The 524,066-nt window shown below is 39.4% G+C and overlaps 9 protein-coding genes and 1 pseudogene across 16 annotated transcripts; 6 read left to right on the top strand and 4 right to left on the bottom strand.

Annotated features, from left to right (window-relative positions):
• Positions 1–8,264: 8,264 nt before the first annotated feature.
• Positions 8,265–19,190, top strand: LOC306855297 (intraflagellar transport protein 52 homolog). 2 transcript variants are annotated; one of them, XM_079393875.1, is made up of 14 exons: positions 8,265–8,678; positions 8,883–9,165; positions 9,337–9,424; positions 9,508–9,637; positions 10,104–10,179; positions 10,267–10,338; positions 10,479–10,605; positions 10,685–10,768; positions 11,722–11,790; positions 14,346–14,500; positions 14,722–14,809; positions 17,879–17,987; positions 18,098–18,243; positions 18,742–19,190. In XM_079393875.1, exons 2-14 carry the CDS (start codon positions 9,053–9,055, stop codon positions 18,784–18,786), a joined length of 1,302 nt encoding a protein of 433 aa, XP_079250001.1. In that variant the 5' UTR covers positions 8,265–8,678; positions 8,883–9,052; the 3' UTR covers positions 18,787–19,190. The 2 variants fall into 2 exon arrangements, with proteins under 2 accessions (XP_079250001.1, XP_079250002.1); XM_079393876.1 differs by having other exon boundaries at positions 8,619–8,678; positions 9,254–9,424.
• Positions 19,191–21,103: 1,913 nt separating this feature from the next.
• Positions 21,104–35,737, top strand: LOC306855014 (myb-related protein B-like). Its single transcript, XM_079393389.1, has 15 exons — positions 21,104–21,389; positions 21,906–22,002; positions 22,259–22,330; positions 22,461–22,553; positions 23,256–23,476; positions 24,399–24,546; positions 24,623–24,679; positions 25,427–25,618; positions 27,908–28,180; positions 32,389–32,531; positions 32,617–32,716; positions 32,833–32,943; positions 33,721–33,837; positions 33,921–34,055; positions 34,829–35,737. Exons 1-15 carry the CDS (start codon positions 21,370–21,372, stop codon positions 34,955–34,957), a joined length of 1,908 nt encoding a protein of 635 aa, XP_079249515.1. The 5' UTR covers positions 21,104–21,369; the 3' UTR covers positions 34,958–35,737.
• A 27,060-nt stretch (positions 35,738–62,797) lies between these two features.
• Positions 62,798–278,067, top strand: LOC306855133 (low-density lipoprotein receptor-related protein 1-like). Its single transcript, XM_079393583.1, has 91 exons — positions 62,798–63,194; positions 81,109–81,234; positions 106,233–106,370; positions 116,277–116,396; positions 117,269–117,397; positions 119,197–119,457; positions 135,655–135,817; positions 135,943–136,165; positions 137,749–137,938; positions 138,077–138,220; positions 139,697–139,933; positions 140,107–140,287; positions 140,528–140,750; positions 140,900–141,089; positions 141,220–141,345; positions 142,614–142,754; positions 142,843–142,968; positions 147,319–147,435; positions 148,037–148,117; positions 148,292–148,342; positions 149,393–149,560; positions 151,389–151,571; positions 152,491–152,688; positions 156,155–156,400; positions 160,300–160,497; positions 160,724–160,928; positions 161,565–161,729; positions 163,679–163,923; positions 165,298–165,429; positions 171,184–171,411; positions 173,015–173,189; positions 174,520–174,614; positions 185,830–185,979; positions 186,051–186,191; positions 187,295–187,420; positions 188,798–188,929; positions 189,730–189,864; positions 189,962–190,091; positions 190,181–190,307; positions 196,317–196,468; positions 196,729–196,853; positions 197,564–197,938; positions 202,630–202,819; positions 202,995–203,199; positions 205,148–205,340; positions 210,640–210,765; positions 220,118–220,246; positions 220,321–220,440; positions 221,422–221,535; positions 222,645–222,794; positions 222,950–223,072; positions 225,554–225,670; positions 225,833–225,961; positions 226,059–226,181; positions 227,849–227,989; positions 228,293–228,480; positions 229,088–229,271; positions 229,740–229,825; positions 229,911–230,030; positions 230,692–230,879; positions 230,983–231,188; positions 231,984–232,172; positions 232,325–232,473; positions 232,571–232,664; positions 232,751–232,867; positions 233,935–234,054; positions 236,199–236,321; positions 236,534–236,659; positions 241,650–241,766; positions 243,344–243,450; positions 243,564–243,696; positions 246,386–246,508; positions 247,259–247,381; positions 248,311–248,448; positions 249,788–249,919; positions 252,925–253,044; positions 253,569–253,654; positions 254,481–254,666; positions 255,012–255,190; positions 255,391–255,497; positions 255,587–255,706; positions 256,661–256,837; positions 257,057–257,197; positions 258,529–258,699; positions 267,142–267,303; positions 268,861–269,044; positions 271,270–271,368; positions 272,290–272,360; positions 272,441–272,534; positions 275,156–275,300; positions 276,290–278,067. Exons 1-91 carry the CDS (start codon positions 63,098–63,100, stop codon positions 276,428–276,430), a joined length of 13,701 nt encoding a protein of 4,566 aa, XP_079249709.1. The 5' UTR covers positions 62,798–63,097; the 3' UTR covers positions 276,431–278,067.
• A 16,942-nt stretch (positions 278,068–295,009) lies between these two features.
• Positions 295,010–359,938, top strand: LOC306855131 (RNA-binding motif, single-stranded-interacting protein 2-like). The gene is made up of 14 exons (XM_079393582.1): positions 295,010–295,125; positions 327,633–327,799; positions 334,555–334,613; positions 334,704–334,795; positions 343,461–343,618; positions 344,945–345,024; positions 345,142–345,251; positions 345,344–345,387; positions 345,982–346,075; positions 352,421–352,471; positions 352,683–352,793; positions 352,916–352,993; positions 353,084–353,171; positions 355,891–359,938. The coding sequence occupies exons 1-13, from the start codon at positions 295,054–295,056 to the stop codon at positions 353,162–353,164; spliced, it is 1,197 nt and encodes a 398-aa protein (XP_079249708.1). The 5' UTR covers positions 295,010–295,053; the 3' UTR covers positions 353,165–353,171; positions 355,891–359,938.
• A 13,194-nt stretch (positions 359,939–373,132) lies between these two features.
• On the bottom strand, positions 373,133–378,551 carry LOC306855278 (protein lifeguard 2-like). Its single transcript, XM_079393848.1, has 12 exons — positions 378,438–378,551; positions 377,533–377,596; positions 377,213–377,289; positions 377,071–377,135; positions 376,557–376,610; positions 376,375–376,425; positions 376,204–376,243; positions 375,292–375,329; positions 375,092–375,179; positions 374,864–374,959; positions 374,017–374,070; positions 373,133–373,892 (listed from the first exon to the last, which is right to left on the bottom strand). Exons 1-12 carry the CDS (start codon positions 378,450–378,452, stop codon positions 373,743–373,745), a joined length of 792 nt encoding a protein of 263 aa, XP_079249974.1. The 5' UTR covers positions 378,453–378,551; the 3' UTR covers positions 373,133–373,742.
• Positions 378,552–382,617: 4,066 nt separating this feature from the next.
• LOC306855366 (nuclear receptor subfamily 1 group D member 1-like) lies at positions 382,618–394,415 on the bottom strand. Of its 3 annotated transcripts, none has more exons than XM_079394025.1 (8): positions 393,816–394,415; positions 388,932–389,246; positions 388,753–388,841; positions 388,462–388,606; positions 385,019–385,572; positions 384,743–384,928; positions 383,900–384,110; positions 382,618–383,722 (listed from the first exon to the last, which is right to left on the bottom strand). In XM_079394025.1, the coding sequence occupies exons 1-8, from the start codon at positions 393,829–393,831 to the stop codon at positions 383,526–383,528; spliced, it is 1,713 nt and encodes a 570-aa protein (XP_079250151.1). In that variant the 5' UTR covers positions 393,832–394,415; the 3' UTR covers positions 382,618–383,525. The 3 variants fall into 3 exon arrangements, with proteins under 3 accessions (XP_079250151.1, XP_079250152.1, XP_079250150.1); XM_079394026.1 differs by lacking the exon at positions 393,816–394,415 and adding an exon at positions 390,068–390,501; XM_079394024.1 differs by lacking the exon at positions 393,816–394,415 and adding an exon at positions 389,719–390,487.
• Positions 394,416–419,761: 25,346 nt separating this feature from the next.
• Positions 419,762–470,837, top strand: LOC306854871 (retinoic acid receptor gamma-A-like). 3 transcript variants are annotated; one of them, XM_079393152.1, is made up of 9 exons: positions 419,762–419,860; positions 430,339–430,697; positions 459,341–459,489; positions 460,186–460,327; positions 460,628–460,791; positions 462,414–462,590; positions 463,264–463,468; positions 463,747–463,905; positions 467,061–470,837. In XM_079393152.1, exons 2-9 carry the CDS (start codon positions 430,541–430,543, stop codon positions 467,384–467,386), a joined length of 1,479 nt encoding a protein of 492 aa, XP_079249278.1. In that variant the 5' UTR covers positions 419,762–419,860; positions 430,339–430,540; the 3' UTR covers positions 467,387–470,837. The 3 variants fall into 3 exon arrangements, with proteins under 3 accessions (XP_079249278.1, XP_079249277.1, XP_079249279.1); XM_079393151.1 differs by having other exon boundaries at positions 419,763–419,860; positions 460,186–460,342; XM_079393153.1 differs by lacking the exons at positions 419,762–419,860; positions 430,339–430,697 and adding an exon at positions 445,316–445,932.
• A 5,626-nt stretch (positions 470,838–476,463) lies between these two features.
• On the bottom strand, positions 476,464–486,821 carry LOC306854743 (calcium-binding and coiled-coil domain-containing protein 1-like; the record flags this gene model as incomplete). Its single annotated transcript, XM_079392985.1, has 13 exons — positions 476,464–476,536; positions 476,685–476,770; positions 478,260–478,405; positions 478,510–478,597; positions 478,682–478,744; positions 481,542–481,667; positions 481,792–482,046; positions 482,221–482,290; positions 482,416–482,564; positions 482,673–482,885; positions 483,323–483,531; positions 486,485–486,587; positions 486,690–486,821. 13 exons carry the CDS (start codon positions 486,819–486,821, stop codon positions 476,464–476,466), a joined length of 1,713 nt encoding a protein of 570 aa, XP_079249111.1.
• Positions 486,822–503,393: 16,572 nt separating this feature from the next.
• Positions 503,394–504,436, top strand: LOC306854741 (homeobox protein Hox-C6b-like; annotated as a pseudogene). The gene is made up of 2 exons: positions 503,394–503,781; positions 504,123–504,436. The product of its transcript is annotated as a homeobox protein Hox-C6b-like (transcript).
• Positions 504,437–513,701: 9,265 nt separating this feature from the next.
• LOC306855086 (heterogeneous nuclear ribonucleoprotein A1-like) lies at positions 513,702–521,553 on the bottom strand. Of its 2 annotated transcripts, XM_079393530.1 has the most exons (13): positions 521,476–521,553; positions 520,779–520,901; positions 520,552–520,698; positions 520,175–520,385; positions 519,461–519,553; positions 519,264–519,326; positions 518,892–518,951; positions 516,599–516,769; positions 516,296–516,439; positions 516,115–516,184; positions 514,139–515,686; positions 513,939–514,048; positions 513,702–513,819 (listed from the first exon to the last, which is right to left on the bottom strand). In XM_079393530.1, exons 1-10 carry the CDS (start codon positions 521,530–521,532, stop codon positions 516,123–516,125), a joined length of 1,131 nt encoding a protein of 376 aa, XP_079249656.1. In that variant the 5' UTR covers positions 521,533–521,553; the 3' UTR covers positions 513,702–513,819; positions 513,939–514,048; positions 514,139–515,686; positions 516,115–516,122. The 2 variants fall into 2 exon arrangements, with proteins under 2 accessions (XP_079249656.1, XP_079249655.1); XM_079393529.1 differs by having other exon boundaries at positions 514,139–516,184.
• Between the last annotated feature and the right edge of the window lie 2,513 nt (positions 521,554–524,066).

The following is a 524,066-nucleotide window of genomic DNA, read 5'->3' as shown; positions in this document are numbered from 1 at the left end:
CTTAAATGTGCCGAGTCAGATCCTTACACTGTTCAGCACTGAAGCAATTGAGAACTGATTCTCCATTGAGAGTCTCGGCATTATTCTGTCCTCTCATGCATTTGTCTTATGTGGATGACCAGCCTTTTTGGGGGACTTGAATATGTATCATTGTAAAGCTGCAATATTCTAGAAATCACAGATTTGGAACAACCAACTTCTCTTGCAATGGCTGAAAGGGCCATCATCTGGGCAACCTCTACCTGTCACAGAGTATCACAGTGATCATCGAGTACTCTGACAGCGACGATCAGTCATGGAAACAATGATTGCAGTGAGTCTAGTGCTTGCCCACATCATTAAACACACACACAGTATGGAGGTATGATACTGCATTCATGTATACTGTAAATGCAATAAACATTTTAATCATATATTGTCAAGTCTTGTTACTTCTGGATTTTTTTTTTCACAATTATTTTATGAACAATCCTATTAAGTAAAAATATTGTATGGTAAATGTGAGGATATTGATCTAGAAGAAATGGGGCCATAAAGAGCCTTTTCATCAGTGGTTCTTTGTAGAACCTTTAAATAAAAAGGTTCATTATGGCACCAAGAAAAAAAAATGGTTCTTTCACAACCTTTCACAAAATGGTTCTTCAGGGAACATTGGTTCTTCCTGGCAGCAGCCGGTTGACTCAGCCGGAGACTTATCATATAAGGGTGACTTATCTTATGTAAGAAAAAGTGATGAGGACGTTGAAGATCTTGATGAAGATGTTTCTTGTAGCATAGCAGTGACATGTCGTACCTTGGGTTCAACGGAGTCGGAATGAACCCCGAACATCCAAAGCTCAAACCTTTTATACCGTGACAGTTGTTTGCAAAAAGAGCATGAGCTGTCAATGTCCAAATACACTGCACAATACTTTTGTTTTTGCCCCCATTTTTCGTTGCGTTTATAATTTTGCTCAGTGTATTTAGAAATATTAAAATTAACCAGATATATATGTAAAATTTTAACATGTGTTTCCTTTGCCTTATTAGAAATACAGTATTTCCCAGATAAAAGCCAGGATCCTTGCAGTCTATATCATCAACCAAGAACCTCTTGAAGAAATGTTCCTTTTAAACTGAAACATTTGGCACATATGCCTATTATTGCATTTCTTATGTAACAGATCAACACCTTCCAACAGCAAAGGTAATGACTGAACTCCTTGGATTAAATAAAGAGTGACTTTTAACAAGGTGAATTAATCCAGGTGAAACAGCTTTAACCATTTTATTAAGGTCTTTTGGAGGAGTCGGGAAACTATGGTACCTCATAAATTGCTCATAAGAGAGAATGTTAGCAAATAAGCAAATTAATTAATAGTATTTTTCAACTCCTCTATTTTTCAACTTTGCAACTCCTCCATATAAAGATACGTCCTGTTGTAGCCAGAAATTAAGAATATTTTTGGACTTGACGATCCTGGATGAAGATGTTTGGTGATATACACGCCTAAATTTAACTGTGGATTTGATCATTCAAATCAAGAACAGGCATTATCTCACATTCTGAGATATTCAACCTTAGACCAGAAGCACAAGACAAATTGTATATTAAGTCTACAGCCTTTGACACTTGTCGCACAACTCTCACTTAACTTAATTTTTTAAATTATTATTTACTTGATAATGTTAAGGCAAGGGGTTTCCTCAATTTGTTTAAGTTAAGTATCAATTTTTACAGTTTTCATTTCATTATGTCCCGAGTTCAGAACCACAGGTTTGAACAGGCGCACTAAAATTATTTAGTTTGTAAAAACTTTATTGCAGATATCTCCCCCAGAACGGGAAAAGGTTAAAGCAGCTCAAGTTGGAGACGGATGATATCAAGATGATAATTTACAATTTCATTTTAATGGCTCAAAATCACACCTTAAAAGGAAATCAATGCCCCCAAGAGAATCACAAATTTTCGAGGAAAAGCTAAATAATTTACTTAAATTAATCCCATCAATAACAAATAAAAGTTTTCATATCAATCAAGTCCCTGACGAGCTGTAAACTGCTCTTTATAACTTCTGATTTTTTTTCTCCACATTATGCAAAGTTTAGGAACAATGGAACTTCAAACTTCTGTCAAAGAAATATAAATGTTAAGTGCTATACTAAGAGTGTGCCGTATATTTTGAGATCACAGATGGTTTTAATTGCTATATGGTTACTTTGCTTACTTTGTAAAAGAACGATTAGAAACCAGGAGATGCATTTTGCAACATGTGTGTAGAATGGAACTTCTAGTTAAACCGAAGCGTAAGGTGTCGCACCTACTAGATATCGCCGTTTAGACATATGCTTATGTTTTGTAAATTGTTGCAATTTTTCTCATAGTTTCAAATAGCAATAGACACGCTTGAGATGCTATAATTCTTCCTTCTGAACCTTTGACTCTGTCTTGTGTAGCCTCTGTGACAAAGGTTACGTTTCCTGCCTGCACGGGGGGAGGGGGCCGACACATGACTTGTCTTAAGACTTTAGGCGTAATGCTGGGTACACACCACAAAATAATCGGGCTGATTTTGGGCCGATTTCTCCCCTTCCGACAATCCTAGGTAATGTCCCGATTATCTTGGGGGATCTACAGATTATTTTATCAGATTTTCCTGTGGTGTGAGGTGTGTTAAGAGTGACTGAATCTGCTCGGAAGAACGTCGGAGGCGCCCCGATTCATAAATATTCAACATGTTTAATATTTACGATCAGAAATCCTGATGTGTGGGGGGATCCCAAGGACACCACACACTATAGGAGCAAAACGGTTAAATCGAGGATTGTTTGTCCTCATGTTTGTGGTCTCTCACATTTTGAAGATCTTATAAGATTAAAAAAATCGTTTAGTGTGTACCCAGCATGACGTACTGAAGCTCCAACTCCCCCTCGCGCGCATGACGTCAGTTCACTAGATACGCCAGTCTTTTTGTTTAGTTTCTGCCCAATCCACACAACGACAGCATCAAACTGCAGCACATTTAATGATACATTTTTTAATTGCATATCAATTCGGCCATAAGTGTGAAAACAGTTTGGAAATGTTTACATAGATTGCATTTTTAGTAGTTTGTTAGTATTCTTTATTATCATATGATTGTTTTGTACTTTAGATTTTATGTTACTGATCTTTTTCTTTTTTTTTTAACAGCTGTTTATTGAATTATATTCTGTGGAACAGTAGTACAAAACAAAAAGCAGCTGTACAAATGCAGAACCTACCCCTTGGTAGACTTTACAAAAAATAAACAAATATATAAAATAAATAATAATAATAAAAATATATTAATTAATATTAATAGATAAATTATTATATTTTTTACAAAGATTTTAGAAAAAAAGACACAACATTAAAAGCTGAATGCCATGAATGTACAGTTTTCACGTTAGATGCATGTATACGAGAAGTAGAGAGTACCACTGAGATAATGTCCAGCAAATACACCGTCCAGGGGCCTGTACCATGAAGCTGGTTAGCCAGGGGAGTTTCAGTTTAGTTTGCGCCAACTCTGGGTTTTAGGTACCATGAAAGTGGTTGGGCTTTTAGCAGTGTTCATCACAATAGTAACTGCTCCGGGACAGGTTATGTTCTGGTTTAGAGATCTCAAACCGAAATTTGACCAAGTAACTGGCACAATAAAGCCACTCCTCCAAATTAAAGATTTTTAGAGATGATTATTTTTATGATTATTTTATATTATTCAAGTGAAGTGAAGTGACATACAGCCAAGTTTGGTGACCCATACTCGGAATTCGTGCTCTGCATTTAACCCATCCAACGTGCACACACACAGCAGTGAACACACACACACACACACACAGCAGTGAACACATTCACACACAGCAGTGAACACACACACACACACACACAGCAGTGAACACATTCACACACAGCAGTGAACACACACACACAGCAGTGAACACACACACACACACAGCAGTGAACACACACACACAGCAGTGAACACACACACACAGCAGTGAACACACACACACAGCAGTGAACACACCACACACAGCAGTGAACACACACACACACACACACACACAGCAGTGAACACACACACACAGCAGTGAACACACACACACAGCAGTGAACACACGCACACACAGCAGTGAACACACACACACAGCAGTGAACACACACACACAGCAGTGAACACACACACACACAGCAGTGAACACACACACACACACAGCAGTGAACACACACACACAGCAGTGAACACACACACACACAGCAGTGAACACACACACACACACAGCAGTGAACACACACACACACACACACACACAGCAGTGAACACACACACACCGTGAACACACACACACAGCAGTGAACACACACACACACAGCAGTGAACACACACACACAGCAGTGAACACACACACACAGCAGTGAACACACACACACACACACAGCAGTGAACACACACACACACACACACACACACACACAGCAGTGAACACACACACACACACACACACACAGCAGTGAACACATACACACACAGCAGTGAACACACACACACAGCAGTGAACACACACACACACACACAGCAGTGAACACATACACACACAGCAGTGAACACACACACACGCACACACAGCAGTGAACACACACACACACACAGCAGTGAACACACACACACAGCAGTGAACACACACACACAGCAGTGAACACACACACACACACAGAAGTGAACACACACACACAGCAGTGAACACACCACACACAGCAGTGAACACACACACACACACAGCAGTGAACACACACACACAGCAGTACAGCAGTGAACACACACACACAGCAGTGAACACACACACACAGCAGTGAACACACACACACACACAGCAGTGAACACACACACACAGCAGTGAACACACACACACAGCAGTGAACACACACACACAGCAGTGAACACACACACACACACACAGCAATGAACACACACACACAGCAGTGAACACACACACACAGCAGTGAACACACACACACACACAGCAGTGAACACACACACACAGCAGTGAACACACACACACACACAGCAGTGAACACACACACACACACACACACACAGCAGTGAACACACACACACACACAGCAGTGAACACACACACACAGCAGTGAACACACACACACAGCAGTGAACACACACACACACACACAGCAGTGAACACACACACACAGCAGTGAACACACACACACAGCAGTGAACACACACACACAGCAGTGAACACACACACACACACACAGCAGTGAACACACACACACACACAGCAGTGAACACACACACACACACACACACAGCAGTGAACACACACACACACAGCAGTGAACACACACACACACACACACACACAGCAGTGAACACACACACACAGCAGTGAACACACACACACACAGCAGTGAACACACACACACAGCAGTGAACACACACACACAGCAGTGAACACACACACACACAGCAGTGAACACACACACACACAGCAGTGAACACACACACACAGCAGTGAACACACACACACACAGCAGTGAACACACACACACAGCAGTGAACACACACACACACAGCAGTGAACACACACACACAGCAGTGAACACACACACACAGCAGTGAACACACACACACAGCAGTGAACACACACACACACAGCAGCGAACACACACACACACACACACACACACAGCAGTGAACACACACACACACACACACACACACAGCAGTGAACACACTCCCGGAGCATTTATACAGTTATTTAACCCTTAATCCATTACACAAGCCAGCTTAGATTAATTCAAATTTTTAAGCTTTTATTCTAAATTAATATAAACATATAGATAATATGCAATATAAATAAGTTTTAGAAACAATAGCTTTATGAGCTTGGATTTTGAAGTGTTTTTATACCTGTACATATTATCAACTCTATAAACTAACTTTACAACTTGTACTTGCACTTACATAGTACAATGATTTCTTTAGGTTTTCCTCTTTCATGGATCGATCGTTTCATCTTGCTGTGTAAATGTGTTTAAATTCTTCATGTTGTTCAATCGTTTAATCTTTGGAAGTGAATCGCACTGACTCTCACGAGAAGTGAATCACAGTTTCAAGGCATGTGATTGGCTGCTCATTACTGATGTCACACTTTCATGTGCACGCGCTCCATTAACTCACAGAGAAAGTTGATGATCAGCTTCATGGTACTACCAACAAAGCCGGATTGGACTGGTTTGGTTTTGTCATCTCAAAACTAATCCTGTAACCCTGAGTTTGTTCAGCCACCATCATGGTACAGGCCCCCGGTTCGTCCGTCCATTCTGTGAGGAGGACTCCAGCGGTTGACCAGCAATTGTTTTGCTGCTGTGAGAGCAGCTCACAGTAAAGATCTTTGTTGGACGGACAAGGTGAAGTCCCAAAATTAATTCATGAAAAAATGGCGCGCAGTCAAAACATATCTCAGTACCCAACAAATATGATAGGTCCTGTGAGAGCTGAGTCCAAAAAGTTGAGAGAGAGGGGGGCACTCCCCCCAAAAAGATGCAAAAACGTGCCTAAAACTGCTTTGGTGTTACTGATAATCTTAATTAAACTCCTACATTTGGGTTCAGTAATATTCGTGCCAGTCTCTCTCTCCGTGTGTGTGAGAGAGAATGTTTACTGATTAAAGAATTAATTAATAATTAATCGATACTAAATTCATACACTGTACCTGCCAAAAACATTTATTGGATCTAATGCTCAAGCCTACAGTAAGAAGCCTGTAATCTAGGGGAGGATGATTTTGGCAGGTGTTGCTTAATACTCCCCTGTCCAGTGTCAGCTTTGCATGATCAGAGACACAAGAATCTTGTGCTGGTGAAACATCTTGGACTAAAGATGATATTTACTAAGCATTGTAACCCTAATCTGCTCAACATGCAATATTACTTATGTAAAATATAACTTACTAAATAAGCTTTTCTAAACATTAACATTATGAATGTCTGTAAAGTTGCTTTGAAACTGTTGTATATAAATTAAATTGACTTGATTCCACATTATTGGGGTTGTCTTCAAAACACACACACACACACACACACACACACACACACACAACTGCCACATAAAAAGGCAATTAAAGTGATTCTGGTTTTGATTCTGATCTGCTTTAATAGGAAGGCTATAAATAGGGTATAGGTGGAAGAAACTCATCCTCAGACAGCTGTAGGCTGTATCACTGTGTAGGCTACTTGGCAGATGTGTTTGTTTGATTCAATCCATGTTTAATCGACCCATGGATCCAGACCTATACAAACAAATCACAACTTACAAAACCTCAGGAACGTACCTTGATATTCTAACAAAGACTGGAAAAAAACAAACAAAAAAACACTTTCAGAAAGAGAGCAAGCAAGTTTGAAATTGAAGGTAAGATGAATGTGATAGTAGCTCATTCTGGGGTTGTGTGAACTGTTATATTATTGTCATTGTTAATATCATGGCACTGTGCTCATCCACCCTCACCCCCTGAAAGAAGAAGAAGAAGAAGAGTCCTTGTCTGTCCAAGCTGGAATGAGCCCAGACACTATTTACAATTTATCAGATTTCAATTTCATTATCAATTATAAATAGGCCTACTATGTAGTAGCACATAAACAAATAAATAAATTTATTTGAAAAAAGAATAAACTAATAATTAAACAAATATAAAATTCTAACATCCTAGTTATCACGACAGGGTCATTCCTGTTATTCGGTGCCTTTTGGCCATCATAAAATGTAGAAAATCAAGCTCTTTTTAAAAAAGATGTTTGTGTAATCATGAGAGGGTCACTGCAAATTTAATACTTAAATATTTTTCAAAATTGAAATTTATATAAGTGTTGTATTATCATGAAATATGGTGGTTCAAGATGGTGAATTGTTCTACAAACGATACAAAGGAACTCCAAAAGAAATGAAAGCAAATGTAGTTTGTGGAGGAGAACAAGTGCAGATTGCCTCCTAACCCCTCGGTATCCAGTAGGCTATCTTCCACCCATGCCCAAATTATTTGCTCTATTATGATTTGACAAAACACTTCCTAACATGTTGGCATTATAAACAATCTAGTACGTGCAAGAAAATAATATTTAATATAAAGCCACAAGCAACATTTCTGGAAGATTTTCTGTTTCTGGTGGTAAATAAAAATTAATACAGCAGCCAAAAGCCTCCGTAGGAGGAAGCATCTACAACACATTCATAGATCAAGTCACGTGCACAAATAAAAGTGTGTGTGCGTGTGTGTGTTGAATCTCTGTCTCTGATCAATTAATTTACTCATTATCTGTGCAATTTAATACCAGTACGAATATAATAGAAGAAAACATATATGCATGACACATATTTAGTTTCCCTGAAATAACTTATATTCTTCATATCACTTGCATGACTGGGTTTCTAAAAAGTGCGAGCTCGAAGCTTCCTCTGTAAAACAGGGACATCTCCAGTCACGGACAGGACAACAAACACCCAAACACCGGGACGTCTGGTCCTCCTCCAGGGATGTGTCTCATCTTTTCACTAGAGACCTGTTCCCGACAGAGTTGCTATGGAGGAAGCGCCCCTGGTTACGCTTGTGTTGTTTACAAATACCCACAATGCATCGCTCACGGCCGTCACAACATTGTGAGTTCAGCGGCAACTTTTATTCCTTTTTCGCTTTTAGAAGCATTTACATTTTATATACTGTAACATTATAACCTTCAAGTTAGATCGGCTCCGTTAACAGGGTTGATCAGTTGTGTAGCGAGTGTTATTAGCATTAGCTTGCTAGCTTAGCCGCTCGTAACGGTGACAGGCGGATATTTACAGTTTGTGTATATTTTGCAGTTGTCGCTCTGCTGTCGTTTAACGTCAGGATTGAGGCGATAATGTATTGAAATTCTCAATACACCATCAGCCTGTGTGGCAGAAGAAAACAGCGACGAAAGAATCGTGGTTTGTAAGTTATATTAGAGACAGTAATCTTGTAAATAGTGTATCCTGAGACATATGCCAACATGGAGCAACGAAATATCCTTATTTTCAACGCATCCAAACGAGAGCTCTTCACCTCCAGCTCTGGATACAAGTCCATGCAGAAGAAATTAAGAGCACAGTGGAAGATTCAAAGGTGTAACCTCATACATGTTTACAGATGTGATTCACTACATTACTGGACATCTATAGCACAGAATCTGAATATGATGTTTCATTTACAGACATGCTAAAATAGCCATTAGAAATGAGTCATATAATAAATAAGCAGAACACTGCGCATTACTGAACTATACATGTTCTTCAGCATCAAAGAGGAGCTCACCCTGGAGAAACTGCAAGGAGTCAAGTTATGGGTCACTGCAGGCCCTCGAGAGAAGTTCACCGCTGCTGAGGTCAGAATCTGCAGCACATATATAGATGAGTACAGCTCGTAGAAGGTCAGCTCATCGATTGCTGTATATTTGCTGTCCTTCAGTTGGAGGTTCTCAAGCAGTATCTGGACAGCGGTGGAGGTCTTCTTGTGATGCTCGGAGAAGGAGGAGAAATGAAATATGACACTAATATCAACTTCCTCCTGGAAGAGTTTGGCGTTATGGTTAACAATGGTGAGTGTATATCGTTTTCAATGTCATCTACACATCAATTTAATCACGTTAATTCGGATACTGTTTATTGCTGATGTTATATATATATATATGTATATTAAAACTTTAGTTTGTTTTAAAATACAAACCATTTAAAAAAAACAATTTCTTTATTTAATGACTCAAAAATGTCAGAGGTTGTCAAACATATTTCAAACATATTTTTCAAGGTATGCTGTATTTAGTATCTTGTCATGAATATCATAGTATTTTGCTATTAACATTATTTAAACCCAACTGCTTGGTAAAATAGCTGCTATTCTTTAATATGTTGTCAGGATGCCTCCACCACCTTGGCATTATTTATTTTGTGCCTCACATAAACCAGAAACTTGAATTTAGACATTTACAATGTGCTCATCCTGGAAGAGGTGAGTGCAAGTTTATGTTTCTGAAATTTAACTCTTTTTTTCTAATGGATTTCCAGATGCAGTAATAAGGAACGTCTATTATAAATATTTCCATCCCAAAGAAGCACTAGTGTCCAATGGCGTTCTGAACAGGTTTGTGTCTCCCATTTCTCTGTGGATTTGTGTAGAGATTACAGTAACTACAGAATTGAAATGATTGTTATCTCTGTTATATTTCAGAGAGATCAGTCGAGCCGCTGGTAAAGTGGTGACTGGGGTGATTGATGAAGAGAATACAGGGAACCGTTCACAGTAAGCTTCAGCTGAGTGTTCTGTTCATGTTGTTGTTGTTAACATTAACAATATTTGAGGTGTAACCATGCTGAGATGGAGTGATTTTATAAAGTTCCACATAAGAAAGCGTAATGAGTTCTTATTTGATGATTAAACAGGGCACTTACATTCGTATACCCTTACGGGGCCACATTAAATGTGATGAAGCCTGCGGTGGCTGTCCTGTCCACCGGCTCTGTGTGCTTTCCCCTCAACAGGCCCGTTCTGGCCTTCCATCAGCCTAAGGTGTGTACAGTTTATCTTATTTGTGTTTAACTCATTCTGCTTTCTTCTGTGCTCTGACTGTGTCTCTGTTTGTATCAAGAACGCTGGCAAGTTGGCCGTTCTGGGCTCATGTCACATGTTCAGTGACCAGTACCTGGACAAGGAGGAGAATAGTAAAATAATGGTAAGGTATCCAGTTGCTATTGCAAAACGTCAAAGGGTTAGAGGTTTGTTCAAAGTGTAATCAGGAGTTGATTAGTACTGCTATCTGAATCAAATTAGTACTTTGAGCTATCCCTCAAACTTTCACCCATAGCTTGTCCTGATGGATTTGATCAGGGGTGATTTCTCAAATAATGTGGCTTAAAGGATAAAATAAAACATTTTTGTCATTGTTTATTAACTGTCAAGTGGTTCCAAACCTGTATGAGTGTCTTTCTTCTGATTTTTCCGTCAGTTGCCAAAAGTCAGAGCCAGTCTGCAGATTTTGGGCAGTTGAAGTTGACAGATTTCACAGAAAATTGTATAGTGATGAAGGCACAGACTCTGACTTTATAGCTTCAGACTTTGATTCTGAAGGAGATCAAATATTTTAAGCCGAGTGTTTAATGGATAGTGGTTGTTTAGATTTTAAAAGTTGTGTTCTGTATTCAAGCCTTTAGATGGAAATGTGCAAACTTTAGATCTGCAGAAGTAGAGTATGTATTTGTTTTATTATTTTTTGATGGTATTATATGTAGTATTATGTTGTGTGACGTCATATTAAAACCGTTGCAGTTTCCATGTAAATGTTACGTGCTCAAAGGCTGATAATACATGGGGCAACTTTTTGAGCAATTTTGCCGGACAACTTTTTTTGAGCAACGTTGCTTGGGCACTTCCTAATTGAGAATGGGTAACAAATTTCTGTTTGGATGTTTTAGATCAGTCGTGGGCTCTGTGTCTTTCCAGGCTTTCATTGCTGGAGAAGTTGCCCCGTGTATCATCAGCCAAAGTCTAGTGTGACCACGGCTTTAGGATTGTGGTATTGAGTTTTGCAGGAGCAAGCATCACTCACATTTCCTTCACAAATGTAAAACCTTATTTATTCTTTCACAATTTAATGTATTTTAATACAATATAACGTCTACGTTCCAGGATGTTGTTTTCCAGTGGCTTACAACAGATAGCATTCCTCTCAACCAGATAGATGCAGAGGACCCAGAGGTGAGCGCTTACACTAGTCACCTGCTTAACCTATGTTGCCTTCACGTGCTGTCGCAAATTTTGTATTTCACGCTGATAAAGTCATGTTGCATTCAAGTGCTTTGTTGTCGGAATCGGAAAGATAAAAATGTAGCATCCCATTGGTTGACAACCATATAAATATCCACCGTGCTAGATTCTGTAATTTCAGTGAAATACATGCTTATTTCACTGTTTAGAAAACATACTTCAAATGTTCATATATATATATATATATATATATATATATATATACAGTACCCTCCAGAAGTATTGGAACAGTAAGGCCAATTCCTTTATTTTTGCTGTAGACTGTAAACATTTGGGTTTTACATCAAAAGATGAATATGAGATGAGAGATTAACATTTCAGCTTTTATTTACAGGTATTTTCATCTGGATCTGATACACAACTTAGAAGATAGCACCTTTTGTTTGAACCCACCCATTTTTCATGTTACCAAAAGTATTGGAACATGTGACTTACAGGTGTGTTTTGTTGCCCTGGTGTGTCCTATTAGTTGATTATTCAAACAATAAATAGCACTGAATGTCTGCATTCAGTTTCAGATCCGTGCAGACTGCATTTATAGTTAGTTAGACATTTAACCAACATGAAAACCAGAGAGGTGTCTATGGGTGAAAATCGAGCAATTGTGAAGCTGAGAGAAGATGAAAAATCAATCAAACCATTGCACAAACACTGGCAATAGCAATTACAACCATTTAGAATCTCCTGAGGAAGAAAGAAACCACTGGTGTACTACGTAACACCTCAAACGGGTAGATCAAGGAAAACATCTGCAGTTGATGACAGAAACATTGTGACAGCTGTAAAGAAAGAACCTAAAACAACTGTTAGTGACATCAGCAACAACCTCCAGAGGGCAGGAGTGAAGGTATCACAATCTACTGTTCTCAGAAGACTTCATGAACAAAAGTACAGAGGCTACACCAGAAGATGCAAACCACTCATTAGCAAGAAGAATAGGAGACGAGCCTCAACAATTCTGGGACAAGGTTTTATGGACCAAAGTGATGGAAAGGCTAAAGTTTGGAGAAAGAAAGGATCTGCTCATGATCCCAAACATACAAGCTCATCTGAAACACAGTGTACACAGGTGTACATTATAGTACACATTACACAAGTAATGTAATGGCTTGGGCTTTCATCGCTTCTTCTGGGACAGGCTCATTAATCTTCATTAATGATGTAACACATGATGGCAGCAGCTAAATTAACTCAGAAGTCTACAGAAATATTCTGTCTGGCAATTTAGAGAAAGATGCAACCAAACTGATTGGGAGATCCTTCATCATGCAGCAAGATAATGACCCAAAACATAGTCCCAAAACAACAAAGGAGCTCATCAGGGGCAAGAAGTGGAAGGTTTAGTCAATCTCCACACTTAAACCCTGTAGAGTATGCATTTTACCTGGTAAAGAAGAGACTGAAGAGGCTGCGGTGAAAGCCTGGAAAAGCATCACAAAAGAAGAATGCAAAAGTTTGGTGATGTCAATGGGTCACAGGCTTGATGCAGTTAATGAAAGCAAAGGATTTGCTACTAAATATTAAGTCTTTTTCACTTTAATCTGTTAATTCTATCTGTTCCAATACTTTTGGTAACATGAAAAATGGGTGGGTTCAAACAAAAGGTGCTATCTTCTGAGTTGTGTATCAGATCCAGATGAAAATACCTGTAAATAAAAGCTGAAATGTTAATCTCTCATCTCATATTCATCTTTTGATGTCAAAATGTTTTCAGTCTACAGCAAAAATAAAGGAATAGGCCTTACTGTTCCAATACTTCTGGAGGGCACTGTATATGCACTACTTTATTGACAAGACAAAGTGATGTAGTTGTTGTGGAAAAACAAATAAAGAACAGCTTTGACATCAGCAGCTATTGTCCATGTTTAAAGTTTATGGCTCATCTAACTCGGAAAATGGTATCAAATTATCTCAGAGTTTCCCAGTAGTGAATATGACTTGAGAGACTGTTCATGTCCAATGTCTGATTAGGAAACTCATATTTTACACTACCATTCAAACGTTTTTAAAATGTTTTAAAAGAATTATCTTATGGTCACCAAGGCTGCATTTATTTACAGTAAAAACTGTAATGTCGTGAAGTATTATTAAAATTTCAGATACATTTTATCTACTGTAATAAATATTAAAATGTCATTTAATCCTGTGATCAAAGCTGAATTTTCAGCATCATTGCTCCAGTCTCCAGACATGATTCTTCAGAAATGCAGATTTGATGAATCTCAAGAATCATTTCTGATTATTATCGTCATTTTTGAAACATTTTTCAGGATTCTTTGATTACAAAGAACAGAATTTATATGAAATGTCTTTACTGTTACTTTTGATCAATATAATGCATCCTTGCTGAATAAAAGTACTGATTTATTTTAATATCTTCCTGATCGCAAACATTTGAAGGGCCTTGACTGGGAGCACAGGTCATGCTTCAGGGCTGTGAAGTGACACTGTTTTTCACTGTGTAAACTGGCTTCATTTTTTCCCAGATCACAGACTACACCATGCTGCCGGACACAGGGAGTCTGTCCGACCATCTGAGAGTGTGTCTGCAGGAAGGAGACGAGAACCCGCGAGATTTCACATCTCTGTTTGACATGTCTTTGCTGAAGCTGCACACAAACACTCTTCCCTCTGTCCTGGAGTAAGAGCTGCCTTCAGTTAACATTTCTTAAGGAGGCTTTCATGTTGTGCTCTTACCGAAGTCGTACATTCAGTGTGAACGTTAAAACTATTCTTGTGTGCTTTAAAACTACAAGAATTGGTAAATAAGAACTACCACTGTCACACAAAGACGCGAGTCGTGTATTTGGCCAATCAGACAAGCACTGAAGCAATAACTGCTGTCATGTCTGTATTTTTTAGTGCTTACAAGCAGCTGAATGTCAAACATGAACCTCTCCAGCTGATCACACCACAGTTTGAAACACCTCTGCCTCCGCTGCAGCCTGCCGTGAGTCTGTTTCCAAACGCACATTAGCATAGAGTTTATTCGTTACCGTAGGACAAAAAAGAAAAAATGTAACCAAACCAAACTTTGTCCATCTCTGTTGCAACTTTTTTATTCTGCTGATGCAACCAAGGCTGCATGGGTGGAGAAATGCAATTCTGACCAATTATATCATAGCTTACTTTTTATAATCCAATGAAATGGAGCGCTGCAGTGATGGTGTATTTTTGTAGACCAACCCAGAAGTCAGCATCACCCTGATTCCCTCGACAAAAACCCAATATAATTTTTGGTAACACTTTCTGTGAAGTCTGTGTTTATAATACATTATAAGCGTATTCTTTAGGCATTATAATGAATGCATAATGCATTATAAAATACCTTATAATGTGTTAAATCTCATGAATAATCATAACAACAGTTATAATACATTATAGTACTTACGTATTTGTGGTTATAATTTTTAAGATTATGATTATAACACACAATGAACACCATATTAAATATGCTTTATAATATACTTTATAATGGGCTATATCATTGTTTATTTAAGATCTGCACAATACCTTACTACATCTCTTGAGTGCAATGTTTATATATATATCAAACTAATTGTGTTAGTTGACTTAGGTAGGGTAGGAAGAATGTTCACATATACTTGCAAAGTATCCTATACTCATTATGTCTGTTGAGGAACCATCAAAATAAAGCGTTAGCATACAGTATATTCAGCAGACACACTACTAATACTCTCATGACTGCTAGTTAACATGAGGCTGCAGAGTTACTTATCAACAGCTGTCTAAACGGTGCCATCAACATAATCAAACTGATATTATAAAAAATAAATTCAAAGCAAATGTCATTACACATTCATCTGATCTGATATCTGATCTTATGGCTGTTTGAGAGAAAAAAAAAAATATATATATATATTGGTATTATTATTACGTATAAGTGGTCTTTGTCTGCTTTAAGTAAAGTAACATGAGTAACGTGGAAAGATATAAGACTTATAACACATAACTATGAGAAATATAATCCATTGTAACTTAAGTGGATGCAATGTGTTCACTGTGTTATAAATCATCATACTCTTAAACGCTATAACCACAAATAAGTAAATATTATAAAACATTAAAACTGTTCTTTATAATATGTTGTATCATCTCATGAATATTCATAAGTTATTTATAGTGCATTATGAATTAATTTTAATGCCTTAAGAATACCTTTATAATGTATTATAACTACAGGCTTCACAGAAAGTGTTACCTAATTTTTCCACTGGCTCTTGGTTTATCGCAGAAAGCTTTGTGCCTAATAATCTTCACAAACAAGCACAACTTTTATGAATTTTGAAGCCTAAAGGCAGAAGTAAATAGCTAATTGTGCACTATAAATAAAATACATCATGGCCATGACTTCTACCATTAAGGTTCCAACAAATCTTTCAGTCGTCATAAAAAAAAAAAAAAAATCCCTGAAAATTCGAGTTAGAATAGATTTCAAGAGTGCGATAATAAACACAAGACTGTGAAAGCGATTAGTGAGTAAATGAGTTTACCGGTTCAACCTCTGTAGTCCCATTTAGACACTTGTTAGCAAAAGGACAAGTACAATCTTTAAAAATATTATAAGGGGGCATTGCTTTTATCTTACAGGCTGTAGAATAAAATGTGAAAATATCTTGAGCTTGTGGTAAAAACCTACCTTATTTCAGACATTAAACCAAAAACCCACTTCAGTGGCCGGTGGTGTAAAAGGCTGTAGTAAGTGTTGCAAGTTAATTTTTTCAATGAGAATGGTCATAACAGTTGGGAAAGCTGTAAACTAAAATTCCCTCTTTTGACAAATAAAAGGTGTACTTTAAAAACATCCTGTATGTTTCAGAACTCAAAATTTTGGCGTTACTCTAAAAACAGTTTATATTGAAGGCAGTCTGCCAAAACAACAGCTTGTGGCGTGTTCTACTCTATGATGTAATAGTGTGGCTAAGCACCGCCTCCACAGATGATGATTAACGCCTACTTCTACATCACTGCCTGTTTAGCCCCACCCACCGATTTACATCACTGCCTGTTTAGCCCCGCCCACCGGTTCCACATCACTGCCTGTTCAGACCCGCCCACCGATTTACATCACTGCCTGTTTAGCCCCGCCCACTGATTCTACATCGCTGCCTGTTTAGCCCCGCCCACCGATTCCACATCGCTGCCTGTTTAGCCCCGCCCACTGATTCTACATCGCTGCCTGTTTAGCCCCGCCCACCGATTCCACATCGCTGCCTGTTTAGCCCCGCCCACTGATTCTACATCGCTGCCTGTTTAGCCCCGCCCACCGATTCTACATCGCTGCCTGTTCAGCCCCGCCCACTGATTCTACATCGCTGCCTGTTCAGCCCCGCCCACCGATTCACAAATGTGTAAATAACAAGAGTGGTGAACGCACAGGTCTACACAGAAACCTAAAGATGCTCAGAAGACAAGACGTGCAGTGCCAAGCTGTGGAATAACAGTGTTTGCGTTGACTTCTGATTCCAACGTTAGGAAAAAGTGGATGAACTTTATTTTTAATGAAGTGTCACTGTTTTATCGTGGGTTCGTTTACGTTCTGATGAGGGGGGTCAAAAACAGGACAGAAAATAGCCTATTACTTCTAAATTGTGATGTTGTTTGATGTAAAAATCTTGATAACATTATAAGAGGACCTCAGAGAACAATACAAAAAAAACAGGCAGTTCCTGACCCCTTTAAAATGTAGATTGGTCTAATTTGAATCCTAAAAATAAGACTCAGTAACCCCTTGGCTAACTGCTAGCTGGTCAGACTAGTTCTCAGGACGCAGTCTTAACATAGTGGCTAAGTTTATGCAACTGGGTCCAGTGTGACGATGCTAACATCTGACATCATCCCTGCAGTTCTCTATGATGGATCAAATCATTATTATTGCCTTGATTTTCCTGCATTATTCCATGCTAAATGTACTACATAGTTCACAACTAGTATGTTGTCTTGTTTATGGGTCTGTGTGTAGATGATCTGTTTCACCAAGGCTTTGTTTTGTGTTCAGGTCTTTCAGCCGGCATTTAGGGACCTTCCGCCACCCATGCTTGACCTTTTTGACCTTGATGAGACCTTTTCTTCTGAGAAAGTGAGGCTGGCTCAGCTCTCAAATAAATGTGAGTCTCTGCCATTTGTTCAAATGCTCAGAAAGACTTCTAATACTGTCATTGTGTCTAGTTTGAGTAGTTGCTTATTGATTAGTAATGGATGTCTCATCTTCTGTAAGGTACCGATGATGATCTGGAGTTTTATGTACGTAAATGTGGAGACATCTTAGGAGTGACAGGGAAGTTAGACAAGGACAAAAGAGACGCCAAGCACATACTGGAACACGTCTTCTTCCAGGTGGTGGAGTTTAAGAAAATCAATCAAGTAAGTTGAACATGCGGAAACATTTCTATTTGACCATTTATTTAGTCGTTAACTGTGAAATCATTGTGTGGATCATCATTTGTGCACCACAGGTATCAAACCTGTATGGTTTTCTTTTTCCATGAAACAAGAAAAGGAAATATTTGGCAAAAAGCTGCACTTTTCCACACAATGAAAGTACCAGGCTCAGAAGAGGACCCAAAAACTTTTAAACCCTTCACAACATTAAACTTACATCAAAAGACTAAAGAGAATAAAGAATGAAAGCTGCTTTTATGATACTTGTGTATAATGTTGCCTTGTTTGTATTTATACTGCCAAGCTCTAAAAGCAACCATCACTTGAAATCATTTCCTTTATTGAAAAGAGCATCTTAATCATTCTGCCTAAAATCTCTTTTTGTGTTTGACGGAGGACAGAAATCAATGTGGTTTGAATAACTGATCACTTTTGGCTGAATTATTACTCTAAAACTGCTACTTCTCCCCTTTCCTCCAGGAGCACGATATTGACACCACAGAAGCAAGGTTCAACATGTATTGAAGCAGACAGGCCATGGGTCTCTGGAGTTCTGCAGCGAGGACTTGTTTTTGAGATCTGTGTGAATATGTACAGTATAGACACTCAAACTGCAAACGAACCACATGTGCTTTACATCCAGTGCAAGAAAAGCCAGGTGTGGTTTATCAGAACTTTCTTCATTATGAACTTTCTCAGGCATATGGTTTAAAGAATCCACTACATTTCTTGTAACAAGGAGTTGTCGTTTTTTTCCAACAAATATGAGCTTTGTTTTCTCATGTCGGAGCATTTGTATACATACACGTTGGGATCCAAATCCCAAATCTGATCAATAGCAGAGATTGATATTCAGGATTATACACTGCTTTACAATTTTTACAGGAGGGGAAAAAAAATGTGGCATTAAATGAAAAAGTGACAGTCTCATTTGTTTCACTTATGCAGGACCTCCAGAAAGTATAGTATACACTAAATATCCGCTACATCCACTCAGTTTTATTCTCAGGTTGATGTGAGCCAGTCAGCTGAACGTAAATGCCAGGGGACTCTTGAGCAGGGATGTTCAAAGCTGTTCCTGGAGGGCCGCTGTCCTGTTGAATTCAGCTCAAACCCAGCTGATTAAGATAATGGTCTTCAGGCTCACTAGAAACTTCCAGGCAAGTGTGTTTGTTGGAGCTAAAATCTGCAGGACATTGGCCCTCATGGAGCAGGACTGGACACTCCAGAGGCCCAGGACAACAGCAGCAGACAGGCATGGATTCATTTAGAAAATAACAATATAGAAGCATTTTCACTTGCAGTCTCAGTTATATGGACCCTTTATTGCCGCTGTATTCTACAGCCTAAATTTCCACAGTGGGCGAAACATCTGAAACATGTTATTGATCGTGCAAGCTCACACGGAGACATTCATTTGAGTAGATTCTTTGTAACATTAATGAAGGCAAGTCACTTTATTTTTCATTAAATACATTTATATAAACATGGGTAGCGTTCTAGTAAGAATCACAGTAAGAAGCCTGCAAAATAAAAACACATATTAGAACAAACCAAGCTTTTCCAAGATTAGCATCAGTGCACATACATACCTAAAACATGGTGTCTATCAAATGGCCAAGTTAGATGAGCTCTGTTCCTCTCTGAGATCTTGGATTGCAGATCCCTGCCGGACCATCTCCTTCCACGAGCGCTGAAGCTCCTCTGAAGTGTTTGGGTGAGGTGACCTCCCTGACGACACCAGAGAGCCCTCAGGAGCGGCCGACAGGTTTATAGGACTCCATGTGGACTCCAAACATGACTTTGGGCTCTCAACTATGGCCTTCACAAAGGACACTTCCCATGACGGGTGAGTGGTGGTCAAATCGACGCAGGACAGGTCCAGCGAGCTGGCCAGGACAGGTTTCTGAAACCTGACTTTCTCGTAGGGTGTGGAGGACTTGCCTTCCACTGGACTGCCCAGAGCTGTGCTCAAGCTGCTGCCTGGAGAGAGGACGTTCTTGTTGAGGGCAACTAAAGGTGATAAAAGGCTTGTGGAGTAGTTCAGACATGCTGCAACAGCAGGGTTGGGCTCGGGATACTCCAGCACAATGCCTTTGTTTGGTCTGAGGAAGCCATCGGCTGAAAGCGCTGATAAAGACAGACTCTGATCCGTACAAAAGCCCCGGTCAAAGTCAGACAGTGACGGGCCCTCATAGCTCCTGGTCAGCTCTAGAAAATCAGCAGTGATTAGAATTTACCATAGAAAAGGGTTTTGTTAGATTTAATTTAGAAGGTAAAATGAATTTATATGTCTGTATAAGGACTATACCAGGTCTGTCACGTGCTGCGTCCATTAGGAAAGTGTGGCCTTAATTAGACTCCGCTTGCATTTATAGCTGTGCTTGATTAGCTCTCCGACTACAGGCTCACAAGGGAAAATCTGATCTTTACTTAATATTTAGCAGATAATAAAATAAAGTAATTTCGTTCTCTTTAGTGAAGTTAAATTAAAATATGTTCAATAGCTGAACACGTCCAAATAAACAATCTCTGAACATCTTTATAATGCAGTAAAAGGTAAATAATGAGAAACAGAAATTATGTGAGAAACTGAAAGTTCGAATGACTTTTTTCTAACATGCATAGTTATGATTTTAAACAAATGTCAGTGATTTATCAATTAATCTAGAAAGTATTCAAAAACATACAGCAATATGTCCATGATATATTATGGCCATTTTAAATACATTAAGAACATTTTTGTTGCTTTTGTGTAATTTGTTGCATACGTTAAAATCATTACATTTGATTTTAGGGAAGCGCGTCTACGTGTTTACGCGCGCGCACGTACTGCGTCTGGGGCTCAGGGGGACGCGCACGCAGCGTGTGTCCGCTGACGTCACTCGCGGGAACGGCTGTTGAAAAAGAAGCGCGAGATAGAAACTTGGGCGCGCAGCAATACATGTTTGTCTGGCGCGCGCGGTGCGCTTTTTTAGTGAAAACATTTACTATATTTTTGCTCGACCATCTCATTAACATCACAGATGTTTTTGCGTTTATATGCTGCGTGCACAGTGTCCTTGTAAAGTCCGTTTTATTGGTGCATTTTGAGCAAACTTTAGGGAAATGTCTTGGTGGGCGCGCGGGTAAGTACATAAAGAATATTATTCTCGTATGTTTAATGTGAAAGTATAATATAATTTCACTTTAGGACAAGAAAACAATCATATCTGATGCATGCAACATAATGTCTGGGTTTGTAGAGATTGTTGACATGAAGTTTGTGAACCCCGCCTAATATTAAAAACACAAAGAGCTCAAACTCACGGCACCCGTTCAGTTTAAACACCATGCAGACCCACTCTGTGTTTACAATGTTATGAACTAATTCAAATCATTTCTGTGATGCATACCTCAGTTTTTGATCTATATCAGCACATGTTGATGACATGCATTGAAACACAACTGTGCATGCGCGAGAGCGTCTGAAAGGATTTAATTAAAGTTAGCTCTGATAATATTAATGAATGTTGAGTTTTTCATCTAGTTTTCATGGTCATTGTCTGGCAGATGTAAACACTGCTCTGCCAAACGGTGTCAACACATTGCTGAGAGTTTGCTGATCTGTAGTCAGTGCTGTTTTCCCCTGTGTGTGTGAACAGTGAGGATGAGGAAGAGGCCATGTGTCAGGACACAGACTCTGATGTGGCTGATCAGAAGGATTGTGGGAAAGTGAAAGTGAAGTGGACCCAAGAGGAGGTATGCTGCTAACAAGACCAATGCTCAGTCTTATACAACTCAAACCTTATGTAGTGGGGATTTTATTTTTAAATTATCATATAAAGCAAACAATGCTCGATTCATGTCTTGTTTTAAGTGTGAAGGTTTTGTTTGCATAAACCTGACGAAATTGGGAGAATAAATGCAACTTTTTACTGTTGCATGGAATCCAGGAGATATTTGTCAAAAATGAAAGCTGGTTTATGCATTTATTTCTTGGCTTTGTATTTTCCAGGATGATAAGCTGCGGAAATTGGTGCTGAACTTTGGACCAAATGAGTGGAAATACATCGCTGGCTTTTTACCTGTAAGTCTGTTTACATCAGTAATGCATTCAGAGAGCTCACACGAGAGATTGCTTGTTTAGTTTGTGTCTCCACATTTAAATCTCTGCGGTGGTCTGCTTTAACAGCGGCAGTTCGTTGTTGTTTTTACAGAATCGGTCAGAGCATCAGTGTCAGCATCGCTGGTTCAAAGTGTTGGATCCTGATCTCGTCAAAGGGCCCTGGACAAAGGAGGAGGATGAGAAGGTACAAGATGTACAGACACCAAAGAGTCTTTTAATCAAAAGTGGGATTTCCAAGCTGGGAAATGTATGGAAATGAGTCAAATGTGAAGTCACAAAAATTGCAACGATATATATCCTACATACATTTTTCCAATTTCTCATTTTGTTTTAAGTAAGTGATGTATCATATTGCGTTATGATTTCTGCAATGTACAAATCATGGACAGAAAAGCAAAATCTAATCATAAGAGTGTACGGTGTAATGCTGAATGTTTCACAATTTGTCAAATTTTTGATGAATAAATGAAACGTAGGGCTGCTCACTAAATAAAATTGTGATATTGGACAAGTGCCTGTGAAATTACACAGCAAAAATAAAAAAAAGAAGATATTTAAATATGAAGCCTGCATGTTCTGTGTGAAGAAGCAGTGTTTTTTTCCAAATTATTACTTTAAACTTTTTTTTCAAGGAATATCACAACTTTTCTTCCATGATTTTAATTTAAACTATGCTTTTTACAAAAATGTAATTTAACCATTAAAATGCAATCCAATCATTTTTAAATGGGGGAGAAAAAAAAACTGAAAAATTTAAACGGGAAAAACGGAATTTGGAAAAAATCAGTCGCTGCAGCAGTTCCTTAACCAGTGATCTTGAACAATTAGACTAGTCTGAGAACGTATCGGTGACACGGTGTGTGAAGTCTGTGTGTTGTGTGTCCAGGTGATTGAGCTCGTGAAGAAGTATGGCAACAAGCAGTGGGCGATGGTGGCCAAGCACCTGAAGGGCCGTCTTGGGAAGCAATGCAGAGAGCGCTGGCACAACCACCTCAATCCAGACGTCAAGAAGTCTTCCTGGACTCCAGAGGAAGATCTCATCATCTACAAGGCTCAATGTGTGCTGGGCAACCGCTGGGCTGAGATCGCCAAACTGCTTCCTGGAAGGTGAACACCGTGTAGATCTTAGGCATGAAAGATTGTCTGAATGAGTAGTTGTTTACCTGGCTTTTAGGGAAGCCTTGTGTAGTGGTGCTGGTTTAGGCTCTTGATTCAGAATCAGCTGAACGGAGCACGGCTGAATGTCATGGCATGCAGGGTTCTGGAAGCTTCTGCACAAAGTATTTTAAACTGTCATGGTCACATCAAAATATGAAATGATAGGTCTTCCAGGCAAAAAGTGTAGCTCTTAAAATATACTTGAACTTCTAACATAAAAGGTCTTTAAAGTTGTGTTTTGGGCCATTGTGTTTTGGCACAGTATCTGTGAAACGAACTCAAACCGAAAGCACAATATGGCTTCATCCCTTCATCGAGTCTGGTTTCGCTGTGTGTTTTAAAGGGAAGTGCACACATTGTTCGAATGCAGTTAACGCTTCAGAACATGGGTTGGAGCTCTTAATTTTGAACACTCAAAGTGCATTAGATAGAATAATTTAACTTCAAAATGTACATAATTCTCATTTTTTTTTTCCAAATCTTCATTTGCCTTTTTAAAAAATTTTTTTTATATCACAATAAATATTGTACCGTGGACTTCGAGATATTATCGTATCATGAGATTTTGACATAGTTACATCCCTAATGTTGACAAATATCTGATTGGTGTGGAAGCTTGTTTCTGCCACAAAAAAAAAGCTAATTGAAACTTTATATCACAATTGACCTTTCTTCCTCCTTTTTTTTTAATCCCACAATTCAGAATTCTTTTCATAGATACACTTGCAGTTGCCAGTTATAAAGTCCAGCTCACAATTCTGATATTTTCTTACAATTGCGAGTTTATATATGACAGTTCTGATCTCGCAGTTGTGAGCTTCTATAGACTGGTGTACTGTGAAGTTGAGAAGATTTATTTATTTATTTCCAGAACGGACAATGCTGTGAAAAACCACTGGAACTCCACTATCAAGCGTAAAGTAGAGACGGGTTATTACGCCGGCGTGGACACGACGCTTCATGTGCTGCAGCAGACGGAGAGCGAGGAGCCGGTGTCTGAGGACGGCGCTCAGCGGCAGGTATTTCTGCAGGCTCGGAGTGCACTGCAGCAGCTGGGAGGCTTGTGGATCAACTCTAATGATTTGTGTCTTATAGGTGGAGCTGTGCTGTGATGGAGCCAGTGAGGGATTACCAGGCGAGGTCCTGAAGAGGGTATAATGAAAACATCAATGATTTTAACTGCAGTCTATTACACAAAGTCAGCGTGAAGCCTGTTTTTGACATCCTAATCAGGACCAGTTTTTGTGTTTTCTGCAGCAGCGCAGCTGAATCTACAGTGTGAAACATACAGGCACGAGTGTAGTCTAATTCCCAAATGAATAACTCCTTTGAGCAGATTCTCTATGATATTTCAGTGTTTAGTTTTATGATTAAAGATCTGTCGTTTCAAAACATATAATGCAATGCAATACAATGATGAAACGTTCCTCAAAATCCTGATGGATCATATCTAATACATTTGAACATAAATTTTCTAAAAAAATAATGTCTGGGTAATCAAGTAGGCTAAAGCAAAGTCAATTAAATGTTCACCTTGAAATATTGCTAATAATATCAATGTTATTCTTATGTTTGCTTTGTAAAGATTTGACAGCAAGACATGTGAAGCATGTGGCCATTTGTACAATTAGGCTTTTTACTTGTTTTAAAAGTGTAAAGCATCAGTCAGATGACAGAAGTAGAGATCGTGTGCAACAGGTTGATCATTTAGAGTCTTTAGAAATCTGCATATTAAATATGACACAGCAGGTCTTATAGGGTTAAAGCCTGTGGCACTTAAATCAGTGATCGCAGTGTTTGGTTGTTCATATGCCAATGTGTGGTTGAGATATAGTTTTAAACCCTGTGTCTTTAATAAATAATCATGTGTTCGTGTCTTGCATGCTTTTGTGTTTACAGGATCCGGATGCTCATGAGAAAGTCACCTCTGCTCCACACAAGACTGCGTCTCCCAAGACCCCGAAAGCTCCAGCGACCCCCAAAAGTGAAGCGGGAGACTCTAGCGTGTCCACGTGGGTGATGGACAGCTCTGGGTTCCTCTCGCCCTCAGCGGCCCCCACGCTAAAGGAGATGATGGAGCTGATGGATGGGGTGAGTTCAGCCCCAGAAACAACAGCTGCTGTCTGTAATTACCATCAAATATGTTATACCTTGTGTGTATATATTATAATTGCTATGAAGAATGATTAAAAACAGCATTTACCATACTCTCTGTAATTTGATGAAATTGGTCTGAGATGAACAGCTACTACTGTCTGCTGATGTCATAGATGAGGTGAGGTTAAAATGGGGAGAGTAACGTAACATAGATCAGTAATGTTTCACAGCAAATGCGTGATGGCATCATTTTCCAGCAACGGTGTTTAGTGGCCAATGAGAATATTGAGATGCACCGAATAAACAATCTTGGCTCAGAAACACAGAAGGTTTTAAATGCTCTCACATTACTTTTATCAGTAAAAATAGCTTTGTTACAGAAAAGCTCACAGTCAGTGTTGGGTAAGATACTCAAAAGTAATCCACTACAAATGACTAATTACTTCTTTAAAATTGTAATTTGATTACATTACTGATTACTTTACTTTTCAAGTTATCAAACCTAAAAAATACACTACAAAGAGAAACTCAGTTCTTTAATATTGACTGAAAAATTACGTATTATTTGTATACACTAGCAATATCAACTAAACTTTTTTTTTTTTTTTTTTTTTTTTTGTAAAATGAAGAAAACAAATGCATTCTCAGTCTCCGTGAATATCTTCCTGACACGAGTCTCTAGAATTAATGAAAATTACATGAGAAATACAGTATATCTAAAGAAAGCTTGAAGTGTCTATTATTAAATGAAGTCAGTCATGTCGAAAACAAATATTCTCTGATAAAATAATCCCAACATTACAGTCTTTCCCGTCTGAGCTCAGCTATAATGTGATTATGCCCACGCTTGAGACGCGCGAACATGTAAACGTCCACATCACCTCCGTAAACCAAGAAAGATTCAAGTTCATCTCGGCTACTTTTCATTTTTGGAAGAATCCGAATGAGCTTTATTGCCAGGGATGTTTACACATACGAGGAATTTGTTTTCGTGACAGAAGCTCCACAGTGCAACAGAATTACAGCGACAGGACACAGATAATAAAATAATGTACAGAAGACACGCTGTGAGGAATAAGTCTTGAATTGTGCTGCTGACGTGGTTTAATCCAGCGGAGGATCTCATTCTGTTGAGTTATTTATTTGTTACTTTATTAGTGTTACTGAGACGTAAACTTGTACACGTTCACTTGTTGAATTTTCCCAAACTATAATGCCAGACCAAAATATGTGAAATCATTTTAAAATTTGATAGGCAATCTTTCATTGCATCTAAGTGTTGTAGGACTCATCTGCATTCTCCGATGATTTATTAAAGGGCATACTGACGCGCAAAACATGATTTTTACTTCTTTTTAACAGTGCATTTGTAACTTAAGTAACAATTTTATTGATGTTAGTAACTGTAATCAAATTACATGAATGTAAAATGTAATGTATTTACTGCGTTACCAGGAAAAGTAATTAGATTACAGTAACAGTACCGCGTTATACCCAACTCCGCTCACAGCGTCACTGTTAGTTAGGACACGTAATGAATTCATATTCATTAAAATAAATGTTACCATACCATCATATTGCATTTCACATAAATTCTAGATCTAACAACCCCTAGACAAAATAAGTAATGAAAATTGCTTGTTTTCTGATATGTACATATCAGGGGTTTTTTAATCTGACAAACGTTATATTGAATTGGAATATTTGTACTGCTTTGAGAAAAGTGCTCTTGTGTCGGTGCCATTGAAAAGGGTTTATCAATTTAATCCAAATTCAGTTTTAGATGTTTTTAGGAAAACTGGGTCTTAAACCTCTTTAGATTATTATTATTTAAATAACTTTAATATATACTTCTAACCATAAAATTACTCACAAATAGCAAAACAAAGAAAAAGGCATTAAAAACAAACCAAACTAGATTAAGACTATCTCTTACATATAGGCTCCAACAATCTTTAAAATGGTGTCAAAAAAGTGTCAGTGACTTCAAACTGATCTTGCTTTTTTTAACACACAATGCCCTCAAAATAATTTATTCACAAGTATGCATTGTAAGTATAATTCTCACTAATTGTGCTTGTACTTTAACTAAATTAGCAATTTTGACCGCAGTATGTAAGTTTTAGAAGTCATGCCTGTTGATTTCTTTGCATCCAATCGGACATCATAGATTTTTTTCTGAATCGCCTGAAGATTTCAGTGCATTTCTTGAATGAATCGGTGTTGTTGAGGCCTGATGGAGACTCCGAGTATGGTCCTGACGATAATGCTCTCTTCCTGAAGGATCTGGAGGGCTGGTGTACGATGTCGGACTTCGAGCTGCCGGAGGAGAGCCAGAGCTCCGAGCTGCTGCAGTTTCGTCTGGAGGGCAGCACCCTGCAGGAGCTCAGCAAGGGCAGCAAAGGGGAGCTGATCCCCATCTCACCCGGCGGGGCGACCCCTCCGTCCATCCTGAGCCGCCGCAGCCGTCGCCGCATCATCCTTTCCCCAGACCCCAACGACTCCATGACCCCCAAGAGCACACCGGTCAAAAGCCTGCCTTTCTCTCCTTCACAGGTACCACAGATGCCTTTCACATCTCTGACGTATTTTTGCCTTATTAATGTCCAGATCCACCAGTTAGCACTAGGGGTCGACCAATATGTTGGCTGATTTTTGGCAGTTTTTTTTTAATAATCTGCATTGGGCAATGTTTTGCAAATAGGACTTTTTTTATGGCACAATATATGACAAAATAAGTTTGTCAGTCAGACTTCTCAAATTATGCTGAGTGCACTGCTAGTTCCAGTTAAATTCCTTTTTATTCATATTTTCACGTTTCTTTTTGTGAAGAATTCTGCAATACGTTTACAGGCAAAATCAAGAAGCTGCCATCTAAATTAATCTATTTATTTTTTAAATCAGGTAAAAAAAAATAATTTAATTTGAAATTGTAAAAATAATGATTGTAAATTAATATAAATTTCACCTGCAGTTATACATGTTTTTACTATCTTTAAATTATATGTTGTCATAAGGCATCAGTCACCCTACTCTCTTAAGACTTCAGAATTGACATCAGCCATATTTTTCCACCTAATGTTAACCCTAAAAAGGGCAGAACCATAAAAAGACATCAGAAAATTTATTTATTGCTATTTTCCATCTTATTGGGACTCGCATAATACAATTGCATTTTTTCTTTTTCAAAACTTTACTCTTATTTTTGATTTGGATGTTTGTATCCCCCAAGCATGTGAATGAACATTGAGAGATGATAAGGCAGGTGAAAAGCGTTTGGTTAATGGTGAATATTGACCTATCGTACGCCCTGTTGCCGAGCCCCGCCTTGATGTAATGATTGACGTGCTCGGCTCGGAATGCATTTTTAAATCCACAATGACTTAAACCAGTGGTTCCCAACCTTTTTTTCCAGGGGACCCCTATTTAAAAAAATAAATAAAATTGAGTGAGTAAATAATGACAGAAATTAAATTTTAGGGTGAACTATCCCTTTAATGACCGTCGACAGCATGTTTAGTGTCCTGTCCCTTTAAGACCTGCATGCATCTAATAAACAGGCACACATCCGTTTCTCTCTCAACTATTTACTTTCATTTTAGAGATAACCAACTGAGTCTATATGTAAACCTTGTGTGTTTTGACAGTATTAGCACAAAAGATTTTAGTGGTTCCAACTGTGCGCGGCATAATAGCTAAAAGCGGACTCCCCTTGTTTTGTGTGAACCCTTGGTATTTCTAACTGACTCGATCCTAATGATCTGAGTGGTCTGTTCGGTTTATATTCAGTGAGCATATCTGCAATGTATTTGGGTCCTAGGCCATTTAGTGACTTATAAACGAGTAAAAGTACTTTAAAATCAATCCTAAATGTAACTGGAAGCCAGTGTAAGGACCTGAGGACTGGTGTGATATGCTCAGATTTTCTGGTTCTAGTCAGAATCCTGGCAGCAGTGTTCTGGATGAGCTGCAGCTGTCTAATGGTCTTCTTGGGAAGGCCGGTGAGGAGACCATTACAGTAATCCACCCTGCTGGTGATAAAGGCATGAACAAGTTTCTCCAAGTCTTGACTGGAAACAAAACATCTAATTCTTGCAATGTTTTTGAGATGATAGTATGCTGATTTAGTTACTGCTTTGACATGACTACTGAAACTAAGGTCTGTCTCCAGAATCACCCCAAGATTTCTGACTTGATTTTTAGTTGTTTGACCCCTAGAGTCAAGGTATGCATTCAACTTGAGAACTTCAACAGTTTTCTCCTTGTTTAACTGAAGGAAGTTCTGGCACATCCAACTGTTAATTTCATCAATGCATTGGCAGAGGGAGTCAATGGGGCTGTAGTCATTTGGAGATAAGGCTAGGTAAATCTGGGTATCATCAGCATAGCTGTGATAGGCAATTTGGTTCTTCCTCATTATCTGACTTAGTGGGAGCATATACAGGCTAAACAAGAGCGGTGCAAGAATTGAGCCTTGTGGGACTCCACATGTCATGGCCGTCCACTTAGACTTATGCTCTCCTATACTCACATAATAACCTCTCCCTTCTAAGTATGATCTGAACCATTTGAGTACCATCCCAGAAAACCCACCCAGTTTTCCAGTCTCTTTTTAGAAGGGGCTTAACAACTGCAGTTTTCATGGAGTTTGGAAAAGTCCCAGAAAGAAGTGAGGCATTCACCACTTCTAAGAGATCTGCTTCCAAACGGTTACAGTAAGCACACTTTTGAAAAAAGATCTGGGAAGTGTGTCAAGATAGCAGGTTGACAATTTGAGGTGCTGTACTATTTCTTCCAATAATTTGCTATCAATTGCTTCAAGAACAGAAATGTTATTCTTTTTGAAAATGCGGTCGAACCTGTGTGATCTTTGCATAACTGGAAGATGTGCCAATCGCCCTTCTGATATTAAGGATCTTCTCAGAAAAGAAGGAAGCAAACTCATTGCATTTGCTGTCGGAGAGCATTTCACTGGGAATCTGGGGGGTTTGTTAGTCTCTCAACAGTAGCAAAAAGAGTGCGTGTTTATAAGGTTTGAGAAGAAGGTCTGTCTAACTGCGGCTAGTTCTGCATTGAAAGCATAAAGGCTGTTTTTATAGATGCATGTGTATGGGAAAATGTAAATTTAAATACAGAAATAAATTGCCATGTTACATATTGCAAATTGAATTTTGCTACACACATGCTTCCATACCAGGATACGTCACCCCTTTGGGGTATAAATTCACTGAAAACAGAACACTTGTTTGTCAATGCTTGTTACAGCACGGTTTTAATTCCTCAACGCTTTAAAAAGAGACCAACCTTAGGTCTGCATTGCAAAGAAGACACATAGCAGATAATGCATTATAAAATATTTTTTATATATATAAAAAATACTTTATAAAAATGTTGCACTTTTAAATTGCTATAAAATCAAAGCCATATATCTAACCAAGTTATGTTCCAAATTTGAAGTCGATATCACAAAAATAGTTTCCTGTGAGATTTGTTTTGGCACTATACAATTTATTTCGGGGAAGTTGTGGCCTAATGGTTAGAGAGTCGGACTCGTAATCCAAAGGTTGCAGGTTCGAGTCTCAGGTCTGGCAGGGATTGTAGGTGGGGGGAGTGAATGTCCAGCGCTCTCTCCACCCTCAATACCACGACTGAGGTGCCCTTGAGCAAGACACCGAACCCCCAACTGCTCCCCGGGCGCTGCAGCATAAAATGGCTGCCCACTGCTCCGGGTGTGTGTTCACGGTGTGTGTGTGTGTGTGTGTGTTCACTGCTGTGTGTGTGCACGCGTGATGGGTTAAATGCAGAGCACGAATTCCGAGTATGGGTCACCATACTTGGCTGAATGTCACTTCACTTCACTTCACTAACCACTGGGTTCCACCCAAACTCAGAATGCTATTGGATTTTTTTTTTTTTTTTTTTTTTTTATGCAGTTTTCTTTCACAATATCACTTCTATTACAAAACAGTCACCAAATATGGAACCTTGACGACGTTATTTCCAACGATGTTTTGTCAAGATTACAAAAAGATCTGATTTTCTAAAACACAAGCCACAAAATTACAGTGTCTATATATGTTTTTATATCTTGATTTAAAAGGGCGACATATCCCCTGAAATACAAACGTTTAGAGACCGATTACAAAAAATGTAAGCATTTAATTCATAAAATTTCAATGCAAACCTAATAAGCTAATGCTGAATAACAGCTTTTTAAACGGGTAAGTCCCTTCTAGCATGTGCAAATACATGAACTAGATCAACTTTTATCGGAGGGTGAGTAGATTTCCCACGCAGGTTTAAATGCTTCCTGTGAGCTACACAAAGAATGTATGAACAAAGTCAATATATCTAAATATTCACAACAAACACCCTTTCAACATGAAACCAAGAAATGAGAGCTACACTTTCCCTGCCTCTCCACACAGCCTCTCAAATGTTTGTATCCCCCAGGATACATCGCCCCTTTTAAGGTTAAGAAGATGCATCATAATCAACAGATATTTCATCATGTTGCTGATGATAAAACTGCCATGTTCTTTACAGAATGACTGTATCATGGAAACATTTATTATGATTCAGTGTTGACTCAGAGCATTGACTTCTTTTCGTTGTTGGCCGTTCTGATTTATTTTGTTTTGAGCAGCTGAATGTGACACTATCTGCTTGTGTATAGCAAACACACACACACACACACACTCACAAATCCTTTTATTTACTGTAAAATGGTTCTGAGTTTTAATATTGTTTTGCTCTTTTTACAGTTCCTTAACATGTGGACCAAGCAAGACACGCTGGACCTGGAGAATCCTTCCCTGACGTCGACTCCTGTTTGCAGCCAGAAGGCCATGGTCACCACACCCCTGCACCGGGACAAAACCCCGCTCACGCAGAAGGAGAACTCCCTGTACGTCTCAGCCTTCACAGAGAGCTTTATTCAGATCGTTTGAGTTCAGAGGTCACTGTTAAACTCTTAATGTGCCCTCCTGTAGGTTCATCACACCAAATCACAAATCTCACCTGGATACGACTCCCCGGACCCCTACTCCATTCAAAAACGCCTTGGAGAAATACGGCCCTCTGCGGCCCCTGGTGAGAGTTTTCCTCGTTATCATATTTAAGCAAGGTTAAATCTCACATACAGCTCACTGATGCGTGACCTCCTGTTTGATATTCTAGTTTTGTGTCTCTCTTTTGGTTCTCTTAAGCCTCAGACTCCAAATTTGGAGGAAGACCTTAAAGAAGTGTTGCGCAGCGAAGCAGGAATTGAGCTGATAGTAGAAGATGAAACTCCTCGAGAGAAGAAACGCAAACAAGTGGTAAGACGGCACACGGAGAAGAAATAACATCATGTACAACAAGCAGTTTCCAGATTATTACTGTATCATGTTCCCTTGTTAGCATTAATACATCTCTTAACTGATCAGGAAAAGGGGTTCTAGGGTGTTTCATGACACAATGCACTTGTCAAAATAAGTCAGTACCAATTTTTTGAAACCACGGCAAAAACAAATCAACTTTCTTAATTTGCTTCTCAGAAGCAGAAGTCATATCTGGGCCAACTTCTATAGTGGTGAATGGGAGACAAATATCATTTTTGTGATCTCATTTGCTTAAGTAGCAATAGTTTTTCCACAACTTTCAAAAGAGGACAACAAAAATATACAGAGATTCATATACAGAAAGATGTCACATTTGCTGTTGTATTAAACAGTCAGAAAGTAGCCATAACTAGTTTTCTGAAATGTAATGCAAAGGGCATAAAACACCGTATAATCTTATAAATGTGCAATACTTATTTTGAGAATTTAAAAAAAATAAATATTATCAACATTGTAAAACTAGCAACACATTTTTTTGGATCACATGCTTTTATTTGAAGTTAAATATTGTTTTATCCAAATAAATAGAAATTTCTAGCTTTAAATTTATCTCTATTAAGTGAAAACTAGAACTTAAGAAAATATTACAAAGGAGTTGATGCAAAGGAGAGATTTTCTTTTTTGTACTTGATTTTATCTAAATACATCAAATAAATGTTAGTTGTTTATTTGGCAGGTGCTGTTATGTTTAATTATCTGTGTGTGTTTTAACAGTACCGGCCGCTGATGAAGAAAGTGCGTAAATCTCTGGCTCTGGATGTCATTGACTGCAGTGAGTCTGTTGCTGCACGAAAGCTGCAAATTAAGCACATGGTCCAAACAAGTCAGAAGGTACAGAAACCGGAGCGATGGTGTTGCGTTTGCCCGGTATCACTGAACAGATTTAAAGCGTGTCTTGTGTTTTGAAACTCCAGGCTCAAATTGCGCGGTCGCTCCCTCTTGTGACCTCTTGTGATGTGAAAAAGGAAGAGAATGTGTTGGATCAAGGATTTATTCTTGGCCCGAATGAGAGCGGGCCGCCCACACTGCAACAGAGTCCTCCATTACCTGTAAGTGCTGTTAGATCAGACAACGACATGTTTACGAAACATCATTTATCATGTTTACTAATTATATGCAGTAATAATGGATTATCACAACACAGCAAGTATGTTTAGTGTTTTTTTTTTTCTCAGTTCATAACTGTTAAGTGTTTTATTATGCAAAACACTGATGATTTGGTCAATTGGATGCTCTGCAGTGAATGGGTGCCGTCAGAATGAGAGTCCAAACAGCTGATAAAAACATCAGCTCCAAGGCTCCAAACAAATATGTGGCTGGATTTTGATGCGAGAGACAAAAGGAGATGGACTTTCACTGGAATAAGTGTTGTTATGGATTATGGACTGAAGCCAAATTGAAATTAAACCGTTTCTTACAAACACGCAGATTTTCACTTGAGAAGATGTTAACTGATGGACTGGAGTGGTGTGGATTATTGTGATGTTTTTGATCAGCTGGACTCTCATTCTGACGGCACCCATTCACTGCAGAGCATCCATTGCTGAGACACATTTCTACAAACCTGATGAACAAACAAACTCAAATACATCTTAGATGACCTGAGAGCGAGCACATTTTCAGCAAATTGTAATTTTGGGTGAACTGTTCTTTTAAATAAGAAGTGTTTATTTCACCAGACAAAAATAGGTATTACCATATGGTTATTTAATTTAAATCACTTCCCTGTTAAATTTCCAGCAACAATAATCCTGATATATACAGTAACCATGATTGAAAAAAAAAAATAGTTGCCTAAATTGTATAAATGTTTTTCTGATAGATGTCTCCAGCGTGGGAAACAGTAGTCTGTGGACAGACGAAAGACCAGCTGATCATGACCGAGAAAGCAAGGCGGTACCTTCGCTCTTTAAAATCTCATGCACCAAACCGAGCGCTCATACTCTCCTGATCCCTCGCCGAGTCCCAGTGCAGCTTCTGGATATTTTTCTACAAAGCATAATGTGTAAAATTTGTTGATTTTTAAAAAAAACTATTACTGTTCCAGAATAGACCCTTTAATGCTGATAATGTGCTTGTCTTGTTTTCTGTGGCATATCAGCACATTCAGAATACCATCTGACTTCATTTAACCCTGTATAATAAGTGTGTTGCTATTTTGTTTTATTTATGTATTGTAAACCTGTTTTTGACGTGGCAGCAAATTTGCCAAGCTGAGTAAACGATCAGGAATCTCTGTATGGTTTTATATTCTGTTCTGCATATCTGTGAGGACAGACTCGGCTCATGTGATGTACTAGCTGTATATACAGTCTGTGTATTAAAAAAAGAAATAGGTTGACATTTTTCCTGGCTTGAAGTTGGTCATAATATTACACATCTTGAAGTTTTGTAAAATTGCATTAAGGACCTCAGACTAAGGCTCTAAAACTTTTTTTTGAAAAAGAAAAGTAGCATTTAGATCGTGTATTTGTGTGTAACCTTGTGCATTCAAAAATGGTTCTCTATATTTCAGGAAAATGGAAATCGTTAATGACCTTGTCTTTTGGTAAAAGCTGTCTGTTACTACAATTTAAAGTTGAGTTGAGATGGATGTAAGGTGCTGTTAATCTGCTTGTGTTCAGAACTGATGACATGCATTGACAGTATTGCGCTAAATCCAATGTAAATAACTGCGCTTGTAACACATTGCAGTAGTTATAGCATTTAAAGTTTTGGTTGTTTTATGTGGAGTTGTGTTGGATGAGTTTTTCCCAAGGACCATAATCTGCTCCATCACACTCACCCACACACACATTGATCAGCTACACAACCTGTGGGGTAAATCATTTATCAGTTAAATAATTTTCAATTTATTGATTTATTTTTTGCTTAATGTTGATTCAAAAGGTCAGGTTGTGTGCAGAAGATGTTCTTTGCTTCTCAAATCATGCCGGATAACGTGGGTCAGCTTGTAGACTCCATGCTTTCTGTTACAGTCACAAACTCTTGACCGCCACAGCCCTCCTAATACTACTACAAACATGGCTTTGCAGATACAGCACAGTTTATTAAAATATGACTGTGATATGCTGATAACGATAACAAAACATATACCCTATACTAATAGACATGGCCAATTTGTCCTGATATCTGTACTACAGTTGTTTATAAAAGTAAATATTCAAAAACTATTGTATAACTTTCTTAATCAACTAACCCTTAAAAGCATACCTCAGGTCTTTATTGACCCGGGACACCATTCAGTTCCCTTTCCCTCCTTCATTCAGACAACACATTTCTAGGTATTACTCAATCTATTAATTAGAAACAATATAACAAGAAATATATATATATATATATATATAAGAATGCCTGTTTTCTGATTAAATTTTTGTAAAAAGTGTATAGGGCGCTAGAGACCCCAGGTATGTAAATATGTAAGTATATTTTTCCTGCTCAACTATATTTCCAAGTCTGATGACTCAATAGGTGCAATGCATCTTTATTCCTCGAGGTGGCACTGTTTGATACACAATGATGATGTGATGTTTGACTCATAATTACCGCAGGCATAAAGCAAAAGAATTACCATCAGCAAAAACTGAAGTGGATTGAGTGGCTACTGCAGAGCAATTAGCTGCTGAACGCAATTAAATATAACTCACTGTCATTTGATGGTGGATGTGTTGAATAAGAAAATATGGATTTTGAAGTCATTGAATATGATAGTTTTGAGAATACATTTGACAATGACAGTAATGTTAAATCATCTGCTCAAATTGAACCCTTCTAAGTAAAAGGTAATGAAATATGCTTTATTTTATTCTGTAATTATTCTTAAAATATCAAGAGTCTTTTGCTCTTGCAGCAGTTAGAGATCCATCCGTACTGGATATATTGGTCCAGGTTGCTAAAGACCCAAATATGTAGCCTAATAATGATTGGTGAAACATTAATGCATTTAAGGGTTAAGTCTTCTCACTCTTTTATAAAATTTGATTTTATGACTTAAGGCAAATCCTGCACTGTAAAGATGCCCTTTGGCTGGATGAGCGCTTAAGATAAATATCATAAATTAGGTCATCTTCCTGAAGTCACATGCTACCATGACCATAAGTTCAATAAGATACAAAGGCATACACAGAACAGTTAACAAAATATAGCTACAAACAGCGATGACGGGCCCAAGCCCCGGTGGTTTGTGGGCACATGCATTCTGGTTGTTGGGGTTACAGCAATGAAAGGGTTACTCTGAAACATCAAGAATGTGATACACACAGAGATAAAGATATATACAACTTATAATGATCTAACTAATGGGAACTCAGAGAAAAGGGATTAGGCTTTAAATATGTCTTATCCTATGACTCCATCTAGTGCAGAATAACTTTATAAGCTTGTAAAACCCATACACTTTCCATAAAATATTAAAAAGGCCAGGATAAGGTGTTACATGACACTGATTGATCCATCAGTTTGATTACCAACAGATTATTTGGGTGCATGTCAACATAGCCAGTGACTCATTCATCATTTGTTAGTAAACTCTTTAGAACACATCATGTCTTTTTTCTTGAGCACGTCTGTCTGTCTCCATCGCTTCTTTTTTACCATCCATTAAATAGTAACATCCCAGGCTCCAGCCAACATTGATATGTGGGCAATTTAAGTGGGTCCCATATGTTTTTCACAATGTGGGTCCCATATAGGTTTGAACATATGGGACCTTCATGGGATCTATGTGGGCAAAATGATTTCACACTTAAAAAACATCTTTACACCTTTAAACTTTTGGTTAATGGTCACTTTTTAAACAAAGAATATAACTGTTTAATATTTTATGGATCTGATCAAAATAACCCCTTTAATGAAAATGTGTCAATTATCAATATTATCACAAATTACCAATACATATAAAAATAATCAATGTATACAAATTATCAATTGTACCCTGTGCATTTATCAAAATGCATTTTTCTTTTACTGCGCACATTTTAGCAGGGACAATTACAAACACAAAGTCTAGAATTTTTTTACAAATCCCAAACTCTGGACTTATATCGGTCTCAAACTGGACCTACACTCTCAAATAATCTTCTGACAACACCTTCCGCTTGACAAAGTAGTCCTGATGCATTCAGTTTTTAGTTTTGATTTTTTTTTCTCACATAGTATCATATCATAATATAATATGTCAGTGATCTTGACTGAAAATAAGCGTACATTTAAATTTATAACTGTAAAGATTTTAAATATTAGAAAACAATTCCCGCTCTGGCGCAAGGATACAGTCTCTTCTAAGCACAGTGGAGCGACAACAGCACGGCCGGAGTCTCTTTTATTTCACAGAGGACCAATCGGAGCGAATAAAATCAAGAAATTATTTTATTATCCACGGTTTCAACAAGTATTGGGAACATTGTTTTGAAAGTTTAAATTACCTTTAAAGTAATGTAGCCTTTAAAATAATGATGTTGTTTTTTTTCTGGCCGCGTACTCGCTAAAATGTCTGCATAAGCTTAAAACATGTCATTTTGGTTGACGTTAAGGTGTAGTTTTGTTTTTTGCCTGATGTTAATGAAGTAGGAATCTCAATTGTTGTTTATTTTATGCTTTACTGATACATTTTGTGGCCGTCTAGCCGCCATTTTTTCATTTGAGGGAAAACGGAATTTCCACACAATTTATAATAATAAGCGTGTTTGAATGGCAAAATACTGAGTTTTTAAAGTATCTACAAATTAAAGCTGAAGAAGAATCTGAACATATTACTACTTTATTTGGTCTGACTTGTTCGACCCACTGTAGTCCTATTATTATAGCTGTTAACTCTGCAGTGTACACGGACATCTCATCAGTCAACCTCAAACTAATCTGTTTTTTAAAATGTGGAACCTAATCCAACCTTTTGACTGATAGGTTCCTTAGAACTAGGGATGCTCCGATCGATCGGCCGGAGATCGGTATCGGCCGATATTCACATTTTATGACTCGATCGGTACTCATACATTTGGCCGATCTCATGTACCGATCACAATTTGATGACGTCAACGCGTGGCGGCGTATATGATGCATGGGGACATATGCTGCAGTCATCGCCAGTGTGGAAATCCTATGACATTTCAAGAAACAATGAAAAATTTGCAATATGTCGTGTATGTTTTGCATTATGATACTATGAATGTATGGTTAATTTTTAACAGCAGATTCAGTGATGTTAGAGATCACTGCACGCGTCTGCGGAGCGCAGGCTTTGGCACGGGCACCGGAAAGATATTTACCATAAACAACCCGGAGCGCTTGTAATGTGATCCGCTCCGCTGTTTTGATGCGCTCACTTAAAATGGTGCTGCTGTTACGGCTCGGAGTCCGGATGGATGCCGGGGTGCGGATGCACTTATAGAAGTATTTAAGGATAAAAGACTCGAGTTGCTTTTAAAATATTCACAAGTCCTTTTCCTCAAATCGAATAAAGTCTGGAGTCATTTCAGGTCAAGTCAAGTCTGAAGGCTATAAAAATGCGACTGGAGTGCTAGCCCATCTCTTTTTTTTTTTTTGCATCAGACATTTTGTTTGCATTTATTTTGGTCTTATTAAGTATCCCTGATATATATACACTCACCTAAAGGATTATTAGGAACACCTGTTCAATTTCTCATTAATGCAATTATCTAATCAACCAATCACATGGCAGTTGCTTCAATACATTTAGGGGTGTGGTCCTGGTCAAGACAATCTCCTGAACTCCAAACAGAATGTCAGAATGGGAAAGAAAGGTGATTTAAGCAATTTTGAGCGTGGCATGGTTGTTGGTGCCAGACGGGCCGGTCTGAGTATTTCACAATCTGCTCAGTTACTGGGATTTTCACGCACAACCATTTCTAGGGTTTACAAAGAATGGTGTGAAAAGGGAAAAACATCCAGTATGCGGCAGTCCTGTGGGCGAAAATGCCTTGTTGATGCTAGAGGTCAGAGGAGAATGGGCCGACTGATTCAAGCTGATAGAAGAGCAACTTTGACTGAAATAACCACTCGTTACAACCGAGGTATGCAGCAAAGCATTTGTGAAGCCACAACACGCACAACCTTGAGGCGGATGGGCTACAACAGCAGAAGACCCCACCGGGTACCACTCATCTCCACTACAAATAGGAAAAAGAGACTACAATTTGCACGAGCTGTTTGGCGTAAACAGAATGAGAACATGGATCCATCATGCCTTGTTACCACTGTGCAGGTTGGTGGTGGTGGTGTAATGGTGTGGGGGATGTTTTCTTGGCACACTTTAGGCCCCTTAGTGCCAATTGGGCATCGTTTAAATGCCACGGCCTACCTGAGCATTGTTTCTGACCATGTCCATCCCTTTATGACCACCATGTACCCATCCTCTGATGGCTACTTCCAGCAGGATAATGCACCATGTCACAAAGCTCGAATCATTTCAAATTGGTTTCTTGAACATGACAATGAGTTCACTGTACTAAAATGGCCCCCACAGTCACCAGATCTCAACCCAATAGAGCATCTTTGGGATGTGGTGGAACGGGAGCTTCGTGCCCTGGATGCTGTCCTATCAATATGGGCCAACATTTCTAAAGAATGCTTTCAGCACCTTGTTGAATCAATGCCACGTAGAATTAAGGCAGTTCTGAAGGCGAAAGGGGGTCAAACACAGTATTAGTATGGTGTTCCTAATAATCCTTTAGGTGAGTGTATATATCCCCGCTCCGTTCCCCCGTCTCCTCTCAGGAAGAAACAGCGGAACAGTGGAAGTTCTCTCTCAGGTACGAGCAGTGCTGCATCGGCCCAGCGCCCGTGCACTCCGCTCTCCCTGCAGCACTTTACGCCGCCGGAAAAATCCGGAAGGACGGAAGGAGCAGCGCCACTCATTTGATGCGAGTGGCCTGGTTTCTTTCGGCGCGTCTGAGGAGGAAGAGATAGCTGTTGACGGAACTATGTCCTTGACGGCATCTGATGCTGATGAGCTCCCCCTCTATCACAGTCTGCGTGGCCTAGCATTTGCCACCACGGCCCCACCTCGGCCACACTCTGCTTCTGTGCCTCTCTGAAGAGAGGCTGGCATGCGTCGCCGAACAGGCCAGAAGGCGCTTCTCCTTCATGTCAGATAGGGTCAACCACAGACAGCGTTTCTAGGGAGATCAGCTTATATTTCAATCAAATTGAGCCCCTATCCCTCATCCAGCTCTCTAAGCAGGTACGTCAGCTTGGTGCGCCTGTAACACTGCCATGGTGTGCAGACACGCACCAGCCTGACCTGCAGCCGCAAGCCTTCAGAGACAACGCCACGCAAGGGAACAGATAGCTCCCGAGCGTCTGTTCCACTCGGGGCATCGCTTCTGATATGAGAATTAAATACGCGTCGCCTCGGCAATGCGAGCTCTCACTCAAAGGGGGAAGAACCGCACACGCGGGCTTCCCCAAGCGAGAGCGCTAGATCTGGGGAATGCAGGAGGAGATAGGGCGAACCCGTTTGCCAGATCCATGTTGCGATCCCCGTAATCTCACTCGCCACCGTGCCTCAGCAGCAGCGGGAATGCAAGATGTACAGCGGGTAGAAGCACAATCAGACCCTTTTTTTTTTTTTTTGAGCTGATTGCGCGCCGTTCTCATTCATAATATGCTTGTGCAAACACAGTTTCATTGACGCACGTCCACCTCCTCGGAGGAAGACAGGTCTAGGAAAGGGAAGAAGATAGGGGCTCGTCTGTCTTCATTCCACGCTAGTGAAAGCTCACTCCTCAAAGAGAGCCTTCCGAGAGCAAGCATAAGCAATGAAAAAAGCTCACAAAATCGGCAGTCAGCTCCCTCGAGAGCTGAATATGCGTGCTCTGCTCTCAAGCAGACCACACACAGACTGCATGTATCCCCAGCAGTGATATAACGTGTGCAGGGAGGAAGACACAGCCCGTAATGCGATCTGCTATCGCCCCAGTGCTTGCACATATTGCTGGAGCCTAATTCAAGTGATTATGCCAGGACAAACAACACTAAATAAGACTCACAACACAAATCGACAGACACACAGACAGAGTAGCGGTTGCTGAATGACAAAAAGCAAACGCCGGCTCCACCGCACGTGCTTTTATGCTTCCCGGTCGGTGACGTCACCTGCCTATGACATCTCGCCCATCTATTGGACAGATTACACTCTGGTTCAGAGCACGGTCACGCTGGAGGCGTTCCCCTAACGCTTTCGACGCAGCTGGAGTTCCTGGAAGGGAACTATATAACTTGGAATAAAATGCTTTGATACTTTTATTTTTTGTTTCCATAAAACAGTTGAATAATACTATACCTTAGATCTAACCCTATTTCTTAACTAAATTTTTATACAATGCAAAAATTCTTTCTATTTTAGCAGAAATACGTTCATTCTATTTCTAGATACATAAAAGATGTTAAAAGCTAAAGGCAACCTCTTCTGTGGAAGAGCCTTTAATATCCTCTTCCACATCGGCATCTAGTGGTGAATGTAAACATACACAAGATATTACGATTTATTAAAAATCCATAAAAGTATTACAATTTTTGCTATTACGTTAAACTATTACTAAATGGAATTTTCACAAGTTATTAATATTAACAAAGTTATCCACAGACAGTGGTTTATTAACATTGGTTAATACAATGGGATTAAATACACAAAGGATATTGTGTTATTTAGCATTTAATTATAGCAGGATTATGTAATATTCTGAGTTTGCATTTCACTGTTTTTATTGATTGTGATGAATACTGAATCTGTTGGGGGGGTTTTTTTGCAAGTGAGATGAATTAATACATGTTCAAATTTATTGTAGAACTACAGTAACATCTTACATGGGGACAGGAGAGCTGTCAATCAATAAATTGAAAAAAAAGGAACTTGCCTTGGAAAAATAATTAATTAATAATTCACAATGCATGTATAGTGCCACAATCAATCAATCAATAATTAAATAAAAGTTTTCAATACAAATTAGCACAAGTCAAGCTGAAATACCAAACAGGACCACAGGGAGACGCTAAAGACCACTAAATCACCTGCCTTTAATATACGGATCCATTCAGAATCGCTAAATCTCTGACCACCGCATAATCAGCGTTCATTATAAAACACTCTTGCTTTTAAGCCAAATACACGCTGAAAATAATAATTTTACTGACATCTGGACGTAAGTCACTATTCTGTCCGTAATCGCTGATGAAATCGGCTGTGTTTTCTCTGCATTAGCGCTGTTTCGAGCTTACTGTTTGAATTCATTCACTGGATCCTTGGACTTTCCAGGAGTTTACGGTTTAAAATTATGTGATTGCAAAAGCCTGCTTCTTTTCCTTTTAAGATATGATTTTCGTTATAAAGTACTGATTCAAATTAGTAATCAATAATTAATTATTATTCTATTACTCCGCGCACCGGATGGGCTACAACAGCAGAAGACCCCACCGGGTACCACTCATCTCCACTACAAATAGGAAAAAGAGGCTACAATTTGCACAAGCTCACCAAAATTGGACGGTTGAAGACTGGAAAAATGTTGCCTGGTCTGATGAGTCTCGATTTCTGTTGAGGCATTCAGATGGTAGAGTCAGAATTTGGCGTAAACAGAATGAGAACATGGATCCATCATGCCTTGTTACCACTGTGCAGGCTGGTGGTGGTGGTGGTGTAATGGTGTGGGGGATGTTTTCTTGGCACACTTTAGGCCCCTTAGTGCCAATTGGGCATCGTTTAAATGCCACGGCCTACCTGAGCATTGTTTCTGACCATGTCCATCCCTTTATGACCACCATGTACCCATCCTCTGATGGCTACTTCCAGCAGGATAATGCACCATGTCACAAAGCTCGAATCATTTCAAATTGGTTTCTTGAACATGACAATGAGTTCACTGTACTAAAATGGCCCCCACAGTCACCAGATCTCAACCCAATAGAGCATCTTTGGGATGTGGTGGAACGGGAGCTTCGTGCCCTGGATGCTGTCCTATCAATATGGGCCAACATTTCTAAAGAATGCTTTCAGCACCTTGTTGAATCAATGCCACGTAGAATTAAGGCAGTTCTGAAGGCGAAAGGGGGTCAAACGCAGTATTAGTATGGTGTTCCTAATAATCCTTTAGGTGAGTGTATATATCCCCGCTCCGTTCCCCCGTCTCCTCTCAGGAAGAAACAGCGGAACAGTGGAAGTTCTCTCTCAGGTACGAGCAGTGCTGCATCGGCCCAGCGCCCGTGCACTCCGCTCTCCCTGCAGCACTTTACGCCGCCGGAAAAATCCGGAAGGACGGAAGGAGCAGCGCCACTCACTTTCGGCGCGTCTGAGGAGGAAGAGATAGCCGTTGACGGAACTATGTCCTTGACGGCATCTGATGCTGATGAGCTCCCCCTCTATCACAGTCTGCGTGGCCTAGCATGGACTCGGAGCTGATCCACGTCCTCACGCGTGCTGTGGAAGAGCTGGGCCTGGCGTGGATGGCCCTGGAAGAGCCCACCCCTGGTCTCCTCGACGAGTGCTTCCTCAAGGATCGCTGTCAGCCTTCCCATCGACAGCGACCAGCTCCCTTCATGCCAGAGGTCCACGAGGAACTCACTAAAACCTGGAGAGCCCCTTATTCGGCACGTGCAAATTCTTCCACTTCAGCAGCTCTCACCACCGTTGATGGCGCTGAGGAAAAGGGATACTGCAAGCTTCCCCCTCTCAAGGAGGCAGTGGCTGCACATCTGCTTCCGCCGTCGAACCAAGGACTGAAGACGGCGACGCATCCTTCAAAGCCCTGCAGGATGACATCAGTGCTCGCCAACAGAGCCTATGCAGCGGCTGGCCATGCCTGTGACCCAGAAACCGTTCAAAGTCTGCTATGATAAAGGACATCTCATTTGTCTAATTGCACTGTGAGGAAGTGAGGATGGAGCTTACTAAGTGTGCTTAACTGAGGAGACAACAGGTAACCCAACCCTCCATAAGTATTGGAACAGTAAAGACAAAATTGCTCTGTTGGCTGTGGAGTCAAGACATTTGCAAATATGATGAAAAGATGAATATGAGACAAAACTATAGAATGTCACGTTTTATTATTAGCTGTTTCAATACATACATGTTTTACCAAATAAAAAGAACAGCACTTTTAGAGTTCATCCCACTCATTGATGTGAGCATAAGTATTGGGACAGCTGAACATAAGGCAGATATAAAAGATTAAAAGCTATTATTTAGTTGCAAATCCCTTGCACACAATCACAGCAGTGAGTCTGTGACCCATAGACATCACCTTGGTCTCATCCTTTGAAATGCTTTTCTCAGCCTTTAATGCAGCCAATTCCAATTGTTGCTTGTTTTGGGGAGTTTCTGCCGTTACTCTCCTCTTCAGCTGCTGAAATTCAAGTTCAATCAGATTTAAATCTGGAGATTGACTTGGGCAATCTAAGACTTTCCAGTTCTTTGCCCTTATAAATTCCTTGACTGAACTGGCAGAGTGTTTTGGGCCATTGTCCTGATGCAATGTGAAGCACTTCCAAATAAATCTGGTGGCATTTTCTTGAATATTGGTAGGCAAGATGGTTTTGTATTCATTCTGCTACTGTCATCATACATTAAGTCATCAGTAAAGTTGAGAGGGCCTGTTCCGGAGGCAGCCATGCATGCCCATGCCATGACACCACCTCCACCATGCTTTACAGATGAGGCTGTATGCTTGGGATCACGCGGCGACAAGAAGCTCCCAGCACCGGGCCCTGAGACAAGAACCAAACTTGGCTCCACATGTCTAAGTCACGTAGGCATCGCCGCGTGACCTTGATCATGCGAAGCGGGTTTCCCCTCAGGGAGAACCCCTTGGTCTTGAGCCACCACTGTAGGGGTCTCATGTACAGCAGGCCAAAAGTTATCACGTTGGACGCAGCTGCCATGAGCCCCAGCAGTTTCTGAAACTGCTTGACAGTGAGTGACTGGCCCTCTTTCATTCTCTTGACTGAGGTGAGGATCGACTCGATCCGAGCAGGAGACATACGTGCCTGCATCATGGTCGAATCCCACACCACGCCTAGATAAGTGGTTCTTTATACTGGAGAAAGCACACTTTCTTGGCGTTCAGTCTCAACCCCTTCAAGTGCATGAGAACGACATCTCGATGCCGAATCACCACCTGCTCTGATCGAGCTAGAATCAACCAATTGTTGATGTAAAAGTGCAGGGTGAGAGTGCAAGGCCAACGGGAAGAACTCGATATTGGTAAGCTTTGCCCCCAAAAGCAAACCTCAGGGACTTCCCGTGAGAGGGAAGGATGGAAACATGAAATATGCGTCATTAGATCTATCGTGACAAACCAGTCCTCAAACTTGGCCTGAGACACGACTGATGAGTGAAAGCACCCTGAACTTCAGTCACATGACTGAGCGGTTCAACTGACGCAGATCTACCATCCTTCTTTGGAACAATGAATTACCGGCTGTAGAACCCAGACTCCGCTACACTTCGGGGCGGAATAAACTGAGAACATCGCTCGCTGGAGCCAGCTGTGCCCTGGAACACTGGCAGGGTTGGCAGACTGATCTCCCGAGGGCACTGGGGGGAGACGGACACCATATAATGAGGTGTAACCTGCTCTGCCCCAGAGGGGTCTGCCCTCGTAAGTCCTTGCCATAGCATCAGGACTGCCTCAGCCTCAGCCTCCTATTGAACGACGGTCCTCAGACCCACGTCATTCCTAGGAAGATCAGGCTGATAGAACCAGACCCTGCAAGGCAGGACCCAGAGAGACACATTGGCAGTAGTTTCCACGCTGCCAGATGGTCTACTAAGGGAACCAGTCTTTCGAGACTGGCCTCTGGTGTACCTATAGCTGCTAGCTCGGCGCCCAGAAGCGGAGGACCGGCAGGAGACGGCCGAACCAGGAGCTCTAGAGACCCCCGCAGGGGTGGCGAGCTTCTCAGCTCTGCTACACTTCGGGGCGGAAGAAACTGAGAATATCGCTCGCTGGAGCCAGCTGCGCCCTGGAACTCTGGCAGGGTTAGCAGACTGGTCTCCCGAGGTCACTGGGGTGAGACGGACACCGTAAATGAGGTGTAACCCGCTCTGGCCCAGAGGGATCCCTTCGTAAGCCCTGGGCCACGACCACGGGACCTCTTGGCCGAGGACCCCTTAGACTTAAGAATGGTCCACAGATCCAGCTTAGCCTTAGAGGTCCCCGACCCAGAGTGTTTGCCACCACGGCCCCACCTCGGCCACACTCTGCTTCTGTGCCTCTCTGAAGAGAGGCTGGCATGCGTCGCCGAACAGGCCAGAAGGCGCTTCTCCTTCATGTCAGATAGGGTCAACCACAGACAGCGTTTCTAGGGAGATCAGCTTATATTTCAATCAAATTGAGCCCCTATCCCTCATCCAGCTCTCTAAGCAGGTACGTCAGCTTGGTGCGCCTGTAACACTGCCATGGTGTGCAGACACGCACCAGCCTGACCTGCAGCCGCAAGCCTTCAGAGACAACGCCACGCAAGGGAACAGATAGCTCGCGAGCGTCTGTTCCACTCGGGGCATCGCTTCTGATATGAGAATTAAATACGCGTCGCCTCGGCAATGCGAGCTCTCACTCAAAGGGGGAAGAACCGCACACGCGGGCTTTCCCCAAGCGAGAGCGCTAGATCTGGGGAATGCAGGAGGAGATAGGGCGAACCCGTTTGCCAGATCCATGTTGCGATCCCTGTAATCTCACTCGCCACCGTGCCTCAGCAGCAGCGGGAATGCAAGATGTACAGCGGGTAGAAGCACAATCAGACCCTTTTTTTTTTTTTGAGCTGATTGCGCGCCGTTCTCATTCATAATATGCTTGTGCAAATGTAGCAGTTCCAGATCTGCACATAAGAAACTTCACACCAGAGATGGCAGGGACGGTTTCACATCACTTCCATTTATTAATCCTGGAACACATGGGACACTTAATCAGAAAAACCATTCTCCACGCTATCCTCTTTCAGCGTCACACACAAGAACAACCGGGAGATAAGGAGAAACTTTTTGCGTCTTGCCTCGCCAGCATCCAATTGCGGTCTCAGGCTGACGATTACAACAATTTTATGTTAACATCGTGCAATACATTAAAACATAAGAAATAAAGAAATTGAAATAAAGTTACTGGTTGTATGTTGTTCTTTTCACATACATTATCAACAATTAATGATGTATAAGATTAATGGTCGCATGAACCAGCAAACAAACATTCCCCAAAATATCATGCACATTCACAACGACACTATAGAGATATGAATTAGGTGCACAATCCAAATGTGAAGCAATAGAATATTTTTCAGAATAAGGGGAAAGAGAAAAATAATAAAACATTCAAAACCAGTTCACATACATTATCATTCAAATCACTTTTCACTGTTTGAATTAAAGAACTGAACATACCTGGAACACATGGGACACTTAATCAGAAAAACCATTCTCCACGCTATCCTCTTTCAGCGTCACACACTGCACAAACCATCGATTGATTATCTCCACGTGCGTCAGATACAATTCACGTAAAACTCACATAAATCTCATAATATACAAATATACATACTCAAAATCGATTCAGAACACATTCAGTTTAGAATTAGATTAACTTTAGTCAAATGAACACTGTTAAACGTACCAAGAACAACCGGGAGATAAGGAGAAACTTTTTGCGTCTTGCCTCGCCAGCATCCAATTGCGGTCTGAGGCTGACGTAACTCCCGCACTCCCCAAAGGCATAGCGCGTAACACAGATAAGAGTCCCATTTACACAAAACACCATAATTAAAGTTCCTACACGCAAAAACACAGAATGACCCTTATAGGCATTTAATACATAACAATTGTCGTTTGGCTCCACAGAAAATAAGTTTTGGGAAGTTCATCACAAAGAATACAGTAAAATTATTATTTCTCTTCCCAACTGGTTACATTCACCCCCCTGAACTTCACAAAACTAGTCTAATACTAGTGACTAATGGACACTGGGGATGTGATCACACTCATTCAAAACTAGTATCTTCATGCAACATATGTGTTACCCAACTTACTGGGAGGGCGACAAAAGAAAGTTGGCCAGACTCTCAAGTGTCTGCCCGCGAAAGAAAAGTGCCATAAACACTACTTCACAGATACTTAAAATGATCACACTCAAACAATACCCCAGATGAATAACACCAAAGGGGAATTTTTTTATCATTACTTAAGAAGCTTTTGACCAGAGAATGCTGAGCGAGGGGCTACGCAGGAGGGTTTTCTGGGTCATAATTTGAATAAGTCTATTAACTGGTTTTACCAATCTGCCAGCCCTCGTCCTTACGGAGTGATCTGTTGCAGAAGGAGGCTGAACGATCTCCTCAGGGACTCTGTCATACGGTACTGACTCTGTCATGTCATGTTCAATTTCATCCACATCTGTATAAGCAGCGTTAGGCTCAGAACTCTGAACAGTTTCCCGATTCTCACTTCCGAGAACTGAACCATCAAGGACATCCTCAAATCCTGCACTAGAACGTAGATCTCTCGTTCCCTCTTCCACTGATGAACTGACTGAACAAGCTGGGGGGTGAACTGGTCCAACAACTTCATTACCAACGTCCTCTGATCCATTAAAAGTAGCATCAATCACAGACTCATCAGTTTCATAATCCGAGTTTGATACCTCAGAGATTGGTTCTAAACAGCCTTCCCTCTCTTCAATGGGTAAGAAGTTAGCTCGTAAGAGCAGATTCCTGTGAACCACCTTCTCCTGATTGGTCCGAGTGTTTCTGACACGGTAGGTATGACATCTTGTATCCACAGATACCACAACATGCAATGTTGAGTCCCACCTGTCGGCTAGCTTGCGCCGTCCACGCTCCCCTTTGTTGGCGAGCAGCACAAAATCACCTTCCTCAATGTCTCGTCCTTTGATGCTTTTGTTATAATAGTCAGTTTGCCGTTGTTGACTCGCGGTGTTGTTGGCCTGAGCAACTAACATAGCTTCCTTGAGGTTATCTTTCAGTTTCCTCACGTACTGATCATAGTCTGTGACGTTATTATCACGATCCACACTCTGGAACATCAAATCGACGGGCAATCTGGGAATACGACCAAACATGAGGAAAAACGGAGCAAAGCCAGTTGATTCATGAGCAGTACTGTTGTAAGCGAACGTCAGGGTTTGCAGCATTTGCGGCCAGTCCTGTTTGGTTCTCGGGGGTAACGCCCTGATCATATTACCCAAGGTGCGATTAAACCTTTCGACTTGACCGTTGCCCATTGGGTGGTATGCCGTGGTTCGTGACTTCTGTATGCCAGCAATCTGCAACAGTTCCTTGATCAGCCTGCTTTCAAAGTTTGCCCCTTGGTCTGAATGAATACTTTGTGGAAATCCATAAACACAAAAGAACTTATCCCACAAGTGACGAGCGACTTGAGATGCTGATTGGTTCTTGCACAGAAATGCATTTGCCATTTTTGTAAAGTGGTCTGTTACCACAAGAACGTCTACACTCTTGCCAGAAGAATCCTCGGCAGACCAAAAGTCTATACAGACTAGTTCCAATGGCCTGACAGTTCGAATACTTTCTAAAGGGGCTCTTCCCTCAGGTTCAGGGGTTTTGCTGACCACACAGCGTTGGCAGCGTTTCACATAATCTCGGGTATCGTTCTCCAGCCCAACCCATGAAAATCTCTGTCTAGCTAAAGACAACGTTCTTCCTTGGCCTTGATGGCCTGCCTCGTCATGGATGCCACACAAGACTTCACTGATCAGAGAATCAGGAACTATGAACTGGTAACGTGTAAACTTAGTCACTGGATCTTTGCAGACACGGTATAGTATGCCATCCAACAGCTTCAATCTGTCCCATTGCTTCAACAGTTTCAGTGCCTTGTAAGGTTCCTTGGCTCTTTCTCTCCGAGACGGCCTTTTACCTCGGCACACATAAAGAAGAACTCTCGAGAGCACATGGTCACCTTCTTGCTTCTCTCGAAGCTCATCCAAAGAGTAGACAGGTAAGGGGTTCTGACCAACAGGCATCATCCGTTGGGTTTCTTGAGTAAGCCAGGAAATTACTCTACCTTCTGCTCCCATTTCCCACTTCGTATGAGCTTCGAAGACAGCAGAAACTTGATCAGAAGACAATGAATATTGCTCTAATGGATGTCCAGCATACTGGCTGTTCGCACTGAGCCTAAACGAATCCTGTACCGTTTCTTCATGTAACAGTTCGGACTGTCCCAGCAGGCGATCGTAGGGTTCAGCCACGAGTCTATGGCTCACATGACCAGGGACAAACGGTTGACGGCTCAGTGCATCAGCAACCACATTCTTGGTGCCGGGTATATACTGGATGTCAAATGTGTACGGGGCCAACTTAGCCACCCACCTCTGTTCGCACGCGTCTAGTTTCGGCTTTGTTAAAATATAAGTCAATGGATTATTGTCTGTCCAGACTGTGAAAGAGTGCCCCTTTAGCCAATGGCTAAATTTGTCACAGACAGACCATTTTAATGCAAGAAATTCAAGACGGTGTGCCGGGTAGTTGGACTGAGCTCGAGTAAGCGCCTTACTTGCAAAGGCGATTGGCCGCGCCTTGGACTCCCCTACCGGAACTTGTGATAATACTGCCCCTATTCCATCCAGTGAGGCGTCCGTAGAGAGGATAAATGGACGGGTGAAGTCAGGGTGCGCCAACACTACAGAGTTCAGAAGAGCTGACTTAAGTTGTTCAAAGGACAGGGCACATTCTTTAGTCCAATCTATCGAGCTGAGTTTCCTGAAGACAGCACCACCTCTTGAATAACCTTTTTTTCCTTTGGTTGCTGCAGTCAATGTGAAGAGCGGTTTGGCAATACTGGAACAATTGGGGATGAACCGTTGGTAATACATGACCATACCCAAAAAGGATTTGATCTTCCTAGGGGAAGGTGAAACTCCATCATCCATCATGAGGTCCTTTTCAGTGATGGTGGTAATGGCTGCAATTTTGTCGGGATCTGTTGCAACACCGTGCTCATTCACAACATGGCCGAGAAACCTGACACTCCGTCTAAGGAAATAGCATTTCTTGGGTGCCAACTTCAACCCGTGAGCACTTAATCTCTCGAAGACCATTTCCAACCTTTCCAGGGCCTTTTCTTCACAGGGAGCCATCACTAGGAGATCGTCCAAATAACACAGCAGGGTAAGGAAGTTTTGGTCACCAAATATACTCATCATAAGCCGCATGAAACTCGCCGGGCTGTTGCACAGTCCCTGCGGAAGACGATTGAATTCGTAAAGCCCTAGAGGAGTGGTAAATGCTGTCAGTTTCTTGTCGTCTTCACACATAGGGACGTTGTAGAAGCCAGACGTGAGATCCATTGCGCTGAACAACGTATTCCCTCCCAGAGCAGCAAGACAATCGGCTTGATGAGGAAGAGGGTGTGCGTCCTTTATGGTGCGTGAATTTAACCAACGGTAATCAACACAGACTCTGAGATCTCCACTCTTCTTCCACACGAGAACCAAGGGAGAGGCCCACTCGCTGCTGGATTTGCGAATGATGTCCCGCTCTTCCATCTCTGATAATACCTGGCGTAGTTTCTGATATTGCCCTGGAGGCACACGCCGATAAGGCAAACGGAAAGGCCGGTTGTCAGAGAGATGGATGTGATGCACAATGTCTTTTGCTCTCCCGCAGTCTAGCTTGTGCTTTGAGAATACATGTTCATACTTCTGAACCAAGCTCAATAGCTGACCTTTCCACTGAGATGACACTTCACAAGAGTCAATGTCCAAGTCGCTCAATCCCATCTTCAGCAGAATGTCACGCAAGTCTGGATCATGTGTTTCATTATGCACAGCTTGACTCTGGGCTTTTACAGTCTCGAAGGGTCGCTCCACATCCGTTTCCAAATCCTCCAATGCCACACAGGGAGAAACGTTGGCTACCCTGGAATTTTTCTTCAGAGTGATGGGCTTGTCGCATGGGTTCAGCATTCTAACTGGCACCCACCTGTCAGCAGTCATAGAAACCACCACACGTCCTACTATGATATCCTTCTTATGGGTTGGCGACTTGGTAGGTTCAATTAACACCGCACTGCCTTCGGAAATAGGTGATGTAGGAGGCAGCTTGGCCCACACCAGGTGCTCCTGCTTTGGCAGCAACGTGACAGCCTGAACCAGCTTGGCAGTTCCAATTACATCAGGCATCTCATCACCTCTCCATCTATTAAGGCCAGAAAGCATGTTAAGGAACTGCTCAGCTTCTGCCTCTTCTGTCGATTCAGGTCTATTTACAACACGCCAGTACGTAGGGTTCTGCTTAAACTGACTCAAGATAAATTTAAGAACGTTGGTGCCGAGTATCAACTCGTCTCGTTGTCCCGTAACAACCAGCGTAGGTACACTGACTTCATACTCATACACTCTCATCTTCAGCTGGTACATACACTTCGGCACAACCTGAACTCCGCCACATCCAACCAGCATAACATTGGCTTGCATCTCACATGGATCCAGAGTCAATCCTGCGTCAAGTAGACGGGACACTGCAACTTCACTGATAGTGCAGGCCATAGAGCCACTGTCCAACAAGGCTCTTAAAGGAACGGCGTCATTGACTAAAGCATCAGTGTAGAAAAGGCTGTCTGCCCGTGCCAGCTGGGCCACATTCTGAAACAGAACTACATTATCACTTGTCACTGACCTGCACGTCGACTCGTATATGCTTGATGCATCTTCTTGGAGGGTCTGAATTCCTTCACCCGCACTACCCCCTCCCCCGTGCGGGTGTGTCAGTTTCCCTGAATCGGGGCATGGCTGACAGACTCTGCACTCCTTCTAGGACAGGTACTGCGCTGGTGACCAACTTCTAAACAAATCAAACATCTTTTCTCTGACATGCAATGCGACCGTGTTGAATGGGTTCTCTCACCACAGACACGACATCTGGATGGATGAGACCAAGAGCGTAACTGTGGTCTATCAGGGGCAGCCTGTATATTAGTGCGCTCAAGAACCCTTTCCAGCATGCTGAGCACCCGCTCTAATGTGCCAGTGTCAGTCAAGGCCGTGTTCGGAGGTGCTGTGGTAGTCTCAGGCTTTGTGGTCTGGGTACTGGGAATGCACGCTGCTGCATTCACCGCAGTGTTATCCACAGTAGTCGTTTCTGGATGGCTGACAACGGCAGTCGCTACTTGAAACAAGCGGTCAGGAAGAGAGTGAGAGTGCAGTTTCTTTGTTCTCGACTCCCTTTGATGCTCATCAATGACTTCTTGCACCTCTGCTGATGACCACTTGGTAACAGGCTTGTATCTAAACACATTAGAAAGTCCATCATCAGGGCAATTTCTAATAAACATCATCGCGACTTCCTGCGAGATGTTCTTCATTTGACTACCCTGTTTCTGCAGGTGATTATCAGCAATTTCGGCTGCATTATTAAGACGGACCCAGTAGTCGACAGGGCTTTCTTTGGCATATGGCAGTGTAGAATAGAAGTCTGCCAGTGGAAGACAAGACTCTGGGCTTTCACTAAAATAGCGTAGAAGAATTTTGTAAATAACTTCAGGGGTAACAACCATGTCAGGTGAGGGGTTACTTTTTAGTCCTACTTTGACTATGTTTTTAGCTCTACCCAAAAGGTGGTTCAGAACCTCACTGGAATGCTCTGCTTTAGGACAGTCACACTTTCGTAAGTATACCTCCATTAACTCTATCCATTCATGAACAGAGTGTTTGTCTGTACCATCACCACGGAAAATGGGAGGTTCTCTATTGTCAGATCGTACAATCAGATTAAACCTAGATAGGTCAAGAGAAGTGCTAGCATGCTCACTTTTAACTGTCAAAGGGCTGGTCTGATGCCCCAGAGTAGGACTACGAACGGCTAAAAGCCTATCCAAAATACTGTCGCCAATTTGGCTACCCAGCTCTTCAATGAGATCTGTTAACTGCAGCCTAGAATCATCAATGATAGGAGCAGAAGTAAAAGAAGCACCAGAATTAATGTTTTCCCCCTCTTGTGAGTAACGCTGATTACCATTACAAGGTTGATCATTTTCCTTACGTCTCACAACACCATCTGTACTGATTAACCCTCTACCCCTCCCCAGGACTGGTGTAGACATGTTATACATCTTACTGTCTGTACTGATCACTTGTATAAACGCAATAAATTGATTCAATGTCTTAATGATTCAGGGTCCGATTCAAAAGTCAATGTCTCAGAATGTCAGGAAAAATTGAATGTAATTGAGATGAGAGAAGTTAATTATCTGACACTGGAAGGCAGGACGCGATACTCTGCTTGACACCTGGCAAGTAACTGTGGCCGGCTTGCTGAATCCAGGAAGTTACAGTGAAAATCCCACGTAGATGGTCAAACCCCGGTGATCGGCGGCGGCTGATCGGTTGTATCCTAGGAGGTCACGGCACCAGTTTTATGTAGCAGTTCCAGATCTGCACATAAGAAACTTCACACCAGAGATGGCAGGGACGGTTTCACATCACTTCCATTTATTAATCCTGGAACACATGGGACACTTAATCAGAAAAACCATTCTCCACGCTATCCTCTTTCAGCGTCACACACAAGAACAACCGGGAGATAAGGAGAAACTTTTTGCGTCTTGCCTCGCCAGCATCCAATTGCGGTCTCAGGCTGACGATTACAACAATTTTATGTTAACATCGTGCAATACATTAAAACATAAGAAATAAAGAAATTGAAATAAAGTTACTGGTTGTATGTTGTTCTTTTCACATACATTATCAACAATTAATGATGTATAAGATTAATGGTCGCATGAACCAGCAAACAAACATTCCCCAAAATATCATGCACATTCACAACGACACTATAGAGATATGAATTAGGTGCACAATCCAAATGTGAAGCAATAGAATATTTTTCAGAATAAGGGGAAAGAGAAAAATAATAAAACATTCAAAACCAGTTCACATACATTATCATTCAAATCACTTTTCACTGTTTGAATTAAAGAACTGAACATACCTGGAACACATGGGACACTTAATCAGAAAAACCATTCTCCACGCTATCCTCTTTCAGCGTCACACACTGCACAAACCATCGATTGATTATCTCCACGTGCGTCAGATACAATTCACGTAAAACTCACATAAATCTCATAATATACAAATATACATACTCAAAATCGATTCAGAACACATTCAGTTTAGAATTAGATTAACTTTAGTCAAATGAACACTGTTAAACGTACCAAGAACAACCGGGAGATAAGGAGAAACTTTTTGCGTCTTGCCTCGCCAGCATCCAATTGCGGTCTGAGGCTGACGTAACTCCCGCACTCCCCAAAGGCATAGCGCGTAACACAGATAAGAGTCCCATTTACACAAAACACCATAATTAAAGTTCCTACACGCAAAAACACAGAATGACCCTTATAGGCATTTAATACATAACAATTGTCGTTTGGCTCCACAGAAAATAAGTTTTGGGAAGTTCATCACAAAGAATACAGTAAAATTATTATTTCTCTTCCCAACTGGTTACACAAACACAGTTTCATTGACGCACGTCCACCTCCTCGGAGGAAGACAGGTCTAGGAAAGGGAAGAAGATAGGGGCTCGTCCGTCTTCATTCCACGCTAGTGAAAGCTCACTCCTCAAAGAGAGCCTTCCGAGAGCAAGCATAAGCAATGAAAAAAGCTCACAAAATCGGCAGTCAGCTCCCTCGAGAGCTGAATATGCGTGCTCTGCTCTCAAGCAGACCACACACAGACTGCATGTATCCCCAGCAGTGATATAACGTGTGCAGGGAGGAAGACACAGCCCGTAATGCGATCTGCTATCGCCCCAGTGCTTGCACATATTGCTGGAGCCTAATTCAAGTGATTGTGCCAGGACAAACAACACTAAATAAGACTCACAACACAAATCGACAGACACACAGACAGAGTAGCGGTTGCTGAATGACAAAAAGCAAACGCCGGCTCCACCGCACGTGCTTTTATGCTTCCCGGTCGGTGACGTCACCTGCCTATGACATCTCGCCCATCTATTGGACAGATTACACTCTGGTTCAGAGCACGGTCACGCTGGAGGCGTTCCCCTAACGCTTTCGACGCAGCTGGAGTTCCTGGAAGGGAACTATATAACTTGGAATAAAATGCTTTGATACTTTTATTTTTTGTTTCCATAAAACAGTTGAATAATACTATACCTTAGATCTAACCCTATTTCTTAACTAAATTTTTATACAATGCAAAAATTATTTCTATTTTAGCAGAAATCCGTTCATTCTATTTCTAGATACATAAAAGATGTTAAAAGCTAAAGGCAACCTCTTCTGTGGAAGAGCCTTTAATATCCTCTTCCACATCGGCATCTAGTGGTGAATGTAAACATACACAAGATATTACGATTTATTAAAAATCCATAAAAGTATTACAATTTTTGCTATTACGTTAAACTATTACTAAATGGAATTTTCACAAGTTATTAATATTAACAAAGTTATCCACAGACAGTGGTTTATTAACATTGGTTAATACAATGGGATTAAATACACAAAGGATATTGTGTTATTTAGCATTTAATTATAGCAGGATTATGTCATATTCTGAGTTTGCATTTCACTGTTTTTATTGATTGTGATGAATACTGAATCTGTTGGGGGGGGGTTTTTTGCAAGTGAGATGAATTAATACATGTTCAAATTTATTGTAGAACTACAGTAACATCTTACATGGGGACAGGAGAGCTGTCAATCAATAAATTGAAAAAAAAGGAACTTGCCTTGGAAAAATAATTAATTAATAATTCACAATGCATGTATAGTGCCACAATCAATCAATCAATCAATCAATAATTAAATAAAAGTTTTCAATACAAATTAGCACAAGTCAAGCTGAAATACCAAACAGGACCACAGGGAGACGCTAAAGACCACTAAATCACCTGCCTTTAATATACGGATCCATTCAGAATCGCTAAATCTCTGACCACCGCATAATCAGCGTTCATTATAAAACACTCTTGCTTTTAAGCCAAATACACGCTGAAAATAATAATTTTACTGACATCTGGACGTAAGTCACTATTCTCTCCGTAATCGCTGATGAAATCAGCCGTGTTTTCTCTGCATTAGCGCTGTTTTTGAGCTTACTGTTTGAATTCGTTCACTGCATCCTTGGACTTTCCAGGAGTTTACGGTTTAAAATGATGTGATTGCAAAAGCCTGCTTCTTTTCCTTTTAAGATATGATTTTCGTTATAAAGTACTGATTCAAATTAGTAATCAATAATTAATTATTATTCTATTACTCCGCGCGCCTCCCCTGACATGCTCTCTCACACCACACAATGAAGTAGACCGTTCATTCACGTGATTGGACGAGATGAGAGGTGATCCCACCTGGGTAGTGTGATTTACATAGTTTCTATATCATTTCTAATCATATATGGGATCATATAGCCTAATCACCCAGACCCTGACGATTTTACTCTGAGTACCGGCAACATGTCAGAAGTGCCGGTGCACACAAAAAAGTGCAGGTACTCTAAAGGCTAAAATATAGAAGTGCCGGTCCACTTCAAGCACTGGTATACATCATTCGAAGCTGCAAATATATTTATTTGTGTGCACTCACAATATCACCAAAACGTTTTGCTTTTGTAAAATAAAGAAAACAAACAGGGTGGTCTTGGTCTTGAGCAGGAACACTTCACAAAAACTGAACCGAAACTCAGCAAATACTTGTCTCACTGACATGATAAATATATTTATAAAATGCTATAAATTACTACTTTATAACAAAATAATTCAAATCTAAAATGGGGCTGACTTGCTATGCCACTGGCTGGAATCATACAGCACACACACACACACACACACACAAAACATATGCTGAACCACCAATATACCAGCATCCCGAGCTGCAAAATATACCTTATGCTTGTCCACCAGCACACTCGCTTCCCATGCTGAGATCCCGCAAACCAGCAGCCAGCCTCCAATGCTGGTCCCAGTGTGCAAAACATACCTGATACAGGTGACCAGCATTGCAGGATTTTTCAGCAGGGTTTATACCGATATGCCTGACCCTCATAAGCAAATTTAAGAAGTGTTTAGTGGTAGACTAATGCAACACCTTTTCTGGCTGGCAAACAGGCTGCATTGCTTTCCTGCAGGCAGCTTGACACTTTAGCTCGGCTTTACCTCCTCTATCCACTGGGTGGCATACTATGAGTTTCACACAAATACCATAACAAGATATATTCCAGAGCTTCAGACAGTTATATAAGTAGTAAAACCTACCTTTATACAGGTGTCTAGTTCATTGCTGTATATTAGGTGGATATCACATAACACAGGCCTGCCACAATTACAATAGTTTATTTTATATTTTTTTTAAAGGATCATTAACATTGAACTGACTTCAAAGGCACTTCCTCACTTTTTGCTGATCTTGTCAACCCTTTATCCTGTTTTGACAAGGACTCACAAAAGCCTAACTCAGGGAGACAGGTAGCACTTTCCAAAAACAACAACTCCAAGGGAGTTTAAAGTTGTTGAGACAAAGAGTGCATTGTGCATTTTCCCATGCCTGAAACATCTCACAGTTTGTAGTCAAATAAGGGCGACAGAACACAATGTACTCATAACATGGCCTTTTTTTTTAGCGCTATGAAGTATATGCCTGTACCATGGTATGAAAATACTGATTATTTTTAACGAAAAACACCTCGAATGTTAGAATGTAATTAAGGAATGGATATAACCATTTTCACTAGATTAAGATTCAGCTAAGTCTAATGTATAATACTATGTATAATGATAATGTAATGTAATACTAATGTATAATGCATTTAAGTGAATGTTTTAAGTAAATGTTATTTATCAACTTAAGAGAATCTGCTGATTATACAGCTTCATTATCCTGATTACATCTGCCTCATTATAGGAGGCTTTGAATGAAAGTGAGAGAGTGTTTCAGGATGAATGTCTGGAATGCTGCGAACACAGAAAAGCAGAGTGATACAAATACTGAAACACCCCGGTGCTGTTACACTGTATTTCAGTTAGCATACTCAGACTTGAGGACCCACAGTTATATGAATGAATGAGTAAACAAGGAGGTCAGTTATATAGAATAATGAGAAAAGGTCCAGGGTTGTAACATTACACCTTGAATTGTTTCATAGTTTTCATTTCAGATCACACTGAAGTGGTCTGATGATTTCTCATTCTCCACTTTTTGCTGAAGCCTTGCGCAGTGGTCTGGTCATGAGCAGGGGGCAGTGAGGACGAGTCCTGGGGATTCAGACACATGGACTGATGTTGCATGGTACAGTTATTGTGCAGAAATGAATGCAGAAAGTTCATTCTGTGCTACATATCATTTTTTACTGATTTGCTTCGAAGGATTTCTAATGGATTAATGTTGATGGTTCTTATGCAGTCTGACTTATGCACTCTCAGAAAGAAAGGTGCAAAGGAGTTTGTGCCTCAAAGAACAAATTTGTCCCTTTCCATTAAATGTGCTAGAAATCTGCACACTGGAAAACCTTTCAAATCATTGTGTAGCTGCCTTTTATGATTATGGTTATTATTCCTGTTTTTCATGTTTATATAAAGGCACTAAGACCAAGACATCTTTAAATAACAGCAAACAATTCCATTTGCTCTCATTTATTTTTCTATTTTTCATTATTTGAAAGTTTTTAAAAAATGTAAATGTATAATGTGTTTTAAATGGACAGGTTAAAACATTTTTGGAAGTTGTCTTTTCATTGCAACCTTTCACTGTATTATAAAAAACTGACATTGCCACATTATTGCACAGCATTGGTCTTATCAAATACCATATTTGAAAATCCATAATTGATGAGATTTTGCTGTGAAAGCCCACTAAAACTATACGCAGTATTTCACTCAAATAAACCACTGAAAGCATTTCATAACTTTCACGTTCGTTGGAATTCACAGCACATAATTTCCCTGTGTGACTGCTTATTAATAATGTTCATTTGATGAACTGTGGGGGAAACAAACATAAAATGCCATATTAAGGCATTTCAAGGCTGCAAAGTATTATTTGACACCCAGACTTATACTTCCAAAGCACAGGTCAAAGATTCAAAGAATGTTATTTACATGTGATTTTCCTTGGGATATTTAATGTTATGCCCTTAATATAAATGTATCCATCTGCTGACTGAAACTAAAACATAATAAAGGTTAAATATATTATTGTGTTTCTTGTTGGGAAGCTTATGCAGAAGTGTTTTTGGATTCTAAATGCCCTGAATTAGGCCAGTCTTAAGCACCTTTGCATTCTGTGAGAAAAAAAAAGTACAAAAACAGAAATGGTGATTTTTGCATTGTTGTTATATTGGGCACTTCCTTTTACCCTAAAAAAAATAAAAAATCCTTCATATTAAAACAGTGCATTGTGCCCTATTTTTACAGACTTTTCTCAGAGTGTGGAGGATTTTTTATTTTCTTTCTTTATTTATTTTTGAGCCCTGAGCAAAATAAGGCTGTTCCTCAATCCATGCACATGTGTATCTCAGTGTTTATTTGTGTCTTACTGTAGGCTATGCTTGGTTTTGGTTTAGATGTCTTTTCCCGTTACAGCCTGGGAGAGACAATAAACAGCTCAAATATGGCTCACATTTAGTTTTCATTCTAAAAAACATGTTGTTTATATGTTCTTTTATTGATATATTATTCTTGATTAGATCACTTTCACACTGATCAGAACATACGTGAAAATTAAACTATACTATAGTAAAAAGGATGCTATAGAGTCTGTTTTGTTTCATTTATTTTATTTGTTCAATTCTTTCTTTTCATGTAAAAAAGGAGAACGTTTTCTGTGAGTGTTGTGGTTAGGTTTAGAATTAGAGAACAGAATATAGGTCTAGCTACAGCTGTATTTTATACTGTGTCCTCATCATCATCATCATCATCATCATTAACAATACACAACGAGAACATCCATCGTTAAAGTGTAGCTTCATTAAATGCTAAATTCCATAAAAGTTCAAGTAGGCTACCACAAATATTGATTGCTTTGCTCAAAATAAGTCTTTTCAGTATAACCTCTTTCGGTGTTTATGTTTGTAAATGAGAAGAAAGCTTTAATGACGCTCAAAGTAGTCAGTTTCGGAATAATACATCTCTAATCTTTATGATGCATTACAGGCGTCGACTCAACGCACGCGTCGCTGATTGGATGAGAACAGCACACGAGCCAATTACGAAGCTCCGCGCTGATCCATCGATTAACAAGAGGATGGAGACGTCACACAGCGGCCAGTCGAGCTCGTGCTGGAAAGTCCGATTCATTCTCGCGAATCGGTTCTTTCAAACAGTTCGTTTCATTTAATCAATTCATCGGTTCTTTTACGTCCACACGTGACATTTCCATGCTTCAAACATGCGGCTACATATATTTGTATATTAAATACGAGCTTGGCACGCATCAGTTAATGCCTCGTTTTGTGGCAGACCTGACTAAACGAGTGATGCAGTAAATTTGTATTATTATTAATTTATTATAAGAGCAACAATCAGCCCCATTAAAATGCAATAAAAAACGAAACGGGGAGATGTTATTTATTTATTTTTTAAATAAAATGTGAATATAACATGACACTGAAGGATTTGATATTTCCATGCAGGATCAAATCACACGAGAAACGATCTAATTTCTTGAACCGAACTATGTCCGATTCGCGAACCGGTTGATGCACAAGTGATCCGGATCACGAGTCCGAACAGCACTGGTTCGGGATTGGACCACACATTTCGCCCAATCTGTGTTACCAGCAGCAACAGAGAGAATCGGCTCGCATTCAGAGGTGTCATTGGCACGGAGCGGAGCGCTGGCTGTCATCCTCAACAAAGGACTGGTTTGAGCGCACTGTCTCCATGGTGATGCCGTGTATCAGACATATAACATCCATAGGTTGTGCCATGCATTCCAGGAATACGTGAAGCGCGCGTGCCAGAACAAGGCTTCTGCGCCAGTGTGCGCATTTGGAGAGGCGCATCAGCCGTGATCAGACTGCAGCTTTACTGGATCATCGGACCTTGCTTTTGCATTTTATTTGGCTCTTTTGTTCCTGGCATTTTTTTCTGTTGAAATATAATGTTGCGCTTCACAGCTGGCAAGCTGCTTGTCGGATTGTTCCTTTTGGGTTTTTTGCACAGTTTGGAGGTGCTTCATCCAGCAAGGGCAATAGATGGTGAGTGTATTTGGCATATATATCATCATACAGCACCCACAATTCAGCAACTGTTGCCGTGCATTTAGACATCATATCAATACGGCGCATCCAGACCCAAACTGCGTTAAATCAGAGTTTCTTTCGCTATCCGAACCGAATGTCACCAGTGAGAAAAAAGATAGATGGCAGGTCTTATAATGGATTAGATAACGGTTTAGGTTGAAGTAGCCAGCGCATGCATCACACAAGCAGCTCAGGAGTGCAGATGCATTGATAATCTGTGGATGAACCATCACAGCGCACATGCCCAGAATACAACGTGACATATGCAACTTTTTCACATCATATGCACTGATCTTGCACCAGACAAAATGCCTGTTATTGACCATTTGGGGATGCAAAAATATAAATAAACAAAGTTGCGAGTTTAGAACTTCTTGCTATTGGATTTCTGTGCGTTTTGCAGAAGAGGCATTGTCATGTCCAGCTAGTCATTTTGATGAGGTCTAGTCCTCCTTTAATGAAGGAGATAGTTTGTTTAGATGTTTTGTTGAATTATGAGTAGCTGCCTACATCTGCAGTCCAACAGGCCCTCTCCTATGTTTTTGTACAGGAAAGGAAGGAATGGTTATCTTTGGACTGAAATGCATTATGGATTGCTGTTTCTCTGAGCCTTCACATCTCTTTGAAAGCTTTGCTGTCTGTCTGCTACGCATTCTTTTTACGTACACGGTCTGTACTGAAGCTCAGAAGTTGAAGTGCTTTGAGTAGACAAATGAGCTTCAAGATGTAAGATTTGTGATATGGATATATTAGGAATAATCTAGAATTGTAACACACTGTCATCTTGTGAATTTGTTCATTCTGCTTTTAGTGTTGGAAATGCTGTTCTGAAGTCAACAAATTGATGATGAATGTGCATTTGATCCTAATCCTAACTCTGGGAACAACTACATACTTGTCTACTTAGCTCTGCAGATGAGGACAAAGCACAGATTTCTTTGTTTGCTCCCAATAATTACTACAGAATATTCTTGCTATGGATGAAATACTAAATGCTTCTTTAAATCTTAAAAAGTAACACTTTTTATTAATTATTTTGACATTGAGAACATTCCAAAGGGAGATGTTGGCAGATTAAGCTAATTTACAGGAACAAGTTTGTCTACAAAGTATCTTTGCATACTAACGTACATACATATCTGATTGTTTGCATTGTTTTGCCATTATGAATGAAATTTTTATTTATTAATTTGAGTAAACCTAAAACATTTTCTTAAAGGTATAGTTCACCCAAAAATGAAAATTTGCTAAAAATGCACTCACCCACGGCCAATTTACGATGTAGATGAGTCGGTTTCTTCATCATATTTTTAGAAATATACAGTAGCATTCCATTATTTGCTCAGCAATGGATGCTCTGCAGTGAATGGGTGCCGTCAGAATTAGAGTCCAAACAGCTGATAAAAACATCACAATAATCCACACCACTCCAGTCCATCAGTTAACATCTTTTGAAGCCAAAAGCTGTGTGTTTGTAAGAAACAAATCTGTCATTAAGATTGCTTATTTAAAGGGGACCTATTATGCAAAAATCATAATAGAACTCAGCAAATACTTGCCTCACTGACATGATAAATATATTTATAAAATGCTATAAATTACTACTTTACAACAAAATAATTCAAATAAAAAATGGGGCTGACTTGCTACGCCACTGGTTGGAATCATGCAGCACACACACACACACACACACACACACACACAAAACATATGCTGGACCACCAATATACCAGCATCCCGAGCTGCAAAATATACCTTATGCTTGTCCACCAGCACACCCGCTTCCCATGCTGAGATCCCGCAAACCAGCAACAAAAAGGGACCTATTATGCCCCTTTTTTACACAATGTAAAATAAGTCTCTGATGTCCCCATAGCATATATGTTAAGTTTTAGCTCAAAATACCCTACAGATCATTTTTTATAGCTTGTTAAAAGTGCCACGTTTAGGGTATGAGCCAAAACACGTTGTTTCTGTGTATGTTGCTTTAATGCAAATGAGCTGTTGCTCCCGGAGACGAGGGCGGAGCTTCAAGAGCTCCAGCTCAGCATTAGCAGTGCTAGCCTTTGCAAATATACATTCCACTATTAATACAAGCCTGTTATATTTACAGAAAACATACTGTGTTTCAAAGTCAGTCAGCTGATTATACTGTGCATAATAAATTATAATAAATTCATATTAATAAATGAATTACACAGTCAAGGAGCACGGCGGGATAAAAAATTACAACATAGCTGGTCTCATGCTATCACAAACTTTATGTCCCACTTCTGATTATGAGCTCGACAACTTCAAGCGATCGACTCGCATTGCTTTCATACGCAACTTTTAACTACCACATTCCTGCTCACGATCATTCTGATAGCACTTGAAGGCAGCATCAGTGAAAACAGACAGAGACAATGATAGCTTTAGCAGTTAGCCTTACAGCTCTTTCAGAAAGACAATTTGGAAAACAAACGCGTGATACTTACTATGTCTGGAGCTGACGTTCGTGCACGAAGCGTTGGTATTGATTCCTAAACATATAGGGGACGTTACCGATTTTTTCCCGTGATATTTCCTTTGAAAATGAAATTTAACCACAGTGTCCTCTGCTCAGAAGGTTGGAGATGATGGCGACTCCTATGTTCATTAGTGCATCCCAAAACACAACACTTGTAAAGCCTCTTTGGCGCTGATATTGTATATATCTCCAGTAATGTCGGACCGCAGCTTCTCACTCAGGGCTGTGTTTATGCTAATAGGGCAGAGAGCGTCACAAATGGGCGGGACTTTTACCCCTCTGTGACGTGAACAGAGGGAGAATCTGAAACAGCTCGTTTGGAGAGACTGTTCATGATTGATTGGTTTTATTAAAAAAATTAGTTGGTAGATTTTTAACATTATAGGCTGTTTTCACACACTGCGGCCACACAACTGTGTTCAAAGTGTAGAATAGCACTGTCTGTTTGCTTATGTGCATCAATCCGAGTGTAAACGGTGAGAGATGTTAAGGCAGGTGAAAAGCGTTTGGTTAATGGTGAATATTGACGTATCGTACGTCCTGTTGCCGAGCCCCGCCTTGATGTAATGATTGACAGCTAGGGGGCGTGCTCGGCTCGGAATGCATTTTTAAATCCACAATGACTTAAACTATATTCATCGTGGGGTATTTAATGAAAATGTAATTGAAACATCATATATGTAAGTGTCAATGCATTTAAGAAAAAAATAAAAGACATTTAAATCACCATTTTGCTGCCCTTTTGGCTCAGAATGCATTTTGAAACTCACATTGAACTTTCTAAATGAAAATCTAAATGCATTTAGGAAAAACAGCATTTAAATGATCATTTTGCTAAAGTTTTTGCTTGGACATGTTAAACATATCTAATCAATTTGGGTAATACATTTTCATTTTAATTTTGCAACTATTAAAGCTTGAAAATATGTTTTTAATATGCATATTAAAACTAGTGTAGAAAATGGCAAACTTAAATTATATAATTGAATTTTCATTTTCATTTTGCACTAAATGTTGCACATATGTATGGGAAAATGTAAATTTAAATAGAGAAATACATTTTACATATTGCATTGCCATTTTGCATATTACATTGCAGATTGAATTTTGCTACACATATGCTTCCTTACCCTTTAAGGCTAGTCCTCTATTCAAAATATTGCGTTTTTTTTTCAGTGTAAAAGAGAAATATGCACACATCAAGTCTAAGTTCTAAACAAATATGTGGCTGAATTTTGATGTGAGAGGACAGCAGGGGATGGACTTTTTCAGTGGAGGAAGCATTGTTATGGATTATGGACACCATAATAGCAACATTTTTAAATTTAAAAGACCTTAATGATGGATTTATTTATTTATTTTATTTAAAACACGTCAGAGAATCCATTTTTGAGCAAGTTATATAATGCCAAATTTCGCCATGTTTCTAACAGACTTCAAAGTGCAGTTAAAATTACTCTTACAATAACACAGAATTGTCTCACAATGGCATTTACCGCTGTATAGAATATGCATTCTCACTGAGCAGAAAGACTTCATGTTCAGTTCAGTGGCTGGCTAAGCTCATCAATGGTGTTAATTAAGGGGCCCCTATCAGAGATGTACACAGAAGGTTGCTGTTGTCTCTGGGGTCCTTTAAGGTGACGCACACTTTCGTCTCCCTCTTAAACCAACCTCGAAATCAAGGAATTAAAATAAAAATAAAAAATGTTGAATCGTCCAGTTTAAAGCATACTCTGAGATGACAGACAAATGTATAGTTTAATTAATAGTGGGTAGTGACAGACTAATATTGTAAGATGATCAGCTGTCACTCACCTGGTCGTGGTCCAAAATCTGTCATCCGTAGATAGTAAGATAAAAATAATATTATACATTTGTAATGACTTTTGAATTAATATGGTGTAAAATTTGTTTCACTTGGGTGAAGCTGGAGTATGTAATGTTATGTAATGTAACATGCAAGTATAAGAAAGCCATTAGTCCTTTGAAAAGTGCAAGTGCTGTGGCTCTGTAACACCGTCTAAACACCCTGAGCAGCTCAACGCCAACATTGGCTCAACCCTGAATTTGGAAAGCCTTTTGGAAAATAGTTATTATTTTTGCAGTTCCATTTGGTGATGTTAGTGATGCAGAAATTGCACTTCATCTGTAATTTTAGCAATTTATTGTGCAGTACAATTGCTCTCGTTGAATTGTTATGTGTGTTTTGCCATTATATAGGCCATCCAGCCATATATGTTCTCCCGAAAAAGTGACATTAGTCCAGCAGAACTGCTCATCCTGTCCAATATGACTTTTATATTTTGGTTGAAACTGAGTAGAGACTAAAGAGATCATTTACTCAGCGTTCTATAGATCTAATCTTATGGCTTTTCTTCTCTCATAAAACACAAAAGGAGATACTCCTGCAATTACAATGACAACATATGATGACTAAAATCCCAAAAGTTGTTCATATGACCTATGCGCTATATTTCAAGTCTTCAGAAGCCATATGATTGCTTTGTGTGAGAAGCAGACCAGCTGAGAGGACAAAGATTTTTTTTTTTTTACTGTTGTGCTTGGGTTGAACAAACTTCCACTTGAGTCCGTTCAGCCAGTTTTGTTTGCAGCCAATGCCTTTATATTTCTTGACAGGTAACCTACCCCCTAAGGGTTGACATTTCAAGAGTTTGAGTTGATAGGAAACTCTTAAATAGGAGCTGAAGGGATATTATTCTGTACACGTTCTGTTTAGCCCAGGAAAGACAGAGAAAGGAGGAAATAAACAACGTTGAGACAGACGAGTGTGTTCCCCACCCCCAACCTCAGTCTCCTTCACTCAACTGTGAAACACATCTGGATAGGGAAAGGTCATTTGTTTGGAAGTACGCATGTGGAGAGGGTGGAAAAGAGGGTGGATATTCTCTCAAACACCCTTTACACACTGATCACACCCTTAGGCTCAATGCATTTGTTTTGAACAAGATGTTTGGTGGAGAAACCTGCAATCCCAGAAATGTGAAATATAGGAAGGAAGGAAGTAGCATGGATTGGGGAAGGGTGCATGTAAGACATTTGAGCTGAAGTAAGATGACAGGAGAAAGACTGAGCTGCTCTTTTATCCATCCTCCCCCTTGGCTGTGTGGGTAATGTTGCATGATGTGCTTTAATGATCTTAACTAGATAATTAGGTTTGGTGTGTGATTAGGGCACGTTGTTTGTTCTATAGGTTTAAAGCTAAACCGAAAATGGAAAATCTGTCATCACTAACTCAATTTGTTTGACTGTTTTTCTTCAGTAGAAACTAAAAAAGGAGAAATTTTAAAGAATGTTCACACTGCTCTTTTCCATTCAATAACAGCAGTAATGAGCAGGGACTGTCAAGTTGCAAAAAGGACACACACACAAAACACACTATAAAAGTATCAGAAAAAGTTACTTTTATGGGTTCCCACTTCCCACAGTCATGGAATCTAAACAGCATAGGCTCAATGGAAAAAACGTGCCTCTACTTACATTTTTGCAAAACTCCAAAATGTACCAATACATGAATTCTCTGAATTCAAATCTAGTTTTGGTAAAACACCAACAACTTTTATTCATTTTCACACAAATTATGATGACAGGCAGAGATTATCAGTTAATAAAGACTTATTTTTGCACGGTTTCTTGCAAAATTCTGTTATGACCTCAAAACACTTTTATCATAGAGCATGATTTCTGAACCAATTTTGATGTTTGCAATGCATCACATGACCAACTCCGTATTATATACAGTATATGGATTTTCTGACATAACATACTTTTTTGGAAGTTCACTTACAGCATTGCACTTGCAATACAGAGAGCTCTGATATGAGTCCCATCAAACACAAGTCATGATAAAAGAGCTCAAACACTTGTAGAAGTCGGATACAATTACATGGTTGCTTCAGCAGATGTATTGTCACATTTGCTTTTGTTAAGACCATTAGTAAAGACAATAGACATTTAATTTCCGAACTGCCACTATATGTACAATAACTTTGTGTGCCACTCACTGGTCATTTCACAATGAAAGTGTGTAGAAACATGCAAGAATCAATATGATATCAATTTGCATTGTTTTTCCAATAAGCCTGGGTTGAAAAAAAAAAATCTGATTTTTAGATTGTTTTTGCATCCAATCCTGAAGTTGTTATTCCCCTCCAAACGTCACTTTCCGATGTGTTTTTCCACATATTCAAACTTTCTGCATGAAAACACAGTCTGCTAGGTTTGATGCCAGTGACACCAAACAGTTCTTGTGTCTCTCACAACCAAACTGCACCACCCAACTACTACAGATTTGACAACTACTGCACAGACATTCTTTAAGGTGCCCATATACATAGCTTTCAGTCACGTGACCGGCTCGAAGACTTGGAGGGCAAAATATCCATAGAACTGCAGCACAAGCCTGTCAATCTGTTTCCCAGCCTCAAATATTTAGATCACCTCTCAAAATAATAAAACAAAATGCAAGTTTTGGCCATTTGCAATCCATATTAAGCACCCGCGGCAATATTTCAATCATAAACAGTGCGAAAAAACATTGTAAAAACACTTAAAGTGCAGGTAATATATTTAAAATGGTAATATTAAAAGATCAAATTCATTCTTCACCATATTAATGATGCATAGTTTACACAGACAAGCAGATGCGGTCGGAATATGAACACAATCCGCTTAATGGTTCAGTGTTTTCCTTCTAATGGTTTTCTATGGGAAGCCATTTAATGTGAAACTTTGCACACTGTGTTTATATTCTGGCTGCATCTTCTTGCCTGTACAAAATATACTTAATAAGGTGTTTACTGAATTTCGGCTTTTAATATCTGCGTTTTATTACATTATTACTTGATGCGATCTGCGGAAAAATAACTGGTGGTGGAGCAAAGCTGCGTTTTGCCCTCCAGGTGGGCGTTCCTATAAGGGTGTGACGTCACGTGAAAACGATCAATTATGGATTACGAAAGGTTCATATTTTGGTTTTGGGAGTCCCCAACAACAGGTTGACATGCATGCAAGGTCAAAAAACACTTTCGTTGTCTTATAATATGCATTTATTTTTACCTTATTTGCTCAACGATTCATTTTTCCAAACTCCTCCTTTGCGTGATGCTAATATGCAGTGATCGGTCCGATTGGTCTCATTTTCATGTTATTATGCCTGTAGTGCCTGATAAAGCAGCGTTTGAGAGCGCAGTGCTGCTTTGTGTACAGCATTACTGGGGAAACAGGTAAACAGTTTACTGCTCCAAAAGTGGCACCTAGTGGCAAAAGAATGAATTTGCATTTTCATTCAGACCAACGCGAAAATCTAGTATTCTCAGGTCTGCGCGCAACAAGTGGACGGGCAATAAGCTAATGTTTCATGTTGACGTCAACATGAAACGGCTTGGGATTCGTTTTAAAATGACTGAGTCGACTCTTTCTTTTGAGAGACAATAGCTTCATACACAGTGCACTTTCAGATTTAAAACTTTGCAGGATGTTTTCATTCACTTAGAGCTGTATTACACACTGCATGAAAGGACATTTTCACAAATCCATAATAGGGGCACTTTAAAATATCTTCCTTTATGTTCCTCTGAAGAAAACAAGCAATACAAAGTTGGTCTGACATGAGGGTGAGAAATTATGATGAACTTTAATATTTGAGGGAATTATTCTGCTGAAAACTGCTTAAACCTAAGCTGGTCTCGTTTGGTTTATGCTGCCTTGGCTAAGCCAATGTTTAGCTGTCCAGGTAGTTTGTCTCCCTGTTTGACCAGCTAAAAAGTCTCTAAACCTAGCCAGCAGACCAGCCTGATTAAGTTGAGAGACTGAGTAAGACGGGCAAACCTGTTTAAACTGGTTTAAGATATTTTTCAGCAGCGTTATTCCTTAGGAAAACAAAGCAGCACCCTACACTTCAGAAGTTCTGTGATGACCATCTCAGCCCATAGACAGCGTTTGCCATCTTTAACGTGTTAGTGAGGGTGAAGACTGTTTTACCAGTGTTCATGACAACAGAGCTGTTCTTGGAGCTCGCAGGGCTGGAAACATTGAGCTCACAGGGCCATAGCTGTCACATTACTCAGACGCTCGCTCGGCCGCCAGCAGTCAGAGATGGAGGAAAACACTGAAGCAAGAGCTGAGGGAACGTTCATGCAGAGAGACTGTCGCTGCGTCCCATAAACGCTGAGCTGTTTGAGATTTGGGTTTGTTGGAGCCGATAAGGCCGAGGCAGGGACAGAATAAATGTCTTCCTTTGAAAATGGGGTGAAAGAGTGAAGTGTGCTTAGAGGAAAAGCCATTTCCTATCTTGAGACAAGACACAACACTTCTGTAGGGTCGTGGTAGGGGGTATTGATTCCTCAAATTACCATTGATTGGAAAGAGCAAACACACAGTAGTTGCTTTGGTAACATCCACTTTACAGCTGCTGGTTGTTCTTTCCCTGTCGATTGTGATGATGGATTTGAAATCCACTCATTTTCCACTTAATTGAACCTTTGAAGTTGATAACTTGCATGTTTGAAGTGTTCTGAATGTCTGAAATCAAATTGTGATGTAAATGAGTTTTGAATATCCATTGTAATTATACAGCTATTGTGTTACCCAGAATGCCACAATCCTGTCTCTACCTGAAGATCAATGCTTGAATCAGTTGCATTTTTAATTTGTGTTTGTTTCATTGTTTGAGTGCAGAAACCTAAAATGTTGAGGTTTAAAGTCCACTGGCAGTGAATACTTGCCTAGACTAGACTGGTGTCTAAACAGGAGGCTTTTTGAGACAGGTCTATAGCTCACTGCTCTTAATGGAGCGAATGTTTCAGACGCCACAGTGAATCTCAAGTTTTGTTACCACTATACGTCATAATGGTGAGAAAGAACAGAAAAATACGAAGCAGGACTAAAACTGAAACCCTGACCCGTTATGAATACAGAGTTTCCTATTCACAAATAGTAAATTATACATGTGAGTCAGGACCCACATCTGATAGACCTTCACTGACAAACCAATACAATACAAACCAATTACCTAAGAAATCTGTCACGACTTTACCTTTGACCTTTTTTAGTGGAATATTTACAATCAGACGTTTGTCAAGGATGCCTCAAGGAGTTCAGACTCAATGTGAGGACATGTGGAAAATCTGATTATATAATGTTATAGCTACATTCACAATGTGTCTTCATGTTTTGTGATGGGTGCAGTTTCACGTAGAGATGAACATTGACTGCATGTGTTGTTGCCAGATTACGCTAACTATGAAACAGCAAATAAAAACATTGCCAAATGATTCTATCAGACACAACAGAAGGGTATTGATACCCATAAATGAAGCATTGCTCCAACATCTAATTCGGACGGTAATTGTTTCTCATATGGACGTCTGTAAAAATAAATTTACATATCACCTCAGTGATAAAACTCATGCATTCAGATGGCGATTTATTCACAGTGGAGGAGTGCGTGCGGAGAACACGCTGCTCACGTGGCCAGCCACATGATTGTCGTCGTGACGTATTGTCAAGTATGGTGACCCATACTCGAAATTGGTGCTCTGCGTTTAACCCATCCAAGTGCACACACACAGCAGTGAGTAGTGAACAAATGCACACACACACACACACACACACACACACACACCGTGAACACACACCCGGAGCAGTGGGCAGCCATTTATGCTGCGGGCCCGGGGAGCAGTTGGGGGTTTGGTGTCTTGCTCAAGGGCACCTCAGTCGTGGTATTGAGGGTGGAGAGAGCGCTGGACATTCACTCCCCCCACCTACAATCCCTGCCGGCCCGAGACTCGAACCCACAACCTTTCGATTACGAGTCCGACTCTCTAACCATTAGGCCACGACTTCCCCATTTGTCGATTGTTTGCTGTAAGTAAAATTAATTTTATTTAGAAATGTATTCTTATTATTGTGGAAAATGTATTTAAAAATACTTATGTAAAATGTATTCTTATTATGTATAATCCTATTTATTATTTGATTATTTAAATCTCTATTATTTTAAAGCTATAGTTGTATATAATTATACGCCATATATATCTGTTTATAATACACATTTTAAAATTGTATTGCCTACCTGCTGCTGCCATAATAGAGACCCATTTCGAATGTTTACGTGCTTTTCTTCTCTTTCTGCTCTCACTCGCTGTGGTGGTGGAGCAGTTATGAAGTATTGTTCTTTTAAATGCTTTCCAGCATTTCAGAAATAAATATGTATGCAAATTACACCGAAGTACAACAGTTACCGTACGGTGTTCGGGAGTGTTCAAAAAGGGTTTAAACGCTGAATTTTGAATCGATTTCGTCTCATAAACTCAGAGATGTGGATTCCGACGGCAATTAAATTACCACACGACCTTGGTGTTTGTCAAATACAGTAGGTAATTTGGCCGGGGATTTTTACGGAGGGTGGTGAGAGAAAAACACCAACGTCCTGGATTCGGACGGCAATTAAATCACCAACTACCCCCTGTATATGGTGAAAATCTGTATATGGTGAAAACATACGGGCTTAAGACCCCTGCTCCAGAGCGATTAGCCACACTTAGCTTCAGGTGACTTGCTCAAAAGGAGTTGGCAGCAAAACTGAGCCACCAAGGTTTCAAACTGTGTCCTTCTGGTGGGTCCTGTATCAGTCATGCAAGTGCTATTAGTATTAGAGAGTAAACAGATACAATAGTAGATGTAACATGTATTATAGATCTCCTCGATTGTACATTCATTTCAGATATTCTGTAAGCACGTGGCCAGAGTTCTTCATCAGAGTAATCATTGTTCCTTTATGATTTTGGCCCATTCTTCTTGGCTTTGGCTTTGAGTGAGTCTATGCTGCACACTCCTATTTCACGTTTAATGTGAACTTATTTTTGGGATTATTGTCCTACTGACAAATTAACTTTCTCTAGGCTTGTCTTGCGCTGTTCCCTGTGTTTTTCACTAATTCTGAACAGTGGCAAACAGTTCTCACATACTGTAGCACATAGTGCTGTTATTTTGGGCGATTTAGATCTGCTCAGGAATTCAGCATTAATATAAGTGGTTCATAATGCCTCACTGTGGCAAGGCCTATGACTGGAGAGCTGCTTTCACCTGGCTCTTTCTGAGCACTGGGATATTTTGTGCAAACATCTTATGATGACCAATTCTCCTTAAAGATCCTGACACAATCATTGGCTCTGGATATTCCTGAGATCTCCCGCAGCAAAACAATCAGAAACAATTTTTGACTGAAATCATTTTTTATCTTCCATTTCCTGTATCATAGTGACTTATAGACTACTAAAAACAAAAAAATTAGAGCTCTTATTTGTACATGTAACAGCAGATAGTGTTACAATACTGTATTCCAGGTGTTCAATAAAATTCAAGCTCCGTCAAGAGCGTTTATGGCATGAATTAGTCCTCCCAAAATGATTTTGATCTATCTAGCAGCATTTTAGAAGGTTTAAAAGCAGAAATGTGAATATGTATTTTTGCACATATATTATTTATATATATTTTTAAGTTGTAAAAGGAGGATCTAAGTACTCAAATTTTTTTGGTGGCTAATTTTTCAGTTATCTTTCACCAATGTAATTTGAAGAGTATGAATACCACATGGATCGCACTGCATCCTTTTAACTTTCTGGTGACCTTGCTCATGTTAATCAAAATGTTACAGCACAATGAAGGTAAAAGACTGTGTACATCTTTGCCCAGTCAGTAAGTCAGTAATCAAACTAGATAAAACCTCATGATCAAACCTGTATGTTGAAAACGTTTGGCTCTCAACAGTGTTTATTTGATGTATAATGTGTTGCCTCATTTACTTACATCAAAAATATATTAATAGTCATGTTATAATGTCAGAAAAAAACACAAGTATATGCTTAGCTTGCCACTAAGACCCTGTCCTCAATCACTGTGAAAAAACAAATAAATAAATAAAACATTTATATTTTTTCAGACCTTTCATGAAGTACAGCATATATCTCCATATTTATGTATTTGCTCTTAAATGGCTCAATCTTTTTTTCTATCAGAGGAACTTACTGGAACATTAAATGTCATGTTCTGTGAACATGTCGAGGATGGAATTGATTCATTCAGATGGACTACGATTAAAGAGAAAGCCAGATAAAACAACTCAGTTTCATACTGATCTATAGGGATCTGATCTAATGGTCTCTGTGAAACGTAACAGCCTAATAAAAAGCACATTAGGTCTTACTACATTTTATATTGGCAGTAAAATCATTGTGAATATATCATAACTGTTCTGTCGCACTGCAGGGAATACAGGCAAATACTGTAGAGTTGTCTGATCGCTGACAGGAAGTGATGAAATCATACTGTTTGAGCTGAAGTTTATGCTCTGTGATTGTTTTAAAAATTCTACAGAAATTTAATAAATCGAATAAACTTTACAAGCCCATCATTTTAATATAGCATACTGATGTGCAGCCACAACAGATTTTCCTTTGTCATAATTTCCAGCAAAAATAACAGTTTTGTTACCTTTGATGACTTTTGGTCACACCGCCCACCCTTACTGTTCAGGATCAATGGGGATTTTTCTTCAACAGAAGTATATTTGCACCTTCTGGCATGACTGTTTGCTTCCCATACCTACTCAGGCCGCAGAACGATATTATTGCGTATTTTTCAGTTCAATTTTGCCACAAAGTTGCCAGTACTCTCCTATGTATCTGACATGTGTGCACATAGCTGCAATTTAGTTATTGCTTTCCTTTGCCCTCAATGTTTTCCTCATTTTCTGGTACATTGTCTCCAATTTAGCATTGTCTTCATCAGGCAGGAAATTCACACCAAAGGTGTCTCCTGTAGAAATGTGGCAGTTGTATGTTCCTAACAAAGAGTTATATTTTTCTAGCACAAATGCAATGAGGTCCTATATTTACCATTTACTAAGCTAAAAAACAAGTATCCTCTCTGGGACGTGTCACAATTATACAGTAAGTACCCGGCTAACAATGTTTTGCAACACTTTATTTTAAGGTGTCCTTGTTACACATGTTACATGTACTTACTATTATAGTAACAATAAATTATGCACAATTACATGCACGTAACCTTAAACCAAACCCTAATCATATAGCAAGTACATGTAGCTAATTAATATTACTCAGTACTTATATGTATAATTACACTGTCGTAAGGACACCTTAAAATAAAGTGTAACCCAACTTTTCTTAGATGTTTTTTTAGAGCAAAATCTTGTTGTCTAATAATATAGCGAATAGCAACTATAATTATGACTGATTAGTAACACATGGGTTCAGTGTTAAATGTTATAGGTTATGGCACCAGAATCAAAGTTTTGCGTACATGTGCATTTACACTACACCAAGAAACACACTAATTTAACTAAAACAACAGTTTTTTAGAATATATAAGTGTTTTGATTAGAGATGATAAAGACTCATATCCTGTAAGACTGGAAACATGCATTAAAGTTGCACTTTTTTTCTAATTAAAGCGAATATCTTTGAATTGCGGGACTCTTTAATTCTTTATATCATTTGAATTGCGATTCTGCATCCTGTTTGCTACCTCATTTTGAAATCAGGAATTAAGCTGTATTTAAAAGGCATTCTCAGTTCATTTCTGAACGACACACAGCCCTGATTGATAGCATGTGTGGCATTCTCCACAAGTCTCCAGCACCCCATTTGTTCCCTTCTTCCCTTCTTTATCTTCTCTTCATTGTTCTTTTCCTTTGCTCTGATCCAATTTTCTATATTCGTAATGTAATTACAGTCGCATACCGTCTGCAAACTACAGCCTATTACTCACAGTATTATTCACTCTTCACCTACTCCAGGCGAGCCAATCATTGCTCATCTTTAAGAACAAATCTGTGTTTTTCTATGATGAATGTCTTTGATTATAGTTAATGGGGTCGCTTTAGCTTAATTCTATCTTTATATTGCGCGGCAGTTAGAGCTCTTCTTTTCATCTACTCTTAGCTTGAGTTCTTCCATATGAACGTGCTATTGTTTCTTTAACCTCAGAATACTGAAGACTTGAAGTCATCCCGATATTAGAAAAAAAAGTATACATACAGCAACTTATTATTAATATTATTATAATTATTATTATTTAAAGAGGAAAAAATTAGTCTTTGTCTTCATTTTATGATTATTATTTTTAAGTTTTTTGAAGCAATGCATGCTTGGTTGAAAAATACTGTACTTGATGATTGAAATGAACAACTTTATGTGTTATAGTGCTATGCGAGCTGTGTCAAGACATACTAACACTGAGTAATATTGAAACCAAAGAGAGTGTTGACAACTTTCACCTTTTTTGTTGAAGGGTTTATTTAGCTACATTAATGAGTCAGGCTGTCCGAGGACGTGTTTAAGTGAAGTGTGGCAGATAACCTTCTAACCACTTCCTCTCTCTGGCCAGCAGTTGGACGGCTGCTGCTGGTTATAGAGTCTGATTTATGACGCCACGTAAATGCTCTCATTTACTCCACTGCCGTTACAGCTGCACTTCACTTCACTTTAGCACTGCGTACGCACACTTCTCCAGGGCCTCAGTGTGAGGAGCCAAGTATCGCAGTTAGCTTGTGTAAAGAATGTTAGAGTCGCTGAGATAAAATGAACCAGAAGAACAGAAAATCCATCGAAGGCGTTAAAAGTGTCGAGAAGTCTGAATAATAATAGTAAAACCGGTAGCACTTTAGAATAGGGAACACTTATTCACTATTACAGTTTTTCTCGATTGCTTAAACACATTTCTTGAAATTAAAAATTAGAAAGTCCACTGTCAGAATTTGTAAGTCTTGTGTTGTCCTCTGTCTATATATGCTTTCCAATTGAAGGTTCGTGAGATGCACCTTTGAGCTATTTCAGAGAATTGGTTTATAATTGGTTGATCTATATTCTCTTCATTAGTGAAAGTCAAGATTCACTTGCACAATTCATGACAAATTTATAAAAAGTCTAATAGAAATGTGTAGAAAATATGCTTGACAGTTTATGACAACTAGATCAACCATTTTGCATTTACCGTAATGATTTATACGATGAACTAATGACTTGAGGTTTTGAGGGGTAAGACAATAGCACAGAGAACTATACATTATGAGCAACATGACATTAGCAACTGATAATGTAGGAAACCACAGACAAATGTACATAATCAGTTGAATGCTAGAGCTTTCTAAATGAGCACGTGGTGTAAGCACTGAGAAATGTAGGGATTTGTGTGAAGAGTTTAGCAGTAACAGTTCACCAAATCTGACTCATGTGCCAAAGCAGGGGAATAACGTTTATAGTTCAGCAAAATGGGTGTGCTTTTTGAAAAATGGCGTTATGGTTTTGAAATTTTAGTTCAAAAGCCTGGTTATAGTGTTTTAGAAATCGAGAAAAACTGTAGCTACGACTTTTCCTTCAATACATTCCTAATTTGCTGCTTATTAATAGTTAGTAAGGTAGTTGTTAAGTTTATGGGTAAGATTAGGGATGTAGAATAAGGCATTAATATGTGTTTAATTAGTACTAATAATTGGCTAATATTCTAGTATTATGCATGATAATAAGCAACTAGTTAAGAGGCCCTAAAATAAAGTGTTACCGTAAAACCGAATTATCGTTTTTACTGTCTTGATCGTCTTTAGTTTTGCGGTAGTGTACTATGTGTATGTCTGCACTTTTTCCTCACTGTCAGAAATCCACATAAAGACGCCCTTCATGTCTTCGGAGCCCTGGAATGCTCTGAAATAACCAATGGTCAGGCTTGTTTAAGACAAATATATATGGTATAAAAAATAAATAAACTGTGCGTGGTCACCTTAAAGAGAAACAGACTTCATTTTTTATTTTTAACATTTTTTAAACATTTCAGATTGTAAGGTGTTGCATATTATACATTTGATGTAATAGCATTCATCAGACGTTTGAACCCTTGACATAAACATTCACCAGTGTTAAAATGATTTTTGAAAGATTTAGTAAATAAAGATTACTGAAGTATGTTTTACAAGAAAATACTGTTAAGTTTTTCTGCTTCAAAATTCACTTTTAATTTTGCTGTTCCTTGTAATTGTGTGTGAAATTTACTAGTGATTTCTGAGTGAAAATTGCTTGCATAGAGCTGGCAATCAACACTTTGAAATGAGTATCTGAAAATAAAACTGAAATAGTATTTTCTTGTCAAATGTACTCCGATAATCTTTGTTTTATTTACAGCTTCAGTGCAATTTATAATGTAGAAAAGAATCTCACTGAACATCTTTTGAGACGTTTTGAACATCTCTTTTCCTGCAGATGGGAAACTCAGTGTTGTGGAGAAAGTAGCAGTTGATAGTCAGCTCTGCTTTGCTTACTGTTTATGTCTGGAGGTATGGTGCCGATAGCAGACTGGAGGTTTTTAGAGAGCTTTCGAGAAGGTGGTCTGGAATGAATTCGCACTTGATTCCAAATAGACAACCAATGAAAAGCAGTCACATTTTTTGCTCTTTATGCAGCCAAACCAGAACAAGATGTCCTTTGATGGCCTCTAGACTCGTTGCATCACTGGCACTGGTGTGGGAACACTGACCTGGATGTGTGGAGGCGTGCAGATCGGAGTGCAAACACGTACAGTCAGGAGAAGACCGGGAAACTGCTCAACACAGACTGCCTCCTTTTCCAGTGGCTTGGCTTCTGAAAATACTGTTCCCATTCGTTTTCTCCATTAGGCATTTCAGACATTTCTTCAATAAAGTGTACTAAACCTTGAACCAGACCAACCAACTCTTGAGTTAAATTGTTATTTTACAATTTATTACAAAAATACACTGGGTGCTTGACATACTTCATTTCAATCTGAAAAAAAACCCCATTATATTCAAAGAGAGAAAACAGTCACAGATTAGAAAAGTGACAAGCTTCAGTTTTGTTGAGTCATTTACTGAAATTACACTGGGATTAATTCAATTAATGAATGGATAAATTTGATTGACTTTTGTAAAGAGTAGATTTTAAATGGTATTCTTTTTTGCTTATTTTGAACCGTATTGGACCAGAATAGAAATCAGACATCGACCTTGTAAGGGAAATGGCCAGGCTGGGGGAAGAACAGTCTGGCGGGCAGATAGGCTTGGCTACGATTATTTTGTTTTGAAACAGACATCAGCGACTAGCGGTAAACTGACAGTGACAGCATACTCGTACACTGCCAAACCCTGGCCAGACCACAAACATTCTTATGGGCTGTTTGATTTCCGTTAATCATGGACACACGTGTCACATTTATGCTTTTTTTTAATAAATCATAAATTTGCGGTGCTAATAGCTTTATGCATTGTTGAGACACTCACTCATTCTTTGTTTTGCCTCTTCTTTTTAGCAGCTCCAAAAACCTGCAGCCCCAAGCAGTTTGTTTGCAGGGATCAGGTGACGTGTATCTCAAATGGTTGGCGGTGTGACGGGGAGAAGGACTGCCCAGACGGATCGGACGAGGCCCCAGATGTCTGTATGTATCACTGTTTCTCTGCCATCAGCTGCTTTGAGGATTTATTTGCATTTTAAACCTTGAGTACATTCATAGTCTCACAGGGCCTGCAAATAATTGTTGCAGTATGTACAGGTAATCACTGCAGGTCTACATTTCCTTCTGTAGCGTCAGATTTTCCTAGAAAATGGCCTCGGTTTGAGTCCCAGCTGGAGGTCTTATGAGTTTGCTCTCCTGTGTTGGTGTGGGTTTCGTCTGGGTGCTTTGGTTTCCTTTATGATCCAAAGACACTGAACTGGAGACTGTCAATAGGTGTGCACTCTAAAAAATGCTGGGTTAAAAACAACCCAACTTGGGTTGGGTTAAACATTTTTGACAGCTGGAGTTTGTTTATTAAACGTGCAGAGCAACCACCCAATAAAGCATTACAATAATCTAGCCTCGAGGTCATGAATGCATGAATTAATGTTTCTGCATTTGACATTGAGAGCATAGGTCGTAATTCAGATATATTTTTAAGATGGAAAAATGCAGTTTTACAAATGCTAGAAACATGTTTTTCGAAGGAAAGATTGCTATCGAAAAGTACGCCTAGGTTCCTAACTGATGACGAAGAATTTACAGAGCAGCCATCAAGTATTAGACAGTGATCTAGGTTATTCCATGCAAAAGGATTGGGTCCAATAATTAACACCTCTGCTTTTTCAGAATTTAGCAGTAAGAAATTGCTAGTCATCCAGTTTTTGATATCAACTATCAGTGTTGGGAGTAACGTGTTACAAAAGTAATGCATTACAGTAATGTATTACTTTTTGCTGTAACGCAGTAGTGTAAGGCATTACTAATCAATTTTCAGTAATATTTACTTGGTACATGTTCAGTAACGTTTGCGTTACAACACACTTTTAGCCCCCAATTTATTTTATTATTATTTTTTTTTTTATTTAAAGTCGGGCTCCGACTTTTTTATGTCCCTAGGGCCGGGCTTCTGGCCAATATTCACGTCATAGTTCATAGTTTTAGGCTTCTCCTTATCTTTATATTTTAGACATCCATCAATTATTGCTGAAAAAAATTGCCATGCTGGTGGAAACAACATAAGTCCGTGCTGCCGCGACTGTCAAGTGTTTGACTCGACGGTGTTTAGTGTCCCGCAGCAGCAGCGAGCCGTCAGCACAGCTGAAGAGTTCTGCTTCAAATACACACAATAAAGCATAAGCCCCAGCAAAAGTAATTACCATGAATGTGTTCGGGGGAAATAGTAAGGATTCGCCATCTCCTCGTTAGACGCGCCTTTAGAGAGAAGTGCATCTTCACGGATAACGATTGTATTAAATAGTTTTTGTTTTTGTTTTTATTTATTTCATTAAGTAGTAATTTAAAGCTTTCTATAGATATATTTATCATGTCTGTGAGGCATGTATTCGCTGTCTTTTGGTTCATTTTTGTGAAGTGCTCCTGTTCAAGATAAAAGCATGACGTTTTGTTGATATTGCGAGTGCACACAAATAAAAGTAGACCCTTTACAGTTACGAATGATGTATTACTCTTACCTTTATGAGCAAAAATTACGGCGTAAGTTGTTTCCATTGAAAAAAAAATTTAATAGATTGCGCTGTTGCCTCCATGTCCTGCGCTTTAGCTTCCACTCTCCGCACAAACTACTTGATGCAGGGCACATTTATCTAGGTTTAACGTTTAAACATTGTTATATGCTTGAACTGTTTTAGTATATCTATAGATTTTATTTTAGGCAAGTCATGATGATTTGAGAAGGGTAAATTGATCAAACATGATCAGCCTGCCAGTCTGCCGCTGGCCGCTTGGTCATTACTTTAAGAAAGAAAAAAACTTATTTAATGAACAAACAATGCTCCAAACCTTTTTTCTAAATGAACTTAATAAAAAGCCGGAACGAAATATAAACACTTTGCCATTAGGGCAGGGCTCTTGTACATTTTGTCATTTTAGAATGTTAAGTTCTACTTCTGTAGATATTTTGGTGAAAGTAACTCAAAAGTAATACAGGAGTCATGTAACGCATTACAATTCTGAGACAGTAATATTGTAAGGTAAGGAATTACTTTTAAATAACAGTAACAAGTAATCTGTAATGTATTACAGTTTGGAAGTAACTTGCACAACACTGTCAACTATACATTCCGTTAGTTTTGCAAATTGGTAAGTTTCATCAGGTCGCGAAGAAATATAGAGCTGGGTATGATTAGCATAACAGTGAAAGCTAACACCATGTTTCCTAATGATATCTCCCAAGGGTAACATGTAAAGCGTGAAAAGTAAGGGGCCAAGTACTGAGCCTTGAGGTACTCCATACTGCACTTGTGATTGGTATGATACCTCTTCGTTTACTGCCACAAACTGATGGCGGTCAGATAAGTAGGATTTGAACCATGCCAGTGCACTTCCTCTAATGCCAACATAATTTTCTAGTCTTTTTAAAAGAATCTTGTGGTCGATAGTTTCAAACGCGGCGCTAAGATACAGTAGCACTAATCAGATGATAAAAGCAGGTCATTTGTAACTCTAATGAGAGCAGTCTCATAACAAAAAACATGTGCAAAGTCTATTTATATTTACATGATTAAAAAAAAACAAGCTTTCACCAGCTCTTTTTACAGAAATTATATCGATATTTCATTAATAAAAAAATATCTATATTTGTTTGGTCTCATACTATATTGTCATTAAAAAATGCATCACTTGGAACTTTTAGCCATTTTTACTGTTTTTTTTTTCATAGAAATATAGTGGTTTGAGATGAAGATTTTATTGGAATCTGAGTGCAGTTAAAGGATCTCCGGGATCTTTTAGCACTTTTAGCGTATCTTAGCATAGATCATTGAATCTGATTAGACCGTTAGCATCTTGCTCAAAAACTCTTCTATAGTTACATCGTGAACTAAGACTGACGAAGGAACAGTTATGATATTACGCAGCGCCTGAAAGTAGTCTCCAGCTATATCATATAACTAGTTACCTAGCCTGGGACTACTTTCAGGCGCTGCGTAATATCATTGCGCCTGCTGCACACATGGTATGGGAGCAAAGTTCCTTGATTATTATGCCGGAATGAGAGTATAGTTCCTAGCCATATTGGCCTAGAAAATCGCAACGTTTCATTTTCCGTCAGTCTTAGTTCACGATGTAACTACAGAAGAGTCAAGTTTTAAATAGGAAAAATATCGAAACTCTTTGGTCATTTTTGAGAGAGATGCTAACGGTCTAATCAGATTCAATGATCAATGCTAAGCTGTGCTAAAAGTCCTACAGCCAGACCCGGAAATCGGCTGAATGGATTCGAAAACGGTAAAACTCAACTGTTTAACTCTTGGGGAGTTGGAAAATGAGCCTATTTTAAAAAATAGTGGAGTGTTCCTTTAAGTCCTACCACAGGCTGTGCGCAGCTGCTACATGTTTCTGATAGGAGCTATCACTGTTTGGTTTCTCTGAGTGGTCATTCTGTTTCCCAGATGACTTTGACCTGAAGCACACGTTCTTTCGCTCTTCTTGTTTAGTCTGATCAGTTCCAATGACATTGACTTAATGTGGCCTTGTTTATATCTGTTTACGCTATCAAGAGGACACTGCGAGTCCTAGACCTGTTTTGCTATTCCCTATATTTGGTGCAACACAACAAATTTATATCACTGTGATAATCAACCTAGCAAAATGCCTTCAGTTAATGGACAACCTCTTTCTATTATCTACGTACCCATTATTATCTATTATCCCAGTCTGACAAGAATATCATTGCTTTTTCCAACATATATTTGAATTGATAGTATTTTGAGTCCTTATTAGATAATACACTCAAAACCAGATTATATTTTTGGTGTCTTAATGGAGAATACGATCTTGGGTGTCATTACCAAATTAAACATGCTCTAAAGGTCTAAAGATATTTTATACATACGTCTTTAGTGCATCCTAATGTACAATTGCTATACATCATGTAAACACTTTCACTCCCTTATTTGCTTACAAAATACTGTCTGGTGGCCGATTAGATATTTGCATTGTTTGAGAGCTTTAAATTTTGAAAACATGCTTTTTCCCCAATAATGATGCCTGTGTTAATGTACTTTTTGGTCAGAATAGTCAGCAGCGGAGTGCTGAGGTGATGGTGTGTGTTTTTTTGTTTTGTTTTTTTGTTAGCCAACATGTAAATCAGCATCACCCTGGTTCCCTTGACAAATACCCCATAGATTTTTCCATTGACTTTTGGATAATTGCAGAAAATATGCTCTGTGACCAACAAAAGTTTATGATTCTTACATGTTTAGTTCATCATGATAATCTTCACAAAGTTTTATGAATTTTGAGGCCTAAATACTGTCAGGAGAAGTAAAAACTAAACGTAGGCTATAAATGAACTACACCATGGTCACATTTTCCCTGAAAGTTTGAGTAGAATAGTTTTGAAGAGCTCGATTATAAACACGAGGCTGTGAAAGCGGCTAGTGAGTAGATGAGTTTACCTCTTTTGCCAAGATTACATAACTCTGTAGTACCATTTAGACACTTTTTCAAGAAAAGTAAAATTTGCGGAATTGCTGATGCATTTTATGTTGTAGAATAAAACGTGAAAATATCTTGAGCTTGTGTTTTACCAAAAATCCATAAAAAAAAAAAACCTTTGATTTTGGGACGATGGAGCTGGAAGTGCGACATTGCAAACTCGGGTTTCCAGGTTTTGGCTTACAAAAATATGTCATCCCTGCAGCACTCATATAACTATGGAAAAAGATGCCACTTAGCACGGCACAAGATTTACATTCATTTGAATGAGAGAAAGCGAAGATCAATTTAACAACAGCTTCTAATCTCAGGTTGGGGTTAGAGTTTTCGACTCTCAGCGTGTGAAGTACGCGAGTGTGAAGTATCTTTATCATTCACACCCTTTCTAGCAGGACCACCTAATCTAAATGCGTTAAGCAAATAGTGTGCCTTCAGTTTATCATGGGGCGAGCGGGGGAAGGGGACCGACGTAATTAGAATTAACTTGCTACTTGAAATCTGGCCCTGGAAAACAATGGCGCAGTTCATGAGGCAGCATTAGGACTTAAGGAATGTTTGTAGTCCTTCGTCACAACCAATTACATGCTTTGACATAATTTATCTTTCTTTAAAGAGCTGGCGTGGCTTTCAGAAATGTTGGGTAAGAGCAGAGCTGAAGTACAGGCAGTTTACAGAGACTGAATCCGCTCCATAAGAGGAGGAGAGGAGAAACAGAGGCTGAGCTGCCTTCAGTCTGGAAGTCATTAAAACCCCGTCCAGAGGAATGGAGGAAAACTGCTGTTTTTTCATGACCTGTTTTTCTCAGCTCAAAAGTTCTCTCTCTCTCGCGCTTCCTCTCTCAACACACATAGACAACTGACAACCTAGTCTTCAGCGTTCTCTATTTTTGCTGTGCTACAGGGTATTGACTCCATTACGCTCTTTGCATTAAAATTAGACTGTCTTTTCTTAATACTTTGAGAGCCGATGTGACGTCTTACTGCTTTAGTAAAATGTTCCGCTGCTTTGAAAAGGATGAACATTCTGTCATCGTTTACTCAATCTTATTCCAAACCAGTAGGATGTTCTTGTGCCATTGAACACAAAAGATGTTTTGAAGAATATCTGAGCTGCTCTTTTCTATACAATATACATGTTTAGTGACTAGTTACCATGGGCGTAGAATATGCGGGGGACGTGTTTCCCCCACACTTAAAAAAAAAAAGTAAATTCATCCATCACACTTTTTTTCGGGCAAGTGTGTTCACATAAATATTTTCAAGGGCCAGTGTGAATAAATGTAGATTTAAATGCAAAGAGACAATCTATGTTCGGCATGATGTTTTATTTGTATCCAACACGAGGCGATGTGAACATCATGTGAACATTACCTCTCCTGCAGTGTATGTTTCATTCATACTCAAAGTCAGAGGGCGCTCTCGTGCAGAAAGTTCAAAACAGACTTGTAGAAGTAATAACTTAGGATGTGCCAGGAAATCAGTTGTGGCTAGAAGGGATATAGCTGCGGCCAGAAAGTAACAGTAAATTAAATTTTCTAACTATTAGATAGTGTTTTATTAATGTCTACAGCTACCCCAACCCTAAACCTACCCCTTAAAATTATGCAATATTGATGTGCGGATGCCCAGTAGCCGCAGCTGTATCCCATCTAGCCACGAAATCCCTAATATAGACAAAGGCATCCAGCTGGAGCCTATTATTTATTACAGTATAGAAACTATAAAATATTTTGGTATTACTTTATTTTAAGGTGTCCATATTAAAGAGTAATTACCTAGTTAGGCACTTAGCAGTAACTGTTGTACTTACATGAAACAAAATGTACTTACCATGTAGCTAAGTTATGAAACAGACTGTAATTACAGTTTGTAATTATGAAGATGTAATAGGCAGATACTGTTACACATATGTAACAGAACGAGTCTGTTACACAGCTACTTATGTAACCAAAAGATTGTTACATATGTGTTGCAGACTTTATACAACGTAAAATGTAAGAACACAAACATAAGCTACTTAAAATTAAGTGTATCAAGATTGTACTTAAGTGTACTTCATGTGTATCTATACTGTACACCTTATCCAGCTGCACCTTAGTTTGATTTAAGCCACCAGTACACAGCTTAAATACATGTAATAGATTTCTAATTACACACAAATTACTGAATATTACACAGGCATAAGCTACTTAAAGTGTATCAAGATTGTACTTAAGTGTACTAGAAGCGGTGTAACAGACTCGGTTTGTTACATATGTGTAACAGTAGCTGCCTATAACATCGTCATAAGTACAAACTGTAGTTACAGGCTGTTCCATAATTTAGTTACATGGTAAGTACATTTTGTTTCATGCAAGTACAACGGCTACTACTAAGTACTTAATTAGGTAAATACTCTGTATTATGACACCTTAAAATAAAGTATTACTAATATTTTCTTCCCGCATTATTCTGTGATAAAAATGGAAAAAAGGGTTTGTACTATATAAACTAATCATAAAATTGTCATTAGGAAAATATTGGGAAAAACAAAAATTATAGGACAAATTACTGGTTATTATCCAGCAGTGTAGACTTTTTGATTTCCTAAATAAGAGATAAGAAAAACAAAAAAAAACAATTGACATTTCTGTCCCCCTCGCTTCTGAAATGATAGCTATGGCTCTGTTCTTTCTGTCACGGTGCACACAACAGGGAGGAACGAGGAGCACGAGACGAGGATAAACTCAAATAAACAGTCTTTAATGAAATCCAACAAGGCAGGGCAGTCACACAGGAACACCGGGAGTAACGTGTAAACCAGACAAAATCTAACAGAACAGACAGGACTTTAAATACAAGGGATAATCACAGATAATCACTAAAACACAGCTGGATGGAATAAACTAATAATCACACTCAATGAGGACAGGAAACAAACCAAATAAGGACACAAGAGGTGGGAACACGACTCACACAACACAGGACTGACACTTTCAAGCTACAAGGACAAAAACGGCACTATATATATATATATATATAAAAAAAAGACATAGACAAAGACAAAAAATAGTACATACAAAGCGTGTGCTATATTCCAAGTCTTCGGAAGCCACACAAGGAGCAGAGTTTTAATTGTAATTCACTGGAAATATTGCCCTTCGCTGTCTCTCTCAAATCTGATACACAAGACATACTGTATATTCGAACATGTGCCACATTTGGTCATGAAATACAATGCAACTCTTTTTGCAACAATGCCATAGAGCCATTTTTTCACACTTTAAATTAAAAGGTTCCATGGATATTAAAGGTTCTTCATTGAATCACAGATGCCATTAAAAACCTTTATTTTCAAAAGTGTTGGTGTCATTAACGTCATACAAAAGACAACGTGTCTTCATGCACATGCATTTTTGTTTTTTTATACTTTCTTCATGCTTTCATTATTAGGAAAACAGCAGCTCAGATGTTCTTCGAATGTTTTTTTGTGTTCCATGGAAAGCAAAAATTCTAATTTAGACTAACACTATGAATAGGGTAGATACAGTAGACGCTGATAGAATTTAAACAGAAAATATCAGCTATATCATGCTCAACTGGGATGTGTGTGGAAACGTGCTCTGTTTGTGGATCCCTCAGTGCAGATGCCTCAGATCATTGAAGATCTGCCCCATGAAGAGGTTTATTTATTTACGTGGCTGGATTTCACTGTGTCTTTTGTGAAAGTGGCCACGACTAGCAGTGAAGTCTGTCGCTGTGCCCACTGCAGCTGCTGTGGCCGTCCTCTGTGGACCACTGCAACACAATAGACAGCTTTGTACCACCAATCCTGAGCTTCAGTGAGATGAGCATAGTGATATGCCTTTAGGAAGAAAATAATTATCATCCTTTTGTCATCAAATGTCAAATGTGTACTGTATATACAATATTAAGATATGCAATATGTTTGTTTGTTATGGCAATATCTTTCTACTCATCTACTTATCTATCCACTCATCTATCTACTAGAGAAGCGATCTAAAATGAGGTCTCACTCAAAAGTGTCTTAGAGGTCAATATTGTCAGTTTTCACAAAAGCAGAAACATATGCAGTTTCAGAGTCTCAACCATATATTGAATACTTATTCAATATAATCCATATTGGTTTTATAACATCAGAAGTAACATCATGAATATCATCATGATTTTAATTTACTTTTAGTTTGGTCAGCTACTTAAAGATTGTACCGGTAGACCCATTTCTTACCTCTGCCTTATAGCACATTCCACCTGTAAAGTGCTAAGAAAGAGATCATTTAAAAGTGAGAATATCATTTAGCAAAAACATGCAAACAAACAAAAAGAAACATTTCGTACCTGTACGAAAAACGATATACTTATGTTACACTCCAATACCTACAAAAAAGTCTCTTGGAGCAAAATCCGAAACCCAACAGGAAGTCGTATATTTTTAATTTACGCCATGAAACAGGAAGTTGCTATAACTCAGGCATACAATATCCGATCTGCCACAAACTTCATATGTTCACAAACATAATATTTGGTCAGTCTAATCTAATCTAGATCTTGAGATTTCGTTAAAGGGCGTGTCCATGGCGGCGTGACAAAGTTTGATGTCTCACCATGGGAATAGAAGTTGTTGTAACTCAGACATAAAATGTGAAATCTGCCCCAAACTTCACACGTTCGATAAGAGTCCTGGCCTGAACACATCTAAAGGCTAATATTCCATTATAATCATAGCGCCACCTGCTGGCAACAGGAAATGGCTTGTTTTATACTAACTCAAACATACTATGTTTAATCTGCATCAAACTTCATATGTTTGATAAATGTGCTGCCCTGAAGATATCTACATGCCAATACCCAGTTATAGTCGTAGCGCCACCAGCTGGCAGCAGAATGTTTGGCACATATACAGTGGCATGCGAAAGTTTGGGAACCCCTTGCAGAATCTGTGAAAATGTGGATAATTTTACCAAAATAAGAGATCATACAAAATGCATGTTATTTTTTATTTAGTACTATCCTGAGTAAGATATTTTCCATAAAAGATGTTTACATATAGTCCACAAGACAAAAAAATTGCTGAAATTATTAAAATAACCACATTCAAAAGTTTGGGAACCCTTGGTTCTTAATACTGTGTGTGGTTACCTGGATGATCTACGACTGTTTTTTTGTTTTGTTTTTGAACATCAGTGAATGTTTGAACCTTTTTTAATTGTTGTGTTTGAGTCCCTCAATCATCCTCAGTGTGAAAAGGTGGATCTCAAAATCATACAGTCACTGCTGGAAAGGGTTCAAATATGCAAAAGATGATGGAAAACTGAAGATTCTGCAGGACCTGGAGGATTTTTCTGAAGAACAGTGCTCAGTTGAACTGTTCAGAACAAACAAGGGACTCATGAACAACCATCACAAAACAAAAAAACAGTCGTAGATCATCCAGGTAACCACACACAGTATTAAGAACCAAGGGTTCCCAAACTTTTGAATGTGGTTATTTTAATAATTTCAGCAATTTTTTTGTCTTGTGGACTATATGTAAACATCTTTTATGGAAAATATCTTACTCAGGACAGTACTAAATAAAAAATAACATGCATTTTGTATGATCCATCTTATTTTGGTAAAATTATCCACATTTTCACAGATTCTGCAAGGGGTTCCCAAACTTTCGATCCCCACTTTAAATGACATTGACATATTCCTCCTGTATTTATCACTTTAAATGCATATTGCTCACCGTTCCCTATTTTCCTAAGGCAACCGAGCCCTGATCTCACAGTGGAACTCTGACCCGCTGTGCTGAGATGAGAAGAGTCTGTTGTATAACATCTGACAGCTGGAAAAATTAACCGAGCATAAAATATCAGCCCTGTGTTTAGCTTTAGAGGTTAAATTCTTCAAAATGCTTAATCATTTATACAACGACTTGGTTGGCTGACTCATTGCGCATTGAAGAGTTCAATATCTGTGCTATTTAAATGCAGAATGAATGATTTTCTCCCTCTAGCACAAAGAGAGTCAGCTGCAGTCTTTGTAAGAGGTGGTAAATCTGCTTCAAATCAGACATGCCTAATTAAACAGGTGGATTAGGCCTATTTTTTTTTCCACAGGGCATTTAACCTGATCTGTCTCGGATCTGTTATTGGTATTTCTTCATCCCTTGCTTTTAATCTTGCAGTACCTGATCATTTATTTTAACTGTAGATTTTGTTCTAAGATGAAAAACTTGAAACAATGAAATTTAGCATGATACAATAAGTTTTATTACTCAAAAGGAGTATTTTTTAAACCAAATTATAAATGTGACTTGCACTCTACTTCCTCTAAATTCCTCTAAATCACTGTGAAACCTATTAGCAAATTACTGCCACCACAGCAACACATCAGTGTCTACTTTCACAATATTGCCTCTTTATGCCTATTTACAATCATTACTAACATTAACACAGAACAGTTCTGACCTATCAGGTCCAGTCCATCTGATTTAAGCTACTGTGCTTATTACTTTATGTTGCTATACTTACACATGTCAATTGATATCTTGTGGAGTCCCCCAAGGCTCAATTCTGGGTTCTTTATTGTTTTTTTTTTTACATTTATATGCTTCAATCATTTAGTACTCTGCTGGAATGGACAGAGAACATACATTAATGGTTGTATTTGAAATTTATACAACTGAATTAATATTGAGTATTCTCAGAGAAACATATATTATGCCTTATGTAGACTCCTTGTTTCTGAAGCCCCATAATCACATCAAGCATTTAGGAAGCGTATTTAACATCAACTTCAGTTTTAAGAAACCCTTAGCACTGTTTATAAAACAGCATATTATCATCTCTGTTACATCTCGGAAGTAGGCAAGATTCTCTCCCCTACTGAAAGTGAGAAACTTATTCACACATTTTATGCAAGATTTAACTACCGCAGAAATGTTTTGACTGGCTTATCAAAGAGTTTAACGCAGCTGCACGAACACTGATACTCGACTGAGGTATCACATTAAATCTCTTCAGTGGCTACATGGATCCCATGTTTTCATTTTGTGTTTACTGAAGCTGATCATAGTACATTTTTACTACATAATTTACTAAATTTTAAAACTATGAACACACACACATTGGGTTTCCATGTTTTATGGTGACATTCCATATCAGTAATGGTTTTTATACTGTACAAACTGCCATAAGCCTACCCCTCACATAACTTTCGGCATTTATAGAGTTTCATATAGGATTTTTCTGCATGATTTACAAACTGTTTTCCTTATGGGGACCAAGGATTTGGATATTATCGTCTTTGTTGGGACATTTTGTCCCCATAACATAGCAAAAACCTGAACCACACACACAAACAAACACACTTATGTGTGTTATGGATTTTCAAATTTATGTAGTATAGATCTGGGACAAAGGTGAAATTATAAAATCTATACAAAGACAAAGTAGCAAAAATAAATGATTGTTTTAATAAATATTAACCCCTAGTACCGCAGACAAAGGAAAGTTTGTTATATTGTCCTATAGCATGTACAGTGCCCTCCAAAAGTATTGGAACAGTAAAGACAAAATTGCTCTGTTGGCTGTGGAGTCAAGACATATACAAATATGATTAAAAAATTAATATGAGACAAAAATACAGAATGTCACATTTTATTATTGGGTGATTCAACATATAGATGTTTTACCAGCTAAGAAGTTCAGCACTTTTAGAGTTTCATCCCTCTATCTGATGTGAGCATAAGTATTGGAACAGTTGCCTCACAGGTCTTTCTAAGTGATCAGCGGTGTCCTGTTGCATTAATTCTTCAGATATTAAAAGCAGGGAATTATCAGTTATATCCATTGCTTCTGCATTCTGAATCTTGCATTCGATGATGACACACACAAACCAGGATGAAGATGAGGGAGCTGACTTCGATGCTAAAAGAAAAGAGGAAGTCAGTTAGAGCTCTAGCAAAAACAAAGGGCATGGAGAAATCAAGAGTTTGGAAACCACCAGCGACACCAGGAACCAACAACGACCTGATCGGCTGAGAAAACAACAGTAGTTGATGACGGACAAATCATAAAAGCTGTGAAAATGAATCCTAAAAGACGTGTCTGTAAAATCACCAACAACTTCCAGAAAGCTGGGGTGATGCTCTGAAATTTTCTCAGGAGACTTTGTGTCACGAATCTGGTCCATGCACTTCCTGTTAATCACCACCAGAGGTCACCCAGTCACCGCATGGACTCTTGTATTTCACTACAATCCCCATCATTCATTGCACTGAAGTTTAATGTTAGTTTAAAGGATTTTATGGACTATGCTTTGCTGTGTGCTGACTCTTCGTTCACTGTAGGTGTCGTAGAAGAGGAACGCGATACCGCATCTGTGACTGAGATGGCAGACGCACCAGAATGCACTCACAAAATGGCAGCCACAACATCTGCTCACGTCATGCCTGCCAAGCCAGAGTCTGCTCACGTCATGCCTGCCAAGCCAGAGTCTGCTCACGTCATGCCTGCCAAGCCAGAGTCTGCTCACGTCATGCCTGCCAGAATCCCATCACGTCACCACTGATCTACCAGAATCTCTTCACATCACCACTGATCTGCCAGAGTCTCGTCACATCTCAGCGGATCGTCGAGAGTCAAGTCACGTCTCAGCGGATCTTCTGGAGTCTCTTCACGTCACCGCTGACCATCCAGAGCCACGTCACGTCACAGCTGATCATCTAGAGTCTTGTGACATTCTGTCCGTTGCACCCAAATCTTCAAGGCCAGTTCTTCAGTACCCCAGACTGGCATCCAGCGTGGAGGATCCACCACTGGTGTCAGTACAAGCAGCTGGTATCCCTAAACCATTCCCTATCCCCTCGAGTCCTTATGTTCCTAAACTGATTCCCCCATCTGAGGCGCTTCCCCTGGTGGGGATCGCTTTTTGGTGTGTTTGGGCTGCATACACCACCACCGAACGTCCAGAGGTAACGATGGCCACTATTATGTCTTCAGAGGTGGCTGATGCTGCAGAACACCCTGAGATAGTGATGCTCGTTGCCGTGTTGCCTGAAGTGATTGTACCTGCTGCAGATTCTCCCAAGGAGGCAGCGGATGCTGCAGAACCTCCTGAAGCCATCTATGAATCCTCGTCCTGCCCTGTCACGACTATGGAGATCGTCTGTGAATCCTCGCCCTGCCCTGTCACGGCTATGGAGGCCGTCTGTGAATCCTCGTCCTGCCCTGTCATGGCTATGGAGGACATCTGTGAATCCTCGTCCTGCCCTGTCACGGCTATAGAGGCCATCTGTGAACTCTTGCCCTGCTTTGAACTGGCCACAGAGGCCGTTTTTGAACCTTTGCCCTGCTCCGAACTGGCCGAGGAGGCCATCTCTGAACTATCACTCTGTTCTGAACTAGTCAAGGTCCCAGTCCCTGCCATGGTCTTCAGGCCTGTCTGCTCCACTGAGGTGGCCTTCTCAGGTCTGGTGGTCTTCAGTTCTGCCGTGGAGGTCGGCTGTCTCGCTCTGGTGGTCTTCTGTCCCGCTCTGGAGATCTTCTGCTCTGCTGTGGTGGTCTTCTGCTTCATCTGCTCAGATCTGGTGGTCATCTGCTCCGCCGTGGTGGTCTTCTGCTCCGGTCTGGTGGTCTTTTGCTCTGCCGTGGTGGTCTTCTGCTCCGATCTGGTTGTTTCCTGCTCCATCTGCTCTGCCATGGAGATCTTCTGTTCCACCCTGTTGGGCTCACGTCCCATTGGCTCTGCCCTGGTGGACTCCTGTTCCGTCTGCTCCACCCTGGTGGGTCCCTGCTCTGTTGGCCCTGTCCTGGCCTCTGGCTCTGCCCAGGTTTCCTGCTCTGCCGTCTCTGCCTCGGTCCCCGGCCACTCCACTTCCACATGGACCTGGCCCTCCATCCCTCCCCCTGTTCCGCCTCCACTCCACCGCCCACCATGGCCTTCCTCTTGCTAGATGCCGTGTATTGTATTGCGTTTATCACTCTCTTAGCGATAGCTACTCTATGGAGCCCAAGTCATAGTCATAGTCTTGCCTTGCTTTACCTTGTGTGTTCTCTTGTGTTTTGACTCCTGCCCATGTTTTCTGGATTTACCAGGGCTCCAAACTGCGACTAAAATGGTCGCATTTGCGACCAAATATATTTATTTGCGAGTGAAATTTCTGCCAAGGTCGCCATTGGCGACAATACAAATTTATTCCCTTTGATTGTAAAATTTGCATCCTACGTGCATGTTTTATAACCAGTAGCCTATCGTTTCATTTGTTTTGTTAACGTCATGAAATGAGATGCTTTGTGTGAAAGTTTCACTGAGTGAAAGCGCCAAAATATGAACGGGTAAAGAGACTGTCACCTTTCCACCCCAGAAAAAAATGTCAAAGCGAAAAATATCTGACAACTTCAAGCAATCCTCATCTCTGTCAAGCACCAGCACGGATGACACACCTGCTAACAAAAAAGCAGGCTCCAGCAGCTGTGCCAGCACGAGCGTGCTAGAGAACGCCAGAGACACAGGGATTCATCTTTCCACATCAGTCAATGAACACCGTGCCGAAAGACATTTCAAAACATCATGGATTCAGGAGTTTTCTTGGCTGAGGTATGATCACGAGACACAAAAAATATTTTGTGACTTTTGTTCAAGAGCGGGCAAAGAAATAGCGGGGAAAACGGAGTTCATTACAGGAACTAACCATTTCAAAAAAGAGACTATGAGAAAACACGGGGACAGTCACAAACATAAAAATGCACGTGATCACATAATCACGAAGAATGCTCCACAGACTACACCGTTAGCATGTGCAGTTTCTCGTGCATGCGAGCTGCGGGACGAAAAGGAATGGAAGGAGTTAAAAATGAAATTTAACACAGCCTATATGATCGCACGGGAAGAGCTGCCGTTCAATAAATTTAGTTCACAGATATTATTAATGAGAAAAAAACGGACTTGATGTGAGCAAACCGTATGATAACGACACATCTTGTGCTGAGTTTATAGGATGCATTGCATATGAGATCAAAGAACAAGCACTGACAGACGCACAGACAGCTAATTACATCTCCATTATCACTGACTTTGGCACAGACGTTTCTGGGAAAGACAATGTTATTGCATACTGCAGGAACATTTCTGCAGGTGTGGCAGTGAACAGGTTTATTGGTTTAACTGAGCTTGAACACTGCCATGCACATGGAGTATTAGATCAAATAAAATGCTTGTTTAGTGATGCTAAACAAACTGATCGTGATTGGTGGCAGAAGAAGATTACTGCATTTGGAGCAGATGGGGCTGCCGTTAACATGGATGCTCGAGGAGGAGTAGGTGCTCTCTTAAGAGAAGAAATAGGACAGCACATTCTTTCCTTTCACTGTATGCCACACAGACTGGAATTAGCCATGCTGGATGTTCAGAAGTCTGTTCCAGTGATTGAAAATATCTATGACTTGCTACAGCTAATATGGAAAACATACAATTTTAGCCCCAAAAGCAAGCGTGAGTTGAAAGCCATTGGTATGGAGTTAGGCTGTGTCATACGAACACCTTCTGCTGTGAAGACCCAGCGCTGGCTGCCTCACATTTACAGAGCCCTTTCTGTTTTTCTTGCATCTGATCAGACTGCAGGCCAGGGCCAATATACAGCTGTGCACTTCCACATGCAACACCTTGCTGCCTCATCCAAAAACACTGAAATAACAGGAAGAGCAAAAACACATCTCACAACAAATGGAAAAGTTGCCTTTTGTGGGGTTTTGTCACTTTCTCCATGACCTGTTTGGAGAAATCTCAAAGTTGAGTCTTGTGCTTCAGAAGAACTCGCTTATTCTACCTCAGGCTAAAGCATTCCTGTGTTTGTACAATCAAGGGAATGAAGGACAAACCAGTGAGAAATGGAAAGTTGGAGGAATTTCTCAGTCACACAAACTTAAATTCAGTTTCTCAGCATGAAAATGTGGTGCAGCAGGACAAAGCCCAAAGAGAAAAACAGACCAGAAGGCAGAAAAAAGCAGCCTCATCTGACTACGTGGGCATTTCCTTTCAAAACATACAGCTGAAAGGCTGTGATCTCCAAGGTTTCAGTGAAGAACTAAACCACCTCATTGATGAAACTGTAGACATTACAGTTAAGGAGCTTGAAAGGAGGTTTGAAATAATGAGAGGCAACACACAGCACAAAAACACACAAGGGACAGAGATCATTCAATGCTTCTCAATCTTTGTCATGATTCTTGGCCAGACGACATCTACACTTTTGGGGTAAATTAAATTGACACACTGCTGAAATGGTATCAAGACATCTTGCTGAAAAATGGATGTGACATCAGTGCTGTACAGGCAGAATGGAGATTGCTGAAAACCCTTGTAAAAGGACAGTTTTCAGATAAATCCTATTGCAGCTTGTGGGAAGTCCTACTAACAAAAGAGCCCTACTGCACAGATTTCCAGAATGTTTTGCATCTAGTTGAGATAATGCTTGTCCTACCAATTTCGGCTGCTCAGTGTGAACGTGGCTTTTCAGCTCAAAACAGGATAAAATCTAAAGTACGCAATTCACTCCATGTGTCAACCTTGGAAGATTTGATCAGGATCAGCACTGAAGGCCCATCACTTGAACAGTTTGATCCTGAACCATGTGTCAAACACTGGCTTTCTGCAAAAAAGAAGAGGAGACGGCCAAACTACACTCTGTGGCCAAGTGATTTGGACATAATCATGGTCAGTGGCAGTGACACTGGCTCAGATTCTGCGTAAAAAAATATATTTGACTGTATATCGTTCATAAGTTGGAAGTGATATTCAGTTCCCAAATAAGCTTCAGTTCCCAAATAAGCTTAAGTTCCCAGAACATTCACAAGATGAAAATGCTGAAACTGTAAGAAGAGGAGAGACTCTTATTTGCCTGTTTTTTTCCCCTTTAGGAGCCAATGGCTCCTTAATTGATTTTTTTTTTGCCTTGCCATTCGGACTCTGTTTGCACCTCGATTGGATTATTGCTCTCGTAACTGGATTACCCCTTCTGTCAAGCCCCTTGGATATTGTACGCCGATCGCCGACCACGCCTGTTTACTTGAGTACTCTTCTGTCTTGCCCTCTCTATACCTGTTTGCTGTTTGTTCGACCCTGCCTGTTATTGACCATGCCTGTAAATAAAAGCTTTCACTTGGATCCGCACGTCTCACATCTTGTTCACCCCGTTACACTTTGACACAGAATTACAGATGCTACACAGCAAGATGCAAACCTCTATCCAGCATCAAAAATAGAAAGGCAAGATTAGAGTTTGCAAAAAAGCACAAAGGTGAGCCAGAAGAGTTTTGGAACTGTGTTTATGGACCGATGAGACAAAGATGAACCTTTATCTAAGTGATGGGAAAGCAAATATGTGGAGAAGAAAAGGGAATTGCAAATGATCCCAAGCATACAGCCTCATCTGCAAAGCATGGTGGAGGTGGTGTCATGGCATGGGCATGCATGGCTGCCTCCGGAACAGGCCCTGTCAACTTTACTGATGACTTAATGTATGATGACAGTAGCAGAATGAAGTTGGAAGGGTACAAAACCATCTTGCCAACAAATATTCAAGAAAATGCCACCAGATTCATTGGGAAGTGCTTCATATTGCATCCGGACAATGACCCAAAACACCCTGCCAGTTCAGTCAAGGAATTTATAAGAGCAAAGAAATGGAAAGTCTTAGATTGCCCAAGTCAATCTCCAGATTTAAATCTGATTGAACATGAATTTCACCAGCTGAAGAGGAGAGGAAAGGCAGAAACTCCCCAAAACAAGCAACAATTGGAATTGGCTGCATTAAAGGCTGGGAAAAGTATTTCAAAGGATGAGAGCAAGAGTCTGGTGATGTCTATGGGTCACAGACTCACTGCTGTGATTGTGTGCAAGGGATCTGCAACTAAATAATAGCTTTTAATCTTTTATATCTGCCTTATGTTCAGCTGTCCCAATACTTATGCTCACATTAATGAGTGGGATGAACTCTAAAAGTGCTGTTCTTTTTATTTGGTACAACATGTATGTGTTGAATCACCCAATAATAAAATGTGACATTCTGTAGTTTTGTCTCATATTCATCTTTTAATCATATTTGCAAATGTCTTGAATCCACAGCCAACAGAGCAGTTTTGTCTTTACTGTTCCAGTACTTATGGAGGGCACTGTATGTATTGAGAAGGTAAATTGTGAAAACTTTGTCTCTTCATATTTCACTGATGAGTGTATGTTAAACTTCTCACTGAAATGACTGATATATCATCTGGGTGAAGAGACTCGCTTCTGATATGTTGCTTAACTTTTATTTAACCCAGTACTTTTTACACACACACACACATGTGTATAATATATATATATATAAGAACATTAAAACTAATGTCATGGAAATGTTATAGTTTTTTTAATGGTATTTTACTGGTATTTTTAATGGCATTTTAAAATAGACAAGGTTCTCTGAGGTTAAGCATTCTGGGTTTCTAATGGGTTTAAGTGTCCCAGCTGCCTAAACACTTCGATGATCTCTAGAGAGATGATCTTTAACAGGGGTCCAAAATAAAGATCCATTCTGACAGAGACTAAGCCATCAAACAGACCCCTTCACCGAATTATCTTCAGATTGATCCAGGGGCAAGAAGAATTTCAGAAGCAGCCTGCCAGTTCACACTCTTGGATTGGCCTTCAAACATTCAGCCATGATGGTATGTGGCTGGTTGGCGTGATGTTGTGAGGCTTCAAGAGGTCACGTCCGGTTCTCATTCATGATGTGAAATGGATTCTTGTTATGGATCATTAATTTCAGCTGGAAACCATGGACATCTAGGGTGGGACTGAGGAGAAACAATTGTTAAAGAAACACATGTTAGTAATATTTACTGTGGTAAGGTCTTTTGCTCGGTCTGTCCAGAACACACGCAATGAGCAAAGCCTCTGTTGTGGGCCATAGTTGTGTTCTATACGACACGAACTGTAACCATGTTTGTGATTACTTATGGAATCTAAAACAAATGTGCCCCTCTGACATCAGTTAGGGAATGTTTCATGTCTGTGTAGAAAATTTTATTTGGCAAAAGAAGCTGTGATCACGGCTGATGATCCGTCTCATGTGTGGAAACGTTCTTGTGTTATGTTTGGGCTGCTTTGAAGGTAATGAACAATTAAGGAGAGTAGTAAGACATGCATTGATCTTATCACGCATGAATGCACCGGGGACCTGGAACGGCCCATTACCGTGCTATTATATGCAAGAGTTGCCTGACATGGACAATTTGAGTTGTAGATTTCCCTGATATGAGTCTTGGAGGTCAGGTGTTGGGATATATGCAGAAAAATATACATTTAGCTAAATACATTACTTTTACTATTGCTCACACTTAAGGATAAATAGAACCATAAGTATTGAATTTTGATGCGTAGTGACTCATCCTGTACCATCTGACAACCTAAAACATGAGACTTGTTGAGAAGAAGGGATATTGTGTGTCAGACATGCAATTTTCACCTGGCAGATGAAAATATTCCACTTGCATTGAAGCAGAGACCTTAGCCATAGCTACATGGCTTTAGCACATATTTTGTTCTCTAATGATGTTTTATACATTTGAACAATGCATTTTTCACCAGATCCCTGCCTGCTACCCTGATAAACATCATAGTTTTATACAAACTGTATCTGCCGAATCAGCTTTGGGTCTCAGTTTCAAAACAGTGCTTTTATCAGAACGTATGTTTATTTACAGCGTATAGCATGAGGGCACTGACTCAACACACTTCAGTTCATATGTAGCTGATTGAATATAAGCTAATTACAGCGCTGGCACTAGACAAGCTATTGCTTACTGTAATACTGTATCCCTCAGTGCAATGTGCTCAACATAGTGTTTAAAAGGGGGTTGACCTTGTGAAATTCTAATTTTTATGTTTTTTGATTACATACTCTTGCATTATTTGGACTGAAATGTTGAGATATTGCACAAAAATGAAAAATCTCCTTTTTTTTCAATGATAACTGGATGCCACACACATTAAAATGCTGAGGGAGTAAACCATATTATTTTGAAAAGATAGTAGACAGTATACAGTACAGTGCTATGGGCCAGTATTCAGGAAGCCAGTATTCCATTCTGAACACAGCTGGTGTATTGTATGTGTAACTGCAGTATGGTTTGTTTTCCAGCCAGATGACAGTTAAAGATTTATTATATGGCTGAGCGGTGGTGGGTTTGGGTAAACCACAGACTACAGAATAGAAACTAGTCTAAATTTGACCAGAAGTTGTACAGAGAAACTTTCACATATATATATTTATTACGTTTATTTTTGAGTCAATTTCTGTTGCTTTGTTTATTGACAGTTTGAAATATGAACTACTGTTTTAAATAAAACTGCCAATTTACAACATATCCATATTTACAATACAGTAAGCTGATGACTTCAATTAATGGCTTTCCAGCAATGTTAAACAATAAAATGAATAAATTATGAAAAACAAAACAACTATCAAAACAACAAATTATCAAAAATGTTGAGAAAGTAAAATACAAAAACAACAGATTCATTGTGGATTCCTGTGAATTATTAATGGGATATATCGTAAATTAAATTGGGAGAACAGACCACATATGTGCAGTATATGTTGTCTTTTTCATATTATTACAGCGGAATGCAAAGGGAAAAAAGAAAATAATCACGAGGAAAAGAATGCAGAGACTGAAAAGAGCTCTTGACATAGATATTCTTATTATAACGTCACGTTAAAACACCAAGCGTTACGTTATTCTCATGATGGCTGAAAATAAAACATGATGGAAAATGGACAGCTCATTCAGTCGAACAGACGAATAAGCTTTATTTGTAGGGCAACCTTATGATTTGAAATGATTTGTTTTGAATGGAAGTTCCCCAAACCGCAGTAGGCTTGTTAGGAATAAGGTGGATACAAAATTACAAAACGCCTGATATTTAATGCAAATACCTTTGTTATTAGAGCTCAGTTCAGCCTTTCAGATAAAATCTGCCTTCACTAAATATTTGACCCTTGCCCTAAATTGTTTTACCTGGATTAAGTTTTACTCATATGGAACTTCAAGCATCTGTTACCTATAAATAAGAGAAATAAACTAGCTATCAGCATGTGAAAGCCACAGTCTTTATATTTCAAAATCTCACTCTTTGCCTCATTTGTCTGAGTGGCATGTGGTCTTGTCACAGGGGCCCCAGGTCACGTTTCCCATGTGATGGGTCTTATTCCAGAGTTTTCCATGTGGCTGAGGTTTTCTGACCGAGCGTTTCCCCTTTGACGAGAGTTTCCACCTCCGGATCCTCTGGAACGCCACATGTGATCATAATATTACAAGAGGCTTATGGTCTCAGCACACGCCCGTGCAAGGTGTCCACAATCCCTCATGCTTACAGGACCCCTGGGAGAGCAACAATGCCAAAGCTAGGCTTTCTAATGTCCCAGAACAGCTGCAGTTTTTAAGGTTTCAAACTATTTTGTAAGATTATTCAAAGCTTCTTGCCCTAAAGACAGCTTTTTTTTGTGAGTTTTTTCCATAAACATCTAAAATTACAGTGAGGTAGAGAGTGTGTAAAGTGAATGAGTGTAAACTTGAAAATGAAAACCAAACATGTCTGGGATTTTGTGTTACACATATGAACTCAATTATGAAGAATGAGGCATTGGAGATGCTTTTTGCTGTTGTACATGAGTTTGGCAAGATATATTTTCAGTGATTGTTTGTTTTTTCGCGATTTGTCAAAAGTGGTGGAAATATTTCCCACCTGTCCTACATGTAAATGACATCTGTGTTCCTTTCATTAGCTATTTAATATTATTGTTTTACATACAGTAATTTATGAAGAAGAAGAATTTTACAAAGCATATTTACTGTTTATAAACTATGAAGGGAAAATAATTACACTTAAGATGAGGGTTTTGTATGTATTTATGACAAATTTGTGATTTCCATGCCTGAGAAATCATGGAAATTAACAGAATCCTTTAAAAGTTATGGAAACACCATGGAATACTATTTATTTATTTTTTCTAGTTATGCTCCGAAATTGCTAGAATTTGCTGTTTGTGTGAAAGATGTAAAATATGTATTTTGATTTAAAAATATTTAACTACTTCTTGAAAAGTCTGGAAAATTAATTGGCTAAAAGGTTGCGATGTTGTAATTTACAGTAGTTTCAGGATTGGATGGAATGATGAGGAGTTTAGTAAGGAGAATGCCAATATTATTAGTTTAAAAGCGCACGAAGACTCTCTATTATAAATAGAGTACATTTGGACAAATGTATTTGTCAGTACAAACACAGTCTGCATGGTTTCTTTTGAGTAAAAATCACTTAAAGTCACTCCAACACCTGAGGGTTTTTCAAAAGACTTTCAAGTTTTTGTTTTTTTTCGGAAAATGACATTTTTAATGCATTTCCATTCAGATGTCTACAGCAAAGTTCAGAAAATCATGTTGAATCTATCTCATCTCATGAGCTGTTTAAAATTCTGTGTGAATCTGCTGCCTCCCATATTCCTGCAGTCTCCTTCTGCCCTAAACACTGCACCATCATCCCAGGAGCAGTGCATGATACAGACCTGTTGCCTATATATATATGAATATATGTGGTCATGAAGTCTTTTGAGAGACTGAAAAACATCACTGGACCCTTGCTGGACCTCTTTCAGTTTCTCTTTGAACAATGCTAACCATGACAGCCCAGGGGCTTATGGAAGATCCTTTACTAATGTCTGGACCTCTGAACACCCTACTGTCGAGATTTGGAAGTTGCAGATGGTTTATGGTCATCAGACACAGAACTTTCTGGTTTGCTTCGGGTCCAAGTTGGACAAAAGAATGCTTTAACAAATCTTGAGGATTGCTGAGAGAAAGACTGGTGTCCCGTGACCCTCCTGCAGGACGTTTACACCTCCAGAATGAGGCAGAACAAATCATTACAGATAGCACATTCCCAGATCCCAACGTATTTTAGCTCTAACCCTCTGGCAGGCTCTACCGAGCACTAAGCACCAGAACAACAGAAAAAGAGCGGCAGTGTTACCAAGTACTTTCACACTGTTGCTGCGCATTAAAGGGGTTTTGATGAAGGGGGCCCCTGATAGAGAAGAAACCCTTAGTTTGGGGCTAGTTTTGAATAGCGGTTACACTGGTTTTCTTTTGCAGACCTGGCAACCCTGGTATTTAAGAAGCATTTAATAGGTTCTATCAACAGAACAAACACAACTACAAGCCAAGTATACATAGAACACTTAATTGTACTTTTCTTGAAATATATTTCAATCAAAAAAATAAGTACAAGTATAGGTCAAATAGATTTTCTGTATGCTCATCAGTATAAATGTAAACTATATTTAAGAATTTTTGTATTTTTTTTGTATATCTCTCATAAAAGGACTGAAAGTATACTCTCTTGTATACTGTAGCACACTTGAATACACTTTTGTCACCTGTTTTATCCTCTGGCAGGTGAATATAATAAAATAACAAACCAAATGATTTGAGATATAATTCATGTTTGTAGTGCCCTAAAAGTTTCATACTTTTAAAAAAATTTATTTTTTTTTGAAAATCACTAATACTTGCCTAAGCAAATATCACTAATGAGTTGGAACATTTCCTAAATCTTTCATTGTTTGGCGCTGAACTCATTGGTTGAGTCAAAAGTTGACATGCTGCTCAAATAAACAGAAATATTCTGAAAGTGCCGAAGACTCACTTCAAGATGTCAACCTACCAATCTAGTAGACTGAAACTGGGATATGAGAATGTATTTTGACAGAAGACTGTACACATGCGCTTCTTAAAAACCTTTGTCATAGCGTACTAAAGCAGTGACTGATGATATGTGTTTGTACTGGCGCTTTATTCGTGATCTCATCTGTAAACTAGACGTTCATGGAACATTTATTGTTTTAAACTCTACTGTGTTGCATCATCTTTCTGCAATAACAAGTTCGCTCATTTCTGGTCAACAATTTGGGGACTTTTGGTCCGTTTTCACTCCACGCCCAGCGTTCTGTCCACTCCAGAGTGGACGAGAGCCCAGACACACAAATACAGCTCATCCAGTGACTCAGAGACAAACACACGACTGCACACGTATGGACACAGTCATAATAAAACCATAAACTGGGATATTTAACCCTACTGTGTTTGAAAGCAAGAAAGAAAAAGACACAGAATGATGCATCGGCTATATGAGGTTAAAAAGAAGCATTTTTCGGATTGTTTACTGGAAACAGTTTCTAAAATAACAGATGCCAGTAAATTGTAGCATTCCTTTAAATTATTTCCCCTACACTTTAAACATATGAATTCTTGTTTCAGGGTTAACATGTGGCACATAATGCTATTGAGCCATTTCAGCATATCACCTCGAGATTTTGATGCAATCAAAAGTAGGATGCTCTTGAGGCACTTTTGTGGTATCATGGTCTTTATGCTTTTGTTATCTGCTCTCTCTCAGGTCCTCATAACCGTGTGTCGCGGTGTCCTCCTAATGAACATCAGTGTCTGGGATCAGACTTGTGTGTTCACATGAGCAAACTGTGTAACGGTGTCCCCGACTGCACTGATGGAGGAGACGAAGGGCCGCACTGCAGAGGTAATGACTACAAACATTGCTTGGTTATGTATTTCTACATATAATTACTATGTGCTATATATAAATATGACTAACATTAATAATATCAGTCTTACTGTGGAAAATAAAGCTTGGGGCATGACATTTCCATTGAAATAAAATAAACCATAGGCCAAACAGCAAAAATTATATTTTAATAGATTTTCCAGTAAAAACGTCATACAAGATAAATGTACTTAATGAGCAAAACTGCATGAGACATTAAGGATACATTTCCAATGCAAGCTTATACTATGCCCTTAAAGTATGTATTTTTCACAAAAAGAATGTGCCAACATTTTCCCTACTCTGTTACACACTGAAAGGTGTCGCATGTCTTTCACATAGCATCTAGTCACCATAAACTGTCCCATCAATCATTTTGTCACAGTGAACATCCTCATATACACACTCCACATTTCAAGAGAAAAGAAATAGCAGGCTGATCTGCCAGATGTGGGTCTTTTTTTGTGGAGAACTCTCTTCATGTTTTTATGTACTAGAGAATAAAAAAGTTAATAGCCTAACAAAACTCCTGTATCTAAATCTCACTAATCAACTGCCAGACTCATTTAGTTAGCAGCACTTCCCTATAGAAAGAACACAAACTGGATGGGCTCTATCAACATCTGGGCCTTTATCACACCTGTTTGTGGAAACTAGCCATGCTTCAGTCAGAACTTCTGATAAAAAAGTTGTTGATGCTCACAAGGCTGGAAAACATTAGAGAGGTATCTGTGAAGAGTTTGGTGTCCATCAGGTAGATAGTTGGAAGAAATTCAGCGCCATTCCTGCCAAAAAGTAACCATCCATGAGCAAGATGTATAATATTCCAGAAGATCACAAAGAACTTCAGGGTAACAAAGATCTATGAGCGTCTCTTGCATTGGCTTCTTGTGCACAGCAGGATACTCCAGCAAGGAGGAACACTAAAGCTGTCTAAAGTTTGCCAAACACCACAAGGATAAGCCAGAAGACTACTGGAAGTATTGATTTGTTAATGAATGAGTCCAAAGTAAAACAGTTTGCTTAAGAAAAATTACATTTGGCAAAACCAACATGCCACATTCAATAACAGCAACCACATCCCAACTGTAATATTTATTTTGTTTAATTATTTGCTTTCCTGCCTCTGGACCAGGACAGATTGCCATCATTGATGACACTATGAATGCTTTATTATCTGAGAAAATTCCACTAGTGAAGGAGTAAGGAGTAATGGCCAAATCCACAAGACTGATCCACATTTACTGGAAACTGTGTGATCACAACCCAAAAGAAGTAAATAAATAAACAAACAAATAAATAAATAAATGTTGAAATATGTAAGACATAGGTTATTCATTGAATCATTCAGTCAACAAATTTGTTTAATTCATTCATGTACAAAACTGTCTTTATGAGTGAGTCTCTGTATGATTCACTTAACTGATATCAGAAATCAGCTCATCTATTTTGGAATGAAACACCATTGATGTGTGTTTTTCAGTAGTTAGTCATTGGTTGATCCTTCAGTCGGAACTATTTCTGTTGGCAAATTGAAAACAATCAATGACTTTAAATGTTGTGTCTGTAACGCAAGTTACTCAATATTAACTTGTTTATTGAACTGAACCAGTATCACACTAGCAATCATGCTGTTTGTTGGAAAATCTGCTGATTTCCGACTAAAATGTACAATGTTTTAAGATCTGATCTCAATGTAGTTCAAATAATGTATACAAGGAAAGGAAAATTCTTAATGGGTTTTCATATGCGATTAACCTTGATTTATTTTGCTTCACCCTCATATGCACACACACAGCTGTAGTCACTCTCTTTAGGGACTAGTGGGTAAACTCTAGTGAGGTGACACAAACCAGTCTGGACATAAACACACAGGCGAGGTGACGGAGGACAATAAACCAGAGCATAACACCTTAAACAATCTGTTTTAGTTAAAGCTACACTATGTAAATAAACGTAAATTAAATAATGAGTTGGTATATCATAAAACTGTATTCCATTGGATTTCCTTACCCTAAATCTTGACGGTAGGCCTATAATGATTATATATATTTTCATTATTTTTATTATTTATCCATGCGTGTTTATGAACTATCCACAAATTAAGGAAAGAAGGTCATATATGCAATGGATTTGAACAGAAGAGAGTTTGTAAGCAAAAGAAAAAGTGTGCAGTACAGCACCTATAATACAACACAAATCAACATTTTCATAACATTACATTTCACAATTTCACCTTCCAGTTAGGCTCATCAACCATAACTCCTTCAAAAACAGCCAGAAACCTTGGAGTTGTGATTGATGATAATCTGAATTTCTCAGACCACATTGCTAAAACTGCCCGGCCCTGCAGATTTGCATTATACAATATTAAGAGGATTAGGCCCTTTCTCTCGGAACATGCAACACAACTCCTTGTTCAGGCTCTTGTTCTGTCCAGACTTGACTATTTCAATGCTCTCTTGGCAGGTCTTCCAGCCAGTTCCATCAAACCTCTACAATTAATCCAGAACGCGTCTGCAAGATTAGTCTTTAATGAGCCGCAAAGAATGCATGTCACACCTCTATTCATCAATTTGCACTGGCTACCAATAGTTGCTTGCATAAATGTCAAGGCATTGATGTTTGCCTACAGAACATCTCAGTTATGTATGTAACCCTCGTTCCCTGAAGGAGGGAACGGAGACATCACGTCGGGTGACCGACGGATTGGGATTGAGTAAAACTGGATAACACTGGGAAAACGTACCCGTTCCACTTGGAACAGGAACGCTGCGGAAGCCCATCCTTCCCGAAGGAGGTTCAGAAGCACTTACACATATGAACATACCTACATTTCACTGCTGGTTATACTCTGTATAATTTTGTATGTGACAAATAAAAATCTTGAATCTTGAATCTTGAATGAACAACCGTTTAGGTGCATATGAAAGATTAGAGGTGATTGTAGCCTCTTGGACAATGGCAGAAATTCTGCCGGGGAAACACGGGCTCTGAGGCTATAATGTGGAGTTTACACATATGGGCTCTCACGGCTTCATCGAGTGAGGGCCTGGCGCCAAACGCTCCACCACATCTTGCTGCCGAGGGACAGAGGAGCTCGACAGGGTCTACAGTATGGACTCTCTGGAGCAGTTTTATCAAGCTGACCCGAAACCGGAGCCTCTCAGTGCTTCTACCCGTCTGAGGTGAGAACACAGGAGGAAACCGGTTCCACACGAAGGCTATAGAATCTAGTGAACGTGTTAGGGATTGCCCAGCCCGCAGCTCTACAAATATCTGCCAGTGAGGCGCCGCGAGCCAGTGCCCAGGAGGATGTAACACTTTGAGTAGAGTGAGCTCCCAACCTGAACGGGCAGGGCACACCCTGTGTTTGATAAGCCAGGGTGATGGCGTCCACTATTCAGTGGGCTATCCTCTGCTTAGAGACGGCATTCCTCTTCTGCCGGCCTCTGTGACAGACGAAGAGCTGGTCTGAGGTCCTGAAGCTTCGCGTTCTGTCAACATAGCATCTCAATGCTCGGACGGGACAAGCAAAGCTAGGGCAGCCATATCACCCTGCAGCCCACGACGGGTTGCCCACTGAAGCTAAGCAGGGTTGAGCCTGGTCAGTACCTGGATGGGAGACCTCCTGGGAAAACTAGGTTGCTGCTGGAAGAGGTGTTAGTGAGGCCAGCAGGGAGTGCTCACCCTGTGGTCTGTGTGGGTCCTATAACACCCCAGTATAGTGACGGGGACACTATACTGTAAGAAGCACTGTCCTTCGGATGAGACATTAAACCGAGGTCCTGACTCTCTGTGGTCAATAAAAATCCCAGGATGTCCTTCGAAAAAGAGTAGGGGTGTTACCCCGACATCCTGGCCAAATTCGCCCATTGGCATCTGACCATCATGGCCTCCTAATCATCCCCATATTCTGATTGGCTTCATCACTGTCTCCTCTCCACCAGTAAGCTGGTGTGTGGTTGGCGTTCTGGTGCACTATGACTGCCATCACATCATCCAGGTGGATTCTGCACATTGGTGCTGCTTGAGGAGATCCCCCCTCACAATGTAAAGCGCTTTGAGTACTCAGAAAAGCGCTATATAAATGTAACAAATTATTATTATTATTAGGGCTGGGTCTGCCTCCTCCGGGGGTAGTGCTTGCAGGCTCACCACCTGATCTCTGAAGGGAGTAGTGGGAATCTTGGGCACATAGCCGGGCCGGGGCCTCAGGGTTACCTGGGAGTCAGCGGCCCAAACTCTAGGCACGAATCGTCGACCGAAAGAAAGAAATTCTTTAATTGAAAGAAACTTCAGCTCGACTGTCTGCAAAGGCTCAAATAGGCCCTGCTGTAGTGCTCTGCATCGCAACTGACCGCTCCACCAGGGGGTCCCCCGTATACCCCCTAGCTGCACCACCATCGAGGATGGTGAGGGAGGAGGAGCTGGCAGGTCAGTTTCTGGCAGTAAAAGGTGCCGTCCACAACCTGCTAAGCTCCCCATGCACCTCCAGGAAGAGCGGCACTGGGGCAGGGCGCTGAGAACTAGCGCAAGCTACCCCGAGAAACCAGTCATCCAACCTCGAGAGCCCGGGACATGGTGGAGGTCTCCACTCAAGCCCTACCCTCTCAGGAACCCGGGAAAGCATAGCCGTCATTTCTGGATCCGACTCATGCATTGCTACTGCCGGAGCAGCAGCACAGCCAAATCTTCTTCCCCAGAAAGCTCCGGCTCACCCTCCGATGCAGTGATCGACATCCGTTCGTCGAGAGGAGCGCCGAGGATACTGATGGTATGCCCCTTGTAGAGGGCCCAGCACGTTCCACTGGCAGCTCAACTGGTTTCGGAGCGCAAGAGGAGTGATGGTCCCTTTTTTTTTTTTTGCCACCACTGTAATCCTCAGACCACCCGTGCCACCGCCAGAAATAGTCCTCATCTGTCTGCAGTCAGAACGAGAACCAGATCGAGGCAGAGGCAACAGAGCTCCGCCCCTTTGTCAAGGTAACAGAGCCTGGCCTCCAACAATGAGAAGATGACTCATCCACGAACGCCACCCCAGCGTGCTTACTGCCCAGGCACGTGAGGCAGCGATCATGATCATCATCCGGCGCCAGGTAACGACCGTCTTTACAAAGACGTAACGTCAAGTTTGCCAGATGCAACGTCTTCTTTAAAAAGACGCACCCGTGAATGCTCTTTTAGGGAAAAAGCTCTTTTAGCGTGCTGAAGCGCACAGGGGAGTTGGTCGCCTGCAACATAAACAGGGGGTAGTGCAACCTGATGTGTGCAATCCACTCGACATGGGAAGAACCACCAGCACGAGAGTCTTCCAAAGAGCGTGCTGAATTCGAAAAAGTCGAATTGAATTTGAATTCACTCATCAGCAGAAGCCAGGAGCAGAACGATTTAACCGCTCAGCTCCGAAGTGAAAAGCTGAATATGCGCTGCACTTGCTGCCTACCTATACTCACGCTGTGATCAGCGGCAGCTGGATGCAATAATCACATGCCAGTGTGCATTGGCTCGTTTAGTTACACTCGAAGTGGATTGGTCTCTCAAAGCGAGATCCCAATTCGTCCATCACCCAACGTGACTCGGAGTGACCGACTGAAAGAGAACCACCACTGGCTCTGCACCCCTTTACCTAAATTCATTACTTCAGACTTATGTGCCCTCTAGAAGCTTGCGTTCTGCAAGTGAACGACGCTTTATTGTTCATCCCAAAGAGGCACAAAATCACTTTCACAGACTTTTTCATTAACTGTTCCTATCTGGTGGAATGACCTGCCCAACTCAATCCGAGCAGCTGAATCCTTACCCATTTTCAAGAAACGGCTAAAAACACATCTCTTCCATCTTTATTTGACCCTCTAACTCTAGCACTCTCTATTCTAATTTTATTCTAATTCTTTTTGTTTATAAAAAACACACACATTTGACCCTCTATCAATTGCATATTTATTCTCTAACTGCTAGCCTTTCTTGTAAAACTAACACTAGCTTTCTTTTTTCTATTCTATCTACTTGTTTCTTATTAAAAACTAAAAATAAAAAATAAAAACCTTTCTACGTGTATTGCGTTAGGCCAGCGGTTCTCAATTCCAGTCCTCAATTCCAGTGCTCCCTACTCCCTGAGCAGAGGAAATCCGTTGAAATTTACTTCACTTCGGAACATTCATTCACAGATTTTTGTTGCGCAATGTCTTCACACACCGACGAGTGTGACATCATATACCTCTGTATATCAATTTAAATTCACTTCTCGCACACTTCAATGAACTTTGAATGTAACATATATGTTCGCTTCGAACTAGAATCATGGCGGAATATCCTGTGATGTCCACTTCGCAGGGCACTTACGTTCGAATAGAACAAACGTCTGAAGCGATAAGAGAAACACAAAATGTGCAGAGCGGGGAGGGGGGGGGGGGGGGAGGCGCGTGGACTGGAATTGAGAATCGCTGTGTTAGGCTAACCAATACTTTTTAATAGCACTTACATGTTGTTGCTCTTTTGTTGATTTTGATTGCTTCTAATGTCCTAATTTGTAAGTTGCTTTGGATAAAAGCGTCTGCTAAATTACTAAATGTAAATGTAATGTAATGTACATTTGCTGTGTATTGAAAAGGTTCACAAACAATGTTTATGTTGATAATTTCTTAACCACCTTCTACTTCTAATTCGCCCATAAATATCCTTGCCAAGTTACGGTTTCCAGCATTACACCTTATCTGATGTGAATAGCAATCATTATGTCTCAGCATGGTATAGTTAACTTGCGTAACATTATTTTAAAACAATTGCAGTCTAAACAACAATGACATACGTACAAGCTGTTAAGTCATAGATATTCGTCTTTCGTTATTTAGGGATTTTTAATGTTGTTAGTAACATCTGATAAGGCGATCATCTGTTACAATGGGTTAAGCCATCAACAAAACAATGCAAGCCAAAACGAAACAATCCTCCTCCGCAAGTTACTTGTAATTTTATGTTTTTACATTGTATTTTACCACCGTCCCACTCCACATATCTGTAGCTTTATGCTGTGTCCAGTTTTCCCGAGGGATTGCTGGAGATTTTGTTATTGCCTGTTTATTCGCTGATGTTGACATCAGAGCTGCTGATTTTCTCTCTTAACTCCAGCCTCAGCCACAGGTCTGTCTGAGGAGATAAAAGAAATATCTGCGTGAAATATCTTTAAAACAAAAAGATTTATTCTAAAAAATGGTGTTTCAGGATCATGAGAGATGAGTGCAGACAGTCTAGCCCTTGTAATGTTTGTGTGGCTGTATGTAATGATGCTGGAAAGCACTTTGGTCAGTGGCAGTTGATTTAAATATGCTATAGAAATAAAATTTGTATTGTATTGTAATGAACGCACACATCTCAATAATCGCCTTCTGTGTGAATAAGTATTAATATTAATAGATCATTTAGAATGACAACAGCTGCATTTCTCAGTATGCACTTATGTCATGTGCAATTACAAACTCTAGTATGTAATGGCCACTTTTCATGACCTAATAAAATGGATTTTTAATATAATTTCATATTGTTTCTACATTATGAGTAGCTTTGTAAACTGCAGTTGTACAGTGGCTTCCCAGCGCTGTCCAAGGGCAGAATCAATGAATTGGAACCGCCTCCCTCCATAAAATGCATTTTCTCCAAATTTGAATTGCTTGATTATCAAATTTGTGATTTGGAAACAAGCTATTAGCTCTGCACAGCTTCCTGTATGAGGACATGTGTCACTTCAGGTATCAATACAGAGTCAGTCATTGAAACTGAAGACTATGCGATCTGACCTTATACCTTGAGGAACATCTATGTCAACAGTTCAGTGGTCAGCAGAAGGCGCATTAGTCTGGAACAGACGTTACTGGCTCAGAGTTTGATGTTTGAAGCCTCAGTATGTTAAAGACTAAATGCAGCTTAAAAAAATAATTTTCCCAATATGATATTAATGTGGAAAAAAAACACTTTTAGAGTCATATGATTTGTTAATAGAACATGGTTATTTTCATTTAACATTTATGCATTTGACAGATACTTTCTTAATCAAAGCTTAATTTATGAAACAGTTTTGACGATATTCACATTACCTGGAAATCAAAATTCTGATCTTGGTATTAGTGCTATGTACGGTTTGAGCATGATGAACATTTTTCATTTTGGTGGATAGGCTATATACCGATATATAGAGAACAAAATGACCAGTATCTGATATATGGACATTTATTGTACACAGATTTTGTGTCATCATGTATGTGAAAGGTGAAACACCTCAGAGTACTTGTGTGTTACCACAGTGTGGTGAAATGGGAAGTTAAGGCAAAATCCCTGTCAAATTTCCACTCAATCCTCTTAAGGATTTGCAATGAAGAAATTACTTCACATGCTCAGCTTTGCATGCTTACACTCATCCACACACATACCTACACGAAAATCAAAACACACACTCACGTACTTTATGCTGTGATTGTATATCGACACAGAATGTGTGTTGTTAGCGCTATCCCAAAATCTAGTGAGCTACCTCACTGCTTACTACCAACACAGGCAGTTATCTTTTAAGGCAGCATCCCAATTGAAACGGAACCTCAAAAGTGACTGGTTTGGAACCCTGTTGATAGGCAGCAGCATGTGACACACAAATATAGAGCTTGACTTGCTGTCGGCTTCCACAGAGTTTACCATTAGCATATGTTTGGAAATTTTGGAACAGTGTTCATGTCAGAAGTGGGCTTATGATGTGTTAAAATGCTTCATATGTACATAGACAGCTCACTGTTTTTTGGACTAAACATGATTGCACTGACAAATCCACTAAGGCTGTCTACACGAGGAGCTGTTAGCATATTAGCTTAGCTGCTGTGAGCTGTTGATGCAGTTCATCTAGAGGCTCATTTGTTTCTGACTGAACGCTCATGTTTGTGGCGTCCCCTATGGTCTGGGATAGGTGTGTGTGTGTGTTGTTAACATCACTTCTGTTCACCGCCTGCTGAGGTAGCAGGTGCTGTTATTTAATTTCAGTCACTCTGTGGTTTGTCAAATCGGTCAAAGATGCCATTTTGTGGAAAACAGGATTTTTCTTACTGTGTTTGCATAAAATACTTCAAAGTTTTGTGCAGCATACTCATACTCAACATTCATAGCCAAAAACTCTAGTCCAGCCAGACCATTTTGTTAAAACCATGGGCTTATTTAGCCCACATTTACAACACCCATTTAGTGTTCAGCAATTCTATCTTTGTTTAAGAAAAGTCTGTAAAACATAGGGCCTAATGTACCGTGTTAATATGATGATTATGTATTGATTTTTACATATGTTGTACCCATATTTTGATTTATGCATTGTATTGTGTTGTGTTTTGGGGTAAAAGGAAATGTCCATAAACCTAATGGATAATATCCTGGCAGACAATTACCTGTACCATTTCTGTTTTTCTACAGATTTTTTTTTCTTACCATGCTGATAAACTACAATGGCACATGTATACACTATAGAAGTCTTAACGGTACAGTAGGTACAGCCTGGTTAATTCTAAGACATCTTTAGTTAAAAAGAGATCCAAGTTCACTTGACCAGGAACAGATCGATTTGTATTTTTCCAAATACCTAAAGTAGTCTTAATAAATTTTATGCATAGTTAAATGTTTTGCATATTTGAAATGGGGAAAAAATGTGGCTGATAAAAACATATAAAATGAAATAGACTGCTTTTTAGACACATGTAAAATATTTGTTTTGTTGTTAATTTGAACTTTGTGGTCTTCATGAAGTCTCTGTAGTGAGTGTTGGTGGGCAGTGTGAGTCAGTGTGTCAGTCTGTTTGGTAATATATTGTTGTGTTGTTTGACCTCTAGCCGTCCTCTGCTCTGATCTCTGTAGAACTGGCGCTCAACTGTACTCTCACTGGTTGCCAGGACAACTGTGCTGTCACACGCACCGGCCCCATGTGCTACTGCAAGAGCGGCTACGAGATCAGCCAAGATGGAAAGACCTGTAAAGGTCGGTTGCATTTACACACACTTTCGTGAGTTTAGACTCCTATGAATGCAAAAATACAGACCTACAGCGAGAGATGAACAACATAAAAATATGAACAACAGCATAGACTCTAAAACATATAATTATAAATCAGGTATCTTGTAAGGAAAAAGTACAGTCAGCTGGTCATTGTCACTAATTCTTTTCCTATTAGGCAATTTTTAGCATATTTGATTGTTTTGTTTTTTTTAAGATTATGACTGTCTGATTATACATTATTGTGCATATTACATGGCTATTGAACAAATAATTACATAAATGTACAATTATTTTATTGTTTAATATGAGCTAACATAAGCAAATTACTTGATGCTTATGTCATGCCACCCTGGTTTAATTTGTTAACAATGATTAACTAAATTAGTTGACGTGAACTAATGATGAACAATACTTCTACAGCATTTTTTCCTTATTTTCCAGTAAAAATGTTCACACATCCCTAAAACAATTTTTACTGTAGAGACAAAACCGTTAAAAAATAAGACTTTTAGCCCATTAGCAATTTTTTTCTTGTACTACTTGCATTGTATTTCTAGTATATGATTAAGTTCTGTTACTACACTGAGTAAAAATGTATGAGATTTCCTATATCATATGCTTTCATTTACTATATTTCATTTGCTTTTAGACTCCTTTTTTATTTCTGCAGTCTTCATAAAATCTATTTTGGGAGTGTTAGCTAAAATATCTAAGACAAATCTTTATCTTTATATACTAACATTGTTTTTCTTCTAGTAATTTTTAAAGGTGCTTAAATATTTCATTGGAAAACAAGGCAAAACATTATATATATACATATATATTACTCTTTTATTGTGTCTGTGTGGGTTCAGATTTTGATGAGTGTACAGTGTACGGCACCTGCAGTCAGACGTGCACAAACACAGACGGCTCGTACACCTGCTCCTGTGTGGAAGGTTATCTAGTTCAACCTGACAACCGCTCCTGCAAGGCCAAGAACGGTAAGACAAACATAACAGTCCAAGATAAGATAAAATAAAGCTTCTCCATTTCTGTTTCCCTCACATACAGTCAGGTCCATAAATATTGGGACATCGACACAATTCTAACATTTTTGGCTCTATACTCTATACCCAATGGATTTCAAATGACACGAACAAGATGTGCTTTAACTGCAGACTGTCAGCTTTAATTTGAGGGTATTTACATCCAAATCAGGTGAACGGTGTAGGAATTACAACAGTTTGCATATGTGCCTCCCACTTGTTAAGGGACCAAAAGTAATGGGACAGAATAATAATCATAAATCAAACTTTCACTTTTTAATACTTGGTTGCAAATCCTTTGCAGTCAATTACAGCCTGAAGTCTGGAACGCATAGACATCACCAGACGCTGGGTTTCATCCCTGGTGATGCTCTGCCAGGCCTCTACTGCAACCGTCTTCAGTTCCTGCTTGTTCTTGGGGCATTTTCCCTTCAGTTTTGTCTTCAGCAAGTGAAATGCATGCTCAATCGGATTCAGGTCAGGTGATTGACTTGGCCATTGCATAACAGTCCACTTCTTTCCCTTCAAAAACTCTTTGGTTGCTTTTGCAGTATGCTTTGGGTCGTTGTCCATCTGCACTGTGAAGCGCCGTCCAGTGAGTTCTGAAGCATTTGGCTGAATATGAGCAGATAATATTGCCCGAAACACTTCAGAATTCATCCTGCTGCTTTTGTCAGCAGTCACATCATCAATAAATACAAGAGAACCAGTTCCACTGGCAGCCATACATGCCCACGCCATGACACTACCACCACCATGCTTCACTGATGAGGTGGTATGCTTAGGATCATGAGCAGTTCCTTTCCTTCTCCATACTCTTCTCTTCCCATCACTCTGGTACAAGTTGATCTTGGTCTCATCTGTCCATAGGATGTTGTTACAGAACTGTGAAGGCTTTTTTAGATGTCGTTTGGCAAACTCTAATCTGACCTTCCTGTTTTTGAGGCTCACCAATGGTTTACATCTTGTGGTGAACCCTCTGTATTCACTCTGGTGAAGTCATCTCTTGATTGTTGACTTTGACACACATACACCTACCTCCTGGAGAGTGTTCTTGATCTGGCCAACTGTTGTGAAGGGTGTTTTCTTCACCAGGGAAAGAATTCTTCGGGCATCCACCACAGTTGTTTTCCGTGGTCTTCCGGGTCTTTTGGTGTTGCTGAGCTCACCGGTGCGTTCCTTCTTTTTAAGAATGTTCCAAACAGTTGTTTTGGTCATGACTAATCTCTCTGATGGGTTTGTTTTGTTTTTTCAGCCTAATGATGGCTTGCTTCACTGATAGTGACAGCTCTTTGGATCTCATCTTGACAGTTGACAGCAACAGATTCCAAATGCAAATAGCACACTTGAAATGAACTCTGGACCTTTTATCTGCTCATTGTAATTGGGATAATGAGGGAATAACACACACCTGGCCATGGAACAGCTGAGAAGCCAATTGTCCCATTACTTTTGGTCCCTTAACAAGTGGGAGGCACATATGCAAACTGTTGTAATTCCTACACCGTTCACCTGATTTGGATGTAAATACCCTCAAATTAAAGCTGACAGTCTGCAGTTAAAGCACATCTTGTTCGTTTCATTTGAAATCCATTGTGGTAGTGTATAGAGCCAAAAATGTTAGAATTGTGTCGATGTCCCAATATTTATGGACCTGACTGTATGTAACCGCATCAGCCAACACTTTAATTCATTATTATTGGCTGAACTGTTATTATATTTGAGATGAAACAGACGTCTTCCTCTTGCTGTAGTGCCTGTGGATCGTCTCCCTGTCTTACTGATCGCGAACTCTCAGAACATCCAGATCACATCTCTGAGTGGCTCCAGCAACCCATCACTCTACATAAGCACAAAACAGACCACAGCCATGGACTTCCTGTACGCGCAGGAAACGGTATGCTGGATCAATGTGGGCGAATCCCCCGCGGGCACACGACTGAAGTGTGCTAAGATAACAGGACTCAAGAGCTTCACATATGAGAGAACCATCAACATCTCCCTCAGCTTACACCGTAAGTCACGCTGCTCTGATTTCACAACACAAACCACATTTCTCACTCAGGGTTGTTACAATTAAGGAAATTCATACAAATCTTGGAGATGTTGCCACAGTTCTTCTGGATTTAGTCTGTCTCAGTTTGTTCTGTTTCTTCATGTCATTCCAGACAGACTGGATGATGGTGATGAAATGTAAACTGATATTTCCTACTGACACACTACAGCAAAAGATAGAAATAACTAAACCATTTTTTAGCTGGTGAAAATACTAGTGTTCTAATCAAGATATTTGCTAAAACATACCCATCGCATGCCCCTGACCATATTTGATGTGCCCTGTAAACCACTATTTATATAGATTACTTTACAATGTCTTTTTGTACTTTTAAGTAGGGATGCACGATATTATCGGAATGATATCGGAATTGGCCGATAATGGCTTAAAATGTAAACACCGGCATTGGCCCAAAATGAAAAATTATTTTAATGATTTTTTTTTCAAATGGTTATGAAACTGTCATAAAAGATTTTCAGAATTTTTACAACTATTTTGCATTAGACCATCTACAAAATTCTTTATCTCACCCTTCCCTTCTTTCTCACCCAGATGAACGGAAGCAGATATTCTTCTCACTGTACATAATTATTAAATCTTTAAATAGAATGTTAAGGTTACCACTGCATTTGTCTGAGAAAAAAATGCAGTGATTGACTTGTTGTTATTTTTAGCTTTCAATGTACTCTCATTATAGAAGAACTTCCTTAAATATTTATTTAATTCTAACAAGTAAATTTTTGTTAAAAACTAACCAAAATTAAAAATAATTTGTCTACAGAATCTCTATAGGAGAGACCTGGTGTTATTTCCAAACAAAAGGAAATATATCTGTATCGGCTATTGGCATATCAGATATTGGCTAAAATCCAGTATCGTGCATCCCTACTTTCAAGGCTTGAAAGTTTTGTCAAATGGACAGGAATGGAGGATTCATTAAAAATATATTTTAGTCCAGGTGATATGAGAAAATAATGTTCACTATTTCCTAAGAACATGAAACTTTCTCAGAAATGGAGCCATCGCAAAAACACCTCGTGGTTGCCATGATGACCATTTTACTTTCTGCCATAACCAAATTATGTATTTTGTGTCATATCTCCTGAACCAAACATGATAACACAGAAAAGGTGATGTCTACCCCTATGTTTTGATGGTCAAGAATTAAAATCAAGGATTACAAGGATACCATATACAGCAACATAAACTGTCCAGGTGAACATTTAATGGTGAAATCAGCAATGTGAGAAGGAAATCACAGTATCTGATTATCACAGCATTTACAATAGTCCATATTATGGCTATTAATTTTTTTCTTTCTTTGATAATTAGCGCTCTGATTTTGAGTATGTTGCTTTAATGCAAATGAAAAAAGATAACAGGTTTGTACTAATAGTGAAATGTTTATTTGCAAAGGCTAGCACTGCTAATGCGGGTGCTAGCCTTTGCAAATAAACATTTCACTATTAGTACAAACCTGTTATCTTTACAGAAAACGTACTCTGTTTAAAAGTCAGTCATCTGATTGTACTGTGCATAATAAATTTGCGTGTGTGAATTATACAGACAGGGAGCACGGTGGGATAAAAATAACATAGCTGGTCTCATGGTGCATGGCATGCTATCACAAACTTTATAAGACCCACTCGTGATTATGAGCTCAATAAACTCAAGCGATCGACTCGCATTGCTTTCATATGGAACTTTTAACTACCACATTCCTATTCACGATCATTCATGAAGGCAGCACCAGTGAAAACAGACAGAGACAATGGTAACTTTAGCATCATTTGCCTTACAGAGTGCCAAGAAGCTTTTTCAGAAGGGCAATTTGGAAAACAAACGCATGATACTTACTTTGTCTGGAGCTGAGGTTTGCGCACAAAGCGTTGGTATTGATCCTTACACGTATTGGGGACTTAACTGATTTTTTCCGGGACATTTCCTTAGACAATGAAATTTAACCACAGTGTCCTCAGCGGCTCAGATGGAGGGAGTCTATGGAGACTCCTATGTTCATTAGTGCATCCCAAAACACAACATTTGGAATGCCTCTTTGGCACTGACATTGTATATCTCCAGCAGCTACAGCTAGTAATCAGTAATGACGGAGGCGGACAGCAGCTTCTCACTCAGGGCTGTGTCTATAGGGCAGCGTCACAAATGGGTGGGACTTTTCCCCCTCGGAGACGTGAACAGAGGGAGAATCTGAAACAGCTTCTCCCTCTGACTCAGGGGAACTGTGAGCGGACACTGCTGCTTCGGAAGGATCGTAAGCGGGCACCGCCGCCATGGGAGGATCGTGAGCGAGCACCGCAGCCTCGGGAGCGTTGTGAGCAGATAGCACTGCCTCAGGGGAACTGTGAGCGGACCCTGCCGCTTCGGGAGATCTGTGAGCGGGCACCGCGGCTTCGGGAAAGCCTAAAGTGAGCTCCACCGCCTCGGGAAGGCCTGAAGCGAGCTCCGCTGCCTCGGCCTTTAGGATCTCCCGAAGCGGCAGGGTCCACTCACAGTTCCCCCGAGGCAGTGCTATCCACTCACAAAGCTCCCGAGATGGGGATGCCCGCTCACGATCCTCCCGAGGCAGCGGTGTTCGCTCACAACGCTCCCGAGGCTGCGGTGCTCGCTCACGATCCTCCCATGGCGGTGGTGCCCGCTCACGATCCTTCCGAAGCAGCAGTGTCCGCTCACAGTTCCCCTGAGTCAGTCTCCGAGGGGAAAAAGTCCCACCCATTTGTGAGGCAGCGCTATCCGCTCACAAAGCTCACGAGATGGGGATGCCCGCTGCCTCGGAGGGAACATCAGTGGGCTCCTCCGCTTTACAAAGGCCTGAAGCGAGCTCCGCTGCCTCGGAGGTAACATCAGCGGGCTCCGCCGCTTCGGGAAGGCCTGAAGCGTGCGCCGCTGCCTCGGAGGGAACATCAGCGGGCTCCGCCACTTTGCAAAGGCCTAAAGTGAGCTCCGCTGCCTCGGAGGGAACATCAGCGGGCTCCGCCGCTTCGGGAAAGCCTGAAGCGAGCTCCACAGCCTCGGAGGGAACATCAGCGGGCTCCGCCGCTTCGGGAAGGCCTAAAGTGAGCTCCGCTGCCTCGGGAGGTTCGTGATCAGACACCGCCGCTTCGGGAAGGCCTAAAGTGAGCTCCGCTGCCTCGGGAGGATTGTGAGCGAGCACCGCCGCTTTGGGAGGATCGTGAGCGGGCACCGCTGCTTCGGAAGCCTTGTGAGCAGGCACAGTCACCTCGGGAGGACCGCGAGCAAACCACGCCGCTCGCACCAACATCAGCGGGGGTTCCTGAAAGCTGCATATCAGCCCGGGACGCTCCGGGAACGGGCGCGAGGTACTGGTTGCGGCCGATGAGGTTTCTGACGCCCCTTGGATCGCTGCGTCGGGAGAACTGTGAGCTGCGATTGATGTAGTCCTCCAGCGACTCCTCGGGGGTCCAGTATGGCATCAGGGATTTGAAGGGCTCGGCCAGGCCTCCGTAAAAAAAGACCATGAGGCAGGTCTTCTCAATAGTCAACCGACGAGCCACTCCAACGAAGTCCCTGGCATACTCCTCAATCCTCCGGTCTCCCTGGCGGATGTTGAGCAACATCCCTGCTGGACCCATGTTTGCTGGTTGTATTCTGTCACGGACCGCTTCGGGAACGCTGTGGAGAAAACAGAGAGAGGAGAATATATGGTCTGTGGCAATGGGGAACAGCTGAGGGTGTAATAATGAGTGTAATAGTTGACAGGTGTGTGTGTGGTTTGTGACAGGTGTGTGCAGTTTAGGGAGATGGAGTTCGGGAGGACGGGAGATGGCGACCTCTGGTGGTGAAAGGAAGAACTGCAGGACCCAGACTCATGACACCCAGTGCAGGAAGATAAAGAGAGGTGTAAAGTGGGCCCTTTTGGGCTTGTTGAAGGCCAGTCGTGCCGCTGCATTCTGAATCATTTGTCCAGGTTTGACTGCACATGATGGAAGTTCAGCCAGAAGAGCATTGCAATAGTCCAGCGTGGAAATGACAAGGGCCTGGACAAGAAGTTGTGCAGCATGCTCTGTTTGGAAGGGCCTGATCCTCCTGATGTTGTGCAATGCAAATCTGCATGATCGAGCTGTCGTTACATTATGGTCCTTGAAGGTCAGCTGGTCACCAAAGAATAATTTTTGATGAACCTAGCAGGATGATGAAATCATGCTGTAGATTCGGAGTGGCAGGGAAGACAGAAAGCTCAGTCTTTGCCAGGTTGACATGCAGGTGATGTTCCTTCATCCATGCCATGAGATCCATGCAGCTACTATTGGATTGTCTGGTTAAAATGAATGATAGAGCTGTGTGTCATCAGCATAGCAATAGTAGGAGAAGCCATGTGCCTGTATGATATGTCCAGTGATATAGTGTATATGGTATAAACCTTTATATACCTTTCAGCATTCATAGTGCCTTCGAAAACATGCAAGCTGCCCATACCGTATGCACTTATGCACCCCCATACCATCAGAGATGCTGGCTTTTGAACTGAGCGCTGATGACATGCTGGAAGGTTTCCATCTTTAGCCCTGAGGACATGGCGTCCGTGATTTCCAACAAGAATATCAAATTTGGACTCGTCTGACCGTAGAACACTTTTCCACTTTGAAACAGTCCATTTTAAATGAGCCTTGGCCCACAGAACATGACGGCGCTTCTGGACCAAGTTCACATATGGCTTCCTTTTTGCATGATAGAGCTTTAGTTGGCATCTGCAGATGGCACAGCAGATTGTGTTTACCGACAGTGGTTTCTGGTTCTGGTTCCTGGGCCCATTTAGTAATGTCAACGACAGAATCATGCGATGAGTGATGCAGTGTCGTCTGAGGGCCCGAAGACCACAGGCATCCAACAAAGGTCTTCGGGCTTGTCCCTTATGCACAGAGATTTCTCCAGTTTCTCTGAATCTTTTGATGATGTTATGCACTTTAGATGATGAGATTTGCAAAGCCTTTGCAATTTGATATTGAGGAACGTTGTTTTTAAAGTATTCCACAATATTTTTACGCACTCTTTCACATTTTGGAGAGCCTCTGCCCATCTTTACTTTTGAGAGACTCTGCCTCTCTAAGACATCCCATTTATAGCATTTATCCCATTTGTATCATGTTACAGACCTGACGTCAGTTAACTTAATTAGTTGCTAGATGTTCTCCCAGCTGAATCTTTTCAAAATTTCTTCCTTTGTTGAAAATGTGAATAAAATATGATTTGAAAGTTTTTTAGTTTTAATTTTTTTCAAATTTAATTTTATACTTATTAATACAATTTAATAAATTTGGGTTGTACAATCATCACCACTAGGTGGATGTCAAAAGAAAGGGAAAGCTTGAACAAGTTCCTATCCTCCCAATTGCTTGAAAGGCACACCACTACTACCTTTACCTTCCTCAACAGCAAGAATGTGAACTGAGTGAGGCGGTGGGAGGCAACTAAATGAATATTCTGTTTGAAATCTCTCTATAAAGCATGTCTCCATAAGATACTACCTCTGCCTGGAAAATTATATTGCAGTGATGGAAATAAGAGGGAGAACCCAAACGGTAAATTTGGCTACATCCGCAAGCAGCATAACGGCTGCGATAGTAATAACAATAACAGAGAGAGCAACACTTAACCTCAACCAGTACATATAATCATATCACCAACCAGCATATATATATATATATATATATATATTCTATATAATGCTGTGAGCAAAATAGGGAGAGGGCACAGCTCAACCTCAACCGAAATATGTAATCATATAGCAACCAGCATATAAATCTATATGCAATGCTATGAAAAATGAGAAATAACAGGTGAGAGAGTCGCTCAACCTCGACCAGCATACATTATATTGTATCGGATATTGACATTTAGCATATAAATCCATAGGCATATTGAACAGGCTACCAATTTTATTATTCTGATGCTATGTGAACCACATTTTCTTTATTTGAAGGTAATATAAAATATGATTCATATTATATAAATAACACAGCACACCTATCTAATGTGTAAAAATCTACAATATGGTATAATACTGTGTGGCATAGTAAACATAAGCACAGGCTCACAGACTTGACATTTATTAATTTATTTATAAATAATAAATGCACGTAACTTCATAAGTAGGCTACTAAATTTGCGTCAGTGAAAATTAATTATTTAAAATACAGTGTTTTTTTTTGTTTGTTTTGTTTTTTTTCGCCGACTGCAGTCGTCAATTGTAACCCATTGGCAATGCAAAGCTGCCTGCTATTTGTGAAAATGCGCTTGTGTTCGTTTGATAACTTGTGGTTAAAGTGCCACTCAGCTGGCAAAAGCTGCAAAGTTCCAACGGCATTGGCGGTACCTGAAATGGCAAAGAGCTCATTCTAGGTGAGCACCATCTGTATATATTTACTGTATACTGTATAGCTGTGTTAGAATGAGAAAATAATAAGGGAGAGAGGGTCGTAAACACCATAAAACCACCGGCACCATCAACCAGCACATAGCTTTATGTACAACTTCTGTGAGAATGAGAAACAAAAGGGAGAGAGCACTGCTCAACCTCCTTTAATAAAATTATGTCCTTAACCAGAATGCATGTCTATATGTAATCCAGTGAGAGTGAGAAATTAAATGAGAGTGAGCATCACTTAACCTCAACCAGTGCATAAAATCAAATCATCAACCAGTGTACACATACCTAAATAAATATATGTGTACACTGAGAATAAGAAACAAAAAACTAAAAGGGAGAAAGCTGCACTTAACCTTGACCAGTACAATAGATTGCATTCTTAACCAGCATACATCTATAAGTGCAAAGCTGTGAGAACGGCTAAATAAAAAAGAGAGAGCAATGCTCAATCTCAACCAGTACATGAAACCACATCCTAAACGAGCATATACCTTTATGTGCAAAGCTGTGAGAATGAGAAATAATGTGTAAAATGGAGAAAGTAATGCTCAACATCACACAGCACATAAGTCATAGCCTGAACCAGTGTACACCTAACTACTGCATATATCAGGGTGTTGCAATTGGTGCGGCAATTGGGACTGCTTTAGAGTCAGTGGTCTGAAAGTTCAGGGAGGTGGGAGTTCAGACAGTGGCGTTTGAGCGGTATAAATCGCCTTTAGACTTTAGAATCCCCCCTCTGACCCTGTAGCTAGCCCAAGCAGGGTCAGAATGAGAGTGCGGCTACTCGTGCCCTGCCTCCGAGAAGCTGGGGCTCAAGGCAGCGATTTTGGGGGAAGCCCAAGAAGGATTTTAGAGACATCATTATGGAGAAGAGAACCTTCTTCCCTTCTCCTTCCCTGTTCCCCATTTTTTGAGCAATGTTGGGCACAAGAGGTTGTTAAACAATTACATTTATTAGGAGTTGGGGAATGATACTCAAAGAAGTGGGACATATTACAGATGCTGTTTGAGGATGTTAGTTATGTGAGTTTGAGTGAATGCTGATCGAGATGGAGTGGTGCTCTCTCCCTCTTAGTTATCACAGCATGCACACATATCAGGGACCAGGCCCCCCTTAGTCCATTAATGATATTGCCTTCCTTGAGTGGGGTTGGTGGTCCCCCTCGGTCCGTTCAAGATCACGTTCCGGAAACTGGAGAACCAGAAAGTTCAGCCACAAATGCCACTCCATAGCCACCATAGCTCAGAGAGAATGGCAAATGGAACGAGCCGCCTGCTTTGTGGCACGGTTTGTGGTGTGGCGGAGATCTTGGAGTCATACCCTTGCCTTGTCTTTATCAAGGGCCTTCAACAGGTCGGCTTGGTAAGCTTGCAACACATGTGCAATTCTCCACCAGCCTGGCCGGTCGCCGTGTATGCTTTGCCTACCAGCCGAGATGTTCTTGGCACAGATTGGAAGGCAAAATTGTAATCTTTAGTGTGGTTGCTGTGCCAGCGAGCATGTCCTCCATCTGGGGCAACCTCAAATACCAGTGTTCACTTATCCTCTTGATGTTAGCGTAATCAGATGAAGGGGGAGTGAACAAATGGGCCGAAAAAGTTTATTCCATGACTTCATGATCTCATCTGGTAAAACTCACGGGAGGAGGAGGTTTATGACCCGTGAGGAACCACTCATCCAGCTTACCTGGATGGTTCCTCTCTCGCCGCCATTCAGGCACTCAAACTGGCTGTGCCGTGAGTCATAACCTCCAACAACTCCTCGTATTTGGGGATCTGGGAGGAGGCGAGCTTGCTGACATCTTCCTTTACTCCTATCACATCCGGCTCATCGGAGGCAGATGGATCCGACAAAATGCTCTCAGCCAGAGTGGGAAGAAGCTGGAGAACATGCTTCCGATCCAGCATGAGAGCGAGCGAAGCTTGAGATAGGGACAAGCCTTTCCTAAGCTACTCAGCCAACTCCACCTGCCACCTTCACGACCGCAGCCGCAGCAGTGCGACCCAATCTGCAGGGTGCAGACATCATTCAGAGCCAACACCACCACCAACAGAGCCAGACTTAAACAGGACAGCCAGCTCCCTCAAGGGCTGACTATGCATGCTTCATTCAAAGGCAGATGATACTCATGGCGTGGACATGGCGGCACACATCTCCAAAATGTTTTCTCACCCTCCATTCTTATTATTTCAACGGACAACTTTCAATTATTAGAAATGGCCTACGGTAGTCCACACACACGCTAAACTAACAGTTTCCTGAAGACAAAGAAATCTGGAGATTCCATGAAGTAGGCACCCTTTTATGGCATTGCCAGCACAACATGTGCCTACCGTCAGCTGATTGTATTGGTGTGTTTGCACATGTGCTTTAAAAACCAGCTCACAGCGTCATCATCAACACACCGTAGAAGTTCAACTTCGATGAAGTTTGATGAAAAAGAACAAAAGTGAACATTCTGCTACACCTCCCCTGGTGTTTAATGGAACAATGTCAGAATGGTTTGGAACGACACAAGGTTGAGTAAATATAATTTTTTGTCGGTGAACTATCCTTGTAAATATTTGGTTTCTGCCCTATATTTGCATCATTGTGTAGTTCACAGTATTGTAAAATAGTTTTTTTTGTGAAAACATTGAGATTTTGTCTGCAGCTAGCTGGAAATATTTACAGTATTAATCATCAGTCTGAGCATTAGCATGAAGACAGCTCAAAGTGTGTGTGTGTGTGTGTTCAGTCCTCTTGCAGACAGATTCTTCACATTGCTGAGACTCAGACTACATTTAAAAGAGCAGACATTTTCCTTTCATCCTTCCTGCTAAAGTCAGAGAGGGAGAATGAAACTGATTGAGTATTATAGAGCAGTGTGGGTCTCTCTCTCTCTGTGTAGGCCAGACTATTTCTTACATACTCATGATGCCTGCTGTGTGACTGAACTGCAATCAGTTTAACCATCTATTCTCAGGAACAATGCCATTTGGCCCTTTTTATAGCATTTCAGGTTGAACACTAACTAGTCTGAAGCAACTTTGGTTTACATGATTATCCAATCATCTTTTTTTTTTGTACTTGAAAAATTGTGCACAATTGTCAGTATAAAATATGATTCATCAGGCTTTTGAGGAACAATTGTTTGTTAGTCTCTCAGTCATCATAGTATTGCATTGTATTGTATGTTTAAATACTATCTTACTAAGACAATATTGAGTGATATAGATCAACAACTGATATTTATGATCTGTTATGCTGTTACAAATATCTCATTGATTTACAGTTACAAGTTCATCTTGTTGTGGTGTTTTTCCTCTTTAAGTATGAGGTCTATGTTCTCACTGTATCATGCTATAAGAGCCTTAAAAGCCTGAAGTATCAAATATAGTTCAATAAATGTCATTTTCTTTTTAAGAATGAATTATGTCTTCCAGTAGTGTTTGTCTGTGTTAGAACCTGATTCACGATTCACTCATCTGCAGTGATCAATACTGCTTTCCATGGGCATTACTAGTGCAATAAATGCATCACTGACCTGTATGGTGCAGTGCTGCTTCGCACATTAAGCAGCTAGCTGAACTGGACTGCAAGTGGTTAATGAATAAGATACCTTTTTTCACACAGAAATTCCATGCACAAGAGTGGCACAACTGTTTAGTTAATTCACCTCTGAGTTCTATGAAAGAGATGGAATGAATGAAAGAGAGCAGAGTTCTGAGAAATAAATTGAAAGATTTAATAGGGAAGAGAACAGAACAAGTTTGTATTGTTTGGGAAATAACCAGAAACTGAGATTGAAAAATAGTTACACCATCAGAAATAGAAAGATGACCTGTGTTCCATGTGCAAAAATATTTCATATGCAAAGATGTTATCATGTTACCCAGTCATAGGAAATGGCATTTACATTGAAGTCTTAAATTAGACCTGCCCATTTATTAAAGTGTTTGAATCAGAGGGCAAAAATAAAAATGGCCTTTATTTTTAATTGATGGAATTTTTTGATGTAATATTTAAGTGCAATTTAGGAAACAAAAAAATAAAGAATGCATTTTATTAAATATACTTGTAAATCATGTTCATTGGACTTAAACCAATGAGACCTGGAGAGAGCCTTTTGTTAATTTGTTGTTGTTGTTTAAAATTAAAAAATTTAATAAAAAATTACCGAATCAGTTTTACTAGACCTACGTGTGTGACAAAAAGTACAATTAAAAGTTGCACATTATGCCGTCTTATGGTTTTAAACAAGAATATATCAAATACAATATAACGATAGTACTCATCATCATCATTATTTCTATCATAATTATCATATTTTATCATTATATCAATTGAATAATACAAATTGTTGAAGTGTAACATCTATACTTGAAAATTAAAATGTATGAAATCCGTGTGAATAAATTGGCATCATAATAATCCTTCATTATCATTTAAATAAAAAATAACTGAATTCCTGATTTAATCACTTATTACAAAATAATTTGAATTGTTTTACCAGTCTATAATCACTGCTATATGAATATGAATGTTTAAATATGAACAACTCAAGAAACTGTATCCAGTTTTGAATGGGTGTCTATGGAGAAACATGTTTTTGCTGTCGGGTGGTGTAGTTCCAGTATTTACCGGTAACAAGGACCCGCTGAGCAGCCAATTCCTGCACTTATTCATCACAAGATGTGGCTATTAGTGACAAGTGAGTGTGAATTCTGAGGCAGCGTTTCCTGAATCCTCTTTTAATCCCAGAATGCATTGCAATCCGTTTGCATAGACGTATTTGTCCATTAAAAACACTTATTTTTTCAGTTTCGGGCCTGCTTTCTCGGTCATCTTCTATAGTTGGAACACTAGTTTCAACAGGAAATATCTCTGCTAACCTGGAGTGCATATTTTGGGTCTTACAACAACTCTGGCACTCAGTTACCGGCCAGATGGAAATTTAGGCTAGAAATGTACTCTGCGCAAGTATGCAGACATGCAAAGTGTTTGTGTTCACATACTTTCATAGAGTTAATTTCAGACCTGTCTCTCGTTGAGTTTGTGTAAAATGTTTTCAGTTTAAGTGCTGGTTAGTTTGAAAGCAGCCTCAGTTTTCAGTGATTTCCGTGTTGATGGCAGTTTGAACACGTTTCCCAGACACACGCTCACAGGTCAGAGGTCACAGGCTTGACTGCGCCCTCGCGAGGAAGCGATAAAGAGATCATTGGCTTCCTGTTGCCAGTTATTGAGTTCCTGCCCTCAGTGTTAAAGATATGGCTGCCTGCCACGTGTGTGAGAGGAAGAAAAACTAAAGGGAGAATAATAATGAAGAGGTGAAAGCAGCAATCTCGATGATAATGATTTTGCCTTTCAAACAAACTTAAAAGTACTTAGAGGTCTTGTGGTAAAAACTTTTCTTTAAAGAAGAATGAGTAATTTAATAGCGTAATTAAAGTGATTTGGTATTTTCACTTCAGCCTATCGCACCATTTTAGATCTCACATTTTCTAAATATATTTAAAGATTTCTTTTCAAATGCCATTCCTTTCCAGACGGCTCATAAGGCTGAAGCCTTTCTGTAGAAGTGGAACCCGGGTTCAGGTCTCTTTTGGCTGGCGGGTTTGTCGTGGTGGTCTCTGGAAGAGTCACACAGGAAATGTGTTTGCCGTGATTCATGACCTCAGCGTGACACGCAGATGAGACGACCAGATGTTTTCTACTCTTCCTCTTCTCTTTTAATTTTACCACAGTTCAGGATAGTGCTGTATTTACTTCAACAAACTATAACATACTATGTAGAATTTATCGAAATATAAATTTGAATGCATGAAGGATGTTTACCATGCTTGTTAGAAATCACAAATGGCATTAATATCTGTTAGATGGCAATATTAATATGACTTCTGTATATATATATATTGAGTCGAACCACTTATAAATTCTTTTTTGAACATGGGTATAGGCAATTTAAACAGGATAGCATAAACAGTAAAAGTCCAGAAACTCTATATAGTCTACTATAGTCAAAACTATAGTATTTGTAAAAATCGAGAAAATGGAATGAGATTATTTGCTTGCTATACACTGTAAATAAATAAATCAAATCCTGTTGAATTTACTGTAAAAAAAGGCAGCTGTAGTTTTGAAAAGCCATAAAAAAATGATGGTCGTAAAATTTCAGTCAATACTGTTATTTCCTGGCTATCACAATTTTAATAAATACATTTCCTTGTTGTGAACAAAATATCATTAGACAACATTCTTATGCAAAATATTCCAAATATGATATCCAAATGATTAATATTTTATATTATTATATATTACACATTTTTGATCATTAAGATCATTTTATTATTATTTTTTACTGCAATTATAGACATCAAGTCAAAAATGATTACTTTGTTATGATTATGAATACAGTTGAGGAGGTTAGTGCACTGCAAAAAAAAAAAATATGTCCATCAACATTATCCATTAATTTTACAGACATTTCTGTCAACTCTAAAACACAACACAGTGCAGTATAAAGTTCAAAGTACTGGTAAAACACCTGTAAACAATAAATACAGAAAAAAAGACTCCTTTAAATTATATAAGCCCTATTTTTACAGATTGTTTTTTAGTGTAACTTTTGGGTCAGGCCAAAATCTCCATTTTAACATGATACTGTAAGTACAGACATTTGATGCAACTAGCTCATTTAATGCTAAATTACAAGTAAATATCATTATGTTAAATAATAGTTAATCAAACATATCTAAAGGGGTTAAAAAATGGAATCTGTGCTTTAAAAGAAATCATGGGACAGCGAAGTATACTGTATTTGTGTGAAAGTGACTGATTATTCCTCTCAAAGGAGTTTACTTGGCTCTCTGAATAATTCTCACACACATGTGCTCATATATGTGGCCTGAATCTGCTGGGATGGGTTGAGTTGAACCTGTGAGATGCAGTATGCAGACACTCACCACTGAACAGCATCTATTTGGACTGCACTCTTCCGGAAGCCATTATCCGTATGTCCATATGTCTCTGTTTATGTGTGTGTTTTATGAGTGGTTTGTGTAGGTTGCTGGGGTTTGCTGCAGCATATTTATATTCTGTTTTGTGGAACATTTTCCAGACATTGTGGTTGACCCAACCCCCCCATCTGTCTGCGGCTCTGGAGTTTTATCATGAAAACATGAAAACTGACGCGTACAGGTGGAGATGTTTAGAGTATCTCTCTCTGCAATGTTTACGTCATCACTATGTAATCTCTTAAAGAAATGCATGTGTCTCTCAGCATCTTGGAAAATGACGTGGTGACTTGAACCCAAAATGTCACGTACAAGTGTGTTTGTCAGAAATGGCAGAGTGTTATTGAGTTGCGGCATTCCAGTAAAGTTATTTCTTGCACATAAATTTGGTGTGTCTCATCATAAATAGCGGAAAGACAGGATGTGCGATAAGTAATGTGGGATAAAGCAGAAGGGAGCGGCTCTCTGACGTAAGGTCTGCTTGGTACAGAAGTTTCCGGAAAGCCTCTTAAACAGTCATGTGCTTGAATCGGCTCACGCTCCAGGGCTTCCACCACATGTGTTTGGCTCTGCCAACATTCAGGGCATTGTTTTGGTATTAATCTCTCGAACCCTCACCTTTTTTCTCTTGCTGTGCTCTGTCTTGATAGCTTTTCAGATGTATGTTTATTTATTGACTGACCTCTTGCTTTATTGTTTTTTTCTCTCTAATGCAAACATTGTTTGTCTTACACCAATTTTTTCCCCAAATCTCTGAGCTCTGAGGACTCATATTTGGTCTTTATAGTGTTCCGAATATTCCACCAAATTTTGGTCGTCACATCCGGCTCCGATTAGTAGCGTAAAGGAATTTCCGCCTGCTTTAATGTCAATGGACACACGCCAATTTTGAGAAGAAAATTAAACTAATTTAGTTTAGTTGAACATTGACGCAATAAACGTCAGTTTTAAAACTGCTTATTTATACTGATTCCATACCATGCATCATGTCATCCTTCGTTTTAATGTGTAACATTAGCCTGAGCGATGCAGCGCTGCCAGTCAGATTAATGAAGAGCACGCAGCTCAAATTACTGCCAGAGGACTGCTTTAATTTTATTTTTAATATTGTGTTTATTTTTTAATTATTGTAACTCCACTATTAATAAAATGAAGTTTCAAGATGTAAACACAGACCTTAGTTTGTTAGCCTCAAAGTATTTTCATATGAAGCTGTCTCAGGAAATGAGAGCTAGAGTCATAAGAGCATTTGTTTTCCTTCAGTGTAGAGGGAAGTTTGTGTCACAAATGGAATTTCTTACCCTATTTCCACTGAGACCTACAATTTTACTTGGAATTACAATGAGAACGAAGCCAGGTTCCTCAGCCCACTGTTTCTGTGGTTTGTCTCTGTGGCGTTCCTCTATTCTTGCATTGTTCAGACAGCAGCTGCTCTAAGACCCATTCGTCTTCCTCAACCTTCATTTGTACACTTGCTCTTTTCTCCTTCTTTTGGTGTTTTTGATCTGTGTTTGTAATCACTGGCTTTCAGTCCAGGCAGCTGGAAAAGTTTAAGCAGGACTAGGCTCTTAAATAAACAACACCTTTGGGGATACAGCCCTTGATTCCGGTAAACATCTGGCCCTTGCACAATGGCCAACTTTCCTTTGTAGAGGCCAACACTGTCTCTGTCTCCACCCCTCAGCCTTCAATCGCTCCATCTGTCTGGATTTTCCTGCATCTCCTGCTCCATTTTACCCAACAGTCACTGTTTCTATGACTTCCTGTGCCATGATTTTACAGCCACTCAATGTTCAAATGAGCAACACCCCATTAAAAGATATGGTATGTCTGGGGTTAAAGTAGGGGAGGTTCAGATACATTGAGACTTTTGCCATTTTAAGGTCAGAATGAGGTGTATTGAGGAGGTGGGGAGCTGCAAAAGAGCAAAAATCCATGGTTAGCCACAGCGATCGCAGCTGAAAAAACAACTTTTTTGGAAATTGTGTAACATGTGCACATGCTTCCAGAGAGTTCCCTGACTCAGCTATTTCAAATAGAAAGAGCATCATTGTAGAAGTGAAAAAGAGAAATGTGAATGCGAGACCACATTATTATTATTATTAGCGCTATTTTAAAACAGATTCACATCGAACCCAAAAACTGCTTGGGTTGGTACACAAACACTTGCCTTACTCTGAACCAGTCAGGCACCAGTGTTTATATGCTTTTACCTGCACTTAAATGAATTCACATATAGCATGCTTTTGATTTACTTACTTGATAAATCTCATCTTATTGGGCAAGATTTTGTTGAGGCTTGAGTCTGAGTTAAGACCTAATTCACATGCTCTCAATGCCATGACAAGACCAAGAAAATGTGGTCTTGGAGACTCGAAGACCAAGAGCATAGTTTTTGCTTTTTTGTCTGTGGACTCAATCTTGACTCAGACTCAAGTGAGCTGGTCTCGACTACAACACTAGGTTTTAGCGTATCTTGTGACTAATCATAAGGAAAATGTATTTTAATGTTCTAAATTGAATGCAAGTGTTGCAAATGTTCTTTGTTTGTTCTGCAAATGCTAAATAGTTTACAGTCTTATTTTAGAATAATTCAAATTAGTCCTCGCAATTTAAACTGAGATACTTATTTGGACTGGACTGTATGTTAAATTTATAATAGTCATGGTAATATGGTATATTACACATGAACACACAACACATAATTTCTATGTTTTACCTACATTTCTCCCCATTCCCCATTCCTTACAGATGTAGAACAGATGGCAATAGACTGGCTCACAGGAAACTTCTACTTTGTTGATGACGTGGATGATCGAATCTTTGTATGTGATAAAGATGGCACCACATGTGTGACACTGTTGGATCAAGAACTCTACAACCCTAAAGGCATTGCTCTCGACCCAACTATGGGGTATGAACATGTTCAAGCTCACACTTCCTCCATGTACACAACTAGTTGAATATTTGTAGTATTTGCAAATGAGGTATACTTCAGGTTTACTCAGATATAACCTTCCTCAACATTACCTTCAACAGAAAGGTTTTCTTCACCGACTACGGGCAGATCCCAAAGGTGGAACGTTGTGACATGGATGGACAGAATCGGACAAAGTTGGTGGACAGTAAAATTGTCTTCCCGCATGGCATCACCCTGGACTTGGTCAGCAGATTTGTCTACTGGGCTGATGCTTATCTGGACTACATCGAAGTAGTGGACTACGAGGGCAAAAACAGACACACCATCATTCAAGGACTGTTGGTAAGGAACAAATACCAAGATCATTTTAAGATGTCCTTAAATATCCTGACATGTCCTAAAAAGTGACTCTTATAAGTTGAAAAAAAAAGTTATACAAGTTATTGTGCAAGAATGTGTTTTGAATGGCAACTAATTTCCCCATTTTTTAAATCATTTAAAAGACAGTGAGTTGCTAAATATAACATTTAACAATGGTCAACTTCCCATTATTACTGCTCTACAAATGAATTATTATTTGTTTTTAACAAAGTTTGGGAGGAACACGTTCAGATAATTAACCTAATTAACATGAGAGTAGTACATTTCACAAGGTAAGAGCTGGATATATACGCAGCACACTTATCTCTGTTCCTTGACAGTTTTTCAACATCCCTCCACCACCCCTTCTCCGCACTTACAACTATTCCTCTCCTAACTCTGGGTTCGGGCCAAAATTCCAAGATCAGAGCCCTCCCCTCGGACAGCACGCCAAATTACCATTACCTTTCCTTTGTTAATTATATGTATGTGTGAAATCGTGAAACATTATTTTGTAGATAGCACGAACATGATTTTATTCTTCTCATAAGTTCTTTGTCAACAGATAAAGATCCCATGCATTTATCCCAAACGTTTATGTAGAAAATTTCAAATAGAAACGTTTTCTATAAAGCTGCTTTGCAACGATTTGTATCATGAAAAGCACTATACAAATAGACTAGAATTTAATTGAAAACTGAATTCATCTAAGATCCATCTATTCTATTCATATACCAATCACCTCTTAATCTACCCTTCTATTTAAGGTTTATTTATAAAGCACATTTAAAAGCAACAGATGTTGAACAGAATTCTGTACAATAAAGAAAAATGCAATGCTAACCATCTAAACATCTGTCCACACATTCATCAACGTGTTATTCACATGCACTTCAGTCATCCATCTGCCCAAATTTCCATTCATTCACCATCCATCAATTCATCCTTCTGCCATTATCTACTTAAACGTCCATCTAAATATCCATCCATCCAAACATCTACCTGTTAATTCATCTGTCCATCAATTCATTTGTCCATCTGTCCGTCCATCCATCATCCATCCTAATGCCCATCATTCATCATCCACCTTAAAATCCACATGTTCAGTTATCTGTCCATCTTTTCATTTGTCCATTCATTTGTTCATGCATCCATCCATCCATCAGTCCACATGTCCATCCTTCCTAATGTCAATCATCCATCATCCACCTTAAGATCTGTTCAGTAATATCCATCCATTAATTTGTCCTCCCATCTATCCATCCATACATCCATCCATCCATCCATCCATCCATCCATCCATCCATCATACCTCATTGTGTTGAGAGAGTCTCTTATATTGTCTAGCTATACGTATTATGAAAAATGCTTTAGTAGGTGAACGTGACAGTGGTGTTTCATTTTATTAAAGCTGTTTCTGTCTTCTGCTTGAGTTATGGCTATCATTTAGCTGCTCAGCCCAAGGCTAATTGGTGTGTTTATGTGTGTGTCTTGCTCGCTCAAGCCAGCAAAGAAAACACAACTTCCCAAACAAAAGAACTAATTGAATATTTTTTTTTTCTCAGATTGAGCATCTTTATGGGCTCACAGTGTTTGAGAACTATCTATATGCCACAAACTCTGACAATGCCAACATGCAGCCTAAGACCAGCGTGATCCGTGTCAATCGATTCAACAGTTCAGATTATCAGGTGGTCACCCGTGTCGACAAGGGAGGAGCTCTACATGTTTACCACCAGAGACGCCAACCCCCTGGTATGAATCTGTTTCTCATCTAATGCTGTTGAATTGAACTAGTATACAGCAGTATACTTGAATAAACTGTGTAAAATTCAACTATTATTCTGCAGTCTAGCTCCACCTCAGTCTAACTCTCCTGTTCTTCTTCTTCAGTGCGGAGTCACGCCTGTGAGCCAGATCAGTTTGGAAAAGCTGGAGGTTGTTCAGACATCTGTCTGTTGGGCAACAGCCACAAGAGCCGGACGTGTCGCTGTCGGTCTGGCTTTAGCCTGGGCAACGATGGCAAATCATGCAAGAGTGAGTGACATATATTATAGATCTATTGAGTCACCAAAATAGTTTGCTTTGTTTTGCGTACTTTATAATTTTACTCAAATGAGAGTTAAACTGCAGAATTCAATGTTTATTCTTTATGAATTTTTTTTAACTTGTTGCTGTAGAAAGGTGACTATGGCATTATTGTAGATTTTAATTTAACTCCGGATTTACTATGAAAAGTATTATGGTTTACTATGATATTACCATACTTTTTTGGACATGTGTCATGGTGAAACCATAGTATTCTTCATGATATTTTAATGTTGTTACATAAAAATTATACAAATTCTTAAATCCGATTGGTCATGAAGTGTGTTCCACTTGCCCTGTGTTTTGCTCTCTCATTGGCTGTATGTCCTCACAGATGTTATTTCCAGTCAAAACACAATTTCACACTGCAAGGGTGTATTCAGAAAGCAAGGTTAACTTACCGTCACATATACCCTGAACTCTTGGTTGATTAACCCAAACCTTGCTTATTTAAGTTTTACTGGTTCCCAAAACATGCCCGGGAGTAAGTTCGGTCAACTCAAGACATCCTCAACAGTGCGACGAATCGCCCAGACACCATGGAAACAGAAGCTTAAGAAAGAAAAAGTGTGCCATACTGCTTCTTTCTTCTTCTTTTGTTCAATGGCTATTTACATATTTAGTGTATATCTCCACCTAGTTGGTGGTTGTGCAATCATTTTTCATATTTTCTTGTTTAATCTTTAGTAACTAGGAATAAGCATTTGTATATATTTGTACATACTATATATTTACACACGCATATTTGACAATGATTTCCACAAAATCTGTCAGTGAGTGAAAATCAGGGCTAAAATCGTGCAGTGTAAACCTGATATGTGTAGTCGCAAATAAGCAGAATCAATAATAATCAGGTAAACTACTACCAAAGTAGGATCAAACTGGGTGAAGACATGCTTTTTTGGGTGTTTCATAGTGCCGTAAATACCAGTAAACTGACTATCCCAAACCTGATCAAATCAGCTGAATCAGTTTACAAAGATGAAGGTCTTTTCCATTTACCCCCAATATTGATATCCAGTTGTTTGCTTTGAATATTCAATGAACCGTTTGTAGCACTGATTTGTGACTTTTCAGTGACCTCTGAACACATGACCTTGAAAAAGCAAAGAAGAAGAATTGGAATGTATTTGTAAGAACACATTAAAACAATCATAATAGACTTACTATTCACCACATAAATTGTTCTGATAAATTTGAAATTTTTTGGAAATTTTTTATATGTCAAGTCATATAAAACTACTTTCTACAGCTCAGCACATCTTTCAAACTAGGTGTTTAAATATTTTAAATACCTCCTTTTCTTTTTGATTGACTTTCTTACAGTATAACCCTAAAGTGACTTTATTGAGTTAATTTTTTTTAAAAATTTCAATTAATTTTTTTTTTTTTCAATTAAATTTTCGGTATATATTAAATCCCCAGAGCCTGAGCATGAGTTATTCCTGGTGTACGGCAAGGGTCGTCCAGGCGTTATCCGTGGTATGGACATTAACCCTAAAGTTCAGGATGAATACATGATCCCCATCGAGAACCTGATGAACCCTCGAGCTCTGGACTTCCATGCACAAAGTAACTTCATCTACTTTGCTGATGCCACCAGCTATCTGATTGGCCGACAGAAGATTGACGGCACGGAAAGAGACATCATTCTTAAAGAAGGTGCTGTTTTTTATTTCCAAATTGTCTTATTTCTAGAATTATTAGTGTTGAAGTTACTTATTCTGTAATTATTCTGACTTATTTGATACTGTTAAGTGCTTTGACACAATCTGTATTGTTAAAAGCGCTATAGAAATAAAGGTGACTTGACTTGACTTATTTTTTCTTTTCAGGTATTCACACTGTTGAAGGAATCGCTGTGGATTGGATGGCCAATAATCTTTACTGGACAGATGATGGTCCCAAGAAGACCATCAGTGTTGCTCGGCTCGAGAAAGCTTCTCAGACCAGGAAGACTCTCATTGAGGGCAAGATGACCCATCCTCGAGCTATTGTGGTGGACCCTCGGCACGGGTGAGTTCCTGATCTCGAATAAATAAGGTTAAGTTTTACAGTAGTTGTTGGGTTATTTATAATATCATAAAATTTTGTAGCCCAAAATCTACAATTTCAGTATGCACAACCACAAGAGACATATTGCTTATAAAAAATCAGCAGCAACAGCAATATGACAAAAGACACTATTGCTAAAGCAACAAATACATTTTATAAACAAGGATTTTCCAAATGTTGAAACATTTTTTCCTCTTTTAGCTGGATGTACTGGACTGACTGGGAGGAGGACCCAAAAGAGAGCAAGCGAGGGAAGATTGAGAAGGCCTGGATGGATGGAACCAACCGGAATGTTCTGTTGACGTCTAAGACGGTTCTGTGGCCCAACGGCCTGAGTCTGGACATTCCTCAGGGCATCCTGTACTGGGTGGATGCTTATTACGACCGAATCGAGATGGTCTATCTCAACAACACTGCACGCAAGGTGCTCTCACACTGCTGATCTAATAGATATTTATATGAGAACATGTTTGCATTTAAGAATGGAAAACAAGAGATAACCGCTGAAAACACTACAACAGTCAATTTACTCGTCAGTTGTCAATCACGTGATACCATATTCTTTCTTCTTAGACGGTTTATGAAGGACAGGAGTTGAACCACGCCTTTGGCCTGTGCCACTACAAACACTTCCTGTTCTGGAACGAATACCGCAGCGGCAGCATCTATAAACTGGACCAGAACACCAAAACTGTCACGTTGCTACGCAACGAACGGCCACCCATCTTTGAGATCCGCATGTACGATGCCCAACAGCAGCTAGGTAATTTAATAATGTTTTTTACCCTGTTTTTTGTAGACTGCCAATGCAAGACAAAATTTCCTAGTAGGAATCCAGGCCGTTTGGTTGTTGAATGTTAATCAGATGTTATCCCTACATGTGTTCATTACAGGAAGTAATGCGTGTAGATCCAATAACGGCGGCTGTAGTAGTCTGTGTTTGGCCACTCCCACAGGCAGGTCATGTGCCTGTGCTGAGGACCAATTACTGGACCCCGCAGACAACACCAGCTGTAAAGGTAACACACACTAGCAAAATATCCCACCACTCACTGGTGCACCCAGGTCGTGCACAAAATCGCTATGAAGTGTAAGGTCTACAATGCCGTAGCCCTTTTATCTTTGCCAGCATTATGAAAGTGGATAGCATTCACAATGATCGGCTGTTCACTTGGTTGTTTTGGTGACTAAACATGCATTTTCGTTTCAGAAAAACGAATTGTTCAAGCTACAACACAAAAAATGTGTTTTCAGATTTATTTACTCGGACGGCTAGCTTAGTGTGGGGGCGGAAAGCTAAAACCTAAATGCATTTTCAAATTTATCCAGATGACTGTTCCCAATTTTTACAACATGATTATCGTGGCCCTAATAATAACAATAAGAATATTATTGTGATATCTTTAGAAGTTTTGAAAAAAAAATAAATAAAATGCTATGCTATCAGTCAAATTTCTCTTGAACTTTGTTGCATTGTTTTGGCCAATGAATCACACCCAAAATATGATTGTAGGGAGGCAGAGAGAGAATTGTAACCATAATTGTACAAAAACATAAAAAAGTACGCTTAAACACCACTTCTTGCAGACTTGTCTTTTTTGAAGTCTCTCATCGTCTCTGACATGTGTGGCAGTAGTAACTACACACTGCGTCTTCTTCTTCTACTTGTTCTTTTCCATTTTATGACAGGTAGCAAACAATATTTTAGTACTGCCACCTAATATGCTGTTAGACAAGCAGTGGTCCTGGATTAATTACGATATTATCATATGTGTAGTATTAACATGTTATCAGCGTTTAATTTTTTAAACAATTACAGTTATTGTCAAAACCTGCATGTTGCAACACTTTGAATTTAAGTATCAAAAGTGATTAACTATGGTGGTTTGGATGTAACTTTGTACCATGAATGGTTAAAAAGAGGATTAAATACTGTTGAGGAAATCACATGGTAGAAACCTCCATTCAGAGCGACCCAGGTGAGAAATGTGTGGAAAACAGCGGGATAAGAGTTCATTCAGTCCTGACAGAGAACAAAGCAAGAAACGCCTGCTGAGCTGAAGCAAATCTGTTTGTGCCAGCTGCTCGATCATACTGGCAGATAATGCATCATTTCTAGGGTTTATCTTGTGACTGACTGTTGATACAATCAGCTGAATTGAACATCAAGCGGTTTGGTTTCTGTATCTGAATATTTGAAACAGAAACTCTTCAGATGTTTCTTTTCACAGAGCTTGGCTTTCAGCAGACTTATTTACATTTCGTGTGTGTGTGTGTTTCTCCACAGCCAACCCGTCTTACATTCCCCCTCCGCAGTGTCAGCCGGGAGAGTTCGCCTGTAAGAATAACCGCTGTATTCAAGACCGCTGGAAATGTGACGGAGATAATGACTGTCTGGACAACAGCGATGAGACGGCCGAACTGTGCCGTAAGAACACACTCACGTTTAACTTGAAACTCCCTCCTTGTGTCGAGCTACCACACAAATGCAGTGCTTGTTGTTTGTCCATCTGTAGATCAGCACACATGCCCTGCAGACCGCTTTAAGTGTCAAAATAACCGCTGTATCCCAATGCGTTGGCTGTGTGATGGAGACAACGACTGCGGCAGTGATGAAGATGAATCTAACACCACATGCTCAGGTATGCACAGTAATCTGAATTTGCAGCACTGTGACATTATTCACACAAAGTCCAAAGATTCACTCTGTTTTGGTTGTATTTTTGCAACTTTGATATAAAGTGTTTCTGTGGTGTGCTTTTCCCTGTGGACTTTAAAAGTCAAGTCAAGTCACTATTATTTGTATAGCGCTTTTAACAATGCAAATTGTGTCAGAGCAGCTTTACATCGGCTTGATATAAAGCTGGGTGGCTTTATATCAGCTTTACAGTATTTAGACGGGGAAATAGTTTGTTGAAATAGTGTCATTCTCCTCTGGCCAGACAAAATGAGCAGTTTAAATCTAGATTCAAGCAGAATCAGATTGTGTAAAGGACTCATCTGGTTCCTGTGGTCTTGTCCCGATGGCCGTCTTGGAGACAGGGTCTTCACTGGGGATCAGTCTCTGGGGCTCATAGGTGTCCTGGCTGTAGAAGTCATCTCTAGGTGCTGATCCACCATCTGATCTGGATACAGTCTGGATCTGGGTGGCTACGGTGACCTCGGAATAAGAAAGAAACAGACTAATATTAGCGTAGATGTCATTCTTCTAACGATGTATCAAGTACAACAGGTGTTTTGGGAAGTGTTTCCGGTTCCGGTTGACCTAATTAATGCAGCCTAACAATCCTTTAACGGATTTGAATTATAGAAATGCGATAGTTATGTGTAAACCAGGTTAAAGAGATGGGTCTTTAATCTAGATTTAAACTGACAGAGTGTGTCTGCTTCCCGAACAGTGTTAGGTAGATTGTTCCAGAGTTTGGGTGCTAAATAGGAAAACGATCTCCTGCCCGCAGTTGATTTTGATATTCTAGGTATTATCAAATGGCCAGAGTTTTGAGATCGCAGCGGACGTGAAGGACTATAATGCGATAAGAGCTCACTCAAATACTGAGGTGCCAAACCATTCAGGGATTTATAGGTAATTAGCAAGATCTTAAAATGTATACGATGTTTAATAGGGAGCCAGTGCAGTGTTGACAGAACCAGGCTAATGTGGTCATACTTCCTGGTTCTAGTAAGAACTCTAGCTGCTGCATTTTGTACCAGCTTGAGTTTGTACCAGCTTGAGTTTGTTTATTAAATGTGCAGAGCAACCACCCAACAAAGCATTACAATAATCTAGCCTCGAGGTCATGAATGCATGAATTAACGTTTCTGCATTTGACATTGAGAGCATAGGTCGTAATTTAGATTTATTTAAGATGGAAAAATGCAGTTTTACAAATGCTAGAAACATGTTTTTCGAAGGAAAGATTGCTATCAAAAAATATGCCTAGGTTCCTAACTGATGACGAAGAATTTACAGAGCAGCCATCAAGTATTAGACAGTGATCTAGGTTATTACATGCAAAAAATTTTGGTCCAATAATTAACACCTCTGTTTTTTCAGAATTTAGCAGTAAGAAATTGCTAGTCATCCAGTTTTTGATATCAACTATACATTCCGTTAGTTTTGCAAATTGGTAAGTTTCATCAGGTCGCGAAGAAATATAGAGCTGGGTATCATCAGCATAACAGTGAAAGCTAACACCATGTTTCCTAATGATATCTCCCAAGGGTAACATGTAAAGTGTGAAAAGTAAGGGGCGAAGTACAGAGCCTTGAGGTATTCCATACTGCACGTGTGATTGGTATGATACCTCTTCATTTACTTCCACAAATTGATGGCAGTCAGATAAGTACGATTTGAACCATGCCAGTGCACTTCCTCTAATGCAGAACATAATTTTCTAGTCTATTTAAAAGAATGTTGTGGTCGATAGTGTCAAATGCGGCACTAAGATCCAGTAGCACTAATAGAGAGATACAACCACGATCAGATGCTAAAAGCAGGTCGTTTGTAACTCTAATGAGAGCAGTCTCAGTACTATGATATGGTCTAAAACCTAACTGGAAATCCTCACATATATAATTTTTCTGTATTAGAAAAATACAGAAAAATGTAATAATAATACAGTTATTTATTTAATAACTGTATTAAATAAATACTTGGTTGTGTTTGTTTTCTTCTAAAAGAGACGTAAAGTAAGCATATCTAGCAGTTTTTAATGCTTGTCTGTAGGATAGGGTACTTTCCCGCCAAGCAATACGAAATACCTCTAATTTAGTTTTTCTCCAGCTGCGCTCCATTTTCCGGGCTGCTCTCTTTAGGGCCCGAGTGTGCTCATTATACCACGGTGTTGGACTCTTTTCCTTAATCTTCCTTAAGCGTAAAGGAGCAACCGTATCTAAAGTGCTAGAAAAGTGAGAGTCAATAGTTTCTGTTACATCATCAAGTTGTTCTGAGCTACTGGATATGCTGAGGAATTGAGATAAATCAGGAAGATTATTTATATATTATTTTGTAGTCTTTTGTGGTAGAAGTGATGGTTTTACCATAATAGGTTCATTTAAAAATGTACTTAATTTGACCACTGAAATGCCCAGAATATTTTTTATATAAATCATGAAAATGTCCTATATAAGGTCATGACAGTCCCAAATGAAGGTCTGGGATTTGATTCCTAAAAGAATGAATTTCTCATTTCTTAGTCATTGGGAACTTACAATAGACTGACAAACATTAATTAGCCTATGTCTTGGAGAAGTTTCCTTCAATTAAGTAAACTCTCATAAACTCCACAGGGGAAAGTTTTGAGCGTCGTTCCAGAACGCATGAAGAGATAATGGGTGCAGATTAATAATAATCAATGAATACTAAGGAAGTTCAAAAGGAGGTAAGCAATTATATCATGTAGTTACAAGATTGGAGGTGAACATGTTCATCCAATTTAAAAAAAAAAAATTGACCACTACGGTTTGGAATCGATTCTCAAGTCAGTTCCAAGACCAGGAATCAGAATCTAGCCATACTACCTGATAAGAAATGCCTTTTTACCGTGTGTCCTAACTAGGAAAGTCTTTTGTCAGTTCACACTGCAATCAAAAATCAGAACATTTAATGTGTAATATGCAATTAGGTGGAGTTGGACCAATGAAGTTTCACAATGGGCAAAGCTTTCCTGCACTATACAATAGAAATAAAAACATAGTCACCCAATAAATACTTCTTTTGTAGTGCACTTTAAACGCACACACCAACAGATTTTGTCCATCTCAGACATGAAGTGTCTAAGTTTGAATCTACATTAATCACACATCTGATAATTGGAACTCCAGTTGTCATCTTCATATCATACTAATGCCACCTGTAAGGCCAGCTGAAATTGTTTCTTTGGCTGGTTTGAGTTGTGATGTTCTGTCATGACCTTCTCCTAAACGCCGAGTCAGCTGAAATGTTCTCTAGACCGCCATGTATAAATATAGAGTTTATCTCACATGGTATATCTGACGCAGTTCTGGGCTCTTCGTCAAACTGTTGTGCTATATTTTACTTCATGGCTGAATTGTATGGTTTGCACTCTTTAATTTAGACTGCATCTATTTTAAGGAAATGGCTGACTATGATGCTGCATTTGCAAGTAATTCTAGACTGCAATAGAGCCATTGCATAAAAATATGAATTAAGATAAAATGTCGGAATTAACTGGGAAACTGAGTTTGGAAATAAAATGAAATGGTTTCAAAACACAGTTTTCTTTTCTGTGTGGACATACTTGTAACATTGAAGTGCAATTGTTATATTGCAGTCTTGAAAATTCTTTAAATTATTTTAACGTTAATGGACATGAAACTGTTAATGTATTTGGCCTTGGTGATCTACACACTGCATGAATAGGCATAATAGGCATATGTAAATCGCATAGCAGGTGACATAGCATATCAAGACAGGTGGAGCTGGGGGAGGTGGAGGGTTTCAGAAGCATGCTTAAGAAGGAGCAGCCTACAGCAAACAGTGAATTTAAATAAGGGGTGTCCAATTGTGCTTCAGCTCCAGCTGGCTCCAACATGCTTTGCATAGAAGTTTCTAGTGAGTCCAAAGGCCTTGATTAGCTGGTTCACACAGTTTAATTAGGGTTGGAGCTAAACCCTCCAGGAGAGGCCAATCAGCTTTTGCCATGAAAATTCCATTGCCATGTAAAAGATTTTTGTATGCATAAGAAGTCCAACAACACACAATACATATGACTTCACTTGTAAGAAGTGCATTTCTTCTTAAAAACACCAAGGTACATATGTTAAGTGCTCTACAAAATGAATATGTCATGGCAGATATATTGAAGATTAACTATTTCCACAGAAAAGCACTCTAGGAAGAGAAGGACTATACATTTTTCATGTGTATATCTGCTGCTTTTAAACTTGAAAAAACAAACAAACAAAAAACTTTACTAGCATACAGATGGCCACACACATTTAGATTTGAGAGTTGTGGTTCTCTGTTGCAGCTCGGACTTGTCCTCCCAATCAGTACTCGTGCGCCAGTGGCCGCTGTATTCCCATCTCCTGGACATGTGACCTGGATGATGACTGCGGGGACCGCTCCGATGAGCCTGCGTCCTGCGGTAAATGATGCCCCTTTATGTTGATGCCAGCTTATTAAAATTAATTAATTTGGCCATTAGTAAGTATGTGATACTTTTAGAAAAACTAGTTCAGTGCAAGTTTTGTCAGTTTCAGCTTTGAAGGAAACGGTTGACATTTTATGAATTTATTCCTTTTATGCATTTGCATTTTGTGAATTTAATCAAAATTTAGAATTACGTCTATTTCGCTTATCAGTGTAATGGCTCATGTCACATGAAAGTTAATTATTGATACATTAAACTCAAACCTTCCTATTATGACTATTAATACTATTTTATTGCCATTTTATTTACTACAACCATTATATTACTACTGTTTCTTTGTGTAAAACTCATACTGATGAGGAAAATGAGGAAATGTAAATAATCAAAAAAGATGATATGAACCTTTGTGAATTGAACCTTCTAAAAAATAAACTTGTATTATATACATGCAACTGGCAAAAATTTGCACTTGAATTACTTTTATGTTGCATTAAATTATTATAGTTCTTTATTATGCTTTTGGTTATATGGGATAAGGAGTTTTGGTTAATGTTATGTTTTTATTGATTATTTATGATGATGTTTGTGTCGTCAGCATACCCAACCTGTTTCCCGCTCACTCAGTTCACCTGTAATAACGGACGCTGTATCAACATCAACTGGCGCTGTGATAACGGTGAGCTGCTGACATGTTTTCATCTCTGTTGTTGTTTTGTGTCTTTTGCACTTTTTCAACAGATTTCCCTCATTTGTCTTTGTTGATCATTTCATGTGTCTTTTGTGTAACGTCATGTCCTCTTCTCTTGACCATTTGCCCCTCCCCCTGTGTCACATGGGCTGTGTGTTGCAGAAAAGGATTGTGGGGACAGCTCTGATGAGTTCAATTGTCCGAACCCGACCGGTTAGTGCATAGATCAACATGCACCATAAATTTACGTGTGTTATAACATTATAATAAGGTCTGAACAGGATTTTCATACACATGTAAGGCTGTGGAAAAGTCTAAAATATCTGCAGCAATTCATGTTTTCCAAAACATGTCTTACATTATGGAAAACTCCTGCCCTACAATAGTAAAAAATAATAATAAAATAAAATATAAATAAGTAAATAAGCAAGCAAGCCGCTGGCCATCTCACTTTAACTAACACCTCTAGTAACATCCATTAGAAGAGATTAGCATTAAATATTAACCAGTGTTCATTCCCAGTGGTGCATGTGTGATCTATGCAGTTTCTGTGATGTTTATTATTCATTTTCTATTGTTACAAATTGTTAACTGTGAAATTTGTTTCTAAAGACAAGTTGCCACATTTAATATATTGTATTGATGTGAAATACTCATATTTCAGCCTATATTTTACTTGTTTGTATATTTGTGTTATAAATGGATTGTATTAAATCATAGCCTATAGCTCACATCGACATGTTCCATGTTGGCCGAGTATATCTGGGAAAAATATTTCTCAGCATGGCTGCTACTTTTATATTAGTAAAGTATTAAAAGTACATTATTTTTGAATGATTGAAACTTAGTTTTTTGTTTCAGTCAAAAGTTTGGACACACCTTTTCTATATCTTTGCTATTATAAAGTATATTTACTTATTATTTATATTTAGCAACACAAATTTCAGTATAGGAATTATGTACGTAGTATAGGAATTATGTACCAAAAACAATTACAAACGATCTTATATTCCATCTCTAAAAAATCTGTTCATTTTCTTAACTTTGTGAGGCACGTTCTGGGATGCATTTAAACAATATTGTGATCCCAAGTATTTGTCTGCAAAACTAATTTCTATGAAAATTCTAAGTTTATTATGATCATAAGAAACATAACTTTAGTCAAGCATGTTCAAAACTTTGGCTGACGATGTACTTTAAAACATGGCTTACTTTATATTTTGGATGATGATAGCATATATTTGGCAATTTAACCTCTTGCAGACAATGACTGTGGTGACAACAGTGATGAAGCCGGCTGCAGTCATTCATGCTCCAGCACTCAGTTTAAATGTAACAGCGGTCGCTGTATACCCGACTACTGGACCTGTGACGGAGACAATGACTGCGGTGACTACAGCGACGAGACCCATGCCAACTGCACTAACCAGGGTGAGTTCATGACTCTATTTTTTGCCACACCATGCCAAACTAGACAACAAACTTGTGCTGCCTTCTTTTGGACTAATTCTCAGGCGGCATCAATGTGTTGAAGTAGGAATGGAAAACATTATGGAAGCTCTTGGATGTTTAAGCAGCACCTGCTTTTGGTTCTATTACCACGAAGTGAGAGCTACACCAAACTCCTAGCACACTGTTTAGAAAGAGTCATCTCTCATAAAGTAAATCCAGGCACAAAAAAAAATTATATATAGGAGCTACAGAGTTCATTCACTGAAGGGTGCATTAGTTAACAAAAAGCTCATCGTAACTAACCTGAGTGCTGGTTTACACTGGCCTTTATAGGAGCATGGCTTTAAAGAAGTCATGACTCAAAAAGTACCACATGAAGGCATGTTTGACACATGATCTTGAATTTGACCTGAAGCATAATTGTGACACATTTGTCTAAAATGCAGTTTATGGGAAAATACTTATTTATTTATTTTATTTTTTGTTAGTTTTTTTGGTCAGATGATACCAAGAATCTTTGCACCAAAATTTAACCTTACAAAAATTAACCACGGTTTTACCACAAATAAAACCAAAAAATATATAGTTACATTAGCCATAGTTTAACCATGTATCTGTAGTAAAACTGTGGTTATACAAATGGTCAAATCACTCAAATCATGGCTACTACACTTTTACTATAATAAAACCATAGTTAATTTTCTTAAGGGAAATTAGCCATGGTACAGCTTTATAGTGTAAGAACCTTATTCATTCTTCCAAATACAAAACATCTAAAATATGCAGTGTTATGTGTGCTCCAGGACCAGATTTATGAAACTGCTTCATCTCACCATAAACCTCTGTTAGACTTTGATATAGTGCTGCTCTTTGTAAGTCATGGTGTGAAGTTTCTGCTATTACAAATCACGTTAATTAATGAGTAATCTTTGCATTCATATACACCACAGCTATTTTTACCCAAATATAGACTTCTCTCTCATTGAGATAAACGTCTTTGCCAGTGGCTCGGTTAGCTCTAGAGTCAGATATGAGCCACATTATAGGGTGATGATGAATTTAAAAACGGATTAATACAAGCAAATCCCACCTCACACAACCACCACAATAACAGTTTTATTTTCCTTCAGAGAACTGACAGTGTTTACCTTTGTTAATTTAGGAAATACTTACAAAATGACTTACAAATGATGAAAATAACAATGCAAGTTATGCATCCTAAAGTGACAGTAACACGAGAAGTCACACAATATATGTGAGTTAAAGAAAATAAAAGACATGTATGTGGATGTAACACAGTTAAACAACAGGGAAATTGTGTTAATAAAGTTCCAGACATTGTAGAACTCAAATCTTACTGTGATTACTGTTTTATGAAATGTTACCCCAAATTTCATAGCTCACTTCTTGTTGTTGCTGTGATGTTGTGTTGAATTGCTAGCTAGCTGGGAAGATGAGGGGCTCTGTCTTCACAAAGTGGGAGATGGAAATCGTATTCAAACTAGAGCTGTTTGTCAGTGGTGTAGTACTGCTAGGGATATAAGTTTGGCTGAATAGGTCCTTGTGATGTGGTGTGTATTGATAAAAGGAGAAGGCCAAGCACTGAACCCTGAGGTACACCCATGGTTTTCTTCATGTGATTTAAACACTCTTTCTCTCCAGGTTCAGCTACACTATCTGGGATCTTTAGCAGAGTGTATACTGTTACCAAGTATCTTGTATGAAAATTATGAACCTATCGACTGTGTAGTTGTTTGGATATATTGCCACACAATCTCTGTTTAATTCCTCTTTTTCCTCTCCACAGCAACCCGTCCTCCCGGTGGCTGTCACACAGATGAGTTCCAGTGTCGTGTGGATGGGTTGTGTATTCCCCTCCGCTGGCGGTGTGATGGAGACACTGACTGCATGGATTTGAGCGATGAGAAGAACTGCGAGGGTGTAACACACATGTGTGATCCAGCAGTAAAGTTTGGGTGCAGGGATTCTGGTAATGATGAAAAAATTATACATTATATGTTCTCAATTTAATTAATAGATTCTCTCTTATCTTGAGATTCAGTGATCCATAAGTAAAATGAGTTTACGAGCGAATGGGTCATAATCATCAAAATCTTGATATTTTTTTTCAGAATTAAATGCAAAGTAACTCAGTAAACAAGTGAGATGAGGCAATAATAAAACATTTTTATAAAATGTGACCCTGGACCACAAAACCAGTCTTAAGTCGCTGGGGTATATTTTTAGCAATAGCCAAAAAATACATTGTTTGGGTCAAAATTATCCATTTTTCTTTTATGCCAAAAATCATTAGGATATTAAATGAAGATCATGTTCCATGAATATATTTAGTAAATTTCTTACCATAAATATATCAAAACTTAATTTTTGATTAGTAATATGCATTGATAAGAACTTCATTTAGACAACTTTAAAGGGGATTTTCTCAGTATTTAGATTTTTTTTAGACCCTCAGATTCCCTCTCTGCCAAATATTGTCCTATCCTAACAAACCATACATCAACGGAAAGCTTATTTATTCAGCTTTCCGATGTTGTAGAAATCTCAATTTTGAAAAATTTACACTTATGACTGGTTTTGTGGTCCAGGGTCACAAATGTATTCTCTCTTTTAAAGCATTCTTGGGTTTTCAGTTCATTCAGATGTTTTATTTACTTATTTTTTTAAATCTAAATAATTTACTGAATCAGTTAGGTCATCACTCAAATTTGCTTCAACATATTTATTTATTTATTCATAAATAAAAAGTATGATTCACCTTATAATGTATGAAGATGAGATCTTTCTCAGATTTCATTGTTCACATGATCACAAGGTCTTTATTGTAGTTCACTACTTTTGTCAGTTATCATGTTAACAGACATATTTTGTGTATGTTTGTTATGTAGCGCGGTGTATCAGTAAGGCTTGGGTATGTGATGGTGACAGCGATTGTGAAGATAACTCTGATGAAGATAACTGTGAGGCGCTGGTGTGTAAACTCTCCCATCACGTGTGTGCTAATGACACCAGCATTTGTCTGCCTGCTGATAAACTATGTGATGGCAAAGACGACTGTCCTGATGGCTCCGATGAGAAACTCTGTGGTAAGATTCATCACTGTTACATGAGGCTTAGTGCAGCCAAAGATGATGTTCATTGAGTGCAGATTGAAACTCACACTAGCTGGACACGGATGAAGTACATAATTAGTGGTGCATGATACTGTTATCAATGTTTTTAAAAGCTGCATTGTCGACTACACACAATTCTAGAAAAGTTCTAATTAATGGAAATAAAGTGTTTTATAGTTTTATGAATTTATATTACAACCCAAATTCCGGAAATGTTGGATTTTTTTTAAAAATTTGAATAAAATTAAAACTAAAAGACTTTCAAATCACATGAGCCAATATTTTATTCACAATATAACATAGATAACATAACAAATGTTTAAACTGAGAAATTTTAAAATGTTATGCACAAAATTAGCTCATTTCAAATTTGATGCCTGCTACAGGTCTCAAAATAGTTGGGATGGGGGCATGTTTACCATGGTGTAGCATCTCCTCTTCTTTTCAGAACAGTTTGAAGATGTCTGGGCATCAAGGTTATAAGTTTCTGGAGTTGTGGTGTTGGAATTTGGTCCCATTCTTGCTTGATATAGGTTTTCAGCTGTTCGTGGTCATCTTTGACGTATGATGCACCAAATGTTCTCTATAGGTGAAAGATCTGGACTGCAGGCAGGCCAATTCAGCACCCAGACTCTTCTACTACGAAGCCATGCTGTTGTGATAGCTGCAGTATGTGGTTTTGCATTGTCCTGTTTAAAAACACATCATCTGGTGGGGACCATATGTTGCTCTAAAACCTTTATATACCTTTCAGCATTCATAGTGCCTTCCAAAATATGCAAGCTGTCCATACCGTATGCACTTATGTACCCCCATACCATCAGAGATGTTGGCTTTTGAAGACACATGCTGAAGACACTCTGGATGGTCTTCCTCCTCTTTAGCCCGGAGGACACGGTGTCCATGATTTCCAACAAGAATGTCAAATTTGGACTCGTCTGACCATAGAGCACTTTTCCAATTTGAAACAGTCCATTTTAAATGAGCCTTGGCCCACAGGACATGATGGCACTTCTGGACCATGTTCACATATGGCTTCCTTTTTGTATGATAGAGCTTTAGTTGGCATCTGCAGATGACATGGCGGATTGTGTTTACCGACAGTGGTTTCTGGAAGTATTCCTGGGCCCATGTCAATGATATAATCATGCCGATGAGTGATGCAGTGTCGTCTGAGGGCCTGAAGACCACGGGCATCCAACAATGATCTTTGGCCTTGTCCCTTATGCAAAGAGATTTCTCCAGTTTCTATGAATCTTTTGATGATGTTATGCACTGTAGATGATGAGATTAGTAAAGCCTTTGCAATTTGACGTTGAGGAACATTGTTTTTAAAGTATTCCACAATCTTTTTTACGCATTCTTTCACATATTGGAGAGTCTCTGCCCATCTTTACTTCTGAGAGACTCTGCCTCTCTAAGACATCCCTTTTATGTTACAGACCTGATGTCAGTTAAGTTAATTAGTTACTAGATGGTCTCCCAGCTGAATCTTTTCAAGATTTCTTGATTTTTCAGCCGTTTGTTGCCCCCGTGCCAACTTTTTTGAGACCTGGAGCAGGCATCAAATTTGAAATGAGCTCATTTTGTGGATAAAAGTGTAAAATTTCTCAGTTTAAACATTTGTTATGTTATCTATGTTCTATTGTGAATAAAATATTGGCTCATGGGATTTGAAAGTCTTTCAGTTTTAATTTTATTCAAATTTAAAAAACGTCCCAACATTTCCGGAATTCGGGTTGTATTAAACATTTCCTATTATTATGAACTATTAGTTCATATTAGTTCATATTAATTTTATAATTGGTAAGTAAGTTAAAAAAGCCTAGCTTTATAGACCTGGTTATACATCTGACTTAGGAATATTATATTTATAAAGAATAATTGCTGACAATGTCCTCACCATCAGGGCAACCAAAATGTAAATGAATTTGTTTCTTCAGATTTGGGAAATTTATCATTCCATCACTTGCTCAGCAATGGATCCTCTGCAGTGAATGGGTGCCATCAGAATGAGAGTTGATAAAAACATCACAATAATCCAGTGATCCATACCACTCCAGTCTATCAATTAACATCATGGGAAGTGATTTAGCTAGTGATGTAAGGCTAAATTTCTCCAAATGTGTTCTCATGAACTAGGGCTGTTACCACCATAGACACAGGGGGCTATGGACAATTACCGCTCAATAATTAGAAATGGCCAAACTGTCAAACTGGAAGTTGCAAAACATTTAATATTAGTCAGCTGTTATACGGTAGAAATGTTGAATGACTGACAGCTATATCCAGTGATGCAACTGCTTGAATTTTTCTCAAATATGGTAATTTAGAGATAGAGAGAGAGAGACCGAGAGGGTTGCATGTGTGAATTACCTGTGTCTGTGTGTCTCTCTCTACAAACAATGAAGCTGTGAGTTTAGTTACTTCAAAAACAGCTATTTGCCCTTGTTGCTGTCATGAATCTGGTCTATGAACTTCCGTTAACTCACCACCAGAGGTCACTCACTCACCACATGGACTCTTGCACCACACTAACTGTTGCACGCCACCTGAGACTACAATTCCCATCATCCATTGCACTGACGACACACAGCTGATTGCACCGATGACAAACCCTACATAAACCATGGACTTCCTCTTCCTCTCTGCCGAGGATTGTATTGCGTTTATCACTCCCCTAGTGTTAGCTGCTCTACCAAGGCTTTCTGTGTTTATGTTTAGTTCCGAGTCTGGTTCTGCGTTTAGCACTCTCCAAGTGTTAGCTGCCTTACCGAGCCATTCTGTGTTCTCTAAGTCTAAGTTTAGTTTATTTTGTTTATCGTCTCGTTTCCTGCCCTTGTATTGTGGATTAACACTTGTCTCACCTTTTCGGACGCTTTGTATGCCTCATTTGGATTTTTGCTCAGGTTATCGGACTACCCCTCTTCTCAAGCCCTCTGGATATCGTTTGCCGATCTAAGACCCACGCTTGCCCTAAGGATTACTCCGTGTCTTGCCCCTGCCATACCTGTTTGCTGTTTATTGAACTATGCCTGTTTATGACCACGCCTTTGAATAAAGCTTGCACATGGATCCACACGTCTTACGTCTCGTCCGTCCCGTTACAGTTTCTGAGAAATACAATGTAGTGATTCAGTATCAAAGCTATTTTATTAATAAAAGTTGCTGTGCTCCTGAATGTTTCCGTGTGTACGCAGCGTGATCTCTGATCTCTGTGTGTGTGTGCGTCAATGAATACAGCTCATTATTATCATTGCAGTGATTAAACTGCGGCCTCGCCATGAACAAACAAACTCATCTACATTTTGAGTGGCCCGCAGTTGAGTTATTTTTATTTGGGGAGGGGGATTATAGGCATTATAATGTTAATGTGAAGGGTTTATAAATACTTTCAGCCTAGGCTTTTACCATCTAACTAAATTATTTTTTGGTTTAGATCTGTGTTCTCTGGACATTGGTGGCTGCAGTCATAACTGTACAGTGGCCCCGGGTGAAGGCATTCTGTGCTCGTGCCCACTGGGAATGGAACTGGGCACTGACAACAAAACGTGTCAGATCCAGGGCTTCTGTGCCAAACATCTGAAGTGCAGCCAGCGCTGTGAACAGGACAAGTTCAATGTGAAGTGTTCCTGCTATGATGGCTGGGCCCTCGAACCTGACATGGAGAGCTGCAGGAGCACAGGTGAGATCAGCTCTTCCAAAGCCTACTAAAAGACATTCAGGAATATATATATAAAAAATGTTTTTGAACTGCATATATGTATAATAAACGTATAATGTGATAATAAACTAATAAATGTGATGCATATTTGTCCGTTTTACATTTAGTCTTATAAGTCTCATAGGTTTATTAGTTTGTTTATTAGTATGTTATTAGTTTATGTTAAAACTGTGAAATCCAAATTGATGGTTTTTGTTTTTTGCTTTGTTTTGTTTTGGCCTATAGACATGCTTTTTTTCCCTTTTTTCTGCCATAAGATGCACTGATGCTGGAAAATAAATACATACATATATAAAATGGAAAAACGTCTCAGGTTACGCATGTAACAATGGTTCCCCGGAGGGAACGAGACACTGCTTGGAATTGCTTTGGGAACGCCTCCAGCGTGACCGCGCTCTGAACCACATGTTTAATCTGTCCAATGGATGGGCGAGACGTCACGGACGGGTGACGTAATCGACCAGGAAGCTTAGAAGCACGTGCAGTGGAACCGGCGTCAGCTTCCAGGAGTGAAGCAATCGCTCGCAGGGATGTCGGAAGTATGGCCTCGAGACGCAGTGTCTCGTTCCCTTCGGGGAACCATGGTTACATACGTAACCTGAGACTTTCCCCTTCAGGGACTCTAGCTGTGTCGAAACACTTTGGGAACAAGGTGCCCACGCCGCCAGACTTTCAAGATCCCTGCCTAATGTCGATGGAGCACAGCTAGGGCGAGACACCAGAAGCGCCAGGGGTGACTCGCATATCTAGGCCATAGAACCTGTCAAAGGTTAGGGGCGTGGACCATCACGCAGCGTTGCAGATGTCCTGCAGTGAGACACCTGCCAAGAAGGCTTTGGAGGCTGCCAAGTGAGCCTTGACCCCCATAGGCCACCGAGTGAGCCTTGACCCCAAGAGGCAAGGGGAGATCAGAGGACTCGTAGGCAATGCAAATGGCATCCACAATCCATCGACTGAGGGTCTGTTTAGTAGACAGAAGGCCTGGAGTATGACAGGCCGTGGTGTAGAGGAGGGGACCTTAGGGACATACCCCGCTTGAGGGTAGAGAAAAGCTTTGAGAAATTGCCAGACCGGGTGCAAAGTTGAGATAGGAAGGGGCCACTCAGAGGGCCTGCAGATCCCCAACTATCTTAAGAGAAGATATCGCCAGAAGGATGGTGTTCTTGATAGTGAGGTGGCTATCAGTGATCTCCTCAATAGGCTCGAATGGAGACCTACAGGTCCCATGGGGGGACACGGGATCATACTGGATGCCTCAGCCTCAGCGCACTGTGGAGGAAACATGTAATTAGGGGGTGTCTACCCACTGACTGGCCACCGAGAGGGGCGTGTTAGGCCAATAAAGCTGCCACGTAGACCTTCAGGGTAGAGTGGGTTAACCCTGCGGAGAAACGGGCCTGCAAGAACTCCAGAACTGTACCAATCGGGCAGTTGACTGGGTTGAGCTGGCGGTCTCCGCACCATGAAGTAAAATGTTTCCACTTCAGGGCATACAGTTTCCTCATAGAGGGAGCTCTAGTTTGGAGGATGGTCTCAACAAACTTGGTTGAGAGACCGGAAGCTATGAGCTGTGCCCCCTCAGAGGCCACATCCACAGCTTCTACAGTTCCGGGCGAGGGACGATAATGCCCCCTGCCTGTGAGAGGAGATCCCTCCTAACGGGAATCTCCCATGCAGAGCCGTCGAGGAGAGAATCAGGTCCGAGAACCATACCCCCGTCCCGGCGCACTCTCGCCAGATTTCCCGGGAGCAGAGCGATCGGGGGAAAGGTGTACAGACGAAGCCTCAGCCAAGTCTGTACCATAGCATCCAGCCCCAGTGGAGCTGGAGGTGTCAGAGATTACCAGAGGGGACATTGCGATGTCTCCTGAGTCGCAAAGAGGTCCACCTGAGCCTGGCCAAACATTCTCCATATCTGCTTCACCACCTCGGGGTGAAGCATCCATTCCCCAGGCCTCTGCCCCTGCCTCGACAGGACGTCTGCTCCCCCATAGAGATACCCAGGAATGTAGAGGGCTCACAGCGAGAGGAGTCTGTCCTGGGACCACACAAGGATCTGGTGCACCAACTTGTACAAGGGACGCAAATGCACACCTCCCTGGTGGTTGATGTAATAGACCCCTGCTGTGTTGTAGGCCCGCACCAACACATGGTGATCACTTAGGTCTGGGAGGAAGTGTTTCAGTGCTCGAAACACAGCCAGCATCTTCAGGCAGTTGATGTGCCACGTGAGATGGTGGCCGCTCCACAGACCACGGGCAGGGTGACCACTCATGACCGCTCCCCAACCGGTGAGGGACACGTCCGTCGCTAGCGTTACATGGTGACAAGGAGCTCCCAGCACCGGACCCTGAAACAAGAGCCAAGGCTGTCTCCACATGTCTAAGGCACGTAGGCATCGCCGCGTGACTTTGATCATGCGAAGCAGGTTTCCCCTCGGGAAGAACCCCTTGGTCTTGAGCCACCTCTGTAGGGGTCTCATGTACAGCAGGCCAACAGGTATCACGTTGGACGCAGCTGCCATCAGACCCAGCACTCTCTGAAACTGCTTGACAGTGAGTGACCGGCCTTCTCTCACTCTCTTGTGATGTGAGGATCGACATACGTGCCTGCATCGTGGTCGAATCCCACATCACGCCCAGATAAGTGGTTCTCTGTACTGGAGAAAGCACACTTTTCTTGGCGTTTAGTCTTAACCCCAGCTCTTTCATGTGGGTGAAAACAACATCTCAATGTCGAATTGCCAACTGCTCCGACTGAGCTAGAATCAACCAATCGTCGATATAGTTCTGTATGCGGATGCCCTGGAGTCGCAGAGGAGTCAGAGCAACATCCACACACTTCGAGAAAATGCGGGGTGAGATTACAAGGCCAAAGGGAAGAACTCTGTATAGGTATGCTTTGCCCCCAAAAGCAAACCTCAGGAACTTCCTTTGAGTGGGAAGGTTTGTGCTACGCCTCTGGGGACAGACAACGCCAAATAAGACTCACAAAAAATAGTGACAGACACACACACAGAGCACTTACTGAATGACAGAAAGCTGACGCCGGTTCCACCGCACGTGCTTTTAAGCTTCCTGGTTGATTACGTCACCCGCCCGTGATGTCTCGCCCATCCATTGGACAGATTACATACGTGGTTCAGAGGGGGGTCAAGCTGAAGGCATTCCCAAAGTGTTTCGACGCAGCTCGAGTTCCTGAAGGGGAACTAAGATTTTGAAATTGTCTTGGATTGAAAATTGTTTGACAGTATATGCCAAAATATATCCACAAACAGATAAAAAGAATCTGTAAATGCTGGTGAAGAACTAGACTAGATACGAAAATGGTTGTGGTTCACAATGTTTGGCAGAAGATAACAGCTACAGTATGTGTACTGGAGCAACACTTTCACCCGGACACATGAAGTGGTCTTCTATAAAATCATTGCAGCTGGGGTTAATTTTGTTTTCCTTCAAAGAAGGTTTTAGTTTGAGTTGGTGTGTGACAGCACGAATGCAGAAAATGATGGCGAACTGTTTAGCAGCACAATAGGTGGTTTACTTTTGTAATGAAAGAATGCAAAGAAGGCATCTATCCAGAAGAAGGAGGTGGGGTTGCAGATTTACTGTGACAGAAAGAGGCACAGCAGCCCACTGGATTGCTGGACGTATTTCACATTCCTTTCAGAAATAAAAACATTTTAGATGAACAGAGGTAACGTCACAGGCATGTATGGGATTGCCAGTCTCACGTCATTTTACAGACATGTTGTGGAACAGATGATGTTGGAAAATATCAGAGTGTTTGCCCAGTTTTGAACCTTACTTTAGTGAGTCATGAGTTATGGCATTCTTTCAGTGAGTTCATTGTTTTTCCAGATCCATTTAAACCCTTCATCATCTTCTCCAACCGTCATGAGATCCGACGGATTGATCTTCACAAAGGAGAGTTCAGTGTGTTAGTGCCAGGCCTGAGGAACACCATCGCACTCGACTTCCACCTCAACGAGAGCTCGCTCTACTGGACTGATGTTGTTGAGGACAAAATTTACCGTGGAAAGCTGTCAGAGAATGGTGGTAAATTATATGTACAGCATATATATATATATATATATGTGTTCTGGTATTTTAAAATTATGAATCTCAGGAGTTTTAATCCCTCCAAAATGAATTCAGACAATAAACACATAAATAACCATAATATGGACCTTTTCAATTTACTAATATGGTAAAAAAAAAAAACGGTCCCATACATATGTTTTCTTTGTGTTTCCTTCTCTTTCCTTCATTTTTCGCACAGCAGCACTGACAAGTTTTGACGTGGTGATCCAGTATGGATTAGCTACTCCTGAGGGTCTGGCTGTAGACTGGATCGCTGGAAACATATACTGGGTGGAAAGTAACCTAGATCAGATCGAAGTGGCCAAACTGGACGGGACCATGCGCACCACTCTATTAGCTGGAGATGTGGAGCATCCACGGGCCATCGCCCTGGACCCCAGAGAGGGGTAAGATGTCCATCGTTATTAGTTCTGAACTTGTATTGAGCCTCATCAGGATAACATGTTTTGTAAACTGCGTTATTGTTGTATTGTTAATGTACTTGTAGGACGGTTCATAGATTCGGGAAGAAGGAGGCTCAACATAAACATAAACTTTAATTACAAACTCATAATAAACAAAACAAGTGGCAGCTGTTGTCTCCCATGCCTTGACCTCTCTTTCCTTCCGGAGCTCCTCCATGAAGCTCATTAGCACGTTGAAATTAATAAACATTATTTAAAACTTTTAGATTACAATAACAACAATGTTGTAAGATGCCTGTGTAGGTGCTTACTGAACTTCTGGAGAATTGTTGTACTTTGATTTCTGAGACCTGTTATGATCTCACTGTATAGTCACTTTTTAATTTTGAATGTTTCAAGTGCCCTTAAATGAATAGTTCACCCAAGAATGAACATGAAAAATTAAAATGGAAATCATATATCCTTACGTTGTTCCAAATACAAAACAAATTCTAAAGAATGTTGATGTTGATGCTTTTACAAACAGCAAAAGAATACAAGCGCTATAAAGAATTCTGGGACCAGAATACTTTTGACAGCAGTATTAAAAAAGCCCTCATCTGTCCTTTGATTCTGTAGAATCCTATTCTGGACAGACTGGGATGCCACAATGCCCAGGATAGAGGCTGCATCCATGAGTGGACATGGCAGACGCACCATCCATAAGGAGACGGGCAGTGGAGGATGGCCCAACGGGCTGACTGTGGACTATCTGGAGCGCCGCATTCTGTGGATAGATGCCAGGTAACCTATGAAGACTAATAAACAAACACACTGCAGCAAAATTTGGCTGGTAATTCACCATTTAGTACTTAATCCTGTTCTGTACACCTGCAATTCTGTAATTTGCAGCAGTAAGTTACTGCATTCTACAACTGAATTGACTCTATGTAGGTACATCTTGACTCTGTTGACAGATCTTGTTATAAGAAAACAGCAAATAAGAAAAAGCCTATATTAAACTTAAATCCAAACACAGTATCTTGGAAATAAGCCACATACCAGAATATCACAACCTGCACCTGCCTACTTTATTAACTCCATAAACTGTATTGCTTTATGTGCCAAGCCCAAAGACACTTAATAAACAACATTTGTAATAAGTGGTAGTGGTCGACTAATATTGTTTTTTTGACAGTTAATGCCGATGCCGATATCTTAGAGAGCAGGGTGCCCAATGGCCGTTCTAAATCTAATTATAATGCATAATTTGTATTTATTTTAATTAATGTTTGAGAAATTTGAAATAATTTGGAAATGTATTATATTAAAAATAAATGCAGAAAATAAACATACTTATACTGTAGATGACAATTTCCTGATTCTGTAATCCTATTACAGTATTTTTCACAAATAAATAAATATTTAAAAAAATATAAATAAAAACAAAGTAATCACCATAACCAATAGGGCACTCTGAGTATCTGGGAAGTTTGTGTGCATTGGGAATCATAATTATTCAACTTAAGCCAAGGTAACATTTTACATTCAGCACACAGTAAAATGATATGAATATGACAGTGGGCAAATGGATAAAGCGCAGCATTTGTCGATCGTACGTCTCCAGTGAAGCTGAACTTTCCTCTTGTCTGCATTCAATTCGCACGGACCGATCGTCACGCGGAGTAAACACAATCATGCAGGATACAAATGCAAACTCAAGCTCTCACAACTAGATTCGACTAAGTCTTTAAGGTCTGTGGAATTAAATGTTTTAAACATTTGTTTAAATGATATAAATGTGTATTTGCTGAAACTGACGGTAAATGATAAAGTATTTTAATGTTTGCCTCTCTATTACTAATAATATAAAATAAATCATTATAATACTATTTTGTATACCTTTTAATTCATTTGTCCAACAGTTCTATAGCAAAAAATAAAGAGGGAGAACGTGAGCGCAGGCGCTGCTGTTCTCAGCACCATCAAATTAAAAGTCCCAAACATATTGGCCAAACAGAAAAACTTATCGGCCAATGCTGATATTTGAAAAATGCCAGATAACGGCCAAGGCGATATATCGGTCAACCACTAATATGCTCTGCAAAGTAGCCTTTCAGAAATAAACAAATATTGCCAGCTCTGTCAACAGTGGTTTCATTAAAATCACCAAACATGATGAGTCTTTGATCGCTGTAATATTACTTTGGTCAAAAATAGCAAATTCCAAATGTGTGAGATGGAAAATCGATGCTTAGATTACAATGCTGTCAGTTTTCACAATTACGAAAGTGAGTTATATTCTGTATACAACGAAACTGTAATTTAGGGGTGTCACTCCCATATTTAAATTAGCTTCTGAAACCTTACAGTGTGTACAAGGCCAATGTGGTGTATTGACAAACTCCTGGTTCAATGGAAGTTGGTCCTAAAACAAACCAAACAGTTCCCTGACCCAATGAAAATCCCTAACCCAATGATGTTCAGTCCCACTCCTGGATGGCCACTGACCTGCAGAGTTTAGCTCCAGCACACCTTTCTGGAAGTTTCTAGTGATCCTGACGACCTTGAATAGTTGTTTCAGGCTTGCTGGAACTCTGCTGGAAATGGACACTCCTGGAGCAGGATTGGAATTTAAAGTTTTGTAAATTTGGTAGCTAAAATCGACCTAATATCATAGATTCATTTCATTTTGTACTTCCTATCAGAAATGAATGACCATAGAAATTAATTATGTATGTCTTCTGTCTCAGATCTGATGCAATCTATTCAGCCAAGTATGACGGGTCGGGACTGATCGAGGTGCTCAGAGGACATGAGTATCTCTCGCATCCGTTCGCTGTGACGATGTATGGCGGAGAGGTTTACTGGACAGACTGGCGCACAAACACACTGGCCAAGGCCAACAAATGGACAGGAAACAATGTCACTGTGGTTCAGAGAACAAACACACAACCTTTTGATCTGCAGGTGTACCACCCATCTAGACAACCACAAGGTAATCTTCAAGCTTCATTTCAAGTTACTTTGATAGCGATATTACTAATGGCTATTTCACACGCCAAAGGAAAACAGTGGTATATATCAAAGTTATAACCATCTAATACCGTCAATGTACAGTACCACCACAGGATCTTTTCGTAAAGAGTAACTGATTCAAAACGCTTCATTCTAATGGATTCCAAAAGCATGATTTTTCCCCAAACCAGTTAAATGCAAACCTCGCCTCATAACCGATTCTGAAGATTACATTGGTCATGTCAATCACAGTGCTGAATGTCTACATAAAAGTGAAACAAATGCTAACTCCTATGCTTAACCTTAGTATAGCATTGGTAGCACATATTGATAGATAGTAGTACTGTTTGTTGTCATCAGATCCATCTGTGATTTTTGAATACATGAAGTCTAAACTATTGTTGACAGCATGATTGAGCCATGAATACGGCTGTGGGGTTGGGTTTGAGCTTAACTGGTTTGTGAAGTTAGCGCTTGGGATGTTCCTAAGCTAACAGCAGTCGTCTTAACTGCAAAAGATACATTGAACACACATATTGGGAAAATTTGTGCGTTTTTATTGAATTATTTTTTATTTTATTTTTGAAAATTGAGCTCATTGCAATGCATTCTGGGATCCTTATTCATGAAGTAAACATGCAACACTGAAGATGTTTCTAGTGATTCATTTGAACCGTTTTCATTTTAAACACCCCAAAATTTATTCCAGATACCACGATGTTCAATATGGAGTGCCACTTTGAGCTACAGCCTTGTTGTCTGGAAATCATAGATCATTTAGTTTTTTTGTTTTCATTTCATTTCAAGTTTTATTGTTGAGTACAGTTATAATTATTTGATTAATTGTTGAGTAAACTTTAATTTTGAGAAAGATCACAGGTCAAATTGAGGGAGGAGCCAGTCTGCTTGATGGACACGTGTTGATGGTGTTTGGCGCTTAATAAAGCAGCATGTGAATAAACTTGTCATGATAGTTTAGCTCAGTGACTTCATCTTATAGAGGCAGACATCTGTTAATTCATGTCTGACAGGAGCAAACACATGGCATGAATTGGTTTGGACATGCTTTCAGAAGTTCCACTATCTGCTCTGAACCCATAACCTTTGGATTTCTTATTCTTACTTACTTTTTCATCATAGTTCCTTTTAAACAGCATAGATATAGATCGTGAATCATTCAAATAAGCGCAAATACTGATAACCTCAAAATAGCCAAACGTCGGCCAATTAATCAGCATTAGTCTATCATTGGTTCCTGTCTCAGTTGGTTTGGTTTTTTGGTGGTGGCAATAAATTTGAAGGTGGTAATGACACAATAAAGCTCAGTACTTCACTGCCTCTCATCTCTCTTTAGCGCCGAACCCGTGTGCTGCTAATGGTGGTTTGGGCCCATGTTCTCACCTGTGCTTGATCAACTACAATCAGACGTTCTCCTGTGCCTGCCCACACCTCATGAGACTGAGTGAGGACAACCAGACCTGCTACGGTATGAACTAGAGCTCATCTTCAGATTTATTTGCAACTTGACAAAATCTGTGTTGTTTGCAGATTTACATCTTACTTTTTTTATGGGCTTCCTGATAGAGTCCTGCATGAATTAAAACTAGCAGTGATAATTAAAACTAAAACTATTAAAAATGTTTTTGTTAATTGAAATAATGAAATAAAAAATATAGATGCAAGCAGTAATTAAGTGTCCAAGCACAACAGAGGTAAAATTAAGAGCTAAGGAACTGTCTTTAATTACTCCGTAAAGACCAGGGTTTTCCAACCCTGATACTGGCGTTCCGGATCTAACGAGACCTTAGGATTTTTTTCTGTTCAGAAGTTATAAGCAGAAATGTAAATTTTTCACATATTTTGACCAGTAGGTGGTGCTGTGTCAAAACTACTCATGTGCCCTCAGGTCATGCTTGTTATAACAAATATCAAGTTTGGTCAGAATCTGCTAGAGCATTGTGGGGATATAGCCTCATGTCCATTTTTGCACAAACTTCATCAAGTTTGTTAACATGCTTGGTTTGGTATATTAAAACAATTTATTTATTTATTTATTTTGTGCCAGAATGCTTGGATTTTTGTGAAAATTGGAAAAATTGTCTAGGACAAGTTCGAAAAAGTAGATTTTTTTATCGGAAAATTCGAGATTGCTAAAAATGTTCCCTAGTAATAAAGTAGTATTTTGAAAATCATTTTTTTTCTTACCAAGTATAGTTCAAATCTATATTTGAACATATTTACTGACATATTGCTCAAGACTTACTGCTATAAAAAAATAAAAAATAAACTTACTAATTGTGCACAAAGCACATTTCTTAAAGGGGTCATATGATGCGATTTCAGGTTTTCCTTTGTCTTTGGAGTGTCACAAGCATATATAAGATGGGTAAAGTTGCAAAGATTAAAGGCTCAAACCCAAAGAGATATTCTTTATAAAAGATACGACTCGACCACGCCCTCCTAAAGCAGCTCATTCAAACACACCCCCACATGTCTACGTCACTGTGTGGGAAGATTTGCATAACACCACCCAAACGTATACGCAATGAAAGAAGGCGTGAATTTTATTCTCGCTGTAGTATTGTTGCTGCCGCCGGCACCATGTAATGGAGATGCTGTGTTTCGTTGTGAAAGCGAAAGTACTTTGTTTGGCCTTTCAAATGAGTACACAACTAGAAATCAGTGCTTGAGTTGTATTTACAACACTGTTCCAGAACAGTTCAACCCAAATATTAGAGTGTGTGCAATGCATTTTACGAAGGACTATTTCCTGAACCTGGGAGAGTAGCCTACAATGTGAACACTATGAATGGCTGTGATGTGAACACTATAAAGTGGGGCAATTCCAACGTCACAAGGACAGTCTGGTGCTTCTGACTCACAGCCTGTAAGTATGTTTCGATATTTAAAGAATTTGCCACTGACTGTTCAAACACGAGTTTTGAGTTTTGTTTGGCGTTTCGGCAATCACTAATGCAGACATGGTAATGTTTACGCAGCGCGGCAAAACGCGTAAAAAAACGAATGAGTCATTATAATCAGTAATTATGTCCTCACGGAATGCAACAAATGCCTCGTTTATAGTGGGTTGTATTGTTTTAGTCTCGTCACGCCGGGACACGGCATCACAACATGGTAAGGGGTGTAACATTTCCATCACATGCTTGAGGTATTCAGCCAATCACAATGCACTGGATAGCTAGCCAATCCGGGCACACCTCGCTTCTCAGAACGATGAGCTTTGTAAAAATCGGCACGTTTCCGAAAGGCAGAGCATAGAGGAGCAACAATAATGTACAGTATATGGAAAATAATGAACCAGGTAAACACATTGCATTTACACCAAATACACAAAAGATGACCCCTTTAATATATAATGTCACTATTGATGAGGATTGTATGACTTTTGAATAACATCGGTCTTTAAATGCAAGATATTTAAAGTGTACCTGAAGTATACTAAAGGGCTTTTCACACTTGAAATTGTTAACCCTGGGTAAACCTAAACCCCGGATAAACGGAATCGTAATTATCGTAATCACGTTTCACACTGCTCATAATATACCTGGGTTTAACTGTTAATCCTGGGTATTCATTAACAGACGTTTCACACTGTACATTCCTAAACCCTGGGTTAACCTTCTTATTTGCATATTTGCGTTGTCACTGTCGCTGATTGGATGAACAGCAGGCAACCTGTTTACACGGCATTTCCGCATCTTGCTAGTTATTCAAAAATTATGTCGCCGCGTAGATGTTTAGCCCTTGTAAGCCTACTGAGACGCTAAAAGGCAAGAAAACAAAGACAAATGTCCAAGAGAAAGAAAACTTGTCCAATTTGTCTTGAATATTTTTTTCTGACCATAGTTGTAAAAATAATTCAGTCTCCTCGTCACTCCAGTTCACACGCTTTCCGTCGTTTGACATTTCTTACTTTTGAAGTTCTTACTTTACGTTACTTTTCACTTTTTTCACTACTGACCTGCTGCTGTTTACAACACGCTCGTTTCGTGACGTACGCCTCGCCGCTCAATTTCTGATTGGCTGTCTGTTGCCAAGCATCCAGCAGCAACAAGCAAACACCACTCCGTTTCACACTGAACAAACTTAGCACCGCAATGCGGGTTTAACACCTGCTCCGGAGCAGGGTTTCATAACCCCGGGTAAAATGCGGTGCTAACACCGCTTTCAAATTACAGGTGTGAAACGCGTCTTTACCAGGGGTTAAATGCGGTGTTTAGAACGTAGATAACCCGGGGTTAAGCGTAGTGTGAAAAGCCTATAACAATAGTTCCACTTTAGCAAAATCTAATATATACGTCAGTATATCTTTGGTTGGACTTCAGCAATACTTCCGCACAATTAAAGTGCATTAAGTACAAAATTAGTCGTTCCAATTTATCAGACTTTAAGTATACCGGTTTAGTATACCAAAAGTACAATTGCTGGGTATTTTTATTAAGTACATTAATATGTAAATGTATTTGTAGTATACTTAACATGAAATAAATGTATTTCAAATACATTTTATTATATTTATTTTTCACTAGGGTCAACCTGTAGAAATTTACATTTTAGTATTCAATCGACTTGGTATAAGCCAAGGAATCAAATGAAAAAAAAATAAAAAAATTAAAATACAGTTCAAAAGTTATTATCAGAAACATGAGTGCAAATTTGGCCTGTTGGTGGCTCTACAGAGTTTGAGCTAGAGACACCAAATTCACCTCCAGTAGGTGGCGTTATAACAAGGATCACCCTCAGGGCATGCTTGTTATAACACATACAAGTTTGGTCAGAATCCAATAAAGCCTTCAGAAGATATAGCATCATGTCCATTGCTGCATGAATTTTGTTAAATTCTTTAAAACACGTTACGAAAGTGGTTTGGTCTAATGGAAAACTTTTGATAACTTTTTGCCAGCATTGTCTGAAGATGATCTGAGCCAATTTTGGTGAAAATCAAACAAACTGTCTAGAACAAGCTCAAAAAAATAAAAAATAAAGCAAAATTACAAAAAAAATGTTGACCTGTAGAAATGTAAATTTTGTTATACATTCGACTTGGCATGAGCCAAGGAATCAGAGAGAAAAAAATAATAAATTTTGCATCTAGACCTTAAAGTTCAAAACTCAGTAGCAGAAATATGAGTGCAACAAGTGGTTCTATAGGGCTGCCATAGACTTCCAGAACGGAAGAAGAAGAAAGAAGATGAAAACTAACAGAGACAATAGGTGCCTGTGCTTGGCCCCTAAAAGATTTATTAAAAACTGAAACTTAAACAAAAATTAAAACTAAAATGGTCCGTGTACTTTTGCGTCCATTCATTTTTCGTTTAACCCAAACGAAAAACATGAAAAACAATGGTTATAGTATTTTTATCTGCTATGCTGAAAACCAAAATTGAAATTAGAACCGTACACACAAAATTCTTCACGAAAAGGTAAAATATTGACTTATTTTCAGATTTTTGTTTATGAATTTTTGTAATAAACATTTGATAAATGCACAAATTAATATAGAAAATTGCAGATTTTAACAGGTTTTCTTTGGCCAAATTTAGTAATGCTTCTCCCGCACGTTCAGTTGATGACTAGAGTCTTTGGAACAATGCAGAGACTTAATAAAAATATGGTTTTTAAAATAGACATAGGCAGAATCCTGGGAACTTTATAGTCATGAAATTATATACTGGGATATAATTTTGTCAATTTTGTGTGCTATCTGGGTCACGGTATCGGAGAGGACCATGCATGGCATATACCTTACATCGTGGTAGAGCGCTACACACGGTTTAATATATGGGGTAAAAATAGAAATATATAAAGTTGTAATCTGATACAGGCAGGCCGGTTCCTGAATCATTGAGGGTGCTTCTGAAATCAGTGACGGTACTCTAGCCTTAATATACATGTTGACATATTTTTGCCCTGTTAATTAATGCCGCATTTATATGCAGATGCCACTCCTGAAACATTGCAGCATGCAGCTGTCACTGGTCCAACAGCATCATGAAAAAAAAAAAAAAAAAAATCTGAATTTTGAATAACGAAAATCTGTTTGTGTCTGCTTATTCAGTGTTTGAACCATTAAAGAAGAAACCGCATTTTCCGTATTTCATTTCTGGGTTAAAAAACGAAAAATTAATGGACGCAAAAGTGCACGGACCTAAGATAAAACAAGTTTAAAGTACTAAATTACTAAAACAGAAACTAAAATCAAATAAACAGAAGCTATAATAAACTTATAAAAAGCCATATTAACCACATAACAAAAGTACGAAAAAAACAAGCTAGAATTAATCATATCAAAATGAAAACTGAAATTATAGAAATAAAAGCCATTTCAAAAACTATTATTGTAGTATATAAATAACACTAAAATAATGCTGAATAATGATAATCAAACTGTGATATAGTCCACATGAACACAACTACGAAGAGCAAAACAAGAACCTCCTGGCAAACCTGACCAAAAACAAGAACACCAAAAAACATCAAGGACTCACGAACCATGGCTGAAACACAAGAGCTTACAGTAAACCCTCAGAGAAATCAGGGCTAATTAAGTACAGGCGTGGCTAATGACGACAACTAAAGAAACTAACAAGGTAATCCAAAAAACAGAAACCAAACACAGGAAGGAAGAACAGAGATAATGGATACTGACAATACATTTCAACATACGAGTCCTTACAAAACAACAGACACAACACCGGGATTGTTACAATATGCATTGAATCAAATTTCTCATAGATCTTTGCTTCAAAATGCCTGCGATTTTAAACATGATATTTAAAAAAATGATCATATAATATAAAAAACTCTGTTTGAACTCTCCATTTATCTCTGCTGCCCCATATTAAAACTGCAACCACACCCTAAGAAATTCTGTAAAAATCTTATTAGTATAATGTACTTTTTGTTGTATTTAGGGTTGGAGGAAATTTCTAATAACAGAAAATGTAATGTGATTTTCACCCAGGACATTATTTGTTTTCCTTAAAGTGCTCTAAAGATTCTAGACACACAAATATATCAGCCTTTCTTATAATTAATAGATTTATTTTCCCCAGAAGTTATGTTTCAGTTTGACGTTCCCAGCCAATGGATCTTCATAGCCTGCTGATATTTCAATTCTTTACCACGGAGGAATTTTTTTTCACATTGACCTTATGTCCGGTTTGATTTGACTCCTTTTTGGCCCCAATCATGATGGGCGTCTCTGTGTCTCTTCCAGAGTCGCGTCAGTTCCTGCTGTACGCCCGTCAGATTGAGATAAGAGGAGTGGACATCTATAATCCATACTACAACTACATCATCTCCTTCACCGTCCCTGACATCGACAACGTGACGGTTGTGGATTACGACGCTCTGGAGAAGCGCATCTATTGGTCGGATGTTCGGACTCAGACCATCAAGAGAGCCTTCATCAACGGCACAGGAATAGAGACGGTGGTGTCTGCAGGTACGGCATTCATTCACAGACTTCAGTTTGATTGCAATAAAAGCAATTGCACTTGTAAACACAAAATAACAGTGCTTTTATTGGGTTGCTTTAATATGGGAATGACTTTGTTCCTTTGCTATTTGCTTCCTGGGATGAATATATTAGAAATGTACATTGCTGGACACTTAACCACACTTAATGTCCTGCAGCTGATGTTGACTGCTACACAGGCTATTTTAGCTTTCAGTGTTCTCAGTGTTACTAGCACATAATTACATTTTGTGTAATCAGAAGTTTCATTTTAAATGCACTACCTTTCAAAAGTTTGGGGTCAGTATGTTTTTTTTTTTAAGAAATTAATACTTTTATTAAGCAAAGTCAATTAAATTAGTCACAGTAAAAGCATTTATAATGCAACAAAATAGTTCTATTTCAAATAAATGTGGTTCTTTTGAACTGTTTTTTTAATAAAAAAATCCCAAAAAAATAAATTTGTGATGGTTTCCACAAAAAGCTTCAGCAGCACAACAGTTTTCAACATTGATAATAATCAGAAATGTTTGTTGAGCAGTAAATCAGTATATTAGAATGATTTCTGAAGATCATGTGACACTGAAGACTGCAGTAATTAAGCTGAAAATTCAGCTTTGATCACAGAAATAAATGACAATTCACATTGAATATAATGATATTTCACAATATTACAGTTTTATTGTATTTTTATCAAATAAATACATTTACCTTGATGAGCAGAAGAGACTTTCGAATACTAAAAACTAAAACAAAATATCTTGCTAAATCTTAAGAAATCTTACTTTTGACAAGTTCAGGTTTAGAGTTTAAATTTCAAAGAAGATACTGGATATGATTGATTGTTATCACAGTCCAATTGTAATTGTTACTAGTTATTCTGTGGGATTAAAAGCATAATTGGCTTCATATAGACTATCCCCAGTTTGTTCAGTTGAGAGGAAAATCTTCTGCATCTGTGTAATCTGTATGATTTTCTTTCTTCTGTGGATCACACAATGTCCATGTCCTGAAGAATGTCTTCGTGTTTTTTTGTTCATACAGTGCAGGCCAGTGTTGTGATGGACCCCACTGAATTTCATTATATGGACAAAAACAGTTGAACTGTTATTTAAAATATCATCTTTTGTGTTTTTCAGAAGTCTGTCATTCTGTCACCTGCAATTTCTAAGATTTAAAAAAAAAAAAAAAAAAAGTTTTTTGAGTAGTTTTGGTGAACTATCCCATTGAGTTCAATCCCATAATTTACACAAGGCTTTAGAATATCAGGATGTTGTTGTTTAACTCCTATATTATTGTGTGTATGAGAATCTCAGTCATTGTTTACAGTGCAGAAGTGCTGTCGTGTTTACAGTCAAGTGTGTTTTTAGAGAGTGCTGTTTAAGTAAAATTAGCACAGCCCTCAAAACCAAATTACAGACATGTTGGGTTTTATGATGAAATAATGACTCACCATCTTTCTCTTCATCCAGATGTTTATCCCTGTGGAAATGCACTGAATGTTTAGATGTCTTTGTCTGTCATCTGATTATATTGATTCAAATAATTAATATCTGGAAATGGTTATTTTGTGTGTCTTGCGTGTGATCAGATATTCCCAACGCACATGGTCTGGCGGTGGACTGGGTGTCACGTAATCTCTTCTGGACCAGCTATGATGGCAATAAGAAACAGATCAACGTCGCCAGACTGGATGGCTCCTTCAAGAACGCTGTTATTCAGGGCCTAGACAAACCCCACTGCCTTGTGCTGCATCCCATACTGGGGTGAGTCCACTCGTACCACAAACACTAGTGACATTTACCCCAGAACGCTAACACAACAACACATCTGACTTCCTAAAGGCAGAAAAAAAGATGCAAAACAGAATGCAACCACATGCACTCTGGCTTTCTCATGTTTTACTGGAACACAAACTGACAGTACAGGCTTTAGGAAGGTTTCCATTAGATTGTTTTTTTTTTTTGCATGAAAAAGAGAAAAAAATATATATATCTAACATGCAGCAAAAAGACAAAAAATGTGGCCCATACCAGAAACTGATCTGTACAGGAGACACTCTTAAAGGGGTCCTATTATGCTCTTTTATAAAGTCTTGATTTAGTTTTGGGGGTGTACTAGAACATGCTCTCATGCTTGGTGGTTCGAAAATCGCAATATTTTTCACATAATTTACATTATTACAATATCTTTCTCCCCAGCCTGACACAAACGACTCGATTAGTTCCGGGTTTGATGAAGGCCTGCCTTCCGAAAAACGAAATGTGTTGTGATTGGTTAGCTGTCCCAGTGCGTTGTGATTGGTAAACAGCTTAGATGGCGTTTCAGTATTGCCCCGCCCCTTGCCAGAACAGCAAGTTCTCTGCCAGCAGGAAGCTCTGTTGGAGCGGGAGAGAGCGAGGTTTGTCCGGTAACGCTGCACACAAAGCAGAGCTCTGCTCACAAACGCTGCTTTAGCAGACATTATATGCAAGATGAAATGAAAATGACATCCAAGATTTTCTGAAAATAGTTGGTTTCCATCAGAAATACAGTGATATAAAAACACTGGGTTTCGACTTTGAAACGTGCTCCTCAGCCCCCAACCATTCAAATTTCTGTAGGCGGGATTTACAATTTGTGCAGTTAATGATTATTTTATTTCAGAATAACAGTTTTTTATGGTTTTAGTTTTAGTTAACTATAATTACCCTGGTTTATAATAATTCTTAATGACAAAATAACAGTTTAAATAGAAATATTTATTTGGTAATCAGGGAATCACTTATTTATTTATTTATTTTGTAGGGCCAATTTCTGTCAAGCCGTCTGTGTCAAAACTCTTTGTGCACGGTGAAAATGAACAAGAACCATTCGTTCACTTAAATAATTCATTTAAAATGATTTGTTCACTGATTCGTTTGCAGAAAAAACACCACTGCAGCACATTCACTTTGAAGCACTCAGCACATGCTGCGTAAAAAATTCAATCATGATTTAATAATTGCACAAGGCCATACTGTGATTTTAATTTTATTCTGGTAAATTAAGTCGAATGTTTGGTGAAGGGACATAACCTGCTTAACATTCTTCTTTTCTTAACTGTGTCATGTCCAGGAAACTGTACTGGACTGATGGAAATAACATCAGCATGGCCAACACTGACGGCACGAACCGTACCGTGATCTTCACCAATCAGAAAGGACCAGTGGGTGAGTGACAGCCTCAAAAATCTTTGAATCTTGAATTTGAATTTGAAAAATCTTTGTGTTGTGTAACTAATCAGATGGATACATTACTTATGGGGATAATATTAGAATTCTCCTCCTAATTATAATTTCCTTTGTGTACTTCTGAGCTAAAAACAACCATTTACCAGCATGAGAGGATCAGGTGATTCAGTGTATTACGTTCTTCTACTTTTTTGTTAGCTTTTATTTTTGGCCTTTAATACATAAAATGGAGAGACTGGAACAGGATCAGGAAAGGATCTCAAGCTGGAAATTCAGGTCTCTCAAAAAATCCACAAGACTTGGTTCCAACATGTACATGCGTTATTTATTATTTTATTTTAAATAATTTATTTACATTTTTAAAATTAATATTTTGGTTTCCTATGACATTCCTGTTGTGAAAGTCAACAAAACTTGTATTGGAGTTTCCTTGATGGCAGTCTTTTCTTACAGGGTGATGTAACCTTTTAATATCACGTTATATGTTATGATATGTTAATGCCAATTTTAAACTTAGCATTTAATGAAAAAACATAATTTATGTGAAAAAATGTATAATAAATCATTAAATAATTTTAAAATTATGTATAATTCACAAAATATTAAAAACAATGAATTCCAAATGATACATTTTAAAATGATTGCTTTTTCATTTTTAGTATTGTTAAATTAATACATTTAATATATGTAAATATAAAATTATAACTTTACATTCTTAAATTAAATAAATAAATTGAATATTGAATATATAAATTATGTTATATGGGCAAGCAGACTGAATAAATACTGTTGAGCCCTGTATTTAATTAGTCAAGGAAAATTTCAAAATTAGTCAGGTAATTAAAAAATTTAAATAAATGCTAGTACTACTTGTTACAATCACCTTGTCACCACTTCACTACATTTCCCAGCACCCTTCCTGACTTCCCCCCCCGCACACACACCTGCCTTCAATCACCTCATCACCTTGTGTGGATTCCGGATACCTATGACACAGAGGTCGATCAAATCTCCGGTTCTCCTAGTTCCTTCATCACGGCCACGGAGGTCGATCCTAACTCCTGTATTCCTTGTGTTCCTAGCTCCCTTGTTACGGCCATGGGGGCTTTATCTATAAATACAGGTCGTTGCTGCCGCCAGCACCACCTTGGTCTCCAGTACTGCCTGCTCCTCCGTGGCCCACCCTCCCTCCCTAGCTGGATTCTGTTAGGTGTGAGGTCCGGGTCCGGGTACTGTGATGATCACCTGTCACTGCCTGGGGAAGTCTTGGCCTAATGGTTAGAGAGTCGGACTCGTAATCCAAAGGTTGCGGGTTCAAGTCTCAGGCCGGCAGAGATTGTAGGTGGGGGGAGTGACCAGTGTACAGCGCTCTGTCCACCCTCAATACCACGACTGAGGTGCCCTTGAGCAAGGCACCGAACCCCCAACTGCTCCAGGTGTGCACAGCCGGTTAAATGCAGAGCGCAAATTCCGAGTACGGGTTACCATACTTGGCTGTATGTCATGTCACCTCTGCACTACATTTCCCACTGTGACCTGCCTTCAATCACCTCATCACCTCAGCCCTATAAATAAATAAACAAAATAAAGAGCCAGATCACATAAACTGTTAAGACTGACTACTGTAATCAGGACTTAAGCAATAAGGCAAGCCGCCGCTTAGGGCCCCAGGGAATCAGGGGGCCCCATCTGATATTGTGTATATGGAGAGCATCAAAGGTTCACTCACCGCTCAAAACTATAAATATCACAAAAGGATCACAAAAGAACACATTATTAAAAAATAATAATAATAATGCTTGCATTTTTTTTTTTATAATGTCTTCTCTTGTGATTCGAAAAATAAGGTAGCCTAATATGGCTTTAGAACAGTATCAGGTTGACTAATTATTTACTGAAGTTGTGAAGAGGTAAATAAACTAGTTATAGCTATAACCAATGAGAGAGAGAGAGCAAGCAAAATAAGGGTTGGGCGTAAAAGAGCATATAATTATTGTGTTGGGGCCCCATACCTGAAATTTGCTGACGTTTTACTACAAATAAAAAAATTGCTATACTGGTCATAGCATAATCAATCCTACACGCAATGCACACATACAGAGCATGTGAACTCTGCAATGCCCAGATGTACAAAATAGACCCCCCCCCCCACCTCTGTAATAAACACGGAGATGTTAGTCCTGTCCGAATTGGTACAAGAAACTCGCAGACATCGGGTGATAAGAATCGAAACTCAAACATAGTTTAGAAAACTAGCCCCGTCCGAATATCTTGGATAGCTTAGGGCTACTCCTGTTTCACCCACAATCTGCTCACCTGGATTCTCACCTTGTGGGTTCTTCCTCATCTCTGAAGTTCCGGTCTCCTTCTCCAGTGTCCCGTTCCCACTGTTCGCTTATTAAGACCTGCAAGAGGAATATACCCCTCCTCCCTGATTCCCCCTCCAGTCTCCAGCTCCCCTTGTGTTCTCCATGACCCTGTAAGATAAGACTGCCATTTATTATCTTTCAACTACCGAGAGTGTGTGTGTGTGGTGCTACTCACCCCCTTCCATGGACATTATTTTTCACCCTCGCTCTGTTGTTACCTTATGCTCACCTTATGCTATGATTTCCACAATAAATCATCCACTGTTGTTTCACCGAACGAGTCTGTGTTTCCTGATACTAGAGGAACAGTTGCAGGATTAATGAAGGTAACAAAGTGCGTCTTTTATAACGTCTCGGTTACGTATGTAACCCTCGTTCCCTGAAGAAGGGAACGGAGACGTCACGTCGGTGACCGACGAATTGGGATCTCGCTTAGAGAGACCAATCCCCTACGAGAGTATCTAAACAAGCCAATGGATATTGGCATGCGATTATTGCATCCAGCTGCCGCTAATCACAATGTGAGTATAAGTAGGCAGCGGGTGCAGCGCATATTCAGGTTTTCGCTGAGGAGCCGAGCCGGTGACCCGGCCGCTCAGTGGTGGTACAGCAGCCGTGGCGACGGGACGTGACGTCTCCGTTCCCTTCTTCAGGGAACGAGGGTTACATACGTAACCGAGACGTTCCCTATCAGTCGGTCACTCCGAGTCACGTCGGTGACCGACGAATTGGAATCCCTACCAAAAGGCCACGGGTACTGCCCCTTCCAGTGTCCTGTGGGAGCCTCCTGAGCCCCTATTTTTTGGCGCAGGTCAGGGCTACCGCAGAAGACCAGTTACTGCTGCCATGGCACTACCCACTCAGTAAGACTGGATAACACTGGGAAAACGTACCCGTTCTAGTTGGAACCGGACGCTACGGAAGCTCGCCCTTCCCGTAGGAGGTTCGGAGCAATTACGCATATGATCAACCTTAGGCGCATATGGAGAATTAGAGGAAATTGTACCTCATGGAGATTGGCAGAAGACCTGCCGGGGAAACACGGGCTCTCAGGCTATACCGTGGACTATACACATATGGGGTCCAAAAAGGCCTTTCATATGGAACCAAGCCCTCTACCGGTTCTCATGGATTCAGCGAGTGAGGGCCTGGCGTCAGATGCTCCGCCACATCTGACTGCCGAGGGGACGGAGGAACTCGACAGGGTCTACAGTACGGACTCTCTGGAGCAGTTTTAGCAAGCCGACCCGAAAACGGAACCTCTCAGTGCTTCTACCCGTTTGAGGTGAGAACACAGGAGGAAACCGGTTCCACACAAAGGCTATAGAACCTAGCGAACGTGTTAGGGGTCGCCCAGCCCGCAGCTCTACAAATATCTGCCAGCGAGACGCCACGAGCCAACGCCCAGGAGGATGCAACAGCTCTAGTAGAGTGAGCTCTCAACCTGAACGGGCAGGGCACACCCTGTACCTGATAAGCCAGGGTGATGGCATCCACTATCCAGTGGGCCATCCTCTGCTTGGAGACGGCCTTCCCCTTCTGCCGACCTCCGTGACAGACAAAGAGCTGGTCTGAGGTCCTGAAGCTTTGTGTCCTGTCAACGTAGCATCTTAGCGCTCGGATGGGACAAAGCAAAGCAAGGGCTGGGTCTGCCTCCTCCGAGGGCAGCGCTCGCAGGCTCACCACCTGGTCCCTGAAGGGAGTAGTGGGAACCTTGGGCACGTAGCCAGGCCGGGGCCTCAGGATTACCTGGGAGTCAGCCGGCCCAAACTCTAGGCACGAATCGTCGACCGAAAATGCGTGCAGGTCCCCTACCCTCTTGATGGAGGCCAATGCAAGCAGGAGCAGAGTCTTCATTGAAAGAAACTGCAGCTCAACTGACTGCAAAGGCTCAAATGGGGCCTGCTGTAGTGCTTTGAGCACCAGAGACAGGTCCCAAGAGGGTATAGAGGGGGGCCGTGGAGGATTTAACCTTCTTGCCCCCCTAAGGAACCTGATGACCAAGTCATGCTTACCCACCGACTTCCCTTCCACGGGGTCATGGTTGGCAGCAATGGCAGCCACATAGACTTTAAGGGTGGAGGGAGACAGCCTTCGCTCCAACCCCTGCTGCAAAAAGGAAAGCACGACTCTGATCGGGCACTTTCGGGGGTTTTCTCGGTGAGAAGAACACCACTCGACGAACAGGTTCCATTTCAAGGCGTAGGCCTGTCTCGTGGACGGCGCTCTAGCCGAAGTGATGGTGTCAACTACCCCTTGGGGTAGGTCACCTAGAACCTCCGCGTCCCGTCCAGGGACCAGACATGTAGCTTCCAGAGGTCTGGACGCGGGTGCCATAAGGTGCCCCGTCTCTGAGTCAGTAGATCCTTCCTCAGAGGAATCTGCCAAGGAGGGGCTGTCACGAGGAGCATTAGCTCTGAGAACCAAGTCCGAGTGGGCCAGTACGGCGCCACGAGCAGGACCTGCTCCTCGTCCTCCCTGATCTTGCATATTGTTTGTGCGAGAAGGCTCACTGGGGGAAACGCATACTTGCAAAGGCCCCGCGGCCAGCTGTGTGCCAGTGCATCCGTGCCGAGTGTTCCGTCGGTCAGGGAGTAAAACAACTGGCAATGAGAGGTTTCTAGGGACGCAAACAGGTCTACCTGAGCGGGTCCGAAACGTCTCCAAATCAGCTGGACCGTCTGGGGATGGAGTCTCCACTCTCCGGGGAGCGCAGCTCGTGACAGCTCGTCGGCTGCCCGGTTGAGCAAGCCCGGAATATGAATGGCACGAAGCGACCTCAGATGCTTCTGACTCCAGAGGAGGAGGTGGCGGGCGAGTTGCGACATGCGACGGGAGCGCAGACCACCTTGTCGGTTGATGTATGCAACGGTCGCAGTGTTGTCCGTGCGGACCAATACGTGTTTGCCTCGTAAGCGCCTTCTGAGACGGATCAAGGCCAGACGTACCGCTAGCAACTCTAGGCAATTGATGTGCCAGTGCAGTTGGGGGCCCGTCCAAACCCCCGACACTGCAAGCCCGTCGAACGTGGCACCCCAGCCGGTGGTGGAGGCATCCGTGAAAACCACAGCATGCCTGGAGACCTGTTCCAGGGGCACTCCTGCCCGCAGAAACGAAAGGTCTGACCACGGGGTGAGGGTACGGCGGCAGGCCGGTGTGACTTGGACCCGGTGAGTGCCGCGCTGCCACGCCCACCTCGGGACTCGGCCATGGAGCCAGTGTTGAAGCGGCCTCATATGAAGCAGCCCCAGCGGCGTGACTGCCGCTGCAGCTGCCATATGCCCCAGGAGCCTTTGAAATTGTTTCAGTGGGGCCGCTGTCCTGCTCTTGAACGCATTCAAGCAGTTCAACACCGACTGAGCACGTTCCTGCGTGAGGCGTGCTGTCTGACTGACCGAATCCAACTCCATACCGAGAAAAGAGATCCTCTGCGTCGGGGAGAGTTTGCTCTTTTCCCAGTTGACCCGAAGGCCCAACTGGCTGAGGTGTGAGAGCACCAAATCCCTGTGTTCGCACAACTGGTCCTGAGACTGAGCCAGTATGAGCCAGTCGTCCAGGTAGTTGAACGCCCTGTTCTCTCATGGGAACTAGGGCTGCCTCCGCAACTTTCGTGAAGACACGGGGCGACAGGGACAGCCCGAAGGGCAGGACCTTGTACTGATATGCCCGTCCTTCGAACGCAAACCGCAGGAATGGCCTGTGGCGCGGAAGGATCGACACATGGAAGTACGCGTCCTTCAGGTCGATCGCTGCAAACCAATCTCGGGGACGGACGCACCCGAAGATGCGTTTCTGCGTGAGCATCTTGAACGGAAGCTTGTGAAGAGCCCGGTTCAAGAGACGCAGATCCAAGATCGGTCTCAACCCACCGCCTTTCTTGGGTACAATGAAGTAGGGGCTGTAAAACCCCGACCTCATATCGGCTGGAGGGACCGGCTCTATCGCATCCTTCACCAGTAGGACTGCGATCTCCGCGCGCAAGACAGGAGCATCTAACGCTTTCACTGACGTGAAGTGGACGCCCCTGAACTTGGGAGGACGCCGGGCGAACTGAATCGCATAGCCGAGTCTGATGGTCTGGCGGAGCCAACGAGACAGACTGGGAAGCCCTAACCAGGCCCCCAGAAACCGTACAAGTGGCACCAGCGGGACCACTGACGTACCCGCGGCGGGGCAGCGAGGAGAAACGCAGGGACCGTGCTCGGGCGTCTCTTTGCCGGTCCGAAGCAGGGTCAGCGTGTGTGGAACACCAACCTGCGTTTTGGCAGAGGGTGCGTGGGTAGTACGGTTGACCGCACTCCCGAACCGCCCACAGCTGCTCACTGGCGAGAGAGGCGGGATAGTGTGGATCAAGACTGACTCGTCCACAACTTCCCGTCCCCTCGGGGGACCCAGAGATAGAGGAAACTGCTCTTTTGTCGAGTTTTTGGGTGCCACTGACCGAGAGGTCAGTGGCGGGGAAAAAAGAAACAAAAGATTCTCCGCCCGGCCCTCCTCCGGGGGAGGGAGTGGTGCGTTCACCATCTCCCGAAGAGCATCCCCCCCCATCTCCGGGTCGCCCGTCTCAGGGCCGCTTGCTCTTACGCTTACCACCAGGTTTGGCGGGGGCCTGGACGGGCGGGGCGGCTGCCCTGCGGCCGGCTCCACGGCGCTGCTTTGCTGGAGGCTGCTGCGTTTGCAGCGCGGGAGCGGGGGCGGCGGCAGGCGGCCGCCCTCGGCGACGAGCAGGCTGAGGCGCTGCCACCGGCGGCCGGGTGGAGGCAGCAGCTGCACGCCGGGGCAGGATGTGCCTGATGGCCTCAGTCTGTCTCTGTGCAGCGGAGAACTGCTGGGCAAAGTTCTCCACTGTGTCACCGAAAAGGCCGGCCTGGGACAGAGGGGCATTCAAGAACTGTCTCTTTTCTGCCTCCCTCATGTCCGCCAGACACAGCCAGAGATGGCGCTCCTGGACCACCATAGTGGACATCGCACGGCCCAGAGACCGCGCCGTAACCTTCGTTGCCCGTAGCGCGAGGTCCGTGGCGGTACGAAGTTCTCTGAGAACTTCTGGGTCGTGACCACCCTCGTGCAGGTCTCTCAGTGACTTAGCCTGATGGACCTGCAACAACGCCATAGCGTGTAAGGCGGAAGCAGCTTCACCACAAGCCGTATACGCACTGCCGGTCAGGGCCGACGAGTGCCTACAGGCCTGGGAGGGGAGCAACGGAACCCCACGCCAAGTGGTAGCAGTAGTTGGACACAGTTGCATCGCAACTGACCGCTCCACTGACGGGATGCCCGCATACCCCCGCGCTACCCCACCATCAAGGGTGGTGAGGGAGGACGAACCACCAGACCGGTTTCGGGCAGTGAAAGGTGCCTTCCATGATCTAGTGAGCTCATCATGCACCTCCGGGAAGAAAGGCACCGGGGTGGGGCCCTGAGAACCAGCGCGAGCCACCCCGAGAAACCAATCGTCCAACCTAGAGGGTTCGGGACGCGGTGGAGGATTCCACTCGAGCCCGACCCTTTCGGCGGCCCGGGCAAGCATAGCCACCATCTCTGGATCCGAATCCGGAACCGTTGACCACCCAGAGGGTGGCAACGGTGCCGAATCATCATCCCCAGAGTGGTCAGACTCACCCTCCGATGCAGCGATTGACATCTGGTCGTCGAGGGGAGCACCAAAGGATACAGCTGGTACTCCATGAGAGGGTCCAGCATGCTCCCTTGGCAGCTCCACAGGCTGCGAAGTGCCGGTGGCAAAAAGAACCCCCCCCTGAGGGGAATTCCTCACTGTCACCGTAAGACCAGTCCGGCCTCTGTCAGAGGTAGTGGTCCCTCGGCTGCCGCCAGGGGGAGCCCTAGATCTAGGCAGGGGCACGGGCACTCCGCCCCTTTGCAGGAAACGGAGCCTGGTCCGCAACTCCGCGATGTTCATACTCCCGCAGTGAGAGCATGACTCATCCACGAAAGCTGCCTCAGCGTGATCAAAGCCCAGACACGAGAGGCAACGATCGTGACCATCACCTGGCGCCAGGTAACGACCGCATCCAGAAACGCACGGGTGGAAAGGCATCTTGAAAAAGACGCGTCTTTAAAAAGACGTTCCACCCGTGAATGCTCTTTTAGAGAAAAGCACTCTTTTAGTGTGCTGAAGCGCACAGGGGAGATGGCCGCTTGCAGCACGATCAGAGGGTAGTGTAATCCGATGTGTGCAACCCACTCGACAAAGGGAGACCACCACCGCTGACGCGCCGTCACACCAACACACTGACTTGCAGACACTTTGAAGAGTTGGTCAGGAGCAGAACGAAGAACGCTCGGCTCCGAAGCGAAAAGCTGAATATGCGCTGCACCCGCTGCCTACTTATACTCACATTGTGATTAGCGGCAGATGGATGCAATAATCGCATGCCAATATCCATTGGCTTGTTTAGATACTCTCGTAGGGGATTGGTCTCTCTAAGCGAGATCCCAATTCGTCGGTCACCGACGTGACTCGGAGTGACCGACTGATAGGGAACAAGTGGATATACTGTGATACTAGTTTGATCATATTTTCACACACAGTCTGGTAAGAGTTTACAATAGGTTCCATTTGTTAACGTTATCAACATGAAATAAGAATTGGCAATACATTTGTTATTTATTAATCTTTTTTGCAACGTTAAAAATGAATAGTTCAAGTTAGCTCAATCCACTGACTAATATTAAAATACAACCTGAATTCCGGAAATGTTGGGATGTTTTTTAAATTTAAATAAAATGAAAACTAAAAGACTTTCAAATCACATGAGCCAATATTTTATTCACAATAGAACATAGAGAACATTACATATGTTTAAACGGAGAAATTTTACACTTTTATCCACTAAATGAGCTCATTTCAAATTTGATGCCTAGTACAGGTCTCAAAAAAGTTGGCACAGGGGCAACAAAGGGCTGAAAAATCAAGACATCTTGAAAAGATTAAGCTGGGAGAACATCTATTAACTAATCAATTTAATTGACATCAGGTCTGTAACATTATTAGCTATAAAAGGTGTCTTAGAGAGGCACAGTCTCTCAGAAGTAAAGATGGGCAGAGGCTCTCCAATCTGTGAAAGAGTGTGTAAAAAGATTGTGGAATACTTTAAAAACAACGTTCCTCAACGTCAAATTTCAAAGGCTTTGCAAATCTCTTCATCTACAGTGCATAACATCATCAAAAATTTCAGAGAAACTGGAGAAATATCTGTGTGTAAGGGACAAGGCCAAAGACCTTGTGCAGTGCTTTAGTATAAAACATGCCCGTGGTCTTCAGGCCCTCATACGACACTGCATCACTCATCGGCATGATTCTGTCATTGACATTACTAAATGGGCCCAGAAATACTTCCAGAAACCACTTTAAACACAATCCGCCGTACCATCTGCAGATGCCAACTAAAGCTCTATCATGCAAAAAGGAAGCCATATGTGAACATGGTCCAGGAGCGCCGTCGTGTCCTGTGGGCCAAGGCTTATTTAAAATGGACTGTTTCAAAGTGAAAAAGTGTTCTATGGTCAGATGAGTCCAAATTTGACATTCTTGTTGGAAATCACGGACGCTGTGTCCTCCGGGCTAAAGAGGAGAGAGACCTTCCAGCATGTTATCAGAGTTCAGTTCAAAAGCCAGCTTCTCTGATGGTATGGGGGTGCACAAGTGCATACGGTGTGGACAGCTTGCATATTTTGGAAGGCACTATGAATGCTGAAAGGTATATAAAGGTTTTAGAGCAACATATGCTCCCCTCCAGATGACGTCTATTTCAGGGAAGGCCTTGTGTATTTCAGCAGGACAATGCAAAAACCACACACTGCAACTATTACAACAGCATGGCTTCGTAGTAGAAGAGTCCAGGTGCTGAATTGGCCTGCCTGCAGTCCAGATCTTTCACCTATAGAGAACATTTGGCGCATCATTAAACGAAAAATACGTCAAAGACGACCACAAACTCTTCAGCAGCTGGAAACCTATATCAGACAAGAATGGAACCAAATTCCAACACCAAAACTCCAGAAACTCATAACCTCGATGCCTAGACGTCTTCAAACTGTTTTGAAAAGAAGAGAAGATGCTACACCATGGTAAACATGCCCCCATCCCAACTATTCTGAGACCTGTAGCAGGCATCAAATTTGAAATGAGCTCATTTTGTGCATAAATTTGCTAAATTTATCTGTTTAAACATTAATTTTATCTATGTTCTGTTGTGAATAAAATATTGGCTCGTGATTTGAAATTCTTTTAGTTTTAATTTTATTCAAATTTAAAAAACGTCCCAACATTTCTAGAATTCAGGTTGTACCAGAAGCAACTATTAGTTTTAATTATGTATAATGCTTTAGAAGTATTTTTCCTTGTTAATTAATGTAGTTAACAAATTGTAAACTGTTACCTGTATGCTTATGTGTGGTTAGTAAATGAGACCCAATGTGTCTGATGACCTTCTGTATAATAAATTGTGCAGTGCTTTAGTATAAAACAGTAAAACATTTTTAAACAGTTCAGAAACCATTGAGAATTATAAAGCACGGTTACACTTTATTTTGATAGTCCACTTTAGACATTCTACTAACTACTGTATAAATAACTTTGCAACTACATGTCTACTAACTCTCAGAGTAGACTGATAGGTTAGGTTTAGTGTTAGTAGAATAAGTTGGCATATACTTGCAAAGTTTCTCACAGTCAGTATGTTGTATGTTGTGGACCCATCAAAATAAAGTGTTAGAAGATATTAAGCAGACAGTCCACTAATACTCTAATGACTGCTAGTTGACATGTAGTTGCAAGCTGTTGGTCTGTGTCTGTGCTGCAGGTCTGTCCATAGACCATGACACAGAGCGCCTGTACTGGATCAGCTCAGGAAACAGCACCATTAACCGCTGTAAGCTGGATGGATCAGGACTGGAGGTGTTAGACGCTGTCAAAGGCAAACTGAACAAAGCCTCTGCGCTGGCCATTATGGGTAAATATAGCACTGATCGTTTCATTGGCTATCGTTTTTGAAATAATAATGTTTTGACTGATGTTGTGTAGGGGATAAGCTGTGGTGGGCAGATCAGGGCACGGATGAGATCGGCACCTGTGATAAGAGTGATGGAGGAGACTGGAAGATCTTGAGAAACAGCACGTCTCCCATGATGCACATGAAGATCTACAATGAGACCGTGCAGACAGGTTAAAGAATCAACTGCATGCAGTGTCTAAGGAATTAATCAGTTGACAGACAAAAATATCTGTGTTGAGTGCAAATTGCAATTTTCATTGTGCCTACATTGAGCCTCATTAGCATTGAAAAAATGATTGTTTGTGCTAAAAATAATGACTTTGACTTAATTTAAAGCGACAAACACAAAAAAGAAATTTACTGAATATGTACTCACTTTCAAGCCATCCAAGATGTAGATGTTTGTTTCTTCATCTGAACAGATTTCAATAAATTTATCATTAAATCTCTTACTCACCAGTGGATCCTCTGCAGTGAATGGGTGCCGCCAAAATGAGAGTCCAAACAGCTGATAAAAACATCACAATAATCCACAACTAAACCACACAACTCCAGTCCATCAATGAACATCTTGTGAAGCAAAAAGCTGCATGTTTGTATGAAACAAATTCATAATTAAAGTCTTTTAACTCTGGCTAAAATATGAGTCCATAATATTAACGCTTCCTCCAGTGAAAAGCTTCATCCATTGTTGTCCTCTCACATCAAAATCCACCCACATATTTGTTTAGATCTGTTTTGAACAGATTTGGTTTGTAAACAGTGCTTGATCTGTGCAGATGTCTCTCCTGATTCAGACCAGATGACTTTTTCTCTGGAGAAAGCAATATTATGGATTGTGGACTCCAAAACAATGTCTTAAACATTTTATAATGATGGATTTATTTCTTAAAAGCACGCAGCGTTTCCTTTCACCAGATGTTAATTGATAGATTGGAGTGGTGTGGATTATTGTGATGCTTTTATCAGCTGTTTGGACTCTCATTCTGACGGCACCCATTCACTGCAGAGGAACCGTTGTTGAGACAGAAATGGAATGCTGCATTTCTCTCTTCATGTTGGATGGCCTGAGGGTTAGTACAATTTCCGAATATTTTCATGAACTATTCCTTAATTTAAATGCTTATGGCACATTACTTTACAGAGTTAGTGCAGATTACCTCTGGTTAAACTGAATTGTGGGTGGTTTGTTAGATGCAGCGCTTTTGTACTGAAATCCGTCCCCTAGGTAAACTGAGTTTGCTGGCCTTGACTATGTGTGTTGTATCATCAGGTTCAAACATGTGCAGTAACAACAATGGTGACTGCTCTCAGCTGTGTCTGCCCACGTCTCCCACCACCCGCTCCTGCATGTGCACCGCGGGATACAGCCTGAGAAGCGGACAGCAGTCCTGTGAGGGTACGAAGCTGACATTCACACACAATACACACCTGACATTCAGACTCTCAATTATGTGTGACTTCCTTTTGAGAAAATGACGTGGAGGTACAATAGACCACAGTGTTTGCATTTCCTTCAGAGAACAGCTGGAAACACCATACCAAACTTACAGAGGAGCAGAAAACAGCACAATAATATTAGAAGTCAGTTCAATGCTGTAGGTTTTTCCATTGTTTTTCTGCAACTCCCAATTTATTAGTTAAATATTCTACAAAATGTTTTGTAGTCAACAAAAAAACTTTTTAAATAATAGCTAATACATGTATTTAAAAAATATCACACATTAAATTGTAACAGCATAAATGCATGGGGTAAACCCATGGGTGTTGCTTTAACTGGATGTTTTTACCTGAAAAATTATGAAACGGACCCATTTTTAGATATAACATTATAAATTGCATCTAAAAATATATATTATATCTAAAAAATCTTTATAGATTGCATTTTATGTATCTTAAGTACACATAATTAAACTTTCACACTTTTTATAAATTGTCAATTATTAACTTTTTTCAGCAAATTCAGCAAGGACACATTAAATTGATCATAAGTGATGAAGACATAGATAATGTCATTAAAGATTTCCATTTCAAATAAATGCTGTTCTTTTTAACATTCTATGCATCAAAGAATCCTGAAAAAATAAAAGTATCTATTCGGTTTTCATAAAATATGCGGCGTCGGCTGTTTTCAGTATTGATTAATCAACATATTAAGAATGATTTCTGAAGGATCATGTGACACTGAAGACTGGAGTAATGATCCTGAAAATTCAGCTTTTATCACAGGATCAATTGAAAAAAGGTATTATATTTAGGGAAAGGGTGGTTGGCCAAGTATGGTGACCCATACTCAGAATTTGTGCTCTGCATTTAACCCATCCAAGTGTACACACAGTAGTGAACATACACCCGGAGCAGTGGGCAGCCAATGCTGCGGCGCCCGGGGAGCAGTTGGGGGTTCGGTGCCTTGCTCAAGGGTCTCACCTCAGTCGTGGTATTGAGGGTGGAGAGAGTGTTGGTTATTCACTCCCCCACCTACAATCCCTGCCAGACCTGAGACTCGAACCCACGACCTTCAGGTTACAAGTACAACTCTCTATCCATTAGGCCACGACTGCCGACCTAATTATTCACATTATTAGTTTTTACTGCAACTTTGGTGAGCAAACCTTCAAAACCTTGAACGGCAATGTATATTAAGATTAGTTGTGGAGGGAAAAACAAGGATAAAACAATAAAATCTATACATAAAGAAATTTGAAAAGTAGAAATGAATTAAGGCCTGTATTTGAAGAAACAGCCTGAAGCGTGGTGATCGTTGTGTTGATTCCAGGTGTGGGCTCTTTCTTGCTGTACTCTGTTCATGAGGGCATTAGAGGAATCCCACTGGACCCCGCTGACAAATCCGATGCCCTTGTACCGGTTTCAGGAACATCACTCGCCGTTGGGATTGATTTTCATGCTGGTGAGGCTCAACACTAATGATTTATAACCCCCATGTTTTCAGATGAACAAGAGTGGGATAATATGATCAGGTGTTAAATTGGGCTGGAAAAGTCTGAAACACCTTACAAATAAGAATAAAGTATGTTTGTCTGTCAGTAAATTTAATATTTATGAATATGTTCTAGTCTGGTTTTTGCTGTTGTAGTACGTATATTTTGGCTTCAAAAAGCACCCTGTGTCTTATATATATTGTGATGTATGAAAAAAAAATGTAAACACAATTTACTTCATTTGTATCCTTTTATATTTTTTTATAATTAATTATCTTGCCTGTAGTTTTGCCTTTTAATTGTATTATTATGTAGTTTAATAATTACTGGAAGCATTTTTTTTTTTTTGGTTTGTTTGTGAATTTCTTGACATTCTGTTGCGTTAATTTTTTTATTTTTATTTTTTCTTTTGAGTGAGTGAGTTCAGTAGCATATTGTGGCATATTAGGATATTCAAATAGGTATCAAGAATTGTAAAAATGTACTGGTTCCTGATATCTATTGGGATTCTGATATTGGGAAAACTGTAGTGGCCTCAAAGGATGCTATGCAGACAGATGATGAGCATTTCATGTCATATCTGTTATTATATTGTGTGATTTAGCAGTGCTGCAGTAGCATCCAGCAACTATCTTACAGCCATGAGTTATTTTTAGGTTCTGGTGTCAATATACAATGTATTATAAACATAAAAAAACTGTCCCCAGTAACTGTCAACTGTAAATCTTTTTTAATAATTCATACAATTTTTCTTTCTGTCATCATGTAGATAATGACACCATCTATTGGGTTGACATGGGTTTGAGCACCATTAGCAGAGCTAAGAGAGATCAGACGTGGAGAGAGGACATCATCACTAACGGCATCGGCCGTGTGGAGGGCATCGCTGTCGACTGGATCGCCGGTGAGTCTCAAGCACAGACAGTTTTGCCACTTTCAGGTACATTTACAGCTTTATTACAATACTGATGAGCAAAACTTTGCTCCTCTGTGTGCTGTAGGAAACATCTACTGGACAGACCAGGGCTTTGATGTGATTGAGGTTGCCAGATTGAATGGCTCGTTTCGATATGTGGTCATCTCCCAAGGACTGGACAAACCTCGGGCCATTGCTGTACATCCTGAGAAAGGGTGAGATCTGAGTAACTTCCTGTCTGTTATTGTGCATTTTGGCGGCATGAATGAAGCAGCTCTCTCCTCATGGCTTGTTGTGTGTGCAGGTATCTGTTTTGGACGGAGTGGGGACAGTATCCACGCATAGAAAGATCTCGTCTAGATGGATCTAACAGAGCCGTGCTGGTGAACGTCAGTATTAGCTGGCCCAACGGCATCTCCATTGACTATCAGGTTCGTAGGACACATAATCAGGGTCGTCTTATATTCGGGTCAATACGGTAGATTGACACAGGGTTGACATAAATAAGACGACCCCCCTTTTTCAAGATGTACCTTTTGGAAAAGGCATTTGAAAACCAAATCTTGTGTTTTATTAAGAAAAACATTTTTTCTTAAATTAGTTTCATATTGCATATTTTTTTTCCTATTTTAATTTTTGTTTTGAATGTATGGTAAATACTGGTAAAATGTACCAACAATCACATTTAAAATATACACTTTTTGATATACCATAAAAATAACAGGTAGCCCATCTAAATCATATAACAATTAGGCTATCCATCTCATAGTAGCCTACCAAAATTTCATTATCAGTAGAAGTGAAACCTTATTGTAGCCTTCAAATCTGGGTAGGCTACTGTCTTACATTTTAAAATCACTGATAGAGGACGTTTGGTTCCATCAGGCTGACAGTCAGGACTCAATGCCGCTGTAAGCTTTTCTTTTTCTTTTGCTTTCACTTGCGATCTTCTAACATTATTACAACACACGCGTATTTGGTGCCACCTATTGTTGTGGATGTATTATTGACATGTAAAAGTCTAGATCCTGAATATAAGACGACTTAGTTTTTTCAGATATAGTTCCAAGAAAAAAACATCTCAGGTTACGTATGTAACCCTAGTTCCTCGAGACGGGGGTAGCTGCAGCCTGGAGCAATGGGCGTGCTGAAATGAGGCGTTCCGAAAGGTGAATCAGTACAACAAAATCTACCCCTAACCCTACCCCCACACCCTGACAGACAGCTTTGTCGACCAATCATTAAGACCTTTCTCCACGCCCCTACCTTTTGGCACGCCCTAACCTTTCACCACGCCCATTGCTCAAGCCTGCAGTTATCCCTACTTGAGTTCCTCGAGGGAACGAGACGCTGTGTCCGAGAACGCTAGGGGAACGCCTTCAGCGTGAGCGGCTTTGAATATCATGTACAACCTATCCAATGGATGGGCGAGACGTCACGGACGGGGTGACGTAATAACCAGCTGGTATAAAAGCACGTGCGGTGAAGCTTCTAGGAATGAAGCAAGCGCTGGCAGGGATGCAGGAAGAGTGGCATCGAGACGCAGCGTCTCGTTCCCTCAAGGAACTAGGGTTACATACGTAACCTGAGACATTCCTCTTCAGGAACTCGAGCTACATCCGAGAATGCTAGGGGAACGAGATATCCATGCTGCCAGACTTACCAGTCTCTGCCCAGTGTGTATCCCTCCGGAGCACATCTAGGCTGAAAGGACGGAAGAGAGCTAATAAAATGTAAAAACTGTAACTTGAATGCAATGTAAGTCGCTTTGGATAAAAGCGTCTGCTAAATGCATAAATGTAAATGTAAATGTAAGAGCCTGGAGTGGCCCGTATGTCAAGGCCATAAAACCTGAAAAAGTTCAGGGGCATAGACCATCCCGCAGGGTTGCAGATGTCCTGTATTGGGACACCTGAGAGAAAGGCCTTGGAGGCCGCCACACTTCGTATTGAATGAGCTCTGACTCCCATCTACGAGTGGAGCTGAGAGAACTCATAGGCAGTTGATAGCATCCACAATCCACTGACTGAGGGTCTGCTTCGTAGCAGGCAGACCCCTCTTAGGGGGACCATAGCAAACTATCAATTGGTCCACCCTTCTCCACATGGCAGCTCTGTGGACGTATATGTCCATTGCTCACACTGGACACATACAGTTATGGTTTTGCTGGACAGAAGGCCTGCAGTACGACTGGCCGTACTGGAGGCCTCAGCGCACCGCGGAGGAAACGTGTAACTAGGGGGTGTCTACCCACTGATTGCCCACCAAGAGAGGTGTGGTAGGCCGAATTGCCGTCACGTAACCCTCCAAAGTGGACTGGGTTAACCCTGCGGAGGAACAGGCCTGCATGAACTCCAGAACTGTATCAATCGGGCAGTTGAGTGGGTCGAGCTGGCAACCTCCACACCATGAAGTGACACTTCACTTCAGGGCGTACAATTTCCTCATGCTGTTAACTGGGTAGGCTGGAGGTCTCCGCACCATGAAGTGAAAAGTTTCCACTTCAAGGCGTACAGTTTCCTCATTGAGCTCTGGATTGGAGGATGGTCTCAACAGCCTCGGTTGAGAGACCGGAAGCTATGAGTTGCGCCCCCTCAGGGGACACCCCCACAGCTTCCACATCTCCGGGCAGGGATGATAGATCCCCGCTTGTGAGAGGAGATCCCTCCTGACGGGAATCCCCCATGGAGAGCCGTCGAGGAGAGAAATCAGATCCGAGAACCATACTCGGCCCGGCCAGAACGGTGCTACCAGAAGTAGACTGACCTCGTTCTGGCGCACTCTCACCAGAACTCCTGGGAGCAGAGCGATCTAGGGAAAAACGTACAGACGAAGCCTCGGCCACGTCTGTACCATGGCATCCAGCCCCCATGAATCTGAATGAGTTAGAGAGTACCAGAGTGGACATTGCGCTGTCTCCTGAATAGTGAAGAGGTCCACCTGTGTGGTCCACCAAACACTCTCCAAATCATCCATTCCCCGGACCTCTGCCCCTGTTCGACAGGATGTCTGCTCCCACATTGAGATGCCCAGGGATGTACACTGCTCTCAGTGAGAGGAGTTTGCCCTGGGACCACACAAGGATCTGGTGCGCCAGCCTGTACAGGGGGCGCTACCGCAGATCCCCTTGGGGGTTGATGCAAGAGACCACCACTGTGTTGTTCGTGCGCACCAACACATAGTGATCTCTTAGGTCCAGGAGAAAGTGTTTCAGAGCCTGAAACACAGCCAGAATCTCCAGCCAATCGATGTGCCATGTGAGATGGCGACCACTCCACAGACCACGGGCAGGGTGGCCACTCATGTCCTTACCCCAACCGGTGAGAGACGCATCCGTCACGGAGCTCCAACACCGGGCCCTGAGACAAGAACCAAGGTTGTCTCTACATGTTTAAGGCACGTAGGCACCGCCGCGTGACCTTGATCATGCGAAGCGGGTTTCCCCTCGGGGAGAATCCCTTGGTCTTGAGCCACCACTGTAGGGGTCTCATGTACAGCAGGCCAATAGGTATCACATTGGACGCAGCAGTCTCTGAAACTGCTTGACAGTGAGTGACTGGCCATCTTTCACTCTCCTGACTGCCGTGAGGATCGACTCGATTCGAGCAGGGGACATACGTGCCTGCATCGTGATCCCACACCAAGATAAGTGGTTCTCTGTAACGGAGAAAGCACACTCTTCTTGGCGTTCTGTCTTAACCCCAACACTTTCATGTGAGTGAGAACAACATCTCGATTGAGCGAGAATCAACCAATCATCGATGTAACTGAGTATGCGGATGCCTTGTAGCAGCAACGGAGCTAATGCGGCATCCACACACTTCGTAAAAGTGCGAGGTGACAGTGCTAGGCCAAAGGGAAGAACCCGATACTGCTAAACTTCGCCCCTGAAGCAAACCTCAGGAACTTCCTGTGAGTGGGAAGGATGGAGACATGGAAATATGCATCTTTTAGATCGATCTTGACAAACCAGTCCTCGGACCTTATCTGCGACACGACCTGTTTGTTAGCATCTTGAACTTCAGTCTGCTGACTGAACGGTTCAACTGATGCAGATCTAAAATGGGACGGAACCCTCCATCCTTCTTTGGGACTATGAAGTACCGGCTGTAGAACCCAACCTCTCTCTTGAGGAGGGCCACCTCAATGGCCTCCTTCCTTAAGAGAGTATCTACTTCTCGTTCCATTACCAGAGCCTGCTCGGGACCCACCAGAGTGGGATACATCCCGTTGAATCAAGGCAGAGGAGAACCGAACTGGATTCAGTGTCCTCTCTCTACAGTGTGCAGGACCCATGGAGACACATCTGGCAGTAGTTTCCACGCTGCTAAATAGTCAACTAAGGGAACCAGTCTCTCGAGACTGGCCTCTGGTGTAATCAGAACGGCTAGTTCGGTGCCCTGGAACGGCACACCGGCAGGGAACGGCTGCTCTAGAGAACCCCCGAAGGGGTGGCGAGCATCTCAGCCCTGCTACATCTCCGGGCGGAAGGCAGGGTTGGCAGACCGATCTCCTGAGGGCACCGAGGAGAGATGGGCACCATGCACTGCGGTGAACGCTGCTCTTCCCCAGAGGGGGGTGCCCTCATAAGCTCTGGGTCATGAGCGTCAGGGCTTTTTGGCCGAGGGCTTCTTAGCCTGAAGTACGACCCACAGGTCCGACCTGACGGTCTGTTTTTCACCTCCCTGTACGAGGAGCTAGCACGTGGCTGGGGCTGCTCCAATCCAGCAGCCACCTGAGTTGAAGAGCGGCGAGGCAGGAACCTCTGAAACGCCACCGCTTGTGTACGGGCCTCCTGGTACCGAACAGGCCAGAAGGCGCAAGCGGGGCGTCCAGGAGGAAGACCTCATCACCTGCAACAGCTCCTCATACCGGGGGAACTGAGGGGGTGGAGCCTCTGTGCTCTCACACTTACCCTTCTCCGAGGATGAAACACGAAGCGCCGAGCCGGCGCTTTTTTTTTTCCTGAGTGCCGACTAGGCGTGCGCCGCTCCCAAGCAGGACGTGCACAAGCTGTGTGTGTCACATGCAGCCACACTGCTTGTACTGCGAGCTGCTCTCGCCCTTAACTCGCGGATATCTGCTTGACATACCTAATAGCTGTATGCAAGGAGACATCAGGGAACTTATAACAGTGGTTTGGACAAACAATACGGTAATAAGCACTAGGGGTGTAGCCATTCACTTGTTTATTGATGCATTGATTGCAAATTCTGACAATTCATTGATCTTGAAGCATGAATTTTAAATTGTGAATCACTTGCTTCAGTTAAGAATAATTTAAAATGTTTTTATTTGTTTTTTACATGAAAAACTCATAGCATTTTCTATAGAATAAACGTATCAGGAGAAGCATTTCCATACCGTAATTTAAAAAACGAAATTATTAATCAAAATTGAACTGAACTAAATATCATGAATTGGACCTAATCAAATCGTTCTGAATTTGCATTCCTGAACCAAATTGAAAATGAATCATGAATTGATTCGCTGTCTACCCACAGTAGCATATTGCTAAGCTTATTATGCAATACTTAAATAAGCAGAAAAGTATATATAGTGACATATTGGATGAAATCCATTATAATTAGATTGATAAATTTTTTTAACCATTCTTTATTTATTTATTTATTAATTCATTCATAATGTTTTTTCACCTTTGTCCACGGAGGTAAATACAACCCAAGAAATCACCACCGGGTGCCACAAAGGGACAGTTGGCACCAACGCTCAATAAAGCTAGAATTGTGATGTTATCACTTGTAAATGAAGATAAAAAAATAATGAAACTAGATAGTAAAGTTTGACAGGTAAACTTTGATGTTGGTTTGAGAAAACCTGTTCAGAAAGTTAGAAGTAGATTAGTGGAAGTCTGAAGATTTTAGGTTTGAAGCAGTTTTAAAAGTTTGAAGTTTGAAGGTTTTAAGACCGTCTATCAGACAGCAAAATGATAAATTGATAGCTAGATAGCTATCTATCTATCTATCTATCTAGATAGATAGATAGATAGATAGATAGATAGATAGATAGATAGATAGATAGATAGATAGATAGATAGATAGATAGATAGCACTGAATGAATTTAGAATGAATTAAGCACATTGTTTGCATGATTTAGCATGTTTCTATCATAAATTAGTACATTGCTACATGTTTTAGCACATTGCTAGCATGTTTTCATCATGAATCAACACAATGCTAACATGTTTTAGCATGTTTCTAGCATGATTTAACACTTGGCTGATGGCTGCTGTTTGTTCTGTCTAGATGGACAGCTTACTATAGTTTGATAAAAGCTGATGACATATTTGGATATTACATGAATAAGTGTACTAGAAACTTCAAGCAGCTTTCTCTTATTAACTGATGACTTAATATAGATGCATATTAAACACAATAACACTGACTAAATTTGTGGTCATTGTCTGTGTGTCCTGTAGGAGGGTTTTCTGTACTGGTGTGACGCGCGCACGGATAAGATTGAGCGTATTAACCTGGAGACGGGAGAGAACAGAGAGGTGGTGCTTTCCAGCAACAACATGGACATGTTCTCCGTATCTGTGTTTGAGAGCTACATATACTGGAGCGACCGGTCAGTGAAAGCTTGTACACTTGTAAACTATTCCTCATCACCAGCATGATGTTTAATCTACAGCATTGTTTAATACAACTTTATTTTATTTGCTATCCCTATTTAAAGAGCCTTTGAACTTTGTTCAACCAGAGGATGTTAAAGCTGAAGTGTCCAATTTCTATATGTTAAAAGTATTCCAAATAACTATACATTTGTAAGTTGCACATCACAATTATTATTTTATTTATTTACTAAAAAAGAACATGCTATTTCTTTAGGACTCATGCGAATGGTTCAATAAAGCGTGGCAGTAAAGACAATGCAACCGATTCAGTAAGTCTGAGGACAGGCATCGGCGTCCAACTCAAAGACATCAAGGTCTTTAACAGAGCGCGACAACAAGGTGAGTGTTAAATGACTTTGTTCTTGCAAGAATGTGCTGTAAAACAACTTCTAATACAACATTAATTATGCAGAGAAATGTTTATATTTACCAATTTTTTAAGGCAATCATTTCTCATTTTCATTTTGTTTAACTTGATGTACTAAAATATATAAAGTTAATAACAAAAAATTTATTAAAATATCTAGACATAAATAAATAGCTAAATATTACTAAAACTTTAACCAAATATAAAATGGAAAATACAAAAATAAAAACTAATTAAAATTCTATAAATAAAAATAAATGTGTAAAAACCTATTAATCTCAATCAAAAATTATCAGTGATACTAAAATAGCACTTGTAATGTTTTATTGTTATTGTACCTCTCTGCTTCACTGCTTAATAGTATTTTTAAAACTTTATAATAATATATCATTTTAACATATATACAGTAAGAATAATATATTATTATTAATAATATATGAATATATAATGATAACAAAATTGAAATTATTTATATTCAGATTTTTTTCCCCCTTTTTCTTTATTGTTCAAAACAACGGTTTTAAATAAAATAGTCAACATGTTGATATCTCAGCTCTTGATTAAGTCGCTAACTTTGCATATTGTTTTCATGCTAATGCCAACAGAATTGAATCTATGAACTAGATTCAGATTTGTCTTAGTTGCAGTATTTCTTAATTCTTTCAAACCAATCTCTCTGCAGGAACTAATATCTGCAAGAGCAACAACGGTGGCTGCCAGCAGCTGTGTCTTTACCGTGGTAACGGACAGAGAACGTGTGCTTGCGCTCACGGAATGCTTGCCGAGGACGGTCAGAGTTGCCGTGACTACGACGGATACCTGCTGTATTCAGAACGTACAATATTAAAGAGCGTGCACTTATCGGATGAATACAACCTCAACGCACCCATCAAACCGTTTGAAGATCCTGACCACATGAAGAACGTCATCGCGCTAACGTTCGATTACCGTGGAGGCGGCGGAAGAGGAGCCAATCGGATCTTCTACAGCGACATCCACTTTGGAAATATTCAGCAGATCAATGACGATGGGTCAGACCGGAAGACAGTCGTCGAGAGTGAGTTTCAAATAATGATGTCTCTCTACCTTAATGGGGTCCTATTATGCTCTTTTATAAAGTCTTGATTTAGTTTTTGGGGTGTACTAGAACATGCTCTCATGCTTGGTGGTTCGAAAATCACATTATTTTTCACATCATTTACATTATTACAATACCTTTCTCCCCAGCCTGACACAAACGACTCGATTAGTTCTGGGTTTGATGAAGGCCCGCCTTCCGAAAAATGAAATGTGTTGTGATTGGTTAGCTGTCCCAGTGCGTTGTGATTGGTTAACAGCTTAGATGGCGTTTCAGTACTGCCATATCAGTTCAGACCCCGAGAATATTGAACAAGAGGATCGTGCAGAACCTTTGCATGCACGGATATTGCAAGACATATTAAAGTGGTAATGTTATAGTTGTTGTTTTTTTGGCTAAATCAGGTTTTAGATGGGATGTCAACAACAGCTTAATAATAACTGCGTTGACTATGTACAGATTGTTCTTTAATTCTAACATTATAACATTAATTGCACTGAAACTGTTATACAGTTGAATTTATTTATAAATAGTCCCACAGACTTACACTATTTGTGGCGGCATATATATGCAAATGAATTCTCTGCCAGCAGGAAGCTCTGGTGGAGCGGGAGAGAGCGAGGTTTGTCCGGTAACGCTGCACACAAAGCAGAGCTCTGCTCACAAACGATGCTTTATCAGACATTACATGCAAGATTAAATGAAAATGACATCCAACATTTTCTGAAAATAGTTGGTTTCCATCAGAAATACAGTGATATAAAAACACTGGGTTTCCACTTTGAAACGTGCTCCTCAGCCCCCAACCATTCAAATTTCTGTAGGCGGGATTTACAATTTGTGATGTCATAAATACAGGAAAGCAACTTTGTAGTCCAAACGAGCCGGTCGCTGTAGTTCTTGAAAAGGGATTTTTTTAAAAACAAAATATCTCCCTTTGGAGTGGACTTTGAGATTTGTAACTTTGTAGATCGTTTTATGCCCAAACATACACACTACACACTGACTAAAATTCAAAAAGTGAAAAAGCATAGTAGGACCCCTTTAATTCTCTCAATTTATATATTTTTTTTTTTCGGCTAGATGTCGACTTGATGTACTAAAATAACTCAAACTAAAACTGACATAAAATTAATTTAAAAAAATAATATAGACAAATAATAAAAAAGATAAAAACACACAACAGAATTCTTAAAATTTTAACAAAAATAAAAATGATAACGGAAAATATAAATTAATTCAAAATATCCCTAGTAAAAAAGTTATATATTTACAAGATATGTATTTCAGACTAAGAATTGTTCAAAAATATTAACATATCAGTCCCTCCAGGATTTTGCGATTCTGCGATCGCTGAATTTATCGCAAATGTTTGTAATTGCTGCAGATTTGCTGCACATTTTGAGCTTAGACGCGTCCCGTGATGGCATCACAACGTGCATTCAGTCAAAGAAAGGTACTGATAGGAAGTCGTGACCTGATGGTTAGAGAGTCGGACTCGTAATCCAAAGGTTGTGGGTTTGAGTCTTGGGCCGTCAGTGATTGTAGGTGGGGGGAGTGAATGTACAGCCACAATGTACAATGTCTCTCCGCCCTCAATACCACGACTGAGGTGCCCTTGAGCAAGGCACCGAACCCCCCAAGGATAAATGGCTGCCCACTGCTCCGGGTGTGTGTTCACTGCTTTGTGTGTGCACTTTGGATGGGTTAAATGCACAGCACGAATTCTGAGTATGGGTCACCATACTTGGCCGTATGTCATGTTACTTACTTTCATACATCTGCAAAACTTATTTTTTAGGGTGTTTGCTCATCTGCAATACGTTTGTAGACAGCAGATGCTTTCCAGATCAAGAGATCTTTAACAGACATTTTGCAGACGTACGTGTGCTGTCTGGGTTTCTCAGTTTGAAAAATGGAAGGAACAGCCTTGCATTCTCATCATGCCCGATTGGACAAACAAACCGAAAGAGAAACAAATCCTCGCTACTCATTTGGGCTACACGGCGCAGACCATTTATCTGCTCGGGCTGCTCTCGATCACGCGACACCGTTATACACAGCGCTCCGAGATGTACATGTGGGATTAGGGTGAGTGTTTACTGTCAGGAGCTGGTGCCACCTTTTGTAGAACTTAATGGCACTGGTGTCCTCAAATGTTAGTCTGGAGCCCTACGATGGTTCTCCAAGTCAGAAAAGTTATAACAATGTTAGAAGAATGTTTTCCATGGTATACTTTGCAAAATGAGTCATTTTAGGCCGCAAAAATCAGAAAAAAAGTCCCACGAAATCCTGGAGGGACTGATATATACACTGATATATACTGATATATACACTGATATATACACACTTAATTTAAAAACTTTTACAGTATCTTAATGATAGCATTTTACGCACACTGTTTGTGGTACAGACATCAACGATATCTCAGATTGTTGAAAAAAAGATTGTAGAGTCTGTCATAGAGTTCATGTATAGTTATTTTGCAGTCCCCAAAACAAGTCTATGTGTTTGAATATGGAGTAGAGGTTTGATTGCAGCACCAACTCTCCATTACCAGCTCACAGCTGGACAGAAAACAACACAAAGCCAGCGGGAAAGTCTGAAGTCACGGCCAGTTCCTTTGTGAGAGCACAATAAACTCATTCTTTCATAAGACATTTGGCTCTCACAGCTGGAGAACTGAGCAAAGAAAGATGTGTGTATCTGTTTATTCTTCTGTTGCCACAAACACCATATGAGTGAAGGATAATTATGATAATTGCAAACTCTCGACCAAAATGCCTCCTGAAAGAATGTTGGCTTCCTTGGTCTGAAGTGAAAAAGTTGGTCTGTCTGAAACTACAATCAAAACCAGATTCGCTATACATCCTTTCGTTTTATTACAGAAATGTGGTTATGAACAATAGTGTTTAAAGAGTCCTGCCCTGTACAAATATAATATCCAGTTGTTTTTACTTTTAAGTAGCAAATTTATACATTCAATTAATAGTTTGTTTAGATATAGTGTATGGAAGACCCCAAAGCGTAGTCATGTAGTTTTTATTTACTAGTTTAATCCAGCAAAATTAAAAGACAAGTGACCAACATGTTTTTCTGTAAAGGTGGGTTATTTGGTTTTTTTGCAGTAAAGCTGTTTTCGTCATTTACAATATGTGTCCTTTTTGGCTTTTTTATATGTTAAATTCCTTTTGTTTTCTTTATCATGTGGTTTTCATTACACCGGTTATGAACTGGTTATGTAATTAAAGCCAGGCGTAAATCTAGCGATTAAAAGAACAAAACATTTCAGTTCTAACATCCTACACATCTGTCTTTGAACCGTCATCAGTAATGAATGAACAAACAAACAATGAATCATTTGCTTTCATTTCCTCCCCCGTTTTTCGAGGTTGTTTTGGCCAGATATAATTGACTCATGACTAACACGCATATTTGGATATTGCATGTAAACATGATCCAAAATAGAGCACCGCTCTACACAACAAGCTAGTTCCACATGGATGTGAAGCTTTTCTGCATGTCGCTTCACGCTCAGTCAAAGCTTAGTCTGTGGAGAAATGACCTGTCCTGATTTATTTATTACAGTTTTAGTGTTGGCATTTTGTTTTTAATCATTACGTCATCATAGTTGCGCTCTGTTTGTTATTTTTATTTGTTAAAGGGATAGTTCAGCCCCAAATTAAATCTGTCACCATATTCTCACCCCAATGTTGTTTTAACGCTGTTTGATGGACTTTCTTCTGTGAAACATGAAAATAGAAACTCTGAAAAATGTCCATGCTGCTCTTTTGCTTACAGTGAAAGAAGGTGACTGCTGATCACCAAAACTAACACAAATATTGCCTTAATTAGTGCATTAAAATCAAGTCATAGTCCATATGATTTATGCTTTTTCTAAATTTGAAAACCAATGATATTTGAGATTAATCAGATGTATATGCAGCATTGATATTACGACTTGCTAGACTGAATGTGAAGTCATAGTGTGAATGCGCTATTCTTTTAGCAACACATTAAACATGCACAATAAATAACTAAAGCATAAAGAATTGACAGTATTGTTTGCACACATACTGTAGTATTTTTTTTTTTCTTCAGGAAAGCAGGTTTCCACAACAAAAGCAGTTTTTGTTGATTGGCCTACATGTTTAAATTATATAAACATTATTTAAAATATGTGAATATTTAGTTTAATTTTGCAGTTTTCCGTCAACATAAATGCTGTTGACTAATATTTAGTGTCGTTTGAGACTGAAGAAATATTAATTCAATTCAAAGGATATTTCCTTCAAAAGTTAAAAACAGTAAGAAGTTTATAATGGTAAATGTTTTGATTTGATTTTATAATCTTAGTGTAAAGGGAAGAAAGAAAAATAACTTTGTTAACAGCCAGATTTGGGCTTTAATGAACAATGTTTTTCCTAGAATTATAATATAATTAAATTTTAGATTTTTTTTTTTCTCTCTCTTTCTCACTCTAAAACGTATACTTTCCAAAGTCAACGGGTAGTCAAGTTAAATAATCACATTCTCAATACTGACCAAGCAGACCAACTGAGCAGCTCAACGGCTGAAAAATTCCATGAAAGTGCTGTCTATAATTTCTACTATCTTTAGTTAAAATCAATTTTTTTAATCATGTTTTCCACATATGTTTCTGTCTGCAGATGTTGGGTCAGTGGAGGGGTTGGCGTATCATCGGGCCTTGGACACTTTATACTGGACCAGTTACACCACGTCCACCATCACCCGCCACACTGTGGACCAGAGCCGCTGGGGGGCTTTTGACCGGGACACTGTGGTCACCATGTCAGGGGACGACCACCCACGGGCGTTCGTCCTGGATGAATGTCAGAAGTGAGATTTTCATTTCACTACAAACTCATTATTTCAACATTCAAAACACATTCACTAACTGTTCCCTTTTGGAAGGGACGTCCTGTTGCTTTCAGGATGCCACTACTAGGAAGATGTGAAGATGATATCACACTCAATGTTTGTCATTGACTCACATTCCTGTGCTTTTCACCAGCTTGATGTTTTGGACCAACTGGAATGAGCAGTCACCCAGTATCATGCGCGCCCAGCTGTCCGGAGCCAATGTCCTGGTGATCATTGGCAGTGACATCCGCACTCCCAATGGACTCGCCATCGACCATCGTGCCGAGAAGCTCTATTTCTCGGACGCTACGCTTGATAAGATTGAGCGCTGCGAGTATGACGGCTCCCGCCGTTATGTAAGTCAGAACTTGCACCCACGAGTGTCTATTTTGCTAAACTTGCACCATGACTCCAACAAGTCAAATCCCAATGCGTCCAGACCAGCCACAATCATGATGTGCAGTAAGACATTTCATTGCATTTTGATAGCTTAGTTAAATCTCACTAGTCCAAAAACGTAGCTGTGCAGCAGGGTCAGAAATTAACTTTTCCATTAAAGCAACATATTTGCCCCTGGAATTGATTTCTAGGGCTTTTTTGTTGTTGTAAATTCACCTTTTGTAAGGGCAATTTTTAATTACTGTAATAAATTAAAAATTATCTTATTAAATGTATCTCTGTAGTCTCCACACCAGATATATACTGTACAGTGGTGGCCAGAATGATCAGAACACTAGTTTTTCTAGTCTAGTCGTGACGTATTGTCAAGTATGGTGACCCATACTCGAAATTGGTGCTCTGCGTTTAACCCATCCAAGTGCACACACACACAGCAGTGAGTAGTGAACAAATGCACACACACACACACACACACACACACCGTGAACACACACCCGGAGCAGTTGGGGGTTCGGTGCCTTGCTCAAGGGCACCTCAGTCGTGGTATTGAGGGTGGAGAGAGCGCTGGACATTCACTCCCCCCACCTACAATCCCTGCCGGCCGGGGACTCGAACCCACAACCTTTGGATTACGAGTCCGACTCTCTAACCATTAGGCCACGACTTCCCCCCTTTTCTTACTTAGATTTGTTGTATTGTTTCCAGCCAATATATCAAAAAATTCTTAAATCAAGTAGGATTTTCTAGACAAGTAAAAATTACTGTCAAAATTTAGTTTTTGCTTAGAACAAGCAAAATAATCTGCCAATGGGGTAAGAAAAAATTATTTTATTTCAAACAGAAAACAAGATTATTTTACTTACCCCATTGGCAGATTATTTTGCTTGTTTCAAGCAAAAACTCACTTCATTTTGACTTGTTTTTTCTAAATACAAGACAATAATTTTTGCTTGTCTAGAAAATCCTTCCAACTCCTTGATTTAAGAATTTTTAGATATTTTGGCTGGAAAAAAGACAACAAATCTAAGTAAGAAAAATTTTTTTTGCTGTGTGATTGGTCCCTTGAAGCAACATTTGAGGATCAATGTGGGGAAATGGCTTGTCATATTCTGGCTACACAGACAAAACAAGCTGAGAAAGTGAGCAAAGAAGGTTTCGCTGAAGCGCTCCATGACTTCAGCTCAATTCACCAGCTTCTGCGATCTCACAAAGACTCCTGTTATAACCACTGAGGCTTAATAATAATAATCTCAGTATTAATCTGATTGCCTCTGATTGGCCACTGCATTCATAAGCTCAACAGAAACGAGTGTTTATGATGTTTATGAGTGTATTTGAACAGATCTACATGTAATGCAGCAATCGACACCTCGTTCAGATTTATTCATCTTGATTTCTCGCAACTTGTGTGCTTTTCCTAGGAGGCGAACGTGAACGTGCAATCATTCACACAAAATAATTGTGGATATTTGTTAAATAATAAATTAAATTTCAGTCACCAAACCCAAAAGTGCTATCCGCTGCCATTATATGGAGAGGCGTGAGTGGGACATTTCTTTAAATTTCTCCTTTTGTGGTCTGAAATAGAAAGAAGGACATAATAAATGAATAATCATTTTCAGTAAATGATGGCTTAATTTTCATTTTTGGGTGAATTAGGGCCAACAGCTGTAATAGTTTTAGTTTAATTGTGATTTTAGTGGCATTTTTGCCCCTGTTAAATTCCGAACCTGCTGTAGAGTAAACATCACATATATTCTGATTGGCAGGGCCCTAAATAGGTGTTTTCATTTAGTTCATTTAGTCTCAAATGGAAAAAAAACAAACAAAATGGTAGGGAACGTTTTAAATTTTAACATTTCGACAAAACAAATGGTTACTTTCTATCTGTTTTGGCGTCTGTAGGTGGTTCTGAAGAATGAGCCAGTGCATCCTTTCGGTTTGGCCGTGTATGGTGACCACATCTTCTGGACAGACTGGGTGCGCAGAGCCGTCCTCAGAGCTGACAAATATGTTGGTGGAGACATGAAGGTGTTAAGAGCTGATATACCACAACAGCCAATGGGGATCGTCGCTGTGGCCAATGACACAAATAGCTGTGAGTGGACGGCCATAATGGCAGCATGGTCAAGAGTACTCTGAATCAACTGTGTGAGAGAGCGATTGCCTTACAGTGTCCTGTCATCTCAACCATGTAATTATGTGCCAAAAGTAATCTGTGATTGTCACAGAACTGAGAAGAACTCTATAACGCTTGGGAATGACACAATCAATATCTTTCATCATGCTTATCGAAGTGTAATAGAAGCAATTCTCAAGCACTCAAACCCCCAAAGACAACATCTCTGCCTGTTCTGAAGCCCCCATTTACTGTCCTCCCAACTAAAACATTAACCCCAACAAAACCGAACAAACAGCCAGTAGCTGCTAGATTTGAGGAAACTAAGTTTTTTTTTTGTTATTTTGTTTACAATTAAATACCCTATTTTACTTGGAAATATGAAGTAATAGTAAATAAATATATTTATTTCATGGTCTGTCTGAATACTGGATTCTGATTGGCTGGCAGGTATGCAGTAAAACCGTTTAATGCACAGGTAGTTCCAAGTTATATAACTATTTGAAAATCTGGAATCTGAGGGTGCAAAAAAATCTAAATATTGAGAAAATCACCTTTAAAGTTGTTCAAATGAAGTTCTTAGCAATGCATATTACTAATCAAAAATGAAGTTTTGATATATTTACGGTAAGAAATTTACAAAATGTCTTCATGGAACATGATCTTTACTCAATATCCTAATGATTTTTGGCATAAAAGAAAAATTGTTAATTTTGACTCATACAATGTATTTTTGTCTATTGCTACAAATATATCCCAGCGACTTAAGACTGGTTCCCTTCCAGGAACGTCGAGCTGCGTCGGAAGACGCTAGGGGAACGCCATCAGCGTAACCGACGCTCTGAATATCGTCTACACCTAGTCCGATAGAAGGGCGAGGCGTCACGGGCGGAGTGACGTCACGACCAGGAAGTATATAAGCACGTGAGGCAGAGCCCGCGTCAGCTTTTTGTCATTCAGCAAGCGCTCTGTGTGTTGTCAGTCCATATCTGTTTGTGAGTCTTATTTAGTGTTGTATGTCCTGAAAAGAAATTAGACATCCCTAAAGCCAAGACCAAAACAGGGGGCGAACCTAGATCGCGTTTCAGATTGTGTGCTAGTCCACTGCCTGCGTTATGAAAAAAAAGCATTATGAGCGGGGACACACATGATCTGTGCGTGGTCTACCTGAGTGCGGAGCGCGAGGCAGCGGCTCTCGAGGGAGCTGACTGCCCGCATTGTGAGCGGCTCTCGCTGCGCACACTCCGCACTCGGAGGGCTCTCTTCGAGAAGAGAGTCTTTGTGAGCTCCCCGCGTGGTGCTGGCCCCGCTTTTGCCTAGGCAGAGCGGCGGCTGCGCTCGTGGGACTCACAGGCTGATTTGGCGAACGAGAGTGAGACGGGAATGTCCCTATCTCCTCCCGTATCCGTCAGATCTGGCGCCCCGTCTCGCGATTCGGAAGCGGTCTCTTCCCCCCGAGACGAGGGCTCAACGCTTCGTCTGTCTTCCTCCGAGGAGGTTGACGTGACGAGCGTTGATGAGGTTTCGCCGCCTCTGTCGCCCCAATTTATATAGAAGGAAAGCGAGCTCTCCACGCGCTGTCGGCCCCGCTTTTGTGCAAAAGAAAGATAGAGCGGTGGCTGCGCTCGCGCGGCTCGCAAATGGATCAAAACAAATCCAGCGCCCGCTCTCTGTGCTTGGAAGCGGTTCTCTTCCCCCAGAGAGAGGGCTCGTCGCCCCGCTTGTCTTCCTACCGAGGAGGTGGATGAGAAATGATGAGCGTTGTAAACTCTAGTGTTGCACAAGCACAAATAAAGCCAGCCCCACTCTGTCGAGGCAGAGCGGTGGCTGCGCTCGTTGGGCTCGTAGAGAAAAAAGGCTGATCTGGCTGGCGGGCATATAGAAGAGAAGAGAAAAGAAACTATCTTCTCCCGTATCCACCAGATCTGGCGCCCCGTCTCGTGGTTCGGAAGTGGTCGATCCTCGCTCAATCAGAGCGGGTGGCGATTCGGCATCGAGGTGTCGTTTTCGCCCACGTGAAAGATTTGGGGGTTAAGACTAAACGCCGAGGAAAGTGTGCTTTCTCCAGCTAGAGAACCACTTACCCAGGCGTAGTGAGGGATTCGACCACGATGCAGGCTCGTTTGACCCCTGCTCGGATCGAGTCGATCCTCACGGCAGTCAAGAGAGTGCGAGAAGGCCAGCCATTCACTGTCAAGCAGTTTCAGAGACTGCTTGGGCTCATGGCAGCTGCGTCCAGCGTGACTACTTCTGGCCTGCTGTACATGACGCCCCTACAGTGGTGGCTCAAGACCAAGGGGTCTCCCCGAGGGGAGACTTGCTCCGCGCTGTCTAAGTGTCACGCCGCTGTCCGTGCCTTAGACATGTGGAGGAATCCTTGAGTCTTGTCTCAGGGCCCGGTGATGGGAGCTCCTTGTTGCCGCGTTTCGCTAGCGACGGACGCTTCCCTCACCGGCTGGGGTGCGGTCATGAGTGGCCACCCTGCCCGCGGTCTGTGGAGTGGTCGCCACCTACGTGGCATATCAACCAGCTAGAGATCCTAGCCGTGTTCTGTGTGCGCAGGCACTTCCTCCCAGACCCAAGAGATCACCACGTGCTGGTGCGAATATGGGAGCAGACGTCCTGTCGAGACAGGGGCTGAGGCCCGGGGAATGGATGCTTCACCCCGAGGGGTGAAGCAGATTTGGAAGGCTGTGGCCAGGCACAGGTGGACCTCTTCGCCGCTTGAGAGTTAGCGCAATGTCCCCTCTGGTTCTCTCTAGCCCCTCCAGCTCCTCCGGGACTGGACGCTATGGTACAGACGTGGAGACCGAGGCTCCGTCCGTACGCCTTCCCCCCCGATCGCTCTGCTCCCGGGAGTTCTGGAGAGAGTGCGCCGGGACGAGGTCAGTCTACTGCTGGTAGCACCGTTCTGGCCGGGCCGAGTATGGTTCTCGGACCTGATTTCTCTTCTCGACGGCACCCCGTGGCCGGTGCCGATCAGGAGAGATCTCCTCTCACAGGCCGGGGGCACCATGGTGCACCCCTGCCTGGAGCTATGGAAGCTGTGGGTATGGCCTCTGAGGGGGCACAACTCATAGTTTCCGGTCTGTCAACCGAGGTTGTCGAGACCCTCCTCCAATCCAGAGCTCCCTCCACGAGGAAACTGTACGCCTGGAAGTGGAAGCTTTCACTTCTTGGTGCGGAGACCACCAGCTCGACCCAGTCAACTGCCCGATTCGCACAGTTCTGGAGTTCCTGCAGGCCCGCTTCTCCGCAGGGTTAACCCACTCCACTGTTAAGGTCTACGTGGCAGTTATCTCTTTGTACCACGCCCTTAGCGGTGGCCAGTCAGTGGGCAGACACCCCCTAGCTACACGTTTCCTCCGGTGCGCTGAGGCTGAGGCCTCCGGTACGATCATGCGTCCCGACTCGGGACCTGGCTGTGGTTCTGAGGTTCGGTGCGAGCACCTTGAGCCTATCGAGGAGATAACAGATGGACTCCTCACCATCAAGATCGTCTTCTTGCTGGCCATCACTTCTCTGAGGAGGGTGTGTGGCCTTCAGGCCCTGTCTGCGGCCCCTTCGATGTTGACTGTGCGCCCGGTTTGGCGAAAGTCTTTCTCTACCCCTGTGCGGGGTACGTTCCGAAGGTTCCAACGGTCATACCACAGCCGGTCGTACTCCAGGCCTCTGTCCTCCTCCCTTCGGGGAGCCCGGCCAGGAGAGGCACAACTATATGTGTCCAGTGTGAGCACTGGGCACGTACATCCACAGAGCTGCCCTGTGGAGGAAGTCGGACCAACTGCTCGAGGGCCTTGGTCCGCCTAAGAGGGTAGGGCTTGGTAGCCCACTCTTAGTAAGTGATGTTGGATGCTGTCAATTTTGCATACGAGGCCTCTGGGCTTGCCCATCCGTGGGAGTCAGAGTGCACTCAACCAGAGGTATGGCGGCCTTCAAGGCCTTTTTGGACAGATGTACCGATCAGGGCATCTACGACGCTGCTGGGTAGTCCACGCCCCTGACTTCGCCAGGTTACGACCTCGACATCCGAGCCACTACAGGCTCTTCTGTCCTCTTGGCCTGACATCAGGCAGGGACTTGTCAGTCTGGCGGCGTTGGTATAGCGTTCCCCTAGCGTCTTCCGACGCAGCTCGACGTTCCTGGAAGGGAACGAACCAGGTTACGTATGTAACCCAGGTTCCCTGAAGGGAACGAGAGCTGCGTCTCGCAGCCATACTTCCGGCATCCCTGCCAGCGCTTGCTTCATGACATGAAGCTGACGCGGGCTCTGCCTCACGTGCTTATATACTTCCTGGTCGTGACGTCACTCCGCCCGTGACGCCTCGCCCTTCTATCGGACTAGGTGTAGACGATATTCAGAGCGTCGGTTACGCTGATGGCGTTCCCCTAGCGTCTTCCGACGCAGCTCTCGTTCCCTTCAGGGAACCTGGGTTACATACGTAACCTGGTTCGTTTTGTGGTCCAGGGTCACTTATATGCTTATTTATTTATTTACCAAGAATGCATTATATGACAGTAAAGACATTTACATTGTTACCAAAAGATTTATGTTTCAAATGAATGCAGTTCTTTTGAACTTTCTATTCATCAAAGAATCCTGAAAAACAAAATTTATTACAAACCAGTTTTTATAGTTTATATTTAATTGTAGTAGTTTAGTTCGTTAATTCGGGAATTAATCTGTTATGAATTACGTGTTTAATAACTAAATGATTTTACCGTAGAGCCCTGAATTAAGCACCCCAGCTCACAATCTATTTACTGTAATGCATAAAAATAGAACACTTTATTATATACATTTTAAAATGAATTAAATACATGGTACAATTGTTCTGCCATTTACGATGATTTAAATAAAATGTATTATAGCAAAACGTAATAACACACATTTACATTTTTTTCCTCAACATTTCTTTGTGGTGAAATGTGGCAAGACCCTTTTTTTTATTTTTTTTATTTTTTTTTACACCCTATAAGTAGATTTCTGCAGCTTCGCTATGTAGTAACTTTCATCTGCACACCACTGTGAGAACTACTGTTTTCGTGTTTACATCTGTGTGCTGTGCATAGGAAATAATTGTCTGTAAATATGTGCGCAAGTGGGTAGTGAATGATGAGTGGGTTATTTGTATCTGTTTGTGTGTTTCATGAAGGGCTGCATAACGAGTACACATAATGCTTCTTGTGACTTCTCAATGTCAAGAGCTTCTGAGGATGCTAAATGCCTGTGTGTGTGTGTGTGTTTGTGTGTGTGTGTGTGCACGCGTGTGCGCAGGTGAGTTCTCGCCCTGTCGGGTGAATAATGGAGGCTGTCAGGATCTGTGTCTGCTCACATCAGATGAACGGGTCAACTGTAGCTGTCGCGGAGAGAGGAAACTGCTAGAGGACAACACCTGCATAGGTGAGACACCACCGACCAATCACAGACTTCATACTACGTATATCTTCATAACTGTATATTCTCGTTAAAATACAGTGTTCACAGTTAACTGATTGTATAGAGATGAACAGAGTCTCAAAGCAGCTTTAAACAGAGGGAGGCTTGAATGTTCCTGTTCAAAAGCAGAGTGACAATAGTGAGTAAATTAGATCACTGATATGAACCAAGAATGAAACTCTTTCATCTCTGGGTGATCTGATGGAATAAACACTCTTAAAAACATATTACTTTTGCTACCTTAAAAGGGGTAGTTCACTAAATGGAAATTGTCATATTTGAATTGTCGTTTTGTAAAAACTAGGGCTGCTTCAGACTAAAGATGTTTCTAGTCGACTAATCGATGTTCATTTAAGCCATTAGTAAACTAAGCACGTTTATGTTAATTTATTTACTTAAATATATACTTGGGTGTGGGGGGGCTTTAGCCTGTTCCATACACAAGTGCACATATAAAGCTTGCCACAAAAGTAATGACTATGAATGTGTTGGGGAAAAATAGTAAGGAGAAATTTAAGTTATTTATTAATAAACTAGTGTTTTAATCAGTGTCAGCAGCAAAGATGAAGTTAACGATGCTGACTCGCCAGTGGATGCAATTTCAGAGAGAAATGCACCTTCAGATAATCAGATAGTGTTAGTTTTCAATTTGATTTAGTTCATTTTAAAGTAGAGATTTCAAGCTTTCTGTAATAATAATAATAATAATAATAACTTTATTTTTATATAGCGCCTTTAAACAGTTTCTCAAAGCGCTTCACATAATAAAACAAAACAAATAAAAGTACAACACACAAAAGACAACTAATTAAAAACAGACTAAGATATCATTTAAAATCAAAACAGTCAAGAAAAAGCTAACCTAAAAAAATGAGTTTTTAAATAAGACTTAAAAATGCTTAAATTCTGAGCATCTCTAATTTGTAGAGGGAGTACATTCCAAAGCCTGGGAGCATAGGAAGAAAAAGCCCTGTCCCCTACAGAGCGCATCCGTGTCTGAGGAACTACCAATAAACCAGCTTGTGAAGATCGTAAATGACGCTTAGGTGTATATAAAGTTAAAAGAGCAGACATATATTGAGGGGCCAGACCATGCAGTGCCTTATATGTGAGCATAAGAATTTTAAAATCAACTCTAAACCTGACCGGGAGCCAATGCAAAGACTTGAGAATTGGTGTAATATGCTCATTTTTTCTGGCACCAGTCAGGATCCTAGCAGCGGAGTTTTGCACATATTGCAATTTATTAAGTGTGGTTTTAGGAACCCCAGCAAGAAGTGCATTACAGTAGTCAATGCGAGAAAAAACTAGGGTGTTTATAAGCCTTTCAGTCACAGGAAGGGATAGCATAGAACGGAGTCTCGCAATATTTCTGAGATGAAAAAAAGAGTTTTTGACAATATACTGCACGTGATAGTCAAAAGATAAACTCGAGTCAAATATTACTCCTAAATTTTTTAATTTAGGCTGTGACTCCAAAACAGAACCATCGATGTTTAAAATTATTGAACCAGTTTTACGAAGCTGATAAGAAGTGCCAATAAGCAGGACCTCAGTCTTATCATTGTTTAGACAGAGGAAATTTTCAGACATCCATATTTTTATCTCAGAAATACAATGTGTTAAGAAAGGTACGTCCAAATTTTGACCAGGCCTAGAATGAATATAAATCTGAGTGTCGTCTGCATAAAAATGATAATTAAGCCCAAGTGATCTTAAAAGCAGACCGAGTGGAAATATGTAAATGCTAAAAAGTAAAGGGCCTAAAATTGAACCTTGAGGAACACCCGTGCGGACAGAGCCCATCTCAGACCTTGAACCATTCATATAAACAAACTGTTGACGATCAGTGAGGTAAGATCTAAACCAAGTTAAAACAGTCTCAGAAACACCAAAGACAGTTTCCAGACGTTTAAGTAAAACAATATGATTAACAGTATCGAAGGCGGCACTAAGATCAAGAAGAATAAGAATGGAGAGAGAGCCAGAATCTGAGGCTATTAGCAGATCATTAGTGACCTTGACCAAAGCTGTCTCAGTACTATGAAATTTTCGGAAGCCAGACTGAAGGGGTTCAAAAAGATTATTTACTATGAGATGATTGTGGAGCTGCAAAGCAACAACACGTTCTAAAACTTTAGCAAGAAATGGAAGGTTTGATATAGGACGGTAATTATTCAAGTTATCCAAGTCAGCATTATGGTTCTTTGGAACAGGTGTTAAAGCAGCAGTTTTCAATGCTGCTGGTACAACACCAGTACACAGAGAATCATTAACAATGCTGAGAACAGCTGGACACAAAGAGTCAAAACAAGACTTAAATAAGCTTGTAGGGAGGGGATCAAGAACGCAAGTGGTAGCTTTCATACCTGATACCTCCCTAATAAGCAATTCAGAGTCAATTTGAGAAAAAGTTGTGAACAATGTGCCATGAAAGCAAGACGAGGAAACTGTAGAAGATGGAACAGGTACAACTTGGATAAGTTTGTAAACGTTGTCAATTTTGGAACTGAAAAAATTAAGAAAATCATTACACAACTTATTTGATACAGGTAGAGAAATACCATCATTAACTTTGAGAAGTGTGTTAATAGTATGGAAAAGATGCCTGGGATTACTTTGATTATTATCTATAATCTGAGAAAAATAAACAGATCTGGCAGACTCAATTTCAGTTCTATATTCCCCCAAGTGGTCTTTCCAAGCTTGATAAAATACATTCAGACCTGAGACACGCCACCTGCGCTCCAATTTACGACAAGCAACTTTCTTAGAGCGCAGGTCGTCATTATACCAAGGGGCGGAACGAGCAAAAGAAACACAGCGAGACTTGAGGGGAGCAAAATAATCCAAATTAGAAGCAAGAACAGTATTCAACTGCAGGATCTTATCTTCAAGAACAGCTGATGGAAAAACACTAAGAGAGGAAACAACAGTGTCAGCAAAATCAGATGAGTTAATTGATTTCCATTTACGGAAATTAACAGTGTGTGATAAAGTAGTACAAGAGAGAGACATATCCAGATTAAAAAAGATTGCAAAGTGATCAGAAAGACCAATGTCCACAGAAGACAGCTGTGAAACAATTTCATCAGTTGCAATCACAAGGTCTAATGTGTGACCTTTGTTGTGTGTCGGGCCGCTAACAAGCTGTTTAAGATTAAAACAGTCCAACAAAAATAGAAAATTCTTTGTCAACATACAGTCATTTTGGTCAATGTGAATGTTAAAATCCCCCAAAATAAGGATGTTCTTGAATTTAAAACACAGTATGGACAACAAATCAGCAAACTCAGACATAAAAGCTTCATTTGGCTTTGGTGGTCGATAAACAGTAGCAATGGTAATTGCTTTAGGGGCAGAAATGCTCAGAACAAGGCATTCAAATGATGTGAACTGTGGTACGCGCACAGCGCTGATGTTGAATTGCAGATTATAAACCACAATAATTCCCCCACCTCTACCAGTAAGGCGCGGGAGGTCAAACAGTCCATACCCCTCAGGAGTAATCTGGTTAAAGAGGAGGCCATCATTTTGTTTATGCCATGTTTCAGTTAAAAACAAAAGGTCCAGTTTTCGATCTGCTATGATGTCCGACAGAAGCAGAGCTTTGTTGTTTACTGAGCGCGCATTAAACAGCGCGACATTTACACGGCTCTGGCGCACCACAGAAGGTAACTTCGAACGAACAAGTGAAGATAAGTTGCTGAGGACCGCACCAGTATAAGACGCTCGTTTAGTCTGTCGCCGACTTACAGGAACGCAGATGTTGTTAGATGTGGAAAGGCAATAACTGCGTCCTAGACTCCGATGTAAGTACCGTCTTTGTCTCAACAAGCCAGCATTACGACAGAGTTCATAAGCGTCTTTTTGTAAACGGTAGTTCTGTTTTAAGTTGAGCAGCTGTTTTGCAGTATACCTTAAAGCCATGCTCTGTGAGTCCAGGACTTCAACAATCCCAATGCTGCGAAAATTCCCAATAAGACCACAGGGAAAGCTCCTCCGATTTGGCTCCAAAGTCCTCCAGAGAACGGAGGCAGATAAAAACAATAATCCAAGGAATATGGAGTAGTCCCGCAACATTGCGAAATGCCGCAGATTTTAAAACTGCGTTAATATAAAAACACAAAACAAACGGTATAAGGAGCGGCAGCCAAAAACGCGCCAGCGTTCCCAATCAAACCGGAAATCGAAAACACTCAATCAAACTAGATACAGTATGTTTCACATGTCTGGGAGGCAAGTAGCCTATACTCCGTGCTCCAGTGCACGGAGACTAAGACGGCAGAGAGTGCGTCAAAAAGTTTTGTAACAGCAAAAATGATGGCGCATTTTAAGTTGTTCCCTATCGAAAGGGAGCTCACTGAGACAGGCCGCTTTCACCGAAAAAGCGCGAGTTTGTCCCTGCATCGCTCACGGATCCCCTTCTTCAATGAAGATGGCTCCACAACTCTCACGCGTCTCCTCTCCCAGTTACTTCGGAGAAAAAAATGGCGAACTCATGAGTTTTGAGCGATCAGGCATGAGTGATTTATGTCGGCACAGATCCCACGTGTTTCACTCTTACCGCAGCACTTTGATCTGCCAGTGTATTTTATACGTGAGGATCAGCGCCCCTCGCTTCATTGAGCGGCTCTGTCCTTCTAGGTGGATTGGAGTAAGGGCTGTCACTAGTGTTTTCACATTGCTGACAGCCTTGGATTTGAGTGCGCCACTCACTTGGGTAACCCCCACGCTGAGGCTGCACTCACTGAGACAGATCGTGAGAGTGTGCGTCTCGTGCCGGCTCAGCTCCCGCACGACCCGCTCTCCCCTCAATGCTTTAATCCGCCAGTGTGTTTTACACGTGAGTATTAACCCCTTGTTGCTCGAGTGGTTTTATCCTTAAAGGCGGATGCATGCAGCACTTTGTTCTGCCAGTGTGTTTACACGAGAGGATTATCAACACCCCTCATCTACGAGAGGTTTGATCTTTTAGGGGGATTAAAAGAGAATACTGACGGCTTCAGATTAGACGCATCTGGACCACGCCCACTCTGACGCTGCGCTCACGGGGGCTGGTTGCTCGCACTGAGAGAGCACTGAGTCTAGCGAAGCAAACTTTTGAGAGGAAAAGGAAAGGATAAGTTCTCGCTGAGGCCGGAACTTCATTGAAGTAAGTTCACGCTCGCTCTCCATCCCTCCGTTCAACACGGAGCGGATGGAAATTCTATTCAAGCGGGGCACGTCCTTCACATTCAGCGTGCGCCCAAGCAATCTACCACTGTGATAGTGAACCTGCTAGAGCAATTCTCCTCTCCTGATACTGTGAATGCTAGTTCCCCGCCCCGTGCCGTGAACTGCCATTAGTATGAAAGTAGCCGCTTGCCGCCTGGCTTTTGGCTTGGAAAGCCATTCCCGGCACGTCAAGCTGGATTCTAAAAATCCATGGAACGAGGTTACTTGCTCCAGTTCGCTCGCAGGTCATCTCACTCAGAGGTATTATTCACACTTTGGACAAAGCATGTTCTTCGATCCGGAATACATACACTGCTTGCAAAGGTGCCGTGGAAACGGTCCCCTTAGTGAACAGTGAGTCAGGTTTTTACAGCCGATACTTCCTTGTTCCCAAGAAAGATGACGCCAGACCAATTCTCGATCTCAGACATCTGAATCGGGCTCTTATGTGACGGCCGTTCGGAATGTTAACTTTGAAACAGATCCTCGCGCAAATTCAGCCCGAGGACTGGTTTCTGTCTGTGGATCTGAAAGACGCTTACTTTCATATTTGAATAGTGCCCCGTCACAGACCGTTTTTGAGATTCGCTTTCGAGGGAGTGGCCTATCAATACAAGGTCCTTCCTTTGGACTGTCTCTGGCCCACGCACTTTTATGAAGTGCGTAGACGCGGCTCTTTCCCCTCTGAGACAGATGGGAATCCGCATACTGAACTACCTCGACGACTGGCTAATGCTAGCCGACTCAGAACGGCAATTGATCGCTCACAGGTCGTTGTTTGGGGTTGAAATGCGAGCTTGCGTAACACCGGAACGCTCCCTGACTATCCAATGAGCGGCGGCGTCTTTCAAGCTGGGGGCTTTGCGTCCCCTCAAAGCATTTCAGAGGATGCTCGGCCTCATGGCTGCCTCCAGCTCAGGCTGGGGCGCTCTGTATGAGGGCAACCCGGCGTACGGCTCCTGGTCAACCTACGAGTGATGCTTGCATATCACTGCCTCGAAATCATGGCTGCAGCCCCCTCTGTTATTCCCCTGGGCCTGCTACGCAGGGGGCCCCTTCAATATTGGCTAAAAGCCCACGTTTTGTCCCACGCATGGTGCCTGGGCCTACATCAACCACCAAGGCAGCCTCATGTCATGTGCCCTTCACTGGATGACTCAACGTCTCCTGCTTTGGGCACAGAAAGAACTCCTCTCACTACAAGCGGTTCATGTGCTGGGCAGACTGAACCAAGGAGCGGATATGTTGTCAAGGAACAATGTATCTCCAGGGAAATGGAATCTACATCCCCAGACTGTTCAGATAATTTGTTCAGTTTTCGGCAAGGCAGAGGTAGACCTCTTCGCCTCCGGAGACAACTGTCACTGCCCAACTTAATTTTTCAATGCAGCGGGATGCTCTGGCCCACGATTGGCCCAACACCCATCTGTATGCCTTCACTCCGATCGCCCTGCTTCCCCAGGTTATCAGGCGAAAGAGGGAAACAAAATGCTCTCTCCTCCTCATGGCCCCCCTCTGGAGGAACCAAGCCTGGTTCCCAGAGATGATCCAGCTGCTATCTGCAGCACCGTGGTCAAGGCCACTGAGGAGAGATCATCTCTCGCAAGCGCAGGGCAAGATTTGGCATCCCCAGCCGGAACTGTGGAGCCTTCACATCTGGCCGCTCGACAGGAGTCTAGTCAACTCCCAGCAAGAGTTGCTAATTCCATTTAAGAGGCTAGAGCTCCATCTACATGACACCTCTACGCCCTCAAGTGTCAGTCTTCAGTGACTGGTGTTCAGCACGTAACCAGGATCCGGCTTCATGTGACGTGTCCCATGTGCTAACCCTTCTGCAAGAGCTGCTGGATAAGGGGCGCACCCATTCCAAGCTCAAGGTCTATGTGGCAGCCATCGCTGCGACTCATTCTCTTGAGGCTGGCCGGACTATTGGCAGAATTTACTTGGTCATTAACTTCCTTATAGGCGCTCGGTGGTTGAATCCTCCTTGCCCTAAGACTATGCCAACTTGGGACTTGTCCATAGTCCTGGGGGTCCTTAAAGGCCCTCCCTTTGAGTAGCTTCAACAGCCGACTTTAGGGTCATGGCTCTCTAAACCGCTTTGCTTTTGGCCCTAGCGTCCGTCAAGCGAGTAGGTGACTTGCAAGCCTTGTCTGTCAGTGCTTCATGTCTTGAGTTTGGACCCAATGACTGTAAGTTATTCTGCAGTAGCTATTTACCGAAGGTGCTCTCAACTCCGTTTAGAGCCCAGGTTATCTCCCTTCTAAACCCTCACCGTTGCAGATGGTGAACAGGGACCTAATTTGTTGTGCCCAGTCGGGCACTACGAGTGTACTTTGAGCGTTCTAAGTCTGTTAGACGAACAGAGCAGCTATTTGTGTGCTTTGGACGCAGCTCTAAATGGCTGCCGGTCACAAAGTAAAGACTGTCACTCTGGATAGTAGATGCTGTTACTCTGGCTTAAGCCTCAGCGGGCGTGCAATGCCCTATAGATGTGAGGGCCCATTCCACCAGAGGAATGGCTTCCTCCTAGGCCTGGTCCAGTGGAATCTCTATTGGGGAGATTTGTGCGGCTGCCAGCTGGTCGTCGCCGTCTACCTTTATCAGATTCTACAATTTGGACGTCCCTGCCCTGCAGGCGCGGGTGCTATCTGCTTAGTGCTACTTTTCTCCCTTCGGGCGGGTAAGGCTTATGGCAAGCAGACCCCAGATACTTCTCAGGGTCTCTTTATAGCTTGGACTCAAGAGGCCCACTCTAAGCGAGCCTGAGCTGAGCTCGCAGAGCAGGTGTAGATCTGCTTATAGCATGGTGCTACTGTATGCATTCCCCATTAGCAGTCGTCAATGAAAAATGACGATGCAACGGGAGTTCCCTCTCGATAGGGAACGCTCCGGTTACTCACGTAACCTCGGTTCCCTGAGATAAGGGAACGAGCATTGCGTAACTAACCGTGCTATAGCTGCACGCGAATCGATGGCTGTCGCTTCAGTCGTTGATTCTGATGAAATGGCGAGCTGCGCCGACTCCTTTAGCAGTCGGTTCCGCCCCTTCTGGCGGGCTCGAGCGCCATTGGTTTGTGCAGCTACACAAACGTTAACAATTCAGGCTTCAGTAACAGAGTAAACAGGAGTTTCCCCATTAGCAGTCATCAATGAAAAATGACGACGCAACGCTCGTTCCCTTATCTCAGGGAACCGAGGTTACATAAGTAACCGGAGCGTTTTCTCTGTTATCAAGAAGTAAATGCCTCCATGTCATGCAGTAGCATACTGCTAGCCTGCGCGCTCCGTACAAACATTGGATATGCACCTAATAGCACACATTTATCTAGGCTGATGTTAGAGAAGACATCCGTGTAAAACTGCTACTACTTTTCTACAGAAAGCTATATTTGAGTTCAATGAATGATTTCCCGCCTGATATATTGTAATTACCTCAAGGACCAGCCGTTTACCATCCGTCCATCATGTACACGGACAGTTTTTGCGACTAACCAATATCATTTTAATCAACTTAGCCTCTTCTTGTCGACTAACATTTAATGGAGGCAGCCCCAGTTAAAAGTTTTGTTCATCTTTGAAACACAACCCTGAAAAAAACAAAAAAAACAATAGAAACCATCACAGAATATTCTAATGGTTTCCACTACAAACATTATGAACCATCAACTTTTAACCATTAAAAAATGGTTGATTTTAAAATCCATTAAAATCAAATTTTGTAATGGTGTCTATAGTTTTTTTTTTTTTTTTTTTTTCAGCAGGGAAATTAAGATACTTTTAATTATAATTTTCAGTTTGGGCTTTTATTCACACTTTTCAGTGCACATACAAAGGGCACACATCCTTACCGATTTCTTACCGATTGTTGAAAACCCCTCGGCGCCACTCGGAAAACTATATAAAATAAAATGTCTGCATTTTATTGAGCTGCTACTAATCTAATACAATATATGAGTGGACCAGGTTAAACACTGTTTTTGGACAAAATATCACTACATGCCTGTCCATGAGGAGGTTGTGATCAACATGCTACAAGCAGGAATATACAGTTGCCTGCACTACAGTATGTTAATAGCTGCCTCCTTGTGTCTCTCAGCTCAGAACACGTCGTGCAGCAGTATGGATGACTTTGAGTGTGGGAATGGAGACTGCATCAAATACACGCTCACCTGTGATGGCATGGCCCACTGCAAAGACAAGTCAGATGAGAAGCAGTCCTACTGCAGTGAGTGTGATATTCTGAATGTTCACGGCGGTTATGAAGGCCTGCCACTCTTATCGGTCTGTGTTTGTGTCCAGCTAACCGTGTGTGTAAGAAGGGCTATAAGCGCTGTGTGAACGGACGCTGTGTCGGCCACAGTTCCTGGTGTAACGGGCGAGATGATTGCGGGGATAACTCTGATGAACTCTTCTGTAATGGTAAGTCCATCTGTTCATTCACATTATATTCTGAACATCGGTAATGCTGCAGCCTGAAGGCCCCTTTGAATTCTATAGCTTTCAAACTTTCTGATGTTTTACAGTTTTGTTTTCCCCTTCCTGCTCTATTACAGCGGGTTCTGGTGTTTTTGTCTTTTGAATTGTAAAGCGCTTTGGTTCAACTGATGTTGATGTTAAGCCTGCTAAAAATGTAAAAATTAAACATGATAAATCAATGCTTTATGGGTGAACCATTATATTTTCCCCCAAAATCAAAGCTAAATTAGAAACTATAATGATTCTGAGTATTTGGTCAGTTTCATTGTCAAGTGGCTAGAATGTCTAGATGGCTTTAGAATATTGTTTGACTAATCTGATGCAGATGAGATGTTTTCCAACATGAGCAACATACAGTATTTGTCATTTTTATGTTGAAAGAAATAAAGAAAAATGAATGAATGAATTAGTTAATTATTTTAAAAATGAATGAATTAACTAATTAATTAATTAAAATATTTGTAAATGTTCAGTAATCATTTGGAGAATACCATGAATGGTAACACTTTAGAATAGGGAACACTTATTCACTATTAACCACAACTTTTCCCTCAATAAATTCTTAACTTGCTGCTTATTAATAGTTAGTAAGGTAGTTGTTAAATTTAGGTATTGGGTTGGATTATGGATGTAGAATAAGGCATTGATATGTGCTTAATTAGTACTAATAAATGGCTAATATTCTAGTAATATGCATGCTAATAAGCATCTAGTTAAGAGACCCTAAAATAAAGTGTTAACGAATGAATCCACAATTGAGAACCATCCAAAAACAATTGTTAGGACCATTGTTGTGGTCCTAAAAATATGTTTTATTATTATTATTATTATTAGTAATAGTAGTAATGGTAGTCGTAGTAGTATGTATTTCTTTAGCTCATGATTTTGTGAGTTTATGCACTTTTTGTACTGCATGTGTTCTAGCAACCCTGTGCACGGCGGATCAGTTTCAGTGCAGAGACGGATCATGTGTGTCAAACTCCAGTCGGTGTAATCAGGTGCTGGACTGTGAGGACGCCAGCGATGAAATGAACTGCTGTAAGTTTGTTCGTTAAAGTCCTCATGAAATCAAAATATACAATATGTATTTTGTTACGCACATTGTTAGTCTTAAGGTGAACAATTAATCTGTGCAAATTAATCAATTACACAATTAAAATTGTTTGTCTTGGTAATCTTTAATCAAAATCAGATCATTTGCTTCCACTCTTGAATGGCTTATTTACATGTAGATGATTAGTATATGTACCTGTGACATTCTGTTGATTAAAAAAGGCAATGATTTTAACATCCCTCAGTTTATAAAAATTAACAACCAAAACATGCATGGTAACAAGAGATTCCTTGAATGTACTGTTCTTTGATTTCTTAAAGGGATAGTTCACCAAAAAATTTAAATTCTGTCATCAATTACTCATCCTCATGTCATTCTAAACCCTGTAAATCCTTTGAGAACACAAATTAACACAAATTATAAGAACACAAATTAAGAATCCGAGAGCTCTCTGACCCTCCGTAGACAGCAAGGATACTATCACGATCAGCGCACAGAAACGTAGCAAGGAGATCGGTAAAATAGGCCATGTGACATCAGGGGTTCAACCGTAATTTTACGAAGCAACAAGAATACTTTTTTTGCGCAGAGAAAACAATAATAACTATTTATTCAGTGGTTCTTCTCCCCGAGTTACCGTCGTAATCAGCGCTGTTTACGTTCAGTAGAAAGTGTGCGCATGCTGAACGTAAACAACGCTGATTAAGTTAATTACGTTCTGGGGTACTCTCCAAAATGGTGGAAGACAGTAACTCGGGGAGAAGAATTGTTGAATAAATTGTTATTATTATTTTCTCTGTGCACAAAAAGTATTCTCGTAGCTTTGTAAAATAACGGTTGAACCCCTGATGTCACATGGCCTATTTTACCAATCTCCTTGCTACTTTCTGTGCGCTGATCGTGATAGTATCCTTGCTGTCTATGGAGGGTCAGAGAGCTCTCGGATTGCATCAAAAATATCTTAATTTGGGTTCCAAAGATGAATGAAGGTCTTACGGGTTTGGAATGACATGAGGGGGAGTAATTAATGACAAAATTTTCATTTTTGGCTGCACTATTCCTTTAAGCATTTGTCATATGTCTTGTTTTTCAGCGGCCTCCGATTGTTCCAGTTATTTCCGTCTGGGTGTGAAAGGCGTGACCTATCAGCAGTGTGAGTACACTACGCTGTGTTACGCTCCATCATGGATCTGTGACGGCGCAAACGACTGTGGAGACTATTCAGATGAGAGAAACTGCCCAGGTAAGCACACACATGCTTCATCCTTTTGAAGTCTTTTCCTTTTAAAGTAATATTTTTTTTTTAGGTATGTACAGTAGACTTAAGAGAGCTTTTAAATGAACAAAACAAACTTTAAACCTCTAAACACTTCTCTCTTGTTTCTTTTCACTCATCAGATAAGAAAAATAGAAAGTGTCCATCAAACTTCTTCGCTTGTCCCAACGGTCGCTGTATCCCTATGAGCTGGACCTGTGACAAGGAGAATGACTGTGAGAACGGCGATGACGAGGCGCACTGCGGTGAGTTTATATTTCTGTCATCTTCTTCTGTGGTTATGCCATCCCCTAACACTACACTACCCTTTATTTTTGGCATTTTTTATTATTTAGACATAACTAATAAACATATAGTAGCTTTCCTCATAGAAGATTAGCTACTCCTTAAATTTGGTATTTAAAATGGGGACATACTGTGGATTTTATTGTTTTTATGTAAGGCTGAATAAAATGGACTTATCCAAACCTACAAGATAAAAAAAACTAACTAGGATAAAAAAGATTTTTTTTAGGATTAAAAACATTCTTTATTGATAAATGGACAAACAGCATGATTAAAATTGTAATTGTATTAATTAAAAACAGCATCAAATAGTGACATAAGACAGATTCAGACACAAGGAAAACCAGAATCCAAATGCATGAAGTTTAATAATAATAATAATACAGAAACCAAGAAAACGGAACTATACTTAACTAACTTAACTACTATGTATGCAGGGTTTGAAATTAACACCTGCCAAATGCGGGTAAAAATCGGCTGTGGCGGGTAACGCTGTCAAATTACTAGCCAATTTTTCGGGTTACTTTTCGCAAGTTATGTTCACTCATTAATTTATAGTGGAAGTTCATGGAAGGCAAATCTGCGCAGGTTTATTGCAAAAACCAAACAAAACACGCCTACAGAAATGCACGCATACACAACTACATGATGACGTCTGGTTGGACTAACTTAGTGCGCGTTCGCATTTAGAGTGAGTTCTTTCATTAAGAACTTCTTTGCATTAAGAATGATCACATAATTCAAGATATGGGGCAGAAAATGTATATATTTATATTATTTCATATAGTTAATATCACACGAAGAGTGCCGTTTTTTTCTTCAAAAATCAGCATGATTACAAGTGTGACATTGATTTTATACAACAGTTAATAAACAATAAGAGATTTACATTTTAGACACCATATTGGCTGTTTTTGTTCTATTTCTACAACAAAAATCATTCCAAATGCAGCCACAGCACTGTTTTGTGTCTCTGAGCAACATAACGGTGTTGTTTCGTTCCTGAATCAACCGTTTAAATGATTCGGTTCAGTTGCAATGACTCACTTATTAACAGTGACTTGCTGCCACCTGCTTTTAATTTCACATTTAAAGTATCTTTTCATTTTTTAAATAACTTCAAATATCAGTATTATTCAACGTTTTATGTTTAAAATATCAAAACATTTATGCATTTGTAACTGCAGGTAAAAGCATTCCATGTCCCTCTGAGCTGCATTAAACTGTGTAAATACATCTAAATGCCACTTCAAATGCAACTTCTGCAAAGATGAATTTTGTTGACACTGTTTTCATTTGTTTGGTAACAGCCTAAATGTATTATTATTATAATTGACTGATGTAAGAATTTGACTCAAAATGGCTTTATAAAGGTAAAAATCCATTTAAACTTAATGGAAAAGATTCATTTCTATCAGTGTGAACTGACCACCACACAGAATATGAAGAATATCAAAGAATTCAGGAGTCAGGTGTCCACGGTAGTCCTTAAGATACCAGTACAACAACACACTCGGCAAAATTTTGTCTAATTATTGTTATCGATACAAACCCAGAAAATATTGAGAATTTTTTGTCAATATCGCACACCCCTAGTACTGACACCAAATTATCTGCAATGGCTGCTTTGTCACGTCCAGTGTCGATAGCCTCAAGCTGTTGGTTTATTTCTGTGTTTTTTGTTTTGTTTTGTTTTGGCTAGTAGAAGTTATGAATGGCCAGTAACTTAAAAATGTAGTAGCCAAATTGGCTGGTGAGTGAAAAAGTCCATTTCAATCCCTGTATTGTTTTATTGTTCTCTCTTTTTAGTAAGTGCCTTGATAAGCTTTCTTTAAAGCATTTTTTGGTCGCTCTTTAGTTTGGGGATCAATTCTCACTATGAAATGACCATTAACTACAACTTTTGCCACAATAAACTCCTAATTTGCATTTTGTTATTATTATTATTTAGTAAGGTTTGTGTATGGTGTAGGATTAAGGGATTTAAAATATCCTCATGCAGAATAAGGCATTAATATCTGCTTTATAAGTACTAATAAACAACCAGTATGCTAGTAATATGCATGCTAATAAGCAACTAGTTTATAGGGTTAACTGGTACCTAAACAAATGTGTTACCAAACTATTATTTATTAATAGTATTATCATTATTTTTACACATAAGCTGAAGAGTAAACAAGATACAAGTCAACATTACAAAACAAAACTCTTGTTATGTATTCTATGTCTTTGTGTGGGTTTTTTTCGTAATATCAAAGGCATTTATATGCATTTATTCATTTTTCCAAATGAGGTTTTGTCAGATTTATATCACTTAAATGTTGTTCCCAGCTTTGCACAGTTCATTTGAGGTCAGTCTTTCCAGAATGTTTTAAATGAGTTCTTTCTGTGAGGAATCTTTTGAATAATTAACTAACGGATCACTTAATGATTCTGCTCAGATAAGTTCTGCTCGGCGACACAGTTTGAGTGCGGGAATCATCGCTGTATTTCCAGCAGCTGGGTGTGTGACGGGGCGGATGACTGTGGAGATGGAACAGATGAGGACAGCAGATGCAGTGAGTGCTGATCCTTAAAAACAGCAGAAAATAGGACATTTCAAAGTGTGACCAGTAGTGTGACTGATGAATCAGAGAATAAGACTGCAGACATTTATCAACATCATAAATAAGAGTGAATTTTTCTCTAAGTTGCTTAATGTGTGTGTGTTGTTGACTCAGAGAATAAGACGTGCAGTGCGGACGCGTTCCACTGTCCCGACTCCCACAAGTGTGTCCCGCAGCGCTGGGTGTGTGACGGAGACAGAGACTGTCCGGACGGAGCTGACGAGAGCGTTAAGGCCGGCTGTGGTGAGTGATCACATACACATACACAAACGTTCGCTTTGGTGCAAATACTGTGTAAATCACTCACGTTCGAGTGCATTGTTGTTTCTTTTTCACTCAGTGTTCAATAACACGTGTAAAGCGGGAGAGTTCATGTGCCAGAACAGACAGTGCATCCCCAAACACTTTGTGTGTGACCACGACAACGACTGCGGCGATGGCTCAGACGAGTCTCTGGAGTGCGGTATGTCCCTGATTATTTCAAACCAAGATGATTATCTCATAATTACCAAATAATGAGATGAATTATGACTTGTAAGATGTCAATACTTGACTCTCACTTGAATTAAATCAAGGCTTTTGTCATACAAAACAAAAGTAAGTACAGAGGAATTAGAATTGTTCAGAGTATTTGTATACAGAAATTGTTTCTCTAATTACACATGATAAAACGAGTTATCATTTTAAAATATTGCAAATTTACAATACAGTATTGCCTTCTGTAAGGTAAGTTCACACTAGACATTCATATGAAAATGAATGCTGGAGAACGGAAACATAGGCACATATGAATAAATTAGATTTTATCACGCATTAAAAAGAAGCCCTAGACTGTGATGTCATATATTCCTGGTTATCTAAACTAAAACTAAAACCGTTAAAAACAAAAACTAACTAAATGAATAAATTAAATTACTTGAAATAAAGTAAACATTAACTGAAAACTGAAAAAACTATTTTATTTCAGCTTGTTGCCAAAGCAGCATTTCTCTTTTTTATTTAAAGGTGCAAAATCTTTTTAAACTGCTGATTTTGTCTGGCCAGAGGAGAATGACACTATTTCGACAAATATTTCCCCGTCTAAATACTGTAAAGCTGATATAAAGCCACCCAGCTTTATATCAAGCCGATGTAAAGCTGCTCTGACACAATTTGCATTGTTAAAAGCTCTATACAAATAAAATTGACTTGACTTGACTTTTACAAGACACGCCCCTCACTGCTGATTGACTGCAAGTGTGTTTTGGGACACAGTCTGACACTGCGGTCAAAAGCGTTTTTCAAAAATTGCTTAGTGCACCTTTTATTTAAAGTCGAAGTACTAAAATAACAAAAAAAGAAAAATTAATAGCTACCATACTAAAAAGACATTAAAAATAATAAAATAAAAAATAAAACAAATGACTAAAACCTTAACTAAAATTAAAGTGGAAACAGAAAATATAAAAATCTTCAAAATTCAAAATATTAACAAAAGCTATAATAGTCAAATCACCTTTATTTATATAGTGCTTTACAATCTAGATTGTGTCAATACAGTTTTACAGTATTAAACAGGAAAATAGTATGACGATATTGCAAGATGATGATAGTAATCTCTCGATTTTCAATATTGCCAGAAAGTAAATGTCCCCAACTAAGCAAGCCAGAGGCGAGAGTAGCAAGGAACCAAAACTCCATCAGTGACAGAATGGAGGAAAAAATAAAACCTTGGGATAAACCAGGCTCAGTCATGGGGCCAGTTCTCCTCTGGCCAGATGAACCAGCATGGTGTGGTTTGATTCCAGGTTGCAACACAAGTCAGAATTGTGCAGCGGACAGTATATATAGTATATCAATGAGATTAAAATAACACTGACTTGAGTTAATATATGTTGCCATGTCTAAAGTTAATTTGCAGTGTAACCACACCTCAAGGACAATATTGTTAAAACTAAACTGAAAGAAGCAAGGCATAATCCATGGCTAGTTGTGCATTTGAATGCACACCTGCTAGCCAATCAGAATTGAGTATTCAGACAAAGCAAGGTATAAGAGAAAATAATAATTACCCATAACTACAACTGCATGTTTAATAAATTCGACTTCGCTGTATTATTTGTGATCATGGGTCTGTATTTGTCTTTGCAGAGTATCCTGCATGCAAGGCCAATGAGTTCCGCTGTGATAACGGCCGCTGTCTGATCCAGAAAACCTGGGAGTGTGACGGAGAGTTCGACTGTCACGATCACTCAGACGAAGCTCCCAAAAATCCTCACTGCAACGGGCCTGGTATAAACTAAATGCTAATTCGGCAAGATATCTCTGGCCCCGTTCCAAATGTCAAAGCTCACCGTCTGTTCGACAGTCTGTGTGGCTTCATGCTACCAAAGTGTGAAGGAGGACTGAAAGAACTGAGAGCATTTGGGATGGGGTTAAACTAGTGCTGAGTCACAGAACAATGCAGACAAACTAATAAAATATACTAAATCAGACTGAGAATCTTTGAAAAGGCTTTGGTTACAGTAGAAACCTGCAGGGCCGGTCGAATCTGTGCATGCATTTAACGGTTCTCTCTCTTTTTCTTTCAAGCAGAAAAGAAATGTAATGACACGGCATATGCGTGTGGGAACGGTAAATGCATAAGTGAGACGTTACTGTGCAATCACATTGATGACTGTGGCGACGGTACGGATGAGCTGAACTGCTTCATTAATGAATGCTTGAACAGTAAACTGAGCGGCTGCTCTCAGCTGTGTGAGGACCTGAAGATAGGATTCAAGGTAAAGATTGGTAGATCATGCTAGTGTGGAACTTTGTGTTTTACAGCATACTTTGGCCTTCTGTGCCGTATTTTGATCCTGAGATTCAGTACTCTTTCAGAAGATGTGAAATAGCGCATCCTATCGTATTACAGTGAAAACAAGGAAAGCCGGAAAATTCCGCCAATGGCAGGGAAAGGGTTAACCATCCCTAATGCAACATAAATTTAGCATTTTTATTTTTGCTTTGCTTTTTGTTTTGCCTTGAGGGATGTAAAATATGGTAATGCACAATATATGCTTTATCGGTACTAATAAACAGCCAATATGTTAATAATAGTCATGCTAATAAACTACTAGTGAGAATTGGTCCCTATACTAAAGTGTTACCAAAGTTTGGGTATGAGACAAGGGTAAAACGATGAAGTCTACAAATAAAAAGCATTTATAAAGAAAATAAATTTACAAATCAGCAAAAAGAATGTCTGAAGTAAAAGAAGCATGCTTTTGTGCCTTTGTTGGTTCCTTCATATAAATGCAATCCAAACACTGCGATCATAAAATGAACAGGTATCCCTCACACTGGCACAATCTGATGCTTACCGTTCTTGTGTGTTCCTCTCTCCAGTGCAGATGCAACCCTGGCTTTAGACTGAAGGATGATGGGAAGATGTGTGTTGATGTGGATGAGTGCTCCACCACGTATCCCTGCACACAGCACTGCATCAACACACATGGCAGCTTCCGCTGTGTGTGTGTGGACGGCTTCCAGCTCAGCCCCTCCGACCCCACCGTCTGCAAGTCCACCTCCGGTACGAGTCCGACGGCCAATCTGTCCAGTACTGTTACAGATGTGTTGCATTGTATGATGGTTAAACTAGATACTTGGCTTGAGGGCCGCTTGTGAAAATACACTTTACATTTATTCATTTAGCTGACGCTTTTATCCAAAGCGACTTACAATTGCTATATATGTCAGAGGTCGCACGCCTCTGGAGCAACTAGGGGTTAAGTGTCTTGCTCAGGGACACATTGGTGTCTCACAGTGGATTCGAACCCGGGTCTCTCACACCAAAGGCATGTGTCTTATCCACTGCGCCATCACCACCCCACTACCCCACTTTCCAGCACTGGATTTGCCATTTGCAATGTAGATCAATCATTATAAAAGAAGCATTGGATTTGAATTACAAATTGTTCACTTTTTAAATAAGTGTCATTTTCTGTTGTTTCTTTTTTTACTGTCATTGGTTTTCATGTCCTCTCACTTCATTGTATAGACGAGGAGCCATTCCTCATCTTTGCTAACCGGTATTACCTGAGAAAGCTCAACTTGGACGGCTCAAACTACACACTTTTAAAGCAGGTATGATTTGACTCTAGTTTTTCAAACTCTGTGCATTTTGTTCCAGTTGTTTGCCTGCTTCCTCATGAATGCTCTTCATTCCCAGGGTCTGAACAATGCTGTGGCGTTGGACTTCGACTACAGGCAGCAGATGATCTATTGGACAGATGTGACGACTCAAGGCAGTATGATTCGACGCATGCACATCAACGGCAGCGACGTTCAGGTGATTTGCATTATGTTTTGAATATTAAAGGTATAATTCACCCAAAAATGAACTTTTTTTGAAAATGTACTCACCCTCAGGCCATCCAAGATGTACTGTAGATGAGTTTGTCTCTTCGTGGGAACATTGGGGAAATGTAGCATTCCATCTCTTGCTCAGCTGCAATGGATGCTCTGCAGTGAATGGGTGCCGTCAGAATGAGAGTCCAAACAGCTGATAAAAACATCAGTCCATCAGTTAACCAAAATGTTTGCCAAAATCTGTGTTTGCAAGAAAGTCCTCTATCCATAATATTTCTTTCTCCAGTGAAAAAGTAATCTCGCCTGAATCAGGAGATAAATCTGCACAGATCAAGCACTGTTTACATCCAAAACAAATATGTGTGGTTTTTCGATGTAAGATAACAGGAGATGAACTTTTTCACTGGAGGAAGTGTTATTATACATTATTGAGTGTATTTTGGCCAAGATCAACAAGTAAAAATCAGCCAACTAATGGTTTTGTTTCTTCCAAACACGCAGCTTTTGACTTCCCATGATGTTAACTGATGGACTGGAGTCATGTGGATTGTCATGATGTCTTTATCAGCTGTTCGGAATCTCATTCTCATGTAAAAACTGAATCTTTTCTGAAGCTGGACATTGGTTTGACTCTGCTGCAGGTTCTCCATCGCACGTCTCTCAGCAACCCTGATGGTCTGGCTGTTGATTGGGTCGGGGGTAACCTGTATTGGTGTGATAAGGGGCGGGACACTATTGAAGTGTCGAAGCTGAACGGAGCATACAGGACGGTCCTGGTCAACACGGGACTAAGGGAACCCAGAGCCATAGCTGTGGACATCCGCAATGGGTAAACATCGAAAATGCCTTAATTGCTTTCTTTTTCCATTATTTTGTTCCTATCTTCCTGTTTCTGCTAATAAGGATGAAGTGTAAGTGTCTGTCTTTGTCAGGTACCTGTACTGGTCTGACTGGGGTGATAATCCTCATATCGGCCGCATTGGGATGGACGGCACCAACAGAAGTGTGATCATACAGGACAAGATAACCTGGCCCAACGGTCTCACTCTGGACTCCATCAATGACCGCATCTACTGGGCAGACGCCAGAGAGGACTACATCGAGTTTGCCAGCTTAGACGGCTCCAACAGACATATAGGTGAAGACCAAAACACAAATAAAAGCTATTCTGTGAAGGGGTCACAGGTTTCAGAGCTGGATTTTTTTTTTTTTTATTCAGTACAGCAGCAGAACTGACTATAAACTGTAGTTAAGAGGATAGTATGAAATAACTTACACTTTAGCAATTTAACCAATTTTAGCATATCTTCAATATAACTAGTTAAAAAATAAGTAAAGCAAGCGTTTCATGACTGGGTAACCAGGCCAAACATATTAGATATTAGACATATTAGATAATCATTTTTAAGAAGTGTCTCATGCTTACCAAGACTTCACTTATTTGATAAAAATACAATATTAATAGTAATATTTTAGATTATTATTATAATTTATCTGTTTTCCATTGTATTTTTTTTTTTCTTAAATGTAATGTATTTCTGTGATGCGCAGCTGTATTTTCAGCATCATTACGCCAGTCTTCAGGGTCACATGATCTTCAGAAATCATAATAATATACTGATTTACTGCTCAAGAAACATTTATGATTATTAGCAATCTTGAAAACATTCATATTTTTTTGTGTAAACTGTGATACATTTATTTTTCCGGATTTGTTTGATGAATAGAAAGTTCAAAAGAACAGAATTTGTTTGAAATATAAATAGTTTGTATAAAATATTAATATATAAAATATTAATGATAAAATTCCTACAAAGTGCTTCAGTGAACTTTTAATGTGTTTCTGAGGAGAATATTTGATGTTTGGTTATGCCAGGTCACTGTGTGCTGTGTGATGTTTGTGTAGTACATTATCCCTGTGTTTGTGCTGCAGTTTTGACTCAGGACATCCCGCACATATTCGCCATGACTATTTTTGAGGAGTACATCTACTGGACCGACTGGGAGACCAAGTCTATCAACAGAGCTCATAAAACACTGGGCACCAACAAGACCATGCTGATCAGCACCTTACACAGACCCATGGACATCCACATCTACCACCCCTACAGACAACCAGAGGGTCAGGACACGCTTTCACACACACCACTGTCAAAGACTCTCTTCACTTATTGAGGCCATTTTAAATGATCTTGTTTTATGCCTTGATGTTATCTGTCTTGAAATTGTAGGAGTTATAGGTTTAATGTAGCGCTCTCTTGTCTCCCGCTGTAGTCACAAATCACCCGTGCCAGACAGACAATGGCGGCTGCAGTAACCTGTGTCTGCTCTCTCCGGGCGGAGGTTATAAATGTGCCTGTCCCACGAACTTCTACCTGGCCGCTGATGGGAAACAGTGCATGTCCAACTGCACCGCCAGCCAGGTGAGCGCATGATACTTGACCCAGATCATGTCCTTAGACTTCACAACGACACATACCATTTGTCATTTGAAATATGTTCCTCCACATCTCTCATCAGTTTGTCTGCAAGAACGACAAGTGTATCCCGTTCTGGTGGAAGTGTGACACCGAGGACGACTGTGGCGACCGATCCGACGAGCCTGCTGACTGCCGTGAGTGATGTGGATTATATTTTCTCCCTGTAGCATAACTAACAGATGTGTAATAAAAGCACATGTGTGCATATTTCTTTCAACAGCTGAGTTTAAATGCAGACCAGGTCAGTTCCAGTGTGACACTGGTATCTGTACAAACCCAGCATACATCTGTGATGGAGACAACGACTGTCAGGATAACTCTGACGAGGCCAACTGCGGTATGTTTCATTACCACACACCACCTCTGTTTTTCATCTGCGCAAAATGGATTTTTACTGAAGTCCTACTGTACTTAAGTACACTCAAATAGCTGGATTTTATCAGAATATTTTTATTTTGGGAAACCTTTACTTTACCATATTACAAAATATAATATCACACTTTTTACTCCACTGAATTTCATGAAAACATTGTTCCTTGTTATTTTGAACTGAAGAAATCGAGGCGTGATGATGTTGTTGATCACCTGTTGAATCATTTATTATCTAATTGCAGCTGTTCTAACTATAGATAATGTTAAAATAATGCAAATGAATGCCCATGCACAATCCTCTCTGCTAAAGCAGTTCATAAAATGATGTAATGAGATATCTTAACTAGTATATTTGCAAATCATTCTTGCTAAAATATGAACACATTTTGCCCTGTGTGAAGTTTTTTGCACAGTTGCTTATGCATATTGAAATTTAATGTTATAACAACATATGTTTTGGTGATAAAATACAATTTTTGCTTATTTGCAGATCAATACAAATTTAATCTCTTCATCCACTAATCTTAGATAATTGCTAAATAACTAAACATTAACAACAGTACATTTTACTCTCTAAACTTTCCCTTACATTAAGTATTACTCACTGAAAATTAGTACTTCGAGAATACTTTTATTGGAGTAATATTTTATGAGGGTACATGCACTGAAACGAAAGTACTTGATATTTGTACTTTAATGTAAGTCATTGTAAAATATCCAGAACAGTATTTCCAGAATATGTGCTGGTGAACTATAGGATTATTCAGAATATTGTTAATAGTAAGTACAAGTAGTGTATTTATTTAACACTAGTGCTTTTATAGAATATTGCTATTGCTGCTGTTTTACACTGTATTATGTGTGGTAAAATTGCAGTAACACATTACCGCTTGAGAATAATTGCTTTAAGTAATGAGTTAAATTTTCCCATCTTTTGACTGGAAACATGACTGTCCCTCAACTGTCTCCAATAGGGCAATAACCATATCCCCTTTGTTACTCCGCTAATGTGTTTGTATGTGTGATTTGCAGATATTCACGTATGTTTGCCCAGTCAGTTTAAGTGCACCAATCCCAGTCGCTGTATTCCTGGAATATTCCGCTGTAACGGCCAAGACAACTGCGGGGAAGGAGAGGATGAGAAAGATTGCCGTGAGTTACATTATAAGACAATAAGACATAAAAGTAAGACAAAAAAAGCCTTTTGCGTTTTAATAGCCATGCTGTGACTTTGATTTGAATGTGATCAGTTGTATAGCCACACACACACACACATTCATCACAGACCTTCTATTATTGTCATCTGGAAGATGAACGTGTAGAGTGTTTGCTCATCTGAAAGATCATTGGGGTCAGTAAGATTTTTTATTATTTGTATTACTTTTTTAAGAAATTAATACTTTTATTCAGCAAAGATGCATTAAATGGGTCAAAAGTGACAATAAATAAATTCATAATATATTACAAAATCTTTATTTTCTGTAATGAGCTGAATCAGGTATGTTTGATTAGGGAGACATCCAATGGGGCTCCAGGACTAGGATTGATTAAACTAATTTTTTCTTTGAACTACGGATTGCAAGAATCTAAGAGCAGCTTTAATATAAGCACATGAAGATGATACAGGAGTGAAGCTAGTTAATAAAAAAGAGGAAGCCAACAGCAAATGCAAAACATCAAGACAAAATCAGACAAGTGACTAAGGAAACAAAGGACTATATACACTCACCTAAAGGATTATTAGGAACACCTGTTCAATTTCTCATTAATGCAATTATCTAATCAACCAATCACATGGCAGTTGCTTCAATGCATTTAGGGGCGTGGTCCTGGTCAAGACAATCTCCTGAACTCCAAACTGAATGTCAAAATGGGAAAGAAAGGTGATTTAAGCAATTTTGAGCGTGGCATGGTTGTTGGTGCCAGACGGGCCGGTCTGAGTATTTCACAATCTGCTCAGTTACTGGGATTTTCACGCACAACCATTTCTAGGGTTTACAAAGAATGGTGTGAAAAGGGAAAAACATCCAGTATGCGGCAGTCCTGTGGGCGAAAATGCCTTGTTGATGCTAGAGGTCAGAGGAGAATGGGCCGACTGATTCAAGCTGATAGAAGAGCAACTTTGACTGAAATAACCACTCGTTACAACCGAGGTATGCAGCAAAGCATTTGTGAAGCCACAACACGCACAACCTTGAGGCGGATGGGCTACAACAGCAGAAGACCCCACCGGGTACCACTCACCTCCACTACAAATAGGAAAAAGAGGCTACAATTTGCACAAGCTCACCAAAATTGGACGGTTGAAGACTGGAAAAATGTTGCCTGGTCTGATGAGTCTCGATTTCTGTTGAGACATTCAGATGGTAGAGTCAGAATTTGGCGTAAACAGAATGAGAACATGGATCCATCATGCCTTGTTACCACTGTGCAGGCTGGTGGTGGTGGTGTAATGGTGTGGGGGATGTTTTCTTGGCACACTTTAGGCCCCTTAGTGCCAATTGGGCATCGTTTAAATGCCACGGCCTACCTGGGCATTGTTTCTGACCATGTCCATCCCTTTATGACCACCATGTACCCATCCTCTGATGGCTACTTCCAGCAGGATAATGCACCATGTCACAAAGCTCAAATCATTTCAAATTGGTTTCTTGAACATGACAATGAGTTCACTGTACTAAAATGGCCCCCACAGTCACCAGATCTCAACCCAATAGAGCATCTTTGGGATGTGGTGGAACGGGAGCTTCGTGCCCTGGATGTGCATCCCACAAATCTCCATCAACTGCAAGATGCTATCCTATCAATATGGGCCAACATTTCTAAAGAATGCTTTTAGCACCTTGTTGAATCAATGCCACGTAGAATTAAGGCAGTTCTGAAGGCGAAAGGGGGTCAAACACAGTATTAGTATGGTGTTCCTAATAATCCTTTAGGTGAGTGTATATACAAAGGGAATAACGAGAAGCTACACAAAAATCTGGTGTGAGCAATCAGAATCTATGGAAATATAATCAGTCACTCTGGAAACTAAAAGGAACAGGAATTAAACACTAAAATTTTATCAAATAAATGCAGCCTTTGTGAGCAGAAGAGAGTTCTTTCAAAAACATTAAAAAATCTTGCAGACCCAAATCTTTTGAAAACTAATATGTATTTGAGCAGTGTAACACTAAAATACATATCATGACTATTTTTTTTAGTTTAGTGTGTTTGGTTTAGGCTTTACATTACATTTTTTATTTTTTTATTTTTTGAGAATATGATTAAAGTATAACCTGTTTATTTGTATGTAGCGGAGGTAACGTGTGCACCTAACCAGTTCCAGTGTACCATAACCAAGCGCTGCATCCCACGTGTGTGGGTGTGTGACCGTGATAATGACTGCGTTGATGGATCTGACGAACCCGCCAACTGCAGTAAGTGGAATTTTTTTTAATTGAAAACTATACAAAATTGTATCAAAACTCACTGTACATTATCTATTGCCAAGCCTATTAATAGATAGAAACAGGCATGGTTATGTTCTCAAAATATCTTAATATCTGCTGATACTATTGTTTGAACACTTCTACCAATTAGCACATATTGATAGTATTAATTGAGTTATTTCTTATATCTCTTTCTGTAGCTCAGATGACATGTGGTGTGGATGAGTTCCGCTGTAAAGACTCTGGCCGCTGTATCCCAGCTCGCTGGAAATGCGACGGAGAGGATGACTGTGGCGATTCTTCAGATGAACCCAAAGAGGAGTGTGGTGCGTTCATATGCTCATATACAAGACTATAAAATGAAATATATTAGAGTAGTTTCATTCATTAAAAATTAAAATTTAAAGGGATAGTTCAAGAATGTTTCAGTTTACGTCTGTAACCATGATTCCCTGAGAGGAAACGAGACGCCGCGTCAAAACGCTGCGGAAAAGCCTGTGATTCAAAGCCACATCCGGAACAGACAGCATTAGCTTGTGATAGGTCAAAGCAAGTTGCTCACAGGGATGCAGGGAGACGAAGCGTCTCGTTCCCTCTCAGGGAACCTTGGGTATAGACATAACCTGAGACATTCCCTCTCAAGGGAATTCGAAACGCTGTGGGAAAGACAATACCTGCTTCACCATACTGACGAATACCTGTCTACCATGAATCATGGCGAGCAAAGCTAAGAGAGGAGAACTTAAAAGCTTGGCAGTGATCCCAGGTCTAAATAATAGAACCTGAGGAAGAACAGCCCACCACATCACAAATGTCCTGCAGGGACACGGTCACTAACGGTTTTCTTCCCAATGACTGACCACCCAAAGGGGCCTGGGGCCTCATAAAATTGATTGATTGACAGTAGGCCAAAATATATCACATTGGACGCTGCTGCCATCAGACTCAACAGTATCTAAAACTGTTTTACAGTGAGTGACTGGCCTAGCCTCACTCTGTTTATGGCTACAAGAATCGAATCGATACGAGCAGGAGACAGATGTGCCTACATCATTGTCAAATCCCATACCACGCCAATATAAGTTGTCCTCTGTACTGGAGAAAGCACACTCTTCTTGACCTTCAGGCTTAGCCCCAGCTCTTTCATGTGGGTGAGGCATCACAGAAAGCAAAACTCTGCTTCCAAGTGGTGCAATACCAGGAGCTGTTCCCTTCCAGCAGCCCTCAAGACCTGAGGCCGGCGAGGGAGGTAGAGCTGGAATGCGGTTGTCTGCTATTTAACCTCCTCCAACCTGTCAATGACTAAGGTGACAGCAGCACTGAACAGGCCAGAAGGTGCAAGTGGAGCATCCAGGAGGAAAAACTTGTCCTTCTCTCTGATGTCAGACATTTTTACAGATTCCTATCCATGGCCACCAGGGCTTCCATAGAATGGGTGATGACTCTGACCGTCTTCTTAGTGGACCGAAGAGACAAATCGGTGGCCTGGTCCAGTTCTTGGATTGCGTCCGGACCTACTCCATCGCTCTCATCAAGGTCTTTTAACAGGTCAACCTGGTATGCCTGCAGACATCCCCTGGCTTGACCTGCCACCTTACCCACCAAAGCCAAAATTGTTCTACACGGCTTGGTGGATAATGTTGGAGACTCAAGAGACGATGCTGTATCGGGGGACAGATAGCTCGCAAGCGTCTGCTCCACCTTAGGCATCGCCGCATAGCCCTGCTCATTCAACCCCTTGATGTTTGCATATTCTGATACATTAGGGCTGAAGAGCTGGGCTGAATATGGTGGATTTTATATAAGGCAGATTCCATCTCTAACTAGATCAGTTTGCAAGTCCCATCTCAATCGCCGCTCTGCCTCGACTGCAGCAGGACCGGAACCGTGTGTGTTCCCACCCGTAATATAGTTTATACAATAATTTAGATTTAGGCCTTATTTAGACTCTTTGCTCACCATATTTTACTTGTTTTGACATTGATTGTGCACTGGCACAGACTAACAAACATAAACTCCGACAGACATACACTGAATGCTTGCTGAAGACACAGCAGCTCATGCTGTTTGTTCCGGATGCACTTTTAAACATCCTGGTTTCTACATCACTCTACATTCTACATCACAGCCTCTCCTTTGGACTGATTTCACTCATGCTGCAAGAGGCAGAGGCGCTCCCACAGTGTTTTGATGCAGCACGAGTTCCTTTGAAAAGGAAATGAAAACTGTCTCACCCTCATATCGTTCAAAACCCATAAGACTTTGGTTAAGACATTTTTAACTTATCTTAAAGATTATAAAGGGTTTGTAAAACAAACAAATTCATATGAATTGAGTGGATTAATTCTTGTGAAGAGATACAATCGCTTTAAAGCGTAAATTAAATCTGTTCACTATATATTTACATCTAGAAAATTATTAACACAGCTCAGACATGCAAGTGTGATGCACAAAAGCCAGTGAGGTTTGTTCTAGCGTATGATGCACACACAAGCTTCTGAGTTTACTTTACGAGTTTACTGTGACCATGGACCACAAAACCAGTCATAAGGGTCAATTTTTCTAAATTGAGGTTTTTACATCACCTGAAAGCTGAATAAATAAGCTCCCCATTGATGTAAGGTTTGTTAGGATAGGACAATATTTGGCCGAGATACAACTATTTGAAAATCTGGATTCTGAGGGTGCAAAAAAATCTAAATATTGAAAAAATCACCTTTAAAGTTGCCCAAATGAAGTTCTTAGCAATGCATATTACTAATCAAAAATGAAGTTTTGATACATTTACAGTAGGGAATGTACAAAATATCTTCATGGAACATGGTCTTTACTTAAAATCCTAATCCTTTTTTTGGCATAAAAGAAAAATCATTTTGAGCCATACAATGTATTTTTGACTATTGCTACAAATATACCCCAGTGACTGGTTTTGTGCTCCAGGGTCACATATGTGATTCACTTCATGTACTGTAGAAGAGGCGTCATGCTCATTCAAAGTGAGGGGGCACGTGCCCCCTCAGTTTTTTGAGCCAAGTAGATTTTGAATGCAGCTTCCAAATGACAAAAAATAGCCAAATATTATTTTCTATATTTGATACAATCACATCAGCGTGATTAAATCGTTCAGCGCATCATATTATCAGCTGCTAAATTCAAATCTGCGTTCGCCGGCTGGCACTGAACCAGAGACAGACGCGTTTTTACAGCACTGCGCATTATAACCAATCACACACGATGCTGTTGAGCTTATGAACGCAATGACCAATCAGAGGTGTTCAGATGAGTCATCGCTAAAATGCAGGTGTTTTCTTCATGCTCGCTGACTGAAAACCTCTTTCTGCCGAATTCTTTAGTTAGAAACAACAAAGTGCAGATGTGTGTATGAATCTGTAAGTAAGCTATTAATTTCACAGTGTAAACAGCTTCAGTGATTTTAATGGGAGAGTGCTTAAACTCTAGACTGTCAGTGAAAATGTTCTTTGATAATGTAAATGCTCTCTTTCTGTACAATGAAAGTGTTATGATAAGTAGCCTAACTTACAATGTTTTTATTCACATTAACTTTCAAAGTTAAATTTACATTAAATATAAAGTCAGTTGTATTAAAACTGTTATGGCATGACACCCATATCTGTTACTTAAATAAACAGACAGTTTTTTATGCATAGTTAATAGATTACATTATTAGGCTACTTTGACCATCGCCCACTATAACTAACATAATCAATAAAGGTGAGAATTTAGATATTTCATTATATAGTTAATGCGTTTGGGAATGTTTTGAATAAAAAGGGAAAAAAATAAATAAATAAAATAAAACAAGAATATAAGTGCTATTGTGAGATGGTCCTCACTGCAGAACACAAGATCCAGGGGGCGAGGTTGGATCCAGATCCAACTACTCCTCCCACCTTACATACACCTAAACCTACCCGTCTCCATCCCCTGATCCTTAAACCCACCCATCTCCACCCCCTGATCCCTAAACCCACCCATCTCCACCCCTAAACCTACCCGTATCCAACCCCTGATGCCTAAACCCACCCATATCCACCCCTAAACCTACTCGTCTCCACCCCCTGATCCCTAAACCCACCCATCTCCACCCCTAAACCTACCCGTATCCAACCCCTGATGCCTAAACCCACCCATATCCACCCCTAAACCTACTCGTCTCCACCCCCTGATCCCTAAACCCACCCATCTCCACCCCTACACCTACCCGTCTCCACCCCCTGATCCCTAAACCCACCCATCTCCACCCCTAAACCTACCCGTCTCCACCCCCTGATCCTTAAACCCACCCATCTCCACCCCCTGATCCCTAAACCCACCCATCTCCACCCCTAAAACTACCCGTATCCAACCCCTGATGCCTAAACCCACCCATATCCACCCCTAAACCTACTCGTCTCCACCCCCTGATCCCTAAACCCACCCATCTCCACCCCTACACCTACCCGTCTCCAGCCCCTGATCCCTAAACCCACCCGTCTCCACCCCCAGATCCCTAAACCCACCCATCTCCACCCCTAAACCTACCCGTCTCCACCCCCTGATCCTTAAATCCACCCATCTCCACCCACTGATCCCTAAACCCACCCATCTCCACCCCTAAACCTACCCGTATCCAACCCCTGATGCCTAAACCCACCCATATCCACCCCTAAACCTACCCGTCTCCACCCCCTGATCCCTAAACCCACCCATCTCCACCCCTAAACCTACCCGTCTCCACCCCCTGATCCCTAAACCCACCCATCTCCACCCCTAAACCTACCCGTCTCCACCCCCCGATCCCTAAACTCCACCCCGCCCCCAGGATCTTTGTTCTGCAGTGAGTGGCTACTGCGGCTGCTGTGTGTCACATGACCCCCCTAACACTCGTGCTCCCTCAAAAATAATGAGTGCATGACGCCCCTGTACTGTAGTATTTGTTTATTTTAATACGGACATTATATTAATGCGCACAAGCCTAAATTAAATCTGTGCATCATATATTGCAATCATATCTCTTAACAAGATTTGAATATGTTTCTGTTTTGCGATGCTTTTATGAATTTTTAGATCTTCTAAGAGTTGGCTAGCTGGACTTCAATGAGGGGACAGAAACCTCTTAGGTTTCATAAAAATAAAATGTTTTCAATATTTCGATATTGAAGATTAACCAAAATGTTATGGGTTTGGAATACAATTATGAAAGATTTGTGATTTTTGGGTTAACTATCCGTTAACTTATAAAATGTTAAAGTTTAGTTATTTTAGACGTTGCCGCTGAAGAATCAAACAGCATTAATGTTGTGGTTATATATGCAGATGAGAGGACGTGTGAGCCATATCAGTTCCGCTGTAAAAACAATCGATGTGTTCCCGGCCGCTGGCAGTGTGACTATGACAACGACTGCGGGGACAACTCGGACGAGGATAAGTGTGGTAGGTTTCCACCGCCCGCTTCTGAACATCTGCATCTGAACTCTGATACTCCACAGGTCCGGATGAACATCAGGCACACACACATCCAGAGACATGCTCCACCTTACATCACAGCAATAGCAGCAGGAATAGAACGTTCTGAAAGAAAGCCCTGCTGTTAGGCTCTCAGACAAGTAGCAGTCGGCGATACAAAATGAACCGAAAAACCTGATCGTTGTCATTCTCATTTATTTGTTCATGAGCACATTTTAATGAACGAGAGAACTTTTTTTCCTTTGTGCATGTTTTTGTTTCGTCCAGTCATTTACGTGTCTGCATCTTGTTTATTCTTCATTTCACACTGCCACATTGATGTGGGTTAGAGGTAGGTTTCCATTTTCAAATGTCCACTTCAGTCCTGAACATCTCCTTCAGTGGCTGCTTGCTGGTGACACTGGGAGGCTTGAATGTTCTTTTCTGTTTCACTATGCATGAAAAACTGAAGACAGCAATTTACAGTACATGTAAACGGTTAAATGGTTAAAGAAGATATAATCATGATAATCAATGATCAATAATGAGCCTTTTCCAGTACTCAGCAGCTAGCCACTGTTAAGCCTTTTCCTGCAGTTTTTGAGCAGTTATGGTTTGGATTAGATTTGTTTTGCCTGCTGCTCCCAAACACCCAAACCTCCATCTGTCCTTGTGCCTCTGGTTTAAGATGTATGCCCTTAACAATCATATTACCTAAAAAAAACCCTGCTTCTACAGCTGAAGTGATCTAATGAGACCCTTCTGAGTGAATGTCAAGAAAAACAATTCCATGCCACATTTTACTTCTTTAGAAAATTCATCTTGGTTTTAGGACCGTTAAGATTTTTTGCACAGTCATTATTTTTAATGACAACAAAGCACATATTCCTCCTAAACATCTCATTGTAATTTTTCCAGACTTTTAACTTTTGAGTTACCATTATCAGTGGTGATTCTTATTACTGATCATAAATTATAGACAATGCAGCAAATCGCTATTGGAATGATTTCTGAAGGATCATGTGACACTGAAGACTGGAGTAATGATGCTGAAAATACAGCTTTGATCACAGAAATACGTTACATTTAAAAAAATATTAGGCTAGAAAAATGATTTTAAGTTGTAATAATTTTTACAAAATTACTGTTGAGCTTCTTGCTGTATTTTTTTTAATGAATGAATGCAGCTTTGGTGAGCATAAAAGACTTCTTTTAAAACTTTGTTGACCCCAAACTGTTGAACAGTTGTGTATAAATACTTAGCAATTCAATAACTTTTTTTTATTATTATTAATTACTGTAATGAGAATAAGCATTGTTTTTGTACTACGAATGAGAAGATAAAAATGTGCTTTGTCATTAAAAAAAATGGTCATGATGTCAAAAAATCTTTTGCCTAACAACAGTTTTTGTTTCATGCTAAATATAATTTCTTTCTTTTGACTATGTAGTGAAATGTGACCTGGATTTGTTTTTGACTGCTTTGTAAGATTGACCCTGCTCTATTCTAAAATATGACAAGATATTGTTGAAATCTAACAGAGGTGTGTTTTGTGCTGTGTCAGTGCCCAGGCAGTGCTCTGAGAGTGAGTTTGCCTGCACCAGCGGCCGCTGTATTGCTGGCAGATGGAAGTGTGATGGAGATCATGACTGTGCTGACGGGTCTGATGAGGCAAGTCACAAAACCACTCATTCACACCTGCTTCAGGAAAACACACACATCAATGATGATCCTCCTGAATAGCAAATACTCACTGCAGGATGTACCATGTGTGTATTTTGCAGCACGGCTGTGATGTGAAGTGTGATAATGACCAGTTTCAGTGTAAGAATGGTCACTGTATCCCATTCCGCTGGAGGTGTGACGCCGATGCCGACTGCATGGATGGCAGCGACGAGCAGAACTGCGACACTGGAGGTTAAAATTGCACTAAAACACACTAAATACAGAATTACCTTCAACCGAAACTGTAATTTAATACAGGAATATTGCTAAAAATGTACTTAGCCTCAAGCCACACAAGTCGTGTTTGTTTCTACATCTTATTTGAGAAATACATTACATCACTTGCTCACCAGTGGATCTTCTGCAGTGAATGGGTGCCGTCAGAATGCAAAAAGCTGCATGTTTGTAAGAAACAAATCCATCATTAAGGAATTTAGGCCCAAATTTGGCTAAAATTCAAGACCTTAATTCATTAAAACACTTTCTCCAGTGAAAAAGTCCATCACTTGTTGTCCTTCAGATTCACTAACACATTTGTTTAGAGCTGTTTTCATTTTTAACAGTGCTTGATCTGTGCATATTTCTTTCTTAATGTAGATGAGATGATATTTCACTGGAGAAAGCAATATTATGGATAGAAGACTCGTATTTTAGCCAGACACAGTGGTTTTGAAGTTAAAAACGTCTTAATGATGGATTTGTTTCTTACAAGCATGCAGTTTTGGCTTCACAAGATGTTTATGGATAGACTGGATTTGTGTGGATTATTTGTGGGTTATTGTGTTTGGAGTCTCATTCTGACGGCGCCCATTCCAAATTTGAATTTTTCTGTGAACTATTCCTTCAACTTGTACTGTATGCTGCTTTAGAAAATTTTTGAAGAACTTTGATCCCCTGCTGATTTTGTAAGTTTGCCCACTGACAAAGAAATGATCAGTCTATAATTTTAATGGTAGGTTTATTTGAACAGTCAGAGACAAAAACAACTAAAAATCCAGAAAAACGCATTTCAAAAACGTTATAAATTGATTTGCATTTTAATGAGTGAAATAAGTATTTGACCCCGAAAAACCCTTGTTGGCAATCACAGAGGTCAGACGTTTCTTGTAGTTGGCCACCAGGTTTGCACACATCTCAGGAGGGATTTTGTCCCACTCCTCTTTGCAGAACCTCTCCAAGTCATTAAGGTTTCGAGGCTGACGTTTGGCAACTCGAACCTTCAGCTTCAATGCCCTGGCCCTAACGGTACATGACCCCGTCCATTGTCCCTTTGATGCGGTGCAGTTGTCCTGTCCCCTTAGCAGAAAAACACCCCCAAAGCATAATGTTTCCACCTCCATGTTTGACGGTGGGGATGGTGTTCTTGGGGTCATAAGCAGCATTCCTCCTCCTCCAAACACGGCGAGTTGAGTTGATGCCAAAGAGCTGGATTTTGGTCTCATCTGACCACAACACTTTCACCCAGTTCTCCTCTGAATCATTGGCTAACTTCAGACGGGCTGTACATGTGCTTTCTTGAGCAGGAGGACCTTGCGTGCTCTACAGGATTTCAGTCCTTCACGGCGTAGTGTGTTACCAATTGTTTTCTGGTGACTATGGTCCCAGCTGACTTGATATCATTGACAAGATCCTCCCGTGTAGTTCTGGGCTGATTCCTCACCGTTCTCATGATCATTGAAACTCCACGAGGTGAGATCTTGCATGGAGCCCCAGTCCGAGGGCGATTGACAGTTATTTTGTGTTTCTTCCACTTGCAAATAATCGCACCAACTGTTGTCACCTTTCTCACCAAGCTGCTTGGCGATGGTCTTGTAGCCCATTCCAGCCTTGTGTAGGTCTACAATCTTATCCCTGACATCCTTGGACAGCTCTTTGGTCTTGGCCACGGTGGAGAGTTTGGAATCTGATTGATTGATTGCTTCTGTGGACAGGTGTGTTTTATACAGGTAAGGAGCTGAGATTAGGAGCAGTCCCTTTAAGAGAGTGCTCCTAATCTCAGCTCCTTACCTGTATAAAAGACACCTGGGAGCCAGAAATCTTGCTCATTGATAGGGGATCAAATACTTATTTCACTCATTAAAATGCAAATCAATTTATAACTCTTTTTTTAAATGTGTTTTTCTGGATTTTTATGTTGTTATTCTGTCTCTCGCTGTTCAAATAAACCTACCACTAAAATTATAGACTGATCATTTTTTGTCAGTAGGCAAACGTACAAAATCAGCAGGGGATCAATTTTATTTTTTTTCTCACCTTTTCTATGCAACGATAATTTATAGTGACCACATCTGTCAAGCTCCATTAAAAATAAATAAAAAAATCCATACAATTTTTGCACTATATTACATATCTTCTAATGTCATACAAAAGAGCTTTGTGTGAGAAACAGACCAAAACGTCATTATTCACTAATCTTAGCCTGCGTTCTTGTCTAGATTCTATGCATGTATGTATGTGTAGTTAACACAAGGTGAAGAGGTTAAATTCCAAATTGAAATATAGTGCACAAGTTGTATGGACTGCTGTTATGGTGCTTTTATTGCTTTTTGTGAAGAGCAGGGAAAAAAATAAAACATTTCAACACCGTACAGATTTAAAATGGTATTAGAGTAAGTAAATAATGATATAATTTTTATTCTAAATTAACTTTTCCTTTAAACAACAGCATTACCCATAAAGCAGTGCCTGCAGTATTAATTAGAGTGATCAGACTCTGGAGAGGGTTTTAGTATTCAAGGAGGCCTTTCTGAAGATGCATTGCCAAGTGTTTTATACACACACACACACGGTAATTGCTGTGTGGTTGTGCTGGAATGAATACAGATGAGTTACCCCTTGTGTGTGTGTGTGTGTGTGTGTGTGTGTGTGTGTGTGTGTGTAGTGGGTCGATTCTGCCCTCTGGATGAGTTTCAGTGTAATAACACTCTGTGTAAGCCGCTGGGCTGGAAGTGTGACGGCGAGGACGATTGTGGAGACAATTCAGACGAGAACCCAGACGTGTGCAGTGAGTAGTTCATTTTTTCAGCTCAATTTGCACTTCATATTCTCTTCAGACTCCCACTTAAATATTTGTGATACATGCAAATACAATAGTGGTGGACGATGTGACCCAAATCTTGCATCAGGCTTTGTAATTTTATGTGTGTAATTTTATTTGTGGGAAATTAAATCCGAGATGGTTTATATATTAAATCCCCATCTGCCAGTGCCTGTTTTTGAGTAACTGAATTAAACAGTTCACAGACGAAAGATATTTTGCATTGTTTGATCATTTAAAATCTCAGATAAGTCTGATATTGAGTTTCCTCATTGATCTCACATGTAAGTATTTGATGGAATTCTGCCCCCTGCGCACTGTGAATATTTAGAAATATAAGCCTCATGTTTCAAATATTAAACAGATTCTTTCCTGGATGCTGGTCAATGTTGCATTGCAAGTGTAATTAAATACACAATATAGTAACAGCTATGACACAAAACACCTGTTCAGCATATTACTGCACTGCACTGCAGCCTTTAACCTGTATGTGTATGTGTCACGGTCTTTATCTTTTGCATACAGTGTGAATATTGCAACCTGTTAATATGGGTGTGAAAAAAAAGTGCTTTAGGATTCTTCATTTGCAATACCAGCGTAGCTTCATTTACATCATCATTTACATTAACTGTTGCACATACTCTATCAAATAGAGCTTTTGAATGTTTGGGGTTCGTCTGAATGTTCACTGGAGTGTTTTTATTCTGTGTGTTTCAGAGAGATACCAGTGTCCTCCCACCAGACAGTTCCGATGCCATAATGACCGAGTGTGTCTGCCAGTGTCTAAACAATGTGACGGTGTTGACAACTGCGGAGACAACAGTGATGAACTCAACTGCCGTGAGTTATTGCTACATTTCTTGGCTCATTTATCTAAAATGTCATATTTTTTGCATGTCATTTTTGCCTGTGCCATTACACTAAACATTTAATATCATTAACTCACACACACATATATGTAAACAAAAACTTTTATTTTGGATGCGATTAATTGCGATTAATCGTTTGACAGCACTAGTATATACATATATGTGTGTGTAATTATTTTTATTTATTTTTTTACTTTTAGGAAATTTTCTTACCACCATAGAAAATGGGGGATCCCATCCCCTAAATATGTGGTTAAAGCCTTGCCAATTGTTATTTATCAATAACACTAACTGTGTTACAACATTTCAACTCAATCACAATACGTTCAGTATGGAATTCATATACTGTGCATATTATTTGAATAATAACGCAGTTATCTGCTAGTAACACTGTTTTTTACACATTGGATTTTAGAAGATATATCAATAAACCATGGAGCTTCTCTTTCAAAACATGTTTTGTGTATTTAAATAATTACATCACATGTTTTCGGGGGTTGAACATTTTGAGCTGAAGATCAGTGCAAAAATGTTCCTACACCCAACCACATGGTTCACAGTGAATATCTTTCTGTAACTTTATACCAAGAAAAATCTGAGGTGAAATATTGAAATTGATTAGAATGACAAGATAAGTGCAAACGATTAAATTAAAAAAGACTGTCAAAGAAACCTACCTAATGATGACATCCTTTAGATATGATGCAGAAAGTATGATTACTACAGGTGGAAATGACACAGCATAACAGTGTTGGACAGAAAGTGAGGGATTCATTCATTCATTTATGTATTAATTTATTTCTGTTAATTATAAGCAGTCATGAGGACACCAATGGGAATGAGCCACTGATTATGCTAGTAAATGTCTATTGAAGTGAATTTGTCCTTGTTTCCTGTCAGAAACTCCTGCGCCTGCGGTTTGTGGAAAGGGTGAGTTTACCTGCAGCACTGGAAAGTGTATAAGCATTAACCTACGCTGCAATTTCTTCAACGACTGTGAGGACTACGGCTCTGATGAGATCAACTGCAACAAGAAAAGTGAGTCTACTTGATTGTTTGACAGCTTTTTTTTGTCAAACATACAGGTACATCTCAAAAAATTAGAATATCGTGAAAAACTGCATTTTTTTGTAACTTATTTCAAAAAGTGAAACTTTCATATATATTTTACATTCATAACATGCGAAGTAAGATATTTCAAAAGTTTTTTTGTTTTAATTTTGATGATTAGAGCTTACAGCTCATGAAAGTCAAAATCCAGTATCTCAATATTTATATTTGAGTTTCATTAAACAACCATCTCTACAGTATAAATTCAGGGTATCTCTTGTTCTTTGAAACCACAATAATGGGGAAGACTGCTGACTTGGCAATGGTCCAGAAGACAATCATTGATACCCTCCACAAAGAAGGTAAGTCACAGAAGGTCATTACTGAAAGGAGTGGCTGTTCACAGAGTGCTGTATCAAAGCATATTAAATACAAAGTTGACTGAAAGGAAGAACTTGGTTAGGAAAAGGTGCACAAGCAACAGGGATGACCGCAAATTTTGCATTTAATTTGGAAATCAATGTCTGGAGTCTGGAGGAAGAGTGGAGAGGCACAGAATCCAAGCTGCTTGAAGTCCAGCTTGAAATTTCCACAGTCAGTGATGATTTGGGTGCCGTGACGTCTGCTGGTGTTGGTCCATTATGTTTTATCAAGTCCAGAGTCAATGCAGCCGTCTACCAGGAAATTTTGGATCACTTTATGCTTCCATCTGCTGCAAGCTTTATGGAGATGCTGATTTGCTTTTCCAGCAGGCACCTGCCCACAGTGCCAAAACCACTTCCAAGTGCTTTGCTGACCATGCTATTACTGTGTTTGATTGGCCAGCCAACATGCCTGACATTAACCCCATATGGGATCTATGGTATATTTTCAAGAGAAAGATGAGAAACAGACGAGCTGAAGGCTCAATAGTGCCTCAGCAGAGCCACAGACTGATCGCTTCCATGCCACACCTCACTGATGCTGCAGTTTGTGCTAAAGGAGCCCAGACCAAGTATTGAGTGCATAAATGAACATACTTTAAAGAACTTGAACTTTTCTGCTTTGCAAATCCTCTTTTTAACTGATCTTAAGAAATATTCTAATATTTTGAGATACTGGATTTTGACTTTCATGAGCTGTAAGCTCTAATCATCCAAATTAAAACAAAAAAACTTTTAAAATGTCTTACTTTACATGTAATGAATCTAAAATATATGAAAGTTTCACTTTTTGAAATAAGTTATAAAAAAATGCAGTTTTTCACAATATTCCAATGTTTTGAGATGTACCTGTAAAAGATCGAGGTTCACTGAGTGTCTATTTGTGTTGTTCTGTCTCTGGACAGATTCAGGTCTAAATGAATGCCGTAACAACCGCAGTATTTGTGAAGATGAAGGTCACTGTGTGGTGAACGGAACCGACTCATTCTGCTCCTGCAAACCCGGCTTCCAGAAAACACACCCGCAAACCTGCACAGGTACCAGTACAGCACACACATGCTGAGAACCAGAGGAAACTGCTAACAAAACTCCAACAATTTATAATATAAATAATAATAATAATGTTTTGAAGCTTTATCAGCTGCAGAAGGGCATGTTTTTACTCATGGTTAAATCAAAGTTAATATAATTGCTACTTTTAGTTGTGTATATATATATATATTCCTCATTTGTAAGTCGCTTTGGATAAAAGCGTCTGCTAAATGACTAAATAAATAAATATATATGTATACGTATGTGTGTGTGTGTGTGTGTGTGTGTGTGTGTGTATTAGTGCTGTCAATCGATTAAAACAATTAACTAATTAATCACACATTTTCTCTGAAATTAATCGCGATTAATCCCACCTAACATTACAGTTTTTAAATATACTTTTATATTGCAATAATTTCACATTCAATCTTCAAATTAAAGTACAAAAAACATATTTTTAATATTTGTTTAATGGCATCTTTTTTATGACTGAAGGCCAGTATCACTGATACCAAGTAATACTGATTTGCCTATAAAAAAATGTTCCCCTAATATTTAACCATTGACTATAGCCATTAAACATTACATTATAATTAAGAGCTATACATTTGAACATTTATTAGACTTTAAAAAAAAACCTTCTAATTTAAGTGAATTTAAAACAATCTACCCATTATAATAAATGTTACATTTAGCTAGGCTACCTGTGCCCCTCAGAGAAAGGGAAGTGGTGTGTGGTGACCCATACTCTGAATGTGTGCTCTGCATTTAACCCATCCAAGTGTACACACAGTAGTGAACATACACCCGGAGCAGTGGGCAGCCAATGCCTTGCTCAAGAGCACCTCAGTCGTGGTATTGAGGGTGGAGAGAGCGCTGGACATTCACTCCCCCCACCTACAATCCCTGCCGGACCTGAGACTCGAACCCACGACCTTCAGATTACAAGTCCAACGCTCTATGCATTAGGCCACGACTGCCCCTCAGCAGAAATATACATATATATATTTACAGCTACATAAAAGTTATTGATTTTATTGATTTTATCTTTTTTCTTTTGTTCTTTGATGAACAGATCTTTGATGAACAGATCACAGCTGCTGGTTATTAGGTTATTTGGCTGCTATTTCTTTAAGAGATGTCACTGCTGAACGTGACGCAGATCTGACACGCGTGGCATTTTCTCTCAACTGTCATCACCTTTTCTGACCCTTTTCAGTCTCTACTAATGAGCTGACGAGTTGATTCGAGTGTGTTAGATGAGATGCTGGGATGCTCCAGGACAGTTTGGAAAACCATTTCAGAGACATGTTCTTAATGTAACTCATATATAACATATTACATGCACGCATAGTTTTAAGGCATGTAGTTTTAATCGCCTTTTTGGTAACTTCATGCCTTAACTGACCACGACATTGCATGCACGTAGTTAATTTCCCGTTTTGATATGAATTGATACAGGCTACAACGTGGGCCTGTTTCCACGTCTTCGGATTGATCTGATCGTAAAGACGTTCTGCGACTGAATAAATGCACTTATTGTCAAAAAAAAAAAGAGACAGAAACAGCAGTTATGAGTGGGGAGGCCAACCCTAGGCTCCGCCCCTGCATTAATGGCGTTAAATAATTTTAACACGTTAATCTGAAAAAATTAATTGCCTGCATTAACGCGCTAATTTTGACAGCACTAATATATATATGTGTGTGTGTGTGTGTGTGTGTGTATGTTATATGTGTGTATATATATATATATTCCAGCCATTTCTGTTAAACCTCTACAATTAATCCAAAATGCCGCTGCAAGATTAATCTTTAATGAGCTGAAAAGAACGCATGTCACGCCTCTGTTCATCAATTTGCACTGGATACCAATAGCTGCTCGCATTAAATTCAAGGCATTAATGTTTGCCTACAGAACCACCACTGGCTCTGCACCCCTTTACCTAAATGCATTACTTCAGACTTATGTGCCCTCTAGAAGGTTGCGTTCTTCAAGTGAACGATGCATTATTGTGCCACCCCAAAGACACACAAAAACACTTTCACGGACTTTTTCATTAACTGTTCCCATCTGGTGGAATGACCTGCCCAACTCAATCCCAGCAGCCAAATCCTTACCCATCTTCAAGAAACGGCTAAAAACTCATCTGTTCCATCTTTACTTGACCCTCTAACTCTAGCATTCTCTATTCTAATTTTATTTTATCTATATGTCTTTTTATTAAAAAATAAATAAATAAATAATAATAATAATAATTATCTGTACTGCGTTAGGCTAACCAAGACTTGTAATAGCACTTGCACGTTGTTGCTCTTTTGTTGGTTTTGATTGCTTCTTATGTCCTCATTTGTAAGTCGCTTTGGATAAAAGCATCTGCTAAATTACTAATATATATATATATATATATATATATTAGTGCTGTCAAACGATTAATCAGGATTAATCACATCCAAAATAAAAGTTTTTGTTTACATAATATATGTGTGTGTATGCTGTGTATATTTATTATGTATATATAAATACAAATACATGCATGTATAAATTTATGAAAAATGTTATGTTTATATGTTAAATATATTTATGTAATATAAAATATAAGAATATAAATATATTTAAATACATGTAAATATTTTTAAAAATATTTACTGTATGTGCGTGTACATAATAAATACACACAGAATACACACATATATTATGTAAACAAAACCTTTTGTTTTGGATGCGATTAATTGCGATTAATCATTTGACAGCACTTACATATATTAGTAACTATTAGTGGAATTAGTATTAGTGCCAAGAAAAATAGAGCACAACTCAATTTATCAACTAAAACCACATAAAATTAGGATTAAAAAATAATCTGTATTTCCTGTGCGAATAACAAACCATACCAGCAGTGTCAAATAAATATGAATCCATCATATAATCACTCAGCAGAGATGATTGTAAAATTCACTTCATACATCTGATGTTTTGTGCCTGTCCACGTTGTCATTTTTCTCTCAACAGATGTGAACGAGTGCAAGCAGTTCGGGATCTGTTCTCACATCTGTAACAACACTAAAGGCTCTCACAAATGCAGCTGCCACAAGAACTTCATCAAAGTGAATGGCACCTGCAAGGCTGACAGTACGTTTCAAACTACAGCCAAGTCTTGTCTATTTGTATATTGCTTTTCACAATACACCTTGTTTCAAGGTAGTTTTTTTTCAGAAACTTTAGATTTTAATTTTTAAAATATCTTTATATCTTAATATCAATATCATGATATCTTTCTAATATCTGGCTTATAGTCACATTTAGCATATTTGAACTGAAAGATAATATAGATTATTTGCAACAACATAAAGTTATATAAGGTTTATAGTTTAAGGATATATCTTATTAAGTGAGTATACTGTATCTATGTGGATAAAGTTGGATGTACTATACAGTATATCAACATTAAATATATTGTTGTGGGATAATAAAGTTTACGTTTTGCAATAATACAAATATATCTATATTTTTCATATCACTATATGAGAGTATATTTTATGTATGCAGATTAAGTTCTAAACGTATTTTATTGAGGTGTATTGCTGTTATCTTGATTTAAGTATTACATTTGCTTTCTGTCATTGTGCTGTGACGCCCCCTATCTGTCATTCTAGGCAGTGACAAACAGGCTCTGTACGTGGCAGATGATAATGAAATTCGCAGTTTGTATCCTGGAATGCAAAACTGGATATATGAACAGGTAGGGGTGTGCGATATGACGATTTTTGATCGTGGACGATAAAAATGTATCCACGATTTCATTCATGCGCTGGTCTGACGTTCGCTTTTTCTGAGCGCATACACCTGAAGCACGCGCACTAAAAAGCCTGTCTAACAGCACCTGATTACTCAAGTTATCTTTTGAGCTAATACTGTCAAAACACACAAGGTTTACATATAGACTGGTTGGTTATGTCTAAAGTGAAAGTAAACAGTTGAGAGAGAGAAACGGATGCGTGCCTGTATATTAGACGCATGCAGCTCTTAAAGGGACAGTAGGCTAAACATGCAGCCGACTGTAATTAAAGGGATAGTTCACCCTAAAATTTAATTTATGTCATTATTTACTCACTCACATGTTGTCCCAAACCTGTATTAATTTCTTTCTTGTGCTGAACACAAAAGAAGATATTTTGAAGAATGTGGATAACAATCTATCTAGTGTTTTATTTTTATATTTGTTAATTCAATTTCTTGAATGCTCCTGCTAAATATGCCTATTATACCTGAAAACACTGTTTTATTTGTATATTATGTGTATTTGTAATGTGTGTCTTTGTTCTTATTTTTTAATGATAAAGATTTTCATCATCACCCACTTTGGCCTAAATATCCACCATTCTCTTTTATATTTTGTTAAGTTGAAAAGCTTTGTCTTTATAATAGGGAAATTAATTTGGCTGTACTGTGCAGACAAAATAGCAAAACCAACATGACAAAGCATCGTGATAAAATCGTGATATTTTTATTTATTTTTTTAAAACGTGATATGATATTTTTGCTGTATCGCCCACCCCTATGAACAGGCCTTCCAAGGAGACGCCAATGTACGAATCGACGCCATGGACCTGCACATCAAATCTAAACGGATCTTCTGGACCAACTGGCACACGGGCAGAATCTCATCCTTCGAGCAGCCTTCTGCTGGACCTGCCTCGCCGAACTCAAACCGCAACCGAAGACAAACCGATTCCAGAGTTACTGATCTAGAGGTCAGTGCTTCTCAGTGCCGTAACAGCACATTTGTGACTTACGGTTTCAGTTTTCTGTCCAAAAACAGTCCGTTAGCTGATTGATATTCCAACTGGTATGTGTTATCAGAAGTCTCTCTAAAAAAAAACGTAACAACACAAACATGCTAAATATAATTGCATAACCAGTGTTACGCGAGTTACGTAATCAGATTTCTTTTTTCAAGTAACTAGTAAAGTAACACATTACTTTTTAGTTACTTTTAGATTTTAGTTATTTTTTCAAATAAGTAACGCCAGTTACTTTGTTTTCCCATTAATTGATAAATAATATGAATAAATGAATTAACCTTTGATTTGTTATAGATCCCTGGCCTGAAGATGCCTCGTGGGATTGCTGTGGACTGGGTGGCCAACAACATCTACTGGACGGACTCGGGTCGTGATGTGATCGAGGTGGCACAGATGAACGGACGGAATCGTAAGACGCTCATCTCGGGCATGATTGACGAGCCCTACGCCATCGTGGTGGACCCACCGAGAGGGTGAGCGGATAATCAACAGAAAGTGGATGCTTCCCCAGCATTATTTAGCATCAGCACTAGCTCATAATATTTGGCTGCACAACATTACATGTATTAGTGGTGCTTGCTATGTCAATTATACAGTTCGTACTTAGGGTTAACACTCTTGAAATAAGTATTTGGCTTTGTATTAAAACTATGTTAACCATTGATTCTTGAAGCACCATGTACTGGGCCGACTGGGGAAACCACCCTAAGATCGAGACGGCCGCTATGGACGGCACCATGAGAGAGACGCTGGTGCATGAAAACATCCAGTGGCCCACAGGTCAGACATCATGTGAATCAAACACCACACACTCAGATTCAAGCACCTGTGACACCGGTAACTTGACTTCTGTTGGGTTTGTTTGCCAGGTCTAGCTGTGGATTACTTCAATGAACGTCTGTACTGGGCTGATGCCAAACTCTCTGTTATCGGGAGCGTCAGACTGAATGGAACCGATCCGGTCATAGCTGTCTCCAGTGTTAAAAACAGTTGAGTCACTCACTTGATCAGTTTAGGTCAAAACTAAATTTATTCACACATTCAACATTTCTCATATATCACAGCTTATTTACTATAGTTTAGAAAATGGTAATAAAATATGACAATAACTCTATGAAGACTATGACAAGGTATGTAATGAATTACAATCAACCAAAAATTATTCAGCTGTTAAATTTAAGTACATATTAGATAATACCAATTTAGGTCAACCAATTACCAAGCAATGCTTAATTTTGTTCAGTCTGTGGTGTAAAAAGGTTGCATTAGCAATTATAAAAATGCTTAAGCAACCATCGTCAGGTCAAAGTGTCTGAAGAATTTTTTGTCCCAAATTGTTTGCAATTTTACTGGAAGTCCACTGTATGAAGAATTTTGGGGTATAATATATCACAGTTCACTTTATTTTGCTATCTTCACTTACATAAATGAACTATAGTGTCCTGCACCCACTAGTAAAAAAAATATAAAAAATGATATCTGGTGTCTGAATAATTTTTGGTTTAACTGTAATAGGACAACAAGCCTGGGGAAATTGAATTCATTTGTGCATCATCAAACAACTCTGGATCGATCCAGAGGAATTCAGTTTTAGATGAATTATTATTTATTTTGTATTGAGAAGCCTAAACAGAATAAAACATTAGCACCAAGACATGCGAGCACAAACTTTTAATAACATAATGCAGAATTTTAAATCTTAATGAACAAACAACAAACACATGAAATGTTGGACATTTGACTTTTGTTATATGTTATTTTGTTATATTTTATTTTATTTCAGTTATTGTGTGTTTCAGGTAATGAAAACACCTTTGTATACTTGTAGTTTTAGTTCTTTAAAGATTAAAGATTATTTAATGTAAATGCATCACTAAACTTTGAATGAGCTTTTGTAAAGCTTGAGATATAAAATAACGATAGTTTTTCTCTCGCTCTCTCAGATTTGCACCATCCTTTCAGTATCGACATCTTTGAGGATTTCATATACGGTGTGACCTATCACAACAACTTTGTCTTCCGCGTCAACAAGTTTGGCAAGAGTGCAGTGGAGCATCTGACCACAGGAATAAACCACGCCACAGATGTGGTCCTGTACCACCCTTACAAACAGCCAGAGAGTAAGTCTGGGAAATAAATCTGTCAACCAACCGATTCTTACATATAACTGTATATGAACTCAGTCACAAAGTGTAATCAATGTAGTTTTTGCCTCTTGATTGATAGAAGAATAGAAAAAAATAGCTGGGAGAAATTTAGACAAAGGGTTTTGATGAACTTTTAATGATATGTAAAGTTAGTTTGATCATTCATGTATCATGTGGTGTTTTACATCATAGTGGTCAACCCATGTGACAGGAAGAAGTGTGAGTGGTTGTGTCTGCTCAGCCCCAGCGGCCCAGTCTGCATGTGTCCCAATGGCAGAATACTGGACAATGGCACCTGTGTGGAGGCTCCTACCCCAACACTGTCCCCTGTCTGTGAGTATACAGCTGTGACCTTTCAAAAAAGGGAAACAGATGCTGCAGTTTCATGTGGTATTTGTTGAATGAACACTGACATCATATGGCTTAGTCAGTGTGACAGGCTGTGATGCAGTATAACTGGCGCAATGTGTTCCTGTGCTATGCAGTGCAGTGTGAGTCAGAGACAGGAGTGAGGACACATAAGAGCAGAGTGACAGTCAAAGGTGCAAGAATATTAGAATGGTTTGGAAATAAAATGAAACTGCAAAATAATCAAGCTACTCATAAATTAAAGTAGTTAAGCTACATTCCAGCTACCCTTCTGAAAAAGTAGCTAGCAGACTTCAAGTTACTATCAAAAAGTAGCTAGCTACATTGAAACTACATCCTTTGCAAAATCATCAGACAATCTCTTGTCGGTAAACAGTGTAAAGCCGCAACATGTGTGAAATCACAGCAGATGGCGGTAATGAACAAATTTAGTTAGTGATCTAGTCAGAAGAAGACGCTGCACTGCATTACAAGCTCGTGACTCGTTAGAACCAAAGACTAAAGGGACTTTGGTCAGGAATGTAGTTTTAGGTTGTGTGCTACACTGCTACTTGCTGGAAAAAGTAGTTAGCTACTGGAAAATCTACACTGTTTTAAAAGTATCTGAGCTACTGTCACGTTACTGAAAAGTGTAGATACGTTAGTAGTGTGGCTAATGGTATCTAGCTACACCGCAACATCGGTCCACTCATCACCTTAACTGCGTTTGTAGTCGGCGTCACTAGCCAGACCAATAAACAAACACAGACCGGAAGTTATCTTCGGGCCAGGCACATGCAACCGATGAAACTCTCTATAGGAGTGAATTTGGGCTTGGAGTGTGGACAAAGACAATAGTGTTTCTGTAGCTCAAACAGTAGAGCTCAGCAATGACAATTCACTGATGTCCACCAACTTAGACAATGCGTTCATCAAAGAAATTATTTCATGTAAATAATGTAATTAAACCTCTCCAGACTGATTGAAATTTCTTTATTTTTGGTCATATTATTAACGATTCATTTGTGTATGTTATCCCAAAGAAAGAAAATGTTGGGGTAGAGATGACTTTTCCACTGAGGTCACTTAGGCTGCGTTATCCAGTGGCAAAATAGCCATAATTTCAGTTTGGCTGGTAGCACCCACTTTAACCATCAAAAAATAGCTATCAAATTATGTTCCATTCTACATTTTATTCTGGTTGAATATCAAGTTTTACTCTGAAATGTCACATTATGGAAATAAAATGGATTGTTCACTTGGGTTGACCTCTTATAAAACATGCTCTGTTTATCTGTCTCTTTGTCTTCCCTCAGCGCCGAGTGACACCTGTAATCTGTTGTGTCTAAATGGTGGAACTTGTGTCCTAAGTGCCAGAAAACAACCCAAATGTCGCTGTCAGCCCAACTATGGAGGAGAGAGATGTGAGCTAAACCAGTGCAGAGAGTACTGCCAGAATGGAGGAACGTGTACAGCATCACCCACAGGTACAGTACCACAAAAACATCTCAGGTTACGCATGTAACCATGGTTCCCTATCAGTCAGTCATGTTCGATATTATGTCAGAGTGACTGACGCAATTGGGGATCTCGCCAGAGAGCCCAATCACCTTCGAGTGTCAACAAAACAAGCCAATGACAGATGCGTGCGTACTTTGCATTGCGCACCCCACCCAGCAGCGCGGGTATAAAACGAGAGTACATGCAGAAGCACATCAGCTTTTCGCTTCGGAGCCGAGCCTTCCTGCTTGTGCAATCACCGAAGAGAGTGTCTACAGACAGCGAGTGTGTTGGCGTTACGGTACATCAGTGGGGGTTGCCGATCCAGTGCTGCTGCTTTTCTTCTTGTATGGCGTACTGCAGCTCATCAAACTGCGGTCGTGCCGCAACCTCCCCTGGGCGCTTCAGCACTTTTTCTAAAAGAGCAATCTAAAAGAGCTCCATAAGCGACGTGGCGTCTTCTTAAAGATGGCCTTCCACTTGTGCGTTTCTGGATGTGGTCGCTTCCTGGCTCCGTCTGATGGTCACGAACGCTGTGTCTCATGCTTCGGCTATCAGCACGCTGAAGCAGCGCTCGTGGATGAGTCATGTTCTCATTGCGGGAATATGACCATCACGATGTTGCGATCCAGATACCTCCTCATCAAACGAGGGGGTGTCCCCCTTGCCATGACCCTTTCTAGTAACTCCGTCTCTCAGCAGCGGAGGACTACTTCGGTGATCTGAGGATAACAGTGAGAGCTTCCCCGTCAAGTGCGTCTCCGCAGGCCTCTCACTCCTCTAGCACTTCGCACCCTCTGGTGTTCCCGGATGAGGTGGCTGTGTCCCCGGACAGGGCGGGTCCCAGCATTTTGTTCGGAGCGCCAGCAGACTGCATCGGGGGACGAGCTAGGCTCTGGAGATGATGATTCAGCTGCGCTGCCTCCGTCAGGAAGATTGGCATTGCCCGAGTCAGATCCAGAGCTGACCGCTATGCTTTCCCAGGCCGCCGGAAGCGTTGGGCTGCACTGGAGACCGTCTCCGCCCCTGCCAAGCCCGGAAAGTGCCAGTGGTACCCAAAACCTCAAAAAAAGAGCAGTTTCCTTTTTCTCCGGGTCTCAAGAGGGTGAGGATGGTGGTGCACCCCCGTCCCGCTCTCTTTTCGCCAGCGGGCAGCAAGGCCCTGCTCGTGAACGTTATGCCTCCTCATGCGCCCCCTGCCCAACCGTGGTGCCAGGTAAGTGTCGCACCGCGCACTCAGACCCCACTCCGGGATGCACTGCCTTCCGGGTCGGGTCGGGTCCTTATGCTCCACCTCGCTGACCCACTGCGGGTATGTCAGTGGTTCCACTAGTCCCGCTTGTTCGGTCTCTGGGGGCCTGGTTAGCACTACCCAGACCGTCTCACTGGCTGAGAACCATCAGACTCGGTTATGCAATTCAGTTCGCCCGGTACCCTCCCAAGTTCAGGGGAATTCGGTTCACCTCTGTGCTGAACAAAGATGTTCCTGTCTTGCGTGCAGAAATCGCAGTCCTGCTGGCAAAGGACGCCAAGATGAAGTCAGGGTTTTACAGCCCTTACTTCATCGTACCCAAGAAAGGCGGTGGGCTACGACCAATCTTGGACCTGCGTGTTCTGAACCAGGCCCTTCGCACGCTCCCGTTCAGGATGTTGACGCAGAGACGCATTTTTCAATTCGTCCGTCCCCTCGATTGGTTCGCAGCGATCGACCTGAATGACGCTTACTTTCATATCTTGATCCTCCCTCGACACAGGCCGTTTCTCCGCTTTGCGTTCAAAGGGCAAGCATATCAGTACAAGGTCCTCCCCTTCGGGCTGTCCCTGTCACCTCGTGTCTTCACCAAGTTCGTGGAGGCAGCCCTTGTTCCACTGAGGGAAAAGAGGTATTCGCATTCACAAAACCTTGGGAGAAACCAGGCTCTTTCGGGGGGGGGCAATCCTCCTCTGGCCAGACGAACCAGCAGTTTGTTCCAACTGCAGCAAAGTCAGATTGTAAGGGCTCAATTGGTTCCAGTGGTCTTTTCCTGATGGCTGTCTAGGTGACGGGGTCCTCACTGGGGATCTCTGGGGCTCATCTAGGTGTCCTGGTCTCCGCTGACGTTCAGGGCTGTAGAGGTTGTCTCTAGGTGCTGATCCACCATCTGATCTGGATACGGACTGGATCTGGTGACTGCAGTGACCATCTGGGCTGGATACGGACTGGATCGGTTGCCTACGGTGATCTCGGAATAAGAAAGAAACTGACTAATATTAGCATAAATGTCAATCTTCTTACGATGTAACAAGTACATTGTGTGTTATGGGTAGTGTTCCCAGTTCCGGTTGACCTAATTAATGCAGCCTAACAATCCTTTAATGGATTTGAATATTAGAAGCGTATTAGTGTGTTATGTGTACACCAGGTTAAAGAGATGGGTCTTTAATCTAGATTTAAACTGAAAGAGTGTGTCTGCCTCCCGAACAGTGTTATGTAGATTGTTCCAGAGTTTGGGTGCTAAATAGGAAAAGGATGTGCCACCTGCAGTTGATATTGATATTCTAGGTATTATCAAATGGCCAGAGTTTTGAGAACGTAGTGGACGTGGAGGACTATAATGCGATAAGAGCTCGCTCAAGTACTGAGGAGCTAAACCATTCAGGGCTTTATAAGTAATTAACAAGATTTTAAAATCTATACAATGTTTTAGCCAGTGCAGTGTTGACAGAACCGGGCTAATGTGGTCATACTTCCTGGTTCTAGTAAGAACTCTAGCTCCTGCATTTTGAACCATTTGTAGTTTGTTTTATTAAGCGTGCAGAACAACATTTAGGTCATAAACACATGAATTAACATTTCTGCATTTGACATTAAGAGCATAGGTCTCAGTTTTGATATATTTTTAAGATGAAAAAAAGCAGTTTTACAAATGCTAGAAACGTGGCTGTCAAAGGAGAGATTGCTATCAAATAGCACCCCTCGGTTCCTGACTGATGACGAAGAATCGACAGAGCAGCCATCAAGTGTTAGACAGTGTTCTAGGTTATTACTTGTTGGGGTTTTAGGTCCGATAACCGATAAATATAAATGTATTTATTTCTATTTTATATTGTTGCCGTTTCTAACAATAATAGTATTATGTAGTTAGGTATTTTATTATGTTTTTAGTTATTTTATTTTTACAAGCACGTGCTGGTCCGTACGGACAACACTGGGACCATTGCGTACATCAACCACCAAGGTTGTCTACGCTTCCGTCACATGTCGCAACTCGCTCCTCCTTTGGAGTCAGAAGCATCTGAGGTCGCTTCATGCCGTTCATGTCCCAGGCGAGCTCAATCTTGCAGCCGACGAGCTTTAAAGTCAGCCCGCCCTTCTGGGAGACTTGTTTGCCTCCCCAGACACTTCCCGCTGCCAGCTGTTTTACTCCCTGTCCGAGGGGACCCTCTGCGCGGACGCGCTAGCACACAGCTGAACTTGGGGCTTACGCAAGTATGCGTTTCCCCCAGTGAGATTTCTCGCACAGACACTGTGCAAGGTCAGGGAGGACGAGGAGCAGGTCCACTTAGTGGCGCCATATTGGCCCAATCAGACTTGGTTCCCAGAACTGATGCTCCTCGCGACAGCCCCTCCTTGGCAAATTCCTCTGAGGAGGGATCTCCTTTCTGGCACCCGCATCCAGACCTGTGTAATCTCCCAGTTGTAGTGGACACCATCACTTCAGCTAGAGCTCTGTTTACAAGGCACGCTTACAGGCTGAAACATTCTACCAAAAAAATCATAGGTCCAGCTTCAGGGCCAGATGTAAAAGTGCGTCATAGCCTCCACCTAACCATAGTTAGAGGATTGAAGGGGAGGGGGAGGGGGAGGGGGAAGGAGGCAGATGTTAATAAGACTCTGGGATCCTAGAGCGTTTAAGGTTTTAAAAGCAGCGGAGTGCACCTTCGCCTCCTGAAACTCCCCAATCACCGTCTCAGCCTGGTAGGCTTGCTTCACGGCCATTGTGTGCAAAGCCGCCCCAGACTGACCCGCTGCCGCATATGCGCTGCCGTTCAGCCGTGATGTAACACGCAATGGCTTAGTCGGCAGAGATGGCGTCTTCAATGCGGAAAAGTAGTAGTAAGTAGTAGCCCTTTATTGTCACTAGTCACAAGTACCAGCGAAATTAGCCATCAACCTGTCCATACATACACAACATACATACAATATGACAAGGGGGTAGACAGGAGAGAAAGACAGGGCAATTGAGGAAGAAATACAGCATAACATGAGAAAGGGGGGGAGAAAAAAAATAACCCCCAGACTATGCTCCTTTGGGAGAACAGGAAAAATACCCCAGCAACAAAAGCACATAATCAAAACAACATAGACACACGACTTTGCAACAGGGGAGGTAATCCAGCTCCGGCAAGCAGCCACCCGGTCCCGTAGCCATTCTCGGCGCTGGTCACAGACCCGCTTTTCAGACTGGCGGTACAAAGCGGCGAAGGCGAGGGATCGGGGGTGGGGAGGTGAATGCATAGCTGTATATATGTGCGTATGTGTGTGTGTATGTACGTAACCTCACCAACCGAGAGATAGCTAGCCAGCATCTCTTCAATCAGAGGCATCAACGCATATCCATATTCCTGCATTCCCTCCACATCAGCATAGTTTGCTTGTGAATAATGAATGCGAGCAGAATATGGCTTTCCCCAGGCTCTCCACACCTCAGTGTGAAGATCTGGCAGAAAGGGAAGACTCGTACGAGCTGGGAGGTTATGTCTCGACAAAATCGTTCATCGAGTGAGGGTGACCGTGAGGGCGACCATGATAGGGCTTGCGCTTCTCACGCTTCCACGGCAGATCTAATCTTTCCGTGGCACTAGACATAACATCCAACAGCTCGTTATATGCAGGGCAGGCGAGCTGTGAGTGCTCAGAGACATCGTCGATCTCAACAGCCTCTTCCTGCTCATCTTGGGTTGGGAGCGCGCTCGCTTCTGGATCGAATGACGTGAGAGACAGCACGTCAACATCCCTCAGCTCGTTCTTGCCCGCTGCCGACGAATGAGAAATGCTCATACCTTTTACAGACTCGTCGACAAGCTCCACCTGTGAACCCCACGATTGCAGTCTCCTACTCGCCTTGGCTGCAGCAGGTCCTGAACCACGGGGTAGAGATGGTTGTCCCGATTCCCTTGTAGCGTAATAAAAACGTAATATTAATATGTAATTTAAAGAAATAGTTTAATTTAGCTCAAAGGGAATCATTTATGATTTTTATAAGGAATTTGAACAGAATCACTGTTACGGCGATTCACTGAACGAGCCATATAACAAACTCTGCACTGGATTTTAAAATTCAAAATATAGTGAAAACACTATTTAATAGCACAGTAACAAAATCGGCAGATTAAGACATTAACTTGTGAACACAGAACACAACATACTTCTCTTTTCAATATAAATAAGATTTTATTTATATAAACCTAAGACATAAACTAATCTAACACATGAACACAAGCATTCACACATTCACACGTTGCAGAAAGAGAGAAAGTGAGGAAAGGATGATTTTAAGAGAATGGAAATGTGAAATCCCAAGTTTACAGTAATATGTTCAACTGCATAGACCGTAACAACCATCAATCACTTATTTAACCCTCGCTTTGAGTTTCTCAATGAGGCTAAAATTGGTATTAAATGCACCTAATTCAGTTAGAACCTGGAGGTGTTGCTTGCTTTGCCTGTGTTAAGGGGTTTCCTTTGTGTAGTCGTTGCAAACGGAGTTCCCCAAAGTTGCTGATTGGCTGGAAGTTCAGTAGTCTTTGAAGTGACGTCGTGGGCGTTGGCTGAGGATGCGGAGTTGGTCTGGTTGAAGTTTGAAGCGAGTGTAGTCGGAGCTGGACTTTGTAGCAAACTTGTATTAGAACACGAAACTCCACGGAAAGAAAAGAAACTAAAGTAAAAGAATAAAAATAAAAGGAGGTAATGAGACTAGGTTGGTTTTCTTTCCATTGCGGTAGCAGCTGGCACGTGGGCCAGAGCACGCTCAAAGAGCAGTGTCAAAACGCGGTGGCAGAAGAGAAGCAAAAAGGGTGTAAGAGAGAGTTTGATGGTGTCCTGAGTTTTTAAACTCGGCATTCAGACCATACCATCTGGACGTCTTGACCAATTAGATACTGTCCTTGCTTGGGGTTTTGCTCTGTTCCTCCACCAGGTCAATAAATCAACGTTACCTGTTCAGTCAGAGGTCCGAACTTTACAGGCTCTTGCAAAGTATACTTTTGAACATGATTTCTATAACAAGACTATGATACATTTGACAAAGAATTGATTGGAAGAAACATTTAAAGCATAATTTTTCACACTCATACATACCAAAGACGCATCTGAATCCTCCAGCTATTCAATAGTGATAAAAAAACATACATAATATTTGATTAAAGCATGATAATCTAATGTGTAGGTTACAAACATAATATAGGTTATTTCTATGCAGAGAAATAACTCATAGGTCCTTTTAAGATGATTTTTAGTACATGTGAACAGATTGTCTCTATGAACGAAGGACTTTCAGTCTGGTTCTTTGTCTTCTGTCTGTGGAGACCTGCCCAAGAGAGTCTGTAGCTCGTGATTTTCTATCACAGGTTTACATGTGACCATCAGTCTTGATTACTTGCAACACATTTGACAGTCTCCTTCCTGAATTGGAATTATCAATAAGTGTTCTTTTGTCTCAAGGTTGTAAGCTATTCTGAGAAAGAGGCTTGCTGGTTAGTTTGCTTGCTTCAGACTAGATTTATGATGTTGTCCTGTTACAGCTTTGAGGCCCCTCTTTCTGGAATCTCAGCTTCTCAGGTTTCAATGTTCTGATGCATCTTACATTTTTCTGATTCAGTCTCTGATATCTTACACCGTCGAGAAAAGGGACAGACGAGAGCGAAGCTTCCTCAAAGAAAAGAGGTCGCAATGCATGCAAACAGCCCCCTGAAGGACTGAGTGTGCATGCTCCTCACCCATGCACATAACGCACATAACATGCGTGTCATCAGGTGTCAAGAAACCATGACACGAATGAACACACTTCCTAAAGTTTGCAGTGCTAGTGCTTGCCATAGTTACCTGATTAGATCACGCACTCAAACAAGCAGACTTCTTGAAGACAAGAAAGAACATGACGTTTTTTACAGGTGCCCATTTATACTCTCTGGCGCACCTGTTGTGACGTCAAGGGCTGCCGCCTGCCAGTGTCAAGTTCATTGTCGTGTGTAGTAATTATTCATTAGGATCATTGTTCTAACTTTAGCTTTTAGGGAATCACTCGTAAGAGTCAATATTTATATGATTAATTGAGATTAATCAGAATGTCCAACTTATACCTTGTTAACGATACCTTATTAACGACTTGTCCAGCAAGTATTAAAATCAGCACGTCATTTTTTAACCATTTTGTTTATCTCATTCGCGGCCAACGATAAAACAAACCAAATAGTTAACTTTAGTTATCAAGCTCCTGAGCGTAGGTAACGCGATCTTTTGGCAAGTAATTAAGATTTGACAAATCACATAGCAACAGACATGAGATTTCTTAAAGAATCAAAGTTTATTTCACTACTCTAACACAATACTAAGCTAAGCAACACAAAACAAAAGACGTAAACACACACATTCGTTGCAATGGATTGTTCTGATCTGAAGAGAGTCTTAGGTTCTAATGCTCGTTTTCAACCTGAGGGAAATCACACACGGAGGGAACACTTGTATCTGTACTCTTAAAAGATAAATACAACCAGTTTCAGCAGATTTAGGAGATTTTGCCTTACTTTTGCCTTCAGTTGAATTCAGCTCTTTTTTCAGTTCGAGACGGACCGTGCGCGGATTGGCGGCTTGGGAGGTCGTCGTCACGAGGGTACTCTTCAGTGGTTGGTTGAGGTCAAGGAGTATCAGAGTGGTCTGTGGCACCACTTTTTGTTCCAGACGCCGAAGTCTTTGTCCCGTTCGACTTTATCTATGATACAACCAGCCAAGCATTTAAAGTTGCTCTTCTCTTAAGAGCATCCAGATGTCTTTTCCCCAATATATCCATGTGTTGAAAATAGGTTTGTGTGTGTTCTTGTTCTGACCAGGATCTACACGTGTTTAGACTTATACTTCAGACACTGGTCATGCTGAAGACATTCCCCAAAAGCGCCCGCTAGGGGATGCAGCGTGGAGTTCCCATTTGAAAGGGAACACACCATATGAGTTTTAAATATCTTCTCATGTGTGTAATCTTAAATTACACTGCTGTACAACATATCATAATCCTGGGAGACATTGCTCACCTGCTTCTGGTCTCACCTGACTCTCCAATCTCTCCACTTCCATGTTTGTAGAAATGGTGGCTAAAGATGATGTTGACATGCGAAATGATTATGTTATAATAACAATAATAAAACAAAAATAACTTGTCTTATAATGTTTTCAGGAGCTCCGACTTGCCGTTGTCTGGCAGGCTTTACAGGACCCAACTGTAACCAGCGCACATGCGAGAACTACTGTAAGAATGGAGGAAACTGCACAGTTAATCGTGGAAACCAGCCCACCTGCAGCTGCCCTGCAGACTTCCTGGGAGACCAGTGCCAATATCGTAAGTACTACAGAAAAAAAATTGTAATTGTTTAAGTCTTTCCATTTCAGTCATTTCCACTGGACAAGTGTTTCATTTTAAACCCACACATTGGATAATTAAAAAGGTGAATAGGGCCCTTCATCGTGTGCCAGGATGCATTAGAACAGGGGTGTCCAAACTACGGCCCGCTACTGTGGCAGCCCGCAAGGGATTTTTAAAAATGGTATGAATCTGCAGAATGTGGGCAAACTACGGGCGTTTTCATCCAGCCTGTGAGGCAGTTGTTCTAAAATAGCTAATTTGATGCAATATCAGTAATATCCAATAGATAGCCTGTAGTGCAGTATATAACCCCTGATTTATACTGACCTGCCGCTCCGACGCGGCCACTGGAGCAGATCGCGGCCTCCAGTCAATCCGCGGCACATTTCAGAAGCGCCTCTCCGCACGGCTTCACTAAAGATAGGCACCTAGTCTACTTTTGACGGACACCGCGTTCAAGCCGCACAGCGAATACAAAATAAAAAGTCAAAATAGCTATATACACTACAAAACTGGCACAATTGTAAATAAGTTATGTGAACGTGTTCATTTGTTTTGAAAAATGCCTTGTATTGGAACTGTTTTAAAAATGCTTAAAATGCTCTGTAGACTTTCCAGTATCAGAACAAATGCCAGCGTTATCCCGTTATCCTGCTGCTCACGGGTGCTGTAATTTTCTGGGGAAAACATGGAAATAATTTGTCATTTTATCTTGCAAAGATATGCTTTCTTCTGTTTTCCACATACATTTTTATGAAAATGGATATAGTACTGTTTTCTGGATTATAAATTGCGTTTTTTTCATCTGAAACGTGCTGCAATTTCCAAGGCGAGGCGACTTATATAAAGCAATCAAGGTCAAGCGCAAAGCACGCACATTAGGATTGGTGATGAATGAGAAAAGACGAGTTTGTTTTGAGTTTGTATTGTGCATTTTCCAGCAACCACACCGCTAGTTTCAGTTTCGCGTTAAATATTTAAGGCTGGGCGTTTATAATACATCTTTATAGTGAATGCCACTATAATTTGTGTTTGTTTTTTACTTATATTTTTGTTTTTCTATTCTGAACACTGCTAAATTTACAGGATTTTTTGTGGAGGGTGGGGAATATAAAAACATGTTTCTAATGTTTGTAAACATGGTTTATTTTACATTATTTCTGAATGAAATTATAAAATGTGTCTTATACATCGACTTGTACACCAATGCAACTTATCTGGGTGTCATAAAGTGCAAATAAAAATAGGTAGAGATGGAACAAGAAAAGAACTGCCATGTATGTACAAGTATACATACCGTACTAGTAGTGAGTGTCAATTTAGAATTAAAAAAAAAATTCATTTGTCATAAACATATTATGCGGCCCCTCACTTAACGTGGAAAACTTAATGTGGCCCTTGAGTAAAAACGTTTGCCCACCCCTGCAGTAGAATATGAGGTGTGAATAGGGTCTAAAGGTGATCTTCAAGCCATGATGAAGAAACTAACCGAGATGAAGTGGGATGTTAATCAGTGTCCTCTGCTTCTAACAGGGACATGTGATGGATTCTGTGATCATGGAGGGACGTGTATGCAGTCGAGTGATGGGTCGAGACAATGCCGCTGCCCTCCACGCTTCATCGGCAAGAACTGTGAAGTGGATAAGTGTCACTATTGCCGTGATGGAAAGTGTATTCCCACCAACATCTACCAGCCGCATGGAGACGTTACATGCAGGTACACAATCTCATGCTCTATTACACATATTACACATATATAAATGTTAGGGCTACATAGAATTAAAATTGATGTATTTACTTTCTTGATTCTCTTTCAATTGGCTCATTCAACATCTTGCTATGGGAAATGGCTATTGTGTGGCCAATCTTGAAGCCCTTTATAATCACTCCTTAATGGCCATATAACAGTTGGTCAAATGATTGTTACATGTTTTATTCATCATTATAATCTTTACAAATCAACAAATTGTTTTAATTTTGAAGGCTAAATGCAATTGCCAGAAGTAATTTAATTTAAACGAACCATACCACAGTCACGTGACTTCAACATTACCATCAATAAGCTTTAGGCAACTCTTTCAGTATTTAAGAAACACTTTCCCTGAAAGTTTGGGATAGTTTGCAAGAGTGTGAATGTAAACTCAACAAGGCTGTGAAACTGACTAGTGAGTACATGGGTTTGCATGTCCCCGACATCCTCTGCAGTCCTGTTTAGACACTTGTTAACTTGTTTAACACTTGTTTTAAAGTTTTTTAAAGTGTCTTAAATTACGAGTGAGGTATTACTGTACATAGCATAAAATTCTGAAAATATCTTGACACTAGGGGTGGCACGATACATGTATTCATACCGAACCGTCATGGTACAGCATCTCGGTTCGGTACATGAGGCCTAACAACGAATTCACCCCAATTCAGAAGGGGGCGCCCGCAGTAATGCAACGCTCTTTGATAACCGCCAGCAGAAGAACAGCGAATGCCATGAATTGCGCACTTAAAAACAAAGCCGCCAGTGACCATGTGCTGATTCTGAATGTGTCTCTCACATAGACTGAAAAAGAAGTATAATTTAAAGGCTTGTGCACTCAACTGTTGGAGAAATGGAGCTTTGTGCTCGTGTATCCTACCTCTCTCATTTGGCACAAATCCAAATATTGCATAATATTTCCATATTTGCGATGTAACGTATCTGAATGCTAAACTATTATTTATTATGTAAATTATAGGCTTTGTACTTCAGTCACGTTCCAACGGTGACACAGAGGCGGGCACGCTGATTTTACACGCTTTATTTTGATGAAGTACCAACTTTAACAATGCTGGAACTGATGTGTTTTGTGTGTGTTTGTGACGCGATCACTTCCAACTGTTTCCTTATACCGACAAAATCAACTTTAAACACTTATCGTCTTAATAATGCATCACTGTATATAGGTCTACTTTTATTTGTGTTCACTCACAATGAAAACAAAACATTGTGGTTTTATAAAATAAAGAAAACAAATAGGATGATGCTTTCTGTCATTGGAGTTTCCTTCCTGTGAACAAATTAAGCATGCCACAAACTCAGCATATATAGGCTATGTTATGTCGCACTGTTTTTTTCCCTTTGTTTATCTGTTAACTACATCAAATATATTTCAAGAATGTATTCCTTGTATGTACATTTGTACTGCAGATTATATCTATAATATAATATAATATAATTAGTATTACTACTGTACTACTCTCTGTTCAAAATAAATTAAAAGAAAGTAGTAGATTTGTTGTTTTTTTCCTGTTGTACTGAAATCTTATCGAACCGTGACCCCTGAACCGAGGTACGTACCGAACCGTGACATCTGTGTACCGTGCCACCCCTACTTGACACAGACCTTATTCCAGGCATTATTTCTGGTCGACGCGTAGTTGTTCATTTGAAGCATAAGTCGACTAATCGCACATTTGTTAATAAACCATTTAAATCATAAATATGAGCCTTTAACTGCCTACTTAGCCTAATAAACGCTCAAGCGTGCTTAAAGCTTGCCACAGCACACCTGCAGAAGTAATATTTATGAACGTGTCAGGGAAAAACAGTAAGGAGGCTGCATTAACATTAATAATTTCTTGATAAACTAATGATAAACTACTGCTCATCTCCGCAGTAGTAGACGTGCCTGTATGCATGTTTTATACTGATTACATAATCTGAGAATATTGTTTTCCATTTGAATTGATTAATTTGAAAGTAGACATTTCACTCTCTAAAGATATTAAGTGTAGCGTTAGTTCTGGCAGGTCTAACCGCCCGTAGCGCAACGGCACTGTATATCGGCGTGCTGCCCACAAAGCTGTCGGCACTGACTCATAATTCTTTTTTTGTTTTCTTGTTTGTTTGTTTGTTTGTTTGTATAGTGTTTTTTATATTACTGATGTACATATGTTCACTGTGTGTTATAGGTGTACAAGTGGCAGAATCCAGCCAAGCTGTTATACATGTGAAGGATACTGTGCTAACGGGCAGTGCTCTCTTAGTGCCACAAACCTCCCACAGTGCAAGTAAGCGGTGTTATTTATTAATATTTATATATTATTATTACAGTAATTATTAATTATGTTTTAATATATTTCTAGTTTGCCTTTTTTGTTTCAATTCTAGTTTTAGTAATTTTAGTTAAACTTTATTTATTTTTCAGTTTAGTTTTTCAAGTTTAAGTTTTATTCTAATATTTATATTTATTTTTTTCTGTTTTATTTTAGTTACTAAAAACAATTTTTAATAGTTTTAGTTTTAGTTAATGGTAACAGTGCTGCAAGTCATGTAACCTATAACATATTCAATAGTACCACTTGAACACACAATCATATGCTCTACCACTCACCACCAAATGATTTTAAATCTACACGGTTCCTTCAGATGAAGATAGCATGCATAATCCAATACTCCAACAAGAAAACCAATTTCTAGACTTTTGATAGATGAAACCTCATTTCTTCCAATCATGACTAAATCTGTGCTGCTTGTCCTCTGTCAGTCAGACTATAAAACGAGTTATTTTGTTGATTCTGCTTTCCATTCTTCAATCAAGTTTGTGTAGCAAATCATTGGCTAGAATGTTGTAGCAAAACTCTGCAACACACTGTATGCTATTTCTATGCATCAGTCTGTCTGACACTATCAAGCACAGAGTTTTGAGTTCTAGACCAGCGGAGACTGGCATTCTCTGTTAGAGTTTTAGTGGTTTGTATGCTACCTGTACAACATGTCTCATCTTGTAAACTGGACAGGTTCTTATTGCTTACCATATGCACCTTTGCCTCTGGGGTACCACAAGGGTCGATGCAATGACCCTTATTCTTTTCAAGCTCACCAGTCATAACTCACATAGTTGATGCCTGCAGGTGGGTTAAAAAGCTTGGTGTGGGGCCCACATTATATCCTGCCATTACATCCTCCAATTCCTCTGTTTCTTCATGTAGATGTCCTCTGGGATGGGAGGGTCATCGCTGTGAGAATCCTGCTCCCAATGTAAATGCTGAATCCAGTGGCCGTAAGTCCATTTTTGAATTCTACAGCTATATTCCCCAAAGTCTTTATAATACTTGTTATAATAACATCTGTATCTGTTAGGAACAGCTTCAATAGTTATTCCATTGGTTTTACTGATACTGCTGGTGTTGCTGATTGGAGGAGCAGTATTATGGTACAGAAAAAGAATGAGAGGGTGAGTATTTTATAAAGTTGTATTTCTGTACTTCTCTCTAAAGTGTTGTACTGTTCAGAATTTGAAATATAAGCAACTTCCCATCCCAAAACACCTCTTTTCTCTCCTTCTTTCTTGGTAAACCGCATCTGCTCTTTTCCGTAGGCTTGGCAAATCCCGCTCCAAACGACCGCGGTAACGGTCTTTGTCCATTATGTCTTTATTTTGTCTCTCTCCCATTCTGTCCCTCTTTCTCGCTGGTTTGGATAATTGTGGTCCAAGTGTTCTTATTGTCTTCATGGTCTCATCCGATCTCTTTCTGTCATACCTCTGTCAAACCACCTGACTAAACTGTACAAGTGGTTTGTGCCTTGTTCAGATGAGAAGGTGGTAATCTGTTACCGAGAACAAAGAAATAGATCCAATTGTGTTAGACTGTGAGAACCTGTCGTATTGTTTTCAACAGAGCCATACTGTAATACTGTATGTTTATCTACGATCGGTTCTCAGCAGGACTGCGTCTGTTGAACATGTGCCATGTTCAGAACCCAGTGTTTATCAAGATAATGTGGCCATTTGATGGCCTTCACTTAAAGGATTCATTCACTTCCAGAATAAAAATTTTCTGATAATTTACCCCCATGACATCCAAGATATTCATGTCTTTCTTTCTTCAGTCGAAAATAAATTAAGGTTTTTGAGGAAAACATTCCAAAATTGCTCTCCATATGGGCTTCAATGGGGATCAATGGACTGAAGGTCCAAATTGCAGTTTCAGTGCAGCTTTAAAGAGCTCTGCACGATCCCCGCTGAGGAATAAGGGTCTTATCAAGCGAATCCATCCGGCATTTTCTAAAAAATAAACATTCCATTGAAAAGGATCCCCATTGAACTTGGGAGCAGTCGTGGCCTAATGGATAGAGAGTCGGACTTGTAACCCAAAGGTCGTGGGCTCGAGTCTCAGGTCCGGCAGGGATTGCAGTTGGGAGGAGTGAATAACCAACACTCTCTCCAAGGCACCGAACCCCCAACTGCTCCCCGGGCGCCGCAGCATTGGCTGCCCACTGCTCCAGCTGTGTGTTCACTACTGTGTGTACACTTGGATGGGTTAAATGCAGAGCACAAATTCTGAGTATGGGTCACCATACTTGGCCACACACCACTTCCCTTTCCCTTTGAAGTCCACTGTATGGAGAAAAGTCTTGGAATGTTTTCTTAATAAAACTTTAATTTATTTTTGACTGAAGAAAGACAAACATCTTGTATGACATGGGGGTGAGTAAATTATCAGGAAATGTTTTATTCTGGAAGTGAACTAATCCTTTAAAGAAAGTGTTAGTCATATCAATTTTTCATTTTCATATTTTATTTATTTATTTTTACTAGGGAAGGCAGTAAGACCTCTGAATCCTGTATTGTGATATAATTGTTTTTGCTTGAAATGCAAGGGAAATAAAACATGGTTTATAATAATTTATTTATTCATAACAATGATATGATTATTCATAACAAATGAGCCATCCCTGCAAAAACAGTTTCACTTAAATGGGTTTCAGTTAATATTTAATAAAATGCATTTAGCTGGACTTAGCTTAGATTTAGCTGGACTTGACTATTGAAATAACTAACAAAATAACTGAACTGAATTAAAACTTATACTTCTGATTGTCAGTTGAAGAAAGTTTATTAGTATAAAACTGGACTTGACATTTGCATAACACTTTAGTTTGAAAAACACTTGAAAAAAAAAAAAAACATTTACCTTTTTTTTTCACTGAACGAACCATATGTAAAGCTCTAGTTAAATACATCAATAAATATACGTCTGTGACCACACATCAGTTGACTTTAATTGAACTAATATATATTACAGGGTTAGTTCATCTAAAATCATTTACTCACCCTTAATCCCATAAGACTTTTGTTCATAGTTGAAACAAAAATGAAGATATTTTAACTGAAACCTGTGAGATTTCTGACCCTCCAATGAAAGTCCACAATCAAACGTTCAAGCTTCCAAACACTTATATAGAGATCGTACGAGTAATCCATATGAATCGAGTGGTGTCTCTTCCTTAGAGATATGATCGCTTCACATGATAAACAGATTTAATTTAGATTTTTATTTACATAAGCATTGATCAACACACATACTGCATTTATTTAGCACATCAAATATGGTAAATGAAAGCTCAAATGTTTACAGTGTCTTTATGAACTGTTTTTGAAGTTTTGGTGAAATGGACATTCAAAGGAGGGACATAAATGTCTCAAGTTTCATTCAAATATATATTCATTTGTGTTTTGAAGATGAACTAAAGTCTTATAGGCATACAGCCCAACCTTGTTTATATACATTCTTTTGTACTTGTACCGTAATAAAGGATAAGAATTTTCTAATCATTTATCAAGTTGGTTGACTTAAAATTGTGGTTACAGGCAAAAATATTACACACATATACTATGTATTTTGGTAAATGCTGGGTTTATGATGGTGGTGCTTCATTTTAGGTTGTTCCAGTGACTGTTAGTGGCATCCCTCTGTGTTGTGGCCGTATTTCTCCCTCTGCTGCTTTGTACGGTGTAATACTGACCTCAACCTCATTTCCTGTGAATAAAAACTGTGTGTTGTGTATCTGCAGAGCCAAAGGCTTTCAGCATCAGAGAATGACAAATGGCGCTATGAATGTTGAGATTGGAAACCCAGCCTATAAAATTTATGAAGGAGAGCAAGATGACGACGTTGGAGAATTGCTGGATGCTGACTTCACTCTGGATCCTGACAAGGTAAGCAAATTACATGTATTGTGAAAGATGTCCATGCTTTATTTCACTACTCTAAAACAAGCCTAGAAGAAACAAAAAAACCTTCAAATTCCATTCATCCATTTAATAAACTTAGATTTTCTTACAGCCACAGTTATTGTAATGGGTTCTGGAAGTTGAAATCCAAATTATCTGTCTCTCTAGGGATTTTTGTCTTAATTTTTATTTAATTGTTTCAAGAAATTAATACTTTTATTCAGCAAGGAGACATTAAATTGATGATAAATGACAGTAAACATATTTATAATGTTTCTACCAAAAGATTTTTATCTTAAATAACTTTCTATTCATCAAAGAATCAACAAAAATATTTGGCAGCACAACTATTTTCAACATTGATAATAATCATAAATGTTTGTTGAGCAGTAAATCAGTATATTATAATGATTTCTGAAGATCATGTGACACTGAAGACTGGAGTAATGATGCTGAAAATACAGCTGCAGATCACAGGAATACATTACATTTTAAAATATATTCCAATAGCAGTTTATTTGAAATCTTAAAAATATATCAATATCAATATAGCCCATTTACTGCATTTTTGATCATGCAGCCCGGGTGAACAGAAGATAGTCCTTTCTGGTCATTACAACATTTTATTAACCCCAAACTTTTGAACGGTAGTGTATTTCGGTCATTTAATGGCTGTAATTGACTATTTGCATTGCAAAACATTACATGGACCACTTAGGAATACAGTGACATTAAAAAAAAAATACTACTGTAGCAATACTTTGCGGCAAAATGAATTCTTATAATTACCTTCATGAAAGACAAAAAAGCATTACCGCCTACATAGACAGCTGCTTTCCTCAGAGTTGCCACCATCTAGTCAGGAGTGTGGATATGATGCCTCACAATGCTGATTATGTTTAGTGAGCACAGCTGCGGTCTTTGAGCTGAAGAATCGGTCTGATCCCATGTATTTCCAACCTTTTCTTTTGTAGCCGACCAACTTCACGAATCCAGTGTATGCTACTCTGTACATGGGAGCTCACAACAGCCGCAATTCCCTGGCCAGTACAGATGAGAAGAAGGAGCTGCTATCACGGGGCGACGAGGAGCCCCTGGTGGACCCCCTGGCTTAGACTGTCCATCAGTTTGGTCCATACATGGAAAATGCCATTTGCCTTTTTGAGAAAAACAGAAAAAGAAGAAAAAAACAGAAAGAAAATCAATGATTAAGTGTTAACACTGTATAAAATGTACAAAATGAAGGACTACTTTTGTATGTGATTGCAGTATTATAGTTTGTTCTTTTACAATTCCTCTGATCACCACAAAACATCACAACAACAAAAGATACTTTTTTTTTTTTAAACAAGATGCCGTCTCAATTTTTAGGTCACCTCCCCTTTACCTTGATAGCCACTACCTCTGTGCAATATGGAGTCAAAGAAGGAAAAAAAGAGAGAGATTGGAACAATTACATTTTTTTTATTTTTGTATGAGATGTATAGAGAAAAATGTTCCATCAGTAATGCCAATTGTTTGTTGTATGATTGACTGTGCGGAGAGGGAAACTTTGACATGGAACCAGTGTTGTTTGCTTCAAATTTACTACAATATCAATCAGATGTTATCAATTTTGTGTGCCAGTTTTACTACTCCCATTGTAAGTTCAGAATTATTTATAACAATAATCGATTTCTTGTGCACAGATCCAAACCATTGCAATATTACATATGCTTAATACAGAACAATTTTTACAGAACAATTTGTTTTTAAGTGAGAATGTCAGTGTTGTAGATTTGGACACACTTGACAGAAATGTTTTCTTAAAAACCTTTTGATCTAAAGGCTTCTGCTTAACTGCTTGAAATTAGTTTTATAGACAACAATAAATTGTGCCTATCTATGAATCTCTTTACAAAACTAAACAAATTTTTTGTTAAAAAAATGAAACGTTGAGTTAGAAAGGATGGTAAAAGAAAAGCAGCCACCAGGAGTCCAGCACATTTGAGAACTCCCTCAGTACTGTTTGAATTAAGAGTGAAGAATAAAAAATGAACATAGTGTGCAGAGCTGGAATCTAGACAACACAACAGTTTTTGGTCACTACATAATTCCCATACTTCAGTTTGATTTTAGGTTAATAGTAAAGAATGAGTAGGTGTGTCCCAACTTTTGACTGGTACTGTATTTATTTTCAGATGAATGAAGTAAAGCATGGATAATTGAAAGTGAACATTCTTGTAGAAAATAAAGAGCTGCTTACAAGGAAATCCCAAATCAATCAAATGCACATTTATGCATTGGTTGTAGTGACACGTTTGAGCACCTTTAAAGCTGCACATACTCCTGAAGAGGGTTTTTGACAGAAGAAAGTGAATTTTTACACTTGTTTATAATTGTTTTTAAAATGTCACAGTTAAAAATGAAAAAAAAACGATGTGTTCTAATATTGACACACTTTCATCTTGTCTTTTGTAATCTGCCTCTGAAATATGCCATACATCATGTTGCTTTTACTTTTAAAATGTAAGCTTTTTTCCTCAGTAAATCCATATTGTCCTACTCAGCTTGTTGCTGACATGCTGCTTTTGTCAGAATCATTAGCTGTAATGTAAAACAACAACAACAATCAAAAGTGCACTCATCGTCTCAGATGAATTACTAATGCCAAGATCCTCAGTTGATCTTTTGTTGAGATATGACAACTTTTGTAGTGCAAAATGCATGGAAAGTTTTATTTTTAACATTAAAATTCATTATAGTAAAATCACTTGTGAAGGGCTTGGGACTGTGAACATTCCATTCCTTTCGTACCGTTAGTGTTGTCATTCCCTGACTATTCATTTTCATCCAGAGTAAATAAACACATGACATTTACAAGACAGGTTATTATATGCAGAACTCCAGTGCCTATGAGCAAGCATGGCAGGTGGCATGTTTTGTGATTAGATGAATGAGGAAGTTAAATGAGATTTATTTGGTAGATAGGAGCTATATGACTAGAAATGGCCACCTGAGAATATTGTCAGTATGGTCACTGTGAAATTACTTACCTTAAGACTTAGACCTATTTGTTCACATTCATTTACACTTAATTGACACTCATTAGTATATAGGCACCAGTTGCCACAAAAGGGATGTAGAGATGATGATGATGATGAAGGGAAAGTTTCCAAAATAAGATTTAATAATATCAGCAGGTAGATCCAAATATAAGCAGGCAAGTATCACAACCATAATACAAATGGCCTCAAACCATATAGCTCAAGACTGGTTGCCCACTGAAGCTAAGCAGGGTTGAGTCTGGTCAGTACCTGTATGGGATATTAGTGAGACCAGCAGGGGGTGCTCACCCTGCAGTCTGTGTGGGTCCTAATACCCCAGTATAGTGACAGGGACTCTACGTATACTTCGGATGAGACGTTAAACTGAGGTCCTGACTCTCTGTGGTCATTAAAATGGCACTTGGCACTTCTCATAAAGAGTGTGTAATCCTAGGATCCTGGCCAAATTCCCTCCACTGGACCTTATTAATGTTGGCCTCCAAAAAATAATACCCATTCACTGAATTGGCCATATCTCTCTCTTCTCTCCACCTATAGCTGGTGTGTGGTAAGTGCACTGGCGCTGATGTACTGTGAGAGAGACCCTTTGGGTGTACATTAGTACATAATAAAGTGCTACATAAATGCCTCATTCATTCAGACAAAGAAAATGAACTAAACAGGGAGTATAAATAAGAATAACTACTTAATAAGTATAAATAACTACTGAGTTAATGTGAACACAGGTGAATATAATAAAACAGCTTAAGAAACTCGTTCAAACATTAAGACAGGACTAAAACACAAAGAGACAGAACATAACTGTGGCATTATGCCTCCTTCTGGGAATGCACCGTAAGCTGGCTGAGGAGGTGGATCCAGAGGTGGATGAGTGGATAGTGAAGGACAGAAGACCAGAGAATCCAAGGAGGGGTAGATGAAGGAAGGACCCATTGAGGCAATGACAGTGGTAGAAGCCACGGAGAAGTGGATGGTGGAAGGACCCATGAAGGATTGGATGGCCAATGAGATCTAGAGTGACCCAGGAGATAGCCATGAGGGAGATAACCCACTGTGGAACTTATTGAGGGAGGAACCAAGGTGGAAACCTTGAGATGAAACCTGGAGATGATGAAGCCCAGGTGGCGTCCGATGGATCGAGAGACCCGGTCAAGCCGAAGAATCAGGAGACCAAGGCAAATTTTCTGTGACAAGTGGCTACAGATTAGCCATTGTGTCTGAGGACTGCACTGACTATGGTGCAAGTGAGGACAACTGTTGAGCCTAAGGGAAGGAGGAGAGATGGAACGCAGTGGTGATCGCAGCAGGCTCAGTGATGGACAGGACTGGTGACGATTAAGAACACACTGTGATGGAGGGAACTGGTGATGAAGAAGATGGGATCAGTAATGACAAAGACTCTGAGCTGAATGGGATCAGTGATGAAAGAAAGATTAGGAGGAAGGCTCATGGTGTAACAGATAATCTTATTTATAGTATTAATTAAAGGGTTACTCCACCCCAAAATGAAATTTTGTGATTAATCACTTAACCCCATGTCGATCTTGATAGCAAACACTCTCATGCAGTGTATCGCTGCATCTGAAATCGAATACTGCCCTACTATATATAAAACAGTACAACCGATTTCCGGAAATGTTGGGACGTTTTTTAAATTTGAATACAATGAAAACTAAAAGAATTTCAAATCACATGAGCCAATATTTTATTCACAATAGAACATAGATAACATAACAAATGTTTAAACTGAGAAATTTTAAAATTTTATACACAAAATGAGCTCATTTCAAATTTAATGCCTGCTACAGGTCTCAAAATAGTTGGGATGGGGGCATGTTTACCATGGTGTAGCATCTCCTCTTCTTTACAAAACAGTTTAAAGACGTCTTGGCATCAAGGTTGAGTTTCTGGAGTTTTGCTGTTGGAATTTGGTCCTGTAACGGAGCCTACGAGACGTGAGGCATGCGGATCCATATGCAAGCTTTTATTACTCAAGTAAACAGGAGTGGTCTTCGATCGGCGAACAATATCCAGAGGACTTGACAAGAGGGGTAATCCAGGTACACGAGCAACGGTCCAGGCAGGGGTAAACAGAGTCCAAATGACAAGACGAGAGAGCAATACAAGGCAGGCTATAAACTTCAGGGCAGGCGGAGATAACACAGAAACGAGACACACAGGCTAGGATCACGACACAAATGTCTCAGGTAATAAACAGGATAAACAAGTAAAGTAAAGTCGTGACGTATTGTCAAGTATGGTGACCCATACTCGAAATTGGTGCTCTGCGTTTAACCCATCCAAGTGCACACACACACAGCAGTGAGTAGTGAACAAATACACACACACACACACACCGTGAACACACACCCGGAGCAGTGGGCAGCCATGCTGCAGCGCCCGGGGAGCAGTTGGGGGTTCGGTGCCTTGCTCAAGGGCACCTCAGTCGTGGTATTGAGGATGGAGAGAGCGCTGGACATTCACTCCCCCCACCTACAATCCCTGCCGGCCGGGGACTCGAACCCGCAACCTTTCGATTACGAGTCCGACTCTCTAACCATTAGGCCACGACTTCCCCAAGACTAAAACTCAGACAATAAACTGGCTCCAGAAAGTGCTATCACTTGGAGAGTGATAAACGCAGACAATACTCGGCAACTTGAGAAGGATTTGAGTGGGTGTTGTATAGTGTGTGTAATAGCTTTCAGGTGAGCATGTGATTGGTACAGCTGTGTGTAATCAGTGCAATTGATGATGGGAAATGCAGTCCAGGGTGATTTGTAATGTAATATATATGGAAATAAATAAATATATATTATATATATTATAATATAATGGAAGGGTGACCTCTGGTGGCAATCGGACGGAAGGTCACGGACCGGATTCATTACAGGTCCCATTCTTGTCTTATATAGGTTTCCAGCTGCTGAAGAGTTTGTGGTCGTCTTTAACGTATTTGTATAATGATGCTCCAAATGTTCTCTATAGGTGAAAGATCTGGACTGCAGGCAGGCAAATTCAGCACGCGGACTCTTCTACTACAAAGCCATGCTGTTGTAATAGCTGCAGTATGTGGTTTTGCATTGTCCTGCTGAAATACACAAGGCCTTCCTTGAAATAGACGTCATCGGGAGGGGAGCATATGTTGCTATAAAACCTTTATATAACTTTCAGCATTCATAGTGCCTTCCAAAACATGTAAGCTGCCCATACCGTATGCACTTATGCACCCCCATACCAAAAGAGATGCTGGCCTTTGAACTGAACACTAATGACACTCTGAAAGGTCCCAACAAGAATGTCAAATTTGGACTCGTCTGACCATAGAACACTTTTTCACTTTGAAACAGTCCATTTTAAATAATCCTTGGCCCACAGGACACGACGGCGCTCCTGGACCATGTTCACATATGGCTTCCTTTTTGCATGATAGAGCTTTAGTTGGCATCTGCAGATGGCACGGCGAATTGTGTTTACCGACATTGGTTTCTGGAAGTATTCCTGGGCCCATTTAGTAATGTCAATGACAGAATCATCCCGATGAGAGATGCAGTGTCGTCTGAGGGCCCGAAGATCACAGGCATCCAACAAAGGTCTTCGGCCATGTCCCTTACCCAAAGAGATTTCTCCAGTTTCTCTGAATCTTTTGATGATGTGATGCACTGTAGAAGAGCCTTTGCAATTTGATGTTGAGGAAGGTTGCTTTTAAAGTATTCCACAATCTTTTTACGCACTCTTTCACAAATTGGAGACCCTCTGCCCATATTTACTTCTGAGAGACTTTCTAAGACATCCCTTTTATGTTTGTCAGGATTGTGGATTGTTTTGTGTGTGTTTTGCTCCCCATGTGTTCCCTGTGACCCAGTTTTTCCCTCATGTTGATTGTGTTAATTTGATTTCAGGTGTGTCTCGTCGTCTTCCCCAATTATCCTATGTTTAAAAGCCCCAGTCCTTCTGTTAGTGTTTGTCGGGTCTACTTCGTCATGTTCGTGTGTCTTCAGCCGTTTCCTGTGTGAATTTCCCTTGTTTGCATTAAATTAAAGACTGTTTAACTTGATTCCTCGTCTCCTCGCTCCATCCATCACAGATTGTGACAGAAGACCCGACCAAAAATCCGTTACCTCTACGTCTACCCTTCCTTTTTTTTCTGTTATTCCCTCAGTGTTTTTCTTTACGTTGTGTTTCCCATATGGATCCCTTCCTACGCCCCAAATTCCTCCTCCTCCTCCTGCTGGAGCAGGGGGAGCGTTCGCTCGAGGACCATACCAGACTGTATCTGGCTCTCGCTGAACTCACCAGCTACCCGGACGACGCGCTCTGCTCATTCTATGACGCTAGCCTGAACATCTCGTGCAGAGCGCTGTCGTCCAAAGATGGTCCTCGAGCGGAATTCGCCGCCTTCGTGGAGTGGACTCTGGACGCCAGATCCACTCCAGACCCAGAGCCCAGCCCACCATCTCCCCGCGGTGTGGAGCATCAGCCCAAGCCCACCGATGACAGAGAGCCATTTCCCGCCGCGATGTGCGAGCCAGCGCTAAGTCGAGCGACTGAGCGGATGATCGCCCAGGAAGTTGAGCCCAACCCGTCCGATCAGGTTCGAGAGCCGGCGACAGTGCCCATCACGAGGGCGCACGCCGTGGATGGTGTGAGCGCGGAGTGGACCTCCGCCTTCTGCACCGCAGCTGAGGGTGAGCTGAAGCTAGATCTGGGACTGCTGGATAGGGAGGGGGCATCAGATCCTCCATGTGCCCTCCAGTGCCCGCTCCTTGAAAATGCCCACCCACTCCTGCATCCTCCATTGCTGTCATCTGGCAGCCCACCCGCTCGCTCTCAGCCCCCTATCTGTATGGTGCGAGCCCCGTGGGTCTGCCATACTCCAGCGTCGCCCTCACCTCAGCCTCCAGCCTCCGAGGCCCGGACTCTGCCTTGGCCCGTAGACCCAGTGCTCCACCTCGGCTCCACCGTCATCCTTCGATCCTCCAGCTCCATCGGGCTCCCTCGTCCCTCTGGCTCCGCCTTGGTCGGGCGTCGACCCACCATCACATCAGGACTCCTCTCCTCTGGCTGCGCCTCGTAGCTCTGTCCCACCGGCTCCATTGGGCTCCTTCCTCCCTTCAGCTCCACCTGGGTCCTCAGTCGCTCTGGCTCCACCGCGGATATCCAGACTGCCGCCTCCGTATCGGTCGCCAGAGCCCTCGGCTCCACCCTGGCCCCCCGGATCCTCGGCATTCCCCTGGCTCGTTGGCTCTCCGTCTCCGCCTCGGGCTCCTCCACCACATGCTCCGCCACCGTTGGTCGCCCCCCTGGAGTCGGTGGCCATCCCTCCTCCATGGCTCCTCCCTCCGTCGGCTCCACCATGGTCCATCATCACGGCTGTGGCCTGGGTCCAGCTGTGCGCCTCCTGCTCCGCGTCCCTCCTATCGCTTCCCTGGCTTCTCCCTCCTTCGTCACCCCCTTGGACTCTGTTTGCCAGGCCCCTCCCTTCAGCCTTTTGTTTCCCCTGTGCCAATTTTTTTGATACCTGTAACAGGTATTTGCAAATTTGAAATGAGCTCATTTAGTGTATAAAAGTGTAAAATGTATCCGTTTAAACATTTGTTATGTTCTCTATGTTCTATTCTGAATTAAATATTGGCTCATGTGATTTGAAAGTCTTTTCATTTTCATTTTATTCAAATTTAAAAAACGTCCCAACATTTCCGGAATTCGGGTTGTAGAAGAAAAATACCTGGATGACCTTCCGCCAAGATTCTGAAGTGTGCAGTCAATGGACACTTTGCTATCCCATGAGGCCATGTGAGAGGATTTATGAATGGTAGTGATGAAACTGACTTGTAGATCACGTGATAGTAACCCACATGGCATCCGAATTTCATACATACTACCCAAATTAATACTATATAGAACATACTTTTTTAATGGTTGCAAAGTAAATTCAAATTCAAATGTGCTGCCTATTAAGACAGTCTGCAATTTCAGACTCACCCTATATTTCATTTATATTTAAAGCTGGAGGATACTCTCATGCAGAAAGTCCAAAACAGACTCATAGAAGTAATAACTTAAAGGCTCCCAGCTATCGCTGTAGCTAAGCTGAATAAAAAGCAGAAACGTTTTGACTGATGAAACATGAAAGCAATAAACACACGTCTATATTGTTTATGTATGTTTTTCAAGTCGTTATGCAGGAAATAAAGTGTATGAATAAAACAGTGCTAATTTACATATTACAGTGGCCTATAGAAATTATAAAATATATTTTCTGCCTCATTTTGTAATAAAAATGGGGGGGGGGGGGGTTCTTAGCAAATTAAAAGAGAAAAGAAAAAAAGAAAAATAAATTTATTAAAATAATAATGCCTATAAAATAAATAAGTCTAACCTAAAGGAGCAATGGCACAACTACTGTTTTGAGTGTACAGAGTGGAGCGTATTTGCTAAAAACAACCCTTCCACAGTCAGGAAAATCCATGTTTTCTCTGACCAGAAACCACAGACGACCAAAGAAGTCAAGAATTTGTCCATCTGGGAGCTCACTGGGGACTGCGCAGGAGAAGCTTTCGTGCAATGCCATGATCCAGATGCTTTGTCCTCACCAAAATGTTGCAAGGGAGAGCCAAGATAAGCATTGTCCACTGGAAGAGCGTATATCAATGGTGAGCAGATGACGACTTCTTGAAAACAGACAGCTGTCTGAAAGAGAATGATTCTATGGCAGGGACATTTAGCCATCGCCTCAGCTACTGTCTCAACTAGCTACTGTGCCAGCCACCATCACCAAAGTAAACTTTTAGATTTATTTTCTACAAATGTAGATAACTGTAACTGTAACAGTTCACACCGAGAAGTGAGTAGGCTTCGTATAAAATTTGCAGTGGTTGGGTATGCCAGACTTTTCTTAATAATGTACAGTAAATCCGATGGCAATTTTGAAGACAACTATTTCACTAAAATAAACAATGCAAGCTGCTTACTTTAGATCCATGGGCATTAGAACACAGGAATTATTTTTCTCTTAAACTCATTCTGAGCCAGGGCTTTGATAAGAAAGTTCCACTCCCATAAAATCTGTTCTGCCATCCGTTTTTATTTGATTGTTCAAATATAAAAGTTGAGAAGCATGAGGAGAAGATGCTGTTTTAAGATCAGATAACATGAGGTCAAGCCATTTGATGTGTGTCTCCAGAGATAAAGTGCTTCCTGTTGTGCCCTGCCTCAGTAACCATGGCTTTACCACATCAAATGCTGTCTTCAGTTGTGGACTTTTTGACCTCCTTAACTGCCTGTCTCTGCTAAACAATTTAATTTGATTTACTGTAAAGGAGAATGATTTGGAAATTCTTCTGAATGGACCTCAGTACCATTTCAACAATTCTTCAGGTGACGCAAACAGAAATTTCACAGTTTGTTGAGATTATCAGTGATTTATTCTCCACTCGCTTGGCTGGTGCAGCCCCCTGTGGAAGTACAAGTACAGATACAAATCTTTGGGTGTGAGCTCTTGAACTTGGAATTTTCTTTCAAAATATACATTTCAAAGATTTCAGAAAGGAGTGGCATTTCTGAAAATCTGGATGGAAATGTTTTCCTTGTCTTGCTCCTGAAGTGATGGATAACAGGATAGAACATCCTGTTCTGAAGCGGTGTTATGTTGGTATGGATTTAGTGAGAGCTAAATCTACTGAGTGTTGATATTTTTCATACCTGGGCCGGTTTTGCACCACATGTGTGTGTATTGGGACAGGCCTTGTGACTAATGACTACGGCCACAGGAAAATCACATATCCTCCTACCACCAGGGGCTAATGGTGTCAAGCCTTGGTCAAGGGAATAAAATGGAAGACACAGACGCAGAGACAAACGTTTAGCTTTCTAATGCTAGTGATGGTGGAGCACACAACTTGCATTTTCAACTTTGAACTCTAGATGTCACCATCTAATCATTTTACCAAGCTTTTGCAACTAGATTCTGCAACTGTAGCCAAGTATCGAGGCAGTTCACTGGAGTAACATACAGCATGTCCCTTTTCAGTTAGAAAATAATGGTTCATGTTTCTGTCTTAGTTGAACAATTTTACCAAAATACACAATGTTCAAAATCAAAAAGGAGGTGTGAAGCATGTTATTAAAGATGCATGGTTGACCTTTTTTCCACTTTCATTTGTTGTTTTTATGAAGCATAGTTTGGTATGTATACACATGAGTTCCAACTGAACAGATATTCACGCTGTTCAAATGAGCTGGTAGGCAGTTCTCTAAGATGATCAATGACCTTTTATGATCTTAATTTGGAAATGTGGTTGAAATTGCATCAATCCAGGTTTTGAATTGGACATTGTTAGGCATTGTTATTAGACAAATTACATAAACGTATACAGTAACCTATTTCAGGAAAGAGAGACGATTCATAATTGTTCAAGTTCAAGGATCATTTTTTGTTCTTTGCTTTGGTTGTTTTCTGTTGCTCAAGATACCAGTGTGATAGGGTTGTTGTTATTTTTGTGATATTTGGATGCAATTAAAATTTCACTTTTTCTAATCCTATTATAATTCTGTTTTCATATAATTTGAAGGACCAACACAATACTTGAACTGCTAGTATCCATGTAAACAACCAGAATGTTCAATGCTTAGGCACTCAATAGCTCATTTGTGTGGATTTTATGAGACACAATGCCCATAACGGAGGGGGTTGCTTGGCATTAGACTTGTTTATACCCAAACCATATTAGTCTCCATGGTGACATATCCATAAAGCAGCTCTCATTCACTTCGCTCATCGTTTCGCTTCTCTGGGTGAGGGTCAGACAACATTCTGTATATATCCAATTACAGCATTCACATTCATGGTAAAATTATATTTGTGAAGTTGAACTGAAAGGAATTGTGAAACTTTAAGTATTTAGTATAATTTTAGGAATAATTAGACCTAAATAAATTAGACCTAGACCTAAACCTATTAAAGAGAAGTACCTGCGTGTGTTTCATGTGATAGCATATAAATTAACCAATTTTACTCAAGTGAGAAACTCATCTTTTAATATCAGAAAAAGAATCAATCTGACTACATTAGGGTAACACAAGTAATTTTATCAATCAGATAAAAAAAAAAAAAAAAGTTGAAATAGCTGGGAATATCTGTACAGTTTCATATTTCAAGTGGTAAAGTGATTCTTACATGTGTTTTTGCTTCTTGCAGTTTGTCCCTAAGGCATAACTCTGGAATAAAATGGATGTGTAGGTGAAAGGTTTTAGGCTAAAATCTGGCAATAGTTGATTTCATGAGCTGTCACCGTCTTTGATAACATACACTGCATGATTATCACACATGTAAACGAGCACTGATTTGCCTCGGATTTTGGGCATTTGTCTGCGATTTCCTAAAATATGCCAGTGAGTGAAAATCGGGAATAAAATCATGCAGTGTAAACCCGCCAAAGCTATTGAGTGATTTGCAGCACATTTCATACACCAGAGCTTTTCGTAAAAAAAGACAAATGAATAAAAGTTGAATTGAAATGGGTGGATTGAGAGTATGACTTTAAATGCATTTTTATCCTCAAGTACATTTCCTCCTGTAGATAAATGATTCACATCAGTCAGGTTTCATACATTGTCAAGTATACAGATGTACTTTTTCAGGTTTCAGTGTTGTAGTGGCTGTGGAGTCATGACCCAGACAGGGTTACAGAGAGACGTGATTGCTCTCACAGAAGTTGAAGCAATGATGAAAGAAACTGACAACGCAGGATATGAGCACACACCATTGCTCAGCCCCAAACTGATCAGCCCAATCTCCACCATGGCTCCTCCCTCCTTCCTGGCTGGGTTCCCCATCTGGCTCCTCTGCTCCTGGCTCCTCCCTCCATCAACACCACCCTTGTTTCTCCCACCCTCACCTTCTCCCTGTCCTCCTCCAGGGCCCCCTCCCTCCTCAGTTGGAAAAACGGGAAACGGGCCTTAATAAAGGAAGGCTATTCACTCACTGATGGACTGAAAGAGTTGACCTTTAATTTATGGTGATCCCAGTAAGGTAACATTCAGGCATATAAAAGGTGGAAATAATCTTATAAAGCTGTTAAGAAAAGTTAGTAAACGACAGTTCATATGCAATAAGTTGGTCTGGTTTTGATATTAAGTTATAAAGGACAATGTGCTCAGTGCTGTATAACAGAATGAAGTTGAACGGTTACATTATTAATCCATGGCTATTTCTTTTTAATCATCAAATTTTAGGGGTTGAAAAATAGTGATAAGCGTAACTATTTGTTAAATTATTATTTTGCACGAAACAAAAAGCAAATTGTGTTTTCTTACAGGAGACATGTTTTGTTTTGAGGGATGAACAATTTTGAAAAATTCGCCATTTTTTGCACATGGATTTTCACGTTAGTCTGGAAATATGGTAGGCTATTATTTAAAGTTTAGGTTTGCAGGCTCTGTAATGACATATGCTACATCTAAAGGCCTTTCCACACTGAGAGCGAAAAAGCGAAAAACGAATTTCGCACGCGATGACGCGCTGGAATAAAACCACAGCTTCCTATGGATGCTTCCACACAGCCCGCGAACATTCGTGCACCGAAAAAGCGAATGTTTTCTTTTCGTCCAGTCCGACGAATCTTTTCAGTTTCGCAAAGCGAAAACAAGGGCCGTCCAATCAGATTTGAGCTAGGATCACGTGACCAGAGCAGCTGCTGTTGCAGAGAAGGGTGAGAATGGTGACGCTGTTTCGAAAACTAGTGTAAACAAACAACAAAGAAGAGTATCCCGGAAAAGAGAGTGGATGCTGAGTTCTTGTTATCGTTGGAATTTCAGAACAGATTTATTCTCACATATTCTTCAAAAAGAAGAACATTTCTAATAATTATCCACTGAATCATGTGATCTGTAGAGCACCGTCCATTTTCTTCCACGTGCGCCAGTGTTATGAGTCAGAGCGCGTTCACTCTCTCACGTTCCTTACAATAGAATCGCCAATAACTAGAGCACTTTCATCAGGTTTCTCAGTGGGTGCGTCACTGAGTGGGGAGAACCTGTTTGATGTTCTGATCGGAACGGAAGAGCGGTGTTTTGACCCGCGACTAGGCCGCCTCACAGTCACCCAGTTGCCCTGGAACCGAACAATGTACAGGACTCCCTGAGCTAGTCGCATCCAAAGCAGTATCTACAGCCCTCACATTCTTACTGTCCTCAACTAAAGTTTGGATGCGTGTCTCTAATTCTGAAATCTTCTCTGTCAGCCTAACTATTTCCCTGCACTTATCACATGTGAATCCCTCATCGCTGACAGAGAGAGATAAACTGTACATGTGGCAAACAGTGCAAACAACAAGAGCAGGAGAAGAAGCCATTACTCACCGTAACTGAAGAATGATTTGCTTACCACTGTTGTTTGATGAACTCGTGAAAAACGGAGTGAGATAAAAAAGAAAACAATTATAGGCACGAATAGAAATGCGAATGGAACCACGAGTGACAAGCTAACCGGCTAACGAATGCTAACGTGCTGCATGCGCGCTGTACTCGCGGTTAATATAAACTAATATATTTTATAATTTTAATATTAAAATATACTAGTATATTTATTTGTAAATTTGTTTATATTAATTTATATATTTATTATTGAAATGTTGTTATATGCATGTCAATTTTATTTAATTTCTTTATTTTCTTAAATATGTGGGTATATAGTATTTATAGAGTTGTAACTTTTAGTTTTAGTTACTTTTTCTTATTTGTAAGTCTCTTTGGACAAAAGCGTCTGCTAAATGACAAAAGTAAAAAGTAAAGAGTGTAAAGACCATCAACTCTACCGTGCGACTCCACCGGGCAGGGACACCGGCAAGGGATAGAAGTATCGCTTTTTATTTTAGTTTATTCATTTATATATTTATTATTGAAATGTTGTTATATGCATGTGTCAATTTTATTTAATTTCTTTATTTTCGTATATAGTATTATAGAGTTGTAACTTTTAGTTACTTTATTTGTAAGTTGCTTTGGACAAAAGCGTCTGCTAAATGACAAAAGTAAGTAAGTAAAAGTACTACGGGGCCATTGAATGCTTGAATCTGATTGGCTGATGAACGTTCTAAAGTGTGCAATTATTTTCAGGGAAACGCGCGGCGAACGTAGTTCCAGGCACCGCATCACATGTCCATATCACTTCGCCAAATGATTTGTATTTCAAATGTCCTTACAGCCTAAAACAGCAAAAGAACCAAAACCCACAAGGACACTGGCCAAACAAATAAATATAGTAAACAAAGGGATAAAAACGACAGAACATATCCATGTTTTTGCCACAAAATTACGTTTTATTATACGGAAAGCACACGATCTCTCCCACTATCTCTCCCTCACAGACAGTTTACACACAAGTTAAGAGACGCACAGACTCACAGCGGTAATCTCTCTCTCTCTCTCTCTTAATTTAGTTATTTACTGTATTAACTGCATCTGCATTAGTCTGCTATCAACAGCTCAAGCCTCCGTTACGGTTTAAAATGACGTTTTGGAATTAGCAAGGGATGCATTGGATGAGATGCGGAAGAAATAATCCTACTCAATAGCGATTTAAGTAGAAAACCCTTCAAGTGCCTTGAAATCTATCATCTGATCAATGTCTTGAGGTGTGGCAACCGTAGTATAAACGGAATAATTCCATATAACTCCGTGGCCGCATCACCACCTCGGGTGGGCAATATTTTATTTTTCTAATAATTCAAAGGCCCCCCTTACGTATAATATGTAGGCTATATTCAATACACATGGTGTAACCCTTCAGGAAATGGACAATGTTTGAGACTCTAAACCCAGTGGTGGTCAGTAACGATAAGTAGCTTTACTTCGTTACTGTACTTTTTCCAAGTATCTGTACTTTACTGGAGTAGTTTTATTTTGAGTAACTTTTACTTTTACTTCTCTACATTCCAAGATCGTACTTTTTACTTCACTACATTTCATAAAACATATCGTTACTCCTTATAATCTTTTCAATGATTATAATATTATAATATTCTTTTCAATTAACCAGTTTTTCAGTGAAATCGGTTCGCAAATCGCAACAAACGATTCATTCACGAATTGGAATGATCCGATTGCAGCTGTTCTCGAGTCGACAACTCACTGATTCAAATGATCCGTATAGAGCGAGTCTTCAGTGAACTCAACTCACTGATTCAAATGATCCGTATAGAGCGAGTCTTCAGTGAACTGAACTCACTGATTCAAATGATCCGTTTAGAGCGAGTCTCCAGTGAACTCAACTCACTGATTCAAATGATCCGTTTAGAGCGAGTCTCCAGTGAACTCAACTCACTGATTCAAATGAACCGAGTCTCCAGTGAACTGAACTCACTGATTCAAATGATCCGTTTAGAGCGAGTCTCCAGTGAACTCAACTCACTGATTCAAATGAACCGAGTCTCCAGTGAACTGAACTCACTGATTCAAACGATCCGTTTAGAGCGAGTCTCCAGTGAACTGAACTCACTGATTCAAACGATCCGTTTAGAGCGAGTCTCCAGTGAACTGAACTCACTGATTCAAATGAACCGTTTAGAGCGAGTCTCCAGTGAACTGAACTCACGAGTAGAACAGGGAGATTTTGTGAGTGCAACTGATGCTGCGAAAAGTAAGTTACTAATGTCGAATTTTAGGATTAATTATTGTAACTGCAAATCATATTTAGGTCAAATCTGCTGTAAAGGGTGATCTATTTAAGCCTACTGAAATGCTTGAATGCAAACAGATCGATGTCTCTATGTTTTAGGTCAAAAAACGAAACATTAAAATAACACAGATTAAATAAAATAACTGATGCACGTTCATATTCCCCGCTGCTGTAACGTTAGCAGTTTTATTAAAATGTTAGCAGTTTTATATTGTTTATCAACAGTATACATTTTTATATTGTTTAGATCATCGAGCCGAGCAGACAGATATGAATGTTTATTCATAACCATACTGAAAATAAGTAAATATTGTTAGCTGATGCTAACTGTCTAGCTAACAAGCTTGCTGGTGCTAAATTGAGGACATTTTTAGATATAAAGTCCAAATATTTTTATCCAACCACCTAGATGGATTACATCTGATGTAAAAAGAAAGGATGTGATGTTCAGAACATGGTAACTACAGTAATTATCAGAGTGGGAAGTGATGCCCTCTGGGGGCATTTGGCCAGGGGTGTTTTTACACCACAGACAAGGTTTGAGAAGAAAACAAAAATCATTATGAAAATATAATTATAGTTTCCTTAAAATGTTCTTCCTAACTTCAGCCTAATTCTCATGTCACATATAACTGTGACATTCTGCAAAACAACAAGCTTTAAAACACGTTTTTCTTACTGGGGAAAATTAGACGTCAGATCAGTTTTCTCTCAGGTTCATTACAATATAAGCTTCACAGTGAACATCACTACATCACTCTCGTCAGCATATCAACAACACATATACAGGTCCTTTTCAAAAAATTAGCATATTATGATAAAGTTCATTATTTTCTGTAATGAACTGATAAACATTAGACTTTCATATATTTTAGATTCATTACAACACAACTGAAGTAGTTCAAGCCTTTTATTGTTTTAATATTGATGATTTTGGCATACAGCTCATGAAAACCCAAAATTCCTATCTCAAAAAATTAGCATATCATGAAAAGGTTCTCTAAACGAGCTATTAACCTAATCATCTGAATCAACTAATTAACTCTAAACACCTGCAAAAGATTCCTGAGGCTTTTAAAAACTCCCAGCCTGGTTCATTACTCAAAACCGCAATCATGGGTAAGACTGCCGACCTGACTGCTGTCCAGAAGGCCATCATTGACACCCTCAAGCAAGAGGGTAAGACACAGAAATACATTTCTGAACGAATAGGCTGTTCCCAGAGTGCTGTATCAAGGCACCTCAGTGGGAAGTCTGTGGGAAGGAAAAAGTGTGGCAGAAAACGCAGCACAACGAGAAGAGGTGACCGGACCCTGAGGAAGATTGTGGAGAAGGACCGATTCCAGACCTTGGGGGACCTGCGGAAGCAGTGGACTGAGTCTGGAGTAGAAACATCCAGAGCCACCGTGTACAGGCGTGTGCAGGAAATGGGCTACAGGTGCTGCATTCCCCAGGTCAAGCCACTTTTGAACCAGAAACAGCGGCAGAAGCGCCTGACCTGGGCTACAGAGAAGCAGCACTGGACTGTTGCTCAGTGGTCCAAAGTACTTTTTTCGGATGAAAGCAAATTTTGCATGTCATTCGGAAATCAAGGTGCCAGAGTCTGGAGGAAGACTGGGGAGAGGGAAATGCCAAAATGCCTGAAGTCCAGTGTCAAGTACCCACAGTCAGTGATGCTGGTGTTGGTCCACTGTGTTTTATCAAGGGCAGGGTCAATGCAGCTAGCTATCAGGAGATTTTGGAGCACTTCATGCTTCCATCTGCTGAAAAGCTTTATGGAGATGAAGATTTCATTTTTCAGCACGACCTGGCACCTGCTCACAGTGCCAAAACCACTGGTAAATGGTTTACTGACCATGGTATTACTGTGCTCAATTGGCCTGCCAACTCCCCTGACCTGAACCTCATAGAGAATCTGTGGGATATTGTGAAGAGAAAGTTGAGAGACGCAAGACCCAACACTCTGGATGAGCTTAAGGCCGCTATCGAAGCATCCTGGGCCTCCATAACACCTCAGCAGTGCCACAGGCTGATTGCCTCCATGCCACGCCGCATTGAAGCAGTCATTTCTGCAACAGGATTCCCGACCAAGTATTGAGTGCATAACTGAACATAATTATTTGAAGGTTGACTTTTTTTTTGTATTAAAAACCCTTTTCTTTTATTGGTCGGATGAAATATGCTAATTTTTTGAGATAGGAATTTAGGGTTTTCATGAGCTGTATGCCAAAATCATCAATATTAAAACAATAAAAGGCTTGAACTACTTCAGTTGTGTTGTAATGAATCTAAAATATATGAAAGTCTAATGTTTATCAGTACATTACAGAAAATAATGAACTTTATCACAATATGCTAATTTTTTGAAAAGGACCTGTATATATCTTGACTGCATATAGTGGTTATTTTGGGAAAATCCCAGGTATTTTGAGCAACAGGACTATAAAAATATGCGCTAATATAAAATTAAATCAAGTAGTCTATATAAAATTGCAAATAAATCTATCTATCAGTACTTTTTTACTTAAGTACATAAATGTAGTACTTTCACTCGGGTAAAATTGAAAAAGTAGTACTTTTACTGGAGTAATATTTTATAGTACGTATCTCAAGTACTTGATTTGTGTACTTTGTCCACCACTGTCTAAACCTCAAATCTCTCCTAATATGTATGCAACTATTTTCTGATTTCAATGCACAATCACATTTGTACTGCCATTCCTTTATTGAATGTATTGCAGGTTTTGGTTTATGTGGATGGTCTCAGGAAAAAGATGTCACTGATATTAAACGTTATTATGGGTAGCCTAAATATCATACAAAGCAAGTGGAATAACAGCATAGGCTACTGGAGATTGTCCATATTCGTCTGTTATGTTATGTCATGTATTAGGCTATTTCTTACTTGAGTATGCAAATTTAAATTGTAAAAAAAAAAAAAAAAAAGAGATCCCGCCTGAACTTCCTCTGACTGACGTCAGCCTCGCCGCTCCGGACACCGCGCTGAGAAAAAATGCTGCTCTCCGTCGCGCCAAGGACGGGAATCAACCCCTACAACGGATACAACAGCAGAAACAACAGAAAGGTAACGCAGACGGGCTCTTCTTTGTATTTGGCTGCTGCTTTCCATGCACAAATGCGAGCTGCGGTGTCCTTGACAAATCAGCTGCGGGCTTCTGCGGGATCATTGTCTGGAGACAGCGCGTTTAAAACACGGCTCGGGATCGGATGGGGTTTGTTGGGAATGGCGGCTTTCTTAAGATTCTGGTAATAATAGCTGCATTCGTTCTGTGGCTTTAATCATTCAACTCGTTCACATTAAAACACGCATCGATTTCCAGGGGTTTACTGCCGAAGTTTCAGCTGCCCGCGGAAGAGGAGAACTTTGGTAGGCGAGGATGGAAAATGCCTCATAGAGGAGAAAGGGTTGAAAAATGAAGATATTGATGAACTATTCAGAAGCGACTAGAATCGTGAAGTGCTCAACATATTCAGTGTCGCAGCAAAAGACGGACGCGGATGCTTTGATGTTTCTGTTGCTTTGCAGTCGCGAAAGTTTTCAGCGGTGGGAAAATACAACGCCCCACCTCTTGAAAAACAAACCCACCGTGACGCGTTGGCCGTCGCGTTGTGGAGTAATAACATGGAAAAAAGTTTCTGTTCAGCGAACTTATCCGACTGTGTGGGCGATGTTTACGCCTCTCGTGTTTGTTAAAGGACCAAAGCAGACGAACAACGCGACGCGACAGAATAGAACGCGACAGCGCGCGCGACGCAACATTGATCATGTTTACATTGATCATGAACAAAGCTAGTTGTTTATAGTGTGCGCGTCCCTGTAGCAGCAGATGGGGTTAAACAGTTACAGAATTCAGGATGTGAATGTTCCATTGTTTCCCAGAACCAAGTTTTTTTTTCTTTTCTTTTTTTGGGGGTGGCTTATCAAATGCGACACTGTAGACTAAATGTCACACACATCCAGAAGATGATTAAAAATCAGTGCTCTTCTTAATATATTTCCAGTAGTTGCCAGTTAGTTAGTTAATGCTTATTATGATTTCTGACGTCAGAAAGAGCAACAGTTATATCTATATATTGACGCCTATATTATGCCGCCTGTATATATTTGTGCGTATATTATATGGGTGGAGAGAAATTATGATTTATTATATAAGTGACCTGTTATTGACATTAACTTCGCAGTTTCCTTTATATTCAAAGAAGTAATAAGGTATATATAGACGCCAAGAGATATAGATTAAATTTGGAAGATGCTTTAATCCAAGTATGTATAGCATTCAGGCTGTACATTTTATCAGTCCATGTGTTGTCTGTGACTGAACCCATGACATTTGTGTTGCTACTGCTGTTCTTCAACCAGAACTGAAGAAACTACAGGAGTTTTAAGAAGGCAAGCAGCCCATGTCGGTTAGACTTCTGAAGACTGTTGATGATATTGTGCAAGAGTCAAGTGTCTGTAATGTTTGCTGTCACAAGTGTTTGACTTCACTGCTCGTGACGCAGTAGTGTATCACAGTCAGAGAGAACAGAACGTCACAGATAAACAATACAAACTGATTGTAATTTGAGGCTGTCACTTGTTTAATTGCTTTGCACTGATAAATTACCAAATTACTTAATGTCAGTACATCAATTATATATATATATATATATATATATATATATATACAAACAAAAATTTAAGTATTTTGAACCCCCTTTTTTGAGAGTCCTTTTCTTCATATGGTCACTGAAAATTGAAAGTGACATTAAAATCTGCTTGCTTTGTCCATGAAATGCATTAATGGGATAGTTCACTCATTGCTATTCTGTCATCATTTACTAACCCTCAAGTTGCTTCTAACTTTTATGAATGTCTTTCTTCTGCTGAACACACGCGCGCACACACACACACACGCGCACACACACACACACACACGCACACACACACACGCACACACTCACACGCAAAGATATTTTGAAGAATGTTGGTCCAGACAGTTGTTATGGGGAAAATGCTATGGAAGTCAATGGGGACCAGAAATTGTTTGGTTACTCACATTCTTCACAGTATCTTTTGTTTTTCAGCAGAAGAAAGTAAATTAGTTAGGAACAATTTAAAAGTGAATTCACAATTTTCCAATAATATTAAGCGTTTTATTTTAAATCAAGGCTACTCACTACAAACAAATTGGCAGGCGTTTGTTTTATGAAATGGCATGGCAGTAGTTTGCTTTGCAATTAGGAATCCCACCTTCTATAGCCGCTCATCAAAGTTTGTCCTCTCTCCAGCCAAAAGTACTGGAAGCAGACTTCACGTCACATGCCTTGCACCAGCCGCTGGTATTCTCCATGCTGGCTGCCAGCCTGAATAATCTCGTGGACCCGTACAGGCCAGTGCTCTTACTCGCACTGCAGATAGAGGATGTGTTGTTTTGCATTTATCTTTATTATTCATTGTATGCATGTTTTAATGGTTGAATCAATGCCATGAACTGAATGCTTCAGTCACACAAATTTTCTAATCTGTAATGAACCTTTCAATGTAGGGTTTGATTTCAAGTATTCAGATTACATTAAAGGGATAGTTCACCCAAAAATTCAAACTCTGGTCATTAAAGGTGCAATAGGCGATTGTCCTAAGAAACATTTTTTGTTATGCTGGTTGAAAGTCTCTTCACATCCCTATAGCAATCATTAAGTTAAGTGGTCTAAATGTATTTATATATTCCGTGGAAGGTGTAGGATCAAGAAATGTTCGTCCAATCAAAATGCTCGGTCAAGTGTTTTAATTGTCTTTCCTACCTGCCTGTCAACCTATGCATTTGCATACCTCTTTTATGCATTTGACAAACATCAACAACCCAATCTTCCTTCCTGGTATTGTAGTACTTTTACTAACTGTGCTATAAAGTTTTCTCACCGGTGAATGACACATGATGTAGTCCAGTGGTTCCCAATTCCAGTCCTCGCGCCCTCCGCTCTGCATATTTTGCATGTCCTGCTTAGTTAACACATCCGATATTCATATCCAGCCGTTATAAGAGAGCTCCGTGCATGAACTGTTTTCCGACTGACATGCTCCCTACACAGTGTTCATTGCTCCCTACTCCCTGAGCAGGGGAAATCCGTTGTAGTTTGCGCAGCGTCTTCACACACAGACGAAACTTACTAGAGAAGTGTAAAGTGTCACATATACCTCTGTAAATAAATACAATTTAAATTCACGTCTCGCACACTTTAATGCCCTTTGTATGGAACATATACACTCGCTTTAACTGGAATCATGGCGGAATATCTGGTGATGTCCACTTCGCAGGGCACTTATGACTTACGAATAGAACAACTGTCGGACGTGATAAGATTTGAAATGTGTGGGGAGGGCACGAGGACTGTAATTGAAAACCGTTGATGTAGCCTATTGTAGTAATTTAATGTTGTCTCTGGTATTCTGCTCTTTGAGCGCATGTACGTTCAGGGGGCGTGGCTTTGGACAGCGATTGCAGGGAGGGTGGGACGTTCGCTTTCAGTGCTATCAGGCTAAAGTTAGCATTTTCCGAGATCTCATACTGCACCTTTAATTACTCTCCCTCATGTTGTTCCAAACCTGTAAGACCCTCGTTCATCTTTAGAACACAAATTAAGATTTTTTTGATGCATTCCAAGAACAAATGGGCCAAGCTCCATAATAACCTAACCAATATTTCCCGAATTAGATACTTCCGACCCTGTGCTTGATTGCAAATGTACATTGCAGGAAACATTTTTATATTCAGATACATTTAAAACCTGTAAGCGGTGATATAACAAATGCATCTTAAACATTATTTTATAATGTAGTCTTTTTATGCTTTCCTAACATTGCTACGTTCCTGAGAAGAGAGCATTTCACAACACTATGGGCAAAGTGATCTGTTATGTTAGTGGTGAGAATGCTACACCCATGACTAGCTGAAAAACATTTGGCCGTAGCCTGGAGTTCATGCACAGGTTAAGTGCACATGTGGAGAATTCCAGACATATCTCCTACAATCTCTCTTCTCTGTCTTTCTGACCTGATCTCTCGTTCCTGTACCTGAGCCATAAGAGTAAACAAAGGAGAGAACACAAAATAAACACAAGCCGAGGGACCAGAAAAGGCTCTTTGTGAGTGGGAGGCGATTATAGAACCAGATGGCACAGGGTTTTGAATTACCACACTGCTTTTAAAATGACGTTCCTCAAAACTACATTTCCCAGAAATCCTAATTCCGCTGGGTCTCTTGCTGTGCTAATGAACTCGGCACACGAAAAAGTTTTTGCAAGATGTATTGACGGAATTGTAAGAATTGCTGCAGCTGTAAACTGAATCACTGCTTTCTAAGCAATGATTTGGAATGGTTTAGTAATATTTGCATGTTTACAGAAAAAAGCATTTTTGGGAAGAAAAAAAAATCTCCTGTCTTTATAATGTTAAAATGTGAAAACTACAACAAATGTTGAAATTAAATACTTATCTTGTGTTCTCAAGTTTGATGATCAGGTGCCATATGCTAGTTTTATTTTATAGACATTAAAGATATTAATTGTCAATTTTTTCTTTTAAATAACATGCACTGTCCAGGTTTGTGCTAGAAATCTTGCTGAAATTTGTGTATGTACTAAACAGTAGCATAGTAAGTAAGCTCTGGGCCCATATGCGAAAAAAAAAGGGTGAAAAATTAACAAGCCGCTGAAGAGAATGAAGAGTTTTTCATGGAGTACGTGGAATTTTCCATTTAATTAACTTTATTCAAGCAATATAACACAATTTTATTCTCGTAATTTTGACTTTATTCTAAAAATATGATTTTCATCTCATAATCTTGGATTTGTTATTTATGTATTTATTTTTAACATGGTATTAAAACGCCGCCATATTTACTAAACTGCAAACACAATCTTGGCACATAGTCCCAAAATGCAAATCCACATGAATTCAGCAAATCAAGTGGGAATTCATCTGGGAATTCAGCAAATCAAGTCAAGAGTCCTGTTAGTAGGGATACACTGAAATATGAAACAAACCAGCTTTAACAGATCAGATAACAGAAACTTTGACAGAGATATATGCTATATAGTTAATCAAATTTAATGTAAAGCTGGGTCATGGTGGTATCTTGATGAGACACCCATTCTGGACCTGTGATAAGATAACCTCAGTCTCACTCAAGTCCATAGGGAATCATTTTGTGGTCAAAATTAAAGTGTAACTGCAAATTTAGCTATGGTGACGTTATTCAAATTCAAATATAGCACATATTTTAGCTTGCATTTGCCATGATGCTCCTTTTGGAAACTGACTGTTTAAAGGAAAGCGTTTCCTACTCTTTCCTATCAAACTGATGCTGCCTCATTACTGTTGTCCATTCATTCCATGAATATTGATGTTCAGCTTTTTAGCTTTTAGGAATTCATGCAGCTATAGTCATTCAGTTGACAAGAGATTTATTCATTTCAGGATCATAATTGTTGCTTTTTGGCACTATTCCACTGCATGGAATACGGTTCGGTACGTTCACTTTTGGGCTGTTTTCCACTGGGTACAGTACCTGGTACCTGGTAAATTTTTCAGTACCACCTCGGTTGAGGTTCCAAGCGAACCGTACCGTTACCAAAACGTGACGTGTAAACTGCTGATCACTGATTGGCCAGAGAGAATCTTCACTGCCTGCTTCATTGAACTTGCGACACGAGACACAACAGTCCCGCTAGATTTAAATCAGCACAGCCAGCGAAGGATCGAACGCAACTGTTTTGAATGAGCGCACCTTTCTTTTAACTACCAAAAAATGTCTGTTTCGTTGTCTGTTGAGGAAGTACAGACGTTCCTCTCGTTGATTGCCGAGGAGCGAATCCAGCGAGAGTTTGATGGAGCGACGCGGAATGAAAAAGTTTTTCCGGAGTCACGGCAATAGAGGTGGTGCAACTATAACGACACGTGAATAATCCACCCACTCTAAAGCGGTACTAAACTGGGTAGGGTTGCACCAGCCATTCGTAAGTTCTTACTTAAATTAGAACGAAGCCCACACTAGAGGCTTAGTAACTACTAGCTAGTTTGTAACTAAATCTATACATTATTTGGTTGCACCAGTTGTTCGTGAAGCAGCATGTAGTTCATGAGCTCTCCATAAAGTAATGCGTAGTCGACATTTACCCTAAATCATCCAATAGAAATCTTCAAATACGCGAGCAGAACTTGTTTAAATGCTATGAATTTTAATTTATCCTTCATTCTATCTTTTTTTGCCTCGCGTATACTAACTGTAAAAACAAGTTTCCATTAAAAACGATACGTTAATAACATTAGTCTATATGTAAGCTATTTTATATGTAAATAACATTCAGAAACTGTAATTGAAATAAATAAGGATCAATAAATACTGTTTACCGTAAATATTTAGTTTATACGTGGAATTGTAATGGTACAATGAACAAATATTTAGTAGTGCGTAAATTGTAACTTAGCGCCCATTTACGTCAAAGCTAGGCTAAGTTGTAACTTACGTACAGCTGGTGGAAACGCAAACCAAGCCGTGCCGTGGCATACTGAGCCGTGCAGAGCCAAGTCGTACCACGCAGGGGAAAAGCGCCATTCGTATCAGCTTTTTATGTCAAATGAAAACCTTATGATTTGATGTAAAGTCCCCATGAAATCATAATGGAGGTTTTTGGCTTTTAGTATGAATATGTTAGCTTCAAGGTTATCTATAAACTAGTGTGCTCCAAAACTAAATAAAAATTGCATTTACAAGATACAGTATAAGCATTCAACTTCTCTAACTTCTGCCAATGTGGATTTTGATTATATCACCCCACACTTCAGCTTCTCGTCAAACTTTCTGTCCAATCAAATGCTCTCTAGAATCTGAAGAATCCGCCCCCTACATTATAAATAGACGCTGAAATTTTGCTTACAACTTAAATTGAAGACAAAAAAAATTGATGATAAATTTGAAGTGAAAGAGTTAGAAAAGGCGTGCTAGTGATTTCCTCTTGATTAAAAAAAATAATTGACGAAAGTCTAATCTAATCAATCTTTCAGGGCTGAAATGTGTGCTTGTTTGTTTTATTCCATTAAAATCAAATAAAATAAAGATTAAAATAAGAGTTTTACCTAGAACAAGCTGGTGATATTACTGTATGCAACCTTTTTATGGTGTAAAAGTGACAACAGTACAGATTCTGCTGTTTACATTGCAGTAATGCAGCAGAGTCTGCTCTGCTAACGCTGTATAACGGGAACCATTTACTGTTGGCTGGTGTTTGCAAGTCCATTTTCTAATTTCCCAGTGTTTTGATTCATTTGAATGGGGATGATTTGAAAATGGATTGCAATGGATTGAAAATTATTTAAAGAACATTTTAATATTATAAATCTGTCTTAAATGTATAGACCCTTGTAGGGCCGACGTCACAATTACGTCACAGCGCTAGCTGGAGGCAAAACAAAGAGAAAACTGGAGGCGGCCAATTCAAACCAGCACAGATTCGGCTACACAAGGAGCTTAAAATATCATCTTGTTGTGATGTTGGGTGCTAGAATCGATGTAGTAGAGGCTCCAGTTTGAAATTTTAATGCATATCTGTTGCCACTGCCAGACAAAAAAACGACGACAGCTGTGGTTAAACACGATAAAACGAGCGGATTGGACAGAAACGATCGTCAAAATGCTCGCATTTGCAGCACTCAGAAAAGGTTAAATAAAGTAATGTATTTTGTCTTTACTATACACGTTAATGTTAGATGTGGGTCACTCAACCGGTGGTAATGTTAATCCTGTCAGATTTCGTCCGTTTAAGTTAACCTATTCAAATAACAATCGTGGTCCCGGACAGTGAGTGACCTTACATATGCAGGTAAAATTGGAATTTATCCAGTTATTGTTAAAAAACAAGCTAACACAGTTCATAGCTAGCGTTAGTGAAGTGGTCAGGGGAATCTTTCTGCCTCCACCTAAGCACCGCCCACAGAAAAACCTCACAATGTTTACTAACAAAAAAGGGGTCTATAGTTCTTCCAAAAATGATAATTTACTGAAAATGTACTCACTCCCAGGCCATCCAAAATGTAGATGAGTTTGTTTGTTCATGGAAAAAGATTTAGAGAAATGTAGCATTTCATCACTTGCTCACCAGTGGATCCTCTGCAGTGAATGGGTGCCGTCACAATAATTCACAGGTAATCAACACCACTCCAGGCCATGTCTTGAGACGAGAAAAGCTGCGTCTTTGTAAGAAATAAATCCATCAAGATGATTTTAACTTCAAACCATAGCTTCTGACTGAAATATGAGTCCCTTATCCATAACGTTACTTTCCCTGGTGAATCAGGAGAGAAATCTGCACAGATCAAGCACCCTTTACAAACAAAAAAACTATCCAAAACAGCAAAGATGTGCATGGATTTTGATGTGAGAGACAACAAGAGATGGAATTTTCACTGGAGGAAGTGTTATTATGGAGTCGTATTTTGGACAGAAGATAAATCGAAACTCCTTGATAAATTTGTTTCTTACAAACACAGAGCTTTTGCTTTCACAAGATGTTAACTGATGGATTGGAGTCTTGTAGATTACTTGTGGTCTTTAAGACATCTTTTGAAAAGTTGAGAAGGTACACAAAGCGAGCATTAAGATAAGAGAGACGACACACTGAGCGGAATCAGGTTAATGTAAGACAGCATCAGGTTTCCTCCTCTGAACGCTGCTTTACGTTACACAGCACAGCACACGGTAATGAAGACGCAAGACAGACAGCGAGAGTGAGACGCTCGAGTCTGGACTGGATTCAGATGTCACTCTGCAGCTGGCAGGAATGTGGCACAGCATGTGAGTGAGTGTGTGTGTGTGTGTGTATTCACTACTTTGTGAAGACCAAATGTCCCCACAATATAGTAATACCAGGAAATGTTGTCCTTGTGGGGACATTTTTTTAGGTTCTCATGATGAAACAAACTTATAAGTCATTCAAAATGAAGTGTTTTGAAAATCTAAAAATGCAGAAAGTTTCCTGTGAGGGGTTGGTTTGGGTGTAGGGTTATGGTAAAGGCCGTAAGGGGTTAAAAGTACAGTTTGTACAGTATAAAAACCATTACGCCTATGGAATGAACCCATACGAATAGGAATACCTGTGTGTGTGTGTGATAAGAGAGCGTGACAGAGGATGTCCTGCCCTGCTCTCTCTGCTGATGATGGTCTGACTCACTTCAACCGCAGCTGTACGATATAACAAACAAACCTGCCTGCAGATTTCTGAAAATGTCTCCATTATCTAGCATACAAAATAAATAATCTGTAACTGTATTGTAGAGATCAAGTTAAATCAATATAAATCAAAAGTTGTCATTTTTGTCCATTGCAGAGCATGAACTACAGAGCAACATTAACATTTCTTAATACAGAATAATATGGCCATATATATATATATATAAGTTTGAGGTGAGGTTTCACAGTAAACACTTTTTTTTTTTTAAATTAACTTAATAAATCAAATCCATTATTGGTATTTTAAAGCATTATTCTCTCTATATGTATTTTATGCATGTCAAGTCAAGTCACCTTTATTTATATAGCGCTTTTAACAATGTAAATTGTGTCAAAGCAACTGCACAATATCAAACATATCACAATATCAATATCAAACATATCACAATATCAATATCAAACATTGGCCTCTGGCCAACAAACCAGCAGTTCAATTTAACTGCAGCAAAGTCAGATTGTAAGGTCTCAACTAGTTCCAGTGGTCATTTGGTAATTCTGTATGTTGTCTGAGCGTTGGCATCCTCTGAGGGGTTGGCATTATCTTTTCTCAGGTGTTCGGTCATCTCAGATCATTTAGGGGTTGGATCCAGACTGAAGCTTCTGTCATTCCTAATTACCACGGGATGTTAATCCCGTGGCAGAAACAGAGACAAATAGAAACATAATTAGCGTAGCTGCTGTTCCATCCCAAGCTAAAGAATAATAATAATGTACATTTGATCAGATATACTACAGTACAAGATTATAAAATGCATTATGTGAATGCTTGGCTAAAGAGATGTGTCTTTAATCTAGATTTAAACATAGAGAGTGTGTCTGAACCCCGAACGTTATCAGGAAGGCTATTCCAGAGTTTGGGAGCCAAATGTGAAAAAGCTCTACCTCCTTTAGTGGACTTTGCTATCCTAGGCACTACCAAAAGTCCAGAGTTTTGCGACCTTAAGGAGCGGGTTGGATTGTAGCGTGGTAGAAGACAAGTTAGGTACGCAGGAGCTAAACCATTTAGGGCCTTATAGGCAAGTAATAATATTTTGTAAATGATACGGAACTGAATAGGTAGCCAGTGCAGAGACTGTAAAATTGGGGTAATATGATCATATTTTCTTGACCTTGTAAGAACTCTAGCCGCTGCATTTTGGACTATCTGTAGCTTGTTTATTGAAGATGCAGGACAACCAGCTAGCAGTGCATTACAATAGTCCAGTCTAGAGGTCATGAATGCATGAACTAGCTTTTCTGCATCAGAAACAGGTAGCATGTTTCGAAGCTTGGCAATGTTTCTAAGATGGAAGAATGCTGTTTTTGTAACATGGGAAATATGATTTTTAAAGGACAAGTTGCTGTCTAATATAACACCCAGATTTTTGACTTTAGAGGATGTGACAGTGCATCCGTCAAGTTGTAAATTGTAATCCAAGAGATTCTGTGTATTGTTTTTTGGTCCAATAAGTAATATCTCTGTCTTATCTGAATTTAATAGGAGGAAATTATTGGTCATCCAATCTTTTAAATTTTTTACACAATCTATTATCTTAGATAGTTTAGAAGTTTCACCTGGTTTTGTTGAGATATATAGTTGAGTATCATCAGCATAGCAATGAAAACTAATCCCGTATTTTCTAATAATATTACCAAGAGGCAACATGTATATTGAAAATAGAAGAGGACCTAGGACTGATCCTTGTGGTACTCCATACTTTACTGGTGATAATTGTGATGACTCTCCATTTAAATGAACAAAGTGGTAGCGATCGGACAGGTATGATTTAAACCATCTTAAAGCCTGCCCTTGAATACCAGTATGGTTTTGTAGTCGATCTATGAGTATATCATGGTCTATAGTGTCAAACGCAGCACTAAGATCAAGTAATACTAGCAATGAGATGCAGCCTTGATCTGAAGCAAGAAGCAAGTCATTTGTAATTTTAACAAGTGCAGTTTCTGTACTATGGTGAGGCCTGAAACCTGACTGAAATTCTTCATAGAGATCATTTTTTTGCAAGAAGGAGCACAATTGAGCAGACACAACTTTTTCTAAAATTTTTGACATAAACGGAAGATTTGAAATGGGTCTGTAATTTGCCAGTTCATTAGAATCTAGTTGTGGTTTCTTAATAAGAGGCTTAATAACCGCCAGCTTGAATGGTTTTGGGACGTGACCTAAGGCTAACGATGAGTTAATAATATTGAGAAGCGGTTCTTCTGCTACGGGTAACAACTCTTTCAGTAGTTTAGTGGGTATAGGATCTAATAAACACGTTGTTGGTTTAGATGTACTGATAAGTTTGTTTAGCTCTTCCTGTCCTATAGTTGTAAAGCACTGCAGTTTTTCTTTGGGTGCGATGAATGAAGCTGAAATACTAGACGCAGTAGAATCTACATTTGTTATTGTATTTCTGATGTTATCTATTTTATCAGTAAAGAAATTCATAAAATCATTACTATTAAATTGTGAGGGAATATTTAGATCGGGCGGTGTCTGTTTATTTGTTAGTCTAGCCACTGTGCTAAATAAGAACCTTGGATTGTTTTGGTTATTATCTATGAGTTTGCGGATATGCTCTACCCTGGCAGCTTTTAGAGCCTGTCTATAGCTGGACATACTGTTTTTCCACGCAATTCTAAAAACTTCCAAGTTAGTTTTTCTCCATTTGCGCTCTTGAGAGAATGGGTATAACTGTTGTACCATGGTGCAGTACATTTTTCTCTAATCTTTTTCAATTTGAGGGGGGCAACAGCTTCTAATGTATTAGAGAAGATAGTGCCCATGTTGCTAGTCATTTCGTCTAGTTCATGTGTATTTATGGGTACACAGAGCAGTTGAGATAAATTGGGCAGGTTATTTGTGAATCTGTCTTTGGTGGCTGGAACAATAGTTCTGCCCGAATGATAACGCGGAGCCATATAATTAATATCAGTAATACGCAGCATGCACAATACAAGGTAATGATCAGTAACATCATCACTTTGAGGTACGATATCTATATCGGTAAGATCAAGTCCATGCGATATAATTAAATCTAGCGTATGATTAAAACGATGAGTGGGCCCGGTGACGTTTTGCTTGACTCCAAAAGAGTTTATTAGGTCAGTAAACGCAAGTCCTAGCACATCATTTGTATTATCAACGTGAATGTTAAAATCTCCGACAATTAGCAGTTTATCAACATTAACCAATAGATCTGAGAGGAAATCTGCAAATTCTTTTAGGAAATCTGTATATGGCCCTGGCGGTCTATACACAGTAGCCAGAGCAAGAGATAAGAGAGATTTATTTTGCATATCTAACAGTGTAACATTAAGCAGAAGTATTTCGAATGACTTAAACCTCCTGTATCCTGTTTTCTGAGTAACATTGAGAATATCACTATATATTGTTGCCACACCGCCGCCACGGCCAGTCTGACGGGGCTCATGTTTATAACAGTAGCTTGGTGGAGTAGACTCATTTAGACCAAAATATTCATTTGGTTTCAGCCAGGTTTCAGTCAGGCAGAGTACATCAAAATTATTATCTGTGATCATTTCATTTACAATAACTGCTTTGGGTGCAAGTGATCTAATATTTAGGAGCCCAAGCTTCAAAAATTGTTTTTGTTCATTTATTTTGTGTTTTTCTGGTTTAATCACGATCAGATTTTTTCTAGATCCTGCATTAAATTTATATTTTGACCTCGCTATTCGGGGGACAGACACAGTCTGTATAGATTGGACAACGCGGGTACTTCTATCATTTAAGTGGGTAGAACAAAAGTCATTTGAGAATTGGCTTACTAGTCAGATGGAGCGTAGCGTCCTGGAGATGTTGTCCGACAGGAGTTCCGCTCCGACTCTGCTGGGGTGCAGGTAGGGGTGTGCGATATGACGATTTTTGATCGTGGACGATAAAAATGTCTCCACGATCTGCTTTTTAAGAAATATCGTAGTATCGCGCTACCGCGCACATTGTCAAATACAGTTCTGGCGCCGCCGTATCTATATACTGTACAACACGACATACAGCAGTAGAGTTACTCAGACAGGACACTGCACTTATTCGCGATCGCAAAAGTACATTATTTGCATACAAGCCTTGCTGGTTAAATGTTTAATTCGCGCGCTGGTCTGACGTGCGCTTGTTCTGACCGCATACACCTGAAGCACGCGCACTAAAACGCCTGTCTAACAGCGCCTGATTACTCAACTAAGTTATATTTTGCGCTAATACTGTCAAAACACACAAGGTTTACATACAGACTGAGTTGGTTATCTCTAAAATGAAAGTAAATAGTTAAGAGAGAAACGGATGCGTGCCTGTACTGTATATTAGATGCGTGCAGCTCTTAAAGGGACAGGACACTAAACGTGCTGTCGACTGTCATTAAAGGGATAGTTCACCCTAAAATTTAATTTCTGTCATTATTTACTCAGTGGAAAACCAAACAGTTGCTGGTCCACATTGACTTTGATAGTAGGAAAGAAAAATCCTATGGAAGTCACTGAGGACCAGCAACTGTTTGGTTTTCCACCTTCTTCAAAATATCATTTATAAATGTTCAGCACAAGAAAGAAACTCATTCCGGTTTAAAACAACTTTTGAGTAAATGATGATATAAAAATACAACATTATGACAGAATTGACAGACAGATGACAGAATATTAATTTGTGGGGGAACTATTCATTTAACGTTAACAAAACAAAACGCAAAGAGAAAAATCACTCACTATTCTTGACTGAAAAACTTTAATACAGTTGCTTTAGGAATCAGTCTATATAGTGTTTTATTTTTATATTTGTTCATTCAATTTCATTGAATGCTCTGCTAAATACACCTATTGTACCTGGAAATAAAGCACTGTTTGTTTTATTTGTATATTATGTGTATCTTTGTTCTTATTTTTTAATAAGAAAAATAAAATAATGACAAAGATTTTTTATCTTCGCCCACTTTGGCCTAAATATCTGCCATGCATCTTTGTCTTTCTAGTTTGGCTGTAATGCTCAGACAACTTGTAAAACCAAAATAGTAAAACTAACAAAGAATCGTGATATTTCTATAAAAAATCGTGATATGATATTTTTCCCATATCGCCCACCCCTAGGTGCAGGCCATCAGCACGGAAAAGCCTAGGACGCTCCCAGAAAAGATTACAATTATTTACAAAGAGCAGTTTCTGTTCTTTACACCATGACAATAACCATTCGTTTAAAGCAAAAAGTCTACTGAACCTTTCGTGTCCTCGTCGATACGTCGGAAGTGGACCTGACACGATGATCTTCGCCGCGGGCGATGTGCTGCGTACCGTCTCGATCAGGCTCCTGTAGTCCCTCTTCAGTGTCTCCGTCTGCCGCAGCTTGATGTCGTTAGTCCCCACGTGCAGCACGACAGCCCCGATGCTCTCATCGCCCTTCAGGATCGCGGGTATCTGCGCAGAAACATCGAGAACACGAGCACCGGGTAAACAGTGTGTGTGCACTTTACCTTCAGCTAGCGTAGCACGGACGTGCCGGACGATGGAGCTTCCGACGATCACAGCGTCGCGTTCCGTCTCGCGGAGGGGAGCGAAGCGGTTCCGGGTGGAGATCTCGAAGACCGGAGGCGGCGAGGTTGTCCCCCAGGGCCTGGCTCGCGTCTTCCGCTGCTGTTGTTGCACCCAGGGTCCGTGGCGTCCCGGCGCTGGAGTGAAGGACATCTGTGAAGACCGCGTCCTGGGTGCACAGTGTCTGTATAGAGAAACGCACGGAGTAGAGGTGGTGGGAGTGTTAGCAGCGTGCTGTATACTTACCCTGGACTTGTGAGCTTCAGCCCGGGATGTTTCCAGCGCGGCTCTCCTCTCTTTCAGCTGGGCCTGCTTCTCCACCAGGTCGCGGATCTGCTTCTCCACGGCCTCCAGCTCCAGCTGCACCGAATGCAGCTCGAACGTGTCCTCACCTGCACTCAAAGGTAGACACAAATCCGCCATTTAAGCAAATAAGAGTGAGACAAAGGCAATGTGTGTGAATAGAGTATTAGCAGTGTAAGCTAGATTAGCGGCAGGCACGCTGCCTATGCTAACGGGCTATAAGCTAATAGCAAACACGAGAAATCAAAATAAAACTAGTGATAACAAGGCGCTCCGATTGTTTTTGTTTTAGAATGCTATTGTGGATATATTCACACGTTATAAAAACGAAAAAGATAGTGTATAAAATAGTTTTAAGATAAAAAAATAGACGATAAAGAATCAACTTGACAGAGCTCAAACTCAAAACACGTAGTCACAAATCCTTATTTTATGCATCATTTTATGATGTTCATAAAAAATAGATGCAGTACAACATCCAAAATGAATAGAAACGTCTCTTTGCGTATGTAATCCTCGTTCCCTGAAGGAGGGAACGGAGACGTCACGTCGGATGACCGACGAAATTGGGATCTTGCCAGAGAGAGAGTATAAGAGGCAGCAGGTGCACTGAGTATAAGAGGCAGCAGGTGCACTGCATTGATTCATACTTTCGCTGAGGAGCCGAGCCGGTGACACGGCAGCTCAGCGGTGGTACAGCGACTGTGGCGACGGGACGTGACATTTCCGTTCTCTCCTTCAGGGAACGAGGGTTACATACGTAACCGAGACGTTCCCATTCAGTCGGTCACTCCGAGTCACGTCGGATGACCGACGAAATTGGGATCCCTACCAAAGCGCCACAGGAGCTGCCCCTTCCAGTGCCCTGTGTAGGCCTCCTGATCCTTCCTATAAGGCAGATGATAGGACCGGGCTCTACACAGAGGTCGTCAACTACTGTCGTTCCTTGAGCAACCCAAACAGTAGGACTTGGATAACACTGGGAAGCGTGCCCTTCCGCTTGGAAAATGCACACTGCGGAGTCACCTCCTCCCAGAGGGGGTTAAGTGACATTTAGACATGTGAAGTAACCCCGTAGGGCCCTATTGCATATGGAAATCTCTGAGATGGCTTAGGCTGCAACATTAGAGATGGCAGAACGTGGTCTGCCAGGGAAAACACGGCTCTAATAAGGCCTTCAGCCAATGAATTCTTGAAATCTGGTGTGAGGCTAGTGCCCATATGAGAGACCCTGTCGGGATCCCATATGTGTATTCCACGTTATGATTCAAGATCAAGAGTTTCAGTGGGACCGCAGTCCTGCCTGATAAAGTCTTGAGGCAGTTCAGCACCGACTGAGCACGTTCCTGGGTGAGGCATGCTGTCTGGTTGACCAAATCCAACTCCATGCCGAGAAAAGAGATCCTCTGCGTTGGCACGAGTTTGCTCTTTTCCCAATTGACCCGAAGGCCCAACTGGCTGAGGTGCCTGAGCACCAGGTCCCTGTGTGCACACAACTGCTCTCGAGACTGAGCAAGTATGAGCCAGTCGTCGAGATAGTTGAGGATGCGCACACCCCGTTCTCTCAGGGGAACAAGGGCCTCTTTGGTGAAGACGCGCGGCGAAAGGGACAGCCCGAAGGGCAGGACCTTGTACTGATATGCCCGACCCTTGAACGTGAACCGCAGGAATGGCCTGTGTCATGGGAGAATCGAGACATGAAAGTAAGCGTCCTTCAGGTCGATCGCTGCAAACCAATCTAGGGGACGGACGCACCCGAAAATGCGTTTCTGCGTCAAAATCTTGACTGGCATCTTGTGAAGTGCACAGTTCAAAACTCACAGATCCCAGATCGGTCGTAACCTACCGCTTTTCTTGGGCGCAATGAAGTAAGGGCTGTAAAACCCCGACCTCATATCGGCTGGAGGGGCCGACTCTGGCGTGTCCTTCGCTAGCAGGACTGCGATTTCCGCACGCAAGACAGGGGCATCGATGGCCTTGACTGAAGTGAACCGCATGCCCCTAAACGTGGGGGGGACGCCGGGCGAACTGAATCGCATAGCCGAGTCTGATGGTCCGCAGGAGCCACCGAGACGGACTGGGGAGCACTAGCCAAACTCTGAGAGACCGTGCCAGTGGGACCAGCTAATTCTGATAAGCTGTCGGACGTGGGCCGGGCTAGGGCCTGAGCGTCTCGGGCCAGAGCCGGGCTAGGGCCTAAATTTGAGGCCCGTGCAAGGATCTAATACAGAATGAAAATATTTAAGAACCTTCTTGAGCTGAAATAAAATGTAATGCTCTGTAATTATTATCCATAAACATTTTTTTTTAGTGGGCATAGTAATTACACTTTGTTTTTATGCTTTTGTAATAAAATAATAATTTGTTATAAAATAATAATAATTGTCAGTTTATAATTAAGCATAACAGAACTGTTTATATAATAGATTATCTTCAATTTTATACCAACTTAATTAATAAGCTGTTCAAATGTGTAAAAGGAAACTTAAAACGTGTTTTTTTATTTATTTTTTTTATTGAAATTAAGTTGAAATTATTGTCATGCCATGAATGTAGTCAGTTGTCTATCAGTTTACAATATGTTTCAAGTGTGTTTTATTTGTTGATATTGCTGTTTGTCGATGAGGTGGGGAAGCAGGTGTGTTGTTGACCAGTGGAAGAGAAGAAAAGACATTCTTCTTTTAGGAACATCCCAAAAATCCTTGGAATGTAATTGAGTTTAAGGGGCCCCAAGGACACACACATGCAGAGAACAAGCAGGCAGGAAAAGAAAAGAAGGTCAAGTCTCTGAGAGATGTTCAAAGAGCAGGCTTGAGCCAGGGCTCCGTCCTCGTGGATATCCGGAGTCTTAATTAAGACCAGAGGAGCCAATAAAAATCTCCATGTGATGCACAAGTTTCTATTTCAGCCCTCATTGTGTACGGCTAGACTGTGACTGGATTTGGAGCTCCTTTCTTGGCCATCGGATCGGAAATGTGTTTCCCTTTTCTTGCACCTAATGTGGAGTTATGGGAACAGTTCAGATAACAAAACAAAGAAAATGAAGATTAAATGAAAATAAACACTTTTTTTCTTGTGAACCAATATAAGAAATTCCTTACGATGAATTCTAAGAAGTGTGTAAGTTCACAAAGAACACCATATGTATTTTTTTCTTAAGAAACAAATGATATGCTTTAGTGTTATCTAAGTGTTTGGTGATTCTTCCTGAAGACTCACTTAGCAATTCACAGCTTAAACTCTTTTAGCATTTTTTGCGCTGTCTGCAGATTATTGCAATAACCGTACTAGTTTTCTTTCTTAAAAATGTTTTGTGAATGCTGTTTCCAGAGGTTTTTTTCTGTTCTTTTAGTTTTTCTTTTCATTCATTGATACATTTTTTTTCCCTGCGACATGGCCTTGATTACATCAGCACTTTTAGAGGCAATTACATTTTAATAAAATATTATAAAGATTGTGCACTGATGAATTGTGCACAGGCAGGTGAAGCTAACTTAACTGGTGAAGATAACTTTAAAGTAAATAAGTAAAAAAGTAAACCTCAACTTTTGGTTTTGAAAGCTAAGGTAACTGTCATGGTGTGTCAGTAACTTTAGCAATCAGAGTTTCAGGACAGTGGCTCACACATGTTCTTTGACAGTGGATCCAGTGATCATGTGCAGTACTGTAACAGGAAAGCAGCACTTCTAGAGTGTGAATAAGACATTCATTTACATTTAAGTCAAATCAAGTCAAGTCACCTTTACTTATATAGCGCTTTTTACAATGCAAATTGTGTCAAAGCACTGCACAATATCAAAAAAAAAAAAAAAGGAAAATAAAGTGTCAATAAGTTTGAATAGTGTCTTTGCAATAAGGTCGGCGATATCGCTGGAAATGAAGCGTCCCCAGTTTAGTCATTTGGCAGACGCTTTTATCCAAAGCGACTTACAATTGGGGAATACAAAAAGCGATTCATCTTGAAGAGGCAATCAGACAGAGGAAGTGCTCGTAACACCAAGTCTCAGTCATTGTTCAAATAAGTACAAGCTAGTAAGGGAAGGAGAGAAGGGCAGAGGGAAAGATTAAGGTTTAAGATTAAGATTTTTTTTTTTTTTTTTTGGAGTTTAGGATGAAGTCAAGTACTGCCAAAAGAGATGAGTTTTCAGTTGTTGCTTGAAGATTGCCAGGGATCCAGTATTCCGGATAGGGGTAGGAAGATTATTCCACCAGCCAGGAATGGTGAACGAGAATGTTCTGGAGAGTGATTTTGAGCCTCTCTGTGATGGTACCACAAGGCGTCGCTCACTAGCAGATCTCAAACTTCTGGAGGGGATGTAGGTTCGTAATAGTGAGTGGAAGTAGGAGGGTGCTGAGCCTGTGGTAGTTCTGTATGCAAGCATCAGTGTCTTGAACTTGATGCGAGCTGCCACTGGTAGCCAGTGCAAGGAGATGAAGAGAGGTGTAACATGGGCTCTTTTGGGCTCGTTGAAGATCAGTCGTACTGCTGCATTCTGAATCATTTGTAGAGGTTTGATTGTGTTTGATGGCAGACCAGCCAGAAGAGCATTGCAGTAGTCCAGCCTAGAAACGACAAGGGCCTGGACAAGAAGTTGTGCAGCATGCTTTGTCAGAAAGGGCCTGATCTTTCTGATGTTGTGTAGTGCAAACCTGCAGGAACGAGCAGTCTTTGCAATGTGCTCTTTTGAAGGTCAGCTGGTCATCAAAGATTACACCAAGATTTCTGACCGAAGTTGATGGGGTAATCATTGATGAGCCGAACTGAATCGTGAAGTCATGCTGTAGAGTCGGAGTGGCAGGGAAGACAAGAAGCTCCGTTTTTGCCAGGTTGAGCTGTAGGTGATGTTCTTTCATCCATGCCGAGATGTCCGCCAGTCATCGGCGTAGCAGTGATAGGAGAAGCCATGTGCATGTATGATGGGACCCAGCGATGTAGTGTACAGTCAGGTCCATAAATATTGGGACATCGACACAATTCTAACATTTTTGGCTCTATACACCACCACAATGGATTTCAAATGAAACGAACAAGATGTGTTTTAACTGCAGACTGTCAGCTTTAATTTGAGGGTATTTACATCCAAATCGGGTGAACGGTGTAGGAATCCATTGTGGTGGTGTATAGCAGTGTTAATTTTGGCAGGCATTTTTGATTTAGTCTTAGTCTTTATCTTGAGACGAAAATGCTTAATAGTCTTAGTCACATTTTAGTCATTTGAGTCTTTCATAGTTTTAGTCTAGTTTTAGTCGACAAAAAGTCATTGCATTTTTGTCAACTTTTAGCCATTACTTTTAGTCAAACTGCAGTTACCAACATTTATTTTGGTAGCTATTTTATATATAGTATTCAAACAAAAATAGTCATTAATTATTCTCTCTTTAGACCAAATCAATTAAGCTTATGAGAAATTTGAATCAAGGATTGAATTTGGAAAAACTATAATACATTTTCATTTTTTGGTAGAGATATAAATTAAACTAATTTTTCAGATACAGTAGGTTTACTTAACAAGTATACATTTATTTAACATCTTTTGTTGGTTAACATTTATGACAGATAATTAGGAATGCTGTCCATTTAAGACGGAAGGTATGTATGTAATAGCCTACTGACATGCATTCAGTTTTCACCCACCTGTTTAAGCTCACTTAAACCATAACGGACTGTATTTACGTGAGATGCTCTACATGAGAGACATTTGGACTGCTGTGTGTGTATTTGAGCACTGTGAACTGATCGCGCGCTGTATGAGAACTGAAGAAGTGGAGCGTGCGCGAGAGAGAGCACTTCTATCAGCGCGATTCCGCCTATCGCACCTTCACTGACTTTAAGTTAATCGACAATGAATTGTGACTCCCGGGAAAAACGGGACGTCTGGTCACCCACTCCCTAACCCTTCAGGTGCTGAGGCCATTGTTTCAGATCGCTAGTTCGCGTTTTGGTAGCCTATCCGTCCACCGCGGCTGCCATGCAAACGCACCTTATCCAATGACAGAGACGCACATTTTGAAAGACAAGACAGTTAACTTAGCCTATAGGATGTATTTTGAATATCCGGTAGTCCTCAAATAACATTTTAGTCCCGTCTCGTCTTGTTAATGAAGAAATTTCATTTTGTCATAGTTTTTATTATAGCATAAAGCATAGCATACATTTTGTCATAGTTTTTATTAGGGCTGGGTAAAAATATTGATTCTCCGATTTTAATCGATCTTCAGTTTAACGCAACGATATCGATTCGGGAAATCCCCGAATCGATTCTTAATGCGCGTGCTTCACGTAAGAGGATATGAATATTCACCTCTCGTCCTGAAGGTGTCACCATCTTTCGAATTGCTCCACTAAAAAAAACAACTGTGTGCACCCTATTATTAATGTAGATGTGTATTTCAGTAATAAACTTAAGTAGGAGAGTTTCAGTTACCAGCATTTATATCAAAATATGGATCCCATGTCTTCAAAACTAACATTTTAAATGAAATATTGATAGCTAATCGATATCGAATCGAATCGAAATCGAAATCGAATCGAAACCATAAAAATAAGAATCGAATCGAATCGAATCGCAGAATTGGTCACAATACCCAGCCCTAGTTTTTATCATCAGATATTAGTTTTAGCTCGTCAACGTCTCGTCTTAGTCACAGAAAAAAGATTCGTTGACGAATATTTTTCGTCTTCGTCGACGAAATTAACACTGGTGTATAGAGCCAAAAATGTTAGAATTGTGTCGATGTCCCAATATTTATGCACCTGACTGTATGTGGAGAAGAGGAGGGGTCCAAGAACCGATCCCTGAGGAACTCCAGTGACCAGTGGATGTGGTTTCAAAGACATTTATTCATATATGCACTAATCTTACATGGAACAGGTTGCCCAGGTGACCGTTATACTTTTGAAGTACAGTGTTAGCATACCAACACACCGTTATTGAAGTGTTGACACCAGTAATGCAGAAACATCACCCACCATATTACCTTATTGAGTGTTTTGGAAAATGCTTTTATGCTTTTGTGTAATCTATAGTGTGTACACCTGGTATTAAAGCAGGGCTTGACGCTTACCTTTTCCCCAAGGAGCACATGTGCTCCTAAGTCAAAAAATTTAGGAGCGCATTAAAAAAATTTAGGGGCGCAATGCAAATTTTTCAAATGAGGTGTTTTAGCTTAATAAGGGGATACAAAGAGACATTTACAAGCACAATTATTTAATTTATCAGAATACAGAAAGTACACAAGGTTTTTAAATAATTTTACTTCAGACACTATTTAATAGGCTAATTATGTAATTAGTTATAATTCTATTAAACTGTGTCAGTATAAAATTTTCACAATAATCATTGAAGCTTTTGTCACGGTATATGTTTTTGTTTTTAAATCACAATATATAATTTCTAAGTGAAAAAAAGTGTTGTCCTCCTAACAGGTTAAATAACTTTATTAAAGATAATTTACTAAAAGACTTTTATAAAAAATACATAAAAATATAAAGTAAACAAGTGTTTCAAGATTAGAGTGCAAAAGATTGTTCAAATGAACGAAAGAACAATAGGTAAGTAAGGTCCCATTTGTTAACATTAGTTAAAGCAGGTTAACATTAACTAAAAATGTGCAATAACTAATTGTTGCAGTAGTTAATATTCTTTGTTAATGTTGATTAATAAAAATACAACTATGTTAGTTAATGTTAGCTCCATTGAATTATATTAAGGCAACTTTTGATTTTATAATGTATTATTAAAAGTTGAAATTAAGATAGCATTATTAATAAATGCAGTCATTGTTTTTATCATGTTAGCTAATGGAACTTGTGTTACTGAACAATAATAACGAATCAGTCGTTGATATATAGATTCTGTTCTCTATTATAGATCAGTGGATGGGCCATGTTTTAGCTTAGAAACAATGTTTGAAAATAAATAGCTCATTAAGTCTTTAAGTAAGAATTATTTGATGCTATTGTGAAGACTAAAGCGAATATAAATATCTAAATGACTGTGAGTGTGAAACATTATTTACAGTTTTAGGAAAGTAGCGCATCGGATTTGTTTACTGGGTTACCGGGGTAACGGCAGCGGCAGCGCCCTCTAGTGGCGAATGTGCGTCATTCAGCGCGTCTTTAACTCGCTCCGCTTTTCTTCTCATCTGTGCTCATTTAAATTAAACCGTTGCCTTTTTCTAAAGTAATCATATGAGGCTGCATCGCAATTTTTCCATAAATAAACAGAATAAATTAATACGTTTGTTATAGGCTACTGTATAAGTTAGGCTGTTTTGTATTTTGTTTTGTATTCGCACTTGTGCTCCTAAATAAATTTTCCAGTTCGCACACATCTATTTTTAGTCGCAAATGCGAGTGAAATGCTCGCACTGTCGAGCCCTGTATTAAAGGGGTCGTCGGATGCAAAATTCACTTTACAAGTTGTTTGAACATAAATGTGTGTTGGAAGTGTGTGTACACATCTATCCTATAATGATAAAAATCCACCCAGTGTTTTTTTTTTTTTAAATCCCTATTTTAAAACCCCCTTTCTCAAATCAGGCTTTTCTGAGAGCCCTGTCCGAATGTCATAGTTCTGTACAGGCCCCTCCCACGATGGTTGATTGACACTAGCGTCTTACCTTAGACCCGCCCTGAGTGAGCTGAGAGCTGTCCGCCTCTGGTGCAGGGAAGACCAGATGTCTCCAATTAAGCGATTGAGGTGCTTTGTTATTGGATGTGATAATGAATATAGCAGTCGACATTTACTCCCGACATCTGAGCCGCTGAAGACGCAGAGGATTACGTTTGTTTTTTAAGGGAATGTGCCCCCGATCTGCCTAAATGTGTCTATATTCGCGCGAATCATTCGTGATCCAGCTTCACCTACAGAAGAAGTGAGTATAAGGGTTTTTAATGAATCTTTGAAAATCACCTTTCCTAATAATGTGCTAGTTAGCAAGTTTCACAATGAATGCGGCTAAAGTAAACAGTCCCTCAGTTAGGGGCTCGGAAGAGAGGGGCGGGGTCAGCAGAGCTCATTAACATTTAAAGGAAAATGCTACAAAACGGCTTGCTCTGACAAGAACTGTTTTTGACAGGTTTAAAAAGGTGTTTTTTACACTACCATTGAGAAATTTTAACCAAACTATGTTACAGACTTTTCATTAAGACCCTAAAGAATCATATTAACTTGTGGAAAATGGGCACCCGATGACCCCTTTAAGTAGGGGTGCAACGATACCATTTTTTGGATTTCTTTTGAGGGGAGGCTCTGTTGGACAGTGTATGTGGGCTTATTCAGATCTTTTGATCTAACATTGTGAAATAAGCCAATTTACATCGAACACTGTGGACTTTTTTTTTTCTTAATTCTGCTACACATATCAGTCAAAATTTGCTGAGAAAGAAGGAGGGAAAAAAAAATCATTAGTCACCTATAAGTTGTCAGCAAATCCTTTACAATGTCAGAACAGAATAAGATAAAAATCAGAAAATATAACTAGTGATAAAATTATAGTACAAAATTATGTATACAATTATAAAATAAAACAAATTATCATGGCATTCATTATAAACAACATAGTCCTATAAACATCTAGCAATGCTATAAACATATTTCATATTGGCTTATGTAGTTTATTCCTAACAAATGTCATTTTTAGCATCATCCTCTTGAGATCGGATCAACGAAAGCGCATCTTAATACCAGGTGTAAATCTCATTTAGTCATATTCCACACCTTACAACAGCACTTCACCCAATTTTCATCTAATTTAATTACAAACTAATTATTTGTGTGTATGTCAATGTAGCTACACTGAAAGCTCAGAAATTGGAGTGCATTTCAAAAAGAATTACTAAGAAATTGCAAGTAACACACTGAATTAAATGTGAAATGTCCAAGTAGAAATTTCTTGTCAAACGCACTCTAATAATTGTTTTATTTACAAGTTCAGAAAAATATTATAGAATAAATAGAAGCTTTATTATTGTTGTCACATCCATGTCTTCTGTTTAAACAGTCACTGGGGTGCCATAGCAGCATTTTAGAGCACACACAGTATAGTCATTCTAATCGTTGCTTAGAGGAGGTCTGTACCTTTACCTAAGTTTTTACATGTTACCATATATGTGACCCTGGACCACAAAACCAGTCATAAGGGACTTTTTTTTATTATTGAGATTTATCCATCATCTTTATGCTGAATAAATAAGCTTTCCATGGATGTATGGTTTGTTAGGATAGGACAATATTTGGTCGAGATACAAAATCTGTAATCTTAGGGTGCCAAAAAAAAAAAGAAAATATTGCGAAAATCGCCTTTAAAGGCAGGGTATGTAATTTTTCTGCGATCGGACGCCGAGGTTGCTTTGTTTTCTTCTCAATAGGTAACATCTACACCATACGCGGCACGCCGCAAAAGTCTGCCTACACAGGACGCGTGTATTTCAGGCGAGAATGTAGTTGTTTAAAACTCAAATCTGCGGTTTATTTATAAAAATAGCGCCTATTTGAAAATGTGCTTTGCCGATTTCGGAGCCGTGAGCTCCATCAGGTGATCACCGGGCGCTCAGTGCTCATGTATCCCACTGAGAGGAGCATAACCTCGGCTAGTCCTTCCGTCATTTGCCGCTGGCTCTGATGTCTCTGTAGTGGATAAACATAAGATATCATTTGTTTTGGGTAAATCTAACAGGTAATCTTTGGTCTTTATTCGATTCTATTAATATGTTTGAATGAAAACGAAAAGAGGCAGTGGTGTTTGATATATTTCGTCTGTAAATACAGTGAAGAAGCTTGCAGCAGCCGAAGCGAGCTGACTGACATTATCAAGTACGCTTCTCTTTGCAGAATTACTGGACTTGGGTCGTTCCGTCCGCGGGAGTCTAACTCGTGAAGTCCGAATACAGAGGATGAAAGTCCGAAATTTGCCTACTTAGTATTAGGGGTGGGCGATATGGAAAAAAATATCATATCACGTTTTTTTTTTTTAGAATTATCACGATTCACGATTTTATCACGACTCTTTGTCATGTTGGTTTTACTATTTTGGTTTTACAACTTGTCTGAGCATTACAGCCAAACTAGAAAGACAAAGCCTTTCAAGGTAACAAAAAAAAGACATGGCAGATATTTAGGCCAAAGTGGGCGAAGATAAAAATCTTATTTTATCTTTCTTATTAAAAAATAAGAACAAAGATACACATTACAAATACACATAATATACAAATAAAACAAACAGTGCTTTATTTTCAGGTACAATAGGTGTATTTAGCAGAGCATTCAATGAAATTGAATGAACAAATATAAAAATAAAACACTAGATAGACTGATTCCTAAAGCAACTGTATTAAAGTTTTTCAGTCAAGAATAGTGAGTGATTTTTCTCTTTGCGTTTTGTTGTTTTGTTAACGTTAAATGAATAGTTCCCCCAAAAATAAATATTCTGTCATCTGTCATAATGTTTTACTTTTATACCATCATTTACTCAAAAGTTGTTTTAAACCTGAGTGAGTTTCTTTCTTCTGCTGAACATAAATGCTATTTTGAAGAAGGTGGAAAACCAAACAGTTGCTGATCCTCAGTGACTTCCATAGGATTTTTCTTTCCTACTATCAAAGTCAATGTGGACCAGAAACTGTTTGGTTACCCTCATTCTTCAAAATATCTTATTTTGGGTTCAGCACATGAAAGAAATTAATACAGGATTGGGACAACATGTGAGTGAGTAAATAATGACAGAAATTAAATTTTAGGGTGAACTATCCCTTTAATGACAGTCGACAGCATGTTTAGTGTCCTGTCCCTTTAAGAGCTGCACGCATCTAATATACAGGCACGCATCCGTTTCTCTCTTAACTATTTACTTTTATTTTAGAGATAACCAACTGAGTCTGTATGTAAACCTTGTGTGTTTTGACAGTATTAGCGCAAAAGATAAGTTAGTTGAGTAATCAGGAGCTGTTAGACAGGCTTTTTAGTGCGCGTGCTTCAGGTGTATGTGCTCAGAACAAGCGCACGTCAGACCAGCGCGCGAATGAAACATTTAACCAGAAAGGCCTGTGAGCAAATAATGTAGTTTTGCGATCGCGAATAAGTGCAGTGTCCTGTCAGAGTAACTCTACTGCTGTATGTCGTGTTGTACAGTATATAGAGACGGAGACCAGAACTGTATTTGACATAATGTGTGCTGTAGCACGATACTACCATATTTCTTCAAAAGCAGAACGTGGAGACATTTTTATCGTCCACAATCAATAATCGTCATATCGCACACCTCTACTTGGTATTAAAAAACGCGCGCAGACCTAACGTTATGTCTCCAGACTATTTGCCTAATCTTCTCAGTACTTTAGACCGCGATGGAAACGCAGACAGCAACAGGTCTGGGAGAAAAAATGTTCCTTGGACGTATTGCTCCAGGTCATTTCGGTGGAAAAGCGGCTTATGTTTCACAGAACTAATCGTTGTCTGGGTTGCGTAGGCTACGTATTTGTGAGGCGGATCTATCAAAATAGGGGCGAGGCCCTTTTGGGGCAGGGGCGTGTTTGTTTTGATCATTTCAAATATCAACATTGGCTTCCAGAAATCGCTTACCCTGCCTTTAAAGTTGTCCAAATGAAGTTCTTAGCAATGCATATTACTAATCAAAAATTAAGTTTTGATATATTTACGGTAGAAAATTTACAAAATATCTTCATGGAACGTGATCTATACTTAATATCATAATGATTTTTGGCATAAAAGAAAAATGTCTAATTTTGACCCACACAATGTATTTTTAGCTATTGCTACAAATAAACCCGTGCTATTTATAACTGCTTTTGTGCTTGAGGGTCACATATGTACTTCGAGCCGTTTATATTTAATAGTAACAATATAATGACACATTTCTGAGAGTGTTACATTTCTGTTTACGAGGCCCTACAAAGTTCTTGAATTTAGCCTGACGAAACCTGCAGAAACCATGTAATTGAATATGAACTGACTCATAAGACTATGGTTTTCTCTGATCTTTGGGCACAAACTGTTGGCAAGCCAAAGCTAAAAGCACTTTGAAGCTGTTCCCGGTGTCTTAATTATTGCAGTATTTGTTCATTGATCTGTGTTTTTTGGCACCTGTGTGAATCATTGTGGATTTTGGATACGCTTTGTTGCGAGGAAAAAATGGATTCAAACAACTCTACAATTGCTTAAGTATTCATCACTTTTGAAGATTTTGAGTTAGTTTTTTCTTTGAATAAATCAACAGACAGAGATCAGGCGACTCCAAAAGGCTGTTCTTTTGAGAGTTTCTCTTTAAACTTTTAAAGCGCAAGCAAGATGGGCTCACAACAGCAGAAAGGCTCATAATTAGCACGACTGAAGCGGGTCCACGCAGGACCCCCGAGCCCTTGATTTGTGCCGGTGGATCTTAAACTAGCAGGCCGCGATCTGTAACCCCTCTGGCGGTGGTGTGCACAGTCAGATGTCTGCTGCTGGCTGTAATTGGACACTTTATCCTTCTCTGAACCCCATCAAGACCAAATAAGGCCTGAGAGTTTCCCGGAGTGATAATACAGAGTGAGTGTTATTATGCGTCACATGGTGAAGCTGTGAGAGATCTTCAATTTGCTTAATGTGGTGTTCTTAGTCTGCTGTTTTCATGCAATCTTCCTGTAAATGTCTCTTGCTTTCAGAGGAAAAGTACATTTGTTTCTCTTGTAGCGCAGAATGGATCATTGAGTTTGTTGTAATGATTCCCACGACACGCTCTCTCAGACAAAGCAGGAAAAGAGAGATAAGTGAAACATGACTTCCATAATATGGCCTCTTATGTGTCTTATTTTGCATCAAGCATGTAGTAGAAACCTAATAATGCATATACATTTTCTCTTCTTTTCTTTTCTTTCATTTACATTTATGCATTTTGCAGACACTTTTATCCAAAGCAACTTACAGTATATTGTATTCAAGGTATATGTTTATTGTTGACATTTTTTGTCATGACTTATATTGCATATACAGTGCAATAAACCTAAAATGAATGTGTCTGTTAAAGTTTAAATAAATAAATATATTCTAGATTTATGATTTAATTTTATATGATTTTATAAAAACCGTGATAACCAAATGAAAGCGTAAAACATGAACAATTTATTAATCATTTAAAATGTAATGCAATTCAAATTGAATAATTCTTTTTATTGCTTTTATTTTTTAACAAAGTGCTACACCACAGAAATTCATCCAAAATGTTTGTACGTATTTGCAGAAATCGTAGAGTTTCACTGGAAATGTAATGTGGTTTTTAACTTTCGCAATATGCTGTTTCAGTAATCCGATCATGATCACAATCCGTTGGGGACCTCGTTTCCACCTATTTTGTGCTGGAAAATTGGAATGCATCTTAATATTTTAATTTATTTAATTTTTTGAACACATTTATTGCATCAGCACCAACGCACCATAGGCCTATTTCGTCGTCTGTGCAGTGGTGTGAAGACGTGTGGCAGTATCAGATGCCCTGTGAGTGAGAACCTCACACAGTTGAGTAGACTGTACTTTTGAGAGGACAGTATTTGACGGTATTCCCCTTCTTTTCATTTTTTCCTCATTCCCTTCCTTCTGTGAAAGGAACCCATCATGTTTTCCTAAAATTCCACTAAGCATTTTTGGTTGTCGCCACATTCACAATAACTGTTAATAGTCTTTTTACATGTTGTAAATTCTAGTTGATGTTGCATTTTGGAGCATTAACGTGCTTGTGATGGAGCAGTACTGTGACAGCTTTATTACCTGTGTCTGTGTCCCCCGATTTCCCTTTCTCAGTGTGATTAATGTCCGATACATGGCGCCTTAAACCTTAGACCGAGATGAGCAGCACATTTTGCTGTCCTTCACATTTCAGTGCCATTTTTTATTTTTTTTGGCAAGCATCTGAAGGTTGCTTAATATTGTTATTATTGAATGGAAGAGACAAAAGGTTAAGTCAACAAACTCATCGAGCAGAGAGGAGAGGGGATGTTGAAACATGCAGGATTTTGATTCTGTATGTGGGTGAATTGGCTCATCGGTCAAATTAGCCAGAGCAGGTTAATGTAAGGACACAGCTGTTTTGTGTAAAGCCTGAAGCACACTGCACCATGTTAACAATCCTATAAGATCGCTGCATGTCACACTGTGCGACATGAATCTAATAAACTTGGCTACAACGTGTGTGTAGACTGTACGATGAGGACACCTATTGACTCGTACGCTACGACACACGTTCCTATAGAAGAATGAAATGTCATCAGCATGCGCAAGTGGTAAACAAAAAGAGCATGAGAAATCATACTTTAGCAGTTGTATTTTTATGTGTGGTGAAAAGAAGTGGCAAAAGAGGAAGGGATAAGAGCTTGAGGTAAGCAGTTTTATAATTTAGCGCCATGTCGCGTTGAATTCATGTCAAATTTTTATTGGTTGGTCAGTAAACGTGGATCGTAACTGCAAACACACTGTGCGATGATCATGCTGTATCGTAGGCTATCTTTGGTCACAAGACCGTGACAACGGCCGTCTTTGAATCTCTCTCACTGTACGACATAAGAGCACCGATTAGGAGCCATGATCGCAGAAATTGCCACGATTGTTCGTCTGGGACAGCTGAAAATCATGCAGGGTGTTTAGGGCTTAATACAGTCCATGATGTGGCGACCCACTGCCAAAGCTTTCAGTTTGAGTGGTACATGCATACATATTATTTAATTTGTTATTCTTTAAAAATATTGCTGCTGCCATTATCAGTACATTTTCTATTACAAACTCCCTTTTTGGGCCTTTTTACTTTAGTATTTTTCCCTGCTAATATTTTTTGTATTTGAAGAGGGCTTAAAAATGGAAAAACCAGATGGTTCAGAAGCGCTGCGTGTGTGTGATGTGACCTTGTGTGAATCTGTGTTCTACACTATCCTGCAATTTTTGCCCATTTCAAAACACTCAACAAGTTTCATATTACCTACCATTCATTTTCACTTAAAGGGGACCTATTATGCCCCTTTTAACAAGTCTCCACGGTGTGTATGTGAAGTTTTAGCTCAAAATACCCCACTGATAATTTTTTATAGCTTGTTAAATTTGGCACTCTTAGGGTATGAGCCAAAACGCGCTGTTTTTGTGTTTGTCCCTTTAAATGCGAATGAGCTGGTGTTCCCTTTTCAGACGAGGGCGGAGCTTAAAGTGCTCATGCTCCAGAAATATCTGTGTTGGCTTTTGCAAATAAACATTCCACTATTAGTACAAGCCTGTTATCTTTACAGAATACATACTCGGTTTAAAAGCTAGTCATATGATTATACTGTGCATAATAAATGCACGTTTATGATTTACACAGACGGGGAACTTTATTAGTCCCACTTGTGATTTATGAGCTCAACAAATTCAAGCGGTCAACTTCACAGCATCAGTGAAAACAGGCAATGGTAGTTTTAGCAATATTAGCCTTACAGAGTGCTAAGAAGCTCTTTCAGAAAGGCAATTTGGAAAACAAAATATGACTCCTATCTTCGTTGGTGCATCCCAAAACACAGGGGCGCTTACATTGTATATCTCCAGCAGCTACAGCAAGAAAACAGTAAAACGGTAGTGGCAGACTGCTACTCGGGGCTAGGGATGAGCGGATGGTGGTTATATCTGCGGGTCGGGTAATAAAAAAAGCATTCTTATTATTTGCGGGTGTATAAGATAAATCATTAATAATGAAAATATTAACAACATTTTCTAAAAAGGCTACAGAAAATGAATAAACTGTAAATTAACATTAAAGTTATTCAACAAAACATTATTTAGTTAAGAGCAGTGAGGGATTTCCTATGTCGTTTGTTTGATTAACATTAACTTTATTAGGCTGCTGTCACAAGACCTATTTCACGGATCCAATACTTATACACATGCGTTTTCTTTCTCAACTTTTTACATTAACTTAAGACAAAACCGCCAGGACGACCATTTTGACGTCATTTTGTTTGTATTTGGCCACTTAAGCGCAACAAGGTTTGCTTGCAAACTCAATTTGGTACTCGCAAGAGCGCGCATTGCATGTGACTGTTAGCGCACAGAAAAGCGCCTCTGGAGAGCGCGAGTACCGAATGGCTTAAAAAGACGTGAAAATAAAAAAAATTTTGACGATGCAACAACGACCAATTAGACAATTCTGTCAACTGTACCGAAACGCGAGCTAAAGTCTGGAATCGCAGCGTTCAGCTCTAGATGCGCCGATGTGAAGAGAGAGGACGCAGTACAGCTCAATCGCTCACGCTGTTTTCAAATGACTGATCTGATGGTTTGTGTGGATTTATTTACTCATCTAAACTTTATTTTGTTTTTGTTTCTGGTTTTGTCCAAATTTCGTTCATTTCCGTTTTTTGTTTCCGTTCTTTAAACTGGTTCAGAGCCCTGATTTGTAACAGTTTTCTCCAACAGTAACAACATTGATTTAACTATATTTATGTAATGTTTTTTTTTTTTCATTTCTACAGCAAGCCTATGTGTCCTCTAGCCACCAGATGGCGCTGCCCAGTCTCAACACCAACAGCAGCAGCGCGAGTAGTGCGGGAGGCGGCGAACAGCTGAGCAAAACCAACCTTTACATTCGTGGACTCCATCCGGGGACCACTGACCAAGACCTGGTCAAGCTCTGCCAACCGTAAGTCTCACTGCTCCGTGTAAGCTACGTAAGGCTAGCTATGGTGTGCTTTGAGGTTTGAACTCGAGCCATTTGTGGTTCAAAAGAGGAAACATGAGGGAGACATGAATTGAATAGGAGTGGCAGAAAAGGAAATGGTTCATTTTTTCTTGTTCTGAGGTGGCCCTGTGATGAAGCTAAGTGCTTTATTTTAAAATATTACATCAAGCAACTTTACACCGCTAATTCCATATATACACACACAACACTAAAAGATTCTGCTATTTATTTATTTATTTAAATTTATTTTCATAGTGAATTGGCGAGGTTTTATGTAGTGTAAGCCTGATTGTGTGCTTTGATAACAAGCCTATATTCTATCATGGTTAAGTTAATTGTGCCTCAGTATACTGTAATTTTACAGATTTGTAGAGGCTGAGAACTGGTTTTGCTTCTGCAAGTCAAGACGGATCTTGTTTAGACCCTATCATTAATGTTTAAACAGACACATTCTTCAGTTCAGTTCAGATGTGGGACAGCGTTAGCACCCGGCGAGAGAGAGCTGCTGACGCCTTGCTTCTGTCGGAGGTGAACTGGAAAAGTGTGGCGCTGCTCTTAAACATTTCTGAGAAAAAAAAAATCTACACGTCTAATGCGGATTTTCCACAAACATCAGCACAGCCGTATTTAGGCTATGGAAGAATTCATGCGACAGTCGTCTATTTCTCGGAAAGCAAACGCAGTGCTGTACTTCGCAATCCAAAACAGCACAGGAGCTACTCTGTCTTATAAATACAGTACTCCAATTTGTTTCTCCTTATCTTAAAAGCAGCTCATAATTATTGAAATTAAATGAATAATCTTGGTATATATGATTTTTTTTCGAACTCGGGAAAACCAGCCAACAAGTGTCCAGTGCACATGTGAACTCCTTCAATATATTTATGAATATAGTAATTAAGTATAGTTTAAACAATAAAGCCAGTCAGTTTTGCTTTCTGTTTCATCTCTGTATCTGTTTTATATGCATTTGCATGGGGGACTGTAGGTTAGGACGGGGGTAATTTCGGGTAATTTCGGGATGACGTAAGCTGTGTAAAGCTCTCCATTTCTGGTGTCACACGCTGTCTAGCCAACAGCCTTTTACTGCATATGAAGGATGTACCGGTCCAGAACAAACCTGCGTTTATTATTTGTTATGGTGTGTAGTCGGCTAAATGCATGCATCATGTACTTCCGTCACAGCTTAATATGCAGAGACAACTAAATAAGTCATTCATAAGTTAAACACTGTGGCTCTGTGCAGCTTTCAACATATCAACTGGATTAATGGAAGGTTTTTTTCAACTGTAATGTCTACTTAAGAGATGATTGGCCCATGATGACATTTGATTTGGTCTGCCATGTTGTAAAAGAGAGGAAGAAAATCTTAACTTTTTATCTTTTGTTTATCTATTTTTATATTTAAATTCATTGAGGAAAGCTTGAGCACATCCGGTTGACACAGACAGGTACATGGAAGAACATTAAATATTTTAGTGGCTTTGTAAATACCAAAATAATAAAAAGCTATACTGCCTTAAACTCTCTGAAACTCATGGTCAAGTTGAAGCAAAAGAAAATGAAAACGATCATTTGACTAACATGTATTTAAGATAAAATATTTTTGCTAAATGTAAATAAAATATTTGGGAATGGAGAAATGATACTGATCGGTTTCCAAATATAAAATGATTACTTATTCTTATCACAGTTCTTCATCTTTAACTTAAGAAATGGAGTAAGCTGGACAGAACTAACAGCCGAAGAGAGGGAAATCTGCTCTTCCCACGCTTTGCTGTGAAATGAGAGGAAATGTTGTTTTGTGTTTCTGTACAGGTTTCAAATGCGGGGAGATGTGCTCGTGTTTAATGCTCTGTTATGTTGGGATTTGTAGGGATTGCTTTAATATTGGGCTTACTGTTGTGGTGAAGAGCCTGTGGTTAGACTGAGGATGGGCCAAGAGACCTTAAGCATGCGGCTTTATTTTAACTGCAGTAGCTGTGTGCAGCGAGTGTCTCTTAGCAATTGCAATTGGAATAGAAAATGTGTTTTATTTTGTAGCGAGCTCAAATAATGCAAGTTCACATTGCTGATAAATACTGGTTCATAAATCAGTTTTCTCAAATGATTTGGGTTGTGTACTCAGTTTTAACTCATTTACATTTCAATGATTTCACAGCTTTATAATTAGGATGTCAGACTATGACTGAGAAGCAAATCTGTAATTACATCAGTCATTTGTCTTTGAGCTGATGTTGGGCTGTAGATGATTTGTTATAGCCGTCGGGGTGAGCGTAGACGTGAGCGGTACACAGCAGACTGGACTGAAGTGAGGAGAAGATGACAGGGTGAGAGGTGAGGAAGTGTTAGTGGAAATTCTTTAAAGGGGAAACAAATACCAGAGAGTGTGACGGAAAGGACAGCATCAGCGCTAAACTGGGTCATGGTTGAACGGTAGTGGCTCAGACGTCACACACACACACAAATGAAAAATCAGATAGGTGTTTGACTGGTTACCTTTGAACTGTTCAACAGGATGTATGTCACAGCATAATAAGGCACTTCCTCTTTTTTGTTGTCCTGCCTTGTTTTTGGTTTTTCCTCTTTCCCCCTTTGTCCTCTCAGTTATCTCACTCTCATTTAAAGGATTTTTTTAAAGTCGGAGCGTCATGGTTTTCACTCGCTCCAAGAACGCTCCACTGCCACTCCATCACGACAATTCATGCCAACGGCCCGTAATATAACGGCATGTTTAGCAAGAATTCACATGTTAAACATATTTAACTAGCTAGATAGAAAAGGATCACTCAAATCAGAAAGAATGTGAAGGCTATGATGACCGCAGTGGACATGAGCGGGAAGTTATATTTAGTATTATTATTATTATTTAGTCATTTAGCAGACGCTTTTATCCAAAACGACTTTCAAATGAGGACAACAGAAGCAATCAATTGTATGCTTCATAGTAAAATTAAAAGGGAAATTGTTGACGCTCCACTCCGCTCACATACACAAATGTGGCTTTGTGTTAATGACTGTCGCAGGATTTTACACAGAGTAACAGCTCACTACCAGTTACAAAATACACTGGATCAGTCAGTCACAGGCTATTCTGGTTGCATTTCTCATCAATTAATAATTCAATTATCCTTTGACTATGTTCTGGCCCGCCATCTAGTGGTGAAATTGTTATTTTTTGGCCCGATGTCAAACTTACTTGCTGACCCCTGGCATACATATTGACTTTAGTTTGCACATTGTGTGAAAGATTTTGGCAAGATGTTCAATATGTAATCAATCAAAGAAATAATCAACAAATGAATGATCAAAATGTTAATTGCAGCCCTTCAGCAGAATATCATAGACTCTTTTGAATAGTTTAAAATCCAAAGTTGATTTGTAAATGAACCGTATTGGCCTTTTGATGCGGTGTTAGTAACTCCTGGCAGACGAGGTTGTTGTAGCAGCCAAACGCTGTGTTAATAATGCTTGTTCTGTTCCAACAGTTGCACTCAATGTAGAAAGTTATGCTTCATTTAGTCATTCCAGCGCAGCTTTGCCAACAGCACTCCACTGTGCCAACTGGCCAAACGTCAGACTTCCCACATGTCAGCGTGATCGGAAAAGAGTCCGAGACAGACAGGAATGTCTGTGCGTACTGCCAGAGGCGCTCAAGAGTTATCTCTGATGTCTAAACGAGGATTACAATGACTTCATGACGACATTTTAAAAGTTATTACTATGAAGCAACAGACATTATGCATGCTATTTATATATGTATATGCATATAAATTATTTTATTTATTAATAAATAATTACATTGAAATTTAATTTTAAATTAAAATTTTGTAAAAATGAATAATCTAATCAGTTTATATTTATCTAGGTATAAGCTTTTAGATCAAAATTCTTCTAGGATTTGAGAAACAAATGAAACGGTGGTAGTGTAAATTATGTAAAATATTTCATTTGGCGTGTAATACATATTTAAAAAAAATATATATATGGTAAAGTAACACACACAAGCATAATCAGCGTGATGGCGCAGCGAATCCAGTGTGCACTAAGACCCAGAGAGAGAGAGGAGCTGAAGGAGGAGACAGAAGTGGAGTCTGGTTATATCCGTCATCTGCTCTCACTGAAGCTCACGAGAGCACAACACATGCATGCGCTTCATCTAATACATTATTTATGTCATGATACTATATGATCATTTGTGTGTGTCTGTACACAAATATATAGTTTTGCATTTAATTACAGCAAATGTTTATTATTAAATTAGAATAATAGTTTTGGTGTGTTTGTGTAATTCATATTTAGACATTAGTCATTTGAATTAATAAGATGATAAGCTGTTTTGCAAAATATGCATTTAAAACCTTTTTGTTACATAAACTAAAAACTGGAGATGGATAGTTGACATGGAATACTTTTGAGATCTTGATGTGTCCTGTGTATGTATGTGTGTGTGTGTGTGTATATATATATATATATAGAGAGAGAGAGGTTATAATAGGTTCTTTTCATCGGAGCCTGAAAAAAATGCTCATTTTAGGAGAACATTTCAAAAAGGCTTTTGCATCTGAACTCTTCATATATATACATTTTTAAAAGCACACACACACACACACACACACACACACACACCCACACATACAGTATTTTTCACAGGATGTACCCTATATGGGTGTTGTTTAATAGGGGTAGCTTGACCCACATCAATGTCATGCTCTAGCACATTAGTGCAAGTTGGAATGTCAGAGAACAGGGCTAAATGTTGACAAATCAACTGAATAATATCAGTACGCTCAGAAGGATTTAAACACGACAAATGAGAATCCAAATCAGACAAAAGTTTTTAATTTGACAATCTACCTTAAGCCTCAATTGACCTATCGGTAAGCCCCTCCCTTCGAACGCAGACTAGCCAATGGCGGTCGAGTATCAGTTGCACGGGGAGCGTAACTCTGACATCGTTAGGTTTCAGCGCCATAGAGAAACATTGGGAGATCCGAAGCTCGCATCGGTTTTATGGGGTGTATGCTTCAAAAATGGAAAAACAATGTGCCTGGGGTACTTGTAACACTGATTCCAGATATCCTGAGAGGATGGGCAATATCATTTATTTTATTACATTTCCTGAATCCAAACAAAACAGCAAAATGTCCCTAAGTATTCAACCCCAATACAAATGAAGACAAAAACTTTCATTTTCTGATTTGCATACACCCATTAAGTTTAATTAATGTCATCTTGTGCTTTAGCAAGGTATCTCTGGCTAAAACTAGCTAATGTTAAAGTTAGTGAGTCCATGCTAATGTACAAACCTAGCGGACTGTTCTCGCGTCTTGTACAGTGTAGGTCAAAAACACATAAACGAAGGTCTACATTTCATATTAAACTGGTTAAATGTACATGAATTTAATTGTACCCTGCGATACATGAACAGTGTTGATCCTGCATGTTGTCATCAGCGACAGTAACATGAAACTTCTCCCGCTTGCATTGTGATCTGTAAACCCTCGCTTCGACTTACCCACCGTATTTATTTTGAAATATTTGATAAATCCCTCCATGGAATATTTAATTCCCATTTGGTGGCCTTCTGTGTCCAAAATTGTGCAAAAACATCGTGGGACAAGGTTTTCACCCTGCAGCTGTCATCGTAAGACAGTGAGCAACTCCGTTTGTTTGTCCGAGGGAGCAACTAAAGAGCTCAAGCAACTCTTCCGAAGGTTCCTGTAGGAAATCCTCTAAAGAAGCCATCACTAAAACTCAACTCCAACTAAACTAGAGTGCTAACAACAAAAGCACAAAACATGGGAAATGTGGGAAGAAACAAAAATACTACAAAATGAATTTAGCATTTTCTTATTTCAAACTAAATAATGAACAGTTAATACTCATATCAGCATAATACCAAAGACATATAAACTAACTTAAAATCTTGATGTTAATTAAAAATGTGATGCATCATCCATCCTGTACATGTAACGTTTGAATATTGGCTAATTGAAATGCATATCTACACTGAAAGAGATGTCTTGTTCGTTGTGTAGTGTATATGGCTATTTTTAGTAACGGGGCAGACAAACGGAGAGACAGACAGACAGACAGACAGGTGTGGTGGAGAAAAGCCAGGAACAAATTGTTTTGTCTCCAGGGAAATATCTCAACCTGTACAAAACATTTCAGCAGCATTGAGGCCTGTTGCAGCGCGGAGATCTCCCTCAGAGTCATTCACAAGCGTGGGAGGTGTGTGTTTGGCCAGCTTTACACGCAGAAACACTGGGAATGGGAGTCATACGAGATTCACTGCCAGTTCTGACACTTGCCATCTTTATGGGGATGTTTGAAAAAGCATAAAGGATATTTAATGAGTTGGTTATAAAAATGGGAAAATATGTGTGGTGTCGAAGCGAAAGGTCGTAATATCATGAATAATCCCAGCGTTTGCCAAACATGCTCAAGCTGCATAGAGATGATGTACATTTAACTAAATATTGGCAAAATGCCTCATATGGCTCAGTCGTTTCTCTCATTTCTCACAGGTCAATACATAATAAGCATAATCAGAAAAAAGAGAAATTGTGCATTTAGCATTCCTTAGCTGAGGCATTAAATGCCTTTAGAACTTTTGCTTCTTTGTTGTAATATCATGCACACTACCGTTCAAAAGTTCGGGGTTGATAAGATTTTATAATGACAGTCTTTGTATTTTTTGTTTTTAATAGGTATGGAAAGATTGTGTCCACCAAAGCTATTCTGGACAAAACTACCAACAAGTGCAAAGGTGGGTAAAGAGTGGCTTTATGTTCTTGAGAGAATCACTCCTCAATTCTCAATGTTTCATTCACAATGATTGATTTGTGTGTGTGTGCAGGCTATGGCTTTGTGGATTTTGACAGTCCTGGAGCAGCACAGAAGGCTGTGACGGCGCTCAAGGCCAGCGGGGTTCAAGCTCAGATGGCCAAGGTAGACTTTTACAGAAAAACATAATGTCCATTCACCACATACACCTCTGATTGCGTTTGACGCTTCAGCAGTGTGCAGCGAGAAGGTCATCTTTGTTTAGGGATGTAACGATTCACTCAACTCGCGATTTTGATTTCACAATTTGATTTTCTCACAATTTTTTTTAACAAAATGACATTGAAGACATTATACAGTAAAAGAGGTGTACTTTTATTAGGCTTTTGCTGCACATTTCTTTGTGAAGTTATAAAAGTTATACAAAACTAATTTGAAATTTTAAAACAAACCCCAAATCAAATAAGCAAGTTACACAAATAAAAGACATCTCTTCATATGAACAAACTAAGGCTTTGTCTCTGCTCTTTCCATTTAAAATGAGTGGAAACCACTGCGTTTAATCATGATCCAAACAAAGATGCAGCAAACAAAAAGTATTGTATAATTTCGAAATTTGAAGCAAAAACAGAATGGTTTGACTTTAGTTTTGTAAAACTATACTACATAAAACATATCTGTAGGAAACAGCAGATGAGCTGAATGAGACGCAGATTCGCTCTCTGCCAGCAGGTGGCGCTTATGAACAGCAATGATACAGTGTTTCCTGGGTTACCGCTGTAAACAAAGCAGAGCTGCGCTTATGAACACTACTTTAATATGCATCGTTCAGAGCAAGATGAAAAGAAAATAGCACGTAAACTTTTCTATAGACAGTCAGTTCCCCTCCGAGATACATTCATATCAACTCCTACTCCAATTGTATCGCGATTTATTTAGCATCTCAACCGATTTGAAACGTCACCGATTTTAATCGGTTTTTAACCGGCTCGTGGTTAATCTTTACGTCCCTATCTTTGTTAATTTCATGAATTCCAGCTCTCATGCCTAGAAATGTTGATTCTTAGACCACTGACTAATGCAAAAAAGAAACACTACTTACTCGTCAGATTTATCTTCTCTTCTGGATGAAATATTGTTCTTTTGAGGCCTTTACTCAGGCGTCTTCTTCCAGAAACAAATAGTAGCCGCGATGAACAACCTCTTCACTCTTTGTTTATGTTTGGCATCTCCATCTGCGCGTGGCTCACGTGGTTATTTACATGTGAACGCGAGGGGGGTGGGATCGCATTAGAAATAATGAGTTAAATGGGAAAGACTGAACATCGTGTTGGTTTCATAGGGATTACTTCATTACAGAATATTTGTTTTCGATATGACTGACTTAATTTAAAAGGAGACACTTCAAGCTTTCTATAGATATATAACTCTCATGTCTCTGTGTTGAGTATTTGCTGAGTAAAAGCAGTTTACGGAGACGGAGAAGACAGAGAGCACACCCTGTTTGATTTCTTTGTTTTATAAAATTACAAAGTTATTATGAGTGTATACAAATAAAAGTAGATGCTTTACAGATTCGATTGATGTATTACTCTTATCTGTACACTTAAAACTCACAGAGTAATTTAAGTTCCTTTTTAGGGGCTTTCAAAAAAATGCACCAAAACGCGCCGATGCATTTGTCGACCCCAGAGGGTTAATTATGTGAAAATCAGCTTATTTAAATAAGACTCACAACATAGATCGACAGACACACACACAGAGTAGAGGTTGCTGAATGACAAAAAGCAGACGCCGGTTCCACCGCACGTGCTTTTATGCTTCCTGGCCGCTTACGTCACCCGCCTGTGACGTCTTGCCCATCCATTGGACAGATTACACATGTAATTCAGAGCGCGGTCACGCTGGAACCGTTCCCATAGCGTTTCGACGCAGCTCGAGTTCCTGAAGGGGAAAAATATATTTCAAATACATGCTATTGTTTTGAACTTTCTATTCATCAAAGAATACTACAAAAAATAATGGTTGAATACTGAAAAAAAAGTTTAACGGTTTCCACAAAAAGTATTAAACAGCAAAAACTACACAGAAATGTTTCTTAAGCAGCAAATCTGCATATTTGAGGTCGACCGATATGGGTTTTTCTCTTGCCCATGCCGATATTTAGAAATCAGGACAGACAATGGCCGATAAATGAAGCCGTTTTTTGGCCAATATGTTTGGGCGATTTTCTCTCACCCCACAAACGTTTATTGGAGGATACAAGATAGTAATAGTAGTAGTAGTAGTCTAATTAGTGATAAAACATGGCTCAAAACTTAAGCACCTTCTCAAAGCAGTTCTGAAGCATGCTTTTTGTTTATGTTTGTTGACAGACACCAGTGTTTCCCACAGACTTGCAAATGCAAATTCATTCTCTGCCAGCACGTTGGAGAGTGAGATATAGCGTTTTCCCCGTTAACGGCTGTTATCAAATCAGCGCTAAGCTCACAAACGCTACATTATCAGGCATTACAGGAAAGACGAAATGAAAATGGCATCGTAGCTTTTCTGAAGATGGTCGGTTCTTTTCAAAGATACATTCATATAAAAACATCCACACAGCATTTTAATTTTGAAATGTGCTCAGACGGGAAAGACTGTACCTCGCATTGGTTTCATACGGATTATTTTATAGGATAATATTTGATTTCGACATGACTTCATTTAATAATAGACACTTCAAGCTTTCTTTAGATATACTGTATTTCTCGTCATTTTCATTCATTCTAGTGACTCATTTCAGGAAGATATTCACTGAGACTGAGAATGCAGAAAGCGCACCCTATTTGTTTTCTTTATTTTACAAAACCAAAAAAGAAAAAAGAAAAGTTTTGTTGATATTGGGAGTGAATCAGGGTATACAAATAATAGGCTTACTTATGTATTTTTTTATAAAATCAATGAAAGAAAGTTTCTCTTTGTAGTGTATTTTTTAGGTTTGATAACTTGAAAAGTAAAGTAAACTTGAAAGTAACTTGAAAGTAAAGTAATTAGTAATCTGATTACTTTTTAAATGCAGTAATCAGTAATGTAATCAAATTACAATTTTAAAGAAGTAATTAGTCATTTGTAGTGGATTACTTTTTTTTTTTGTAATTTACCCAACACTGGCCGTAGCGTACGAGTCAATAGGTGTCATCATTGTACAGTCTACACACACGTCGTGGTCAAGTTTGTAAGATCCATGTCGCACAGTGTGACATGCAGTGATCTTACAAGATTGCTAAAATCGTGCAGTGTGTTTTGGGCTTAAGAGTAGGGGTCGACCGATTATCGGCCTGGCCGATTATTGGCACCGATATTAAGCATTTTTATGATAATCGGTATCGGTCATTTTCAAAACCAATGTGCCGATAAAATTATTTAATTTTGAAACGCGCTATTTGGCTCTGATGCAGCCTGTCAGAACTCACCACTCTGTGGCCTAGAGCAGTCTCTGCCCACCGCACATCTGATTTGTTGAGAGTCAGGAGTCCGACCAATCAACGTGGAAGACTAAAGGCGCTCTCACACCGAAAGCGCTTGCTAACTGGTGCTGCTTCATCACGCATCAGTTATCTCTCAAAGGCAGCAGCAGACGTTGCTCAAGTTGCAATAAATTACAATCCACTACACTGAAGTTGTAAAAACCTCAATTTTATCTATTTATGGTTTCCGAGATGGGGGAAACGCAGGGGGAATCGCGGAATCCAGCGTTTACTGTATAACGCGGAGTCACGGAATTAGTCAAAGTTTGGATGAATTAATCAAAAGTAGGTCAGTACACTTAAATCGACTCATGATATGGACTATCTGTAAACATTAAGCTCCAAAAAGACTATTTAAATATGAATTCTGCATGTTCAGCGTGTCTCTGTATATGTGAATGGCACAGACGCGCGGTTTTGACACACACACACACACACACACTGAAGTGCGCGATGCTTGCGGTGTTTTCCGCATCTGCCATGTCACTAAATGAGGACATAAATATATGAACATCATCCCCAGAACTGCTCTGAGAGTTACTTCATGAGCATTTGACTGTTTCGTTTGAGTAAAACGATCGTCATATCATAAATAGGCTACAGAAACTTAAGAGGTCCTCATGGCAACCCGTCAAAATAAAAGTTCGGTTTATTTACTAATGCTACTACAATTATTACAACTTTTGTTTAAAAGAACAATCACACAATACGCTATTTCTTCCATGTTTTAATTTTAATAGTAAACACATTTGTTTGCCAAATTTGAGTTTAACTCTCATTTGATTAAAAGATAAATTAAATTAATGTTTTATGCCTTCATTTGCACTGCACTGTAAATGACAACTAATGGAAATTACTTTCACATAGGCCAAGATTAAGATACTGTCACATAGGCCAAGATTATGATGACGGAAATTGGGACATTTCAATAGGCTATTGAACCAAGTGAGCCTATAACAGGCTATTAGTGTTATAGTTTCATTAAAATAGTTGCGGTCTTCTTCGCAACTTCTACAATGGAGCTATGAAGACAATTAAATTATTTACACGTATTATATACATTGCGCTTTTTAAATTAATCAATTGATGTGCATTAGATGATGAATTGAATAGTCCCCTCTTGTAGGTTATGATTTAGTCAACCAAAAATAATGAAGAATTATGAGAGGTTATGCTATTACACATACATTTCTAACATGTAAATTATTGAAGCCAAATACTTACATTTCCCCAAGCTGTTTAGCTGTAGTATTTAGTATTCATAGGCTTAATCATGAAGCATACAGTGGCCCCACTTTTAACTCTCTCTTTATATATTACCCTTATTGTAGATGGATGCATGGGGGAAGACAAGAGTAAGAAGTGCAACCAACACTAGGGAAGGCCATTTTTGTCAGAGCCCTTGTTATTCTTAATTTTGACATTAATTTTAATTTTTACACCAGACATATATATCGGTTCAATATATCGGTTATCGGTCTACTTGGTCTGTAATAATCTGTATCGGCATCGGCCCTGAAAAACACATATCGGTCGACCCCTACTTAAGAGTGCACTGGCTACGAGCGATGACATCGTGGAGGCTATTGTCGGACCCACAGACACATTTCATGACGAAAGTTAACGTTATAATCAGCCCAAAAGTTTAGTCTGAATTGCATGTGTTTCTACTTTCACATGCAAATGTCTTGTTGCAGTTATGAATATGATGAATTTCCGGCATCAATTCTAATAGGGTAAAACGTAATTACGCTTTTGAAACGGTCTGTTTTTCTCCTGCCACCGTTAAATGAAGCTGTGTGAACAAGCTGCAGCTGCAGAGTGTAAACTGTGGTCTCACGCAGCCAGAGCATAGACTGTAAAAAAAGATGGATGACGCGTCTCCACTTCCTTCCAGTATAGAAAAGTGAAGCCAAAGAGTCTTCGCAGTAGAGATTTGTTTGGAGCTATAGTCTGCGCAGTAGAGATTCGTTTGGAGCTATAGTCTGCGCAGTAGACTCTGCATTTAACCCATCCAAGTGTACACACAGTAGTGAACATACACCCGGAGCAGTGGGCAGAAAATGCCTTGCTCAAGGGTCTCACCTCAGTCGTGGTATTGAGGGTGGAGAGAGTGTTGGTTATTCACTCCCCCACCTACAATCCCTGCCGGACCTGAGACTCGAACCCACAACCTTCAGGTTACAAGTCCAACTCTCTATCCATTAGGCCACGACTGCCCCTATGTGTCTATAGCATCAAATTACTAGCTAAAATGAAACTTATCACAAAAACGAATAATTGAACATATATCAGCGCGATAACAACTACCTTAAATGACCAAAACCATATTTCGGAAAATTGTCCTGGAAGTGTAATTAATTTTTTTATTTTGACTCGAGTCCCATTCGTTTACATGGAGAGGGCAGGGTTTATGACCTGTACTGCAGCCAGCCACCAGGGGGCGATCAAAGAGCCTGCAGCTTCACTTTTACATTTACATTTATGCATTTAGCAGACGCTTTTATCCAAAGCGACTTACATTGCATTCAAGTGACAGTTTTTACATTTTATCAGCACTTTATCAGCTATTTCAGAACGTGTGAGGCACACCCGAGCCAGAGGAAGAGAGATTCTCCAGTACAGCGTTCCACAACAACGCTTAGCTGCCCGCTGATGCACCTGCCTATAAATTGGCCTAATTTGTAGCACAATCGGCCGATGCCAATTAATTAAAAAATGCCAGACATCTGCCCCATTAATCGGTTGACCTCTACTGCATATTAGAATGATTTCTGAAGGATCATGTAACACTGATGACTGGAATAATGATACTGAAAATTCAGCTTTGATCACAGGGATAAATTACATTTGAATTTATTCAATAAACAGTTATCTTAAACTGTAATAATAGTATTTCACTATATTACTATTTTTACTTTAATGTTGATCAAATAAATGCAGACTTGGTGAGCAGGAGAGACTTCTTTCAAAAACATTACAAAATGTAATGTTAAGACTTTTAAACAGTGTTGAACACACAGAACAGCACTGTAGTGCTACCCAAATTTTACCACAAACTAAAAGTATGTGCTCATTTACATGTACACACCGCTATCACATACCTGTCGAATGGCCTCATGGACACGGGTCAAGCTTTGTGTTTGTTGACATTGGTTAGATAATGTTTGACTGGTTTAATCATACGCACACACACACACACACACATTTATTCCCACCGATAAGATGAAATGACACATATTTGACTAGATAAAGATATGTATATGTCTCTTGGCTGTCTGAGTCGTTTCTCTGGCAAGTTTTGTGGCATTGTTTGCCGTTTAGCTGCGGTATATGTATGTGTGTGTGTGTTGTGAACAGCTCTGTTGTAGTCTTTTGAAGTTGATCCCTCTGTGTCTCCCAGACTCCCTTCTGTACGACACCAGGGGAGAGTGCTAAGGTCATACGGAAACACACACACACACACACACACACGCACTGATATACATCCATACAATGAAACTGCACACATTTCATTGAAAGAACAAACAGTAACACTTCATTTTAATGTGATGTAATTACAACTGTTACATGAACTATGTATTTTTGTCTGTTGCTCTTGTTATCTGTGTCTTGTCACTTGTCACCCTGTCTGTGCACTGGAAGCTTCTGTCACCGAGACACATTCCTTGTGTGTGTAAGCACGCTTGACAATAAAGCTCTTTCTGATTCTCATTGGATTCTGAACTTGCTAGAGCAATAACAGTACATTTTGCATGAGTTAATCAATATTACTCCGCACTTATGTGAGTAATTACACTGTAACAACGTCCCCTTAAAATAAAGTGTCATCTCTCTCTGCTAGCAATTTTAATAAACTACTCCTGTTTTAATTGTTGTATGTTCACACCATATCTGATGTGAGTATCAGATATGATCATCTGGCTTTTGAGGAACATTTGTTTGTTCGTCTCTCAATCATCACTGTATTGCATTACATTATATGTTTTAAAACTACAGAGCTTTAATCATAAAACTAAGCATTGAAATATCATCTTACTAAGACATAATTGGGAGATGTAGTGACTACTGATGTTTATATGTGTTTTATGTAAGTATCTGCTATACTGTTATAAAGATCTTGTTGATTAATCAGAATTTCATTAAAATTTTTGGCAACAGCAACTGCATATTTTGGACTTCTGAATAAAATTGAGGTCTTTTTCCTCGATTATTATCTTGATAATCTCACTATATACCAAGCAATCTATATGAGCCATAAAAGCTTGATGTATCATGTATGATACTTAACAAAAAACACATGCAAACGTTTAGATTTTGGTCTAATAGGGTTCCATAAAAAAAGACTATTATTTCATATCTCGGGTGTTACAAGCGTAACCTGACAGTCTGATTAAATAATGCATAAAGAAAGGGATCTGTGCAGTTCACTGTAATTACTTCTGCTTCATTTATCACACTGGCAGTAGAAGGTTAAGGTTAAGGTATATGGTGTTATGTGAAGTGTGCTCATTAGTATACTGCATATTCTGGCAAGTATTAGTAATAGGTCACAGTCTGGGTATGCATACAGTAATTTTGCACACTTTTCACAGTATACAGGCTGAGAGTCTAAGTGTAGTGTTTTAGTAGGTTACACTTTATTTTAATTATACATTAACTACTGAGTAATATTAATCAAGTACATGTACTTACTATATGGTTAGGATTAGAGTTTGTCTTAGGTTTACTTGCATGTAATTATGCATAACTAATTGGAGCTGGGGCCAATTAGTTATGCATTTCTAATTGCATAACTAATTGGTTATGCAATTTCTTAAAAATAGTATTAAAATATTCTCTCATTCTAGTGAACCAAGTCTCTGTATTTTGTCTTATTTGATGAGCTAAGTTTGTCACACCCCTAGCGTCTACAAGCATGATATAGCTCATATTTTTATATGAGCTATACACTATATGATATAGCTCATATAGTGTATGATATAGCTTTTATTCTTCAGGTCAATCATGTATTCATAAAATAATAGGAAAATGTACTTTGCCATAGTATAGTTTTAAATGTTAACGTGGCCATAGTCACCGCATGCTTTGCTTGAGCTGCACTTAATTTGTACCATTGTTTTATTAGTTTATGTATTATAATTTGAATGATAATAACAGTATTGTTTGATAAATGAGATCTCTGATTTTAGTCCTTGAAAACCAAATAAATTGTGCTTAAAGTCCTTGGAAGTCCTGGAATTTAATTTTGCAATTTCTGTACGAACCCTGCAGATTGAAAAGTGCAGTCAATCGGATTTACATTATGTGTTTATTTCTAGCAACAGGAACAGGACCCTACCAACCTGTACATCTCTAACCTGCCCGTGTCCATGGACGAGCAGGAGCTGGAGGCCATGCTCAAATCCTTCGGCCAGGTGATTTCCACACGGATCTTACGGGACGCCAACGGAACCAGTAGAGGCGTAGGATTTGCAAGGTACTTTTATAAAGGGATAGTTCACCCAAAAATGAAAATTCTGTCATTAATTATTCACCCTCATGTAAGACCTTCATTCATCTTCGGAACACAAGATATTTTTGATGCATTCCGAGAGCTCTCTGACCCTCCCGTAGACGGCAATGATCCCAACACAATCAAGGCTTAGAAACGTAGCAAGGAGATCATTAAAATAATCTATGTGACTTCAGTGGTTCAACCATCATGTTATAAAACTACGAGAATACTTTTTGTGCACAAAGAAACAAAAATAACGACTTTATTCAACAATTCGTCTCCTTTTCGTCACCCTATAGCACCATTTTGGAGAGTGTCCACTGAAGATAAACAATGTATGCTGTTCTGTGTCAGCAGCACCGTACACGGATACGCTATTTATGTTGTTTACGTTTGATCTAAACCTAAACAATGTTTCCATGTACATACGTTGTTAACGTAGGTGATACTCGCCAAAATGGCGCTATAGGGTGACGTGGAAGAGACAAATTCTTGAAGAAAGTTTTTTTCTTAGCGCACAAAGTATTCTCATAGCTTCGTAAAATTACGGTTGAACCCCTGATGGTCGTTATTATTTTAACGATCATCAAAAGTATCTTAATTTGTGTTCCGAAGACGAACGAAGGTCTTATGGGTTTGGAACGACACAAGGTTGAGTAATTAATGACAGAATTTTCATTTTTGGGGGAAATAATATAGTTCGGTCATGAAACTCTAGATTTCGCAGGATGATGGGTTTGTTAACGTAACTAATGATATTCAGAGAGTTAAACGACAAGCTGATTGGTTCATGCTGCATATGCAGCCAATGAGCTTCCTGTCTTGCATTCATATGGTTGGCTAGTATTCACTTGAGATTCAGAGTTTCTCTGAAGCCCTCCACCTTCCCCAGCTCCACCTGTATAGATTTGCTATGGGTTATTTTATATGCTATTTGTGCAGCAGCAGTATGTCTTAAATACTCATGGCGCCGTATCGTCATATGCATTGGCATTAGTGACCTGTACTTGCTTGCAGCAGCAATAATCTACAACTACAGCAATAACCAACAGCTGCAGCAATTCAGCAGCAGTGTAGCAGATCTATTCTGATTGTCATATCCATCACCATGCTAAAATCTTCAGAGAGTTGTCATGATTGAACTAACCTTTAATCACTCAAGCTTCATAATGTAAAAAACTGGGTGTGGAGAAACTTGAATTTACTGATGTTTTTGATTTGGTATTTTGACCTGAGCTCCATCTTTATATATCCTCATAAAAATTATCCCACATTTGTCATTTTTTTATCAATGTCTTTGTATAACAGGATGGAATCCACAGAGAAATGTGAAGCCATCATTCAGCATTTTAATGGAAAATATATCAAAACCCCACCTGGAGTGCCAGGTAGATGATCTATCATTTATTTTATATAAAGTCCAATTAAAGAATTCATTATTGATTATGGAGCAATAAAATATATTCGTTTTTAAAAAATAACCTCTTCTTACACTTCACCTGTAGTACCTACAGAACCGTTGTTATGCAAGTTTGCTGACGGAGGACAAAAGAAGCGACAGAACCAGGCAAAGTACCTACATAACGGTCGACCCTGGGCTAGAGATGGTGAAACGGTATGAGAGCTCTCTTTGTGGACTCTGACAAAGTGCTTACACAGACCTTGCGCATTTTTTATCAAATTTGTAATTTTCCTTTCCACGTTCAGGGAGGAATGACGCTCACGTACGACCCAACGGCCTTACAGAACGGGTGAGCGCAACATCCTCACACTCAGAGCCTGGTTTAATGCGTCTCCTTTTTAAAGTGCTTTAGAGCAGTATTTAAAGGTATATTCTTGTTCGTGTTGTCCTCATAAACCTCATTGGTTCTCGTGCATCAATCAAGCACATTTGAGCTTCCGTTTGCCATATGTTTTATATATGTGCATAGATCAATGTTCATATGTGATTAAACGCCTAAATTTAATCTGTTCATCATATAAAGCAATCGTGTCTCCTCAGAAGACTTGGATTAAACCGCTGGATTCCTATGGATTACTCTCATGATCTGTTTATGAACGTTTTCAAGCATCAAAGTTTTGGTTGCATGGACTTTCAATCTCCCAGGTTTCGTTAAAAATATATTCATTTGTGTATCAAAGTCCATTGAAAATCTCATGGGTTCGGAGCGTCAACATGAGGGTGAATAAATAATGACAGAATTTTCTTTTTTGGGGGGGAATTGTCCCTTTAAGACTTAAATTACACAAAGTTCTTCACAATAGCTCTCAATGGCTTTTTAAATGAACAGCTAATGTCACAAAATGTGCTCATGTTTCTTACTGTTTTTGCTTATTATTTTCAGGTTTTATTCTCCTCCGTACAGCATCGCTCCAAACAGAATGATCGCTCAGACCTCTCTGTCTCCATACATGCCCTCACAAGTACCATCCTACCAGGTGAGTAGCAATAATGATATCAATTGTATGCGTGTCATAATTGTATGTTCTATAATACAGCACTGCTTTTTCACCCAATATTATTGCGCAATATTATTGAAAATATTTTAAAATATTTATAAGGTCAGAGCAAAATAGTTTTCAGTCATGTGACTGGAGCAGAAACAGCAGTATAACTGCAGCACAGGCCTGTCAATTTTACATTTGCTTCAAGCCATGAATGCTTAGATCATCTCTCAAAAGAATGCGATTCATTTGCACAATCTGCCACACTATATCAATTGTGAAAAACAGTGAAACATTATAAATGTGGATTAATGAACTAAGACGATAGTGATTTTGCATTCATATTCTAATAAGGTGTGAACTATATATTGGTCACTTTCTGAATGCTTTTAGCAATATTAAACATTTTCTTTATAGTTGTTTTCTATAGGAGAACATTTTAATGAGCAGTTTAGTGCATTGCGTTCATATGCTGTGTGCATTTCTTTGCATGTACAGTATATAGTTTGCTTGCTTGTATACTAAATTTGGTCACTGTCCACATTCACACTTATTACAAACCTGGTAAAACTGATTGTGGGCAGCAGAAGATAGCCTTGTTTTGCTCTTCAGGTGGACGTTCCTATAATGGTGTGACCTCGTGTGAAAACTATAAGCTGTCTACTGGGACTCCTTGACTACATATGGTTCAAATACATCATGACATTTCATTGTCAAATTTCAGCTATTGTAGGCAGAAATGCATTGGACTTGAGTTTAGTCTCCTCCATCTGAGTTGAAATGCTTTACTACAGCAAAACCGTTTGTGAATTTACTGTTTCGCTCATTCGTTTTACTATTCCATGTCTTTATAAACAGACTTACTTGTTTGTCATGAATGATTACCCATTTCTGTGTGTTATTTGGAAAGTTTAGGTCAATCCAGATTCCGTTTCATTTTTGTTGCGATAGTGAGCTCAAGCTGAGTGTGTGCCAAAGCCGACAGCAGTCGAATGGAAACAAAGACTGACTCACAGCATGTGTTCAGTGAGAATATTAGACCGCAGTGACTCGGCTGAGCTGGGGCTCGTGGGAACTCTGACACCTTTCTGAGTGCTGATGGATGAACAGGCAAAAGCAAATAATGTACGCTGAGATCCTGTATGTCTGGCACACTTTCTCAAAACGCACTGAACGGCTTACTGAGTAATGACGCTACGGCTCAGTCTGCTAGCATAACATTAGTCTTATATGAAGAGTTATAGAAGACTGTTGAGCACATTAAGGGCCAGTTTTACTAACAGCTTGCACGAGCGCAAACCATCTTTTGTCATTAAAATAGTACTGTCAGGATTTACTAAAGATGCGCAGTGACGAATTAGCGTGAAAAGGTGTGGACACTGTTATTTTTGCGCTTGACTTTATTGAATATGCATTTCCCTTTCAGACGCAAAATTTATGGGAGGAGAGTATTCAAAGGAATCACGCAACATGATTTACTAATGTTTGTCAAATTACTGGTATTTGCGCCATTATTTAACACCCAAAAAAAGCATGTCTTAAACTATTTTGCCCTTGAAATGGATGCAATTTGTTGCTAGGAGGAGGAGATATAACGGAGGTCGGAGCCAGCTCCAAATGGGTTGGGCCTTGTTAATATGCCCTACACCAAACCCAACCTTAAACCTACCCTCCCTCTTGGAGCTGTCCCAACCTACTTGCGGTAGTGTTGTCACGATACTGGAATTTCTAACTTCGATACGATACCTTGAAAAATATCGATACTCGATACCATTTTCGATACCACGGTCAAAAAACTGCCACAATATTAAGGGGGTAATTTTTTTAATTTAAAGATAAATGTAACAAGTCGAGAACATGCGGTATATTTTACATGAACAAAAAAATGTCTTGAGGTACTGCATTTGTTGATTTATTTATTAATCTTTTATTAATCTTAGTGAAATGTTAATTGAAACTAACGTTTACTAATACATGTACTAATTAAAATCCAAAGTTCTATTTGTTGATATTCTCATTTGCTTAATAACCAAAATATTTCCAGATATAGGGCCCTATGAAATCCGTTTTATTTTTCCCCAAATTCCGTTTTATTTTTTTCAACATTAAATTTTTTCCAAATTCCGTTTTTTTCCGTTTGAATTTTTCTGGACTCTTTTTTTTTTTAATGGTCAAATTAAATGCTATTAATCTAAAAGCATGTCTAATTCATTAAAATCATGAAAATTATACAATTTAACATTTAATTTATTAAAAGTGTAACAAAAATGACACGCTTAGGGCCGTATGCAATGTTTTATTGTTTTCTCACCTTATGTTTTATTGTTACCAAATTCTGTGTTTTAGCATGTCTATTAGGCTATTTTGAATGAACTATTTTTTTATTTATTCTTACAGTAGCCTTATGAAATGTGTTTTCCCCCTCAGAAATTCTGTGTTGTGTATTTAAATTTTACTGGATATCAGATGAAGGCATAAAACAATTTTAATTAATTTATATTTGAATTAATGAAAATTAAACATTTACATTTTTGGCAAATGAAGGGGATTTACTATTAAAATTAAAATATTTTGTGATTATTTCTTTAAAAAAAATTAACAGTAGTAGTAAGTAGTAGTATTATGTACATTCTACTAAATAATAGTAATACAGCCTATTTCTAGCACACAGTCTTTAATAGGCTAAGTTAACCCGAACTTTTATTTTGACGGGTTGCCGTGAATACTTCTAAAGTTCTGTGTGTGTATGATATGAGGCTAGTTTTACTCAAATTAAATGGTAAAATGCTGGTAAAGTGCCTTTCAGATCAGTTCTGGAGATATTGTTGATGTATTTATGTCCTCATTGAGACGCAGACGCTGAAATCACCGCGAGCGCCACATTAGTAAACACAACCGCACGTGCAGCACATTCACACAGAGACGCGCAGAACATGCAGGATTCAGATTTAAATCCACTTTTGCAGCTTAATATTTACAGATACTAGTCCATATCGCGATTTGATTTAAGTGTAATGACCTACTTTTGATTAATTCATCCAAACTTTGACAAATTCCGTGACATTCCGCGTTAAACTGTAAATTCCGTGTTTATGACTGGATTCTGTGCGCGTTCTCTGCATCGCGGAGATCATAGATCCCTACAGATAGCGCTCCTGCTGTGTTCTTTAACAACCAGAGCAGTCATCTTTCTATTCACTTCACTTGTGCTATTTAACCAGAGCGAAGGAGACGAGTGCGGTCACGTGTGGTGCTTGTCCACGCGCCTTTGGAGAGAAGTGAAAGTGACAGCTCGGCTAGTATCGGTGTATCGATACTTCGGGAAATTAATATTGGTACCGTTCAGATATTTCAGTATCGATATTTATCGAAATATCGATATTTTTGACAACACTAACTTGCGGCATTAGTCCCTCCCACTCAGAGGTCGGGGCTGCAGCGATATATACTTGAGGAGGAGGCACCGCAGAGAACAGAGAGCGCGTGGTAGAAGGGAGAGTATTTTTCCACACGTATTAATTTATTTGGAAAGAACACATTATCCAAACATATCGTTTGCCAAGCCATGCTATTTTTAATTAGCTTCAGGAAATAAAAGACAATTGGGACCCTCAGCTAGGAGTCACGCAATAGAGTGGGGGAACTATAACGTCACTTTGTAGGCTGTTAGCATGAAACTGGTTCCTCGACAAAAACCCAATGGGATTTTTCCATAGGCTTTTGGATTATCGCAAAAAAATAAGTTCCTTGTTCAATCATGAAACTTACACGTTTTGTCCATCAAGATAATCTTCACAAAATAATATAACTTTGACGAAGCCTAAATAAAAGCGCCAGAACTGAAAAGCTAAACTTAGGCTAGAAACGAACTACTGCACCACGGTCGCTCGCCTTCAACGTCACCACCACCGCGCTCCCGACAACTTTTTAAAACTAATTTTTAACATGTTCAGTGAAAAGGATTTACACTGTATATGAATTTGAATCCACGCTACATGAACCTTTTCATATAAACTGGAATAAATACAAACTAAAACTGAAATGAGACATTATAGTAATAAATAGTATAGTGAATAAATGAAATAATCTTAACTAAAGGACATTTAAAGCACTGAACATTTCAAAATAAGGTGCATTAAAAGTCAATAATATCGCTGCGTATTTAATCTTTTAAATAACAGCAGAGTGAGCGTGTTTTTGGATATGGTAAAATTAAACTTATTTTAATGAACAAAGTACCACATTTCAGCTCTCATTTTGTTAGGGTGGGTACACAAAATGTTATCCTTGCTTCTTCCTCAATCTATAACAGCTTCATGTGGCTGTAAACATTTAATTTTGTACTATGCATCATTAAAGTTTCACTTTCACCAAGTAAAGCCGGCATATGTGGTGTTTACATGTAATATGAGTTTACCTTATGGTCCGAACCCAGAGTCTCCGCATCAGTAAGCGATAAAACAAGCATCTTCCCTCCGAAGACAAATTATACTACGACTGGAAAATACTGTAAATTGATCAACTGTTCGGCGTGATGACGTTGAATGTCTCCGACAGCGCCTGTAGTCCCATTTAGCAATTTGTTAACAACCGTTTTTTTTAAGAAACGCAACAGCTTAAAAAAATCTTGAGTGTGGTGTAATTGGTGTGTTTTATATCGTAGAATAAAACATGAAAGTATTTTGAGCCTGTGTGAACCACAGACCTTATTTAAGGGATTTAACCAAAATCCCATTCAAAAAACCCCCTTGACCCTGGGACGATGGAACCGGAAGTGCTAAAATGCTAACTCGCTTCCGGCTGTTCGCCTACAAAGTGACATCATAGTTCCACCACTCTATACCAGCTCTATCAAAATTGTTGCAAACCTTCATTTTTTGGCCTACGCTTCTTTTCAACGTACTGTGGCTTATTTATTTCTTTATTGTTTATTCGCGACTACGCAAATGGTATATTGCGTTGGTCGATAAGTAAATGAGATGTTGCATCGGTGTTGTTTAATTTGCGCATTGTTACTAAATCACCTGCAGAAATTTCCCCTCCCATCTGCGCTCTTTTGGAATTGCGCTCTCGTGCTAATCTTCCCGGTTTAGTAAAACTGGCCCTAAATACTTAAAGGAGTAGCTCATCCAACAGTGAAAGTCATCATAAGTTATTGCATTTTTTTGTTGATCTGGGGCATGGTTATTTTTATAAATGTTTGGGGTTGGTGAGATTTTGTACATTTTTAAAGAAGTCTCTTCTGCTTTTCAAGGCTGTATTTATTTGATAAAAAAATTCAGTAAAAACAATATCTCTATTTGAATACATGTTTATATGTTATTTATTCCTGTTTTTGGCATCATTTCTCCAGTCAGTGTCACATGATCCTTCAGAAATCATTCTAATATGCTGATTAGCTGAGAATTTTTTTTTTTTTTTTTTAAGATTTTTTAAAATTGAGATTCACACATCATCTGAAAGCTGAATCAATAATCTTTCCATTGATGTATGGTTTGTTAGGATAGGATAATATTTGGCCGAGATACTATTTGAAAATCTGTAATCTGAGGGTGTAAAAAAATCTAAATATTGAGAAAATCTCCTTAAAAGTTGTTCAAATTAAGTTCTTAGCAATGCATATTACTAATCAAAAATGAAGTTTTGATATATTTACGGTAAGAAATTTACACAATATCAATTTTTTATAATTTTGATCCATACAATGTATTGTTGACTATTGCTACAAATATACCCGTGCTACTTAAGACTGGTTTTGTGCTCCAGGGTCACATATTTTTAAAATGTAGTGTTTAAATCACCTTTAAAAGCTATGCAAAGGAAACAGATGCAAACCCGTCCCGTTCCAGTCACCATCACTATCTGGCGTCATGCAGGGATAGCTAGTTAAAATTGGCTGCTATGGTGCATTTTAATTCAGGGACAATATTTTGCTAGTGCCTGCATTGTGATTTTGGATTCGGAGAAACTAGTACTGGGCCGGAATTAAAATTTTGAGCCAAAACCAAAAACTGAAGGTAGATGTAACGCAGTGTGACATCACACAAGCTATTTGACGTCCTCTGTGGATGAAGCACTGATTGAGCGATTACATGAGATGCGATACACATTGCAGTAAGTTGATTTAAGAATCCTTGTAAGTATCGATTACAAATGATAAATCAATATTAATACATCATCCAGCTATAAGCTGACAGGGTGCCTGTAGTTTATCCACAGTGTCATTGACATTCAAAACACGCCACAGGAGAAACGTTTAATTCAGTCAATGATTTTGATTATTTCTATTTAAAAGATTTCCGGTTGATTCATATGCAGTGTTTCTGTCTCTGTCCTCAGATGCACAGCCCGTCCTGGATGCATCATCAGTCGTACCTCATGCAGCCCACCGTGAGTGCTGCTCACATATGAGCTCAGATCATTCTGTGTAGGGTTTGTTGTCGAATTGTAGCTTTACTGTACTTCAAATAAAAGTTTCCATGCAGCTGGTGTTTTGTTATCTTCCCTATAATGACAAAAGCAGCATTATGCTGATTCAGACACCCATGAGGTTTGATATCTTGCAATCAGTGTTGGTTTCTGAGCATCTCTCTCTCCGTAGGGGGCCGTTCTGACTCCAGCTATGGATCACCCGATGTCCATTCAGCCCACGTCTATGATCGGACCCCTGACCCAGCAGCTCAGTCACCTGTCGCTCGGCAGCGCTGGCACGGTTGGTGGCCTATTACCGTCAATTTAGTTCCTCAATAAGAGTTTGCCCTCTCAGTATACCATCAAAACGTGACGGAAAGCATTATATGTGTGACCCGTTTCTGTATTTATTTTGCCCCGCAGTATATACCTAACGCAGCTATGCAAGGAACGTATATCCCTCAGTACACCCCAGTGCCTCCATCTAGTGTTACATTAGAGGTACGACAAGCGTTGGTCTGCACACACTGCTTCGAATGCTGAACAGGGTCGTGGTTAAGATTTGATTCATTCTCGTTCTTTGTCACGTAGGAAAACAGTGGACAGCAGCAGCAGGTTTCCATGGAGACGCCTTCAGAACACACTAATTATTCCTATCAACACAGCAAATGAAGCTACGGTAAGACAAGAAATGAAAGATGTGGTCTGTCAAATCTGGCAGGTTTGGCACTGTGCATTTATCTTTCAAATGCAGCCAGCTTGCATATTATAAACTATTCAGAGAATAGCTGTATAAAGTCACATATTTTATTATATGCTGTTTTTGAGTCATGTCATAACCCGGCTCAAAGATTATGACAAAAAAGAGGAAAGCGGGGATTTAACCAAAATATAACAAATTTATTTGACAAACAAAATGATAATTGAACACAATTGCCGGCAAGTAAATAACACAAAAGGGGTGATGCACGAGAGAGAGACTCCCCACACACACACACACACACATATATCACCAAACGGGAAAGGTAAGAAGCTTTTATAATGAGGAAAGACTTCGGGCCCAGGTGTCCTCCATCTGCATTCGGACTGCAGCGCTGCCCCACTGAAACACAAATAAACAAAACCACACAGCAGGCAGGTATGCAGGCCGTCACAGTCAAAACCAACTTAGTGCTGATAATTAATGCTGCAGTATACTATATTATACTGCTAAATTGATCAAACATAGGCTATGATCAGCTCATGCCGCTGGCCGCTTGGTCGTTACTTAAGTTTTTTTTTTTTTTGTTTAACGAACAAAAATGCTCCAAACGTTTTTCTAAATTAACTTAATAAAAAAACAAAATGAAATATAAGAATTTTGCCATTACATAGAAAACTGAACTATTTTAATAGCCGAAACAGTAGTATAAACAGTTTTGTGAGAAGGGGGAAAAAAGACGGGCTCAGGTCGGACTCTGATAAGCTGTCGGACACGGGCCGGGCTAGGGCCTACATTTGAGGCCCGTGCAGGGCTCTAGTGCATTAACCAAATACTGCTTGAATTGAGTAAAACCTCACCATTCCAGAATGCGTTCAGAGCAATTGTGCATCAACTTTAGGCCAAGAAAAGTTCACCCAAAAATTATAATTTGCTTAAAGGGGTCCTATTATGCTCTTTTACAAAGTCTTGATTTAGTTTTGGGGGTGTACTAGAACATGCTCTCATGCTTGGTGGTTCAAAAATCACATTATTTTTCACATCATTTACATTATTACAATAGTTTTCTCCCCAGCCTGACACAAACGACTCGATTAGTTCCGGGTTTGATGAAGGCCCGCCTTCCGAAAAACTAAATGTGTTGTGATTGGTTAGCTGTCCCAGTGCGTTGTGATTGGTTAACAGCTTAGACGGCGTTTCAGTATTGCCATATCAGTTCAGACCCCGAGAATATTGAACAAGAGGATCGTGCAGAACCTTTGCATGCACGGATATTGCAAGACATATTGAAGTGGTAATGTTATAGTTGTTGTTGTTTTTTTTTTGGATAAATCACGTTTTAGATGGGATGTCAACAACAGCTTAATAATAACTGCGTTGACTATGTACAGATAAGTGCAACGGTAATATGTTTATTGCTCTTTAATTGTAACATTATAACATGAATTGCACTGAAACTGTTATACAGTTGAATTTATTTATAAATAGTCCCACAGACTTACACTATTTGTGGCGGCATATATATGCAAATGAATTCTCTGCCAGCAGGAAGCTCTGTTGGAGCGGGAGAGAGCGAGGTTTGTCCGGTAACGCTGCACACAAAGCAGAGCTCTGCTCACAAACGATGCTTTATCAGACATTACATGCAAGATTAAATGAAAATGACATCCAACATTTTCTGAAAACAGTTGGTTTCCATCAGAAATACAGTGATATAAAAACACCGCACTGGGTTTCGACTTTGAAACGTGCTCCTCAGCCCCCAACCATTCAAATTTCTGTAGGCGGGATTTACAATTTGTGATGTCATAAATACAGGAAAGCAACTTTGTAGTCCAAACGAGCGGTTCGCTGTAGTTCTTGAAAAGGGATTTTTTTAAACAAAATATCTCCCTTTGGAGTGGACTTTGAGATTTGTAACTTTGTAGATTGTTTTATGCCCAAACATACACACTACACACTGACTAAAATTCAAAAAGTGAAAAAGCATAGTAGGACCCCTTTAAAAGGTACTTACCCTTGGGCCATCCAAGATGTAGATGAGTTTGCCCCTTCATCCAAACAGATTAGGAGAAATTTAGCATTACATGGATGCTCTGCAGTGAATGGGTGCCATCAGAGTCCAAACAGCTGATAAAAACATCAAAAGTAATACACACCACTATCCATCAGCATCTTGTGAAGAACGTCTTGAAGGATTTGTTTCTTACACAAACACAAATTTTCATTTCACAAAACTTCATGTCAGTTGGCCTGAGTACATTTTCATTTTTGGATGACCTATTCCTTTAAATAAGCCTTGGCATATTTCAAATATTCAAAGTTGAAGCGTCACTATTTTCATCACAGAGCAGCTCTTTGAGCATGCAGTGCTTTAACCAATCTGTCAGATATGCAGTGAAAGTGCATACTATCACATTTTCACAGCACAACAACCTGATGAAGATAATAAAGCTAATCAATCAGCTTTAGGCCTTCTACACTATTCTACTCAGTGTTATAGTGGCCAGCAGCTTACTGTCGGTGATATATTGTGAATAAAATACTGGCTCATGTGATTTGAAAGTCTTTGTTTTCATTTTATTCAAATTTAAAAAAGGTCCCAACATTTCCGGAATTCGGGTTGCATTCGGTCATTTTCATCACTGAACATGAGCTATATTTTCTTTGTTATTTTATGTCTCTCGCTCTCCCGCAGGTCCTCTGGAGGTGCTGCACCACGCTGTGGACAGTAGGAGTCTCTCAGAGAGATTTGCAGATTACCACAGACAAAGAGTACCAGAGGGATCCGGATCATAAAAGGAGCGTGTATCTTTTATAGGACAGAGACAAAAAGGACATCACTCATCTTTTGTTCAACTCCTCGCTCTTCAGGAGTCTCTCAGCCAACGGTGGGAGTCAGCTATCAATCTTTCATCTATTTTGATAACAAAACAGAAAAAAGTGTAAAAAACAATGTTGATTTAGAAAAGGGTAAGGAAAACACAATGTGTTCTTTTATGCACGCAATGGCAAATTCTTATTTTTAATATGGGAGGATCAAAAATGAAAAAAGTTCAAAATGAGTCTTTTGTTTGTAAAATATGCAACTTTTTTTTTAAGATTTGTTCTTTTTTTTTCTTCAGTCAGCAGCAGTAAGATATTGTTGTATAGATTAATATGCAAACAGTGCGTTCGATATTTAGGTGTTTTGGTGAAAAAACCATTTAAAGCCACTTCTTCATGCTGCACCATGTTAAGAATCTTCCAAGAAATAGTGATGAAATCACTCTAACTCTCTGAAAGCAACAGACAATCATTAACTTATTATTTATTACAGAGTTTGGTGCATAGCAAGGCAATACAGCTTTGTGTTTGAAGTTCACATCAAATATTAGATGCAGAAATAGCGATTCTCCAGTTGTGCTTTTTCTTTTTAATTAGTAATGAAGAAGGTATTTTATGAGGCATTTTAAATCGAATGATTACCTGTGAAACAGTTTGTGCCTAACATTACAGTGTTCAAGATCTATTCCTTTTTTATTTGAAAATGATCTGTATCCTCTTGATACTGTAGCTAAAATGAGAGATAGGATTGATTTAGTATTTTTTTCCCGATGTATATAATGACACCAAATATTTCAGGTTTCTGAAAGCTGGTTTTTGTGTTTAAATGTCATTGTAATATATAATATAGTGTTTCTAGATATGGTTCCATTGGCTTACAGTACAAGAGTCTCGAGGAAGTGACTTTAAGTGGTTTGTTAATATCAAAAATAGTTCATAAAAGTGATGATAACACATGACTCGATGAAGTTTCTCAAAATACCACAGTGCTATAACTCTTCATCATGCTGTAGTAAAGCAGAAATGTGTCAGTCTGGTTGGAAGACTTGAAGGAAAGCTTCACCTTATTTAACAAAACGGTTTGAATCCATGCAGTACGAGATATAATCATGAAAAGGGAAGAAAATCAAGGCATTTGGTTTTTATTTGGCCTACATGTTAGGTTTTTTATATCAATGTTGTAGATAATGAACAAAAGAGTAACATGGTGTACCTTTTAATTTTTTCTCTGTCTTAACTTTCTACAATGAAGTTTATTTTTACTACCGTATTGACTTTTTTCTTAATTTAAAGGAATAGTTCTCCCCAAGAAATGAGTCCAAATGGCTGATATAAACATCACAATAATCCACAAGAAATCCAGTCCATCAATGAACATCTTGTGAAGAGAAAAACTGATCTATCAAGATGTTTTTAACTACAAACCGTTGCTTCCGGCTGAAATATGAGTCTATAATCCATAATATTGCTTTCTTCAGTTAAAATCTGTTATAAATAAGGACAGCAGTCTACAAAACAACTCTAAACTAATATGTAGGTGGGATTTTAATGTGAAAGGAAAACTTTTTTTTCCTGGAGGAAACGTAATTAAAAGTGATGGACTGCTATTTTGGTCGGAAGCATTGGTTTGAAGTTAAAAACTTTTTAATGATCATTTTTTTTCTTACGAACACACAGCTTTTGTCTTCTCCAGATGTGAACTGATGGACTGGAGTGGTGTGGATTATTGTGATGTTTTTATCAGCTGTTTGGACTCTCATTCTGACGGCACCCATTCACTGCAGAGCATCCATTGCTGAGACACATTTCTGTTCCCATGAAGAAACTCATCTTCATCATAGTTGGCCTGAGGCCTGTGTTTTATTTTTAGGGTGTTTTGTAAAATGTTTAGCGCTGATGTTTTGCAGTGTGTCCTCATCAGGTTGTGTGTTATCGTGGCTTTGGTTCTGTACAGTGCAGAGATTTGTAGAAATATCGTCCAAACGGTGCTGGGGTTATACATGAGACCTGTACAGCAGGAAAGCTATTATATGGAGCAGACGGTTTGGATCGAGAAGGACAGAAGCAGTTCTTCAGCTGTCTTCCTTCATGCTGCTGGGGTTTTTTATGTTTTATCTTCCAGGTGAGATTAGCTGTAGTGTTTGGGAAAAGCTTTACTTTCTGAAAACTTTTGAGATGATGAATTCATTTGGTCGTGTGTATTCCTTTTCAAACCCCATATTAATAGGATTTTATATGTTTGTGTGCAAAGGAAAGACATATTTTCTTGAGTTTCTTTGGTTCTTTTCTGTGCTGTTTGTTGTTTTACTTGAAATGTACTGTCTTGGTCAATCACGATGCACTTCTAAAAGAATATCTGAATATCTGAAATGAAACTTATTGATATCCTTAATGCGGAAAAAAATCAGTGTTCACTCATGAGTTTAAATGTCTTAAAAATAAAGGTGCTTCACGATGCCATAGAAGAACCCGTTTTTGTCTAAATAGTTCCATAAAGAACCTTTAACTTCTGAAGAACCTTTCTATGTCACAAAAGTTTCTTTGTGGCGAAAGAAGGTTCTTCAGATTATAAAAAAGTGTTTTTTTGTGGAACCAGAAATGGTTCTTCTATGGCATGGCTGTGAAGAACCTTTTAAGCACCTTTATTTTTTGAAGTGTAGAAAGATTCGCTCTTCTATAGGATCGAAACACAAGGGCTTATATTATAGAGCACTACAGACACGTGACGCAGTCGTTGCTTCCTTCGTTTGGTGCATTTTACATCTTATGAATGTAAAGCCATGACCTTGATCTGAAAACTATCAAATGGTTTTCATTAAGAGACTCTTCTCCATCCATAAAAATGGCTGCTAGCTTGATTACCTTCTAGGATAGTTTGACCTTCATTCAAAGACGTTGTGTTGAAACTGATCAATACCTCTTTAACAGTTTACCTTCACTCAGGCTGATTGGCAGTCATTGAAACACTTGTCTTCAGATTCCCAAAGAATGGATTCCTTCCGGCTACCAAAGATAGCTACGCCACCAAGATACAACATGCTTATAGAGTATGACAACAATCCCAATCGTTGCCTATTAAAAAATGTACTATAATAAATCCATGCGTTTGTTGGTTACGGCAAAGGAAATGTTTTCTCATCTTTTGCCCACTTTTTCGATGTGATTTTGCTGTGGATGTTTAAAGTCAAATCTTCTGTACTAAAGTTATACCATGCAGTTCACCTCATGAAGGAAAATGGGATTTATTTTGGTTATCAAACTGATAAATCGTTTCGTCCATTATTAACAAAACATTAAACATGGTTTTGAAACTATGAAATGATGTGTTGGTTTTTATTCAGATTGATTGCATATCAAAATTATTATCAATTATCTACCAGTTTCAACAGCTGGGATGATGCTGGATGTGAAAGTTCTCATCGATCACTTCTGCTAATAGAGCTCATTTCATAGTTTCAAAATGTATTGCTGCTAACATGAGGTGTTCAAGCTGTTCACCAGATGAAGCCATAAACACCAGAACCATTCAAAGTTATTGTAGCGAAGCTGTAATCCAAGTGCCTTGAAGAAATGAGCTTTGTTCAGTTGTATTGGGTCGGTAGACAGCATCAAGATGTCTAGAGATGGGAAGTCGTACAGAAGTCAAGATGTATGTTGTGATTATTGAACAAATGGCTTGTCTCTTGAACAGCTTTTTTAAACATTATTTATACAATAACTCATTTTGTACAGGTAGCTGAAGAAACAGTGTGGTGGTTTGTTTGCATGTTAACCGGCGCTTCTAGCCAGAAATATGTCTTCCTGTGTCACAGTTTCTGATTTTCTGTCAACAACAACAACAAATATTCTGTTTTTGTTTGTGCCTTTTTTTCAACTGATCTCTTGAATTCCATTTTTTAATAAAATCTTGGTTGTATTTCGTTGGTTTATTTACTTTTTCAGTTATTCACAGCACATCAAAACATCAACTGCAGTTTTATTATTATTGTTATTCAGATTTATTATAAATTTCATTCAACTTTATAATTATGCATTTAAACTTAATTTGCCACAAATTCTACCACGTACTGGCACATTTCCTTAATTTAGTTGATGTTCACATAATTTTGTCTTTCGGATGCAAATCTTTATTCATACGTTACACTGTAAATTATAGTAACCTGCCATTATTAGCTTACCTTTACCTTAATAGTCCTAATTTACCCCAAATGTGTTATTGGTAAAAACATATTCAGATTGATTCAGTGTGATATTAATTATTCCCCCCCCAACCTGAATAAACCAGTTCATTTAAATTTAATCATTTTTTTTAAGATACCTTTTTTCAGTGCACTGTTCTTAAAATTTACATTTGTACAATTTACCACAATTTAGAATGAGAAAGCTATTAAAGTCAACAAATTAAAATATGGGAAGTTTTATTCCAGAATATGTTCAAATGAAATCTTCCTAATATATAAACAAGTCCTTGAATCTGATTGGCTGAGCGCCTCCATGAGTGCTGTTGAATATTTGCCCAGTATCAGCTCCGCATGTCTCTCGTTCTGGACAGCCAGTGAGCGGCAGTTGCGTTAGCCTTACCTCGGCAAGTCCTTCTGACATTTGTCGCTGGCTCTGGAGACTTTGTAGTGGTTAAACAAGATGTTATTGGTTTTGGTTACATCTAAACTTTGGTCTCATGAATCAATCACTTTGGTGATCCTGCGGATATCTTCAGTGCAGGTTATATTGTTGTGCCAGTAGATGGAGGCAAAGGACTGTCTATAAGTGAGTTGTTCCCAGCCATGTGCTGGAACACAACACATTTTGCATGTCACATGAAGGTTTTGAATCAAACACACCTGGTTCACGTCATCAGTTCGTTAGTAAAGACTGCAATATCTGAAAAAGATGTGGAGTGTTGGGGGGCTCCAGGAACGTGGCTGGGAGCCACCAAGTTAATAGACCATTCATTCAAAAACACTCATTCATCCAGGAACGAAAACAAGGAAATTATTCTTCACTTCACACAGCTCAAAAGACAAACAATGCAGTGCCGGGGTAATGGCAAAGCTGACCCTTTTCTTCACAGAGATCAATGCATCGACCTCCTCTGACACCTACCATGTGTTTGTTTACACTTGTATTTAATATATCTTCTGTACATCAAGCGTTTACCGACACTCCCACCCCACTGTTGCCTCAAATTCATAGAGTGAACAGGATCTTCAGGAATCTACTGTGACTCCAAGAATCAAGCTCCAGGCAGGCCAACAATAAAAGGTTTATATTCCTTTAACAATAATGCACACTGAGTAAAAGCATCACAGAATACTTTGTTCACTCTTCATTGCCACATTTAAGAAGCAACACTAGTCAGTGAAGGACACAAACCCTCTCCTGCCTGTTCAGAAGAAAGTGTTTGTTTTTGTTTCAAAATAATCATTTTATGTGCATTAAAGTAAATGTAGCTATACTTGAATACATTTCCAAAATGTGTAATATACAACTAGCACACTGTTTTAAACGTTATATTCAAGAATTTGTTGCACTTGACCTGGGCTGCATTTCCCAAAAGCATCGATCCTGTGATACATTGATCACAGACCCAGTGTCATCAATGGAGCTACGATCAACTTACGATGCTTTTGAGAAACGCAGCCCTGATCGTCTATTTCCAGAGGGATGAATATTCCAGTTTTTGGCACTATTGTATTAAAATATCTTAAATGTGTTTTGTTTTTTTAGGATTACTTGATGCCACTTGCTGAAATAACCATGTAATAAAATGAATGAATGTGCATAGTTTTTTTTTTTTTGTAATGCAAAAGAGATGTCATGTAACTTCTGACATTAAAGCTGAATGCTCTCAGTGAAGGAGCAGAACAGAAATAGTCCTAAGCGATTACGTAATAATAGACATAAAGTAATATTCCACAGTACAGTGTCAAGTGCATAGGACTATTTGACGCTGTTAATAGTTCACAGTACCATCTCGTTTTCTATTGCTCATTCTGTAGTTATTACATATTAGTTATCCAATTGGTCAGCGAAGATCATGGAAAGTAAGAGAACACTCAATTCAAGTGGTATGGTGGTATACTATGCTGTATGCAAGGGATGGACACACCTGATTATCTTGTTCAGGAGTGTTTGGACAGTGGCCCTCCAGGACTAGAGTTGCCCAGCCGGCTCTATGTACTTACAATTTGCACTTTGCCATCTAGAGTATTTACATTTTAGATTTATTCATTTGGCAAAAGCTTTTAGCCAAAGCAACTTGAAGCATACAAAAAGCAATTCATCATAGGATGGCAATAAACACGAGAAATGCCAGTTATACAAGGTTTTAGTCATCATTCAAAATAGTAAAAGCAAAGATAGGATGGGAATAAGGGATAATAAGAACATTTTTAGGAGAATTCAGTAAGGTGCTCAAGAAAGAGATGAGTTTAATTATTTCTTGAAGATTGTGGGGGATTTGACTGTCTGGAGTTATATAGGTCATTCCACCAGTAAGGAACATTGAAAAAAATGCCCTTGAGAGTGATTTTGAGCCGCTCTCGATGGGACAACAAGGCTCCACTCCCTTACCGACTGCAGGCTGCTGGAGGGGATGGAGACTCGTAACAGAGAGCAGAAGTAGGAGGGTGCAGAGCCTGTGGCTGTTCTGTAGCCAAGTGCCAATGTCTTGAACTTAATGCGAGCCACAACTGGAAACCAGTGCAGAGAGATGAGAAGCAGTGTGGTGCTCTCGGGCTCATTGAAAATGAGACATGCTGCTGCATTCTGAATCATTTCCAGAGATCTGATTGCACATGTTGGAAGTCTAGCCAGAAGAGTATTGCAATAGTCCAGCCTAGAAATGACAAGGGCCTGGACGAGAAGCTGTGTTGCATGTTCTGTTTGGAAGGGCCTGATCTTTCTGATGTATTAATTTCAGAAGGGTAGTATCATCCCAAATGGAATGCTAATGGTTATTTACCAGTTTCCCAGTCAAGGGCAAATAACATTGCCGCACATAACGCAATGCCATTAGCTTTACCGTAGTAATGAACAATAGTGAACAAAAATACATTTCTTCATTTTGTTTGTTAGTCACCTTTTATACCCAACATCACCCCAATATATATATAATATATACAGGTGCATCTCAAAAAATTAGAATATCGTGAAAAAGCATTTTTTCTTGCAACTTATTTCAAAAAGCGAAACCTTTTGTTGCTTGTGCACCTTTAATTTAATATGCTTTGATACAGCACTCTGTGAACAGCCATACCTTTCAGTAATGACCTTCTGTGACTTACCCTCTTTGTGGAGGGCATCAATGTTCGTCTTCTGGATCATTGCCAAGTCAGCAGTCTTCCCCATTATTGTGGTTTCAAAGAACAAGAGATACCCAGAATTTATACTGTAGAGATGGTCATTTAATGAAACTCAAATATAAATTTTGAGATACTGGATTTTGACTTTCATGAGCTGTAAACTCTAATCATCAAAATTAAAACAAAATTTTGAAACGTTTTACACGTAATAAATCTTTTTCACAATATAAATTTTTTTTGAGATGCACCTGTATATACATATTTATTAGGGCTGTCAACGTTAATGAGTTAACACATGCAATTAATCTAAAAATGTTTACGTGTTAATATTTTTTTACACAAATGAATAGTTTGATAAGGTCGTTTGGCCCCAACTTTTAGGTTGGAAGGTTATCTATCATTGTGTGATAAGGGTACAGCTAACCAGTTTTTCCAGACAAATCATAGTTAAATCTGTCAGTAGGTTAGTAGTGTATAGGTTTATAGTGTTTTTTACTTCATTGTTGCATGTCTGTATTTATGTAGCACCGTGGTCCTGCGAGGCACAATATTTCGTTCCACTGTATGTCCCCACATGTAGCAGAATGACAATAAAGCTTGTATGTGATTTTCTTGAGATTTGTATATTTTCATAACAATGAATGTGTATATCTGAAATACTATTATTATTATTTTTTTAAAAGGCTATAAATAGCAACAGTAAACACCAAATTCTACATGTGACTGCAAAAGGAAGGTATTGCAAACACTTGATGGTGGTTTAAAGTGAGTTTTGAGTAAAAGTGCATCTCATAAATTGTCTCATTATGCTAATGTTAGCTCTAATGCACCTGCAGAACAGGTCCAATTCTTCTTCATAATGCATTTTGTCATAACGTAAGGTTATGACAAAAAAAAAGTGTTTTGTAAAGATTTAGAAATAAGTTTGATAATAGTTGGGTAAATGTATACTGGGATTGAAGCGATGTGGCTTGGTAAACATTTTATTTCCAGTACAAAGGCTGATAATGGCTGAATAAAAACAAAAGAATAATGATAAAAGAATAATAAGGATTATGTCTCATATACCTGGCGGAGGTGTGAAAGATTCTGTTTCTTTAAACTAGTTTGTCTTGCATTACTTTATTTCAACACATTTACAGGTAAATCCTAGTATTTTACATGTGCGATCATTTTGGGTATTTTGAGTCAGTCAGTCTCCACCCTGACTTCTGCCTGTCTAAGCAGTCATTCAACAGCCTAATGATGGCCCTAGGAGAGGAGTGACCATGGCTGGGGTCCTGTGCTGGAGACACTAATGTTTCTGTTTTGGTTGGCAAGTGCCACATCATGGTGTGTTGTGGCAAGGGCCTTTGCCATACCCCACTCCAAAGTACACAGAGCCATCCACAGTGTCAGCAGGAGAATACTTGGCATCATGAGAATGATAATCTTGCTTCCTTCTGCGGACCACCTACCTGCACTGGGCAATGGAATTGCCAGGCTGGCTGGGTCTGCTACATTCTACATGCATTCATTCAACATTCAGTTCAATCTGTGGCCATACAGATTCTGGATGTGTTCACAGGTTTTCCTGTCACACCTTCAATAAAGTTATAAGATAAGATTTATGCATTTTATTTATTTATTAATTAATTTACCTGTTGATACAAACGTTTTAACAAGTTTTGTTGATTGATTACATTCTTTAACAATGTGGTTTTTCATTTAGCCACTGATTGAAAAATTCTCTATTAAAAATGACCAGATTACCTCCAATATGATGTCATATACCTCCACCCACCTCCTTTTTGGGGTCATCTCCCTTCTCTCATGGGTTTTGATCCTTACGGTTGCTGCTGAGGATCGCTGAATAAAAGCTTGAATTTTAGCCTATTCCTCATGTTATCATTTGACATCATGTAAATGAGTAAACGGTTACGTAAATGTGATGAAATCATAATGCCACTTATGTGACAAATACAATATAATCAAAATAGTCACACCACAATTTCAATATTTATAGTTATTGATTTGTAAGTCTGTTAATATGTTCATAAATATTTTTTTAGATGCTGTCAGACATCAGCATTACATGTTTAGATGCTGTTAATGCACAAATATTGTACATTTCAGTGTTTATGCAAAAGCAAGTAAATGTACTTTAAGTAAAATACATACAAATACAAATGAGATCAAGTTGGTCATGCATTTAAGATGTTTAAGCAAACCTTATCATATTGTTACAACCCTGGCTCTGGGGAAGCAACATCAAGGACACAAAACAAGTTTACCAAATAAAATAAGACTTATTAAATAACAAGAGAGAAAAGGGACTGTGACAAAAACAAGCCCAGCCACTGCCAAGCTGGCTGCAGGATCAGAGAGAGAGCGAGAGCATGTGTCCCTGAGTTTTAAATGGCTCCTTTCAGGTGACATCAATTAGCCTGTTGTTTGCAGGTGAGTAACCGCAACAAAACACAAGTTAAAACACTCCCACATAACACTCCCACCCTTAAAATGTTGCTACAGGACAACCTAATGCAACAATAACAAACAGACAAAACCTTGATAAGTATCTTTATCCTGTACCAAGACGGTATCCTTTCCACGAATGTGGCAGAATTTAAGACCATTACCTTACAAAAATAAACTCCCTCGCATTAACTGCAGGTTGGAATCTCAAACTTCCGGTCAATGAAGTATGGCCCACAATATTGAGCCTGTAACACAGAACCAGATACAGGTAAAAAGCACAAGTATTTGGCCTCCTGGACAGAACACACACTGCTTAGCCTTTCGCTCCAAGCAACATTTCATCTTCTGAGTTGCTTTGAAATTCTCTTTGGCCAATTCACAAACCCTACTAAACCTGAAATGAAAATAAAACGGCCCAAAAGGTTAGTAGGTGTAACATGTTCAGGAGCCAACCATTTCTCCAAATAGGATGTAGTGGAGCTGCGGGAATAGACTGGTTAGTTTTACTTATCACCTGGCAAACATGAGCTATATGAATAAACTGGCTCGGTTTACCCATCACCTGACAAACATGACATGATCTGCAATACTGAGCCACATCTGTCCTCACCCCAGGCCAGAAAAAATGCCTTAACACACGATCCAAAGTTTTCCCAATACCCAAGTGGCCAGATAAATAATCATGAGCAAGAGACAAAATATCAGATCGGTAAGCTTCTGGTACCACCACTTGAAACACTACTCCAATCATCCTGACTTGACATTTTTGAATCTGTCCACTTTCTCATCAAAACCCCATCACTAATAAAATAACCAGAAGCTACATTTGATAATGTTTCATCTGGTACCACATCTTCAAACATAGGTGACAAAGTGGGATCTTGCTTTTGCTTGAGTATTAACGGTTCACATCACCTTAGGCCATAAAAAGATCATAGAATTGGAATCTCTGATTGATTTGAAGGAGGCTTGCCTTCAACATTCCTCTTAGCTGACATGGCATGAGTTGTAACACAAACAGGGAATGTCTCTGGTTATACCAATTCAAGCTCATCTGTGCTGTCGGGCTTAAAGAGAGTGGAAGTTACTTCAGGAACAACATGCACTCTACCACCAGCCAAATCCTAAATCGTTCCCCAGAATAAAGGACACCCCCATCTATAGGTATATGGGAACAAAGTGCAACCATATTACCAGAGACTAAATCAGATTGTAGATGTTATACAAAGGCATAGGCAAAAATCCTCCACCAAAGCCTTTAACAATTACCTCCGAACCTTGAGCTGACTTTATTAAAAGACAATACATCCTGGAGAATCACAGATTGGAAAGCTCCAGTATCTCTCCAAATCTTAATAGCTTGTCTATGTTCAGGGTCAGAAGACAGACATACAAAACCATCCATCAAAAATGAGCCAGCTAACTCACCATTCTTGCAATCCACTTTCTCAGATTTAACATTTGCAAGTGTTTGAGAAAGGTAGATTTGACACTGGAGACTTACACACTCTACAGTTTTTGTGAATTTCTGCTCCTTACTTAGAACAGGACAGTCTGCAATAAGATGACCTGGTCTCTTACAATAAAAACAGCCTCCAGCTGTTTCTCCTGTACAGCTAGCTCCTTAAGCCTCAATTGAATTGCAGCTTCAGACAAAGAGCAACCATGGGTTGTAAGGAAACTGGCCTAACTTTCAAAATACCATTATCAATCAACAGTTCTAATGATGTCCTTTACACTATCCGTTAAATGCTTTTCACTACTGGTAATGGTAATATCATAATGAGAAGCTAATTGCAAGAGTTGATCTTTTGTAAAAAGCTCAAGCAACTCATCTGACGGTTCCTTCAAGAAATCCTCTTACGAAGCAATTATTAAACTCAGCTCCAACTAAACTAAAGTGCTAACAACAAAAGCACGAAACACAAATGGAGTCCTTTCCACTACGTCCTCCACAAATGTGCAGCTAACACCACAGGTCCACAGTAGTACAGTAGTTACAGCAATGGCTCTCTAATGGCACTATTTAGTCACAAATATATTATACTGGGAATTAGTCTACAATAAAGTCCACAAAGGAACATCACACAAAAGCTTCTAGCACACTAAAATTAGGATCATGGACCAAACAAACAAGTGGCAGAACTTTTAACTCACCTAACTTAAATGCTCACTTTTTATTTGTAGGGAGTAAGAGGAGAGCATGGTTGCGGAGCCTAACAAAATACAAAATACGTGAGAGAAACCCAGATACCTGCCTAACATTTCTTAATCCCTATGTATCTCCTGAGGTGTACCAGGTACGAGGCGACTTTAAAAGCACAAAAACAACAACTGTAGACCATATAATTAATGCTCAAACAGTTGTGAAAGGCTAACCCCCCGACAGAGAACAAGTCTCCACCCAGAATAACCTCGAAAATAAAACAGGCAAAATAACAAAAGGGTGAACCGAAGGAAGGATTGAATGTTCAACCCAGCTGGAACACACCGTATCTAACCGGGGAAACTCATGCATAATCACAAAAATACTCAAACAGTACAGCATTAATTATATGGTCTACAGTTAGGCCAGTTTCCTTAAAACCCATGGTTGCTCCTTTGTCTGAAGCTGCAATTCAATTGAGGCTTAAGGAGCTAGCTTTACAGGAGAAACAGCTGGAGGCTGTTTTTATTGTAAGAGACCAGGTCATCTTACTGCAGACTGTCCATACTCACCAAAACAAATCAATCAAAAAGGGAATAAAGGGAAAAACACAGCCCCAAAATATAAAAAAAAAAAAAAAAAAAAAAAAGAGAAAAGAAAAGCGAAACAGACGAGCCCCCATTATGTTCTGTTACAACCCTGGCTCTAGGGAAGCAACATCAAGGACATAAAACAAGTTCACCAAATAAAATAAGACTTATTAAATAACATAAGAGAAAAGAAGGGACTGTGACAAAAACAAGCCCAGCCACTGCCAAGCCGGCTGCAGGATCAGAGAGAGAGCGAGAGCATGTGTCCCTGAGTTTTAAATGGCTCCTTTCAGGTGACATCAATTAGCCTGTTGTTTGCAGGTGAGCTACTGAGTAACTGCAACAAAACACAAGTTAGAACACTCCCACATAACAATAGTTTACGTTGGATTGCACGTTATTTTTGAAGATGATATTGGTTTTTTAATATATATTATTTGGCTTATGATGTGATCGGATTTACTGATCAGTATATTTTGTATTATGTTTTCCTTCATATTTGTTGCTAGTTTTTTTATTTTTATGTTGTGGTGCTTTTTTGTTTGTTTTGTTTTGTTTTCCTCCAATTAATATTTGTGTTTAGTTGTTTGCTGTTGTTTATGGATGTAATGTTAATTTGTGTTTTGTTTGGTTTTTTTGTTACTATGTTGTGATTGTGATACATGTGGGATTAAGTCACTCCATTCACATGGATTTTTTATTTATTTTTTTACGATGCATTTATAAACTTTTGGGATCTTCTAAATAACTTAATTTGTGATTTGAACGATAAACCAAAGTCACCCAGGACTGTGGCCACATGAGGGTGAGTAAATGATGACAGAATTTTCATTTTTCTGTAAACTAAGCGTATTATCCATGCATTTTGTTTTTAAATAATAATTTGCTTTGATGTCTCTAATTTAACCTCAGTAGTCTGTGCTCTAATCAACAATTACTGTCCATTACTTTAGTAATTGGGTAATACAAATTTGCCATCCAGGCCGTACTATGAGATAAATGCCTTAGGAAAATAAAACACACTGTGTTACTCACGAGCACAGTGCTGTATGTAATATAAAATGTTATTTAATATTATGTGGTTAATTACTTGTATCCCTTAGAAGGTATGTTGTGTCACCCAGTGAATAAGGCACTGTTAGTGGCGCTCCACATAATAGTTCCCTTTTAAATAACTGTCTCTAACGTTGCATAAACAAGCTTATGGGGAAACTCCTGTTTACTCTGAATGCTGAAGCCTGATTTGATTACGTTTGTGCAGCTGCATGAACGAATGCCATTTAAGCCCGCCAATATGGGTGAAGCCAACTGTCTATATAAGTCGGCACTGAATGCTATTTCATCAGATTTTTCGCTGCAAAAGATCGTCTCCTCGCTGGACTCAGAGCCCCAGCAGCAGAAAAATGCTCCTCTTCAGCACTTCTCCCCTGCAGTCATTCGGTGATCACAAAGAGCAAATTTCCAAATATCGGCCCTCCATTGGTCCTTGGACTGAAAGCCAAGGCTATACACCCATCCAAGCCCTGCAGGACCACCTCGGCCATAGTGGGTAGAGCTTATTCAGTGGCTGGCAATGGACGAGTCCGGCCCGAGTCATGATGGTTTTAAGGAGCTGTGCACAGCAACTGACCTGGGTCTTCTCGTTACTAAGGCTTCTGCGCAGGCAATTGGCAAGGCTATGGCCAACTCGGTGGTGCTTAAGCGCCAACTTTGGCTGAACTTGACTGAGATAAAGGATGTGGACAAAATCTTAAGACCGTTCTCGAGAGGCTTATCAATATACAGTCCTGCCTTGTGGATGGCCTCTGGGAGAGATGGGAATCTTCATTATGAACTACCTCGATGATTGGCTTGTGTTAGTAACACCATTTTGGAGGCTATGAGGGGCCTCTACTCCCTTGGGCAGTCTGTGTTCTTTAACAAGCTTGTTGTTAAGTTCCTGAGGGGAGCTCGGGGATTGAATCCACCTGTGGCTTATCCATAAGACCGCCCTCCTATTGGCTTAAGCATCAGTCAAGCAAGTAGGCGATCTGTAAGCGCTTTCAATCAGCTCTTCCTGTCTAGAGTTTGGGCCTAACCACAGTAAAGTCGTCCCCAAACCAAGACACAGCTATGTGCCCAAGGTGCTCTCCACTTTAGAGCACAGGTTATCACATTTCTAGCATTATCTAACTTAGAGGACAAGTAGGGTCCTAATTCACTCTACCCCATTCGGGTTCTTAGACTGTGCGAAGAGCACTCTAGCCACTTTTGGCAATCAGAGCAGCTCTTTGTATGCTTTGGAAGCCACTCTAATGGGCTGTCTGTTCCGAAGCAGAGACTATCCCATTGGATATTCGATGCTATAGCCCTTATGCCTCGGTGCATTTATAGTGTCCTATTGGATTGAGGACCCACTCCACCATATCCACAGCCATATCACCCTGCAGCCCAAGACCGGTTGCCCACTGAAGCTAAGCAGGGTTGAGCCTGGTCAGTACCTGGATGGGAGACCTCCGGTGAAAACTAGGTTGCTGTTGGAAGAGGTGTTAGTGAGGCCAGCAGGGGGTACTCACCCTGTGGTCTGTGTGGGTCCTAACGCCCTGGTATAGTGACAGGGACACTATACTGTCAAAAAGCACCGTCTTTCGGATGAGACGTTAAACCGAGGTCCTGACTCTCTGTGGTCATTAAAAATCCCATGGCACTTCTCGTAAAGAGTAGGGGTGTAACCCCGGTGTCTTGGCCAAATTCCCTCTAATGGCCCTTGTCTATCATGGCCTCCTAATAATCCCCATACACTTGATTGGCTCTATGACTCTCTCTCCTCTCCACCTGTATCTGGTGTGTGGTGAGCGCACTGGCGCCGTTGTCCTGTGGCTACCGTCGCATCATCCAAGAGGATGCTGCACACTGGTGGTGGTTGAGGAGAGACCCCCCCCCCCCCCACATGATTGTAAAGTGCTTTGGGTGTATAGCAATACACAATAAAGCGCTATATAAATGCATCATTCATTCATTCATTCATCTTTTCCGCCTATCACCCTGATTCCCTATTGGAGTAGAAAAGGTCTTTGTTATGTACAACCTGGACTTGTGTGCTTCGTCACTATGGGTGCTCGGGGCTGGGCTCACCGAGGCTTGCATTCATTCTGTGCTTATTTATAGCATGACACTATTGGACTCGTTGCCCATAACAAAGCCATAAAAATGTCTTGAACATTGGGGGGAACAACTTTATATAGGTTCCAAATCAGTTTAATCACAGTTCTATATTAATGTGACACTTTCATTGACATACACATACACATACACAACGCCGCCCCGCAATTTTCATTAATAAAATATATTCGATACTGAATCGCTACATTATATTTCTCAGCAACGAGGAGGTAAAATCACTGTTTGAAGTGACTTAACTCATAGCTTCATTGTTCGTAGAGAGAGACACACAGATGCAGGTAGTCACACACACACACACACACACTCACACACACACACACACACACACACACATTGGTTTTTGTGGTTTATGGGGACTCTCCATAGGCGTTATGGTTTTTATACTGAACAAACTGTGTGTGCTATTGCCCTACACCAACCCTACACCTAAACTTAGCCCTCACAGGAGACTTTGTGCATTTTTAGATTTTCAAAAAAACACCATTTAGTATGTTTTTTAAGCCTTTTGAATTACGGGGACATAGGCAGTGTCCTCATAAACCACCTTCATATTGTAATACCTCTGTCATACCCATGTCATTATACAAATTTGTGTCCTCATAAACCACATAAACACACACACACACACACATACACACACACACACACACACACACAACTTTCATCTCTCTCTCAAAATGGTCATATTTCAATTGTATACCATTTTCCTAAGATTAAATGATTTGCAACTTCCAACTTACCTCATTGTGAAATCGTGCTCTTGACAAGCGCTGTTAGGCCGCTGAGGTAGATCAGGCTGAAAATATAACTTTTAATAGTTTTTGTCATCCTAGCAAGAGCGCTGCTTAATGGAGTGCAGCAGATCAGTGCAATAATTTCAAATATATTATAATTTTTTATTATAAATATATTATAAATAGGCTATATTATAAAGAGTAATCCAAAAACAGGCGAGGGTAAACACAGGAATGGTTCCTTTATTTTTTTGTAAGCATTCTTATCAATCTACAAATTCATTGTGATTATACTTGTGTACTGACATTCATCATTATTTTCATTCTTCTTCTTTTCTCTATTTTTCTAGCTTTATCATACTCATTAGTCAACTAACAAGAAAATCATTTTACTTTTATTTTTTTAAAGTAATACTCCAAAAGCTATGTAAACGCTTGGGATTAGAGGAAAAAATATAAAAACCATGCATTCCTGATGCCTGATGTGTTGCACACCTCACTTAGTAAACGCATTTTAGTATCTGTCTATCATTATTTTTTTCATAGACAGAAATATGAATCCCTTAATGAGGACAGGCTTAAGTTGTAGACAGAAGTGAGTGTAGTATATTGAACCAGCAGCAGATGAAATATGATGAACTGTCAAATACGGTAAAACCTGTATGTGAAAGTTACAATACTACAGTGCACTGCAAAATGAATGATCTCACAATGACAAATTGTGATAATAAAATATTTATATGACAGAGTTTCAAAATTTTCAGTTATTTGAATGGTTTTACATGTTTACACTCAATGACTGCATAACATTTATATATATATATATATATATAAAAAATACACATACTGATATGAAAATAACAGAGCTTAATATAAACTCCACATTTGAACTTTCAACTACCAGCTGAGTGAAAATTGTTACTGACACAGAATTATAAATAAAATCATTTGTCATAAGCAAAAACGGTCTTAATGTCTGTAGCTCCTTTTAAGCCAATAGTTCATAATTAAAGCCCAGATTTGATGGACATTTTAAATATTAATTTGTATTTTCAATTTTATTTTAATTTTAAAATGAATCCTTGCTCATGTTTTGGTGCAACCAATTATAGTGAGAATGATTTAGTCATATGAAAAGTGTTTGACTTTGACCTTTGAATAACACAAGAAGTGCATATTTCAGCACCTGAGAAAACATTCTTATAGAGCTGATATTCTTTAAACCTAATAATAAATAAAAGGCCACATGTTGTTCTAAAAACCTTGAGGTTGCAGAATGGTTATAGCTATCAGTATTGTACATGACAGACATTATTACAACACAACCATACTCATTCTCTACCATTACCAAACAACTGCAGCAGGAATGTGAACAAGTACACAATATCCAGGTAGAGACTGAGTGTTGCAAAGATATATTCTTCAGGACTCATTGCGTATTGCTTATTCCCCATCAACAGCTGTGTATCAAAGGCGAGAAACTGGGACAGAAGATGTGACAAAAGAGAAAGAGACACAGGTCAGTCAATGTTATATCACCTTAATCACATGATAAATACTCATCATTTAAAGCCATAATCCTTTCTTGACTAATCTGCTTCTCACCATGGTAAAGACAACAGCTCCTATGCTGGCGTAGACCGCATGTAACCAGGGAACCTTTCAAAAGACAAAACAGTTCTAGTATCTATATTTGGACTGCTAATGCTTTTGTACAGATTAGGATTGGGACAATTATAGCTAAGGACTATAATTATCTAGAATCTAAAAACAAAAATCCAGTTCTCAACCTGTTTGTTAAATGAAGTGGAAAACTCAGTGAGGATTCAGGTGCTGCTACATTTATGTTGACTTGAGAAAGCCATCATACTGCTATTCTGTTTAAACCTAAATGTATTATTCTCCTGACACTAACATTTCTGACTGCAACTATTATTAGAGCTACGGCCATACAACTATCAAAATATGCTAGCAACGTGAAAGCATTGCTACTGATTTGTCTGTAACACTTTCGTTTAAGGACCAATTTTCACTATAAACTAGTTGCTTATTAGCATGCATATTACTAGCATAGTGGCTGTTTATTAGTACTTATTAAGCACATATTCTGAATGAGCATCTTCTACATCCCTAATCCTACTCAATACCTAAATATAACAACTACCGCACTAACTATTAATAAGCAGTACTTGGGAGTTTATTGAGGCAAAAGTCATAATAGTGAGTTAACAGTGAGAACTAGACCTTAAAATAGACTGTGACTGAAATTGTTGGTCTGAGAGACGGCATGGCCTTCAAACCTTCAAATGTGGAGCTTTTAAAAACTACTGTACACTTAAAACTGCTTCAAACATCACAATTCATTTACGGTCAGGCTTTCTCAAGCCAACTTCAAAGTTTGTCTTTTTCTTTTCTTTTTTTTAAATCTAGTATTATATTTTTGTATACTTACATAGCCAAAGGGAACCACAAATCCCATGACAATAGCACAGAAAAACATGACCATACACAGAATGAAGAGAAGACCTTGGAAAGAGGTGATGTCAATCTAGAGAGTCAAAAAACAATTGGATTTTATGTGTGTATATATCATTGGAAACACCAATATGATAAAAGATACTGATGTTCACTAAAAAGTGTATTAGTATTTAGTCTGAATAATTCTCCCGGATTTGCTCACCTTGCTCTGAAAGCTGAAGATGGTGACACACAGACACACTATGGCAGTTATGCCAATGCACAGCACTACAGACTTGGTGTTGTAGAAACTGGCAAGTAAGAAGTAAGAAAAGGTACTGTTCAGTAGAAATTAAACATATATTGTAGACTTTAGAAAATGATGTTTGGAAAAGCATGCACACACAACAGATATGTCATTACCTAGAGATAAAACCCAACATGCAAGCCATGCTCAGAGTCTGTGTTTGCACAATGTGCACAGAAGCATGCAAAATAAATGACAGAAGGGGAAAAAGAACATTTAAAAACTCTTTATATATATATATATCAATGCAATGATTTTTTAAAATTATAAAATTCATACACTTTAAAATTTGACTCTAGAAATGTATCATTCCATGACTTGCTCACCGGTGGATGCTCTGCAGTGAATGGGTGCCGTCAGAATGAGAGTCCAAACATCTGATAAAAACATCCCAATAATCCACACCACTCCAGTCCATCAATTAAAATGTTGTGAATCCATGTTCAAATCCATCCAAGAAACAAATCCATCAAGATGTTTTTTTTTTTAACTACAGATCTTTGCTGCTGGATAAAATATGTGTCCATAATACATAATAACACTTTCTCCAGTGAAAAAGTAATCTCATCTGAATCAGGAGAGAAATCTGCACAGATCAAGCAACTTTTATAAACCAAACAAATATGTGGGTGGATTTGAGAGACAACAGGAGATGGACTTTTTCATTATTAAGCATTATTATGGATTATGGACTCATATTTTAGCCAGAAGCAATGGTTTAAAGTCACGGTAAAATGCTTTAATGATGGATTTGTTTCTAACAAACACACAGCATCTCTTCAAAATATGTTAACTGATGGACTGGAGTGCTGTGGATTATTGTGATGTTTTTATCAGCTGACTCTCATTCTGACGGCACCCATTCACTGCAGAGCATCCATTGCTGAGACACTGATGAAATGCTACATTTCTCCAAATCTGTTCCCATGAAGAAAAAAACTTTCTACATTTTAAATAGTCTGAGGGTTAGTAAATGTACAGCAACTTTATTGGGGTGAGCTATTCCTTTAATTTATCTTGATACTCACAAAGACTGTAAGCAGAATAAGATTCCATGGAAACTGCCTCCTGCAATACATAAATGAAAAGATGGACGCCACTATTATATTGATGTTTTCCAAATTATTATCATTTTATTCATAGATGAGTTTATAATCAGTAGATAACCACAACTGCAATTTAACAGTTTAATGACTTACCTCAAATCACCACAGCAAGCCAATGAGATATATGTGACCAGAAACAGAAGACTGCAAAATACAAACATTGCTTGAGTTAGAGATACAGTTAGTATACTGAAATAAATCAGAAGTCATGAACATTTTAGAGCAATTATGACGTTAACCATTTTAATTACTGATTAAACAGCAGTTTCACATACTTGGACATGGAGTATAAAACAGGATGTGCTTGAATGTATATCCTCACTGGAGCACTAAAGCAGAGAGAAAGGATCAGGAATGTCAAATAGTTCATATAAAATATAATATAATTGATACATAACATTAACTACCATTCAAAGGTTTGGGGTCGGTAAGATTTTCTGATGTTTCTGAAAGAAGTGTCTTCTGCTCACGGCTGCATTTATTTATTAAAAAGTAAATACAGTGTAAAAAAACATAATATTGTGAAATATTATTACAATTTAAAAGAACTGTTTTCTGTTTGGATATTATGAAGCTGAATTTTCAGCATCATTACTCCAGTCTTCAGTGTCACATGATCCTTCAGAAATCATAATAATATGCTAACATTATTATCAATGTTGAAAATAGCATTTTTGTGAAGACTTACAGCCCCCAAACTTTTGATCGACAGTGTAATTCAGTGATAAGACACTGTCATATATTAATGATACACCTTCAAGATCTACAGATCAAGAATCAGCTGCTCACTAGAATGTGAAGAGAGCAATAACTGCTACGGTTGAAAAGAGCTGCAGCATCAGAATCGAATAAACCTGCAAGAATATGATAAGAGTAAGACATTGTGATTTGATTATCCTCTATACATAAGTTTAAATATTTAAATTGCTACCTTTCGTATAAAAACACGTCTAATAAACATGTCATCCCAGGAAAAAGTTCCTTCACCAAAGTAGTAACCAGGACATCCTGCAAATGAAATAAAATTAAGACAAGAAAAAGTCATCTATATGACAAAAGACACAATGTTAGTTCTGATAGATAGATAGATAGATAGATAGATAGATAGATAGATAGATAGATAGATAGATAGATAGATAGATAGATGATAGATAGATAGATAGATAGATAGATAGATAGATAGATAGATAGATAGATAGATAGATAGATAGATAGATAGATAGATAGATAGATAGATAGATAGATAGATACCTGCATTTGCCTCTTCATAGCTTGGAGGCATGTTTCCTTCAACGGTTTGGACTGTTGGTACAACCTGTGAATAAACATATCGAGAGAATATTAATATTAAGAGCATGTCATATAGAAGCCATGAACATGAATTGGCTTGAATTCACTTTGAAAATGTCTAGAAAATCCACTGAGCAAACTCTCATCTTTAAAAACACAAAACTTCATGCTGTATGTCAATTTCCGTCCATTTTTAACAAGAAATAAATCTGGGATAAAATGTTTGTATCACTGCAGTGTTGTTTCATAAATATCATAAATATGAACCAATCCAGTTCAGAGATAACAGACCTGTGCAAAATAAACAGATGTAGAATAAATAAATCAGATATAGAACCTATGACGTCTTATGAAAAGATCATTTAGATTTTAGGCATGATTGCAAGATTTTTAGAGTGATTTAGTGTAGTTATAAAACTGGTAATGGGGTTATGCTTCTGAAATAATAAGGAAGCTTGATCTATAAATAGTCAGAATAATCTCCTTTAACAGAAACAGTATCTTGAGAGGCTTCTGGATTGGTCTTCTGTGCAGCATGACATCTTTTGTTCAGTTTTAAGTCAAGTCACCTTTATCTATATAGCGCTTTTATCAATGCCAATCAACTGCACAATATCAAAAAAAGGAAAACAGTGTGTCAATAATGTAAAATGAAAAGATAAAAAAATTATTATTGAATTCAGTGATGTCATCATCCAGCTCAGTTCAGTTTAAATATTGTCTTTGCAATCAGGTCGAGGATAGTTTTAATGCCACTAAATGTAAAACCATTATTTTATATACTGATATCATGTCTTAATTCACTTCTGTTACTGTGCTTACAGGATTTCTATTCTATTTGAGTAATCAATAAAATGATATCTTACCTTTTTCTGTGTCATTTTATTTAGTTATTTATTTATTATTCCTGGCAGATGATATGATGTCAAAGCAGACGGAGCAGTTGTAGTCCTTTGTGCTGGATGTGGGTCAGTGTGTGTTACAGTGGAGATCTACTCCAGTCTTTTATAATGTCTATTCAGGCTAATCCCTCTTACGTTCCCATCAGAGCTTCCTCCACACAGGGCTTTCACAGTTCATTCTAGAAAAGTCTCAGTGCTGGACGGCATAATGGGATTGAGCGGGAAAACACCCACCTTCAACACAGAGATTGCATTTACATTTAAGCTGTGACGCAACTTTTTCATTAGAAAACAGTTGTGCTATATTAAGAGTTATGTAGAATAAAGAAGCACATTATATACTGAGGATCAATCCAGCCTGAAGGATAAAGGTGATGCTGCGTAAATACATGAAGATGACATTATTTGAGAGAAAAGTATGTGAGGTTGGTAATGAATGCAAAGACATATAATACGTACAGTAGGCTACATCATAGATCCTAAAAATAAGTTTTAAATAAAGTATAATACTAGAAACACAGCAACAGCCACACAAATACTGACACTGATGGAGCTCTAGCACTGTGATTACAGTCAATGTGTCCCATGGCTCATTTCACATGTTTGTGTGTGTGTGTATGTAGTTAATTCATTTATTAAAACAATACATTTCATATTTTTTTAAATAAAATATAAAAAAAATGGGGAGAAGAAAAATAAATGTTTATATAGGCTACATATAAGTCATGGCCAAAAATATTGACACCTTAGTAAATATGATCAAAGAAGGCTGTGAAAATTAATCTGTATTGTTAATCCTTTTGATCTTTTATTTTTAAAAATCACAAAAATCTAACCTTTCATTGGATAATAAGAATTTAAAATGGGAGGAAATAACATAGACCACAATGCAACACAGTATTGCTTAAAAGCAATTACAAAGGCAATATATATGACCATATCGATCTCGAATCTCCCTTTTCTGTCAAAGATATTAGAAAAGGTAGTATCATCACAACTATGTTCCTTCTTAGAGAAAAATTATGTATGTGAGGATTTCCAGTCAGGTTTTAGACCATATCATATTACTGTGACTACTCTGATTAGAGTTACAAACGACCTGCTTTTATCATCTGATCGTGGTTGTATCGCTCTATTAGTGCTACTGGATCTTAGCGCTGCGTTTGACACCATCGACCACAACATTCTTTTAAATAGACTAGAAAATTATGTTGACATTAGAGGAAGAACACTGGCATGGTTCAAATCAATTTGTGGCAGTAAACGAAGAGGTATCATAACAATCACAAGTGCAGTATGGAGTACCTCAAGGCTCAGTACTTGGCCCCTTACTTTTCACGCTTTACATGTTACCCTTGGGAGACATCATTAGGAAACATGGTGTTAGCTTTCACTGTTATGCTGATGATACATAGCTCTATATTTCTTCGCAACCTGATGAAACTTACCAATTTGCAAAACTAACAGAATGTATAGTTGATATCAAAAACTGGATACTAGCAATTTCTTACTGCTAAATTCTGAAAAAAACAGAGGTGTTAATTATTGGACCCAATCCTTTTGCATGTAATAACCTAGATCACTGTCTAATACTTGATGGCTGCTCTGTAAATTCTTCATCATCAGTTAGGAACCTAGGCGTACTTTTCGATAGCAATCTTTCCTTCGAAAAAGATGTTTCTAGTATTTGTAAAAAAATATATCTAAATTACGACCTATGCTCTGAATGTCAAATGCAGAAACATTAATTCATGCATTCATGACCTCGAGGCTAGATTATTGTAATGCTTTATTGGTTGGTTGCTCTGCATGTTTAATAAACAAACTCCAGATGGTTCAAAATGCAGCAGCTAGAGTTCTTATCGAGTTTAAATTTTATCGATTTAAACTGCTGATTTTGTCTGGCCAGAGGAGAATGACACTATTTCGACAAACTATTTCCCGTCTAAATACTGTAAAGCTGATATAAAGCCACCCAGCTTTATACCAAGCTGATGTAAAGCTGATTTGACACAATTTGCATTGTTAAAAGCGCTGTACAAATAATAGTGACTTGACTTGACCATATCTGAGCAATAATAAGGTATAAGCACATCAACAATTGTTTGTAGGCTGTACTGTGATATTGTATAATAATAACGAGTATTTTGGGTCATGTGACAGCTTTTGAATAGTGACTTCATGGCTTTTGTAAGGCTGGTTTTGTAATGACAGTACTAATGATGAGCTATGTGTTAAGAAAGTTAAAGGTTTAAAGGTTTAAAGGTTTATTTCTAAAGTGCCTGGAAGCCTTCATGTCATTAGGGAAAGCTGCAGTACGATTTGTGTTGATTTAATTAATAACTCAAAATAACAGTCCTTTATTTCACAGTCGCAGCACAACCTGTAAGATTTCAGATGCTTCAGCATGTTCTCTTTGCTCTGAGGGGATTCTCCTCTCAAACAGCTCCTCACACACTTCTGTACATGATCAAATGCAATATGTACAGAGCCTTGTGTAACTTCTGTGCAACTGTAACTTTCTGTTATCCATCAGCATATTCCAAACATTTGACAACAAAACGACTAAACAGTTATTTCTCCATACACAACATGTGTGTGTGTGTGTGTGTGTGTGTGTGTGTGTGTACAGTTACCTGGTATTCCCTGTGTTATGGGGACCAAATGTCCCTACAGTGATAATAGGCTACCAATGAATTTGTGTTTTGGTCCCCATGAGGAAACAAGCTTTTAAACTACAGAATGTTTTCTTTTTTTAATCTAAAAATGCCTGTATGTGAGGGGTAGGTTTAAGTGTAGGGTTAGGGCAAGAGGATAAAATACACCATGTACTGTATAAATCCCATTACTCCTATGGATAATCCCCATAAAACATGGAAACCTGTGTGTGTGTGTGTACGCGCGCGCTTATTGTTATCGTTGGATTTTAACTTGCAACCTACATTGGCTGGACAACAAACTGTAAATAATACCTTGTAAAAACATATTTTAATATTTCTTTCAAACTAATATCATTAATGTTACTGTTACTGTTAATGTAGAATGGCACAGTAACCTCAAGAGGGCGCACTTACTGCATATAAATCCATATATAATATTGGTTTCATGGACAAAATAATTGTTTTGTGTAGAATCTGGACTAAGTTTCCATTCGTTAACGTTAGTTGCTTACATCTGTTAACATGAAATAACAATGGAAAATACTTCCAAAGCATTTATTATTAAACATTTATTAATGCATTATTAAAAACAAAAACTGTGGCTTTTTATATTATTTAATGGATCTGAGCAACATGAATCTATATTTTATAGTTATTCATACATACACAAATAATTTTAAGGCTTTATTAAAACTAATGTGATTGATGTTACTGTTCATTTAAATGTAATATGGCACAGTAACATCAAGAGGGCGCACTTACAGTATATAATTCCATATCAAGCATTATTGGTTTCATGTACTATACATATTAGTAGTTATATGTAGCTGTAAAATCTCTCTCTCTCTCGTTATATAATTATTTTATTTCAATTTTTTTTTTATTAAGAATCATGTGGCACTGTCAAAGACAGTGAGAGGAAGGAGTTGCAAACATTAAGACCACATGAGACAGAATGAATAATGTTAATCTTTCTTTCTACTCAGGGCAAAGGGAAGAGGGCAAAATGCAAACTGAGATTCTCCGTTCCTGTCCCGCTCCACAGCTGTGAGAGGCTTCCTGGCATGTTTGCTTTATTTCTGGTGCCTCATTCTCATTCTACCAAAAGCATCTTATTCGGAAGTATTCGCTATAACTGTAATATTACATGATTAACGGCACATGATTTCAGGTTGATTAACTCTTTATAAACTGAATAATCTGATAATGTTTAGTCTGTGTTGTAATACTATGCAGCAATGGCAACATATTGATATTGTCTTCAATTTGTTGATTTAAAAAATGCATGAAGGGAGACAAAGATTCCCATTCCCACTTGAGCCATTATTTAAATGAAATCTTGGCATATATCATCCATCAGTTCCATACACACTGGTTCCATTTGCCAGTTGCTAGGATACCATTGTGCACCATCAGCATTCCATGTGCAATGAAACCTGCAGTACAATATGCTTGCATATAAAATACTCAGCCTGATGCGTCGCAAAACTTGAAAGATAATATTTTAATATCACATACTCTGCCATCTCTATGAAAAAAATAAGCATAATACATTTACCAAATATACATTTAGATGCACGTGAAATAAATGAATTGAATTTGCGTAATAATGGCAAAATCCACTTTTGCTGCTAACCCATCCTCTTTCAGAAAATTCTGAACCGCAAAGGGTAGAATAAACCATATCCATGCAGAGCTGTTGTAAATTACGTTGCTTTAACACTTTAATAGACATCGAGGAGTCCTTTCTTCATTAAACAACCCATTCCCCCGGTTCTGTCATGACATTAGCACACGAGAATACATACTAGTCTTATACAGTTATAAGAATCTATCATATATTTCAATTATAATACATGTTTTTTACAACCAAGGTTTTGACTGCCTGAGAAATATAAACAATATTTATAAAGGTCCACAAAGAGATATTAGAATGTGTTTAATGAAATTATTGAATTGTGCAATTGAATTTAAGTTTATCTGAAAAGTTGCACAATGTGTTGAATATGATGATAAATGCATAGCATCTGGAGTGAGAAAAATACTTATAACATCCCAAAACGTTATACAATGAAACCCAGATTAAGTGTAGTTATAAATCAGCCATCACCTCAAAAATCTACACCATCTTCCTCGGTTTACATTTCTTGAAAATCCTGAAAAGTCAAAATGTTCAGCATCTGCTCCATACTTCTGTTCCTCTTATGTTGCATTGAAAAAGTTCAATGTCAGTTTCAAGTCTGAGGTGTCCGTGTAAGTGCTAGTCAAAATCAGATGTTTGTCCTGAAATATGCATGGCTTTTTTTGTACAAGAAGAGCACCCTGAATCTATGTTTTGACCCCTTATTAATGTGTAGACTTGGGTAGGTCTGGTAATTGTCTCTTTCTGTTCTCAGGGGTCAATATGGAAGGCTAGGAGCTTCTCAGAGTGCTGGTTGTTGAGGGTACGGAGATCAGGCAGACGTAGCAGGAGTTTGGAGAAGAGTGAGCTGTCCTCTGGCCTTCGCCGAGTGATGAGAGCACGAAGAGCGCCGATCAAATCCTCCTGGAGCTGCTCTACAGCCCCCACATCTGAGATACCTGAACGATCTGATAGAGAGCAAAATAATGATGAGTAACAGAAATATTGGATGTAAGCATTACAGCTCTGTTCCAAACTCTAGCAAGCTGCCTCGCTATCTGTCTTCACAAGCAACTACCTAAAAAACATACTTCGAATAGTGCTTGCATATGATAATTCTCTCAATTACTGGGTATCCAAGGTACCTGCAGAAACCAGCACCACAGCCATGAAGAGGGCCATCTCATCGGCCTCCAGACCCATGTTCCCCAGCTTCTCGCTGAACTCAAACATGGCATCCAGAAGGCCGCCCATGCCTAGCACTCGCAGGGATGCCAGCGGGTAGGTCTGACCATTCAGGAATGTTACGGTACGTTCCTTGGCATCAAACAGCGAACAGAACCTCACCATTAGAACCTGCAATAAACCAAAGTAAGGGTTAGAAAAATAACATTAAATAAACTGTTGAAGATTCAGCCGTGTAAACTTCATCATAATAACTCTCAAAGACGTTATTCATCGCAGTACAAGCCCTGGACATATTTTGCTTTCAGTTATTGAGTATTGATAAAGAAAACAGTCTTGTTCAGTCTGTAAATATTCATCCATAACACCATGTCTGTGTGAAACTTTTAATGAAACTGCTTGGGAAATCCGATTCATATATGTTACTTTAAGCCAAATTAATCAATTGAACCACTTTACAAAACTGGTCTGAACTGAATGGGTCCTCACTCAGGGCCACAATCTTGACTCAAATACTAAATTAAATTTAGTACAGTTTAATGCTAAAACTGTTTTATTTTGCTTCTAAATAACGTTAGAAATGGCAAAAAACATCCTTGCTAATAAAACTTATTCAACACATAATAAACAGTGATATGATTCTTTATGCAAAAAACTATTTTAGAGGATGTAGATGTAGGCAGAATGTCAAGGGACTGCATGATGAAGCAACTGGGTCATGAAGTAAAGGAATCTCTGGACTGTTTTTTTTTAATGATTACTTCAAAAGAACTGATTTGAGGACAGACGTTGGCGTTTCTCACCTGAAAGGTTCCTGCCTTCAGCAGCATGACTTGATCATGTTGGCTCAGGGCCTGAAACCCTGGAATGCTCTTGGCAAATTCAACCACTTCTTTAACAGCTGGAGTGAAGCACTGGGAGAAACTCTCCCAGACCTGTTGACTGGAATGACTGGCTGGGGAGATGGGACATGCATTGAGAGGACATGCCTGGAAAAATACAGAAAGAGAGCATTTAAGTTATAGAAAATAGTAAACTAAGACCAGCAAACAAATCATATCCCATCATAAAAAACATACCAAAACTTTAGCTCCAGGGCTCAGTCTCCAAGGACAAGACGTTTGAGTGGAATAATTGTTGTGCTTTGATGGGTAGCTTTGAGAAGGTGTAGTTCCCTGACTGGGACTTGAGGAATGTGGGAAGTTATAGTGACTGTTGTCCATAACTTGGGTTGTCGGTTTGCTGTTGTGATTGGCGAATGGACATCTGGATTGGGGTTGACAGCTTGTTGTGGAATGGATGGAATGATCTTGGGGTGAGATGCTTGGCTGAAGGTGAGACTGGCTGTAACCAGACTCTTGAATTGGATTATGACGGAAGGAGGAAGGATTGTTGTTATTGATGTTGTTGTCATCGTCAATCTTCACTAACAACTTCTCCCCGTTCACAAAGATATTGCGATAAGCTTGCGAGATGGCCTCTTCTGACTGGCCATCTTCAGGGCTGGTAGGCGTCTCGGTGGGTGTACAGGTGATGTCCATGGAAGCTGATTCATTAAGGCTGTTCATGTAACTCTGCATTTCGTCCAGTAGGCGTTGTTTCTCGCGCTTCGGAATGCGCCCAAATCGCACAGCTGGAAAAAAATGGGGGTATAAATCTTACTATAGAGATATAAAATGTGTCCATTATCTTACAGCTTTACAATAATGAATTGTGGTATGAGAGGCTGTGCTGTATTATGAATATAGTAACGGTTAAATGGGATCGTTAGACATGCAGTGGAGTAGCTTTATTAACGATAGCAAATCTTTGATTGCCTTACTGATTTATAAAATGGCCATTAAATACAAATCTTGTATTAAAAAAATTCCTGTAGACTAAAAAGTGGACAGTTTTGGCCAGTTGTGGCCTAATGGTTAGAGAGTTGGATTTATAACACCAAGGTAGTGGGTTTGATTCTCAGTATTGCTCTCTGTGCACCGCAACAAAAATGGCTGCCCATTGCTCCAGGTGTAGGTGTGTGTGTGTGTGTGTGTGTGTGTGTGTGTGTGTGTGTGTGTGTGTGTGTGTGTGTGTGTGTGTGTGTGTGTGTGTGTGTGTGTGTGTGTGTGTGTGTGTGTGTGTGCTCACTATACTATATTTGGCCTACAGGTCAGGGGTGTCAAATCCTGCTCCTGGAGCACCACTGTCCTACAAAGTTTAGCTACAACCCCAATTAAAAACTTTTACTAAAAACTTTCAGGCAAGTTGGAGCTAAACTTAGAAAGAAAGTAGCCCTCAAGGATAGAGTTTGGACACTCCTGCAGTAGAGCATAGCTGCTAGCAATGCCAAGGTCATTGATTAGATTCCCAGGGAATGCAAAAACTGATAAAATGAATGCCTTATTTTTTCCCCCCACAAAAATATAAAGTCCCTGCTATGAAGTCTAACGGCCCAGGTTTGTTCCATCTCGTGCACACAATTTTGACCGGATACATGTTTTGGACAATCCAGACTTTCTTTTTCTAAATCCTCAAATCTCTCGTACATTTGGTAGATGGTTTGATAGATGGTTCTCATTAACACATTTGGAAGATGGTTCTACTATAAGATATACTTTAGCACAGCAAGATCATTGTACTGACAAATCAGCATTTAGTTTTATAATAGACAGTGACCACCAGGCTTTCATATTAGATTACAGCTCCTGTGCAAAGCTTCTGCTCTACATCCCCCACATTTTCCCATCCAGTCTCCCCCTACTCTACCTCTCAGAGCTATTTAGAGATCCTACTACTGTATAATACACCTCCCCCATCCTTCTCTTTCCCTCTCTCGGTGTCTATATCCCATTGGGAAGTGGGTCACCGAAGCAGAGGAGATGTCACTGAGGGAATGAGTGATAGAGTGAATGATAGCAGGTGAAACAGATACTTTCATGAGTTAAAGGGTTAGTAGGTTAAGGGCAATCGAATAGTTAAGCGCTGAACCATTGTATGGCAGAGGAATGTGATATGATAAACTGGACTGATAAGGAGCACCAAGTGTTGAGCAATGGGAGGTGCCTTCAGCGAGAAAGGTTAGGCTAAAACTGCTAAGACAAGCACTAATGCAAAACTAGGTCTTTAGGTCTATAAGAAAACAATGATTTGAAGGATTTTTGTGTTTGGAGGTGTCATATAGCACCATCACGTGAAGGCGTGAGTCAGTGTAACATCAACGTCAGGTGACACGTGCATTGACAATGTAATGGAGACAGAATATAGCATCTATCATACAGTCAGCGACAGAGTATTAGCTATGGTTTTGCATTCGAGGGCACTAGAACATTACAGTACCCTGAAAAGTTAAAACCACAAAAGTTATTCATATACTTCCGAATTAATTCGAAATCTAGTGTAATTACAGTTTGAGTGGCTACTGGGGAGAAAAACAAGGTCAAGTACATCATGTGATGCTGAAATATGATGGTGCATATCACTTTACTTTCCCGCTTTTTAGGTCACCTAAATATGTACACTAGCCCCAGAAAATATGATTTATTATCAGCCCAGTTTACAAAGTTCCCCAGAGACAATACTGTCCTGTATGGGTAAAGTGTGCTAGAGGACAAATCGAAAAGATATTATGTTTATGCATTGCATTCAATTGAAATAAAGGTCTCTTAGCTTCTGGGTTACATCGACAAAGCACTTTATTAAATCCCAGCTAGCATTCAGATCTTAATTAATCCTGAAATACAGCAAATGAAGACCTGGAAACACATTAAACTGCAGTGTACTAGGTGCTCGGGCCATTTGTGTCCCCAATTCCCCAAATTAACCTGATTTGCTGCAGTTTTTACAGTGAGTGATGACTTGTGGGATTTCAGAGAGCCCACACTAATAAATCAGTGGTGAAAGGAAACTGTCAGAGCAGGGTGTAAGCTATAGGTGCAAACAGCACAGAACAGATAGTGGAAGTAGGGCTGAGAAAATATGAAGGACAATTGAACGTATTTTTAAATATATTGTTGTGCTGAGGTCACATTTGCGAAATTTTGCAGTTAAAAAAAGACTCATTGTCCATTGCATCAAACAGCACTTACAAAACAAGCAGTTTTCTGTTGGTTGACGTATCAAATTTGTGTAACGAACTTGAACGTGATGCAAAATCTGCAGATTCTGATTGAAAAGATCACAGGATTTTCAAAGCGAAACTTTGTATTATGAAGTTTCTGATTTATACTGAGCATTTTTATCATGTTGCTGAGCAGTTGCTAGGGTGTTGCATGTGGATGTTAAGTGGGTTCTTACTGGCTTAAGACCAACCAGTCAATATTCTGGTCTAACTGCTTAGAAAAGTGCAGATACTAGGGTGTACTGGGAGGTTACTACAACATTGCTAGGTGGTTGCAAGATGGTGGTTTACCAACCCAGCAACATTCCTAACACTTAAGTATTTGTAAGTATTTGTAGCAATACTGATATTTGAAAATAATGTAGTCTTAGCAAGAATAATAATTTTGTATATTGTTCATAACTGTATGTTTAAAGGTCTTACCATCTCTGGACATGCCGACAGAGAGGCACTTCTTAAATCGACAGTGCTGACAGCGATTGCGGTTCATCCTCATGATCAGACAGTTTTCATTCTTCACACACATCTTGTAATGGATGTTCTGCTGGATACTGCGGCGGAAGAAACCCTGAGGATAACACAAGATCAGAGTGAATGTGTGTGTTTCTGTAGGTGTGTGTGTGTGCCTTCAGTCTCAGACCAACACTAAACACATCAGTTATGCATTTTGAGGATATTTTATGAGCGGAGCAGTGTGTATGTGTCTGTTCTCACCTTGCATCCCTCACATGCATGGACGCCATAGTGAAATCCTGATGCAATATCCCCACATACTTTGCAAAGCAACACCATACCTCCGGTTTCTAGTAACACAAATTGTCAATAGTAAGTTAGCAGTGGCCGATGGTCACCGAATTTGAGACAATATCAAAAATGACTCAGATAATACTCACTGGTAAAGGTACCCGTGAACATACTTGGTCGCCTGCCGACTAATGGGTGAGAGTAGGTGTTTTGCCCTGATGATGTTACCGTCGGTGTAACAGGGTTGACAGTGGTAGCACTGCTTACTTCTGGAAATTGGAAAACCAGTTTGTTGCCATTGCTTCCAGTTGGATGTTTTTTACGGGAACCAAGCTCAGTGAAAGAGACCTCCTCTGGGGACGAGGGTTGAGAGGCTGGAGATTGGGATTGGTACCCACTGGATGGGCTTCCTGGACTGGGGCTGGCGCTTCCAGTTGAGCCTGCATAGAGGATCACTCCTCCACCTGTGTGTGAAGGAAAAGGAGGGAAAACAAAGAATGTTACATTAAGGGAAGCTGGTCTTATTTATATCTAGCTCTGTCATGAAACTCCAGATGATGCGGATTGATATATCCTTAATGCATTGCTCTGTAGCGGTAACAGCGACAGCAGCAGTGTGGCATATCTAGTATGTCAATACCAAAAATACATTATCTATTAACATACTAAACGGAAAGTTGTTATAATATAAATCTCTAATATCTTCCTATTTATAGGCCCATGCAAAATCTGCAGAATTGGAACACCTTAATTTACTATTTTCTTCATATGCCCTGCACCTTACACATGTTTATTACGTATTGTGTATTACGAATTTTGCATGTTTAAATTCATTCTACAGAATTCCTCAAATCTGTAATTTATTAGAGGATATTTCCCCACCAGATCAGTAGGACGCAGGCCACTCATTTCTATGTAAACTCAGGAATGTCTCACATGTTTGAATCCTCAGCTTCTCCCAGTCTGTCAGCTCAACCTTCTCCATGAATCACATGTTTCAAACCGCGCCAGTGGAAGGTTTAAACGTGATAAATGAGCCAGGGTGAGCTAGACTGACTCACGTGCGCAAGTGCAAGGTTGAGGAATCAGATTTATTTCAGTGAGTCGGTTCACTTCAGTGATTCGATCCGTTTGAGTTGCGTCTCCAAAACGTGTTCCAAGGAAATGCAGGCTGAATTTCACAAGCTATATGTTAGTTCAATTCCTGATTTTTATTATGTTCTGAATTACTTTTTATATTTTAGCTTTTTAAAATGTCGTTTCTGTCAGCTCAGTGTTTCCGCACCTTATTAAACGCGTTTCCCTTGCGTCAGACAGTCGTGTTGTCTCCATCGTGTCGGTATTCACCTTCCCGAGTCAAACCCTTAAAACTCATGCGTCATAAAAAAAGCCCTTAAACTGTGTAATATTTTGATGATTAAGCCCCTTGTATTTTATTTCTGTATTTATTTTTCTTTCTTAATTTTCGAATTATGTTTATTTTATCTACGCATTTTTGTTATGCTGCTAGTATCTGGACTTCTTGAATTGTATTAAGATTTTTCTTACTGTTCTTTACTTTTTTGTAGGCTATGTCCTTTCAAGCATTAAAAAAAACCTTCCCGAGTCAGTTAAACCGATTCATTATAAAGAACCGATTCTAAAGAACAATTTGCGAATCGTTAACACGGATCTGAGAACGCCAGCACGCGCTGCTCGCTCCTCTGGCGGCGCGCCCGGGAACGCGCACCAGAGCTGCCAGCCACCTGACCGCCGACTCACATGCGCTACTGACACAGTGAACGCCCTGAAACACAAGCCTCTTTCCGCAGTCCCGTGGCTAGAACAGCCGCAGTACGAGAGAGAGAGAGACAGAGAGAGAGAGAGAGAAAATACACAAACTGCCAGCCTGCTGCTCACGTTTGAAGAGGACTTAAGAACAGTAACCAAGGCCATATTTATGCGCGCGTGTTTATAATACTCGAGTCACCGAAACTGGAGTGCATGCATGAACGTGCACGGTCACGTTTACTCGACACACGGGCTTGTTTTGTGTTTGCCTTCTTTTTTTTTTAAACCCAACACATTTCACCTCATATCACTTGTTTATATAACGTGATGCCTCATAAATGGCTTGAAATAAAGATTAGACTACAATAACTATCCTTCCCAAATTAATTCATTTTAAAGGGATACACACAGATATAATTTCCCTAAACACCATGACACACAAACCCTTTGATTTAGTGTAGTGTGTCTCACATGCACATGGGTGAATGTGAGTGACTCAAAGAATGAATAAATCAATGGGTTATTGAATTTCAGTCATTTTTGTCTGAGTTTGCCCTTTTGCAGCTGCCATGAGGGAAAACAAACCTCCCACTCAAAAAGGATAACTGTAGACATGGATACTGTATTCAAGTTAATTTTTAGTATAATCACTTTGTGAATAGATTTAAATCACAATAGTGTAAACGTACATTATGTTTAGTATGTTGTATTGCAGAGGTCCATGCACTTTCCTGCAGAGTTTAGCACCTGAACAAACTAAACAAAGTCTTCAGGATCACTAGAAATAGAGATTGTCTTATTATTGGGAGATGTGAGGGTTAATTACCATTGGAAAAAGTGTAACCGCTAACATGCATCACGTGAGGCACCTCAGCCAATCATGAGTGCCACCAAAGCCACAGCATTACCCGGTACACTTTTTTGGCTAAAGGTTGCAGGATTGCCTTCCAGTGGCTTTGCTAGAAAGTTACTGGCAGGTGAGTTTGATCAAGGTTGATGCTAAACTCTACAGGAAAGGGCCAGAGTTGAGAACCTCTGCTGTATTATATGGCATATTTCATTGTAATAATATACAATAATAACATATAGACTACATAACATATAGAATACATAATACACAATATGTTATTTTGTGTGAAAAAAGAATGTTATGCAGTTTGAAACAACATGGGGGTGATAATGACAGAATTTTCATTTTTGGTGAACTGTCCCTTTAAGTAAATTCTATTTTCACTGGTTTGGCAGGTGAGCTTTCTCAGTTGGGAGGCTTTGATGTTGTTTCAAGGTTTGTTCATAGAGCTGGAAGCCCTCGGACATGTGCTGCTGCTGAAAAAGTAGGTCAATATTGCTATATCTTCTAGGAGCCTACACACATGTGCAGTATAACTTATGCAAATGAAATGAACAACGTTTATTATTATCATTTACTTTTTAATATAGTTAATTTATTTTTTAACATCATACCTTAAAAGAATAAAAAAGTGTGCATAATGCAATTAAGAACACTATCAGATACCGATAGATACTGGGACAATGTGCATGTGTGTTCAAATACGCGAGTGACACACTTGTTTGTCCAACTATTTTCACTCTATGATAGTAAATATTACAAATAATTACAAGTAACGCACTGAATTAAACATATCATTTTGAAGTAGAAGATGTAAAATAAGCTAGTATTTTCTTTTTAAAAGTCTTTAATTTACAACTTAATATTTTATAGGAGCCGTTCGTGGCCTGAAATCACATAAGCGTATGCTTGTTATAAACATGTGAGATAGACCGAGATCATGCAGGCAGAGAAGAAAGATCTGAGCTCAGATCTGTGCCTCTTTGACTTTGACCCAGTGACCAGCCTCCCTCCCTTCAGAGGCTGGATGAGACACGAGCTGCCGGAACAAAAACACAAGCAAGGAGGGGGTGTGTGCCTGGGAAATCACGCGTGGCACGTGGAGCTCGGAGTTGATCCTCGTGACGGTGAAAGTGAAAGTCTGTCTGTATGAATGCACTGCGCCTGACATTATCATGTCTGATGACATGCAAAACGTGTTTGGTGGCAAGCTGAGCGCTTTCTAAGAAATCCCCGGCACCAGATTCACAAAACACCCCACTGGGGATGACATTACCAACACAGCTGCGTGTTTCCAGAGATGTTAATATTTTAGATTTAAATGTGATGCTTGAACCTTTCAGTAAATCGTTGCCTGTGATGATATACAAGAGATTGTATATTAATCTTGTAATTTAGAGCCTACTGAGTTCCTATGTATATCATTATTATACTTGCTGCCAAAGCTTATTACATTATAAGTTGGATACTTCACATTCAGACTTATTAAAATTCAAATCTAAGAGTACTTGTATATAACTTAAGATTAGCCTTCTAATAAACATGTGATTGCCTCATAAGGAAAGCCATGTGATAAACAAAACAATGGTTTATTGCCTGCTGTGCCATAAATGTTGATTGTGTTCCTTTCATAAATGATGGTTATCTTCTCACATGTTCATGAGCAGCTATGGACACTTTGAGCACGTGTTGGGGTGAATGTTCAGGAGGAGCTCTATAGATCATGACAGGCAGTCATCGGCGCACAAGCATGGCTCGGTTAATGAATCACAGGAACCTGGTCGAAAACAAAAACCTTAAAGTAGCCAAGGTTGGGTTTGGATTTGACCCACGCCTATACTGCAGACGGGTGCTAAATCACTAAAGAAACGGAACGGAATTAGGCTAGATAGCTTTTCTTTGGCAAATTCATTTTTTTGCACCAAGTCGCTGGATTGGAGGTCGTGAAACAATTCACGATTAATTGATGAGCATGATGCGTCTGCTGTGAAGAGCGCGTGAGCAGAGCGACCTGCGCGTGAGTTTGTTTCAGTGCAACGCGAGACCCGGAAACATTTGTCAAAACATTAGTAGTCCATTCGCTCAAGTTCGCGACATAGTAAAAAAATAAATAAAAATCAAATAAAATAATATTTGACATTCATTGAAGCGTGAAGATGCTAAAAAGCATCATGTTGTGTGTGTGTGTGTGTGAAATGATAAACGTCAAAATATAATGTAATTTAATTACAAATCCTGACAGTATGTATTCATTTTATATTCAAATGTAGTAGTTCCAGTATATTCGTGTTAAACAAGATATTAAAACAAATGACAAAGTTGGCTAAAATACCTAAACGGGTGAATGAAACATTACGATCATCCGTGCAAATAATTAATCCTATTTATAGTCAATATATAGTTTTGAACTCACCTGGACTGCCGTCCATGATGCCTGTTCCTGGTGTTGATGAAGGAAATGCAGGTATCTGAGGAGAGTCTATAATTTTCAGCGTGTTTCAAATTCCGTCCAGACAGGTAAGAACTTCAAGAAGTCTGTTCTTGAAAGTCTCTAAACAGAAGCGTCCTTCAGGTAACTTAAGCAGGGCAATGTGCCGTCTTCTCTCTTTGAAAGATGTGCTTAAAGACTGTCTCGAGTGCACCACAGTAGCGCTTTTCTTCAAAACAATCAGAGCCAGTGCACAAGGCAGAGCTGTGTAACTAGTTTGAGACGAGCACAAGCATCACACACAAACACCGGACACGTTTCAGGTGTCTTAAAAATGTGACTGAGCGTTCCCCCTCCTTTCTTTGCCCTTTAAATTGTTTGTGTTTTTGTATGCCAAGAACTGTTGCTCTGTTTCTCACGCCCTCTTTCTTTCCTTCCCAGTCACGCTGCTGTAGTAGAGCTGCAGTTCCTTCCTTCCTCTTGCGTCCTCCTCCTCCTCCTCCTCCTCTCTGCGCTCAGTGGCTGATGAATGCGCGTGGACTCGTTCGGAATGCCTTCTGCATGCGCGCGCTGCATGTGAGCTCTGTCCTACTGACACACATTTTATGCAAATGAGCACCGCTCTGATGAGGGGGAGGAGAGCCGTGGGGGAAGCACATGGAGAGGAGGAGGAGCGCACCGTGACTGCTGTTTACTTCCCCCCAGAGCTTTATGTTGCTCGAGAACATTCGACTGATAGGCTTGGAGCCATCGAGGGTTCGCCCACACCACATCAAACAGCAGGAGCACAGGGGCTGTCTGTTCTCAAAGGCACCCTCACGTTTTTGAATCACAATGGTTTGGATGTAGGTCATGTGCCTAAATTAGAGACCCATATTTAAACAACCCGGAAAAAAATAAAAAATGATGGAGAACCCTAACTAAACATTGAAGGGGTTCATTACATTTTAATTTTTATTTCGAACAAAGCACAATAAGCATGTTCTAAAAGCATGCTACACCATTACTGGAGAAATGTATCTGTCCCTCTGTGAATTCATCTGTATGGCCTACATACATTTTACAGTATAAAAGATATGACATATATCATATGTTCATATTATATTGCAAAACACTTCTGATGTTATTGAGGTGGGATATGTTATTAATATATTGATATATATGTTATTGATATATCAATACCACGACTGAGGTGCCCTTGAGCAAGGCACCGAACCCCCAATTGCTCCCCGGGCGCCGCAGCATGGCTGCCCACTGCTCCGGGTGTGTGTTCAGTGTGTGTGTGTGTGTGTGTGTGTGTGTGTGTGTATGTGTGCATTTGTTCACTACTCACTGCTGTGTGTGTGCACTTGGATGGGTTAAACGCAGAGCACCAATTTCGAGTATGGGTCACCATACTTGACAATACGTCACGACTTTGACTTTTTACTTTATATTGTAGGTTTAGGGACCGGTTTGGTGGTATGGGTAGGGTTAAGGTGTAAGGGATCGGTCAACAGTGTAATTATAAATTTAATTACAGAAATTAATTACAGATGTAATAACATGGTTATTTTTCAAAATATAAGTAGGCCTACAGTGTAAAAACAGGTCATTACCAAAGGATTAATGATTACTTTAAGTGTAAATACACGGTAGTTAAGGCCACTTAATATAAAGTGGGACCCGTCATTTTTGGTGTAGATATTGGAATAAATATGGAGAGCCATACATATATATATATATATACAGTAAAAAAACATATATATATATATATATATGCAGTATAGCACTTTTTCACACAGGGCCATGTGGGTTTCGATTTTGTTTTCCCTTCATAAAAAAAACCCTTCATTTAAAAACTGCATGTTGTGTTTACTTGTGTTATCTTTGATTGATATTTAAATTTGTTTGATGATCTGAAACATTAAAGTGTGACAAACATGCAATAAATATAGCAGAGCCATGAAAAACGTCCTGGCAAAACATTTTTTCTGCCATTGCTCCGTCTGCAAAATCAACAATAAACAACGTGAATTGTACAGCAGACTGTCACACTGTACAATGCTGGCATTGTGAATTCATGTGTATGAGAACAGTCGTTGTCATTCTCTGTAACTGACAACCAGGGGCGGAGTTAGTGATTTGGGGGCCCTAAGCAAATTCCAGGTATGGGTTGGCAACACACCAACTATGTGCTCTTTACCTTTTTTAACCCTTATTTTGCTGTCTCTCTCTCTCTTACTGTTTGTAGTTTGTTTACCTCTTCACAACTTGTCTATAGTGTAGCTAAATTCAGTAAATGATGTTGTTTTAATCCCATGCAATTTATTCTGAAGGCATATGGTAGGTTTTGCCAAGAAAAAAACATTAAATGTAAACTACTGTATTACTAAGAGTGCACATTAGCTTGAGTCAGCACGCTCAGAAGAAAAAGCACACAAGTGAATAATTTTAAGAAAACAACATGAATAAAATCATGATACACGAAATTTACAAACCTCAAAAGTATGTGGATAGTTGACGTATCAATGTGTCCTATGGTGTGACTGCAAAAGTGTAAAAAAAAAAACCTCTAACATTGAAGATTAACCTCTCTCATGCTATTTGTAACTCTAAGAATGAAGATACATTTTTAGCATTTTATTTGTATGTACATTTATTTATTTTTTTACATTTTTGCTATGCTATATAGGACAGTCCAATTATTTGTCAACTACCCATGTGTATACTTTATTCACTGAGGTGAATATCTCTGTTGTGAGACAGTAGCTGCATTCATGCCTTGTCATAATTGCCATAATTTCAAGATTACAACATGTGAGGCTCTGTGAGTGTAACCCCTCCGGTTCTACTCCCCTCATTCACTCCGAGCAGGATTCGAACCGGCGTTCCCAGCACGGGAGGCGGGGACAAGGACGCCAAAGACTGCAGCCTCTTGTGTCAATCACTAGTGTGTCTCTTGAGATCAAGGGAGCTCTTAGTCGAATGTCACGCGTTGTCATCTAGAAATTACAACATGGTGTGAACGCAGCTAGTAAGACAGTTGTCATGTTAATGTATTCAGATTCTGGAGCTGTGATTCCAGTTCAACTATCTTTTTGTGTCGGTTTTTCTGAAGGAAAGAGGCATATGAAATTGAGTTATTCCTTATAAATACTTTAACTGCATTCCAAAGTGTTCGAGGATCATCCACTGAACCTTGGTTAATTTCAATAAACTCAGCAAATTTATTTCTGAATTGACTGCAAAAATTTTCATCCTGTAACAATTTAGGGTTAAATCGCCATCCAGTGGCACGAGATGGCCGAGGGATTAAAGATAATCTGCACAAATTTCCATCATGATCCAACAAAGATAAGGAACAGATATCGGCATCACGGACAGCTGAAGATAAAGAAGTAGACATTAAAATATAGTCAATTCGCGAATAGGATTTATGAGTAGCAGAAAAGAAAGTGAAAGACTTTAGCAGAAGGATTTAATAAACGCCAACTATCCACCAACGAGGATGAGGTTACACATTGATGAAGTTTGTCAGAACACAAAGCTTAAGAGTGTGATTCCTTTGGTCCAGATCTATCTAGGATATGCGACATTACAGAATTCATATCTGCACCCAATACAATTTCAAAATCTGAAAACGTCAAGAGAGAGGTTGACAAAACAGAGAAAAAAGTAGGGTCAGGAGTACAAGGGGCATAAACTGAGAGAAATACAATATTCCTATTCTCCTCTATTGTTTTTATATGTGTTATTCTACCATCTGTATCACAACCTTTGTCTAAAATAGTCATATTTAAAGTCCTTCGGACCAATATTAGGGCACCCTTGGTTTTAGTATCCGAAGATGAGTGAGATACCACTTCATAAAACTTATTACACCTGTGTATAGCCTCCTTTTTCAAATGGGATTCTTGAACTAACACTATATCAGTCTTTCTTCTTCGCAAAAAATCCAGAAACCTGTATGTTTGTGAGGGCCATTTAGCCCATTAATATTACGACTCAGAATATTAAGGTCAGTCATAGGTATCGAACATAATTACTGCATAATAAGACAAAATACAAGTTTGAGAATAAAACCAGTTGAGTCTACCATTAAACCACCCCCCCCCCACCCTCCCCGTAACCATTAAAAAAAACATAAACGCATTCCCATGAACTAAAGGGTTAATAATTAAGGGGTTAAAAGGGTTAAAAATAATTAAAATGCCTTCAAATTTGTGAACTGTATCTTTTCATAAACCTTTGAAGAAGTCATCCATCCAGTCTATTATCCAAACCTCGTTGTCCTTCTTAGAGTCGTGTGGAGCTGGATCCTAACACAGCATGTTGAGCCTTAGGTGGAGAAAAACCCTGGATGGATGGCCAGTCCATCATAAGGCTCACACTCACAATGGAGCTCAACTTGCCCTCTCCATGGCTCAATTTACCCCTCACTGAGGGCAAAACTTTATTTTATTTTTTTGAAAGCCATATTTTGAAAGCAGTTTATTTTATATCCAAACTAATTATTCCCGAGGATGCAGCACATCCTAAAATGTATGTGCATATTTAAGTTTTAAGACCCATAACTGTCATGTGCTCACTTTAAACACACCGCTGGCTCAACTCACTCTGCTCTCCCCTGCTGGTGTATCACAAAAATGAAATTACAAATGAGAGGTATATAAATACAGTATACAAATCTAATAACATTAAGACATGTTTATTGAGCAGAAAATCAACATAGTAGAATGATTTCTGAATGATCATGTGACATTGAAGACTGGGGTAATGATATCAGCCTCCTAACTATTGCTAATAAGGCCATTTTTCCATGAGTGGATGGTGCACTGTATAAGGGGACAGGAGACTATAGAGTCTAAAAATAGGTCTGCTGCATACTGGGTTGCTGTATGAAGAACCTGACACAGAAGGAGAGAAGCCAGAGTACAGACCGTCACAGAAAGCTTTTACACATGTTAGAGGGCTAATGCAAGAGAAGAAAGGGAAAGCACAACACAACCAAACCAAAAATTTATACTGACCCTTTGTGTTTGGTTTTGTTGAACGGATGCGGAAAAATAGGAAGTACTGTCTGAAACTGAAACTTCAAAATTGTGGCAGTTTGATTAGAAACTATTTAATTAGTTAGAAGAGCTCAAGTGTTCATATAACAAAATACATTTCCAAAAAAGAAAAGGAATTTACATTAAAAACATGCAGTCAGCTTACAAATTTACTGATGAGTCATGCGTCTTTTCCATTTGGTGCATTCATAAATGGCTACAGAGGTGAACATGTTTATTCGGTTACACTTTATTTGAAGGTGTCCCTGTTACAGTGTAATTATATACTTAAAGTACTGAGTAATATTAATTACCCACATGTACTTGCTAAATGGTAAGGGTTAGGATAAGGGTTACTTGCATGTAATTATGCATAATTTATTGTTATTATACTAGCAATTACATGTAGGGTGTAACAAGGACACCTTAAAACAAAGTGTTACCGTTTATTTTTCGGTAAAACAATTTGTAGAAGTGTTTTTAAAACAGTAACAACAACAAAAAAACATTTAACTCTATGTGTGTGCAAAGAAGGTGCAATTATTAAATAAGAAATATTAACATCCAAGTGTTTATATAATAATACACAATAAATTAACATTAACACATTTAAAGAGAGATGAAGGATAAACAATTATTCATTGATATAATACTCACAATTTACAAAGGCAATACAAATGTATAACAAAACATGCCAAACTGTTGAGAGATGTGCAAGTAATGTGAGTCTTAATGGTTGCCGCTTCAGTGTTCAAACAGCATGAGGACTCAATAAAACGTTCTTCTGAGAACTGGACTGCAGTCAGATGAAGGATGTTTTTATACTGCTCGGCCAGCTGCAGGCTTGATCGAACAGAACGTCTCTGGTGTTCTACTCATTCACATTATCTGCATGCATTGCAGCAGTCATACATAATTAATAAAGAGCCATTTTAAGCTAGCCCGAGCTTTCTATTTTAACTGGTTTATTAATAATTATTTATTTATTTTTTATAAAATAAAATAAACAAAATCTTGAGGCATGGCTAAAATTAGACTGTTTTAATTATAGAAAAAGCTCTGAACTCAAAGTGTCCATAGTGTATATGCACTCAACACTATTTAACATTGACATATGTTATATTTCTTTATATGTAGACATTTTATATGTATTTATATATCAAGGCCTCAGTATTTTTGTAAATCTCATAGCTAAAATCATGTAGATGAGCTTGATTAAAATCATGCATGATTTCTGGTGACTTAACGCTCAATCACTGAACAAAGAGGTGTGGACACAATTAACCTGTGGGATGTGTTTACTCAGCTGACTGTGTTTACTGTCTCTTAGTCATTTCATATTCAGTATTACATGCATATCAATTAAGATTCATTGTCTGAAGGTCTTTTTTCCCCTTTGCTATTGTTGAACTAGTATTCTCGATAATTGGGAATACAAATGAATCCAATAATTCAGCTTTGTCAATGTTCATTTTGATGTTTTGAATCATTTATTGATGATCATCACACTTACCATCAACAGACTAGCAACAGACTCCATATAGGACAGTGATCCATATATTTGTATATATTTCAATAATAATAATATTGGATCGATTGCTTCTGTCTGTTGTGCTGCTGAGAGGTTTGCGATTGTAGCTCCGTGTAGCTTCGCTTTTCTGATGAATCTCTATCTTACTTTCACTCTGTTGTTTAAAGTGATCATATATAATTTAACTCCCACCATATTTCTGGTATTATCTATCAAACTAATTTGATCATTCGCTTTTTAAAACCGCGAGTGCAGCGCGTCAGCATTCGTTAGCTTGTAACTGCTTTTCCATTCACGTTTCTATTCGTGCCTATACTTGTTTTCTTTTTTCTCGATCCGTTTTTCACGAGTTCATCAAACAACAGTGGTAAGCGAATCATTCTTCAGTCACGGTGAGTAATGGCTTCTTCTCCTGCTATTGTTGTTTGCACTTCACGTCACATGTACAGTTTATCTCTCTCTGTCAGCGACGAGGGATTCACATGTGATAAATGCAGGGAAATAGTTAGGCTGACAGGGAAGATTTCAGAATTAGAGACATGCATCCAAACTTTAGTTGAGGATAGTAAGAATGTGAGGGCTGTATAGATACTGCTTTGGATGTGACTAGCTCAGGGAGGACTCCCTGAGCTAGTCACATCCAAAGCAGTATCTACATTGTTCGGTTCCAGGGCAACTGGGTGACTGTGAGGCGGCCTAGTCCCGGGTCAAAACACCACTCTTCCGTTCCGATCAGAACATCAAACAGGTTCTCCCCGCTCAGTGACGCACCCACTGAGAAACCTGATGAAAGTGCTCTAGTTATTGGCGATTCTATTGTACGGAACGTGAAAATAGAGACACCAGCCACCATAGTCCAATTGGCAAATTTAAAAGTGCTGGCTAATGCTAAACGTAAATTCAGTAAGATTGTTATTCACGTCAGTGCTAATGATGTTTGACTTCGGCAGTTGGAGATCACTAAATATAATGTTAAAGAGGTGTGTGATGTCAGTACGATGTCAGACACTGTAATATGCTCTGGTCCGCTCCCTGCTTACCGTGGCGATGAGATTTATATCAGACTGTCGTCACTCAATGGCTGGATGTCTAAGTGGTGCCCGCAGAATAGCATAGGTTTCATAGACAATTGGAAGAATATTTGACCTGACCTGTTGAAAAGAGATGGTCTTCATCCCTCTTGGGGTGGTGCCGATCTTCTCTCTAGAAATATGGCACATAGTCTTAGAGTTCATACTTGACTAACTGGGGCCCAGGTCAGGAAGCAGACAGACTGGCTAAACCGACCGTCTGCTAGCCGCCTCACGTCACAGAAATCAGTTAATTCTCAACACATAGAGACTCCTTCACCTAGATATCACACTATAGAGACTGTGTCTGTTCCCCGAACTAGAAAATACAGAAAAGATCCAAACCAAAGTAAGAGTAACAATTTAATTGATGTTCAACAAATAAAAAACAGATATAATACAGATAAACAAATGATAAAGCTTGGCTTATTGAATATTAGATCCCTTTCTACAAAAGCACTTTTTGTAAATGATACGATCACTGACCATAAACTTGATGTGCTTTGTTTGACAGAAACCTGGTGTGACGAGTCGGCATCCTCCCCCCTTATTGTCATCACCATCCTGTCCCGTATTCGCCGCCCTTCACCAGGCTCCCGACGGGAGTGGGTGTGTGAGAGAGGAGGGGCGCTGAAACAGCCAGGGCTGGCGGCGTGTGATGAGGCGCACCTGATGTGAATAGAGCCTCATCAAGGGGAAGGGAGCGTCGAGTAGGAAGACTGCCGCACCCGTTAGATGGCCGACGGGCCAGGATGCCGGGCCGTCGAGTCCCCCAGAAGCTCCGGGGGCTTAGGAGAAGGACGTCGCCGCTGAAGGAAGCCGCCGCCACTCACTCCCGGACCCGAGAGGGGAGCGCGTGCGGCCACCGGACTCCGCCCCTTCCCTGGACCCTTTCCTCCTGGACACTGCCCTCCTTCACAAGCCCCGCAGCACGACGAGGACACCAGATCCCTGTTTATTTTGGACACTTTTTCCCCTTGGACACTTTATTTTATTATTTATTGTTTAATAAAAACCTCTCCGAGGCCTGACGCCACACCCACTGTGTCTGTCGTTTGCTCCTCCCGCCACACTGGCTAAAACCAGATGACTACATTACTTTTAACGAGTCTATCCCCCAAGATTACAGATACAAACATGAACTGCGTCCAAAAGGTAAAAGGGGAGGTGTTGCCAGAATTTACAGCAATATTTTATTAGTATTTTTTAGTGGTCAGGTTTCAAGTATAATTCGTTCGAAGTAATGGTGCTTCATATAACGTTATCCAAAGAAACAAGTGTTAGTGATAAATCCCCTGCGATGTTTGTACTGACGACTGTATACAGGCCACCAGGGCACCATACAGACTTTATTAAAGAATTTGCTGATTTTCAATCTGAGGTAGTGCTGGCTGCAGATAAAGTCCTAATTGCTGGTGATTTTAATATCCATGTTGATAATGAAAGAGATTCGTTGGGATCAGCATTTATAGACATTCTAAACTCCATTGGTGTTAAACAACACGTTTCAGGACCTACTCATTGTCGAAATCATACTCTAGATTTAATACTGTTATATGAAATTGATGTCAGTGGCGTTGAAATATTGCAGCAGAGCGATGATATCTCAGATCATTATCTAGTTTCGAGAATATTCCATATAGCTAAAGCTGTAAAGCCAACTCCTTGTTACAAATATGGTAGAACCATCACTTCTACCACAAAAGTAAATAATCTTCCTGATTTATCTCAATTCCTCAGCATATCCAATAGCTCAGAACAACTTGATGATGTAACAGAAACTATTGACTCTCACTTTTCTAGCACTTTAGATACGGTTGCTCCTTTACACTTAAGGAAGATTAAGGAAAAGAGTCCAACACCGTGGTATAATGAGCACACTTGGGCCCTAAAGAGAGCAGCCCGGAAAATGGAGCGCAGCTGGAGAAAAACTAAATTAGAGGTATTTCGTATTGCTTAGCGGGAAAGTAACCCATCCTACAGACAAGCATTAAAAACTGCTTGATCTGCTTACTTTACGTCTCTTTTAGAAGAAAACAAACACAACTCCAAGTATTTATTTAATACAGTGGCTAAATTAACAAAAAATATAACATCAGCAGGTGCAGCACTACAGATCCCCCGAGGAACAATCCCACTCATTCTCTTCTATTGGAAATGAAGAATTGTATAAACTTGTTAAATCATCTAAACCAACAACCTGTATTTTAGACCCTGTTCCATCTAAGCTCCTAAAAGAGGTGCTTCCAGAAGTAATAGATCCTCTTCTGAACATTATTAACTGATCATTGTCATTAGGATATGTCCCAAAAACCTTCAAACTGGTTGTTATTAAGCCTCTCATTAAAAAAACATAACTTGACCCAAAATAATTAATTAATTACAGACCGATCTCGAATCTTCCTTTTCCTTCCTTTTCTCACCTCAGTCATGGTATTGAGGGTGGAGAGAGTGTGAGTTATTCACTCCCCCATCCCTGCTGTACCTGAGACTCGAACCCACAACCTTCAGGTTACAAGTCCAACTCTCTATCCATTAGGGCATGACTACCCCTTAAAAAGGTGGAGAAGGTAGTATCATCACAACTATGTTTCTTCTTAGAGAAAAATTATATATGTGAGGTATCCAGTCAGGTTTTAGACCATATCATAGTACTGAGACTGCTCTCATTAGAGTTACAAACGACCTGCTTTTATCATCTGATCGTGGTTGTATCTCTCTATTAGTGCTACTGGATCTTAGTGCCGCATTTGACACTATCGACCACAACATTCTTTTAAATAGACTAGAAAATTATGTTGGCATTAAAGGAAGTGCACTGGCATGGTTCAAATCTTACTTATCTGACCGCCATCAATTTGTGGCAGTAAATGAAGAGGTATCATACCAATCACAAGTGCAGTATGGAGTACCTCAAGGCTCAGTACTTGGCCCCTTACTTTTCATGCTTTACATGTTACCCTTGGGAGATATCATTAGGAAACATGGCGTTAGCTTTTACTGTTATGCTGATGATACTCAGTATATATATATATATATTAGATATATTTCTTCGCGACCTGATTAAACTTACCAATTTGCAAAACTAACAGAATGTATAGTTGATATCAAAAACTGGATGACTAGCAATTTCTTACTGCTAAATTCTGAAAAAACAGAGGTGTTAATTATTTTACCAAAACCTTTTGCATGTAATAATCTAGATCACTGTCTAATACTGGATGCTCTGTAAATTCTTCGTCATCAGTTAGGAACCTAGGCGTACTTTTTGATAGCAATATTTCCTTCGAAAAACATGTTTCTAGTATTTGTAACTGCATTTTTCCATCTTAAAATTATATTTAAATTACGACATATGCTCTCAATGTCAAACGCAGAAACATTAATTCATGCATTCATGACCTCGAGGCTAGATTATTGTAATGCTTTATTGGGTGGTTGCTCTGCACGTTTAATAAACAAACTCCAGCTGGTTCAAAATGCAGCAGCTAGAGTTCTTACTAGAACCAGGAAGTATGACCACATTAGCCCGGTTCTGTCAACACTGCACTGGCTCCCTATTAAACATCGGATACATTTTAAGATCTTGCTAATTACCTATAAAGCCTTGAATGGTTTGGCACCTCAGTATTTGAGTGAGCTCTTATCGCATTATAGTCCTTCACGTCTGCTGCGATCGCAAAACTCCATTGGATTGGATTATACTCCAATGGCCATTTGATAATACCTAGAATATCAAAATCAACTGCGGGCGGGAGATCGTTTTCCTATTTAGCACCCAAACTCTGGAACAATCTACCTAACACTGTTCGGGAAGCAGACACACTCTGTCAGTTTAAATCTACATTAAAGACCCATCTCTTTAACCTGGTTTACACATAATACACTATCGCATTTCTATAATTCAAATCCGTTAAAGGATTGTTAGGCTGCATTAATTAGGTCAACCGGAACCGGGAACACTTCCCAAAACACCTGATGTACTTGTTACATCGTTAGAAGAATGGCATCTACGCTAATATTAGTCTGTTTCTTTCTTATTCCGAGGTCACCGTAGCCACCCAGATCCAGACTGTATCCAGATCAGATGGTGGATCAGCACCTAGAGATGACCTCTACAGCCAGGACACCTAGATGAGCCCCAGAGACTGATCCCCAGTGAAGACCCTGTCTCCAAGACGGCCATCGGGACAAGACCACAGGAACCAGATGAGTCCTTTGCACAAGATTTAGTCTAGATTTAAACTGCTGATTTTGTCTGGCCAGAGGAGAATGACACTATTTCGACAAACTATTTCCCCGTCTAAATACTGTAAAGCTGATATAAAGCCACCCAGCTTTATATCAAGCCGATGTAAAGCTGCTTTGACACAATTTGCATTGTTAAAAGCACTATACAAATAATATTGACTTGCCTTGACTTAAAAACTCAGAAAATACATTTATTCACAAAAATACAACTTATAACAAGAATCTAAATTTAATCTGGTAACTAATTATCTAACTAACTCTTGATTATCACAATAGCCACTTTTTGTACTTAATCTGACAACTATTATTTCACAATCGCCTTTGAATAAACAGTGATGCCATAATAACCTGCTGATGATGTCTGCTTGGTTTGCTTCTTTCTGTCTCTCATTCATCTGGAGTTTTATTTCCAGTCCTTTTCTATATCTTATCACCCATACATTTATCAGTGAAAAAAGTTTTTACTCTGTTAAAAAAATATAGTTTTATTATTAAATAATATTAATATATTATTGAGGATTTGGAGGTTTGTTCATGTTCACTGCAGATCATTATTATATTACTACTTTTTAATGTTTTAACTGAAATTTCCATTGAACTTTTAAAAGAATATTTATCTTTGCAAAGAGCTTGCAGTTGTACTCAGTATATGAACCACACGAGGGCGGCCTTATAACAAAAGATAGAATTGGCTGTATTTCAAAGAATGGGTTGAAATTTGATTCGAAATGCCACACATGAAGTTGAATTGGAATGACTGGAACAGATTTTTTACTTATCTATTTATTTGACAACTGACAGCTGTAACCCAAACACAACCTACTATCAAACTGATCAAATTAATTGTTTTATTTAATTTCATTAGGTCTATGTTTTATTCATAAATAAGCTTTTTCATTTGGGATAAACCCAGTTTAAAAATAATATAAATTTACTATAAATATAATGCGTAGTTGACATCTAGGCTATAATAAATGCATAACTACCTCTATAATATTAAGCGGGAACGGACAAACTTTTCAGAGATGGTGGCAACTCCGAGACTTCAGAGGATTTAAAACCGTCCCTTTATTGCTCGACTGGTAAGATAGTAGGTCTAGCAATCGTTATGTCGAATATCATCGTTGCCTTTTGTAAGGTTATTTATTTAAATGAGTCAAAACAACAATGGAAGACAGTTACCTGCTCAAGCACACTAAGTATAAGTTTACGTTAGCCTATCTTTTGTTTTAGGAGAGGGCCGAGTTTTGACACTGTTATTGATACAATGATCACCTCAAACAGCCATAATCATCCACGCTGCAATTACCAAAACATTGTTCCTCCGCGAGGGACTTTACACTTCAACTGCTAGAGGGCTGAATAAATCTACCGTACTGCAGCTTTCACAGTTAACCTGCTGAGTTTACTTGATAAACCTGATTTCTGGAATACCTGTGTTAAGCCTACAATTTATATTCTTTGGACAGTGATGCAGTGATGTGCAGAATGCAACATAGGAGATGCTCATAGCCTACATAGAAAACGAGTCTGCATACAGAGAGGAAGAGAGGATTAAAAAAGCAGGCATCCAGAGAAGAAAAAGGGGTTTTTGTCAGGACTTGTTGTGATGGGCATGTTGGTAATTACAGAGTGAGCGTGGTGTTTGGAAACTCAGCATACAGCTCTGCCAACACACACTTGCAAAATACCTTGAGCCTGGAGCATTCAATGCCCTAATTCATACAGACACTCTTATAAACACAAGCACATGTGTGCTCACACACACCAACCCATGAAATCAGCATTATTGGCAAATCTATATGAAATATATGAAAGCACACCACAGGTTTGAACTGTCCGTAAATCTATGAATACATTCCAAAAACAGCAGCTATGCAACATTGCATTTTGTTGGATCATAATTTGTAACTATTTATGTGTATCTATCCAAGTTATAATCAGTATACAATTTCTGAAGTAATCATGGCAAATAAGTATAACATCTTCACATTTTCAATTTCTGCACCAAAACAAATTCTGTCACAAAAACAGGAATTTGCTGATCATGTCCAGAATTGTGGGCATCAGATAAAGCTCTCAGTTCACAGTCCTTAAAAATAGACTCCGGTTTTTGTTTATTATACATATAATTCTAATAATGCTTCAGATGATGGTTTCTCAGAAATAACTTTTTTCATGGTTGTTACCACAGGACATGTTCCAATAACTTATGTTTTTAAGTGTGGCTTTAGTGTCCATATAGCCAGCGTATGTACAACAACAACAACAACAACAGTTTTGAACTAAATTTGTTACAGATCAGAAGGCCCGAGGCAGTTGTTAATAGACTAATGGATTAGAGGACAGCGTCTCTATAGTGGTGATTTTAAACTCATGCCCCTGGCAGAAACAGCAGAAATTGTACAATTGTTTCCATATGTGCATCAAACTGCTTTTCCATTATTCAAACTCCTCCTTCTCGTTTTTTTTTGTTCTCTCTCTCTTGCTTTCTCTCTCTCTTTTCTAATAATTTGGAGTTTTAAAAACTTTTATGATGTCTGTTTTAATCAGAAAAACCTGGCACATTTTGGCAATGGCTACAAACTTATGGTAATTCAATCATTGTGAGGGAGAAAGAGAAAAAGTCAAAGCTACAAAGAGAGAGAGAGAGCGAGAGAGAGAACAGAGTAAAAACAGAAAGACTGTGGTAACCATCTTTCTCCCAACTGTGAGGCGATTTAAGCAAAAATAGATGTTCCATTACAGATGGAGGAATGGAAAGTAGTGAAGGCTTAAGTGAGGGAAAATGGCAAGAAAGAAGAAAAAAAGTAAAAAAAAAAAAAAAAAAAAGAATGACTGACGAGAATCTGACAGTAATGGCAGGTTTATAATGACATCACTGGCTTATTTCAGAAAGTTTTATTTCATGCCAAATGAGTAGTTAAACAAGCAACACACACACACACACACACACACATACCTTCCCTAAATACCCATGCTGAATACTAGATTTAGATTTTCAGAAGAAAATATGAGTGTTGTTTGCCAACGCAAACTTAGCCACTATGATGCCATGGTACTGTGGGTGGTTGCTAGGGTGTTGTTTTTCGTTACTAAAGTGTTCAGAGTGTTTAATTTGCATGCTGCTAAAGGCTGGAATACATGATTTTTAAAATCTGAAGACATTTAAAAATGCTATCAACGCACACTTTTTACATCTGGGCTGGGCTTGCTTGTTTGTTTTTAATATAAAAAGTTCTTCTTTTACAAATGTAAAAGCCCTTTCACAGCAAAAGTTAAATACTCCTCAGGCTGAAGGAAATGCAAATTAACGACTGTACAGTAGAGGGCACAGCTCAAACAAATTGCATGAAGTCAAGTCAAGTCAATATTATTTGTATAGCGCTTTTAACAATGCAAATTGTGTCAAAGCAGCTTTACATCAGCTTTACAATATTTAGACGGGGAAATAGTTTGTCGAAATACCGTCATGAAGAATATGACTCAGGAGAAGAAAGTTCAACACTATTCAGCAATAACAAAAATTAAACACAAATCTGTCATTTTTGCTTAGTATGGTTGAACTGGATCATCGAAGGTTAGCAAAGACACTGGTAAAATACATAAATATTTATTATTTAACATATTTAATTATTGCAGGTTTGTATAATATTCCAAGTTTGCATTCGACTGTTTTTATTCATTTTGACGAATACTGAATGTGTTTTGGTGTAGTGAAATGAGTAAATACATCACAACACCTCTGCACTTACTCCTGATTTCTCCCAACATGGCAACAGTAGAGCTGTCAGTCATTACATGGGAAAACAGAGTAACTGGTGTTACTTATTTGAAAAAAGTAACTGTAACTGGTGTTACTTATTTGAAAAAAGTAACTTAGATATTTCCTTCTGAATTAAAAAGTAATGCATTACTTTACTAGTTACTTAAAAAGTAATCTGATTACGTAACTTGCGTTACTTTTAATGCGTTACCCCCAACACTGGCCTTAAGGTGTTGCTAGATGGTTGAAAAGACCAGGGTTGTGTTTCCCAAAAAGCATCTATGGTCGCAAGTTCCGTCATTAGTCATTAGAATTAGATCAATAGAATTCAATGGAACTAACGACCATAGTTAGCTAACAATGCTTTTGGAAAATGCACCACAGCTTGTAGTAGCATACATTTCCAGCCTACTTTGGAGCTGGTCTAATGGTGAAGCTGGTTGACTCAGAAAGTGTTTCAGGCAAAGCTAGTTAGGAACACAGGCTGGGACACCAATGGACCAATTTTTGGGGCTCTCAGAAATGTAAATTTTCATAGTTGGATAAAACTATGAAATATAAACTAATATATATATATATATATATATATATATATATATATATATTGCATTCCCATTTACTACAATAGCAAATAATGCAACAATGCCTTGGCAGGTGGTGCATGTCAAAGTAACATCCACATGGAGTGCAGGACCCAAAGTTTCCCAGCAGAACATTGTCCAAAGCATCACACTGCCTCCGCTGGCTTGCCTTCTTCCCATAGTCAAGTCAAGTCACCTTTATTTAAGTAGCGCTTTTAACAATACTAACTGTGTCAAAGCAACTGCACAATATCAAAATAGGAAAATAGTGTGTCAATGTAAAATGACAAGATTAAACACTCAATTTTCAGTTAAAGGCATTTCATTATTGAATTCAGTGATGGCATCGTCCAGCTCAGTTCAGTTTAAATAGTATCTGTGCAATCAGGTCGACGATATCACTGGAAATGAAGTGTCCCCAACTAAGCAAGCTAGAGGCGACAGCGGCAAGGAACCAAAACTCCATCGGTGACAGAATGGAGAAAAAAAAACCTTGGGAGAAACCAGGCTCAGTCGGGGGTCAGTTCTCCTCTGGCCAGACAAAACCAGCAGTTCAATTCCAACTGCAGCAAAGTCAGGTTGTAAGGACTCAACTGGTACCAGTTGTCTTTTCCCAATGGCTGTCTAGGTGATGGGGTCCTCACTGGGGATCAGTCTCTGGGGCTCATCTAGGTGTCCTGGTCTCCACTGACGTTCAGGGCTGTAGAGGTCGTCTCTAGGTGCTGATCCACCATCTGATCTGGATACGAACTGAATCTGGGTGACTGCAGTGACCATCTGATCTGGATACAGACCGGATGGGGTGGCAACGATGACCTTGGAATAAGAAAGAAACAGACTAATATTAGCGTAGATGTCAATCTCCTTACGATGTAACAAGTACATTGTGTGTTATGGGAAGTGTTCCCGGTTCCGGTTGACCTAATTAATGCAGCCTAACAATCCTTTAACGGATTTGAATATTAGAAGCGTATTAGTGTGTTATGTGTAAGCCAGGTTAAAGAGATGGGTCTTTAATCTAGATTTAAACTGACAGAGTGTGTCTGCCTCCCGAACAGTGTTAGGTAGATTGTTCCAGAGTTTGGGTGCTAAATAGTAAAAGGATCTGCCGCCCGCAGTTGATTTTGATATTCTTGGTATTATCAAATGGCCAGAGTTTTGAGAGCGCAGTGGATCTGGAGGACTATAATGCGATAAGAGCTCGCTCAAGTACTGAGGAGCTAAACCATTCAGGGCTTTATAAGTAATTAACAAGATTTTAAAATCTATACAATGTTTAATAGGGAGCCAGTGCAGTGTTGACAGAACCAGGCTAATGTGGTCATACTTCCTGGTTCTAGTAAGAACTCTAGCTGCTGTATTTTGAACCATTTGTAGTGAACCATTTTGAACCAAGTTTGTTTATTAAGTGAGCAGATTCAGAACAACTGCCCAATAAAGCATTACAATAGTGCATAGTGCATCCTGGTGCCATGTGTTCCCCAGATAAGCAACGCACATGCACCCAGCCATCCACGTGATGTAAAATAAAATGTGATTCATCAGACCAGGCCACCTGGTCTTCCATTGTTCCTTGGTCCAGTTTTGATGCTCACGTGCCCACTGTTGGTGCTTTCGGCGGTGGATAGGGGTCAGCATGGGCACCCTGACTGGTCTGCTGCCCCATACACAACAAACTGTGATGCACTGTGTATTCTGACACCTTTCCATCAGAACCAGCATTAACTTCTTGAGCAATCTGAGCTACAGAAGCTCGCCTGTTGGATCGGACCACACGGTCCAGCCTTCGCTCCCTACGTGCTTCAATAAGCCTTGGCCATGACCCTGTCGCCGGTTCACCACTGTTCCTTCCTTGGACCACTTTTGATATATACTGATGACAGCAGACCAGGAACACCCCACAATATGCAGTTTTGGAGATGCTTTGATCCAGTCATCTAGCCATCACAAGTTGGTCCATGTCAAACTCGCTCGAATCCTTACCCTTGCCCATTGTTTCTGCTTCTAAAGCCCGAGACACATTTTGGCTATCCCAGAAGAAAGATTGGCATTGTGAAACAACCGTGGCGATTTCTGATTCACCACGATTGTTTCACGATGCCAATCTTTCATCTGGGACAGCCGAAAATCGTGCAGTGTGTCTCGGGCTTAACTCATCAAATTTGAGGACAAAATGTTCACTTGCTGCATAATATATCCCACCCACTAACAGGTGCCGTGATGAAGAGATAATCAGTGATATTCACCTCACCTGTCAGTGGTCATTATGTTATGTCTATGAGGAATCTGTTGTACTCTTGGATACACCTCTTTCTTGCATTTGCATTGTTTGCCCAGGTACCAGGATCTTTATTTAGAAGGAATAACGAAGAAGTTGCAAGTGTTCTGCCATTGTCGTGACATGTTGCCAAGTAGGGTAACCCTTTCTCAGAATTTCTACTATATTTTCAGAATTTATACACAGAGTTGGAGGTTCAGTGTCTTGTTCAAGGGCACTGTTGTTGTATTGAGGGTGGAAGAGAGCACTGCCCCCACCTACAATCCCTGCTGGTACTGAGACTCAAACCCATGACCTTCAGGTTACAAATCTGATTCTCTAACAATTAGGCCACTGCCCTTCATCTCTGATATCAGAAACAGTCAACATTTATCAGAAAACATTAAACAAAATCTTCACTGATATCACCAATCAAATCTTGAAGTACCTGTTGATAAAAATATACATTCTTTGAGCACAAAGAAATCTAAATCCCACCGAGAGGTTAAAAAAAACAAAAAAACAAAAAAAAAAACAATAAGGACCATATGTATATATGGCCCTTATTGTTTTGTTGTTGTTGTTGTTGTTTTTAACCTCTCGCCCCCTCATTAGTTTCTCCACCAGAAGTTAGTAATGTATGCAAAATTCCAGCCAGATTATTTGTTATTATATATATGTTATTATATATTATATATATACACTCACCTAAAGGATTATTAGGAACACCATACTAATACTGTGTTTGACCCCCTTTCGCCTTCAGAACTGCCTTAATTCTACGTGGCATTGATTCAACAAGGTGCTGAAAGCATTCTTTAGAAATGTTGGCCCATATTGATAGGATAGCATCTTGCAGTTGATGGAGATTTGTGGGATGCACATCCAGGGCACGGAGCTCCCGTTCCACCACATCCCAAAGATGCTCTATTGGGTTGAGATCTGGTGACTGTGGGGGCCATTTTAGTACAGTGAACTCATTGTCATGTTCAAGAAACCAATTTGAAATGATTTGAGCTTTGTGACATGGTGCATTATCCTGCTGGAAGTAGCCATCAGAGGATGGGTACATGGTGGTCATAAAGGGATGGACATGGTCAGAAACAATGCTCAGGTAGGCCGTGGCATTTAAACGATGCCCAATTGGCACTAAGGGGCCTAAAGTGTGCCAAGAAAACATCCCCCACACCATTACACCACCACCACCACCAGCCTGCACAGTGGTAACAAGGCATGATGGATCCATGTTCTCATTCTGTTTACGCCAAATTCTGACTCTACCATCTGAATGTCTCAACAGAAATCGAGACTCATCAGACCAGGCAACATTTTTCCAGTCTTCAACCGTCCAAATTTGGTGAGCTCGTGCAAATTGTAGCCTCTTTTTCCTATTTGTAGTGGAGATGAGTGGTACCCGGTGGGGTCTTCTGCTGTTGTAGCCCATCCGCCTCAAGGTTGTGCGTGTTGTGGCTTCACAAATGCTTTGCTGCATACCTCGGTTGTAACGAGTGGTTATTTCAGTCAAAGTTGCTCTTCTATCAGCTTGAATCAGTCGGCCCATTCTCCTCTGACCTCTAGCATCAACAAGGCATTTTCGCCCACAGGACTGCCGCATACTGGATGTTTTTCCCTTTTCACACCATTCTTTGTAAACCCTAGAAATGGTTGTGCGTGAAAATCCCAGTAACTGAGCATATTGTGAAATACTCAGACCGGCCCGTCTGGCACCAACAACCATGCCACGCTCAAAATGGCTTAAATCACCTTTCTTTCCCATTTTGACATTCTGTTTGGAGTTCAGGAGATTGTCTTGACCAGGACCACACCCCTAAATGCATTGAAGCAACTGCCATGTGATTGGTTGATTAGATAATTGCATTAATGAGAAATTGAACAGGTGTTCCTAATAATCCTTTAGGTGAGTGTATATATATTAACATATATATATATATATATATATATATATATATATATATATATATATATATATATGTTAATGACAGTGAAAATGCTTCATCACAGTCTGTGATGATCCATGTCCAAATCACAACAGATGCAGGTGAGCAAAATTCAATGAATTTGCAAATCAAAAGATCCCCCTCAAAATACTCTTCCCTGGAGATTTTTTGGTTTCTTCAGTGAATATGAAATTCTGGTCACGCCTTATTTTAAGGTCCATGTCTCACTATTAACTATCTATTAACTACTACTTTTGTCTCATTAAACTCCTAATTTGCTGCTTACTAATAGTTAGTGAGTTAGTTATTAAGTTTAGATATGGGGTAAATTAAAGCATCTAAAAAATATTGTTATGTAGAATAAGACATTAAAATGTGCTTTTATAAGTACTAATAAACAGCCAATATGCTACTAATATGCATGCTATAAGCAACTTGTTAATAGTGAGAATTGTTCCTTAAAAAAAGAAGTGCTACCAAAATTCTTCCATTCATTCACCAGGAGAAAATCACCTTTAATATCACTATTACACAGTTTTTATTTAATTTTTGTGGGTATGTGTGTTGTGAGCTAGTATAGGCTAAAAACCTTCATTTTACACTTATATTTGTGTATGGGACTGTGTGTGAGCAGCACATGGCCTTGTGTCAACATGCATGAAGTAATTAAAGGGTTTGTATGTGTTTCCATGGCAGTGGAAGTGTATAAATGACTTCACATTTGGGCGTCTGCACAATGAATGCAGTCTTTCATTGGTTAGGATGTGAGCTTAACTTCATAACCCAAAGCTAAAATCTCTCTCTCTTCCTCTCTCTGTCCATTTCTATCTTATTTTCTCCTATTTCTCTTGCCAGGTCTCTTTAAATGCAGCACAGTGTGCATATTTTTTTTTTACTTTTATGTATGAAACACATTAGTGTTTACTTTCTGCTTGACGTCTTTGTCTGTGTCTGCTTCAGTGTTGTTGTCGGTGTGTGTGTGTGTGCATGCTGTGTAAAATGATGTTGATGCATATGCGAGACACACGCAGACGTGCACACACACACAACTTCACATGACATCAATCTATGTGGACTGTGTAGTGATCTCATTACAGACAACTTGCTGTTGATTAAAGCCTACTGTGTCACACAAACACACACACACTTCTCTTTTCTCTTTTCTTCCTTCAGCCTGAGGCTCAGTCCATTCTGCGGTTTCTCCTCCGCTCGCTTCCAAACGGGGCCCCATTTTATGTTCTCTAAAAACTCACTCAACCGTACTTTCCTGTTATTTTCTTTACTTTGTTGCTCTCATGCCCTCATATATTTGTTTTACTGATCTGTACGCATTGGATATATTCTTATATTTCCTATTTATGGCACAGGAATATTTGTTAAAAACGCTGATGTGTACAGGAAAGCTTTTGTCATGCCTAATTAATTTACTCCTGCAAACTAACAGGTATATACAGTGGGGTCCAAAGGTTTGAGACTACTTTGAAAATCTGGGATTTTAATAAAATTTTTTCATTCAAACTTGGAAATGAACAGAATACTTAAGGTTATGATTAAGGTATGATTGACAAAAAGTGTATAATTGACAAAAAGTGTTTGACGTGTCTATACACATGTATTTTGCTCATTCTAAGGTTTTTCACACTTGAAATAGTTAACCCTGGGTCAGTCTAAACCTCCAGTAAAAGGGACTCCTGGGTTATCGTATGTAACATTTCAAACTACTCATAATTTACCCGGTTAACAATTTATTTCCGGGTATTCATACACTGTACATTACTAAAACTGTTTACATCAAGTTTTTCCTGAATGGACATTTTGAACCGTAAAGGTAAGATTTAAACAGTCTCTTACCAACTCTAGTTGATGCATTTTCAGGCACCATTTGACATTTTCCCCCTCAAACGATGAAACAACTGTTTATACAACACAGTGTTTCTGTAACTGTAAACAGGAGGCATGCGATTGGTTGTTCGTTGCTAAGCATTTAGTCTTAACGAGGTCATGACATAAGAAATTAAATAGATTTGCCTGGATTTTTTGACATAGAAAAAAAAGGTCTTTGTTCCAACTTGCAAATTTCATAACTTAAAATCTCCTCTTCATTATAAACAAAACATTTATTTAATCAAGCTTCAAAAATGGCTTCTTTGAATATTGGGGATCTGACGTGACAGGGGAAAATATATTTGCATATGACTGCCTCCAGAGTAAGTCGTCAAAGAATAGTTATACTTCATCACACCATAGGTCCCACCCACTAGCGATCAGCCACTTAACTTCTGACAACATACCTGCATCGGATGTGAGCGTCACGTCAAAAGCAAACAGAGCCCATTTTAATCACTGATGCTGCCTACAGCATACAGATGCCCATTCAGTTTTTGACATAGTTTTGACAAGTTTGCTGACAACAGGACAAATGGAAGAGTAAAAAGAACATGCGCAAGAAACTTATTATATATAATAATAATAATAAATAAAGAAAATTATTTCAAAAGGCATGTCATGACCCATCAATATTCTAACACCGCCTCAAATTTCTATCATGAATGAGATTTTAGCTTGGTAATGGATTTGACAATATTAATATATTTGGCCTTGGTGGAATAGATCTGCTACGCTGCTGCTGTTGGTTATTACTGTTGTTGTAGGTAGATTATTGCTGCTGCAAGCAAGTACAGGAACTTAATACATAAGCCAATAAGGTGCTGTGAGCATTTAAGACATACTGCTGTTGCACAAATAGCATATATATAATAACATAATAATATAAAAAACATAATAACCCATAGCAGATCTATACAGGTGGAGCTGGGGAAGGTGGAGGGTTTCAGGGGAACACACAAAAATACTCTAGTGAATGCTAATCAGCCATTTAAATGCAAAGCTGCAAGCTCATTGACTGTATGTGCAACATCAGCTTGTGCCAAGTAGATTTTTACTGTGAATATCATCAGTTTGCAGTAAGAACCCATCAGCCAACGTCATCTAGAGTTTCATGACAGAACTTGGCATTTAACATAATGGAACAGGTTTCATAACCGTGGGTAAAAGCGGTGCTAACCCCACTACTGAATTACGAGATACAAGTGTGAAACGTTTCTCTACCTGGGGTTAAGCACAGTGTGAAAAGCCACAGTTTTATGCATGTATTTTTAAAGATTGAATATGATTTGAAATACGACATACAGTAATTTTAAAAGGAATGTGAAAGATCTAAAAGAGTAATAGCACTTGTATACATTCCCTTTTATTAACATTTTAATCCAAAATCTTTTATTAACTGCCTGTGTGTAATAATAATGATAATGAATGAAAATAGAAACACATCCACAGGTAGTTTCCAACCAGTGCCGATTCTAGATTTCTGGGGGCCCTATGCAAAACTGTTGGTGTTAGTGATGAAAGTATGGATGAAACGCATTTGTGTTTCGGGGGCCCTACGCAGCTTGCGTATTCTGCGTATAGGGAGGATCGGCTCTGTTTCCAACTTCCGAATGCTATTTTTCCTTTTTTTGGCAAGATAACAGCAAATACCAGTACTTAAAATCATCACATACGTTTACACAACACTAACAGGGCTGACCTCCATCCGCTAACTCCCTCAACCTCCATTTTCCCAGTAAATATGAAATACTGAACACTGAACACACATATGCCTTCTTACACAGTTACTTATAGTTGCTATGTGTGATTTCATTGGTTACTCACATCTGTTTCCTTTGATCTATTCCCTTTGTTCTGCTCTAATTGACTATATAAGCGATTTGCACATGAAAACAATAGCTACCTTTTTAGATGTTTTGGACTGACAGAATATGCAAATTTGAGAGAAAAGAACAGATGCTTTTCTAACATGCAGGCCTGCATGGTTTCTTCATCACTGCTCTTTTACTAATAGATTATTGTGTTTTCATCTTTTCTCTTCCTCTTTATTTTTCATGCTTACATATCACTCTATTAAAACATTTTTATACTTATTAGTACATGTAGAAATTTAAAGGTAAGACTTTACAATAAAGTCTCATTACTAACAATAAGCATTACATTTGCTCTAGTATTTATTCATCTTGATTAAAATTAGTTTAAAAAAATACAGCTATTCATCGTTAATCTGTGTCAGTTTAAGTCCATGAAATAACACCAGATACAACAGTAACTGTAATGAATTGCATAGTTCAATTTTTAATATTTTTTGCAAGATCTACACATGCAGGGTAAAATGGTATCTACTTCATGACTGCAGTGTTCTCAAAGAGCCAGTGCTAATCAAAGAGTTCATTATCTGGAAATATCTGTGATATTGCCACAGAGCACCATCCGTCTGTGAATGAGTAATGGCATAAAGGTAACGTTTTTGTGTGTGGTTGCATGTTTAATAGCTTTCATTGCTGATTTAGGACACCATCATTTTTATAAAACATCAATGAAATGAAAGAGCTAGAATTAAAGAAATAGTTCTGACCAAAAAAAAGTGTATTAACTTTCATGTCATTCCAAAAACAACACTTTTTATTTTCTGTAGAACACTAAAGGAAAACCATTATAACTATCATATAAAGGATCCTTACAACTGTGTTATATTTTCTGAAGTCATAGAAAATTCAAGATTTTTTTATTTATTATTATTATTATTATTTGTGCACTTTCGGTTAGAATCTGATAATATTTAATGTGAACCATTCATATGTGATTTGAAATCCTAATCACATTTCTGAAAATCTGTTTCATTTAAAAGTTCTTTGGGGAACCTGAAAAAAAAAACTATTTAGAACCTTTGTTTTTAAAAGTGTATTTCAGTGGAAAGAATGACATGAGATTTTTTTGTGAAAAACAATAACCACAATATCTAGTAGAAACATGAAAGGTATGAAAAAAAAATGACTTATTGAAAGACAATAGACAAAAGAAAGCATGATGGCATGAGAGCAAATGGAGGGAAAATAATTAGTGGGAAGAGAAAAGCAGAGCAAGCAGTTTGACGAGAAATCGTGGAAGGAGATGGAAGGATAATAGGATGTAGAAACTGACACCCAGAAGAAGGCGGGAGGTAACTGAGAGGGCTGGAGAGATGCTATAGGAGACGTATAGCAGGATAGAGCTGAACCAGCGGAGGGGGCAGAGAGGGAAACTTAAGCTTTCTGGTCCTGATTTTCCATCCCTAAAGGCATTCTGTGGTTTCTAAAAAAAGCCCTGTATATTTGAAGTATCCCGTCACGTGACCAGGGCTGTATTTATGAATCAAAGAGTACAGTGATTATTGAGAGAAAGACAAAACGAGAGAAAAAGCAACAAGTGGTAGGCAACAATAGAGGAATGCTTTACTGTACGCAAAACTACAACGGCTGGAAAGAAGACATGCATGGCAGAGAAAGTTTGATTGAAAGAGGGAGGGCAAGAATGCCAGAGAGCGAATGAGGAGGTAGAGTGAGTGGCGGTGGAGGGGGGAGCGAAAGAGAAAAGGCGAAATGCAACAGGCTTCTTTATTCACACAGAGAAACACATCTGACTTATACAAGTCAACCGAGCTGCTCTCGTACGCTCAGTTCAAGCTTCCCTCCAGACCTTCAATCACCATATCAGGTAAGAATGATCTCCACCATGCTTTAACAGACCAAAAAGAGATTCGTTCAGAACGTTTCAGAAGAGTTTTATTTTCATGTACAGCTCCCCCCCAGAATAAAGCCCTACTCATGAAAACGAAAGAGACAGTGAATGTGAAAGACATGTTAGAGCAAGAATAAATGTGTGTAGTACAGGTAATTCCTGCATACAGATCTGTATTTGTATGTGTTTGACATTGAACTTAAGACAAGGTTAGAGATATTGAAAGAAAATGCCTTTTTTTTCATGAATTTGCCTGGAATGTGCATCTTTAATGTTTTTGTGTGCCATTAAGTGAATTGGATGTTCTAAGTCAATGAGTTGAACTGGCAGCTGTCAGAAGAAAACGTCTTATCAAGATCATGTTCAGACATTGATGAAATCAACAGAAACAGCCTCAACCTGCTGCTAATGACAGGAAATGACAGACTGGTGACGTTCTCAAAATTTCACCTACACACCAACCAATGCAATTTGGGGTTCGCTACTATATAATGCAACAATTCAGATGTTCTGATGAAACTTTATTTTATGACAGGAATATTATGAAATTTGATTTGGGTCTATTTTTTCAACTTTTCTGCAGTCATGAGGTGACTTGTTTACATGGTGTTTCACTGAGCAAGTGGTAGGGTTTTGAAGAAGGATTTCTGGTCAGAAAATATCTGAAGACATGAACATTTGTTGCTAGTGTAAAATAAATTGTGTCATCTGGTCAAAACAGTCAGCTGGTGATTCGTGCCTTGTCAAAGCAAGAGCTGTTTGTCTCATAAATTTGTCAAATGCTTGCTTAACCTTTACACACACCGATTATGTCCACTACTGAACAATAGGCTTCTGATGAATGTCGTGTTTCGATCTGACTGTAGCTGTAATTACGCAATATTCCCAATCATACGCTCACATGAACATGGTTATCTTTCCCGTTCTTTCCTCGATGTCCTTTTAAACAAAAGAGCAGCACAATTGAGGAGCAAATTGGGCTGTTATTATTTTTATTATTAGATGGATTAATATCACAAGTGGACAGGTGAGAGCTTGTCAATAGCTTTGCCGAAGGTTATGTAAACACCTTAAACACGTAATTAACCAAATACAATGGAAATATTAAAATCAGCTGTTTTGAATATCGCGAGTGATAAAATGTTTGTGTTGAGATTGCTCTTGCTTCCTTTCTGGAAATATGTTGTGTGTTTGTACAGAGAGGTCAGGAAAGAGCCAATCCATACCCGTTCATTCAGACGACCTCCCAATGGAAAGATCAGAATTGAGATCACTTTTAATCATTTCTCCTAAACAAAGATAAATAATGCTCAGATGGAGAATTCTCCCCCAACCAGGAATCTGTACATGAATCAAAATACATGATTGCAACCTCTGATTCGTGAATTTTTCCTCAAGGCTCTTAAAAATTAAGATGACAATTAATAATCAGTAATAACACTGATTTGAAGAACCGAACATCCTAATATTTTTTTTTTCAAGTGTGGAGTAAACAATGTCATATCATGTACCACCCACATATTTAATGATCTCCAAAAGCATGAAGTAGACTTTTCTTGTCACAGCCTGTTGCAGTGTGTGCAGCCATAGCTTTCATGGGTTTTTGTCAGCATTTATTTGGCTAACACACACTTTTATTAGTTGTTTGAGGGACTCGCCAGATTTGTATATATTTAGACCTGCTCAAAAACAACTGAACAAAACCTTTGTTGATGACAGGCCACAAAATATATATAATATCAGGTATTTGCATACCATATGTTAACGTGGCATGCAGCTTGTACAACAAAAAGATTCATTAAAGAGTTGGCGAAGCAAACTCATCAAGACCTGATTGTCCACAAAATGCCATAGTTGCAGTAAAACTGGTGTTAGCAAACACCACACATAGAAACTAGGCAAATTGACAGAAAGATTGCAAAAGCATCTTAAGACTTTTTTTCTTTTTCATTCTACAGTATAATAACAATAATAGTCACTATGGTGATTATGCAGACAGTATGGTTATCAAGGTCAATATACAACCCGAATTCCGGAAATGTTGGGAAGTTTTTTAAATTTGAATAATATGAAAACTAAAAGACTTTCAAATCACATGAAATTTATTAGGATGTTTATTAAGGGACGAAGCCGAAGACCTTTGTTGGATGCCCGTGGTCTAAAGCTCTATCATGCAAAAAGGAAGCCATATGTGAACATGGTCCAGGAGCGCCGTCGTGTCCTGTGGGCCAAGGCTCATTTAAAATGGACTGCTTCAAAGTAGAAAAGTGTTCTATGGTCAGACGAGTCCAAATTTGACATTCTTGTTGGAAATCACGGATGCCATGTACTCCGGGCTAAAGAGGAGGAAGACCTTCCAGCGTGTCATCAGCATTCAGTTCAAAAGCCAGCTTCTCTGATGGTATGGGGGTGCACAAGTGCATACGGTGTGGACAGCTTGCATATTTTGGAAGGCACTATGAATGCTGAAAGGTATATAAAGGTTTTAGAGCAACATATGCTCCCCTCCAGATGACGTCTATTTCAGGGAAGGCCTTGTGTATTTCAGCAGGACAATGCAAAACCACATACTGCACCTATTATAACAGCATGGCTTTGTAGTAGAAGAGTCTGGGTGCTGAACTGGCCTGCCTGCAGTCCAGATCTTTCACCTATAGAGAACATTTGGTGCATCATTAAACGCAAAATATGTCAAAGACGACCACTCACACAACTCTTCAAATGCTGGAAACCTATATCAGACAAGAATAGGACCAAATTCCAACACCAAAACTCCAGAAACTCATAACCTCGATACCCAGACGTTTTGAAAAAACAAAAAACAAAACTGGCTCATGTGATTTGAAATCCTTTTAGTTTTCATTTTATTAAAAAAAACGTCCCAACATTTCCGGAATTCGGGTTGTAAACAATTGTCTTTGAAAGATAGAGGTTTGCTTGTGTACTGGTCTCTGTGTGTGTGCATGCATCTGGTTTATGAAAACTTATTTAGGCTTGTACACATCATTAGCTTAAATGAGTGGATATGTTTCCTAAAAATTACTATTTACATTGTGATTTAAGTTAAACGTCATGCCCTGAAACCATCATCATATGGCTGAGCTGAGGTTAAATGTTCATAAATCAACATCATCAATCCTGATCGACAGAGCAATTGTTTGCAGTATGGAAATGATTTATACTGATAAACACACCTTAAAACAGTTTGTAAACTGAATGGTTCTTTTAAATGGTGTTCATGAGGTGCACAAGCACAATAATTAGGGCATGCATGTTTGATTTATAGCTCATTAGTCAATCTGTCAGCGTGATGTCTTGAGCTTGGCTTGTCTCACCAGTCAGGCTGGCGTTGTTCATCTAGTCTAGCTGCACTTTTAAATGCATTGCTCCTGTTTACTCTGGTGCAGTGTTTGTGTGTGACTGACAGAAAGAAAGCGAGAGAGCACACTCTATTTAAATACTTTAACTGCACCTCCCTTCATTTCTTATTGTTCTCAGCTTTTAGTGAATGACAGTTCCTTCAGGCAGAGAACGCTGTCTGTGTCTCGACTCACCGTCTCTGCTTGCCTGTCAAGTCTGAGCTGCTTCCATCAACCCCTTTCTTTTACTTCTGTCCGTGTCACGTAAGACACGCATTTACCTAGTTATCTAAATCAGCAGCATAGGAATGCATTGTTTATATATAAGTAATTGCCCTAACCTGAATCACATACCCCTGCCCTACCCATAAAAAAGAAAAGAATTTCATTTTTATAAAATAATAAAATAAAAACACTATGTATGACGGAAATGTTGAAAATGACGTATTACCAGACTGAGCTACCTTCTGCAGTCAATTTGTTTCACACCTGACAGAGGAAACTGAGCAGGTAATACAATAGTGAAGTTCACTACAGATGGTATAATTCATGGAAAGGAGCTACATAATTCATGCACAAGTTGTGTAGAAGTGTTCTCCATATGTGCTGGCAGTCTGCACCAAGCGCGTGTTAATACTTTACTGCTGCCGCATCCGCAGTACATTTAGATTGATTATTTGTGAGAAAGATGGTGAGAAATAGAGGAAACATACAAAAGTTGGCGGAGATGCCAAAAAAAGAACAAAGGGAGTGACTCGAACCATTTGGAATTTTAAAAACAGTTTACATGCGGCTTATTAGAGAAATGTGTTGGGTTGAGACATAACAGATGATATGCTTATGAGGTCAAAACTGTCCTGACTTTCTCGTTTTTTAAAACTATATATTTCTATGAAGCAATTAAAACTTTTAAATAAAAGAGCAGGAGCTTAATGCATCTAACTCAACCATAATCCACGGCAGTATAGACAAAGATGTAATTTAGCTCACTATGTGTTGAGTGTGTGTTAGTACCTGGCCACAATCTCAATTAGACGTGACCTCTGACCCATACTCGTTGCTCCAGGCTCTACAAGGTGACTACAGCCGGGACCTTTCAACTACTGGGGTCAACCAACAGAATCTGGTCAATATAACGACACCATTGTGTGGTTCATAGTCGAAGAAGTTGTCATCTGGGTCAGAAATTGCTATAATACAAGCAATTTAACTAATTTTATAAATGCTGAATGATTATTCAAAGATCTGGATGTGGATGTGCATTTACATACTTTTGAAGAGTGCGTTGCAGGTCTTAAAGGTCCATTTACTCACCATCATGTTGTTCCAGACCTTTATGACTTCATTTTTCTTCAGTTAACAGAAATGAAGATACTTTAAAGAATTTGTGTTGGGCCCAAAACATGCTCATTAACTTGGACCCTGTTAACTTTCAGTGGAAAGGCGAAAAAACACTTTTTATTGTAACGACATGAGGGTGAGTAAATAACGACAGCATTTTTAATATTTGGTTGGACTATGATTTTGATGAGCCTGTTCACTGTACCAGGACTTAAAAAAGAGCTCCTTACTGGTGTCAACTAACAATATTGAGGCCATTAAGAATATTTACGAATATTCTGACCACTTTTTACTACACAGCCAACGACATAATGATGTTCATAAATTGAAGTTATTGTGCACCAACAGTGACCGCACTCATAAAAATATTTTGGAGGGAGGGAAGACTTGTGTTGCAGTTTATTAGGGGATGGAAACTTAAGCCATTACCTGCAACTGTATGTTTTTATTTTACTTTAAGTTTGGAACGTCAAGTGTAAAATTTAAAGCCTTAAAGCATACGCATGCTGTGAATAGAATCTAAAATGTGCATGCATATGTGTGAACAATCGTGAGCTGTCTCACACCTGTGTGCATGGACATTTAAATGCGCTGGTTTCGTGAAATATGTGACTCTGAGTCTCAATTTTGACACATGCATGCTTGTGTACTGTAATGGCCATCTGTATTTGCTGAGCCCGTAGGCATGCATGTGAAAATCCCTGCCTTGCATATGTGTGTTAATATGTCTGTGTTTTAATGCACCACATCCTTTGGTTTGAAGTTCACAACCTCCCTCAAGGCACCTTGATTTATGGCTCATATTTCAGCAACGTAATTATTCCCTCTTAGTTCGTGTTTTTCCAGACGTGTTTTGCCTTTGTGGCTGTTCATCATTTCTTTGGGGAACTGCAGGGCTCTTGTTGGAGGTGCCAAACCTTATTCATTAGCACGCATCAAAGACAAGCTCTCTCGAACCTGGAGCAAAGTCAGTGTTTGTCACACATGGCCATGACCAGGTGCTGAGGTAGACCTTTTTAAAATCCACGTTCAAAGTGACATAAAGACCTTGTTTAACATGTGTTGAATTGTAGTGAGCACTGTTCAAATCCAAAGAGAACACGTCATGAATGCAGAACTGTTCATTTACTGAGAAGTTTACTTTGATGAATTTATGCCATTCTGTGCCAGGGTATTACATATAGTGTTATAATGTCATAATATTGCCTTTCTTTGAAAATATTCCACAGAAGGTAAATGAACACTTAAATAAATTATGCAGTTTATGGGTTTATGAGTCTATAGCAGATTGTGTATTAGGAAAACTATTCAAATTTTCTCCCCACTCTTTCATTACACACTAGATGTGTCTGACCGAGTCCACAATGTCAATTTTACTGCTAACTGGATGTTTCTACACAAAGTCATAAATTAAGGTGCTTCTATAAGGACTTTAGAGCAATTAAGAGTCAGTAAAATGGGTTTTGATTGTGTAGTTTTTGGTTTGCTTTCAAAGAGCATGTCACTGTTATGACAACATTTTAATCTCATTCGGCTCAGTAGACTTAAAGCTGAAGTGTGTCATTTCTGTGCCAATAGTGTCACCGCATGCAACTGCATGCATGCATACATAAATAAAATAATGTTTCCTGTATAAATATGTAAAAATAATGAATGTTTCCTGGACATTCCCCATGTCTTCCATTGGTCGGCTCAAATTCACAAACTGGTTGAGTCTGTGTTGCTGTGTTGAACTGGTTAGGATGCTCAAACAGATTTTGATAGATCCACAGTTTTCAGGATGGCAACCACCCAACAGAGGGGGTTTCATGTGGTATAAACCAAATATTCACAAAAATCTGTTTACCACAAAAGAGGACATTTATCATTTAATCCTAAAACAGCTTCAGCCATAAAAACGTGTTCACTGGACATCACACTCACCGTTGGTCATTTAGATACTCCTATCCAAAATGGCTTTCAAATGAACATCACAAGCATTTCTCATGCCCACAATATTTACATATGGCAATGACACATTTCAGAAGTAGTAGTAGTACAGAAAGCAGAAAGCAGAGTAGTAAACCTGGTAACATAAAGTAGCCTAGTTTCTTTTAGCTTTAGTTTTAGTCAATAGTTGACATGTAATGCCATCTGTCCGTGTTGGTATCTACCTGTTTTGGCTAAATACTACCGTGGCAGATCAGTTTTTGCAGCTCAAAACAATAAAAATGCATTTGTTCATTCTTGTTTATTTGCTATTTTATGGGTGATGTTACACGCGCACACACACACACACACACACACACACACACACACACACATATACGTGATAGATAGATAATCTTTAGTGTTAGGAGTGTAGATATGAACTATTGGTGATATGATATGGTTATATATATATATGATATGATAAACTATTAGTGAAAAAGAGTGGCTTGAATCTAGTTCACACAGCGTTGTGGTGCTGCAAAGGACCGGTGAAGAACCTTTATTTCTAATACTGAACATCTTATATTCCAAATGTTAAGGAACATTAATTTTTTTGAAGGATGAAGTGATAGGAAAAGTTGATGAGATTACTTCAGCATTGACAGTGTTTATGCTGTCTTTGTGTTATCCACATGAGATAAATATTTCCCAATATTGCATCATAGAAAGTTTGTGGGCATTACCTCATTACCTCCTCTCTTTATACCCCCTCCCTCTGTTCACGCTGGTAAATGAGAGCAGACCCAGACCAGACAAACCCTGCCAGGCGGCCTGTCCTATAAATGCAGCATTGAGGCAAGGCACACAGGCACTTTTGTTGACTGTGTAAAGGTGAGCACCCTGCGGAGGGCCACAGGAGAGAGCAGACCCTACAGCCCTGCAGCATGTGTCCATCTGGAGGCTACAGACATGGGTTAGATAAAAGAATCATAGACACTAGATGCTAAGCATGGCTAATGAACCTCAAAGAATTCATTCATTTGGTGAAATGTAGCATTACATCACTTGCTCACCAGTGGATGCTCTGCAGTGAATGGGTGCCGTCAGAATGAGAGTCCAAACAGCTGATAAAAACATCACAATAATCCACACCACTCCAGTCCATCAGTTAAGGGGTTGCGAAAAACAAACAAAAAAAAGATGCATGTTTGTAAGAAACGAATCCATCATAACGTTTTAATTTCAAACCACCATGTCCGACTAAAATACCATAATGACATTTCCTCCGAAATGAGTTTCCTCTGAATCAGATCAAGCACTGTCCAAAACAGTTTTTAACAAATATGTGGGACTTCGATGCGAGAGACAATAGGGGATGGACTTTTTCACTGGAGCAAAAGTTATTATGGATTATGGGATACATGCAGCTTTTCATTGCATTAATTGGATTACTTTTGTGGATTTTTGTGATGGTTTCATCAGCTGTTTGTACTTTCATTCTGATGGCACTGATTCACTGCATTGATCCTTTGGTGAGACACTTATGTAATGCTAAATTTCTCCAATTATTTTCTTCAAATGCTATTTAAAAGCATACCATACCATTTTAATACTGTATATGGTAAGCTCTGGGTGAATGCTGGGTACACTTTGCTTACAAGTCATTTACCCATATAGGCAGTTCTCCTGTATAACTGCTTGTTATTTCACCATTTTACTGGGTGAAATAAAACCATTGCTTTTTATATGCTGCAAGGCCTCATTCACCCCTAACACACACACACACACAAACACACACCAGACTTCTCGTTATGCCCAATGTGTGTCTAATTAATGAGCAACTACTGCACAATAGAGGAATGTTTCATACTTGGCTTTGCATTTTTCACTTTTGTTTACTCTTTCGTTCTCATTTTGATCATTTTTTACTTCTAAGTACTTAATAATGATTCTGTTTGATTTTCTGTACTCTTCATCCATTTCCATACAAATGTCTTGCATGCAAAGTCTTATAACTTTTCTTTTTTACCTTGCATTTTTCAGCTTTTTTTCTAAAACACATCTTCGTTGTTTTCTTTCATCCTGTTCTGCTTTTTTTTTTTGTATTATTGTACTTCTCATCGCTTTGTTGAAAACATCTTGAAAACTGTCATCTTGAATGAGACGAAGAAACCACTGAAGACGAAAACATGTCAAGAAGGGGGAATTTTCAAAGTACAGCGAGTCAAAGAGGGAGGGATGAAGAAAATATAAGGAATTCAGTTCTGGGGAATTTGGGACTTTAATAAAATAAAATATAATAAATGGTCATATACATGTCAGTCAGTTAGTACACAGGACAGTGAGGAGTATTTGAATGTACTTCAGTGTTTGTGTGTGCATGATCAGAGTGGGATTGATTGTTGATGCTTTCTGAAACATGGCCATTCTGCACAGTCGTCACATATGGAACAGTTTACTGCAGCCGTGCTCCAAATGAACACAGCCTTGCAGAGCAACAGACTGCAATTAAAAGACAGAACCAGGCAAAGAGACTGACAAAGATAGAGAGAGAATAGTCCACTTATAAGTAGATTAAAAGGAGTGAACTTTATAAATCGTGTCTTAATTCAAATCTAAAATGCAAAAGGTACCAGGTAATGTACCTGTGAAATGAAAAAAATAGATGCCAATGGAAACTCCTTACTATAATACATTTAAAATGTGCAAAACAGCTAGGTCTTTGACAGTAAACATGATTCTTTAAAAATGCAATCCATTACTGTGTCAGTTAAGAAAACTTGTATTTGTAATCTGTATGAAGATATGGAAAGTCAGCTTCACCATTTATGGGTTTGTGCTCTGGAACTTTCCATCAAGTCCTGATGGAGGCAGAAGGAGGGGGTTAGCGAGCGCTGGGTGCCCTCCACCCTGGGCATGTGGCAGCTTTATTGAGCTGTGTCTCTGATTTAAATCATATGGCATTGCCTGGAATCACTTCATGGCTTGGAGGCCGTTCAAATGAATGCCCCAACAAGAGACTCGCTCTATTTCTCCTGTTTGTTGGCTCTCAATTTCTTTCACTGTGGTTCTCACTAAAGCAAATGGCATCATGCCTGTTTGATTATGATGCTGTGTCTTTTATATCTCAGATGTCTTCAAGGTGAAATGTCTTACATGAAGAAATTAGGCACCGAAAATGTGTAGAACTCAAAGTGCCAGTGGTTTCTTGTCACCACTTAAAAGCATGCCATTTACGTGAATTGTGGCAACTGATTTGTCGGATAAGATGTTCACTAATTCAGGCTAGATTATTAGATCTTTGCTCAGACAGGCAGCATTTGTTTTTTTTTTTGTTTTTTGTTTTTTTGGCTTATCCGGCTCAAACCCATTTAGTTGTTTACAGACCTAACAGCAGAAAACCACATGAAATCTGTTTTTTACAAACCCAGTCCAAACCGCATTCATATGTGGTCTGAAATCAGATTGCAATTTCAGGTTCCTGGAAATGTTTCAATCTGAATGGTCAGATCTGATTTTGTTTTCTGTTTTTTTCCCAGACATCATTTACATTGCAACATCAAATGCACATTACTTAGTGCATAAAGTGTAAAAAAAGTAAATTAAGGCGCAACTGTAGATGGTATATTTTAAGGAAAAATGTATATTTGATCTCATAGCAGTTATGCATTATTCTTCTTTAGATGTTGATAACGTTCTTCTGTCTGACGTTGCCTCACCAGTTGGATCCTGACTAATTTTATGAGAAAGCATTGGTCTGACCTATTGTGCTAAACTGTTGTTAATAGTGCATAGGGGTCAAATTATGTTGTAAATGCTGTTTTTCCTTGTGTTTTTCTGCAGGCATCTGTTGGATTATTGTGCATCAATTCTGGATCACTTTCTGAGATCATCATAATGGATTTCCAATTATTGCACACAGCTTAATAAGAGAATTCCTTTTATAAAAAGTGTCGAAGTGAAAAGATAGAGAAGTGGTAATTTACCATCTCAACGAAAGGACCATAGGACAGTCTTTGGACACTGGAGGACCGCCATCATCAAAATGGCAACCAATAGGGAGAGGCCTATGAGTCATATGACAGGGTTCTACCCCTTTGCCTTCAGTTCAATGCGAAACCACTCCCCCTTCGATCTTCTGGCCAATGGCAGCCTATTTGGACGATTTGGAGCAGACCTTCCCAAAGAGATGGCAGCTCTGTGTAAGTAGCAGAATAATTTCATTTTATGAATAAAACTGGAGCTAATAGTGTGTTCTTTTCTTATGTTGCCCTTATGTTTTTTTTCTTCTTTTAACAGTAATATTGTGAATTATTATTACAATTGAAAATAACCGTTTTCTATTTTAATAAATATTATATATGCACTTTATTCCTGTGATTGATAAGGAAAATAAAAAATGCTGTAAATCACAGGAATAAATAACATTTTACATTATATTCGCATAGAAAACAGTTATTTTAAATTGTGATAATAATGAACAATTTCACAGTTTTTATTGAATTTTTGTTCAAATAAAAGTGTATAAAGAGATTTCTTTCAAAAACATTAAAAATAGTGTAAACATGTACAGTGTATCTACACACTTAAATTATGCAAATATTATTATGTTAAAAGGAAGAGCAAAATAAATGAAGCTAATATAGAAGATTCCACCAGTAAAGCATGCTTTGAGTTTGTTCAGTTCTGTGTACTGGTGTGATTCAGGGTTTGTTCTTGATGTCGACCGTGTTCAGACACGCACATCCACTGTATCAAACAGACCACATGTCAGTCACCACCTCCTGGAATAATCCTGCCGAAGCACACACACACACACACACACACACACACACACACACACAAAGAAAGGCAAATTCAAATCTTTTGCACTCTGAAGAATGCATATAAACACAAATGTCCATTTATAGCCAGAAAAGAGTGAAAGAGGAGGATACAACTTTCAGTAAACTGAAAAAAGATTACATTTCAATGCAAAAAATAAAAATAAAAAGTCACAAGATGTTTGATGTATGATACCTGGGATACTGCTTCGTATTTTGTCGTCCTGAGAGATAAAAAGTAGTAAAAGTAAAACGGTTGTGTCAACAGTGCTATAACTATCCAGTGTGATTATCACATTATGTGGTGCCTTCATACACAGATGCTCCATTAGCTCCATTTAATAAGAGATAACATCTACCCATCCTTCAGTCTATCCTTTCTTCGTTCAGAGTGGGAACATACAGAGGGAGAGACAGAGAGGCCGATGGGCTAGACGGGCGGGACAGTCTGTTTCTTTAAATAGCTGATCACTCAGTTGTTTGCATCGTATACAACAGAATATTTTAAAGCCTTCACCCAGTGGTAAGCTTAAAACAAGGCCTCAAAAAAGTGACATATTATGCATGTGACACATAATGCAACAATGCACAAAATCCAGGTTGCATAGCCAAAAGCATTTTGGGCTAAAGTGGGTCTTTGCAGGATCTTAGCTTTAGCAAAGCAAGTCAGTAATTTTCTTGTTAAGAACCGTATTATATATTTACCACATCCATAACATAACCATATAATATAATGGGTTCTGGAGTCGAGCTATGTGTTTTTTTTTTGGAGATTCTGGAGGACAGGGTTCTTGTTGGAGGACTTTATTGTTCTTTGGCACAGGGATAATGACAGATTTTTTAAATGAGGTGGGAACCACGGAGGTAGCAAGGGGCTCTTTAAAGATAGACGTGAACAAACCAGCAAGCTGATCAGCGCAGGACCTCAGAACACGGCCGGTTATCCCATCAGGTCTGGCTGCTTTCCTGACGTTCACTTTCTTTAGTGCCCTCCGAACCTCATCCTCCGACACGGTGATTACAGTCCTGACGCGCTGGACGGCAGAGTCGTGCCGCCGCCGCTGCAATCGAAGTGGCCGTAGAAGATGTTTAACTCGCCGGCCAGCAACGGATCTGCTCTCACCTCTGCAGAGGGTTTGTTTCCGAAGGCACAGATGGTCCTCAGTCCCCGCCACATCCGTCGAGAGTCCTTGAGCTGGAAATGAGACTCAGTTCTCTCTCTGTATCTGTGTTTAGCGGCTCTTACTGCGCGTCGGAGAGCATAGCACGATGCTTTGTACTCGCTCATATTCCCGGTCAGAAGAGCCTCATTGTAAGCGGCAGTGCGTGTGTTAACCGCAGCACGGATTGTTCTGTCCACCCACGGTTTCTGATTGGAGAATGTCCTTATCGTTAATGTTTCTGTAGCTTGCTCGGTTAGCGTGTTTACAAAGCTTAATGCTACATCCGTGAACTCCTGACGTCAGAAGAACTCGCCCGGAACATGTCCCAGTCGACGTCATCAAAAGTCGTGACGTATTGTCAAGTATGGTGACCCATACTCGAAATTGGTGCTCTGCGTTTAACCCATCCAAGTGCACACACACAGCAGTGAGTAGTGAACAAATGCACACGCACACACACACACACACACACACACCGTGAACACACACCCGGAGCAGTGGGCAGCATTTATGCTGCGGCGCCCGGGGAGCAGTTGGGGGTTCGGTGCCTTGCTCAAGGGCACCTCAGTCGTGGTATTGAGGGTGGAGAGAGCGCTGGACATTCACTCCCCATTCGACTCTCTAACCATTAGGCCACGACATTAGGCCAAGAGCCACCTGCAGCATAGCCTCTGAGTGGGAGGACCAGCGCATCACTACTCTCTGCACCGGAGGTTCCTGAACGAGCCTTTGTTTATATTCTGGTGTGAGGAAAATGGCGGCATGGTCCGATTTGCCAAAAGCCGGTAGTGAGCGGGCTTTGTAGGTATTCTTGAACTGAGTGTAGCAATGATCCAGTGTATTCGGTCCTCTAGTTGGACAGGATACATGTTGATGAAAGTTCGGCATGACCTGCCTGAGGCTAGCTTTGTTAAAGTCTCCCAAGATGATAAAGGCAGCGTCAGGATGTTTGTTAATGTAGCCGCTGAGCACATCGTGAAGTTTAGACAAAGCCAAGCCGGTGTCTGCAGGAACGCAACAGAATGGAGATATTCCTGGGATCACACCATTTCTTGTTAATCATGAAACACACTCCTCCACCCCTGGATTTACCAGCCTCTGCTGTTCTGTCCGTCCGAAAAACAGAGAAGTTATCACTCGGCATTACAACAGTGTCTGGGACCGTGGGAGTAAGCCATGTTTCAGACAAACAAAGGATGTTACAATCCCTTATGTCCCGTTGGAAACTAATCCTGGCTCTAAGATCGTCCATCTTATTCTCCACGGATTGGACATTTGTGAGCAGAATGCTCAGAAGAGGAGGATTATGAGCCCTTTTCCTGAGTCTGTCTCGAATCCCAGCGCATTTCCCGCGGTGTTTCTTGATCCGATGCCTCGGGGGGTTATTTGAGTGGCCATTGTTCATCTCCGCGTTCCGAAGAATCTCCAGTGGCCACGATGGATTCGTGGATAATGTGTCCTGGAACAGGTTAGTGTAGCGGTTTCCAATGTCCAAAAGTGTTTCTTTGTCATAAGTGATCAGTGCCAACGTTAAATGTGTAAAAAGAGAAAGTAAAAGTAAGTAAAAAAGTAAATAAAAGCACAATCTAAGCGGAGAGACCTGGACGGCTTCCGAACTCAGCGGCGCCATCTTGTTCATGTCAAGATGAGTGATCAGCTTGATGTTTCATTATGGGATCTTTAGATCAGTGTATTGTTTTCTATGATATTTAAAGCACAAAATAAAAGGTTTATAAGAACTAAGCCAGAGTAGAATAGTACTTTATACCGTCTACGATATGTGAAAGGAAGTCCATGGTTTAAGTAGGGTGTGTGATTGTGTGATAGTTCTCATGTGTGAGCGTGTGATTGAGACAGCTGGGTGTACTTAGTGCAATCAGCTGTGTATGTGCAATCAGTGCAATAGATGATGGAAATACAGTCCAGTGTAATGTGAGGTGTGAGAGTCAATATGATGGAGAGGCGGCCTCTTGTAGCAGTCGGACAAAAGACCACGAACCGGATTCGTGACAACTACTTTCTTAGAAATAATATGTGAAACAGTATATATACACACACACACATTTATATATATATATATATACACACACACACACACACACACATTTATATTAGGGGTGACCCCGAATAATCGACGATTCGATGCTTCGATAGGAGGAGCCTGATTCAACTCCCAATCTCACAGTCCAATGGGGCGGCAGGGATTTAAATCTTTAACAAGATTCAAATCGACACAGGCAGAGTGAAAGACTGGATTTTTTTCGATCAGGTAGGGTACAATTTACCGATTCACCGGTAAAACATTTCAGCCGGTTTATATATCGTGTAGCCTATATAATATTTATCTCGTATATGATGCATTTGGTTGAGTTGCCCTGCAGTAAAGCGCTTCATTGAGGTATGGTGATTATCTTTTCAGGAAAACAACAATGAATACAGAATATTAATAACTATGACTGGGACTGTCATATGCATAACATTATGATGAGCACACTATTGTAAATTTAAAAAAAATTGTGAATTCTTAGGGTTTCGCTGACATTTATCTTTTAATCTAAACATAAAACATTATTTACCCTGTTTGTTTCTGCGAGTCGTCCGTTACACATTTTCCCTGTGTGTTAACTTCAGTAATTATGACTGTGTCTGATTTGACTCTTTGTAATGTATTTAGCCCCGCCCCCAAACATATGATTCGACTAGCAGTCGAATATCGGCAAGATTCGAAAATTTCGATTCAACTCTGAAAATCCTTAGTCGGGGACACCCCTATATATATATATATATATATATATATATATTAATCAAATTTTCTGTAAAAATGTCAAGAGTTCAAAATTATAGGTCGTATCAGTTCTGACTTATTCATGATTTTGGAAATGGAGTGCACTGTGGGAAATACTATTATACTATAGTATAATAGACAGCAAAAATAATAAGTAGGAAGAATGAATGATATAAAGACTGAATACTGTACAAATATTACGAGTAATATGGTAAAATAAGCATAATTTTAAGTAAAAAGCTTTGTAAATGTGATTAGTATGCAGTAAGCCTTATTTTGCATATATTTACCTGCATATAAATGCAGATTATGGTGGAAATGTTAAGGTCAGTGGTTGAGAATACATAATTTTTGATATGTTAAATATGTTTGCTGTTCTTTCTGCAGTGTTGGCATAAAAACTGCTGAAGTGAAGTGTTTTTGCTTAAGGACACCTTAAATACTCAACTACTGTATGTGTCTGCCAGCTCATGACTTCAGCGCTGAAACATTATTCAGCCTCAGTACTGACAGCAACTCTATTAACTGTACATAAAAGACCACTTTACTTTTTTATTAGCTTCAGATTTAACGTCCTGAGATGTTAGACACATTCTGAGTAAAATCTAGTACACTTTGCATGCTTTTACGCTGCACCTAAACCTGTGACCTCATGTACGGCTAAAACTTTAAATTTGACATTCACCACACATAAAATAGAATCAGAAAACTGAAAAGTATCAGAAATACACAATAAAACAAATATGGAAATATAACTTTTAATATTTCTATATTTTAAATATTGAATTTGCAGTGTAAAATATTGCGTAACATTTTAAATATCATATTTTTTAAAATATAAAATCTATAAAAAATTATTTAAAGTAATAGTTTACCCAAAAATTAAAAAGTACTCACCCTCAGGCCATCCAAGATATTCTGTAGATGAGTTTATTTCTTCATGGGGACAGGTTTAGAGAAATGTGTCATTCCATCACTTGCTCAGCAATGGATGCTCTGCAGTGAATGGGTGCCGTCAGAATGAGAGTCCAAACAGCTGATAAAAACATCACAATAATCCACAAGTAATCCACACCACTGCAGTCCATGTTGTGAAGTAAAAAGCTGCATGTTTGATCCATCAGTTCACTTTTTGAACTTCAAACTGTTTCTGCTCTAATTATAATATCCCCAAATTAAGAACAGTCCAAACAGTCCAAAACAAATGTATTCATAAGCAATGGTTTGAAGTTAAAACATCTTAATGATCTTTTTTTTTTTTTACAAACATGCAACCTTCACAATATTTTGATTGAATTGATGGACTGGAGTGGTGTGTATTATTGTGATGTTTTATAAGCTGTTTGGACTCTCATTCTGACGGCACCCATTCACTGCAGAGGATCCATTGGTAAAAAGTGATTAAATGCTGAATTTCTCCTTTTTTTTTGTCAATGAAGAAACCAATTCACTTACATCTTAGGTGGCCTGAGAGTGAGTAAATCCTCAGCAAATTTTCGTTTTTGGGTGAAATATTCCTTTAAAATACCAGTCACTCCTCTGTATCTCTACTGCCCCCAAAGGACAAATGTGGTATATTATTCAATACTGTAGTTCACTTGTTTCAGTAAGTCTCTCTCTTTCTTTCTCTCTCTCTCTCTCTCTCTCTCTCTCTCTCTTTAGCAGTATTGTTGAATACAATAGGACATATGGAATACTTATCAATGACACTGAAGTGTGCAATCTCACATTCTCATTAAAATGGTAGTGTGTGCTCAACATACATAAAATGGATTGCATCTGTCATACAAAAAAGCCATCATTTAACACACACCAACCCACACACTCTCTCATCTGCACATGAGCTTGGGAATCTAGTGGAGCTTCTGGTTTCAGAAGTGCAGAATGTGTGATGGAAAAAGAGGTAGCATTTGAAACAAATGGCACATTTTTCTTCTTTCAAGAGCAAGGCAGAGGATGGCCAAATGCAGATATTACTGCTGGACTGAGGCTGTGAAAGCACAAACTCCACATTGTGCCTCTTTATTTATTTATATAGAATTGGATTGGAATTTCTGGGGTTTGGCCCAATTCTTTAAACCACCAGTGGTGTGTGTGTGTGTGTGTGTGAGAGAGAGAGAGAGAGAGAGAGAAAGAGAGAAATTATATATTTTTTTTATTTGTTTTGTTTTTTGGATTGATTGATTGATTGATTGTTTGCATGATGGAGGATTCTAGTAAAGTAATCTGAAATGAAAATTGTCAAGTTATAGAGGTTATTTTTTTTAACTGTTAAAAATGATAATAATAATAATAAAAAAAAAAGAAAGAAAGAAAGAAGGAAAAAGAAAAAAAGAAAGACAGAGAGCGTGGGTGGTGATAGAGATCAGCCGGCTACATGCTGCAGGGAAACTGTCCCATCACAAGTTAGCTGGCATGATTTACTGACATTAAAACAGGAGCGAGTCGTGTGCTTTTATGCCAGTAGCATTTGTCAAGCTGCTTGAATCTTTCTATTTGTTCTTTTACAGGAATAGTTCAAAAATGAAAATTCCAATATCACTTAAAAATCTGAACATAATTTCTAGACATTCTTTATGGCTGACTTTCTTCTGTGGAACACAAAAGGAGATGTTTAGCAGAACGTTATGCTGCTTTTTTCTGATCATATGAAATAATATGACCTGAATAGGTCTGTGCGATTGATCCAATTTTGATTTAATTAATCAAATTAATTCAATGATTATGAAACCACGATAATCCTGAATTTTTAAAATTTATTTATATATTGATTTATGATGATGATTATTATTATTTTTTATTTTTTATTTTGCTGACTGTTTACTTGTCTTCTATATTAGTTTCTGCTGTGGAAGCGAAACCTTCTTTGAGCAACAAAGAATATACTTTATAATATATTTATTTACTTATATTTAATATTATTGTGATAAATAAATCAGTCAATCAATAAATAAACGAATGAACGAACGAATGAACGTAAGAATGAAAACAAATCCTGCAACAATCCTAATCATAGTAAATAATCGTGATTACAGTACTGACCATAATTAAAAAGTGATATCATATATATTTCTATCATGACAACTCTCTGAAGATTTTAGCATGGCAATGGATATTAAAATGTTAATGTATGTGGTCTTGGCGGATTAGATCTGCTACGCTGCTGCTGCTGCAAGCAAGTATAGGAGCTTGCTACTGCCAATACATACGCAGATTGTCAGGAAGTCTCAGTCACGCAGTCACAGTCTCCACAGTCATCACGATCATCAGCCACCACTTACACCAGATCACACTCACCTGGCTTCTGATCCCCTGCACCTGCCGTTCTCCAATCAAGTCACCTTTAAGAGCACGCAGCACTCAGTCAATGATCGTCCGGTCTACCGTTCACTACCCTGAACTATACCAGACTCCTTACCTGCTACTGACCTGTTGTTGCCTTACCTCCAGTATTCTCCAACGTCTCCGCGATCCCGATTCTCCACAGCACCCGTTCAACCCCTGAATTCCTGCAACAAACCTACCAACGATTATCAAGAGCTAAGGACCCCAAAACTGTCTATATTCACTCATAATCACCTGCCCTCAGTCCTCTCCATATCTCCATTGTCAATAAACCCTTCTGCTTACCTGCATTCCTCGTGTCTCTGGCTTGTTTGTGACAGAAGACCGGACCCAAAACATGACTGCAGCTGAGGATGTGTTGTGAGGTTTGCGGCAGGGTGGTTGAATCGATATGTGAAGGGTTTTCTCGAGCTCTCCAACCGGGCGAGCTGGTACGACGCCGCTCTAGATGCGTGCTTCCTACTGGGGTTGGATGATGAGACGATATGCTGCGATCTTGCCGTCGGTGATTTTCCCTTGAACAAGCTAATTAATCTCATCCTTTTCCTTAATGGTTCAGACTTCGAGGTGGAAGAAGTTTGGGAATCTCCCAAGTTTCGTCGTCTGCGTCTTCCCAGCTCACCCCACGCCGAGAACCTCCATATACCACACCAACTGGGGACGCGGCATCGGAGGTGGTGCCGCCATGGCCTCCTGAATCCTCGAATCTGTCATGGCCTCTTGAATCCCCGGATCCGCCATGGCGCCCCGAGTCCCCCGATCCGCCATGGCCGCCTGAGTTCCCTGACCCGCCATGGCCTCCCGAGCTCCCCGATCCGCCCTGGAGGCCTCCCGTGTCTCCGTCTTGGACCAGCCTCTGTTTACCTGCATTTCTCGTGTCTCTGGCTTGTTTGTGACACAGATATGGTGCTGTGAGTATTTAAGACATATTGCTGCTGCACAAATAGCATATAAAATAACCCCCAACAAAGCTGGAACGAGAAACAAAACAGCCAAAATGTGTATGTTGCTTTGAGCATGAAAACATTCTGCTGCTATACAATAATATGCTTGAAATCATCCCCATAAGGCAGGAGAGAGATGAAATGATAAAGCCCTCCAAAACAAGCAGATCTATTGCCAATACATATGTACTGTTGCTGCTCTGAGCTTTTCCAAATGGCTTAACCCTAGTGGACTACTGCTGTGTGTACCTGATTGGTTGACCAGCTAGCTTAAATAGTGACTTGACTTAATTTTGTTTCTGGACTAGTGAAGCCCAGGGAAATTAACTAGTAGCTTAGCAATGTGAACCTGGGTGCTGTACTCGTTTATTTAACTAATGACCTAATAACTATGTCTGTCTGAGCCAATATAGCTCAAACTTACCTAGGCAGAAACATGCACAATGTGCGTCATTAACAAACAGGAATCACATTGTCGGCTGATAGATGAAGTAACCCCCAGCAACCACCTGACTCATCTCAGGTGTCCTGAGCAAATAATTGTACATTTTGTCATTCAGTAATTGGCTTTTTTTTTTTTTTAAACAATTATCAACGTCACTGCAATGAAATATATATTTACCTTTAACCTATTACAAAAAGTATTCTGTGAAAGCAAATCGCTGTACATTTTGTAATTGTGGTATGTATGCCCACAACTTACTCTGCCTAAAAAATGCAAATGCTCACTTTTTTTGATAGTTTAATAGATTTTTTTTAATTGCATATTAAGAACAATAATGTTTGCACTGTATGATCAAATCATTAGCTAAATGCATTACTCATTACAAAATGTGATCTTAAGCAAGACATTGCAGTGACCTGTTTTGTTGTGTTTTCTCCCATGTACTCCCTGTGACCCAGTTCTTCCCTCTCGTTGATTTGTAATTTGATTCATCTGTGTCTTGTGATTACTCCTCGTTAAGCCCTGTATTTATAGTGTTGTCTGCCCCGTGTTTCCTTGTCCGGTATTATTCGTCTACTGATGGTGCTACGTGTGTCTCCTGCCTGCCTTGTGTTCCACCTTGGTTCAAGACTCAAGTCCTACGTCTCCACGTTCCTTGCCTCCTCCGAGTAGCACCATTACAGCTACAAATGCTGTAATATTATTCACTACATTATCTGATTTTATTGTGCATACTGCTGCTGTTTATATTAATTGTGACCAAATTAATATTCTATAGTATATAGAAATGCTATGTATGCTGCTGCTGAGAAAAAATAATATTGTCGAAAAACTGAACACATATGCAAGCTGCTGCTACTGCATGAATAATTTGAATTGCTTTAAGCTCCATTAAATGGTCAAATAGGTAGCTAGGCAAATGCCTATTTCACTTCAACACAGTGTCTATGCCAGAAGCGAGTAGCACAACGCAACAAATCAATTGAACCCATTATAATAGGCAAATCTGTCCGCACTGTATGTGGTGCGATACAACCAACATGACAATTCAGAGGAACTCTGAAAGTGTGCTGCAAACTACTCTAGTGAATGCTAACCATCCATTTAAACGTAAAGCAGGAAGCTCATTGGCTGCATATGCAACATGAACCAATCAGCTTGTGCCAAGTAGTTTAATGCAATGAATATCTTCAGTTTGCGTTAACGAGCCCTCAGCCTGCGCCATCTAGAATTTCATGACAGAACTTGGCATATATACAATAGCTTTCTGAATTTTCATCTTTGTATGAACTTCTTCTTTAAGTGAACTTTTGCAGATTTATTACCAATGCAAATTAAGTTAATTGGACTTTTGCAAATGTTTGTATGTGTGTGCATAAGTGCCCTGTAATGAAGGAAAGCATGTATTCGCCCTAGAGGGTAAGATTACAATTCATGACCAAAACACAACACACAGACACACACACACACACACACACACACATGTTGGTTTTTGTGGTTTATGGGGACTCTCCATAGGCGTAATGGTTTTTATACTGAACAAACTGTGTGTGCTATTGCCCTACACCAACCCTACACCTAAACTTAGCCCTCACAGGAGACTTTGTGCATTTTTAGATAAAAAAAAAACACCATTTAGTATGTTTTTTAAGCCTTTTGAATTACGGGGACATAGGCAGTGTCCTCATAAACCACCTTCATATTGTAATACCTCTGTCATACCCATGTCATTATACAAATTTGTGTCCTCATAAACCACATAAACATGCACACACACACACACACACACACACACACACACAAACACCAGACCCCCAAGGAACCACACATTCCAATACAAGCAAATCCAGCACACATGCAGTCAGAAATCCAAACCCAAATGCTGTGTAGCTCCAACCACAAAGTATGAGGGCCAGGTTTATGTTCTTCGCTGAAAGAAGAGTGAGCCGTTTGAACAAAGTAGGTTTTGTTCAGTCTGTCTGGGCATCCCATGACGCCAATGCTCGGCAGCAAAAAAACCTTGCGTTTGATTATGCAAATGCCTGCGGATGAGCCACCAACACCAATGGAGAAAGACAGAGACAATAAAAAAAAAAAAAAAAAAAAAAAAAAGATACAAAAAGAGCAGAGGCACAGATGGACAGGAATGATTGGCAGATAGATGAAAAGCAGAAGGGCCTGAGGAAGAGACAGAGAGAAAGAGACAGAATGGGGCGCCTTTTCCTGTCTGCATTCCCTCTTCCTTTCTGCAATCCTTGGGCCTTGGCTTGCGTGCGTGTGTGTGTGTGTGTGTTTGAAGGGGGGTGTAATTGCCTCAAGGTGTGGAGAGAACAGAACTGGCTGAGACTGTGCAGTGCTGCTCCCTGCTGTGTGTCACTGCTGTGTATGTGCGTGTGTGTGTGTGTGTGAGTGTGAAAGAGAGGGAGAGCAAGAGAATGAGAATGAGAGGGAGGGAGGGGGAAGTGTTGAAGGACAGGTGAAAATGTTGAGGCAGAGAGAGCAAAGGTATGGGGTGAAATAGGGGGTAGCGTATGTGCAGAATAACAGATGTCTACAAAATGGGAAGGCGGGCGAAAGAAAAGGAACTTTGCAAATTGCGTTTGCTAAAATTTGGATTGCAATTTAGTGAAAATGTATTTTGTGAAAGCTTGATCAAATGTTTTTTACTTCTCTTAGGCAGAATGTAGTGCTTTTATGCTGCATTTCCCAAATATGTAATAACACTGATTAGCAATCTATGAAACACATTTTTGTTGTTGCTGTAAGAAAAAGCAAAAGTATTTCCATTTGTTAACATTAGTTAACTACATTAGTGACATGAACTAACAATGAATATGTATAAAACAATTAATAATCTTAGTTACTGTTAATTTCAGCCTTTACTAATATACAATCAAAAGTTATTTTAGTTATTCAATGAACCTGAGCTGACGATGAACAGTTGTATTTTTTGTAACTAACATTAACAAAGACTGGTAACACTTTATTGTGCAGTGTCCTTGTTACACGTTACATGTATAGCAATGACAGTAAATTATGCATAATAACATTTAACTAACCTTAAGCCAATCCCTGATCCTAACGACAACGCTATATTATTACATGTTGTTCATTTAATATTGCTCATTACTTAAATGTGTAATTAGGCTACACTCTAACAATGAAACCTTTAAGAAAAGTGTAACCAAAGATTAGCAAAAATGCATTATCATTATCTAAATGGTTTAAATGGTTCTAAATAGTTTCAGTAAAATGTTTCATTTCTCTTCTTAGATAGAATGGAGTGTTTTATTACTGCATACTGGTTATTAGCAACCCTGCAAAACATGTAACAGACACATTTTCTTATATACAGTAGTGCTGTATAAAATAATAAAACTATTATAAAAATACAATAGAATATTGTGGAAAAACAAAAACATGTAACACAATGAAAAGCAGAGTGCGGCAGGGATAGAGAACCAGACGCCAGACAGAGAGAGTGAACGAGTGAGAGAGAGAGAGAGAGAGAGAGAGAGAGAGAGAGAGAGAGAGGGTGGGCAGAAGTTTTGGGGAAAGTTAGCACCCCACTGGGGCTGGCTTTGAGGGTTCAGTCCTCTCGAATGAGGGGAGGAAAAGGGAAAAGTAGAGAGAGATGGAGGGAAGGTGGATCAGATAAGCTGTGGGTTTGTGTAAATTTAATGCCACACTGTTTCTCTCACACTCTTCTGGAGGAAATGTGATTATAATGAGACTCATGAGTCAGCCACGCACATGATTTGCTGAAGAGAAAACTGCCGAAATGCAACAAACAGAGACAAACACATGCATGTTGCAGAATAAAGACTTTTCATAAAATTGCTTAATTTGAAAGTCATATATTACATGCCGTTTTGCTCAGGAAAATGTCAAACTGCAACATCTGGAGCAAAAACATAAAAATGTCTGTCATCATTTAATCAAAGTCTCCTCAATGATGCAGTTTTAAAGCAGCCTCTGTAAATATGCGGAGACAAACACGTCTGTAGTCTCCAGCACTGCATTCTAAATAATGCACACAACCATGAAAAACATGTCAAAGTAAGAACATTGGATGCAGACTTTGGCTGGGTCAAGACCAGTTTGGAAGACATTGCAAAAGAATAAAGAAATGCAATACAGAGTCAACAGGGACAGTTGACGTAGATTTCGGCATATTTCAGTAGCGACTGTTTGGAAGAGTTACCACAGATCTGGACAGCATTAAGCTGTGGTGCACTTGATGAAATGACAAACTGAGAGAAAAAGAAAGATGATGTAAGCTGGGAACAGAAAAATAAGAAGTGAAAAGTAAAACTGTCAAGGAGAGGTGAGAGCTGGGGCCGATGATAGGACTGCCAGTGAAAACATTGCAGAAAGAGACATGTTGAAGGGGGTTTGCCAGGCTGTGAGTTGCCTAAAGGTGGCAGTAGGCTTCAAATAGTCACACTGTGCATCCGTAAACCTTTGCAGTCAAACCAAAACACACATCTTCTCTATCTCCACCTTTTTTTGGTTAATTTTTTTACCTTTTATCACCACTTTTATTAATATATTTTTTATTATTAATAGAAATTTACAGGAAGTGAGAAGAAGAAAAGGCCATTTCAAAAATTGCTTTAAAAAATCTTGATGTTTCTGTAGGCTATGAATCTTGACTTGACAAAGCTTTGTTTCAAAGTTTTGAAAAAGGTTTTAAATGTTTTAAGCTCATTTAAGTTCAAAGGTCCAAGACCACTAGTGAAAATGCTTCAATTTAGCATTGTCTTTGTTCAATACAAAATGTTTCATTACACATTGAAAAGCTGAATCAAAGGATCATCATGGATTTCAAAATGTATGTAATGTCACAAATATATAACAAATCTGCATATATGATTTACATTTGTTTGGGGAAAATTCAGAACTGGAGAATTTGGTATTTAAGTAGTTTAAACTTGCTCATCTTATTGTATATTCTGCATTATGTTTGATCTAAATTCAAATTCAGCAATAGAATTGCAATTTAAAAGACATTCTTCAATTCTGAAGGGTGCACAAGCATGTTTATCAACACTTGATTACGAAAGGGGGCTCCATGATGAAAAGGAAGGCGATATGTTTCATAGGAAGAGCAGAAGAAGATTGATAGATAGAGGGAGTGAGAGGAGGTCATGTTGTTTGTTTTTATTTGCAAAGGTATAAAATATGATGCAGGCTTTCTCTAGCAGAAAATGGAAGGGAAAGTTTTGTCTTGCAGCCAACCACAAAAGCACCCGCCTCATTCCCTCCCTCTCTCTTCCCCTCCCTCGCTCTGTAATTCCTGCCCCTCTCCCTCTGTTGTGGGCTGAGCTAGCTGCGGCGAGTGAAATAGCACAGGTTGTCGAGTCACAGTAAGTTAGGTGACACTTAAGAGTCTTGACAGTCAGGCTGAGTTTGAAAAAGCTCAAGAACTCAACAGACGCTGGAGAAAAACAGGCACGGGGTGATGGCCAGCATAGGGTTGCACAGGAGCCGCTTGACTCGATGAGGAACTGCTAGGCTACAGAAAAGTTCAGGTTATAAGAGAGAAACTGCTGGCTACAGTGACAGCTACACCTGAAACAGAAGTCTCAAGTCCTTGAGACTTTCTCTTGCCATTGATAGCTTTGGCAGGAGTTCCAGATTGACTGGGAAACTCCAGACTCTACATTGTTGTTGTTGGTCATCGTCTACTGTGTTGCTTAACCGTATCTGCAGTTGACAGGCAGCTTAAGACACAGTACAGAACATCTGGGACAGAGTTTGAGTTCTTGGCGAAGGTTGGACATCATGTTTGACTGTGTGGAGGCTCTCGGGGTAGGGGCAAGACCCCTCTTTGACGTATCCACTCAGAGTTCATGCATGCTCAGGAAAGCAAGCTCCTTCTTCCCTGGCCTAGAACCTTTCTCATGGAGCAACAACACTAGCCTGCAGTGTAAGTGTGATGTCTCTGTACCTCCACTATGCTCACTCCAACTGTGTTCTTGATTCTGTCTGTCCTTTTAATTCTTTGCATTTATTAAAGTAAGAGTCTGAGTGAATGTAGTATATTGTCATATGCTAACTGACTTAAATGGTACTCTTGTTAGCTTCCTAATGGCTGGCTGCCAGAAGTTTTGCCTAGATCACAGAACATACTGTCTTGTGCTGATAAATAATGTTATTTTGCATATTTTATAAGTCTACCACTACACACTTTTACAGCTGTGCACGTTGTAAACTGTTCTTCTGTCAACTTTTTTTTTTTAAACTGGCATATTTATGAATTGTGCCATTGTGATAGATGCTTATAATCAGTAATGATAATGACAACAATTTCATATTTATAAACAGTTTTTTTTTCTGCAAAAGTGACAATTTAGAGTGGAGTGTAAAACATTGAATGTATATAGATGTACTGTAACTGCAAGTTTTATGCATAAATTTGGTGGAAACAATTAAAAATTAATATATAAATACAGTGCCAATGTTTTCATAGCATTTACGGGACACTGAAATATGTGGCTATACTATTAAACATTTTATTGTCAAGAATATTTAAGAAAATCCAAAACATTTATGTAAATGTAGCTAAAAAACAATATGAAATAATGCACACACTCTAGTTTTCAATAATGTACAGCAAACTCTTTAATCTCTCTCATTTGTGTGTGCTTTTGTCACTCCATTTTGACCTTAATGGATGTCTTTAATTATCCAATTATGAATACAATGAACTCAATTAAAGGATTAGGGAGCCCATGGGGACAGACAGAGAGCAGAAGAGAACTGATGATTAGGGGGTTTCTTCTCATCTTATACTGCTTTATGGTCACAGAAAAATTCACTGGAAAGTTTGTTCCATATGGAAATGCATATTATGAAATTTTAATGCCACATAATGAGATCCAAGTTATTTAGCACATTCGCTAAACATATGATATGAAATAAATGAACTGAAGTAGCACAGTGACTCCATTATTTAAGAGAATTCAAGTGCCACCAATTCACCAAAAAATAAAATAAAATACCCAGAAGATCTTCCCACTTGTTAACAGAGTTCTTCCGTCTGATGGGTTATCCCGACTTACTCTTTGGTACACGAAAAAAAAGTTTGTTCTTTGTCCAGTCATTAAAAGTCTGTTACATGCAGTAATTGAGCTGACTCATTGCAATGTTTATAGACTCGTTGCAAACTCAGAGAACTAGTAAGGGAAATACCGAAAACAAGATCCATATTTAGAAAAATGAGTCATAGGACAAAGCCCATGCAAATGTGTCTGTATGTGCGACTGAGTAGATTTCACATGCCCGTGCTGGAATTTGCCCCAATGCTGTAATGCCATTTTATAGCCAGACTGGGCTGGTTGAAAGAACATTGCACCCCACAACAAGGCCAACCCCACAATGAATCCTTTGACAATGGCCTGATCTCTTTTCTCACCCCTTTTGAACCACCCTCAAGATGCAACAACTGAGGTCTCAGAGTCGTACCTCACCAGCTAAACTTGAACTTGTTAGCTTTAGCTAGTTCATTAGCCTTGGGATCTGTTGTGGGCAGTGCTGTCTCCAATTTTAAGTGATTAGTAACTCTTAGATCTGGGGTCTGTGTGCTTCAATTGATGCAAGTTTAGTTTCCTCGTTTGATTGTTGGTTATGGCTAGACATTTTGTAGACTTCAAGGTCAAGTTGTTCTCAGTCTTGTTACTAAAGGCAAAGTGATTTATTTAAACAAATTATAGTTTGGTAACACTGTTGAACTAAAATGGAAACAGAGATTCTTCATCTCTTTGACCACAATGCAGTATATTTTTAACAAATTGTGATGTTTTGGCAGGGTGAAGTCCATCTTTACAGCTCTCCACATTGGGTTCTATGGAATAATTCATTGGCTAAATTCTTGTCAGGATGTGATGGGTTCTTTGGTTAAGTTCTTGTCAGGAAAGGGACGAATGACACTGAGTTGTTGATCAGAAATATGTTTTTTAGCCTGTCGGTTGAGTGGGGTGTTACGATGTTCACAGAGGCTGGGGAGGAGGTGGCCAAATGTTGACTCAGCTTCACCCTGAAAAGGCAAAATAAAAGGGTCAGTTTATGAGGTACTATAAAGAAGAAAGCTTTGTATGCGTGCTGTTGAATGAAAGGGGCAATCCAAGTTTAACAACCTGCTTCTAAGAAAGACAGCTCCTGTTTTTGCAGTCTTCCTTCAGCCCGTCAGGACATATGTTGGTCCATGTGTGCAGAGGATCTGGGGGAGATGCTAGTTAAGGTTTATGCTTAGTTGTTCTTTGATGAACGAATACTTTTCAGTAAACTAAAACCATGGTTGACTTTCACCGATTTAGTCAATCCTTAGTCACTCTTTACATTTTGTCAAACAGACCAAAATTTTATATCTGATTTTGCTGCATGTATGACCTGGTTTTAATTAGCTCTATGTATTGATATTGCAAAATCAAATATCCAAAATTTGTTGTTCGCTATGACACAAAGAAATATTGGGCCACTTGAGATGGACTGACCCTTCACTTTATATGGTAATCCAAAAGAAAATAATCACGGCGCCTTTCCAGCAAGTCCAGGGGCATCAATTATAAAATGTTGCGCAGAAACCTTCCTAAAATAGATCTTACGATCGCAGAAGTGAAATCTATGAATCGCAAATGATCTTGAACTTGTGCGCAAATGAATGGTTTCATTCAGAACAGGTTATATTTTCAAAAACCTGCAATACTTTGACAAGACAAATTGTGTACGTCTGCTCAGACCTTGACATGACGCTAAGCACTTTTCCACGTCAAAGATGTCTTTACAAATATGAGCGTTGGCGTGGATTTAAGCGTACGCACGCTCTCAGATCAAATCTATGAATCTATAAATGAGGCCCCAGGTGCTTCAACCAAACAAAGAAGTCTAAATGAAAATCTGAAAATGTCTATGGAAATGCCTTGCAAAACTACTTCTTTTTAATACTTAGCCACAGAGTGATAAATGCAGAAGATTCAGCCACAGGCCTTCCTCAGTCTAACATCATATGAATCAAACACTGTAACACATTTATCAGCCAGTGAATAATGCTCAATAAATGACTATATTGGTTAAATAATAGATTTAAATGTATGTGTGACTTACTGTATGCATTCTTATCCTCATCTGTCATTTCATCCCCTTTCTCATTTTTTGTTTATTTATTTATTTTTGGCATATTTGACTTCATGATGACAGTTTCGAGTTTACAGAAAGCAAAAGGGGGAGAGAGAGAGGGTGGCAGGATCGGGACAGGTCCTTGAGCTGGGCTTCGAACTCGGGACGCCCATAGCACAACGGCGCTGTATGTCGGTGCACTGCCTACGAGGCTATCGGTGCAAACCCTCTTTCTCATTTTTACCTCAATTTCTATATACAGTACAGGCCCGTAGCCAGCCAAGTGGAAGGGGGGTTCTTTTTTTTTCAAAAGTGGAATTTTTTCAGCTCCCACCCGTTTTGATATTTAGTTTTTCGGTTCAAATGCTTCATTTTGGTGACATCTCATCAGAGCTGGGTAGTAATTGATTACATGTAATCTGGATTACGCAACCAGATTACAAAAATTAAGTACTTGTAATTAGAGTAAATTACATTTTAAAATACTTGTAATCAGACTACAGTTACTTTTTTATTGATTACATGATTACATATTATTCACACAATAGAAATTAATTAATCATATATTGATTCTCTCTAATTCCTATTTTTTGTTTTTTAAATGTTCCTTTCTAAAATAGTCTACCGCTTATATACACTCAGAAAGTCTTCCAGTTTTGTGGACATTCACACAGAGATCAGTCATTATTCAGGTGGCGACAGAGGGTTTGACCGATGATTTACAAAAATCATTTCAGGTTTAAGAAGTGTTTCAACATTGTATCAACTACTGATGAACACATTCATTTTTATTTGAATTATCACTCAGTAGGTTATTTAACCATGTATTATTATGGATTATTGAAAGGCTTTTGTCTTTCAAACTTATTAAAATGCACAAATTCTTGTTATTTCTAATTTGCAGACTTTCTCAAACGTTTTGTCATCTGAACCTCATTCACCTGATATAGTTATTTTAAAGGGGTGGTCAGTCAGCAATTCTGTAAAAGACAATATCTCCCTTTGCATTGAACTTTGAGCAACTTTGCAGTAACTTTGTAGATGTTTTTTATGCTCAAACAGCAACATTGCACACTAAAGTTAAAAAAGTGAAATCATAATCATTGACCCCTTTAAGTACCCCTGAGATTTTAAAATAAATATTTTAATAATTAAGTATCACATTTGCGTGTTGACTGGTTCTCTGACATTGGTTAATGGTAATATGGTGCGCTGGTAAACATCAAATAGTTCATCTTTTTTAGTAAGTGTATGATTTATTTTAATTTAACTTTTTTTATGATTTAATTACTTGTTAGCCTTTCATTAAACTCATCCCCAGATTGGGTAACCTTGATGTAATATAATGTTTAATGCACTTCATGTTGTTAATTACAATGAAAGGAATATATTTTCTCACTCTTTGTATTTTTACATCATTATGGTATAAGATTATCCTGTTTAAATCAATGTGATAAACGAGTTAGGTCAAAAGTAATTGAAAAGTAATCTGATTGTATTACCTAAAATGTGTAATGTAATGGATTATGTTACTGATTAATATTTTTGCCATGTAATTTGGAATCAGTAACAGATTACAATTTGTAAGTAATCTACCCAGCTCTGCATCTCATGCACCAATTTGTGCTGGATTAGCATGTCTGCTGATATCTTAATGAGCACAATTTTTGATTATTAAAGCTATAAGTTACTTAATTCAGAGCTGTGAGTGACATTATTAATTAAATAAATGCACTGATCCGTTGTATTGATACACATCTAATAATTTTTGTTAAAATCAGGGGCGTTTTCCTTTTTTTAAGATCTGCAGAAATTAAATTTCTATGGTATGAGCGGGATAGAGCAATGTCTAATAACATATTAAACCAATATCATGATTTACAGCTCAGATACAGGTTTTCACAAAAAAAAACAAAAAACATTTTAAACCACATTTCAGCCTTTAAACCATTTTTTTTTTTTTCAATTTTACAGCTCTGCGTGTTTGCTGAATAAAATCATAGGTGAATTTTTGTATTGATCTGAACAAAAACAACAAACAGGCTTATTGCAAATGCACATCCATTCTCTGTCAATAGGTCTCTGGCGTCTTTTGTATGGCAAAAATACAACGGTTTCCCCATTGATGACTGCACACAAAGAAGCGCGGTGTTCATAAATGCTACTTTATCAGGCATTAAATGAAAATGGCATCGAAACCTTTCTGAAGTCAGTCAGTTCCCTTGAAAGTAGGGCTGGACAATATGGCCAAAAACAATTCACAATAAAATGTTTCATATCAGTCAATATCAATAATTATCATGATAAATGTCAACCCTATATTTCTTTCAAGATTAAATGTTGAATTGAATTGCTCCTAAGTGAAAGTTGCAGAAGCCAGATTTTAATTGTGGTTTTAAACGACTATGCTGAGAACATGACAAACACTTCACATCTTTTAATTCTTGACACTTTTCCAGTAATTTTTCATTAACAAAATAAATATCTTAATTGAAAATTAATTTCCTAGTTTCTGCATGCTCTAATGCAGGGGTCACCACACTTGGTTGTGGAGCGCCGGTATCTTGCAGAGTTTAAATACACCTGAACTAGCTAATCAAGGTCTTGCTAGGTATACTAGAAATTTCCTGGCAGGTGTGTTGAGGCAAGTTGGAACTAAACTCTGCAGGACACTGGCGCTCCACGACCGAATCTGGTGACCCCTGTTCTAATGAGTGATAGGCTATTATTTCAAATCATGAAACAGGTTTGTGTTGCGTGATTTTGATTACATGTATCTTCAGCACAGTTTGCAGTGCTGGCTGCAATATTAGTAATATTACTTTTGTGTCTCTTAAAAATGCACATTTGACAGTAGCTTGAGGATGCAGGATTACATCTGTTAGGATGCAGATGTAAATTCAGGTTCATTATCAAAAAAAAAAAAATACTAATTTTTAGAATTAAGAATTTAGAATTTCTAATTAGTTAGAATTAACATTTGGTGTTCCATATATACATTATGATAATCAGTAAAAACACAGGCCTATAGCACCTCAATACCATGGTATAAAAAAATTAACTTGGCCTACATGGTTCTAGGTATTTGTATGAAGAACAGTGGTCTAATACATTTAGTATAAATGCACAACCTAGCTTAATCTCAAAATACTGTAATTATATTCCATTATTCCTTAATACATGTCTACATTAAAAATATACCAATACAATTCGATATAGCCTTCATTTATGCCACAATAGCATGGTGCAGTTAGTGTTACAGTAAAATAAATCCATGGTAAATGATTCTGACTGTCTCGTTGCAGTGTTTCTCCTGTTTGTCAGCGCCGTTTCATCTGTTTAAATAGCCGATTATGTCCTTCGCTGATCTCAAGTGCTTCATTCTAGATCTCCCAGCGCTGTTTAGTGCTCGCTAGTGAACGCATCTGCTCTAAACTTGCGCTCCTCTGCTGTTTGAATTTGAACCACTCGAACCCCCCCTGGCTACGGCATGCAGCATTAATATCCAGCTTTATTCATGTTCACAGTCTGGTCATAGGTGTATTTATTGCTTTATTGTGTGTATTTGAAGCAGAACTCTTCATCTGTGCTGACGGCTCGCTGCTGCTGCGGGACACTGAACACAGGCTTTTGTTGTTTCCACTAGCGCTGCAATTTTTTTTCAGCAATAATTGATGAATGTCTAAAATATAAAGATAAGGAGAAGCCTAAAACTATGAACTATGACGTGAATATTGGCCCGAAGCTCGGCCCTAGGGACATAAAGTCGGAGCCCGACTTTAAATTAAAAAAAAATTAATAAAAAAAAATTGGGGGCTAAAAGTGTGTTGTAACGCAAGCGTTACTGAACATGTACCGAGTAAAATATTACTGAAAATTGATTAGCAATGCCTTACACTACTGCATTACAGCAAAAAGTAATACGTTACTGTAATGCATTACTTTTGTAACGCGTTACTCCCAACACTGGTGTTTAGTATGTAGTTTCACACATGTGCTGGTTTGGATCGAGCACAGCTTGTTATAGGATTAAATGAGCTTTTTGTCAAGCCAAAGACTGTGGCTTTTGTTATGTGTGTCTCTTGTGAATGTGTGTTTTCAAAGCTGACATATTTGAGGGAATTATTTTCAAAATGGTGACATGCCAGGCCAGGGGAAAGTCTGTATGCGTATGTGTATGTGTGTGAGTGTGAGTACTAGGTGCTCTGGTTTCCCCCCAATAAAAAGACGTGCTGGATAGGTAAATTGGAGACATTCAATTGTCTGTAGGTGTGATCACAGATGTAAATGTGTGTGTGAGTGTGTGTGTGTTAGTCTGTGATAGCCGTTTCCCTGCCTGCACTCAGACATGCTTGGAAAGACTCCAGCATCCTACAGAGGACATGTATGTTTGCATGCACAACTCCTACAGACTAACCCTGATTTATCTCTAACCCTATCCCAAAAACCACGTAATCCCTATTTTTTCCCAAAAGTATATCTAAGTCCACACACAGTGAGTATGAATATTAATTAATTACACTACTACTACTACTACTACTACTACTAAAATACTACTATTACTGCTACTTATAATACATACAAAATATTATTCAAACTAGTAATGAATATTTTAAACATTGAGTGGAGCTTCCTTTAACTGTGCTGTACTGCAGTCATTTAGCAGATGCTTTTATCCAGAGCCACTTATAAATGAGGAATACAACAATTTATCATAAGGAGGCAATAAACATGAGCAGTGCTAGTAATACAGTTTCAAACGTTGTCTAACTTGAGCAGGGAGGGACATAAGCAATAATAAAGTACCCATGAACAGCTTTTCAGCTGTTCAAACATCACTTTACATAACAAAAGAAAATGATCGATTAAGTTATCTCTTCGATTCTCACTGTTTTATTTGTTAAACTGAAAATTAATGTACAGCAATATTACTGATCATCTACAACCATGGTCTCAAGAACTACATCTCTCGACCTGTGGTGAGAAGAAGTTTTTTTGTTAGTATGACTTCTGGACTATATGGATATAGATAGTCAAGTCAAGTCAAGTCAATATTATTTGTATAGAGCTTTTAACAATGCAAATTGTGTCAAAGCAGCTTTACATCGGCTTGATATAAAGCTGGGTGGCTTTATATCAGCTTTACAGTATTTAGACGGGGAAATAGTTTGTCAAAATAGTGTCATTCTCCTCTGGCCAGACAAAATCAGCAGTTTAAATCTAGGCTAAAGCAGAATCAGATTGTACAAAGGACTCATCTGGTTCCTGTGGTCTTGTCCCGATGGCCGTCTAGGAGACAGGGTCTTCACTGGGGATCAGTCTCTGGGGCTCATCTAGGTGTCCTGGCTGTAGAGGTCATCTCTAGGTACTGATCCACCATCTGATCTGGATACAGTCTGGATCTGGGCGGCTACGGTGTCCTCGGAATCAAAAAGAAACAGACTAATATTAGCGTAGATACAATTCTTCTAACGATGTAACAAGTACATCAGGTGTTTTGGGAAGTGTTCCCGGTTCCGGTTGACCTAATTAATGCAGCCTAACAATCCTTTAACGGATTTGAATTATAGAAATGCGAAAGTGTATTATGTGTAAACCAGGTTAAAGAGATGAGTCTTTAATCTAGATTTAAACTGACAGAGTGTGTCTGCTTCCCGAACAGTGTTAGGTAGATTGTTCCAGAGTTTGGGCGCTAAATAGGAAAACGATCTCCCGCCTGCAGTTGATTTTGATATTCTAGATATTATCAAATGGACAGAGTTTTGAGATCGCAGCAGACGTGAAGGACTATAATGCGATAAGAGCTCACTCAAATACTGAGGTGCATTGTTTAATATGAGCAGTTATGTAAAAGTACAACAAGCAAATCAAATGAGGTTTTAATGACTCGATCCATCAAGCCAAATGTTCAGAAATGTTGGCATTTACAGCATATAGCAAACATCTAAACCCTAACATAAGGTTTTCGAGGCAAACCTGAATTGACCCAACTTGTTAAATTTCTCAGTAACACTTCAAGTCGAATGTTGGTGACATGTTACAAAGTCTAACAACATGCAGAAAGCCTATAAAACTGATTGCGTCAGCATTTGACTAAAAGGAGTTAAGACAAATACTGTTGTCTTTTAGAGGCTTTTTTTTTTCCTGACAAGAAAACGAAATAAACTATTCAAACAGCTCCACACAACTGACTATTATAGAGCTCTTGAATTATCTTTAAAGGTTTCTTCTTTGCTTCTGTATAAATGCTTCTCTATAAAAAGTTTTGTTCACTTAAAATCTGTTTGATGACTACTCTCTAAAATATGCTGGGTTAAATACAACCCAGCACTGGGTAAAATATGGACAAACCCAACGATTGGGTTGTTTTTGACCCAGCGGTTGGGTTAAACATGTTACCCAATTGTTGGTTGAAAACAACCCAATCGGTGGGTTTGTCCATATTTAACCCAGCATTTTTTAGAGTGTACTAATGACTAATTTGCCTTTTGCTCTATTTGTAGTTAAAAGATCATTAAAAGCTTCATGAATGCCTTGAAAGCAATAGTGTTACTTTTTAGTTGACTCAGTCATGTAGTTCAGTCCATCCACGCACACAACCACGCAGAAGAAATAAAAGAAGCATTCATCTCTACTTTCAGTCTGCAAACTATTGTGTGTGTGTGTAGGTCCTAAATATAGTGTGCATACATAACAAATGTATTTTGACAGTGATCTCAGTGTTTGTTCCATTTCCATATTTTTGTTTTTATTCAATATCTGATTTATGCTTTTTTTTTTTTCCTGTATGCTTTAACAAAATCATTTTCTTTGTTTTTCTTTTTGTTTTCTAGTACATTCATTATGACATGGGTTTCACTTTTCACTTTTTACAGTCCTATTCTGATTGTACATACTATTGTACTGATTACAGTAATTGGTAGTAACAAGCTACTAACCCTGAATCAAATCTTAACTCATGTACAGTTCTTATTGAAATATTATGTATTGAAAATGTAAACCTTTTTGCTTATGTACAATGATAAAGATCTAAGATAAGATGAGACTTATCTTGATAAAGATAAATGATAAATGTAGTCTGAATCTATGTCTAATTCATTAAATAACAATGTAACATCAGGCACATGCTAGTCTTGAGCAGGCACAATGTTGCATTGCATGATGCTTCTCTATAAAGTGAGAACTTGCTTCTTTCTGGTGATGTCAGAGAAACTTTGGTCACCTGTTAGTTTTGCTGAGGTTGCTGAAAGACGGGGATTAAATCAGTGTTTCCGTCAGCGAGTCCATGTCTCTCCCAGCACTTGTTTGTTGTCTAAACAGTGCAAACATACGAAATCTGCAGAAATATGGGCTGACAACATGCAATTAAATCATTTTCTTTCTGCGTAAACCAGTGGTTTAATGGAAGTAAGTCTGAATGTGACAAATATAATTCAATCCCATTCATAAAACAATGACTGAGCAGACGTTAGAGTGGAATTATACATTTCCGTTCGTTCTGAAATCTGTTAAGTGCCAATATAGAAAATGATTTATTTCATTTAACTGTTTCTTCTGAACGCTCCACCTGCTTTATTTCAAATATCCTCCACAAGTCAAAACTAGCATGTCAAATATAACAAAGAAAGAAAATGAAATGGGAACAGAATAGCATTCCATCTTTCTTCCCCTTTTGTCTGTCAGTAATCTTTCTGGTGGCGCCAGGTTTCCACTCCTCCAGCACTAAAGGAGCTGGATGTTTTCAGAACTGCTCTGTGTCAATCAAGCATTGCTGCCACATAAACACATAAAGCCAATTCAGCCTAAGTTACTACATAAACACAGTGATCAGGTTGCGTTCTCACCCACTCACTCGCCCATCACCCTCGGCCTTGTGTTTCACAGAACATTACGTGTAAGAACTATGTCTATCAGCATTCCAGAGACCTAGACGTGTTGATATGCATGACAGAACTGCACAAAATCTAAAGAAAAAGACACGATACCAGTGCTTGACCCTAACCTACATAATGTTACAGGGACTGTAACTTTTTTTTGTGAATCTACACACTTAAGCATCAGACAGATGTTTTTCAGCACTGTGTGCAATGATTATTGCTTTTTAAGATGCTGTGTCGAGTTAAAATGAGTTCAACTTGTAAGAAAATGCATCTTGTGACCCTCCATTCTGTCTGTTTGTGAACAAAAGAATGTTCTGTGTGAACACCCACTTTAATGCAAGTTACACAATAGACTACAACAATCAAATAACTCAGCAAGTAGGTCATATGTGTGAGTGTGTTTATATATATATATATATTTATTTATTTATTTATTTATTGGCCAAGGATGCATTTATTCATTAATCAAAAATGCAGTAAAAAAACAGTAATATTGTTAAATACTATTACAAATTGAAATGACTGTTTTCTATTTGAATATATTTTAAAATGTAATTTATTCCTGTGATGAAAAGCTGTATTTTCAGCATCATTACTCCAGTCTTCATTGTCACATGATCCTTCAAAATCATTCCAATATGCTGATTTGCTGCTTAAGATTTATTTAGATATTTTTGTTTATTTAATTCAGTGTTTGTATATTTCTTAAAATGTATTAACTGAATGCATAATTTAGCAAATATAGCTTTAAAAACAATTGACAGAAATGTGCTCTGCTTTTTGTTTCATGAATCGGGTTGAATATACTATATTGTAACTGTTCCTCTCACAGCTTTGCTTTCATTCCAGTCCAATTATATACGACATTTTCAATATCTGCTGTTGGCAAAAAAGAAAAATGGGTTGTGACTTTTGAACGTCTCTGCCACAGATTTCTGTGGTGTTTGGAAACGAAACGTCCTTTCATAGTTTGCCAAATGTCACATCATCAATATTGCGCATTTTATCTCAGCTGAGGTTGCGATTAGATCATTGGCAGTATTTATGTAACTCTCGGTTCACGTTCATGTCTCAAGAAGCTAAAGCTGCTGTCAAAGCCAAGGTCAAAGTGAAATTCACCCTCTCTCACACATTCTTCATTTGTCTCTCCCAGCCCCTGCTCCCCCTGTTTCTTTATGAGATTTCTCATCTATACCTTCTCTCATTTTGCTCTTGTTAAACAGTGCCCATGGAGGGAGAGTGGAGGACAGAGGGAGGAGAAGAAAGAGAGAATGAGAGGCATATTTGGGGGATCCACTCCATTCAGTAGGAGGAGGGGGGCAAAGGCTTCTGTGGGCCGTAAAATCTGGAGTTCTGAAGACCCAGTTTTAGCTGTTTTTCTCTCATTTTTTACAAGTGGATAGTGAGGGGACAGCTGCTGCTTGAATGGCTGGCCAAGCTGACTCACTCCCAATAAACTGCCGGTCATGCAGGCCTCAGGCCTCGGTCAGACCACAGACGGGCTTTACGGGCGATCTTGAGACTGGACCTATAGTAAAAAGCCAGTCATCCAGGCCTGAGGAATTTAGGGTCCAGGAATCAAGAGCATGAGGGGGGAGAGGGTGTCTAGAGGTGAAAGTTGAACCGAGTGACAGTGTGGACTTGCGCAAAATATATTACACAGGATTCCCACAGTGGTGTTTAAATTGGGCAAACCGTGTTAGATTTCTGTGTCTGTGTGGCTGGTGTTTATGATGTTTATGAATCTGACTATGGTACCATTTGGGTGCGTGACAGCAAGTCGAACACATGCTGGGGTGTCAGTCAAAGCATATTATCAATTCATCCATCTGTCCCGGAGTTCATTTTTTCCCATCTCTCTTCTCTTTCAACACCTCTGCCCCTCAGTGTGCTCACTTAATATTTATCTTCCAGCTCAGACCCCTGGGCAGATGCCTCTTAATGTATTTGACAACATCAGTCATCAACCATCCAGTTTTTGTCTCTTTCATTCTAAATATGCTAATATTCTTTAAAATGGAAACACATTCTGATTCAGTCATGATTTTTGATGGTGCAGTGCTGTTAAATAATGACAAATGGATCGTAAACTCACAACTTTGCCCAGGCTTACTCTAAACAATTACTCAGGAGTGAAAGTGGCTTTGTTGTTTTAAGTGTAAATAGATTTTTTTTTTTTACATATTAGTGGTATAAATACATTTTTACCTTTTTGAAGAGTGGTGATGTTTTCAAGTGCAGAACTTGCCTGTGTGGGTAGAAAGTTCGAAAACAACAACCAGATTCTTACCATTGTAATCACCACTAATTATCTGCTCTTTTTCTTCCTGATTTCTGCAGCGGTGGAGACCCAGAGCACAAGCTCAGAGGAGATGGTTCCCAGTTCTCCTTCTCCACCCCCTCCTCCTCGTGTCTATAAACCCTGCTTTGTGTGCCAGGACAAATCTTCTGGCTACCATTATGGAGTCAGCTCTTGTGAGGGCTGCAAGGTACGCAATATACAGTATACAGTATATACATTTGACCAACTAGTTCATCCACACTAATTAGTGTTTCTCAAATTATATTTATGGTTTGGTCCAAACCTTAAAAACCTTACACTTTGATTTAAAATTGATCAAACAAAATATGTTCCCCAAAGACAGAAAGACAGGCATAAAACAAACAAATATGTATTCTTTTTTATAATAAGACCGTACCATACAATCCACAGATTTTATTTGGACAAAGCCTAAATGTTGCTTATAGGTCAATATAATATGCATTTGGCTTTTAAACTTAATTTAGCCGTACACCAAAGCTAAATTAGCCATAATATGAATTTTCCAATGTTAATCATGTTTGAACCCTGTAGTGGGAAAAAGATTTGTGAAAAAAATACAGCCTAATGAGAAGATTATAAAACACTTATACAAATAAGGCACTTCTATTACATGTAATTACATTATAACACATTGCATGCATAAACTAAGCACATGTGATAATTTGAGTGCTGCCACCTAGTGATACTGCCAAGATCAGGACTTTTGTTTTCATTCAAACACACTCTTTGGTGCCCTCTGCTGATTTATCTGTTGAAGTGAATAAAAACTGTATAATGTAATCTATAAACTGTTCTCTATTACACAAAATTCATTCCAATTCCATATTTTTGTGTTTCTTTCTCTCTCTTATCTTCATAACAGGGTTTTTTCCGTCGTAGTATCCAGAAGAACATGGTGTACACCTGCCACAGAGACAAAAACTGCCAGATCAATAAGGTGACACGTAACCGCTGTCAGTACTGCCGGCTGCAGAAGTGCTTTGAGGTTGGCATGTCTAAGGAAGGTAAAAATCAGAGCAGTACGTCCCCATCTATACTGTTCTCAGTTCACACAACCAATAAAGACATGCAAGCTGTAGTTTAGAGTGAATTCAGGAGTTTGTGAAAAGCACATCTATTATTACCTCATAAATAATAATAATAATTAAAAAAAAAAAGTCTTGTTCTGAACTACCTGGTATGAATAAAACCCTAAAGAAATTGTATTGTCTAACTCTCTTGAGTAGCATGTTTTTTATTATTATTATTTATATTCATGTATGCTACATGTTTGGCTTCATTTTGTGTTGTTTTTTATCTTTAAGCGGTCCGGAATGACAGGAATAAGAAAAAGAAGGACATAAAAGAGGAGGTGGTTCTTCCAGAAAGCTACGAGCTGAGTGGAGAACTGGAAGAACTGGTTAATAAAGTTAGCAAAGCACACAGGGAAACCTTCCCTTCGCTCTGTCAGCTCGGAAAATACACGACTGTGAGTCCTGAGCTCTCACACTTTAATTCATATTCACATACATCCTACTGTCTGTCAGCTAAATAAACATGAGCAGGACTATGTGGGCCAAGATCCGCACCAATGTAATAGCATCACACATGTACTGAACCATCAAATATAATGTGTAGTTTCTCATTTAATATAAGACTACAGGGATCGATCAATTGATTGCCTTATATTAAATGAGAAGCTATATATAGATTGCTTTGGTACATTCATGCAGCTGATTATGTACATTTGCCTGTTTCCTACATTAGTGGCTATTGTCATGTTGCTCAAAATGTATTATAGTTCTCTGCTATAATCTTTCCCCTCAAAACATCTAGTCAGTTCATCGTATAAGTCATTAAATGCAAAATTGTTGATCTAGTTGTCATAAACTGTCAAACATATATTCTACACATCTTTATTAGACTTTTTGTACATCATTACCTGATGTAAACTATGGCAACAGTTTGGATGGCAGTTACTGTACTGAAATGCAGAAGGCTGCACTTCTTATGTATGCCATATATCCTTTCAAAAGTCAAATTTACACCACTGTATGTGAGATATTGATTGAAAGAGACTGTTTCAAAATGTTTGAAGGATTGAGGATATGGTCGATCTTCCAATTTTTAGCTGCACCCTTCGGTCATTGTAAGGCCATGATTGACAACATTATTTCATCTGATATGCACCTCTGTCCTTGGCCTCTTCTTCCTCTTCCTCTGTTTTGCCTCTGTACACTTCCATGCATCTTTACTCCTCTTCCTCCTCTTGTCTGTTGACCCTGATTATTTTCTGGATGTTCATCCATCATCAGAATTTGTAAATACTTGTGTTGTCCTCTGTCTATATATGCTTTCCAATTGAAGGTTCATGAACTGGTTTATAATTGGTTGATCTATATTCTCTTCATTAGTGAGAGTCAAGATTCACTTGCACAATTCATGGCAAATTTACAAAAAGTCTAATAGAAACCATTTTGAGCAACATGATATTAGCAACTGAAAATGTAGGAAACAGCAGACAAATGTACATAATCAGTTGCATGAATGTACCAACGTGATTAAAATTTGTTCAAAAGAATGAGAAACTGCTTTTATGATGTGCACAAGTGACTAGATGATGTGGAGGTAGAACAAGTAGTTTTGAAAATGTCATTTCTAATCTGAGAAATGCACCAAAGCAACTGAGAAAAACTGTCAAAAATATCAAAATAAACTAAACTTGGATTATTAACTAAATTATGGATTATGAGCCTGGGATTTTCATGTCATAAATGCATTGTAGACATGTTTTGTGAACTATTATAAGTCAGAATTGCATTACAGATATGTGTACTGTGAATTATTAATAGTCAAAATTTTCAGCTGGCTAGTCAAAACTGAAATGCAACCAGTTATACTGAAACCTCTGTCCAGCATATCTCCTATTGTACTTGCTATTTTATACTGCTGTTGTAAACAAACAAACACACACACACACACACACACATAATGCAAACACACTGAATTTCCTTTCAGTGATTTAACAAAGATTATTTTTTTATGACATTTTGGTTTAATTGTATAGAGATGTATGGATAAGTATTTTTTCCTGTTTTACTTTCACTTCAGAATTCCAGTGCAGACCATAGGGTTCAGCTGGATCTTGGACTGTGGGATAAATTCAGTGAGCTCTCCACAAAGTGCATTATAAAGATTGTGGAGTTTGCCAAACGTCTGCCAGGTTTTACTTCACTCACCATTGCAGACCAGATCACCTTACTGAAATCTGCCTGCCTTGATATACTGGTAAATACGATAAAAACTTCAGTTTTATGTTTTAGGGGCAGTGCAAACAAAACCCATTCTTGCATTGAAAAACTAGATGTAGCACAAGGGAAGTTGGTAGAACGCATGGTTCTAAGTAGTAAATTATACAGTAGATGCCACATCTTAAAGGGATAGCTCACAAAAAAAGAAGAAGAAAAAAAAAGTCATCATTTACTCACCCTCAAGAAGATATTTTGCAGAATGAGCAAAATTACCCAGACAGCTGACGGTAGCCATTGACTTCCATAACATTCTTCAGAATATCTTTTTGGTGTGTGTTCAGCAGAAGAAAGAAACAAGTGGAGGGTGAGAAAACGATGACAGCATTTTTATTTTCAGGTGAACTATCACTTTAAGGCCGATTCATTATGCATTGAGAGACGCAGAGAAACTGCAACAGACACATTCGGCGGGTTTTGTCGGATCAGTGTGTAGATCACTGTTGTCAGCGCTTGTTTGTCAGGTCTTGGAACATCTGAGGGGTGACATACTGTAATATGGTGACTGTCTTTTTTTTCTGTGTCTGTTTGTGCAGTGTGAATTGGCCTTTAAAAATTCAGTGCACGTGGTGTGGGATTCTGAGCAAAAAAAAAAAAGAGACACTGTACCCTTTCATGTAGTTTTTTATTAATTGTGAAATTCAACTTTGCAGATGTTGCGGATTTGTACTCGCTACACTCCAGAACAGGACACTATGACCTTTTCGGATGGACTGACCCTCAACAGAACACAGATGCACAATGCTGGTTTCGGCCCACTCACAGACCTGGTGTTTGCTTTCGCCGGGCAGCTCCTACCCCTGGAGATGGACGACACAGAGACAGGGCTCCTTAGCGCTATCTGCCTAATCTGCGGAGGTACTGCTGTCGCTCAGTGTGTTATTTACTTCTTCTCCAACTACTTACAGGTAGAAACTCAATTGCATGTGGAAACTATGACTTGGGTTAATAATAAATAGCTGGGCAAGTTCTGTGATGTGCTAATCTTTTAGAGTGCTGTTTTAATCTTTGCACCTTCAGCAGTAGTTGCTCTGGTTGTCCTGCTTCTTTGCTAAACATTTTGACTCCATGGTTGGTTTATTCCTTCTGCTGTCATTGAACTCTGATTGACATGTCATGCCTTTCTGAATGAGTAGACCGCATGGACCTGGAGGAACCTCATCGGGTTGACCAGCTACAGGAACCTCTACTAGAGGCGTTAAAGATCTACGCTCGCCGGCGACGTCCCAACAAACCTCACATGTTCCCACGAATGTTGATGAAGGTCACAGACCTCCGAGGCATCAGCACTAAAGGTACGCATTGTTTATGCCTTTATGGTATTACTCAAGCAGGTTTGGGTGCAAAACTTTGATGAATGCCTCACATACGGGTTAGGACTGACATTAGTAGCCTTGGATCACGGGTTGTTTGAAATAAATGTACTTTTGCCGAATTGACCAAAAAAGACCCTCTCTCTCTTTAGTGCTGCCTGGCGGCATGTGCGACTTCACGATGATATTGGTCTCGGTCTAGCACGGCGTGTAGAGTTTGTGCTGTTGTTAATTGTAGCCATGTTTTGATGTTTCTGAGCCATGTTTTTGGCCATCCTGGTCGTTTTTTCCCTTCAATTTTTCCTTGCAAGATTTGCTTTAATAGCTGGTATTTGTGGTCGTTTCGGGCGATGTGGCCTAAGTAGTGACACTTCCTGCTGATGATGGTCTTTAGCAGTTACCTGTCAGTGCCCATGTCTTGCAGAACTTGTGTGTTGGTGGTTTTGGCTGTCCATGGGATTTTCAGCATTCTTCGATACAGCCGCATTTCGAAAGCTTCGAGCCTTTTTGTTGCTGTTGTTGTCAATGTCCCCGTCTCTACTCCATACAGCAAAATTGACCAGATGTAGCATTTCAGTGTGCGCAGTTTCAGTGATGTACTCAAATTGCGGTCTGCGAGAAGTGTTTTCCATTTAATAAATGCTTGCCTTGCTTGTTCAATTCTGCTCTTGATTTCGACTTCATGGTTCAGCTGATCGTCAATGATTACACTAAGGTATTTAAATCGGTGTACTTGCTCCGAGTTCGGCTGACCTTCATAACCTTTGTTTTCTTTTTGTTAATTCGTAAGCCCCATATTTGACTCTCTGCGGCAACTTCGTCCAAGATTTGTTGTAGGTCTTGTTCCGAATCGGCCAGCAGTGCAGTGTCGTCGGCATATCTGATGTTGTTGATGTATTGTCCATTGACTTTAATACCAATGTTTTTGTCTGCTAGTGTTCGATCAAAAATCTGCTCCGAGTAGATGTTGAAAAGGATCGGTGACAGTGGGCAGCCTTGTCGTACACCTTTTTGTATTGGTGTTGGATCTGTCAGTTCGTTATCATATCGGAGTTGGGCTGTTTGCTTCCAGTAAAGAGCAATGATGAAGTTGGTGTCGTTTTTATCTAGTCCCAGTTGTTTTAATAGAGCGGCTAGTCGGTCGTGGTCTACTGAGTCAAAGGCTTTCTCGTAATCTATGAAGCAGATGTACACTTCTTTCTGATGTTCATAGCATCGCTGTAATAGTATCTGTATACAGAAGATTGCTTCTCTTGTGCCTAGTCCTTTGCCTGACTTCGCTGTTTTGATTGCATGTTCTACTTCTGATGTTAGAATGTGTAAAGCGTCTTCCGGCGTCTGTTGGTCTTTTTCTGCAGGTGTTCTCGCGGCGCCAAAGAGCTTGTGTATATAGTTTGTCCAGGTGTCCATTTTTTCTTGTTTGTTTAAGATTGGTTGGTTGTTGTCCGCATACAAGGTTGGTGTTGGGTCTGGTCTGTAGATGTTACCAGCTTCTTTGAGCTTCTTGTGCAGATTAAAATTGTCATGTTTTTTAATTAGTTCCTCAATCTCGGCGCATTGTTCTTCCGTCCACTTTTCTTTTGCCTGTCAGATTGCTTCTCTGTTCTTCTGTTGCGTTTGTTTATACTCCTCCAAGTTTTTATTTTTGTACGTACTTCGTTTGCTCATTAGGTCGAGAATGTATTGTGTCATCCGTCGTTGTTTCTTTTTCGGTGATTGGTGTCCCAGCATGTCTTCTGTTGTTTCTGTGATGCATTGTTTGAACGCGTGCCAGTACTCCTGAACATCTGCTGTGTCTGTTGTTATTGAGCGGATGCTATCGTTGAGATGTTGCTATACTTGTCGTTTATCGGTGCTGTTCTTCAGTTTCTCCAGGTCTGCTCGTCTCGTCTTTGTACGTTGTATTGATCGCAATTTGAGTCTTAGTGTAGCTATTACTGGGTTGTGATCTGACAATATATCAGCTCCAGAGTAGGTTTTTGCTGTAAGCACACTGGACTTAAACCTGATGTTAATTAGGATATAATTTATTTGGTTCCTGACGATGTTGTTGTCGGAGTCTTGCAGCGAGGTCCACGTGTACAATCGTCGAGGTGTTAATTGGAACCACGTGTTAGCGATACTGAAATGTTCTTCTTGGCAGAATTGAACCAGTTTGTCACCTCGTTCATTCCTTGTTCCTAGTCCGTGTTCTCCGACAATGTTCTGCATTCAACCGTGGCCGACCTTGGCGTTGAAGTCGCCGAGGATTATGGTGATGTCTTGTTTATTCAGCGGCATCAGCGTATTGGTTAGTTGCTCATAGAACGATTCGATTTCATGATCTTGTTTGTCTGCTGTTGGAGCATAAACCTGTAGAATGTTCACGTTGACTTTGTTGCCTGCTAATTGTAGTAGTGCTATTCGTTCTGATACTGGGGTAAAGTTGGTGACTTTATTTACTAATTTCTTGTGTACTATAAAGGCGACACCGTATGTTTGTTGGGAGTTTCCTTCTCCTCCGGAACAGAAGACGTGGTGTTCGCTCGATATAAACTTTTTTGTTCCAGGCCATTTAGTTTCGCTTAGACCGATTATGTTGATTTTAAGTCGATCCATTTCTTGTATGACATTTGCTAGTTTTCCTGCTTGGAGTAAGCTTCTAACGTTCCAAGTTGCTACTTTGAAAGGGTTCATTACATTTACATTTAGTCATTTGGCAGACGCTTTTATCCAAAGCGACTTACAATTGGGAATACAAAAAGCGATTAATCTTGAAGAGGCAATCAGACAGAGGAAGTGCCTGTAACACCAAGTCTCAGTCATTGTTCAAATAAGTACAAGCTAGTAAGCGGAGAGAAAGATAGAGGGAAAGAGTTTTTTTTTTTTTTGAGTTCATTGACACAAGCTCGGAGATTCTTAGCACCGCTGTCACATTTAAGGGACGCCGATACTCAGGGCCTTTGTTAAAAAAGACCCAAGTTCTTCAACTTATGCATGTCGGGTCCAAGAAGTCCCAAGAAGTTTGTGTTGGGTACAGATCTTAAGACCTGAGAGCACCTCTGCTACACACTCATGATAAATATGTAAAATATGGACCTAAATTAAGATATTAACACACAAAACATGAAGACGATCATCTTTGTGTGTGTGTTTAGGAGCAGAGCGAGCCATCACTCTAAAGATGGAGATCCCAGGCCCCATGCCTCCTCTGATCAGAGAGATGCTGGAGAATCCTGAGATCTTTGAGGAGAGCTCCGAATCTAAAGACACCGGTGCTTCTGCCCCCCAGCCGCCTCCCGCCATCCAAGCCATCAAACGTGAGAGGGATGAGGAATCTGCTCTGGAGGATGAAGAGGACGAGGATGATGAGTGTGTGGAGGAGGGACGGGACCGAGCAGGGGAGAGCGAGGATGAGGAATGGGGACTCCTGCAAGTGGACATGGGCGGAGCTAGAAAGAGTGTGACAGGAAGAGCACAGTGACCGCTGGAGGACAGTATGTATGCGGGTCTGATACATACAGATAACAGCGGACAACATTGTATTCCAGACACCTGATCAGTTGATACAAACAAAATTATTCAGTCAAGCAATTTCCCATAATGACTAAAAAAAATAAGCTTCATATGACAAAAAACATGCACAACTTTGCACATCTAGTTTCCCTCAACTTTTCAGAAGCAGTAAAGATTAATTGTAAAAATAGAAAACCTTAAGAACATGCCAACGCTGTTACTTCAGACAGTGTTCCTCTAAGAAATGAAAAAGAATGCAAGACCAGAGAAAAATAAGCCATAGTGCCATATCTGGAAGTTACTTGTTGTATGCATATTTTGTACTTCATTTGGAGATGCCAGATATTTTAGAATGCATCCCAAAGCCTTGTTCTGTAAGGGAAACTTTTTTCTTTTTTATGACTGCATATGGATACATAATCAGAACTGATCAATGAGAAAAGAAAAACAAAAAGAACAGCAAACAACCACATACAGTAAATGCCCAATTCAATACAACATACATGTACTGCTTAATGTAACTTTATACTCTTGATATTGCATTGTCTCAGTTATATTTTGTTTTGAATATTTTCAGCAGCTCTGTGCTTCTTTCAGTGTGTTATTATGTGTTATTGATGACATGCCTCTTTACGAAACACTCCAAATTCACAGCCCTCCAGCCACATAACTCTACATCTAAATTTGACACTTAGACCAACTTTAGGTTTTGGGCAAATCAAGGACCAAAGGGGATCTTCATGTCTCAGAACATGTGTGCACTATACAGTACATATATTTTATCCTCAGCTATTCTATATCATTAAGCAAAAAGTAACATTAAAAGCTAAAATGTAACATTTTTCTCTCTGGGATTTAGAAGAGTTGTGTGATTAGGTATTAAAAGCAATAACACACTGATATGTTAGATAAGAAGAAGAAGAAGAACTCTAGAGTGTCAAACATGAGCCGAGCATCTCAGCAAACATGAGCAGTGGTGTGCACAAACTGTTCCTTTCAGTCTCGTAATAACTGACTATAAATATATTAGTTTCTTTGCAGATAGTGGAAAAAAAATGTTTACATTATTGAGCTGTATAATAAAAGAGTTTTAAATCTCCAGCAGATCAGGGAGGCTTCGGAAATTGACTGTGTATTGCTTTAATGGATGTTCATCAAACTAAATAATAATTATAATAAAACTCAAAAAATTCAATTACATCAGTCTGTCAGAATTACTGACTTTATAAGAGTGATAGAATAAGACAATTCATATCATAAATAACAGAAGAGTTGTCTAATTCAACCAAATATTTTTTTTAAGCGTAACCAATAAACCATTTTTTTTTACTCTATATCAGCAACCTTTGAAGTATGTTGGACCACCATGTATTCATATGAATATGAATATGGTAATCATTCAGTACAACAACCTGTATGGTACCATGCAATGGTACTGAATACCATGGTACTGAATGGAATACCGTGGTACTAAATGATTACCACATTCATATACCATGGGATTTACAATTTAATTCAAATGTGCTTCAAAACTTCAACGAGTACCATGGTATTAATAACATGATATTACTATGTTAACAGTTATTTGTAGGTGAGAAATATCATATAGAGTAGGATGTTTTTGATTAAAAAGCACCCTACAAAATTAGTTCTATAGTGAGTTCTGTAGTCTATAGCATTTTTTTCAGTATCCTCTTTGTCCTTCCGCCCTTCTAAGGTCTGTACACGCCACTGATGACAACGTTATACCTCCTCACATGACAGAACAGTGTTACCAAAGCAACTCATAAGCTTCTGATTGCTGCATATATAGAAGCATCACAGCAATATATTTGGGATATAGCCATATGGTTTAAGATTGTAAGCTGCGTGCGTGCATGCATACTTGTATACGACTTGCTTAAAACTGTAAAGATATCTCTTTTCTACTTTCATCTTTCTACTTTTGTGGCACTGCAAAGCATTTTATTTGAATACATCCAGAGGACATCTCAGACTTTTTGACTTTTTAAAAAAATGTTCTCTTAAAATATTTTCAAATATAAACAAACTCATGTTCTTTTATTTATTGCATATTTATCCTTGTCTCGTTATATTTTTGTTCTGTCTGTAGTCAGTGATGCATGTTATGAACTGGGTTTTTGACCGCTCCCATAATTCCCTGTCTATCTCTTATTTGATATCCTCTCACAGAGTGAAGGAGTTTGTCTTTGTGTACCACCATTGTAATGATCAGCCAACATGTAGAGGTGCTTAGACAACAAAGTGAGATCGTTTCCATAGATCTCAGAACAGAATGAATGCATGATTACCACAGAGTATGCTGGATAAATCTGCAGTGATCATAAAGTCTAGCAGCTTCATGTAAATGCACTGATCCGGATACGTGACAGGGTAAATATGCTCTGCAGAGGCAGCAGTAAACGGTGGTACTCAACAGAATTAGTTGATCTCTTCTAGAGTCTAAACTTCCATCCTCAGACCAAAGACAAACAAGCCATGTCTCTGGAAATATGATAAAAGTCCCTAGAAATGCATTAACCCTTCCAAGTCAGTTCAGCTTTGATAAATGTGTAAATGTAGCAATCCATGGCAAAGTGTAATTTAAGAAGGCCACAGGATGTTAATGTTTTTGCGAATTATCAAAGCAAATGTTTTTTGGCATACTTTCTTTCCCCTCCAGACTCAATGTCTGTTTTGTACATTAAACATGAGATATTGGATTGAATTAGAGACTTTTTCTTTCCTTTTTTTCTTTCTTAAATAGTGTTTATCTTTTGTGCTTGTATTTTGCCATTTAGTGCAGAGGTCAATGCTTTTCTGGTGGTTTGGAATATGTGTATATTACCTGTTTATTTACATTATTTGTTGCTAAATTTGTCATTTTATTTTTGACTTTGTCTCTTCTGGGTTTTAAAACATAGGAAACATGGTGGTTAGAACTGCAAAGAAGAATACACAGACAATTTTTTGTTTTAATGCATATTTTTTATTTTACTAAATGATTTGTATTGATCTGTGTTTGTTTGTATTTTCTCCCTCGTGTTCTAATTTCTAAAAGACGTTAACTATGGTTTCCCAAACTGTGTTCTTTCTTGTAAAAAGGATACCTATTTGTTTTGTTTTTTGCCAACATGTTTTAAATATAATAGCATTTAATGTGTGTTTGTATTTTTTCCCACCATGCCTCATCTCCCCATTCTAATTTTGCATTTTCTTGTTTTTAGCATTTGTCTCGGTTATGTGCCTTGCAAAAAAAAAATGCACAACTTATGGAAATTGTTACAAGAATCTTACTGTACATGCAAGTGAAAGTCCTTAAGTATTAATGACTTTAAATGATGTCCACATAATGTCTGGCCATTTTTTTAAATACTTTGTTTTCCAAATGTTTTGATTTTATAAAGAAATTTCTCATCAAATTCTGTGCAGTCATACTTTCCTGCAGAATTAGGAGAGGTAACTTTGTGTGTTTTCTTATACAGCATTTATCTTTTAGATTTAGATTTAGTTTCGTTATCTTATGCTGAGTCATTGCAGACTTTTTAACAAATTTGCCACACCATCAAATAACCATTAAAAAGTAGAAATCAAAATCGTTCAGATAATCTGAAGTGAAAAATCTAAAAATGAAAACAATTAAAGTAATCCAAAATACAAATCCAACACATTGTTTTGTTATTTTACTAAAATAGAGCCATAAATTAGTAACTACTTATAAATACAGGGAACTAAATCCTAATTATAGAGGAACTGCTTAGAATGAACGTCCTTCCTCATCTAAACTGCCTCTTAATGGCAAGTGACCTTATAGTGTTTCGTCTCGTGGGCCTCATTTATAAATGTTGCGCAGAAACCATCCTAAATTTGATCTTACAAACATCTCTCAAATATGCATACTGTACATGTGGTTCATGAGAATGAACGTACGCTCCACTTTCAGATGTGAAATCTATGAACCGCAAATGATCTTGAACTCGCGGGCAACTGAATGGTTTCAGCTCTCTGCTTATAAACGACTCCTAATTAATGTAAATGAACATGTAAAAGATCACCAGTCATCGTCCAAATTCTTTAATTAAGAACAATGAGCTGCAAAAACAGCTTACATTTTCAAAAACCTGCAGTACTCCGATAAGACGAAGAAGATCCTGTAGCAGTGAGATTTTAGAGCAAATACATACAGTATGCACTGTAAAAAAAAACGGTAAAAGACTGTAAAAATGCCACAGTAAAAACCTATTAAATGATTAACAGTAAGTTTCCTTACTGTATACGGTGAATAACACAATCACTGAAGGAAAGAACAAGAAACAAAACTACAACTGAAATACAGCCACAGCCTTAAATGAAATCAACTGAAATAAAACAGCAGAGGATGATTAAACAACTCCACAAACAGCAGCACCAGCTCCACTTATTGCTAACCAATTTGTCTTCATTTCTTTCATATATCTACAGAAATTCTTTTCAAAAATTTTTTTTTACTTTACCATTTTGTTGCTCAGTGTTTGCTTTAGTTGGGCTCTTGACTCTTTAATGTTAGTCGTTCTCTGGTTCTTGTAACTGTGTCTGTGAAGCACGTTTGTTATGACAAGTAAAGCCAAGAGAAGTTATAATTAAGAAGTTTTGGTTAACTGCTGATGGTCATCATATGACCTGATTCACTGATCTCAATTAGTGTCACATGATATGGGTGAGCTGTAATTAATTTCATATTGTTTATGGTAGTAATATCACTCTACAAGATAAGTTGACAAGCTATGAAGGAATTTAAAAACATTTTATGCACAAATCCTTTAGAGTTACAGCACCATTTAGACAAACACAGACATCAAGAATGGTGACTATTAATAATAAAACACAATTCATGCTGCAAAGCATGCTGGGTACCAGTAAAAACCTCCCAGCATGCATTGCAGCATGAATAAATTATGCAGCTGAATGTTCTTACTATTTTCTTTATTTGCTTTTATTTTGGTGTTGTTTTGGTTGTGACCTTTCAGTAGACAGTTTTGTGATGTTCAGAGTTGAACTGATTTTTTTTTAATCATTTTTGATTGTCATCAGTTTTGAGATTCATACGCTGATTGTTGATGTCTGTGTGTTTAAGTTCTGCTGTAATTCAATACATTTATTTGTGCATATTGTGCTTCGAACTGTTTAGCAACATTTGATAGCTGTAGTATCAGCGGTGCAATTTAAATGTATTAACATATCTAATAAGAGATTAAACATTGGGTAAGATCAGTGATTTAGGTTATATCATGATGGTTCTGAAATCACAAATATCAGTTTTATCTGATCACAGATTTCCTTGGATTAGCTTGCTTTAATTATTATGCTTAATATACACAACTAATTAAAGCAGCCAATGAAAAGCTAACTTTTAAAAGGCAAGGTTCAAGAGCTCAAACAAAGCAACCGCTGATCGCCATTATGATGACTTCAAATGAAAGTACACCTAAAATCTCAATAAGAGCTACACATATGACAGGAATAAAGTCACAGTGAGAAGCTGGCGATGCTGTTTGTGGAGTTATTTAATCACCCTCTGCTGAGATCTTGAGCGATGTGCTTTATTTCAGTTGATTTCAACTTTGGCTTTGGCTGTAAGTTGTGTTTCTCTGCTCTTTTGTTCTCTTTCCTTCAGTGATTCTACTTGTTAACAGCAGCTGTTCATCACTAAAGCTCAATCCTCATTTAATTAGTCACTTAATTATCTCATTAACGTCCTCACTGCTTCAGTGTTACTTCAACACTCTGTAGTGTGGACACATATAAGTGCTCTTTGAAACTGAGGATTTGGCTGTGGGATTAAAGGGGTTAAATGTGTGAGATGAAAAAAAAACACACTGTGAAATGTATTTTTAACATAAATATACTGTTAATTTAATTTACGGAAGAACACTGTAAAAAATAAAAAAACAGTAGATTACTGGCAACCACAGCTGCCGGTGTTTCACAGTAAAATCAAGAAAAAACAGCAACATACTGTAAAACCTAACTTCCTGTTGTGTTTTGTGGGTCACCATTGTGCTGGAGAGTAGCCTGTGTTTAAGCCAAGGACTGACAGCAAAACACTGATATTATGCTGCATGTTACTTTATTTAAAGGCAATAACTGTGTAGCTACTGATACAATAAGAATCTCTTATACATGTATGTGTGCTGCAGTCATTTGTAAAAGATTTGAGTTGAACTGATGCTTTTAATGACTTCGCATAAATCAGTAGGTTTTTCTTCATGGACTTAAGCAACATAGTTCTCAATACCCTTATGTTCACATTATTTAATCATTATAAGTATGAGTTTATAAGCAAATGGCGGTTGGACGATTTAAGTGCAGTTGGTTTCAAATAAAATGAGTTAACTGAAAGGTTTGTATATTAACATTGTATCAGATAAGGAAATATGTTTTTTCACTGTAAATTTAAACAGTTCTGTGAATCCTAAAATGTTGCTACCGTATTTTTCACTGTAAAGTTCTGGCAACCACAGCTGACGGTATTCTACCGTAAATTTAACAGATTCTTTTTTACAGTGTGCAATTTTTTATTTTTTTTCAATTGATATTATATAGCTCACATCAAAATTAATATTAGCCTCACGGGAAACACACAAATAACCCTCTACACCTAACAGTAATAAAATACTGTGCAGATCTTACATAAATAATGTCAAAATATATAGTCCATTATAAATGTAAAAGTAGATTTAATGTGGTGTTCAATGTGTGTTATAAATAATCATAATCTTAAAAGTTACTGTATTATAATTGTTGTTAAGATTATTTATAAGATGATATAACATATTATACGATTTATTTTTTTATAATGCATTATGCATTCATTATAATGCCTTAAGAATACTCTTATAATGCATTATAAATATGGCCTTCATAGAAAGTGTTACCTATATAACTTATGGATACAATGTACTGTTTATTATCATAAGCTGATGAAAATAATTATAAACATGCAGGGTGTTTATAACAGACTATTACTGACTAGACAACACATTTGCCAAATCACTTTAATGTCCAGTCCAAGACAGCATTATAATTAAAACAAATAGATACACAACATGTGCATATAAATTGGAATTAACAACTCTTAACAGCATACAACAGTCCAAAATGAAGTCCATTGCTCCACAGAAGTTTCCCTTTAAATTTACAAATTCAAACTGTAATTTATTTTATTTACTTTTTATATTTTGCCATTTTTTATTTCATTATCTTTAATTGTTTTTTCAGTTTTAAGAATTTAATGTGAAACTGTCTAGCCTTGAGGACCACATATAGTTTAGTTCAAGGATGGATAGCATAACAGCATCACAAACAGAGTGATAAAATTGTGATTACTTGTGAAAACAACAACAACAATAATAACTAAAGCAACTAAAAGGGAAACTTCCCAGACAGCAAGCAGTGTCGGCCCAGATCCGGCCCACATCTGGCCCGCATGGATTTCACACGGGCCAGATATGGGCTGGATCTGGGCAAAAACTATGTTGCTGTCTGGGTTAGCACCTGAACGCACTTACGTCATTGTCAAGTGATATAGAACAGACAACCATAACCAGGGGCCTCATTTATAAAGTGTGTGTACGCTCAGATTTGATCGTAGAGTGTGTGTACGCTTAAATCCACACCAGCGCTCATATTTATATAAGCTGTCTTTGACGTGGAAAAGTGCTTAGCGTCACGTCAGGGTCTGAGCAGACGTACAGACTTTTTATTGTCGGAGTATCGCAGGGGTTGTTTTTTATATAAGCTGTTCTTGCAGCTCGCTGTTGTAAATTATGATGATTGGTGATCTTTGATATGTTAATGACATTAATTAGGAGTCGTTAACAAGGCAGAGAGCTGAAACCATTCAATTGCGTGCAAATTCAAGATCATTTGCAATTCATAGATTTCACATCGGAAAGAGACACGTACGTGCGCTTTCTGCTCGTACGTTCAATAATATCTTAGAAATGATCTTAAGATCAAATTTAGGATGGTTTCTGCGCAACATTTTATAAATGAGGCCCCAGCACACCTATCTAAACAAAAAAATAAATAAATAATATTAACGTTATTTAATGTCATAATGAAATTATCTCATTGGTTAAAATTGCAGCTCATCTGACTTATGCTACATCTAAAATATAACAATCCACAGTAACACTTTATTTTAAGATGTCCTTGTTACACACGTTACATGTACTTAATATTACAACAACAATAAATTATGCATAATTACATGCAAGTAACCCTAAGCCAAACCCTAATATTAACAAGTGAAGTGACATACTGCCAAGTATGGTGACCCATACTCGGAATTCGTGCTTTGCATTTAACCCATCCATAGTGCACACACACAGCAGTGAACACACACACACACACACACAGCAGTGAACACACACACACACACACACACACACACACACACACACTGTGAACACACACCCGGAGCAGTGGGCAGCCATTTATGCTGCGGCGCCCGGGGAGCAGTTGGGGGTTCAGTGTCTTGCTCAAGGGCACCTCAGTCGTGGTATTGAGGGTGGAGAGAGCGCTGGACATTCACTCCCCCCACCTACAATCCCTGCCGGACCGAGACTCGAACCCACAACCTTTGGATTACAAGGCCGACTCGCTAACCATTAGGCCACTAACCATTAACCATACAGTAAGTACATGTAGTTAATAAATATTACTCAGTACTTAAATGTATAATTACACTGTAACAAGGACACCTTAAAATAAAGTGAAACCCAATCCACTGCCTTTATTTATTTGTGTATGTATACTATAAATGGAATATCTAGAAAACATACCTACATTTCCAGTATTCCAGTTACTCTATTGGCACAGACAAACACATTCACACTACTGGAACACCCACAGCTACACTTTGAGTATATATTAGATTACACACTGACTATAAAATAAGACCAGCTTGGAAAACGGTTTTGATATTTCACACTGATCAGGAGCACATGACCATGCTCTGATGTAAACAAGCTGCACACAGTTCAGTTTTACTCCTCATTTGGTTCACCACATGGGGGCGTCAGCAAGACCACTGCTGGGGAGACAGAGAGCGCTGTTATCTCGGATTTGGGTGAAGCTGTGGGAAACACACTGCAAGCTGTAACATTTCCAAATGCTTTTATTATGTTTGAAAGGGGAACAAATCTGTGTTCCTGAAATACACAGATGTTAGCAGGCTTGATTTATTTCACAGGTAAGCTCCTGAATCTGTGCATCATAATCACCTGAATACACTGATGTTGTGTTCAGAAAGCAGTAAAGGTTTGTCAGCAATGACGCTGGAATAAGACTCCACTTCTAGGTCCTCTTGCTTTTTGTAAGGGGTTAAGTACAAAGAAAGTTACATATAAAGTTTGATTTTAATGTGCATACAGTAGTAACCCTGGAAAAAGTCGTTTCCCTCAAAAAAGTATTTGGACACAAAATAAAATATAGGCTACATGTAATTTAATTATATGTGAAAATATTAAACCAAATAGCATTTATTTTAAATTTAAACACTTTATTTCGACAATCCACTTTAGACATTCTACTAGCTATAAGTAACTTCGCAACTTGTACATCTCAACAAACTCCCTTTAGAATATTAGTTACGATTATGTTTAGGGTTAGTAGAATGTGCATGAATGGGCAAAGTTACTCATGGAATGTCTTTTGGGGGATCACCAAATAAAATAAAATGTTAGCAGATATTAAGCAGACAGACTGATGATACTCTAATGGCTGATAGCTGACATGTAGTTGCAAAGGTACTTATTGTTAGAAGAATAAAAAGATATATTATTCAAAATACGCTTCCTGGTTGTCAGATGTTCTTATGCTAATAAAAGATGAACAGTGGTTATCCTGCAAGATACCAATGTGAACTTGATGGAAACTGACTATACATCCACGAAAAGTAACCAAGTGTTAAAAGAGTGGCTCTGAAGAGTGAATCTCATTCAACAGCTCCAGACTCATTTGTTTTTGTATCTAAATGCATTGAAATTCAGACATCTTCAAATGTGTGATGTAGGTGTCCAAAAGTATCCAAATGCTTTTTGGTGCCATTGTATATTTTAAAATTGTGACAAATTGTAGTTATTAAAAGTTATTGCAAAGAAAGCAAATAAATAATTTGCTAAATATTTGTAATAGATTTGCAGTTGTTGGAAATTGATAAATTTGGTTTACTTTATTTTGGTACCACATCATACTAACTTGTTGGGATGGCAATTTGAGGCCTTAGTTCATTTTGCAAATAAAACACAACATGCTTACTTTGTGGCCACACAATGCAAAATCCCTTTTAAATGTTTTTCTTTTTTTTTTTAAAGCACATTTCATTTTTGTGATACTTTGCAAAGGTTGGTCTGCACTCAAAAAAGCTTTTATTTGAATTAAAGCAGACAAACATTTTGGCCGTCTGTCTTCGCCAGTGTGACAATTCTGTTTCTCAATGATAAAAAAATAAAAGTTGTTCATAAACATTGTACACCCCCCCCCCCCCCCCCCCCCCCGATTTTTTTGCCTGATGAGCTATTGTTACAATTAATTGGATTTGATGTTAAACTGGAGTCTTTGGATTGATTAATTATGATGACCTGATGTTTGTCGATTACTATATAACCATTGCGAAACAAAGAACTGCCACACTGACAATAGCAGATAGCTGAAACATTTGTCTTTTATCCCCTGCTTTGAGTCAAACAAAACATTTTAGAATGTAGACCAACCTCTGCAATGTTTTAATAAATATAGGTCTTGGCACCCAACCAGCTGGGGGAGTGCAGCGAACTGCATTGATGTTTGTTACTTACCATCATATCGATCTCATTATCGTTTTGGCTCTGCTTTGCTGACCCATGAAAGCTGGATTGTTCACGATCTGCCACACATAAAGACTGCTCAGATAAAGACTCTTTCAGGGGCTTTTCTTCAACTGATGGAGGGCTATCAATGCTAGCTGCAAGAAATAAGATGAAGATTTACTACAATATCAATAGCACTACATTTAGAAAATTTATATGTACGCCTACACAATGTTTAAGAAGAAACGACATGACAGACATGTTGGAGTAGCTGCAGCCTCAGCCCACTTAGCATCTGTCTCTTTGTCTAGTCTCAGCTCCAGCACATGGATATGATCTAAGAGCTCCTGTTTGTGAATAAAACACTACCAGTCAGCATGGCATCAGATAAGATAGCACCAGTCAGAAATATACATTCAGAAAGGTTTTACCTGTTTCTCCAGCTGATGCTGCTCTTGTTCCTTCTGCAGGGCTCTAAGACTGGCTCTCAGTTCCTGTGTTTTACACAAATGATGCAGTAATATACAAAGACTACAGTGAAAACTTCATACATCACATTTTATGCTGTCTGCGGTTTAGACTAAATTTCAATGTATTTATCATGAAAAAATTCTAGAGTCTAGAGTGCTATTTGTGTCTCTATAAATAAAGACATATATCAGACTTTGAAAAGTTTATAAATATTTCCAATATTTAAACTGTCAGAGAGTCACCACAGTCACCGCAGTCTCCACCAACGACACTCACCAGATCCCAATCCCCTGATTTCTGATCACCGCCACCTGTCAGCACTAATCAGCAGCACTAATCCACAGATCAGAGCCCAGATGGTGATCTATGATGACACTGTCGGTCTGGAGAGCTTTATGCAGAAGGCCGTTAAGATCTCCCAACGTCTCATGGCTTGTCAGCTGGACATAACCGCTCATTCTCCGTCCTCCCCAGCTGCCTGTCCTCCAGTACCAGAACCTATGCAAATGGATACTAATCGCCTCTCACGCACTGAGTGTGCTCGACGTCTCGCCACGGGGCTGTGCCTCTACTGCGGAGTTCCGGGGCACTTCATTCGAGTGTGCCCCTTTCGCCCCCCACACCCAGCGGTGAGTACCCTCCAATTGGAGCCTGCTATCTCTACCCTACCACTGCTAATGGTACAACTGCTCACCCCACGTCAATTAATTTCAGTACCCGCCCTCATGGACTCGAGACCATACAGGGAAAACCGTTTCGGGCGTGGGCAAATCAAATTACGGTCTCCGCCGATCACTCTACAAGTAGGCTATCTTCAACAGGAGAGGATATCCTTTCTGGTACTGGAGCGACCCACCGTCGATATCATCCTGGGTATCTCAACATTCCCCCGAAGTCAGATGAGATACCAGCGAGATCCTCCGATGGAGTAAAACCTGCATCCAAAACTGTCTCTCCAATGTTCCTGTGCCCCTGGTTAGTAACCTGAAGCTCCAAGTTCATTCCACCTTAGTGGAGAGCCCCGAACCTCGTGAGGTTCCGACGATCCCATCTGACTACCTGGCGTTCCAGGATGTGTTCAGCAAACAGGCAGCCACGAAGTTACCCCCGCACCGGCCATGGGATTGTGCCATCGACCTGCTGCCTGAAGCTATACTCCCTAAGGGTCGAGTATACCCCCTGTCCATCCAGGAGCGCAAGGCAATGGAGGATTACATCAAGGAGGCTCTCCAACAACAGCTCATTCGCCCTTCCACCTCTCCGGTGGCCTCAAGCTTCTTCTTCATGGGCAAGAATGACAGAGGCTTGCGGTCCTGCATCGACTACCGGACCCTCAATGATCACACTGTCAAGCTCCCTTATCCTCTTCCCCTGGTCCCGGCCGCCCTCGAGGAACTCCGTGGGGCCTGCATCTTCTCGAAGCTGGACCTGCGGAGCGCCTATAACCTCGTTCGTATCCGGGAGGGCGACGAGTAGAAGACCACGTTCATTACCCCCTCAGGCCAATATGAATATCGGGTCATGCCGTATGACCTTTCCAACTCTCCGTCCGTCTTCCAGGGGTTTATGAACAAGGTGTTCCGGGCCTTCCTCCGTTTGTCATCGTGTACATAGACGATATCCTGATATACTCCCGGAGCCTGGCCGAACATCGCCATCACGTGATGCAGGTCCTACGCCTACTCAGGAAACACCACCTCTACCTGAAGCTCGAGAAGTGTGAGTTCGACTTCCCCACGGTCCAGTTCCTCGGCTACATCCTCAGTGCGGATGGGATCCAGGTGGACCAGGGGAAGGTCCAAGCCACTGGTCCCAGCCTCAGTCAGTAAAGCAACTTTATTCCTCGGCTTCGCAAATTTCTACCGGAGGTTCATTCTGAACTTCAGTCTCCTCTCAGCTCCCCTCACTTCCATGCTCTGTCAAAAACCCAGGTCTCTGTCCTGGAACTCCGAAGTTCGAGCCGCCTACAAGAAGCTCCAGGAGGCCTTTTCTCCCATCCTCTCACATCCCGAACCCCAACTCCCATTCATAGTGGAAGTGGATGCGTGGGAGCAGTGCTGTCTCAATACCACAGAGAGTCTCCCCGACTCCGCCCTTGCACTTACTTCTCCAGGAAGCTTTCCCCAGCGGAGCGGAACTACGATATTGGAAATCGGGAGCTGCTCGCCATTAAACTGGCACTGGAGGAATGGAGACACTGGCTGGAGGAAGCTCAACAGCCCTTTACAATCATCACTAACCACAAAAACCTGGAATATCTCCAAAGTGCTAAGAGATAAACCCCCGGCCGACTCGCTGGGCCCTCTTCTTCACCCCGTTCCAGTTTTCCATCACGTATCGACCCGGAGATAAGAATGTTAAGGCAGATTCCCTCTCACGTATCCATGCCCCCAACAAACCCTCCACACCTGAACCCGTACTCCCTCCAGCTGTCATTGTGAGACCCATCCAGTGGGCCCTGGATGAACAGATCCGCATTGCCTCCATCACCGAACCCGCTCCGCTGGGAGGCCCAGAGGGCAAAACCTACGTACCCACCTCCTTGAGGACTTCCCTTCTGGGCTCCCTGCATGCTTCCCTGGGCTCTGGACACCCAGGAAGCCAGCGTACTCTCTCGCTCCTCCAAGCTTGGCACTGGTGGTCCAGTATGGCCCGGGATGTCTCTATCTATTTTGGTCAGTTTTTTTTAAGCAACTCTTGCCTCATACTGGTGTTGCTCCAAGACCAGTAATCTGACCCACATATGTGCTGGGTATCCAGAAAGCTCTGACTGATGTGAAAGTTTAATTATAGGCCATGCATGTGTTATGGAATATTTACCTGGTTACAGTCCATCCTGTTCCCCAGCTCCACTTCCAGTTTTTCTCGCTCGATTCTCTCCTCCTGGAGCCACTCTTCCTTCTTCTGAAGATCATGGCTCAGTTTCTGAATACGATCCTTATCCAACTTTAACAAGAGCACAGAGATTGAGAATTACATACTAATTAGTGTTGTTGTGGCTGGACTGATAAAAGTGGTAATAGTAGTTTGTGTGAGAGAGATTTATTACTATAGCTTAGCTCTCTCTTACCTCTGCACTTTGTCTTAAAGTCTCCCTCTCCTGGGCCCAGGTGGCTTGCCCCTCGTGCAGTGCCAGGTTGGCCTGGGACAGTTGTAAACTCATCTGCACAGACTGAAGTCTGACCTGATGCAGCTCTGCATGACTGTGACTTTGCAAGGAGCCCAGTTCACTCAGGTCCCTGCGGAGGGCCTCAGTGCTATGCTCACTGGCCTCCAGACGCTCTTGCAGGGTCCGCAGCTCAGCATGTGCCTGCTCATTCTCTATCTGTAGATAAAATATTTCTTCACAAGTTAACCATGTAATCTAGTCCATGTAATGCTAGTTAAAATTGTAAAAACAAATGAGTTAATTATTCATAATTATTTCACAGAATGCAGAATATATTCCAATGTACATTGTAAATGCTAATGTTGAATACAACATCTTATTTTAATTCACCTGCAAATCTCTCCTCTCCTTTTCTTCATCTTGCCTTTGTGTGGCCATCTTTTTAACTCTTTCTTTCATTCTGCAGAGAAAAATTTTCTCTTTTCCTTAAACACTATTTTATTTAATCAGTTGGTTAAATTTCAGAGAAATTAACAGTCCATAAACAAAAAATTATAGTGAAGATTGGCATGGGTCCCAAATCACCTGTCAAGCTCGGCCTCTATGTTCTGTTTTTGTTGAGTCAGAGTGGCAACATCCTGTTGGAGTTCTTTGATTTGCTGATGATTTTCATCTCTCTCTGCCAGCAGCCCACTAAGTTGAGCAGCCATGTTTTCATGAGTGCTTTTCACATCCTGATAGCAAATATACCAGAGTTTAAAGTTTCATATACAGTAGGTCTCTGTGTCCTTATTTTTCTGATTAGCGGTGATCCAGAAACATGACCAAACATTTGATTGTACCTTTTGTTTTTGCTCGAGTTCCTCAATGTTTTCAGTGCTTTGCCTCAGGTTGATTTTTAGCTCATCAATCTGACTCTTCATCTCATTTTTTATTCTTTCAAGCTCATCTTTTTCAGCTTTCCATCTCTCCTTTTCTCTCTCAACCTCAGCATCAGTAGCCTCAAACCTCTTACGCAGCTCATGTAACTCACACTGGCATCTTTCTAAGAGATTCTGTATAAATACCAGAAATAGTTAAAAACATATTAGTAAAATAAAACTTTGTACACTATGACTGATACATTGGCCTAAAAAAAATATTTTTGGACACTAAAGTCACACTTAAAATATCTGGATGTCATTGCTAAATACAGTAACATTTATACAGAATGTATCTGTAATTTATGCTATACCCTAACCAACTCCACCTTTCCCTTTAAGTTCACACAGTTGTCCTACAAGAGTAATCACAGGTGTAGTTCCACTAACAACAACAAAAATATTTCATTATTCAAAGCCTACCAAACTTTGTATTGTTATTGTTTTGTTATTTTGATTTATGTTGCAATGACATTTTTAAATACAGATAGGTGTCCAAATGTTAATTAGGGTAATTTAAAAACTTTTATTGTCAAATTGGTTCTGGTCTCGTCTGTTGAAGAATGCCCCACCTGCAGGATCAGAGTCTTTGGCACCACCACCAGCAGGTCATATCCCCTCTCCTCTTCCTCGCCATTTTTCTCCTGCTCTAGTGTAACAAGTTCATCCAGGGGTCTTGGAGCACAAAAAGTAAACTGAGAACTAACTGCACACATCTCGCCACGTTCATCCACATAAGCAAACTGATATGCCTCCCCACCAGGTTTTGGTAGATAAGACGCTGAAAGATGGCAGGAAGAGTGGAATAATGATCAGAAAACTCCTAAAACCAAAACACGTGACAAACATAAACAGCCTGGTACATCCTTAAAGATATCAGACACTTGCAGTAGTGTTGCAATAGTTATAAAGTATCAGATGGCAACTGAGTGTTCTTGTTCTACCTAGAACTGCAGTTGTTTTTCACTTGCTGTTTCTGATTATGTTGGACATATGACAACATTAATGACCTGTACATGTATCAAACTACATATAGGCTACTGCAGTGTTTCCCAAACCTGAAGGCACACCAACACTACACATTTTGTAAACTAAAACACTAAATTAAAACAATTTGAGGGCACTGTTGCATGCTTAATTAGACTAATAATAATGGTTATTTAAAGTAATGTGTTTGCTACATTAATAAATACTTTAAGGGTTTGGAACGGGAATTGACTTTGAATTGAATGTTTTCACACAGTTCAACGATGTGAAAGAGATTGACAAGAACAATAAAAAATAAAATAAGCTCAAATATGGCGACGAGGATGGCAGATGATTTTACCATGTTCTCATTATCTCCCCCAAGCCTCTTTTTTGCCCCGTCCTGGCAAGCCTATGGTCCCATGGGAGTAATGGAAAACATCCCTTGAAATGAACCTGTTTGCAATGGGCCCCGATACTGTCCCAATGAAGTTGAAAATGGCCATACTCCTTCACTGTCTTGGTGCCGAAAGACATCGTGTTTTTTGCACACTCTGAGATGCAGACGATCACACCACTGCAATAACACTGTTGAATCAACACTGTGGGGAAAAAAAAAGAGTCTCCTGCAGAAACGGCTACCGTTCCACGCGCGCAGATAGCGTGCTAGTGAGTCGATTTTTCAATATGTTGTTGACTTAAGAGGGCTGGCAAAACCATGCTATTTTGGTACTTTATCAGATGAGATGATATGACTTCAGTTAATTGAGAAGCCAAACAATAAACTCGTTGCAGAGCAGCTGCTACTGGAAGATGATGATCTCACTTTAGAGATATCCATGTGCTAATACTACAACCCCTGCTATTATCCATTCAATCAACACCAATTCATGCAGTTTTTTTCTACATCTTGTAGTCCCTACTACTGGACACCGGGGCTTATGTCTCGCTATTTAATATGGCCATTTATGAACATTTCCTGCCATGCTTGCCCCTCCAGCCACCCTCTCTGAATTTGTTTGCATATGGAAGCTGTGTAATAGAATATATTTTTCTTATATACACACCTGTCTAGTATGGCAATAAAGACCTGCCCAACTTTCCATTTCACTTTACTAGCCATGACAGCAATATCCTCAAAAATAATTGTTTATGAGTCCACCCAGACAGCAGAAATCTTACTGCATTTGTTACTCATGTGGGTGTGTTCCATTGCACATGGATTCATTTTGGACTCAGTTCGGCGTCTAAAAAATAATGTCCACTATCCTGGCTGGTGCCCCTGGCATTGCCATTTACAGTATGCCTTGATGATGTCATTGTCCATGCCCAGAAGGCAGTGATTCACAAACAGTGCTTAAGGGCCACTTTTTGCTGTACTCAGTCAACATAATCTGGCATTTAATCTGGAGAAATTCTTATTTGTGGTACCAGAGGTTGACTTCATTGGCTATGATGTTTCAGCTGAAGGCCATTCACCATTGCACTCCAATATTGAGGCTATACATCAAGTGTCAGAGCCTTCGTCTGCAGCACAGACACTATGCCATTATCCCTGTTAAACTAGGACAAGTACTGGCCATGATGTACGAGGGCCATTTTGGCACAGATAAACTTGAAGCAGCATTGTAAAGATCTTGTATGGTGGCCAGGGTTGGACAAAGGCATTGAGCAGCTTGCTCAGGACTGTAATCCATGTCTTGTAACATGGATAATTGGCCCACTGGGGTCTTTGCCTTGGCCAACTAAACCTTGGGACCGCATTCAACTTGATATCTGTGGTGAACTCCATGATGTGCCCTGTCATTTGCATTGCCTTGTCGTAGTTTATAATCTACACTCAAATTGGTCAGAGGTTGCACTGTGGGCTCTATCACGTCCAGTTCCATCACTGATTTGCTCTTTGCATTGAGTTGCTCTTTGTCAGCTGGGGCCTGCCAAGGAACTTTACAACAGACAATGGTCCTCAACTAGTGTTTGCTGAGTTTGCCAGCTACATCCAAAGCAAAGGGATCAAACACGAAGAGCTTACTATCACTCACAGTCAAATAGGGGCAAAGAGAGATTTGATCAGTCACTGAAAAATGGTCTGAGAGCTTACTTGGCTCAAGACAGCTCTTTCAACAAAGCCTTGTTTCAGACTCTTCTACACTACAGAGCTGTTCAGCATGCCACAACTGCAGATTTCGTCCTCCTATTTCTCACAGTGGAAACCCAGTGGTGTAAGACAGGATGTGTGGACAACAACTCAAAGCACAGGGCAGATACTATGCAAAAAAAAAAAGTCCCGGGTTCCCAGAATTATCCTGCTGAACTGGGTGTGGGTTCAGCGGCCACACAAGAAAACAAGCTTCACACTTTCCAGCTATCTGATGGTTTCCGTTGACATGCCAGTCATTTTAGGAAAGTACTGTGCCTTTCTGGTGTGGTTCACACCCAAGGTTTTCATGCCCTCTGCCCGCAGCACAGTATCTGGTGACCCCACAAGCAATGTTTTCACACATAGCTCACTGGAAGAGGAGGAGAAATTCACTCACTCACTCACTTCTTTAACTGGACCGTATTAACGGGCTAATGAAGGGCATAGTGAATGAGGGTATGGGGGCGATTTTGAACACAGCCCAAGACTTGTAATGGATGGGTTGCAAAAGAGAGACATCCAAAATGTGTACTTATGTGCCTTCAGGAACAGGGTTCATAAACACTGGATTACGGTATATAAATCAACACAAATAAAATAATATATTATATATCAAATACAAACATACAGTAAAAGGCCACACTACAGTTTGCATCTGTTCCTGTTTGGTACCCTTCTGGTGCTAGAGCCCAGGCAAATGTGTAGTAATCGTTCACTGTCAGCCATCCCTCCTGTGAAACAAGATAACATAAAATGTATTTGCAGGTTAATGCTTTCCATATATTTTGTTTTGTACTAAATAAACACAGTGTTTAATTCAGTAAAGGAGTTACCTTGAAAAGACCTATCCAGTCATGGCTGCTCCAGCTGTGATGACTGCTTATAGTGTAGCGACAGTCCACCCTTGTCTGTGAGAAATAGCTCTTGGCAACATCTCGGAAAGTCACAGTTCTCTTTTCTTCCATAGCAATGGCTATAAATCAGGTCATGTGACTGCACCGACAAAGAAATCAGTCAAACAGTGAGTAAAAAAAAAAGAAGAGAAAAAACAACAACAAAAACTTTGATAACTTGTTTTGTAACTTTTTCAGCATTGAAGACTATAACACTGCTGTCCAGTGCTTCAAAATAACTGGAAATGTGAATCAACACAAACATGTTTGTGTAGTCAACTATATTTAGTGTCTTTCCATTAAACTACAAACTACAGCAATGCTTGACACTGCAGACGACTGCTATTAGATTTCCATGTGTTGTGAAACTGCATGAGAGTGGGGCAACAGCATTCTTTCTTTGAATGTTTACACAGAATTAGCAGTCAAGTCATATAACTTGTACTCTTCATCGTTTAATGATCTTCAACATTTCTAATCTTTTAATTTAATCATTTTATATGCACTTAAATATAAAATATAATCCTTTTTGTGTAAAAATCCATTGTAGTTTCCAGATATAAAATCTTGTTTAGATATATCGACACTTGAATATGTCAGTAAATGTTTTATCTTTTCAGTAAGTAAAATGTCACTCATTTCACACATTCATTTACATTTGGTAGACAGTTTCTCACAAATTAATTTACAATGGAATCAAACCATACATTTTTATCACTATATATGCTCCCTAGGAATTAAACCTATGACCTTGGTTTTGGATGTTCTACCAATTCAGCAACACAAACATTAAATATATAATATGATTTCTTTTTTTTTGTCTACATTTAAAATGTCACAGGAACAACAGTTAAAATATCAGCATAAATTTGACACTTACCTTAATACAAAATTAGGTTTATTGAATAATCAGATCACCTGAGGTCTTCCATGTCCTTGTATGTGTGCCTATGATTTTGATGAGACTTAAGTTGAGTGTGTGAGTGTAATAAACAATAACAAATGCACATGTCAAAGAACCGCCCACCTCTGCTGCACTCTGGGAAATGAAGTCCAAAACAATATTTTAAACTTTAACTTTATACCAACCTACAGGCAGAAACTAAAATCAGGTAAACCTGTAACAAATACTATTTAAAGATGGATTAATGGTGCAAAGCGGGATTTACAAGCCTGCTTCAACTGCACGGATTTTGAGTGTTTTTGAAGCTGCTGCCACCGATCTAGATGAGCTCACAGAGACTGTACCATCATACATCAGTTTCTGCGATGACATGTGCATCCCTACCAGGACCAACCTGGTCTCATGGCATAAACGTACCTGGGTGCACTTCTTAGCGAGACCTTATCTTATTGCATGTTTTGCCGCAGTTTCAAAGAGAAATGTCCACTTAGTGGTGCTAAAACACAGGTTCGATACATAAGCCCTGGCACGTTTTTATTACGTTGATAATGGTACGTATTGCTGTGTTTTATTACGTTGCTTCAGGTTCAGAATTCAAATATCCGGGGACCGTCGCTAAAAATTTATGCTCTGTCATATTGGAAATATGCCCTACACCAAACCCAACCCTAAACCTACCCGATAGAGTTGACAAATGCAACCATGCGATTTGAACTTCCTTATATGCAGATTTGAACTGTTTTGTTGAACCGTAGTTACACGGGATTCGAACCGGAGCTCCTCACCTCTCAAATACGTCTCCATACTCCGTGAGCTACCGAACAAACCTACCGTCTATGAAAACCCATATGAAGCTGGATATGTGTGATGCTAACGTTTTCAAATTTCTCAGCATATTAATATTATTTTGATGTCATAGCATGATATTCTTCAAGTAATTGTGCGAAAATTACGCTTTATTAATCGAAACTCTGTAAATTTGTGTGAAAAGGAATAAAGGGCGTCTGAGTTTTACTGCCTCTAGTGTTCATTTCTTTTGGAAACTGCAGTGATATGTACTTATTGGTACGTATTTCGCGTCTCCATAAAAAAGTGAGCTCAGGTACGTTTATGCCATGAGACCAGGTAGACCAGGACATATTTCACTTACAATGACAAACCCTGGCTCACTCCAAACCTCGACAGTTTTGTTTCAGCCAGTGATGCTGCATCAGTGTCCAGAACTGCGCCAAATAAACAACTGGTCAATGATTTACATTTTTGGGTTTATTTGGGACAAACCATGGACTTATGTGAGGATCCTGTTTGTGGACTTCAGCTCAGCCTTCAACACCATCATCCTTAACCTCCTCCAGAAAAGTACATTGCTCATGCAAAGAATATAAAAACGTAAAAACTCATATGGTTATTTTTTTTATTCCATTGCTGGAATTATAAGGGGATTCTATTTGTATTCTAATGGGCTTCATCGTGCAGTGAATGCTTTTGGACTCTCAAGACGTGTTTTTTTTTTTTTTTTCTTCAAAGTTGGATAATGTCAGCTCTCCTATCGTCTCTCAGTCCCTCACACAGTCACACATATAGTATGTCAGGAGAATGTCTAGTCAAGGAAAAATCATATCTTCCGTTGTCTTTTTTTTTTAAAGAACTTCAAAAGTTGCGCTTGAACCATATTTTGCACAAAAAATGACAATATTGCGTCTGCTCGTGCGCAGCTTGTTACAGTACCAAGTTCTGATTGGCCAATCGCTGTTATTTAGTTCATGAATCGTCATAAGTAGAGAATTTCAACATTTCACATGATAAGTTTTACATAATACACAAAATTATTCATTCAAAGGGAATGGTAAGGGGGTTTAGTGGTTTTACAGAGCGGATGCTTTTTGTCATTTTTTTCGATCAGGGGGGAAATTCCCCCACATCCCCCCTCAATTCGAGCCCTGTATATATATATATATATATATATATATATATATATATATATATATAGTGGGGCAAATAAGTATTTGATACACTGCCAATTTTTCAAATTTTTCCACTTACAAAGAATGGAGAGATCTGTAATTTTCATCGTAGGTACACCTCAACTGTGAGAGAAAATCACATTGTATGATTTTTAAATAATTAACTTCTATTTTATTGCATGAAATAAGTATTTGATCACCTACCAACCAGCAAGAATTCTGGCTCTCACAGACCTGTTAGTTTGTCTTTAAGTAGCCCTCCTATCCTCCACTCATTACCTGTATTAATTGCACCTGTTTGAACTCGTTACCTGTATAAAAGACACCTGTTCACACACTCAATCAATCAGACTCCAACCTCTCCATTATGGGCAAGACCAAAGAGCTGTCTAAGGACACTAGGGGCAAAATTGTAGACCTGCACAAGGCTGGGATGGGCTACAGGACAATAGGCAAACAGTTTGGTTAGAAGGCAACAACTGTTGGCGCAATTATTAGAAAATGGAAGAAATTCAAGATGACTGTCAATCTCCCTCGGACTGGGGCTCCATGCAAATTCTCGCCTCGTGGAGTATCAATGATCCTGAGAAAGGTGAGGGATCAGCCTAGAACTACACAGGAGGACCTGGTCAATGACCTGAAGAGAGCTGGGACCACAGTCTCAACGGTTACCATTAGTAACACACTACAGCGTCATGGATTAAAATTCTGCAGCACGTGCAAGGTCCCCATGCTCAAGCCTAATAGCAAGAAGAAGGATGAGTACAATCCCAAGAACACCATCCCAACCATGAAGTATGGGGGTGGAAACATGCTTTGGGGGTGCTTTTCTGCAAAGGGGACAGGACGACTGCACCGTTTTGAGGGGAGGATGGATGGGGCCAAGTATCGCAAGATTTTGGACAACAACCTCCTTCCCTCAGTAAGAGCATTGAAGATGGGTCGTGGCTGGGTCTTGACAAAGCATGACAATGACCCCAAACACACAGCAAGGGCAACTAAGGAGTGACTCCGTAAGAAGCATTTCAAGGTCCTGGAGTGGCCTAGCCAGTCTCCAGACCTGAACCCAATAGAAAATCTATGGAGGGAGCTGAAACTCTGTGTTACCCAGCGACAGCCCCAAAACCTGAACGATCTGGAGAAGACCTGTATGGAGGAGTGGGCCAAAATCCCTGCTGCAGTGTGTGCAAACCTGGTCAAGAACTACAGGAAACGTCTGACCTCTGTAATTGTAAACAAATGTTTCTGTACCAAATATTAAGTTCTATTTTTCTATTGTATCAAATACTTATTTCATGCAATAAAATGGAAATTAATTATTAAAAAATCATACAATGTGATTTTCTGGATTTAAAAAAAAAAATATTCTGTCTCTCACAGTTGAGGTGTAACTATGATGAAAATTACAGATCTCTCCATTCTTTGTAAGTGGGAAAACTTGAAAAATCCGCAGTGTATCAAATACTTATTTGCCCCACTGTGTATATATATATGTGTGTTATATATATATTTTAATTTGAATGTTAATTTTCTGCTGTTCATGGTACACACATACATACATATATACATATGCACACACACACATCTATATATATATATATATATAATGTATATACATACAGTGCCTATAGAAAGTCTTCATACCCCTTCATTTTTTCACATTTTATTATGTTGCGTTCTTATGTTACAGTTTTTTTTTTCAGTTGCTAACAAGCATTGTTCAATACTGAAGCCACATTTTCAAAACTGTTCATACATTCAGCGATACAGAAGTCTATGTGGAGTAATTTGTCATTGCTCTCAGACAAAATGCATGCAATGACCACATTTTTCAAAATCTACAAACACTTTTGTTATTCATACTCCACAACTGGCAAAACACTATACATTTTCAGCACATTTTTAAAATGCTAAAAAACTGCTTACAAAACTGATAAAACCGCATTCAAATCAGAACAATGGCAAACTCTGTCCATTTCTGTAGGAATTATATTGAAATATAAAATCTTGAAATTGAATAATAATTATTCCGAACACAACTAAATGCAATTTCAACTGAAAGGCAAGCCAGATGTCCTATTTTTAGTCTTCTCTTTTTCTTCCTTTCTTTCTTTCTTTCTTTCTTTCTTTCTTTCTTTCTTTCTTTCTTTCTTTCTTTCTTTCTTTCTTTCTTTGTTTTTTGATTATCTTTTGATATGGATGGCTTCGGAATGATTTTGTTTGGAAACATGGATCAGGGAAAACACCTTGGTGGGGAAAAACAGTGGCAGAGAGTACACAGGGAGGAGTACAACAGTACTGTACATCAATCCATCCATCTATTCCATACATTTTCCCAAAATAAAGTGAACACTAATCACCATAATGGTAACATATTTCAGCAACCTTTGAACGTACAATATGAAAGAATGCCAAACTGGTGTGCAATAAGTGAATATGGTTCTTCTGTTTTTGCAGTTGTTTATTCATCCTCTGGTGAGATATTGATATCATCTAAAGCCCGGCTCACACTATGCGATTTTGCGATTTTGGCCACGATTTGGTCGTCTAAGACAAATTTTGCAAATCCTTTTTTTTTTTATATTGATCTTAGGAAATATTTTTCCTTTTTTGAGATACTGGACTTTTGACTTTCATGAGCTGTAAGGTCTAATCATCAAAATTAAAACCAAAAAACTTTTTAAATGTTTTACTTTACATGTAATGAATCTAGAAAATATGAAAGTTTCACTTTTTGAAATAAGTTACCAAAACAAATGAACTTCTTCACGATATAAATTTTTTTTTAGATGCACCTGTATATATATTTATATATTATCAATGCTGTTCTTTTTAGCGTTCTATTCATCAAAGAATCCTGAACAAAATGTCACAGGTTCCAAAAGCAGGAAAACTGTTTCCGACATTGATAATAAATCAATAGATTATTAGAATGATTTCTGGATCATGACTCTGAAAACTGGAGTAACAGCTGATGAAAATACTGATTTGCATCACTGAAATAAATTATATTTTAAAGTAGATTAATTATGTATTATATACGTATATGTGTGTGTGTGTGTGTGTGTGTGTGTGTGTGTGTACACTCACCGACCACTTTATTAGGTACACCTGTTCAATTGCTTGGTAACACAAATTGCTAATCAGCCAATCACATGGCAGCAACTCAATGCATTTAGGCATCTAGATGTGGTGAAGACGAATTATTGAAGTTCAAACCGAGCATCAGAATGGGGAAGAAAGGGGATTTAAGTGACTTTGAACATGGAATGGTTGTTGGTGCCAGACGGGCTGGTCTGAGTATTTCAAAAACGGCTGATCCACTGGGATCTCTAGGGTTTACAGACACATTACATACATTATATCTATATATCTAAATAAAAATAGACTATAGATGTATATGATCCAAAGTAACTATGTAGAAGTGGTGCAAAATAAAATCTTGCTCCAAACTGTGGTAGCAGTCTAATTCACCAATTATTTAGAGTCTATTTCAGAGTCATGAGACATTATTACCAGTGACTTGAAAAATAGTCTTAAGTAGCTAAATCATGTGATTTCTAAGATATGTACTTCCCTTCTTGAACGGTGCCACACCAGACGAGATTAATGGATTCCTTCGCAGTCGTAAGATGAGAGTACCTTACAATAGAATTCAACTAAAAGAGCTGGAGAAAGATTACGCGGCCAGCAAGTTCATCACCAAAGACAAAAGAATGCGTATCTCCGCCGCAACCAATCTCTTGGAACGCCAGGTGGCCATCTGGTTCCAGAACCGTTGTGTTAAGGAGAAGAAGTTAGTGTGTAAATCAAATTTAAGCTCCTGCGTGCATGTAAATTGATCATGCAAGTGGTGTTGTTAGGGCTGACAAGTTCTTTATAAAAAAAAATAATAAATCAACAAACGTCTAATAAAAGTTGGCTTGCAGTTGCATCGCAGTAGATAGGTTTCTATAGAGGACAGTTAGACATCATTTTAATTAAAGAATCAGCTCAGCTGGTTTTACGTATTCTGAAATGCTTAAGCGATCTAGGGTGCGTTTCCCAAAAGCATCGTTAGCCAACTATGGTCGCAAGTTCCGTCGTTACCAGCATAGTTCAACAATTCGGTGTTTCCCGAAACCATAGTTCAAATGAACGTTCGCAATCAGTGGCACAAACTTACGTGGTTGGAACTAAACCAACCAGCTTACGTAGTGTTTTTCTGAAAGTGTAACAATGCAAACAGGTTTTCTGCAAGGGATAGGTTTAGGTTTAGGGTTAGGTTTAGGTTTAGGTTTAGGTTTAGGTTTAGGTTTAGGTTTAGGGTTAGGGTTAGGGTTGGGTTGAGTTAGGGCAGTGGTTCCCAACCTGGGGGTCGCTAAAGATTTACAAGGGGTCGCCAAGCTCACTCTAGTTTGACCACAAGATGAAATGTCCGACAGTTAATGCCTACCGTTTAATATTCTGTATTATGATTAAAACCATTTGTTTACTAGGATTATAAAAACTCACGTATATACTGTCCAACATTAAGCAAAGGTAGTAACAATCTCACACAGTCGCAGCATGCAGCGTAGGTTTCGTTTGGTTTGAAAATATGGCGGAAAGCAGTGAAAGGTTTTACAGAGGGAAATTATATGATTTAAAATATGAATGAATTAGGGGTGTGCAATATGATGATTTTTGATCGTGGACGATAAAATCTCTCCACGATCTGCTTTTGAAGAAATATAGTATCGTGCTACAGAAAATATTCTATCAAATACAGTTCTGGCGCCACCGTCTCTATATTCTGTACAAAAACGACATACAACGGTAGAGTTACTCTGAAAAGACACTGCACTTATTCGCGATCGCAAACATATATTATTTGCACACAAGCTTTGTCAGTTAAATGTTTCATTCGCGCGCTGGTCTGATGTGCGCTTTTTCTTAGCGCATAGGCTACACCAGAAGCATGCGCACTAAAACCCTTTCAAACAGCGCCTGATTACTGAACTAAGTTATCTTTTGCACTAATACTGTCAAAACACACAAGGTTTATATATAGACTCGGTTATGTCTAAAATTAAAGTAAACTGTTGAGAGAAAAATGGATTCCTGCCTGTAGATGCGTGCAGGTCTTAAAGGGACAGTACTAAACATGCTGTCGACTATCATTAAAGGGATAGTTCAACCTACAATTTAATTTCTGTCATTATTTACTCACTCACATGCTGTCCCAAACCTGTATTAATTTCTATCTTGTGCTGAACACAAAAGAAGATATTTTGAAGAATGAGGGTAATCAAACAGTTGCTGGTTCACATTGAATTTGATAGCAGGAAAAAATCAAATGGAAGTCACTGTGGACCAGCAACTGTTTGGTTTTCCACCTTCTTCACAATAGCATTTATGTTCAGTAGAAGAAAGAAACTCACTCAGGTTTAAAACTACTTTTACGTAAATGATGGTATAAAAATAAAACATTATGACAGAATTGACAGACAGATGGCAGAACTTTTATTTTTTGGGGAAACATTTCATGTTAAAATAGGGGTCCCCTGAAAAAAAAGGTTGGGAACCACTGGGTTAGGGGATAGAAAATATCAGTATAAAAGTAATAGAAGTCTATGGAAACTCCCCACAATTCACAGAAACAAACGTGTGTGTGTGTGTGTTTATTTGCACTCTTCAAAAACAGCTCTGACTGGGTGTTTATGGGGTAGGGTCAGGGGTATGTGTAAGGAGGGCTTTTTTGTCCCAATGAGGGACATATCCATTGAATAATTTTAATAAAAATTATAATTTACTTTCAATACACTATTACTGCATACTGTTTTATAATGTAGGTTCTACAATACTGAGGTGCAGATATCTGCCATTATTTGCACTAAGTATAAATATCATAACTACTATTTACACTATTGCAAAGAAAATTCTGCTATTTTTTACAGAATGCAAATAGAATCTATTGGGTTTTTTTCACTTAGTATAAATACCATCTAATTGCTAGAACAACCACTCATTTAGGTTCAGACCTTGGTACTTGAAAGAACAGTTAAACACAATGAGGTTATTCTTATTATTATCTTATTGTAGTCTTATTATTATATTATCTTATTATAATTGTATCTTATTAGTTTTATTATTGTGTCACCATGCGTTGTGGGATAAACCATGATTCTGCTGACTATGTCACCTCGTGATAATTCAACAGCATAATGGCTCCGGCCTGAGTCAGTTTCTGCATTGTATGTCTTCAATAGTTCTGGGTCTTTAACAAGGCACTGTTCATTGTAGCGGAGGCTGGGTATTACCATTTCCTTTGGGGCATGGAAAAGGGGCATATCTTTGTACCTAAGCAGCAAGGTGGAATAACATAAAACTACGTCCACTTCAACTCGGGTGGTCTTTAATTTGAGCATATTAATGGCCTCTTTGTCTTGTTCAGACCTGGTGACCTCTTTCTCATTTCTGAAAGGAAGTACATCCACTTGCCACAGTTTCTCAACGTTCTTGAAGAGCTCTGCCATTTGGAGAATGGTTGAGGTCGATAATCACTGCTGTGGCTGAATGGACTGCTTGCCAAATCTAGTGGGACCCTGTAGCATCCACCCCAATCATGTTTTCAGGGCTGCCGGTCCTCCTGGGGGTCCTAACCTTACTGGCTTAACAGGAGTAATAAAGTCAAGGACTGTGAATGCCTGTACTGGGTGGCCCACAATGTGCTTGTACATTTTTTTTTTAATTTTTCAATGGAGTAAGAGTGAAGTGCAAAGCCAAGATGTTCTGCAGTGAAGGCACCAGTGAAATCTGTGCTGAGGCTTATCAGCTAGGGAAATACAGAGTGACACTGTGGATTCATGAAGAACTTCAATATCTTGCTGTATAGTCTGCGAGGCCAGGTGTTCTACAGCTCTCCTCAGAGGCCCAGGTGGCGTGCTGCCACTGGTAAGAGCATAGTCTGCTCTGAGCCATCGTACAGGGGTGGGTTTCCCAAAAGCATCATTAGCCAAATATGGTCGCAAGTTCCATCATTGCCAACATAATTCAATGCTTGTTTCCCAAAACCATAGTTAAAACAAACATTCGCATACAGCGTAACAAACTTACGTGGATGGACTACAGCTCTCGACCAGTGGTTAGAAGCATAGTTTCTTGTTAGAAAGACATATGGGCTTAAATAAATTCTGCTCTTGGGCACAATAAGAAATCTAACATGCAGTACAATCTGTATCTTCCATTCTATCTAAATATAAATGCATTTTAATTAATTTATTTATTTTCACATCCCCAGTAAGCACCGTTTTTGAAGAGTGTGCCTGTGCATAACTGCCTAAGGGAACCCCGGAGGGAATTGGCGATGAATCAAACATCAAATAATGCAAAATGGCATAGAACAAAATATAATAAATTAGTCATCAGGTGCCATGTTCAGTACAGCAGCATCTTGGAGATCTCTAATTAGTTAAATAGCATAGGTTATTTACAGTAGGCCTACATTCAGTAATATCTATAATTATTTGTTGTTATATCTTTGAACTTGTGGGCCAGTTGGGCTGGATTTGTCCAAGGCCAAATTTTAACTATACCGCCCTGGTTTCAAGATGTGTGTGATTTTATTATATAAATACATCTTATATATTTCTCTCCAAATTCATATTTATAATGTAAATTAACAGAAAATAATAAATCCCATAGCAGACAGAAGCTAAAAAATACATTAAGTTGTTTATTGTCAATTCTTCCAGATGTACGGCACAGACATGCAGAGAATTGAAATTGCGTTACTCTCAGACCCTTGGTGCATACAGTTAACATTAAACACTGACAGTAGACGTTCAAATACAGATAAATACAGTTTAAACATATGTACACAACATTACAACTATACAGATATACAAATGAGGACATTGTAAAATAAATAAAGAAAGAGATAAAGTGGCATAAGGCGCATGGCAGATAGAGTGCAAACCAGTTAAATACAACAAAACTGTGCAGTTATATGTGTATATGTATAGAGTGTATATATATATAGTGCAAGAGTGCTATAACCAGCAAGCTGTAAGAAGCTAGCTTATTTTCAACTGTTCAGTGATGTTATTATAATATTGCCTAATAAACCTTGTTACATTTTAAAAGAAACACTGTTGTTGCATCACTTCTATTTCTGTGGCCAATTTTCCGGCGGCATCCCTATGAACTTAATGTATATTTTTATTATATTGTATTTATGCAGTGGCAATTTAAGTGTAAATAGATAGAGGCTATTTACACTAAGTGCAAATAGCAGCATTTTTATTCACAGGGCCAACACCAGTGGGCCCTGTGTTTGAAATTGTTTCATTTGTATGTTCGTTCTATTTATTTGTGCTATTTAATTTTATTTTATTTTTTTCAAGTTTGTAGGTGTCCATGTACAGAAACCAAATAATCAAATGTAAAATAGCACTGCATAGTCTTCACCGTAAAAAAATAAATATACAGTCAAACCAAAATTTATTCAGACACCTTTAGCATTTAATGTCAGATAACTTTGATAGAAAGGTATGTAATGAATTTTTTTCAACCAAAAATTCAGACAACTGTATGACAATATTTACACAACTATCAATACTCATGCAATCCCACATGAGTTCATCTTTATAGATGAGGCTGGGTTCAACCTAGCAAAGACCAGAAGAAGGGGGAGAAACGTCATTGGCCACAGAGCCATTATAGATGTTCCTGGCCAACGTGGTGGGAACATCACAATGTGCGCTGCCATCTCCAGTATGCATGGTGTCCTCCACCGTCATGCCAACCTTGGACCATACAACACAGCCCATATTCTCACATTTCTGGACAGACTTCACAACATTCTCATACCACCAGAGCGTATGAATGATGCAGACCATCAAAGAAACCGGTACGTTGTAGTATGGGACAACGTGAGCTTTCATCGTGCAGCCCCAGTCCAAAACTGGTTTGCTGACCACCCAACATTTCTCGTGCAATACCTCCCACCATATTCACCATTTCTGAACCCCATAGAAGAGTTCTTTTCGGCGTGGCGGTGGAAGGTATACGACCGGCAGCCCTTTGTGCGCATGCCTCTTGTGCAGGCCATAGAAGAGGCATGTGATGAGATTGATGTGGGTGCAATTCAGGGATGGATAAGGCACTCAAGGCGCTTCTTCCCTCGCTGTCTGGCAAGGGAAGATATTGCCTGTGATGTTGACGAGGCGTTGTGGCCAGACCCGGCTGTGCGGCAAGATGCTGCCTAATTATTTTTCTTGCCTCTTTTTTTTACTGTAATATATTTTTTCTGAAATTTTCTTTTTCAGTTTACTGTTTTTTGTAAGAATATTTTTGTTCAGTCCCATGTAAATATATCTGCTGTGCATATGTTGCACTGACTTGTTTACTGTAGTGAAAAATAAAATAAAATAATGTTGCAACAGCATGTGTGTGTATCTGCAAATATTTCTGTGCATGTGAACAATCTGATACATATTTTAGTATTATGGCAAAGCATACTAAAGATGGGAGTGCTTTTCATTATGCCCAACAGTGTGTAGTTGGTTAGGCAAAAATCTGGTAACATGAATGAAGTGTGTGCCATATCATGCAAATTTCATGCAAAAGTTTGATTTTGATAATGCTATGTGTAGTTTCGGTTGCAGTGCTTCATTTTGCAGGATTTATGAGGTATTTTGCAGTTTGGGTGTGTGGTTTTGAGAATTGTGTTAAATATTTTGATAAAACCAGACTAGTTTGAAAAATTGTGTGTTAGCAATTGGAAAAAACTGTAACAGTGACTCGCTGCCACCTGCTGGCAGTTTTAATTTCACATTTAAAGTATCTTAATTTTTTAAAATAATTTCAAACATCAGTTTTCAGTGTTTTATGTTTCAAATATCAAAACATTATTTATGCATTTGTAACTGCAGGTTAGCATTCTATGTCTCTCTGAGCTGCATTAAACTGTGTAAATACATCTAAATGCATTTGTAAATACATCCATTTTCTTAAAAATGGTTTAAAGGCTGAACTGTAAAGTTTATCATTTTATAAAACTTTTTGTTTTTGTGAAAACTTGTATCTGAATACTTTTGGCAGTCGTTTTACAGTTTAATATGGTACTATAGACATTGCCCTACCCCGCTTATATGGTATTAATTTTATTTGTGCAGGTCTTAAAAAATGTCTTAAAAAGTCTTAAAGTTGATCTTACCAGTTTTTGCCCGTTGCTTGAACACATTTTGCAAAACTTCGCTCATTGTGCCAAGTGAACACAAGTAAACATGACACAACACTGGGAAATATACCATTCACATCTGTGCCAAATTGAAACTCTACTCTCAAAACCTAACATTCCTTTGTCAAAATGTAACTCTGTTGACAAAATGACACATACTTGCATCATATGCAAACACTTTCAGATCAGGGGGAACACACTAGTCTACTTTATATAAAACACTGCAGTCTTTGATTTTCATTGTTTATTCAGAAGGCATATTTTCAGGAGACACATTTTCAAACAACCAAAAAAGCAAACAGGCCTACTCAATATTGTACATTGCAGCACTGTACATTGCAGTACCATGAATTCAGATAAAGCTATAAAAAAAAATAAAAAAAATACAGTAATAGAAAAAACACTATACTGTAAACACAAAAAATCATGACAATTATGCATACGTGGGCTCATGGATCCCGCCGTCTGTTGGGGTCTGGCCACAGGACCTCATCGACATCACAAGCAATGTCTTCTCCCGCTAGGCACCGGGGAAAATATCCTCTTGCATGTCGAAACCATCCATGGATTGCTGTCACCTGAATGTCGCCGCAGGCCTGTTCCATTGCCTGCAGAAGAGGCATGCGGGCATGTGGTTGGCGGTCATATACATGCCATCTCCAAGCCGAAAAAAATTCCTCTATAGGGTTTAAAAATGGTGAGTAAGGGGGCAAGTATACCACTTCAAATTGATTGTGGTTGGTGAACCAGGCCTGGACCAGAGCAGCCCGATGGAAACTGACATTATCCCATATCACCACAAACCTGGGCTGATCTGGTCTGTTCTGTACAACTATATTATGGAGAGCATCTAGAAATGTGAGTATATGTTGGCTATTGTATGGACCTAGTTTTGCATGATGATGCAGAAGCCCTCGAAGGCTTATGGCGGCACACAATGTGATATTTCCCCCGCGCTGCCCTGGGACGTGCACAATTGCCCTTTGGCCAATTACATTACGACCCCGTCGTCTTGTTTTGCTCAGGTCGAATCCAGCTTCATCAATGAAAATGAATTCATGAGGCTGTGCAGCTCCATCCATGGCCAAGATTCTCTGTAAAAAAAAAAAGAGAACATATTACTGTACTACAGTGCTACACATACAGAACCCTCACCCCATCACACAGGTACCTGTGTAGCTCTCAGAATGGATCCATGTGGTACTGATATGGTACATATTCAGCTGCTACTGGATTTCACCAATACTGTATTGTAAATGTAAAGGACAGTTACACTTACCCGTACATATTCAGCTCGAAGTCCTTTGACCCTGTTACTGTTCCTCTCAAATGGGACTCTGTAGAGCTGCTTCATGGTGATGCTGTGTTTTCCCAAGATGCGTCTGATGGTGGTGATGCTCACATGGTTTATGTTGTTGAACACTTGCCTGTCTGCAAGTATTTTCTGTCGTAGCTGGTGGAGACGGATGGCATTGTCTGCCCTCACTAGGTCCACAACGGCAAGTTCCTGCTGTTGTGTGAACAGGCGTTGGCGTCCTCCCCCAGAAGGTCTTCGAGTCATTCTAGAGAAATACAACCACATATTGTCATCGGTTTGCTTATTTTTCTTACAGTACTTTACTGTATATATTGTATCATCCACTGTACAACACTGTACTTCAATATAAGTAATCATGGTATGTTTCACAAAAACTACCACTTTGGCTGCAAAAGGAGCATTAGCACCCTGCAATACCCTGTACACTTGATATGGTAATGTGATATACTGTACAGCAGTGCTATAAAAACCATCTGAGTAGAGTAGAAGGTAGAGAGGTGAAGACATACCTGTATTCTAGTCGGAATGTTCTTATTACAGATGCCACTGTGAAGCGGCTTAGATGTGGGTGGACTCTCTGCCCAGCTTCCCTCATAGTCAGGCCATGGTTGATGACATGGTCCACCAAAGTTGCTCTTATATCATCAGAAATATGGGTCCGTGCATGGCCTCTTCGACCTCCTCCTCCTCCTCCTCCTCTTCCTCTTGCTCTCCCTCCATCCATGCTTGCAAAGTTCTTGAAATGGCTAAACTGAGGGCTTTTTGTAGTTGGCTAATTGGTGTTCAGTTTTGCAAGTAAGTGCCTTCAAGTGTGTATTTGAGTGGTTGCAATTACCCGATGTGTTTTGTATTTTGGATAGATGTGTTTTCCAAATGGCACCCTGAGATTTAATTTTTGAACGAAGTGTCTTATGTATGAAATAGAGTGTAGTATGCAGGACCATGTGTGTTGCATAAAGGAGTAAGTGTGTTGCATAATTGCAACTAGAGTGCAAAGCAGCGCTTTTGTTTAAGGTATGAGTACATGTGTTTGAGGTATGGTAACAAAAGCTTCAATTTGTGTTACTTTAGTCTAATCATGGGTCTATAGTGTTCAAGCAACGGGCAAAAACTGTAAAAATCCAGCAGAAATCCGTAAGTTTTTTTTTTTTTTACAATTATACCAGATTATGATTACAGTAAAACCTGAAAATGACAAATAAACTCTTAAAAAGAGAAGACTTGCAATAAGTATTGTCACTTATCCTTTATTTCAAATATATATCTCTCCAACAAAATGTGTGTGCATGTATGTCTGTGTATGTCTGTGTGTGTGTGTGTGTGTGTGTGTGTGTGTGTGTGTGTGTGTGTGTATGTATGTATGTGTGTGTGTGTGTGTGTATGTGTGTGTACATATATGTGTGTGCGTGTGTGCGTGTGTGTGTGTGTGTGTGTGTGCGTGTGTGTGTGTATGTGTGTGTGTGTGTGTGTGTGTGTGTGTGTGTGTGTGTGTGTGTGTGTGTGTGTGTGTGTGTGTACATATATGTGTGTGCGTGTGTGCCTACTTAACCATATTTTGGGGACAAATTTGTACCCAAAAGTGAGGTAAACCTGACAAAATCTCCAAAAACTTCTCTTTGGGGAAGTCCTCATTTGTAAAACTGGTTTAAAAATAAACTAAACAAAGTTTTTTTGAAATTGTAAAAATGCACAAAGTCTCCTGTGAGGGCTAAGTTTAGGTGTAGGGTTGGTGTAGGGCAATAGCACACACAGTTTGTTCAGTATAAAAACCATTACGCCTATGGAGAGTCCCCATTTAGATAGCTAAGTAAACGTGTGTGTGTGTGTGTGTGTGTGTGTATAATATATTATAGCTCGACTTTTACTCTAAGCAAACCGAGAGAGAGAGAGAGCGAGAGAGAGAGAGAGAGAGAGAGAGAAAGAGAGAGAGAGAATCAATAATCTAATATCTCAATATAAGGGGTGTGCATGCGTTATGTTCTGCACGTTGCTGTAACAGGGCACAGAATTATTTTCGCAGTTTTATTGATGCCTCCAGTTATTTCATAGGAAGATAAGTGGTCAACTGACATCTTTTAACGAGGATTTGGAAACATTCTCTGCCGGTTGTCCTGAAAAAAAATAGGCCTATTTATACAAAACTTGTGATTAAAGACACGAATACGTGAGAAAAAAGAAAGCGCGAGTAGAGAGATCAAGGGAAGGAGTGAGAGAAAAGCCGTTTATATGTGTGTGTGTTTTGAGGAAAGAAGGTATGAATTCTTATTTTACGAACCCGTCGCTCTCGTGCCATTTAAACGGCGGTCAAGAGGTTCTGCCCAGTGTTACACTCAGCTCGACAAACTATGACCCGGTGCGACACTTCTCGCCATATGGCGCTGCCGTGGCCCCGAACCGGATATACTCCAATCCATTCTATTCAACACAAGAAAACGTTGTGTTCGGGTCCAGCCGAGGACCGTACGAGTATGGATCAAATGTGTTCTACCGGGACAAGGATGTGCTTCCAAGTTGAAGACAAAGCCTTGGGCAAACACAGGGTTCATTGACCCAGGATTACGCTTCAGACCAAGGCAAGACTCAGGAACCAAAAGGAAGTACTCAAATATACCCGTGGATGCAGCGGATGAACTCGCACAGTGGTGGGTATAGAAATAAAAAGATGACTTGAGTCCACCTAAGGGGTAGACTTTGTTTTTATGACTGGGAAAGCCACGTTTTATCACCCCATAACGCACAGTGCCTTGTTGACCTGAGCTAAAAGCGCTTTGTGCTGGAACAAATCCATTCATAAATGTAGAAGATCATTCCCCGAGAAGTTTAAATATATCCAGCCTACTTAGTGGAAGGGAAGAGAGAACTAATGTTTAGCATGATGAATATAATGTGGGATTATGTTATCTGTCTTTAAAATTTTTAGCCAACCTAACCTGTTCTTGGAGCCTTTTTCCTGACTTTAACCAAACCATCTCTTTCCTAACAGGAGTTGGCTATGGGTCTGACAGACGGCGAGGTCGCCAAATCTATTCGCGATACCAAACTTTAGAACTAGAGAAGGAATTCCATTACAATCGTTATTTGACGAGACGCAGACGAATAGAGATCGCCAATGCGCTGTGTCTGTCGGAACGCCAGATTAAAATTTGGTTTCAGAACCGCCGCATGAAGTGGAAGAAGGAGAGCAACACATCCGCCCTCAATGACAGTGGAGCTGGCCAGGACACGGACAAAGAAGAAGAAGAAAAGAGCATAACTGACGACCTTAACACCTTTGGGTCAGCATTCAGTCTGAAATAATGTTCTACTTCATGACAACAAGACTACCTATCGAACTGTCATAATGTGCACAGTTTAACTCCAACAACTCTTATTTTTCAATTAGATGCGACGCGTGCCTCTCCTTTTACCAAAACTGTGGAAACATGTTAATTCCCAGAAATGACATTCTTACATATAGTCTGTTAAATACAGACAGCTACAGCAACTTTTTCTTCAGTGTATTGTGTATTTTGATTTGCTCTTATTCTAAAAGCATCTTATTTATTCGGATATCTTGAATATTGAGAAAATAATGCATTTGACCAAATAAGTTACGGGAAATGTCAAATATTGCGCTACAATAAGTTTGTGTATTATCATAAAGTGTTAAACAGATACATTAAATGCATTGTAAATGTTTGTAGATCCAAATTATTTTGATGAACATTTGTGTAGCTTTGCGAAAAAAACTAAATACTGTTTTATGCATTTCTTTTCTTTGTGCTACCTGCTGTAGAAACCAAACGGTGCTAAAAACGTATTCTCAGATCATGTTTCAAATTTTGGAATAATAGCTAACGTAATGAATACAGCGTTTAAAATAACGCAAATAAATCGTGAATAAAGTTGTGATGAATATAACAACAGTACTTCATTTCGCATAATTTCTTTTAAAAAGAAAACAACAAGATTTTTTTTAATCTCTGTGTTCTCAAACTTGTAATAATAATAATAATAATAATAATAATAATGATGATGTAACATTCTGTCCACTCATAAATCATCACAAAACTGATGCTGGTTAATAATATAAAAAATAGAACTTTAAATCGGAACGGAGAGATTTTCATTTTGTGTTTCATCAAATACATGCACACAAAATAAACTTGATTTCGGCTACAGCATGCAAAGTAAAAAAACAAAAAAAACACATAAAACAGGACAAATGCATTTTACTTAATAGGCCTACATTTAGCCTTGAGCATTAAAGAAGATACAACATCGTGCATCGGTATTTCTAATCTTTGAAAAGAGGATATTGATCATTTATTTTTGCCGTGTCCTTTCACTGCAGTATAGGTATTAATAGATATCAAGGTTAGAAATTACATATTTATTGTTTTGCTATCTAAACGACATCACTGCAGGCTATTCAAAGAAATCTACATGCTTACCACGAAATAAATGTGAAATTACTCTATTTTATACTCTCTTTGTGTGGCTTTGGTATGACAGTTGATTTGCTGTCTCGTGCAGTTTAAATAACTCTTTTTCATTTCGTCTCATGGTAAGTTTCGCATTGCTATGCCGATATATCGCCTGTGCATGATTATATTCAACAGCAGATGTTATATTCTCCCAACACGATGTTACTAAATAGCCTACCGAATCTCCATTATTAAGATCCAGATGCAACCCATTTTATTATTATAATTGCTTGTAATATACACAAATCTTATATACAGATCATTTAGGATTAAAAACCTCAAAGAAAACTAATAATAGGCTTATAATAATAATAATAATAATAATACATATGTTATTGTGCGCGTGTTTATGCGGTCTACGAAAAACTAACGCAGTATTTAAATTTGTCTGTAAATTAATGAGTGGTCCATTCGTTGTCCAAGCTACTGGACGCCTGCTTTCATTCCTCTTCTTCTTTATGCTCAGGCTCACATCGGATTACTGCCTCAGTTTGCTTGATGATCAGTCGGGCTGCAACTGGATTATCCCTCGATAGGAATGAAGCCTCCAGTTAAAACGCCCTATAGCCATTTCATTTCATTATAACTTGTATAAAAGTATGTAAGAGGCACCTTATGATGGATACAGCAACACAGAAAACAAATTTAGATTCTTGTCCAGCCTGTTGGAGAGTTGTGGGCCAAAACAACTGAAACGAGCAGCAGTGTATGTCTAAACTTCACATAAGAGGCAAGTTACAGTTTAGCCAAGGTGTTGCTTTTTCACTTTGCTCTGCTATGAGTTCGTTGTCGTTTTGTCTTCCCACCCTCAGCTGTATTCATTGTTTTGTGTTTTATAGCCTATACCTTATTCGGAAATAGCAAAACTAGTAGCAATACATTTTATAACAGCCATCAGTTGCTCGTAAAGCTGCCAACACTGTCAAGGCTCAATTTATGACGGTGTAATAAATAATCAAACTTTTCAAATCATCATGCAATGATAGGCCTACCTGTTAGGTATCAAGGACACATTCGTTGTGTTAGAATATCAATATTTAATAGGCTATGATAATATATAAGTGTGTGGACTATATGTTTATTAGTGCCCGACTTTAAACACTTTCTCCAACATTAGTAAAAGTGACTTAATTTGACAGAATTTATTACAACCATTCTTTTATCCACCGTAGTTTTTAAAAAACTGTCAGATATGTTCTCATCAACAACAGGAAGAAATAGGCCTATTAACAGAAACATATAATATTCCATCTGACTTATACTTCTGTATGTTACGTTTAACGCCACCTTCACTGAATACAAATTAAATATAAATATATAATAATAATTTAGACATTTATTTTTATTACACTAATTATAAAGGTAACATAAAAGTATAAAAAGTCTATAAAATAAATAACAAATGTCTCCGAAATGAATCCTTTAGTGAAGTTTGTGTTGCTTATAGGTGTACTCATGTCGTTTAGTTTTATGAAATCCTTTTTGAATTTTTTTACATTTGGGGGTTATTGTGTTTTTATTTTTTACATTTTTAATGTAGCCAACAGCACATCAGTGATGGCCAACCCGTTGATCGCAATCATCTGTTAGATCTGAGACTGTTGCTGTGAAATAGTAATAAAATAATAGACAAATACATAAACTGAACATTAATCAGGCATATACAAGCGCCTCTCTTCTTTGCTATATTTTACGTTTTAAACATAATATTAGGATTCTTTGAAGAATAAAAGGACAGCTCTTGTTATTCATTTTCCTTTCGTTTTGAAAAAAAATAGCCTACTTTTATTCAGCAATAATGTTAAATTGATACAATTTCTATATTTTGAATAATAATCTGCCAGGATTCAATCAATCAATCCTGTAAAAATATTACAGAACAACTTTAAGCAGCACAATTGTTTCCGACGTTGACAGTACATTGAAGGATCATGTGACACTGAAGACTGGAGCAATGATGCTGAAAATGTAGCTTTGCATCACAGAAATAAATATATTAAGTATATTAAAATAGAAAACCATTATTTTAAATTGCAATGATATTTCACAATATTAACCAGACCCCTGCCCTTCAATAAATAAATAGCCTAAATAAATAAAATCTTATGATTCACCTATTTTTTGTCATGTCCTCTTGTCGTTAAGAAAACCTATTTCTAAGATAAAAGCGTATTACGATGATCAGTGAATTAGGCCTATGTGTACCAAACACGCAATTAAATATAAGGGTGTGGGATAGACAAAAATGATATCTCGATATTTTCTGGAATTTTATCCATAACGATAATCAGACTACATTTTTCTGAGTGTATTGTGCTGCAGGACTGCCGCGGACAGCTGACTCCTAAAGTTTCTTATATTCTTCATGTTCTGCGTGGTCAGTTCACAGCAGTGATAGAAATTAATATTTTAAATTACATCTTTCTCTCAGTAACACTATACAATAAGGGCTACTACGTATGGCTGTTGAGCAAATCAGGCGTTTCATGAACTACTCACTCACTGACAAACAGATGGCAAATGGACAGTTGTTAGCCAAATATGTTACCAAATATACTGATTATTTTTTGTAATTCTTTTGTTTTCCCTAATTCATTTTCAGTATTACAAATCTCAGATATTAAGATCGTTTATTCATTGTCATCTAGTTTGGTAAATTTTCTTCTAATGTAAATATACCATTACAACACATGGATTCAAAAAGTATGGATGTACAAAAAGAGTGCAGCATATCAGAACATTTACATGAATATAAATGAAAACATATAAATGCAAGCAACTATCTATGGTGTCACAGAAGGGTCCGTGTGAGTGTGCTGCCATACATCTGTCACAGAATATTCAAAGCTCTTGTGTTTATACATACAGATTACAGTACGTGTTCTGTAGTACAAAGAAAATGGCCCACTGTAAACAATGGCTAATAAATTTGATTTCTACCTAAAACAATACGACTAGTCAAGTCAATATTATTTGTACAGCGCTTTTAACAATGCAAATTGTGTCAAAGCAGCTTTACATCGGCTTGATATAAAGCTGGGTGGCTTTCTATCAGCTTTACAGTATTTAGACGGGAAATAGTTTGTCGAAATAGTGTCGTTCTCCTCTGGCCAGACAAAATCAGCAGTTTAAATCTAGGCTAAAGCAGAATCAGATTGTGCAAAGGACTCATCTGGTTCCTGTGGTCTTGTCCCGATGGCCGTCTAGGAGACAGGGTCTTCACTGGGGATCAGTCTCTGGGGCTCATCTAGGTGTCCTGGCTGTAGAGGTCATCTCTAGGTGCTGATCCACCATCTGATCTGGATACAGTCTGGATCTGGGTGGCTACGGTGACCTCGGAATAAGAAAGAAACAGACTAATATTAGCGTAGATGCCATTCTTCTAACGATGTATCAAGTACATCAGGTGCTTTGGGAAGTGTTCCCGGTTCCGTTTGACCTAATTAATGCAGCCTAACAATCCTTTAACGGATTTGAATTATAGAAATGTGATAGTGTATTATGTGTAAACCAGGTTAAAGAGATGGGTCTTTAATCTAGATTTAAACTGACAGAGTGTGTCTGCTTCCCGAACAGTGTTAGGTAGATTGTTCCAGAGTTTGGGTGCTAAATAGGAAAACGATCTCCTGCCCGCAGTTGATTTTTATATTCTAGATATTATCAAATGGCCAGAGTTTTGCGATCGCAGCAGACGTGAAGGACTATAATGTGATAAGAGCTCACTCAAATACTGAGGTGCCAAACCATTCAGGGCTTTATAGGTAATTAGCAAGATCTTAAAATGTATACGATGTTTAATAGGGAGCCAGTGCAGTGTTGACAGAACCAGGCTAATGTGGTCATACTTCCTGGTTCTAGTAAGAACTCTAGCTGCTGCATTTTGAACCAGCTGGAGTTTGTTTATTAAACGTGTAGAGCAACCACCCAATAAAACATTACAATAATCTAGCCTCGAGGTCATGAATGCATGAATTAATGTTTCTGCATTTGACATTGAGAGCATAAGTCGTAATTTAGATATATTTTTAAGATGGAAAAATGCAGTTTTACAAATACTAGAAACATGTTTTTCGAAGGAAAGATTGCTATCGAAAAGTACGCCTAGGTTCCTAACTGATGACGAAGAATTTACAGAGCAGCCATCAAGTATTAGACAGTGATCTAGGTTATTACATGCAAAAGGTTTTGGTCCAATAATTAACACCTCTGTTTTTTTCAGAATTTAGCAGTAAACTATCAACTATGATATGATAGTTACAACAGAATTATGATAGTTACAACAGAATTATGATAGTTACAACAGAATTTTTGTAACTATCATAATTTGTAACTGTTTACGATGTGATGTTCATCTATACTTATAATGAGCTTAATTGTTTACAGATGGAGCTTTGTTAAGTGGTCATGTGTTCATCTTAAAAGAGATGAATTTGAACATTTATATACTCCTGATGAAGGTCGTGTGACCGAAACGTTGTGTTAATTAATAAATATTACTTTTTTGCAAGTTACGATAGTGTGCGGGAATTGCTTGTCTGTTGAGAATTTAGCAGTAAGAAATTGCTAGTATCCAGTTTCTGATATCAACTATACATTCTGTTAGTTTTGCAAATTGGTAAGTTTCATCAGGTCGTGAAGAAATATAGAGCTATGTATCATCAGCATAACAGTGAAAGCTAACACCATGTTTCCTAATGATGTCTCCCAAGGGTAACATGTAAAGCGTGAAAAAAACTAGGAAAAAAAAAAAAAAATATCAGATGCTATTATAGAGCATAAGCAACCAAATAGTGATGGCTTGTAATAAACACATTACCATAAAAAAAGAAACATTTATATTGATTTATTTTTCTCACTATTGAGTGACATACAAGTAAATAAAATAAGGTAGAAGAATTTCCAGATCAATTGCAAGTAGTAGCAGAAGTATATATATATATATATATATTTTGGACCAACTCACTGTTCACATTTTAAACTACATTTGAGATTAAAATGTACAATTTGAGATTTCTGCTGCGGTAACATTGTAAATGAGCCCTGTAGCAATCTTTTGAAACAACCTCAGTCAACAAACTTAATCAGAGAACAGATGTTGGCTCAGGTAACAGATGTTACTGAACCGCTCAGATGAGGTACAACAGTGGCCTGCAGCAACAGGAGCTCTGTATCTTCTGATTTAACCCTGAGCAGCACTGAGTGGACATGGCTCCTGGTGATGGGCCTTTTGAAGAGATGTGTTAAATGACAAACGTCATTATTTTGCTTATTACTAAAACAGGTGAAGTATTTAATATAATTTATTACTGACGTCTTCAGAAATAGTTTTCTGTCTGACAAGCTTCTGCTCTTAACATTTGAATGTTACAAGCCCGTGGGAATATGTAGAAGATCATATCTGCTATAGGTAGCCAGCAGGCCGTTTGGAAAGGTCATTGTGTGTTGTGTAGTTCAGAGTTTCTCACCAAAACTTGGTCAAATGGGCTCTTTCATGACTTCAGTCCTACGGCAAAACTGTAGGCTAAATGAAATGGGTTAATACATACATACCAATACAGGTCATTGCCTACCAAAAATATTTTTTGTAGATTTGTAATACCGTAAATGATCAGTGCTATTAGCTTTTAATTGATCTCCGGCGCCTCCGCAGGGAAGCAGTGCTGAATGATTTTAATATTTTGGCTTCCAGTAAAATTGCTGCTAATATGTTAGAAGCCTTGACAATGTGACTAGTTCAGTGTTGCTTTCTGGAAACAGTACATGTTAGTAAACTGTGTGTGTGTGTGCAGTTTATATATTTATAGCGTCTTGGAAAAGATTAAAGGACATTAGTAAAATCTCTCTTAGCCACCACTAGTCAAATCTCAAACATTCCCCTCATTAAGCTGTACACAACACATTCATTCTCTTAGCATCCTGCTGAAAATGTGCTTGTCCTGGCAGCTGTTTTGCCTCATCTAGATTGTGCCTAATTTCTCACCCAACAGAGGAGAAGGAACAGAAATGGCTTCGGCAAAAGTTGAGGCTTCTCATCAGAGCACCAAATTGGCATTCTTGGTTTAAAGAGAAGGGTAGTAAATGCTCTACTTACTTACACACACACTCCTCCTCCTGGTATAGATAAAATCATTTCACATTTGGTTGAACTTATATCTCCATAATCTATCTAGGGTATTGATGTATCACATAATACACCAATATGTAGTCTCTACATGTAAATGTCTAGGAAGCACAGCATGAGATGTATTAGATATCATTTTTATATTAGATATTTTGCCATCTCAAATAAATGTATCTTGATTTAACAAAACGTAGATATTTGTATTGTAAAACAAATATACTTAATTATATTAGACTTTCTGCTCTGATTTAAGGCCTTAATTTGTGGAAGGGTGAATTAAGACTTTATTAACACCCACAGTAACCCTTTTAAATTCTTAGTCATGTAGAAACAAAACATTTTGATTAAAACAAACACATTCAAAAAATAAAATGCATCGTCTTTATTCAAGGCTTTTACCATCCTGTTATCATCACGATTCCCCTTTAATAAAAGAATGCTAATCCACAATTTTAACATTTAGAAAATCACTCCACAAAATCAAGCATTTGATCACTTTATACTTTATGCTTATTAGTAGGAGTAAAATATAGCACCTGCTCAATTTAGAATATTGCATATTTGTATGCAGCTCATACACAGCTAAATCTACATTTGATAAATGGGTTGCACTTTATGAGTAATATATGGGCTAAAGTTAGGCTGAGGGGCAAGTTCAGGTTTTGTAACTAGTTTTTACCCAGTTATGGCAATTACTTCACGCAGAACAGGACTGTAAAATAGTGCAACGGATTCATGCATATTTATTTGCACCATGGTAAGTAAAATGTATTACTTAACATTCAGGTCTATATGTATACAACTAAAATATTTGGCCAAGAATGGTCATGAAAAACCTTGCTCATATGGTAGCCGTCAAGTGCTTCAACCAGTGATATTGAGCTTTGAATCCAAATGTTCATGTAACTAATGAAACTAATGATATTCTAAGTGGTGCTGATTCTGGAAGTTGTGTCGTTCTGTTACTTTTAGATCTTACCGCGGCATTTGACACAGTTGACCATAAGATACTCATTGATCGTCTTAGGCTAAACCCTGAATGCCAACATGGTCTCTTAGAATGGTTTTCCTCATACTTAAAAGATAGGACTTTTCAGTCAATCTAGGGAATTACTCTTCATCTGTTGCCCCTCTCATGTGTGGGGTTCCTCAGGGTTCAATCCTGGGACCGGTTTTGTTCTCCCTTTATATGCTCCCTCTAGGAACAATTTTTGAAAAACATGGCATTCATTATCATTTGTATGCTGATGACTCACAAATTTATTTGCCATTGAAACACAAGAATCATTTTTCCATTCAATCTTTGTATGATTGTTTGGCTGAGGTTAAGTGTTGGTTAGCTAACAATTTTCTCCAACTGAATGAGAACAAGTCTGAGTTTATTTTATTTGGTAAAAAGGGATGTGTGGATGATGTCACTGACTGCCTGGGGTTACTTCCTGGGAAAAAGCTTTCTAGAGTGAAAAACCTTGATGTCATTTTTGACTCTGAGCTCAAATTTGATCGTCAGATTAATGCTGTAGTTAAAAATAGTTTTTTCCATCTTAGATCTATATCTAAGTTGAAGTCTATCCTTTCTTTTGATGATTTGGAGAAAGTTGTGCATGCTTTTGTGTCATCTCGTTTGGATTATTGCAATGCATTGTATCTGGGTGTGAGTCAGGCCTCCCTCTCTATATTTTTATTTAATCTTCCTGTACAGCACTTTGGTCTCCACATTGTGGTCTTGAAAGTGTTTTATAAATAAAGTTGAAGTTGAACTATAATTCAAAATATATTTTATTGCTCACATTTCTCAGACAACTCAACTGATCTGTTGACATTATGCAACAGACCCTTTATCACTTGATCGTTAAACCCCTTGATTCATTTTTCTATGGCCTGTTATATATGCTTTTAATCCTAGCTGATAGAAGAAATCATGAAATATAAATAGGTGAAAATCACTGCTTTGGTAAATAAAGCATTTGATCTCATACTTAATGTTTAAAATTTTATTAAAACACTATAAAAAAAATATGTTTATGAAAAGATAAAATCTTTAATGCTGTCCAGCAGCTATTGTTTGGTTTTTGACTCGGCGCTCTATCAACCTGTGGTGGGAAAAAAAAGGGTTTAAACAAAGTTAACAATACAAAATTGTATGACCGTACAGATCAAATACAACTTTACATTTAAAATAGACACTTACAGTTCATTTAAAACAGCTTACCAAGTCAAATATTCTGACCATCTGCCAACGTAGACAAAACAGCAAAAGAACGCAATGTTAAATTGTTTGTGCAGTTGTTGTTTCGGGGTAGGCGTCAGTCTTTAGCTACCCTAGAAGTAAAGAAAATAATAATTGGGGAACCAACTTGAAAAAGGATACATTATCTAAAAATATAAATAAATCTAACGACAAGCACTCACCTTCGAGATCACCAGCCATTTGAACTGGCGGTAACAGAGTCGCAGGTATAAAATCCACCAGTTTATATCCCTGGAAAAAGAATTAACCGACTTAAAACCAAAATAAGGAGAGAAACAAAGACATGTAGCCAAGCACAGAAAGTGTATAGTCATAAGTGTCTCATGCACCACTGACACAAAAGACTAATTTTACAACATAAAATTAGATACCGAACCTTACTTAAAACACAGTTGAAAACTTGCTCACTGTGATAGTTCGGCACTTATGTTTTCACCACAACCACGAAAACAACCAAGCAACAAAATCTTTACACTGTTACCTAATTTTGATGAGCACAAATAATTCACATGAAAAAAAAAAAACTAAAATTCTCCTCTTACCTACCAGTCTGGTATGTTAAATACCTTACTTTGGTAGCTGTTTCTCGCTAGTCTTACAACAGCAATCATCTGTTCTCAATAAGACTGCTGGCGATTCCAATAAGCTAGCCTCTCAGCTGGCTCATCCCAATGGCTAGCCTCTCTTCGATGGACCGCTTCTGAAAAGTCTCTTCTCTTTGGCTAGCCTTTAAGCTGGCTCCTCCCGATGGCTAGAATCTTTGCTGGCACTTCATCAGATATTCTGACCGCTTACGTGCAAGATTGCCTTCAGGCGGCAATTCAGAGTTGCTAAAAAATCCTCTTATGGATTTCATTCCCCAGCGGAACTCAAACAAAGAAACATCGTTTGTCCAAAACATGAACCAGAACGTGTGCTAGGCCCAATTATAAATATATATATATATGAACAAGCTAATTAAAGTTTTGCTGAAGTTCAATTCATAGATTTCGGATTTCTTTACAGGGATTTCACATGAAAGTTGAAACAAACCAGCGTTACATTAATTATCCAGTAACCCAGGCTTATGAATGCTTTAACCGAAGGTCAAAGTGACTTTAGGGTAAAGCTTTAAATCTACATCGACAAAAGACAAATACCCAACAGCATCAGAACCTGCTGTTGGTCTGTTGCGTAAAACACAATCACTCATTCATGCATCTGGGCGATTATTCACAATTTACCAAATCAAAACACTGACGAATGCAATTAAATAAAAAAACTGGAGCGGTTTATTTAATCTTGATTGGTGACTGTTCACATTAAAAAAAGGGGGAAAAAAAATAAAAAAAAAATGTGAAAGAAAAAAGACAGACACCCTACTGGTTCAAGAGAAAAGCCAACACAACAATTAAACCCTGCATAAAATCTCATTGGAATGCTTTGCACTTCACAGACAAAAAAAAAAAAAGGGAAAACTACAAACTAGTAAATGTCTTCCAGGACAAGAGTACTTTTGAAACGTTCCTTTTTTTCTTCTTTTTTTAACACCTTCAAACCCCCCATCCCCATTCCCACATGATTTTCCTCCCCTATTGAACACGTTCTCTTCGTATGGCAGACGTTAATATCGCCACCACACTGCTTGGCTGGGCAGATCTAGGTGTAAACCTGCTTGCTTCTCTCCTTTCCCTGTCATCTCTCTCTGGCTCTCCTCTAAGTACTGTGGCCTGTTGGACAATATGGAACATAAATTCAGTTACACTTTGCAACCTTGCTTTGTCTTTATCAAGAGCTGAACTGGAGGGGAATGAGTAGTAGTAGCACAGAAGCAAACCTTCAGGTCAGCTAAGACTGCATGGTTAGGACAATGGGGATGAGTTTGCATGTGCTGCAGCCAGAAGGTTTGGAGAGCAACTCAAAATCAACATTCGTCTCGTGATACTGGACCTTAGCTTTATTAGATTTGAAGGTTTGCTGCTGGATCCCCTGCACTGAAAACTCGATAGTTTTACTCATTTACCGACCAATTGAAGAGTGATTACGGGCTAACATTTGCATAGGTTACGCATCTTATGAGATGTTTGGACATGGATGAGCTAAAAACAAACTAATGGCTAACTTCAGAGGCCTCTTCTATACGTGGGGCAATTCTTACCCTGGAATCTAAAACCTCCGCCCACCAGAGCCTCCTCCATAACCACCACCAGAGCCTCCTCCATAACCACCTATAAAAGAACCGTGATTGAGACATCTGACATCTCAAAACATTTCAGCGTGGAATGGAAATGGTTTGAATTCAAATGTACTTATTCAATAAACCTGCAACGTTCACTCACCGCCATATGGGCCACCACCGCTCCTTCCACCACCTCCGTAGTTTCCTCCCTTCATTGGGCCGTAGTTAGAGGAAGATTGATTGTTGAAGTTGCCAAAGTCGTTGTAGCCGCCGCCGCCTCCACCACCTCCACCTCCAAAGTTGCCTGCAAAAATACAGCGATTCTTTAAAATCTTATTTTCTACAGAGGCAGCTCGGCAGGAGAACTTTACTCGCACATCCTATAACTGAACACAAAGAATAAAAAAAAAAAAAAAAGAGAACAAAATAAGAACATGACAAAATGGTTCACAAGGTAACTGACCTCCTCCAAAGTTGCCTCCACCACCACCACCATTGTTGTAGTTATCATAGCCACCGCTGCCCCCGCCGCCACCGTAGCCTCCACCCTGGTTTCCATAGCCGCCACCACCTCCGCCGCTTCCTCCATAACCACGGTTGCCACTGTAATTAGGTCCACCTCCACCATAGCCGCCTGATAAAGAAATGAGAGATAAACTAGGGGTGTGCGATATTGAAATTTTTGATAAAGATAATTAGACGATATTTTGCAGTGTGTGTTATTGTGCTGATATCTGACTACCGTGGACAGCTGCAGTTTTTGATATTCTTCATATTCTTTGTGGTCAGTTCACATCAGTGATTAATTAAAGGGGTCCTATTATGCTTTTTCACTTTTTGAATTTTAGTCAGTGTAGTGTGTATGTTTGGGCATAAAAAGATCTACAAAGTTACAAATCTCAAAGTCCACTCCAAAGGGAGATATTTAGTTTTTAAAAAATCCCTTTTCAAGAACTACAGCGAACGGCTCGTTTGGACTACAAAGTTGCTTTCCTGTATTTATGACATCACAAATTGTAAATCCCGCCTACAGAAATTTGAATGGTTGGGGGCTGAGGAGCACGTTTCAAAGTCGAAACCCAGTGCGGTGTTTTTATATCACTGTATTTCTGTCATTTTCATTTCATCTTGCATGTAATGTCTGATAAAGCAGCGTTTGTGAGCAGAGCTCTGCTTTGTGTGCAGCGTTACCGGACAAACCTCGCTCTCTCCCGCTCCACCAGAGCTTCCTGCTGGCAGAGAATTCATTTGCATATATATGCCGCCACAAACAGTGTAAGTCTGTGGGACTATTTATAAATAAATTCAACTGTATAACAGTTTCAGTGCAATTCATGTTATAATGTTAGAATTAAAGAACAATAAACATATTACCGTTGCACTTATCTGTACATAGTCAACGCAGTTATTATTAAGCTGTTGTTGACATCCCATCTAAAACCTGATTTATCCAAAAACAAAAACAACAACAACTATAACATTACCACTTTAATATGTCTAGCAATATCCGTGCATGCAAAGGTTCTGCACGATCCTCTTGTTCAATATTCTGGGGGTCTGAACTGATATGGCAATACTGAAACGTCGTCTAAGCTGTTAACCAATCACAACGCACTGGGACAGCTAACCAATCACAACACATTTAGTTTTTCGGAAGGCGGGCCTTCATCAAACCCAGAACTAATCGAGTCGTTTGTGTCAGGCTGGGGAGAAAGGTATAGTAATAATGTAAATGATGTGAAAAATAATGTGATTTTCAAACCACCAAGCATGAGAGCATGTTCTAGTACACCCCCAAAACTAAATCAAGACTTTATAATGTGACCCTTTTAATCTTTTCATTTAAGTTTAAATTGATTTTTACCTTTAATAAAGCAATTTTTTCATAAAAGTGTACATCTTTTGAGTCAAATTGTTACATTTAATCAGTCAATTAAGATAATGCACATATAGGCTTACCAAACAAATGAAACCAGTATCATCAAAATTAATCTTTGCAGAAGTTGCATGCGAAGTGGCATTTAGATGCATTTACACACTGTTTAATGCAGCTCAGAGGGACATGGAGTGCTTTAACCAGTTACAAATGTATATATTTTTTTACATATTAAAAATAAAAGATTGAATACTGATTATTTTAAAAATGAAAATAGACTTTAAATGTGAAATTAAAACCGCCAGTAGGTGGCAGAAAGTCATTGCGACTGAACCGAATCATTTAACGGCTGATTCATTCAAGAACGAAGCACTGTCATTTTGCTGAGACGCAAAACAGTGCTGTCAGCAAAATGGAGCAAAAACAGGCAATATGGGGTCTAAAAAGTAAGTCTCTTAATATTAACTTATTGTTTATTGAACTGTTGTATAAAATCAATATCACATTTGTAATCATGCTTATTTTTGAAGAAAAAAACAGCATGAAACGTAAATATATACATTTTCTGCCCTCATATCTTGAATTTTGCGATCATTCTTAATGCATTTTAATGACTGAATCTTGGAGTGAAATAATGCGCACGTGCACCGTTTAACCCACTTCATCACCACGTAGGCTAATGTATGCGTGCGCTCCGTAGGTGTTTTGTCTGGTGTTTGCAAAATACTCGATATTGTCGAATTGCACATTGTTAAAACAACATTTATGATATTATCGCAGACGATAAATATCTCACACCCCTAAGATAAACATTATCATGGAAACACTGTTGAACGGTCAAGTGTAATGTGAATCACATTCTTAAAATCTTTATATATACCATTCCCTCCGTAGCCATTATATCCATCGCCTCCACCTCTTCCTCCTCCTCCATATCCACCTACAAGAGAAACATTTCAAAATGAATAACTCTTAAGGAACACTGTGGACCAGTAGGTGAGTCAGTGTGTTATTGCATTTCCTTACAACCTAAATAATCATTTCCAATTATTCCATGATGAAATATGCATCGTTCAAAGTAAGATGAAGTAGGATTAATCTAACCACTTAGGGTTAAAAACAATTATGCACATTTGAGGATGTCTGCATAATCTTTCAATTTTATGTTTAGTACGGTACGGACTTTGAGAATCTGCGATAAACCACTACAAACTATAAAACAGAAACGAGAACATAATATGCAAAATTGCACCTCCATATCCTCCACCTCTGCCAAAGTTTCCACCACCGCCTCCACCTCCTCCTCCTCGCCCGCCTATAAGATGAGTTTCATGAAAAGGTTATTTTTATAGTTCAGGTCTTTCTAACAAAACATCAAAGAGCTATGCAACAAAATAAAAATGATGCTGTGGCACATTTTATTTTCTGTGTTGTGTGTGTAATTCTTACCTCGTTGATTCATTGACACCCTGTTCATTTCCTCTCTGGAGAGAGCTTTCCTGACTTCACAGTTGTGTCCGTTCACTGTGTGGTATTTCTGTACTGTGGGTTAAATGAAAAAAATAAAAATGAAGAGTGTTAAGAGACACACACATATTAGGGATGTGCATCTCCAGAACTGAGGCCAATGCGATACACATCTCGATGCACAGCCAACAATACGATGCATTACAGATACATATGAAGCAGCTATGTGATGTGATTCACCCCATTACGATCAGATTTTGATTTGATTCAACACAATGCGATTCAGTGCAATACGATGCAATGGAAAAAAAAATAATATATATATATATATATATGATGCTATGCATTTTAATATGGTACAGACATTTGCTTTTATTTCTTTGGTTCAGACAGACAGAAAATCCTAAATTAAGTGCCTTCTGACTTCTAACGCCTCGCTCTCCATAGTGTTGTGATACGGCATATTCAGGTTGCAGCGGTGATAACTCATTCTACATATAAAATATTGGTCACAAATTATTGGTCAATTTCTAAATAATACAAGTAAATCACATCTACTAATAATTAAATATAAATAAATCGGGTTTCACCAATGCAAATATGTTAGAAATGATGCATCGCGATACAAATGCCAGCTTGTAACTGGGGTCTAAAACTGCTATAGATAGTGGACACTAATGAGTGGCAGTCACTTACTGACAATCCTGTCAACAGCGTCATGGTCATCAAATGTTATGAAGGCGAAGCCCCTCCTTTTATCACTGTTCTTCTCAGTCATGATGTTCACCTCGTCAATTTTACCAAACTGGCAGAAATACTCGCGCAGATGCTCCTCATCCGTGTCTTCTTTGATTCCACCCACAAACATTTTTTTAACAGTGGAGTGAGCGCCTGGTTTGGACGAGTCCTGAAATCAGCGTAAGAGCAATTATTGCAATATACAAACAAATAAAATTGTAACTTATTAATTCACAGGGATCACTAGATAAAAAGACAATACAACAAAAATGATTGAATTTGACTTTATAAGCACGGGAACGCTGATTGCAAGGTTTCTCAGAATGAACACCTACTTCTCTAGACACTGCCCTCTTGGGTTCAACAGCTCTTCCGTCCACTTTGTGCGGACGAGCATCCATCGCCGCATCCACCTCATTCACAGAACTATAGGTCACGAACCCAAAACCCCTCGACCTCTTTGTGTTGGGGTCCCTCATCACCTGTGAGCAGACAGGGGCAAAGAAAAGACCTCAGCAGCTGGTTTCAGAGCCATTCATTAGCATGTGAATGATGTACTCACCACACAGTCTGTAAGAGTCCCCCATTGCTCGAAGTGGGCCCTTAGACTCTCATCTGTTGTCTCAAAACTGAGGCCCCCGATAAAGAGCTTTCGGAGCTGCTCGGGCTCACGGGGGGTCTGTTGCTTTGGGAATCAAAACCATTAAACATTACACAAACAGCTCTAAATGCATTCAAACAGAAACAGCAGATTTAAAATGAGCTATCTAGGCGTTTTCCCTGCACTCGTCTTGCAAAAACCCAACACAAAAGAGAACAAGTTTCTTTAAAGCAAAGGATGCAAACTGAACTACCGTGTTAATGTATCAATATCACGCATATTAAAATCGATCCGTGATGCACGAGCGCATCTGTGCGGCCTACAGCGCCACCAAAATAAAATGCAGATTTTGGATGGAAAAATACATTAATGCAAAGAAACGCTGATTTTAGGAAAGCACAGATGAAAGCAAAATGAAGGGCTGAAACACATTCAAAACAAAAGAAATGCGTTTTAGCTCATGTTTAGCTCACGAGCCTCGGCTGCGAACAAAGAAATGAGACGAAGCCGCGAGGAAAACTGGCGCTTTTACCAAAAATCTAATTCTGTAATTAAATTATTTCACTCTTTTACATCTGACTTCATGACAAGCACTAAATACTAAAGAGTTATAATGCAATCTATATGCTGCAATCATACTATTTTTGAGGGTTTGTACCTCTTTGGACATGGCGGTCTCCCAGTGACTGACAGCAGACCTCGCGCAAGCTCGCATCCACTGTACGTGCGCGCGCCCGCTGGCAGCGCGACGCGTTCTTCTTCTGTTTTCATCGCGGGATAAAGACTAGCGTTCAAAGTGCATACCGCCACCTATTGTGTTAAATCATGGCTTTTTTGGTTTCTACTGATAAGGCCAGTATAATGCAACAAATTAGTTGATGCCCTAACAACTTCCAACGGATTATTTCAAAGCCTATTTCCTCCCTGTTTTGGTAATATATGCTTGAAATGATTTCTTCCATAACTTTCCTACAGTTTATTAGCTTCATTTCGTTTGCATGCATCACATTTATACATCTGCATTTAACCTATTCATTAGAAATGTGTTGTGTTATTGTGTCTTGTGCACCCTAACCATAACCTTGTAGAAATGATTTCTTCTCTTCCATTTCTGCTTCTAAATACTTTAGCCTTAATTGATTTTGTAATATTCTAATATCATCTGCCTTTAATATATGCATCCCAATCAATTTTTTTGCCAATATTTGGCAATGTCCCTTTTAATTAATTAATTAAATTAATCATTATTTGTGTTTTTTTCCCAAGGCGAATCTTTATTTTGTCACTATGATTAAATACTGTTTTTGCTAATTTGTCAACTATTAATATACTACTTTGCAAAAGTCTTGAACCATGGTTTTAAGTCAGCTATTTCTATCTTTTGCTGTAGCGTGTCAGTAGGAAATATCAGTTTACTTTTCCAAACATCAATTTAGCCATTAACTGTAATAATCCAGTGAGATTATTGTTTGCACAGGGAGTCTGACAACAGCCAGAGATCTGGTCTCACCTTCGTCCATCTGGGATGACATGAAGTAACAGGGCAAAAAACAAAAACAAAAAGCACTGAGACAGACTGAATCCAAAAGAACTGTGTCAACGTCTCCAAGATGCTTGAAGAAAAGCTTCATTACTTTGAAAGGTTTTAGGCACTTGTGTAAAAATGCTGTACACAGCAGTGCAAACATTTATTACATTGCTTTTAGTGGTCATTATGCAGATTTAGAATATTTATCTTGACATTTGATACTTTTTACATGATTATCTGGAAATGATTAGTCTTTCTGGTTGAAAAGCTTAAGAAACTGATAAAAGATGGTTTAAAAATATCAAAATCAACTGAAAGTTGGTAAGCTACAGTAACTTGCTTTCAACTGAAAATGAACATTCATTCTGTTGATTTTCATGCAGTTGTGTAAATAATCAAATGTAAATCAAGTATTTATCGTAATTAGCAGCATTCATGAAACAGTAAGCAAAGCATTTCTGCATATATTCTGAAGTGTGTATATGATGGACAACTAGGAGTAGTGAATGACACGGAAAAGACATAAACGACGCTGTAAGTTACTTGACAATGACAACATTACAGGCGACTTCCTTTTCTTCCTTTTGTTTGGCTAAAAACTTCTGTTTTTGTCTTTGTTTCTGTTGTTTCCTAATCCTAACTTTGTTGTTATGAACCACACATTGGATCTCATTTTTTTTGTATGCATAATCTAACCTAAAAAACACAAGCCAAATGGATGTTTCACATTTCTGAACCTTTTTTGACTGCTTTATGAATGTTTACCCCATTCCCAGCAGCAATGCAGCAGCCGTTAAGAGGCTCTGCTTTAGATATATTGCCTTTGACATGCCATTGGCCACCAGCATGACGTGAGATTTAATGCTCACAACCTATTGGCTGAGCTCTGATAGGGAAATTTATTGGCTTACTATGATTTGCTGTTGGGCCTCTTTGAGGTGAATTATGTCCTTGGTGCTGATAGGACACCAAAGCGGTGTCAGATTACAGCCATAAAAATAGTGCAGCATAAAGAGAGGTGTGAATAGAGGTCTAATTTCAGTGTCACGCCACAGAGAAGAGCATATGACTAAAATGCAGTGTGCAAAGCATGTGAATTAAGCGCCTCCTCCTCTCTGAGGCTGGCCACTTCCCTCATTTTATTCTCTTAAATTCACTGTATGACTCAAAAGTTTTTAATTTTTTTTCACTCAATTTTACAAATATAGCTTGAACAATAAATATTGGCATCATTGTCAGATTTTAGTTAATCTGTAAATGCAAAAATTAAAAACATTTATACCTAATGAAAGCAGACAATTTTAGGTGGTTCTTTGAAAATAGTTCTTAAAAAGGTTCTTGAAAAGGTGCTGAAAACCTTACATTTGTACTGATTTTCTTCTTCTTCCCTAAAAGTGTATGGATCTAGACTGTAAATCACAGAGACCCCAAACTTGTCAGGATGGTCCCAAATGTACCCAGACACACATCTGTTCAACACTATGTGGTGCTACAATAAGGCAATTTGTGTTTTGGTTCTCTGGAACCAGTGAAACGAATGGCTCTTTTCCACTGAGCGGTACGGTACAGTACGGTACGGTACGGTACGCAATTATATCCGTTTCCATTGTCAGAAGTTGTGAATGGTACCAAAATAGCGAACCGAACTCTACCACAGATTTTCGTTGGGGTACCTAGCACAGCAAAGGGTATCAAAAGGGTGGAGCTAAACTCACTGCAGA

The sequence above is a fragment of the Barbus barbus genome (assembly GCF_936440315.1).
Source record: "Barbus barbus genome assembly, chromosome: 35".
Classification (NCBI taxonomy): domain Eukaryota; kingdom Metazoa; phylum Chordata; class Actinopteri; order Cypriniformes; family Cyprinidae; genus Barbus; species Barbus barbus.
This window is presented reverse-complemented; position numbering and strand designations above follow the sequence as displayed.

What these genes read in the sequence shown, in the direction of transcription:
- LOC306855278 (XM_079393848.1), bottom strand. An exon ending in TTGTGGTTCCCTTTGGCTAT is followed by an intron (nt 374,071 to 374,863) that starts GTAAGTATACAA and finishes GTCTTTTGAAAG; the next exon opens with GTTCCCTGGTTACATGCGGT. An exon ending in GAGCTGTTGTCTTTACCATG is followed by an intron (nt 373,893 to 374,016) that starts GTGAGAAGCAGA and finishes CTTCTGTCCCAG; the next exon opens with TTTCTCGCCTTTGATACACA.
- LOC306854871 (XM_079393151.1), top strand. Translation starts at nt 430,541, where the DNA reads ATGGCAACCAATAGGGAGAGGCCTATGAGTCATATGACAGGGTTCTAC. An exon ending in CAAAGAGATGGCAGCTCTGT is followed by an intron (nt 430,698 to 459,340) that starts GTAAGTAGCAGA and finishes TGATTTCTGCAG; the next exon opens with CGGTGGAGACCCAGAGCACA. An exon ending in GGAAGGTAAAAATCAGAGCA is followed by an intron (nt 460,343 to 460,627) that starts GTACGTCCCCAT and finishes TTTATCTTTAAG; the next exon opens with CGGTCCGGAATGACAGGAAT.
- LOC306855014 (XM_079393389.1), top strand. Translation starts at nt 21,370, where the DNA reads ATGTCTTGGTGGGCGCGCGG. An exon ending in GCCAAACTGCTTCCTGGAAG is followed by an intron (nt 23,477 to 24,398) that starts GTGAACACCGTG and finishes ATTTATTTCCAG; the next exon opens with AACGGACAATGCTGTGAAAA. An exon ending in TGGTCCAAACAAGTCAGAAG is followed by an intron (nt 33,838 to 33,920) that starts GTACAGAAACCG and finishes TTGAAACTCCAG; the next exon opens with GCTCAAATTGCGCGGTCGCT.
- LOC306855366 (XM_079394024.1), bottom strand. Translation starts at nt 389,767, where the DNA reads ATGGAGAAGGTTGAGCTGACAGACTGGGAGAAGCTGAGGATTCAAACA. An exon ending in ATGCATGTGAGGGATGCAAG is followed by an intron (nt 388,607 to 388,752) that starts GTGAGAACAGAC and finishes TGTTATCCTCAG; the next exon opens with GGTTTCTTCCGCCGCAGTAT. An exon ending in TGAAGGCAGGAACCTTTCAG is followed by an intron (nt 384,111 to 384,742) that starts GTGAGAAACGCC and finishes GGTTTATTGCAG; the next exon opens with GTTCTAATGGTGAGGTTCTG.
- LOC306855131 (XM_079393582.1), top strand. Translation starts at nt 295,054, where the DNA reads ATGCTGCTCTCCGTCGCGCCAAGGACGGGAATCAACCCCTACAACGGA. An exon ending in CCAACGGCCTTACAGAACGG is followed by an intron (nt 345,388 to 345,981) that starts GTGAGCGCAACA and finishes TATTATTTTCAG; the next exon opens with GTTTTATTCTCCTCCGTACA. An exon ending in CATCTAGTGTTACATTAGAG is followed by an intron (nt 352,994 to 353,083) that starts GTACGACAAGCG and finishes TTTGTCACGTAG; the next exon opens with GAAAACAGTGGACAGCAGCA.
- LOC306855086 (XM_079393529.1), bottom strand. Translation starts at nt 521,532, where the DNA reads ATGCGAGCTTGCGCGAGGTCTGCTGTCAGTCACTGGGAGACCGCCATG. An exon ending in CGCTGTTGACAGGATTGTCA is followed by an intron (nt 519,554 to 520,174) that starts GTAAGTGACTGC and finishes TTTAACCCACAG; the next exon opens with TACAGAAATACCACACAGTG. An exon ending in TGGAGGCAACTTTGGAGGAG is followed by an intron (nt 516,440 to 516,598) that starts GTCAGTTACCTT and finishes GTATTTTTGCAG; the next exon opens with GCAACTTTGGAGGTGGAGGT.
- LOC306855133 (XM_079393583.1), top strand. Translation starts at nt 63,098, where the DNA reads ATGTTGCGCTTCACAGCTGGCAAGCTGCTTGTCGGATTGTTCCTTTTG. An exon ending in AAAGCTGTCAGAGAATGGTG is followed by an intron (nt 160,498 to 160,723) that starts GTAAATTATATG and finishes TTCGCACAGCAG; the next exon opens with CACTGACAAGTTTTGACGTG. An exon ending in TGATGAACTCTTCTGTAATG is followed by an intron (nt 220,441 to 221,421) that starts GTAAGTCCATCT and finishes CATGTGTTCTAG; the next exon opens with CAACCCTGTGCACGGCGGAT.
- LOC306855297 (XM_079393875.1), top strand. Translation starts at nt 9,053, where the DNA reads ATGGAGCAACGAAATATCCTTATTTTCAACGCATCCAAACGAGAGCTC. An exon ending in AGGAGAATAGTAAAATAATG is followed by an intron (nt 10,769 to 11,721) that starts GTAAGGTATCCA and finishes TCTACGTTCCAG; the next exon opens with GATGTTGTTTTCCAGTGGCT. An exon ending in TAGATGCAGAGGACCCAGAG is followed by an intron (nt 11,791 to 14,345) that starts GTGAGCGCTTAC and finishes ATTTTTTCCCAG; the next exon opens with ATCACAGACTACACCATGCT.